Source organism: Bubalus bubalis, chromosome 2 (genome assembly GCF_019923935.1).
Source record: "Bubalus bubalis isolate 160015118507 breed Murrah chromosome 2, NDDB_SH_1, whole genome shotgun sequence".
Lineage (NCBI taxonomy): Eukaryota > Metazoa > Chordata > Mammalia > Artiodactyla > Bovidae > Bubalus > Bubalus bubalis.
The window spans coordinates 22,031,704-22,608,419 of record NC_059158.1 but is presented as its reverse complement, the minus strand read 5'-3'; the positions used below and the strand labels follow the sequence as shown (position 1 = coordinate 22,608,419).

General features: G+C 39.9%; 16 protein-coding genes, 6 long non-coding RNA genes, 55 other non-coding genes and 2 pseudogenes across 96 annotated transcripts; 50 read left to right on the top strand and 29 right to left on the bottom strand.

The window, feature by feature from the left end:
- Positions 1-22,017: 22,017 nt before the first annotated feature.
- On the top strand, positions 22,018-22,980 carry LOC112578683 (olfactory receptor 2W1-like). Its single transcript, XM_025263335.3, has one exon. The coding sequence runs from the start codon at positions 22,018-22,020 to the stop codon at positions 22,978-22,980; it is 963 nt and encodes a 320-aa protein (XP_025119120.3).
- Positions 22,981-37,674: 14,694 nt separating this feature from the next.
- Positions 37,675-38,637, top strand: LOC102407569 (olfactory receptor 2W1). The gene has a single exon (XM_006041805.3). It carries the CDS (start codon positions 37,675-37,677, stop codon positions 38,635-38,637), a length of 963 nt encoding a protein of 320 aa, XP_006041867.3.
- Positions 38,638-55,967: 17,330 nt separating this feature from the next.
- On the top strand, positions 55,968-56,039 carry TRNAY-AUA. The gene has a single exon. It is a non-coding gene; the product is annotated as a tRNA-Cys (tRNA).
- Positions 56,040-65,036: 8,997 nt separating this feature from the next.
- On the top strand, positions 65,037-66,008 carry LOC112578681 (putative olfactory receptor 2W6). Its single transcript, XM_025263331.3, has one exon. It carries the CDS (start codon positions 65,037-65,039, stop codon positions 66,006-66,008), a length of 972 nt encoding a protein of 323 aa, XP_025119116.3.
- A 4,337-nt stretch (positions 66,009-70,345) lies between these two features.
- Positions 70,346-76,697, top strand: LOC102392652 (annotated as a pseudogene).
- A 5,346-nt stretch (positions 76,698-82,043) lies between these two features.
- LOC112578185 (putative olfactory receptor 2W6) lies at positions 82,044-83,248 on the bottom strand. The gene has a single exon (XM_025262403.3). The coding sequence runs from the start codon at positions 82,989-82,991 to the stop codon at positions 82,044-82,046; it is 948 nt and encodes a 315-aa protein (XP_025118188.3). The 5' UTR covers positions 82,992-83,248.
- Positions 83,249-91,962: 8,714 nt separating this feature from the next.
- On the bottom strand, positions 91,963-92,034 carry TRNAC-ACA. Its single transcript has one exon. It is a non-coding gene; the product is annotated as a tRNA-Cys (tRNA).
- Positions 92,035-129,283: 37,249 nt separating this feature from the next.
- LOC102391140 (putative olfactory receptor 2W6) lies at positions 129,284-130,482 on the top strand. Its single transcript, XM_025266914.3, has one exon. It carries the CDS (start codon positions 129,284-129,286, stop codon positions 130,229-130,231), a length of 948 nt encoding a protein of 315 aa, XP_025122699.3. The 3' UTR covers positions 130,232-130,482.
- Positions 130,483-168,485: 38,003 nt separating this feature from the next.
- On the top strand, positions 168,486-169,650 carry LOC102412413 (putative olfactory receptor 2W6). Its single transcript, XM_006066857.4, has one exon. The coding sequence runs from the start codon at positions 168,709-168,711 to the stop codon at positions 169,648-169,650; it is 942 nt and encodes a 313-aa protein (XP_006066919.4). The 5' UTR covers positions 168,486-168,708.
- A 10,349-nt stretch (positions 169,651-179,999) lies between these two features.
- LOC123464900 lies at positions 180,000-185,083 on the bottom strand. Its single transcript, XR_006639989.1, has 2 exons — positions 183,735-185,083; positions 180,000-182,358 (listed from the first exon to the last, which is right to left on the bottom strand). It is a non-coding gene; the product is annotated as an uncharacterized LOC123464900 (long non-coding RNA).
- A 17,839-nt stretch (positions 185,084-202,922) lies between these two features.
- On the top strand, positions 202,923-216,996 carry ZNF311 (zinc finger protein 311). Of its 5 annotated transcripts, none has more exons than XM_044928226.2 (7): positions 202,923-202,991; positions 204,406-204,648; positions 204,931-205,006; positions 210,461-210,552; positions 210,871-210,997; positions 211,632-211,736; positions 214,281-216,996. In XM_044928226.2, the coding sequence occupies exons 2-7, from the start codon at positions 204,559-204,561 to the stop codon at positions 215,867-215,869; spliced, it is 2,079 nt and encodes a 692-aa protein (XP_044784161.2). In that variant the 5' UTR covers positions 202,923-202,991; positions 204,406-204,558; the 3' UTR covers positions 215,870-216,996. The 5 variants fall into 5 exon arrangements, with proteins under 5 accessions (XP_044784161.2, XP_044784160.2, XP_044784166.2 ...); XM_044928225.2 differs by having other exon boundaries at positions 202,947-204,266; XM_044928231.2 differs by having other exon boundaries at positions 202,947-204,612.
- Positions 216,997-219,766: 2,770 nt separating this feature from the next.
- TRNAL-AAG lies at positions 219,767-219,848 on the bottom strand. Its single transcript has one exon. It is a non-coding gene; the product is annotated as a tRNA-Leu (tRNA).
- A 3,195-nt stretch (positions 219,849-223,043) lies between these two features.
- Positions 223,044-223,115, bottom strand: TRNAE-CUC. The gene has a single exon. It is a non-coding gene; the product is annotated as a tRNA-Glu (tRNA).
- Positions 223,116-223,868: 753 nt separating this feature from the next.
- On the top strand, positions 223,869-223,941 carry TRNAF-GAA. Its single transcript has one exon. It is a non-coding gene; the product is annotated as a tRNA-Phe (tRNA).
- An 11,126-nt stretch (positions 223,942-235,067) lies between these two features.
- On the top strand, positions 235,068-235,140 carry TRNAM-CAU. The gene has a single exon. It is a non-coding gene; the product is annotated as a tRNA-Met (tRNA).
- Positions 235,141-238,069: 2,929 nt separating this feature from the next.
- TRNAK-UUU lies at positions 238,070-238,142 on the bottom strand. The gene has a single exon. It is a non-coding gene; the product is annotated as a tRNA-Lys (tRNA).
- A 2,112-nt stretch (positions 238,143-240,254) lies between these two features.
- Positions 240,255-242,137, bottom strand: LOC112579711. The gene is made up of 3 exons (XR_003104047.3): positions 241,974-242,137; positions 241,182-241,395; positions 240,255-241,001 (listed from the first exon to the last, which is right to left on the bottom strand). It is a non-coding gene; the product is annotated as an uncharacterized LOC112579711 (long non-coding RNA).
- Positions 240,322-240,394, bottom strand: TRNAM-CAU. The gene has a single exon. It is a non-coding gene; the product is annotated as a tRNA-Met (tRNA).
- Positions 241,203-241,284, top strand: TRNAL-AAG. Its single transcript has one exon. It is a non-coding gene; the product is annotated as a tRNA-Leu (tRNA).
- Positions 242,138-245,813: 3,676 nt separating the features above from the next.
- On the top strand, positions 245,814-245,885 carry TRNAQ-CUG. Its single transcript has one exon. It is a non-coding gene; the product is annotated as a tRNA-Gln (tRNA).
- Positions 245,886-246,310: 425 nt separating this feature from the next.
- On the bottom strand, positions 246,311-246,421 carry TRNAL-CAA. The gene is made up of 2 exons: positions 246,384-246,421; positions 246,311-246,356 (listed from the first exon to the last, which is right to left on the bottom strand). It is a non-coding gene; the product is annotated as a tRNA-Leu (tRNA).
- Positions 246,422-254,779: 8,358 nt separating this feature from the next.
- On the top strand, positions 254,780-269,809 carry TRIM27 (tripartite motif containing 27). The gene is made up of 8 exons (XM_006066864.4): positions 254,780-255,585; positions 256,773-256,868; positions 258,662-258,892; positions 262,656-262,678; positions 264,521-264,636; positions 264,756-264,788; positions 266,507-266,533; positions 268,165-269,809. The coding sequence occupies exons 1-8, from the start codon at positions 255,166-255,168 to the stop codon at positions 268,758-268,760; spliced, it is 1,542 nt and encodes a 513-aa protein (XP_006066926.1). The 5' UTR covers positions 254,780-255,165; the 3' UTR covers positions 268,761-269,809.
- Positions 269,810-270,579: 770 nt separating this feature from the next.
- Positions 270,580-274,944, bottom strand: LOC102414615. The gene is made up of 3 exons (XR_328291.3): positions 274,809-274,944; positions 274,409-274,651; positions 270,580-271,746 (listed from the first exon to the last, which is right to left on the bottom strand). It is a non-coding gene; the product is annotated as an uncharacterized LOC102414615 (long non-coding RNA).
- Positions 274,945-279,493, top strand: LOC112579710. The gene is made up of 2 exons (XR_006544721.2): positions 274,945-276,680; positions 277,959-279,493. It is a non-coding gene; the product is annotated as an uncharacterized LOC112579710 (long non-coding RNA).
- Positions 274,994-275,099, top strand: TRNAL-CAA. The gene is made up of 2 exons: positions 274,994-275,031; positions 275,054-275,099. It is a non-coding gene; the product is annotated as a tRNA-Leu (tRNA).
- LOC112583063 lies at positions 277,071-277,167 on the top strand (annotated as a pseudogene).
- Positions 279,494-281,260: 1,767 nt separating the features above from the next.
- On the bottom strand, positions 281,261-281,333 carry TRNAR-CCG. Its single transcript has one exon. It is a non-coding gene; the product is annotated as a tRNA-Arg (tRNA).
- Positions 281,334-284,092: 2,759 nt separating this feature from the next.
- Positions 284,093-294,704, top strand: LOC102415176. Its single transcript, XR_328292.4, has 3 exons — positions 284,093-285,568; positions 285,967-286,040; positions 293,991-294,704. It is a non-coding gene; the product is annotated as an uncharacterized LOC102415176 (long non-coding RNA).
- On the top strand, positions 285,719-285,790 carry TRNAA-AGC. The gene has a single exon. It is a non-coding gene; the product is annotated as a tRNA-Ala (tRNA).
- On the top strand, positions 293,587-293,658 carry TRNAA-AGC. The gene has a single exon. It is a non-coding gene; the product is annotated as a tRNA-Ala (tRNA).
- Positions 294,705-298,166: 3,462 nt separating the features above from the next.
- Positions 298,167-298,238, top strand: TRNAA-CGC. The gene has a single exon. It is a non-coding gene; the product is annotated as a tRNA-Ala (tRNA).
- Positions 298,239-307,688: 9,450 nt separating this feature from the next.
- TRNAF-GAA lies at positions 307,689-307,761 on the top strand. The gene has a single exon. It is a non-coding gene; the product is annotated as a tRNA-Phe (tRNA).
- A 4,397-nt stretch (positions 307,762-312,158) lies between these two features.
- Positions 312,159-312,230, top strand: TRNAA-UGC. Its single transcript has one exon. It is a non-coding gene; the product is annotated as a tRNA-Ala (tRNA).
- A 3,818-nt stretch (positions 312,231-316,048) lies between these two features.
- TRNAK-UUU lies at positions 316,049-316,121 on the bottom strand. Its single transcript has one exon. It is a non-coding gene; the product is annotated as a tRNA-Lys (tRNA).
- A 1,138-nt stretch (positions 316,122-317,259) lies between these two features.
- TRNAR-CCG lies at positions 317,260-317,332 on the top strand. Its single transcript has one exon. It is a non-coding gene; the product is annotated as a tRNA-Arg (tRNA).
- Positions 317,333-321,489: 4,157 nt separating this feature from the next.
- Positions 321,490-321,561, top strand: TRNAA-AGC. The gene has a single exon. It is a non-coding gene; the product is annotated as a tRNA-Ala (tRNA).
- A 4,720-nt stretch (positions 321,562-326,281) lies between these two features.
- Positions 326,282-326,353, bottom strand: TRNAA-CGC. Its single transcript has one exon. It is a non-coding gene; the product is annotated as a tRNA-Ala (tRNA).
- A 4,121-nt stretch (positions 326,354-330,474) lies between these two features.
- Positions 330,475-330,546, bottom strand: TRNAA-UGC. The gene has a single exon. It is a non-coding gene; the product is annotated as a tRNA-Ala (tRNA).
- A 685-nt stretch (positions 330,547-331,231) lies between these two features.
- Positions 331,232-331,304, top strand: TRNAF-GAA. Its single transcript has one exon. It is a non-coding gene; the product is annotated as a tRNA-Phe (tRNA).
- Positions 331,305-332,007: 703 nt separating this feature from the next.
- On the bottom strand, positions 332,008-332,081 carry TRNAT-AGU. The gene has a single exon. It is a non-coding gene; the product is annotated as a tRNA-Thr (tRNA).
- Positions 332,082-336,138: 4,057 nt separating this feature from the next.
- Positions 336,139-336,245, bottom strand: LOC112583062. Its single transcript, XR_003107422.1, has one exon. It is a non-coding gene; the product is annotated as a U6 spliceosomal RNA (small nuclear RNA).
- Positions 336,246-336,843: 598 nt separating this feature from the next.
- On the bottom strand, positions 336,844-336,917 carry TRNAF-GAA. The gene has a single exon. It is a non-coding gene; the product is annotated as a tRNA-Phe (tRNA).
- A 3,694-nt stretch (positions 336,918-340,611) lies between these two features.
- Positions 340,612-340,693, top strand: TRNAL-AAG. The gene has a single exon. It is a non-coding gene; the product is annotated as a tRNA-Leu (tRNA).
- A 4,825-nt stretch (positions 340,694-345,518) lies between these two features.
- TRNAA-AGC lies at positions 345,519-345,590 on the bottom strand. Its single transcript has one exon. It is a non-coding gene; the product is annotated as a tRNA-Ala (tRNA).
- Positions 345,591-347,978: 2,388 nt separating this feature from the next.
- Positions 347,979-348,051, bottom strand: TRNAF-GAA. The gene has a single exon. It is a non-coding gene; the product is annotated as a tRNA-Phe (tRNA).
- A 4,962-nt stretch (positions 348,052-353,013) lies between these two features.
- Positions 353,014-353,085, bottom strand: TRNAA-AGC. The gene has a single exon. It is a non-coding gene; the product is annotated as a tRNA-Ala (tRNA).
- An 815-nt stretch (positions 353,086-353,900) lies between these two features.
- TRNAA-AGC lies at positions 353,901-353,972 on the top strand. Its single transcript has one exon. It is a non-coding gene; the product is annotated as a tRNA-Ala (tRNA).
- A 4,110-nt stretch (positions 353,973-358,082) lies between these two features.
- Positions 358,083-358,155, top strand: TRNAF-GAA. The gene has a single exon. It is a non-coding gene; the product is annotated as a tRNA-Phe (tRNA).
- A 1,161-nt stretch (positions 358,156-359,316) lies between these two features.
- TRNAA-AGC lies at positions 359,317-359,388 on the top strand. Its single transcript has one exon. It is a non-coding gene; the product is annotated as a tRNA-Ala (tRNA).
- A 1,850-nt stretch (positions 359,389-361,238) lies between these two features.
- On the top strand, positions 361,239-361,310 carry TRNAA-CGC. Its single transcript has one exon. It is a non-coding gene; the product is annotated as a tRNA-Ala (tRNA).
- Positions 361,311-363,025: 1,715 nt separating this feature from the next.
- TRNAK-UUU lies at positions 363,026-363,098 on the top strand. Its single transcript has one exon. It is a non-coding gene; the product is annotated as a tRNA-Lys (tRNA).
- Positions 363,099-369,412: 6,314 nt separating this feature from the next.
- Positions 369,413-369,484, top strand: TRNAA-CGC. Its single transcript has one exon. It is a non-coding gene; the product is annotated as a tRNA-Ala (tRNA).
- A 5,866-nt stretch (positions 369,485-375,350) lies between these two features.
- TRNAA-AGC lies at positions 375,351-375,422 on the top strand. Its single transcript has one exon. It is a non-coding gene; the product is annotated as a tRNA-Ala (tRNA).
- A 5,872-nt stretch (positions 375,423-381,294) lies between these two features.
- TRNAT-CGU lies at positions 381,295-381,368 on the top strand. The gene has a single exon. It is a non-coding gene; the product is annotated as a tRNA-Thr (tRNA).
- A 2,947-nt stretch (positions 381,369-384,315) lies between these two features.
- On the bottom strand, positions 384,316-384,387 carry TRNAA-UGC. Its single transcript has one exon. It is a non-coding gene; the product is annotated as a tRNA-Ala (tRNA).
- A 4,012-nt stretch (positions 384,388-388,399) lies between these two features.
- On the top strand, positions 388,400-388,471 carry TRNAA-UGC. The gene has a single exon. It is a non-coding gene; the product is annotated as a tRNA-Ala (tRNA).
- A 2,379-nt stretch (positions 388,472-390,850) lies between these two features.
- TRNAA-AGC lies at positions 390,851-390,922 on the bottom strand. The gene has a single exon. It is a non-coding gene; the product is annotated as a tRNA-Ala (tRNA).
- A 3,609-nt stretch (positions 390,923-394,531) lies between these two features.
- Positions 394,532-394,613, top strand: TRNAS-GCU. The gene has a single exon. It is a non-coding gene; the product is annotated as a tRNA-Ser (tRNA).
- A 5,750-nt stretch (positions 394,614-400,363) lies between these two features.
- Positions 400,364-420,294, top strand: LOC102415387 (SCAN domain-containing protein 3). Its single transcript, XM_025295579.3, has 3 exons — positions 400,364-403,806; positions 415,166-415,313; positions 417,915-420,294. Exons 1-3 carry the CDS (start codon positions 403,387-403,389, stop codon positions 419,420-419,422), a joined length of 2,076 nt encoding a protein of 691 aa, XP_025151364.3. The 5' UTR covers positions 400,364-403,386; the 3' UTR covers positions 419,423-420,294.
- On the bottom strand, positions 400,437-400,508 carry TRNAQ-UUG. Its single transcript has one exon. It is a non-coding gene; the product is annotated as a tRNA-Gln (tRNA).
- TRNAE-UUC lies at positions 408,170-408,243 on the bottom strand. Its single transcript has one exon. It is a non-coding gene; the product is annotated as a tRNA-Lys (tRNA).
- On the bottom strand, positions 408,256-408,328 carry TRNAK-UUU. The gene has a single exon. It is a non-coding gene; the product is annotated as a tRNA-Lys (tRNA).
- A 997-nt stretch (positions 420,295-421,291) lies between the features above and the next one.
- Positions 421,292-423,593, top strand: ZBED9 (zinc finger BED-type containing 9). The gene has a single exon (XM_044928244.1). The coding sequence runs from the start codon at positions 421,390-421,392 to the stop codon at positions 423,304-423,306; it is 1,917 nt and encodes a 638-aa protein (XP_044784179.1). The 5' UTR covers positions 421,292-421,389; the 3' UTR covers positions 423,307-423,593.
- A 1,551-nt stretch (positions 423,594-425,144) lies between these two features.
- TRNAT-UGU lies at positions 425,145-425,218 on the top strand. Its single transcript has one exon. It is a non-coding gene; the product is annotated as a tRNA-Thr (tRNA).
- Positions 425,219-430,626: 5,408 nt separating this feature from the next.
- Positions 430,627-430,699, top strand: TRNAR-UCG. Its single transcript has one exon. It is a non-coding gene; the product is annotated as a tRNA-Arg (tRNA).
- A 3,679-nt stretch (positions 430,700-434,378) lies between these two features.
- TRNAI-UAU lies at positions 434,379-434,472 on the bottom strand. The gene is made up of 2 exons: positions 434,435-434,472; positions 434,379-434,414 (listed from the first exon to the last, which is right to left on the bottom strand). It is a non-coding gene; the product is annotated as a tRNA-Ile (tRNA).
- A 4,293-nt stretch (positions 434,473-438,765) lies between these two features.
- LOC102415716 (epididymal secretory glutathione peroxidase) lies at positions 438,766-445,043 on the bottom strand. Its single transcript, XM_044924909.2, has 5 exons — positions 445,026-445,043; positions 443,972-444,125; positions 440,904-441,021; positions 440,327-440,426; positions 438,766-439,238 (listed from the first exon to the last, which is right to left on the bottom strand). Exons 1-5 carry the CDS (start codon positions 445,041-445,043, stop codon positions 439,032-439,034), a joined length of 597 nt encoding a protein of 198 aa, XP_044780844.2. The 3' UTR covers positions 438,766-439,031.
- A 26,333-nt stretch (positions 445,044-471,376) lies between these two features.
- GPX6 (glutathione peroxidase 6) lies at positions 471,377-479,078 on the top strand. Its single transcript, XM_006066867.4, has 5 exons — positions 471,377-471,663; positions 473,959-474,112; positions 475,970-476,087; positions 477,265-477,364; positions 478,154-479,078. The coding sequence occupies exons 1-5, from the start codon at positions 471,577-471,579 to the stop codon at positions 478,358-478,360; spliced, it is 666 nt and encodes a 221-aa protein (XP_006066929.3). The 5' UTR covers positions 471,377-471,576; the 3' UTR covers positions 478,361-479,078.
- On the bottom strand, positions 477,877-483,135 carry LOC102416267. The gene is made up of 3 exons (XR_006544719.1): positions 482,997-483,135; positions 481,084-481,188; positions 477,877-478,336 (listed from the first exon to the last, which is right to left on the bottom strand). It is a non-coding gene; the product is annotated as an uncharacterized LOC102416267 (long non-coding RNA).
- A 131-nt stretch (positions 483,136-483,266) lies between these two features.
- Positions 483,267-563,441, top strand: ZSCAN12 (zinc finger and SCAN domain containing 12). 14 transcript variants are annotated; one of them, XR_006544672.2, is made up of 7 exons: positions 536,078-536,805; positions 537,544-538,030; positions 542,113-542,257; positions 543,962-545,102; positions 555,182-556,081; positions 561,215-561,314; positions 561,446-563,441. XR_006544672.2 is itself a non-coding variant. In XM_025295810.3 (6 exons), exons 3-5 carry the CDS (start codon positions 517,671-517,673, stop codon positions 519,403-519,405), a joined length of 1,068 nt encoding a protein of 355 aa, XP_025151595.2. In that variant the 5' UTR covers positions 512,600-512,659; positions 516,064-516,291; positions 517,577-517,670; the 3' UTR covers positions 519,406-519,418; positions 537,544-537,730. The 14 variants fall into 14 exon arrangements, 11 of the variants coding, with proteins under 11 accessions (XP_025151603.2, XP_006051506.3, XP_025151612.2 ...); XR_003112368.3 differs by lacking the exons at positions 536,078-536,805; positions 537,544-538,030; positions 542,113-542,257; ... (2 more) ...; positions 561,215-561,314; positions 561,446-563,441 and adding exons at positions 512,554-512,659; positions 517,577-518,048; positions 518,295-518,370; ... (1 more) ...; positions 524,263-524,446; positions 527,952-528,000; XM_025295810.3 differs by lacking the exons at positions 536,078-536,805; positions 542,113-542,257; positions 543,962-545,102; ... (1 more) ...; positions 561,215-561,314; positions 561,446-563,441 and adding exons at positions 512,600-512,659; positions 516,064-516,291; positions 517,577-518,048; positions 518,295-518,370; positions 518,792-519,418 and having other exon boundaries at positions 537,544-537,730.
- Positions 486,721-486,792, top strand: TRNAA-AGC. Its single transcript has one exon. It is a non-coding gene; the product is annotated as a tRNA-Ala (tRNA).
- Positions 487,294-487,367, top strand: TRNAT-CGU. Its single transcript has one exon. It is a non-coding gene; the product is annotated as a tRNA-Thr (tRNA).
- Positions 490,166-490,238, bottom strand: TRNAM-CAU. The gene has a single exon. It is a non-coding gene; the product is annotated as a tRNA-Met (tRNA).
- On the top strand, positions 495,274-495,355 carry TRNAL-AAG. The gene has a single exon. It is a non-coding gene; the product is annotated as a tRNA-Leu (tRNA).
- Positions 499,307-499,380, top strand: TRNAT-UGU. Its single transcript has one exon. It is a non-coding gene; the product is annotated as a tRNA-Thr (tRNA).
- On the top strand, positions 505,451-506,669 carry LOC102413441 (olfactory receptor 2B11-like). Its single transcript, XM_044928297.2, has one exon. The coding sequence runs from the start codon at positions 505,484-505,486 to the stop codon at positions 506,426-506,428; it is 945 nt and encodes a 314-aa protein (XP_044784232.2). The 5' UTR covers positions 505,451-505,483; the 3' UTR covers positions 506,429-506,669.
- On the top strand, positions 507,704-507,776 carry TRNAF-GAA. The gene has a single exon. It is a non-coding gene; the product is annotated as a tRNA-Phe (tRNA).
- LOC102413106 (thymosin beta-4) lies at positions 533,208-533,569 on the top strand. Its single transcript, XM_044928301.2, has one exon. It carries the CDS (start codon positions 533,295-533,297, stop codon positions 533,427-533,429), a length of 135 nt encoding a protein of 44 aa, XP_044784236.2. The 5' UTR covers positions 533,208-533,294; the 3' UTR covers positions 533,430-533,569.
- Positions 563,442-567,103: 3,662 nt separating the features above from the next.
- Positions 567,104-576,546, top strand: ZSCAN31 (zinc finger and SCAN domain containing 31). 3 transcript variants are annotated; one of them, XM_025295714.3, is made up of 4 exons: positions 567,104-567,301; positions 573,097-573,570; positions 574,378-574,528; positions 575,050-576,546. In XM_025295714.3, exons 2-4 carry the CDS (start codon positions 573,190-573,192, stop codon positions 575,823-575,825), a joined length of 1,308 nt encoding a protein of 435 aa, XP_025151499.3. In that variant the 5' UTR covers positions 567,104-567,301; positions 573,097-573,189; the 3' UTR covers positions 575,826-576,546. The 3 variants fall into 3 exon arrangements, with proteins under 3 accessions (XP_025151499.3, XP_025151495.3, XP_044784227.2); XM_025295710.3 differs by having other exon boundaries at positions 567,104-567,523; XM_044928292.2 differs by lacking the exon at positions 567,104-567,301 and adding an exon at positions 572,764-572,941.
- The last annotated feature ends 170 nt before the right edge of the window (positions 576,547-576,716 follow it).

Genomic DNA, 576,716 nt, shown 5'->3' with positions numbered 1-576,716 from the left:
TGAGTGAACTCCAGGAGATGGTGATGGACAGGGAGGCCTGGCATGCTGCGATTCATGGGGTCACAAAGAGTTGGACACGACTGAGTGAATGAACTGAACTGAAGGATTTTTCAATATTCTCAAATCAATTAATGTTATACATATGAACAAAAAAGAATGAAAACCATATGATCATCTCAATAGATCCAGAAAGAACTTTTGATAAAATTCAACATCCATTTATGATTTTTAAAAAACTCTTTAGAAAGATGCTTGGGGCTGGTGCACTGGGACGACCCAGAGGGATGGAATGGGGAGGGAGGAGGGAGGGGGGTTCGGGATGGGGAACACATGTATACCTGTGGCGGATTCATTTTGATATTTGGCAAAACTAATACAGTTATGTAAAGTCTAAAAATAAAATAAAATTTAAAAATATAAAAAAAAAAAGAAAGAAAGAGGGCATAGAGGACACATACCTCAACATTATAAAGGGCATGTATAACAAATCCACAGCTAACATCATACTCAATGGTGAAAAGCTGAATGCATTCCCTCTGTGATCAGGAACAAGACAAGGATGCCCACTCTTACCAATTTTATTCAACACAGTTTTGGGAGTCCTAGCACAGCCCTAAGAGAGGAAAAAGAAATAAAAGGAATCTAAATGTAAAAGGAAGAAATAAAACTGTCACTGCAGATGACATGATACTTTATACAGAAAATCCTAAAGGTGCTACAAGAAAAGAAAAAGATGTTTAGCAGAAAACTACTAAAGCTCATCAGTGAATTTGGTAAACTTGCCGAATTTCTATACACTAACTCTCAGAAAGAGAAATTAAGGAAACAATCCCATTTACCATCACATCAAAAAGAAGAAAATACTTAGGAATAGTTGTTGCTCAGTCCCTAAGTCGTGTCCGACTCTTTGGAACCCCAAATACTCTGGACTGCAGCACATCAGTCTCCCCTTTCCTTGACTATATTCCAGAGTTCACTCAGATTCATGTCCACTGAGTTGGTGATGCTATCTAATCATCTCATCCTCTGTTGCCCCCTTCTCCTTTTGCCTTCAATCTTTCCCAGAATCAGGGTCTTTTCCAGTGAGTCAGCTCTTTGCATCAGGTGGCCAAAGTATTGAAGTTTCAGCTTCACCATCAGTCCTTTCAATGAATATTCAGGGTTGATTTCCTTTAGGATTGATTGGCTTGATCTTCTTGCAGTCCAAGGGGACTCTCAAGAGTCTAGCACCACAATTTGAAAAAATCAATTCTTCAACTCTCACAGCTGTACATGACTACTGGAAAAACCATGTTCAGTTGTGTCTGACTCTTTGTGACCCCATGGACTATAGCTCACCAGGCTCCTTTGTCCATGGAATTTTTCAGGCAAGAATACTGAAGTGGGTTGCCATTTCCTCCTCCAAGGGATCCCCCATCCAGGGATCTAACCCATGTCTCTTGCACTTCCTGCATTGGCAGGCAGATTCTCTACCTGCCAGGAAAAATCATAGCTTTGACTATATGGACCTTTGTCAGCAAAGTGATGTCTCTGCTTTTTAATATGCTGTCTGGGTTTGTTACGACTTTCCTTCCAAAGAACTAGGATCTTTTAATTTCATGGCTATAATTACCATTTGCAGTGATTTTGGAGCCCAGGAAAATAGAATCTGTCACTGCTTTCACTTTTTCCCCTTCTATTTGCCATGAAGTAATGGGACCAATGCCAAGATCTTAGCTTGTTTAATGTTGAGTTTTAAGCCAGCTTCTCTTTCACCCACATCAAGAAGCACTTTAGTTCCTCTTCACTTTCTGCCCTTAGAATGGTATCATCTGCATATCTAAAGTTGTTGATGTTTCTCCCACCAGTCTTGATTCCAGCTTGTAATTCATCCAGTCCAGCATTTCATATGATGTGCTCTGCATAGAAGTTAAATAAGCAAGGTGATATTATACAGTCTTGACATGCTCCTTTCCCAATTTTGATCCAGTCAGCTGTTTCCTATTCTAACTGTTGTTTCTTGGCCTGCATACAGGTTTCTCAGGAGACAGGTAAGATGGTCTGGTATACCCATCTCTCTAAGAATTTTCCAGTTTCTTGTGATCCACACAGTCAAAAGCTTTAGCATAGTCAACAAAGCAGATGTCTTCCTGAAATTCCCTTCCTTTCTCTATGATCCAACAAGTGTTGGCAATTTGCTCTCTGGTTCTTCTGTTTCTCCTAAACCCAGCTTGTACGTCTGTAAGTTCTCAGTTCACATACTGCTGAAGCCTAAATTGAAGGATTTTGAGTATACTGTTACTGGCATGTGGAATGAGCACAATTATACAATATCTTGAACATTCTTTGGCACTGCTCTTCTTTGGGATTGGAATGAAAACTGACCTGATCCCACATGTCACAAATAAGACCTGATGCAGCCAAATAAATAAGTAAATAGATATATAGATAGATAGATAGATATAAAAAAAAAAAAGACTGATCTCTGTGAACCATGATGCAGATCTTCACCAGATACTAAATCTGCCAGCATTTTGATCTTGGCATTCCCAGCCTCTAGAATTATAAGAAACAAATGTGTGTCTTTTAAGCCACACAAACAGCCTAAGACAATATATAAAAAAAGCAAAATGTGAAGACTGTTGAGGAAAAACATGAAAATATGATAGAGAAGACTGGGGTGGGGAGAATCTTTGTTTAGATAATCAAGAAAGCCCTCAGTGAATAAATGACAACTGGAAAAGTGAAAATAAGGAGCACAATTTGGGGATAGAATATTACAGGTAAATGGGATAGTGCAAAAGGCTTTTAAATTTTTGCATTCCTGGAGAAACACAGGGATGGAGAGAATGGGAGAAAGTGGGTAGGATAACAGAGGTTAGGTCTTGAAGCAATTGATAGGTTATGGTAAGGAAGGAGTCTAAAATTTATTCTAAGGTCATAAGGAGTCTTGAAAGATTTCAAACATGTAAATGAAAAAATTTTTAAGAACACTTCTGGCTGCCACATGGAGAATGGATTGAAAGGGGAAAAAAGCTAGAGCAGGGAATGTTAGGAAGCCATTGGATAATGCAGGGGGCCAGGGTGGGGGAGAGATGGGCCTCAGTGTTTGGCAGTGGAAGTAGAAATGGAGAAAAGAAGTTAAAGCTTGAAATAGTTCAAATGTTCAGGGTGAGGAGGGCAGGGAAGTAATTAAGGATGGCTTAGGTTCTGGCCAATGACAGGTAGATGTTTGTACCATTTACTATGATGAGGAACACCGTGGTGATATCAGATTTGATGCAGTGGGAATCAAGAGTTCTATTTTAGCTATGTTTAGATTCATATTTTTGTTAAAAACCCAAAAATGGGTAAAATTAGGCAGTTGGAAATATGTTTGATGCTCAATGGAGGAGATTAGAAATACAAATTTGAAAGACATCAATATGAAAATGACATTTAAGCCTTGGAACTATATGATATTATCCAGAGAGGCAGTTAAATCAGAGAAGACTAGAACTCCTGGTGAGGCCATAAGATTCAGACTCTGTAAAATTTCCACATATCCCAGTTATTTTGAAATGCAGCCAAATGAGGAAGTACTGCTAATAATTTCATTTTCAATGGCTCCCATAAATAAAGGGCTAAAACAAGAAAGGGGGAAAAAATTAAATAAAAAGTGAACAGAAAAACACAACTTAATTTAGTGACATGGGTTCAAAAAGACATTGTATTGTATGTCTAAGCCAAACTCTGGATTTACCAATTCCTGAAAAACCATTAGGAAACTTTTCAAAAATTAAAGAACCTAGGGACTTCCCTGGTGGTCCAGGGGTTAAGAGTCCATCTTGCAGTGCAGGGGACATGAGTTCAATTCCTGGTCAAGGAACTAAGATCCCATATGCCTCATAGTAACTAAGCCTGCATGCTCTAGAGTGCAAGTGGAGAGCCCATGTGCCACAAGCCAATGCAACCAATAAATAAAAATAAATATTTTTTAAAATTTGAATTAAAGAATGTAGATGATCTCTCTGTAATTTTGCCAGAGTAACAAACCCATGGAATACACTTACAGAATATGGAGCAAGGGACTAGGGAATCACTGTTCAGTAATATAATCAAAGTAGACACATATTAGATCAGATCAGTCGCTCAGTCGTGTCCGACTCTGCGACCCCATCAATCGCAGCACGCCAGGCCTCCCTGTCCATCCCCAACTCCCAGAGTTCACTCAGACTCACGTCCATCGAGTCAGTGATGCCATCCAGCCATCTCATCCTCTGTCGTCCCCTTCTCTTCCTGCCCCCAATCCCTCCCAGCTTCAGAGTCTTTTCCAATGAGTCAACTCTTCGCATGAGGTGGCCAAAGTACGGGAGTTTTGCTTTAGCATCATTCCTTCCAAAGAAATCCCAGGGCTGATCTGCTTCAAAATGGACTGGTTGGATCTCCTTGCAGTCCAAGGGACTCTCAAGAGTCTTCTCCAACACCACAGTTCAAAAGCATCAATTCTTTGGCGCTCAGCCTTGTTCACAGTCCAACTCTCACATCCATACATGACCACAGGAAAAACCATAGCCTTGACTAGACAAACCTTTGTTGGCAAAGTAATGTCTCTGCTTTTGAATATGCTCTCTAGGTTGGTCATAACTTTCCTTCCAAGGAGTAAGCGTCTTTTAATTTCATGGCTGCAGTCACCATCTGCAGTGATTTTGGAGCCCAGAAAAATGAAGTCTGACACTGTTTCCACTGTCTCCCCATCTATTTGCCATGAAGTGATGGGACCGGATGCCATGATCTTCGTTTTCTGAATGTTGAGCTTTAAGCCAACTTTTTCACTCTCCACTTTCACTTTCATCAAGAGGCTTTTGAGTTCCTCTTCACTTTCTGCCATAAGGGTGGTGTCATCTGCATATCTGAGGTTATTGATATTTCTCCCAGCAATCTTGATTCCAGCTTGTGTTTCTTCCAGTCTAGCGTTTCTCATGATGTACTCTGCATAGAAGTTAAATAAACAGGGTGACAATATACAGCCTTGACGAACTCCTTTTTGTATTTGGAACCAGTCTGTTGTTCCATGTCCGGTTCTAAGTGCTGCTTCCTGACCTGCATACAAATTTCTCAAGGGGCAGATCAGCTGTTCTGGTATTCCCATCTCTTTCAGAATTTTCCACAATTTATTGTGATCCACACAGTCAAAGGCTTTGGCATAGTCAATAAAGCAGAAATCGATGTTTTTCTGGAACTCTCTTGCTTTTTCCATGATCCAGCAGATGTTGGCAATTTGATCTCTGGTTCCTCTGCCTTTTCTAAAACCAGCTTGAACATCAGGAAGTTCACGGTTCACGTATTGCTGAAGCCTGGCTTGGAGAATTTTGAGCATTACTTTACTAGCATGTGAGATGAGTGCAATTGTGCGGTAGTTTGAGCATTCTTTGGCATTGTCTTTCTTTGGGATTGGAATGAAAACTGACCTTTCCCAGTCCCGTGGCCACTGCTGAGTTTTCCAAATTTGCTGACATATTGAGTGCAGCACTTTCAAAGCATCATCTTTCAGGATTTGGAATAGCTCAACTGGAATTCCATCACCTCCACTAGCTTTGTTCGTAGTGATGCTTTCTAAGGCCCACTTGACTTCACATTCCAGGATGTCTGGCTCTAGGTCAGTGATCACACCATCGTGATTATCTGGGTCGTGAAGATCTTTTTTGTACAGTTCTTCTGTGTATTCTTGCCATCTCTTCTTAATATCTTCTGCTTCTGTTAGGTCCATACAATTTCTGTCCTTTATCGAGCTCATCTTTGCATGAAATGTTCCTTTGGTATCTCTGATTTTCTTGAAGAGATCCCTAGTCTTTCCCATTCTGTTGTTTTCCTCTATTTCTTCGCATTGATCACTGAAGAAGGCTTTCTTATCTCTTCTTGCTATTCTTTGGAACTCTGCATTCAGATGTTTATATCTTTCCTTTTCTCCTTTGCTTTTCGCTTCTCTTCTTTTCACAGCTATTTGTAAGGCCTCCCCAGACAGCCATTTTGCTTTTTTGCATTTCTTTTCTATGGGAATGGTCTTGATTCCTGTCTCCTGTACAATGTCACGAACCTCATTCCATAGTTCATCAGGCACTCTGTCTATCAGATCTAGGCCCTTAAATCTATTTCTCACTTCCACTGTATAATCATAAGGGATTTGATTTAGGTCATACCTGAATGGTCTAGTGGTTTTCTCTACTTTCTTCTATTTAAGTCTGAATTTGGTAATCAGGAGTTCATGATCTGAGCCACAGTCAGCTGGTCTTTTGCTGACTGTATAAAGCTTCTCCATCTTTGGCTGCAAAGAATATAATCAATCTGATTTCAGTGTGGACCATTCTGTGATGTCCATGTATAGAGTCTTCTCTTGTGTTGTTGGAAGAGGGTGTTTGTTATGACCAGTGCATTTTCTTGGCAAAACTCTATCAGTCTTTGCCCTGCTTCATTCCGTATTCCAAGGCCAAATTTGCCTGTTACTCCAGGTGTTTCTTGACTTCCTACTTTTGCATTCCAGTCCCCTATAATGAAAAGGACATCTTTTTTTGGGTGTTAGTTCTAAAAGGTCTTGTAGGTCTTCATAGAACCGTTCAACTTCAGCTTCTTCAGCATTACTGGTTGGGGCATAGACTTGGATTACTGTGATATTGAATGGTTTGCCTTGGAAACGAACAGAGATCATTCTGTCGTTTTTGAGATTGCATCCAAGTACTGCATTTCAGACTCTTTTGTTGACCATGATGGCCACTCCATTTCTTCTGAGGGATTCCTGCCCGCAGTAGTAGATATAATGGTCATCTGAGTTAAATTCACCCATTCCCGTCCATTTCAGTTCGCCGATTCCTAGAATATCAACATTCACTCTTGCCATCTCTTGTTTGGCCACTTCCAATTTGCCTTGATTCATGGACCTGACATTCCAAGTTCCTGTGCAATATTGCTCTTTACAGCATCGGTCCTTGCTTCTATCACCAGTCACATCCACAGCTGGGTATTGTTTTTGCTTTGGCTCCATCCCTTCATTCTTTCTGGAGTTATTTCTCCACTGTTCTCCAGTAGAATATTGGGCACCTACTGACCCGGGGAGTTTCTCTTTCAGTATCCTACCATTTTGCCTCTTCATACTGTTCATGGGGTTCTCAAGGCAAGAATGCTGAAGTGGTTTGCCATTCCCTTCTCCAGTGGACCACATTCTGTCAAATCTCTCCACCATGACCCGCCCGTCTTGGGTTGCCCCACGAGCATGGCTTAGTTTCATTGAGTTAGACAAGGCTGTGGTCCTAGTGCAATTAGATTGACTAGTTTTCTGTGAGTATGGTTTTAGTGTGTTTGCCTTCTGATGCCCTCTTGCAACACCTACCATCTTACTTGGGTTTCTCTTACCTTGGGTGTGGGGTATCTCTTCACGGCTGCTCCAGCAAAGTGCAGCCATTGCTCCTTTCCTTGGACGAGAGGTATCTCCTCACCATATATAAGATGCATATACATGACAATTTATATACAACAAAAATGAAAGTGACAGAAATCTTACCAAAAGAAAGGAAAAAAAATATGAGTGAACTTGAGATCTTTAGTCAAAGTGAGCAATTTCAAGTTTCCATATGTTTAAATTTTTAATAGACAAAAATGTACCATTGATTGATTTTACATTTCTATCATTATTAATAGAGAATATACACATACACTATATGTATACAGTCCTAAAAGAAGTAGTTGAAAAGGAAAGGTGTTTACCAAATGTTTGTCAAATACCTGTTTGAGATCTATCACAACTGATAAAAATGAATATTTTTACAGCATCAGTTCAGTCACTTAGTCATGTCCAGCTCTTTGCAACCCCATGGACTGCAGCACACCAGGCTTCCCTGTCCATCACCAACTCGTGGAGCTGCCTCAAATTTTTGTCCATCATGGTGATGATGCCATCCAACCATCTCAGCCTCTGTCGTCTCCTTCTCATCCCACCTTCAATCTTTCCCAGCATCAGGGTCTTTTCCAATGAGTCAGTTCTTCGTACCAGATGGCCAAAGTATTGGCTTTCCGCTTCAGCATCTGTTCTTCCAATGAATATTCAGGACTGATTTCCTTTAGTATTGACTGGTTTGATCTCCTTGCAGTCCAAGGAGCATACTTCCCCCTGAATTGATTGAAGTAGTAATAGCTAATACTTGTTTGAATGTTTATTGTGCGCTAACCAGTATTATAATATTTTACATACACTAAATTTATCTAATCCTCATGCTAACCCTTTAAAGTATGTATTACTATCTCTCTGTTATAGATAAGAAATCTGATCACCAAAAAGTTAAGCAATATTCCGAAGTTCACACAGTTGATAACTAGAAATACAGGATTTCAGTCCAGAACATCTGACTCCATATGCTTTAAACTATACTATTTTTCTATAAAGATTACTATCATAAGAGGCAGAATTTAAATTGTTTTATGACTCAGAGATGAGAATCATAACATTTAAACATGTACATATCATGAGGCAGTCAATTTTTGCTTATGTATTTTATTAAAGTAATTATTGGTGGTATGTAATTTTTTTTTTTGACTCTGTAATATTCTTTTTCTTTTTTTTTGAATCTGTGCCCTTGGCTTTATTTTTACACTTTACAATATTGTATTGGTTTTGCCAAATATTAAAATGAATCCACCACAGGTATACATGTGTTCCCCATCCTGAATGCTCCTCCCTCCTCCCTCCCCATTCCATCCCTCTGGGTCGTCCCAGTGTACCAGCCCCAAGCATCCAGTATCGAGCATCAAACCTGGACTGGCAACTCGTTTCATACATGACATTATACATGTTTCAATGTCATTCTCCCAAATCTTCCCACCCTCTCCTTCTCCCACAGAGTCCATAAGACTGTTCTATACATCAGTGTCTCTTTTGCTGTCTCGTACACAGGGTTATTGTTACCATCTTTCTAAATTCCATATATATGCGTTAGTATACTGTATTGGTGTTTTTCTTTCTGGCTTACTTCACTCTGTATAATAGGCTCCAGTTTCATCCACGTCATTAGAACTGATTCAAATGTATACTTTTTAATGGCTGAGTAATACTCCATTGTGTATATGTACCACTGCTTTCTTATCCATTCATCTGCTGATGGACATCTAGGCTGCTTCCATGTGCTGGCTATTATAAACAGTGCTGCGATGAACATTGGGGTACACGTGTCTCTTTCCCTTCTGGTTTCCTCTGTGTGTATGCCCAGCAGTGGGATTGCTGGGTCATAAGGCAGTTCGATTCCCAGTTTTTGAAGGAATCTCCACACTGTTCTCCATAGTGGCTGTACTAGTTTGCATTCCCACCAACAGTGTAAGAGGGGTCCCTTTTCTCCACACCCTCTCCAGCATTTATTGCTTGTAGACTTTTGGATCGCAGCCATTCTGACTGGTGTGAAATGGTACCTCATAATGGTTTTGATTTGCATTTCTCTGATAATGAGTGATGTTGAGCATCTTTTCATGTGTTTGTTAACCATCTGTATGTCTTCTTTGGAGAAATGTCTATTTAGTTCTTTGGCCCATTTTTTGATTGGGTCATTTATTTTTCTGCAGTTGAGCTGTAGGAGTTGCTTGTATAATTTTGAGATTAGTTGTTTGTCAGTTGCTTCATTTGCTATTATTTTCTCCCAGTCTGAAGGCTGTCTTTTCACCTTGCTTATACTTTCCTTTGTTGTGCAGAAGCTTTTAAGTTTAATTAGGTCCCATTTGTTTATTTTTGCTTTTATTTCCAGTATTCTGGGAGGTGGGTCATAGAGGATCCTGCCGTGATGTATGTCGGAAAGGGTTTTCCATATGTTCTTCTCAAGGAGTTTTATAGTTTCTGGTCTTACGTTTAGATCTTTAATCCATTTTGAGTTTATTTTTGTGTATGGTGTTAGAAAGTGCTCTAGTTTCATTCTTTTACAAGTGGCTGACCAGTTTTCCCAGCACCACTTGTTAAAGAGATTGTCTTTTTTTTTTTTTTTTTTTTTTTGACATGGGGAGACCAGTATTTTGAGAAACTGATCCCAATTCTTTATTTTACATGGTCTACTTTTTTTTTTTCGTTTCATACATGATATTTTACATGTTTCAATGCCATTCTCCCAAATCTTCCCACCCTCTCCCTCTCTCACAGAGTCCATAAGACTGTTCTATACATCAGTGTCTCTTTTGCTGTCTCGTATACAGGGTTATTGTTACCATCTTTCTAAATTCCATATATATGCGTTAGTATACTGTATTGGTGTTTTTCTTTCTGGCTTACTTCACTCTGTATAATAGGCTCCAGTTTCATCCACCTCATTAGAACTGATTCAAATGTATTCTTTTTAATGGCTGAATAATACTCCATTGTGTATATGTACCACAGCTTTCTTATCCATTCATCTGCTGATGGACATCTAGGTTGCTTGCATGTCCTGGCTATTATAAACAGTGCTGCGATGAACATTGGGGTACACGTGTCTCTTTCCCTTCTGGTTTCCTCAGTGTGTATGCCCAGCAGTGGGATTGCTGGGTCATAAGGCAGGTCTATTTCCAGTTTTTTAAGGAATCTCCACACTGTTCTCCATAGGGGCTGTACTAGTTTGCATTCCCACCAACAGTGTAAGAGGGGTCCCTTTTCTCCACACCCTCTCCAGCATTTGTTACTTGTAGACTTTTGGATCACAGCCATTCTGACTGGTGTGAAATGGTACCTCATAGTGCTTTTGATTTGCATTTCTCTGATAATGAGTGATGTTGAGCATCTTTTCATGTGTTTCTTAGCCATCTATATGTCTTCTTTGGAGAAATGTCTATTTAGTTCTTTGGCCCATTTTTTCATTGGGTCATTTATTTTTCTGGAGTTGAGCTGTAGGAGTTGCTTGTATATTCTCGAGATTAGTTGTTTGTCAGTTGCTTCATTTGCTATTATCTTCTACCATTCTGAAGGCTGTCTTTTCACCTTGCTAATAGTTTCCTTTGATGTGCAGAAGCTTTTAAGGTTAATTAGGTCCCATTTGTTTATTTTTGCTTTTATTTCCAATATTCTGGGAGGTGGATCATAGAGGATCCTGCTGTGATGTATGTCGGAGAGGGTTTTGCCTATGTTCTCCTCTAGGAGTTTTATAGTTTCTGGTCTTACATTTAGATCTTTAATCCATTTTGAGTTTATTTTTGTGTATGGTGTTAGAAAGTGGTCTAGTTTCATTCTTTTACAAGTGGTTGACCAGTTTTCCCAGCACCACTTGTTAAAGAGATTGACTTTAATCCATTGTATATTCTTGCCTCCTTTGTCAAAGATAAGGTGTCCATATGTGCGTGGATTTATCTCTGGGCTTTTTATTTTGTTCCATTGATCTATATTTCTGTCTTTGTGCCAGTACCATACTGTCTTGATGACTGTGGCTTTGTAGTAGAGCCTGATGGCAGGCAGGTTGATTCCTCCAGTTCCATTCTTCTTTCTCAAGATAGCTTTGGCTATTCGAGGTTTTTTGTATTTCCATACAAATTATGGAATTATTTCTTCTAGCTCTGTGAAGAATACCATTGGTAACTTGATAGGGATTGCATTGAATCTTTAAATTGCTTTGGGTAGTATACTCATTTTCACTATACTGATTCTTCCAATCCATGAACATGGTATATTTCTCCATCTATTAGTGTCCTCTTGATTTCTTTCACCAGTGTTTTATAGTTTTCTATATATAGGTCTTTAGTTTCTTTAGGTAGATATATTCCTAAGTATTTTATTCTTTCCGTTGCAATGGTGAATGGAATTGTTTCCTTAATTTCTCTTTCTGTTTTCTCATTCTTAGTGTATAGGAATGCAAGGGACTTCTGTGTGTTGATTTTATATCCTGCAACTTTACTATAGTCATTGATTAGTTCTAGTAATTTTCTGGTGGAGTCTTTAGGGTTTTCTATGTAGAGGATCATGTCATCTGCAAACAGTGAGAGTTTTACTTCTTCTTTTCCAATTTGGATTCCTTTTATTTCTTTTTCTGCTCTGATTGCTGTGGCCAAAACTTCCAAAACTATGTTGAATAGTAATGGTGAAAGTGGGCACCCTTGTCTTCTTCCTGACTTTAGAGGAAATGCTTTCAATTTTTCACAATTGAGGATAATGTTTGCTGTGGGTTTGTCATATATAGCTTTTATTATGTTGAGGTATGTTCCTTCTATTCCTGCTTTCTGGAGAGTTTTTATCATAAATGGATGTTGAATTTTGTCAAAGGTTTTCTCTGCATCTATTGAGATAATCATATGGTTTTTATTTTTCAATTTGTTAATGTGGTGTATTACATTGATTGATTTGTGGATATTGAAGAATCCTTGCATCCCTGGGATAAAGCCCACTTGGTCATGGTGTATGATCTTTTTAATGTGTTGTTGGATTCTGATTGCTCGAATTTTGTTAAGGATTTTTGCATCTATGTTCATCAGTGATATTGGCCTGTAGTTTTCTTTTTTTGTGGCATCTTTGTCAGGTTTGGGTATTAGGGTGATGGTGGCCTCATAGAATGAGTTTGGAAGTTTACCTTCCTCTGCAATTTTCTGGAAGAGTTTGAGCAGGATAGGTGTTAGCTCTTCTCTAAATTTTTGGTAGAATTCAGCTGTGAAGCTGTCTGGACCTGGGCTTTGGTTTGCTGGAAGATTTCTGATTACAGTTTCAATTTCCGTGCTTGTGATGGGTCTGTTAAGATTTTCTATTTCTTCCTGGTCCAGTTTTGGAAAGTTGTACTTTTCTAAGAATTTGTCCATTTCTTCCACGTTGTCCATTTTATTGCTGTATAATTGTTGATAGTACTCTCTTATGATCCTTTGTATTTCTGTGTTGTCTGTTGTGATCTCTCCATTTTCATTTCTAATTTTATTGATTTGATTTTTCTCCCTTTTTTTCTCGATGAGTCTGGCTAATGGTATGTCAATTTTATTTATTCTTTCAAAGAACCAGCTTTTGGCTTTGTTGATTTTTGCTGTGGTCTCTTTTGTTTCTTTTCCATTTATTTCTGCCCTAATTTTTAAGATTTCTTTCCTTCTACTAACCCTGGGGTTCTTCATTTCTTCCTTTTCTAGTTGCTTTAGGTGTAGAGTTAGGTTATTTATTTGACTTTTTTCTTGTTCTTGAGGTATGCCTGTATTGCTATGAACTTTCCCCTTAGGACTGCTTTTACAGTGTCCCACAGGTTTTGGGTTGTTGTGTTTTCATTTTCATTCGTTTCTATGCAAATTTTGATTTCTTTTTTGATTTCTTCTGTGATTTGTTGGTTATTCAGCAGCGTGTTGTTCAGCCTCCATATGTTGGAATTTTTAATAGTTTTTCTTCTGTAATTGAGATCTAATCTTACTACATTGTGCTCAGAAAAGATGCTTGGAATGATTTCTATTTTTTTGAATTTACCAAGGCTAGCTTTATGGCCCAGGATGTGATCTGTCCTGGAGAAGGTTCCATGTGCGCTTGAGAAAAAGGTGAAATTCATTGTTTTGGGATGAAATGTCCTATAGATATCAATTAGGTCTAACTGGTCTATTGTATCGTTAAAAGTTTGTGTTTCCTTGTTAATTTTCTGTTTAGGTGATCTATCCATAGGTGTGAGTGGGGTATTAAAGTTTTCCACTATTATTGTGTTATTGTTAATTTCTCCTTTCATACTTGTTAGCATTTGTCTTACATACTGCGGTGCTCCCGTGTTGGGTGCATGTATATTTATAATTGTTATATCTTCTTCTTGGATTGATCCTTTGATCATTATGTAGTGACCTTCTTTGTCTCTTTTCACAGCCTTTGTTTTAAAGTCTATTTTATCTGATATGAGTATTGCTACTCCTGCTTTCTTTTGGTCCCTATTTGCATGGAAAATCTTTTTCCAGCCCTTCACTTTCAGTCTGTATGTGTCCCCTGTTTTGAGGTGGGTCTCTTGTAGACAGCATATGTAGGGGTCTTGTTTTTGTATGCATTCAGCCAGTCTTTGTCTTTTGGTTGGGGCATTCAACCCATTTACGTTTAAGGTAATTATTGATAAGTATGATCCTGTTGCCATTTACTTTATTGTTTTGGGTTCAAATTTATACACCCTTTTTGTGTTTCCTGTCTAGAGAATATCCTTTAGTATTTGTTGGAGAGCTGGTTTGGTGGTGCTGAATTCTCTCAGCTTTTGCTTGTCTGAAAAGCTTTTGATTTCTCCTTCATATTTGAATGAGATCCTTGCTGGGTACAATAATCTGGGCTTTCTTTCATCACTTTAAGTATGTCTTGCCATTCCCTCCTGACTTGAAGAGTTTCTATTGAAAGATCAGCTGCTATCCTTATGGGAATTCCCCTGTGTGTTATTTGTTGTTTTTCCCTTGCTGCTTTTAATATTTATTCTTTGTGTTTGATCCTTGTAATTTTGATTAATATGTGTCTTGGGGTGTTTCGCCTTGGGTTTATCCAGTTTGGGACTCTCTGGGTTTCTTGGACTTGAGTGATTATTTCCTTCCCCATTTTAGGGAAGTTTTCAACTATTATCTCCTCAAGTATTTTCTCATGGTCTTTCTTTTTGTCTTCTTCTTCTGGGACCCCTATGATTCGAATGTTGTAACGTTTAATATTGTCCTGGAGGTCTCTGAGATTGTCCTCATTTCTTTTAATTCGTTTTTCTTTTATCCTCTCTGATTCATTTATTTCTACCATTCTATCTTCTAATTCACTAATCCTATCTTCTGCCTCTGTTATTCTACTATTTTTTGCCTCCAGAGTGTTTTTGATCTCATTTATTGCATTATTCATTATATATTGACTCTTTTTTATTTCTTCTAAGTCCTTGTTAAAACCTTTCTTGCATCTTCTCAATCCTTGTCTCCAGGCTATTTATCTGTGATTCCATTTTAATTTCAAGATTTTGGATCAATTTCACTATCATTATTCGGAATTCTTTATCAGGTAGATTCCCTATCTCTTCCTCTTTTGTTTGGTTTGGTGGGCGTTTATCCTGTTCCTTTATCTGCTGGGTATTCCTCTGTCTCTTCATCTTGTTTAAATTGCTGAGTTTGGGGTATCCTTTCTGTATTCTGGCAGTTTGTGGAGTTCTTTTTATTGTGGCATTTCCTCGCTGTGTGTGGGTTTGTACAGGTGGCTTGTCAAGGTTTCTTGGTTAGGGAAGCTTGTGTCGGTGTTCTGGTGGGTGGAGCTGTATTTCTTCTCTCTGGAGTGCAATGAAATGTCCAGTAATAAGTTATGAGATGCCTATGGTTTTGGGGGTGACTTTTGGCAGCCTGTATCTTTGAGCTCTGGCTGTGTTCCTTTGTTGCTGGAGTATTTGCTTGGTATGTCTTGCCCTGGAACTTGTTGGCCTTTGTGTGGTGCTTGGTTTCAGTGTAGGTATGGAGGCATTTGATGATCTCCTGTCAATTAATGATCCCTGGAGTCAGGAGTTCCCTGGAGTCAGGGTTTGGACTTAAGCCTCCTACTTCCAGTTCTCGGTCCTATTTTTACCATCGTTTCAAAACTTCTCCTTCTATACAGCACCATTGATAAAACATCTACGTTAAAGATGAAAAGTTTGTCCACCGTGAGGGTCACCCAGAGAGGTTTACAGCGTTACATGGAGAAGAGAAGAGGGAGGAGGGAGTTAGAGGTGACTCGAATGAGATGAGGTGGAATCAGTAGAGGAGAGAGTGGGCTAGCCAGTAATCACTTCCTTATGTGCACTCCACAACTGGACCGCTCAGAGATATTCATGGAGTTATACAGAGAAGAGAAGAAGGAGGAAGGAGACAGGGTGGCCAGGAGGATAAAAGGGGGAAATGAAAAGGAGGGAGACAGATCCAGCCAGTAATCGGTTCCCTATGTGTTCTCCACCGTGTGGAACACACAGAAATTCACAGAGTTGGGTAGAGTAGAGAGGGGTTAGGGAGGAGACACAGGCGACCTGGTGGAGAAAAAGGAGAGTCCAGAGGGAGAGAGAGCAGTCAAGCCAGTAATCTCGCTCCCTAGTGAAAAATGAGTACTGAAGATTGGGTTCTTAAAGGTACAAAATTGGTAACAAATAGATAAAAGCAGAAATTAAAAATCTAGAGTAGAGTTTAGAATTTCAAAAATACAATGTTAAGGAAAAGAAGATGGAAAAGAAAGAAAAAACAAACAAACAAACAAAAACAAACAAAGTCACAAAAATTATAAAGAAAATATAGGTACAAAATTGATAACAAATACAAAAAAGCTAAAATTAAAAATCTAGAGTAGAGTTTGGAATTTCAAAAATGCAATGTTAAAGAAAAGAAGAAAAAAAAAGTCAAAAAAATTATAAACATATTGAAACATGTAAAATATCATGTATGAAACAAGTTGCCAGTCCAGGTTCGATGCACGATACTGGATGCTTGGGGCCAGTGCACTGGGACGACCCAGAGGGATGGTGTGGGGAGGGAGGAGGGAGGAGGGTTCAGGATGGGGAACACATGTATACCTGTGGCGGATTCATTTTGATATTTGGCAAAACTAATACAATTATGTAAAGTTTAAAAAATAAAATTAAATAAAAATATATATATATATAAAGTTTGCTTTAAAAAAAATAGGGTCTTTTTTTTTTTTTGCTAAGTAATAGTAAGTTATAAAAATGAAAATTAAAGGAATAATAGAGGACTTAAAATTCTTTAAAAATTAAAAAAAAAAAGAAAGAATGATCATAAAAATATATCTAGGACTTTCTCTAGTTTTGTTGTGGGTATTGTGGGTTCAGTTCATTTTCGGCTAGTTCCTTGGTCTGACTTATATTTCTCAAGATCTATAGGCCCTTTCCTATGTAGTCGGTACTAACCACAGGGTTTTAATCTATTGCCTGTAGCTTCCAAGGCAGTTCCCTCTGTTATATAGTCTTCTGTTTCCTGGTCTCTTCAGTGTCTGGTTTCCGCCCTGACACAAAGGGGATGGTGGAGGACACTTTTTTTTTTTTTTTTTTAAGGCTCACTTGTTCAGTCGCGCTTTGGGGAGGGAGGGATGCTGCAAACAAATAACACTGGCGTGTGCTCGCAGTGCCTCAGCCACACTAGGTCTGCCCCCGCTCACGGCGCGTGTAGCCTCCCTGCCCACACTGCTCAGGCTCTAGGCTGCTCCGCTGGGAACCATCTGTGGCCGGCCCTGGGCTGCTTGCACCTCCCAGGTCCATGCTGCTCAGGTTCAGGCACTCGGGTAGTCCTCAGAGGCACAGACTCGGTTGGGCCTGCGTTTTGTGCCCTTCCCAGGTCCGAGCAGCTCAGGTGATGAGGTGTTTGGCGAGCACGATTGTTGCGACTTATCACCTCCCCACCGCTCAGTTATCTAGGTGTACAACCGGCACACCTTCTCAGGCGGATGTTGACCATCCAGACCCCCAAGAAGTTTTAGTTAGCAAAGAAGCCTGCTTACAGTTTTATAGATAATGTCTCTCTGGGGCTGTGAATGCCCCCTTCCGGCTCTGGCTGTCTGTCACCGGAGGCGGATGGTCTATAGCCAGCTATCTCTGTTCAGTCCTTTGTTCTGTGCTCGGGCCTGGCGGTGTCTTAGGTTAGGGCTGGCTTTTCGCGTGGTAGATATCCCACAGTCTGGTTTGCTAGCCCAAATTATTTCGCTCAGATAGTGCTCGGGGTATTCAGGCCAGATCCTTACTCTAAGCGATGCAGCCCTTGCCGCGCCTCCCTGCCCAGCCCCCACTTGCTAGTGGCGGGTGCAGGCATTTGCACTGCTTCTCCACTGGGGGAGTTACTGTACGCCTCGTAATCTGCGGGTTTTAATTGTTTATTTCTTTTTCCTCCCTGTTATGTTGCCCTCTGTGCTTCCAAGACTCGGCACAGATTCAGCAGTGAGAAGGTTTCCTGGTGTTTGGAAACTTCTCTCTTTTTAAGACTCCCTTCCTGGGACGGAACTCCATCCCTCCCTCTTTTGTCTCTTTTTTTGTCTTTTATATTTTTTCCTACCTTCTTTCGAAGACTTGGGTTGCTTTTCTGGGTACCTGATGTCCTCTGCTGGCATTCAGAAGTTGTTTTGTGGAATTTACTCAGCATTTAAATGTTCTTTTGATGAATTTGTGGGGGAGAAAGTGTTCTCCCCGTCCTACTCCTCTGCCGTCTTAGCTCCTCCCCCGGTGGTATGTAATTTTAATTCAAGTGAGTTCTTACAGTTTAAGACCATGAGCCAACTCATTTTAAAATGCTCTAAATACTACTCAATCCAGAATCAAAGGTTTAAATAGTGACCTCCAAGACATAAGCAGAATCATTATACTGAAATATTTGAATTACTTATCATGGTCATCAAGACAAAGGCACATTAGAGTTGAATAAAAATATAGATCTTATGAAACTCAACTTACTGTTTAGGGCTTGGCAAATTGAATATCTTCTCTTTTACAGATTACTTTGGGCCTTAGATAACTATTTAAGGTCATTTAAATGATATCTGCTGCAGCAATTTTATTTCCAAATCAATATGTACTGGTAATGGTAAGATTAATATGTTATAATTTGAGTGTTAGAAATGCACGTTATTTAACAGCAAAATTTATTTGTAATATGTTCACTACCTAGAGAAAAAATATATCTAAATAAACATTTTCCTCATTCCTCATCTTATGGTTTTTTTCATAGCAAATAACTTTTGCGTATATTAAATTTCTCCTAATAAAATATCAGAGTATTTTCTAATTCTGAAACTGTTTTATTTACAGGCTTTTTCTATGATACTTTACTGAAGTCAGCTGGATGTAGTCTGGATGGCTTAGAAAACCTTGATGATCTAGGTTTTCAGGCAACATTGGGAAACTTTGTTCAATATGTTCACAATAATGAACTAATAGCTGCTTTTTATAAAGTTTCTCTAGGGCAAAGACCTATCTGCAGGTTGATTTAAAGTCAGAACAAGTAGTAAGAATTTCTGACAAGTTTCATCCCCTCACTTGAAGTCACATATTCAAGGGGGAGGAGTCCCGTTGAGAATCTATACCTTAACACACATCAGGAAAAACAGAATTCACAGTGGCACTGCAGGGAAAACATGAGTAAGCTGCAGCCCTGGAGAGCAAATATCCACGGGATCTATTGTCCACAGTGTGGGCTCCACGCTGGTCAAGAAGCAGAATATCAGGGGAACTCTCTCTGGATCACAGTAATGTTAATCTTTAATATCTCTTGGAAAATAGTGTTCCTGAAAAACAACTTGTGGGAAGAAAAAGAGAATTTAGATCTGTAAGTTCTGATCCTTCTTTCTTTGAGAATGTTTAGAGCAAATAGATATTGTAAATCTCTGTAGAGAAATTCTCCTTTTTCATCTCTATTATGAAGAAAAGATTAAATTTATTCTCTAAGTTGAGGACATGATGCTATTGCTTTTTTTGAAGATGGTTTATGTACAATATGATACGTTCCAGGTGTAGAGCATAATGATTCACAATTTTGGAAGGTTGTAATCCTGATACTGTTTTTGATTTATGATATCAGACATTTTGCTCCAGCATTTAAAAAAAAGAGAGGGAAGTGTAGATTAAATTGAAAATGAAGACTTGAAATACAGTATTTTATTCATGAAAACTGTAGAGCTAGAAAGGACTCAGATTTTTGATCCATTTCTAAATTTAATCATGTTCATGAAAAATTATCTGAAGATTTCCTATATCATATTTTTTATAGGTAGAAGGATGTTTTCCCCTCTTAAACTAATCTTTGAAGGCTAGAGTAATAATGGAAATAGTTAAGAAATTAACTGCATTGTCTTTAATTTTTTTAATATTTATTTGGCTGTGCCAGGTATTAGTTGTGGCATATGGAATCTTCAGTCTTCATTGAAGCATTTGGGATATTCTAGTTGTGTCATGTAATATAGTTCCCTACTGCTGCTGCCTCTGCTAAGTCGCTTCAGTCATGTCTGACTCTGTGCGACCCCATAGACGGCAGCCCACCAGGCTCCCCCGTCCCTGGGATTCTCCAGGCAAGAACACTGCAGTGGGTTGCCATTTCCTTCTCCAATGAGTGACAGTGAAAAGTGAAAGTGAAGTCGCTCAGTCGTGTCCGACTCTTTGCGACCCCATGGACTGCAGCCCACCAGGCTCCTCCATCCATGGGATTTTCCAGGCAAGAGTACTGGAGTGGGGTGCCATAGTTCCCTAACCAGGGATCAAATCCAGGCTCCCCTGCATTGGCAGCCTGGAGTCTTTGCCAATGGACCACCAGACAAGTCCTTCACTGTTTTTAATTTTTAAAGAATTTTCATTTTTTTATCCATATATTTTAACTGAAAGTGAAAGTGAAGTCGTGTCTGACGCTCAGCAACCCCATGGACTGCAGCCTACCAGGTTCCTCTGTCCATGGGATTTTCCAGGCAGGAGTACTGGAGTGGGGTACCATTGCCTTCTCCAATTTTAACTGAAGTTCTGCCTTATTCAGAGTTTGGGCACAATTACATAAACAACATCTGTCAAGAAAATAAGCATTAATTGCTGATTCATCCCCCTAATCAGACATTACAGAACTCGAATGGTATGTGAAGACTTGCAATACATTTCAGTTAATTTTTTTCTTACTATCCAACTTGGTCAATGGCAAAAGCTAGACTCAAATGATTCTTGGGAAGCTAATTCTGAGGAAATCACCAAAGGACTCTCTCAAAACAACTGTCTCAACTAGTCTACCAGTTAGTGTCCTGAACGTGTCCACTTGTGAATCATGGCCACAGTTTGAAGTAATTTCTTCAAAATATTCAGGAAATATATTTGAAATGGCATAAGAAACAAACAGCACAACTTGTCCTATACAAACAGATACCATCACTAGTTTGATGTTTAACTGTTAATTTTCATTAATGTATTTCTCTAAGTTTTTTATCCTTTTTTTTATTCAACTTTTTAAAGAGCAGTTTCAAGTTTATAGCAAAACTGAGAGAAAGGTATAGATATTTCCCACACATGCCCTCCCTACTCATATGTACAACCTTCTCATTGTCAATATCATTCATCAGAACGGTACTTTTTTTAATTAGAGTAGTGATAGAGGACATTTTTTAAAGTGAGAGAAAGGTTAACAGATACTTTTGTATGAACAATGTACCAGTTTGGGTGCTATATTAGGTATTGAAATAAGAAAAATAAAGGTACAAAGGATAAATGCCAGATCTACTACATAATACACTGAGAAAAAAAGGTATAAATCAAATTAGTAAACAAGATACAGAAATAGGACCACTCTTTCATTCCAACATAAGCCAAATAATTATGTGTTACAAGTAAATTCACTGACTCAATTAGGAGTAAGTTTTCTATATTACACTAGTGATATTTTAGAAGTGACATCATAGAGTCACATCATCTTAGAAATAGTTCTAGTTCAAACTCCAAATTAACATGTGAGAAAATTCAGACCTTGAGTTTAAGAGTGAACTCCCAAGGTCATCTAGATAAAAATATAATATTAAATTTATATATTAAATATAATATTAAATTTATTTATTTGGGGGGAGGTTCAAGAGGGAGAGGACATAGGTATACCTATGGCTGATTCATGTTGATGATTGGCAGAAACCAACACAATACTGTAAAGCAATTTGCTTTCAATTAAAAATAAATAAATTTAATTATAAAAATATTAGATGTATTTCTTTTTAATGCACATTAAAATATATTAAATTTAATATAACATTAAATTTATTATCTAATTAATATTAAGTTTATCATACTATTTAAATTATATTGTAATATATAATAAATATTTATTAAATATAATGTTAAATATCATTTATTATTGATATAATATTAAATTTAAATTTATTTATTTATAAAAGAAACTACCACAAATACCAGGTTAGTTGGGCAACACTTACTTTTACCATTAATTTTTTCAATGATTAATTAATATAAATTCTCTCCCTTTGTTTACTCCTGTATTTCATTAATTTAGTCTATGTTGACCAATTTCCTTCTTCTTTTCTTCTTCTTCCTCTCCTCCTCCACCACCACCACTTCCTTCAAGCCTTTCCTCTCTCTCCTTCTCCACTCTTCTTTCTCTTGCTCTTCTAATTCTAGGATTAGACACTGAAGGATTATGGACCAGAGAAATTATACTTCTCTACATGGCTTCATTCTGCTTGGCTTCTCCGACCATCCCAAACTGGAGACGGTCCTGTCAGGAGTTGTCACTGTCTTCTACTTAATTACCTTGGTCGGTAACACAGCCATCATTCTTGCATCTCTCCTGGATTCCCATCTCCACACACCAATGTACTTTTTCCTCCGGAATTTATCTCTCCTAGATCTGTGTTTCACAACCAGCATCGTCCCCCAGATGCTGGTTAACTTGTGGGGACATGATAAGACCATCAGCTATGTGGGCTGCGTCATTCAGCTCTATGTTTACATGTGGTTTGGCTCCATTGAGTGCCTTCTCCTAGCTGTTATGTCCTATGATCGTTTTACAGCTATCTGTAAGCCCTTGCATTATTTGGTCATCATGAACCCACATTTATGCCTCAAGATGGTTATCATAGTCTGGAGTATTAGTCTGGCCAATTCTGTGGTATTATGTACACTCACCCTGAATTTGCCTAGATGTGGAAACAACCTTCTGGATCATTTCTTGTGTGAGTTGCCAGCTATGGTCAAGATAGCTTGCATAGACACCACAGCAGTTGAAATGTCTGTTTTTGCTTTAGGCATTGTCATTGTCCTTACACCACTCATCCTTATTCTTATATCCTATGGCTACATTGCCAAAGCTGTGCTGAGAATGAAATCAAAAGCAGGCCAGAGAAAAGCAGTTAATACCTGTGGATCTCATCTCACCGTAGTGTCCATCTTCTATGGAGCTATTATCTACCTGTACCTGCAACCAGGTAACAATGCCTCCAAAGAGCAGGGTAAGTTCCTCACTCTTTTTTACACCATCATCACTCCAAGTCTCAACCCTCTCATTTACACCTTAAGGAATAAGGACATGAAAGATGCACTGAAGAAGCTGATGAGAGTTGACCACAAATTTACAACACTGAAGAGATACTGGAAGTCATAGAAAAAAATTAGCATGGGTAAGGCAATAAAATGCTTTCTAATTGCCTTTCACTTTTAGTGAGGCAAGGAATCCCTAGATCACAGAGGTCAATTAACATATTAATTCTTGTAGGCAGACATTTTGTGGATGCAAATAATATTATAATCATCCTACTTTTATGCCTCTGATTATGACATTATTATCATTATCTTGAGTAAAAGGTCTTTGTAACTTAAGTCTATTACCTCTTTATCATGATACAAAAGAGTGAGAAGACACAATTTAAGGGATTTTAAAGGTGACATTTTATTCATTTCTCATTCATTCATGAAAGATTTATTTCATGATTGTCTTAATCTCAATGAAAAGAAAATATGACAACTTTTAGATTAGGTAGGCTTTTGACATAGATCTACAGAATCATGGAATTTACATAAATTTTGAGAAATGTAATATTTGTACATAGTGGAATTTCATAAAATGAATAATATTTTAGTTTTCATTTAGTATGATACAGTATTTAATATTTTATGGGAAATGCAATGACATTTGAGTTAAATATTGATATTTTTCTATTATTTGATACCTATCTCTAAAGGATACCATTATTTAATAATCATAATCTTTATTTAATAAGTATAATCTAGATAGATTTGGAAGGATACATTGCTGTACTCTAAGTAACATAACATTTTCTCCTGTATCATTTCTTAATTCTTAAAATGTGAAAAGGGAAGAGTTACTGGATAATTTTTACTTTCTCAGTGAGGACAGTAATGACTTGCGAGCATGCATGCTCAGTCACTTCACTCATGTCCAACTCTTTGCAACCCTATAGACTAAAGCTGCCAGGTTCCTCTGTCCATGGGATTCTCCAGGCAAGAATAGTGGAGTGGGTTGCCATGCCTTCCTCCAGAGCATCCAAGGATCAAAGCTGGGTCTCCCACATTGCAGGTGGATTCTCAACTGCTGAGCTACCAGGGAAGCCCCCAATGACTCACATAAAATACACTTAATATTATCTAGAATAGTGTAGATATTCTTACTGTCCACATAATACCTTTTTACAGTTGACTTCAGAAACAGTTCACTAGCTCATAAAAAATTTTCACAGAGAGAATTTAAGTTCTGTGGTAAGTTTGCTCTTAACTTAGTACAGTTTATAGTTAGTAGCATTAAGAAATACATTCTTTGCTATCTTCAATTATCTAAGCATAAAAAAATATAATAGTAATGGACTCAGCAGAAAATTACATGTTATGTTATGATTGTTTGTTTTCTTATTTAACTACTTTTATTTTTTTCTTAAATCTATTCTGCATTTGGGTTCCAAATTAAACCAAATTTCAAATACTTAATCTCCCTTTTATTTCTCAATAATAAATGTGTATATACTTGGAATTTACATTAAATTACAATAAATCCTTTAGGTACATTGAGTTTCTATAAACTAACCAGAATTTTTATAATTTAGTAAGCCTGACCTCACATTTGTATACTAATATGTCACTTGAAAATATAACTGATAAGTGTAATTAACATTAATAATAAGAAAATGTAATTAAATTTGAACAAGGGTTACTTTCCTAACCAAGTCTCACAGCAATACTTACAAGAATTTACCACATATGCTCTAGTCATCTAACTTAAATGCTCTGCTAGCACAGTGTCAATATTCTTGAAGTAATATAAAAGGTTAATTGGAGGAAAAAAATGTATGATACAAATATTAGACTAGGACTCAGAAGACTACATACACCTAATCTCAAAATTACCTTGAGAAAAAAAATTAATGTTTCTAAGTCTTGGTTTTCTTAAATTTAAAATGGATATTATAATGAGCTCCTTATTTTCCTGTCACTTCTTTCACTAATTTACTAAATTTAGCTTCATTATCTTCATCTCAGCATAAAACAGTAGTGGATATCCCTGGTGTGTAGGGGGTGGGAAGTTTTTCCAAAATAGGATAGTGCTGGGTGCCAGGCTCTCACTTGGAGCCAGAGAACTTCCTAAGGTAAACAAATGATGAATCTGACAGAATTGATTTTGTGCTTCCTGATCCCTGTATTATAAATTAAAATGGAGAATTATGCATATAAGCAAAAATGATACCATCTTATCTGTTTGAGAAAACAACATTACATAATATAATTAGAGGATATCTATACCCAAACTACTTAAGTTTATGTGTTAAATTGCTTAACACAGGTGGTAAGTACAAAGACTCTCAGGAAAGTAATGGATAAGTCTGATTAGGAGGAAATGGAAATATATTGATGAAGTAGATGGCACTAGAGTTAAACTCTAAAGATTCTGTAATATGTGAATATAGCAGAAAACATTCAAGTGAAAATGATGTGATAAAGTATGGAGGCTAAAAACCAGCATGGATGGTTTTTAGAATGAAGGGTACAAGTAAATAGCCTTTAAGTAGATCAAAATTGTATTGGTAAACAGAAACCAGATTAAACAATCAATAAGAAAATATGTATGAAATGCTTACTGTGTGAAAGGCACTATAAGAAAACACCTCATGTGTTTGAATATTATATGGTTAACATTTAGGAACCACTGTTTTTGCCTCAGCAAATAAATACAACAGATAAAAAAAAAATGTGTGGTATGTGTGTGTGTGTGTGTGTGTGTGTGTGTGTACACAATGGAATATTATTTAGCCATTAAAAAAGAAGATTCTGCCACTTGCAAAAAAAAAAATGGATGAAACTTAAAGGCATTATGCTAGGAGAAATAAATCAGGCAGAGAAAGATACTGTATGACTTCACTTACATGTAGAATCTAAAAAAACTGAACATATCGATACAGAAAACAGATTAGTGGTTGCCAAAGCCTAGGCACAGGGGGAAAAGGATGACAAGAGACTGGCAAAACAGGTAAAGGTGGTCAAAAAGTGCAAATATCCAGTTATAAGATAAGTTCTGGAGTATAATGGACAGCATAAGGACTACAGTTAACAATGCTATACAGTGTACTGTATATTTGAGAGTTGCCCAGAGAGTAAATCTTAAAAATTCCCATCACAAGAAAAAAAAAATTGTAGCTGTATCTGGTGATAAAAAGTTAACTAACTTATTATGGTAATAGATAATATGGTAATAGGATTACCATAGTAAGTTAGCTAACTTTTAGATTGCAAAACTAATACAGTGTTATATATCAATTATATCTCAACAAAAATAAAAATAAAGAATATCATTTTTAAAAGAATATATTAATATTTCTAAAAAAATACTCCACTAACATCATTCACTAATCAAGTACCTCTACCTGAAATGAGTCCAGAAAAGAAAATCATTAAATCAATGATCTTTCAACACCACTGAATCCAAACACCCATGTGAAACTTAGTTTCTGTAATTTGTTACTATATAAATACACAAAATGATGGACTGCCATAAATTTTCAAGCATGCCTAGTGTTTTGATTTTGAAAAGAAAGACAAATATGTCTGCGTAGTAGATATATTAACTAGAAATACATATCACATTGATCAAGCATCAGAATATTTAGACCTAAAAAAAGAATATTTAAACATATTAAATTTCAATTAAATTACTTTAAGTATGAAACATATACCTGTCAGACATTATGATGGATTGGAAATATAAATTTTAAGAGAAATTCCTTCTGTACTATTCCCAGTTAACAAAAGACTTACGTATATGAAAAAAAAAAAAAAACTACACTAACACGCACAAAATTTCCCTTTTCTCTACATCCTCACCAACACTTGTATTTCTTGCCTTCCAAATGCTGGCCATTCTAACAAGGTGTAAGGTGATACGTCTTTACGGTTTTGATTTGCATTTCAGTTTTGTCTCAAGTATATGTTATAGGTTAGATGAAGCTTAATAAATTAATAAAATTAATCTCTTTAATAAATGATAATGATTATAAAATGTAAAAAAATTCAAAATGGCAATAATATACCAGATATGCAATAGAGAGAAACTGTATATGTTGTAAGCAGAATTCTTTCTTACAGAGTGGCTTATAAGATTTTCCCAGTTCCCTGGATGTTAAAGAGAAAAACTATAGACTCAAAATAGCAGTCCTTGTGCTAAAAGCCCATGATACCAAACCTAGATTTAATACCTAACCTAACTGCAGTTACAGCCTTCGCCACAAATGTAATCTTAATCAACCAGTATGGGACTTTGTGGTCAGCAAGAATGAAGTAATCTGTCACATTGCCCTTCTTCATTCTCCCAGAGGAAGAGGCAATCTGCATGATAAAACCCCTTGCCATTTTCTTCCTCCCAAAAACATTTTCTGGCCTAAAAATAATCCTCAGTTTTCTGTCCTAATAGCTGCCTTACCACATCGTTCTTCCTATAAAAACCTTCCTGGTACTTCCTTGGTGGTTCCATGATTGAGAATTCACCTCACAGTGCAGGGGACCTGGGTGCAGTCCCTGGTCAGGAAACTAAGATCCCCCATGTCACAGAGCAACTAAGCCCTCTGGCTGCAACTACAAAGCCCACATGCCCCAGCTAGAGTCTGTACTGCAAAGAAAGATCACACATGACACAACAAAGATCCTACATGCTGCAACTAACATGCAATGCAGCCAATAAATAAATACTTGAAAAGAAAAAAACTTCCTTTTTGTTCAACCCCTTGTAATGCCTTTCTGATCAGATGAGATGCTGCTCAGTTCAAAAATCACCTAATAAATTAGAACTTAAAATTAGTCAGTTAAATTTTGTTTTTTAACACCTAAGTAGATTCCTAAGGAATCATCTCATGAATTGTCATTAAAACAATTGGAAATAGAGGACATATAGATGTGTTATCAAATATATTGAGCTATCAAGTTCTGGGGCGAAATAAAGGAGCTCCTATCCTAATCTCTTCAGGCACGTATTAACAAATCTCTGGACGAGTGGACCAGACTAATGGCAAAGTATACCATCTTAACAGAATGTTTGGATATGACACCAACAGCACAAGTAACAAAACCAAAACTCAACAAGTGGAACTACATCAAACTAAAAAGCAAAAGAGAACATTTACAAAATAAAAAGGCAACCTACAGAATGGGAGAAATTTTGCAAATCATATATCTGAGAAGTGGCTAGTATCCAAAGTATACATGGTAATGCAAAATGATACAGCCACTATGGAGAACAGTATGGAGATTCCTTTTAAAAAAAAAAACTAGGAATAAATCTACCATATGACCCAACAATCCCACTACTGGGCATATACCCTAACAATCCCATTACCGGGCATATACCCTGAGGAAACCATAACTGAAAAAGACACATGCACTCCAGTGTTGATTGCAGCACTATTTACAATAGCTAGAACATGGAAGCAACCTAGTTGTCCATCAACAGATGAATAGATAAAGAAGTTGTGGTACATATACACAACGGAATATTATTCAGCCATAAAAAGGAACACATTTGACTCAGTTCTAATAAGGTGGATGAACCTAGAGCCTACTGTACAGAGTGAAGTAAGTCAGAAAGAGAAAGACAAATATTATGTATTAATGCAAATATATGGAATCTAGAAAGATGGTATTGATGAACCTATTTGCAGGGCAGCAATGGAAACACAGACTTAGAGAAAAGACGTGTGGGCACAGGGGAGGAAGGAGAGGGTGGGACAAACTGAGAGAGTAGCATTGAAACATATATATTAACATATGTAAAATTAGATAACCAGTGGAAATTTACACTATGACGCAGGGAGTTCAAATCTGGTGTTCTGTGATAATCTAGAGGGGTAGGAGGGGTGGGAGGTGGGAATAAGGGTTCAAGAGGGAGGGGACATACTTAAACCTACGGCTGATTCATGTTGATATATGGCAGAAGCCAACACAACGTTGTAAAGCAACCATCCTTCAATTAAAAATAATTAATTTGTTAAAAAAACACACAACTCAATAACAAAAAAAAAATTCAATTTCAAAATGGGCAAAAGTACTGAATAGAAAATTTTTCAAAGAAGACACACAAATGGCAAACATGTAAATGAGGAAGTGCTCAATGTCAGTCATCATCAGGGAAATGCAAATAAACACCGTAATGACATAGCACCTTACACCTATTAGAATGACCAGTATCTGGAAGGCAAGAAATACAAGTGTTGTGCACCACAACTAGAGAGTCTATGCACTGGAAAGAAAGGCCACATACAGCTAAATAAATAAAGTTCAGAAAAACAAAAGATTGTGTCTCAATTAGTCCTACCCATTACAATTTAAGTATTTTCACACTCATCCAATGCATAGAAGTTACTCACGAAGTCTCTGGATTTCTTTCAGAGGGAATTGCTCTATGTGCTACTGTACAATGGATGTATCCATAGGAAGAGTGGAGTTCAGGAACTTGCTTTGCTTTAATTTTGGTTGACCCCTATCTCAAGGAGTACACGTTATGTTCTAAGTACATAGCAATCTTGAAAGATTTCAGACAAGTAAATGAAAATATTTCATTTAGATTTTTTTTTAATTTTATTTTATTTAACTTTACAATATTGTATTGGTTTTGCCATATATCAAAATGAATCTGCCACAGGTCATTTAGATTTTTTAAGAACAATTTTGGCTGTCATATAGAGAATGCATTTAGTAGGGATAAAGATAAGAGGCAATAGAGTAACCCGGGGGTGGGGGGTGGGGGGGGGGGGGGGAAGACAGGTGCTCAGTGTAAATAACAGTAGAAATGGGGAGAACAGGCAAAGTTTGAAATAGTTCAGACTTTCAAGGTAAGGGCAGGGAAGTAATTAAGGATGACAGGTTTCTGGCCATTGACAGGTAGATGTTTGTACCATTTACTATGATTAGGAAGACTGAGGTACTATCAGATTTGGTGCAGGTGCATGCGCTCAGCAGCGTCCGACTCTTTGCAATCCTATGAACCACAGCTGGCTAGCAGCCAACCAGGCTCCTCTGTCCACAAGATTTGCCTGGCAAGAATATTGGAGTTGGTTGCCATTTCCTCCTCCAAGGAAGCCCATTTTAGCCATGTTAGGTTCATATTCTTATTAGACATTCAAATTTGAACAAAATTAGGTGGTGGATATTACTAGTTTCATGCTCAATAGAGAAGACCGGAAATATAAATTTGAAAGCCATCAACATGTAGATGACATTTAAAGCCCTGAAACTATATTATCCAGAGAAGCAGTAGAAACAGAATAATATAGCCTCTGGTGAGAGCATAAGCGTCTCAGATTTTGTATTTCTAAAATTTCCACATACCTCAGTTATTCTGAAAAGCAGCCAAAGGGGGAAGCTAATAATTTCATTCTAAATGGTTCCTATTAGTAAAGGGCTAAAGAAAGCAAGGAAAAAATGGGGAAATAGAAAGTGATCAGAAAAACATCTCGATTTAGTCAAGGGATTCAAAAAAGACACTATATTGCATACCTAACACAAAAACACCTGCTTCACAATCTGAATCTACCCATTCCTGGAAAACCAATGAGAAAATTTTCAAACACTAAAGAATCCAGATGATTTCTCTGTAATTTATCCAGAGTAGCAAACCCATAGGATATAATCACAGAATAAGGAGCAAGGCAACCCGGTGCCCTGTGACAAAATAAGGAGCAAGGCAACCCGGTGCCCTGTGACAATCTATAAGGGTAGGAAGGGGTCCGGCATGTGAGGGAGGTTCTAGAGGAAGGAGACATATATATACTTATGGTTGATTCATGTTGGTGTATGGCAGAAGCCAATACAACATGAAGCGATTATCCTCCAAGTAAAAATAAATTAAAAAAGAATAAAGAGCAGGAGAATAGGAAAGTTACTGTGCAAGAATGGAATTAAGTATATATGACATATATATGACAATTCATATACATTTTTGTTTTCAAACAAAAAAATGAGTATTTTTGATGTGTGGGCTCCAACTATAAAGTTAAATTACAACTTTAAAGAACTTTTTTTAAAGAAAAAAGAGAACTATAGAAAATTAAAAGATGCTTGGGGCTGGTGCACTGGGACGACCCAGAGGGATGGAATGGGGAGGGAGGAGGGAGGAGGGTTCAGGATGGGGAACACATGTATACCTGTGGCGGATTCATTTTGATATTTGGCAAAACTAATACAATTATGTAAAGTTTAAAAATAAAATTAAATTAATTTAAAAAAAAGAAAATTAAAAGAGAGACATGAAAATACATGTTTAAAATTGAGATCTTTAGTCAAAGTGAATATTTTCAACTATCCATATGTTTAGAATTTTGATAGACAAAAAATCCCAATTAATTGATTTTGTTTCTTATTTCAGTTCAGTTCAGTTCAGTCGCTCAGTTGAGTCCGACTCTTTGCGACCCCATGAATTGCAGCATGCCAGGCCTCCCTGTCCATCACCACCTCCCGGAGTTCATCCAAACTCAAGTCCATCGAGTCGGTGAGGCCATCCAGCCATCTCATCCTCTGTCATCCCCTTCTCCTCCTGCCCCCAATCCCTCCCAGCATCAGAGTTTCTTATTATCCTTATTTTAAAAAATATATAATAATATATATACAAAATACATATGCAGTATGTATTTAATTCTAAAGGAACTGGTTGAAACAGGAAATGTGCTTACCAGATGTTTTATCAAGTATCTGTATTAGCTCTCCCAAAATTGATTAAAATGAACATTGTTATACCATACAGACTCCCTAAATTGATTGAAATAGTAACAGCTTATTTATTTGAATGTTTACTGTGTGTCAACCAATACTGTAATATTTTACAAATGGTTAATTCATTTAACCATGGTTCCAAATAGGAAAAGGAGTATGTCAAGGCTGTATATTGTCACCCTGCTTATTTAACTTATATGCAGAGTACATCATGAGAAATACTAGGCTGGATGAAGCACAAGCTGAAATCAAGATTGCGGGAAGAAATATCAATAACCTCAGATATGCAGATGACACCACCCTTATGGCAGAAAGTGAAGAAGAACTAAAGAGCCTATTGATGAAAGTGAAAGAGGAGAGTGAAAAAGTTGGCTTAATAAAGCTCAACATTCAGAAAACTAAGATCATGGCATCCACTCCCTTCACTTCATGGCAAATAGATGGGAAAACAGTGGAAACAGTGGCTGACTTTATTTTTTTAGGCTCCAAAGTCACTGCAGATGGTGACTGCAGCCAAGAAATTAAAAGACGCTTACTCCTTGGAAGGAAAGTTATGACCAACCTAGAAAGAACTTTAAAAAGCAGAGACATTACTTTGTCAACAAAGTCCATCTAGTCAAGGCTATGGTTTTTCCAGTAGTCATGTATGGATGTGAGAATTGGACCATAAAGAAAGCTGAGTGCTGAAGAATTGATGCTTTTGAACTGCGGTGTTGGAGAAGACTCTTGAGAGTCCCTTGGACTGCAAAGAGATCCAACCAGTCCATCCTAAAGGAGATCAGTCCTGGGTGTTCATTGGAAGGAATGATGCTAAAGCTGAAACTCCAGTACTTTGGCCACCTGATATGAAGAGCTGACTCATTTGAAAAGACCCTGTTGCTGGGAAAGATTGAAGGCAGGCGGAGAAGAGGACAACAGAGGATTAAATGGTTGGATGGCATCACCGACTCAATAGACATGAGTTTTGGTAGACTCAGGAGTTGGTGATGGACAGGGAGGTCTGCCATGCTGCAGTCCATGGGGTCGCAAAGAGACATGACTGAGTGACTGAACTGAACTGAATTCATTTAAACTCATACTAACCCTCTAAGTATGTATTGTTACTATCCTCCTATTATAGATAAGAACTTTGAGGCACCAAAATGTTAAGTAATTTTCCCAGGTTTACACAGCTAATAACTGGAATCCCTGGAATTTCAGTCCAAAATATCTGGCTCCATCTACTTCACACTATCAGATCAGATCAGATCAGTCGCTCAGTCGTATCCAACTCTTTGCGACCCCATGAATCGCAGCATGCCAGGCCTCCCTGTCCATCACCAACTATGTCTTAAATATAGAATATAGTGATTGCTATCACACAGAAATGGATAGCTAAAATTGTTTTATTGCTCAGCACAATTAAACAGGTATCATGAGGCAGCCAATTTGTGTTCATGTATTTTATTAAAGTAATTATTGATGGTATGTACTTCTGCGATTCATGGGGTCGCAAAGAGTCAGACACGACTGAGTAACTGATCTGATCTGATCTGATGTACTTCTAATTAAAAGGAACTCTTATAACTTATGATTGATCATAAGCCAAGTTATAAAAATTTCATTCCATAATCTAGGACTTAAATAGTGACCTCCGAGACACTGAATTGTCATAAACACAAAATGTCTGAATTACTTACCATGGCTATTAAGTCAAAGGCACATTAGGACTGTTTAATAAAAATATAAATCTTATAATCTTCAACTTTTTGTTTTAGAGCTTTGGAAACAACATTCTCTTCCACAGATAACTGTTTTGACTTTGGATATCAGAGGCAATTATTAGAGACACTTTATTTAAATGATATCTGCTCAGGACAAAATTATTTCAAAAATCCATAGGTGTACTATTTATTTATTTATTTATTTTACTTTACAATATTGTATTGGTTTTGCAATACATCAACTACTCAGCCATTAAAAAGAATACATTTGAATCAATTCTAATGAGATGGATGAAACTGGAACCTATTATACAGAGTGAAGTAAGCCAGAAAGAAAAACATAGGTGTACTATTAATGGTAAGATGATTTTACAGAGTTACATGCTATAATTTGAGTATTGAAAATGCATATTACTTAAAAGCAATTTTTATTTGAAATACATTCTCTACCTAGAGAAAAAAATCTAAAAATACTTTTTCTCATTTCCATGTACTAATAGCTTTCCTTTATACTAAGTAACTTTTACATCTATTAAATTTCTTCGGGTGACATATCAGGATATTGACTAATTCTCCAACTATCTCTTTTACAGGATTTATCTATGGCACTTAACTAAAGTCAATCAGATATGGTCTGAATGGTTTAGCAAACTTTTCTGAATGATCTGGGTTTTCTAGCAACACTGGGAAATTTTGTTCAAATTGTTCAGAATAGTGAATTAATAGTTGCTTTTTAATGTTTCTCTAGGGCAAAGACCTATCTGCAGGTTGATTTAAAGTCAGAACAAGTAGTAAGAATTTCTGACAAGTCTCATCCCCTCACCAGAAGTCACATGTTCAAGAGGGAGGAGTCCCATCGAGAATCTATACTTTAGTATATATCAGGAAAAGCAGAATTCACAGTGGCACTGCAGAGAAAACATGAACAAGCTGCAGCCCTGCAAAGCAAATGTCCACAGGATCTATTGTCCACAGTGTGGGCTCCACATTGGTCAAGAAGCAGAACATAAGTGGAACTCTCTCTGGATCACAGTAATGTTAATCTTTAATATCTCTTGGAAAATAGTATGCCTGAGTTGGTAAAACAACTTGTAGGAAGTAAAAGAGAGAGTACTTGGACCTACAAAGACTGATTCCTCTGATTTTCTTTCTGGATGTTTAGAATAAATATAAATCTCTGTATAGAAATTCTCCTTTTTATCTTTATTATGAAGGAAATATTGCTTTATTCCCTACCATAGTAAAGAGGAAGACATGAAGTTATGTCTCAATTTGTGATTTCAGACATTTTCATCCAGCAGAAATAAAAGAGGGAAATGTAGATTAAATTAAAAATAAAGAACTGAAATGTAATATTTTCTTCATTAAGACTTTGAAGCTAGTAAAGACAGACAATTTTGTTCCATTTCTAAACCTCATAGATGCATGAAAAATAATTTGAAGATTTCCTATGTTGAGATTTTAATAGGTAGAAGGATTCTTTTTACCTTCCTGAATTAATCTTTGGAGGCTACAGTGATATTGCAACAAGTTAAGAAATTAACTTGTGGCATTGACTTAATTTTTTTTAATTTTTAGATTTCGTTTTCTTATAATTTTAACTGAAGCTCTGTTTTATTCAGAATTTAGGCACAATTACACACACAGACCTGTCTGTCATTAGATATTATATTGCTCTAATAGTGTGTGACAGCTTGCAATACATTTCAGAGTTATTTATTTCTTCCTGTGCAGGTAGGTGAATGATAGAACCCAGGCTCAAATCATGACTCTTGGAAAGCTTTTTCTGAGAAAATTACCAAATGACTCTCAAAACAGCTATCTTAACAACTACACTCAATTACTCTTCTAAATGTGTCCACTTTTGAATCACGTCCACAGTTTGAAGTAACCTCTTCCTAATATTCAAGAAATATATTTGATGTATAACAAACAAAGAAAGCACAGCTTTTTCTGCTATATCTATACAGAGAGAGGCAAATCAGTGTGATTTTTAACTTATTTTTCAATCATCTATTTTCTTTTAGTCATTTTTAATGGAAGAGTTCTGGATGTTATTTGTTGAGAAGTGATCATTTTATACCCAGTGATAGGGAAAAATGTAGGTGGACTATTGATAATCTGTTCGACTGTTAGAAGTTTTGACAGCTCTGATATGCTCATGCATGTCTAAAGGAACTCTATCTGTATCACACTGCTAAATCATGATGAGTTTACTATTCCTTTGAATAGAAACTAATATTTTCAATTATTTTTCACGAAACTAAATAAATGTTATTTGCAACTATATAGATTAAATGAAAATCTTTTCCATTCATCTGCCACCTTCTATCATCCTATTTAGACAATCATAAAATAGAAGCCTAAGTCTTTATCGCTTATTAAAAAAAAAGTGCTTACTAACAAAGTGATTGAATCTGCCTGCCAATGCAGGAGACTTGAGTTCAATCCCTGAGTCAGCAATATTCCCTGGAGTAGAAAATAGCAACCCACTCCAGTATTCTTGCCTGGCAAATTCCATGGACAGAGGAGTCTGGCAGGCTCACTAAGAGTAGGACACAACTGAGCAACTAACACTTTCATTTCACTTTCAGTGACGTGAAATCACTTTCAGTGATTTTTCATCATTATTCATAGTGTGAAATTTTTTATTCAAAAATTATGTATACACAAGGGGATATACATATGTATAAACATATACATACTTAGGTGAAATGCATTAGGTATTATAGACCACTGCGTAGATGGGGGGAGTTGTTAAACATTTACTCACATGGTGAATGATTATAATTTATTATTAGAATAACTGTAGTAACTAATGATTATTGAGATACCCTACATTCCAAGCATTGTTCTAAAAACTTTGCACTCATTCAATCTTCACCCCAACTCCAAATGATTTTTGTCCCTATTTTTACAGATGAGAAAACTGAGACCAGAAGTGTGATGTAACTTGTCTGAGATTGCACAGCTAAATAATTTTCAGAAATATAAATAAACTCTCTCTGCCTGTGCTGTCATACTCCATGCTACACTGGCCCTCTGTAAATCTCTCTATACATGATACCAAACAAAAAGAGATTATGAGTTCAGGCAATCCCTCTTTAAGCAATGAACATTCAAGAGGTAGTTAAAAGAATGAGCAGAACTTGCAGAATAAATAGGAGTCCAGAAAAGGAGAAGGGTTTCCAGGGCTTTAGATAGGAATGAATCTGACTTGTCAAAGTGAGAGGAGGCTAGTAGTCAATATGTGTAAAGTGATCTGTGAAATGAGAATGAGGCCTTGTGCAGGTTCATCTAGGCCATCTTAAAGAATTAGAATATTTCCTAAATGTAATGGAAAATGACTGGCTAGGTTTGGGCACATGGATAATGTGATTTTATTTAATCTTGTAAAAATGTAAAGGCATAAGACTAGAAGTAAGGAATAAAGATTATTGCCAGAATCTAGAATAGAGATTGGAGAAGGCAATGGCACCCCACTCCAGTACTCTTGCCTGGAAAATCCCATGGACAGAGGAACCTCGTAGGCTGCAGTCCATGGGGTCACTAAGAGTCGGACACGACTAAGTGACTTCACTTTCACTTTCACTTTTCACTTTCATGCATTGGAGAAGGAAATGGTAACCCATTCCAGTGTTCTTGCCTGGAGAATCCCAGGGACAGGGCCTGGTGGGCTGCCGTCTATGGGGTCGCACAGAGTCAGACATGACTGAAGCGACTTAGCAGCAGCAGAATAGAGATGACAGTGATTTGGACTAGGGCACTGATCATGTAAGTTTTTAGAGTGAGAGGACAATTAAAATATATTTTTTCATTAAAACTTACAAGTTTTGGTGATGTTACGTATTGGAGATGAGAGAGATAAACGTGCCAAGAATAAATGCCAGATCTCCTGCATATCAAACTAGAAGACCAAAGGTTCTATTCACTAGGATATGCAAAAAAAGGAATACTCTTCCTCGTTCTAACATTAGCCAAATAATTATATCATATAGGTGAATCCACTGACCAAGTAAAATAGCATGTTCACTGTACATAGTCAATGAAAATTATAAATAATCATAGAAGCAAATCTATTCCAAACTTTCAAATTTACACATGAGAAAATTCAGACCCTTAGTAAAACTCCATAAGTTTAATATAAAAATATATTCAACTCATCACCATAACAGAACCTACAACAAATATCAGATTACTTGGCTGTAATTTTTACTAGTAATATAAATTTGTTACCTTTGTTTAGTTCTATATTTCTTTAAATTATTCAGATAGTCTTTGTTGACAAGTTTCTCCTCTTCCTTTCCCTTCTCCTTTTCTTCCTCCTCCTCCCATTCATCCTCATCGTCCTTCACCTTCTCCACATGCTCTTCTTTTGGATTTGACACTGAAGGATTATGGACCAGAGAAATTATACTTCTCTACATGGCTTCATTCTGCTTGGCTTCTCTGACCATCCCAAACTGGAGACGGTCCTGTCAGGAGTTGTCACTGTCTTCTACTTAATTACCTTGGTCGGTAACACAGCCATCATTCTTGCATCTCTCCTGGATTCCCATCTCCACACACCAATGTACTTTTTCCTCCGGAATTTATCTCTCCTAGATCTGTGTTTCACAACCAGCATCGTCCCCCAGATGCTGGTTAACTTGTGGGGACATGATAAGACCATCAGCTATGTGGGCTGCGTCATTCAGCTCTATGTTTACATGTGGTTTGGCTCCATTGAGTGCCTTCTCCTAGCTGTTATGTCCTATGATCGTTTTACAGCTATCTGTAAGCCCTTGCATTATTTGGTCATCATGAACCCACATTTATGCCTCAAGATGGTTATCATAGTCTGGAGTATTAGTCTGGCCAATTCTGTGGTATTATGTACACTCACCCTGAATTTGCCTAGATGTGGAAACAACCTTCTGGATCATTTCTTGTGTGAGTTGCCAGCTATGGTCAAGATAGCTTGCATAGACACCACAGCAGTTGAAATGTCTGTTTTTGCTTTAGGCATTGTCATTGTCCTTACACCACTCATCCTTATTCTTATATCCTATGGCTACATTGCCAAAGCTGTGCTGAGGATGAAATCAAAAGCAGGCCAGAGAAAAGCAGTTAATACCTGTGGATCTCATCTCACCGTAGTATCCATCTTCTATGGAACTATTATCTACATGTACCTGCAACCAGGTAACAATGCCTCCAAGGACCAGGGTAAGTTCCTCACCCTTTTTTACACTATCATCACTCCAAGTCTCAACCCTCTCATTTATACGTTAAGGAATAAGGACATGAAAGATGCACTGAAGAAGCTGATGAGAGTTGACCACAAATCTACAAAATCAAGGAGAAACTGGAAGTCATAGAAAAAAATTAGTGTGGATAAGGCAATAAAATATTTTCTAGTTGTCTTTCATTTTTAGTGAGGCACGTAATCCTTAGATCACAAAGGTCAATTAATATAATAATTTTTGTATACAAACATTTTTTGGATATAAACAATATTACAACCATCCTATTTAGCTCTTTCATGCCTCTATATGCATGCTCAGTCACATCAAATCTTTGCAACCCCACAGACTGCAGTCTGGCAGGCTCCTGTGTCCATGGAATTCTCCAGGCAGGAACACTGAAGTGGGTTGCCATTTCCTACTCCAGGGGATCTTCCCAACCCAAGGATTTCAAAGCCTGGCAGGCAGATTTTTTACCACTGAGCCATCTGAGAAGCCCTTTATACCTCTAATCTTTGGCATATCTCCAGGAAAAACAAGTCATAGAAATTTTTATTTTTGCTTGTAATGTAACACAGAGGGAATGTAAACATAAACTTGAATGCACTTAATTTATTGGGGTCACAAAGAGTTGGACATGACTGAGCGACAACTGAACAGAACTGAAGCCCCATTAAAAACTGTTCTGGTTATCTAGCTATGTATTTTCAATGCTAATGCTTAGATCTTCAGAAATACAGACCTGAATGAATAGTTTCATATATGTTATGAGTTGTATATAAAATAATAATATGCTAATGGTTTTCTGCATTAAATATCTTATGACTCCATTCAAACATATATACTTATTTTGTGCAGACAATGCAAGCTACAAGGTAGTAATTTGTTATAAGCACCACTTGAAACAATTCACTTTTTTTCAATGAAATTTGATCATTAACAGCATGAGTAAAAGATCTCTGTTTTTTAAGTCTGTTACATCTTTATAATGATATGAGGAAGTGAGAAGACACCAAAAAATGATTTTAAAGATGACAACACAGTCATATTCATTTCTTATTTATTTATAAAACATTTGTTCATGATTGTCCATCTCAATGGAAAGAAGAGTATGGCTAGTTTGAGATTAGTTAGGCTTTGGGGGAGATCTGTGGACAGTAGAATTTATGTGATTTTTTTATTTTTTTTTTCTATTTAAGTCTCTTTTATTTTATTTTTTTTTCAGTTAATTTTATTTTATTTTTAAACTTTACATAATTGTATTAGTTTTGCCAAATATCAGAATGAAATATAGATTTGTAAATTTGTACGTAGTGGAGTTTCATACAATGAATAAATATCTTCACTTATCTTGATACAAATTTTTAGTTTTATATATATTATGAAACTTATTATGAAACTATTGTGATACTTTTGAATTAAACTTTGATATTTTCTATGCAATACCTTTTTCTGCTGCTGCTGCTAAGTCGCTTCAGTCATGTCAGACCCTGTGCAATCCCATAGACAGCAGCCCACCAGACTCCCCCATCCCTGGGACTCTCCAGGCAAGAACACTGGAGTGGGTTTCTCTAACAGATTCCATAATTTAAAATTGTAATCAATCTAAATACATAGTATTTCCTCCTCTATCACTTCATAATTCTTGAACTGTAGAAAGGAGTCACTAGATAATTTTACTTTCCCAGGCAGAACAATGTGATGACTCACATAAAATATATTTAATATGGTACAGGATATTGTCAGTGTTCTTATTGTCCATCTACTACATGTTTTAGAGTTACCTTCAGAAACAGTTCACCAACCTATAAAAAAGTTCATCAGTACACAAAATGTAAACTATGTGATCCTGATTTATATAGTCTGGCCACCCCACCCATTACATTTAACAAGAGGAAAAAAAGTAAACCAAAATGGCAGGTAGAAACATAAGGGAAAAATAAACAATAGAGATACAGAGCAAGCAGAAAATAAAAAATAAAACAGCAGGAGTGAATCCTAATTTATCAATAATCACCCTAAATATAAATGGATTGAATTCACCAATCAAAAGACACAGAGCATCTGGAGGGATTACAAAATAGGACCTAACTATATGATGCCTCCAGGAGATTCACCTCAGCCCTAAAGACAAATATAGACTCGAAGTGAAGGGATGAAGGATGATACTGTAAGCAAATGGCAGCCAAAAGAAAGGAGTGTAGCCACACTTATGACATCAGATAAAACAGACTTCAAGCAAAAAAAAAAAAAAAAAATAACCAAGAGACAGAGATCAACATTATAGAATGATAAAGGGGACGATTTACAAGAAGACATGATAGTTACTTATATATATGAACCTAACATAGCAACACCAAAATATATAAAGCAATTATTAACAGACATAAAGGGAATTAAAGGGAGAAATTGATAGGACCACAATAATAGTAGGGAACATTAACATCCCACTTACAGCCATGGGTAGATCATCCAGATGAAAGAAAATAGGGAAAGGGCAGCCTTAAATGAAATGTTAGACCTACTGATTCAATAGATTTATATAGAACATTTAATCCAAATTCAGAATAATACACATTCTTTTCAGGTGTACATGGAAAATGCTTAAGAATAGACCATATGCTGTGACACAAGACTCAATAAGTTAAGAAGACTGAAATCATATCAAGCATCTTTTGTGATCATAATGGTATGAAACTGGAAACAACTATAAGAAGAAAACTGAAAATATCACACAAATATGTGGAGACTGAAAAACATGCTACTGAACAACTACTTGGTCAATAAAGAAATCAAAGAAGAAAGCAAAAAATATCTGAAGACACACAGAAATGAAAATATGACACATCAAAATCATTGGGATACAGAAAAAGTAGTTTTGAGAGGGAAGTTTATGGCAATATAGGCCTACCTCAAGAAATAATAAAAATCTCAAATAAAAAAGATAGTCTCTTCAATAAATGGTGTTGGACACTCAGCCATAAAAAAGAATGAAATGATGCCATTTGCAACAACATGGATAAACCTAGAGATTACCATACTAAGTAAAGTCAGACAGAAAAAGACAAACTCCATAAAATAGGACTTATATGTGGAAGCTAAAACAAGATACAGATGAACTTATTTACAAAACAGAAACAGACTCACAGACAAAGAAAACAAACTTTGGCTACCAAAGGGGAAAGGGAATGGGAGAGGGATAAACTACAAATTTGGAATTAGCAGAAAGAAATTAGTATATATAAAACAGCTAAACAACAAGGTCCTATTGTATAGCACAGGGAACTATTTTCAATATTCTGTAATAAAACATAATGGAAAAGAATATGTGTGTGTGTGTGTATTCTGAATTGCTTTGCTATGTACCAGAAACTAACACAACATTGTAAATCAACTATACTTCAATAAATAAATGAATATTTTTTTAATTTAAAAAATAAATGTTGTTGGGAAAATTGCACATCAACATGCAAAGAAAGAAACTAGACCACTATCTTACACCATACAACAAATCAACTCAAAATGATTTAAAGAAACCATAAAACTACTAGAAGAAATCATAGGCAGTATGTTCTGTAACATTGGTCTTAGCAATATTTTTCTGGATATGTGACCTCAGGCAAAGAAAACAAAAGCAAAAGTAAAGATGGGACTACATCAAACCAAAAAGATTCTGCACAGCAAAGGAAATCAACTAAAGTAAAAGACAACCTGGCAAATTGAAGAAGATTTTTGCAAATCATATATATATTTGAAAAATATATAAAGAACTCATACAACTCAACAACAACAACAACAAAACCTGATTAAAAACTTGTCAGAGTACCAGTGCAAGTTTGATCCATGAATCAGGGCACTCAAAGCTAGTGCTCTGGGACAAGACAGAGGGATGGGGTGGGCAGGGAGGTGGGAGGGGGATTCAGGATGGAGGGACACATGTGTACTCATGGCAGATCCATGTCGATGTTTGCCAAAAACCACCACAATATTGTAAAGTAATTAGCCTCCAATTAAAATAAACTTTAAAAATATTTAAAGATCAGAGTATCTGAATAGACATTTTTCCAAAGAAGACAAACAGATGGCCAATAGGTACAACAAAAGATGTTTAACATCACTAGATATTAGAGAAATGGAAGTAAAAACCACAATGAGATATCATCTCATAGCCATTAGTGTGCATATTATCGAAAAGGCCATAAGTAACAAGTATTGGAGAAGATGTGGAGAAAAGAAAACCCTCATATATTGTTGGTGAGAATATAAATTGGTGCAGCCACTATGGAAAACAGTATGGAGATTCCTTTTAAAATTAAGAATAGAATACCATATGTTTCAGGTATTAAACTTCTGAATATTTATCTGAGAATATTAAAATAGTAATTTGAGAAGATATATGCAACCCTCTGTTCATCACAGCATTATTTACAATAGTCAAGATACACAAACAAGGGATGAATGGATAAAGAAAATGTATAAATATATGACTGAATACTACTTAGCCATAAAAAAGATGAAATCTTGCCACTTACAACAATATGAATGGACCTTAAAGGTATAATGCTAAGTAAGATAAGTCAAATGTTGAAAAACCTATACTGTAAGATTTCACACATATGTAGAATTTAAAAATGAATAAATAAAAATAAATGAAGAAACCAAACCAAACAAAAATAGACACATAGATGCAGAGAATAGAGTGGTGGTTACCAAAAGGGAAAGGTAAAATGGGTAAAGGGGTATAACTGTATGATGGATAGAAACTACACTTTTGTAGTGTATATAAAAGTCAAAATGTAATATTGTACACATGAAACATATAATGTTATAAACCAGTTACCTCAAAAAATAAAAATTTTTAAATAAAACAAAAAAATTAATCAATTAACTTAATATGATAATATTGTGGGTTTTTCTTAACATACCACAAGACAGCCATATGATGATAATTTTTAAAACTAGATGATGAACAAGACAAGGGTGCCCACTTTCACCATTACTATTCAACATAGTTTTGGAAGTTTTGGCCACAGCAATCAGAGCAGAAAAAGAAATAAAAGGAATCCAAATTGGAAAAGAAGAAGTAAAACTCTCACTGTTTGCAGATGACATGATCCTCTACATAGAAAACCTTAAAGACTCCACCAGAAAATTACTAGAACTAATCAATGACTATAGTAAAGTTGCAGGATATAAAATCAACACCCAGAAATCCCTTGCATTCCTATACACTAATAATGAGAAAACAGAAAGAGAAATTAAGGAAACAATTCCATTCACCATTGCAACGGAAAGAATAAAATACTTAGGAATATATCTACCTAAAGAAACTAAAGACCTATATATAGAAAACTATAAAACACTGGTGAAAGAAATCAAAGAGGACACTAATAGATGGAGAAATATACCATGTTCATGGATTGGAAGAATCAATATACTGAAAATGAGTATTCTACCCAAAGCAATTTATAGATTCAATGGAATCCCTATCAAGCTACCAACAGTATTCTTCACAGAGCTAGAACAAATAATTTCACAATTTGTATGGAAATACAAAAAACCTCGAATAGCCAAAGCGATCTTGAGAAAGAAGAATGGAACTGGAGGAATCAACCCTACCTGACTTCAGGCTCTACTACAAAGCCACAGCCATCAAGACAGTATGGTACTGGCACAAAGACAGAAATATAGATCAATGGAACAAAATAGAAAGCCCAGAGATAAATCCATGCACATATGGACACCTTATCTTTGACAAAGGAGGCAAGAATACACAATGGATTAAAGACAATCTCTTTAATAAGTGGTGCTGGGAAAACTGGTCAACCACTTGTAAAAGAATGAAACTAGAACACTTTCTAACACCATACACAAAAATAAACTCAAAATGGATTAAAGATCTAAACGTAAGACCAGAAACTATAAAACTCCTTGAGGAGAACATAGGCAAAACACTCTCCAACATACATCACAGCAGGATCCTCTATGACCCACCTCCCAGAATATTGGAAATAAAAGCAAAAATAAACAAATGGGACCTAATTAAACTTAAAAGCTTCTGCACAACAAAGGAAACTATAAGCAAGGGGAAAAGACAGCCTTCAGAATGGGAGAAAATAATAGCAAATGAAGCAACTGACAAACAACTAATCTCAAAAATATACAAGCAACTCCTACAGCTCAACTCCAGAAAAATAAATGACCCAATCAAAAAATGGGCCAAAGAACTAAATAGACATTTCTCCAAAGAAGACATACAGATGGCTAAGAAACACATGAAAAGATGCTCAACATCACTCATTATCAGAGAAATGCAAATCAAAACCACTATGAGGTACCATTTCACGCCAATCAGAATGGCTGCGATCCAAAAGTCTACAAGTAATAAATGCTGGAGAGGGTGTGGAGAAAAGGGAACCCTCTTCCACTGTTGGTGGGAATGCAAACTAGTACAGCCACTATGGAGAACAGTGTGGAGATTCCTTAAAAAACTGGAAATAGACCTGCCTTATGATCCAGCAATCCCACTGCTGGGCATACACACTGAGGAAACCAGAAGGGAAAGAGACACGTGTACCCCAATGTTCATCGCAGCACTGTTTATAATAGCCAGGACATGGAAGCAACCTAGATGTCCATCAGCAGATGAATGGATAAGAAAGCAGTGGTACATATACACAATGGAGTATTACTCAGCCATTAAAAAGAATACATTTGAATCGGTTCTAATGAGGTGGAGGAAACTGGAGCCTATTATACAGAGTGAAGTAAGCCAGAAAGAAAAACACCAATACAGTATACTAACGCATATATATGGAATTTAGAAAGATGGTAACAATAACCCTGTATGTGAGACAGCAAAAGAGACACTGATGTATAGAACAGTCTTTTGGACTCTGTGGGAGAGGGAGTGGGTGGGATGATTTGGGAGAACGGCACTGAAATACGTATAATATCATACATGAAACGAGTCGCCAGTCCAGGTTCGATGCACGATACTGGATGCTTGGGGCTGGTGCACTGGGACGACCCAGAGGGATGCAATGGGGAGGGAGGAGGGAGGAGGGTTCAGGATGGGGAACACATGTATACCTGTGGCGGATTCATTTTGATATTTGGCAAAACCAATATTGTAAAGTTTAAAAATAAAATAAAATTTTTTAAAAAATAAAATAAAATAAAACTAGATGATGGATCCATGGGGTTATAGTATTATTCACTCTATTTTTGTACATGTTAGAAAGTGTCTATAATAAAAGGTTTTAAATGTCTTAAAAATCTTTTTTGAATATATTAACAAGCTCTTCAACAGTTGGAAATTTCTTCTTGAAGCCATATTTCCATTGTTCCTCTCATCCAGAATTTTACAGTAATGTATTATATTTGTTCCTTTGCAAGTCTTTTGACTATTATTCTTCTCAGCAACAAATACATAAATTAATTGAAATTATTTTTTAAATATCCTGTGATCATATATCTTTCAGTATTCAAATTTTTCTTCTGGATTAACTTTTCAGTATTCATTTAAATGCTTATGTTTTTTTTAATGAAGGACAAGTAAAGATGAGATAAACAAACTATGCCAAGCTTTCGCAGAACATATCCTAGGAAATTTCTGAATGCCTCACCTTGACCTGCATCATAATGATGTTTAATTACTTTTGTGGGTCACCAATCCCCAGGGCTTTAAAAATATCTAGAAATCAAATTACCAACTTTCTTAGATATCATACCCATGAACTATCTTTTACCCATCACACTTCTCTTTTTGTAAGGTTAACAAATACCTAAAATATGCCCAATAAAAACATAATTGCTAAACTCAATTATTCTCAGGGTGGAAAGACAGAACACAATATAATAGCTTTTATTCCATAGTCTCTTTTCCTAAGATCATCTCCATATTTTTCTCTGATTGGATCTAATTAACCACCCAGCCAGTTTATAATGGCTGGTTCAGACCAGGAAATCCTTGGATTTAATCAGACCATTAAATCCATAGTGATTTAATGTTCCAGATAAAAGCAACCCTACTAACTAAACTAACCATTGCAACTTGAGGAGTGGTGGACTAATAAATCCAGAGTGGGAAACAGATACTAAGGTTCTTCACACAGCAGATAAGTGATTAATTCTTTCAACATCTCTCTTTTTATAAGAGTGTAATCTAAACACACATTTTTCAAATTCAGAGATTCACAAACATACAAGAAAGATGAAATGTCATCTTGACTATGATTGGTTTCATTTAAAATCATTCTTGGAATTCCCTGGCAGGCCAGTGGTTAAGAGTCTGCACTTTTATTGCTGTAGGTGTGGGTTCGATCCTTGGTTGAGGAACTAAGATCCCACAAGCTGCCAAATGTAGCAAAATAAATAAATAATTTTCTTAAATAACTGAGTGAAGTGAAAGTCAATCAGTCATGTCCAACTCTTTGCGACCCCATGGATTATACAGTCTGTGGAATTCTCCAGGCCAGAATACTGGAGTGGGTAGCTTTTCCCTTCTCCAGGGGATCTTCCCAGCCCAGGGATCGAACTGGGGTCTCCTGCATTACAGGCAGATTCTTTACCAACTGAGCTTTCCCTCATTTGTGAAACAAAAACCATATCATAAATAGGTTAAATTTGAAGATGCTGTGATACTCAATACTTGAATAGTGATGGATTTTATAGAGTAACAGCTACTGCAAGTCAAATACGCATATACACGCTTTGTCCAATATCAAGCCCAATGGAAAAAAAAAAAAAGATGTTCTTGTTTATCTTTGCAGTATATGCAGAGATTTGCCTATCTTTCAATGGATATTTTCTATATTTTTTAATTAATTTATTTATTTTAATTGGAGACTAATTATTTTACAATATTGTGGTGGTTTTTGCTATACATTCACATGAATCAGCCATGGGTGTACATGTGTTCCCCATCCTGAACTCCCCTCCCACCTCCCTCACCATCCCATCCCTCAGGGTCATCCAAGTGCACTGGCCCTCAGCGCCCTGTCTCATGCATTAAACCTGGACTGGTGATCCATTTCACATATGATAATATACATGTTTCAACGCTATTCTCTCAAATCATCCCACCCTCGCCTTCTCCCACAGAGTCCAAAAGACTATTCTTTATCTCAGTGTCTCTTTTGCTGTCTCACATATGGGGTCCTCATTTCCATCTTTCTAAATTCCATATATATGTGTTAATACACTGTATTGGTGTTTTTCTTTCTGACTTACTTCACTCTGTATAATAGGTTCCAGTTTCATCCACCTCATTAGAACTGATTCAAATGCATTCTTTTTAATGGTTGAGTAATATTCCATGGTGTATATGTACCACAGCTTTCTTATCCATTCCTCTGCCAGTGGACATCTAGCTTGCTTCCATATCCTAGCTTTGTAAACAGTGCTGTGATGAACATTGGGGTACACGTGTCTCTTTCAATTCTGGTTTCCTCGGTGTGTATGCCCAGCAGTGGGATTGCTGGGTCGTATGGCAGTTCTATTTCCAGTTTTTTAAGGAATCTCCACACTGTTCTCCATAGTGGCTGTACTAGTTTGCATTCCCACCAACAGTGTAAGAAGGTTCCCTTTTCTCTGCAGCCTCTCCAGCATTTATTGTTTGTAGCAGCCATTCTGACTGGCATGAGATGGTACCTCACTGAGGTTTTGATTTGCATTTCTTTGATACTCAGTGATGTTGAGCATCTTTTCATGTGCTTGTTAGCCATCTGTATATAATTATTTTAATACTAGAAAGTATGCAATTACAGTTTTCAACAAATATTAAGTGAGTCCCTATTTTTTGTCACTACTAAAATAGATACTGGAGATACAACAGAGAACAAAAATCTGCTGACAGATTTTACAGAAATATCATTAAATGAATCAATAAACAATTTTCCTGACTTGGAAGAATTTTTTTTAATTTCATGCTACAGAGTAGGTTATCAATATGTTAATTGCTGATCTACAATTAAATATATAGATCAATGGTTGAAAAATCAGGAAATTGTAATCTGAGAATCTCTTATACTTATGTTTAAGAGACGAAGGTGTCTCTAAGAAGGTAAAACCATTTTATCAACAAATTCATTTTCTCATAGCAAGATTTATTCTGATGTCATTTTTAAAAGATGATATGTAATGGAATCATCTATAGGATTTTTTTAAGCCACACAGCAATGCCACCTCCCAAAGAAATGAATATTTGTCTAAAGACTAGTGCTCAGACAAGATTGAAAACAAAAGCCCTATAAAACTAGAAAATCTAGAATAGGATGCTCAGAAATTTGGGTCAGTCCATCATTTCATGTACTCTTTACAGAGGAACCTGGAAGGCTGCAGTCCATGGGGTCACTGAGGGTTGAACACGACTGAGTGACTTCACTTTCACTTTTCACTTTCATGCATTGGAGAAGGAAATGGCAACCCAATCCAGTGTTCTTGCCTGGAGAATTCCAGGGATGGGAGAGCCTGGTGGGCTGCCGTCTATGGGGTCGCACAGAGTTGGACAAGACTGACGTGACTTAGCAGCAGCAGCAGCAGCAGTTTTTCTGGAGAAGGCAATGGCAACCGACTCCAGTACTCTTGCCTGGAAAATCCCATGGATGGAGGAGCCTGGTGAGCTGCAGTCCATGGGGTCGCTAAGAGTCGGACACGACTGGGCGACTTCACTTTCACTTTATATTTTTGTGGGTTAACATTTTGTAGTGTAGTGCCAAAATTGCAGGTGCAAAGAAAGAAATAGATACAGTGACTTTGATGGCAGCAAAGATGTTGAAAGTAACATCTTTACTTTTAAAAAGTAAAAAAGATATTTTAAGTGTGGGCCGTGAAATGCCCACTGAAAGTCTGCAATAAAAAAACTCACTAGCAAATAATCCTATGTCCAAGTAAATTGTCTTTTATATATGAAAGAACCAGTGTGGAGATTCCTTAAAAAACTGGAAATAGACCTGCCTTATGATCTAGCAGTCCCACTGCTGGGCATACACACTGAGGAAACCAGAAGGGAAAGAGACACGTGTACCCCAATGATCATCGCAGCACTGTTTATAATAGCCAGGACATGGAAGCAACCTAGATGTCCATCAGCAGATGAATGGATAAGAAAGGTGTGGTACATATACACAATGGAGTATTATTCAGCCATTAAAAAGAATACATTTGAATCAGTTCTAATGAGGTGGATGAAATTGGAGCCTATTATACAGAGTGAAGTAAGCCAGAAAGGGAAACACCAATACAGTATACTAACGCATATATATGGAATTTAGAAAGATGGTAACAATAACCCTGTGTACGAGACAGCAAAAGAGACACTGATGTATAGAACAGTCTTTTGGACTCTGTGGGAGAGGGAGAGGGTGGGAAGATTTGGGAGAATGGCATTGAAACATGTAAAATATCATGTATGAAACGAGTTGCCAGTCCAGGTTCGATGCACGATACTGGATGCTTGGGGCTGGTGCACTGGGACGACCCAGAGGGATGGAATGGGGAGGGAGGAGGGAGGAGGGTTCAGGATGGGGAGCACATGTATACCTGTGGCGGATTCATTTTGATATTTGGCAAAACTAATACAGTTATGTAAAGTTTAAAAATAAAATAAAATTTAAAAAAAATTTTAAAAAAAGAAAGAACCAGAAATTTTCTGATATGAAATAGCTCAGATAGTAGGCAATTCATGTAATTTCTTAAATTTTTCAGCATTAATGCAGTCAAGCAAGAGATCAATGAGAGTGTCAAATATCCAAGAACCAAGAGACTAAAGAAAAATTGTTACCAGTATGTGAAATATGTTGTTGATTTTTACTCAGAATCCACTGTAGCATCACACTGTGTGGTTTCCTGTACTATAAGGGCTAGAAAGTGAAAACTATTAGATATATTCATGTAAGAATTTAAAGGGGGAGGCAGGTAGAGACTGTTCTCTGAAGTATTCTTTTCTAGAAAGTGAAGATGTAAAGATACCAGTATTTCATCTCTAGATTAATGTTTGTCAAGATGCAGATTGGATGGCAGTGTCACCCAGATTCTCTGTTGCAGGGTGCTTAATTAATTTAGAAAAGACTAGTTACAAAAAAAAAGCTTGAACTAACACTATGTTTAATAATGAAATAATGAATATTTTCCTCCTGAATTCAGGAAAGAGTCGGACACGACTAAGCAACTTCACTCACTCACTCACTTTCTGGTTTCTTCATTACCCCTTTCTACAGATGTCAAAAAGTGAAGATAGTGGACATATCCAATTCCAGCTCAGGTGGTAACTTCATTCTGCTGGGCTTTTCCGATCAACCCAAACTGGACCCCATTATCTCTGTGACCATTTTGCTCTTCCATACCATGACTCTGATAAACAACACAGCAATTATCCTGCTAACTTTTCTGGACAGCCGATTTCATACACCCATGTACTTCTTCCTCAGTAACCTCCCATTTTTAGATATCTGTTACATAACTAGTATTGTTCCCCAGATGTTGATAAATCTGTGCAGGCCAAACAAATTAATTACTTATGCAGGTTGTATCCTACAGTTCTTCTTTGCCTTTGACTTCGGTGCAACAGAAAACCTTTTATTGGTTGTCATGGCCTATGATCACTATGCAGCAGTCTGCCAACCCTTGCACTACCTGGTTATCATGCACCCTCAGTTCTGTAAGAAGATGGCAGCAGCATCATGGTTGACTGGCATGTGTGGTGCCCTGACCATGAGCGCTTTTGCCTTTTCACTGCTGCTATGTGGTCACACACTCGATAACTGCTTTTGTGAGATGCCTGTCTTTCTTAAGATAGCCTGTGCATACACCAAAGTAATGGATGGTACCATTTACACACCTGGAGTAATTTACCTTGTTTTGCCACTGTTTTTCATTCTTGTCTCATAGGGAATCATCACTCAAGCTGTGACTAAGATCAAGTCAGGCAAGGCTGGAAGGTGATTAAGGAAGGCAAGGTGATTAACACGTGTGATGCTCAACACTTGTGCTGCTCATCTCACTGTGGTCAGCCTCTTTTATGGCAGTGTCATCTACATGTACTTGTAACCAAAGAAAGGTTCCATGCACAAAGCTGATAAATTTCTTACCCTTTTTTCCATTCTAATTTTTAATTTAAATTTATTTATTTTAATTGGAGGCTAATTACTCTACAATATTGTATTGGTTTTGCCATACATCAACATGAATCCACCACAGGTGTTCACGTGTTCCCCATCCTGAACCTCCCCCCACCTCCCTCCCTGTACCATCCCTCTGGTTCATCCCAGTGCACCAGCCCCAAACATACTGCATCCTGTATCGAACCTGGACTGGCGATTCATTTCTTATATGGTATTTTACATGTTTCAATGCCATTCTCCCAAATCATCCCACCTTCTCCCTCTCCCACAGAGTCCAAAGACTGTTCTATACATCTGTGTCTCAATTGTTCTCTCGCATACAGGGTTATCATTACCATCTTCCTAAATTCCATATATATGCATTAGTATACTGTATTGGTGTTTTTCTTTCTGGCTTACTTCACTCTGTATAATAGGCTCCAGTTTCACCCACTTCATTAGAACTGATTCAAATGTATTTTTTTTAATGGCTGAGTAACACTCCATTGTGTATATGTTTACACCGTTATCACCCCAAGTCTTAACCCACTAATATACACTCAGGAATACAGATGTCAAAGGGGCATTAAAATGGCTTTTTATAAGAACCCAACATAGGAGCACCCCACATGTAAAGCAAATGTAACAAGTATGAAAGGGGAAAATAACAGTAACACAGTAATAGTGGGAGACTTTAATACCCCCACTCACACCTATGGATAGATCAACCAAACAAAAAATTAGCAAGGAAACACAAACCTTAAATGATAAAATGGACCAGTTAGACCTAATGGATATGTATAGGACATTTCACCCCAAAGCAATAAATTTCACCTTTTTCACAAGTGCACACAAAACATTCTCCAAGATAGATCACATCCTGGGCCATAAATCTACCCTTGGCAAATTTTTTAAAAATCGAAATCATGTCAAGCATCTTTTCTGATCACAATGCGGTAAGATTAGATGTCAACTACAAGAAAAAAAACTATTAAAAATTCAAATATATGGAGGCTAAACAATAGGCTTATGAATAACCAACAGATCACAGAAGAAATCAAAAATGAAATCAAATATGCATAGAAACAAATGAAAATGAAAACATTATAACCCAAAACCTATGAGATTCAGTAAAAGCAGTGCTAAGAGGAAGGTTCATAGCAATACAAGCTTACCTCAAGAAACAAGAAAACATCAAATAAACAACCTAACATTAATAAAGCAACTAGAAAAAGAAGAAATGAAGAACCCCAAAGTTAGTAGAAGGAAAGAAATCATAAAAATCAGAGCAGAAATAAGTGGAAAAAAAAAAAAGATACTATAGTGAAAATCAACAAAAAAGCTGGTTCTTCAAGAAGATAAATAAAATAGACAAACCATTAGCCAGACTCATTAAGAAAAAAAAAGGAGCAGAATCAAATCAACAAACTTAGAAATGAAAATGGAGAAATCAAAATAGACAACCCAGAAATATGAAGGATCATAAGAGAACACTATCAGCAACTACATGACAATAAAATGGACAACTTGGAAGAAATGGGCAAATTCTTAGAAAACTGAACCAGGAAGAAATAGAAAATCTTAACAGAACCCATCACAAGCATGGAAATCAAAACTGTAATCAAAAATCTTCCACAAACAAAAGTCCAGGACCAGATGGCTTCACAGGTGAATCCTACGAAACATTTAGAGAAGAGCTAACACCTATCCTCCTCAAACTCTTCCAGAATATTGCACAGGAAGGTAAACTCCCAAACTCATTCTATGAGGCCATCATCACCCTAATACCAAAACCAGACAAACATGCCACAAAAGAAGAAAACTACAGGCCAATATTACTGATGAACACAGATGCAAAAATCCACAACAAAATTCTAGCATACAGAATCCAACAACATATTAAAAAGATCATACATCATGACCAACTGGGCTTTACCCCAGGGATGCAAGAATTCTTCAATATTCAATGTTATACATCACACTAACAAATTGAAAGATAAAAGCCATATGATTATCTCAATAGATGCAGAAAAAGTCTTTGACAAAATTCAACACCCATCTGGAAAAGGCAATGGCAACCCACTCCAGTGCTCTTGCCTGGAGAATCCCTTGGACAGAGGAGCCTGGTAGGCTGCAGTTCATGGGGTGGCTAAGAGTCGGACACAACTGAGCGATGTCACTTTAACTTTTCACTTTCATGCATTGGAGAAGAAAACGACAACCCACTCCAGTGTTCTTGCTTGGAGAATCCCAGGGATGGGGGAGCCTTGTGGGCTGCCATCTATGGGGTCGCACAGAGTGAGACACAACTGAAGCGACTTAGCAGAAGCAGCAATAGCAACACCCATTTATGATTAGGAAAAAAAAAAAAAAAAACCTCTCCAGAAAGCAGGCATAGAAGGAACATACCTTAACATAATATAAGGCATATATGACAAAACCACAGCAAAGTATCCTCAATAGTGAAAAACTGACAGCATTTCCTTTAAAGTCAGGAACAAGAAAAGGGTGCCCTCTCTCGCAACTACTATTCAACATAGTTTTGGAAGTTTTAGCCACAGCAATCAGAGAAGAAAAAGAAATAAAAGGAATCCAGATTGGAAAAGAAGAAGTAAAACTATCACTGTTTGCAGATGACCTGATCCTCTACACAGAAAACTCTAAAGACACCACCAGAAAACTACTAGAGCTAGTCAATGAATACAGTAAACTTGAAGGATATAAAATTAACACACACAATCCCTTGCATTCCTATACACTAACAGTGAGAAAACAGAAAGAGAAATTAAGGAAACAATCCCATTCACCATTGCAATGAAAAGAATAAAATACTTAGCAGTAAATTTACCTAAAGAAATAAAAGACCTATATATAGAAAACTATAAAACATTGATGAAAGAAATCAAAGATGACACAAATAGATGGAGAAATATGCCATGTTCATGGGTCAGAAGAATCAGTATAGTGAAAATGAGTATACTACCCAAAGCAATCTATAGATTCAATGTAATTCCTATCAAGCTACCAATGGTGTTTCTCACAGAACTAAAATAAATAATTTCACACTTTGTATGTAAATGCAAAAAACCTCGAATAACCAAAGCAATCTTGAGAAAGAAGAATGGATGGAGGAATCAATCTGCCTGATTTCAGACTATACTACAAAGCTACAGTCATCAAGACAGTATGGTACTGGCAAAAGACAGGAATACAGATCTATGGGATAAAATACAAAGCCCAGAGATGAATCCACACACCTATGGACACCTTATCTTTGACAAAGGAGGCCAAAATATACAATGGACAAAAGACAATCTCTTTAACAAGTGGTGCTGGGAAAACTGGTCAACCACCTGTAAAAGAAAAACTAGAACACTTTTAACACCATACACAAAAATAAACTCTAAATGGACTAAAGATTTAAATGTAAGACCAGAAACTATAATACTCCTAGAGGAAAACATAGGCAGAACACTCTCTGACATAAATCACAGCAAGATCCTCTATGATCCACCTCCCAGAGCAATGGAAATAAAAGCAAAAATAAACAAATGGGACCTAATTAAACTTAAAAGCTTCTGCACAATGAAGGAAACTATAAGCAAGATGAAAAGACAGCCTTCAGAATGGGAGACAATAATAGCAAATGAAGCAACTGACAAAGAATTAATCCCAAAAATATACACGCTGCTCATGCAGCTCAATACCAGAAAAATAAATGACCCAATCAAAAATGGGCCAAAGAACTAAACAGACATTTCTCCAAAGAAGACATACAGATGGCTAACAAACACATGAAACCATGCTCAACATGACTCCTTATCAGAGAAATGCAAATCAAAACCACAATGATGTATCATCCCATGCCAGTCAGAATGGCTGCTCTCCAAAAGTCTACAAACAATAAATGCTGGAGAGGGTGTGGAGAAAAGGGAACCCTCTTACACTGTTGGTGGGAACTATGCAGCCACTATGCAGAACACTGTGGAGATTCCTTAAAAAACTGGAAATAGAACTGCCATATGACCCATCAACCCCACTGCTGGGCAGACACACTGAGGAAACCAGAATTGAAAGAAACATGTGTACACCAATGTTCATTGCAGGACTGCTTACAATAGCTAGGACATGGAAGCAACCTAGATGTCCATGGGCAGACGAATGGATCAGACACTTGTGGTACATATACACAATGGAATATTACTGAGCTAATTAAAAAGAACACATTTGAGTCAGTTCTAATGAGGCGGATGAAACTGGAGCCTATTATATGGAGTGAAGTAAGTCAAAAAGAAACATACCAATACAATATATTAAACTGTGAACTTTCATACCGATAATTCTTAAAAATCCAATTTGATTTCCCTGGTGGCTCAGATGGTAAAGCGTCTGCCTACAATGCAGGAGACCCAGGTTCAATCCCTGGGTAGGGAAGATCCCCTGGAGAAGGAAATGGCAACTCACTCCGGTATTCTTGCCTGGAAAATCCCATGGACGGAAGAGCCTGGTAGGTTACAGTCCATGGGGTTGCAAAGAGTATATTAATGCATACATATGGAATTTAGAAAGATTGTAACAACCAGCCTATATGTGAGACAGCAAAAAGACACAGATATAAGAACAGATTTTGAACTCTATGGGAGAGGGTGAGGGTGGGATAATTTGAGAAAATAGCATTGAAACATGTATATTACAATATGTGAAATAGATGACCAGTCCAAGTTCAATGCATGAAACAGGGCACTCAAAGCCAGTGCACTGGGACAACCCTGAGGGATGGAATGGGAAGGGAGGTGGGAGCGGAGTTAGGGAGAGGGGGGACACATGTACACCCATGGCTAATTCATGTCAATGTATGGCAAAAACAACCACAATATTGTAAAGTAATTAGCCTCCAATTATAATAAATAAAATAATTTTAAAAATAATAGATGATATATAGTGGAATCTATAGGATTTTATAAGCCACATGGCTATGCCACCTGCCAAAGCAATGAATTGTATTTGCCAAAAGGCTAGTGCTCACCCAAGATTGAAAACAAGTGCCCTACAAAATTAGAAAATCTAGAATAGGATGTTGAGAAATTTGAGTCAGTCCATCACTTCATGTACTCTAGTTTTTGCTAGGGTTAACATTTTGTAGTGTAGTGACAAAATTGAAGATGGAAAGAAAGAAGCAGATATAGTAACTTTGATGGAAGCAAAGATATTGGAAGTAAAAAAGACATTTTAAGTATGGTCCTGGAATGGGCCACTGAAAGTTTGCAGTGGAAAAATTCACTAGCAAATAATTTCATATCCAAACAAACTGTCTTTTATATGTGAAAGAAACATAAGTTTTTCTAATAATGAAACAGCTCAGATAGTAGACAATTCATGCAATTTCTTAAACTTTTCAGAATTAATGAAAATCAATGAAGATCAATGAAAATGTCAAATAACCCAGGACCAACAGACTAAAGAAAGAATTGTTAACAGTGTGTGAAATATATTATTGATTGATACTCAGAACCCACTCTGGCTGCCCTCTGTCTGGTTTTTTGTACTATAAAGTCTAGAAAGTATGAACCATTACATATATTCATGTAAGAATTTAAATGAAGAGGCAGGTAGAGACCATTTTCTGCAGTGTTCTTTTCTAGTAAGTGAAGATGTAAAGATGCGAGTATTTCATCTCTAGATTAATATTTGTCAAGATGCAGATTGGATGGCAGCGTCACCCAGATTCTCTGTTGCAGTGTGCTTAATTAATTTAGTAAAGACTAGTTACAAAAAAAGCTTGAACTAACACTATGTTTAATAATGAAATAATGAATATTTTCCTCCTGAATTCAGGAACAAGATAAACACAAATTCAATTTAAAACTGTAGTAGAGACTGTAACAAGAATTAATAAGTGAAGTTGAATGGTGGCTCGATACAAGGTGCAAATTTAAACCAAATTATATTTCCATATGAGCAATAAACAATTGAAAATTGAAAGTGTAAAATAATATCAGTTACAATAGCATTTTAAATAGAATAATTTTAAATGAATGACGTACAAGACCTCTACTTTGAAAACTACTAAACATCACTAAGAGAACTCAAAGAAGGCCTAAATAAATATGGAGCTAGACCATGTTCATGGATTGGAAGACATAATATTGTTATAATGTCAATTTTCCCCAAACTGATCTCCAGACTCAACATCTCCAATTAAGTAGGCAGAATAATGGCTCCCCCAGAGAGGTCCTCATTCTATCCCTTTGAACTTGTGAATATATTATGTGATGCAGTAAGAGTTAAAGTTTCAGATGGAATTAAGGCTGCTATTCAGAAACCTTAAAATAGGGAGAGTGTTCTGAATTATATGGATGGACCCAACACAACCAGAAGCATCCTTAAATGAAGGAAAAAGGATGCAGGAGAGTCAATGTGATCAATGTGAGAAAGGTTAGACTGGCCATTCCTAGCTTGAAGAGGGGAGGAATCCGTACGCCAATGACCCTGGCAGCCCCTAGAAACTGGAAAGTGCAAGAAAATGAATTCTTCCTAGAGCCTCCAGGAAATATTGCAACCCTACCAACACCTTGTGATTTTCTCAGGGATACCCATTTTGGACTTCCAGTCTCCAAAAATGTAAGATAATAAATTCATGTTATTTAAAGCCACTAAGTTTCTGGTAGTTTGGAACAGCAGCAATAGGAAACCAATAAACCAACCAATTTTTTTTTAAGAAATTCACCAGCTGATTGTAAAACTGACATGGAAATGCAAAAACCTACACTATCCCCAAATCTTCTTAGAAGAACAAAACTGGAGGAATGACATCACCTGATTCCTAGATTTACTATAAAACTGCACCAATCAGGACAGTGCAGTACTGGCCTAAGCATACACAAATAGGTCAATAGAGAGCTCAGAAATGGATGTATAGGGTCAACTGACTTTTTGCAAAGGTGTCAAAATTTAATAAGAAAAAGATAATCTTTCAATGAATGGTGTTGAAATTACTGGATATTCTATGGAAAATACTGAAGTTCAACTTCTACCTCACACCACACAGAAAACTTTAACTTGAAATGAATCCCTGACTAAAAATAAACGCTAAAATATAAAGCTTCTAGAATGAAATATAAAGAAATATCTTCATAAGCTTAGAGTAGGTAAAGACTAATCATAAAAGAAAAATTCATGTGTTGAACTTTTTAAAATTAAAGCTTTGTCTCTTCCAAAGACACCACTAAGGAATCAGAAAAGCAAGCCATAGTCTAAGCTTCCTGCATATTCAGGATGATCTGTGCAATCACCAACAGACAGCACTGCCTTTGTGAAACTCTGGGAGTCCACTGAGAAGTACCAGCACATCACTGGAGCAGAGACAACTACAAGATGGACACACTGATGAGGTTAAGAACAGTTTTACTTTACTACCTACCACCTCTCCTCCAAGGTGTCACAGCTCAGTGCCAAAGGAGACTTCCTTAGCCTGTGATTTCTCCACTGGGAGAATGTGAGAGTACCTGAGTGAGCAACCGGCTTCCCTAGCTGTGCAACAAAGACACTGACAAACAAACGACTTCTTTCTCACCAAATTCAGTATGCTGAGATGTGCTGCAAGACCCAAGGAGTGGTGACCGTGAGGAAAGAAGAGCCTGAAAAAGCAGCAGCTAGGGGAAGGTGATGGCACCCCACTCCAGTACTATTGCCTGGAAAGTCCCATGGACGGAGGAGCCTGGTAGGCTGCAGTCTATGGGGTCACTAAGAGTCGGGAACTACTGAGCGACTTCACTTCTACTTTTCACTTTCATGCACTGGAGAAGGAGGTGGCAACCCACTCCAGTGTTCTTGCCTGGAGAATCCCAGAGACGGGGAGTCTGGTGGGCTGCCGTCTATGGGGTCGCACAGAGTCGGACACTACTGAAGCGACTTAGCAGCAGCAGCAGGACCCTTGGAGGGCAACAAAAACATGCAGTTCCTACTAAATGCATTGCAGGCTCCATCAGCAAAAAAAGACAGAGGACAAAAATAAAGAAAAGTATGAAAAAGACATTACAACTGCTACCACACAAAATAGATAGGATTAAAAAACACTATACCAATAAATTGAACTACTTAGAAGAAACAGTTAATTTCTAAAAACATACAACCTACCAAGATTGAATTAGAAAGAAATATTGGTAGAAAACCTAACAGACCAATTACTAGTAAAGATATTGAATCATATATGACAAGCCCAGAGCAAACACCATACTCACTACTACAAGGTTGTAAGCTTTTCCTCTAGTATCAAGGGCAAGACAATGATGACCACTCTCGCCACTTCTATCAATATAGTTGGGAAGTCCTAGAAAAGGAGAAGAAATGAAAAGCATCTGAATCAGAAAGTGAGAAGTAAAACTGTCTCTGCAGATGACATGATCTTTGATATAGAAAATCCTAAAGACCTAGTAAAAAAAACTCCAAGAACTAATAGACAAATTCTGTGAAGTTACACATAGAAAATATACAGGCTATTTAGACATTCTGCACATATATAGGGGAGTGTGTCAATGTATAAATTATATCCTAATGTAAGTATGTGATGAACACAGAATTCAAGACCATGATTCCCCTGGGAGTCGGGCCAGAAGACAGACTGGACAGTGTGAAGCCACATAGGCAGCTCTAAGCTATTAGAAAATTTGCAGCTCTTGAACAGAAGGGCAGGTTAAAATGTATTCACAGTATTATCTTTAATTTATTGAAAATGAAACAATGATTATATAGCTCATGAACCAGAATTTTAATTATTTCATGATTTTTAATCATATATCTTATTTCCTATGGACACACAATATCTAGACAATTGCCTGTATTTCTCCAATTGAATGTCTTACCTGTTGAATAATCCAAATTTCAATTAAATGTGTTATTTTAATAAATATGGTTTACATTATATTTATAATATTCAACACTAACTTCAGTGCAATATATAAATTTACCTCTGAAATTAATTTCCATGGAAGAAATCTAAACAGATAATGGATAGACCCCAAAATCTTAAGGGAACGTTTCATAAAATTGTTGTTTAGATAAGATTCTGACCATAGTCAAAGATTTGTTAATCACCTCTGTGGGGCACTAGTCCCCAAGGTCTAAATCACATCCACATAGTAGCCTTTAAAATTGCACACAAATATTTCCCTGCTACATCATTACGATTCTTGTAGTATACGCAGACCAACATAGCACTCTCTTTGTTTAATCAGGCAAAAATCTATCTACAAATGCATTTAACAAAAGTATACACTAAAAGACTACAAATATACTATCAAAAATACATTTAACAAAACCTAATTCTTCAACTCTTCAACCAGTCCTGCATCTAGTTTTTCTCCAACATCCACATTAGATGGAGACCTCTATTTAATCTCAGTTCAGCTGTTGTATTTAAACATGAATGTGATTGTCATGTTATTAATAATATAAGAAACTGGTGGCTATTCCAGTATTTCATAGGCTCAGTGACTTGCCAAACAAGTTTTCTGAATTATCATTGAAATGAAGGATCATCATAGTGTGCACAGGAGTACATCCGGACTACTTAAGAGCATGACAACTGTGAATTCTACCCTCATGAAAGTATAATTACCTTCTAATAATTTTTTCTTCTGGTAAGTATTCGCTGCTATCTCCAACAGAAGACATGGAGTAGAAAACAGATCCTAGGTAGCACAGATGTTAGATCTCAGTCTAACATGAAAGCAAATATGTAACAGATATGTGAGATAAAAATAAACCCTAAGACACTAATTCCCTCTCAGGAATGAAGATTATATTAAATTTCAACAAGAGCAGTTAGTGAATATTTTAACTTAGTAAATGTTCTCTATGCTGAGCATCTTACTAAACAGTTTATATATAATATATCATTTAATTATCCTTACAAACCTTTCTATGAAGCAGGTGCTCTAGAATAACTATTTTGCAGATGAGGAAACTTTGGCTTAAAGAAGATAATTAGTTTGCTTCATTCCACACAATTAGAAGGTAGCTGAAGGGTGTTCTAATACCATGACAGATGATCTGACTGAGTTGGGGGTCTTAGTTACTTTTATCTTGTATTTTTCTGCTTTGGCTTTGTATGATTACAGCAATGTACCATCTTACTTTACAGTTATAAAAGATCCATTTAAGATCTTTTTTTTTTATAAAATTTTAGACAATTATGAAATTTTATGTATCTAGTTTTATCTCCATATCATTGTGTACACTCAAGTTATGTTTAAATATGCCTGGTTCATTTGTCTTAGATTTCACTGAAGAAAGTAAAATTTAAAGTTATGCTACATTATTAGAAACTGAAGTTCATACTATGAAGAATGAAAGTGAGTTTTAATTAAAATATAGCATGCTTCTTTTTAACATCTATCTCTTCATCTCATGTTCTAAGACTCTTTTTTATATCATATTGACTTTTAAATTTAAAACGATATCTAAATTTTGAGACTTCAAGGCTTAAATCAAAATATTAAAAAGCATAAAATAAAGTCTTATATTTGGGTTCACAAGATTAAATGATATAAAGTATAACTCCTGTCTTCACAGCACTTCTAACAAGGGGCCTTATATAATCCAAACCTTAAATGAAGACTGTAATGTTTTCCACCTGCTAAAACTACCTAAAATATTTTACAAACATTGTGTAAATCATAGACTGTCACTATTGTCTTCCACAGTGTAGCACACCTGGGGCACTGTGTTTACTTCTAAACTCACTATTCTGAGGCATTTGATAAACCATGGTGCATCCAATGGATTCCAACCAGAAGAGCATAGTAATTAAAGATCGTTCAGTGACTTATGCACTTGGTCTGGGAACATAAATGTAACTGTATATTTAACAATAGATTCTAATATTCAAAGAGACTTAAAAGACATATAAAAATTCTTAATGAACAAAATTAAACAATAGAGTCTACAGATGCACATTTGAGTAATTAAACTAGTAAAATACAAGGAGGTGGTTACTATAAACATCAAGATAGTGGATACTTTCAAGGACAGAGAAGGCTTATGACTGGAATGAGGCACAAAGAGAAGCTCCCAGGGTGGCTGGCAGCATTCTGTTTTTTGACCTCTGTGTCAGTTACAAAAATATTCACCTTAGCTGACCTAGCTTTTATTTTTCTTTCTGTATATATGGTTTCTTTAATAATAAAACTACCTTTATAAAGCCATGTCAAATTGACTTATTCTGTATTTATTTCCAGAAAAAAGAAAGAGCCAGTGCCGATGTTACAAAAGGCACCTTTGAGCTCAAAATAAGAGGTAAGAGACACTGATTAAAGGAAAGAGGCTGCTTCATGTGCAAATGACTTTCCTGTTACTGAATTTATGAAAATAGGAGTGGAAGTGAATCTTCCTGTGGAAGGATTTCCTGTGCAGGATAGAAGGCTGGATTCATGGTGCCCGAGGTTCATTTCAACTCTAAAATTCTGTGGCCTTCCTTTTAATTCCCAACACTATCCCAAGCTGAAGTGGTCAAAAAAAGCAAAGTGCATTCTGTAATCAAGTCATTTTGGAAACCAAGTCCTCTCCTCCTTCTGAAGCTTATCGGTTCAATCTGTACACTGTATTTGAAAGTAATTTTGTGTACATAAGTATGATTGTGCACCTAAAAAATCATGCCAAAAAAATATTTAAGCATTCCAGTTTAGTTGTAGACCACATGGTGAATCACCAGCATGAAAAAGGAAATGAAGGATAAATAGAGTAACAATGATTTGGGGGTAGGTGAATATAGCTTTCCATTTTTAGAATTAAACATGAACGAAGGCTTTCTGCCTTCATTGGAAATCCTTCCACAGAAGGATTCACTTCCAAGTGTCTTCACAAATATTACCCTTCACAATATCCCTTCACATAACACATAGAGAACCTAGTAGACAGACTGGTTAAATAAATTGCCCAAGGACACACTGCTTCTGAGTGGTGAAGCTGGAATTTGATCCCAAGCACTCTGAGTCAAGAACTTGTGCTCTTAAGCAATCGTCTTAACTTAGTCTGACATCTACGGCATAGAATCTGGACACTCATAATTAAATTAAATTTCCATTTTATATTGAGAAAAACTACACCTCTATTTCATACTACTTAATAATAACAGTTCTTTCATCATGATTATAATATATAATGTTCTAACTAAAATGCTTATAAAAATGATATACTGTAGGTAATTTATCTTTACCTTATATTACTATAACTGTAACAAATAGGTTGTTATTCTATGACCCAAAGACACTATAAATGCAAAGTATACATTTAGGTCTGAAGTTCACGGCTAGAGATTATATACATTAAAAAATTCATAAACTAATTCAGTAATTAGACATTCCATCTGTTTAATGATATGACACCATATCCAGACAAAGTAAGACTGATATAATTGTGTCCCTTATCTGTATTCTTTTAGAGTTGAAATTAGGTGAGAGTTTTACCTATAGAGTTCCAAAGCAACCAGAGGATAAGCTCATGTAATTAGTAAATTCCATGGGGAAAAACAACTCATTGATTGTTTAATAAATTTCTTGTTTCAATTAACTGCCTTGTTAATTTTGCTGAAGGGACAGGTAAATAGGAACTAATGCAGATTGCTACCATGTGTATGTGGGGACCAAAGCCTTCTGGAATTAGTTCAACTTTTAACTCTACAATAAATCAATAAGACTCCTGAGATGGTGTAATAAGATTCATAAAGGTGTTCAAAGAAATCTATAGCATCTGTACACGTAAATAAAGGTTAATAAAAAGGATTTTTTCCTGGCACCAAAAACACATTGTACAAAAAAAGGGCAGGATAGTAAAGAACATCAAAATTAATACAAGAACAACAGTGTAATGTTGAAAAGCAGGAAAAAGCAGAGGAGGATGCTGGTTTGATGACAATTATTATTATGATTATAAAGGTTGAGATATAGACATTTGGAAGTGAATATGGAAAGTAATTGTTAGCAAGTGGTAGAGCTTACCCCAGCAAAATGTCATTTAACTTTTACCTTAAGCTCAACAGCTTTGTAAGAAAAATATTGTGTGACTCAGTGGTCAAAAATTATTTTTAGAAGCATTCTGGGGAATTCCCTAGAAATCCAGTGGTTAGGATCCACGTTTTAACTCTCGGGGTCCCAGGCTCAATCCCTGGTCAAGGAACTATGATACCTGAAGCCACATAGCATGGAAAATAAAAAAAAAAAAATACATACAACCACTATGAATATAAGGAAATAGGTAGAGATTTTGGAAAATGAACACAGCAGATATGTTAAGAGGTGTTCCAAAATGGGAGAAAGCATGCAAATAAGTGACCTTTGGATATTCATGACAAACTTGAGAGGTTTTTAGTTCTACCTAAGGCTGACACTATGTTTTCTTACCATGGTATAGCTTCCTAGTTTTTCAAAGGGAACAATGGGAACCAGCAATGGAAGTTCCACAACAGACTTCATCCTGCTGGGCTTTTCTGATCGGCCCCAATTGGAACACATCATCTCTGTGGTTGTCTTCATCTTCTATATTATAACACTGGTAGGAAACACAACGATCATTCTTGTATCTTACCTAGACACCCAGCTCCATACGCCCATGTATTTCTTCTTATCCAATTTGTCTTTTGTGGACCTCTGTTACACAACTAGCATTATCCCCCAGATGCTGGTAAATCTATGGGGTCCAAAAAAGTCTATTACATATGGAGGGTGTGTGCTCCAGTTCTTCTTTGCCCTTGACATGGGAGCCACAGAATGTCTTCTCTTGGCTGTAATGGCTTATGACCGCTATGCTGCTGTCTGTCAACCTCTTCACTACACAGTAATAATGCACCCTGAGCTTTGCCAGAAGATGGTGTTGATTTCTTGGTTAGGTGGTCTTGGCAGTGCCTTAATTCTTTGTTCTTTGACTTTGAAGTTGCCAAGATGTGGGCACCGGGAGGTGGATAACTTTTTCTGTGAGATGCCAGCATTGATCAAGATGGCTTGTGTCTATTCAAAAGTAATTGAAGTTGTTGTCTTTGCTCTTGGAGTGGTATTTCTTCTGGTGCCTCTGTCACTAATTCTCATCTCATATGGAGTCATCACTCAAGCTGTCATGAGAATCAAGTCAGCAGCAAGGTGGCAAAAGATCCTTAATACATGTGGTTCCCACCTCACAGTAGTATCTCTGTTTTATGGAACAATCATTTATATGTACATGAAGCCACATACTAGTACCTCGCAAGATGAGGGGAAGTTCCTTACTCTCTTTTACACAATTGTCACACCCAGCCTTAACCCTCTGATATACACTTTAAGAAACAAAGATGTAAAGAGTGCAATAAAGAGAATATTGTGGATTAAAAAAAATGCTCAGCGAAGTCATGAATTAAGTGGAAAAATCAGAGTGTAGAGAGTTAAAGAAATAATATTGACCTTTCCCAACAGAAGATCAATCAATACATTTATTTAAAGAGCACTTCTTGAGTGTTTACCATGTACCAAGAATTGTACTAGGTACTGACTGTAAATAAATAGGAAGTAGGGATAAATGATAAGGAGACAGATAAATAAATATACATAGATAAAATGTAATTCTTATATTTAAAAGCTTCAAGATTAATCAGGGACTACAGATAAATAAATGATTATGAAATGTGGTAAGTATAGCAATGTACAAAAGATTGAGGAAATATTATTCATAAGCATCTATTATAGATAAGATTGTACTGATTTTTTTCTTCCCAGACATATCACTTATATTAGAAATAACACTCTTTCATTCACCTGATTTTGCCAGAGGAGACTTTGTGGTGAAGACTAACAGCTCACCAACACCCATTCCACCTTCTGCCTCAAGTTTTAAAAGACCAGAGGGCTACTACACTGGGGCTTCCCTGGTGGCGCAGTGGTAGAGAATCCACCTGCCAATGCAGGAGACACAAGTTGGATCCCTGGGTTGGGAAGATCCCGTGGAGAAGGAAATGGCAACCCACTCCAGTATCCTTGCCTCGGAAATCCCATGGACAGAAAGTCTGGTGGGCTACAGTCCATGGGGTCACAAAGAGTCAGACACAACTTAGCAAATAAACAACAAGTTGACCATTTATACGGAAGTAATAAAAAGGGCTATTCCTTATTTAACACTATCTGCTTACAATTTCGCTTTATAATGTTCTTTCTTTTCTTGAATTATAGTGGTCAGTTCAGTTCAGTCACTCAGTCATGCCCGACCAATTGTGACCCCATGGACTGCTGCTCATCAAGCTTCCCTGTCCATCATCAACTCGCAGTAGTAGATGGTAATTTGGGGGGGAAGGTTTTGATGCTCTTCCTTGACAAAACAAAAATTTAGTAATCATATGTTTAATCTCATTTTTACTTTATTTTACTGGTAAGTACATTCAAAATCTGGGGATCTCTATGCTGGAGAATAAATTAAACTTCTCTACAAGTTGATAATTTAAGAGATTGAAAATCATCTCTGCAAATGAAAGAGTCATCACATCTACAGTGCCACTGCTATGTCATTTCAAGTGCAAATGAATCCACCATCTGCCTGAAGGATCAAATATTTGGGAAAATTTGACATTAGCCTATTTCTCACCTGTACATTCAGTTCTGTTAAACAAAGGCAAACCTTTGTTAGGAAAAGCAATTCCTTTGTGAGAAAGAATATTAGCTATTTGACATTTGTCAGAAACAGCAGATACTTCCTGAAGAGGACACCAATTATTACCACTAATCTGTAAAAATATAGATTTTTCTTTGGAGTTGAGGATTCAAGAGAATTTATAATTTTTTTAAGATCCAGTAGTATCATCAAAGGAAATAACATCAAAGAATAACATAACTTTAACGTATGTTCATCTAATATTTTAAATGCACATTCACAGTAGCCACATGAAAATGATGGGTTTTAAGTTCTTGTGCGCCAACCAAAATATCAAAGAAAGAATTCCATCCTTGCTGTCCTGCTGGTAAGAAACATTTCATGAACTTAAATATGGCCCATTACTTTTCTTTATTGTCATTATTTTGCAATTTATTCATCAGCCCCCAATAGCAATATTAACAGAACGTTGTCTCCATTTTGCACTGCCTTTCCCCCAGAACGATCTCCAAACCTGAAATTCTAAAAATGAGTTTAAATCAGTTCGCATACCCAACCAGGAAAGGACTGGTATCTAAGTTCACTACTGCCATTTCGGCTTACTGCCACAAGGTGGTGCTATGAAAAATGGTCCTTCAAGATATAAGCACTGACATTCTAATAAGAGCTAAGAAGGTCACAGCGGTTCTTATAAGGAAACAGACTCTCCCCTTTGCTTTTTCATAACAATTCTGTACCAGTAAGCCCGGCCTTCAGTCTCCCTTAGTGGCAGATTTTTGTATCCAGTTTTTCCAGTTCGAAATTCACCCATCTTCATCAGACGACCTGCAGCCCATTAACTCTGGCCGAGTTTGCTTGGGCATGAGGTTCTTGAGGCTCTGATCACTTTACTCTCTTTTGCGTTCCGGATCCCCATTTTCATAGGGTCGGACAAATTTTCCTTCATCAACCAATCCTCCAGCCTACACCTAGCTCTCCAGACACACACACACTTTTATAATTAATCACAATCTTTCCTGAGAAGATGGCAAACTCTACCCACATCCTCTCGATATCCCCAGCATCTCTAATTCATAAATTTGCTGCAAGAATGTGGTGTAACAGGCATTAGGATAAATACAGCAACATTACACAGTGAGAACCAAAGAACAAGATTTATTGGGGAAACACAGGAAACCAAGAGTCAGGAACAAGAGGCAAAGTACTTCCACCCTCTCATAATCTCTCATAATCAGGGAGAGGTGAATCAGTGTCAGGTCAAGCTGCTCTAGTCCTGATACAACTGCTCTACCTTCTCAAAAGGTAAACTTGAATTCCATTTCTTAGTGAGACATCAAGACTACTTGGTTGCCAGGCAGTCTGGGTTTAGATGACAACTGTTTGAGGAAGGCCAGCTGCCTGGCACCTGAAGACCATGGATACCTGTAAAGTTGAAGCCTATCCTGTTAGGTGTATAAGGCACTTGTCCAATGGAAAACTGAGTTTAAGCGCACCCCTTCCCTACAAAAAGAGGGGGAAACGCCAGTTCCAGCTAGCTCCTTTCCTAGGCAACCTAGAGAGAGATCTCAGGATCACTTTTGAGTAGTTCTATTCATTGCCACACAGAGCATTAAGAAAAATATTTCACACAGTGTTAGTATAGTCTGTAATTAGTACAGTCTGCAATTAAAGTTCTCAATAAATATTAACTATTGTAATTAGTTCTATATGACTATTATTCCTTTTATATAAACCATTAGGAATCTCATATGGGAAGACAATCAGAAGCAATTGATGGGGATGGACTTAGTCTTCTTTGAATCCGTTAGCAAAAAGAAAAAAAATATCTAGGAGTACCTCAAACCTCACCCTCAACTCTCTGTGTGTGAATTGGACTTAAACTATACACTAAACCAGATGGACTTAATATTACCAAACATTCCATCCAAGAATAGCAGAACACATATTCTTCTCAAATACCCATGAATATTCTCAAGGATAGATCATAAGAACTAATATTGTTAAAATACCCATACTACCACCCAAGGTAATCTACAGATTCAGTACAATCCCTATCAAAATTACAATGGTATTTTTCACAGAAATAGAAGAAACAATCCAACATTTGTGTGGAACCATAATGAACCTAAATAGCCAAACTAATCTTAAAACAACAAACTAGGAGGCACAACACTTTCTGATAGTAAACTATACTACAAAGCCATAGTAATCAAAACTGTATGGTATTGGAATTAAAAACAGTCACATAGGTCCATGGAACAAGACTAGAAAGCCTAGAAATAAACTCATACATATACAGAGAATTAATTTACAATAAAGGAGCCAAAACCATGCAATGACCAAAGGACAGTCTCTTCAATAAATGATCCTGGAACAACTGGATAGCCACATGCAAACAAATGAAACTAGACTTCTCACAGTACTTAACTCAAAGTATTACACCTCTGACAATCATTAACTCAAAGAAGGATTGAAGACTGAAATTTCATGACCTGACCATAAAACTCCTAGAAGAAAACATAGGGGAAAATGAATGGTTTTTTGCATATGACACCAAAAGCACAGTAAAAAAAAAAAAATGCAAAGACAACCTATGAAATAGAAAATCTGTAAAATATAAATCTACTAAGAAGTTAATATATAAAATATATAAGGAACTCATACACTCAATTGCCAAAAAAAAAAAAACAATTATTCAATTTTAAAATAGACTGAGTACCTGAACAGATATTTTTCCAAAGAATATATACAAATGGCCAAAGGTACATGAAAAGATGCCCAGCATCACTAGTCACTGCTGCTGCCACTGCTGCTAAGTCACTTTAGTAGTGTCCGACTCTGTGTGACCCCATAGATGGCAGCCCACCAGGCTCCCCTGTCCCTGGGATTCTCCAGTCTAGAACACTGCAGTGGGTTGCCATTTCCTTCTCCAATGCACGAAAGTGAAAAGTGAAAGTGAAGTCACGCAGTCGTGTCTGACCCTCAGCGATTCCATGGACTGCAGCCTACCAGGCTCCTCCGTCCATGGGATTTTCCAGGCAGGAGTACTGGAGTGGGGTGCCATTGCCTTCTCCGCCACTAGTGACTAGGAGAATGCAAATTAAAACCACAATGAAATATCACCTCATATCGTCAGAATGGCTATTATTAAAAAGCCAACACAAATAACATGTGATGGTAAGGATATAGAGGAAACAGGAACCCTGTACACTACTAGTAGCAATGTAAACTGGTATAAACCATTATTTTTCACCATATAAGAGTTCTTCAAACATTAAAAATAGAGGAGGAGCTAAGATGGCAGAGGAATAGGACAGGGAGAACACTTTCTCCCCCCACAAATTCATCAAAAGAACATTTAAACGCCGAGTAAATTCCACAAAACAACTTCTGAATGCTGGCAGAGGACATCAGGCACCCAGAAAAGCAACCCAAGTCTTCAAAAGGAGGTAGGAAAAAATATAAAAGACAAAAAGACAGACAAAAGAGGGAGGGATGGAGTTCCGTGCCGGGAAGGGAGTCTTAAAAAGAGAGAAGTTTCCAAACACCAGGAAACCTTCTCACTGCCGAATCTGTGCTAAGCCTTGGAAGCACAGAGAGCAACATAACACGGAGAAAAAATAAATAAACAATTAAAAACCACAGATTACGAGCCCTATGGTAACTCCCCCAGTGGAGAAGCAGCGCAGACGCCTGCACACGCCACTAGCAAGCGGGGGCTGGGCAGGGAGGCGCGGCGCAGGCTGCATCGCTTAGAGTAAGGATCTGGCCTGAATACCCTGAGCGCTATCTGAGCGAAATAATTTGGGCTAACAAACCAGACTGTGGGATATCTACCATGCGAAAAGCTAGCCCTAACCTAAGACACCGCCAGGCCCGCGCACGGAACAAAGGACTGAACAGAGATAGCCGGCTACAGACCATCCCCCTCCAGTGACAGGCAGCCAGAGCCGGAAGGGGGCATTCCCAGCCCCAGATAGACATTATCTATAAAACTGTAAGCAGGCTTCTTTGCTAACTAAAACTCCTTGGGGGTCTGGATGGTCAACATCCGCCTGAGAAGGTGCGCTGGTTGTACACCTAGATAACTGAGTGGCAGGGAGACGATAAGTCGCAGCATTGGCACTCGCCAAACACCTCATCACCTGAGCTGCTCGGACCTGGGAAGGGCACAAAACGCAGGCCCAACCGAGTCTGCACCTCTGAGGACTACCCGAGTGCCTGCACCTGAGCGGCTTGGACCTGGGAGGTGCAAGCAGCCCAGGGCCAGCCACAGATGGTTCCCGGCGGAGCAGCCTAGAGCCTGAGCAGTGTGGGCAGGGAGGCTACACGCTCCTAGAGCCCGGGCAGACCCAGTGTGGCTGAGACACTGCGAGCACACGCCAGTGTTACTAGTTTGCAGTGTCCCTTCCTCCCCACAGCGCAACTGAACAAGTGAGCCTAAAAAAAAAAAAAAGTGTCCTCCACCGTCCCCTTTGTGTCAGGGCGGAAACCAGACACTGGAGAGATCAGCAAACAGAAGAATCTATAACAGAGGGAACCGCCTTGGAAGCTACAGGCAATAGATTAAAACCCTGTGGTTCGTACCAACTACATAGGAAGGGGCCTATAGATCTTGAGAAATATAAGTCAGACCAAGGAACTAGCCGAAAATGAACTGAACCCACAATACCAACAACACAACTAGAGAGAGTCCTAGATATATTTTTACTATTTTTAAGATCATTCTTTCTTTTTTTTAATTTTTAAAGAATTTTAAGTCCTCTATTATTCCTTTAATTTTCACTTTTATAACCTACTATTACTTAGCAAAAAAAAAAAAGACCCTTTTTTTTTAAAAGCAAACTTCATATATATATTTTTTTATAATTTTTTGACTTTTTTTTCCATCTTTTCTTTAATATTGCATTTTTGAAATTCCAAACTCTACTCTAGATTTTTAATTTTAGCTTTTTGGTATTTGTTATCAATTTTGTACCTATATTTTTTTTAATATAAATTTTGTGACTTTTTTTTCTCTCTTTCTTTCTCTTCTTTTATATAAATAACATTGTATATATGAAATTCCAAACTCTACTCTAGATTTTTAATCTATGCTTTTTGGTATTTGTTATCAATTTTGTACCTATACTTTCTTTATACTTTTTGCGACTTTGTTTGTTTTCATTGGTTTGGTTTTTTCTCTTTTTCGTTTTCTTTTTTTTAACATTGTATTTTTGAAATTCCAAACTCTACTCTAGATTTTTAACTTTTGCTTTTTGGTATTTGTTATCAGTTTTGTACCTATATTTTCTTTATAATTTTTACAACTTTGTTTTTGTTTGTTTTTTTTCTCTCTTTCTTTTCCTTCTTCTTTTCTTTAACATTGTCTTTTTGAAATTCCAAACTCTACTCTAGATTTTTAATTTCTACTTTTATGTATTTGTTACCAATCTTGTACCTTTAAGAACCCAATCTTCAGTACCCATTTTTCACTAGGGAGCGAGATTACTGGCTTGACTGCTCTCTCTCCCTCTGGACTCTCCTTTTTCTCCACCAGGTCGCCTGTGTCTCCTCCCTAACCCCTCTCTACTCTACCCAACTCTGAATTTCTGTGTGTTCCAGACGGTGGAGAACACTTTGGGAACTGATTACTGGCTGGATCTGTCTCCCTCCTTTTCATTCCCCCCTTTTATCCTCCTGGCCACCTCTGTCTCCTTCCTCCTTCTTCTCTTCTCTGTATAACTCCGTGAACATCTCTGAGCGGTCCAGTTGTGGAGTACGCATAAGGAAGTGATTACTGGCTAGCCCACTCTCTCCTCTATTGAGTCCACCTCATCTCATTCGGGTCACCTCTAACTCCCTCCTCCCTCTTCTCTTCTCCATGTAACGCTGTAAACCTCTCTGGGTGACCCTCACGGTGGAGAAACTTTTCATCTTTAACATAGATGTTTTATCAATGGTGCTGTATAGAAGGAGAAGTTTTGAAACGACTGTAAAAATAGGACCGAGAACTGGAAGCAGGAGGCTTAAGTCCAAACCCTGACTCCAGGGAACTCCTGACTCCAGGGAACATTAATGGACAGGAGCTCATCAAATGCCTCCATACCGACACTGAAACCAAGCACCACACAAGGGCCAACAAGTTCCAGGGCAAGATATACCAAGCAAATTCTCCAGCAACAAAGGAACACAGCCCTGAGCTCCAAGATACAGGCTGCCCAAAGTCACCCCAAAACCATAGACATCTCATAACATTACTGGACACTTCATTGCACTCCAGAGAGAAGAAATCCAGCTCCACCCACCAGAACACTGACACAAGCTTCCCTAACCAAGAAACCTTGACAAGCCACCTGTACAAACCCACACACAGCGAGGAAATGCCACAATAAAGAGAACTCCACAAACTGCCAGAATACAGAAAGGACACCCCAAACTCAGCAATTTAAACAAGATGAAGAGACAGAGGAATACCCAGCAGATAAAGGAACAGGATAAATGCCCACCAAACCAAACAAAAGAGGAAGGGATAGGGAATCTACCTGATAAAGAATTCCGAATAATGATACTGAAATTGATCCAAAATCTTGAAATCAAAATGGAATCACAGATAAATAGCCTGGAGACAAGGATTGAGAAGATGCAAGAAAGGTTTAACAAGGACCTAGAAGAAATAAAAAAGAGTCAATATATAATGAATAATGCAATAAATGAAATTAAAAACACTCTGGAGGCAACAAATAGTAGAATAACAGAGGCAGAAGAAAGGATTAGTGAATTAGAAGATAGAATGGTAGAAATAAATGAATCAGAGAGGATAAAAGAAAAACGAATTAAAAGAAATGAGGACAATCTCAGAGACCTCCAGGACAATATTAAACGTTACAACATTCGAATCATAGGGGTCCCAGAAGAAAAAGACAAAAAGAAAGACCATGAGAAAATACTTGAGATAATAGTTGAAAACTTCCCTAAAATGGGGAAGGAAATAATCACTCAAGTCCAAGAAACCCAGAGAGTCCCAAACAGGATAAACCCAATGCGAAACACCCCAAGACACATATTAATCAAATTAACAAAGATCAAACACAAAGAACAAATATTAAAAGCAGCAAGGGAAAAACAACAAATAACACACAAGGGAATTCCCATAAGGATCACAGCTGATCTTTCAATAGAAACTCTTCAAGCCAGGAGGGAATGGCAAGACATACCTAAAGTGATGAAAGAAAATAACCTACAGCCCAGATTATTGTACCCAGCAAGGATCTCATTCAAGTATGAAGGAGAAATCAAAAGCTTTACAGACAAGCAAAAGCTGAGAGAATTCAGCACCACCAAACCAGCTCTCCAACAAATACTAAAGGATATTCTCTAGACAGGAAACACAAAAACGGTGTATAAATTCAAACCCCAAACAATGAAGTAAATAGCAACGGGATCATACTTATCAGTAATTACCTTAAACGTAAATGGGTTGAATGCCCCAACCAAAAGACAAAGACTGGCTGAATGCATACAAAAACAAGACCCCTACATATGTTGTCTACAAAAGACCCACCTCAAAACAGGGGACACATACAGACTGAAAGTGAAGGGCTGGAAAAAGATTTTCCATGCAAATAGGGACCAAAAGAAAGCAGGAGTAGCAATACTCATATCAGATAAAATAGACTTTAAAACAAAGGCTGTGAAAAGAGACAAAGATGGTCACTACATAATGATCAAAGGATCAATCCAAGAAGAAGATATAACAGTTATAAATATATATGCACCCAACATCGGAGCACCGCAATATGTAAGACAAATGCTAACAAGTATGAACGGAGAAATTAACAGTAACACAACAATAGTGGGAGACTTTAATACCCCACTCACACCTATGGATAGATCAACTAAACAGAAAATTAACAAGGAAACACAAACTTTAAATGATACAATAGACCAGTTAGACCTAATTGATATCTATAGGACACTTCATCCCAAAACAATGAATTTCACCTTTTTCTCAAGCGCACATGGAACCTTCTCCAGGATAGATCACATCCTGGGCCATAAATCTAGCCTTGGTAAATTCAAAAAAAAAGAAATCATTCCAAGCATCTTCTCTGACCACAATGCAGTAAGATTAGATCTCAATTACAGGAGAAAAATCTATTAAAAATTCCAGCATATGGAGGCTGAACAACACGCTGCTGAATAACCAACAAATCACAGAAGAAATCAAAACAGAAATCAAAATTTGCATAGAAATGAATGAAAATGAAAACGCAACAACCCAAAACCTGTGGGACACTGTAAAAGCAGTCCTCAGGGGAAAGTTCATAGCAATACAGGCATACCTCAAGAAACAAGAAAAAAGTCAAATAAATAACCTAACTCTACACCTAAAGCAACTAGAAAAGGAAGAAATGAAGAACCCCAGGGTTAGTAGAAGGAAAGAAATCTTAAAAATTAGGGCAGAAATAAATGCAAAAGAAACAAAAGAGACCATAGCAAAAATCAACAAAGCCAAAAGCTGGTTCTTTGAAAGGATAAATAAAATTGACAAACCATTGGCCAGACTCATCAAGAAACAAAGGGAGCTCTTTCCCATCTTGCAAGATAGCGGGTGAAAAGGCTGAGAAGCCAGATACTAAGGAGAAAAAACCTGAAGCCAAGAAGGCTGATGCTGGCAACAAGGCTAAAAAGGTGGAAAAGGTGAAGAAAGTTAAGAAGGGGAAGCCCCACTGCAGCCAAAATCCTGTCCTGTTCAGAGGAATTGGCAGATATTCCCGATCAGCCATGTACTCCAGAAAGGCCTTGTACAAGAGAAAGTATTCAGCAGCTAAATCCAAGGTTGAAAAGAAAAAGAAGGTTCATGTTCTTGTTACTGTCACAAAACCAGTTGGTGGAGACAAGAATGGTGGTACCTGAGTGGTAAAACTTCGCAAAATGCCTAGGTATTACCCTACTGAAGATGTGCCTCAAAAACTGTTGAGTCATGGCAAAAAAACCCTTCAGTAAGCATGTGAGGAAGCTGCGTGCCAGCATCACTCCTGGGACCATTCTGATCATCCTCACTGGGCGCCACAGAGGCAAGAGGGTCGTTTTCCTGAAGCAGCTGGGCAGTGGCTTGCTACTTGTGACTGGGCCTCTATCCCTCAATCGAGTTCCTCTGCGTAGAACACACCAGAAATTTGTCATTGCTACCTCCACCAAAATCGATATCAGTGGTGTGAAAATCCTAGAACATCTCACTGACACTTACTTCAAGAAGAAGAAGCTGCGTAAACCCAGACACCAGGAGGGCGAGATCTTCGACACAGAGAGAGAGAAATACGAGATCACAGAACAGCGCAAGGTTGATCAGAAAGCTGTGGACTCACAAATTCTGCAAAGAATCAAAGTTGTCCCTCAGCTCCAGGGCTACCTCCGCTCCGTGTTTGCTCTCACAAATGGAATTTATCCTCACAAAGCAGTGTTCTGAACTTCTTGCAAAGAACCTAATTAAATAACTTGTCATTTCAAAAAAAAAAAAAAAGAAACAAAGGGAGAAAAATCAAATCAATAAAATTAGAAATGAAAATGGAGAGATCACAACAGACAACACAGAAATACAAAGGATCATAAGAGACTACTATCAACAATTATATGCCAATAAAATGGACAACGTGGAAGAAATGGACAAATTCTTATAAAAGTACAACTTTCCAAAACTGGACCAGGAAGAAATAGAAAATCTTAACAGACCCATCACAAGCACGGAAATTGAAACTGTAATCAGAAATCTTCCAGCAAACAAAAGCCCAGGTCCAGACAGCTTCACAGCTGAATTCTACCAAAAATTTAGAGAAGAGCTAACACCTATCCTGCTCAAACTCTTCCAGAAAATTGCAGAGGAAGGTAAACTTCCAAACTCATTCTATGAGGCCACCATCACCCTAATACCAAAACCTGACAAAGATCCCACAAAAAAAAGAAAACTACAAGCCAATATCACTGATGAACAGAGATGCAAAAATCCTTAACAAAATTCGAGCAATCAGAATCCAACAACACATTAAAAAGATCATACACAATGACCAAGTGGGCTTTATCCCAGGGATGCAAGGATTCTTCAATATCCGCAAATCAATCAATATAATACACCACATTAACAAATTGAAAAATATAAACCATATGATCATCTCAATAGATGCAGAGAAAGCCTTTGACAAAATTCAACATCCATTTATGATAAAAACTCTCCAGAAAGCAGGAATAGAAGAAACATACCTCAACATAATAAAAGCTATATATGACAAACCCACAGCAAACATTATCCTCAATGGTGAAAAATTGAAAGCATTTCCTCTAAAGTCAGGAAGAAGACAAGGGTGCCCACTTTCACCATTACTATTCAACATAGTTTTGGAAGTTTTGGCCACAGCAATCAGAGCAGAAAAAGAAATAAAAGGAATCCAAATTGGAAAAGAAGTAAAACTCTCACTATACTGCATCTTCTTTATTCACCTGTCGATTGGCACTTAGGTCGTTTCCATATTGCGGTTATTGTGAATAACACTGCAATGAAAATGGGAGTGCAGATATCAGTTCTGTTTGCATTCCTTTGGATATATACCCAGAAGTGGGATTGTTGGATCATATGTCACTCCTATTTTTAATGTTTGAGGAACTCTTATACTTTTAGAAATAATGGTTTATCCCAGTTTTCATTGCTACTAGTAGTGTACAGGGTTCCTGTTTCCTCTATATCCTTACCATCACATGTTATTTGTGTTGGCTTTTTAATAATAGCCATTCTAACAGATATGAGGTGATAATTCATTGTGTTTTTAATTTGCATTCTCTTAGTGACTAGTGACGTTGAGCATCTTTTCATGTACTTTTGGCCATTTGTATATATTCTTTGGAAAAATATCTGTTCAGGTACTCAGTCTATTTTAAAATTGAATAATTGTGGGGTTTTTTTGCAATTGAGTGTATGAGTTCCTTATATATTTTATATATTAACTTCTTAGTAGATTTATATTTTACAGATTTTCTCCTATTTCATAGGTTGTCTTTGCATTTTTTTTTTTTACTGTGCTTTTGGTGTCATACCCAGAAAACCATTCATTTCCCCCTATGTTTTCTTCTAGGAGTTTCATGCTCAGGTCATGAAATTTCAGTCTTCAATCCTTCTTTGAGTTAATGATTGTCAGAGGTGTAATACTTTGAGTTAAGTATTGTGAGAGGTCTAGCTTCATTTGTTTGCATGTGGCTATCCAGTTGTTCCAGGATCATTTATTGAAGAGACTATCCTTTGGTCATTGCATGGTTTTGGCTCCTTTATTGTAAATTAATTCTCTGTATATGTATGAGTTTATTTCTAGGCTTTCTAGTCTTGTTCCATGGACCTATGTGACTGTTTTTAATTCCAATACCATACAGTTTTGATTACTATGGCTTTGTAGTATAGTTTAATATCAGGAAGTGTTGTGCCTCCTAGTTTGTTCTTTCAAGATTGGTTTGGCTATTTAGGTTCATTATGGTTCCACACAAATGCTGGATTGTTTCTTCTATTTCTGTGAAAAATACCATTGGAATTTTGATAGGGATTGTGCTGAATCTGTGGATTACCTTGGGTGGTAGTATGGGTATTTTAAATATATTAGTTTTTATGATGTATCCTTGAGAATATTCATGGGTATTTGAGAAGAATATGTGTTCTGCTATTCTTGGATGCAATGTTTGGTAATATTAAGTCCATCTGGTTTAGCATAAAGTTTAAGTCCAATTCACACACAGAGAGTTGAGGGTGAGGTTTGAGGTACTCCTAGATATATTTTTCTTTTTGCTAATGCATTCAAAAAAGACTAAGTCCATCCCTATCAATTGCTTCTGATCCTCTTCCCATATGAGATTCCTAATGGTTTATATAAAAGGAATAATAGTCAAATAGAACTAATTATAATAGTTAATATTTATTGAGAACTTTAATTACAGATTATACTAACACTGTATGAAATATTTTTCTTAATCCTCTGTGTGGCAATGAATAGAACTACTCAAAAGTGATCCTGAGATCTCTCTCTAGGTTGCCTAGGAAAGGAGCTAGCTGGAACTGGGGTTTCCCCCTCTTCCTGGAGGGAAGGGGATGCATTTAAACTCAGTTTTCCATTGGACCAGTGCCTTACACTCCCTAACAGGATAGGCTCCAACTTTCCAGGTATCCATGGTCTTCAGGTGACAGGCAGCTGGCCTTCCTCAAACAGTGGGCCTCTAAACCCAGACTGCCTGGCAACCAAGTAGTCTTGATGTCTCACTAAGAAATGGAATTCAAGTTTACCTTTTGAGAAGGTAGAGCAGTTGTGTCAGGACTGGAGCAGCTTGACCCTGGCACTATTCTCCTCTCCCTGAGATTATGAGAGGGTGGAAGCACTTTGCCTCTTGATCCCGACTCTTGGTTTCCTGTGTTTCCCCAATAAATCTTGTTCTTTGGTTCTCACTGTGTAATGTTGCTGTATTTATCCTAATGCCTGTTGCACCACATTCTTGCAGCAAATTTATGAATTAGAGATGCTGGGGATTTCGAGAGGATGTGGGTAGAGTTTGCTATCTTCTCGGGAAAGAGGGTGATTATAAAAGTGTGTGTGTGTGTTTGTGTGTGTGTGTGTGTCTGGAGAGCCAGGTGTAGGCTGGAGGATTGGTTGATGAAGGAAAAATTGTCCGACACTATGAAGATGGGAATCCGGAACGAAAAGGAGAGTAAAGTGATCTGGGCCTCAAGAACCTCATGCCCAAGCAAATTCAGCCAGAGTTAATGGGCTGTAGGTCGTCTGATGAAGATGGGTGAATTTCGAACTGGAAAAACTGGAAACAAAAATCTGCCACTAAAGGAGACTGAAGGCCGGGCTCACTGGTACAGAATTGTTATGAAAAAGCAAAGGGGAGAGTCTGTTTCCTTATAAGAACCGCTGTGACCTTCTTAGCTCTTATTAGAATGTCAGTGCTTATATCTTGAAGGACCATTTTTCATAGCACCACCTTGTGGCAGTAAGCCGAAATGGCAGTAGTGAACTTAGATACCAGTCCTTTCCTGGTTGGGTATGCGAACTGATTTAAACTCATTTTTGGAATTTCAGGTTTGGAGATCATTCTGGGGGAAAGACAGCGCAAAATGGAGACAACATTCTGTTAATATTGCAATTGGGGGCTGATGAATAAATTGCAAAATAATGACAATAAAGAAAAGCAATGGGCCATATTTAAGTTCATGAAATGTTTCTTACCAGCAGGACAGGAAGGATGGAATCCTTTCTTTGATATTTTGGTTGGCACACAAGAACTTAAAACCCATCATTTTCATGTGGCTACTGTGAATTTGCACTGAAAATATTAGATAAACATACGTTAAAGTTATGTTATTCTTTCATGTTATTTCCTTTGATGATACTACTGCATCTTAAAAAAATTATAAATTCTCTTGAATCCTCAACTCCAAAAAAAATCTATATTTTTGCAGACTAGTGATAATAATTAGTGTCTTCTTCAAGAAGTATCTGCTGTTTCTGACAAATGTCAAATAGCTAATATTCTTTCTCACAAAGGAATTGCTTTTCCTAACAATGGTTTGCCTTTGTTTAACAGAACTGAAAGTCAGGTGAGAAATAGCCTAATGTCAGTTTTACCCAAATATTTGATCCTTCAGGCAGATGATGGATTCATTTGCACTTGAAATGACATAGCAATGGCACTGTAGATGTGATGACTCTTCCATTTGCAGAGATGATTTTCAATCTCTTAAATTATCAACTTGAGGGAAGTTTAATTTATTCTCCAGCATAGAGATCCCCAGATTTTGAATGTACTTAGCAGTAATATAAAGTAAAAATGAAATTAAACATATGATTACTAAATTTTTGTTTTGTCAAGGAAGAGCATCAAAACCTTCCCCCCAAATTACCATCTACTACTGCAAGTTGGTGATGGACAGGGAAGCTTGATGAGCAGCAGTCCATGGGGTCACAAAGGGTCAGGCATGACTGAGTGACTGAACTGAACTGACCACTATAATTCAAGAAAAGAAAGAATATTATAAAGCGAAATTGCAAGCAGATAGTGTTAAATAAGGAATAGCCTTTTTTATTGACTTCAGTATAAATGGTCAACTTGTAGTTGTTGTTTATTCGCTAAGTTGTGTCTGACTCTTTGTGACCCCATGGACTGTAGCCCACCAGACTTTCTGTCCATGGGATTTCCGAGGCAAGGATACTGGAGTGGGTTGCCATTTCCTTCTCCACGGGATCTTCCCGACCCAGGGATCCAACTTGTGTCTCCTGCATTGGCAGGTGGATTCTCTACCACTGCGCCACCAGGGAAGCCCCAGTGTAGTAGCCCTCTGGTCTTTTAAAACTTGAGGCAGAAGGTGGAATGGGTGTTGGTGAGCTGTTAGTCTTCACCACAAAGTCTCCTCTGGCAAAATCAGGTGAATGAAAGAGTGTTATTTCTAATATAAGTGATATGTCTGGGAAGAAAAAAATCAGTACAATCTTATCTATACTAGATGCTTATGAATAATATTTCCTCAATCTTTTGTACATTGCTATACTTCCCACATTTCCTAATCATTTATTTATCTGTAGTCTCTGACCAATCTTGAAGCTTTTAAAAGTATGAATTATATTTTATCTATGTATATTTATTTATCTGTCTCCTTATCATTTATCCCTACTTCCTATTTATTTACAGAGTCAGTACCTAGTACAATTCTTGGTACATGGTAAACACTCAAGAAGTGCTCTTTAAATATAGGTATTGATTGATCTTCTGTTGGGAAAGGTCAATATTATTTCTTTAACTCTCTACACTCTGATTTTTCCACTTAATTCATGACTTTGCTGGCCATTTTTTTTTAATCCACAATATTCTCTTTATTGCACTCTTTACATCTTTGTTTCTTAAAGTGTATATCAGAGGGTTAAGGCTGGGTGTGACAATTGTGTAAAAGAGAGTAAGGAACTTCCCCTCATCTTGCGAGGTACTAGTTTGTGGCTTCAAGTACATATAAATGATTGTTCCATAAAACAGAGATACTACTGTGAGGTGGGAACCACATGTATTAAGGATCTTTTGCCACCTTGCTGCTGACTTGATTCTCATGACAGCTTGAATGATGACTCCATATGAGATGAGAATTAGTGACAGAGGCACCAGAAGAAATACTACTCCAAGAGCAAAGACAACAACTTCAATTACTTTTGAATAGACACAAGCCATCTTGATCAATGCTGGCATCTCACAGAGAAAGTTATCCACCTCCCGGTGCCCACATCTTGGCAGCTTCAAAGTCAAAGAACAAAGAATTAAGGCACTGCCAAGACCACCTAACCAAGAAATCAACACCATCTTCTGGCAAAGCTCAGGGTGCATTATTACTGTGTAGTGAAGAGGTTGACAGGCAGCAGCATAGCGGTCATAAGCCATTACAGCCAAGAGAAGACATTCTGTGGCTCCCATGTCAAGGGCAAAGAAGAACTGGAGCACACACCCTCCATATGTAATAGACTTTTTTGGACCCCATAGATTTACCAGCATCTGGGGGATAATGCTAGTTGTATAACAGAGGTCCACAAAAGACAAATTGGATAAGAAGAAATACATGGGCGTATGGAGCTGGGTGTCTAGGTAAGATACAAGAATGATCGTTGTGTTTCCTACCAGTGTTATAATATAGAAGATGAAGACAACCACAGAGATGATGTGTTCCAATTGGGGCCGATCAGAAAAGCCCAGCAGGATGAAGTCTGTTGTGGAACTTCCATTGCTGGTTCCCATTGTTCCTTTTGAAAAACCAGGGAGCTATACCATGGTAAGAAAACATAGTGTCAGCCTTAGGTACTCTGAAGTTTGTCATGAATACCCAAAGGAAACTTATTTGCATGCTTTCTCCTAGTTTGGAACACCTCTTAACATATCTGCTGTGTTCATTTTCCAAAATCTCTACCTATTTCATTATATCCATAGTGGTTTTATTTTATTTTTTTTATTTGCCATGCCATGTGGCTTCCAGTATCTTAGTTCCTTGACCAGGGATTGAGCCTGGGACCCCGAGAGTTAAAACATGGATCCTAACCACTGGATTTTTAGGGAATTCCCCAGAATGCTCCTAAAAATAATTTTTGACCACTGAGTCACACAATATTTTTCTTACAAAGCTGTTGAGCTTAAGGTAAAAATTAAATGACATTTTCCTGGGGTAAGCTGTACCATTTGCTAACAATTACTTTCCATATTCACTTCCAAATGTCTATATCTCAACCTTTATAATCATAATAATAATTATCACAACCAGCATCCTCCTCCGCTTTTTCCTGCTTTTCAACATTACACTGTTGTTCTTGTATTAATTTTTATGTTCCTCACTATCCTGCCCTTTTTTGTGTGCAATGTGTTTTTGGTGCCAGGAAAAAATCCTTTTTATTAACCTTTATTTACGTGTACAGATGCTATAGATTTCTTTAAACACCTTTATAAATCTTATTACACCATCTCAGCAGTCTTATTGATTTGTTGCAGAGTTAAAAGTTGAACTAGTTCCAGAAGGCTTTGGTCCCCACATAAACATGATAGCAATCTGCATTAGCTCCTATTTACCTGTCCCTTCAGCAAAATTAACAAGGCAGTTAATTGAAACAAGAAGTTTATTAAACAATCAATGAGTTGTTTTTCCCCATGGAATTTACTAATTACATGAGCTTATTCTCTGGTTGCTTTGGAACTCTATAGGTAAAACTATCACCTAATTTCAACTCTAAAAGAATACAGTTAAGGGACACAATTATATCAGTCTTACTTTGTCTGGATACAGTATCATATCATTAAACAGATGGAATGTCTAATTACTGAATTAGTTTATGAATTTTTTAATGTATATAATCTCTAGCCATGAACTTCAGACCTAAATGTATACTTTGCATTTATAGTGTCTTTGGGTCAAGGAATAATAACCTATTTGTTACAGTTATAGTAAGATAAGGTAAAGATAAATTACCTACAGTATATCATTTTTATAAGCATTCTAGTTAGAACATTATATATTATAATCATGATGAAAGAACTGTTATTATTAAGTAGTATGAAATAGAGGTGTAGTTTTTCTCAATAAAATGGAAATTTAATTTAATTATGAGTGTCCAGTTTCTATGCTGTAGATGTCAGACTAAGTTAAGACGATTGCTTAAGAGCACAAGTTCTTGACTCAGAGTGCTTGGGATCAAATTCCAGCTTCACCACTCAGAAGCAGTGTGTCCTTGGGCAATTTATTTAACCAGTCTGTCTACTAGGTTCTCTATGTGTTATGTGAAGGGATATTGTGAAGGGTAATATTTGTGAAGACACTTGGAAGTGAATCCTTCTGTGGAAGGATTTCCGATGAAGGCCTAAAGCCTTCGTTCTCATTTAATTCTAAAAATGAAAAGCTATATTCACCTACCCCCAAATCATTGTTACTCTATTTATCCTTCATTTCCTTTTTCTTGCTGGTGATTCACCATGTGGTCTACAACTAAACTGGAATGCTTAAATATTTTTTTGGCATGATGTTTTAGGTGCACAATCATACTTATGTACACAAAATTACTTTCAAATACAGTGTACAGATTGAACCGATAAGCTTCAGAAGGAGGAGAGGACTTGGTTTCCAAATGACTTGATTACAGAATGCACTTTGCTTTTTTTGACCACTTCAGCTTGGGATAGTGTTGGGAATTAAAAGGAAGGCCACAGAATTTTAGAGTTGAAATGAACCTCGGGCACCATGAATCCAGCCTTCTATCCTGCACAGGAAATCCTTCCACAGGAAGATTCACTTCCACTCCTATTTTCATAAATTCAGTAACAGGAAAGTCATTTGCACATGAAGCAGCCTCTTTCCTTTAATCAGTGTCTCTTACCTACTTCTTACGTTGAGCTCAAAGGTGCCTTTTGTAACATCCAGGCACTGGCTCTTTTTCTTTTTTCTGGAAATAAATACAGAATAAGTCAATTTGACATGGCTTTATAAAGGTAGTTTTATTATTAAAGAAACCATATATACAGAAAGAAAAATAAAAGCTAGGTCAGCTAAGGTGAATATTTTTGTAACTGACACAGAGGTCAAAAAACAGAATGCTGCCAGCCACCCTGGGAGCTTCTCTTTGTGCCTCATTCCAGTCATAAGCCTTCTCTGTCCTTGAAAGTATCCACTATCTTGATGTTTATAGTAACCACCTTCTTGTATTTTACTAGTTTAATTACTCAAATGTGCATCTGTAGACTCTATTGTTTAATTTTGTTCATTAAGAATTTTTATATGTCTTTTAAGTCTCTTTTGATATTAGAATCTATTGTTAAATATACACTTACATTTATGTTCCCAGACCAAGGGCATAAGTCACTGAACGATCTTTAATTACTATGCTCTTCTGGTTGGAATCCATTGGATGCACCATGGTTTATCAAATGCCTCAGAATAGTGAGTTTAGAAGTAAACACAGTGCACCAGGTGTGCTACACTGTGGAAGAGAATAGTGACAGTCTATGATTTACACAATGTTTCTAAAATATTTTAGCTAGTGTTAGCAGGTGGAAAACATTACAGTCTTCATTTAAGCTTTGGATTATATAAGGCCCCTTGGAAGTGCTGTGAAGACAGGAGTTATACTTTATGTCATTTAATCTTGTGAACCCAAATATAAGACTTTATTGTATGCTTTTTAATATTTTGGTTTAAGCCTTGAGGTCTCAAAACTTAGATATCATTTTAAATTTAAAAGTCAATATGATATAAAAAAGAGACTTAGAACATGAGTTGAAGAGATAGATGTTAAAAAGAAGCATGCTATATTTTAATTAAAACTCACTTTCATTTTTCATAGTATGAACTTCAGTTTCTAATAATGTAGTGTAACTTTAAATTTTACTTTCTTCAGTGAAATCTAAGACAAATGAACCAGGCATATTTAAACAAAACTTGAGTGTATACAATGATATGGAGATAAAACTAGATACATAAAATTTCATAATTGTCTAAAATTTTATTAAAAAAAAAGATCTTAAATGGATCTTTTATAACTGTAAACTAAGATGGCACATTGCTGTAACCATACAAAGCCAAAGCAGAAAAATACAATATAAAAGTAGTTAAGACCCCCAACTCAGTCAGACCATCTGTCATGGTATTAGAACACCCTTCAGCTACTTTCTCACTGTGTGGAATGAAGCAAACTAATTATCTTCTTTAAGCCAGAGTTTCCTCATCTGCGAAATAGTTATTCTAGAGCACCTGCTTCATAGAAAGGTTAGTAAGGATAATTAAATGATATATTACATATAAACTGTTTAGTAAGATGCTCAGCATAGAGAACATTTACTAAGTTAAAATTTTCACTAACTGCTCTTGTTGAAATTTAATATAATCTTCATTCCTGAGAGGGAATTAGTGTCTTAGGGTTTATTTTTATCTCACATATCTGTCACATATTTGCTTTCATGTTAGACTGAGATCTAACATCTGTGCTACCTAGGATCTGTTTTCTACTCCATGTCTTCTGTTGGAGATAGCAGCAAATACTTACCAGAAGAAAAAATATTAGAAGGTAATTACACTTTCATGAGGGTAGAATTCACAGTTGTCATGCTCTTCAGTAGTCCAGATGTACTCCTGTGCACACTATGATGATCCTTCATTTCATTGATAATTCAGAAAACTTGTTTGGCAAGTCACTGAGTCTATGAAATATAGGAATAGCCACCAGTTTCTTATATTATTAATAATGTGACAATCACATTCATGTTTAAATACAACAGCTGAACTGAGATTAAATAGAGGTCTCCATCTAATGTGGATGTTGGAGAAAAACTAGATGCAGGACTGGTTGAAGAGTTGAAGAATTAGGTTTTGTTAAATGTATTTTTGATAGTATATTTGTAGTCTTTTAGTGTATACTTTTGTTAAATGCATTTGTAGATAGATTTTTGCCTAATTAAACAAAGAGAATGCTATGTTGGTCTGTGTATACTACAAGAATCGTAATGATGTAGCAGGGAAATATTTGTGTGCAATTTTAAAGGCTACTATGTGGATGTGATTTAGACCTTGGGGACTAGTGCCCCACAGGGGTGATTAACAAATCTTTGACTATGGTCAGAATCTTATCTAAACAACAATTTTATGAAAAGTTCCCTTAAGATTTTGGGGTCTATCCATTATCTGTTTAGATTTCTTCCATGGAAATTAATTTCAGAGGTAAATTTATATATTGCACTGAAGTTACTATTGAATATTATAAATATAATGTAAACCATATTTATTAAAATAACACATTTAATTGAAATTTGGATTATTCAACAGGTAAGACATCAAGTTGCAGAAATACAGGCAATTGTCTAGATATTGTGTGTCCATAGGAAATAAGATATATGATTAAAAAATCATGGAATAATTAAAATTCTAGGTTCATGAGCTATATAATCATTGTTTCATTTTCAATAAATTAAAGATAATACTGTGAATACATTTCAGCCTGCCCTTCTGTTCAAGAGCTGAAAATTTTCTAATAGCTTAGAGCTGCCTGTGTGCCTTCACACTGTCCAGTCTGTCTTCCTGCCTGACTCCCAGGGGAATCATAGTCTTGAATTCTGTGTTCATCACATACTTACATTAGGATATAATTTATACATTGACACACTCCCCTATATATGTGCAGAATGTCTAAATAGCCTGTATATTTTCTATATGCAACTTCACAGAATTTGTCTATTAGTTCTTGGAGTTTTTTTTATTAGGTCTTTAGGATTTTCTATATCAAAGATCATGTCATCTGCAGAGACAGTTTTACTTCTCACTTTCTGATTTGAATGCTTTTCATTTCTTTTCCTTTTCTAGGACTTCCCAAATATATTGATAGAAGTGGCGAGAGTGGTCATCATTGTCTTGCCCTTGATATTAGAGGAAAAGCTTACAACCTTGTAGTAGTGAGTATGGTGTTTGCTCTGGGCTTGTCATATATGATTCAATGTCTTTACTAGTAATTGGTCTGTTAGGTTTTCTACCAATATTTCTTTCTAATTCAATCTTGGTAGGTTGTATGTTTTTAGAAATTAACTGTTTCTTCTAAGTAGTTCAATTTATTGGTATAGTGTTTTTTAATCCTATCTATTTTGTGTGGTAGCAGTTGTAATGTCTTTTTCATACTTTTCTTTATTTTTGTCCTCTGTCTTTTTTAGCTGATGGAGCCTGCAATGCATTTAGTAGGAACTGCATGTTTTTGTTGCCCTCCAAGGGTCCTGCTGCTGCTGCTAAGTCGCTTCAGTAGTGTCCAACTCTGTGCGACCCCATAGACGGCAGCTCACCAGACTCCCCCGTCTCTGGGATTCTCCAGGCAAGAACACTGGAGTGGGTTGCCACCTCCTTCTCCAGTGCATGAAAGTTAAAAGTAGAAGTGAAGTCGCTCAGTAGTTCCCGACTCTTAGTGACCCCATAGACTGCAGCCTACCAGGCTCCTCCGTCCATGGGACTTACCAGGCAATAGTACTGGAGTGGGGTGCCATCACCTTCCCCTAGCTGCTGCTTTTTTAGGCTCTTCCTTCCTCACGGTCACCACTCCCCGAGTCTTGCAGCACATCTCAGCATACTGAATACAGTGAGAAAGAAGTCGTTGGTTTGTCAGTGTCTTTGTTGCACAGCTAGGGAAGCCGGTTGCTCACTCAGGTACTCTCACATTCTCCCAGTGGAGAAATCACAGGCTAAGGAAGTCTCCTTTGGCACTGAGCTGTGACACCTTGGAGGAGAGGTGGTAGGTAGTAAAGTAAAACTGTTCTTCTTAACCTCATCAGTGTGTCCATCTTGTATTTGTCTCTGCTCCAGTGATGTGCTGGTACTTCTCATTGGACTCCCAGAGTTTCACAAAGGCAGAGCTGTCTGTTGGTGATTGCACAGATCATCCTGAATATGCAGGAAGCTTAGACTATGGCTTGCTTTTCTGATTCCTTAGTGGTGTCTTTGGAAGAGACAAAGCTTTAATTTTAAAAAGTTCAACACATGAATTTTTCTTTTATGATTAGTCTTTACCTACTCTAAGCTTATGAAGATATTTCTCTATATTTTATTCTAGAAGCTTTATAATTTTAGCTTTTATTTTTAGTCAGGGATTCATTTCAAGTTAAAGTTTTCTGTGTGGTGTGAGGTAGAAGTTGAACTTCAGTATTTTCCATAGAATATCCAGTAATTTCAACACCATTCATTGAAAGATTATCTTTTTCTTATTAAATTTTGACACCTTTGCAAAAAGTCAGTTGACCCTATACATCCATTTCTGAGCTCTCTATTGACCTATTTGTGTATGCTTAGGCCAATACTGCACTGTCCTGATTGGTGCAGTTTTATAGTAAATCTAGGAATCAGGTGATGTCATTCCTCCAGTTTTGTTCTTCTAAGAAGATTTGGGGATAGTGTAGGTTTTTGCATTTCCATGTCAGTTTTACAATCAGCTGGTGAATTTCTTAAAAAAAAATTTTGTTGGTTTATTGGTTTCCTATTGCTGCTGCTCCAAACTACCAGAAACTTAGTGGCTTTAAATAACATGAATTTATTATCTTACATTTTTGGAGACTGGAAGTCCAAAATGGGTATCCCTGAGAAAATCACAAGGTGTTGGTAGGGTTGCATTATTTTCTGGAGGCACTAGGAAGAATTTATTTTCTTGCACTTTCCAGTTTCTAAGGGCTGCCAGGGTCATTGGCGTACGGATTCCTCCCCTCTTCATGCTAGGAATGGCCAGTCTAGCCTTTCTCACATTGATCACATTGACTCTCCTGCATCCTTTTTCCTTCATTTAAGGATGCTTCTGGTTGTGTTGGGTCCATCCATATAATTCAGAACACTCTCCCTATTTTAAGGTTTCTGATTAGCAGCCTTAATTCCATCTGAAACTTTAACTCTTTCTTACTGCATCACATAATATATTCACAAGTTCAAAGGGATAGAATGAGGACCTCTCTGGGGGAGCCATTATTCTGCCTACTTAGTTGGAGATGTTTTGAGTCTAGAGATCAGTTTGGGGAAAATTGACATTATAACAATATTATGTCTTCCAATCCATGAACATGGTCAAGCCCCATATTTATTTAGGTCTTCTTTGAGTTCTCTTAGTGATGTTTAGTAGTTTTCAAAGTAGAGGTCTTGTACGTTATTCATTTAAATTTATTCTATTTAAAATGCTATTGTAACTGATATTATTTTACACTTTCAATTTTCAATTGTTTATTGCTCATATGGAAATATAATTTGGTTTAAATTTGCACCTTGTATCGAGCCACCATTCAACTTCACTTATTAACTCTTGTTACAGTCTCTACTACAATTTTAAATTGAATTTGTGTTCATCTTGTTCCTGAATTCAGGAGGAAAATATTCATTATTTCATTATTAAACATAGTGTTAGTTCAAGCTTTTTTTTGTAACTAGTCTTTACTAAATTAATTAAGCACCCTGCAACAGAGAATCTGGGTGACACTGCCATCCAATCTGCATCTTGACAAACATTAGAGATGAAATACTGGCATCTTTACATCTTCACTTTCTAGAAAAGAACACTGCAGAAAATGGTCTCTACCTGCCTCTTCATTTAAATTCTTACATGAATATATGTAATGGTTCTTACTTTCTAGCCCTCATAGTACAAAAATCCAGACAGAGGGCAGCTAAAGTGGGTTCTGAGTATCAATCAATAATATATTTCACACACTGTTAACAATTCTTTCTTCAGTCTGTTGGTTCTGGGTTATTTGACACTTTCATTGATCTTTTTCTTGGCTGCATTAATTCTGAAAAATGTAAGAAATTACATGAATTGTCTACTATCTGAGCTGTTTCATATCAGAATAACTTATGTTTCTTTCACATATAAAAGACAATTTGTTTGGATATGGAATTATTTGCTAGTGAATTTTTCCACTGCAAACTTTCAGTGGCCATTTCCAGGACCATACTTAAAATGTCTTTTTTACTTCCAACATCTTTGCTTCCATCAAAGTTACTATGTCTGCTTCTTTCTTTTCATCTTCAATTTTGTCACTACACTACAAAATGTTAACCCTAGCAAAAACTAGAGTACATGAAGTGATGGACTGACTCAAATTTCTCAACATCCTATTCTAGATTTTCTAATTTTGTAGGGCACTTGTTTTCAATCTTGGGTGAGCACTAGCCTTTTGGCAAATACAATTCATTGCTTTGGCAGGTGGCATAGCCATGTGGCTTATAAAATCCTATAGATTCCACTATATATCATCTATTATTTTTAAAATTATTTTATTTATTATAATTGGAGGCTAATTACTTTACAATATTGTGGTTGTTTTTGCCATACATTGACATGAATTAGCCATGGGTGTACATGTGTCCCCCCTCTCCCTAACTCCGCTCCCACCTCCCTTCCCATTCCATCCCTCAGGGTTGTCCCAGTGCACTGGCTTTGAGTGCCCTGTTTCATGCATTGAACTTGGACTGGTCATCTATTTCACATATGGTAATATACATGTTTCAATGCTATTTTCTCAAATTATCCCACCCTCACCCTCTCCCATAGAGTTCAAAATCTGTTCTTATATCTGTGTCTTTTTGCTGTCTCACATATAGGCTGGTTGTTACAATCTTTCTAAATTCCATATGTATGCATTAATATACTCTTTGCGACCCCATGGACTGTACCCTCCAGGCTCTTCCCAGAATACCGGAGTGAGTTGCCATTTCCTTCTCCAGGGGATCTTCCCGACCCAGGGATTGAACCTGGGTCTCCTGCATTGTAGGCAGACGCTTTACCATCTGAGCCACCAGGGAAATCAAATTGGATTTTTAAGAATTATCGGTATGAAAGTTCACAGTTTAATATACTGAATTGGTATGTTTCTTTTTGACTTACTTCACTCCGTATAATACGCTGCAGTTTCATCTGCCTCATTAGAACTGACTCAAATGTGTTCTTTTTAATTAGCTCAGTAATATTCCATTGTGTATATGCACCACAACTGTCTGATCCATTCATCTGCCCATGGACATCTAGGTTGCTTCCATGTCCTAGCTATTGTAAGCAGTCCTGCAATGAACATTGGTGTACACATGTTTCTTCAATTCTGGTTTCCTCAGTGTGTCTGCCCAGCAGTGGGGTTGATGGGTCATTTGGCAGTTCTATTTCCAGTTTTTTAAGGAATCTCCACAGTGTTCTCCATAGTGGCTGTACTAGTTTGCATTCCCACCAACAGTGTAAGAGGGTTCCCTTTTCTCCACACCCTCTCCAGCATTTATTGTTTGTAGACTTTTGGAGAGCAGCCATTCTGACTGGCATGGGATGATACGTCATTGTGGTTTTGGTTTGCATTTCTCTGATAAGGAGTCATGTTGAGCATGGTTTCATGTGTTTGTTAGCCATCTGTATGTCTTCTTTGGAGAAATGTCTGTTTAGTTCTTTGGGCCATTTTTGATTGGGTCATTTATTTTTCTGGTATTGAGCTGCATGAGCAGCGTGTATATTTTTGGGATTAATTCTTTGTCAGTTGCTTCATTTGCTATTATTGTCTCCCATTCTGAAGGCTGTCTTTTCATCTTGCTTATAGTTTCCTTCATTGTGCAGAAGCTTTTAAGTTTAATTAGGTCCCATTTGTTTATTTTTTTTTAATTTTATTTTATTTTTAAACCTGAAACGCTGTATTAGTTTTGCCAAACATCAAAACGAATCCACCTTAGGTATACATGTGCTCCCCATCCTGAACCCTCCTCCTTCCTCCCTCCCCACACCATCCCTCTGGATGTTTGGGGCTGATGCACTGGGACGACCCATTTGTTAATTTTTGCTTTTATTTCCATTACTCTGGGAGGTGGATCATAGAGGATCTTGCTGTGATTTATGTCAGAGAGTGTTCTGCCTATGTTTTCCTCTAGGAGTATTATAGTTTCTGGTCTTACATTTAAATCTTTAGTCCATTTAGAGTTTATTTTTGTGTATGGTGTTAAAAGTGTTCTAGTTTCTCTTTCACAGGTGGTTGACCAGTTTTCCCAGCACCACTTGTTAAAGAGATTGTCTTTTGTCCATTGTATATTTTGGCCTCCTTTGTCAAAGATAAGGTGTCCATAGGTGTGTAGATTCATCTCTGGGCTTCCTATTTTATTCCATTGATCTGTATTCCTGTCTTTTTGCCAGTACCATACTGTCTTGATGACTGTAGCTTTGTAGTATAGTCTGAAATCAGGCAGATTGATTCCTCCATCCATTCTTCTTTCTCAAGATTGCTTTGGTTATTCGAGGTTTTTTGCATTTACATACAAAGTGTGAAATTATTTATTTTAGTTCTGTGAGAAACACCATTGGTAGCTTGATAGGAATTACATTGAATCTATAGATTGCTTTGGGTAGTATACTCATTTTCACTATACTGATTCTTCTGACCCATGAACATGGCATATTTCTCCATCTATTTGTGTCATCTTTGATTTCTTTCATCAATGTTTTATAGTTTTCTATATATAGGTCTTTTATTTCTTTAGGTAAATTTACTCCTAAGTATTTTATTCTTTTCATTGCAATGGTGAATGGGATTGTTTCCTTAATTTCTCTTTCTGTTTTCTCACTGTTAGTGTATAGGAATGCAAGGGATTGTGTGTGTTAATTTTATATCCTTCAAGTTTACTGTATTCATTGACTAGCTCTAGTAGTTTTCTGGTGGTGTCTTTAGAGTTTTGTGTGTAGAGGATCAGGTCATCTGCAAACAGTGATAGTTTTACTTCTTCTTTTCCAATCTGGATCCCTTTTATTTCTTTTTCTTCTCTGATTGCTGTGGCTAAAACTTCCAAAACTATGTTGAATAGCAGTTGCGAGAGAGGGCACCCTTTTCTTATTCCTGACTTTAAAGGAAATGCTGCTAATTTTTCACCATTGAGGATACTGTTCGCTGTGGGTTTGTCATATATGCCTTTTATTATGTTAAGGTATGTTCCTTCTATGCCTGCTTTCTGGAGAGGTGTTTTTTTTTTTTTCCTAATCTTAAATGGGTGTTGCTGTTGCTGCTTCTGCTAAGTCGCTTCAGTTGTGTCCAACTCTGTGCGACCCCATAGATGGCAACCCACCAGGCTCCCCCATCCCTGGGATTCTCCAAGCAAGAACACTGGAGTGGGTTGTCATTTCCTTCTCCAATGCATGAAAGTGAAAAGTTAAAATGACGTTGCTCAGTCGTGTCTGACTCTTAGCAACCCCATGAACTGCAGCCTACCAGGCTCCTCTGTCCATGGGATTCTCCAGGCAAGAGCACTGGAGTGGGTTGTCATTGCCTTCTCCAGATGGGTGTTGAATTTTGTCAAAGACTTTTTCTGCATCTATTGAGATAATCATATGGTTTTTATCTTTCAATTCGTTAATGTGGTGTATAACATTGATTGATTTGTGAATATTGAAGAATTCTTGCATCCCTGGGATAAAGCCCTCTTGGTCATGATGTATGATCTTTTTAATATGTTGTTGGATTCTGTATGCTAGAATTTTGTTGTGGATTTTTGCATCTGTGTTCATCAGTAATATTGGCCTGTAGTTTTCTTCTTTTGTGGCATGTTTGTCTGGTTTTGGTATTAGGGTGATGATGGCCTCATAGAATGAGTTTGGGAGTTTACCTTCCTGTGCAATATTCTGGAAGAGTTTGAGTAGGATAGGTGTTAGCTCTTCTCTAAATGTTTCGTAGGATTCACCTGTGAAGCCATCTGGTCCTGGACTTTTGTTTGTGGAAGATTTTTGATTACAGTTTTGATTTCCATGCTTGTGATGGGTTCTGTTAAGATTTTCTATTTCTTCCTGGTTCAATTCTCTAAGAATTTGCCCATTTCTTCCAAGTTGTCGATTTTATTGTCATATAGTTGCTAATAGTATTCTCTTATGATCCTTCATATTTCTGTGTTGTCTGTTGTGATTTCTCCATTTTCATTTCTAAGTTTGTTGATTTGATTCTTCTCCTTTTTTTTCTTAATGAGTCTGGCTAATGGTTGTCTATTTTATTTATCTTCTTGAAGAACCAGCTTTTAGTTTTGTTGATTTTCACTATAGTATCTTTTGGGGTTTTTTTTCCACTTATTTCTGCTCTGATTTTTATGATTTCTTTCCTTCTACTAACTTTGGGGTTCTTCATTTCTTCTTTTTCTAGTTGCTTTATTAAAGTTAGGTTGTTTATTTGATGTTTCTTGTTTCTTGAGGTAAGCTTGTATTGCTATAAACCTTCCTCTTAGCACTGCTTTTACTGAATCTCATAGGTTTTTGGTTATAATGTTTTCATTTTCATTTGTTTCTATGCATATTTGATTTCCTTTTTGATTTCTTCTGTGATCTGTTGGTTATTTATTAGCCTATTGTTTAGCCTCCATATATTTGAATTTCTTATAGTTTTTTTTTCCTGTAGTTGACATCTAATCTTACTGCATTGTGATCAGAAAAGATGCTTGACATGATTTCAATTTTTAAAAAATTTGCCAAGGGTAGATTTATGGCCCAGGATGTGATCTATCTTGGAGAATGTTCTGTGTGCACTTGTGAAAAAGGTGAAATTTATTGCTTTGGGGTGAAATGTCCTATACATATCCATTAGGTCTAACTGGTCCATTTTATCATTTGAGGTTTGTGTTTCCTTGCTAATTTTCTGTGTGGTTGATCTATCCATAGGTGTGAGTGGGGGTATTAAAGTCTCCCACTATTACTGTGTTACTGTTATTTTCCCCTTTCATACTTGTTACATTTGCTTTACATGTGGGGTGCTCCTATGTTGGGTTCTTATAAAAAGCCATTTTAATGCCCCTTTGACATATGTATTCCTGAGTGTATATAGTGGGTTAAGACTTGGGGTGATAACAGTGTAAACATATACACAATGGAGTGTTACTCAGCCATTAAAAAAAATACATTTGAATCAGTTCTAATGAAGTGGGTGAAGCTGGAGCCTATTATACAGAGTGAATTAGTATACTGTATTGGTGTTTTTCTTTCTGGCTATACAGAGTGAAGTAAGCCAGAAAGAAAAACACCAATACAGTATACTAATGCATATATATGGAATTTAGGAAGATGGTAATGATAATCCTGTATGCGAGAGAACAATTGAGACACAGATGTATAGAACAGACTTTTGGCTCTGTGGGAGAGGGAGAAGGTGGGATGATTTGGGAGAATGGCATTGAAACATGTAAAATGTCATATAAGAAATGAATCGCCAGTCCAGGTTCGATACAGGATACATGATGCTTAGGACTGGTGCACTGGGATGAACCAGAGGGATGGGATGGGATGGAGGTGGGGGGGGGGGGTGGTTCAGGATGGGGAACACATGAACACCTGTGGTAGATTCATGTCGGTGTATGGCAAAATCAATACAATATTGTAAAGTAATTAGCCTCCAATTAAAATAAATAAATTTAAATTAAAAATTAGAATGGAAAAACGGGTCAGAAATTTATCAGCTTTGTGCATGGAACCTTTCTTTGGTTGCAAGTACATGTAGATGACATTGCCATAAAAGAGGCTGACCACAGTGAGATGAGCACCACAGGTGTTGAGCATCACAGGTGTTAATCACCTTGCCTTCCTTAATCACCTTCCAGCCTTGCCTGACTTGATCTTAGTCACAGCTTGAGTGATGATTCCCTATGAGACAAGAATGAAAAACAGTGGCAAAACAAGGTAAGTTACTCCAGGTGTGTAAATGGTACCATCCATTACTTTGGTGTATGCACAGGCTATCTTAAGAAAGACAGGCATCTCACAACAGCAGTTATCGAGTGTGTGACCACATAGCAGCAGTGAAAAGGCAAAAGTGCTCATGGTCAGGGCACCACACATGCCAGTCAACCATGATGCTGCTGCCATCTTCTTACAGAACTGAGGGTGCATGATAACCAGGTAGTGCAGGGGTTGGCAGACTGCTGCATAGTGATCATAGGCCATGACAACCAATAAAAGGTTTTCTGTTGCACCGAAGTCAAAGGCAAAGAAGAATTGTAGGATACAACCTGCATAAGTAATTAATTTGTTTGGCCCGCATAGATTTATCAACGTCTGGGGAACAATATTAGTTGTGTAACAGATATCTAAAAATGTGAGGTTACTGAGGAAGAAGTACATGGGTGTATGAAATCGGCTGTCCAGAAAAGTTAGCAGGATAATTACTGTGTTGTTTATCAGAATCATTATATGGAAGAGCAAAATGGTCACAGAGATAATGGGGTCCAGTTTGGGTTGATTGGAAAAGCCCAGCAGAACGAAGTTACCACCTGAAGTGGCATTGGATATGTCCACTATCTTCACTTTCTGACATCCGTAGAAAGGGGTAATGAAGAAACCAGAAAGTGAGTGAGTGAGTGAAGTTGCTTAGTCGTGTCCGATTCTTTGCGATCCCATAGACTGTAGCCTACCAGGCTGCTCTGTCCACGGAATTTTCCAGGCAAGAATACTGGAGCGGGTTGCCATTTCCTTCTTCAGGGGATCTTCTCGACCCAGGGATCGAACTCAGGTCTCCTGCATTGCAGGCAGATGCTTTACTGTCTGAGCCACCAGGTAAGCCCAAAAGGGGGAACAACAGATTATAAAATTTTATTGTTCACATAGATGACTCAATATTGTGAAGGAATAGTGTTTACTAACAAAAAGCTCAGAAATTACAGAAAATGTCTTACTTGACCACTTTGTGTTCAGTTAACAAGCTGAGTAATGAACTGTGTTCCATCATTTGATTAGCTAAAATGATCTATCACCCTATTGCCAGAATTAGAAATGCCCACCTGTTTGTTTTGGGATGGTCCATTTTGTTTCTATCATGTGCAAGCCAATAGTTTGAGTAATTATTACTTGATAACATTTCAATGCCTGGCATAGCAGTTCCTTATCTATTACCTTTTTAAAAATAGGATATGTCTTGATGTACTAAGCTGTCATTTTTCAAATAAATCTTGAAATCAATTTATTATAAGCCAGAGAAAATATAGGAAGTTGTCTGAAATATCTGTATTTAAGTTTTTTTAAAAAGTTTATATTTAAAAATTTCTTTTTGAAGAATACAGCATGTCTCAGTTTATTACAGTTCTCCTACTTTGGTAAAGATGAATAGAACTTTTTCATAAAAATATTCTACATATCTTAATTTTATCTATGTTGATGTATTTTATTTAATTGCTAACTTGTTAGGAGAGCTATAGATTTTAAATATTTATTTTGTATATTCTCTCTTTGCTGAAACTATAGGGACTCATAATCATTTTCATATGAATTTGTTATATTATGAGGAATAAATTGTTATTTTAAAATAATGTTTGTTTTGTTTCTTCTTATTTTGGTGGGTGTATGCGTACATCTCTCAGCTGTTAACAGACAAGAAAGTCTTGTTGATATTTGTTCTTAAACACTTTAGTTCAGATTCTCATTTTTATAGATGCAGAAAGCAAGGTATAATAAATTAAGAAAAGAATTAATAGTGTGTAACAAGGAAATGGTCTGTGCAAGGAAACAAGTTATAATAAATTAAGAAAAGAATTAATAGTGTGTAATGAGAGAATTGATGCTTTTGAACTGTGGTGTTGGAGAAGACTCCTGAGAGTCCCTTGGACTGCAAGGAGATCCAAGCAGTCCATTCTAAAGGAGATCAGCCCTGAGTGTTCTTTGGAAGGAATGATGCTAAAGCTGAAACTCCAATACTTTGGCCACCTTATGCAAAGAGTTGACTCATTGGAAAAGACTCTGATGCTGGGAGGCATTGGGGGCAGGAGGAAAAGGGGACGACAGAGGATACGATGGCTGGATGGCATCACTGACTCGATGGACATGAGTTTGAGTGAACTCTGGGAGGTGGTGATGGACAGGGAGGCCTGGTGTGCTGCGATTCATGGGGTCGCAAAGAGTCGGACACGACTGAGTGACTGAACTGAACTGAACTGAACGAGAGTATTGGGCTGTACAAGGGTTCTGACCTGATAAAAGCAAATTTGGTCACCTTAAGCTTTCAGATTAATTTGGTAGATAATCAGTCCCTGAAAAACCTTAGATGACTACAGGGTTAGCATTTTCCCTACAACCTTTTGTCCAGGTTGTAATGAAAGTGACAGCAACCAAATCGTACCAGTCCTATGGAGGTTTATTAAGCAGACATTAGCAGGTAGGCATATATTCTACCTGCTGGAATAAGACAGCTGTACCATATATTCTATGAGCTCATGAAGTCCCAGCTCACTGCCATTTCAGGTGCTCCACTACTACCTTGCATAAAAGGTTTATTGAAGATGTGACAGCAGAGGCAGAATTTTGGTCACTTTCAGGTAAAAAAAAAAAAAGTCAGGATGTAAGTCCATTTAGGAAAGAAATCTTGGCATTGTCACTAAAATTATGGTTCCATACCTTTTTGATTCTTTCACCTCTCATGCCAGAATGAGGAGTGTTTCTATATATGTTAGACAGGCCATGTATGTTTGATACTACTTTTCACTGATAATCCACTTGAACATTAATTGTTATGCAAATGAGCAAGACATCAGGTGTTGATCAAGAAATGCTCAGTGGGAAGTTTTGTGATAGCTGCCTTGGAAAACAGCCTTTCTGATTAAATGCCACCTAATGTGGTAAATGTGGTGGTAGAGGGGGGCACAATAAGATAATTTTTGAATGGAATGAATTCTTGGTTTCCATCATATGCTTTTTCAGGGTTGCCTTTCAGTGTCTATAACTGTTCCTTTCCTCTTGCTTTTACTGACTCCTTTTGGTTTCCCTGTTCTAAGTTGTGGCTGAGTATCGATCTATTCTTTAGGCAAGGGGTCTTAATTGTCTGTATCTTCTCCTGACCCTCACTCTAATCCTGTTAAACTAAATGATGCTCTGCTATCATCTCTATGTCAACAATATGTTTACGTAAACCACACACACGGTATTTCTGTATTCATGGGGTCATTTCAAGGCAGATGGTGGAATGGGAAAAATAAATACCTATGTTTATACCACTCTCTTGAAAGTTGTCTTCCTTTTTTTTTTTCTCAAGAAGACATGCAAATCATGCTAATGTTATATTTAAAATATATCCTGAATACATTTCTCACTATCTCCATTTAGGTCATGTCACACTGGTCTCCCTACAGGATAGATGCTAGACATACTACAGAGCAGTCGACCAGATTATTTGAACATGCAGATCAGGTGCTGTCAAAATTTTCCAGTGGCTTCCCATCACTCCCCACTTTTATAAAACATTTTTGTCATATTTACTTTGCCTCTCTCTGAACCATTTGGAAATGAGTTGAAGATATCATGATACTTATCCCTAAATACTCCAGAATGCTTTCCTGACACTAGTGGCATTCTTTTTCATAGTCACAATACCATTATCATACTCAAGAAAATTACTGATTCAGTAATACATCTAACATCCAGCCCACATTCAAATTTCCCCATTATCCTCCGAAGTCTTATAGCTGTTTTTTCCCGCACCATCAATCAGAATTCAATTAAGGTACACACATTGCAGTAGTTGTGTTTCTTTAGTCTAATTTAGAACTATGTGGAAATGGCAACCCACTCCAGTATTCTTTCCTGGGAAATCCCATGGAAAGAGGAGCTTGGTAGGCTACAGTCCATGGAGTCACAGAGTCGTACATAACTTAGTGACTAAACAACAACATCAATGCTGTCTAATATAGTAGACTCTAGTCACATGTAGTGAAAGTGAAAAAGCATTGGAGAAGGAAATGGCAACCCACTCCAGTGTTCTTACCTGGAGAATCCCAGGGATGAGCGAGCCTTGTGGGCTGCCATCTATGGGGTCGCACAGAGTCGGATATGACTGAAGTGACTTAGCAGCAGCAGCAGCAGTCACATGTAACTACTGAGCTGAATGCTGTTAATGTGATTGAGATGTGCTGTGAGTTAAAATGTACACCAGTTTTTATTTTGTACAGAAAAAAGTAAGATATCTCAGTTTTTATATTGATCACATGTTGAAATAACATTTTAGATAATTAATTAAACATGATTAAAATCTCAGCTATTCACTTTAACCTTTTTAAAAATGACTGCAAGAAAACTTAAAACACTTATGTGACTTGCATTTATTGCTTATGTGGTATTTTTGTTTGATATGTGGAATCAGAACAAATCACTAACCTTTTCTTTCAAAGCATTGTTTAAAGAAAGATTTGAGGCAATTTGTTTTATAGGAAACGGATCCCCAACCTCCAAGATCTAATGCCTGATGATCTGAGGTGGAGCTGATGTAATAATAAAAGAAATAAAATTCAGAATAAATATAATGCACTTGCATCATTGCAATCGTCCGCCCCCATGCCACCCTCCTTCCCACCCCCCAGTCCGTGGAAAAATCGTGTCTTTTATGAAACCTATCCCTGGTGCCAAAAAGGTTGGCAACAGCTGTTATAGAATCATCCTACATTCTGAATGATCACTTTCAGAATAAGCTTTGTAGTATGTGAAGTATAAGGCCTCTCGGTTTAGCTCCCCCCACTGTCCCTGTAGAAAGAATCTCCTACAGTTCTACCACTTGCTTTACACTGACTCTCTTGCTGTTTGGCAAACACGTGAGACATATCTTTTGCAATTCCTGGGAATTCTCTTTCCTGTATTTTTTTGCAAGACTGACTCCCTTACTTCATTCAAGTCTCTGCTCACATATCACATACTCAGAGCTTCCTGACCGTCCTTTCTAAATAGCACTTTCCATGATTGTTTCCCCTTACCCTGCTTTGCCTTTCTTTTTAAAATTTCACCTTTATTGAAGTATAAAATTGTAAGATATTTAAAGTGTGCGTTATGATTTGATATGTGTATACATTATGAAAGGATATCCCCCTCTTCCCCACCCATCTAGTTAATTAATACACCATCACCTCACATATTTATTCTACTTTTAGGGGGAATGAGAACTTTTAAGTTCTACTCTCTTAATAAGTTTCAACTATAAAATACAATGTTATTGACTACAGTTGCCAGGTTTTTAAATTAGATCTTCAGACCTTATTTTTCTTATAGTTGAAGTTTGTAACCAGTTCCCTCCCCTCCTTTTTGGTCACACCATATGGCTTGTGGGATCTTATTTCCTCAACCAGGGACTGGAGTCAGGTCTATGACAGCAAAAGCATTGAACCTAGCCACTGGACTGGCAAAGAATTCCCCTTATAACCTTTTATAAATCTTTCTCTATTTCTCCATTCCCTAGCCCCTGTCAACCATTTTTCTACTCTTTTTTTCTTTTTAATCCACATATAAGTGATATCATGAAGTATTTGTTTTACTCTGGCACATTTCACTGAAGGTCCATTCATATTCTCACAAATGGCAGGATGTCATTCTTTCTCATGGCTGAGTAATATTCCATTATATATTCTACATCATATATACCACATCTTTATCCATGTGCCTGTCGATTGGCACTTAGGTTGTTTCCATATTGTGGTTATTGTGAATAACACTGCAATGAAAATGGGAGTGCAGATATCAGTTCTGTTTTCATTCCTTTGGATATATACCCAGAAGTGGGATTGCTGGATCATATGTTACTCCTATTTTTAATTTTTTTTTTTTTTAGGAATTCTTATTCCTTGTCCATCTTTTAAAATTTAATTGGGGAAATATTTCTTTAGCGTTTAATTAATATCAGTAAAACTGAATATTTTTCTATAGACTTGTTACTCTTTTGTCATTAATTTTTGTGACTTGTCTGCTCATATTTGTTACCCATTTATCATCTGGAGGGTAAGACCTTACAGGTTTTAGAAAAATCATATCTATGATCTTTTTCCCTACATTTAAAAAAATTAAAGGATAGTTGATTTACAATGTTGTGTTAATTTCTGCTGTATAGCAAAGTGATTGTTATATATGTATATGTATATAATTGATGCTTTTGAACTGTGCATCAGACCCTGATGCTGGGAAAGATTGAGGGCCAGGAGGAGAAGGGGACGACAGAGGATGAGATGGTTGGATGGCATCGTCGACTCGATAGCCATGGGTTTGGGTGGACTCCAGGAGTTAGTGATGGACAGGGGGGCCTGGTGTGCTGCGGTTCATGGTGTTGCAAAGAGTCGGAGACGACTGAGCGACAGAACTGAACTGAACTGATTATGTATATATAGACATACACATTCTTTTTTTTTTAATTCTTTCCCATTGTGGTTTATCATAGGATATTGAATATAGTTCCCTGTACTATATATTAGGACCTTGTTATTTATCCATTCTATATATATTAATACTAATTTGCATCTGCTAACCCCAAACTTCCAATCCATCCCTCCTCTACCCACTGTCCCCTTGTCAACCATACTGTTCTTTATGTCTGTGAGTCTATGACCTTTCAATATATTAAAGCTTTAAATATTTTATCATAGTCGATGTGGATATTTTTCTTTTAAGTAAAGATTTTAAAAATTATGTCCAGAAATGTACATGTAATGAAATGGAAGTTGTTATTTTTCCTTTATGACCTGATCATTTGTTCAACTGAACATCTGTCAAGCATTTACCACTCGCCAGGCTTTGGGCACTACACTGAACATTGATGATGCTGGGAGTCCCTATCCTTGAAGAGACTACCTCTGCTTCCCACTCCCAACTCCCTGCCCATGAATATAATTTTATAATCTTCTGAATCTGATTTTTTTTTGTTTGATTGTTTTTTTAAATTTTACTTTATTTTTAAACTTCACAATATTGTATTGGTTTTGCCAAATATTGAAATGAATCCGCCACAGGTATACATGTGTTCCCCATCCTGAACCCTCCTCCCTCCTCCCTCCCCATATCATCCCTCTGGGTCGTCCCAGAGCACCAGCCCCAAGCATCCAGTATCATGCATCGAACCTGGACTGGCGACTCGTTTCATACATGATACTATACATGTTTCAATGTCATTCTCCCAAATCTTCCCACCCTCTCCCTCTCCCACAGAGTCCATAAGACTGTTCTATACATCAGTGTCTCTTTTGCTGTCTCGTATATAGGGTTATTGTTACCATCTTTCTAAATTCCATATATATGCATTAGTATACTGTATTGGTGTTTTTCTTTCTGGCTTACTTCACTCTGTATAATAGGCTCCAGTTTCATCCACCTCATTATAACTGATTCAAATGTATTCTTTTTAATGGCTGAATAATACTCCATTGTGTATATGTACCACTGCTTTCTTATCCATTCATCTGCTGATGGACATCTAGGTTGCTTCCGTGTCCTGGCTATTATAAACAGTGCTGTGATGAACATTGAGGTACACGTGTCTCTTTCCCTTCTGGTTTCCTCAGTGTGTATGCCCAGCAGTGGGATTGCTGGATCATAAGGCAGTTCTATTCCCAGATTTTTAAGGAATCTCCACACTGTACTCCATAGTGGTTGTACTAGTTTGCATTCCCACCAACAGTGTAAGAGGGTTCCCTTTTCTCCACACCCTCTCCAGCATTTATTGCTTGTAGACTTTTGGATCGCAGCCATTCTGACTGGTGTGAAATGGTACCTCGTAGTGGTTTTGATTTGCATTTCTCTGATAATGAGTGATGTTGAGCATCTTTTCATGTGTTTGTTAGCCATCGGTATGTCTTCTTTGGAGAAATATCTATTCAGTTCTTTGGCCCAGTTTTTGATTGGGTCATTTATTTTTCTGGAATTGAGCTGTAGGAGTTGCTTGTATATTTTTGAGATTAGTTGTTTGTCAGTTGCTTCATTTGCTATTATTTTCTCCCATTCTGAAGGCTGTCTTTTCACCTTGTTAATAGTTTCCTTTGATGTGCAGAAGCTTTTAAGTTTAATTAGGTCCCATTTGTTTATTTTTGCTTTTATTTCCAATATTCTGGGAGGTGGGTCATAGAGGATCCTGCTATGATGTATGTCGGAGAGTGTTTTGCCTATGTTCTCCTCTAGGAGTTTTATAGTTTCTGGTCTTACGTTTAGATCTTTAATCCATTTTGAGTTTATTTTTGTGTATGGCGTTAGAAAGTGGTCTAGTTTCATTCTTTTACAAGTGGTTGACCAGTTTTCCCAGCACCACTTGTTAAAGAGATTGTCTTTAATCCATTGTGTATTCTTGCCTCCTTTGTCAAAGATAAGGTGTCCATATGTGCATGGATTTATCTCTGGGCTTTCTATTTTGTTCCATTGATCTATATTTCTGTCTTTGTGCTAGTACCATACTGTCTTGATAACTGTGGCTTTAGTAGAGCCTGAAGTCAGGTAGGTTGATTCCTCCAGTTCCATCCTTCTTTCTCAAGATAGCTTTGGCTATTCGAGGTTTTTTGTATTTCCATACAAATTGTGAAATTATTTGTTCTAGCTCTGTGAAGAATACCGTTGGTAGCTTGATAGGGATTGCATTGAATCTATAAATTGCTTAGGGTAGTATACTCATTTTCACTATATTGATTCTTCTGATCTATGAACATGGTATATTTCTCCATCTGTTAGTGTCCTCTTTGATTTCTTTCACCAGTGTTTTATAGTTTTCTATATATAGGTCTTTAGTTTCTTTAGGTAGATATATTCCTAAGTATTTTATTCTTTCCGTTGCAATGGTGAATGGAATTCTTTCCTTAATTTCTCTTTCTGATTTCTCATTATTAGTGTATAGGAATGCAGGGGATTTCTGGGTGTTGATTTTGTTCCTGCAACTTTACTATAATCATTGATTAGTTCTAGTAATTTTCTGGTGGAGTCTTTAGGGTTTTCTATGTAGAGGATCATGTCATCTGCAAATAGTGAGAGTTTTACTTCTTCTTTTCCAATTTGGATTCCTTTTATTTCTTTTTCTGCTCTGATTGCTGTGGCCAAAACTTCCAAAACTATGTTGAATACTAATGGTGAAAGTGGGCACCCTTGTCTTCTTCCTGACTTTAGAGGAAATGCTTTCAATTTTTCACCATTGAGGATAATGTTTGCTGTGGGTTTGTCATATATAGCTTTTATTATGTTGAGGTATGTTCCTTCTATTCCTGCTTTCTGGAGAGTTTTTATCATAAATGGATGTTGAATTTTGTCAAAGGCTTTCTCTGCATCTATTGAGATGATCATATGGTTTATATTTTTCAATTTGTTAATGTGGTGTATTACATTGATTGATTTGCGGATATTGAAGAATCCTTGCATCCCTGGGATAAAGCCCACTTGGTCATGGTGTATGATTTTTTAATGTGTTGTTGGATTCTGATTGCTAGAATTTTGTTAAGGATTTTTGCATCTCTGTTCATCAGTGATATTGGCCTGTAGTTTTCTTTTTTTGTGGGATCTTTGTCAGGTTTTGGTATTAGGGTGATGGTGGCCTCATAGAATGCGTTTGGAAGTTTACCTTCCTCTGCAATTTTCTGGAAGAGTTTGAGTAGGATAGGTGTTAGCTCTTCTCTAAATTTTTGGTAGAATTCAGCTGTGAAGCCGTCTGGACCTGGGCTTTGGTTTGCAGGAAGATTTCTGATTACAGTTTCAATTTCCGTGCTTGTGATGGGTCTGTTAAGATTTTCTATTTCTTTCTGGTCGAGTTTTGGAAAGTTTTACTTTTCTAAGAATTTGTCCATTTCTTCCACATTGTCCATTTTATTGGCATATAATTGTTGATAGTAGTCTCTTATGATCCTTTGTATTTCTGTGTTATCTGTTGTGATCTCTCCATTTTCATTTCTAATTTTATGGATTTGATTTTTCTCCCTTTGTTTCTTGATGAGTCTGGCCAATGGTTTGTCAATTTTATTTATCCTTTCAAAGAACCAGCTTTTGGCTTTGTTGATTTTTGCTATGGTCTCTTTTGTTTCTTTTGCATTTATTTCTGCCCTAATTTTTAAGATTTCTTTCCTTCTACTAACCCTGGGGTTCTTCATTTCTTCCTTTTCTAGTTGCTTTAGGTGTAGAGTTAGGTTATTTATTTGACTTTTTTCTTGTTTCTTGAGGTATGCCTGTATTGCTATGAACTTTCCCCTGAGGACTGCTTTTACAATGTCCCACAGGTTTTGGGTTGTTGCGTTCTCATTTTCATTCATTTCTATGCAAATTTTGATTTCTGTTTTGATTTCTTCTGTGATTTGTTGGTTATTCAGCAGCGTGTTGTTCAGCCTCCATATGCTGGAATTTTTAATAGATTTTTCTCCTGTAATTGAGATCTAATCTTACTGCATTGTGGTCAGAGAAGATGCTTGGAATGATTTCTTTTTTTTGAATTTACCAAGGCTAGATTTATGGCCCAGGATGTGATCTATCCTGGAGAAGGTTCCATGTGCACTTGAGAAAAAGGTGAAATTCATTGTTTTGGGATGATATGTCCTATAGATATCAATTAGGTCTAACTGGTCTATTGTATCATTTAAAGTTTGTGTTTCCTTGTTAATTTTCTGTTTAGTTGATCTATCCATAGGTGTGAGTGGGGTATTAAAGTCTCCCACTATTGTTGTGTTACTGTTAATTTCTCCGTTCATACTTGTTAGCATTTGCCTTACATATTGCAGTGCTCCCATGTTGGGTGCATATATATTTATAATTGTTATATCTTCTTCTTGGATTGATCCTTTGATCATTATGTAGTGACCGTCTTTGTCTCTTTTCATAGTCTTTGTTTTAAAGTCTACTTTATCTGATATGAGTATTGCTACTCCTGCTTTCTTTTGGTCCCTATTTGCATGGAAAATCTTTTTCCAGCCCTTCACTTTCAGTCTGTATGTGTCCCCTGTTTTGAGGTGGGTCTTTTGTAGACAACATATGTAGGGGTCTTGTTTTTGTATCCATTCAGCCAGTCTTTGTCTTTTGGTTGGGGCATTCAACCCATTTACGTTTAAGGTAATTACTGATAAGTATGATCCCGTTGCTATTTACTTCATTGTTTGGGGTTCGAATTTATACACCGTTTTTGTGTTTCCTGTCTAGAGAATATCCTTTAGTATTTGTTGGAGAGCTGATTTGGTGGTGCTGAATTCTCTCAGCTTTTGCTTGTCAGTAAAGCTTTTGATTTCTCCTTCATATTTGAATGAGATCCTTGCTGGGTACAATAATCTGGGCTGTAGGTTATTTTCTTTCATCACTTTAGGTATGTCTTGCCATTCCCTCCTGGCTTGAAGAGTTTCTATTGAAAGATCAGCTGTGATCCTTATGGGAATTCCCTTGTGTGTTATTTGTTGTTTTTCCCTTGCTGCTTTTAATATCTGTTCTTTGTGTTTGATCTTTGTTAATTTGATTAATATGTGTCTTGGGGTGTTTCGCCTTGGGTTTATCCTGTTTGGGACTCTCTAGGTTTCTTGAACTTGGGTGATTATTTCCTTCCCCATTTTAGGGAAGTTTTCAACTATTATCTCCTCAAGTATTTTCTCATGGTCTTTCTTTTTGTCTTCTTCTTCTGGGACCCCTATGATTTGAATGTTGTAACGTTTAATATTGTCCTGGAGGTCTCTGACATTGTCCTCATTTCTTTTAATTCGTTTTTCTTTTATCCTCTCTGATTCATTTATTTCTACCATTCTATCTTCTAATTCACTAATCCTATCTTCTGCCTCTGTTATTCTACTATTTGTTGCCTCCAGAGTGTTTTTAACTTCATTTATTGCATTATTCATTATACATTGACTCTTTTTTATTTCTTCTAGGTCCTTGTTAAACCTTTCTTGCATCTTCTCAATCCTTGTCTCCAGGCTATTTATCTGTGATTCCATTTTAATTTCAAGATTTTGGATCAATTTCACTATCATTATTCGGAATTCTTTATCAGGTAGATTCCCTATCCCTTCCTCTTTTGTTTGGTTTGGTGGGCATTTATCCTGTTCCTTTATCTGCTGGGTAGTCCTCTGTCTCTTCATCTTGTTTAAATTGCTGAGTTTGGGGTGTCCTTTCTGTATTCTGGCAGTTTGTGGAGTTCTCTTTATTGTGGCATTTCCTCGCCCTGTGTGGGTTTGTACAGGTGGCTTGTCAAGGTTTCTTGGTTAGGGAAGCTTGTGTCGGTGTTCTGGTGGGTGGAGCTGGATTTCTTCTCTCTGGAGTGCAATGAAGTGTCCAGTAATAAGTTATGAGATGTCTATGGTTTTGGGGTGACTTTGGGCAGCCTGTATCTTGGAGCTCAGGGCTGTGTTCCTTTGTTGCTGGAGAATTTGCTTGGTATGTCTTGCCCTGGAACCTGTTGGCCCTTGTGTGGTGCTTGGTTTCAGTGTAGGTATGGAGGCGTTTGATGAGCTCCTGTCCATTAATGTTCCCTGGAGTCAGGAGTTCCCTGGAGTCAGGGTTTGGACTTAAGCCTCCTGCTTCCAGTTCTCGGTCCTATTTTTACAGTAGTTTCAAAACTTCTCCTTCTATACAGCACCATTGATAAAACATCTACGTTAAAGATGAAAAGTTTCTCCACCATGAGGGTCACCCAGAGAGGTTCACAGCATTACATGGAGAAGAGAAGAGGGAGGAGGGAGTTAGAGGTGACCCAAATGAGATGAGGTGGACTCAATAGAGGAGAGAGTGGGCTAGCCAGTAATCACTTCCTTATGCGTACTCCACAACTGGACCGCTCAGAGATGTTCACGGAGTTATACAGAGAAGAGAAGAAGGAGGAAGGAGACAGAGGTGGCCAGGAGGATAAAAGGGGGGAATGAAAAGAAGGGAGACAGATCCAGCCAGTAATCAGTTCCCAAAGTGTTCTCCACCGTCTGGAACACACAGAAATTCACAGAGTTGGGTAGAGTAGAGAGGGGTTAGGGAGGAGACACAGGCGACCTGGTGGAGAAAAAGGAGAGTCCAGAGGGAAAGAGAGCAGTCAAGCCAGTAATCTCGCTCCCTAGTGATAAATGAGTACTGAAGATTGGGTTCTTAAAGGTACAAGATTGGTAACAAATACATAAAAGTAGAAATTAAAATCTAGAGTAGAGTTTGGAATTTCAAAAAGACAATGTTAAAAAAAAGAAAACGAAAAAAAAGAGAGAAAAAAACAAACAAACGAAAACAAACAAAGTCATAAAAACTATAAAGAAAGTATAGGTACAAAATTCATAACAAATACCAAAAAGCATAAATTAAAAATCTAGAGTACAGTTTGGAATTTCAGATATATAATGTTATATAAAAGAAGAGAAAGAGAGAAAAACAAAGTCACAAAATTTATATTAAAAAAATATATAGGTACAAAATTGATAACAAATACCAAAAAGCTAAAATTAAAAATCTAGAGTAGAGTTTGGAATTTCAAAAATGCAATATTAAAGAAAAGATGGAAAAAAAGTCAAAAAAAATTATAAAATATATATATGAAGTTTGCCTTAAAAAAAATAGGGTCTTTTTTTTTTGCTAAGTAATAGTAGGTTATAAAAGTGAAAATTAAAGAAATAATAGAGGACTTAAAATTCTTTAAAAATTAAAAAAAAAGAAAGAATGATCTTAAAAATAGTAAAAATATATCTAGGACTGTCTCTAGTTTTGTTGTTGGTATTGTGGGTTCAGTTCATTTTCGGCTAGTTCCTTGGTCCGACTTATATTTCTCAAGATCTATAGGCCCCTTCCTATGTAGTCGGTACTAACCACAGGGTTTTAATCTATTGCCTGTAGCTTCCAAGGCAGTTCCCTCTGTTATAGATTCTTCTGTTTCCTGGTCTCTTCAAGTGTCTGGTTTCCGCCCTGACACAAAGGGGACGGTGGAGGACACTTTTTTTTTTTTTTAGGCTCACTTGTTCAGTTGCGCTGTGGGGAGGAAGGGAGGCTGCAAACTAATAACACTGGCGTGTGCTCGCAGTGCCTCAGCCACACTGGGTCTGCCCCCGCTCACAGCACGTGTAGCCTCCCTGCCCACACTGCTCAGGATCTAGGCTGCTCCACCAGGAACCATCTGTGGCCGGCCCTGGGCTGCTTGCACCTCCCAGGTCCAGGCCGCTCAGGTGCAGGCACTCGGGTAGTCCTCAGAGGCGCAGACTCGGTTGGGCCTGCGTTTTGTGCCCTTCCCAGGTCCGAGCAGCTCAGGTGATGAGGTGTTTGGCAAGCGTGACTGCTGTGACTTATCGCCTCCCTGCCACTCAGTTATCTAGGTATACAACTGGCACACCTTCTCAGGCGGATGTTGACCGTTCAGACCCCCAAGAAGTTTTAGTTAGCAAAGAAGCCTGCTTACAGGTTTATAAATAATGTCTCTCTGGGGCTGGGAATGCCCCCTTCCGGCTCTGGCTGCCTGTCACTGGAGGGGGATGGTCTGTAGCCGGCTATCTCTGTTCAGTCCTTTGTTCCGTGCGCGGGCCTGGCGGTGTCTTAGGTTAGGGCTGGCTTTTCACGTGGTAGATATCCCACAGTCTGGTTTGCTAGCCCAAATTATTTTGCTCAGATAGCGCTCGGGGTATTCAGGCCAGATCCTTACTCTAGGCGATTCAGCCCGCGCCTTGCCTCCCTGCCCAGCCCCCACTTGCTAGTGGCGTGTGCAGGCGTCTGCGCTGCTTCTCCACTGGGGGAATTACCGTAGGGCTTGTAATCTGCGGTTTTTAATTGTTTATTTTTCCTCCCTGTTATGTTGCCCTCTGTGCTTCCAAGGCTTAGCACAGATTCGGCAGTTAGAAGGTTTCCTGGTGTTTGGAAACTTCTCTCTTTTTAAGACTTCCTTCCCGGCACGGAACTCCGTCCCTCCCTCTTTTGTCTCTTTTTTTGTCTTTTATATTTTTTCCTACCTCCTTTTGAAGACTTGGGTTGCTTTTCTGGGTGCCTGATGTCCTCTGCCGGCATTCAGAAGTTGTTTTGTGGAATTTACTCGGCGTTTAAATGTTCTTTTGATGACTTTGTGGGGGAGAAAGTGTTCTCCCTGTCCTACTCCTCTGCCAACTTAGCTCCTCCCTCCTCAATAAACCTTTTATGCAAAGTAGTAGTGGAGCATCTGAAACTGCAGTGAGCTGGGACTTCATGAGCTCATAGAATATATGGCTGCTGTTGCTGCTGCTAAGTCGCTTCAGTCATGTCCGACTCTGTGCGACCCCATAGACGGCAGCCCAACAGTCCCCGCCGTCCCTGGGATTCTCCAGGCAAGAACACTGAAGTGGGTTGCCATTTCCTCCTCCAATGCATGAAAGTGAAAAGTGAAAGTGAAGTCGCTCAGTCGTGTCCGACTCTTAGCGACCCCATGGACTGCAGCCTACCAGGCTCCTCCATCCATGGGATTTTCCAGGCAAGAGTACTGGAGTGGGGTGCCATTGCCTTTTCCCAATATATGGCACAGCTGTCTTGTTCCAGCAGGTAGAATATATGCCTACCTGCTAATGTCTGCTTAATAAACTTCCATAGGACTGGTACGATTTGGTTGCTGTCACTTTCATTACAACCTGGACAAAAGGTTTCAGGGAAATTGCTAACACTGTAGTCATCTCAAGTTTTTCAGGGACTGATTATCTACCAAGTTAACCTGAAAGCTGAAGGTAACCAACTTTGCTTTTATCAGGTCAGAATCCTGGTACAGCCCAATTCTCTCGTTCACTTCAGTTCAGTTCAGTTCAGTCACTCAGTCGTGTCCGACTCTTTGAGACCCCATGCATAGCAGCACACCAGGCCTTCCTGTCCATCACCATATCCCGGAGTTCACTCAAACTCACATCCATCGAGTCGGTTATTCCATCCAGCCGTCTCATCCTCTGGCGTCCCCTTCTCCTCCTGCCCCCAATCCCTCCCAGCATCAGAGTCTTTTCCAATGAGTCAACTCTTCGCATAAGGTGGCCAAAGTACTGGAGTTTCAGCTTTAGCATCATTCCTTCCAAAGAACACTCAGGGCTGATCTCCTTTAGAATGGACTGCTTGGATCTCCTTGCAGTCCAAGGGACTCTCAGGAGTCTTCTCCAACACCACAGTTCAAAAGCATCAATTCTCTCATTACACACTATTAATTCTTTTCTTAATTTATTATAACTTGTTTCCTTGCACAGACCATTTCCTTGTTACACACTATTAATTCTTTTCTTAGTTTATTATACCTTGCTTTCTGCATCTATAAAAATGAGAACCTGAACTAAAGTGTTTAAGAACAAATATCAACAAGACTTTCTTGTCTGTTAACAGCTGAGATATGTACGCATACACCCGCCAAAATAAAAAGAAATAAAACAATCATTATTTTAAAATAACAATTTACTCCTCTTAAATATAACAAATTCATATGAAAATGATTACAAGTCCCTATAGTTTCAGCAAAGAGAGAATATACAAAATAAATATTTTAAATCTACAGCTCTCCTATCAAGTTAGCAATTAAAAAAATACATCAATAAAGATGAAATTAAGATATGTAGAATATTTTTATGAAAAAGTTCTATTCACCTTTACCAAAGTAGGAGAACTTTAATAAACTGAGACATGCTGTATTCTTCAAAAAGAAATTTTTAAATATAAACTTTTTAAAAAACTTAAATACAGATATTTCAGACAACTTCCTATATTTTCTCTGGCTTATACTAAATTCATTTCAAGATTCATTTGGAAAAATGACAGCTTAGTAGATCAAGACATTTCCTATTTTTAAAAAGGTAATAGATAAGGAACTGCTATGCCAGGCATTGAAATGTTATCAAGTAATAATTATTCAAACTATTGGCTTGCACATGATAGAAACAAAATGGACAGTCCCAAAACAAACAGGTGGGCATTTCTAATTCTGGCATTAGGGTGATAGATCATTTTAGCTAATCAAGTGATAGAACACAGTTCATTACTCAGCTTGTTAACCGAACATAAAGTGGTCAAGTAAGACATTTTCTGTAATTTCTGAGCTTTTTGTTAGTAAACACTATTCCTTCACAATATTGAGTCATCTATGTGAACAATAAAATTTTATAATCTGTTGTTCCCCCTTTTGGGCTTACCTGGTGGCTCAGACAGTAAAGCGTCTGCCTGCAATGCAGGAGATCTGAGTTCGATCCCTGGGTCGAGAAGATCCCCTGAAGAAGGAAAGAGGAACCCGCTCCAGTATTCTTGCCTGGAAAATTCCGTGGACAGAGCAGCCTGGTAGGCTACAGTCTATGGGATCGCAAAGAATCGGACACGACTAAGCAACTTCACTCACTCACTCACTTTCTGGTTTCTTCATTACCCCTTTCTACAGATGTCAGAAAGTGAAGATAGTGGATATATCCAATGCCAGTTCAGGTGGTAACTTCGTTCTGCTGGGCTTTTCTAATCAACCCAAACTGGACCCCATTATCTCTGTGACCATTTTGCTCTTCCATATAATGACTCTGATAAACAACACAGTAATTATCCTGCTAACTTTTCTGGACAGCCGATTTCATACACCCATGCACTTCTTCCTCAGTAACCTCACATTTTCAGATATCTGTTACACAACTAGTATTGTTCCCCAGACGTTGATAAATCTGTGCGGGCCAAACAAATTAATTACTTATGCAGGTTGTATCCTACAATTCTTCTTTGCCTTTGACTTCGGTGCAACAGAAAACCTTTTATTGGTTGTCATGGCCTATGATCACTATGCAGCAGTCTGCCAACCCCTGCACTACCTGGTTATCATGCACCCTCAGTTCTGTAAGAAGATGGCAGCAGCATAATGGTTGACTGGCATGTGTGGTGCCCTGACCATGAGCGCTTTTGCCTTTTCACTGCTGCTATGTGGTCACATACTCGATAACTGCTTTTGTGAGATGCCTGTCTTTCTTAAGATAGCCTGTGCATACACCAAAGTAATGGATGGTACCATTTACACACCTGGAGTAACTTACCTTGTTTTGCCACTGTTTTTCATTCTTGTCTCATAGGGAATCATTACTCAAGCTGTGACTAAGATCAAGTCAGGCAAGGCCGGAACAAGATTAAGGAAGGCAAGGTGATTAACACGTGTGATGCTCAACACCTGTGGTGCTCATCTCACTGTGGTCAGCCTCTTTTATGGCAGTGTCATCTACATGTACTTGCAGCCAAAGAAAGGTTCCATGCACAAAGCTGATAAATTTCTTATCCTCTTTTTTTCCATTCTAATTTTTAATTTAAATTTATTTATTTTAATTGGAAGCTAATTACTTTACAATATTGTATTGGTTTTGCCATACATCAGCATGAATCCACCACAGGTGTTCATGTGTTCCCCATCCTGAACCACCCCGCCCCCCACCTCCCTCCCATACCAACCCTCTGGTTCATCCCAGTACACCAGCCCCAAACATACTGCATCCTGTATCGAACCTGGACTGGCGATTCATTTCTTATATGATATTATACATGTTTCAATGCCATTCTCCCAAATCATCCCACCCTCTCCCTCTCCCACAGAGTCCAAAACACTGTTCTATACATCTGTGTCTCAATTGTTCTCTCGCATACAGGATTATCATTACCATCTTCCTAAATTCCATATATATGCATTAGTATACTGTATTGGTGTTTTTCTTTCTGGCTTACTTCACTCTGTATAATAGGCTCCAGGTTCACCAACCTCATTAGAACTGATTCAAATGTATTTTTTTAATGGCTGAGTAATACTCCATTGTGTATATGTTTACACTGTTATCACCCCAAGTCTTAACCCACTAATATACACTCAGGAATACAGATGTCAAAGGGGCATTAAAATGGCTTTTTATAAGAACCCAACATAGGAGCACCCCACATGTAAAGCAAATGTAACAAGTGTGAAAGGGGAAAATAACAGTAACACAGTAATAGTGGGAGACTTTAATACCCCCACTCACACCTATGGATAGATCAACCAAACAGAAAATTAGCAAGGAAACACAAACTTTAAATGATAATATGGACCAGTTAGACCTAATGGATATGTATAGGACATTTCACCCCAAAGCAATAAATTTCACCTTTTTCACAAGTGCACACAGAATATTCTCCAAGACAGATCACATCCTGGATCATAAATCTGCCCTTGGTAAATTTTTAAAAAATTGAAATCATGTCAAGCATCTTTTCTGATCACAATGCAGTAAGATTAGATATCAACTACAGGGAAAAAAAAAACTATTAAAAATACAAACATATGGAGGATAAACAACATGCTTCTGAATAACCAACAGATCAAAGAAGAAATCAAAAATAAAATCAAATATGCATAGAAACAAATGAAAATGAAAACATTACAACCCAAAACTTATGAGATTCAGGAAGAAAAGGAAGGTTCATAGCAATACAAGCTTACCTCAAGAAACAAGAGAAACATCAAATAAACAACCTAACTTTAATAAAGCAACTAGAAAAAGAAGAAATGAAGAACCCCAAAGTTAGTAGAAGGAAAGAAATCATAAAAATCAGAGCAGAAATAAGTGGAATAAAAAAACAAAAACAAAAAAAAAACAAAGGAGACTATAGTGAAAATCAACAAAACTAAAAGCTGGTTTTATTTTTTAGGCTCCAAAATCACGGCAGATGGTGACTGAAGCCATGAATTAAAAGATGCTTACTCCTTGGAAGGAAAATTATGACCAACCTACATAGCATATTCAAGAGCAGAGACATTACTTTGCCAACAACGGTTCGTCTAGTCAAGGCTATGGTTTTTCCTGTGGTCATGTATGGATGTGAGAGTTGGACTGTGAAGAAGGCTGAGCGCCGAAGAATTGATGCTTTTCAACCGTTGTGTTGGAGAAGACTCTTGTGAGTCCCTTGGACTGCAAGGACATCCAACCAGTCCATTCTGAAAGAGATCAGCCCTGGGATTTCTTTGGAAGGGATGATGCTAAAGCTGAAACTCCAGTACTTTGGCCACCTCATGGGAAGACTTGACTCACTGGAAAAGACTCTGATGCTGTGAGGTATTGGGGACAGGAGGAGAAGGGGATGACAGAGGATGAGATGGCTGGATGGCATCACTGACTCGATGGATGTGAATCTGGGTGAACTCCGGGAGTTGCTGATGGACATGGAAGCCTGGCATGCTGCGATTCATGGGGTAGCAAAGAGTCAGACATGACTGAGTGACTGAACTGAACTGAAAAGGCTGGTTCTTCAAGAAGATAAATAAAATAGACAAACCATTAGCCAGACTCATTAAGAAAAAAAAGGGAGAAGAATCAAATCAACAAACTTAGAAATGAAAATGGAGAAATCACAACAGACAACACAAAATATGAAGGATCATAAGAGAATATTATCAGCAACTATATGACAATAAAATGGACAACTTGGAAGAAATGGGCAAATTCTTAGAAAATTGAACCAGGAAGAAATAGAAAATCTTAACAGAACCCATCACAAGCATGGAAATCAAAACTGTAATCAAAAATCTTCCACAAACAAAAGTCCAGGACCAGATAGCTTCACAGGTGAATTCTACCAAACATTTAGAGGCGAGCTAACACCTATTCTACTCAAACTCTTCCAGAAAATTGCACAGGAAGGTAAACTCCCAAACTCATTCTATGAGGCCATCATCACCCTAATACCAAAACCAGACAAACATGCCACAAAAGAAGAAAACTACAGGCCAATATTACTGATGAACACAGATGCAAAAATCCACAACAAAATTCTAGCATACAGAATCCAACAACATATTAAAAAGATCATACATCACGACCAACTGGGCTTTATCCCAGGGATGCAAGAATTCTTCAATATTCACAAATCAATCAATGTTATACACCACATTAACAAATTGAAAGATAAAAACCATATGATTATCTCAATAGATGCAGAAAAAAGTCTTTGACAAAATTCAACACCCATCTTGAGAAGGCAATGGCAACCCATTCCAGTGCTCTTGCAGGAGCCTGGTGGGCTGCCATCTATGGGGTCACACAGAGTCAGACACGACTGAAGTGACTTAGCAGAAGCAGCAACAGCAACACCCATTTATGATTAGGAAAAAAAAAAAAAAACCCTCTCCAGAAAGCAGGCATAGAAGGAACATACCTTAACAGAATAAAAGGCATATATGACAAAACCACAGCGAACAGTATCCTCAATAGTGAAAAACTGACAGCATTTCCTTTAAAGTCAGGAACAAGAAAAGGGTGCCCTCTCTCGCAACTGCTATTCAACATAGTTTTGGAAGTTTTAGCCACAGCAATCAGAGAAGAAAAAGAAATAAAAGGAATCCAGATTGGAAAAGAAGTAAAACTATCACTGTTTGCAGATGACCTGATCCTCTACACAGAAAACTCTAAAGACACCACCAGAAAACTACTAGAGCTAGTCAATGAATACAGTAAACTTGAAGGATATAAAATTAACACACACAATCCTTTGCATTCCTATACACTAACAGTGAGAAAACAGAAAGAGAAATTAAGGAAACAATCCCATTCACCATTGCAATGAAAAGAATAAAATACTTAGGAATAAATTTACCTAAAGAAATAAAAGACCTATATATATAAAACTATAAAACATTGATGAAAGAAATCAAAGATGACACAAATAGATGGAGAAATATGCCATGTTCATGGGTCAGAAGAATCAGTATAGTGAAAATGAGTATACTACCCAAAGCAATCTATAGATTCAATGTAATTCCTATCAAGCTACCAATGGTGTTTCTACAGAACTAAAACAATTTCACACTTTGTATGTAAATGCAAAAAACCTCAAATAACCAAAGCCATCTTGAGAAAGAAGAATGGATGGAGGAATCAACCTGCCTGATTTCAGACTATACTACAAAGCTACAGTCATCAAGACAGTATGGTACTGGCAAAAGACAGGAATACAGATCAATGGAATAAAACAGAAAGCCCAGAGATGAATCCACACACCTATGGACACCTTATCTTTGACAAAGGAGGCCAAAATATACAATGGACAAAAGACAATCTCTTTAACAAGTGGTGCTGGGAAAACTGGTCAACCACCTGTAAAAGAGAAACTAGAACACTTTTAACACCATACACAAAAATAAACTCTAAATGGACTAAAGATTTAAATGTAAGACCAGAAACTATAATACTCCTAGAGGAAAACATAGGCAGAACACTCTCTGACATAAATCACAGCAAGATCCTCTATGATCCTCCTCCCAGAGTAATGGAAATAAAAGAAAAATAAACAAATGGGACCTAATTAAACTTAAAAGCTTCTGCACAATGAAGGAAACTATAAGCAAGATGAAAAGACAGCCTTCAGAATAGGAGACAATAATTGCAAATGAAGCAACTGACAAAGAATTAATCCCAAAAATATACAAGCTGCTCATGCAGCTCAATACCAGAAAAATAAATGACCCAATCAAAAATGGCCCAAAGAACTAAACAGACATTTCTCCAAAGAAGACATACAGATGGCTAACAAACACATGAAACCATGCTCAACATCACTCATTATCAGAGAAAGGCAAATCAAAACCACAATGACGTATCATCCCATGCCAGTCAGAATGGCTGCTCTCCAAAAGTCTACAAACAATAAATGCTGGAGAGGGTGTGGAGAAAAGGGAACCCTCTTACACTGTTGGTGGGAATGCAAACTAGTACAGCCACTATGGAGAACAGTGTGGAGATTCCTTAAAAAACTGGAAATAGAACTGCCAAATGACCCATCAATCCCACTGCTGGGCAGACACACTGAAGACACCAGAATTGAAAGAAACATGTGTACCCCAATGTTCATTGCAGCACTGTTTACAATAGCTAGGACATGAAAGCAACCTAGATGTACATGGGCAGACGAATGGATAAGAAAGCTGTGGTACATATACACAATGGAATATTACTGAGCTAATTAAAAAGAACACATTTGAGTCAGTTCTAATGAGGTGGATGAAACTGGAGCCTATTATACGGAGTGAAGTAAGTCAAAAAGAAACATACCAATACAGTATATTAATGCATACATATGGAATTTAGAAAGATTGTAACAACCACCCTATATGTGAGACAGCAAAAAAGACACAGATATAAGAACAGATTTTGGACTCTGTGGGAGAGGGTGAGGGTGGGATAATTTGAGAAAATAGCATTGAAACATGTATATTACCATATGTGAAATAGATGACCAGTCCAAGTTCAATGCATGAAACAGGGCACTCAAAGCCAGTGCACTGGGACAACCCTGAGGGATGGAATGGGGTGGGAGGTGGTAGCGGAGTTAGGGAGAGGGGGGACACATGTACACTCATAGCTAATTCATGTCAATTTATGGCAAAAACAACCACAATATTGTAATTAGCCTCCAATTTTAATAAATAAAATAATTTTAAAAATAATAGATGATATATAGTGGAATCATCTATAGGATTTTATAAGCCACATGACTATGCCACCTCCCAAAGCAATGAATTGTATTTGCCAAAAGGCTAGTGCTCACCCAAGATTGAAAACAAGTGCCCTACAAATTTAGAAAATCTAGAATAGGATGTTCAGAAATTTGAGTCAGTCCATCACTTCATGTACTCCAGTTTTTGCTAGGGTTAACATTTTGTAGTGTAGTGACAAAATTGAAGATGAAAAGAAAGAAGCAGATATAGTAACTTTGATGGAAGCGAAGATGTTGGAAGTAAAAAAGACATTTTAAGTATGGTCCTGGAAATGGCCACTGAAAGTTTGCAGTGGAAAAATTCACTAGCAAATAATTCCATATCCAAACAAATTGTCTTTTATATGTGAAAGAAACATAAGTTATTCTGATATGAAACAGCTCAGATAGTAGACAATTCATGTAATTTCTTACATTTTTCAGAATTAATGCAGCCAAGAAAAAGATCAATGAAAGTGTCAAATAACCCAGAACCAACAGACTAAAGAAAGAATTTTTAACAATGCGTGAAATATATTATTGATTGATACTCAGAACCCACTTTAGCTGCCCTCTGTCTGGTTTTTTGTACTATGAGGGCTAGAAAGTAAGAACAATTACATATATTCATGTAAGAATCGAAAGGAAGAGGCAGGTAGAGACCATTTTCTGCAGTGTTCTTTTCTAGAAAGTGAAGGTGTAAAGATGCCAGTATTTCATCTCTAGATTAATGGTTGTCAAGATGCAGATTGGATGGCAGTGTCAGCCAGATTCTCTTTTTCAGTGTACTTAACTAATTTAGTAAAGACTAGTTACAAAAAAAAGCTTGAACTAACACTATGTTTAATAATGAAATAATGAATATTTTCCTCCTGAATTCAGGAACAAGATAAACACAAATTCAATTTAAAACTGTAGTAGAGACTGTAGCAAGAATTAATAAATGAAGTTGAATGGTGGCTAGAGGAGAGATGAAAATTAAAAACTGAAGAGTATTTCTATATGAGCAATAAACAATTGAAAATTGAAAGTGTAAAATAATATCAGTTACAATAGCATTTTAAATAGAATAAATTTAAATGAATGACGTACAAGACCTCTACTTTGAAAACTACTAAACATCACTAAGAGAACTCAAAGAAGGTCTAAATAAATATGGAGCTAGACCATGTTCGTGGATTGGAAGACATAATATTGTTATAATGTCAATTTTCCCCCAAACTGATCTCCAGATTCAAAACATCTCCAACTAAGTAGGCAGAATAATGGCTCCCCAAGAGAGGTCCTCATTCTATCCCTTTGAACTTGTGAATATATTATGTGATGCAGTAAGAAGAGTTAAAGTTTCAGATGGAATTAAGGCTGCTAATCAGAAACCTTAAAATAGGGAGAGTGTTCTGAATTATATGGATGGACCCAACACAACCAGAAGCATCCTTAAATGAAGGAAAAAGGATGCAGGAGAGTCAATGTGATCAATGTGAGAAAGGCTAGACTGGCTATTCCTAGCTTGAAGAGGGGAAAAATCCGTATGCCAATGACCATGGCAGCCCCTAGAAACTGGAAAGTGCAAGAAAATGAATTCTTCATTTTCTAGTGCCTCCAGAAAATAATGCAACCCTACCAACACCTTGTGATTTTCTCAGAGATATCCATTTTGGACTTCCAGTCTCCAAAAATGTAAGATAATAAATTCATGTTATTTAAAGCCACTAAGTTTCTGGTAGTTTGGAGCAGAAGCAATAGGAAACCAATAAACCAACCAATTTTTTTTTAAGAAATTCACCAGCTGATTGTAAAACTGACATGGAAATGCAAAAACCTACACTATCCCCAAATCTTCTTAGAAGAACAAAACTGGAGGAATGACATCACCTGATTCCTAGATTTACTATAAAACTGCACCAATCAGGACAGTGCAGTACTGGCCTAAGCATACACAAATAGGTCAATAGAGAGCTCAGAAATGGATGTATAGGGTCAACTGACTTTTTGCAAAGGTGTCAAAATTTAATAAGAAAAAGATAATCTTTCAATGAATGGTGTTGAAATTACTGGAGATTCTATGGAAAATACTGAAGTTCAACTTCTACCTCACACCACACAGAAAACTTTAACTTGAAATGAATCCCTGACTAAAAATAAAAGCTAAAATTATAAAGCTTCTAGAATAGAATATAGAAATATCTTCATAAGCTTAGAGTCAGATCAGATCAGAACAGTCACTCAGTCGTGTCCGACTCTTTGCTACCCCATGAATCGCAGCACGCCAGGCCTCCCTGTCCATCACCAACTCCCGGAGTTCACCCAGACTCACGTCCATCGAGTCAGTGATGCCATCCACCCATCTCATCCTCTGTCGTCCCCTTCTCCTCCTGCCCCTAATCCCTCCCGGCATCAGAGTCTTTTCCAATGAGTCAACTCTTTGCATGAGGTGGCCAAAGTACTGGATTTTCAGCTTTAGCATCATTCCTTCCAAAGAAAGCCCAGGGCTGATCTCCTTCAGAATGGACTGGTTGGATCTCCTTGCAGTCCAAGGGACTTTCAAGAGTCTTCTCCAACTCCACAGTTCAAAAGCATCAATACTTCGGCGCTCAGCCTTCTTCACAGTCCAACTCTCACATCCATACATGACCACAGGAAAAACCATAGCCTTAACTAGACAAATCTTTGTTGGCAAAGTAATGTCTCTGCTTTTGAATATGCTATCTAGGTTGGTCATAACTTTCCTTCCAAGGAGTAAGCATCTTTTAATTTCATGGCTGCAGTCACCATCTGTACTGATTTGGAGCCCAGAAAAATAAAGTCTGACACTGTTTCCACTGTTTCCCCATCTATTTCCCATGAAGAGATGGGACCGGATATCAATACCTTCGTTTTCTGAATGTTGAGCTTTAAGCCAACTTTTTCACTCTCCACTTTCACTTTCATCAAAAGGCTTTTTACTTTGGTAAAGACTAATCATAAAAGAAAAATTCATGTGTTGAACTTTTTAAAATTAAAGCTTTGTCTCTTCCAAAGACACCACTAAGGAATCAGAAAAGCAAGCCATAGTCTAAGCTTCCTGCATATTCAGGATGATCTGTGTAATCACCAACAGACAGCACTGCCTTTGTGAAACTCTGGGAGTCCAATGAGAAGTACCAGCACATCAATGGAGCAGAGACAAATACAAGATGGACACACTGATGAGGTTAAGAACAGTTTTACTTTACTACCTACCACCTCTCCTCCAAGGTGTCACAGCTCAGTGCCAAAGGAGACTTCCTTAGCCTGTGATTTCTCCATTGGGAGAATGTGAGAGTATCTGAGTGAGCAACCAGCTTCCCTAGCTGTGCAACAAAGACACTGACAAACCAACGACTTCTTTCTCACTGTATTCAGTATGCTGAGATGTGCTGCAAGACTCGGGGAGTGGTGACCGTGAGGAAGGAAGAGCCTAAAAAAGCAGCAGCTAGGACTCTTGGAGGGCAACAAAAACATGCAGTTCCTACTAAATGCATTGCAGGCTCCATCAGCAAAAAAAGACAGAGGACAAAAATAAAGAAAAGTATGAAAAAGACATTACAACTGCTACCACACAAAATAGATAGGATCAAAAAACACTATACCAATAAATTGAACTACTTAGAAGAAACAGTTAATTTCTAAAAATATACAACCTACCAAGATTGAATTAGAAAGAAATATTGGTAGAAAATCTAACAGACCAATTACTAGTAAAGATATTGAATCATATATGACAAGCCCAGAGCAAACACCATACTCACTACTACAAGGTTGTAAGCTTTTCCTCTAGTATCAAGGGCAAGACAATGATGACCACTCTCGCCACTTCTATCAATATAGTTGGGAAGTCCTAGAAAAGGAAAAGAAATGAAAAGCATTCAAATCAGAAAGTGAGAAGTAAAACTGTCTCTGCAGATGACATGATCTTTGATATAGAAAATCCTCAAGACCTAATAAAAAAAAACTCCAAGAACTAATAGACAAATTCTGTGAAGTTGCACATAGAAAAAATATAGGCTATTTAGACATTCTGCACATATGTAGGGGAGTGTGTCAATGTATAAATTATATCCTAATGTAAGTATGTGATGAACACAGAATTCAAGACCATGATTCCCCTGGGAGTCAGGCAGGAAGACAGACTGGACAGTGTGAAGGCACATAGGCAGCTCTAAGCTATTAGAAAATTTTCAGCTCCTGAACAGAAGGGCAGGCTGAAATGTATTCACAGTATTATCTTTAATTTATTGAAAATGAAACAATGATTATATAGCTCATGAACCTAGAATTTTAATTATTCCATGATTTTTAATCATATATCTTATTTCCTATGGACACAATACATAGATAATAGCCTGTATTTCTCCAACCTGATATCTTAGCTGTTGAATAATCCAAATTTCAATTAAGTGTGTTATTTTAATAAATATGGTTTACATTATATTTATAATATTCAACACTAACTTCAGTGCAATATATAAATTTACCTCTGAAATTGATTTCCATGGAAAAAATCTAAACAGAAAATGGATAGACCGCAAAGTCTTAAGGGAACTTTTCATAAAATTGTTGTTTAGATAAGATTCTGACCATAGTCAAAGATTTGTTAATCACCTCTGTGGGGCACTAGTCCCCAAGGTCTAAATCACATCCACATAGTAGCCTTTAAAATTGCACACAAATATTTCCCTGCTACATCATTACGATTCTTGTAGTATACGCAGACCAACATAGCACTCTCTTTGTTTAATTAGGCAAAAATCTATCTACAAATGCATTTAACAAAAGTATACACAATAAGACTACAAATATACTATCAAAAATACATTTAACAAAACCTAATTCTTCAACTCTTCAACCAGTCCTGCATCTAGTTTTTCTCCAACATCCACATTAGATGGAGACCTCTATTTAATCTCAGTTCAGCTGTTGTATTTAAACATGAATGTGACTGTCACGTTATTAATAATATAAGAAACTGGTGGCTATTCCAATATTTCATAGACTCAGTGACTTGCCAAACAAGTTTTCTGAATTATCAATGAAATGAAGGATCATCATAGTATGCACAGGAGTACATCCGGACTACTTAAGAGCATGACAACTGTGAATTCTACCCTCATGAAAGTATAATTACCTTCTAATATTTTTTTCTTCTGGTAAGTATTCGCTGCTATCTCCAACAGAAGACATGGAGTAGAAAACAGATCCTAGGTAGTACAGATGTTAGATCTCAGTCTAACATGAAAGCAAATATGTGACAGATATGTGAGATAAAAATAAACCCTAAGACACTAATTCCCTCTCAGAAATGAAGATTATATTAAATTTCAACAAGAGAGCATTTAGTGAAAATTTTAACTTAGTAAATGCTCTCTATGCTGAGCATCTTACTAAACAGTTTATATGTAATAAATCATTTAATTATCCTCACAAACCATTATATGAAGCAGGTGCTCTAGAATACCTATTTTGAGGATGAGGAAACTCTGGCTTAAAGAAGATAATTAGTTTGCTTCATTCCACACAGTGAGAAAGTAGCTGAAGGGTGTTCTAATACCATCACTGATGGTCTGACTGAGTTGGGGATCTTAACTACTTTTATATTGTATTTTTTTGCTTTGGGTTTGTATGGTTACAGCAATGTACCATCTTACTTTACAGTTATAAAAAATCCATTTAAGATCTTTTTTTAATAAAATTTTAGACAACTATGAAATTTTATGTATCTAGTTTTATCTCCATATCATTGTGTACACTCAAGTTATGTTTAAATATGTCTGGTTCATTTGTCTTAGATTTCACTGAAGAAAGTAAAATTTAAAGTTATGCTACATTATTAGAAACTGAAGTTCATACTATGAAAAATGAAGGTGAGTTTTAATTAAAATATAACATGCTTCTTTTTAACATCTATTTCTTCAACTAATGTTCTTTTTTATATATCATGTTGACTTTTAAATTTAAAATGATATCTAAATTTTGAGACTTCAAGGCTTAAACCAAAATATTAAAAAGCATAAGATGAAGTCTTATATTTGGGTTCACAAGATTAAATGACATAAAGTATAATTCTTGACAACACTTCGAACAAGGAGCCTTATATAATCCAAACCTTAAATGAAGACTGTAATGTTTTCCACCTGCTAAAACTGGCTAAAATATTTTAGAAACATTGTGTAAATCATAGACTGTCACTATTCTCTTCCACAGTGTAGCACACCTGGTGCACTGTGTTTACTTCTAAACTCACTATTCTGAGGCATTTGATAAACCATGGTGCATCCAATGGATTCCAACCAGAAGAGCATAGTAATTAAAGATCGTTCAGTGACTTATGCACTTGGTCTGGGAACATAAATGTAACTGTATATTTAACAATAGATTCTAATATCAAAAGAGACTTAAAAGACATATAAAAATCTTAATGAACCAAATTAAACAATAGTGTCTACAGATGCACATTTGAGTAATTAAACTGGTAAAATACAAGGAGGTGGTTACTATAAACATCAAGATAGTGGATACTTTCAAGGACAGAGAAGGGTTATGACTGGAATGAGGCACAAAGAGAAGATCCCAGGGTGGCTGGCAGCATTCTGTTTTTTGACCTCTGTGTCAGTTACAAAAATATTCACCTTAGCTGACCTAGCTTTTATTTTTCTTTCTGTATATATGGTTTCTTTAATAATAAAACTACCTTTATAAAGCCATGTCAAATTGACTTATTCTGTATTTATTTCCAGAAAAAAGAAAAAGAGCCAGTGCCGATGTTACAAAAGGCACCTTTGAGCTCAAAATAAGAGGTAAGAGACACTGATTAAAGGAAAGAGGCTGCTTCATGTGCAAATGACTTTCCTGTTACTGAATTTATGAAAATAGGAGTGGAAGTGAATCTTCCTGTGGAAGGATTTCCTGTGCAGGATAGAAGGCTGGATTCATGGTGCCCGAGGTTCATTTCAACTCTAAAATTCTGTGGCTTTTTAATTCCCAACACTATCCCAACCTGAAGTGGTCAGAAAAAGCCAAGTGCATTCTGTAATCAAGTCATTTTGGAAACCAAGTCTTCTCCTTCTGAAGCTTATCGGTTCAATCTGTACACTGTATTTGAAAGTAATTTTGTGTACATAAGTATGATTGTGCACCTAAAACATCATGCCAAAAAAATATTTAAGCATTCCAGTTTAGTTGTAGACCACATGGTGAATCACCAGCATAAAAAAACAAAGGAAATGAGGGATAAATAGAGTAACAATGATTTGGGGGTAGGTGAATATAGCTTTTCATTTTTAGAATTAAACATGAACAAAGGCTTTCTGCCTTCATTGGAAATCCTTCCACAGAAGGACTCACTTCCAAGTGTCTTCACAAATATTACCCTTCACAATATCCCTTCACATAACACATAGAGAACCTAGTAGACAGACTGGTTAAATAAATTGCCCAAGGACACATTGCTTCTGAGTGGTGAAGCTGGAATTTGATCCCAAGCACTCTGAGTCAAGAACTTGTGCTCTTAAGCAATCGTCTTAACTTAGTCTGACATCTACAGCATAGAAACTGGACACTCATAATTAAATTAAATTTCCATTTTATTGAGAAAAACTACACCTCTATTTCATACTACTTAATAATAACAGTTCTTTCATCATGATTATAATATATAATGTTCTAACTAGAATGCTTATAAAAATGATATACTGTAGGTAATTTATCTTTACCTTATCTTACTATAACTGTAACAAATAGGTTATTATTCCTTGACCCAAAGACACTATAAATGCAAAGTATACATTTAGATGTGAAGTTCATGGTTAGAGTTTATATACATTAAAAAATTCATAAACTCAGTAATTAGACATTCCATCTGTTTCATGATATGATACCGTATCCAGACAAAGTGAGACTGATATAATTGTGTCCCTTATCTGTATTCTTTTAGAGTTGAAATTAGGTGATAGTTTTACCTATAGAGTTCCAAAGCAACCAGAGGATAAGCTCATGTAATTAGTAAATTCCATGGGGAAAAACAACTCATTGATTGTTTAATAAACTTCTTGTTTCAATTAACTGCCTTGTTAATTTTGCTGAAGGGACAGGTAAATAGGAGCTAATGCAAATTGCTACCATGTGTATGAGGGGACCAAAGCCTTCTGGAATTAGTTCAACTTTTAACTCTGCAACAAATCAATAAGACTGCTGAGATGGTGTAATAAGATTCACAAAGGTGTTCAAAGAAATCTATAGCATCTTTACACATAAATAAAGGTTAATAAAAAGGATTATTTCCTGGCACCAAAAACACATTGCACAAAAAAAGGGCAGGATAGTAAAGAACATCAAAATTAATACAAGAACAACAGTGTAATGTTGAAAATGAGGAAAAAGCGGAGGAGGATGCTGGTTGTGATGACAATTATTATTTAGATTATAAAGGTTGAGATATAGACATTTGGAAGTGAATATGGAAAGTAATTGTTAGCAAGTGGTAGAGCTTACCCCAGGAAAATGTCATTTAACTTTTACCTTAAGTAAAACAACTTTGTAAGAAAAATATTGTGTGACTCAGTGGTCAAAAGTTATTTTTAGAAGCATTCTGGGGAATTCCCTAGAAATCCAGTGGTTAGGATCCATGTTTTAACTCTCGGGGTCCCAGGCTCAATCCCTGGTCAAGGAACTAAGATACTGGAAGCCACATGGCATAGCAAATAAAAAAAATAAAATAAAACCACTATGGATATAATGAAATAGGTAGAGATTTTGGAAAATGAACACAGCAGATATGTTAAGACGTGTTCCAAACTAGGAGAAAGCATGCAAATAAGTGACCTTTGGATATTCATGACAAACTTCAGAGGTTTTTAGTTCTACCTAAGGCTGACACTATTTATTCTTACCATGGTATAGCTCCCTGGTTTTTCAAAAGGAACAATGGGAACCAGCAATGGAAGTTCCACAACAGACTTCATCCTGCTGGGCTTTTCTGATCGGCCCCAGTTGGAACACATCATCTCTGTGGTTGTCTTCATCTTCTATATTATAACACTGGTAGGAAACACAACGATCATTCTTGTATCTTACCTAGACACCCAGCTCCATACGCCCATGTATTTCTTCTTATCCAATTTGTCTTTTGTGGACCTCTATTACACAACTAGCATTATCCCCCAGATGCTGGTAAATCTGTGGGGTCCAAAAAAGTCTATTACATATGGAGGGTGTGTGCTCCAGTTCTTCTTTGCCCTTGACATGGGAGCCACAGAATGTCTTCTCTTGGCTGTAATGGCTTATGACCGCTATGCTGCTGTCTGTCAACCTCTTCACTACACAGTAATAATGCACCCTGAGCTTTGCCAGAAGATGGTGTTGATTGCCTGGTTAGGTGGTTTTGGCAGTGCCTTAATTCTTTGTTCTTTGACTTTGAAGTTGCCAAGATGTGGGCACCGGGAGGTGGATAACTTTTTCTGTGAGATGCCAGCATTGATCAAGATGGCTTGTGTCTATTCAAAAGTAATAGAAGTTGTTGTCTTTGCTCTTGGAGTAGTAATTCTTCTGGTGCCTCTGTCACTAATTCTCATCTCATATGGAGTCATCACTCAAGCTGTCATGAGAATCAAGTCAGCAGCAAGGTGGCAAAAGATCCTTAATACATGTGGTTCCCACCTCACAGTAGTATCTCTGTTTTATGGAACAATCATTTATATGTACTTGAAGCCACATACTAGTACCTCGCAAGATGAGGGGAAGTTCCTTACTCTCTTTTACACAATTGTCACACCCAGCCTTAACCCTCTGATATACACTTTAAGAAACAAAGATGTAAAGAGTGCAATAAAGAGAATATTGTGGATTAAAAAAAAATGGCCAGCAAAGTCATGAATTAAGTGGAAAAATCAGAGTGTAGAGAGTTAAAGAAATAATATTGACCTTTCCCAACAGAAGATCAATCAATACATTTATTCAAAGAGCACTTCTTGGGTGTTTACCATGTACCAAGAATTGTACTAGGTACTGACTCTGTAAATAAATAGGAAGTAGGGATAAATGATAAGGAGACAGATAAATAAATATACATAGATAAAATGTAATTCATACATTTAAAAGCTTCAAGATTAATCAGGGACAACAGATAAATAAATGATTATGAAATGTGGTAAGTATAGCAATGTACAAAAGATTGAGGAAATATTAATCATAAGCATGATAAGGAGACAGATAAATAAATATACATAGATAAAATGTAATTCATACATTTAAAAGCTTCAAGATTAATCAGGGGCTACAGATAAATAAATAATTATGAAATGTGGGAAGTATAGCAATGTACAAAAGATTGAGGAAATATTATTCATAAGCATCTAATATAGATAAGATTGTAATGATTTTTTTTCTTCCCAGACATATCACTTATATTAGAAATAACACTCTTTCATTCACCTGATTTTGCCAGAGGAGACTTTGTGGTGAAGACTAACAGCTCACCAACACCCATTCCACCTTCTGCCTCAAGTTTTAAAAGACCAGAGGGCTACTACGCTGGGGCTTCCCTGGTGGCTCAGTGGTAAAGAATCCACCTGCCAATGCAGGAGACACAAGTTGAATCCCTGGGTCGGGAAGATCCCGTGGAGAAGGAAATGGCAACCCACTCCACTATTCTTGCCTCGGAAATCCCATGGACAGAAAGTCTGGTGGGCTACAGTCCATGGGGTCACAAAGAGTCAGACACAACTTAGCGAATAAACAACAACTACAAGTTGACCATTTATACAGAAGTAATAAAAAGGGCTATTCCTTATTTAACACAATCTGCTTGCAATTTCCTTTATAATGTTCTTTCTTTTCTTGAATTATAGTGGTCAATTCAGTTCAGTCACTCAGTCATGCCTGACCCTTTGTGACCCCATGGACTGCTGCTCATCAAGCTTCCCTGTCCATCATCAACTCGCAGTAGTAGATGGTAATTTGGGGGGAAGTTTTGATGCTCTTGCCAAAACAAAAATTTAGTAATCATATGTTTAATCTCATTTTTACTTTATTTTACTGGTAAGTACATTCAAAATCTGGGGATATCTATGCTGGAGAATAAATTAAACTTCTCTACAACTGATTTCAGAGATTGAAAATCATCTCTGCAAATAAAAGTCTTCACATCTACAGTGCCACTGCTATGTCATTTCAAGTGCAAATGAATCCACCAACTGCCTGAAGGATCAAATATTTGGGAAAAACTGACATTTGGCTATTTCTCACCTGACTTTCAGTTCTGTTAAACAAAGGCAAACCTTTGTTCAGTTGAATTAAGTTCAGTTGCTCAGTCGTGTCCGACTATTTGCGACCCCATGAATCGCAGCACTCCAGGCCTGCCTGTCCATCACCAATTCCCGGAGTTCACCCAGACTCACGTCCATCAAGTCGGTGATGCCTTCCAGCCATCTCATCCTCTGTCGTCCCCTTCTCCTCCTCTCCCCAATCCCTCCCAGCATCAGATTCTTTTCCAATGAGTCGACTCTTCGCATGAGGTGCCCAAAGTACTGGAGTTTCAGCTTTAGCATCATTCCTTCCAAAGAAATCCTAGGGCTGATCTCCTTCAGAATGGACTGGTTGGATCTCCTTGCAGTCCAAGGGACTCTCAAGAGTCTTCTCCAACACCACAGTTCAAAAGCATCCATTCTTGAGAGCTCAGCCTTCTTCACAGTCCAACTCTCACATCCATACATGACCACTGGAAAAACCATAGCCTTGACTAGACGGACCTTTGTTGGCAAAGTAATGTCTCTGCTTTTGAATATGCTATCTAGGTTGGTCATAACTTTCCTTCCAAGGAGTAAACGTCTTTTAATTTCATGGCTGCAATCACCATCTGCAGTGATTTTGGAGCCCAAAAAAAATAAAGTCTGACACTGTTTCCACTGTTTCCCCATCTATTCCCCATGAAGTGGTGGGACCGGATGCCATGATCTTCTTTTTCTGAATGTTGAGCTTTAAGCCAACTTTTTCACTCTCCACTTTCACTTTCATCAAGAGGCTTTTTAGTTCCTCTTCACTTTCTACCATAAGGGTGGTGTCATCTGCATATCTGAGTTTATTGATATTTCTCCCGGCAATCTTGATTCCAGCTTGTGTTTCTTCCAGTCCAGCGTTTCTCATGATGTACTCTGCATAGAAGTTAAATAAGCAGGGTGACAGTATACAGCCTTGACATACTCCTTTTCCTATTTGGAACCAGTCTGTTGTTCCATGTTCAGTTCTAACTGTTGTTTCCTGATCTGCATACAAATTTCTCAAGAGGTAGGTCAGGTGGTCTGGTATTCCCATCTCTTTCAGAATTTTCCACAGTTTATTGTGATCCACACAGTCAAAGGCTTTGATATAGTCATAAAGCAGAAATAGATGTTTTTCTGGAACTCTCTTGCTTTTTCCATGATCCAGCGATGTTGGCAATTTATCTCTGGTTCCTCTGCCTTTTCTAAAACCAGCTTGAACATCAGGAAGTTCACGGTTCACATATTACTGAAGCCTGGCTTGGAGAATTTTGGGCATTACTTTACAAGCGTCTGAGATGAGTGTTAGGAAAAGCAATTCTTTTGTGAGAAAGAATATTAGCTATTTGACATTTGGCAGAAACAGCAGATACTTCTTGAAGAAGATACTAATTATTACCACTAGTCTGTAAAAATATAGATTTTTCTTTGGAGTTGAGGATTCAAGAGAATTTATATTTTTTTTTAAGATACAGTAGTATCATCAAAGGAAATAACATCAAAGAATAACATAACTTTAACATATCTTTATCTAATATTTTAAGTGCATATTCACAGTAGCCGCATGAAAATGATGGGTTTAAGTTCTTGGGCACCAACCAAAATATCAAAAGAAAAGTTTCCATCCTTGCTGTCCTGCTGGTAAGAAACATTTCATGAACTTAAATATGGCCCATTGCTTTTCTTTATTGTCATTATTTTGCAATTTATTCATCAGCCCCCAATTGCAATATTAACAGAATGTTGTCTCCATTTTGCGCTGCCTTTCCCCCAGAACGATCTCCAAACCTGAAATTCCAAAAATGAGTTTATATCAGTTCACATACCCAACCAGGAAAGGACTGGTATCTAAGTTCACTACTGCCATTTCGGCTTACTGCCACAAGGTGGTGCTATGAAAAAATGGTCCTTCAAGATATAAGCACTGTAACAAACACATGAAAAGATGCTCAACATCACTCATTATCAGAGAAATGCAAATCAAAACCACATGAGGTACCATTTCACACCAGTCAGAATGGCTGCGATCCAAAAGTCTACAAGTAATAAATGCTGGAGAGGGTGTGGAGAAAAGGGAACCCTCTTACACTGTTGGTGGGAATGCAAACTAGTACAGCCACTATGGAGAACAGTGTGGAGATTCCTTTAAAAACTGGAAATAGAACCGCCTTATGATCCAGCAATCCCACTGCTGGGCATACACACTGAGGAAACCAGAAGGGAAAGAGACACGTGTACCCCAATATACTAACACATATATATGGAATTTAGAAAGATGGTAACAATAACCCTGTGTACGAGACAGCAAAAGAGACACTGATGTATAGAACAGTCTTATGGACTCTGTGGGAGAGGGAGAGGGTGGGAAGATTTGGGAGAATGGCATTGAAACATGTAAAATATCATGTATGAAATGAGTTGCCAGTCCAGGTTCGATGCACGATACTGGATGCTTGGGGCTAGTGCACTGGGATGACCCAGAGGGATGGCTGGGGAGGGAGGAGGGTTCAGGGTAGGGAACACATGTATACCTGTGGCAGATTCATTTTGATATTTGTCAAAACTAATACAATTATATAAAGTTTAAAAATACAATAAAATTAAAAAAAAAAAAGTTATAAGCACTGACATTCTAATAAGACCTAAGAAGGTCACAGCGGTTCTTATAAGGAAACAGACTCTCCCCTTTGCTTTTTCATAACAATTCTGTACCAGTAAGCCCGGCCTTCAGTCTCCCTTAGTGGTAGATTTTTGTTTCCAGATTTTCCAGTTCGAAATTCACCCATCTTCATCAGACGACCTGCAGCCCATTAACTCTGGCTGAATTTGCTTGGGCATGAGGTTCTTGAGGCCCAGATCACTTTACTCTCTTTTGCGTTCCGGATCCCCATCTTCATAGGGTCGGACAATTTTTCCTTCATCAACCAATCCTCCAACCTACATCTAGCTCTCCAGACACACACACACACACACACACACACACACACACACACACTTTTATAATTAATCACCCTCTTTCTCGAGAAGATGGCAAACTCTACCCACATCCTCTCAATATCCCCAGCATCTCTAATTCATAAATTTGCTGCAAGAATGTGGGGCAACAGGCATTAGGATAAATACAGCAACATTACACAGTGAGAACCAAAGAACAAGATTTATTGGGGAAACACAGGAGACCAAGAGTCAGGAACAAGAGGCAAAGTACTTCCACCCTCTCATAATCTCAGGGAGAGGAGAATCAGTGCCAGGGTCAAGCTGCTCTAGTCCTGACACAACTGCTCTACCTTCTCAAAAGGTAAACTTGAATTCCATTTCTTAGTGAGACATCAAGACTACTTGGTTGCCAGGCAGTCTGGGTTTAGAGGCCCACTGTTTGAGGAAGGCCAGCTGCCTGTCACCTGAAGACCATGGATACCTGGAAAGTTGGAGCCTATCCTGTTAGGGAGTGTAAGGCACTGGTCCAATGGAAAACTGAGTTTAAATGCATCCCCTTCCCTCCAGGAAGAGGGGGAAACCCCAGTTCCAGCTAGCTCCTTTCCTAGGCAACCTAGAGAGAGATCTCAGGATCACTTTTGAGTAGTTCTATTCATTGCCACACAGAGGATTAAGAAAAATATTTCATACATGTTAGTATAGTCTGTAATTAAAGTTCTCAATAAATATTAACTATTATAATTAGTTCTATTTGACTACTATTCCTTTTATATAAACCATTAGGAATCTCATATGGGAAGACGATCAGAAGCAATTGATAGGGATGGACTTAGTCTTTTTTGAATCCATTAGCAAAAAGAAAAAAATATCTAGGAGTACCTCAAACCTCACCCTCAACTCTCTGTGTGTGAATTGGACTTAAACTATACACTAAACCAGATGGACTTAATATTACAAAACATTGCATCCAAGAATAGCAGAACACAGATTCTTCTCAAATACCCATGAATATTCTCAAGGATAGGTCATAAGAACTAATATTGTTAAAATACCCATACTACCACCCAAGGTAATCTACAGATTCAATACAATCCCTATCAAAATTCCAATGGTATTTTTCACAGAAATAGAAGAAACAATCCAGCATTTGTGTGGAACCATAATGAACCTAAATAGCCAAACCAATCTTGAAACAACAAATTAGGAGGCACAACACTTCCTGATATTAAGCTATACTACAAAGCCATAGTAATCAAAACTGTATGGTGTTGGAATTAAAAACAGACACATAGGTCCATGGAACAAGAATAGAAAGCCTAGAAATAAACTCATACATATACAGAGAATTAATTTACAATAAAGGAGCCAAAACCATGCAATGACCAAAGGACAGTCTCTTCAATAAATGATCCTGGGACAACTGGATAGCCACATGCAAACAAATGAAACTAGACCTCTCACAATACTTAACTCAAAGTATTACACCTCTGACAATCATTAACTCAAAGAAGGATTGAAGACTGGAATTTCATGACCTGACCATAAAACTCCTAGAAGAAAACATAGGGGAAAATGAATGGTTTTTTGCATATGACACCAAAAGCACAGTAAAAAAAAAAAAAAAAAAAGGCAAAGACAACCTATGAAATAGGAGAAAATCTATAAAATATAAACCTACTAAGAAGTTAATATATAAAATATATAAGGAACTCATACACTCAACTGTAAAAAAAAAAAACAATTATTCAATTTTAAAATAGACTGAGTACCTGAACAGATATTTTTCCAAAGAATATATACAAATGGCCAAAGGTACATGAAAAGATGCCTAGCATCACTAGTCACTGCTGCTGCTGCTGCTGCTAAGTCACTTCAGTCGTGTCCGACTCTGTGTCACCCCATAGATGGCAGCCCACCAGGCTCCCCCGTCCCTGGGATTCTCCAGGCAAGAAAACTGGAGTGGGTTGCCATTTCCTTCTCCAATGCACGAAAGTGAAAAGTGAAAGTGAAGTCACGCAGTCGTGTCCTACCCTCAGCGATTCCACAGACTGCAGCCTACCAGGCTCCTCCGTCCATGGGATTTTCCAGGCAGGAGTACTGGAGTGGGGTGCCATTGCTTTCTCCGCCACTAGTCACTAGGAGAATACAAATTAAAACCACAATAAAATATCACCTCATATCTGTCAGAATGGCTATTATTAAAAAGCCAACACAAATAACATGTGATGGTAAGGATATAGAGGAAACAGGAACCCTGTACACTACTAGTAGCAATGAAAACTGGTATAAACCATTATTTTTAAATGTATAAGAGTTCTTCAAACATTAAAAATAGGAGTAACATATGATCCAGCAATCCCACTTTTGGGTATATATCCAAAGGAATGCAAACAGAACTGATATCTGCACTCCCATTTTCATTGCAGTGTTATTCACAATAATCTCAATATGGAAACAACCTAAGTGCCAATCAACAGGTGAATAGATAAAGAAGATGTGGTATATATATGGTGTAGAATATATAATGGAATATTACTCAGCCATGAGAAAGAATGACATCCTGCCATTTGTGAGAATATGGATGGACCTTCAGTGAAATAAAAGAGTAGAAAAATTATCGACTAGGGAATGGAGAAATAGAGTAAGATTTATAAAAGGTTACCAGGGGAATTCTTTGCCAGTCCAGTGGTTAGGTTCAATGCTTTCACTGTCATAGACCTGAGTTCAATCCCTAGTTGAGGAAATAAGATCCAACAAGCCATATGGTGTGACCAAAAAGGAGGGGAGGGAACTGGTTACAAACTTCAAGTATAAGAAAAATAAGGTCTGCATTTCTAATGTAAAAACCTGGCGACTGTAGTCCATAACTTTGTATTTTATAGTTGAAACTTATTAAGAGAATAGAACTTAAAAGCTCTCATTCCCCCTAAAAGAAGAATAAATTATGTGAGGTGATGGTGTATTAATTAACTAGATGGGTGGGGAAGAGGGTGATATCCTTTCATAATGCATACACATATCCAATCATAACGCACACTTTAAATATCTTACAATTTTATACTTCAATAAAGGTGAAATCTTAAAAAGAAAGGCAAAGCAGGGTAAGGGGAAACAATCATAGAAAGTGCTATTTAGAAAGGACGGTCAGGAAGCTCTGAGTATGTGATATGTGAGCAAAGACTTGAATGAAGTAAGGGAGTCAGTCTTGCAAAAAAATACAGGAAAGAGAATTCCCAGAAATTGCAAAAGATATGTCTCACGTGTTTGCCAAACAGCAAGAGAGTCAGTGTAAAACAAGTGGTAGAACTGTAGGAGATTCTTTCTACAGGGACAGTGGGGGGAGCTAAAATGAGAAGCCTTATACTTCACATACTACAAAGCTTATTCTGAAAGTGATCATTCAGAATGTAGGATGATTCTATAACAGCTGTTGCCAACCTTTTTGGCACCAGGGATAGGTTTCATAAAAGACACGATTTTTCCATGGACTGGGGGGTGGGAAGGCGGGTGGCACAGCGGGGGAGGATTGCAATGATGCAAGTGCATTATATTTATTCTGAATTTTATTTCTATTATTATTACATCAGCTCCACCTCAGATCATCAGGCATTAGATCTTGGAGGTTGGGGATCCGTTTCCTATAAAACAAATTGCCTCAAATCTTTCTTTAAACAATGCTTTGAAAGAAAAGGTTAGTGATTTGTTCTGATTCCACATATCAAACAAAAATACCACATAAGCAATAAATGCAAGTCACATAAGTGTTTTAAGTTTTCTTGCAGTCATTTTTTACAAAGGTTAAAATGAATAGCTGAGATTTTAATCATGTTTAATTAATTATCTAATATATCTAATTATTTCAACATGTGATCAATATAAAAACTGAGATATCTTTTTTTTAATTTTATTTTATTTTTAAACTTTATATAATTGTATTAGTTTTGACAAATATCAAAATGAATCCGCCACAGGTATACATGTGTTCCACATCCTGAACCCTCCTCCCTCCTCCCTCCCCATTCCATCCCTCTGGGTCATCCCAGTGCACCAGCCCCAAGCATCCAGTATCGTGCATCGAACCTGGACTGGCAACTCGTTTCATACATGATATTTTACATGTTTCAATGTCATTCTCCCAAATCTTCCCACCCTCTCCCTCTCCCACAGAGTCCATAAGACTGTTCTATACATCAGTGTCTCTTTTGCTGTCTCGTACACAGGGTTATTGTTACCATCTTTCTAAATTCCATATATATGCATTAGTATACTGTATTGGTGTTTTTCTTTCTGGCTTACTTCACTCTGTATAATAGGCTCCAGTTTCATCCACCTCATTAGAACTGATTCAAATGTATTCTTTTTAATGGCTGAGTAATACTCCATTGTGTATATGTACCACAGCTTTCTTATCCATTCATCTGCTGATGGACATCTAGGTTGCTTCCAAGTCCTGGCTATTATAAACAGTGCTGCGATGAACATTGGGGTACACGTGTCTCTTTCCCTTCTGGTTTCCTCAGTGTGTATGCCCAGCAGTGGGATTGCTGGATCATAAGGCAGTTCTATTCCCAGTTTTTTAAGGAATCTCCACACTGTTCTCCATAGTGGCTGTACTAGTTTGCATTCCCACCAACAGTGGAAGAGGGTTCCCTTTTCTCCATACCCTCTCCAGCATTTATTACTTGTAGACTTTTGGATCGCAGCCATTCTGACTGGTGTGAAATGGTACCTCATAGTGGTTTTGATTTGCATTTCTCTGATAATGAGTGATGTTGAGCATCTTTTCATGTGTTTGTTAGCCATCTGTATGTCTTCTTTGGAGAAATGTCTATTTAGATCTTTGGCCCATTTTTTGATTGGGTCATTTATTTTTCTGGAGTTGAGCTGTAGGAGTTGCTTGTATATTCTCAAGAATAGTTGTTTGTCAGTTGCTTCATTTGCTATTATCTTCTCCCATTCTGAAGGCTGTCTTTTCACCTTGCTAATAGTTTCCTTTGATGTGCAGAAGCTTTTAAGGTTAATTAGGTCCCATTTGTTTATTTTTGCTTTTATTTCCAATATTCTGGGAGGTGGGTCATAGGGGATCCTGCTGTGATGTATGTTGGAGAGTGTTTTGCCTATGTTCTCCTCTAGGAGTTTTATAGTTTCTGGTCTTACGTTTAGATCTTTAATCCATTTTGAGTTTATTTTTGTGTATGGTGTTAGAAAGTGGTCTAGTTTCATTCTTTTACAAGTGGTTGACCAGTTTTCCCAGCACCACTTGTTAAAGAGATTGTCTTTAATCCATTGTATATTCTTGCCTCCTTTGTCAAAGATAAGGTGTCCATATGTGCATGGATTTATCTCTGGGCTTTCTATTTTGTTACATTGATCTATATTTCTGTCTTTGTGCCAGTACCATACTGTCTTGATAACTGTGGCTTTGTAGTAGAGCCTGAAGTCAGGTAGGTTGATTCCTCCAGTTCCATTCTTCTTTCTCAAGATCGCTTTGGCTATTTGAGGTTTTTTGTATTTCCATACAAATTGTGAAATTATTTGTTCTAGCTCTGTGAAGAATGCTGTTGGTAGCTTGATAGGGATTGCATTGAATCTATAGATTGCTTTGGGTAGTATACTCATTTTCACTATATTGATTCTTCCAATCCATGAACATGGTATATTTCTCCATCTGTTAGTGTCCTCTTTGATTTCTTTCACCAGTGTTTTATAGTTTTCTATATATAGGTCTTTAGTTTCTTTAGGTAGATATATTCCTAAGTATTTTATTCTTTCCGTTGCAATGGTGAATGGAATTCTTTCCTTAATTTCTCTTTCTGTTTTCTCATTATTAGTCTATAGGAATGCAAGGGATTTCTGGGTGTTGATTTTGTTCCTGCAACTTTACTATAATCATTGATTAGTTCTAGTAATTTTCTGGTGGAGTCTTTAGGGTTTTCTATGTAGAGGATCATGTCATCTGCAAACAGTGAGAGTTTTACTTCTTCTTTTCCAATTTGGATTCCTTTTATTTCTTTTTCTGCTCTGATTGCTGTGGCCAAAACTTCCAAAACTATGTTGAATAGTAATGGTGAAAGTGGGCACCCTTGTCTTGTTCCTGACTTTAGAGGAAATGCTTTCAATTTTTCACCATTGAGGATAATGTTTGCTGTGGGTTTGTCATATATAGCTTTTATTATGTTGAGGTATGTTCCTTCTATTCCTGCTTTCTGGAGAGTTTTTATCATAAATGGATGTTGAATTTTGTCAAAGGCTTTCTCTGCATCTATTGAGATGATCATATGGTTTTTATTTTTCAATTTGTTAATGTGGTGTATTACATTGATTGATTTGCGGATACTGAAGAATCCTTGCATCCCTGGGATAAAGCCCACTTGGTCATGGTGTATGATCTTTTTAATGTGTTGTTGGATTCTGATTGCTAGAATTTTGTTAAGGATTTTTGCATCTCTGTTCATCAGTGATATTGGCCTGTAGTTTTCTTTTTTTGTGGGATCTTTGTCAGGTTTTGGTATTAGGGTGATGGTGCCACATAGGATGAGTTTGGAAGTTTACCTTCCTCTGCAATTTTCTGGAAGACTTTGAGCAGGATAGGTGTTAGCTCTTCTCTGAATTTTTGGTAGAATTCAGCTGTGAAGCCGTCTGGACCTGGGCTTTTGTTTGCTGGAAGATTTCTGATTACAGTTTCAATTTCCGTGCTTGTGATGGGTCTGTTAAGATTTTCTATTTCTTCCTGGTCCAGTTAGGAAAGTTTTACTTTTCTAAGAATTTGTCCATTTCTTCCACGTTGTCCATTTTATTGGCATATAATTGTTGATAGTACTCTCTTATGATCCTTTGTATTTCTGTGTTGTCTGTTGTGATCTCTCCATTTTCACTTCTAATTTTATGGATTTGATTTTTCTCCCTTTGTTTCTTGATGAGTCTGGCCAATGGTTTGTCAATTTTATTTATCCTTTCAAAAAACCAGCTTTTGGTTTTGTTGATTTTTGCTATGATCTCTTTTGTTTCTTTTGCATTTATTTCTGCTCTAAGTTTTAAGATTTCTTTCCTTCTACTAACCCTGGGGTTCTTCATTTCTTCCTTTTCTAGTTGCTTTAGGTGTAGACTTAGGTTATTTATTTGACTTTTTTCTTGTTTCTTGAGGTGTGCCTGTATTGCTATGAACTTTCCCCTTAGGACTGCTTTTACCGTGTCCCACAGGTTTTGGGTTGTTGTGTTTTCATTTTCATTCGTTTCTATGCAAATTTTGATTTCTTTTTTGATTTCTTCTGTGATTTGTTGGTTATTCAGCAGCGTGTTGTTCAGCCTCCATATGTTGGAATTTTTAATAGTTTTTCTCCTGTAATTGAGATCTAATCTTACTGCATTGTGGTCAGAAAAGATACTTGGAATGATTTCTATTTTTTTGAATTTACCAAGGCTAGCTTTATGGCCCAGGATGTGATCTATCCTGGAGAAGGTTCCATGTGCGCTTGAGAAAAAGGTGAAATTCATTGTTTTGGGATGAAATGTCCTATAGATATCAATTAGGTCTAACTGGTCTATTGTATCATTTAAAGTTTGTGTTTCCTTGTTAATTTTCTGTTTAGTTGATCTATCCATAGGTGTGAGTGGGGTATTAAAGTCTCCCACTATTATTGTGTTATTGTTAATTTCTCCTTTCATACTTGTTAGCATTTGTCTTACATACTGTGGTGCTCCTGTGTTGGGTGCATATATATTTATAATTGTTATATCTTCTTCTTGGATTGATCTTTTGATCATTATGTAGTGACCATCTTTGTCTCTTTTTACAGTCTTTGTTTTAAAGTCTATTTTATCTGATATGAGTATTGCTACTCCTGCTTTCTTTTGGTCCCTATTTGCATGGAAAATCTTTTTCCAGCCCTTCACTTTCAGTCCGTATGTGTCCCCTGTTTTGAGGTGGGTCTTTTGTAGACAACATATGTAGGGGTCTTGTTTTTGTATCCATTCAGCCAGTCTTTGTCTTTTGGTTGGGGCATTCAACCCATTTACGTTTAAGGTAATTACTGATAACTATGATCCCGTTGCCATTTACTTCATTGTTTGGGGTTCGAATTTATACACCGTTTTTGTGTTTCCTGTCTAGAGAATATCCTTTAGTATTTGTTGGAGAGCTGGTTTAGTGGTGCTGAATTCTCTCAGCTTTTGCTTGTCTGAAAAGCTTTTGATTTCTCCTTCATACTTGAATGAGATCCTTGCTGGGTACAATAATCTGGGCTGTAGGTTATTTTCTTTCATCATTTTAAGTATGTCTTGCCATTCCCTCCTGGCTTGAAGAGTTTCTATTGAAAGATCAGCTGTTATCCTTATGGGTATTCCCTTGTGTGTTATTTGTTGTTTTTCCCTTGCTGCTTTTAATATTTGTTCTATGTGTTTGATCTTTGTTAATTTGATTAATATGTGTCTTGGGGTGTTTTGCCTTGGGTTTATCCTGTTTGGGACTCTCTGGGTTTCTTGGACTTGGGTGATTATTTCCTTCCCAGTTTTAGGGAAGTTTTCAACTATTATCTCCTCAAGTATTTTCTCATGGTCTTTCTTTTGTCTTCTTCTTCTGGGACCCCTATGATTCGAATGTTGTAGTGTTTAATATTGTCGTGGAGGTCTCTGAGACTGTCCTCATTTCTTTTAATTTGTTTTTCTTTTATCCTCTCTGATTCATTTATTTCTACCATTCTATCTTCTAATTCACTAATCCTTTCTTCTGCCTCTGTTATTCTACTATTTGTTGCCTCCAGAGTGTTTTTAATTTCACTTATTTCATTATTCATTATATATTGACTCTTTTTTATTTCTTCTAAGTCCTTGTTAAACCTTTCTTGCATCTTCTCAATCCTTGCCTCCAGGTTATTTATCTGTGATTCCATTTTAATTTCAAGATTTTGGATCAATTTCACTATCATTATTCAGAATTCTTTATCAGGTAGATTCCCTATCTCTTCCTGTTTTGTTTGATTTGGTGGGCATTTATCCTGTTCCTTTATCTGCTGGCTATTCCTCTGTCTCTTCATCTTGTTTAAATTGCTGAGTTTGGGGTGTCCTTTCTGTATTCTGGCAGTTTGTGGAGTTCTCTTTATTGTGGCATTTCCTCACTGTGTGTGGGTTTGTACAGGTGGCTTGTCAAGGTTTCTTGGTTAGGGAAGCTTGTGTCGGTGTTCTGGTGGGTGGAGCTGGATTTATTCTCTCTGGAGTGCAATGAAGTGTCCAGTAATGAGTTATGAGATGTCGATGGTTTTGGGGTGACTTTGGGCAGCCTGTATCTTGAAGCTCAGGGCTGTGTTCCTTTGTTGCTGGAGAATTTGCTTGGTATGTCTTGCCCTGGAACTTGTTGGCCCTTGTGTGGTGCTTGGTTTCAGTGTTGGTATGGAGGCCATTGATGAGCTCCTGTCAATTAATATTCCTTGGAGTCAGGAGTTCCCTGGAGTCAGGGTTTGGACTTAAGCCTCCTACTTCCAGTTATCGGTCTTATTTTTACAGTAGTTTCAAAACTTCTCCTTCTATACAGCACCATTGATAAAACATCTACGTTAAACATGAAAAGTTTCTCTACCGTGAGGGTCACTCAGAGAGGTTCACAGTGTTACATGGAGAAGAGAAGTGGGAGGAGGGAGTTAGAGGTGACCCAAATGAGATGAGGTGGAATCAATAGTGGAGAGAGTGGGCTAGCCAGTAGTCACTTCCTTATGTGTACTCCACAACTGGACCACTCAGAGATGTTCACGGAGTTATACAGAGAAGAGAAGAAGGAGGAAGGAGACAGAGGTGGCCAGAAGGATAAAAGGGGGAAATGAAAAGAAGGGAGACAGATCCAGCCAGTAATCAGTTCCCTAAGTGTTCTCCACCGTCTGGAACACACAGAAATTCACAGAGTTGGGTAGAGTAGAGAGGGGTTAGGGAGGAGACACAGGCGACCTGGTGGAGAAAACGGAGAGTCCACAGGGAGAGAGAGCAGTCAAGCCAGTAATCTCGTTCCCTAGTGAAAAATGGGTCCTGAAGATTGGGTTCTTAAAGGTACAAAATTGGTAACAAATACATAAAAGCAAAAATTAAAAATCTAGAGTAGAGTTTGGAATTTCAAAAATGCGATGTAAATGAAAAGAAGAAGGAAAAGAAAGAGAGAAAAAACGAACAAAGAAAAACAAACAAGGTCGTGAAAATTATAAAGAAACTACAGGTACAAAATTGATAACTAATACCAAAAAGCAAAAATTAAAAATCTAGAGTAGAGTTTGGAATTTCAAAAATACAATGTTAAAAAAAAAGAAGAAGAAAAATAAAGAGAGAAAACAAACAAACCAACAAAAACAATGTCGCAAAAATTATAAAGAAAATACAGGTACAAAATTGATATCAAATACCAAAAAGCATAAATTAAAAATCTTGAGTAGAGTTTGGAATTGCAGATATACGATGTTATATAAAAGAAGAAGAGAAAGAAACAGAGGGAAAAAAAAGAAAAAAAAAGTCACAGAAATTATAAAAAAAAAACTATAGGTACAAAATTAATAACATATACCAAAAGGCTAAAATTAAAAATCTAGAGTAGAGTTTGGAATTTCAAAAATACGATGTTAAAGAAAAGAAGAAGGAAAAGAAAGAGAGAAAAAAACGAACAAAGAAAAACAAACAAGGTCGCAAAAATTATAAAGAAACTACAGGTACAAAATTGATAACTAATACCAAAAAGCAAAAGTTAAAAATCTAGAGTAGAGTTTGGAATTTCAAAAATACAATGTTAAAAAAAGAAGACGAAAAATAAAGAGAGAAAACAAACAAACCAACAAAAACAATGTCGCAAAAATTATAAAGAAAATACAGGTACAAAATTGATATCAAATACCAAAGAGCATAAATTAAAAATCTTGAGTAGAGTTTGGAATTGCAGATATATGATGTTATACAAAAGAAGAAGAGAAAGAAACAGAGAAAAAAAAAATCACAGAAATTATGAAAAAAACTATAGGTACAAAATTGATAACATATACCAAAAGGCTAAAATTAAAAATCTAGAGTAGAGTTTGGAATTTCAAAAATACAATGTTAAAGAAAAGAAGAAAAAGAAAAAAAAATGGTCAAAAAATTATAAAATATATATATGAAGTTTGCTGAAGAAGAAAAAAAAATAGGGTCTTTTTTTTTGCAAAGTAATAGTTATAAAAGTGAAAATTAAAGGACAATAAAGGACTTAAAAATTTTTTTTTAAAAATTAAAAAAAAAAGAAAGATAGATCGTAAAAATAGTAAAAATATATCTAGGTCTTTCTCTGGTTTTGTTGTGAGTATTGTGGGTTCAGTTCATTTTCGGCTAGTTCCTTGGTCCGACTTATATTTCTCAAGATCTATAGGCCCCTTCCTATGTAGTCCATAGTAACCACAGGGTTTTAATCTATGGCCTGTAGCTTCCAAGGCATTTCCCTCTGTTATAGCTTCTTCTGTTTGCTGGTCTCTTCAGTGTCTGGTTCCCGCCCTGACACAAAGGGGACGGTGGAGGACACTATTTTTTTTTTTTAATTTAGGCTCACTTGTTCAGCCGTGCTGTGGGGAGGGAGGGAGGGATGCTACAAACAGATAACACTGGCGTGCGCTCGCAGTGCCTCAGCCACACTGGGTCTGCCCCCGCTCACGGCGCGTGTAGCCTCCCTGCCCACACTGCTCGGGCTCTAGGTTGTTCCGCCGGGAACAATCAGAGGCCGGCCCTGAGCTGAGCTCCCAGGTCCAAGCCGCTCAGGTTCAGGCACTTGGGTAGTCCTCAGAGGCACAGACTCGGTTGGGCCTGCGTTTTGTGCCCTTCCCAGATCCGAGCAGCTCAGGTGATGAGGTGTTTGGCGAGCGCCAATGCTGCAACTTATCGCCTCCCTGCCACTCGGTTATCTGGGTGTAAAACCGGCGCACCTTCTCAGGCAGATGTTGACCGTCCAGACCCCCAAGAAGTTTTAGTTAGCAAAGAAGCCTGCTTACAGTTTTATAGATAGTGTCTCTCTGGGGCTGCGATTGCCCCCTTCCGGCTCTGGCTGCCTGTCACCGGAGGGGGAAGGTCTGCAGCCGGCTATCTCTGTTCAGTCCTTTGTTCTGTGCGCGGGCCTGGCGGTGTCTTAGGTTAGGGCTGGCTTTTTGCGTGGTAGATATCCCACAGTCTGGTTTGCTAGCCCAAATTAGTTCGCTCAGATAGCGCTCAGGACATTCGGGCCCGATTCTTACTCTAAGGGACACAGCCCGCGCCGCGCTTCCCTGCCCAGCCCCCGCTTGCTAATGCCGTGTGCAGGCGTCTGTGCTGCTTCTCCGCTGGGGGAGTTACCGTAGGGCTCACAATCTGCGATTTTTAATTGTTTATTTATTTTTTTTCTCCCTTTTATGTTGCCCTCTGTGCTTCCAAAGCTCAGCACAGATTCGGCAGTGAGAAGGTTTCCTGGTGTTTGGAAACTTCTTTTTAAGACTCCCTTCCTGGGACAGAACTCCATCCCTCCCTCTTTTGTCTCTTTTTTTGTCTTTTATATTTTTTCCTACCTCCTTTCGAAGAGTTGGGTTGCTTTTCTGGGTGCCTGATGTCCTCTGCCGGCATTCAGAAGTTGTTTTGTGGAATTTACTCGACGTTTAAATGCTCTTTTGATGAATTTGTGGGGGAGAAAGTGTTCTCCCCGTCCTACATTTCCGCCATCTTGGCTCCTCCCCCAAACTGATATATGTTATTTTTTCTGTACAAAATAAAAACTGGCATGCATTTTAACTCACAGCACATCTCAATCACATTAACAGCATTCAGCTCAGTAGTTACATGTGACTGCTGCTGCTGCTGCTAAGTCACTTCAGTCATATCCGACTCTGTGCGACCCCATAAACGGCAGCCCACAAGGCTCCCACATCCCTGGGATTCTCCAGGCAAGAACACTGGAGTGGGTTGCCATTTCCTTCTCCAGTGCTTTTTCACTTTCACTACATGTGACTAGAGTCTACTATATTAGACAGCATTGCATTAGACAGCATTGATGTTGTTGTTCAGTCACTAAGTCATGTACAACTCTGCGACTCCATGGACTGTAGCCTACCAAGCTCCTCTTTCCATGGGATTTCCCAGGAAAGAATACTGGAGTGGGTTGCCATTTCCACATAGTTCTAAATTAGACTAAAGAAACACAACTACTGCAATGTGTGTACCTTAATTGAATTCTGATCGATGGTGCGGGAAAAAAACAGCTATAAGACTTTGGAGGATAATGGGGAAATTTGAATGTGGGCTGGATGTTAGATGTATTACTGAATCAGTAATTTTCTTGAGGATGATAATGGTATTGTGACTATGAAAAAGAATGCCACTAGTGTCAGGAAAGCATTCTGGAGTATTTAGGGATAAGTATCATGATATCTTCAACTCATTTCCAAATGGTTCAGACAGAGGCAAAGTAAATATGACAAAAATGTTTTATAAAAGTAGGGAGTCATGGGAAGCCATTGGAAAATTTTGACAGCACCTGATCTGCATGTTCAAATAATCTGATCGACTGCTCTGTAGTATGTCTAGCATCTATCCTGTAGGGAGACCAGTGTGACATGACCTAAATGGAGACAGTGAGAAATGTATTCAGGATATATTTTAAATATAACATTAGCATGATTTGCATGTCTTCTTGAGAAAAAAAAAAAGGAAGACGACTTTCAAGAGAGTGGTATATACATAGGTATTTATTTTTCCCATTCCACCATCTGCCTTGAAATGACCCCATGAACACAGAAATACCATGTGCGTGGCTTACATAAACATATTGTTGACATAGAGATGATAGCAGAGCATCATTTATTTTAACAGGTTTACAGTGAGGGTCAGGAGAAGATACAGACAATTAAGACCCCTTGCCTAAAAAATAGATCATGATACTCAGCCACAACTTAGAACGGGGAAATCAAAAGGAGTCAGCAAAAGCAAGAGGAAAGGAAGAGTTATAGACACTGAAAGGCAACCCTGGAAAAGCATATGATGGAAATCAAGAATTCATTCCATTCAAAAATTATCTTATTGTGCCCCCACCACCACCACATTTATCACATTAGGGGGCATTTAATCAGAAAGGCTGTTTTCCAAGGCAGCTATCACAAAACTTCCCACTGAGCATTTCTTGATCAACACCTGATGTCTTCCTCATTTGCATAACAATTAATGCTCAAGTGGATTATCAGTGAAAAGTAGTATCAAACATACATGGCCTGTCTAACATATATAGAAACACTCCTCATTCTGGCATGAGAGGCGTAAGAATCAAAAAAGTATGGAACCATAATTTTAGTGACAATGCCAAGATTTCTTTCCTAAATGGACTTACATCCTTTTTTTTTCTTTTTTTTTTTTTTTGACCTGGAAGTATCAAAATTCTGCCTCTGCTGTCACATCTTCAATAAACCTTTTATGCAAGGTAGCTGGGACTTCATGAGCTTATAGAATATATGGCACACCTGTCTTATTCTAGCAGGTAGAATATATGCCTACCTGCTAATAATGTCTGCTTAATAAACCTCCATAGGACTGGTATGATTTGGTCACTGCACTTTCATTACAACCTGGACAAAAGGTTGTAGGGAAAATGCTAACCCTGTAGTCATCTAAGGTTTTTCAGGGACTGATAATCTACCAAAATAACCTGAAAGCTGAAGGTGACCAAATTTGCTTTTATCAGGTCAGACCCCTCTACAGCCCAATTCTCTCTTAGAGTTCAGTTCAGTCACTCAGTCGTGTCTGACTCCTTGTGAGCCCATGGATCGCAGCACACCAGGCCTTCCTGTCCATCAATATCTCCCGGAGTTCACTCAAACTCACATCCATCGAGTCAGTGATGCCATCCAGCCATCTCATCCTTTGTTATCCCCTTCTCCTCCTGCCCCCAATCCCTCCCAGCATCAGAGTCTTTTTCAATGAGTCAACTCTTCGCATGAGGTGTCCAAAGTACTGGAGTTTCAGCTTTAGCATCATTCCTTCCAAAGAACACTCAGGGCTGATCTCCTTTAGAATGGACTGCTTGGATCTCCTTGCAGTCCAAGGGACTCTCAGGAGTCTTCCCCAACACCACAGTTCAAAAGCATCAAATCTCTTGTTACACACTATTAATTCTTTTCTTAATTTATTATAACTTGTTTCCTTGCACAGACCATTTCCTTGTTACACACTATTAATTCCTTTTGTAATTTATTATACCTTGCTTTCTGCATCTATAAAAATGAGAATCTGAACTAAAGTGTTTAAGAACAAATATCAACAAGACTTTCTTGTCCTTTAACAGCTGAGAGATGTACGCATACACCCACCAAAATAAGAAGAAATAAAACAATCATTATTTTAAAATAACAATTTATTCCTCATAATATAACAAATTCATATGAAAATGATTACAAGTCCCTATAGTTTCAGCAAAGAGAGAATATACAAAATAAATGTTTAAAATCTATAGCTCTCCTATCAAGTTAGCAATTAAATAAAATACATCAATAAAGATAAAATTAAGATACGTAGAACATTTTTATGAAAAAGTTCTATTCGTCTTTACCAAAGTAGGAGACCTTTAATAAACTGAGACATGCTGTATTCTTCAAAAATAAATTTTTAAATATAAACTTAAAAAAAAAACTTAAATACAGATATTTCAGACAACTTCCTATATTTTCTCTGGCTTATAATAAATTGATTTCAAGATTTATTTGAAAAATGACAGCTTAGTACATCAAGACATTTCCTATTTTAAAATAGGTAATAGAAAAGGAACTGCTATGCCAGGCATTGAAATGTTATCAAGTAATAATTATTCAAACTATTGGTTTGCACACGATTGAAACAAAATGGACAGTCCCAAAACAAACAAGTGGGCATTTCTAATTCTGGCAATAGGGTGATAGATCATTTTAGCTAATCAAGTGATGGAACACAGTTCATTACTCAGCTTGTTAACTGAACACAAAGTGGTCAAGTAAGACATTTTCTGTAATTTCTGAGCTTTTTGTTGGTAAACACTGTTCCTTCACAATATTGAGTCATCTATGTGAACAATAAAATTTTATAATCTGTTGTTCCCCCTTTTGGGCTTCCCTGGTGGCTCACACAGTAAAGCATCTGCCTGCAATGCGGGAGACCTGAGTTTCATCCCTGGGTCGAGAAGATCCCCTGAAGAAGGAAACGGCAACCCGCTCCAGTATTCTTGCATGGAAAATTCCGTGGACAGAGCAGCCTGGTAGGCTACAGTCTATGGGATTGCAAAGAGTCGGACACGACTAAGCAACTTCACTCACTCACTCACTCACTTTCTGGTTTCTTCATTACCCCTTTCTATAGATGTCACAAAGTGAAGACAGTGGTCATGTCGAATGCCAGTTCAGGTGGTAACTTCGTTCTGCTGGGCTTTTCCAATCAACCCAAACTGGACCCCATTATTTCTGTGACCATTTTGCTCTTCCATATAATGATTCTGATAAACAACACAGCAATTATCCTGCTTAACTTTTCTGGACAGCCAATTTCATACACCCATACACTTCTTCCTCAGTAACCTCACATTTTTAGATATCTGTTACACAACTAGTATTGTTCCCCAGACGTTGATAAATCTGTGCAGGCCAAACAAATTAATTACTTATGCAGGTTGTATCCTATAGTTCTTCTTTGCCTTTGGCTTCGGTGCAACAGAAAACCTTTTATTGGTTGTCATGGCCTATGATCACTATGCAGCAGTCTGCCAACCCCTGCACTACCTGGTTATCATGCACCCTCAGTTCTGTAAGAAGATGGCAGCAGCATCATGGTTGACTGGCATGTGTGGTGCCCTGACCATGAGCGCTTTTGCCTTTTCACTGCTGCTATGTGGTCACATACTTGATAACTGCTTTTGTGAGATGCCCGTCTTTCTTAAGATAGCCTGTGCATACACCAAAGTAATGGATGGTACCATTTACACACCTGGAGTAACTTACCTTGTTTTGCCACTGTTTTTCATTCTTGTCTCATAGGGAATCATCACTCAAGTTATGACTAAGATCAAGTCAGGCAAGGCCAGAAGGTGATTAAGGAAGGCAAGGTGATTAACACCTGTGATGCTCAACACCTGTGCTGCTCATCTCACTGTGGTCAGCCTCTTTTATGGCAGTGTCATCTACATGTCCTTGCAACCAAAGAAAGGTTCCATGCACAAAGCTGATAAATTTCTTACCCTTTTTTCCATTCTAATTTTTAATTTAAATTTATTTATTTTAATTGGAGGCTAATTACTTTACAATATTGTATTGGTTTTGCCATATATAAACATGAATCCACCACAGGTATTGACGTGTTCCCCATCCTGAACCCCTCCTCCCACCTCCCTCCCCATACCATCCCTCTGGTTCATCCCAGTGCACCAGCCCCGAGCATACTGCATCCTGTATCGAACCTGGACTGGCGATTCGTTTCTTATATGATATTATACATGTTTCAATGCCATTCTCCCAAATCATCCCACCCTCTCCCTCTCCCACAGAGTCCAAAACACTGTTCTATACATCTGTGTCTCAATTGTTCTCTCGCATACAGGGTTATCATTACCATCTTCCTAAATTCCATATACATGCATTAGTATACTGTATTGGTGTTTTTCTTTCTGGCTTACTTCACTCTGTATAATAGGCTCCAGTTTCACCCACCTCATTAGAACTGACTCAAATGTATTTTTTTTAATGGCTGAGTAACACTCGATTGTGTATATGTTTACACTGTTATCACCCCAAGTCTTAACCCACTAATATACACTCAGGAATACAGATGTCAAAGGGGCATTAAAATGGCTTTTTATAAGAACCCAACATAGGAGCACCCCACATGTAAAGCAAATGTAACAAGTATGAAAGGGGAAAATAACAGTAACACAATAATAGTGGGAGACTTTAATACCCCTACTCACACCTATGGATAGATCAACCAAACAGAAAATTAGCAAGGAAACACAAACTTTAAATGATAAAATGGACCAGTTAGACCTAATGGATATCTATAGGACATTTCACCCAAAAGCAGTAAATTTCACCTTTTTCACAAGTGCACACAGAACATTCTCCAAGATAGATCACATCCTGGGCCATAAATCTACCCTTGGTATATTTTTAAAAAAAATTGAAATCATGTCAAGTATCTTTTCTGATCACAATACGGTAAGATGTCAACTACAGGGAAAAAAAAACTATTAAAAATTCAAATATTTGGAAACTAAACAACATGCTTCTGAATAACCAACAGATGACAGAAGAAATCAAAAAAGTAAATCAAATATACATAGAAACAAATGAAAATGAAAACATTACAACTCAAAACCTATGAGATTCAGTAAAAGCAGTGCTAAGAGGAAGGTTCATAGCAATACAAGCTTACCTCAAGAAACAAGAGAAACATCAAATAAACAACCTAACTTTAATAAAGCAACTAGAAAAAGAAGAAATGAAGAACCCCAAAGTTAGTAGAAGGAAAGAAATCATAAAAATCTGAGCAGAAATAAGTGGGAAAAAAAAACAAAGGAGACTATTGAAAAAATCAACAAAACTAAAAGCTGGTTCTTCAAGAAGATAAATAAAATAGACAAACCATTAGAGAGACTCATTAAGAAAAGAAGAATAAAATCAACAAACGAGAAAAGAAAATGGAGAAATCACAACAGACAATACAGAAATACGAAGGATCATAAGAGATTACTATCAGTAACTATATGACAATAAAATGGACAACTTGGAAGAAATGGGCAAATTTTTAGAAAACTGAAGCAGGAAGAAATAGAAAATCTTAACAGAACCCATCACAAGCATGGAAATCAAAACTGTAATCAAAAATCTTCCACAAACAAAAGTCCAGGACCAGATGGCTTCACAGGTGAATCCTACGAAACATTTAGAGAAGAGCTAACACCTATCCTACTCAAAATCTTCCAGAATATTGCACAGGAAGGTAAACTCCCAAACTCATTCTATGAGGCTATCATCACCCTAATACCAAAACCAGACAAACATGCCACAAAAAAAGAAAACTACAGGCCAATACTACTGATGAACACAGATGCAAAAATCCACAACAAAATTCTGGCATACAGAATCCAACAACATATTAAAAAGATCATACATCATGACCAACTGGGCTTTATCCCAGGGATGCAAGAATTCTTCAATATTCACAAATCAATCAATGTTATACAACACACTAACAAATTGAAAGATAAAAACCATATGATTATCTCAATAGATGCAGAAAAAGTCTTTGACAAAATTCAACACCCATCTGGAGAAGGCAATGGCAACCCACTCCAGTGCTCTTACCTGGAGAATCCCATGGATAGAGGAGCCTGGTAGGCTGCAGTTCATGGGGTGGCTAAGAGTCGGACACGACTGAGCGACGTCACTTTAACTTTTCACTTTCATGCATTGGAGAAGGAAATGACAACCCATTCCAGTGTTCTTGCTTGGAGAATCCCAGGGATGGGGGAGCCTGGTGGGCTGCCATCTATGGGGTCGCACAGAGTCAGACACGACTGAAGCAACTTTGTAGAAGCAGCAACAGCAACACCCGTTTATGATTAGGAAAAAAAAAAAAATCCCTCTCCAGAAAGCAGGCATAGAAGGAACATACCTTAACATAATAAAAGGCATATATGACAAACCCACAGCGAACAGTATCCTCAATAGTGAAAAACTGACAGCATTTCCTTTAAAGTCAGGAACAAGAAAAGGGTGCCCTCTCTCGCAACTACTATTCAACATAGTTTTGGAAGTTTTAGCCACAGCAATCAGAGAAGAAAAAGAAATAAAAGGAATCCAGATTGGAAAAGAAGTAAAACTATCACTGTTTGCAGATGACCTGATCCTCTACACAGAAAACTCTAAAGACACCACCAGAAAACTACTAGAGCTAGTCAATGAATACAGTAAACTTGAAGGATATAAAATTAACACACACAATCCCTTGCATTCCTATACACTAACAGTGAGAAAACAGAAAGAGAAATTAAGGAAACAATCCCATTCACCATTGCAATGAAAAGAATAAAATACTTAGGAATAAATTTACCTAAAGAAATAAAAGACCTATATACAGAAAACTATAAAACACTGATGAAAGAAATCAAAGATGACACAAATAGATGGAGAAATATACCATGTTCATGGGTCAGAAGAATCAGTATAGTGAAAATGAGTATACTACCCAAAGCAATCTATAGATTCAATGTAATTCCTATCAAGCTACCAATGGTGTTTCTCACAGAACTAAAATAAATAATTTCACACTTTGTATGTAAATGCAAAAAACCTCGAATAACCAAAGCATTCTTGAGAAAGAAGAATGGATGGAGGAATCAACCTGCCTGATTTCAGACTATACTACAAAGCTACAGTCATCAAGACAGTATGGTACTGGCAAAAAGACAGGAATACAGATCAATGGGATAAAATACAAAGCCCAGAGATGAATCCACACACCTATGGACACCTTAACTTTGACAAAGGAGGCCAAAATATACAATGGACAAAAGACAATCTCTTTAACAAGTGGTGCTGGGAAAACTGGTCAACCACCTGTAAAAGAGAAACTAGAACACTTTTAACACCATACACAAAAATAAACTCTAAATGGACTAAAGATTTAAATGTAAGACCAGAAACTATAATACTCCTAGAGGAAAACATAGGCAGAACACTCTCTGACATAAATCACAGCAAGATCCTCTATGATCCTCCTCCCAGAGTAATGGAAATAAAAGAAAAATAAACAAATGGGACCTAATTAAACTTAAAAGCTTCTGCACAATAAAGGAAACTATAAGCAAGATGAAAAGACAGCCTTCAGAATGGGAGAAAATAATAGCAAATGAAGCAACTGACAAAGAACTAATCCCAAAAATATACAAGCTGCTCATGCAGCTCAATACCAGAAAAATAAATGACCCGATCAAAAATGGCCCAAAGAACTAAACAGACATTTCTCCAAAGAAGACATACAGATGGCTAACAAACACATGAAACCATGCTCAACATGACTCCTTATCAGAGAAATGCAAATCAAAACCACAATGACGTGCCATCCCATGCCAGTCAGAATGGCTGCTCTCCAAAAGTCTACAAACAATAAATGCTGGAGAGGGTGTGGAGAAAAGGGAACCCTCTTACACTGTTGGTGGGAATGCAGACTAGTACAACCACTATGGAGAACACTGTGGAGATTCCTTAAAAAACTGGAAATAGAACTGCCAAATGATCCATCAATCCCACTGCTGGGCAGACACACTGAGGAAACCAGAATTGAAAGAAACATGTGTACTCCAATGTTCATTGCAGGACTGTTTACAATAGCTAGGACATGGAAGCAACCTAGATGTCCATGGGCAGACGAATGGATAAGAAAGCTGTGGTACACATACACAATGGAATATTACTGAGCTAATTAAAAAGAACACATTTGAGTCAGTTCTAATGAGGTGGATGAAATGTATTCACTGTATTATACAGAGTGAAGTAAGTCAAAAAGAAACATACCAATACAGTATATTAATGCATACATATGGAATTTAGAAAGATTGTAACAACCACCCTATATGTGAGACAGCAAAAAAGACACAGATATAAGAACAGATTTTGGACTCCGTTGGGAGAGGATGAGGGTGGGATAATTTGAGAAAACAGCATTGAAACATGTATATTACCATATGTGAAATAGATGACCAGTCCAAGTTCAATGCATGAAACAGGGCACTCAAAGCCAGGGCACTGGGACAACCCTGAGGGATGGAATGGGGAGGGAGGTGGGAGCGGAGTTAGGGAGAGTGGAGACACATGTACACCCATGGCTAATTCATGTCAATGTATGGCAAAAACAACCACAATATTGTAAAGTAATTAGCCTCCAATTATAATAAATAAAATAATTTTAAAAATAATAGATGATATATAGTGGAATCAACTATAGGATTTTATAAGCCACGTGGCTATGCCACCTCCCAAAGCAATGAATTGTATTTGCCAAAAGGCTAGTGCTCACCCAAGATTGAAAACAAGTGCCCTACAAAATTAGAAAATCTAGAATAGGATGTTGAGAAATTTGAGTCAGTCCATCACTTCATGTACTCTAGTTTTTGCTAGGGTTAACATTTTGTAGTGTAGTGACAAAATTGAAGATGAAAAGAAAGAAGCAGATATAGTAACTTTGATGGAAGCGAAGATGTTGGAAGTAAAAAAGACATTTTAAGTATGGTCCTGGAAATGGCCACTGAAAGTTTGCAGTGGAAAAATTCACTAGCAAATAATTCCATATCCAAACAAATTGTCTTTTATATGTGAAAGAAACATAAGTTTTTCTGATATGAAACAGCTCAGATAGTAGACAATTCATGTAATTTCTTACATTTTTCAGAATTAATGCAGCCAAGAAAAAGATCAATGAAAATGTCAAATAACTCAAACCAAGAGACTAAAGAAAGAATTGTTAACAGTGTGTGAAATATATTATTGATTGATACTCAGAATCCACTTTAGCTGCCATCTGTCTGGGTTTTTGTACAGTAAGGGCTAAAAGTAAGAACAATTACATATATTCATGTAAGAATCTAAAGGAAGAGGCAGGTAGAGACCATTTTCTGCAGTGCTCTTTTCTAGAAAGTTAAGGTGTAAACATGCCAGTATTTCATCTCTAGATTAATGGTTGTCAAGATGCAGATTGGATGGCAGTGTCAGCCAGATTCTCTGTTGCAGGGTGCTTAATTAATTTAGTAAAGACTAGTTACAAAAAAAAAGCTTGAACTAACACTATGTTTAATAATGAAATAATGAATATTTTCCTCCTGAATTCAGGAACAAGATAAACACAAATTCAATTTAAAACTGTAGTAGATTTTAATTAGTTCCCATTTGTTTATTTTTTCTTTTATTTCCAATATTCTGGGAGGTGGGTCACAGAGGATCCTGCTGTGATGTATGTCGGAGAGTGTTTTGCCTATGTTCTCCTCTAGGAGTTTTATAGTTTCTGGTCTTACGTTTAGATCTTTAATCCATTTTGAGTTTATTTTTGTGTATGGTGTTAGAAAGTGGTCTAGTTTCATTCTTTTACAAGTGGTTGACCAGTTTTCCCAGCACCACTTGTTAAAGAGATTGTCTTTAATCCATTGTATATTCCTGCCTCCTTTGTCAAAGATAAGGTGTCCATAGGTGTGTGGATTTATCTCTGGGCTTTCTATTTTGTTCCATTGATCTATATTTCTGTCTTTGTGCCAGTACCATACTGTCTCGATGACTGTGGCTTTGTAGTAGAGCCTGAAGTCAGGTAGGTTGATTCCTCCAGTTCCATCCTTCTTTCTCAAGATAGTTTTGGCTATTCGAGGTTTTTTGTATTTCCATACAAATTGTGAAATTATTTGTTCTAGCTCTGTGAAGAATACCATTGGTAGCTTGATAGGGATTGCATTGAATCTATAAATTGCTTTGGGTAGTATACTCATTTTCACTATATTGATTCTTCCAATCCATGAACATGGTATATTTCTCCATCTGTTAGTGTCCTCTTTGATTTCTTTCACCAGTGTTTTATAGTTTTCTATATATAGGTCTTTAGTTTCTTTAGGTAGATATATTCCTAAGTATTTTATTCTTTCCGTTGCAATGGTGAATGGAATTCCTTCCTTAATTTCTCTTTCTGTTTTCTCATTATTAGTCTATAGGAATGCAAGGGATTTCTGGGTGTTGATTTTGTTCCTGCAACTTTACTATAATCATTGATTAGTTCTAGTAATTTTCTGGTGGAGTCTTTAGGGTTTTCTATGTAGAGGATCATGTCATCTGCAAATAGTGAGAGTTTTACTTTTTCTTTTCCAATTTGGATTCCTTTTATTTCTTTTTCTGCTCTGACTCCTGTGGCCAAAACTTCCAAAACTATGTTGAATAGTAATGGTGAAAGTGTGCACCCTTGTCTTGTTCCTGACTTTAGAGGAAATGCTTTCAATTTTTCACCATTGAGGATAATGTTTGCTGTGGGTTTGTCATATATAGCTTTTATTAGGTTGAGGTATGTTCCTTCTATTCCTGCTTTCTGGAGAGTTTTTATCATAAATGGATGTTGAATTTTGTCAAAGGCTTTCTCTGCATCTATTGAGATGATCATATGGTTTTTATTTTTCAATTTGTTAATGTAGTGTATTACATTGATTTGCAGATATTGAAAAATCCTTGCATCCCTGGGATAAAGCCCACTTGGTCATGGTGTATGATCTTTTTAATGTGTTGTTAGATTCTGATTGCTAGATTTTCTTAAGGATTTTTGCATCTATGTTTTAGTTGTGGCCTCTTTGTCAGGTTTTGGTATTAGGGTGATGGTGGTTCTCATAGAATAAGTTTGGAAGTTTACCTTCCTCTGCAATTTTCTGGAAGACTTTGAGTAGGATAGGTGTTAGCTCTTCTCTGAATTTTTGGTAGAATTCAGCTGTGAAGCCGTCTGGACCTGGGCTTTTGTTTGCTGGAAGATTTCTGATTACAGTTTCAATTTCCGTGCTTGTGATGGGTCTGTTAAGATTTTCTATTTCTTCCTGGTCGAGTTTTGGAAAGTTGTACTTTTCTAAGAATTTGTCCATTTCTTCCACGTTGTCCATTTTATTGGCATATAATTGCTGATAGTAGTCTCTTATGATCCTTTGTATTTCTGTTATCTGTTGTGATCTCTCCATTTTCATTTCTAATTTTATGGATTTGATTTTTCTCCCTTTGTTTCTTGATGAGTCTGGCCAATGCTTTGTCAATTTATCCTTTCAAAGAACCAGGTTTTGGCTTTGTTGATTTTTGCTATGGTCTCTTTTATTTCTTTTGCATTTATTTCTGCCCTAATTTTTAAGATTTCTTTCCTTCTACTAACCCTGGGGTTCTTCTTTTCTTCCTTTTCTAGCTGCTTTAGGTGTAGAGTTAGGTTATTTATTTGACTTTTTTCTTGTTTCTTGAGGTATGCCTGTATTGCTATGAACTTAGTCCCTTAGGACTGCTTTTACCGTGTCCCACAGGTTTTGGGTTGTTGTGTTTTCATTTTCATTCGTTTCTATGCATATTTTGATTTCTGCTTTGATTTCTTCTGTGATTTGTTGGTTATTCAGCAGCGTGTTGTTCAGCCTCCATATGTTGAAATTTTTAATAGTTTTTCTCCTGTAATTGAGATCTAATCTTACTGCATTGTGGTCAGAGAAGATGCTTGGAATGATTTCAATTTTTTTGAATTTACCAAGGCTAGATTTATGGCCCAGGTTGTGATCTATCCTGGAGAAGGTTCTGTGTGTGCTTGAGAAAAAGGTGAAATTCATTGTTTTGAGATGAAATGTCCTATAGATATCAATTAGGTATAACTGGTCTATTGTATCTTTTAAAGTTTGTGTTTCCTTGTTAATTTTTTGATTAGTTGATCTATCCATAGGTGTGAGTGGGGTATTAAAGTCTCCCACTATTATTGTGTTATTGTTAATTTCTCCTGTCATACTTGTTAGCATTTGTCTTACATATTGCGGTTTTCCTATGTTGGGTGCATATATATTTACTATTGTTATATCTTCTTCTTGGATTGATCCTTTGATCATTATGTAGTGGAGAAAAGGGAACCCTCTTACACTGTTGGTGGGAATGCAAACTAGTACAGCCACTATGGAGAACAGTGTGGAGATTCCTTAAAAAACTGGAAATAGACCTGCCTTATGATCCAGCAATCCCACTGCTGGGCATACACACTGAGCAAACCAGAAGGGAAAGAGACACGTGTACCCCAATGTTCATCGCAGCACTGTTTATAATAGCCAGGACTTGGAAGCAACCTAGATGTCCACTGGCAGACGAATGGATAAGAAAGCCATGGTACATATACACAATGGAGTATTACTCAGCCATTAAAAAGAATACATTTGAATCAGTTCTAATGAGGTGGATGAAACTGGAGCCTATTATACAGAGTGAAGTAAGCCAGAAAGAAAAACACCAATACAGTATACTAACACATATATATGGAATTTAGAACGATGGTAACAATAACCCTGTATACGAGACAGCAAAAGAGACACTAATGTATAGAACAGTCTTTTGGACTCTGTGGGAGAGGGAGAGGGTGGGATGAATTGGGAGAATGGTGTTGAAACATGTATAATATCATATATGAAACGAGTCGCCAGTCCATGTTCGATGCATGATACTGGATGCTTGGGGCTGGTACACTGGGACGACCCAGAGGGATGGTACAGGGAGGGAGGAGGGAGGAGGGTTCAGGATGGGGAACACATGTATACCTGTGGCGGATTCATTTTGATATATGGCAAAACCAATACAGTATTGTAAAGTTAAAAAATAAAATAAATTTTTTAAAAAGATATTTTAAAAAAATAAAACTGTAGTAGACTGTAACAAGAATTAATAAATGAAGTTGAATGGTGGCTAGAGGAGAGATGAAAATTAAAAACTGAAGAGTATTTCTATATGAGCAATAAACAATTGAAAATTGAAAGTGTAAAATAATATCAGTTACAATAGCATTTTAAATAGAATAAATTTAAATGAATGACGTACAAGACCTCTACTTTGAAAACTACTAAACATCACTAAGAGAACTCAAAGAAGGCCTAAATAAATATGGAGCTAGACCATGTTCGTGGATTGGAAGACATAATATTGTTATAATGTCAATTTTCCCCCAAACTGATCTCCAGATTCAAAACATCTCCAACTAAGTAGGCAGAATAATGGCTCCCCAAGAGAGGTCTTCATTCTATCCCTTTGAACTTGTGAATATATTATGTGATGCAGTAAGAAGAGTTGAAGTTTCAGATGGAATTAAGGCTGCTAATCAGAAACCTTAAAATAGGGAAAGTGTTCTGAATTATATGGATGGACCCAATACAACCAGAAGCATCCTTAAATGAAGGAAAAAGGATGCAGGAGAGTCAATGTGATCAATGTGAGAAAGGCTAGACTGGCCATTCCTAGCATGAAGAGGGGAGGAATCCGTACGCCAATGACCCTGGCAGCCCTTAGAAACTGGAAAGTGCAAGAAAATAAATTCTTCCTAGTGCCTCCAGAAAATAATGCAACCCTACCAACACCTTGTGATTTTCTCAGGGATACCCATTTTGGACTTCCAGTCTCCAAAAATGTAAGATAATAAATTCATGTTATTTAAAGCCACTAAGTTTCTGGTAGTTTGGAGCAGCAGCAATAGGAAACCAATAAACCAACCAATTTTTTTTAAAGAAATTCACCAGCTGATTGTAAAACTGACATGGAAATGCAAAAACCTACACTATCCCCAAATCTTCTTAGAAGAACAAAACTGGAGGAATGACATCACCTGGTTCCTAGATTTACTATAAAACTGCACCAATCAGGACAGTGCAGTATTGGCCTAAGCATACACAAATAGGTCAATAGAGAGCTCAGAAATGGATGTATAGGGTCAACTGACTTTTTGCAAAGGTGTCAAAATTTAATAAGAAAAAGATAATCTTTCAATGAATGGTGTTGAAATTACTGGATATTCTATGGAAAATACTGAAGTTCAACTTCTACCTCACACCATACAGAAAACTTTAACTTGAAATGAATCCCTGACTAAAAATAAAAGCTAAAATTATAAAGCTTCTAGAATAAAATATAGAGAAATATCTTCATAAGCTTAGAGTAGGTAAAGACTAATCATAAAAGAAAAATTCATGTGTTGAACTTTTTAAAATTAAAGCTTTGTCTCTTCCAAAGACACCACTTAGGAATCAGAAAAGCAAGCCATAGTCTAAGCTTCCTGCATATTCAGGATGATCTGTGCAATCACCAACAGACAGCACTCCCTTTGTGAAACTCTGGGAGTCCAATGAGAAGTACCAGCACATCACTGGAGCAGAGCCAAATACAAGATGGACACACTGATGAGGTTAAGAAGAACAGTTTTACTTTACTACCTACCACCTCTCCTCCAAGGTGTCACAGCTCAGTGCCAAAGACTTCCTTAGCCTGTGATTTCTCCACTGGGAGAATGTGAGAGTACCTGAGTGAGCAACCAGCTTCCTTAGCTGTGCAACAAAGACATTGACAAACAAACCAACTTCTTTCTCACCATATTCAGTACGCTGAGATGTGCTGCAAGACCCGGGGAGTGGTGACCGTGAGGAAGGAAGAGCCTGAAAAGCAGCAGCTAGGACTCTTGGCAATGGCACCCCACTCCAGTACTCTTGCCTGGAAAATCCCATGGACAGGGGAGCCTGGTGGGCTGCAGTCTATGGGGTCTCACAGAGTCGGACACGACTGAGCGCCTTCACTTTCACTTTTCACTTCATGCATTGGAGAAGGAAATGGCAACCCACTCCAGTATACTTGCCTGGAGAATCCCAGGGACAGGGGAGCCTGGTAGGCTGCCGTCTATGGGGCTGTACAGAGTCAGACACAACTGAGGTGACGTAGCAGCAGTAGCAGGACTCTTGAAGGGAAACAAAAAGATGCAGTTCCTACTAAATGCATTGCAGGCTCCATCAGCAAAAAAATACAGAGGACAAAAATAAATAAAAGTATGAAAAAGACATTACAACTGCTACCACACAAAATACAAAGGATCAAGAAAGACTACACCAATAAATTGGAATACTTAGAAGAAATGGTTAATTCCTAAAAACTAAAACCTACTAACATTGAATTAGAAAGAAATGGTATCACTGACTCAATGGACATGAGTTTGAGCAGGCTCTGGGAGTGGCTGATAGACAGGGAAGCCTGGTGTGTGGCAGGCCATGGGGTCACAAAGAGTCAGATACGACTGAGCAACTGAACTGAACTGATCTGACTGGTAAAAACTCTAAACAGACCAATTAGTAGAAAAGAGATTAAATCATATATGACAAGCCCACAGCAAACATCATACTCAATAGTACAAGGCTGTAAGCTTTTCCTCTAATATCAAGAGCAAGACAATGATGACCACTCTTGCCACTTCTATTCAATATAGCTGGGAAGTCCTAGAAAAGGAAAAGAAATAAAAAGCATCAAAATCAGAAAGTGAGAAGTAAAAGTGTCTCTGCAGATGACATGATCTTTGATATAGAAAATCCTAAAGACCTAATAAAAAAAACTCCAAGAACTGATAGACAAATTCTGCAAAGTTGCACATGCAAAAAATTTAGACATTCCACACATATGTATGGGAGTGTGTTAATGTATAAATTATATCCTAATGTAAGTATTTGATGAACACAGAATTCAAGACCATGATTCCCCTGGGGGTCAGGCAGGAAGACAGACTGGACAGTGTAAAGCCATATAGCCAGCTCTAAGCTATTAGTAAATTTTCAGCTCTTGAACAGAAGGGCAGGCTGACACGTGTTCACAGTATTATCTTTAATTCATTGAAAATTAAACAATGATTATATGGCTCATGAACCTAGAATTTTAATTATTCCATGATTTTTTAATCAAATATCTTATTTCCTATGGACACAATATCTAGATAATTGCCTGTATTTCTCCAATTTGATATCTTACCTGTTGAATAAACCAAATTTCAATTACATGTGTTATTTTAATAAATATGGCTTACATTATATTTATAATATTCAATAGTAACCTCAGTGCAATATATAAATTTACCTCTGAAATTAATTTCCATGGAAAAAATCTAAATAGAAAATGGATAGACCGCAAAGTCTTAAGGGAACTTTTCATAAAATTGTTGTTTAGATAAGATTCTGACCATAGTCAAAGATTCGTTAATCACCTCTGTGGGGCACTAGTCCCCAAGGTCTAAATCACATCCACATAGTAGCCTTTAAAATTGCACACAAATATTTCCCTGCTACATCATTACAATTCTTGTAGTATACGCAGACCAACATAGCACTCTCTTTGTTTAATTAGGCAAAAATCTATCTACAAATGCATTTAACAAAAGTATACACTAAAAGACTACAAATATACTATCAAAAATACATTTAACAAAACCTAATTCTTCAACTCTTCAACCAGTCCTGCATCTAGTTTTTCTCCAACATCCACATTAGATGGAGACCTCTATTTAATCTCAGTTCAGCTTTTGTATTTAAACATGAATGTGATTGTTATGTTATTAATAGTATAAGAAACTGGTGGAAAAAAAAGAAACTGGTGGCTATTCCAATATTTCATAGACTCAGTGACTTGCCAAACAAGTTTTTCTAAATTATCAATTAAATGAAGGATCATCAAAGTGCACACAGGAGTACATCTGGACTACTTAAGAGCATGACAACTGTGAATTCTACCCTCATGAAAGTATAATTACCTTCTAATATTTTTTTCTTCTGGTAAGTATTCGATGCTATCTCCAACAGAAGACATGGAGTAGAAAACAGATCCTAGGTAGCACAGATGTTAGATCTCAGTCTAACATGAAAGCAAATATGTGACAGATATGTGAGATAAAAATAAACCCTAATACACTAATTCCCTCTCAGGAATGAAGATTATATTAAATTTCAACAAGAGCAGTTAGTGAATATTTTAACTTAGTAAATGCTCTCTATGCTGAACATCTTACTAAATAGTTTATATGTAATATATCATTTAATTATCCTCACAAACCATTCTATGAAGCAGGTGCTCTGCTGCTGCTGCTGCTAAGTCTCTCGAGTCGTGTCCGACTCTGTGCGACCCCATAGACAGCAGCCCTCCAGGATTCCCCGTCCCTGGGATTCTCCAGGCAAGAACTTTGGAGTGGGTTGCCATTGCCTTCTTCAATAGCAGGTGCTCTAGAATAACTATTCTACAGATGAGGAAACTCAGGCTTAAAGACAATAATTAGCTGCTTCAGCTCACACAGTGAGAAAGTAGCTGAAGGGTGTTCTAATACCATGACAGATGGTCTGAATCTAGAGTCCGGAGTCTTAACTACTTTTACATTGTATTTTTCTGCTTTGGCTTTGTATGGTTACAGCAATGTACATCTTACAGTTATAAAAGATCCATTTAATATCTCAACGATGAAATTTTATGTATCTAGTTTTATCTCCATATCATTCTGTACACTCAAGTTATGTTTAAATATGTCTGGTTCATTTGTCTTAGATTTCACTGAAGAAAGTAAAATGTAAAGTTATGCTACATTATTAGAAACTAAAGTTCATACTATGAAAAATGAAAGTGAGTTTTAATTAAAATATAGCATGCTTCTTTTTAACATCTATTTCTATTTCTTCAACTCATGTTCTTTTTTTATATCATATTGACTTTTAAATTTAAAATGATATCTAAATTTTGAGACTTCAAGGTTTAAACCAAAATATTAAAAAGCATAAGATGAAGTCTTATATTTGGGTTCACAAGATTAAATGGCATAAAGTATAATTCTTGACAGCACTTCGAACAAGGGGCCTTATATAATCCAAACCTTAAATGAAGACTGTAATGTTTTCCACCTGCTAAAACTACCTAAAATATTTTACATTGTGTAAATCATAGACTGTCACTATTCTCTTCAATAGTGTAGCACACCTGGTGCATTGTGTTTACTTCTAAACTCACTATTCTAAGGCATTTGATAAACCATGGTGCATCCAATGGATTCCAACCAGAAGAGCATAGTAATTAAAGATCGTTCAGTGACTTATGCACTTGGTCTGGGAACATAAATGTAAGTGTATATTTAACAATAGATTCTAATATTCAAAGAGACTTAAAAGACATATAAAAATTCTTAATGAACAAAATTAAACAATAGTGTCTACAGATGCACATTTGAGTAATTAAACTAGTAAAATACAAGGAGGTGGTTACTATAAACATCAAGATAGTGGATACTTTCAAGGACAGAGAAGGGTTATGACTGGAATGAGGCACAAAGAGAAGCTCCCAGGGTGGCTGACAGCATTCTGTTTCTTGACCTAGGTGTCAGTTACAAAAATATTCACCTTAGCTGACCAAGCTTTTATTTTTCTTTCTATATATATGTTTTATTTTATAATAAAACTACCTTTATAAAGCCATGTCAAATTATTCTGTATTTATTTCCAGAAAAAAGAAAAAGAGCCAGTGCCTGGATATGACAGAGGCATCTTTGAGTTCTACATAAGTAAGAAAGAGACACTGATTAAAGGAAAGAGGCTGCTTCATGTGCAAATGACTTTCCTGTTACTGAATTTATGAAAATAGGAGTGGAAGTGAATCTTCCTGTGGAAGGATTTCCTGTGCAGGATAGAAGGCTGGATTTATGGTGCCTGAGGTTCATTTCAACTCTAAAATTCTGTGGCCTTTTAATTCCCCAAATTATCCCAACCTGAAGTGGTGAAAAAAAGTCAAGTGCATTCTATAATCAAGTCATTTTGGAAACCAAGTCCTCTCCTCCTTCTGAAGCTTATTGGTTCAATCTGTACACTGTGTTTGAAAGTAATTTTGTGTATATAAATATGCTTGGGCACTTAAAAAATCATGCCAAAAAAAGTATTTAAGTTTTCCAGTTTAGTTATAGACCACATGGTGAATCATCAGCATGAAAGACAAAGGAAATGAGGGATATATAAACAATGATTTGGGGGTAGGTGAATATAGCTTTTCATTTTTAGAATTAATCGTGAACAAAGGATTTCTGAGTTTCATTGGAAATCTTTCCACAGAAGGGTTCACTTCCAAGTGTCTTCACAAATATTAACCTTCACAATATCCCTTCACATAACATATAGAGAACCTAGTATACAGACAGGTTAAATAAATTGCCCAAGGACACATTGCTTCCAAGTCGTGAAGCTGGAATTTGATCCCAACCCAACAATCAAGAAACTGTGCTCTTAAGCACTATGCTTAACTTAGTCTGACATCTACTCCATAAAAACTGGGCACTCATAATTAAATTTCCATTTTATATTGAGAAAAACTACATCTCTATCTCATACTACTTAGTAATAACAGTTCTCTCTTCATGATTATAATGTGTAATTTCTAAAATGCTTATAACAATGATATACTGTAGGTAATTTATATTTACCTTATCTCACTATATCTGCAACTAATAAGTAATTATTCCTTGGCCCCAAAGACACTATAAATGTAAAGTATACATTTAGGTCTGAAGTTCATGGTCAAAGATTATATACATTAAAAAATTCATAAATAAAAACTAAAGATACGATACTGTATCTAGTCATAGTAAGACTGATATAATTTTATCCCTTATCTATATTCTTTTAGAGTTGAAATTAGGTGATAGTTTTACCTAGAGTTCCAAAGCAGCCAGAGGATAAACTCATGCAGTTAATAAACACCATGGGGAAAAACAACTCATTGATTGTTTAATAATCTGCTTTTTGATTCAATTAACTGCCCTGTTAATTTTGCTGAATGGCCAGGTAAATAGGAGCTAACACAGATTGCTGCCATGTGTATGTGGGGACCAAAACCTTTTGGAATTAATTCAACTTTTAACTCTGCAACAAATCAATAAGGCTACTTAAATGGTGTAATAACATTCATAAAGGTGTTCAAAGAATTATACAGCCTCTGTACATGTGAATAAAGTTTAATAGTACTAAGGACTTTTATCTGCCACCAAAAATACATGCACAAAAAAAGGGCAGGATAGTAAAGAACATCAAAATTAATACAAGAACAACAGTGTAATGTTAAAGAGGGGGAAAAGAGGAGGAGGGTGCTGGTTGTGATGATAATTATGATTACAATTATAACAATTGAGATGTAGATGTTTGAAAGTGAATATAGAAAGTGATTCTCTTAGCAAAAGTAGAGCTTACCCCAGGAAAATGTCACTTAACTTTCACCATAAATTCAACAGCTTTGTAAGAAAAATATTTGTGTGACTCAGTGGTCAAAGCATTCTGGGGAATACCCTAGCAATCCAGTGGTTAGGATCCACGTTTTAACTCTTGGGGTCCCAGGCTCAATCCCTGGTCAAGGAACTAAGATACTGGAATCCACATGGTGTGGCAAATAAAAAAATAAAATAAAACCACTATGGATATAATGAAATAGGTAGAGATTTTGGAAAACGAACACAGCAGATATGTTAAGAGGTGTTCCAAACTAGGAGAAAGCATGCAAATAAGTTTCCTTTGGGTATTCATGACAAACTTCAGAGTACCTAAGGCTGACACTATGTTTTCTTACCATGGTATAGCTCCCTGGTTTTTCAAAAGGAACAATGGGAACCAGCAATGGAAGTTCCACAACAGACTTCATCCTGCTGGGCTTTTCTGATCGGCCCCAATTGGAACACATCATCTCTGTGGTTGTCTTCATCTTCTATATTATAACACTGGTAGGAAACACAACGATCATTCTTGTATCTTACCTAGACACCCAGCTCCATATGCCCATGTATTTCTTCTTATCCAATTTGTCTTTTGTGGACCTCTGTTACACAACTAGCATTATCCCCCAGATGCTGGTAAATCTATGGGGTCCAAAAAAGTCTATTACATATGGAGGGTGTGTGCTCCAGTTCTTCTTTGCCCTTGACATGGGAGCCACAGAATGTCTTCTCTTGGCTGTAATGGCTTATGACCGCTATGCTGCTGTCTGTCAACCTCTTCACTACACAGTAATAATGCACCCTGAGCTTTGCCAGAAGATGGTGTTGATTGCCTGGTTAGGTGGTCTTGGCAGTGCCTTAACTGTTTGCTCTTTGACTTTGAAGCTGCCAAGATGTGGGCACCGGGAGGTGGATAACTTTTTCTGTGAGATGCCAGCATTGATCAAGATGGCTTGTGTCTATTCAAAAGTAATTGAAGTTGTTGTCTTTGCTTTTGGAGTGGTATTTCTTCTAGTACCTCTGTCACTAATTCTCATCTCATATGGAGTTATCACTCAAGCTGTCATGAGAATCAAGTCAGCAGCAAGGTGCCGAAAGATTCTTAATACATGTGGTTCCCACCTCACAGTAGTATCTCTGTTTTATGGAACAATCATTTATATGTACACGAAGCCGCAAACTAGCACCTCACAAAATGGGAAATTCCTTACTCTCTTTTATACCATTGTCACACCCAGTTTTAACCCTCTGATACACACTTTGAGAAACAAAGATGTAAAGAGTGAAATAAAAAGAATATTGTGGATAAAAAAATGGCCAGCAAAGTCATGAATTAGATGGAAAAGTCATAGTGTAGAGAGCTAAAGATATAATACTGACCTTGCCCAACAGAAGACGAATCAAATCATTTATTCAGAGTATTTCTTGGGTGTTTACCACAACCAAGAATTGCACTAGGTACTGACTCTGTAAATAAATAGGAAGTAGGGATAAATGATAGCACCCCACTCCAGTACTTTTGCGTGGAAAATCCCATGGACAGAGGAGCCTAGTAGGCTGCAGTCCATGGGGTCGCGAAGAGTCGGACATGACTGAGCGACTTCACTTTCACTTTTCACTTTCATGTATTGGAGAAGGAAATGGCAACCCACTTCAGTGTTCTTGCCTGGAGAATCCCAGGGACGGGGGAGCCTGGTGGGCTGCCGTCTATGGGGTTGCACAGAGTCAGACACGACGGAAGCGACTTAGCAGCAGTAGCAGCAGCAGGGATAAATGATAAGGAGACAGATAAATAAATATACATAAATAAAATGTAATTCATGCATTCAAAAGCTTCAAGATTAATCAGGGACTACAGATAAATAAATAATCATAAAATGTGGTAATAACAACATACAATATATTGAGAAGTTATTTATCATAAGCATCTATTCTAAAATAAGATTGTACTGACTTTTTTTCTTCCCAGACATATCACTTTTATTAGAAATAACAGTCTTTCATTCACCTGATTCTGCCAAAGGAGACACTGTGGTGGAGACTAACAGCTCATCAATATCTATTCCACCTTCTGCCTCAAGTTTTAACAGAGTAGAGGGCTACTACACTGGGGCTTCCCTGGTGGCTCAGTGGTAAAGAATCCGCCTGCCAATGCAGGAGACACAGGTTGGATTCCTGGGTTGGGAAGATCCCATGGAGAATGAAATGGCAACCCACTCCAGTAGTCTTGCCTCAGAAATCTGGTGGGCTACAGTCCATGGGGTTACAAAGAGTCAGATACAACATAGCAAATAAACAACAACTACAAGTTGACCATTTATAATGAAGTCAATATAAAAGGTTATTCCTTATTTAACAGTATCTGATTCCACTTTCACTTTATAATGTTTCTTTCTTTTCTTGAATTATAGTGGTAGTAGACAGCAATTTGGAGGAAAGGTTTTGATGTTCTTACGTGACAAAACAAAAATTTAGTAATCATACGTTTAATCCCATTTTTACTTTATTGTACTGGTAAATACATTCAAAATCTGGGGATCTCTATGCTGGAGAATAAACTTCTTTACAAGTTGATCATTTCAGAGATTGAAAATCATCTCTGTAAATGAAAGAGTCTTCACATCTATAGTGCCACTGCTATGTCATTTCAAGTGCAAACGAATCCACCATCTGCCTGAAGTATCAAATATTTGGGAAAAATTGACATTAGGCTATTTCTCACCTGTACATTCAGTTCTGTTAAACAAAGGCAAACCTTTATTAGGAAAAACAATTCCTTTGTGAGAGAGAATAATATTAGCTATTTGACATTTGTAAGGAACAGCAGATACTTCTTGAAGAGGACACCAATTATTACCACTAGTCTGTAAAAATATAGATTTTTCTTTGGAGTTGAGAATTCAAGAGAATTTATAATTTTTTTAAGATACAGTAGTTATCATCAAAGGAAATAACATAAAAGAAAAACATAACTTTAACATGTTTATCTAATATTTTAAGTGCATATTCACAGTAGCCACATGAAAATGAAGGGTTTAAGTTCTTGGGCACCAACCAAAATATCAAAAGAAAAGTTTCCATCCTTGCTGTCCTGCTGGTAAGAAACATTTCATGAACTTAAATATGGCCCATTGCTTTTCTTTATTGTCATTATTTTGCAATTTATTCATCAGCCCCCAATTGCAATATTAACAGAAGGTTGTCTCCATTTTGCACTGCCTTTCCCCCAGAACGATCTCTAAACCTGAAATTCCAAAAATGAGTTTATATCAGTTCGCATACCCAACCAGGAAAGGACTGGTATCTAAGTTCACTACTGCCATTTTGGCTTACTGCCACAAGGTGGTGCTATGAAAAATGGTCCTTCAAGATATAAGCACTGATATTCTAGTAAGAGCTAAGGAAGTTTTGCCATACAATATTGTAAAGTAAAAAATAAAATAAAAATAAAAAAGAGCTAAGGAAGTCACAGCGGTTCTTATAAGGAAACTGACTCTCCCCTTTGCTTTTTCATCACAATTCTGTACCAGTGAGCCCGGCCTTCAGTCTCCCTTGGTGGCAGATTTTTGTCTCCAGATTTTCCAGTTTGAAACTCACCCATCTTCACCAGAGGACCTGCAGCCCATTAACTCTGGCCGAATTTGTTTGGGCATGAGGTTCTTGAGGCCCGGATCACTTTGCTCTCTTCTTCATTTGGGATCCCCATCTTCATCAGTTCAGTTCAGTTCAGTTGCTCAGTCGTGTCCGACTCTGCGACCCCATGACTTACAGCACGCCAAGCCTCCCTGTCCATCACTAACTCTGGGAGTTCACTCAGACTCACGTCCATCAAGTCAGTGATGCCATCCAGCCATCTCATCCTCTGTCGTCCCCTTCTCCTCCTGCCCCCAATCCCTCCCAGCATCAGAGTCTTTTCCATTGAGTCAACTCTTCGCATGAGGTGGCCAAAGTACTGGAGTTTCAGCTTTAGCATCATTCCTTCCAAAGAAATCCCAGGGCTGATCTTCAGAATGGACTGGTTGGATCTCCTTGCAGTCCAAGGGACTCTCAAGAGTCTTCTCCAACACCACAGTTCAAAAGCATCAATTCTTCGGCGCTCAGCTTTCTTCACAGTCCAACTCTCACATCCATACATGACCAGTGGAAAAACCATAGGCTTGACTAGACAAACCTTTGTTGGCAAAGTAATGTCTCTGCTTTTGAATATGCTATCTAGGTTGGTCATAACTTTTCTTCCAAGGAGTAAGCGTCTTTTAACCTCATGGCTGCAGTCACCATCTGCAGTGATTTTGGGGCCCAAAAAAATAAAGTCTGACACGGTCTCCACTGTTTCCCCATCTATTTGTCATGAAGTGATGGGACCAGATGCCATGATCTTCATTTTCTGAATGTTGAGTTTTAAGCCAACTTTTTCACTCTCCTCTTTCAGCTTTATCAAGAGGCTTTTTAGTTCCTCTTCACTTTCCGCCATAAGGGTGGTGTCATCTGCATATCTAAGGTTATTGATATTTCTCCCGGCAATCTTGATTCCAGTTTCTGCTTCTTCCAGCCCAGCGTTTCTCATGATGTACTCTGCATAGAAGTTAAATAAGCAGGGTAACAAGATACAGCCTTGATGAACTCCTTTTCCTATTTGGAACCAGTCTGTTGTTCCATGTCCAGTTCTAACTGTTGCTTCCTGACCTGCATACAAATTTCTCAAGAGGCAGGTCAGGTGATCTGGTATTCCCATCTCATTCAGAATTTTCCACAGTTTATTGTGATCCACACAGTCAAAGATTTTGGCACAGTCAATAAAGCAGAAATAGATGTTTTTCTGGAACTCTCTTGCTTTTTCCATGATCCAGCGGATGTTGGCAATTTGATCTCTGGTTCCTCTGCCTTTTCTAAACCCAGCTTGAACATCTGAAAGTTCACAGTTCACGTATTGCTGAAGCCTGGCTTGGAGAATTTTGAACATTACTTTACTAGTGTGTGAGATGAGTGCAATTGTGCATTAGTTTGAGCATTCTTTGCCTTGCCTTTCTTTGGGATTGGAATGAAAACGGACCTTTTCCAGTCCTGTGGCCACTGCTGAGTTTTCCAAATTTGCTGGCATATTGAGTGCAGCATTTTCACAGCATCACCTTTCAGGATTTGAAATAGCTCAACTGGAATTCCATCACCTCCACTAGCTTTGTTTGTAGTGATGCTTTCTAAGGCCCACTTGACTTCACATTCCAGGATGTCTGGCTCTAGGCGAGTGATCACACCATCATTATTATCTTGGTCGTGAAGATCTTTTTTGTACAGTCCTTTGTGTATTCTTGCCACCTCTTCTGAATATCTTCTGCTTCTGTTAGGTCCATACCATTTCTGTCCTTTATTGAGCCCATCTTTGCATGAAATGTTCCCTTGGTATCTCTAATTTTCTTGAAGAGATCTCTAGTCTTTCCCATTCTATTGTTTTCCTCTATTTCTTTGCATTGATCGCTGAAGAAGGCTTTTTATCTCTTCTTGCTATTCTTTGGAACTCTGCATTCAGATGCTTATATCTTTCCTTTTATCCTTTGCTTTTTGCTTCTCTTCTTCTCACAGCTATTTGTAAGGCCTCCCCAGACAGCCATTTTGCCTTTTTGCATTTCTTTTCCATGGGAATGGTCTTGATCCCTGTCTCCTGTACAATGCCATGAACCTCAGTCCATAGTTCATCAGGCACTCTATCTATCAGATCTAGTCCCTTAAATCTATTTCTTACTTCCACTGTATAATCATAAGGGATTTGATTTAAGTAATACCTGAATGGTCTAGTGGTTTTCCCTACTTTCTTCTATTTAAGTCTGAATTTGGCAATAAGGAGTTCATGATCTGAGCCACAGTCAGCTCCTGGTCTTGTTTTTGTTGACTGTATAGAGCTTCTCCATCTTTGGCTGCAAAGAATATAATCAATCTGATTTCGGTGTTGATCATCTGGTGATGTCCATGTGTAGAGTCTTCTCTTGTGCTGTTGGAAGAGGGTGTTTGCTATGACCAGTACATCAGAGGGCAGACACACTGAAACCATACTCACAGAAACTAGTCAATCTAATCACACTAGGACCACAGCCTTGTCTAACTCAATGAAACTAAACCATGCCCGTGAGGCCACCCAAGATGGGCGGGTCATGGTGGAGAGGTCTGACAGAATGTGGTCCACTGGAGAAGGGAATGGCAAACCACTTCAGTATTCTTGCCTTGAGAACCCCATGAACAGTATGAAAAGGCAAAATGATAGGATACTGAAGGAGGAACTCCCCAGGTCGGTAGGTACCCAATATGCTACTAGAGATCAGTGGAGAAATAACTCCAGAAAGAATGAAGGAATGGAGCCAAAGCAAAAACAATACCCAGTTGTGGATGTAACTGGTAATAGAAGTGAGATCCGATGCTGTAAAGAGCAATATTGCATAGGAACCTGGAATGTCAGGTCCATGAATCAAGGCAAATTGGAAGTGGTCAAACAAGAGATGGCAAGAGTGAACGTCAACATTCTAGGAATCAGAGAAGTAAAATGGACTAGAATGGGTGAATTTAACTCAGATGACCATTATATCTACTACTACAGGCAGGAATCCCTCAGAAGAAATGGAGTGGCCATCATGGTCAACAAAAGAGTCCGAAATGCAGTACTTGGATGCAATCTCAAAAACGACAGAATGATCTCCGTTCGTTTCCAAGGCAAACCATTCAATATCACAGTAATCCAAGTCTATGTCCCAGCCAGTAACGCTGAAGAAGCTGAAATTGAACGGTTGTATGAAGACCTAAAAGACCTTTTAGAACTAACACCCAAAAAAGATGTCCTTTTCATTATAGGGGACTGGAATGCAAAAGTAGGAAGTCAAGAAACACCTGGAGTAACAGGCAAATTTGGCCTTGGAATACGGAATGAAGCAGGGCAAAGATTAATAGAGTTTTGCCAAGAAAATGCACTGGTCATAGCAAACACCCATCTTCATAGGGTCGGGCAATTTTTCCTTCATCAACCAATCCTCCAACCTACACCCAGTTCCCCAGACACACACACACACACACACACACACACACACACACACTTTTATAATTACACTCTTTCCCGAGAAGATGGCAAACTCTACCCACATCTTCTCGATATCCGCAGCATCTCTAATTCATAAATGTGCTGCAAGAATGTGGTGCAACAGGCATTAGGATAAATACAGCAACATCACACAGTGAGACCCAAAGAACAAGATTTATTGGGGAAACACAGGAAACCAAGAGTCAGGAACAAGAGACAAAGTACTTCCACCCTCTCATAATCTCAGGGAGAGAAGAATCAGCACCAGGGTCAAGCTGTTCTAGTCCTGACACAACTGCTCTACTTTCTCAAAAGGTAAACTTGAATTCCATTTCTTAGTGAGACATCAAGACTACTTGGTTGCCAGGCAGTCTGGGTTTAGAGGCCCACTGTTTGAGGAAGGCCAGCTGCCTGGCACCTGAAGACCATGGATACCTGGGAAGTTGGAGCCTATCCTGTTAGGGAGTATAAGGCACTGGTCCAATGGAAAACTGAGTTTAAGTGTACCACTTCCCTCCAGGAAGAGGGGGAAACCCCAGTTCCAGCTAGCTCCTTTCCTAGGCAACCTAGAGTGAGATCTCAGGATCACTTTTGAGTAGTTCTATTCATTGCCACACAGAAGATTAAGAAAAATATTTCACCCAGTGATTAGTATAGTCTGTAATTAAAGTTCTCAATAAATATTAACTATTGTAATTAGTTCTGTTCGACTATTATTTCTTTTATATAAGTCCATTAAGAATCTCATATGGAAGGAGTATCAGAAGTAATTCACAGGGATGGACTTAGTCTTCTCTGAATCCACTAGCAAAAAGAAAAAAAAAATCTAAAAGTACCTCAAACCAATTGTGTAAATTGGACTTAAACTATGCACTAAACCATATTTAACATTTACAAAACATTCCATCCAAGAATAGCAGAACACATATTCTCAAACACTCATCAATATTTTCAAGGATGGATCATAAGAACTAATATTGTTAAAATACTCATACTATCACCCAAGGTAATCTACAGATTCAATACAATCACTATCAAAATTCCACTGGCATTTTTCACAGAAATAGAAGAAACAATCCAACATTTGTGTGGAACCATAAAGAATCTAAATAGCCAAACCAATTTTGAAAAAACAAACTAAAAGGCATAACACTTCCTGATATCAAACTATATTACAAAGCCACAGTAATCAAAACTGTATGATATTGGAATAAAAACAGACACATAGATCAATGGAACAAGAATAGAAAGCCTAGAAATAAGCTCATACATATACAGAGACTTAATTTACAATAAAGGAGCCAAAACCATGCAATGACCAAAGGACAGTCTCTTCAATAAATGATGCTAGAAAAACTACATAGCCACATGCAAAAGAATGAAACTAGACCTCTCATAATACTTAACTCAAAGTATTACATCTCTCACAATAATTTACTCAGAAAAGGATTAAATAAAGACTGAAATTTCATGACCTGACCATAAAACTCCTAGAGGAAAACATTACGGGAAATAAATGGTTTTTTGGATATGACACCAAAAGCACAGTTTAAAAAAAAAATGCAAAGACAACCTATGAAATAGGAGAAAATCTCTGTAAAACATATATCTACAAAGAGGTTAATATATGAAATCTATAAGGAACGCATACACTCAGTTGCAAAAAGCAATTATCCAATTTTAAAATGGACTGAGTACCTGAATAGATATTTTTCCGAAGAATACATACAAATGGCCAAAGGTACATGAAAAGATGCCCAACATCACTAGTCATCAGGAGAATGCAAATTAAAACCACAATGAAATATCACCTCATACCTGTCAGAATGGCTATTATTAAAAAGCCAACACAAATAACATGTGTTAGTAAGGATAGAGTGAAAAGGGAACCCTGTACACTACTAGTAGCAATGTAAACTGGTATAAACCATTATTTTTAAAAGTATAATGAGTTCTTCAAAAATTAAAAATAGAAGTACCATATGACCCAGGAATCCCACGTCTGGGTATATCCAAAGGAATGAAAACAGAACTCAAAATTATATCTGCACCCATTTTCATTGCATTGTTATTCACAATAGCCACAATATGGAAACAACTTATGTGCCAATCAACAGGTATGAATGGATAAAGATGTGGTATATATGATGTAGAATACATAATGGAATATTACTCAGCCATGAGAAAGAATGACATCCTGCCATTTGTGAAAACAGGGATGGACCCTCAGTGAAATGTGCCAGAGAAAAATTTCATATCACTTACATGTGGATTAAAAAGAAAAAAAGAGTAGAAAAATGGTTGACAGGGGCTAGGGAATGGAGAAATAGAGAAAGATTTATAAAAGGTTACAAGGGGAATTCTTTGCCAGTCCAGTGGTTAGGTTCAATGCTTTCACTGTCATAGACCTGAGTTCAATCCCTGGTTGGGGAAATAAGATCCCACAAGCCACATGGTGTGACCAAAAAGGAGGAGAGGGAAATGGTTACAAACTTCAACTATAAGATACATAAGGTCTGAAGAGCTAATGTAAAACCTGGTGACTGTAGTCGATAACATTGTATTTTATAGTTGAAACTTATTAAGAGAGAACTTAAATGTTCTCACTCCCCCTAAAATAAGAATAAATATGTGAGGTGATGGTGTATTAATTAACTAGATGGGTGAGGAAGAGGGTGATATCCTTTCATAATGCATACACATATCAAATCACAATGTACACTTTAAATATCCTACAATTTTATACTTCAATAAAGGTGAAATTTAAAAAAGAAAGGCAAAGCAGGGTGGGAAACAATCATGGAAAGTGCTCTTTAGAAAGGATGGTCAGGAAGTTCTGAGTATGTGGTATGTGAGCAGAGACCTGAATGAAGTCAGTCTTGCAAAAAAATATAGGAAAGAGAATTCCCAGGAATTGCAAAAGATATGTTTCACACGTTTGCCAAACAGCAAGAAAGTCAGTGTAAAGCAAGTGGTGGAACTGTTGGAGATTCTTTCTACAGGAACAGAGCTAAAATGAGAGGCCTTATACTTCACATACTATATTCTGAAGGTGATCATTCAGAATGTAGGATGGTTCTATAACAGCTGTTCCCAACCTTTTTAGCACCAGGGGTAGGTTTCATAGAAGACACAATTTTTCCACAGACTCAGGGGCAGGGGGCAGGGTGCAGAAGGATTGCAATGGTTCAAGCTCATTTATTCTGAACTTTATTTCTATTATTATCACATCAGCTTCACCTCAGATCATCAAGCATTAGATCTCAGAGGTGGGGACCCATTTTCTATAAATCAGATTGCCTCAACTCTTTATTTAAACAATCAATGCTGCTGCTGCTGCTGCTGCTAAGTTGCTTCAGTCATGTCTGACTCTGTGTGACCCCACAGATGCAGCCCACTAGGCTCCCCCATCCCTGGGATTCTCCAAGCAAGAACACTGGAGTGGGTTGCCATTTCCTTCTCCAATGCATGAAACTGAAAAGTCAAAGTGAAGTCGTTCAGTCGTGTCCAACTCTTAGCAACCCCATGGACTGCAGCCAACCAGGCTCCTCCATCCATGGGATTTTCCAGGCAAGAGTACTGGAGTGGGGTGCCATTGCCTTCTCCCATGAAAGAAAAGTTGAGTGATTTGTTCTAGTTCCACATATCCAAAAGAAATACCACATAAGCAATAAATGCAAGTCATATAAGTATTTTAAGTTTTCTTGCAGTCATTTTTAAAAAGGTTTAAATGAATAGCTGAAATTTTAATCATTTAACTAATTCATATATCTAAAATATTATTTCAACATGTGATCAATATAAAAACTGAGATATCTTATTTTTTTCTGTACAAAATAAAAACTGGTGTGGATTTTAACTGACAGCACATCTCAATAACATTAATAGCATTCAGCTCAGTAGTTACATGTGACTAGAGTCTACTATATTAGAGAACATTGCATTAGACAGCATCTGTTGTTCAGTCACTAAGTCATGTCTGACTCTGTGACCCCATGGACTGTAGCCTACCAAGCTCCTCTTTCCATGGGATTTCCCAGGAAAGAATACTAGAGTGGGTTGCCATTTCCACATAGTTCTAAATCAGACTAAAGAAACACAACTACTGCAATGTGTTTACCTTAAATGAATTCCAATTGATGGGGGAAAAACAGCTATAAGACTTCTGAGGATAATGGGGAAATTTGAATGTGGGCTGGATGTTAGATGTATTATTGAATTAGTAATTTTCTTGAGGATGATAATGGTATTGTGACTATGAAAAAGAATGCCACTAGTGTCAGGAAAGCATTCTGGAGTATTTAGGGATAAGTATCATATTTCCAACTCATTTCCAAATGGTTCAGAGAGAGGCAAAGTAAATATGACAAAAATGTTTTATAAAAGTGGGGAGTGATGGGAAGCCACTGAAAATTTTGACAGCACCTGATTTGCATGTTCAAATAATCTGATCGACTGCTCTGTAGTCTGTCTGCATCTATCCTGTAGGGAGACCAGTGTGACATGACCTAAATGGAGACAATGAGAAATGTATTCAGGATATATTTTAAATATAGCATTAGCATGATTTGCATGTCTTCTTGTGAAAAAAAAAAAAAGGAAGATGACTTTCAAGAGAGTGGTATAAACATTAGGTATTTATTTTTTCCATTTCACCATCTGCCTTGAAATGACCCCATGAATACAGAAATACCATGTGTGTGGTTTATGTAAACATACTGCTGACATAGAGATGATAGCAGAGCATCATTTAGTTTAACAGGATTGGAGTGAGGGTCAGGAGAAGACACAAACAATTAAGACCACCTGCCTAAAGAATAGAGCATGATACTCAGCCACAACTTAGAACAGGGGAACCAAAAGGAGTCAGCAAAAGCAAGAGGAAAGGAACAGTTGTAAACATTCAAAGGCAACCCTGAAAAAGTATATGATGGAAACCAAGCATTCCAATCAAAAAAAAATCTTACTGTGCCCCCCCCACCACCACATTTACCAGACAAGGTTCCAGTGACCTTGAATCTATCAGTAAACAAGAGACTAAGTTTTTTGTCCTCATGGAGTTTATATTCAAGGAAAGGGATAATACATATAATAAACATTATAAATGAAGTATGTATTAGAAGTTATTAAGAGGCATGGGAAAAAGTAGGGGAGGATAAAAGCAATTGAAAATACCATGAGGCAGGATACAATATTAAATAAGGTTAAGTTCCCCCAAAAAATAAGGGTTCCTTGGTGTCAAATGTTACAGGGAGGTAAATATGGATATGGCTGAAAAAATAACACTGGACTTAATTTTTTACTTTCACACTCAGAAAGTTTCTCTTCAATATGTGTTCTTCTCTTATGTTCACTGGGATCTGTATTCACTCTAAAAGCTTTCTCATACTTTTCACATTTATATGGTTTCTTTCCTGTATGGACTTATAGGTGTACGTTACATTCTGAGCTCGGATGAAAGGTCTTTCTACACCCTACATCCAAAGAGCTTCTCCTCAATATGTACTCTTCTGTGGTGCCTTAGGCCTAAGCTATAACTGAAGGCTTTTCCACACACTTGACACTCATAAGGCTTCTCCCCATTGTGGGTTCTTTTGTGTTCAGTAAGACTTCCCACCCAAAGCCTTCCCATACAGGTTACAACCATATGGCTTTTCCCCATAGTAAATTATATTTGATGTCAGATCTGCAACTGAAAGCCTTCCCACACTCAGCACACTGGTAGGGTTTTTCTTTCTCCAATGTGGATTCTTTTGCATTTGGTAAAGTCTATACTCCCACTGAAGACCTTCCCACTTCTGCACTTTCACAGAGCTTCTCTCCAGTGTGGATCCTCTGATGCACTGTAAGGTAGCATCTAAACTGGGATTGCCAGTCAGAGCACTCATAAGACTTCTCCCCACAGTGGATTTTCTGATGCATGGTAAGGCAGCTCCTGGTCTTAAGGGCTTTCCTACAGTCACTGAACTCAGAGGATTTCCCTCCATTGTGTATCCTTTTATGCAGAGAAAGGACTGACCTGCTACTGAAGGTCTTCCAACATTCATTACATTCCAAGGGTTTCTCCCCATTATGGATTCAGTGGTGTTTAGACAGGGTTGAGATTTTCTTAAAGGATTTCCCATAGTCCTCACATTCATAGGTCCCCCTCCAGTGTGAATTCCCTTATGTTTATTAAAATAGAGCTGAGCTCCCACTAAAGGCTTTATAACACTAGTCACACATACAGTTTCTCCCCACTGTAGATTTTTTATAGTGTTGGATTAGGGCAGAGTTCCAGCTGAAAGCGTTCCCCCACACTTTCATATCTGCAAGGTTTCTCCCCAGTGTGGATTCTTTTATGTACAGTGAGGGCTGAATCACCCTGAAAGCTTTTTCCATATTCAACACATTCCGTTTCTCTTTGGCATGCATTTTCTCATGAAGAATAAGATCTGACTACTGACAAATGTTTTTACAACCTGTGAAGTGAAGTGAAATTGCTCAGTTGTGTCTGACTCTTTGCAACCCAATGGACTGTATGTAGCCTACCAGGCTTCTCCATCCATGGGATTTTCCAGGCAAGGGTACTGGAGTGGGTTGCCATTTCCTTCTCCAGGGGATCTTCCCGACTCAGCAATCAAACCCGAGCATCCTGCATTGCAGACAGACGCTTTACCCTCTGAGCCACCAGGGAAGCCCTTTACAACCTGTACTACACTCAAAGAAACTGTTCCCATTTGAAATTTTCTCATACTTGGCATATTCTGAGCTGATGCACAAGTCTTCCTCTAAATCCTTATATTTTTGTTCTGAAATGAGGATTTTCTTACCTTTGTCTTTCAGCTTCCCAGAATTTCTATTCTTATTATTTAGTGTTTCTGTAGATTTTCCACTTTGATTTTTATGAGTATTTGTCAAGATGACACTTTGTCACTTCTCATTTTCAAAAGATAGTTTTTCAGTTGATTCCCTACCTCCAATCTTGATCTTATCACTGGACACTAAAATAGAGAGAGAGAAGAAGAAGAAAGGAGGAAAGGAGAAAAGAAGAAAGAAGAGAGGAAAAAAGAAAATGTCACTTGTTTATTGCACTCATGTGGTGGGGAATGGATGGTGATTATATGGAAGAAGAAAAATGAGCTATGGCGAGACATTTTCTAAGCCTAAACATTGTTTAAATATTAGGGACATGACAACAGACAAAATTAAGAAACACCAGGAGAGAGCTATCCAAGAAATATAAAGGAAAACGAAAATGAGTTGAAGCAGAAAACAAAAGGAAATAAAATACATGGTAAAATAAAATGGAAAATCTTAGGCACATAAAGAGGGATTTTTTCATAACCTCAGAATACCCTCCAAACTGAACAAAATTAGACTAAAAGACAGGTTACATTTGCAGTGATCCCACCAAGGAGGCTCAAGAACAAGAGCAACTCAAGGAATCTGTTTAGCCCAGGCCTAATGTCACACATCTCACTTTGAACACATTCTCTTTTGAATGCTACGTTATTTTCAGTATTTTCTTTCAAACTATATCTCTGAACTCCTCTTCTCTATATATAAGTCACTGAACACCCCTCCTATAGGAAACTTCCCAATTAACTCAATCCAACCTTTGTCATACAACAACTGAGTTTGTCTCTGAGTTCTCTTAAAAATTACTGTTCATTGTGTACTAGTATGTGAGTTGCTGTATACACTATTTTGTTAAATCTTAGCTAATTAGGTCATATATTTGTTTTGTCTCCCAAACAAGAATGTAAATACGCAGAATCTCTGGCATAGATTCTACCTTTTCTAGGAATAATTTCTTCATCAAAATTCAAAATAAAGTTACAGGAAGTCCCCTACATACAAATCTTCAAGTTGTGAATCTTCAAAGATGTGAGTGTGCCCAGAGAAAGGACAAAGACAAGAGGAAGAAGAAACTCAAAAACTGAAGACATTCAAAACAGGAAATGGCAAGAGGATTCTGAGGAGGCATTGTTAGTTTTTGAGGCATAAGACTCAAATGTAGAATGGTTTACAAAGGTTGCAGCAGTCATTCAAAATGCAATCCAGTGCCACTATGTCATCTATGACAAGAAAAAAAGCTATGACACAGACATCATGGAATCATTTTTCAAGAAAGTAGACAGAATTGAACAAAGCAACAAACCAGAACCAGAACCTGTGCCATCGATGTCAGGTGTGAGTGAAACTGCAGCCTGCCCTATCTCCTATTGCTGACAATCCTTCAGCTCTACCAGTTTCCACATCCTCTCCCATCTCCAGTCAGTAGTTCTTGCCTATTCACTCAATGCCTATAGGAGACAGGCCTACTAAAAGGCCTGGCAAAAGAATTAAACAATCTTGCTGAGAGGACATGACTTACTATGTGACTCCTGAAGGAATCCAAGAAGGAACAAAAATCATCTTGCAAGTAGGATGTATGCCTGGGAATGAAAAGCCATCAACAGATTGTTCCTATCTTTGGCGGCTGGGAAGCACATAAAGATTAACTGGATCTTTGTCCTTGAGGCAGAAAAACAGGGATACAAAAATGTTAAATGTTAACTGCATAGGATTATCACCGAAGGCCATGTGGCTTGCTATGCTCATATAAACACGTACAAGCAAGTCTCAAAAAGTATAGTAAAGCAGACTTGAGATCAGTTTGGGCATCTTCACCTCGTGATGGTGTTGGTCCCGATCCCTGCTGTAACTTTCTTGAGGGTTTCTCATTCTTACGTCATGCAGCACTTTCAGGAACCTGTGCTGTCGAGCTGGACTCGACAGATGCCAGCCACTGTAAGCCAGCTGTTGTAATGTACTATTGTACTTTCCAAGGTACTGTACTATAAGATTTAAAATGTTTTATTTTTTGTTATATATTATTTGTGTAAAAAGTATTATAAACCTATTATTGTACAGTACTAAACAGTTGATTGAGTATATAGTTAATTGGGTACCCAGGCTAACTTTGTTGGACTTATGAATAACTGGACTTACAAACACACTCTCAGAATGGAACTTGTTCATGAGACTTGTTCATTTGTAGGGGACTTACCATATCCTCAATATAAGCACATGCATACTAAGTCACTTCAGTCGTTTCCAACTCTTTCCAACCCAACAGACCGTAGCCTTCCAGGCTCCTCTGTCCAGGGAATCCCCAGGCAAGAATACTAGAGTGGGCTGCCATGCCCTCCTCCAGGGGATCTTTCCAACCCAGGGATGGACTCTGAGTCTCCTGCATTCGCAGCCGAGTTCTTCAACACCTGGGAAGCCCCAATATAAACACAGTATAGTTGAACAACATGAGGGTTAGGGGTGCTGATCCTCTGCTCAGTCAAAAATCCACATGTAGGGACTTCCCTGGTGGTCCAGTGGTTAAGACTCCATGTTCCCAACACAGGGGACACCAGTTTAATCATATGCAACTAAGATCCCATATATTGCATGATGTGGTCAAAATAAATAACAACACAAAAATTTACAATGAGGTACCACTTCACACAGTCAGAATGGCCATCATTAAAAAGTCTGCAAATAACTAATACTGGAGAGGGTGTGGAGAAAAGGGAATCTTTCTCTACTGATGGTGGGAACGTAAAGTTAGTACAGCCACTATGGAAAACAGTATACTGTGGCTACTGCTAAGTCGCTTCAGTCGTGTCCGACTCTGTGCGACCCCATAGACGGCAGCCCACCAGGCTTCCACGTCCCTGGGATTCTCAAGGCAAGAACACTGGAGTGGGTTGCCATTTCCTTCTCCAATGCATGAAACTGAAAAGTCAAAGTGAAGTCACTCAGTCGTGTCCAACTCTAGCGACCCCATGGACTGCAGCCTACCAGGCTCCTCCGTCCATGGGATTTTCCAGGCAAAAGTACTAGAGTGGGGTGCCATTGCCTTCTCCGACGGAAAACGGTATGGAGGTTCCTGAAAAAACGACAAAAAAAAAAGAAAAATAGAATTACCATGTGATCCAGCAATCCCACTCCTGGTGTATCATCTGGACAAAACTATAATTCAAAGAGATATATGCACCCCATGTTCATATTAGTACTATTTATAATAACCAAGACATGGAAACAACTTAAATGTCCATTGACAGATGAATGGCTAAAGAAGATGTGGTACATATATATAATGGAATATTACTCAGTCATTAAAAAAAAAAATCTGCTTGTAATTTTACAGTCCACCCTCCATATTCGAAGTTCTATATCCTCCCATAAGTTGTGCAGTATGTTTTTTAAAAAGAAATGCATGTAAGTGGACCCACACATTTCAAACCTATGCTGTTCAATTGTCAACTGTCTATTATGCAATGATGCTGTCTATAGACTGCAGACATAGCACCAACACCTGAAATAGAGACCAGTATATACATGGGCTTTTTCAGTGTTCATACAACAAATATTTATTAAACACAAATCATATGTCATGATGTTCTAGGGATAACTCCAGTCTCTTGCCGCAAAAATCTCAGTCTAGCACAATGCTTCTCAAATCCTTTTCTCTGATATACCCTATACATATACTCAAACATAAAGCCAAAAATTTTTAAGCCAAATATTTTATTCCCATTTTACCTCTGATCCTACTCCCATAACACCCTATACCTGCTTCTATCACAGTGTTTATCACACTGGATTGTTATCACAGATTTTCTAGTCTGTTTCACTAACCAGACTGAAGTAACTTGAGGTACCATACTTGGTATCAGAATCATTACCTGGCACTTCAAATACACACAACAAATGTGTGAATGAATGTGTGAATGCATGAATTAAATGAATAAATGAATTGTTTAGCATCTGCTCCAGGTGTACAAGGCACTGACAGGGAAAGCTGGTGTTATTAAACTGAAGGTTGGCCTCTCCTCCCATAGATATATCAGGTATAGTACAGCCCAGTGTTCACTTGGGTCTATTTTTTTTTTTTTTTTTTTTGGTAATAGTCATATAGTTCCACTGGTGGCTCAGAGGTTAAAGCATCTGCCTCCAATGCGGGAGACCTGGGTTCCATCCCCGGGTTAGATCCCTGGGTTGGGAAGATTCCCTGGAGAAGGAAATGGCAACCCACTCCAGTATTCTTGCCTGGAGAATCCCATGGTCGGAGGAGCCTGGTAGGCTACAGTCCACGGGATCGCAAAGAGTCGGACACGACTGAGCGACTTCACTTCACTTCACATGTGTAACAACTAAAAATCAGCTCTTGGTACCATCATTTTAAAGATATGCTCCTTTTCCAGCAAAATTCACCTCATAAGCAGAAAGATGACTGCTAGCTCCTCACCTCTCTTTTGCAGGATTCAAGAAAAAGGAATGATATTTTCAGGCTGGATGACTATGGGCCAGTGTTGAGTAAACAGTGAATCAAAAGCCAGTGCCAAAATCTCACATCCCAAACTCTGCCCTTCTTGGGTACTGGATGGAACCTAAATGTAAGAATGTCATCAAAAGGAAAGAAGGGACTTCCCTAGTGGTCCAGTGGCTAAGACACTGTGCCCCTAATGCAAGGGTCCAGATTCAATCCCTGGTCAAGGAACAAGATTTCACATGTCACAGCTAAAAGTTCCCATGCTGCAGCAAAGATCTGACAAGCCACAACTAAGACCTGGTGCAGCCAAATGAATAAATAATTTTTTTTAAAAAAAAGGATTATTTACGTGTTAAAATCCCAGTAAAGATATAAAAGAGCAATCTCTCTGGATTACAGTGAAAAGGAAAATCCAAGTTTCATTCCATTTTAGGAAAAGACAAACAATACATACAGTCTTTCCTGCAAAAGCATGCAATTTTGAAGACCATCAATACAGTCAATTACAAAGCAGTTAAGGGAGAATCTCAAATGAGGTATTTTGTCAGTAGTTTCTTTAACCATTAAGAAAATCACATCATTCATTGTTTCTCTCCCCTGGCCTCCCCTTACCCATTCTTCTCCATCCAGATCTGGCTCTCAATCTCCCATCACTCCTGTGACCATCTCTCTACTAAGTGAATCATGTAACCATACCCAGTACCGTCTCTCTCCGGGTAGGACATCCAGGGCCTGCTGCTCAGGGTAGGCCTCCTCAAGGGAGCAAAAGCCCTGTGAACCCCACCAAAATAACTGCCTTCTGCCAGTAACTGACATTTTAAGCCAAGGGGCAGGAGCCACTCTGCATTTTTTGTCCACTGGCAGTATGGCTTTAGAGACCAGTTAAGTTTAGAAGCTCCACTCTGCATTTTAGGTTAGTGGGCTGAAAGAAAAGGGCAGGGAAAAAAAAGAGAGAGAGAGGGAAAGTCATGAATGGGAGCAGTACCACATCAACAAAACTCACAAAAGAGCCGAGCAGCCTGACGGGAAAGAAAGTGGCAAAGAGGAAGTTAAAGCTCTAATCAGAGATTCAGAATTCGTGAGGAAACTAGTGTTGAGGTTAATAGCACCATATCGTTTAGGTTTTTTTTCCTCACCTTAGCAGCTATGCGACTGTACGTAAGTTTTTAGTATAGCTGGGCTTCAAGTTGCTTATCTAAAAACTGGGGGAGTGATAATACTTACCTCATTGGATTGTTTGAGAATTAAAGGAGTTAATACATATACTGCACTTAGAACCAAGGCCTGACCCAAAATACATACTATATTAACCGGTTTGCCAAATAAAAAATTTTTAATTGTAATATTAAAGAATAGTCTAAAGAAGGACGAGCAAGGGCGGGGCGGGGAGATGGGGGGGGGGGGGGGAGGGGGAACATGACTAGAAGAAGTAAAGATAAAATAGGCTTCAGCAGGCAGGCCCTCCTGCATCCCATCCCACCTCAGATCGCAGGCCCAGCCCCAGAAGGCCAGAAAGAGGCTCCCGCCAGAACCCCGGCAAGGGCCTAACAGACCTGCCCCGCGACCTCCGTATCTTTCCGAGTCTTGCCGGTCCTGTCTTCGCCGCGGTGGGGCCGAAGAAGCCCAAGGACCTCCTCAGAAGAGGCCAGAAAAAACCCCATCCTTACCTCAGAGTCTAGGGGCTGAGCCCGGAAGTGCAGATAGCGCCTTTCCAGTCTGTGGTCTCTATGGTAATGCGCGGCTTGCCCTTCTAGGACCTCCGGAGGACTCTTCTCTTTGGTCCAACGCTGCAACCCTACGAAGCTGGACGGTCCCAGTCCCTGCTTACTAGATTGGGACTGATGCCACGTGGAGAACAGATGAGCTTAAATATGAAACTGATTTTCTTCAGCGTGTGAAGAGGGAAAACCACGAAAGAAAATGGAGCACCGAGTTAATCAGAATTGCATGAATGTAAGCTCCACCAGGCAGAGATCTTTGTTTATTTATGTAAACCAAGCTCTTAGAAGAGTTGCGGAAGAAATTCTTGTTAAATGAATGAATTGAAATGATTCTGAAAAGCTATTGCCGCAAAGCATCATTTACTAATATAAGTATTTGCCTCTTATTGGTAGTTTTATTTAAAAGAGAACTATGTGTCACATACATTGACATATGTTATAATTTAGGGATCATGAAAACTCGCAAGCATACATTATAAGTAACATATGATGTATTTTCAAAAATATTATATTTCTAAAATGTTATATTTTCTATATTTTCCTTACATTATGTTTCAGTGTAATGATTAGCAGTAGAAACTTGAACAGAAAATATTTAACATATGTAAGTAAGCACAAAAGTTATATTTAAAAATTTGAGGAAATGGCAAATACTTTTTAGATTGTCCTTTCTTACACTGGAATATGAATTGGCTAGCGTAAAGTTATGGGACATAATCGTTTTAGAAGGGGAAACTCCAAGAAAATGATTTCAAAAAGACAGCCAATATAAACAAAATGAAATCCATAAACTCAAAGACTAAAAACAAATACTTGCTGAATTCTGAGCTGAACTGGAAAAATAATCAGAATAATGAACAAGATTATTTGAAGGAAAATGAAAAATACCTGTGACATAAGACAAACGAGCTAAAGATAATTTTTTCATTAAGGATAAATCTCAGAATCATGAAGCTGAGCATGTACAAAGTCCATAATAACCCCTATGAAGCATTCTTGCCAAAAATACTCAACCTAAATCAAATCAAGGCTTTCAAACTTAAATATGTACAGAGTGAAACTATATGTATAAAATTAGCAAAACAGATAAATTATATTATAAAATGTTTATGGCTACCCACATATGTACTAACAATATTTAAACACGCTTTGAAATAACAACATCAATATCAAGGTAGTAGCTAACCTGAAAGGAAGAGGAGAGGAATTGGAGAAGAGTAGACAAGGGGATATAATTATATCTGTAACATTTATGTCTTAAGATAGATGTTAAGTGCTTCTTACATCATTGTTTTGTAAGACTGAAATATTTGCTGTCTTTTTTTAAAAGCCCCTGAAAATGAATTTAGTAATTTCAACAGACAGAAGAGGGGCTATAGAATTACTTAACACCAATCAGGCTTCTGTTTCTCCATCAAGGATAGTAATCTTCAAATTGGGAATGGTAGGACAAACATTAATATGAGGAATGTAAATTTCGGGACATCCAAGGAGATAATGAAAGAATAACTACTTGCCTTAAATGAGTGCAAGTCTTCATATCCAAATAAAATGGCTATAAGAATTCAAAATACCAATTGCAGGTAGATTGACCACAGGGCCCCTGAAGGCCATTTTTAAGAAGTGTGACTCTTGGCTGAGATTGGCAAATATCCAAAATTTCAAAAACTAAAAAAAGAGAGAGAGAGAGATGAACTGTGGAATTAGGCTGAAAAGCTTGACATGGATCCCTGGCAAAATTCCAGCATTAATTATTTTAGGAGACTTTATGAGCTTAGCATTAACCAAGAATAATGTAAATGAATTATATCTCAATTGGGCTAGATTATTTAAGTGGTAGTCTGAGGATCTGCTGTGTAAGGAAGGTATCTTCATGTCCGCAAAGGTTATAGCAAAGTCTCTCATAAATGTACCCTGTGATATGTGTACTGGAGGTTAATACTGTTAAGAAGATTGATATCAGGAAGAAAGACTGTATCAACTCAGCCTGGAGGGTGAGTTGTCACGGTCTTTATAGACCGGCACCTGGGGACTGGAGTCTACGAAAAGAAGGACACAGGGGACCCAAGTCTCAAGTGAAACAAGGGTACTTTATTTGTAGCAGCGTGTGCTTTATATATCTCCATACAAGAAAGCTTTAAGCAGCAAAAATAAAGTTGAGCAAAAACAAAACTAGGCTGTCAGGGAACGTTCAGCTTTAAGGGATCCAATATGTTTTTCTTTTCTTTTGTGTGCCGTTTCTCAAGGATTCTCTATTCCTTATCAGTTCCTGGAAAACAGGAATGAGCAGAGTTGCATGCAGTTCTTAGGACTGAGATCATGAGAAAGGGCACCTGCTTGGATTCCTTTCAGTGACCTTGAAAGTGAAAGTGAAGTGGCTCAGTCGTGTCTGACTCTTTGGGACCCCATGGACCATAGCCTACCAGGATCCTCTGTCCATGGGATTTTCCAGGCAAGAGTACTGGAGTGGGTTGGCATTTCCTTCTCCAGGGTATCTTCCTGACCCAGGGATCAAACCCGCGTCTCCCGCATCGTAGGCAGACGCTTTACCGTCTGAGCCACCAGGGAAGTCTATTCAGTTATGCCCCTCTTGCTCAGGATATGGAATGCTTTCTGGCCCTTTGAAGATCGTTATTTGCTTGGTTATGTTTTTGCTCAATTTTTTTACTGCTTAAAGCTGCCTTGTATGAAGATGTATAAACATGCTTTTCTGCAAATAAAGCACCCTTGTTTCACTTGAGACTTGGTTCCCCTGCGTCCTTCTTCTCATCAACTCCAGTCCCCAGGTCCCGGCCTACAAAGACCGTGACACTAGGCGAATAACAATTGTCACAGGGGCCAGAAGACAATCCATATCCTGAGTAATAGGGACGTGACTGAATAGATTACATTAAAGTAAAAGGTCACTGAAGGGAATCCACGCATGCACTCTGTCTCATGACCTCAGTCCTGAGAACTGCGTGCAGCTCTGCTCATTCCTGTTTTCCAGGAACTGATAAGGAACAGAGGGTCCTTGAGAAACAGCACACAAAAGAAGAGAACAACGTGGATTCCTTAAAGTTGAACGTCCCCTGACAATTCCCCCTTTTTTATTATTTTTGTGAAAAAGGCCCTGACCAACTGAGTTTATTTAGTTTGAACAATTTTAGTTAAAAGGCATCGGTATATTACAAATATAATTACTAGGACAATTATCAATGTTACAGTTCCAGACCCAATACTATGAGTAATGCTTTGGAACCATCCTCGAGGGTCTAGCCCAGATAATTGATCAGCTAGCTGTTCAGCTAAAGTTTCCAAATTGTTGGAAGAGAGCAGACTCTTAGAGAAGGCTCTAAAGATTTTTTTTTTAATAATTGTACATTTAAGGAAGCATTATCATGTTTGTCTTGCAAGTGAAATTTGATTTGTTCCCAATTGTAAGCACTATAGTTGAACCGAACAGGAGTGATACAATTGAGTAGAATTCCAATCACATTTTAGTAATACTTGTTTTTGTAAATCTACTAATTGATCTCTGACCCACTGGATGACTGTTCTCAGTTCCTGTATTTTATCTTGAACTTTTTCACCTATCTGAGCCTGAGTGGCCCACATAGTATGAGCATCTTTGGTCCAATTTTGAATAAAGTTTTGTGTTTGAATTGAAGTTTGTAAAGCGATGCCTGCTACAGTGGTAGTAGTACAAATGGCTCTTAATCCCAAAATGCCAAGAATTAGCCATCCAATGAATCGTTTAGATCACCGGAGTAATTTAGTGAGTAACCGGGAGGCAAGTCCTGCCATGGGACCCTCCTCCCAGGGTCGTTGGAGATCTACTGGCAACCACAGATTGCGTCGAGATCAAAGAATCAAAAGGGATTCATTTTTTATAGAAATAGAGGAATTAAGACAAGTATATAGTTTGCAATCTATAGAAGTTACAGAACTTATTGTACTGTAAGTTCCATATGGCTATAACAAAAGGAAGGTATGAAATATAAATAATTATAATGAAAGGAATAGTCACTATGACTACGACTGGTCCCTGTGAAGTATCCAGTCCAGGTTCCAACTTCTTTGGTGCTCACAGCAAGTTTCTAGATGTCCCTTTGTTCAGGCCCAATCCGTTTATTGAGAATGATTTGAGGGTGAGGAGGTGCCATTCCACCTTCAAGCCAGCCAAGAAGTCCTTTGTCATGGAAATGTTCCATTGTAGTTTTGGTAACCTTCCATGCTACTTGAGTAGCATAATCCCATATAACGCATTTAATGTCATCTGAGAGGTTAGATAACCACATACCATGGGGTCCCCAGTTGGCAATGGTATAATTGGCCACAAACATTAATTTCCCTGATTTAGCTTGACATCTATCCCAATAAACAGGAGTATATTTAAAGTCCTTATAAGTAAACCCCTTGCATAATGACTTTTGTCCTTTTCTTAGAGTTTTAGTAGTGTTGACATGGTTCTCATAGAAAGATAGGGCAGTAAACAGTCTAAGCAATGTACGAAAGTTCTTTTTTGGAGGCAGGACAAAAGCCCACATTTGTCAACTAACATTAATACATAATTCTGTTGGACCCATGCATAAAGGAAGGCTTCCATAACCTAGATAAATATTAATTAGTCTTCCTTCTTCCTCAGGATGAGAGGGCCCCTCCAAGCTCCAACGAGGAGGCATATGTACTGAGTCATTGGTGGATATGACCGGTCCTTTATCTGTCCATTCTACAACCTGCAATAAAGGGGGGTTAGGTATATAGGCCCAATAAGTATGATTCATCAAATCAGCTTGAGTGGGGGAAGCAAAAGCAAGCATAGCAACAAAAATATTTTCTGGATTCCGAGGCATTCCCTGTTGAGAAACCAGATTTTCAGCTTGATTAGTAAGGGTTTTTATCTGTCCCCAAGTAGGGAGGACATGAGATTGATGACGTCGAGGGCAGTGCTTCTTGGAGATTTTTAGAGCCTCCAATGCCTGTATTGAAATTTCTTCCTCCTGGGGATTTTGTCTTTTTTTTTTTTTTTTTTTTTTTCTATTTTGGATACTGGAGGCTCCCCTGGGAGAATCTTCCTAAGAGGGAGCCAATTGATTTTGTCGGATCCATCTAGAGAAATGCAAGCATACCCCTTTCCCTGTAAGATTAATTTTCCAGATTTCCATTGTTTAGTTAGCCTGTCTTGATACCAAATGTGAAGTAAAGTGGGCCTTAGAAACCATCATTATGAACAAAGCTAGTGGAGGTGATGGAATTCCAGTTGAGCTATTTTAAATCCTCAAAGATGATGCTGTGAAAGTGCTGCACTCAATATGCCAGCAAATTTGGAAAACTCAGCAGTGGCCACAGGACTGGAAAAGATCAGTTTTCATTCCAATCCCAGAGAAAGGCAATGCCAAAGAATGCTCAAACTACCGCACCACTGCACTCATCTCACACGCTAGTAAAGTAATGCTCAAAATTCTCCAAGCCAGGCTTCAGCAAATGTGAACCGTGAACTTCCAGATGTTCAAGCTGGTTTTAGAAAAAGCAGAGGAACCAGAGACCAAATTGCCAACATCTGCTGGATCATGGAAAAAGCAAGAGAGTTCCAGAAAAACATCTATTTCTGTTTTATTGACTATGCCAAAGCCTTTGACTGTGTGGATCACAATAAACTGTGGAAAATTCTGAAAGAGATGGGAATACCAGACCACCTGACCTGCCTCTTGAGAAATTTGTATGTAGGTCAGGAAGCAACAGTTAGAACTGGACATGGAACAACAGACTGGTTCCAAATAGGAAAAGGAGTTCGTCAAGGCTGTATATTATCACCCTGCTTATTTAACTTCTATGCAGAGTACATCATGAGAAACGCTGGACTGGAAGAAGCACAAGCTGGAATCAAGATTGCCAGGAGAAATATCAATAACCTCAAATATGCAGATGACACCACCCTTATGGCAGAAAGTGAAGAGGAACTCAAAAGCCTCTTGATGAAGGTGAAAGAGGAGAGTGAAAAAGTTGGCTTAAAACTCAACATTCAGAAAATGAAGATCACGGCATCTGGTCCCATCACTTCCTGGGAAATAGATGGGGAAACAGTGGAAACAGTGTCAGACTTTACTTTTCTGGGCTCCAAAGTCACTGCAAATGGTGACTGCAGCCATGAAATTAGAAGACGCTTACTCCTTGGAAGGAAAGTTATGACCAACCTAGATAGCATATTCAAAAGCAGAGACATTACTTTGCCAACAAAGGTCCATCTAGTCAAGGCTATGGTTTTTCCTATGGTCATGTATGGATGTGAGAGTTGGACTGTGAAGAAGGCTGAGCGTCGAAGAATTGATGCTTTTGAACTGTGGTGTTGGAGAAGACTCTTGAGAGTCCCTTGGACTGCAAGGAGATCCAACCAGTCCATTCTGAAGGAGATCAGCCCTGGGATTTCTTTGGAAGGAATGATGCTAAAGCTGAAACTCCAGTACTTTGGCCACCTCATACGAAGAATTGACTCAATGGAAAAGACTCTGATGGTGGGAGGGATTGGGGACAGGAGGAGAAGGGGACGACAGAGGATGAGATGGCTGGATGGCATCACTGACTCAATGGACGTGAGTCTGAGTGAACTCCAGGAGTTGGTGATGGACAGGGAGGCCTGGCGTGCTGTGATTCATGGGGTCGCAAAGAGTCGGACACGACTGAGCAACTGAACTGAACTGAACTGAAACCAATGGGCAGAGGAAGAGAGGTGCCCTTCAATTCCTCGAAATGTTTTTCTGATCTTGTCAAGATATCTCCTTGTGATAAGTTTAAAAATATTAAAACAAATAAAGCTGTATTAACAGTCATTATAGGATTAAAGAATATATTGCATTGGAATCTAGTAAAGTCTGCTCTGGATAAGGAAGATAGAAGTGTTCCTGCGTATTCCCACTTTTTAATTTTTTTATTTGTAGTCTCAGTGTGTGATGTGCTCATTCAACTATGTCCTGTGTTTGTGAATTATAAGAAATACCTGTAATATGTTTAATAGAAAATGATTGTAAAAATTGTTTGAATTGCCTAGAAACATAGGCAGGACCATTGTCTGTTTTCATAGAACTAGGAGTTCCCATTACTGCAAAACAAGCTAATAGGTGAGTTATAATGTGCCGTGTAGCCTCATCTTGAAGAGGTGTGGCCTAGATAAAAGAAGAATTTGTGTCAAGACAGACATGTAAGAAAGAAAATGGAGAAAGTTCAAGGCAACAAGTTACATCCATTTGTCACAGTTCATTGGGTTGTAATCCTCGAGGATTGATACCTTGTGCAATGGGTTGAAAATGTAGGGGTCTACAAGTAGAGCAATTATTGATTTTCTTGGCATGGTGGGGTATGGAATTTTTCAAATTTGGTGTAAGGAGCCAGCATTATTGTGCAATAGAGCATGTTGCTCCTCAGGAGTAGCAAAAGAGACAAGTTTATCAGCTTGTTCGTTACCATGAGTCATGGGGCCAGGAAGGCAGGAATGTGTTCGAATCTGGGTAATATAAATGGGGGAAGTGCGGCTCCTAATAAGAGACTGTAGTTCGAGAAAAAGCTATTGAATAATAGGTTGATTGGAATTTATAGTAGAGGTTTTTATATTTCTTAATATAAAAACTGAATATAAAGAGTCAGAAACTATATTAATAGGGTAAGGATATAGGTGAATAACCTGAATAAGAGCATATAATTCGTTTTGTTGAGCAGAATGAAATTTAGTATAAAAGACTTTATATTCTTTGAGAGACCAGAATGAGGTTTTGGGGTTTTTAGTCCCATCTTATAGAAAACATCAGCTTGAGGTATAGGTTGTGATGTAACAATGCGAGAGATAATAAATTAAGTATTTTTGAAGAAATTCCAAAGTTTGTTAGAGGGATAATGAAATGAAATTTCTCCAAAATATTCCAAGAAGGCTATTTGGAAATCGGTAGAAGTTTGTAATGCATTCTTGAATTGAGATTTATTAATAGGTATTACAATTTTATGAGGATCGGAGCCAATTAGAGTCTTAGCTCTATTTCTTCCTTTGATAATGATTAGAGTGATCAAATCAAGAGAGAGTGTAAGTGACCTTGTCCCTCTAAAGTGAGTATATATCCATTCTATTGGGTATTCTTGTTGGGCAAGAAGTCCTGTGGGAGAATGGAGAAAGGGGAGTATAAACAACTCTAGAGGTAATTCAAGTCTAATATGAGTAAGAAACTGCTTTTACAATTTATTTTGTACTAAACAGAGATTCTTTCATGCCTCTTGTGAAAGTGAACAAGGGCTATTTAAATCAGGATCTCCTTTCAAAGTATTAAATAGATGAGTCAGTTGATAACTTGCAATGTCTAAAGAGGGTCTAATCCAGTTTATGTCACCTAAAAGTTTTTGAAAATCATTCAAGGTTGATAATTTACCAACATGAATCTGTGTTAGTTGGGGAGTAATATGTTGTCTATTAACAATAAATCCTAAGTAATGGTGAGGTGTAGAGGTTTGAATCTTTTCAGGGGCAATGATTAATCCAGAGTCTTTTAAGCATCATTGAGTTATGTCAAACATCTGTTGAGTTTCTATAACAGATGGAGCTGAAAACAATATATCATCCATATAATGAATAAAAAGAAAGTTAGGAAATTGTTTTCTCACAGGTTCAAGGGCTTTGGCTACATAATATTGACACATAATGGGAGAATTCATCATTCCTTGAGGCAACACAGTCCATTGATACCATTTATGAGGCCCAATATGATTAGGATAAGGAAGAGAGAAAGCAAATCTCTCTCAGTCTAGAGGGTGTAAGGGCATAGTAAAAAAGCAATCTTGTAAATCTGTAATAGTAATATGTCAGTTCTGAGGAATAGTGGTATGTGATGGAATTCCTGGTTGCAATGCACCCATAGGTTTCATAGATGCATTAACTTTTCTAAGGTCTGTTAAGAGATGCCATTTGCCAGATTTCTTTTTTATTCCAAAAATGGGAGAATTCCAAGGGGAATAAGATTCCTCAATATGTTTTAATTTCAATTGTGTATCTATAAGTTCCTTAGTAGCCTCTAAGGGGCTTTTGTAAGGGGCCATTGCTCTGTCCAAATAGGCTAGTCATTTCTGGCTTCTTCTCTGATTACACTACAGGAAATAGCAACTTCCAGTCTAGATGAAAAATCAGCATAGGCTTCATTAGGCCCTTGTAATATCTTAGTGTAGCTACCTTTAGGTTCCTCTTGAGGAGTAATTCGATCCCAAGCTTCAAGGGCAACTTCTTTCAATTGCTCATGCAACAAAGGAGGGCATTGTATTTGAGCTTTCACCTCATCAAATTGCCCTGTACCGGTTAACATTTCAAAAGTAATTTGGTTTTGGGGAGTGCCAGCTCGAGCGTTAGAATTGGCACGATCTAGGGCTACATCATGAAACCACATTGTCCACTAAAATGGAAATTTTCTTCATCGGGGAACCAGGGATTACCTTCAACCACCGTTTGGAGACAAGCCTCTATTCGTTGACGTGAAACTGAAAGTCCCTGAACCTTAAATAAATAGTGAAGTAAAGTAGAAAAGTGGTGGGGCTTTCCAGCCGTTTGTCCCATAACCCCGCACTTAGTGACCTCCGTAGGTCCTAACAGTCACTCCGTCCGCCTGCCAAGGGCGTTCACCAGGTTCTTGTTCAGGCGCCACTTGTCACAGTCTTTATAGACAAGGACCTGGGGACTGGAGTCGACAAAAAGAAGGACACAGGGGACCCAAGTCTCAAGTGAAACAAAGGTACTTTATTTGTAGCAGCGTGTGCTTTATATATATCCATACAAGGAAGCTTTAGGCAGCAAAAATAAAGTTGAGCAAAAACAAAACTAGGCGAATAACAATCATCACAGGGCCAGAAGACAATCCATATCCTGAGTAATAGGGACGTGACTGAATAGATTACATTAAAGTAAAAGGGCACTGAAGGGAATCCACGCATGCGCTCTGTCTCATGACCGCAGTCCTGAGAACTGTGTGCAACTCTGCTCCTTCCTGTTTTCCAGGAACTGATAAGGAACAGAGGCCCCTTGAGAAACAGCACACAAAAGAAGAAAACAACATGTGGATTCCTTAATGTTGAACGTCCCCTGACACTGAGGAACCATGTATTGCATCTTTCCTGCAGCCTCTTGCTCAATGCCTTTGTGTAGTATTCCCTGAACTCAATTTCAGAATTAGGTACTTAGGGATCAGTCTAATCAAAACCCAATTTCCTTTAGAGGAGAAGGATACATTTGTATTAAATTGGAGAATTGAAGAAAATTTTTAATATGATGATCATTATTTAGCAATTATGAGCTATGCACTTTCATATATAATATATTGTATTTTCATCCTCACAATGTTGTTGTTGTTTAGTTCTTCAACTCTTTTGCAACCCCATGGACTATAGCCCACCAGGCTCCTCTGTCCATGGAATTTTCCAAGCAAGAATACTGGAATGGGTTGCCATTTCCTTCTCCATGTATAAACCAGCATCTCCTGCATTGGTAGGTAGATTCTTTACCACTGAGCCACCAGGGAAACCCTAACCTTACAATGAGCTGAGATTAAAGAATTTATTACAGTATTACAGGTGCAGCAACTGAGATGCAAAGCAGTTAGTTAAATGACTTGCCCAAAATATCAAGCTAGTGAGTGGCAGAGCCAGGAATCAGGTCTTCAAAACATAAGACTGATGAACTTTCCATAACACTGTTTTATAACTAATGTGCCAAGTACTTTCAAATCTCTTTTATTTTTGAATAGATAGAAGCCCCGATAGGTCTGGAAGACTGCTTTTTATCAAAATAGCCCCAGTATGAGATCCAGGACTCTGGAGTCATTAGTTTCTTTTCTAATTTTATCCTCCTTTGTAGTTTTAGACAGAATTTTAATCTCTTGGGCCTCAGGTTTCTCAAGAGTGAATGAATGAATCTTACTTGGTCAAAACTAGGGTCTCTTTCAGACTTGCAGTTCTATTATTTGAATCATGAAATTTGATGCCAGGTAATGTGTTAAATGATTTCCCTATATTGTCTCTTTGGACCTTGCTTAGGTTCTCATGTACCTGATTACCAAGTAATTTAGTATGAATTCAATCTCATAATGAAGTTAATTTTATTTGATTTTGATAAGCTGTAAAAGAAGTTATAACCATTCACAAACCTATGCAATCACTCATCCCACTGAAAGGAACCAAGACTCCTTGGAGAAATGGCTAATTCCAGGTCTGGAGCAGGAAATAGAGAAAATGATCCTGAAATATCTTGTCCTGCCAGAACTAAAAAAAAAAAAAAAAAACTATCAAAGATTCAGAGTTAGATGAAAATAACACAGGAAACAAAATAAAGGGACTCCCACTGGCCAAAGATGGAATCACTTAAACATCAAAAAGAAAATATAATAATGACTGCAATTAAGACTCATTTGACAAAAATAAACTCAAAATGGATTAAAGATCTAAACGTAAGGCCAGAAACTATAAAACTCCTAGAGGAAGACATAGGCAAAACACTCTCCGACATAAATCACAGCAGGATCCTCTATGGCCCACCTCCCAGAATATTGGAAATAAAAGCAAAAATAAACAAATGGGACCTAATTAAAATTAAAAGCTTTTGCACAGCAAAGGAAACTATAAGCAGATGAAAAGACAGCCTTCAGAATGGGAGAAAATAATAGCAAATGAAGCAACTGACAAAGAATTAATCCCAAAAATATACAAGCTGCTCATGCAGCTCAATACCAGAAAAATAAATGACCCAATCAAAAAATGGGCTAAAGAACTAAACAGATATTTCTCCAAAGAAGACATACAGATGGCTAACAAACACATGAAAAGATGCTCAACATCGCTCACTATCAGAGAAATGCAAATGAAAACCACAATGAGGTACCATTTCACCCAGTCAGAATGGCTGCTATCCAAAAGTCTACAAACAATAAATGCTGGAGAGGGTGTGGAGAAAAGGGAACCCTCTTACACTGTTGGTGGGAATGTAAACTAGTACAGCCACTATGGAGAACAGTATGGAGATTCCTTAAAAAACTGGAAATAGAACTGCCTTATGACCCAGCAATCCCACTACTGAGCAGACACACCAAGGAAACCAGAATTGAAAGAGACAAGTGTACCCCAATGTTCATCACACCACTGTTTACATTAGCCAGGACATGGAAGCAACCTATATGTCCATTAGCAGACAAATGGATGAGAAAGCTGTGGTACATATACACAATGGAATATTACTCAGCCATTAAAAAAGAATACATTTGAATCAGTTCTAATGAGGTGGATGAAACTGGAGCCTATTATACAGAGTGAAGTAAGCCAGAAAGAAAAACACCAATACAGTATACTAACGCATGTATATGGAATTTAGAAAGATGGTAATGATAACCCTGTATGCGAGACAACAAAAGAGATACAGAGGTATAGAACAATCTTTTGGACTCTGGGAGAAGGTGAGGGTGGGATGGTTTGAGAGAATGGCATTGAAACATGTATATTATCGTATGTGAAACAGATCGCCAGTCCACGTTCAATGCATGATACAGGGTGCTCAGGGCTGGTACACTGGGATGACCCAGAGGGATGGGATGGGGAGGGAAGTGGGAGGGGAGTTCAGGATGGGGAGCACATGTACACCCATGGAAGATCCATGTCAATGTATGGCAAAACCAATACAATATTGTAAAGTAACTAGCCTCCAAAAAATAAATAAATAAATAATTTTTTGAAAAAAAAAGACTCCTTTGAAGGGAAAAAAAAAAAACCTCCTTGAATGTTTTTTAAAAACCTGTGAGTTAATGATGCTCAAAAAAAGAAAACAATAAGAAATATTAGTTACCAATTACTGCATAATAAACGACCCCCAAATTTAGAGTCAAACAGCAAATATTATCTCACACAGTTTCTACTGGTCAGGAACCTGAGAGCAGCTTAAAGATTGGTTCTGGTTCTGTCTTAAGGTTGCAGCCGATTTGTTGACCCAGGCTGCAGTCATCTGAAGGCTTGGCAGAGAGCTGACAGTTCCACTTCTAAACTCACTCATATGGCTGTTGGCAGAAAGCTTTAGTTCTTCACCACCTGGGTCTCTCCTTAATGTATGGCAGCTGGCTTTCCCCAGTGTGAGTGATCTGAGACTATGGGAGAAAAAGAGAGACCAAATGGACACCACAGTTTCTTTTATTACCTAATATTAGAAGTAACATCGGAGAACGCAATGGCAACCCACTCCAGTACTCTTGCCTGGAAAATCCCATGGACAGAGGAGCCTGGTAGGCTGCAGTCCATAGGGTCGCAAAGAGTCGGGCACAACTGAGCGACTTCACTTTCACTTTTCACTTTCACACCTTAGAGAAGGAAATGGCAACCCACTCCAGTATTCTTGCCTGGAGAAGCCCAGGGACAGAGGAGCCTAGTGGGCTGCCGTCTATGGGGTCGCACAGAGTCGTTCACGACTGAAGCGACTTAGCAGCAGCAGCAGCAGAAGTAACATAATATCATTTCTGCCATACTCAATCGGTCACACAAACCAATTGGTATAATATGGGAAGAAGCTACACAAAAGTATGAATACTGGAAGGCAGTGCTCATTGATGATTATTTTGAAGAATGGTTAATGTGTAATAACAGCAGCCATGGCACCTAGGGCACGGCTGTTTACCCTGAAAATTGGCAGTTAAATAGAAAGGTAAACATTTATTTTGTCTTTTCTGTTAGAACTCACATTTCAGAATAACCAAACAACCCTGAATTGATAGGTTAAGGAGATAAAATCCTTCTTTTAAAAGGAATTCCAAATCATAAATGTGAAAAAAAAAAAAAAAAACTGAATTAGAAAATCCCGGTTTTGCAATAAAATACTTGATTCAGGCAAAGATCATCAGTGGATGAAACCACCAGATGAAAGGTTGATGAACTTTACCTGGAAGGATCCAACTAGCAAATGCTGATTCACTCATCGATCTCAGCCTCACAGAGAGTGAAATTATCTGACTTTATATGCCTCCTAATGTAAAGCAAACGGAAGTAGGTAGCACCACGTAAAAATAATGCTTACCCATAAAGGTAAACCAAACTCTAAACCTTTAGAGCTAACATCTAGTTAACAAATACAAGGCTAGAGAAACAGATTAAATGGGGATGGACTTAGACCAAGCCAGCATGTGGAATATTCAGGACAAATGACCAAATGTGTACGAGAGGGGAGAAAGTGAAAGATGGAGGAACTATTCTAGATCTAAATTTTAAAAGAGTTAAGACAAATAACCAAATAAAGTACATAGACTTTAGATCTTGATTCAAAAAAGCAGCATATTTTATCTATTTGGGAAATTCAAATATGGACTCAGTATTAGATGGTACCCGGGAGTTATTTTAATTTTGATAGGTGGGATAATGACATTGTGGTTCTATTTTAACAGATGCATTCTGAAGAAAGTAAAACAAGAAATAACACATTTGGGCTGCGGTTGCGGAGGGTTTCTAGGGAACTCCTCAACCAGCGAGTTGATGATTTCCTAGAAAGTCACCGGAAATGATTATTGAAGGACTAGGAAGTGGAGCTAGAATAGATTCCTTTATTTTGTCATTTCTAGAGGAGAATATCGGCAGGAAGGTCTGTGTCTCCAGCCAACGTGGGATGGGACTGTAGCTGACGGGCTCCCAAGCTGCCACTGGGGTCTCCGAACCCACCGAGGGGCGGCTGGAAGGAGGCCGACACCGCCACCTGCTTCACTTAAATCTTAATATTAATACACCTCCTCCCAGGGGCCCGGAACGGCGGGCGGGGATGGGGCGGGGCTTTGGGGCCAGGTTCCCCGGGATCTGGAGTCCGCCGCGGATTCCTGCCCCACCAGGGCTTTTTCCTCCGCCTCCCCCGCGCTCTTCTTGCTCTCAGCGGCCCCTTACTTTTTTTTTTTTTTTTTTTTTTTTTTCTCATTTATTTTCCTCCGCAGCATCCATTCGTGCGTTCTTTCATTTGGCCAATTTCTAGCTGAGAGACTGCTGGTGCAGGCACTGTTTTAAACGTTGGGAATAGATCAGTGAACAAAATAGACAAAAAGTCCGTGCTCTCAAAAGCCTAGGAGTTTACATTATAGGGAAAGGAAGACCTACAATAAACAATGGAAAGTATATAATTAACTTATGCACCTTGTTGGAAAGTGCTGTATAGGTGAAAGCAAGGCATGTCGGGATTGGAAGGAGGGGGTAGTCTGCAATTTTAAATAGGGCACCTAGAGTAGGTTTCCTAGGGAGGATTACATGCAAGCAAACAGTTGAAGGAGGCAAGATTATTCATCTTGAGGATAGCTTGAGGTAGAGGGAACAGCCAGTGCAAAGTCCCTAAAATGGAACCGTGCCTAAAAAGGAAGAGAAAGATCTGCGGGACTGAAGGGGGTTGAATGGGGGGGAGAATAGTAGGAGAAGTAATAGCAACCCTGTAGACTTATATGCCACTGTAAGGACTTTAGCTTTTATTTTGAATGAACAGAGGCGATGCAATGAGATTCTTTAGGGCCTTATATGCTACTCCTTATTTTGAGTAAGATAGACGCATTGAGGGCTTTTAAGCAGAGAGCTGAAATAATCCAACTAAGTTTTAAATAGCCCACTTTATTGTATTGAGAAAAGACAAGTAGAAGACAAAAGACAAGGACAGAAGCAGGAGACCAGTTTGATGGCTAACACAATACAGGTCAAGGCAGGCAATGGTGGCTTGGGCCAAGATGGTGGCAGGAGAAGTTGTATTCTGGATATATTATCATCTTCAATTTGTTCCTCTTCTCCCTCATCTCTCATAGATACTCCAGATTCTCAGTGATTCCTTCTTTTCACTTTGGTCACATCCCTCTATTCTCTCTTCCCTTCATCAAATATACAGGAAAACAAGGTATGGGATCACCTCTAGCTTATTACTGCTGATAAACCCCACATCTAGGGCAGTATTGATACATCAAACCAAAAAGCAGCTGCCCTGTGGGTCAAGAGCAGTCTTTTGACTGGTCTCACCAAGGCTTATATCTCTGAAGGGAGGCTGATATCCACTGGAGCCACTTCAAAACTGGTTATCTGGGCAAAGCCAGGATTGACTTTAGGAGCTGGATCCAACCAGCAGAGAAGAAACTCGGACAGTGTTAGAAGACTGGAAAAGAAAAGAAAGAAAGAAGACTGGAAAAGAAGACATGCAGCAGGTAAAAAGAGGAGAATCTGCAGTATATCACAAGGAGAAAGAAGAAGTGAGTCCAGGAAAGGAGGAAAGCGTTGGAAGTGTGGTGAGGTTGGATTGACTGTGAGGAAGTTTTCTCCTTCAAAATACTTTTTCTGGATTACTTGGTGATGTTTTTAAGTTATAGAATAATTGGATGCCATTTCTGTTTTTCATAAGGTATATCAGAGACTGAGCCCATGTTTTTCTCACCCTTTTTGATAGTTTGGAGAGTTGACTTCCACGAATAGAACTTTATAGTTGGTTGCATAACCAACCAATATGCAGCTTCCCATAAATTTTCTGTCCCTCCATAACTTCTCCAAATGTTTTCTATTCCTTGCAATAGATCGTGGTATCAGATGAGAGTCCAGGATCACCAAACCAGCTTTGCATCACTGATAGCATGTTCCTACAGGAAAGAGGTAATGTACACAGGGTATTGTGGCAGGAGTTATGGCAGCTAAAAATGGGGCAGGGACACAGACTAGGTGAGAGATGCTTCCTGGGCCCTGGAAATATGCTCGTTATTGAGTATTTTAGAAAAATCTATTATTTCTATACTAGGCTTTTCCTGGTATTGATAGGAACTAAATTATTCAGTTTCTGCCCTCATCTTAAATCAAATTTGGAAAAAAATAAAAATTCATAAGAAAAGATTCTTCAAAGCAGTTTATGGAAGATAGTGAATGTATTCATCCACTTATTATATGTTCAACTCAATATATATATGACAAGTAACTTACATATGTGTATATGAATATTTGAACATGTTAAACTTGTATAATTTGGTAATGTCTCCCCAGTTTTACCAACTGTAAATTTTGATTGTATGTCATTTTATTTCTGTACATCTGTTAACCCTGAGATTTTTACATTATAGTATAACTGAGAAATAGAAGATAAAGCCATGGCAAAAGAAGGAGCAAAGGTTTTGTTGTGAAAGTCTGGGAAAAATAAAGAAGGGGAAATGTGGGACTGGGCTTTAGAAATGCTCTTCAGTGGCATATATGAAGAGAAAAGTGGATAAGATTTGTATGCTGTGCTAAGTCTCTTCAGTCGTGTCTGACTCTGTGCAACCCTATGAACTGTAGCCCACCGCGCTCCTCTGTCCATGGGATTCTCCAGGCAAGAATACTGGAGTGGATTGCCAGTCCCTTCTCCAGGGGATCTTCCCCATCCAGGGATGGAACCAGCATCTCTTACGCCTAACCAGCATTGGCAGGCGGGTTCTTTACTGTCTTGTATAGACAGAGGCTATTAGACAGAGGACTAGGCACCGGGACACCCCTAAAATAGGCTTTTAGGATGATACATATTACGTGCAAAGAAAAAAAAAAGGTAAAATGAATTTCTAAGCATATTATTGGAACTTCCAGAAGAGAAATCTTGAAATTTCTACTGTAAAGTAATCATAAAGGAAAAATTAATACTATAGAACATATTTATCACAAATTTAAGAGGTAGAAAACAATGGATATTGCTTAACGTGGTTGTTAATTCTATTTCATTTTTTTAAAAGTTTAAAAATATATATAACTTTATGGTTCACATCTGACCTGAGTATTCCAGTCTTCTTTTTCTCAAAATATATTGAATTATCTTCCTATAAGTGATTTTTAGGGTCATAAGGTTTACAATTACTTAGCATAATATGTAAATGAGTTAATCTCATCCTGGATAATATCTGTACATTGCTTTAACAAATAGTTTTGTCATGAGCTGAATGTATATATCCCCTCAAAATTCATAGGTTGACGCCCTAACCCCCACTCCAGTGTTAAATTTAGGGGTGAGGCTTTGGGAAGTAATCAGTTTTAGATGAAGTCATGAAGGTGGGACCCCAATGATGAGATGAGTGTCCTTAGAAAAGGAAGAGATTCTCACCCATGTGTGAATTCCCCCAAGTTCATTTTTAACTGATCTTTCAAATTCAGAAACTAAGAAATAAAGTTTAAGAATCACTACAGTGAAGAGAATTCCCTCGCACTCCAGTCGTTAGGACTGCTGCTGTTGCATAAGTTCAACACTGGTGGGAGAACTAAGATGTCACAAGCCGCAATGCACTGTTCACTTCAGTCCAGTCTCAGTCTGTCCCGACTATTTGCAACCCCATGGATTGCAGCATGCCAGACTTCCCTGTCCATCACCAACTCCTGGGGAAAAAAATCACTACAGTGGTTACCAGGGGCTGAGGAGAAGGAAAAATAGAGTTGTTGTTTTGTTGTTTAATGGGTATAGAGTTTCAGTTTTGCAAGATGAAAAAGTTCTGGAGATCTGTTATGATTTTCAGTTCAGTTTAGTCACTCAGTCGTATCCAACTGAACTGCAGCACACCAGGCCTCCCTGTCCATCACCAACTCCCGGAGTCCACCCAAACCCATGTCCAATGTGTCAGTGATGCCATCCAGCAACCTCATCCTCTGTTGTCCCCTTCTCCTCCTGCCCTCAATCTTTCCCAGCATCAGCATCTTTTCAAATGAGTCAGCTCTCAGTATCAGGTGGCCAAAGTATTGGAGTTTCAGCTTCAACATCAGTCCCTCCAATGAACACCCAGGACTGATCTCCTTTAGGAGGGACTGGTTGGATCTCCTTGCAGTCCAAGGGACTCTCAAGAGTCTTTTCCAACAACACAGTTCAAAAGCATCAATTCTTCTGCACTCAGCTTTCTTTATAGTCCAACTCTCATTTCCATACATGACCACTGGAAAAACTATAGCCTTGACTAGATGGACTTTAGTTGGCAAAGTAATGTCTCTGCTTTTAATATGCTGTCTAGGTTGGTCATAACTTTCCTTCCAAGGACCAAGCGTCTTTCAATTTCATGGTTGCAATCACCATCCACAGTGATTTTGCAGCCCAAAAAAATAAAGTCTGACACTGTTTCCCCATCTATTTGTCATGAAGTGATGGGACCAGATGCCATGATCTTAGTTTTCTGAATGTTGAGCTTTAAGCCAACTTTTTCACTCTCCTCTTTCACCTTCATCAAGAGGCTCTTTAGTTCTTCTTCACTTTCTGCCATAAGAGTGGTGTCATCTGTGTATCTGAGGTTACTGATATTTCTCCCGGCAATCTTGATTCCAGCTTGTGCTTCTTCCAGCCCAGCGTTTCTCATGATGTACTCTGCATAGAAGTTAAATAAGCAGGGTGACAATATATAGCCTTGACATACTCCTTTTCCTATTTGGAACCAGTCTGTTGTTCCATATCCAGTTCTAACTGTTGCTTCCTGACCTGCATACAGGTTTCTCAAGAGGCAGGTCAGGTGGTCTGGTATTCCCATCTCTTTCAGAATTTTCCACAGTTTATTGTGATCCACACAGTCAAAGGCTTTGGCATAGTCAATAAAGCAGAAATAGATGTTTTTCTGGAACTCTCTTGCTTTTTCCATGATCCAGCAGATGTTGGCAATTTGATCTCTGGTTCCTCTGCCTTTTCTAAAACCAGCTTGAACATCTGGAAGTTTGCGGTTCATGTATTGCGGAAGCCTGGCTTGGAGAATTTTGAGCATTACTTTACTAGCGTGTGAGATGAGTGCAATTGTGTGGTAGTTTGAGCATTCTTATGATTTTAGTGTGGTACATTTGTTACAAGCGATGAGCCAATATTGACACATAATTATTAACTAAACTCTAAACTCCCTAGTTTATATTGGAGAAGGAATTGGCAACCCACTCCAGTATTCTTGCCTGGAGAATCCCAGGGACAGAGGCTGCCATCTATGAGGTTGCACAGAGTCAGACATGACTGAAGCTACTTAGCAGCAGCAGCAGCAGTTTATATTAGGATTCATGCTTTGTGCTATACATTTATATGGGTTTCTACAAATGAATAATACTGTATATCTGCTATTAAAGTAGCATACAGACTATTTTGATGCCCTAAAAATTATGTTCCACATATTCATCCTCCGCCCCCCATTGTGAATATTTAACACTATTGAAATACTTAGAAATAGTTAAAATGGTAAATTTCCTTTTATATTTTTTACCACATTTAAAAATAGTTTTTAATGTAAGGAACACTTAGGAAAAAAAGCCACTACAAAGTAACAAAACTTTTGTAATTTATGAAGAAGATATGGTAAAAATCCAACTGGGATGCATATGGAGGAGAGTTTGAGTTAAATAAGAGTATGCTTTGTCAAAAATTTAAGATTTATACATTTTACTGTATATAAATTTTACTTTAAAAATAAGAATGTAAACAAATATTCAACTTTAGTTAATAATATGTGGCATAGTGTTAGGGGTGATGTATGCTGATGTCTTCAACTTACTTTGAAATGCAACAAAAAATAAAATGAATTTATAGATAGTTAGATGGACAGATATGTGATAAAGCAAATATTGCAAAATGTTAATAGTAGAATTTCAGTGGTGAGTATATGGATGTTTCCCATATAGTTCTTTCAACTTTTCTGTATATTTGAAAATGTTCATTATAAAATGGTGACTGAAAAAAAAATTGGGAGGTTAAAGTTTATTGATATTATAAGGAAAAGAACTGTTATGGAACATTTCAGAACAAAGCGTGTATCTGCTGTGAGCTCTGTGCCTGCCAGGTGGTTGGTTTGCCAACCAACCAACTTTCTGAGACAAAGAGTTATAAAGTAACAGACTTTCAGAGGAGATAGTGGGGAAACTGTGTGGAATCCACAATGATTGAACACAGACCTGTTTTGATCAAAAGCTAAGGATGACATAGACCAAAGAAGAATCTTCTTCGCATATTTCTGAAGAAAAAGCCAATTTTTTCCTAAATTGAGGTTTTGGTGAAATTGAAGTGAGAGTTTTGGGGTCCTGAGGCCAAGGGATGACCCTAGAGTCTTACCAATAGGTGACTTCAGACCAGAAAGGAATGGTCTTAGACTGGGGAGTATGTTGATAACTATAAAGAAAGATAAACCACCATAAACACTGAAGCTACAGAAAGGCCAGGTTGGCCTGCAAGGAATAAAACAGGGCCCCATTAACCCGTAATGTGAAACTGTACTTTTTTCCCAATCCATATGGATCATACTTGGTCATTTGTACACTCTGAAAAAGTTTCTTATGCATTTTAAAAAGTGGTGTGTGTTATACTATACTGGAAGGGCAGTTGGGGGCGGGGAGCAGAATTGCTTAATACTAGGGAATTAACAGGAAAAAGACTCAGAATCAAAGCAGGGAAGTGATTTTCTCTAATAACAAGAGAAAAACTTTTTCTAATGAACTAAGTGGAGGTAGACCAAGTAGTAAGTTACATAAGGAAGTCAGCTTTGGACCTATCCCTTTTTATTTATATTTATTTATATTTCCTTTAAAAAAATACTTATTTGGCTGCATTGGGTCTTAATTGTGGATGCGGGGTCTTTCAGCTGGTAGTTGCAGTGTCCAGGGTTAGTTGCTCTGTGGCAAGTGGGATCTTAGATCCCTGACCAAGGATCATATTTGTGTCTGGACCACCAGGGAAGTCCCTCTGTGGATATTTCTGATGCATACCTGTCCTTTTTTCCCCTCCACCTCCACCCCAAGTCTTTCTGGACAAAATTACTGCAACATTCAAATACAGGAAGTCAAGCTATCATATTAAGCTGGTAGTCAGTGATTTGGGCCTCTTAGGTCTTCTAGGATAAAGGGAGACAGAGTAAAGGATTTAGTAGGTGAGAGAAAAGAAGAGTGCACTTACAGTTGGCTTGGCTGCTAGCCAAGTCATGATACCTCACACTGGAAACTGAGACTAGAGGAATATCGGAGAAAGAGGATAGTGTAACACAGTCAACTTACCCCCTAGATCAGAGCTTCATAAGCTTCTAGGTTGGGGGAGGAGAGGATGAAAGTAGGCTTCATTAACACTGTGCTGAATTGACTCTAGGCTTATTTCCCTTCTCTCAGCTCTACCATTTCCTCAGTGCCCTGCCTTAGCCAGAGATGGAAGCCAAGGAAACCTGCCAGGAGCAAAACATACAGTGATGAGCCAGCCTCAAGTGAGCTAAGGCCCCTTCCTTCCTTCCTGAAAATATATCACTGTCTCCTAAATGTGGCCTTGTCCTCACTCCCAAGTCCAGGTGCTCCCTCTCATAAGAGATGCTTTTTTGGATGACAGACCATTTGTGGATTGTTTGTTCGTTATTTTTTGCTACTGAAAGCCTATGCTCCTTTTCACCTCGTCCCCAGATATACACCAACCAGTAACAGCCTTTCACTTCTGTAAACCTTCTCCCTACAAATTCTTTTCTTCTGCCTCTGTTTCCTGAGGGAACTATGAAATTTCCTCCCACAAAAGCAGGAACATGTTGTTTCAGGAGTCAGTGACATTTGAGGATGTAGCTGTGAACTTCAGTCATGAGGAGTGGCAGTGTCTGACCCACGCTCAAAGACACCTCTATAAAGATGTGATGTTGGAAAATTATGGGAACATGGTGTCACTTGGTAAGAACGTTCCCTGCACTTGGCTTAGTACTTTCTCCCTTCCTTTTTCTTTTCATTGTTTTGTTGATGAGTATGAGGTCTCATATTGAAAATCAGAGCCCTTGTTCTTTATCATCAGCATCTTCCTCCCAAATTAGTTTTGAATTGTCCCTGTTTACATAGCAAGATAATTTCCTGGCTAACTTAGTTGCTGTTTTCTGATTCTCTGAAATGAAACTCTCTCTGAATAGAACAGAAATGCTTAGCTTCTGTTCTCCCTAGATTCTTGCCTCCTCAAGCCTCTCATTTTCTATTAAATGCTCTGTATCCATCACCTAGTCATGAACTCCTTCCTAGTGGCTGAAAGTAGGTTAGCCTTCCTCTACAAACTCCCATTCTCCTAAAAAGAACAGGGAAAATATAACCAACCAACAGTTTTCCAGAAACTCTTTCTTTGCCTTTCTGAGTATTGACTTCTGAGAAAGTCCTTCAACCTGTTTCATTTACAGGTTACCAGACCCCTGAATAAACCCTTTTCTCTGCCCAAATAAACATTTCTTTCCTATTTTCATATGCAAACAGAGGGATCAAGGTAAATGTTAGGACAGTTCTTTGTTGCTATACACACTTATTCCTTCTTCCTCTGTACAAACAGGATTTTCATTTTCTAAACCACCTTTGATCTCCCGTCTGGAGCAAGGTGCAGAGCCCTATGTTCAGGATCGACAGGACTGGGAGTTCCTGAGCTGCTCCTATCCAGGTGAGTGCCAGAGAAGCTGTCTGTCCCCTTGTGTGTTTCACGTGACAAAATGGTTATAGAATGTTCTTAGTGGTGGGCCATCCATCCTCAAGGGCCCAGAGAAATCTATTTAGGAAATCTTAAAGGCAGAGAAAACATACTATTTGGGTAATTATTCTGTCACTATCTAATTGGCTCTTTGCAACATATCTAATAGAATTTTTTCAATTTCTTGCAAAAAGGCTCTGACAATTTATCTGCCCTCTGTGTATCATTTACTGCAATGCTCAGAGAACATTGCTTTTCTGCCTCTGGATTTTAGGGGGTTTTGTTTGTTTGTTTTTTCAGGACCTTCCCTCTTTCAGAGTCCTGAGCCTTTGACCCTTGTCTTTTTCTATTCTCTCTTATTGTGAAGCTGGATGCCTGCCACACTGACAGTGCTAACTTTTACCTCTTTCCTGGGCAGCAGTCTCATGTTTCTAACTCCTGATTTTTATTTGAATATTGCATTGTCATGTAGGAAGCAACATATCTAAAGACAAACTCATCTCTCCCTCCAAGGCTGTCTCTTCATTAAGCTCTCCCTATTTCTATATCTGGTTCTACCTCTTTCTTACTTTTCTTTCCATTCCCTGAACCTCTTATGTAGTGAGTCATGAAATATTACCAGCTCTTCATTTAAACTATTTTCTACATTTATCATTCAAAAAAAATTGTCCTTTGCTGACAGGGCAACTCCAGCTTCCCTATCCAAATACCTACTCTTCCGTCCTACCTTCCATCTAAAAAGCATAATTGGGCAACTGTTATGTGCCAGCTATTACATAAGGTTCTACAGATAGACAGTCAGATAAGATATGGGCCCTGACTTCCAGAAGCTTGTTTTCTAGTGGGGAAGGCAGATAGGTAAAGAAGTAATTATACAGTCCAGTATGATGGGAGTTACTGAGATATATAGATAAGGATAAGCACCTGATATACATAAACAGAGAGGAAAAACACCTAAATCTGACCTGGGGACCAAAAGACTGCAGGAGGAATGACAACTGAACTAAGTTATGTGGAATAAGTGAGGTCATTTCGTTGAAGGAGGGGAGAGTCCTTCTAGGCAGAGGGGAATAAGAATGTGAACTGTGAATAGGTCAGTATGACCAGAGCAAAGGACTTGCAGTAGCCAGTGGAGACACTACAGAAGCAGTGGACAGGGGCAAGATCATGACTGAATGAGTTTTTGGTAAACTACAGACCTTGAACTTTATTCTTATACTAACAGGTAAGATGATTAAGTACTTATTTCAGTGATGCAGGTGCTTTACATACATTGATTCATTTCATTATCATGGGTAACCTAGACCCCATTTTATCGATAAAAACAATGGGTCACAGAGAGAAGTTACATCATCCTCCCAAGTTGGCACAGTTGTTAGGTGTCAGAACTAGGACAGTGAGCTGGGGCTCTTGACTGTACATTTTACTTCCTGTCTGGTTAACTATGGAGCACCAGTGAAGTGTTTTAAGCTAAAAAGTGATGTGATTAGATTTGATTTTTAGAAGGAATAATCTAGAAGCAGTGTACAAGATGGATTAGAGAGGAAGCAGACTAAAGGACTTTTGAGGGGTATTGAAGTTAGCTAGTGAGAATGCACTAGAAATAGAAATGAAGAAGGGATAGAGTTAGGAGATAATAAGAGATAGATTTGGACTCTGGTTGCCAATAGTAAAAATTAACTCAAGCTAGCTTAAGCAAGAGAAAACAAATTTACTTATTATTCAGGGTATCATAGAACTTAAAAGCAAGTATACAGGAGGCTTAAGAAGGGCTGGAATGCCATCAGGCCCTGCTCTCCAGCTGTCTTCTCTGCTACTCTGTGGGTCTGCTCCATTCTTCTTTCTTGGCAGATCGATCTCTGCTTGTCAGTCCCAGTGACAGAGCTTTCCATCCCCTATACAGCACCCATATCCCAACACCACTCAAATTTAAGTGCTAAAGATCCAGCCGTCTTCAGAGCCGGGCCTTACCTGCTTTCATATCATGATTCCAGAGTTCATGAGGAGAGAATCTGGTCTGGTTTGGATCAGGTCTTCCCCAGATCTAACCTGTCCTACCCAAGTGGGCAGAGGTACACCACAGAAATATGGCTCCCCAAGGTCCACCGTCAGGAACAAAGCAGACATATCCTTACAAAGGGGGCTGCACTGGCACTTGAGCGCCACCTCTGCAGCTCACTTCACCGGTAACATTTGTAAAACGTTAGTGAGTATTAGAATGAGTTGAAAATGATTTCCAGTTTCCTGTTTAGGGGCTTAGGTGTATGAAGTTATAATTTGCGAAACTAGGAGATTCTAGAACATGGGTAGACTTTGGAAAGATTTATGTCAGGTTTACTCAGTTTTGAATATCTTCATACTTTTCAGTGTTTCAGCCTCCTTTGACCTTTGCCATAATGTTAGCAATTCTTCAAGCGTGAGAAAGTCATTTACTCTGCCAACAACTTACCATTGCTTCCCCTGTCCAACTCACTTATCTCCTTTCCTCTATCTGACATTTTTATTTTCTTGTTTAAGTATCAGCTGCCAAGACATGGCCTGAGAGTGAGAAGGCAAGATCAGAACAGGAGGTTTTTGAAAATGGAGAAGTATGCTGGGTGAAATTTAAAAGTCTCCTAAAAGTTGTTTCCCAGGATCCAGAGGTTGGAGAAGTTTGTGTACAAGATGTCAAATTAGAGAATCAATGGGAAATGCCTGTGAGGGAGAAATGGAGAGAAGAGAAAGAAAGCTGTGATAAGGTAACTTTCAGGAAAGGAAAGAACCAGAAGGGACTTATAAAACACTTCAGTCCAAACTCAGAATGTATTCTGTATGGAGTTCTTACGGAAAAGAAACAGCATGAATGTACCCGATGTGGCAAAAACTTCAGTTGGCATTCTGACTTAATTCTCCATGAGCGAATTCACTCTGGCGAGAAACCCTATGTGTGTAATGAGTGTGGGAAAGCATTCAAGACCAAAAATCAACTTTCCATGCACCAGATAATCCACACAGGGGAGAAACCCTTTAACTGTACCCAGTGTGGGAAGGCCTTCAGTAGTAGATCCGCTCTTTGCCGACATAAAAAAACCCACAATGGGGAGAAGCCACACCCGTGCAGTGACTGTGGGAAGGCCTTCAAGACCAGGTACTGTCTCAGGATGCATCAGATCATCCACACAGGAGAGAAGCCTTACGAATGCAGTGACTGTGGGAAGGCCTTTCAGTTTAAGCATTCCCTCATCATCCACAGCAGGAGCCACACTGGGGAGAAACCCTATGCATGTGAGGAGTGCGGGAAGGCTTTCAGCGGGAGTTCAGACCTCATCAAACACACAAGAGTCCACACTGGGGAGCGACCTTATGAGTGCAATGAGTGTGGGAGGGCCTTCAGCTGGAGCTCAGACCTAAGCAAACACAGAAGACTCCACACTCAGGAGAAGCATTGTGAGTGCCCTCAGTGTGGAAAAGCCTTCAGCAACGAGGCAGAGCTCACCAAACATAGAAGAATCCACACCAAAGAGAAGCCTTATAAGTGTAAGGAGTGTGGGAAAACCTTTCATCATAACTGCAAATGCCGGGCTCATGAACGAGGACATACTGGGGAGAAGCCCCATCGATGTGGTGATTGCGGGAAAACTTTCCAAGATCAACACTGCCTTACCATCCATCAAAGAATCCACACTGGAGAGAAACCTTATAAATGTTCAGACTGTGGTCGAGCTTTCAGTGGGAAATCAAACTTGACCAATCATCAAAGAATCCACACTGGAGAGAAACCTTACAGGTGTGAGGTGTGTGGAAAGGTCTTTCATCAGAGCTCAGTCCTGAGACAGCATGAAAGAATCCACACGGGTGAGAAGCCATTTACCTGCCATGAGTGTGGCACGTCTTTCCGTCAGAGCTCAGCCCTGATTGGACACAAGCGAGTTCATACTGGAGAGAAACCTTATATATGTGACGAGTGTGGAAAAGCTTTCAGAGTGAGCTCAAATCTTACTAGACATAAGAAAAGAAAACATAGAGTGTGGGAAACCCACAAACGTGGAGAGAGTGGGAAATCTCTCTCTCCAGTAACTGGTTCTCAGACCTTTTCATTCATCAATATTTTGACCACCAACAACTGAGAGTAGTGATTCTGGTGTTTACACTTTATCATTTCTTCTTCTACGTCTTATACTGATCACTCTTGTCTCCTGTGTTGGTTCTTCCTGGTTCCCTGACCCCTCTAATTGTGAGATCTCTCAAGCCTTTGTCCTTGACCTTCCCATTCAGTGTTTCTTTGGTGAGCACATTCACTTCCAAGATTTTGTCTATCAATAATAGTACTGTAATACTACATACTAGTGCCCTACACATGCCAGGCACTATTCTTTACAGTTTTAAATAATTTAATCATACAACGTCCCTGTGGGATGAGGAAATTGAAGCATAAAAAAATTAAGAAACCTGTCATGGATCCTGTAACTGGTAAATTCTAAACAAATGCCTGCTGAATGCTCAGACTTCTCTGAGCAATTTCTGTAATCCTGTACCACATTTCTTGAATGTGAAGCTATACCTCAGTTTAGCACAGAACATTTTTTTGATTCATAAACATTGATTACTTTTAGTAAGTTTTTTTATCTTTTTTGGCCACAGTTCTCAGTTCCCTGACCAAGAACCAACCCTGTGCCCCTTAAGTGGAAGTAAGGAGTCTTAACGACTAGACCACCAGGGAAGTTCCAGCAAATTTTACATTAAAGCTTAAATGGTACTCTTCTATATAGATTCAGAATTTCTGAGATTCAGCAGAGGAAGGAAGACAAGGCAAAGGCAGATTTTTTTAATTACAAATAAATAGAAGTCAAGTGTGAGCTTTCCAGGTGTCGCAGTGGTAAAGAATCCGCCTGCCAATGTAGGAGATGCAAGAGATGCAGGTTCAGGTCCTGGGTCAGGGCGATGCCCTGGAGCACTACATGGCAACCCACTCCAATATTCTTGCTTGGAAAATTCCATTGACAGAGGAGCCTGGTAAACTACAGTCCATGGGGTTGCAAAGAGTTGGATGTGACTGAGTACACACAGAGAAGTCAAGTGTACACAGCTCAAGTGGAAGTTTACATATGGAAAGAGCATGAAGCCTGTCCCACTTTGTTATAAATGTACTAAAAGGTCTTCAAGGTGTTGATTTCTTAAATATTTGTTTTATCTATCTGCATGACATATGAAATGCTCTTTCACAAGGATTAATAAATGTATATCTTTTCAAGTCTTTCAGTGTCTCTTAACATCTATCCTTTCTCTTTCAAATGTTACAGATTCTTACTGCAGACAGAATTAAATATACACATGCAATAAGGCTAAGGAAATGGCAACCCACTCCAGTATTCTTGCCTGAAAAATCCCATGGACAGAGGAGCCTGATGGGCTACAGTCTGTGGGATCACAAGTGTCAGACACGACTAAGCAACTAAACCACCACATTCAATAAGGCTATTAAGATAGAAATTGAAAATCCTAGAAGAGGATGCAGGTGTGTGCCAGTTAACATAATGACCATAATTGAGAATTAAATTTAGTTCTAAGTTCCCTGACCGATCAAGAAAGAGATGAGCAGTGGGTTACCCAGTATTTGTCAAAGGTGTTTTACAAGCTAATTTTTTTTTTAAAACTAACAAGTTTAGGAAATGCTGGCTAGGTGGGGATTTTTCTTCCCTTAAAGACTTCTCAGGGTTTATAATATGCTGATGTCGTTTCTAAATCTTGAACAAAAGAACTGTAAGAAGCATTGCTTTCCCAAAGAGAAGGACAAAAAGAATCCTGTTTGGAGGAGCACCTTCATGCCCTCTTGTTGCACAGAAAACATTTTGGGAAATGGTTACACCTTAGCTAATTGGACAGAGTCCAAGATATACAATTTTCTAGTAACAAATTCCAAAGGGAATTACATGGCTTATTACACAATAGACAGATTAAACATTGGTCTTCAGGTTCAGTGTCTACAGTATATTAGAGCATGTTCCTCATATAGGCATTTCTTATATAGTTTGTTGAAGAAAACCGAGATGAAAACATTTCGGCTCTAACTCTAAAATTGCTTCTATGGAAGATGAAAATCTGTATATGTGGCTTTCAGATGATAGATACAGTGTGACTTAAGAACAGAGTTCAGGATATGTCTGGAGAATTCATAGGTGCTTTTCCAGTCTTTTTTAAGTATGAAGACCCCTTATTTGATGATGAAAACTTTTCACCAACACCTCATGCATACACGTACTACAAGTAGTTGTACTTTAATGCTGATGGCAAAATGTTGTCATGTTCTCCAGAAACCTGAGGTTTCATTAATTACAACAGCATATATGCTTTTGTAAAATGTATATACATGTTCAGGATGTTTATTTTACCTGCAAATTATGACGTGCATTTAGATTTTGGACTCAAAAGTCCTTAGCCTATCAGGAGAACCCTCAAGTGCATCCTTTCATGTTGCTTCTTTAGTCCATCTTCTAACAGAATCTGGCAAAGTTTCAATTCCAGTTTAAATTCTGGACAATTCTGGAGTGTTGCTGTTTTGTGTTATTGACTGCACAGTCATGTCTTTCAGACACTGATTAACTGAAGGAGGTGGCAAGCCTGACATCCCATTGTGAAAGTTGAGCAACCTCTGTATTGGGCCCAGATAGAGTAGACTTCATCCTCATGAGTCCATCTTCAACATGACTGTTGTCTCCCTAAAATAGTCCTATGATCGTGACACCTGGCTTTATTTGTTTTTATTGAAGTATAGTTGATTACAATATTTTGTTCACTTCAGGTGTACAACTGCCTTTAAAACTCCCAACTGACTCTCAGTCCTGCAGTAAAAACCCCCAAATTACTAGCTCAAACTCCAGGAATCTTTTGATACTTCTTTAACACTGAAAATGAACATTATGAAAAAACGCTTAAGAAGTTTAGGATATTTTACCTGTGGAAAAGTCAGGACATTTTAAAAGAATCCTAAAGTGGGGTGACAGAAAAGGCAATGGCACCCCACTCCAGTACTCTTGCCTGGAAAATCCCATGGACGGAGGAGCCTGGTAGGCTGCAGTCCATGGGGTAGCGAAGAGTCGGACTCGACTGAGCGACTTCAATTTCACTTTTCACTTTCATGTATTGGAGAAGGAAATGGCAACCGACTCCAGTGTTCTTGCCTGGAGAATCTCAGGGACTGGGGAGCCTGGTGGGCTGCCGCCTATGGGATCGCATAGAGTCGGACACGACTGAAACGACGCAGCAGCAGCAGCAGCAAAGTGGGGTGAATGCTCAGTTACTCAGTTGTGTCTGACTCTTTTTTAGACCTCAGGGACTGTAGCCCACCAGACTCGTCTGTCCATGGGATTTGCCAAGCAAAAACTGTAGAGTGGGTTGTCATTTCTTCTTCCAGGGAAATTAGGATAGACTCGACTCTACTATATAGTCGTAAATTTCGGAAAATGTTTGTATGCCCTCAGGTCAAGAAAGATTTTTCAAACAAGGAGCCGAAACAAGACGATTTTGATACTTTTCTCCATTCCCATCCTATAAGTATTTCCAAATTAGAGAAGGACACGAAGGAAGTGAGCTGAGAGAGGCTGGAGAAAGGATAGTGACTATTTTCAGTATAAATTATTCCCTCGGAGGCACTGCCAGGATCTATATTAAATTGCAGGGCATTCCCAGGAATCTAACATCCAGTCATTTGTTTGTAATAAGGATTGTATGCATAAAAGCACTTTTTGTTTGTGTTGTTGATTGTTGCATCCTCAGGGCCTAGAATGATGCCGAAAATATACTGGCCGCTCAAATAGACTGAACAACAATGTATAGACTAATAGATTATTTGAGCGCATGTTTTCCGTTGTGCATTGTTTTGGGGTAGTTACCTATGGCTCTTGGGTAAACAGAAGTCAAAACGGGGGAAGATAAGGACTGACTTTGTAGAATATTAGAACTGCCCACTTCGGGCATGAAGAAAAGTCGTCTAACATCAGGCAGTCTCACAATAAAAAAAACAGCCTTGGCAGCGGTGGGATTCGAACCCACGCCCCCGAAGAGACTGGAGCCTTAATCCAGCGCCTTAGACCGCTCGGCCACGCTACCTCTTCCGGCATGCGTGTCTTCCGCATTTTTACTAAGAGTGATAGTCTTCCCTTTACGGTTCCTTCACGTTTCCGTTCTAGGACATTTATTTGGCGTTCTCCTCACCAATTCTGCCATAGAATTCTGCCTGGCGTTCAACCACCACCCAGCCTGATCCCTGATACCCTATTTCCCCACAGTTGGGAGTAGCGGGGAAGGAAACCAGGGGATCCCGAGCCGCCCGCCCGATTGTAACCAACCCGGGAGGAAAGAGCTGCAGGTGGTCGTGTGGGTTGCAGGTCCGCGGTGGACGGTGATGTCCCCCGGAGCCGCGACACAGCTGAGAGTCCAGGAGTGGTTTTGGATGAGGGGACGCTAGGGGGAAAAGACAACCCGACGAAAGGAGCACAGAGCCCAGTTCTCAGGACGAACGCGGTCTCTGCAGAAATGCCCCCAGGACCAAAGGCACTGGGCGGTTCATTTTGAAACGCCAAGGTTTAAATCAAAACTATAAAGAGAGGCGGGTTCCATCCCTGGGACGGGAAGATCCCCTGGAGAAGGGCATGGCAACCCACTCCAGTATTCATGACTGGAGAATCCCATGGACAGAGGAGTAGCCTGGCGGGCTACAGTCCATGGTGTCGCAAAGAGTCAGACATGACTGAAGTGACTTAGGATGCATACATGCATTATCCTTAGCTGCAATAATTTATCAATTACCAGGTGTTATTTTCTAAGGAGATTACCTTAGGAAAATCACTAAGAAAAAGGATTCTCAATAGAGCAAAAGCAACATAGTGACCCCCTACTCTTCCTAAAGCTTCTTTCCCTAGTTTCTCCGTATATCCCAAGCTAGGAGCCTCTTTTCTCATCTGCTGTGTCATTTCGAGCCCTCTCCGTGGTTCTCCCTCTCGGTCCCTCACAACACCAGTAGACTCTCCTCCACTATCAGTATTATTAATATGTACTCCCACCAGTCCTGGATGGCAATATGGACATAATTTGATGGAAACCGACCACTTTGTGACAAGTTTAACCCTCAGACACAAAGACCAATGATATCCTCCTGCTAGGTACTAACTAGTTTAATACTTCATCAGCGTCATCTTGATCCATCAAAGGCATCAATTCAGAGACCAGTTTTCTCTTTCTGGGGTTTGCATTCCTACATGGTAAACTAACAAGGGGAAAAAAGAAAATTGAAGAAATAAATTGAGATAAACTGACTATCAAAGATCGGGCATCAGGAGCCCACTCATTCATTCAACAAGTATTGATCCTGGGCACCTGGGCGCTAAGCTGTACACTGAATATTCAGTAGAAACATTTGACCAGTGCTATCCTCACCCTCAGAACTACCAGGGAAGGCAAACATTCATCAGGTCATTATAACTCAGGGTTGTAAATAAAGGAGGGCTGCGTTCACATTTAGTTGGAAGAGCTAACTTAGCATAGATCTGGAAAGGTCTGGTTGGAAGAATTTATGAATGCACTGAGGAATGTATGTTGAAGTGAGACAGACCTGGTGAGAAGTGTAATAAGGAAAGTTTGGGTGGAGGGGGGCCAGGGTCAAGATTGAACCTGCAACCCCTTTCCTCCAACAGGCCCTCTCCTGGAGGGAAGACAGAGATTCATGAAGGTGTGAGACATGCAAGCAGAGAGAAAGAGGTGAAGGAGAAATGATCTCCACGCAGAAGAAGAAAATTCAGGTAGCTTTCAAAGAAGAGTCCTTTGTCTCTAATCCAATCAAGTTTATGTGGAAAAGTTTTAATATTTAGAAAAGCATTAAACACATTTAAGGGTTCTACCCAGATTCCTCTCTAAAAAACAGATATTAAAAAGAAATGAAGCAAAAGATTCTTGCTACATAGAAAGGAGACAAAATATCATTAAAAGAAGATGTTGTTCAAGAGGTGTTTGCCATCAGGCCTATAGGTTGATTTCCTCTGAAACATTAAGCAAAAAAAACATAGAACAACTTCAGTAAACAGAGAAATTCAACAAACTACTACTTTTATGCTTAGAGAAAAATAAAATTTCTTATATAAATTGATATTACATAGGTGTTAAAATGTATTAACATAAGAAGACTGTTGGCAAACTAACAAAGGAGTGTCCCAGCTCAAAGAGGTTTTGAAATTTGGGAATTTATATTTGGGGGTTGGGGGAGAGCAGGAAATGTGCAATTAGTTAGAAAGAGTACTACTGTTTCATTTAACATGATCATAAAAACACCATCTGTTTGTAGAGTAAGATCAGGGACACCATGATTTCTATTTGGAAATTTGTGAAGAGTTCAAATGCACACTGAACTTTTATAAGAAATGAGAAGGAAATAATAAGCAATACACCTGTGACTGTTATTTAGACAAACCAAGTAACAAAGCTTCGTGCCCCAGTACTGTCAGACAGAAGCTAGTTATCACAAAGGCATGAAACTGTCAAAAGTCAGGAGAATAACAGGATCCGCTTTTCTTCAAGTAGTTATCAGTAAATTTCTCAGGTACGCATTCAGACATGCTCAATACTTTGCCTGTTTCTTAGTTTTTGACAGTTTTCCTTTAATGATCTAGCCTTCCCCTATTTTCTTTCTTAGCAAACCCCAGACAAACTGTAAATTCGTAGCTAAAGAGAGGTGGAGGCGCTGGGGAGATCAGGCAGTCCGGAGCTCGCCTAGGCCCAAGATTCAATTACCCTGCCAGTATTTCTGGCGATCTCCCTTCTCCCAAAGCAGTGAAACTAGCAAATCCACCAGAGAGAGTGCTTTTCAAAATTCCACCTGCTCTCCCGGATTCAGAAACTCGCCCACAACCAGCGAACACAAACGTCCAGAAAATAGCTTCTCGGTTTCTTTCATCTTCATTTGTAACTGTTTTTTCATTATGTTATGCTAATCTCGATCAACTCCTAAAGCTAATCAATTGCCTCCAAAATTTCCCTCTCACTGGATCATCCAATCGAATAAAATAAACTTTTGAGGCATTTAGGAATAGTGGACAGCTTTTTGATCAATGACAAGTAACTAACTCATTTACCCATTCTTTGTAAACCATTGAAATTTACATCATTTGTCATTTTGAGCTTAGAATATCAAAACCATTGCAGGGCTTCTAAACCGAAAATGTTTCATATGGAAATTAAAAGTTAGCTTGCATACACTTCTAAAGTTTCCCCTCTGAGGGAACACTGGTAGTAAAAACAAAAACGAACTCTTTCTTCCCTGACCGGGAATCGAACCCGGGCCGCGGCGGTGAGAGCGCCGAATCCTAACCACTAGACCACCAGGGAAGGTGATAGAAAACTGTCAAGAAAAACCTACGAGGCTAATGCTTCGTAGGTACAAAGTGACACTGTAACAGGATCACTTTCGTTTTTATAAGGACCTCCTGTCCGCACCCGGAGAAGGCAATGGCACCCCACTCCAGTACTCTTGCCTGGAAAATCCCATAGAGAGAGGAGCCTGGTGGGCTGCAGTCCATGGGGTCGCGAAGAGTCGGATACGACTGAGCGACTTCACTTTCATTTTCCACTTTCATACATTGGAGAAGGAAATGGCAACCCACTCCAGTGTTCTTGCCTGGAGAATCCCAGGGACGGGGGAGCCTGGTGGGCTGCCGTCTATGGGGTCGCACAGAGTCGGACACGACTGAAGCGACTTAGCAGCAGCAGCAGCAGCAGTCTGTCCGCACCAACCAATAAAATATGGAAGAGAGGAAGATGTGGCAACGCCGAAGAAGAAGAAATCGGGGCATTGTAGCTTCACAGAGTCTCTTTCCCTGCTCCAGACCTGTGGAGTTACTCAGGAATAAATTGTAGATTTAATGAAGTCATTACAGCAGTTCCTAAAACATTAATTTGTAATTGTCTTCTCTTTCTCCTTATAAACTGGTGAGCCATTAGAAGATGAAAGTCCTTTTAAAATTTATCTTTGACTTCCTCAAGTGCTTATCGTGATGTTTATCAAACAAATTCTTAATAAGTAGTGACTAAAAGGACAGAGAATAAAGCCATTACACATTATTTTAAAGGCTTGTGGGCGGAGCCGAAATAGCTCAGTTGGGAGAGCGTTAGACTGAAGATCTAAAGGTCCCTGGTTCGATCCCGGGTTTCGGCAGGCAAGCGATTTATTTTAGTGTTTACTAAAATACTGAATGTACTAATGTAAACAAAATACACACAGAACCAAAAAAATAGGAGACTTTTTTTTTCTCAAATTCATAAAGGAAGACACAAGAGGATTGTGCAATAAGACGATTCTTTCAGTCGGAGAAGCCTAGGGATGGACTTCTACATTTAACTAAATGGAAATAGTTCCAAATGTGCTAAAGGAAAACCACTTTCCCTTCTTTCTTGTAATATTTAGTGTGTATCTTCTTGGTTCAGATTCTGTTCCATTTATGCTATGCTCCTCTTTCTTCAAACCTACATCTTCTTCATTCCCATGGAATTAGTCCAGCAACCGTAAGCCAAAATCAAGGGGACTCCACTTTCTCTCGTTCATTTCTACTTAATGATGTCCCCTTTCCCCCTAATCTTATTCTCTGCCAGATTCTAATGCAAAGGATACTAGTCTCCCAGGTAGATATGAAAAAGATAAGTTTAATATGAGGAATATCAATTATATTTTTTTGACATCATTTTCCTTCAGTAAAAATTTATTGAATAAGTGGACTCCTATGTAATTCTGAAGAGAAAGAGAGAGGCAAGGCAGGAGAACTGAAGAAAGTTTCCTAGAAAATGAAGTCATCTGAGTTGAATTGAAGAGGTGGCTCCTGGCTGGAAGAGAGTACCGGGCAGGGTGCGTGGTAAACTGAGCCAGAGCCTTGAAAGAAAGAAGACTCAAGATACTCCTGTGGTTTATTTTTTTCCCTATCTCCTAATTTTCTGGTTCTTCACATATTCCAACCTCTTGCTACTCAGAGGAAAAGTTTTCCCTCATTTCCAAGGTTAATTAATACTCCAGCTGAGCTTTTGACAACCTTCTCCTAAATTCCATTCTACCCTTGTGTCTTTGATCTCTCTCCCTCTTACCTGCCTCTCTTCAGACTACAAAATGCCTAATCCTTATCTTTAGACAAGAAGAGAACACATGCTCTCCTGTCTTGCCCTCAGGTTTCTTCCCCAGAGGCTTTCCTTCCACTCACCACCAAACTTGTGTCAGGAACAGTATTTGTCTCGGCTTCCTTGCCTTAATTGCTCATCAGCTTACTTCTGCCTTCCAATCCTAAGAAAACATTACCACCAGCCACTCAAGTTTCTAATGCTTTGGCTACCGCCGCCCCCCCTCCCCCCCCCCCCCCCCCCGCCTCCCCCGCCCTAAACTTAATTTTGTGCAGAATGCAAACTATTGACAACTCTTCCTTCACGACACAGTCTTCCTTGGACCTTTTCTTCTCTGTGCTCTCCGGCTGCTCTGTTTCCATCTTCCCTCTCCCCCACTTCTAAGGACTCTTTTTAGAAATGGCTTCTTCTCAGTGTTCTGACCTCTGTCTTTTTAAAATTCATTTTTAACTTTTAGATGATTGTAAGTTCACATTCAGTTATAAGAAATAATGAAGAAAGATATCATGTATGCTTTACTGAGTTACCCCCAATAGTGACACGTTGCAAAATTATAATGCAGTATCAGGAGCAGGGTATTGATATTGATAAAGTCAAAGTACAGAACATTTCCATCACCACTAGGGTCCTCAGGTTGCCCTTTTATAGCTGCTGACCTCTTATTCCCCCCACCCCAACATCTGGCAACCACTAATCTGCTTTCCATTTCTACAACTTTGCAATTTCAAGAATGTTATATAAATAGAACCATATATACAATATAATCTATTGGGACTGGCTTTTTGCACTCACTGTAATTTTCTGGAGATTCATCCAAGTTGTTGAACCTTTCATAGTTTGTCCTTCTTATTACTGAATAGTATTCTGTATATTATTCACCACAGTTTGAACATTCTTCATTGAAGGACATTTGGGTTGTTTCCAGGTTTGTACCAGTATGAATAAATATACTGTAAACACTTGCAGATAGTTTTTATGTAAACATCAGTCATCATTTCTCTGGGATATATGTTCAGGAGTGCAGCTGTTGGTAGCATGGTACTTGCATATTTAGTTTTTAAAGAAACTGAGAAAGTGTTTCCCAAAGTGGTTGCACCTAACCCTAACCCTAACCCTAAACCCTAACCCTAACCCTAAACCCTAATCCTGACCCTAACCCTAACCTATCAGCAACATATATAGCCTCATCAACCTTTGGCGTTGTTACTAGTTTTATTGTAGCTCTTCTGATAGGAATCTAGTAACATCTCATTGTGGTTGTAATTTGCATTTCCCTAGTGGCTAATGACGGAGAAGGCAATGGCACCCCACTCCAGTACTCTTGCCTGGAAAATCCCATGGATGGAGGAACCTGGTAGGCTGTAGTCCATGGGGTCGCTAAGAGTCGGACATGACTGAGCGACTTCCCTTTCACTTTTCACTTTCATGCATTGAAGAAGGAAATGGCAACCCACTCCAGTGTTCTTGCCTGGAGAATCCCAGGGATGGGGGAGCCTGGTGGGCTTCCGTCTATGGGGTCGCACAGAGTGGGACACGACTGAAGTGACTTAGCAGCAGCAGCAGCAGTGGCTAATGATGTTGAAAACTTTTTTGTGTGTGTATTTGCCATCTATATATCTGCTTTGGTGAAATGTATCCTCAGGTCTTCTGTCCAGTCGAGGAAGAACTTTTGTGTACAGGTTTTTGAGTGAGAAGTTCCTGAAAATAACTTGCAGTTCAGACCTGTTGCACATCTGTCTTGGATTATACACTTGTCAGGTAATGCAATATGATGAAGCAGTACTTACAAAATGCAATATAGCCTTACTGTTTTGGGGAAGGCCGATTGCAGAGTGGAGAAATCCCCGGGATAATAAGTCATTAAGAAGAGTTTCTTCCAGTTTGCCTGACTGCACCACCCTACCCCTGTGTGCAACATGTAAAGATAAAGCAAACAGGTAGTGTTAAAAAAAAATAAAGTCAGGCCCAAAATGGAGTCATTTATGCTAAGCCTCATTGTCACCAAGCCCAGACTTAGCGTTTTTGCCCGCCTGGAAATGTAATGTAAAATCAGTCAATCAGGAACTACCTGATCAGTATTAGTTAGATAATCTAGCTCCTGCCATGCCCTAAAGGAAAGAAATTTAGCAATAACTAGGTTCATGCCTGGAGAATCCCAGGGACGGGGGAGCCTGGTGGGCTGCCGTCTATGGGGTCGCACAGAGTCGGACACGACTGAAGCGACTTAGCAGCAGCAGCAGCAGCAATCATCTTTTTTTCCCTAATATACCTTCCTTGTTCCTGCTCACTTCTACCAGAGCCTTCCATTTTATACAGCTCCTCGGAGCTCCTTCCTATCCGCTAGATTGGATGCTGCTCCACTGGCATCGATTTTTGTTCAAATAAAATCTTTTTTAAAATTTAAGATGCCTCAGTTTATTTTTTAACAGCAGTATGCGCCCTTAAGTCAGGTGGTTGACCGAGAATAATGCTGAGGAAAAAAAAAAATTTTTTTTTTTGAGAGAATCCTGTAAAGGGAAGGTGAACAAAAGAGACCGGGTCTCGTCGGATGTCCGGGCAGAACTGCAGGCACTGCTCGCAGGCGCGGTCCCACCGCCGCCCAGCACGGGGAGTTTGACCTGCTCCGTGTCCGGCCTGGGCCGGGTCCCCCCCTCCTTAGACAACCTGGTACCCCCGGGCTCCCCCGGGAGCCCCATGTTGGTGCCGGGCCCAGTGCGGACGCCCGCTCTACACAGCGCCGGAGTCCCGAACCCCCGGGCACCCACGATCCGCCGGCCTCAGCCTCCCAAGAAGCTGGGATTACAGGCGCGCGCCACCGAGCCCGGCGCGGGGAGACGAGGCGCCGCGGGCCTGGAGGCCGCGGCCAGCTGCCCTTGCAGTGATGCGGTGCGGGACCCACGCGGCGACTCCCCTGTTCCCAGCCCACTACCCCCTCAAGATTGCTGGAAGGGGCTCAAGAGACGCAGAAAGCAAGGGCAGAAATGTGAATACGCTTCTTTTATTGTGTTGTCCTGGGAATCTTTGCATAAACGGCCATAAATTAATCAGAGGATGAGCGTTGAGCGTTCTTCGCAAATTTCAATGCGCGTACAAAATCACAGGGGGGTCTCGCCAAAATGCAGGTTCTAATGATATGGATCTGGGGGTGAGCTCTGAGATTCTTCATTTCTAAGAAACTCCCAGGTGTGGCCAATCAGTGGCCCGGGCGGCAAATTCTACACTCTTATTTATCAGTGACAGCTTTATATTAGAACATTATGGAGAAAAATAAAAGATACCCACAGTTGTGCCTTCCCAAACGATCGTAGGCATCTACCCCACCACCCCCGACCCTGCACCCTTTTTAGTCCCCGCCCTCCTGCATGCATAATTTTTTGCCTGGTTGAAACCTTGACATATGTACAGTACCATGTTGGATGCATTTGTTTGCTGCTTTGTGCTAAGTAATAAATAAACGCAGTATGTTAGTTGCTTAGTCGTGTCCGACTCTGCGACCCCATGGACTGTAGCCGGCCAGGCTCCTCTGTCCACGAATTTCTCCAGGCAAGAATACTGGAGTGGGTTGCGATTTCCTGCCCCAGGGGATCTTCCTGACCCAGGGATTGAACCCAGACCTACTGCATTGCAGGCAGATTCTTTACAGAGATAATAATAAATGTAGAGAACTGTTCAATTATTGCTCTGTCAGCCAACATTTACTGAGACCCCTCTTTGTGCTGTCCATCTGGGGAATCAGAGAGTACAAAATGCACTCTTCTGAGGAGCTTATGGCCTGATTAAAAAAAAAATGCAAACAAGTAAATCAGCGAGAATTAAAAATTGTATTCTTCCATAGATGTAAGGGCAGGGTTTTGTGTAGAGGACATCATCAGTCCAGACACCTAACCTAAAGATGGGGAGGGTTTACTGGAGGAGATGATAGCTGAAATGTGTCTTAAAGATGAGCTATGATTAGGCAGGTAAGGAAGGTGTGGTCAAGATTTATAATAAATATTATTGGGTCTTCCTCACAGGACACACAGTTTCTGAAACCCTAGGACTTTCCTAATTGATGAGAGCCATAAAGGTGCCTTTTGTTATGTTAATGATGGAATTTTGGAACAACTCACTTGGAGGGGTCAGATTGCAAGGAAACTAATCTTCTGATTGAAGGATTGAAACTCTCAGTCCCACCTTCAACTCCAGGGAGGGGAGAAGGGCTAGTTCAGTTCAGTTCAGTTCAGTTGCTCAGTCATGTCTGACTCTGCGCATGGACTGCAGCATGCCAGGCTTCCCTGTCCATCGCCAGCTCCTGGAGCTTGCTCAAACTCATGTCCATTGAGTCAGTTAAATTACTGATGGCCTATGATTTAATAATAGTGCCTATATAATGAAGCATCCATTAAAAAAAAATTTTTTTTTAAAGGACAGAGTTTGAAGAGTTTGGGGCTGGAAATGTGAGGACTTGGAAATGTGAGGACTGTGACCAGCTCAGAGAAGGGATGGAAGTTCCATGTTCCCTTTACCCATACCTTGCCCTTTGCAACTCTCCCTTCTAATTATTCCAGAGCCTGTTATAATAAGCCAGTAAACTCATACAAGCTCAACATTCAGAAAACTAAGATCATGGCAAATGGTCCCATCACTTCTTGGCAGACAGATGCAGTGGAAACAATGACAGACTTTATTTTGGAGGGCTCCAAAATCACTGCAGATGGTGACTGGAGCCATGAAATTAAAAGAAAGAAAAGTTAGACCAACCTAGACAGCATATTAAAAAGCAGAGACATTACTTTGCCAACAAAGGTCCATCTAGTCAAAGCTATGGTTTTTCCAGTAGTCATGGATGGATGTGAGAGTTGAACTATAAAGAAAGCTGAGCACTGAAGAATTGATGCTTTTGAACTGTGGTGTTGGAGAAGACTCTTGAGAGTCCCTTGGGCTGCAAAGCAATCCAATAAGTCCATCCTAAAGGAAATCAGTCCTGAATATTCATTGGAAGGACTGATGCTGAAGCTGAAACTCCAATACTTTGGCCACCTGATGTGAAGAACTGACTCATTTGAAAAGACCCTGATGCTGGAAAGATTGAAGGTGGGAGGAGAAGGAGACAACAGAGGATGAGATGGCTGGATGGCATCACCGACTTGATGGACATGAAAAGTGAAAGTGAAGTCGCTCAGTCATGTCCGACTCTTTGCAACCCCGTGGACTGTAGCCTACCAGGCTCCTCCATCCATGGGATTCTCCAGGCAAGAATACTGGAGTGGGTTGCCTGGGAGTTGGTAACGGACAGGCAGGCCTGGGGTTCTGCAGTCCATGGGTTCGCAAAGAGTCAGACATGACTGATCAACTAAACTGAACTGAAACTCATATATAAAATGTTTCTCTGAGTTCTTTTATCTAGCAAATTAATCAAACTCAGAGAGAGGAGTTTTTTAAAAATCTCATCTATAATCAGTTGATCATATGCACAGCTGACAACCTGGACTCGTGATTGGCATCTGAAGTGGAGGGCAGTCTTGTGGAACCCAGCCTCTAATTGGTAAAATCTGACATTATCTCTGGGTAGATAGTGTTAGAACTGAGTTGAATTGTAGGATACCCAGCTGGTATAAAGAACTGCTTGGTGATGTGGTGGAAAATCACACATGTTGGAATTATGTCAGATCCATAGGGCATGGAAAGATTCTTTCCATGAAGCATCAACAGGTACAAAGCTGATGATGAAATGATGAAAGTTGCTCAGTTGTGTCCAACTCTTTGTGACCGCATGGACTATACAGGTCAGTGTTCTGGCCTGGAAAATTCCATGGACAGTATAGTCCATGGGCTCGCAAAGAGTCAGACAGGTACAAAGCTGAAAAGGTGTCAAAATCCCTGGTTCCAAGTTCAAGTAGACCTGAGCAGAGCATCAACAATGTACAGGCCAGAGAATAAGATTAAGATGATGTTGCAGATGAAAAAAGTATTAGCTTGTGTGGTAGTTAGTCTCCCAAAACCGACCCCAATGTTGCAGGTCTCTCAGTAATCACACCTTTGTATAGCACATTTTCACAATGAATCTTGGCTGACCTAGTAGAAGTTCATTGAAATGATGTTTTGCCCATTCCAGGCCCATCTGAGTCATAAGAACCCCAGCAGCTTCTGATGAGGTTTCTTGAAATGTTCAACCTGAGAAGCTCCCTTTCAGAACCCAGCCACATGGAAAGGCCACAGTCAGGCACTCTGGGCAACAGTCTCAACAAAACTCCTAGCAGATCACAAACACCAAATGCCAACACCTGTCACATGAGCTGTCCATCTTGAACAACTCAGCCCAATCAAGTCTTCAGAGGATCGAAGTTCCTGCTGACATCTCATGGAGCAGAGTTGCCCAGATGAGCCCAGTCAACCAACAGAATCAAGAGAGATAATAAAGTGGTTTTCTACTGCTATCACAGCAAATGTAGTGGCTTGAAACAACACAAATTTATTATCTTAGAATTTTGCAGGTCAGAAGTGATACATTTGGGGACTTCGCTGGTGGTCCAGTGGTTAAGACTCTGAGCTCCCAATGAAGGGAGACTGGATTCAACACCTGGTTGGGGAACTAAGATCCCACATGCTGTGTGTCCAATAATAAAATTAAACAATTAAAAAAGAAGAAGAAGAAGTGAGGGCAGGGTATTGGCAGCCTGCATTCCCTTCTGGAGACTTAAAGGGAGAATCTGTTTCCTGCTTCACAGAGTTGTTTTTTGCAGTGGTAGGACTACAAAAGAAGTCTCTTTTGTCTGCTGGCTGTAAGCTAATGGACACTTCCAGCTTCTAAAGGCTGCTACATTCCTTGGCTCTTCAAAGCCATGAATGATGGGTCGGAGTCCTTCTCAAAATCATATCTCTTTACCTAGTCTTCTTTTCCCCCACCCCACTTCTAAGGACTCGTGATTAGGATCATCTTCCTGTCTCATGGTCCTTAATCACATCTGAAAAGTACCTCTTACCATGGAAGGTAACATTCACAGGTTCCAGGGATTAGAGAATGTTTTTAGAATGGCCGCTATTCTGCATACCACAAGCCACTGTGTTTTGGAATTCTTTGTTACATATTAGTAGATAATGAGGACACAGTGGGAGCCTTATCTTCAATGCCACACACTTGAACTTTACCTCAAAGTTCCTTCTCTATTTCCTCCTCTTCCCAGTCTCTAAATTATGGAGTTCTCTAAAGTCCCTACCTGACCCCTCATGTATTCCGGGCATTTATCTTCTCCCTTCATGAGCTCACCTGATCACCTGACTTTAAACGCCACCTACACCCTGATGATTCCCAAACTTTAATTTTCAACCCCGCCTCTCCATTAAGCAGATCCATTTACATGACTGACATTTCCACTGAATGTTCAAAAGGTATCACAAACTTGGTATGTTCAAAGGTCTCTTGATTTCCTACCCATCCCCAAACCTGCTACTTCTCCAGTTCTCTTAATCTTGATAAATAATCATAGCAGTAATTAAAATGTGTGAAATAAAACTTAGATTCCAAATTAGTTATATTGTACTTTTAGCAAATAAGAAAATTCTGTTTTTCTTGCTATTTGGCTGCCCCTTTCTGGTATTATTATTATTATTTCATTCTTAAGTAGTCATATTTCCCAGAAAATGAATCATTTTTTCAGTGTATGAGTTTTTGTCATGATCAACATAACATCAAACAATACTGGAGAAAGAGCATATACATTTCTGATTTACTATAGTACTTTTTCTTATTCCCATCCTTAAAGCATTTCCAAATTAGAGAAGTACATTCTTCTTATCTCATTCTTTGAAAATAAAGATTTTACAGCAGGCCAAACCTCAACGTATTTTCTATGGCCAGCAACAATGACAGCCACGTTGGAGGCCCAAAAAGTTTATCTCATTACATTTGTATGAGGTTAAAAGTCTCAGTAAGTGCTTCTGCACATTTTGAAGAAAATAAAACTGACTATAAACTTCAATAAACTATGAAAACCTCAACATCATGAGTAAACAAGCCACAATCTTTTTAAAGCAATGCTATATGCACACGGAGTGCAGGACATTTAGCAGATAAGACCTTTTCATATTCTTTGGTAAGGCTAAATAGAATTTGCCAAAATTCACATTTGCACCTCTGCAAATTGTGCAGATAGGAGAAGGAAATGGCAACCCACTCCAGCGTTCTTGCCTGGAGAATCCCAGGGGCCGGGGAGCCTGGTGGGCTGCCGTCTATGGGGTCGCACAGAGTCGGACACTACTGAAGCCACTTAGCAGCAGCAGCCGCAGATGAACAAGGCCTATTTTGTAGTTAAGCAAGATATCAACAATCATTTAAGTATGTAGCGGTTTTGTTAAGTCTACATACAAATCAAGAATACGATTTTCGACACTATGTTTCAAGCGAAAGTCGTAGGAGCTAGGGAAACATTTTTTGGTTGCCGTATTTTGACACATCACTTGAAGTTGTTATATTGTAGACAGCAAGCTCATCAGACAGAATCAACTCCAGGTTGCAAGAGACCAATACATGGTATCGAAATTTACCTTTTTGTTTGCCTCCCGGTTGCAACCTCTGAATTAGGACTTTTCAAGTGTTATACCCAACTCTATTTTTCAATGAGCACTGGTGTCATTTGGAGACTAAAAAAAAACTGATTGGAAAGTTCTCTCCCGTCTAAACCCAGATTTGGGAGATTCGGTCTACCCATGTACTTTCACACCTCCTTTTTCACCATGCCCAAATCCAAATCCTTTTCTACATACTGTGCAGTTGCTTCTGTAATTTACCTCCCTAATCCAGTTGTATGTGTTCTTCAATCCGTCATTTAGACTTTTTCAGTGATCTGGGTCATGCTGGAATTTCCACGGGAGTTCGTTTGTTCCCACTTTCATTATCTAGACTCTTAGAAAATATGGTCATAATATCCGCAATGTTAAACATAAAGCTAACACTATTTGGACAAAAAGCACAACAGTTAATCTACAGACACAGCCAAACTGTTGACGCCCACGACTACGGATCACTTATTTCGCACATTTAAGCCGCAGCACTCAGAGGGATGCAACAATGGACCGCCCATTGTTGCGAACCAGAAATTACCATTGCCCTTATCAGCTGCCAGGGGGAAACAGCGACTGCAACTACAGAAGCTGAAAAAGATGTGCCGCATCCATCTAGGTAAATCAGTGTTCCTTTCAGCCTTCCGGGGTGGAGAACCCCGGGGCTATAAAGTTGTAATAGGATTTTTTGTACTTTCCCCAACCGTCCGTAGCCCAAACGAAATGGCCATTCTCTGAATGGCCCGAAAACACTGACTTTTCTCAACTAGAGAAGAGGTTTCCTGCAGGTGGGGCTTTCCCGAGACTTTTCCTGCAAACCAAGTGAAAGTGTTAGTCGTCGGTGGTGTCCATCTCTGTGCGACTCCATGGACTGTAGCCCGTCAGACTTCTGTCCCCAGGCAAGAATACTCGAGTGGGTTGCCATTTCCTTCTCCAAGACAGCAGGTAAACCAGGCTTTTCACCTATTCTTGTTTCTGTAACTACAACTCTTATACCAGCAGATTTCCACGAGTTCGCAGCAAGGACACCTTACTCTTTGAACCATCAAGTGCCACATAGTCCGGGAACCCCATTTGGACTTCCTCTGGAAGGAGCGGTGGTTGAGGAAGATTGTAGTCCGTTGAAAAACTGATGGGACTGGGGGAGGTGTTTAAAAAGGAGGACAAACCTCTTTCTGGGAAATTTGCCTGCGAAGGAGCAAACGATATAGAGCGACGGCTTGAGACCAAGGCGCCGAGTCAAAGGAAATGTTGAAGACAGTAAACACTTAAAAGTGTTCAAAATACTGATGCAGAAGAATCGAGTATTGAAGGAAAGAGGAATCATGAGAGAGGAAGTGGGCAGTTTTCCTCTTCTCTAGAGACCACAGAGATGGACGCCGGTGTAGTTTTAGTGCAGGTTTCTGGGCAAGACGTTAAGGAAATTTTCCTTCGGTTGTGAGAAGTGGAGGTCATCAATTCAGAACGAGCGAGATCAATAGCGACAATCCCCATCTGACGCAGGTTGTAGAAGCTGTTGCACTTGTGCAGAACAGCTTTTCATTTCCAAATTTTAAAGCCAGGGAAATATACAGCAAGACCAAAATTTAAGCAAAGTAAAATCCAGTGCTAAAGATATTTAATGAGCGAGTGTCCCCATCTGCCTCCTTAGCGCAGTAGGCAGCGCGTCAGTCTCATAATCTGAAGGTCCTGAGTTCGAACCTCAGAGGGGGCAGCTAACTTTTGCCCTTAGGCGTCAAAAAGTTGTAGCCTCTCGTCAAAGTCTGCTTACTGGCCATTGAGTTGAAAGTGCCCTCGAAGAGGTTAAGATTTAACTTTATCTTCCTCCCAATTGGTAAGTACAAAAATATGCAGACATGTGCCTCTTTATGTGTAGTGACTTGTTTTCTTCATTTCTTTCCAATGGACAACCTCTTATCCAAATTCCTCTGATTACTATTTCTTCTTGGAGCAGTATCCTATTGGTGCACTCTAATTTATTGAAAAAAATAATGTACAGATATATTAAAATCTGATATTCAGTTTTCTCAGTAAGCTTTTTGTTTCCTCTTCAAATATGCATGCCGTCTCCTTGCCCTGGCCTCCCTATCTAATCTGGTTCTAACTGGTTTCCCACCTGTACTACAGTAAATTGTTGTTGTTCTTTAGTAGATAAATCATGTCTGACTCTTTTGTGACCTCATGGCCTGTACCCTGCCAGGCTCTGTCCATGGAATTTCCCAGGCAAGAATACTGGACTGGGTTACCATTTCCTTATCCAGGAGATCTCCCTGACCCAGGAATCCAACCTGCCTCTCCTACAATGGCAGGCGGATTCATTACCACTGAGCCACCAGGGAAGCCCACGGTATAGTGGTCCACAAAAACATCCGCACCCAAAACCTCAGAAAAGGACCTTATTGGAATTAGTCTTTGCAGTTGTTTTGGGCTTGCCTGATGTAATCGGGCTTGCCAGGTGGCTCTAGTGGTAGAGAACCCGCCTGTCAACACCATAGACCTAAGAAAGGAGGGTTGGATCCCTGGATCGGGAAGATTCCCTGGAGGAGAGCAGAGCAACCCACTCCAGTAATCTTGCCTGGAGAGAACATAGAGAAGCCTGGCGGGCTACAATCCATAGGGTCGCACAGAGTTGGACACGACTGAAGCAACTTAGCACACATGTATGCATATGTAATTAGTTAAACTAACATGAGGTCATACTGGATTGGGGGTGGGGGGAGTACCTTAAATTCAGTGGCTGGTGTCCTTATAAGAAAGTGTGTTTCATCCACTCTTGTATTTCCAATGCCTAGCACAGTATCTGACAAACAATAAAAGTGAAAGTGGCTCAGTCGTGTTCAACTCTTTGCAACCCCATGGACTGTATAGTCCATGGAATTCTCTAGGCCAGAACACTGGAGTGGGTAGCCTTTCCCTTCTGCAATAAAGACTTGTCAAATAAGCCAGTGAATTAATTAGCATATTAAATGTTGCTGTTTTTGTTTTGTGTGTGTGTTTGCCATATTCCCTGTAAGAAAGGTTTTTTCTATCAAAGGAGAAGTTATAAAAAATAAAGAAGTGATTCATTCTTAGAATAGTTGAACAGAAAGGTATATAGCCATCTTGTGAATAAGATTCCTAAAATGGAGGCTCGTTGCCAATCCTGTTCTTTGCACTTCTTGATTCTCTTTCCTCATAAGAACATTTTGGCGGGCTAATTTTGCCGGGTTTATCCTGGACATGCGCAAAGAACTAAAAGAATGGGGAAAGTAGTTAATATAAACCCTCCAATCAGGAACTTAACAAGTGCTACTCGTGGCCCTCATGGAGACCAGTCGTCCAATAAAAACTTAGGTGACCTCCAGGAAAGATTTTAACTCTGGTCCTCAACCTATGAGGAGCAAAAGGAGGGAAACTGCGTCTTTGGGACAAAAACCGAGTGAACTCTGTGTTTGCCTCCAGACCTTAGTCTATAGGACTCCCTTCTGCAAAAGTAAACTGCCTTGCCGAGCCATTTTCGATTTTGTGTCTTATTCCTGAGACCCCTAGAGCATTTCCAACATTCCCTATCACTGTATTCAGTTCAGTTCAGTCGCTCAGTCGTGTCCGACTCTTTGCGACTCCAGGCAATCAACACAACAAATTTGGATTTTTGCAATAATCCCCGCAAGGAGCCCTACCTACTGAAATTCGTCCTACAGTTATACTTCTCTGGCTTAGTCTGTGCTGGAAAAAGAGAGCACAATACTTAGGCTTCTCCTGCTAACTATCCAGACCTCAGACAGTCTATATTTCAGTGTAGTTCTCTTAGTTCATTCTGGTGCAGAATGGAAGAGGTGTATACTGGGGAACATTTTAACCACGTCCTCTTGAGCCTCAGTCTCTGATTCCAGGAGCCTACATCTGCTACAGTTTAAGCAATGCACTTACGGATTGCAGAGAGGCCAAAGGTTTGGATTGTCTGGCTGTTAGGCAGTTCCTTAGAGAATCTTGATTCTTACTGGAGCCACGACTATTCTGAATCTGTTCCTCTCCTTTATAGAATTAGAAGCTATTTTTTAATTCACTCAGATTTCTTCAGACTTGCAGGACTGATCACAATAGCCAAATATTAGAGAAATTCCAAGCCAGAATATGAACATATAGCCATATTGATGTTTGATTAGCATATTCTTTCTCATGTAAAATAAACTCTATAGTGGAAAGCAACCAATATTAGAAGATTGCTCTATGCACCTGTAATCAGAGTAATGGAAGTATAAAATATTAATGACTAGGATATCAGGCAAGGATGGTCCAGTGCACTCACCACCGAAATAGTCAAGCCAAGCCCCTCAAAACAATAGAATTCCGATCCTATTATGATGTTTTTCTAAATACAGCCACATTATCAGGTAGATATTCTTTTTACCCTTACGGAGCTTTGCAGTCCAGAAATGCCTTCTCAGCCATCCATTATCAACCAACTCACTTTTAGGAAATTCTTTTGTTCTGGTACAAGGCCATGTACCCTAAGATTCATTCTTAAACGTTAGCTGCGACCGTTCTGATGTAGAGATCCCATATATTCAGCTCAGCGTTTGCTTGAGAGTCACTTACACTTTTCCTCTGCGGAAATACTCGCGGAGGCGGAGTCAGAGCTGGATACCAAAAGCCTAGGAAAGCGCCCGAACAGGGACTTGAACCCTGGACCCTCAGATTAAAAGTCTGATGCTCTACCGACTGAGCTATCCGGGCTCCCTTACGGGTAGCTTGTTTCCTAAATATCCTAACGTGAAAAAAAGTAAAGTACACGGACTTTAAAGTACAAAGTTTAATTTTGTCCATATTCCTTTATCTTTATTCCTAAATCTATTTTTGCAGCCTTAAATAGGGCTCACAACTACTTCTGCCCCCAGGTCATGAGAAAAAAATAATTCTCATACCTGAGTGATAGTAACCAACTTCTTCTAAATGTTGTATATAACTAGAGATGTCACCTGGTCCATCTTGTCCTTCATCTTCGAAATTTGAGCTCCAAGTCTCCCCCTAGCCCTTAAGAATGCCTAGCACAAAAAAAGCCTTCAATAAGTAGGCTTTAAGAACTTATTTTGAGCAAGCAGCTCAGCTTTGCCCTCGGCTTATAGAGTGGAAGGCCACCACCTCTGCCCTAGTGGAGTTTTTACTCTTTAGAAGGGAGTCAGCCTTTTAAATGACGAATTACATAATAAATGTTTGGTTACTGTGATAAATGTGCTTAAGAAAAAGTACAGGTTACTGAGATGTGTAGAGAAACAAACATATAATCTCATGACCTGAGTTTCCAAATTGAATGAAGTAATACAAGTAAACTCTTGGAATAGTGTCTGGGATTTGCTAATGGTTCGGTGAAAGGTAAGTGTTATCATCATTATTCTTTTTATTGTAAACTACATGAATTAGAACATCATATTTAATCATTTGGTCGTGCTACCTTAGGCAAATTACTTAATCTCTCATCCACTTTCCTCCCTCAAATCCTGCAACAGAAATTTCTTCCTCAAAGATTGCGTTTAACATGATGATAGGAGATACATTTCCAATTATGTATTTATTCATGCCACTATTCAAAATAGATTTGAGGTGGTCTACACAACTTCACTGTAATAAGATAAAAAGAAAAACATTACTAGACTTGAGTTAGGATAAAGGATAGAGGTAGAAAATTAAAAGTCTGCACAGTAAAGTACACCCCCTCTCCAGATCTCCAAGACAGTGGATTATAAGGGGAGGTGACCTCTTCCAGGGCTCAGAGAAGAATTTTCCCAGAAGACAATGTTTAAACTGAGAGTCAAAGGCTTTGTACTGTAAAGTTGATAGTAATAAACTAGACAAAAATGTGGCTCCCACATTCCAGGAAGTGAAAAGAGCAGAACACTTTGAGAACTTAATGAAGGCCTGTTGTACTTATGAGCAGATCTCTTCTTGGGACAGTATTGATAAAAGTGGGGGCAAGTTGAACAGAAAGACAGAGACAAAACAGAGACTGACAGGCTCAGAGGTTATGGCTAGGAATGCATCATCCAGACTTCATTCTTGCAGCAATATAAAGTCATTGGGGATTTTAAGCAGGGAAGAACAACATGGTCAGAGATAATTTCAAATAGAGCATACTGGTTTCACATAAAGAATGTGGCAGCATGGGACAAGAGATGATAGACTTGGCCTACTGACTGGCTATGTGGCAGTGCTGGGGAATGGCAGTACTGGGAACACTTGGGCCCAGACTCTTCCTTGGGACCTAGAGAGGAAGAAGTGTCAAAATCATTTCTCTCTGTAACTCATTGCCCTAATAAGCACTTTACTGGGAGAGGCAGAAATGAAAGAGAATAGGAAAGGGCACTTTGAATCTTTTGCAAATTCTCTGGAAAGCATAAAGTGTTTGCTCTGCTTTTGATCTGCCTTGTGGATACCTGAGGGTTCTGCCACCAGCAGCAGCAGGCAAGCTCTGAGTGATCAGAATATTGGAAGGAAGTGACCTTCTCCACAATTGTCAACATGAGATAACTGCATATGTGCTGAAGGATTCAAAAAACTTGTTCAGCTGATTGCATTCAGATCGGATCTCCTGAGGTTGCTGTTAAAAATCCAGAGTTGTCTTGTCTGCCCTGTCCCACTCAAACATAGCAAATAAACTGCATGAGATCAGGAGCATCTTCTGTTGTATACAGTGTGGTATCCTTCAACCCATATGTTATCAGTCAAGGTCTACAACTGGAACAAGAATTTTGGGGTAATCCTACTGAAAATTACTATTTTGTGTCTGAATATTACACGGTTCTGTAAAAGAACAATTACCCGTTCGGTTTCATCAAAGCAAATTTCCTCGGTTTTGTGTTTATTTTTTTAAGACCTACAGAAGGAGAAGAAAACAAAACAGAAAAGTAAAACTACACGCTGCCCCCTCTGAGGTTCGAACTCAGGACCTTCAGATTATGAGACTGACGCGCTGCCTACTGCGCTAAGGAGGCAACTGTACCGCCCCCTTCAACAAAAGGTCTACCAACTTTATTGCAAGAAAAAAATTCTCGGAATCACAATGCCTCAAAAGAAGATGGAACTATGGTTTAATTCGCGTCTAAAATATCCAAAGTCTGGAAGGCAGAGCCACTCAGCCCAGCTCGTTTCCCCTGAAAACTGTCCTGCGAAGACTTAGGGGCGGTGAGGGCAACTGAATCTGGACTTTGCAGAAGTTCTGTTTGCTATAACCAGGACCTGTGGAGATGCGCTACCTTCTGAAAAGCAAACAGGACTTCAATAGCAAGGACTGCACTCTCTGCCTCCCTCATGAGGTTCCGTGGAGGAGTTTGGTCTCTTGAGATGATGAAGGAGGGCGGGAAAGGCGGGACCCTCGTGATTCTTTCCTCTTTTTTTGTCAGCCTTTCTCCAGGCTCAAACAAAACTCCCGGACTTGCTCACTCCTGTAGTCCGAGGGCTTACTCCGGAATCCAAGTGGATCTGGAGCCCATAGCATTCACTGGAACTCTCAGTCTGCGTGACTCTTTTTTCCTATATTGGTGACAGATGGGGCAGGTGCCTCTTCCCGCGCCACCTGCGGCGTCACCATTCAAGATGAACCTGGGAGCCATGAGAAAGTAAAGTGTCAGGGGTCAGGGGGTTCTCGGGCTGTGGTGGGAGTGGGGAGGGGAACGCTGGAGGAAGGGCCCCGGGGACAGTGCAGAGTGGCGAGGGCGTGGCGGGGCGAGAGAGAGGAAAAGGACCTGAAATAGGTAGCAATTTGGGTCAGATGATACGCACATAAAAGCAGGGTTCATAGGAGGTAGCGTGGCCGAGCGGTCTAAGGCGCTGGATTAAGGCTCCAGTCTCTTCGGGGGCGTGGGTTCGAATCCCACCGCTGCCAGAGTCCTTTTGCACCTCAAGCTTGTCTAGGCATTCCAAGTCCAACTCACACAACAATTCTCACAGGCTCCAACGTCAGGTAGGTTCCTCTCCTCCTACAACATCTGTTTTCCTAGAGACCAGAGACAGATGACAGCTATAGGCACTGCCCCCGAAACAGTGTCCACCTCATGATAAACCTTCAACTGATTATTCCAATGAACAAAAAGTTACTGAGCATCTACTGTGCATGGTATTTACTCCCTCGTATTTTCATCACCCAGCAGTATAGAACACATAACAGACTCTCTTTAATTCATTCTTTTGTGTAAAAAAAGAAAAAATCAGATCCTACTGTGTACCACCTCCTAAGTACTTACTTAGGCCCCGTAAATGCAGTAGTAGTTATTATGGATGCATTATTCCATATATGGTGGACTGATGAACGGCGGTCAGTCCCCCTGAATCCATTTGCAACTGGAGACAGACCCTGCCCAGCCGCAGTTCTCAGCATCACTGCAGCCTTCTCATTTCACATTTTAAATCCTATTTATGCTGATCTGAGATGTGGGGGTTCTTCTTACACTCCGCTGCCCTTCACCTCACACTAAATCGAGGCGCTTTCCCCACTCAGCAGGTGTCTCTGCGTCTTCTGTTGGGCGCCCTCGGTCTCTGCTCCAAGCAATTCCCCCTGCCCTCAAAGTTTCTTACCCTTCAGCTCGGTAGTTGCTGTCTCCTGGAAGCCTCCCTTGATCTCTCTCCAGAATCACAATTAGGCACTGAGCACCTGGATGGGAACAAGGAAGAAAGTCCCTGCCCTGGTGCCTAGGAGAGAAGACAAGCAATAGAGGCATAATGGCCACTGCTGCTGCTGCTGCTAAGTCGCTTCAGTCGTGTCCGACTCTGTGCGACCCCATAGACGGCAGCCCACCAGGCTGCCCCGTCCCTGGGATTCTCCAGGTAAAAACACTGGAGTGGGTTGCCATTTCCTTCTCCAATGCAGGAAAGTGGAAAGTGAAAGTGAAGTCGCTCAGTCGTGTCCGACTCCTAGCGACCCCATGGACTGCAGCCTACCAGGCTCCTCCATCCATGGGATTTTCCAGGCTAGAGTACTGGAGTAGGGTGCCATTGCCTTCTCCGATAATGGCCACAAGAATGCACAATTTCCACTGGTAAAGAATCCAACAACGAAACTATGAATGACATTGTAATATATAGTTACCAAGACAAAGAACATTACCTCAAGACAATGTATAGAAGGACATACTTCAAATTGTTTCCAGTGGTAACAGTGTTAGAGGACAGGGAGATTATAAACTGTACTTTAGACACTTGTTTGAGTTGTTAGATTGAGTGGATATTTATTTTATAAGTCCAATAGGTGAATTCACAAGTCTGTAACTTAAAAATTTTTTAAAGCCCAATCTGATAAATAAGGCAAAGAAGAAATGGAACAAGCTGGGGAGCTTGTAGCAGGCCTCAGCTCAGCCATCCCTTCCTCTGGCAGGTTTTCCTCATTGCTACCTGACACTAATGGCGTATTCCTATTGTTTTGCATTGGTCATGCTCTGTTATCACTCTAGCCATCACTTATTTTAGTATTTACCATAACTTTTGGAATTGGAAAATTTTGTGTAATTGTCTGCTTTTCTCTATGCATCATAAGCTTTGTCAGGTATAGAACCATATTTCTCACTTCTCCACATCATGAAAACTAAACATATTTCTGGTAAGTAGTAATGAATAAATAAATACATGAAAGAATATCTTCCTCATTTGTGAAGTGAGTAAGGTATATAGAGCTGTGGCGCCAGGAAGACCTTGAGATCTTCAGTTTGAGGTAGGGTCATGTGTTCTAAAGCCCCATTTCTACAGGACACTCCAGCTGAACTTGGTTCTTGACCACTGATTTAGCCACACTGACTTGCTCTTTTTGGATTCAGCTCTGCTACCAGGTAAGTGTAAACCGTTCTTGCTCAGATTATGAGGGAACAGATTGTTTCTGGATTGTTGGACCCAGTCCTTTCTTCCCCTAGACATTCCCCTCAGTGGTTTTTGTTGACATTCACCTTGCGATATGAGGTTCACATTCACCTTGTGAACCAACCATGGATGATTCCAAGGGAAAAGAGCAATCTTCTGAACTCCAAACTCATGAATAAATAAACCAACCCATGGCCAGATCGGAGAAGGTGATGGCACCCCACTCCAGTAATTTTGCCTGGAAAATCCCATGGAGGGAGGAGCCTGGTAGGCTGCAGTCCATGGGGGCGCGAAGAGTTGGACACGACTGAGCGACTTCACTTTCACTTTCCACTTTCATGCATTGGAGAAGGAAATGGCAACCCACTCCAGTGTTCTTGCCTGGAGAATCCCAGGGATGGGGGAGCCTGGTGGGCTGCCGTCTATGGGGTCGCACAGAGTCGGACATGACTAAAGTGACTTAGCAGCAGCAGCATGGCCAGATGCCCTATCTTCCAGCTCCATAACCACTATCCTTCCCTGAGATAAAAAATGTGCTAAGGTTGAAAAAACATTGATTTATGCCCCCTTTTTGCCTTGTCTAGCCTCAGAGGACAATTTAAAGGATATCGCTGAAGAGTAGGCTTTTGAGGTTCTGGTTTAATTTTAAAACCAACAGATATAATAGAATAGAGAGTTGATGTGCATGGAGGGAAGAACTTAGGAGAACTGTATAGTGACCTGGGCAAAGTCTTTGAATTTCATTGTTGCCCTCTCTACCTCCCCAAAGATATATTCACTTCAATCCATATTTACTGAGCATGTGTTTTGTGACAGGCAACTTGCTCGGTTGTAAATCCAGCAAAAAGATGAATGGCAGAAAAATGATTCAGGAATTCATAAGCAATTCATTCTTAGAAGATTACCAGAGGTCCATGAAGAATGTAGGGTCAGTAATTAATATTTAGACTGACTAAAGTAGTAATTTATACTGAGTATTTTTTCCAGTGATGCTACATATATGATCTCTTTATTATATGTTGTTCTTAACAATTACTAGATAAATAATCATGCTATGTCAATAAAATGAAAATTTAGAGAAATAAATGACCATGCCCAGCACTATGACATCCTCTCTTGGCCATCCACACTCCAGGACACGTTTGTGGGGCCCTATGGCTACAGTCCATGGGATCGCAAAGAGTCGGACACGACTGAGCGACTTCATTTCATTTCATTTCATTTCATGGCTACTGGAATGTCGTACCTGGGAGCTAGAACCTGGAAAGGAACCCTCCACTTGGCAAAAAGCCACAATTATGTCCTTTAGACTTGTCAGATTTAGCCTGTGGCGAGAAGGAAAAAGACACCCCTCCAAAAAAGTCCGACTCTGGGCTATTTATTCACTCCTTCTTTAATTCATGCATGCATTCATTGATTCATCCTTTAATCTATGTGTTCATGCAGCAAGCGGAGAAAGAAATGGCAACCCACTCCAGTATTCTTGCCTTAGAGAATCCTGTGGACGGAGGAGCCTGGTGGGCTGCTGTCCATAGGTTCACACAGAGTCGGACACGGCTGAAGCGACTTAGCATGCATGCATGCATTGGAGAAGGAAACAGCAACCCACTCCAATATTCTTGCCTGGAGAATCCCAGGGACAGAGGAGCCTGGTGGGCTGCCGTCTATAGGGTCACATAGAGTCGGACACGACTGAAGCGATTTAGCAGCAGCAGCAGCAGCAGCATGCAACAAGCCATAGATTAAGTTTCTATTAATACTGTGTACCAGAACCATCAGGTGTCAAAGAGAGGTGAGAACCTGTCCTGTACTTAAGGCATCTCAGAGCGAAAGGACAGATTTTAAAATGGCAAATCCATAATTACACCTAAGCAGGAAGCACCAAGAAACTTTGAGGTTGCTCTGGAGGCATCTGCAGGTATGCTAGAATGAAAAGCGAAGCTGTAGAAAAAATACATATATGTTAATTTTTCTTTTTTCCCTTTTGAAGGGCAAGATGGAAATCCACTTTGCTTTTGCATATGTCGGAAATAAAGGCAAAATCAAAACCGCCAGAAGTAACCGTTTTCTCAGATAAGGATCCTGCCCTTACCCACACATCAAAGGAAAGAAATATGGGAAGAAGTCTCAGGGAAAACAACCAGGGAAGGTTTACCCTCCCAACAACCTCCCACAACCTCCCACCCTTGTGTTTGGCCTCTCTATCACCCTTCGCCTTAAAAGTGCCAGATTTTCCATCCCTCTTAAAAAAAAAAAAAGCCCCCGTAAATTAAAAAAGAAGAAAAAATCAATTAGGAAGAAGAGCAGAGCTTTAGGTTAAAGTGGCAAGTTTCATTTTAAATTGTTTTTTATACATCTCTGTTGGTAAAAATAAATAATAAAAAGCACAGGGATAGAATAATTTTAAATGAAGTGCAGTCTATAAAAATTTTGGATCACTATGCTGTGTACCTGAAACGAACATTATAAGTCAACTATACCTCAATGGGAAAGGGGGAAAAAAAAAAAAAAAAAAAAAGAGCACAAAGAGATATCAGATGGACAGTGTATCAACTCTTCAACAAGAGCGGTTCCATGGTGTAATGGTTAGCACTCTGGACTCTGAATCCAGCGATCCGAGTTCAAATCTCGGTGGAACCTTCCCTGCTTCTTTTCTTTTCACATTCCAATCCCTTAACAGAGTGAACCAAGCTACTTTCAATTTCTGCACTTTTAATTTTTGATACGTTCGGCCAGTGAGAAAGGGCGTGAGACTACGATCCCAAGAGCCCGCGAGCTCAGGACAGTCTGTAATCACCGAGTCTGTGTACATGTCTTTCCGTTTCCATCAGGCTCCTTTTTCTGCCAGGACGCCCCTAGGTTAATAAGCGTTCGGTGAAAAGCGCCTTTCATGACAAATCGGAGCACAGAGAAAAACGGGATCCATGATAAGTAGCAACGGAAAAGAAAGGGGTCGGACCTCATTAGGGGTCAGTCGTTAGGGCTGAAAGGCGGGGAAAGTAGAAAGAAGAACGAATGCAATGGCTGAGAAAGTGTTTGTGATAAGGAGAGAGAAAAAAAAAGTCTGTCAGAAGTGGGATTCGAACCCACGCCCCCATTCGGGGACCAGAAACCTCTATCAGAGGAAGCTTGTGTGAGCTTGAGTCTGGCGCCTTAGACCACTCGGCCATCCTGACAGGTTGGCTCTCTTGGGTAAACAAACAAAACCTTCAGATTCGCTGGACCTGCATTCCTCACGAGCTGTTCAATTCTTTTGTAGTTTAAGGTTTCTCCGGAAAAATGGGAATCCTTGTAAATTAACCAAACCTTCTTTCTCAGTAGAGTCAGCAACTCTGAACCTCTGAATCCCGAGTATGGTTTGACGTTTCTTCCCTCGCCTTCCCTCTGTAACCCCAGGATGTTTAAACTCAAAGATCCTAATGACCTGGGACCGATCCCCGACTGGACAGGAGCGAACTCCATTTACTCGTTCCCAGAAAGGACGCAGAGTGCGGGCTCTATTCGCGAGAAGGTTCCTGGCAAACCAACCGAACTGGCGGGAATTCAACGAGGAAGTAGTGACGGAGCCCGTGTAGACCTGGGGAGAAAACTGGTGAGTTAGTATAGACCAGAAAGGGGCCAGGTGAGTGGGTTTTACAGACCTTGAGCATGAAGACTGGATGTGGTTGTGAGTTTCAGAAAGCAGTAACCAAAAACAGGAAGTAGTAACCAAAAAGAAAAAAAAAAGTTGATAAAGTGGAATCCATCAAACCTAAAAACTTTGGTTAATAAAGCTCTTTCTCGGCTCCATCTTCTTGGTAGCAGCAGTCAGATCAGATCAGATCAGTCGCTCAGCCGTGTCCGACTCTTTGCGACCCCATGAATCGCAGCACTCCAAACCTCCCTGTCCATCACCAACTCCCGGAGTTCACTCAGACTCACGTCCATCGAGTCAGTGATGCCATCCAGCCATCTCATCCTCTGTCGTCCCCTTCTCCTCCTGCTCCCAATACCTTCCAGCATCAGAGTCTTTTCCAATGAGTCAACTCTTCGCATGAGGTGGCCAAAGTACTGGAGTTTCAGCTTCAGCATCATTCCTTCCAAAGAAATCCCAGGGCTGATCTCCTTCAGAATGGACTGGTTGGATCTCCTTGCAGTCTAAGGGACTCGCAAGAGTCTTCTCCAACACCACAGTTCAAAAGCATCCATTCTTGGGAGCTCAGCCTTCTTCACAGTCCAACTCTCACATCCATACATGACCACAGGAAAAACCATAGCCTTGACTAGACGGACCTTTGTTGGCAACGTAATGTCTCTGCTTTTGAATATGCTCTCTAGGTTGGTCATAACTTTCCTTCCAAGGAGTAAGCGTCTTTTAATTTCACGGCTGCAGTCACCATCTGTAGTGATTTTGGAGCCCAGAAAAATAAAGTCTGACACTGTTTTCACTGTTTCCCCATGAAGTGGTGGGACCGGATGCCATCATCTTCATTTTCTGAATGTTGAGCTTTAAGCCAACTTTTTCACTCTCCTCTTTCACTTTCATCAAGAGGCTTTTTAGTTCCTCTTCACTTTCTGCCATAAGGGTGGTGTCATCTGTGTATCTGAGGTTATTGATATTTCTCCCGGCAATCTTGATTCCAGCTTGTGTTTCTTCCAGTCCAGCGTTTCTCATGATGTACTCTGCATAGAAGTTAAATAAACAGGGTGACAACATACAGTCTTGACAAACTCCTTTTCCTATTTGGAACCAGTCTGTTGTTCCATGTCCAGTTCTAACTGTTGCTTCATGACCTGCATACAGATTTCTCAAGAGGCAGATCAGGTGGTCTGGTATTCCCATCTCTTTCAGAATTTTCCACAGTTTATTGTGATCCACACAGTCAAAGGCTTTGGCATAGTCAATAAAGCAGAAATAGATGTTTTTCTGGAACTCTCTTGCTTTTTCCATGATCCAGCGGATGTTGGCAATTTGATCTCTGGTTCCTCTGCCTTTTCTAAAACCAGCTTGAACATCAGGAAGTTCACGGTTCACATATTGCTGAAGCCTGGCTTGGAGAATTTTGAGCATTACTTTACTAGCGTGTGAGATGAGTGCACTTGTGCGGTAGTTTGAGCATTCTTTGGCATTGCCTTTCTTTGGGATTGGAATGAAAACAGACCTTTTCCAGTCCTGTGGCCACTGCTGAGTTTTCCAAATTTGCTGGCATATTGAGTGCAGCACTTTCACAGCATTATCTTTCAGGATTTGGAACAGTTCAACTGGAATTCTATCACCTCCACTAGCTTTGTTCATAGTGATGCTTTCTAAGGCCCACCTGACTTCACATTCCAGGATGTCTGGCTCTAGGTGAGTGATCACACCATTGTGATCATCTGGGTCGTGATGATCTTTTTTGTACAGTTCTTCTGTGTATTCTTGCCATCTCTTCTGAATATCTTCTACTTCTGTTAGGTCCATACCATTTCTGTCCTTTATCGAGCTCATCTTTGCATGAAATGTTCCTTTGGTATCTCTCATTTTCTTGTAGAGATCCCTAGTCTTTCCCATTCTGTTGTTTTCCTCTATTTCTTTGCATTGATTGCTGAAGAAGGCTTTCTTATCTCTTCTTGCTATTCTTTGGAACTCTGCATTCAGATGCTTATATCTTTCCTTTTCTCCCTTGCTTTTCGCTTCTCTCCTTTTCAAGGACAAAGAACTGCAAGTCGGTGACTAAACCGTGGCTACTAAACCGTGGCTACGGTTTAGTCACCGACTTGCAGTTCTTTGTCCTTGGTCAATAGCTACACACACTGGAGGTGACAGGCCAGGAGTTGTGGTTGTTTAGTCTCTAAGTCATATCTGACTCTTTGTGACCGCATGGACCAGCCCGCCAGCTTCCTCTGTCCATGGGATCTTCCAGGCAAGAATTCACATCTTCTGCATTGGCAGGCCAGGAGACGGTCATCCATCTAAGTTCGTGTAGCCTCCCTCAAGGACATCACTCAAGTCGTGCCCCTGGCAGGGATGCCCCTAGAGGATGAGGCTACCCTGGGCCAGTGTGGGGTGGAGGTTCTGAGCACCCAACAAGTAGCTGGCCACATGCATACAGGTGAAGTCCGTGGTCCCTGCTGATGCTGGGTCAGAATCCCAAAGTGGCCAAACAGGAGAAAAAGAAGATGGGGCTGGGCCAAGAAGTATATGCAGTATAACCAGAGCTTTGTCAATATTTTGCCCACCTTTGGCAAGAAGAAAGGCCCCAAGGCCAACTCTCAAGTCCTTTGTAATCCTGGCTTTCTCTAATAAAGCCACTTAACTCAATCAAAAAACAACAAAACACACCATTAGAAAAGTGAGCACCAGAGGAAAGGCTGTGTGAGAACCAGAAGGCGACTGCTTGCAAGCCAAGGAGAGGGACCTTAGGAGAAATCACCCTTGCTCACACCTTGACCTTGGACTTACACTCTCCAGAAAATATACTGAAAAAATTAATTTCTGTTGTTTGAACCACACAGGCTGATGTTTTGTTACAGAAACCAGAGCACACTAATACAAACATCTTCCATGGTAGCTGAAGACTCTTAAGAGTCCAAGACAGAAGATATCAGTCCTCTGTAGGCCAAGCCCAGCATCATGTAGAGTCATTCTGCTATACTCTGTGGGTCAGAGCATTCTAGGCAAGTCCAGATTCAAGAGAAGAATAGAACTGCACCTCTCAATGATACAGTGTCACTATGTATATGGAGAGGAAAGAAACTGATGGTGACCCTCTTGGCGGTAGCTAGCCATCCCTGCCCCCACCTAGCCCCAGTGGCCTGTGAGCTTAATAAGGGCAGGAAGCAGAGGGTATTTACCAGTAATTCAGTGAAATCCCCCAAAGTCTTGCTGTTTGAAAAAATGGGTCAGATTAGCTTTCTTCCCCAATGTCTCCAAAGATTTTATCCTCAGGAAATGGAAGACAGTTAAATTTGGGGAAGCTAATTGCCAATTCAAAAAGAAATCATATTTAGAGAATTCCCTGGTGGTCCAGTGGTTAGGACTTGATGTTTTCAATGCCAGGTCTGGGAACCAAGATCCCACAAGCTGCACATCAGGGCATGGCAAAAAAAATTAAATAAAATGACTAAAGGAATCACATTTTTCAGTATCAGCATTACCTGAATATTCTTTGAATTCTCCTAACCTATATCTGCTGGATCATGGAAAAAGCAAGAGAGTTCCAGAAAAACATCTATTTCTGCTTTATTGACTATGCCAAAGCCTTTGACTGTGTGGATCACAATAAACTGTGGAAAATTCTGAAAGAGATGGGAATACCAGACCACCTGATCTGCCTCTTGAGAAATCTGTATGCAGGTCAGGAAGCAACAGTTAGAACTGGACATGGAACAACAGACTGGTTCCAAATAGGAAAAGGAGTTTGTCAAGACTGTATGTTGTCACCCTGCTTATTTAACTTCTATGCAGAATACATCATGAGAAACAGTGGACTGGAAGAAGCACAAGCTGGAATCAAGATTTCTGGGAGAAATATCAATAACCTCAGATACACAGATGACACCACCCTTATGGCAGAAAGTGAAGAGGAACTAAAAGCCTCTTGATGAAAGTGAAAGAGGAGAGTGAAAAAGTTGGCTTAAAGCTCAACATTCAGAAAACGAAGATCATGGCATCCAGTCCCATCACTTCATGGGAAATCAAAGGGGAAACAGTGGAAACAGTGTCAGACTTTATTTTTTGGGGCTCCAAAATCACTGCAGATGGTGACTGCAGCCGTGAAATTAAAAGACGCTTACTCCTTGGAAGGAAAGTTATGACCAACCTAGAGAGCATATTCAAAAGCAGAGACATTACGTTGCCAACAAAGGTCCGTCTAGTCAAGGCTATGGTTTTTCCTGTGGTCATGTATGGATGTGAGAGTTGGACTGTGAAGAAGGCTGAGCGTCGAAGAATTGATGCTTTTGAACTGTGGTGTTGGAGAAGACTCTTGCGAGTCCCTTAGACTGCAAGGAGATCCAACCAGTCCATTCTGAAGAAGATCAGCCCTGGGATTTCTTTGGAAGGAATGATGCTGAAGCTGAAACTCCAGTACTTTGGCCACCTCATGCGAAGAGTTGACTCACTGGAAAAGACTCTGATGCTGGGAGGGATTGGGGGCAGGAGGAGAAGGGGACAACAGAGGATGAGATGGCTGGATGGCATCACTGACTTGATGGACGTGAGTCTGAGTGAACTCCGGGAGTTGGTGATGGACCGGGAGGCCTGCCGTGCTGCGATTCATGGGGTCGCGAAGAGTTGGACACGACTGAGAGACTGAACTGAACTGAACCTATATCTTGTCTTAGATTGTTCTTTGATCTAGGACCCTTCACACTGGTTGTTAGAAGCAATAACCTACACCAGGGAATGTTGTTAAAAGAACTAAATGACAGCAATACTGGTATTGGATTTTTTTTTTTTTTAATTGTCTAGCAGATACCTGGGACAGCTAGAAAGGACACATATTGTAATGGTTAGAACTTACTCTCTGGAGCTGGTCTACCCAGATTCCAGTCCTAGCTCTGTCATTCACTGACTCTGTGATCTTAGACAATTTAGTTAACAATTTCCCCAGCCATAAAATGAAGATCATGATACTAGTATCACCTTGCAGGATCTAGAAAGATTTTGTGCTTTAATGAACAGAGTGCAATATATAATAACTTCTTAATAGGTACTTATTAAATGAAAAAGTCATCTCTCCTTCCCCATCAACCTGGAAGAATAAGAGGAAGAATTGGTACAAATCAATTATTCTTAAAAAATTTCCTGAATTTTCCCCCTTCCTTTTATTCTCAGTCCTCCTTTAGATCCATAGTAGCCCATTCTGAGAGTTTGCCCTGTGGGTTCTCTTTTGGTAGGGTTGCTGGGAGATGGTCAGAAAACCACAAAGCCACACTTGTTGAAAAAGAGAACTTCTATCGCTTTCCAAAGTGCAAGCAAATCCCTCTTTCTTTTTTTCTAAGTTTTTATTGGAGTATAGTTGCTTTACAATGTTGTATTAGTTTCTACTGTATAGCAAAGTGAATCAGCTGTACATGTACATATATCCTCTTTTTTTGATTTCCTTCCCATTTAGGTCACCACAGAGTATTGAGCAGAGTTCCCCATGCTATACAGTAGGTTCTCACTAATTATCTATTTTTCACATAGAATCAATGGTGTATATATGTCAATCCCAATCTTCCAATTCATCCTCTACCCCCAAATCCCTCTCCTTTATCAAATGTCTTACTCTCCTCTCTGTTTCCTGTATACTTCACTACTACACATCTCTTTATTGCTCTGTCTTAAGATGTCTCTCTCCTCCTTGCCTGTTTCACCTTCATTTTCCTTAGAAATACCTGAGGAGAATGGCACTGAGTATCCTGATTCTTTTCTAGCCTACCTGCCCATTCCTCTGTTCCTTATCAGCTCTTATTCTACTAATGTCCTCTTGTGTCACTATTGCATTAGTCTCTAGATGGGTCCTCCTAGTTGCTATTGCCTTACTATGACCTGCACCATCAATTTGTCATTCACAAATTGTGTTCGCAAAGCATCAATGGAACCTCCTCCCAGACACAGAGTCTGTCCTCCACAAGCAATTTTATCACCATTGCTTTGTTTTAATGACTTTATCTAACCAAATTTATCAGTATTGTCTGTCCAAATTTTCTTTCGTGTATTCATTCCTAAACACTCCAAATCAGATTCTCTTACAGTTTGCCAGTACCCTCCCAATAGTTTACTTATTAACGCTCTTACCCAACTCGATGGACATGAGTTTGAGTAAACTCAGGGAGTTGGTGATGAACAGGGAGGCCTGGCATGCTGCAGTCCACGGGGTCGCAAAGAGTAGGACACAACTGAGCGACTGAACTACAGGAAAAAGAACTGATGCTTTTGAATTGTGGTGCTGGGGAAGACTCTTGAGAGTTCCTTGGACAGCAAGGAGATCAAACCAGTCAATCCTAAAGGAAATCAATCCTGAATATTCATTGGAAAGACTGATACTGAAGCTGAAGCTCCAATATTTCAACCACTTGATGTGAAGAGCTGACTCACTGGAAGAGACCTGATGCTGGGCAAGATTGAGGGCAGGAGAAGGGGGCAACAGAGGATGAGATGGTTGAATGGCATCACCGACTCAATGGACATGAATTTGAGCAAACTCTAGGAGATACTGAAGGAAAAGGAAAACAGGTGTGCTGAAGTCCATGGCGTTGAAGAGTCAGACATGACTTAGCAACTGAACAACTGTGATAAAGATAAGAAGTATGCCTAGAATGTGACCCTGGAACCATTAATTTTTAGCCTAATAATCCAGTAAATATTGAAATCCTTTCATATAATTATATACAAGGGATAACAGCAATCCAGGAAGTCTGGAGAGAAATCTCTGTCCTCACAGAGTTACTGAAGTATCTGATCTCAGTTTCTTTGAAACATTGTGTAAATAGGCTACAGAAAAAGCGTATAAACAAGGAAACTGGAGGAATAGGTAACATTCAACCAGTTACTAACTAATTTAAAAAAGATTTGTAAACTGACATTGTTGAAATCACTTAGTTCAAAATATAATAATGGAAATTAAAATAAACACAGACAGGCAAGGCTGTCCAAATTCAATTAAATTTAGAGGATAAAGGACAATATCGAGAAAGTAGCAAAGGAAAACAGGAAACACGAAAGTAGGGATGGGCGAACAACGCAAAAATTTTCCAAGTTTGTTGGATAATGAAAACAGCCTGTGGATTATCATTCCCCCTATACTTTGGGAAGGAGCAAGCCTGTTTAGTTCTATTCACTACAGCTCTAGGCAGTAGGTATTTTATTAATGAGCAAGCATGTTTAAGTTCTATTAAGTTCTAGGCAGTGGGTATTTTTTTATTTTAATGGTAAACCTCCTTAGGGTTAAAAAGTTGTACGAAGTCTCCCTCTTCGCTGGGGTATAATTACTCCCATTTCACCAGAGTGGAAACTGAAGCTCAGAATGGTAGACCACTTTGCTTAGGCACAGTAGGAAGTAGCAGAACTGGGCTTGCCTGTTTCTGTGACAGAATGTTTTCATCTAATAATTAAGCCTTTCTTTTACGAAACAGAACGGCGAGCGCCTGTCAATGGGGTTGTTTGATAAAGTTCCTCACAGGCTGGGTGGGACTGAGTCGGCTACTCCCAGCCCTCTGGCCTACCGGGGAAGCCAGATGTCTCTTCTTCCCACACCAACACAAAGCTAGCTTTCTCTCGCCGCGGCAGAGGCCTGGGCACCAGAGAGGAAACCCAACAAAAGACCCGGGATCCAGGTCCAAGGCCCAAGGCTCGGCGGGGGCGCCCGGAGCGGGCAGGCAGGGGTTATACTGACCCCGCCGCACGCCGCGGACACCGCCTGCCTCTAGGACCCCGTAGCCAAGGAGCTTCCGTCCGCGCATTCCGCCCCCGCGCTGGCGGCGAGGCCTCCCGGGTTCCCAGAGAAAGAAACCGTCCAGGCCTGAGGCCGGAATTTCCAGCCTCACGCAGGAGGTCCGGCCCAAGCCCCGCCCCCGAGCCGCCCCTTCCGCTCGCGCAGGGGTGGGGCCTGCGCGGCCGCTGGGATCCGCTCCGACGAGGCCACGTTGTCCTGCGCGTTTTGAGCGCCGGGCTCCGGGAGTCCGATCGGCGGCGATCTTGCTGTCCCTTCGCATAGTCGCTGGGCTCGGTGGGGCCGCGGTATCTCCATACTCCCTCCGCCGGGCGCAGCGGCTCAGGGAGAGGCCCGGCCACCCCGCGGTTCCAGCGCGCGGACGCGTCTGGGATCGGCCCGGGAGGCGTCGCCCTCCGTCAGCCCGGCTGGCCTTTCCGCACCGCCCAGAAACAGCGGACAGGAGGGAGCGCAGTCGAGTTGGGCTCCGCGCTGGGCTGAGCACCGGGGCCCATGCCCGTTCGCCCCCGCGGGCCCGCGCCATGGCCTCCGGGAGCGTGGCCGAGTGCTTACAGCAGGAGACCACTTGCCCCGTGTGCCTGCAGTACTTTGTGGAGCCCATGATGCTCGACTGCGGCCACAACATCTGTTGCGCCTGCCTCGCCCGCTGCTGGGGCGCGGCGGAGACCAATGTGTCGTGCCCGCAGTGCCGGGAGACCTTCCCGCAGCGGCACATGCGGCCCAACCGGCACCTGGCCAACGTGACCCAGCTGGTGAAGCAGTTGCGCACCGAGCGGCCGTCGGGGCCCGGAGGCGAGATGGGCGTGTGCGAGAAACACCGCGAGCCCCTGAAGCTGTACTGCGAGGAGGACCAGATGCCCATCTGCGTGGTGTGCGACCGCTCCCGCGAGCACCGCGGCCACAGCGTGCTGCCGCTCGAGGAGGCGGTGGAGGGCTTCAAGGTGAGGGCCGGGCGCGCGGGCCGGGGAGGGGCCGGAGCGCGAGTCGGACAAAGGGAGGAGAGAGGCAAAGGGGCTTCCTTTTTTCCGCCTAGAAAATGGCTGAGCCGGACGTGTGGTTCACAGCCGTCATTTCCTCTGTCCGCTCCAGAGCCTCGGCACTGAGATTTGGGAGGAAAACCTGTAGCTGTTGATGAAGCCAGAAGTCTCCCCACCCTCATTGCGTTATGTGCCTCTGTGTTTACCCTCTCACGGGCACATTTTACATGACGGCCCATGGAGACCCCTCTTGACTGTATATAAGATAACTGTAAAAGCACGTACGCAGCGACAAGCTTCAGAGAGGCTCGCATTCCTGTTGGCTCCTAGATGATCTCAGACAAAACACAGTCGGACGTTGCCTGGCTGTATTCACATCAAATAGATGCCCATCACCTCTCCTTTCCCCCAGCACTTCCCTGTGCTCCGTCCTCTTCTAGAACCTCCCGGAAAAGAACAAGTTCCTTACTGCCTAAGTCATTTAACCACTGTGAGACTCATAGGAGATAAGACTTATGAAGACTGAGTGAAATAAAATGCTGTGTGGATCCCCTTGTGAACCAACAGATAGGCACAGCTCAACAATAACACGGGAATAAAGTATTAAATATAAAACAGTTGTAAGACAACATTCAAGGCGTGCACATAATCTGTGTTTGAGGACTGCAAGAACATGCACACAATTATGTACATGTGTAAATGTGAGTACGTTCATGCAAAGTTATTCACTGAACATTTATGGTGCTTTCAAAATTATGATTTTACTCACACTGAATACTCTAGTAGGTTGAGAAGGTGGTGTTGGCTCATGTCACACCAGGGGAAAATAGGAGAAGTTAAGTCCTTTTCTCTCCCTACCCGTCCCTGAAAGCTCGACAACTAAAGCCTTCCAGTCCATTCACCTTTCGACTAAGCCATGTGGTATCCTTCCAAAGGCAGGTAGGTAACCCACCATTTAAGATACAAACTTAAAGATACAAACTACCAAAGGAGAGATGTGGTGCCACGGTGATGGCAGTGTGATCCAAGGACAGGCTGTCACCAAGAACTTGGCATCATGAAAGTGGGTTGCACAGGTGATAAGCAGAAGAGTCACACTGGTGCTAAGACCTGCCTTATCTTGAACTGTATACCTGTTTTTGCTTTTTCAGGAGCAAATCCAGAACCAGCTGGACCACCTAAAAAGAGTGAAAGACTTAAAGAAGAGGCGAAGGGCACAGGGAGAGCAGGCGCGAGCTGAACTCTTGGTGAGGTTCCTGGGAATTCACAGATAATATCAGTTCTGTTGGTCACTCTTTTATATTGTAAGACTTGTAAACTTCCCTTAACCTTGTGCAGTCAGATCACCCAGAACTTAATAGGTACGGGTGGAACAACCTTACATGGCAGTTGGGAATTCACCTGGAGAACCAAGGGCTCCCACATTTGGGGGGAAAAGGATGGAATAGTCAACTTTAAAACCCCTGGAGATATGACCTAGCAAAAGTTTAATCTGCTAGCTTTGTGCAGATCAGGGTTGATCCAGGTGAAATTCTTGGGTGTTGGTTAGTGGCCTTTTGTATTGTTCTACAGACAGATGCTGACAGTGGCTTTCCATAAACTTGACTGTTGCTTCTTGCTGGAATGTTCTTTTTCTTGGCAATGATTCTATTCTGAACTTTTCTCTTTGTTCCCTTCTCCTAGTTTCCCAAGGCCTTTGTGGTAAGGATATTTGGGGGAGAGGGTGGTTGTTCTGGAAAAAATAGTCCCTTACCTTTCTGTAAGGACTGCTGCTGCTGCTGCTAAGTCGCTTCAGTCATGTCCTACTCTGTGCAACTCCACAGATGGCAGCCCTGGGATTCTCCAGGCAAGAACACTAAAGTGGGTTGCCATTTCCTCCTCCAATGCATGAAAGTGAAAAGTGAAAGTGAAGTCGCTCAGTAAGTGTCCGACTTTTCATGACCCCATGGACTGCAGCCTACCAGGCTCCTCCGTCCATGGAATTTTCCAGGCAAGAGTACTGGAGTGGGGTGCCATCGCCTTCTCCCTGTAAAGGACTAGAGAGTAAATATTTTTGGCTTTGTGGCCCATATCTCTATCACAACCAGTCAGCTCCCTTGCCGTAGCTCAAAAGCAGCTAAAGACACCATTTACATGAGTGGATCTGTTTCCCAATAAAATTTTACTCCAAGGGAGTAAACACGGGAGTTTGCTGACCCTTTATTCCGAAATAAGCTTTTGTGGAGTCCCTCAGTGGGACAAGTGGTGGAGAAGGAAGGACAGACAACCTTCGGCAAACAAACTGTGCCAGTAGAGAATTATGCTCAAAGCCAGTGAGACAGAAGGCCAGATAGAGGGAATGGATTACATGTGAAAGGTTTAAGGAAACTAATCAAGGTTATTATGTGAGCATTGTAGAAGTTTTGCTTGTATGTTCCAAACCATCCTCCACAGGGCACCCATCTGATCATGTGACTTCTCTGACAGTCTTTCGTGGCTCCCACTTGCAGTGAAGTCCTGCCAGGCTTCTCATCTCTTACTTTATCTGCCGTCTTCACAAGCACTCATGTGCTCCAGCCAGACCCCATCATTTGCCTTTCCATTCTTTGGTCCATGGCATTTCTTCTGCCTGGAAAGCTCTCCCGTTCTTTGACCATAAAGTGAACTTCTAGTCATCCTTCAAGACTTTGTGAACACTGCTTCTGGGAACTGTATCAACTTTTACTGAATGCTGTCACCCTACTTTTGCTTATCTAGCCATGATGACATGTTTCACATGAACCTGACTCTCACTTGACTGAGTTCCTTGAGAGCAGAGACTGTGGCTTTTTTTTTTTTTTTTTTCCAGACTGCCTTGATTATCACTGGGGTAATTCAGTTCTCTGCCATTGTATATCCAGTCAATAAAGACTGGAAAAGAATAAGTGAGTGAACAAGATGCTTGTTTTAGTATACTGGGATGAAATAATGAGGTCTTGGGGTAGATAGACAGGGGAGAAATGTGAAGGGCTCTAGAAGCAGCCTTTCCTCTCTTCACTGCCCTTCCCTGTGGTCTACACAGAGCCTGACCCAGATGGAGAGGGAGAAGATTGTTTGGGAGTTTGAGCAGCTGTATCACTCCTTGAAGGAGCATGAGTATCGCCTTTTGGCCCGTCTTGAGGAGCTAGACTTGGCCATCTACAACAGTATCAATGGTGCCATCACTCAGTTCTCTTGCAACATCTCCCACCTCAGCAACCTGATTGCCCAGCTGGAAGAGAAGCAGCAGCAACCCACCAGGGAGCTCCTGCAGGTAAGACGGAAAGCCCCCTGCCAAGACAGCTCCTGCTCTGCCAAGCAGTATCCAGGGCCCCCTACTCCCTTGTTGAAACTCTGATTGTAGCAAGGGCATGTTGGAAGGGAAATGTCAATAGAGGCCCTGGTTGGCCCAACTTGGGTCAGTCAGTTGCACCATGTAGTGGAAAGGTCAAAAGGAAGACCTGTCCTGCTCAAGCCTGTCCTGCACTGATAAGAAGTCTGATCACAGGCAAGGCTCTTGACCTCTCTGGGCCTCAGTGAACTCAGTTACTCATGTAATGAGGAATTTGGCCCACATGTCATTTAAAGATTATCCTCACCCCAGTATCCTATAATTGTAACATGTATGTGTGCACTATGACAACCACAAAATAACAAGTACCACAAGAAGTGGTCAGCCCAAGCAGTCTTGGGATTTAATCTTGGTTGTATGGGTGATAAAGCTGCAGTAGACCCAGCCCAGCAAGACCACAGGAAATGAGCTGACTGTTTGTCTGTTGTTTGTTCATTCAGTGCATATGAATTTTCTGTTCTGGGTCAAGCAGTGGAATTAAGTGGATAAATAAGCTCTCCTGAAATTTAAATTCTGATGTCGAGATCATATGATAAAGAAGTGAACAAACAAATATCATCAGTGTTGCCATTAAAAAGGGGCTGATGGGTTTAGGGTCAAGAAACTATGGCCCACCACCTGTGTCCTGCGAGCTCATTGTGCTTTTTAGTTTTGAATAGTTGGGGAAGAAAAATCAGAAGAACGTTTGTTATTTTGTGATATGTGAAATTGCATACAGTTCAAGCTTCATTGTCCATACATTTTTATTAGAACATAGCCACGCCCATTTATTTGTTTTGTATTATCTGTTGCACCAGAGTTGAGTAGTTGTGCCAGAGACTGTATGGCCTTTTTCTTAGAAAAAGTTCACCAACTCCTACTTCAGATTAAAAAGAGAAGGCTTAATCTTGAGCTTTAATGAACACCAATATTTAATAGCTAGAGAGAGAAGGAAGAGCTTGCAGGGGGAACAGTTTACCAGAGAGGCAATATGTGATCAGGGAGGAAGAATGTTTCTGGAAGGGGGGAGTGGACAACAGAGGCTAATGCAGTTGAGGTGAAATAATATGAAGGCTGAGATCCATTTGGTTTAAAAACATGAGCATCCTTGATAAACTTTGTATAGAGCTGCCCGAGTGGAGCAGTCTGGGCAAGAGCCACATGAGGAGAAGTTGTAGTGACAGAGTGAATGGAAGATGTGAGAGTAAATGACTATTTCAATAAATAAGGCTATGAAAGAGATATAAAGAAAATACTTGGAGATGAGGTCGAATTGTGGGGCTTTATGGGGAGAGGATGCTTAAAGAAACCAGTTAAACATATCTTTTAAAAAAATGTGGAGAGGAGCATCTGTTGTAAAGATTCAGGTGAAGAAAATTTACTGAAGCTCTAAGGATGAACTCATCTCTGATGCACTGTTTCTGAGAAGGCAGAAGGAAGGGTACTGAAGCATGTAGAAGGGACTTAGCTTTGAAGTATCCTCTGTTGTATAAGAAGAAAGGAGGGTGGGGACAGGTAGATGCAGCAGGTTGTGAGGATTGGTAGCAAAAACGTCTTGGCTTCTATCCTCTTTTGCTGCCATGGAGCAGGGGTTAGAGAAAATGAGTTTGAGGATTGTGGGAAAGTTCTGAAATTACTGTTTCAGAGTATGGGAAAGCAAATTGGTTTGCAAGACGTAGTTGAGTTACTTGGTCAGTGAACGTCAGTTTATATCAGAATTTGTCCAGTTGTGTGACTTTTTCCCATCCCAGCTTTTCATTCTATGATTGTGACTGTTCTGGTTCCAGGCCTAGGGAAAGCTGGTAGTTGGGATCATCCAGGATTAGGGCTTTGCAAGATGTGAGAGGTTTTTTTTGTTTTTGGCCTTGCCACACTATTTATAGGATCTTAGTTCCTTGACCAGGGATTGAACCTGGGCACATGGCAGTGAAACCACAAAATCCTAACCACTGAACTGGTCAGGGAACTCCCCCTGTTCTGGCTTTTTGATTATTATAAAACATACATAACATAAATTAACCATTTTAACCATTTCAAAGTGTACAACTTGGTACATTTAGTAAACTTAACGTTATGCCATCATCACAGCTGTATAGTTCCAGAACACATTCATCATCTCAGAAGGAGACCTCGTACCCATTAAACAGTCACTCCTCATCCCTTTCTACCCAGTGGTAACCATGGGTTTGCTTAATTTTTTAAGGTATTTGTGAGAATATTTCTGAACACATGGACCATGAAATCAAAACTGGATGATCAAGAAAAGTAGAGAAAGAAGGGGGCAAGTTGTGGACTCCATGGGGGAGAGTGGTCATGGTAGAAGTCATTTGAAAAGTAAACTGAATCTTAATGTGGAGAACGGGAGCATTCGCACTAAGGTCAGGAACAGGGCAAGATGGCCACTGTTGCCTAACTGTATTTTAATGTATGAACACACACACAGAGGAATGTTATGCAACTATAAAAAAAGAAAAAGGAAGATACCTATGGTATAACTGATATAGAGGCGTTTCTATAATGTATTAGGAAGTGAAAAAAATCAAAGTGCAAAATATAGATTATGCTTTTTGTGTAAGAAAGAAAAGATAATTAGAAAATACATGTATCTGCAGGTATTTGCAAGGGAAACACTGGAATGATAAACCAGATAATAATGGGGAGAATGGGATGAGAAGAGATAGGAAAAAAGTGACAGATTCTCTGACCAAGTCTCAGATTTTTTGAGCACCAAAATAATTAAGAATAGTGATGAGTTATAACCCATTGAATAAAGTAGGAATTGATAGGTCCATACTAATAATAAATAAGGGAAAATTCTTCCTTCCAGTAGACTGTCGACTAAGTAATGTACAAGGAATTTTGAGGCAAGAAAATGATCATTTGGCAGCTATCATAGTGAAAGGTAATTTAGACAATAATTATCTACAGATGCTAAATCTGAGAGGGAGTTCGATAAGGGCTGGAATGTTAATTTCAAAATGTCATTTGAGATTACTTTTTAATTACAAAAGGAAAAATAGTAGCTATAACATACCACCAATAAAGAAAGTAAATATCAAGTATCTTTAGAAGGAGACATAATGTAAGCTTGAATTTAATCATGGGGCAATACCTGGGAAACCCAAGTGGAGAGATATTTTTAAAATAATTAGCCTGTATTAAGGCAATATCGGGGTCTTCCCTGGTAGCTCAGCGGTAAAGAATCAGCCTGCCTGTGCAGGAGACATGGGTTCGATCCCTGGGTTGGGAAGATCCCCTGGAGGAGGAAATGGCAACCCACCTCAGTAGTCTTGCCTGGAGAATTCCATGGATAGGGGAGCCTGGTAGGGTACACTCCATAGGGTCACAAAGAGTCAGACACGACTGAAGCAACTTAGCGCACACACACACACAATAATAGGTCAAAGAAAGCAAGCTGGGCAGGCAGGTAGGCAGTTGTGGTCCAAGAGTGAGATGCTTGAGTTAGTAGATTTGAAATCTTGAGATCTTTGACCAGCGTGCAGGATGGGAATGCAGGAAGGTGCTGGAATAGCAAATAGTGTGTATCCCAGTTTCCTCTGCCCAGGTTTTACGCAGTGTGTGCTCCTTGTCTCCCTGGTTTCGCCCAGGAGGGCCAGCCTGTAGCTCAGTTTCTAACAAACATCTGTGAGAGAAAACTGACATTATAAATGATTTCTCATGGTTTTCATTTTCCTTTCTCTTGTAGGACATCGGGGACACATTGAGCAGGTACAGTTTTCTCTTTCCCCAGTGCTAAATCAAGCCTGAGTAGACTTTCCCTCATACTTAGAAACTCTGGAAGGAGCCCAGAGCCTGAGGACATCTTACCAAATTTGACACATATCCTGTCTGTCCCCGAACTGAGTCACTAGTGTGCAAAGAACTAGATGGACTGCAGCTCTTCTCAGTAAAACTAAGGAATTATTGACAAATACTGAGGGTGAGGAGTGAAGTGGGGGCCCACTTGAGAGGGTGCTGGTAGTCTATGAGGACACGTCTGTGGAGAGGGTGGAAGCACAGGGCCTCGGGCAAAGTGCAAGGGTATTTTATAGTTTTTGTTTCAGAATCCTTTCTCTTTTGTTATCTCTGTCTTTGTTTCTGGCTCTCTTTTTTCTGTAATGGGGAAAATACAGGCTAAGAAAAGTGTGACCAGCTCAGAAATGAGTCATGAGTTACCTGGATTCTGGCTCTTGTTTTTATTATTTCTCTACTGTATCATCAGATGGACAGTGAGGAAGAGCTACCTGGAAGTTGGAACATGACCAAGTGGGAAAAGCCCAGAATGGGCAAAAAGCCACAATTAAATTGTTTTCAGTGTTAGATGGCAAGGACAGATGGGATAGACCTTGGGGAATATAATGTTTGTTGTAGGAATGCCTACTGGGGTAAAGCCTGACTTTGAGGAAACTGAACTTTGAAGCTAAGTAAAACCCTGAAGGGTGAAAACCCTTCAGAGGAAGCGCAGCTTGATTGTGAGAGAGCATTTGAGGAGGAGATGGGCTGGAAGGGCCATGTGAATAGAATTATTGATAGAGCTGAGCTTTTTGAGGGCTGCTGAGATGGGATGGTATTGAGCTAGAACTGGTACTAGTCCCTGCCAACCGGCCCTAACAAATACTGCCCTCACTTGCTGCTTTTACTTTTTGGTGTCAGTCTAGTTCTGAACTAACACAGAGATAGATCCTTTAGGTTCTAGCATCTTTGAATGTTAAGTTCGGGTTTGACTCTGAAAAAGTTTTGACTTAATCTTTGACTTGACTTAAACATAACTAAAACATTTTGCCACCATTAAAGAAATGTGCAGATAGCTAGCCCAGGGCTGGTTTGGTGGCTCCAGTGATTATCATCAGACTCTCAGGTTTCTCTCCATTTACTCTTCTGCCATACATAAGCTATGCTCCTCATTCTTACAGCCCAAGAAACTTCCTAGAATGCTAACCAGCAGGAAAGAGATAAGTCACATTCCATTCCTTTTTAAGCAGACTTCTCAAATTCATGCAAGATACTTGTTAGCTCTCATTGGCCAGAGGTTAGTCACATTCAGACTAGGCAGGCATGAACCCAGTAAAATTTGGAAGGTGAGAGAAGGGATATTGGGTGTGTAATTAGCAGTCAGTGTTTGCCAGAGACCCTTTGAGGGGGTGGTAGGCAACTGGATATTGTCCAGAGAGTACCTGTCTGTCTGAAAATGTCACTCTTGCCGTATTTGGGAACCTGAGGGTTATGGGCCATTGCCTGCCATGAATATCAAGGACTTGATCATGGAATCTAGTGCTTTCTGGCAAGGTCAGGCTTATATTCAGTTTAATTCAGTGAATCTTTCTGAGGGCATATGCCATTTGAAAAGCCAGAAGCTAATGCTGTGGGAGAATATGAAGGTAAGATGACTCCCCTATTCTGGTCCAGAGGATCACAGTCTAGGAAGAGAATAGGAAAAGGGCTCTACTGGCTGCTATTAAAGACTGTCCACCAATCCACTGACTGGCCAGTTTAGCCCAGGCTTTGTCCTAGACCCTGAAAGAAGTTTGGGTGGGAGGGGGGGGATTCACTCATGGATTTTTTTAAACGTAGGGCTGAAAGAATCAGGATTCCTGAACCCTGGATCACACCTCCAGACCTGCAAGAGAAAATCCACATTTTTGCTCAGAAGTGTCTGTTCTTGACTGAGAGTCTGAAGCAGTTCACAGGTAATGTGAGAAGAGGGATCTCTGAGGGTTTATGCTCTGAATAACTGTATTGCCTGAGAGGAAGTGTTTTCCAGCTAGATAATGGAATGCAAACTGAATATCTTCTTTTCTCCCCATAGAAAAAATGCAGTCAGATATGGAGAAAATCCAAGGTAAATTTATCTACTTAATGGACTTTTGATGTTGAAGTTTCCTGGAAAGATAAACATCTGCACCAGAGTATGGGAAAATGGGAAATGGCTGGCTTCCCCTAATATTTCACATCTTTTTTTTGGCTTTGTTAATTTTTTCAGTTAATAGCCTCTTGTTTCAATTTGAAGTCTTTTAACTAAATACACTCATTTCTCAATCTACATTAATGGAAGAGGAAAATATACAATCCAACAATTAATGCAGAATTAATTTGGTTATTTAAAAATTATTTTTAATTGAGAAAGAGAATCAAGAGAAACTATTCTAGCTATATTCCATTTGAGCTAGTATTTGTAGTTATAATTTATTGAGTTTCTGCTGCATGTGGGCACTGGTACTGACCAGGAGGAGGAAGAATTGAGCATCACTGGTTGAGGCAACACCTCGAGGGCAGGAACCTGGGTAGGAACAGGGATTCAGGAGTCTGGCTGCCTGGGTTCTGGGCCCACCTCTGCCACCTGATAAGCATTCTACACTGTATTTTCCTCATTTGTAAAATGAGGAAGGTAATAGCTTTTACCTCACAAGGCTGTAAGGATTAGGTTTACTTACAATTTCTGAAGCGTTCTAGAATGGAGCCTTCATGTATATTTATTAAACAAAGTATTCTAGGTATTTAAGGGGCACTCTTCAAATATAAAATCTTCTGCTCATGGTAACTTGTAAGCATATAACACACATGCATGCATGCTAAGTCACTTCAGTCATATCTGACTCTTTGTGATCCAATGGACTGTTGCCTGCCAGGCCTCTCTGTCCCTGGGGTTCTCAGGGCAAGAGTGGGTTGCTATGCCCTCCTCCAGGGGATCTTCCCCACCCAGGGACTGAACCTGTGGCTCCTGCACTACTGGTGGATTCTTTACCACTGAGCCATCAGGGAAGCCTTAGCCCATATGGCTGTGTACAAAATGCTGAAATTCCTAGGCAGCTTGATAGAATCTGAAACCCTTATATGTACTTAATCACTTTTCATATTTACTATAAATTACAAGTCCCCATCATTTTTATAATTTTCTATATGTGCTAAAACTTTATTTGCATGGCATCTTTTCAGATACATACTTTTTCACATCTGGCAACATGGATTTAGGGAATGCTCACAAGCAGAACAGGGAGAAACAACACTTAATACCAAAAGTGGTTAGCTCAGACACGACATTCCTTGATCTGACTCTCCTTTATTTTTCCTGCTCTTCTGCACTTAAGTAGCCCATTGAGAACATACCTGTGAAAATGCTTTGTCAACTGTAAATGCAAATGGTGTAGTTTGCCCCAGCTTGGTAGTGGGTGTCACTTGAACCATACATCCCCTAGAACAGGTAGCTTATGAATCCAAGAGTTATGTATGATGTGGACTTAGAACCGTGTCTCTCACTGCAGAGCCAGCTGACCCACTGAGGAGTGGAATCCTTAATCTTGCCTCAGTTTGACCCCATATGCTTCCAGTGTCAAGCTTGTGTTATCTTTATGCTCAAAGTTCCCAACCCCTCTTCCCTTTGAGCTTTTGGCTGGAAGATGGAATCTTAACGCTGTATGAAGAAATGAATGCAGGACTGACAGCAGGGGTTCTAATGGAAACCATTGCTTTATGATGACTCCTAAAGCTCCTTCTGTTGGGTACTTCCTACAAATCTCAGATAACTTCCATAACTTCTTTTCTCTTTTGTTTTTTTTTCAGAATTGAGAGAGGCCCAGTTATACTCAGGTGGGTGATAGGAGACAAAACCATTTGGAAAAAGGAGTAAAAATCCTTATCAACCTAACTACTATTGTGAATGATTTTGGAAAGTGCCTTAATTTGAATTCTTTAGGTTACATTTATTTTTTAAAAAATGATAATAATCACAAAAATTTATTTCTATGTGTTTGTAATATTTGCTTCCTCAAATGCCTCAGATCTGAAAACATGGACCTTTGAAATATGAGGAAATTGAATTCAGGTGCTAGGAAGGATGATAGAGTTGAAACTACGCTTTCCAAAAATGAGCGCACTGCCACTGCTGGTACTCTGGTCCACTGCTGTGCCCAGCCAGCCTCGGGCAGTGTGTGGTTTACGAAAAGCATCCTTCCAAAAAGATTGAACTTGCCTCTTATTCTGAGAGCTAGGGAAAGTCTAGGAAAAATTTGCCGTCATCCCTTCTCTATGTCTCAGATCTAGAGCTGAAACTCTCCCTCCCCTTGACAATCACCTTCACCTGAGGTTCACAGAGTGGCTAAATCTATGATCCCAAACTCATCTGAGGTTTGTATTCACTTGACCACCTTCTGTTCCATGGGATCTTCTTCATGGACAAACAACATGTGTGTTAGTTGCTCAGTCATGTCCAGCTCTTTGCGACCCCATGGACTGGGGCTCGCTGGGCTCTTCCATCCACGGGATTCTCCAGGCAAGAATACTGGAACAAGTTGCCATTTCCTTCTTTATCATGAACAGAGGGACTCTACAAACAGCAGGTCTTCTTTCATTAATGTCCCCTGGTTGTGATCCATATTTAATTCTTTCAAGATTGAATATGTTGCTTATGTCTTACATTTCCTAATATTGCACAGGGTACAGTAGAGGGAACCAAAGAGCATAAGGCACTGACCTACCCTTGGAGTTAAATGTCTGGTTGGAGGTATGAGGTCTACCCATGACATGAGGGAATAAATGGGCAACTGTTGTCAACAGATTGTTGAACCAAGAACCATGCCTCTGAGGTTCTTGGTCACCTCCACCAGTTGTCATGAGCCTTTTGTGGGAGACAGTCAGCCTACCTGAACTATGGTTCAGAGAGAGAATGTTAGGGAATCTTCCCTCTGAACAAGATATGAAGAACAAGTGAGAGAATATGTCAGTGATTTTAAAACTGGAAACCACCACATGATTGTCAGATGCATGTGGCACTATTTAGTGTCTTTATCTGACATAATATGAATATCTGTATGTTTCACAGCAGATCTGTTAGTGTTGGTTGTAGAGTGCTACACCACACCATGTCTGTCTAAATACTGTAAAGTTCCGGCCCCTGAGGCTTTTGGATTAAGGGGTTGGACATACACTTAAGAAAACCTTAAATTCAGCTTATAACGGATATTGTGGTTTAAAATGTGGAAAAGCAAGTGGAGGTAAAAATTTCAGTACTTCCAATATATCCTAGCTAAATGAGATAACTAGCTAAGCCAAACAGTAATTTTGGGAATGTCTGCTTCAGGGTGGACTTGAATGTATAAAACGAATGTGTCTTTGCTGGAGAGCTCTTACTCTCTTCTCAGGGATAGGAGAAAAGCTGGGTGTTCAGAGTGGGCTGTCCTGGTGCTCGGCTAATCCTCCTCTGCCCCTGTGTTTCTCTGCAGTGGATGTGACTCTGGACCCAGACACAGCCTACCCCAGCCTGATCCTCTCTGATAACCTGCGGCAAGTGCGGTACAGTTACCTCCAGCAGGACCTGCCCGACAACCCTGAGCGGTTCAATCTGTTTCCCTGTGTCTTGGGCTCTCCATGCTTCATCGCTGGGAGACACTATTGGGAGGTAGAGGTGGGAGATAAAGCCAAGTGGACCATAGGTGTCTGTGAAGACTCAGTGTGCAGAAAAGGCGGGGTAACCTCGGCCCCCCAGAATGGATTCTGGGCAGTGTCCTTGTGGTATGGGAAAGAATACTGGGCTCTTACCTCCCCAATGACTGCCCTCCCCCTGCGGACCCCTCTCCAACGGGTGGGGATTTTCTTGGACTATGATGCTGGTGAGGTCTCTTTCTACAACGTGACAGAGAGATGTCACACCTTTACTTTCTCTCATGCTACCTTCTGTGGGCCTGTCCGGCCCTACTTCAGCCTGAGTTACTCTGGAGGGAAGAGCGCAGCTCCTCTGATCATCTGCCCCATGAGTGGCATCGATGGGTTTTCTGGCCATGTTGGGAATCATGGTCATTCCATGGAGACCTCCCCTTGAGGAGGTGAACTCAGGCCAGAAGGGCTGCTGGCCGTACTCCCACCCCAGGCATGAGGCATCTTGTTGCCTTGCCACTTCCTGCCCATCACAGCTGGATGTTCTTACTACTTTCTGTGCCCTGCAGTGCAAGACAGGATGTCTGTGTTCTCTGCCATCCCCTCCCTTCCCACGAAAATTGTGAGATGTAATAAGTTATCGAGATTGCCCAGAAATAAAAACCAGATGTCCACCTCCAGTGTTCCACACTTCTTGGTCTTACACATTACTGGAGGAGATAAAGAATATGGATAATCTTGGGTTAGGAGAGCCATTCAAGATACTTTCACCTGGGCTCAGCCCCATATAGTGATCATGGGTATTTGCTGTCATTTCTGAACCAGCGCTTCTTTCTGAGAACCCACAGCTGAGCTATAAAGTCCTGTCAGCATGGATCCCTTTGTCCCAGTTTTTCCTTTGGGATTAGTACCTCTACCCCTGATTCTCAATCTGTTGTAGTTTTATTAACTCCATTAAAGAGGCCTGTATGTGTTTTGATTAGTTACAGTTATTTTACTGTAATGGTGGGAAATAGCCCCACCTCTGTTAGGAGATAATGTTCTAACCAATGTGCTCTTTGCCTCTATCTTTTTGAGGGCTTTGTCAGCTCCCTTCATTCTAATGAAAAGTGTATCCTGGTCCTGGATGCACATCATCCGGGATTATTTTCTGCTCAGCACCACTCATTGTTCCTACCTCCCCTCCCACTTCCATTTGTGGACTGATGGTCAGTCATACCCTATCCCTGGAAGGGTTCTGGGACAATATTCCGGGGGATTCATTGACTTGTCTCCATTTTTCCCTTCTATTTCAAGGGAAGGGGGAGTTTACCTTTCCAATGTGTGTACATCAAGGGGCTATTCCATCCCCATGGCCATTGGGTCACGAGGCATTCTGAGGTCAGAAGGTCAAGACAGATCACTAGCGTAAGCCCCCATGATGGTTCTTAGTCTTCTCTTTCTTTGGGTACATGCTCCTCTGTTTAAAAATAAAGTGAGTATGGATGTTGTTTACACTGTTGTTGTTTTCTGGGTCTTGGTAGGACTGGGTTCATAGATATTGGAGGAGGAGGCATGGTTAATGGTGTTGATTTCCTCTATGGGTTGAGAATCTCATTCTGGTCAATATTTTACTTTCAACTGGATGATAAAACAGTACCATGTCACTACTTTCTACTGGTGCTTGGAAAGTAGTGTTGGACTGCCATAGCCTATAGCTTTGTATTGGCGAATCCTGTCACTTCTCTGGGAAAGTGTTCTCTCAAGTCCTTATTATAACTGACAGTGGGTGTGCAGCGATGCTTGGTATAGATCAGAGCGCCCAGAGCTTGCTTCCCACCTCAGAAGCAGCGACCTAAGCCCTTAGGGTCATGGAGGTCACCACATTCTGAGGGGGAAAACTACGCTGAGAGGACAGCTCTTTTCCAGGAGGTTTTCGATCTTTTCTGCTTTTGGACATGACCTCAAGACGACAAGATTTTGTGGTCTTAGTCTTGTACCCAACATTGTGGTTCATGGCTGAAGATCATGCATTGGTGATATGTCCTGATACATGTATTTATTCAAAGGTTTTAAGAGAAATAACCAGGAGCTACAGAGAGGGGCTTCCATGAGGCTAGGTTAGCTTTTGCTGAATAGTCTCAATAGATATAAATACATGTGCTAACATATATATTATTATGTATATAAAATACTACTACACAGATATAGAGCAGTGCTTAGCACATAGTTTGAAGTGCTTTGTGTACAATGGCTTATTTAATGCTCTTAACAACCCTACAAGATAAAGTGGATACTGTTGCCTTTATTTTACACAAGAAAATTGAAGCATAGAGAGGGTAGTGATTTATCCAAGTTGTACAGTTATGAAGCAACAGGGCCAGGATTCAGACCGAGGTGAAATACATGTCCATGTACATCATATCCTGCCTCACAATATCTATGGATTATGCTTTTCTGCATGGAAAGGTAGAGACTGAGGCCTTGGGATGCCAGTCTGTTGACCTGGGATACCTGCCTTTAACAGTAAGTCTGTCTATTCTAGATTCAAGAATTCGCAACTGGAAAACTGCGTAAAGAGACCCAGTCAGAATCGCATTTCAGTTTCACTTAATATAGTCCATTGGGACAAGGAGGAAGAATAAGAGCCCATAAAGAGGGCACCTTGTTTGGTACCAGTCCCAAGAAAATGTGCCCCTAGGAAAGATTCCCTGATCCTTGCTGCTTGACTGACGGAGCTGTCTCCAGGCTAACAAAAGGTCTCACACTGGGTCTGCTTTATCTCCAGTAGACTCAGTGCTAATAGGAGCAGCATCTTAATGAATTTTTATTAACAGCAGCAGCTGGAGCAGCGGTAAGCAACCTCTTTGGATTCAGCAAAGCTACTTCCAATTTGAACTGGGATATACTACAAGACTGAATATTACTAAAAATGCTGAATGGGGAAATGTCTCAGAAAGACTGTATACTTTACAGTACCCTTTCTATGATGTGGACAAAAGGTTTGTGGTTACCAGTGGGCCACGTGGAGGACAGGGTAGAGAAGCACGGTGTGAATTGATGTGTTTTGTACTGTTTATCTTATGATTCTTATGGGTGGTGGGTTTAGAGGTATTAAAAAGAACATTTTTTAACCTGTCATTTTGAATGAAGTTAAATGAACTTTGCAAATGATCTGCAGGAAGGTAAGCATTTGAATTCATCAGGTCACAATATGGACCCCTTTATGCAAACATGGGGTCCAGTTCTTTTGGTTCCTCTCTGGTCCTTTCCTCAGAACATTTGAAGTTGTTAATTACATATTACATTTGAAGTTGAGTGGTACTTCAACCACTCATTCTTTTCTTTTTTTGTTGCCTCAGGAAAATTGTGTTTGTCTTCAGCTGCTCTTGTTTTTTCTGATACTGATCTGGTGGGTACAGAAGAGCATCTTCCCCAAGAGCAGACAAGGCCTAGAAGGGAAAGTTTCAGAGAATGAAAGGAAACTGCCATCTAGGATACGCAGTTGACAAGATGAGAGAATGCACGTGACAGTTGCCTTAAAGGCAACATTTAAAAGCACTAAGAAAGTAAGAGCAAGAGCTAGCATATAGTAAATAGATTCATTTGTTAACATCTTCATCAGTGATTGTGACCAAAGTATGGATGGAAATCACACATCTTCCAGCAAAACTAGAAAGATTCTTAGTGTACCAATGATTTGTGGGTTGCTTCTTCACAAATGCATGACAACAATTCATTGATTCAAAAAAAAGTTAAACAGTGTTAGGTGCCCCAGATGAACTTGACTGTTGAGAGTACAAGAGAACCTGACTCTGTCCTTGGAAAAATTAATAAAGTCAATTAAGAGGAGAAAAAAATAACATGAAATAGTGGGATGTGGGTAAGTGAAACACTGTGCTTTCAGGAGACCTCAGTGCCAACCATGGTGGTCAGGAGAAACGGAAAGCCTAGATCTGCATTTCTTCCTTAGGGCACTTTTTCTTGAGGTTGAGAGGTTAGTACAAACTAACATGGCCCTGCAATAAATTTTGACTTGATTATGCAATTAAATCACTACACTCTTGCACCTCCTTTAACCCAGTAATTTCTTTGAGAAGTCTTTGTAAAGAATAATGAGAAGGTTCAGTCAAACCAGTGTAGATTATTCTAGGTGAACTGACTTTGCTAGAATATTAATAAAGCATTAATACCTTAGATTTTACATTGTGCAAACAATACTTAAATATGACAGTATTGCCCCAAGTACATTTCCACATAAAACAGGCAAGAGATTAATTTCAAGGTGGAAAATTAAATCCTATTCTTTAAATTGGTATAAGCAAACACAGTCATCTTTTTTTAGTCTCCTTCACTCTTGAAAATTTTTGTTGTTGAGCCCCGAGGCATGTGGGATCTTAGTTCCCCTGTCAGGGATGGAACCTGTGCCCTACACAGTAGAAGCAGAGTCTTAACTACTAGACTACTAGGGAAGCCCCACCCTTTTAAATTTTGAGGCCTTTCAAAATCCTTCATTCAGGTGTTTTCAAAAAATGTACACTGGCCTCTGGGAAGATCTGTTGCACAGTAAGCATTGTTAATAAATTGTAAAATTGTTTACATATTTAATTATACCTTACCTATTCCAGAAAGTACTTCAAATCATTTAAAGCATAAAATCAAAATATCAGGAGTTTAATATTCCATAAAGGAAGAAAGAGATGGAACTAAAAAATGACCAGGAATAAAAGTAAATGTTAGCATGGTAACATTATAAGGACATTAAATGTGGGCCACAGTTTGGTTTTTAAAGACTGACATGAGAACCTTGTAAAATTTATAGCTCACTATAAAACCAGAGTTTTATATCTATAGTTTCTATACATGGAAAGTAGTGTTTAAGGGACTTAATAGGATTCTTGTTAGTAAAAGAAATTTCTTCTTGGGTTCTTAGTAAATAAAGACTATCAGAAGGGTTTATTTTTCATAAAATGAGTTTCACAATTCAAGGAAGGATGAACACCTCAAAGGCTGGGTAAGCAATTTAGAGAAGAATAGAAAAATCCTTGAAACATGAATATTGAACCTCACTAATAAAAGTGTGTCACCCAGCAAAATGTTTTGTTGTTAACCGTTTAATCATAGTATTCTGTTGGTCATCTTTGGGTTATCTTCTGTAATGTGGGAGACTAGGGTTCGGTCCCTGGGTCGAGAAGATTTTCTGTAGAAGGAAATTGCAGCCCACTGGCAACACATTCCAGTACTCTTGCCTGGGAAATCCCATGGACGGAGAAGCCTGGTAGGCTAGAGTCTACGACTGAGAGACTTCACTTTTCAGTATTCTTGCCTCAAAAACCATGGACAGAGGAACCTGGCGGGTTACAGTCCATGGGGTCGCAAAGAGTCAGACATGACTCTGCTGCTGCTGCTGCTAAGTCGCTTCAGTCGTGTCCGACTGTGCGACCCCAGAGACGGCAGCCTACCAGGCTCCCCCGTCCCTGGGATTCTCCAGGCAAGAACGCCGGAGTGGCTTGCCATTTCCTTCTCCAATGCATGATAGTGAAAGTGAAGTCGCTCAGTCGTGTCCGACTCCTAGCGAACCAATGGACTGCAGCCTACTAGGCTCCTCCGTCCATGGGATTTTCCAGGCAACAGTACTGGAGTGGAGTGCCATTGCCTTCTCCGAGACATGACTAAATTGCTTCAAAATTTTGAGGAGGTAGGTGGGCAGTGTGTATTGAAAGCTTTTAAAACTGGATAAACTTTAAGAATGGATATATGTATACATGTAACTGAATCACTGAGTTGTACACCTGAAACTAACAAAACATTGTAAATCAACTATACTCCAATATAAAGTTAAGCTGGATAAAGATCTAGTGACTCCACTTGTAGAATTTAAGGTAATAATTATGGACATCTGAAAATATTTAGCTTTCAGCCTAGTTGGAAGAATAATTTCTTACTGTTTGCCCTTCAAGGTTTCATTAAAATATGTGACCTTCCAGACTCAAAGCTCATATTACTTTGCACAAAGCTGAGAAAGAGCTGAAAAAGTCTGAGTCAGAAAGTGTGGCACGTTCCCCTTATTTTCACCCCTCCATCCCTTTTAAAAATCGCCATTTTATCTACTACCTGGCAATGGACGCCACGGAGACTTTCAATCAGGAATATCTGAGAGTGACCAGGAAGGTCGGGAAGCAAGCGTGTCACACTGAGTTTCTCCGGACCTGGAACAGGTCAAGCTCTTGCGTAGAAACTGGTCTCATCAAGTCTTGCATCGGCGGGAGTTGTCGCCCTACGAGGACTTTCCAAGGCTGTTCCTCGGCCGTCACTTTCGGAGCCCCAAACAAACACTTCTCCAGTGGCAAGGCATATCTGGGGACGAAAAGGAATCAGAGACAATAAAATGGTCTATGCCATAATATCTGGGGCTTTTGTTGGATTTTTATTGTTCCTCACTGTCTTCAAAAATAAGTCTGGGGCAAAAACCACGCTCAAGGTTTCGGTAAAGATGAGAGGCTGGAAAACCTACCAAGCGACTTGGGCTAAAACGTCGTTCGGTTCTTTCTTTCCTTCCCTCCAGAAACATAAGCTGTTTTCCTTTTCAAGCCACGGATGGCCTTTTAATCTCGATCCGGAAGTTAACTTCTTCCTGGGCTATACGTCACACAGACGCTGATCTATTTTAGTGGAAAATCTTTCTGTTTTCGACGAGGTGTCAGGATGGCCGAGTGGTCTAAGGCGCCAGACTCAAGCGAAGCTTCCCCACCTTGGGGATTCTGGTCTCCGTATGGAGGCGTGGGTTCGAATCCCACTTCTGACACATTCCTTTTCTTTCCCATCCTCTAATTTCTATAACAAAATATATTGAGAAGAGCAATATGCGTATGTAATTTACCAACACAGTGTTAAAAACGGACTTTAAAAAATTTCTCACAAGGACTGCTAACGAAAAATAGTAAAAGCTGAAACATCGCGATATTTTTGGAAGTCACGAGATTTGGGGCGAAGGATTAAATACCGACGGGAGAGTACAAGATGTTGGTTTTTCCGAGACAGCACGAGGAAATGTTAAAATAGCGAGATTTGGGACTCAGATAATTCCCTTCCCCTTGGTTTTGGAGAAGAAAGTGGGCGTGGTCCGGTGCCCCGCCTGTTTCTCTTGGCTGCTCTTCCGCTTCTTCCCAGACAGAGAGGCCCGGCCGTGAATACTTCCTGCAGCACTCCCTGCCAAGCCCACTCACCTGTGGCTCACGTTAGTGCTCGTGTGTGTGCTCAGTGGTTCAGTCCTGTCCAGCTCTTTGGGACCCCATGGACTGCAGCCCTCCAGGCTCCTTGTATCCATAGTGTTTTCCAGGCAAGAATACTGGAGCGGGTTGTTATTCTAGGGGATCTTCCCCACCCAGGGGTGGAATCCGCGTCACTAGAGTTTCCTACAGTGGCAAGAGGATTCTTTACCACTGCACACTGCTGTCTGCAAAGATATTTTATATAGATGTTTAATATAGATCGATTGGATTTTTATTGATTTTAATATAGATCTATGGATATTATTTATAAGAAATTAACGATATATAGATTTATGGATTTTATGGATCTATAAATATATATAAATTTATGGGTTTTAATATAGATCTATTTATTTTATATTGAACATGGTCTCTCCGTGTTCAAAAGTCATGAATTAGTTCTCAAACATTTCCTTTGTAAATTAGGCACAATCACACCTTCGCCGGCATCTAATAATTATTGTTTTGTTTCCTAGTCAAAACTGAGTGCCGTTTTAACTCCTGAATAAAATATGAAAGTTACACCTTTCTTCTCCTCCAAATCTAACCACCAACAATATTTTATTATATTTTGTACACTCCTATTTTCTCTGAATTCATGTATATATAATATATAAATATTTTGTTTTAACAGAAATGAAGTCATAGGAAGTATACCATTCTCTGACTTTTTTTTTAAACCTAATGTATCTTGGGCTCCTTCCGTGTAAACACAATCTTTTTCCTTAGAATGAAATGTTGCAAATAAGTACACAGGATAGATATAGCCTATTTCATTTATCCACTTTTTTTCCCCCTAGACATTTAGGGTATTTTTAATCACCATTCTTCCATCAAGTATATCATGAGTGCTTTTTATGTACCAAGGAATGCAGTTCTGGAGCCATGGCAGTAAAAGTATAAAAATAAAATGGAATAGGATAGAATTAAAATTAAAATTTAATTTTTTTACACTAGTAAAATAAACTTATACCTTATGTTGCTTATATTCCAGTCAAATGACTGATTCTGCTCAGGAACACCATATTCCAGGATTTCCTTATCTCTCAGGAGAAGACTATACATATCCCAGATCCCAAGACTAATGACAGCTATTGAAGATTCTTATATGCATGGTAATGTATTTCTGTCATTATGACCACTCATGACTCTACTTGCTTGATCATTGATTTTTATCCTGAAATAGTCAAAATGTAAGAGACTAGGCGGGTGAAAAGAAAGCTGGTTTATTTAAAAATTAAAGCCTGTAGATATTTGAAAACTTTGAAACTCAGAAGATAGGTGAAATATTGGAAGTATTCATTTACTCTGAGACTTCCCTTGTAAAAATAGTTGTTTGTATTACTCATGATTCCCTGCTTTCTGTTTCAGAAAAAGATGTTAATTATATCCAAAAAGTTTAGAAAACACATGATTGCATACTAGCTAAAAATTGTTTGCAAGGTAATCGGGAATGAGTGCCTGACTTGTTTGGCTTTTAAAATGTGAATAAATAATGCAGAATGGTGCTCGCTTTGGCAGCACACATACTAAAGTTGAACATGATTCGCATGGCTCTTGCTCAAGGATGACACGCAAATTTGTGAAGCATTCCATAATTTGACAAGAAATTAAAAGTTAAAGTATCAATAAGTGAAGGTTTGACTAAGCTATTCTTAGAATGATAAGCTTCATCCTAGTAACTGATTTCATATGATTGACCTAACCAATATTGACTAGCATAAAGCAAGTCTAAGATTTTTAAAGTGAAGTTAAAAATTCAACTAAATTATGGATAACTCCAGATGAAATAAAAAAAGATACTTAAAAAAAATGTGGAATACCCAATATAGAAAGTAGGTCCAAATGTGACCAAACTATAACCACTACAACACAGGCCTATTGATGAGTTGTTTCTTTGTATGCATGGTGTTCCAGGACCACCAACAGATGCCAAATCCATGGATACTTGAGTCTCATATAAAGTGGCATAATTATTCGCTTATAGCCTACACACATTCTCTTTTATACTTTTAAATCCTCTCTTGATTAAATACTTAGTACAGCATAAATGCTATGTAAATAGTTGGTGGTGCATGGTAAATTCAAGTTTTCCTGTTTGGAACTTTCTGGAATATTTTTTCTGAATATTTTTAATATGGAGTTGTTATAATCCATGGCTGCAGAACCTGCAGATATGGAGGTCTGACTGTAAATGAGATGAGTGTGGTCCACCGTCAGAGGGTTCCTAGGAAAGCCATAGTACAAGTCTGATTTCTCTATGAAATTTACTAGAGAAGTCAGTTAACTCATCAGCTCTAGTATCCTTCAATTTCTTATAAATTATATAAAAAGGTAGCACTTGAAATGACAGTATTCCTATTTTAACCCAACTTCATACATTTTTATTACAGATATCTCCATTTCATGGAACATGAGGTGAGAAGCAAACTGTATTTCACCACTTAAAATATCATGCCCTTCTTCAGTATGATAAAGAACATTTATAGAAAAAACTACAGCTAACATCATTCTCAAGCAATTAGACAAGAAAAATAATCAAAGTCATTCAAATGGAAAGTATAGAAGTAATACTGTCTCTGTTTACAGATGGCAATATCATGACATGATCACAAGAAAACTACAACTGATAGATGAATTCAGCAAAGTTGCAGAGTATAAGATCAACATACAAAATCAGTTGTGTTTCTATATCAGCAATGAACAAACTGAAAAGAAAATTATGAAAGCAACTTCAATTATAATAGCACATAAGGAATAAAATACCCACGAATGGATTTAACCAATGAAATGAGAGACTTGTACACTGAAATCTACAAAACATTGCTGACAGAAATTAAAGAAGACTCAAATAAGTGGAAAGAGATTCCAAGTTCCTAAATAGGAAGACTTAATACTGTTAAGATGTTAATACTATCCAAAGTGATCTACAGATTCAATTTCATTTCTATCAAAATTCCAACAACTTTTTTTACAGAAAAGAAAAAGCCATTCTTAAAATTCATACCAAATTGCAATATGAACATACAAAAATCTTGAAAAAGAAGAACAAAGGCGGAGAACTCAGACTTCCTCAATTCAAAACTTAGTATAAAGCTATAGTAACCAACATGATATGGTAATGGCATAAAGACGGACATATAATGCAATTGAGAATCCAGAAATCATCCCATACATTTATAGCCAACTGGTTTTTTTAATGAATATTTATTTATTTATTGTAAAAAAAGAGTCTTAACCATTATAAATGTACTGTTTGGTAGTTTTAGGGATATTCATATTGCTGTGGAACAGATCTCTAGAACCCTTATCTTGCAAAATTGAAATTCTGTACCCATTAAACAACTGTCGTTTTTACCTCCCTCCCCTAAAATGGTAATCACCATTCTACTTGTTTCTATGAATTTGATTATTTCATATACTCTATGATGGAATAGAATTTAAGTTTTTAAGGCTGCACAAGAAAATTTGAACATAACATAGTCCCTGTCTGACAGGGCCCTCTTTAATGTACAATGTGCACCTGTACAAAGATAGGAATGTCTGCTTGACCATGCCAGTGGTGTAAATATTATCCTTCCTTAAAGGATAATATTGTTTTCCTAATTCTGACTCCTTGGAAAAGACTCTGATGCTGGGAGGGATTGGCGGCAGGAGGAGAAGGAGACGACAGAGGATGGGATGGCTGGATGGCATCACTGACTCAATGGACGTGAGTCTGAGTGAACTCCGGGAGTTGGTGATGGACAGGGAGGCCTGGCGTGCTGCGATTCATGGGGTCGCAAAGAGTCGGACACGACTGAGCGACTGAACAGAACTGAACTGAACTGAATTCTGAGGGGTAATGGTGACGTGCTGCTTCCTTTAAACACATATATCTGGACTATGTATCTTTGGAGAAATAAAGAGCCTCTTGATGACAGTGAAAGAGGAGAGTGAAAAAGTTGGCTTAAAACTCAACATTCAGAAAACTAAGATATGGCATCTGGTCCCATCACTTCATGGCAAATAGACAGGGAAACAGTGGAAACAATGGCAGACTTTTATTTTGGGGGGCTACAAAATCACTGCAGATGGTGATTGCAGCCATGAAATTAAAAGACCTTTGCTCCTTGGAAAAAAAATTATGACCAATCTAGATAGCTTATTAAAAAGCAGAGACATTACTTAGCCAACAAAGGTCCATCTGGTCAAAGCTATGGTTTTCTCGGTAGTCAAGTATGGATGTGAGAGTTGGACTATGAACAAAGCTGAGCACTGAGGAATCAATGCTTTTGAACTGTGGTGTTGGAGAAGACTCTTAAGAGTCCCTTGGACAGCAAGGAGATCCGTCCAGTCTATCCTAAAGCAAATCAGTCCTGAATATTCATTGGAAGGACTGATGCTGAAGCTGAAACTCCCAATACTTTGACCGCCTGATGTGAAAAACTGACTCATTTGGAAAGACCCTGATGTTGGGAAAGATTGATGACGGGAAAAGAAGGGGATGACAGAGGATGCGATGGTTGGATGGCATCACCAACTTGATGAACATAAGTTTGAGTGAACTCTGGGAGTTGGTGATGGACAGGGAAGCTTGGTGTGCTGCAGTACATGGGGTCGCAAAGAGACCCACACAACTGAGCAACTGAATTGAACTGAACTGAACACTTGGGTCAATGGACACAAAGTATTTGTCTTTTTGTGACTGGCTTATTTCACTTTGAATAATGTCCTCAAGGTCTATTTCTTTCTTTTATTTAAGACGATAATATTCCATGGTACATACCACATTTTATTCATCCATTTATCCTTCTAAGGATATTTAGGTTCATTCTACCTCTTGGCTATTGTGAATAATGCTGCTATGAATATGGGTGCAAATATCTCTTTGAGACTCTATTTTCAATTCTTTTGAATATATACCCAGAAGTGGAGTTTGCTGGCTCATACCATAGTTTTCAGTTCCATTTGTGGCATTTGTGCTCTTGCTAAAAACTAAAGGTCTCATGACTACACAAAAGTTGCTCCAGAGTACAGTTCAATTGGAATAAAAGCTTTTGGTGGCTTCTGCCTTTATGCTTTTCTAAAGGGAGGAGGTAGAGGCAATTATATTTATGGTAGCTAATGAAAATCTGGAGAACATCTATTTCAAAACATTCAGAGCTACAATTATAGAAATCCTAGTCAGATATTTGTTTCCAGAAATTTAGCTAGCCATTTCCCCATTTAGTTGATTTTTTTTAAGTGATCCCTGCCCCCTCAAAAGTTCAGTATTTCAGCTTTGTAAAGACCAAGTGCCTTCATATTCTCAGCGAGCTATTATATCATAGCACTATTATTCATTAAGCCAGGAATAATAAAATTCCGTCTAAAGAAGCCCCCATCCCTAATTTTTTATTTCAGCCTATAAATTATTTCTTTCATAGGACGTGAAACAAGTTTTAGTTGTTTTGTTTCTGTGTTTATTTCATTTGTCGGGTTCGGTAGAAAGTAAGCTCCTTGAGGACACGTGCTAGTCCCTCCTCGTTCATGCCTATAGCACTCGTCAAACATCAGGCCTCCAATATATAATTGTTAAATAAGAACGAATTGACCGATTACTTGATTGAACTCACTCACAACCGGGCAACAGCATCAAGAGAGGAAAGGAAGCAAATCAGATTTTAAGCCTCTCCAACCTGGCAGGGAATCAGACCAGCAAATGGAAAAAAACCGACCACGAAGGGACTCGAACCCTCAATCTTCTGATCCGGAATCAGACGCCTTATCCATTAGGCCACGCGGCCAACTGTAGGAGACCCTTCTCACGTAAAGTACAAAAGTTATGTAGACCGGGGTGGGCGGGGGCCTTTCTACTGACTGGACTGAACTGAACTGAAACGGGAAGAAGGAATGCATCTTCTTTTTTCAGAAATCTAGCTAATGGTCAGGCTACTTGCCCCAAATTTCATCTTCACACAATCTCTCTAAATCAACTCTGTCCCTCTCCTTTGCCTCCACTACTTTGACTGCTTAACAGATTTTTCTTCCCCCAATCATATTTAGAAATCACAGTATTTGCACTGCATAAAAAGAACTTTAGAGTTTAAAACCTTAGAGTTTACATTTCAGAGAGGTAAAAAGGAAATGGAGGCAGATATAAAGCTCAACAAGCTATAGACCTGCCATTTTCAGTTCTGTTATGGACGATACTGCAGAAATGAAACCATTTTGACACATGATTTTAAGAAAAAAAATTTTAGAGTTTGTGACCTTATTAATAATCGTTTGGCCAAGAATGAAAATACAGACTGAAGGAATCTTAATATCCTCTAACAAACAAATTTAGAAATTTGAAGGCAAACTATTGATGCTAGCTGGAAATGAGTTTTATACAAGTTGCAGTCTTTGGAAACAGGTGACTATATTCCAGAGGAGAAAACAAACTTTTGAAGTCTAAACTCCTTAGTGGATTCCTTTGGATTTTCATCTTGGCATCCATTCCATTTGCAAGCAAAAATTGATCTCCCCTAACTCATATTACTTTGCCAACAAAGGTCTGTCTAGTCGAGGCTATGGTTTTTCCAGTGGTCATGTATGGATGTGAGAGTTGGACTGTGAAGAAAGCTGAGTGCCGAAGAATTGATGCTTTTGAACTGTGGTGTTGGAAAAGACTCTTGAGGGTCCCTTGGACTGCAAGGAGATCCAACCAGTCCATTCTGAAGGAGATCAGCCCTGGGATTTCTTTGGAAGGAATGATGCTAAAGCTGAAACTCCAGTACTTTGGGAACCTCATGCAAAGAGTTGACTCATTGGAAAAGACCCTGATGCTGGGAGGGATTGGAGGCAGGAGAAGGGGATGACAGAGGATGAGAAGGCTGGATGGCATCATCGACTTGATGGACGTGAGTCTGAGTGAACTCTGGGAATTGGTGATGGACAGGGAGGCCTGGCATGCTGCAGTTCATGGGGTTGCAAAGAGTCGGACACGACTGCACGACTGAAGTGAACTGAACTGAACTCAATTTTGTACCTTTTTTTTTTTTTTGGTACTTTTTATTCCTTCATCCTCTTCATTGTTCAAGTTTTTTATTCATTTTTAAAATTTAGATATTTTTATCATAGTGTTAGTCACTCAGTCCTGTCCAACTCTTCAAGACCCCATGGACTGTAGCCCACCAGGCTTCTCTCTCCATGGAATTCTCCAGGCAAGAGTACTGGAGTGCGTCTCCATTCCCTTCTACAGAGAGCTTCCCAGTCCAGGGATCAAACCTGGGTCTCCTGCACTGCAGGCAGATCGTTAACATTGAGCTAGGGAAGCCCTTAATATTAAAAGCAACAGAATTATATCTTTTTGGTGCACCCCACCAGGAATCTTTAGTTCCCTGATCAGCTATGCCACCCTTCCCCTTCCCTTCTCCCCTCCCCTCCCAGGAAGCTTGGAGTCTTAACCACTGGACCACCAGGGAGGGTCCTGTGTGTCTTTTTTTAATGCCAAAACCTTACCATACTGTTTTGTTTACCATAGCTTTGAAAGACCCACTCCTCAGCAGTCTTCCTCCCACAATTCTGTCTCCTGCTCAAGGGTACCCTTTTTTCCCTTCTTGTTTTCTCCTCCTCCTGTATTAACTTTTCCAGGATCCTAGTTCATGTCAGTTTCTGTTCCTAGAGTTTCAGGTCCAGTTGTTCCCAAACTAGTTTAAGTTTGTTTATCATATTCAATTGAGGGACATTTATAATTTTAAAAAGTTTATTGAAGTATATAGTTGACTTACAATGCTAATTTCTCCTGTACAGCAAAATGATTCATTTATACATATATATATATATATATATATATATACACACACACACACACACATTCTCTTTTATATTCTTCTCCATTATGGTTTACTAATGGCACCCCACTCCAGTACTCTTGCCTGGAAAATCCCATGGACAGAGGAGCCTGGTGGGCTGTGGTCCATGGGGTCGCTAAGAGTTGGGCACAACTGAGCAACTTCACTTTCACTTTTCATTTTCATGCATTGGAGAAGGAAATGGCAACCCACTCCAGTGTTCTTGCCTGGAGAATCCCAGGGACAGCGGTGCCTGGTGGGCTGCCATCTATGGGGTCGCACAGAGTCGGACACGACTGAAGCGACGCAGCAGCAGCAGCAGGAGCAGCACAGAACATACAGTTTCCTGTGCTATACAGTAGGACCTTGATGTTTACCCATTCTATATAGAACAGTCTGTACCTGGTGGTGGTGGTTTAGTCGCTAAGTCATGTCCAAATCTTGGGACACCATGAACTGTAGTCAGGCTCATCTGTCTATGGAATTTTCCAGGCAAAAATACTGGAGTGGGTTGCCATTTCCTTTTCCAAATCTGCATGGGCAAATCTCAAACTCCCAATCCCTCCCCCCTCCCCCACAAGTCTCTTCTCTATTTCTGTGAGTCTGTTTCTGTTTCATGGATAAGTTTGTGTGTCGTATTTTAGTTTCCATATATAGGTGATATCATATGATATTTGTCTTTCACTCTCTTACTTCACTTAACATGATAACCTCTAGGTCCATCCATGCTGCTGCAAATGGCATTCTTTGTTTCTTTTTTATGGCTGAGATATATTCCATTGTATATATGCACCATATCTTCTTTATCTATTCATCTGTCCATGGGCATTTAGAATACTTCCATGTCTTGGCTGTTGTAAATAGGGATGCAATGAACTTAGGGGTGCATGTTTATTTTGAAACCTAGTTTTGTCTGGGTGTATGCTCAGAAGTGGAATTGCTGGATCAAATGGCAACTCTGTTTTAGTTTTTTGAGGAACGAACATACTGTTTTCCATAGTGGCTGCACCAACTTACATTCCCACCAACAGTGTAGGAGGGTCCCTTTTTCAGTTGAATAACGTAAGAACCCAAGATTCTGAGAGCACTTAGCATCTAGAGAGTGGGGCCCAGCAATCCATAGTTTTATTCAGTTCCTCCAGGTGATTTTCCATCTTTATGGATCCCCCCGACAATCCCCTCCCCCCCTCCACAGTGTTGTCTAAAAAGCATTCATACGTCCCTTTAGCCTCTCTGAGAGTCGCCTGTGGCCCAAGCATTGTATACCCAAAGGCAGGAGGAGAAGGGGAAGACGAGATGATTGGATGGCATCACAGACTCGATGGACAGGCGTTTGCGCAAGCTCCGGGAGATGGTGAAGGACAGGGTAGCCTGGTGTGCTGCAGTCCACTGGGTCGCAAAGAGTCGGACACGACTGAGCGACTGAACACCAAAATCCGATGACCCCCTCAAGTCCTCTAGGGCTCTGCCTGGTCGGATCCGCCAGGACGGGCAGATCCGGAGTTGGGGAGGAGCCGAAAGGGAGGCGGTAATTTGAGGTCTCCAAGAGTCCACAGGAGTGAGAATCAGGAGAAAGCTTAGATGGAAAATGATTTAGGATTTGCTCCCAATACTCATTTCTGGGTTGACCCTGGTACCCAAAGTCAGAGAACGGCGGGAAGCGCCTGAGGGTTGCCCCTCGGAGGTCAAAGGGTCTAACTACTGCAGGCTCCTGAAGGGTTTATACAGTTAAATCATTTTGCGGATCAAGCCTACGCCTTAAAACGCCTTCCTTCTGGGTACCGTTCAGTTCCGACAGGGGGCGCTCTAAGGCTGCTCGGTTTCTTTCTCTCCTCTTCCACACGCACGTCTCGGTGGTTCTCGAGACCCGAAGTTGAAAGCCTGGGAGAGGCAGCCGCCATGCCGTGTCCCCGACTCTGAGTCTTGACGCGCGAGCTTACCCGAATGAGGGAAGCGACCGACGCGGGCCCAGTCTTCTCTCCTACCTGGACCTAAATCCCTATGGCTCCATTTAGGGCTTCTTTTTATCCTCCGGCTTTATACTTACGGTTTTCTGGCAACCTATTTAAGCAGAGGTCTTATCCCAGACCTCTCCCTGGGGGCGGCCAGTCAGGAGCTCCCCCTTCGCCCCAGGCATGGCCGTCGAGCTGGTGTCCGAGAGGGTGACCCGTAGTGAGAGAGCTCAGGACCAGAAGGGACTTTCGGTATAATATTTAGTTTTCGTTCTTATAGCCTAGTTACAAGACAGTATTCAGTAGAGAAAGTTCAAAAACTGAATTTCATGACGTGAAGTTTCTTTTGCGGAAGCTATATTGACGGGTCATAGGAATAATCCTGAAGAGATTATGGCGGGAGGGGGTGTAGCTCAGTGGTAGAGCGCGTGCTTAGCATGCACGAGGCCCCGGGTTCAATCCCCGGCACCTCCAGTTTTCTTGGGGAGGTGCGGAATTTGTTTTGGGTTCTAACAGCATTAGACGCATCCTCGTTTGCTAAGAACATCCACCGCCTGTCTTCTTTTCTGGTTCTTTTGTTCTCGTTCAGGTCTTTTAAATCACACAAAAAGAACTATTTTGTTTTTAATATGGACCCATTTTTGCCCTAGGGCCTTAACACCACCGTGGGTAGCTGAGTCAGCTGGCAAAAGACATGGACTGCGGAAACCGAAAAACAAGCGAGGTACCAAATTAACAAATCCAATTACAATAGTTACATTTCGCAGTATCATCTAAGAGCAAGAAACACAGAAAGCAGAAAAAATAAGAGCAAATGTGAAGTCCACAGGAAATTTTCTTTAGATCCCTTCGTTTTCTGGGCTGTTGCTGGGTCAAGGAATAGATTTGAGGAGAGGAAGGAACGCTTTCCTTTGTTTTTCCCTACCCCTCTTACCCCATTACAGCCTCCCCTTCTTTCCCCGCTCCCTCCTTCTGTTTTTATATTTTATATGCGCTTCTTTAACTCATTGCTCCTGAGTAACTTTTAAATTATAATATAAGCTTCATGTCTAGATAGAGTTCTTATTGTGTTAAATAAGTTCTGCCCTTTTTACCTGATGAAGTAGAATGTGAATCATTAATTTTTTAAAACTTTGGACAACTGAATGAAATTTATTTGTAAATATCCAAACAGTCTTTGAGATAAAGGACTGAAGCCTTGCCCTAACTTCAGTTTTTTTTTTTTTTTTTTTTTTCTTTTTTGGGAGGGGAGGTATGATAAATACAGATAGCAAAGATTCAGCTACCCAAAGAGCTTCTTGGTAGGTATTCCTAATAATAACTTTGAAGAGTTTGGAGGAATTTGTCCTTGCTGTTGTAAATGCTTTCCTGTACATGATGTAAGCATCAAAGTTCTGGAGAATGACTTAGGTGCCACCAAATGGTCATCTTGGGGACACCAAAATCCGTTGCTATGTATGAGTTCTGAGATGGCCAAAATTTCCCTGTAATGGTAGATTGTTGTTTTTTAAAATGTCCTTCTAGATTCTTAAAATCATGTTTTTTGGCATTTTTCTTTAGCTTCAAAATTCTGCCTTTAGAGTAGGATTCAGTATTCATGAAGTGAAGTGAAGTGAAATGAAGTCCCTCAGTCGTGTCCGACTCTTTGCAACCCCATGGACTGTAGCCTACCACGCTCCTCCAGCCACGAGATTTTCCAGGCAAGAGTACTGGAGTGGGTTGCCATTTCCTTCTCCAGTCAGTATTCATAACTGAACTATTTTTCCTCTAAGAAATCATTAGCATTTTCGTTTCTTGAGGAGACGGCCATGCCTTCTCTCAGTTCCTTAACTAGGGATTGAATCCAGGCCATGGCAGTGAAAGTCTAGAATCCTAACCACTAGGCAGCCAGGGAACTCCCAATATTTTCCAATTTTTAATTGAGGTTGCCAAGACAAATAAAAAATCTCCATGTTTCTATATTATAGCATTCCAAAATCACAAAAAGCCGAGATGATATGTACTCTCTGTATAGATCAGTTCAGTTCATTTCAGTTCAGTCACTCAGTCATGTCCGACTCTTTGCGACCCCATGAATCGCAGCACGCTAGGCCTCCCTGTCCATCACCAACTCCCGGAGTTCACTCAGACTCACGTCCATCGAGTCAGTGATGCCATCCAGCCTTCTCATCCTCTGTCGTTCCCTTCTCCTCCTGCCCCCAATCCCTCCCAGCATCAGTCTTTTCCAATGAGTCAACTCTTCGCATGAGGTGGCCAAAGTACTGGAGTTTCAGCTTTAGCATCATTCCTTCTAAAGAAATCCCAGGGCTGATCTCCTTCAGGACGGACTGGTTGGATCTCCTTGCAGTCCAAGGGACTCTCAAGAGTCTTCTCCAACACCACAGTTCAAAAGCATTAATTCTTCGGCGCTCAGCCTTCTTCACAGTCCAACTCTCACATCCATACATGACCACTGGAAAACCCATAGCCTTGACTAGATGGACCTTTGTTGGCAAAGTAATGTCTCTGCTTTTGAATATGCTACCTAGGTTGATCATAACTTTTCTTCCAAGGAGTAAGCATCTTTTAATTTCATGGCTGCAGTCACCATCTGCAGTGATTTTGGAGCCCCCAAAAATAAAGTCTGACACTGTTTTCACTGTTTCCCCATCTATTTCCCATGAAGTGATGGGACCGGATCCCATGATCTTCATTTTCTGAATGTTGAGCTTTAAGCCAACTTTTTCACTCTCCCCTTTCACTTTCATCAAGAGGCTTTTTAGTTCCTCTTCACTTTCTGCCATAAGGGTGGTGTCATCTGCATATCTGAGGTTATTGATATTTCTCCCAGCAATCTTGATTCCAGCTTGTGCTTCTTCCAGCTCAGCGTTTCTCATGATGTACTCTGCATATAAGCTAAATAAGCAGGGTAACAATATGTAGCCTTGATGTACTACTCCTTTTCCTATTTGGAACCAGTCTGTTGTTCTAACTGTTGTTCTAACTGTTCTATCTGTTGCTTCCTGACTTGCATACAGGTTTCTCAAGAGGCAGGTCAGGTTGTCTGGTATTCCCATCTCTTTCAGAATTTTCCAGTTTATTGTGATCCACACAGTCAAAGGCTTTGGCATAGTCAATAAAGCAGAAATAGATGTTTTTCTGGAACTCTCTTGCTTTTCCATGATCCAGCAGATGTTGGCAATTTGATCTCTGGTTCCTCTGCCTTTTCTAAAACCAGCTTGAACAACTGGAAATTCGCGATTCATGTATTGCTGAAGCCTGGCTTGAAGAATTTTGAGCATTACTTTACTAGCATGTGAGATGAGTGCAATTGTGCGGTAGTTTGAGCATTCTTTGGCATTGCCTTTCTTTGGGATTGGAATAAAAATTGACCTTTTCCAGTCCTGTGGCCACTGCTGAGTTTTCCAAATTTGCTGGCATATTTGTTACCTCCTAAATCTTTAGCAAAGATCCTCACATTAGAACTATTAATGCAGTCATCTGAGTATATATTGGCAAAGGGGTAGCTTCCTTTACAGAGTGTTAAGAAGTTGCTACGTCTCCAGCACAGTATACCTTGAATTTTTGAAGATACAGACCATCAACAAATTAGAGTTGTCTAGGGGGAACATTAGTCAGCATATGAAAGTAGGGATATAGGCCCCCTTTCTCTACCTGAGAGAGGGATCATAGGAGACTCATTAATACAGTCATATCAATAGATAACTCTGGTGATCTCAGTCTGCTTCATCAGCTTTTGAATATACACATATCCGACCTCACCAGACCGCCTGCCTCTGAAAAGCTTAGCAGTCAGCCTAGACAACTGCCTCCTCTGGTCTCCATCTTTTTTGGATTCTTTTTAGAATTTCCACATTGGTAGGTTCTTGCTCACATGATCCATGTCTTTTCAGACCTTACAAAAACTGCTGAGACAAACAACTGTCCCAACGTGAGAAGAACCATTTGTTCTAAGTAAATATGACTGCTTGGTCTCTGGGACAGTGAAGTGAGAGGGACCTAGTGTATTAAAAGCAGTTCCCCACTTTAAATCATTCTTCAGGGCAAAAGCCTCAAGAGGACCTCTTGGGATTTAAGTCAGAATCTCCTTTCAGTTTTTAACCAGAAAATTCAAAAGCAACAGAACTCTTACCACCTATGAATATTTTCTGTCTCTCTCTTTTTTTTTTTTTTTTTGGTTGCAAACAGCTACCTCATACCAAAAACAGCACATGGCATCAATAATTTCTCTCTCTCCTCAACCAAATTATTTTGACTTCTATTCTCATTCCTAATTTTCAATAGATTTAATGTTTATTAGAATGAGAGGGGCTTATTTTAGAATACATAAGGATTCTGTTATAGCTGCTGCAACTGATTGAGATAGACATGCTTTGATTTCCTTCTCATTTTCCTTTGTGTATACAATTACGTAAAACATCTAAAAGTTATAATAATCTTTGCCCTCTCCTACTTCATTATTGATGACACAAAATATCTTTTATATGGTGTAATCATTAACTTAGAGTTATAATTAAGTTTTATGCTTTTTAAATTCTATACCAGATTTAAAGATGACTGAGCAACTTGACTTTCACTTTTCACTTTCATGCATTGGAGAAAGAAATGGCAACCCACTCCAGTGTTCTTGCCTGGAGAATCCCAGGGATGGGGGAGCCTGGTGGGCTGCCGTCTATGGGGTCACACAGAGTTGGACACAACTGAAGTGACTTAGCATAGCATAGCGTAGCATATACAGCTACATTACAATTTTACAGGATTCTATATTTATCTGTCTGTTTTCCTTTACCAAAGAGTTCTATATTTTTGTTCCATTTTGTATTGCTGTTCATCAGCTTCTTGCTTCAACTTGAAGGATTCCCTTCAGCTTTTCAGCTGGGGCAGACAGTAGCATACTTCTTTCTGAGTAACACTCCTGTTATAGTAGCTGGGTGCTGGGCAAGAGGCAACAGGCTTAGGTCTTCTTGGCAGCTCTCTCCTGGCCTGGAACCTTGGTCTCATGATGGCCATGAAGGGGCCCTACAATAAAATAGAATCTGTTTTCCATGAGTGGAAAGATGAGAGCCCTCACCTCTTAGCTGCACTTTCCCAGAACTTAGTCTCTGCAAGAAGGAGCTGAGGGTATGATTAGAAATGGAGGAAAGATACTAGAGCTCTCCAAACGGAAATGGGTTGGGGGAGGGGGAACTTTGTTTCCTTGGCTGTGTGGTTTGGAGTAGAGTTTCTATCAGCCTGGCCTGGGAAGAGAGAGGGAGGGAGTAGGTTGTGATTCAAATGACACAGATTCTCATTGTTATTACTGAACTTTAGTATATTTTCTTGAATTAACCTTTCTTAATATGACATATGCCCTTAGAACCATTTCCAGATAATTTATAAAATTTCCACAATTTCTCTGATGAGCACATTGATGGAGTTCTTCCTGCTGCCATGCTTCTGAGTTGTGTGTGTGTGTGTGTTTAATTTATTTCTGAGTTTGTAATTAACCAGATTACCTTACATCTGTATCTCCTTTCAAATAATGCCTCATCCTAGTTTCTGGTGGCTCCTGGCAATCCTTGGATTGTAGCTGCATCACTCTAATCTCTGCCTCCATCGTCATATGACCTTGATCCCTCTGTATCTCTGTCTCTGCATGTTCTCCTCTTGTAAGGACATCAGTCATTGGATTTAGGAACTCACCCTAATCCAATATGAAGTCTTTTAAACCAATTATATCTTTAAAGACACTATTTCTAAATAAGGTCACATTTTCAGGTTCCAAGTGGACATGAATTTTTGCCGGACATTATTCAATCCTCTACAGTGTTGAATATATGTTGACTTTTGTCAATGCCTATCATGCAACTATGGAGATGATCATGTATGGTTTTTCTCCTTAATTTTATTAATTTGATGGATTATATTAATATTGTCAAAGATAAACCAGAGCTGGACAGTAGATAAGAGGTAAAAATGATTTCATTCAGGAATATTGTGATGGGGGAAAGGCCTCAGTACAGAAATAGAATCAATTTCAAATACAGCATAGGCAAGTGGGAATTTATAGCTAATGACCAGGGGAGGGTGGGTTGAGGGTCAATGGATAGAAAATTACTAAGAGGAAACATCCGAGGTAAGGCAGAATTCTGGCTAAACCAACCAAACAGGATTCCTGCTGAAAGCAGTCCAAGGTGATCAGACATTACCTAGGGGATGGTAGAGGATAAGGAACACAATTAGATATGAAGGGTAACCAGATATGCAAATAGAGGATTCTAGCCAAACCAGCCTAACAGGATTCTTGCTAAAAGTGAACAACACAGAGAAGAAAACAGAAATCCAAAAGTCAAGTTCTATTTGGAAAAGAGTTCAGGGAATCCTGAGTAGAGATTGGTAGAGGAGAGAATCTTTGTTAATGTCTTCCTTGATAATGAGTGATCTTTGTATTTCTGGAATAAACCCCACTTGGACATTCTGTATTATGTGAAATTAGACTATATTTTTCATTTTCTGTGCAAACTGAAAAAGTTTGTGATGAACATCGTACTCATAAAATGAATTGGAAGAGCTCCTTCTTTCTCCATGCTTTGAAAATTTTAAGCAGCATCATGATTTTCTGATATTGGTAAATTTTCTTTGTGAAAGTATTTGTGCTTGGTTCCCTTTGTTGCCTGTTCAACTGTTTTTCTATAGTAATGACATGTTTAGACTTTCTTACTCTACAAGAAGTAATTTGGGTATCAGTTCAGTTCAGTCGCTGTCATGTCCGACTCTTTGCGACCCCATGAATCGAAGCATGCCACGCCTTCCTGTGCATCACCAACTCCCAGAGTTTACTCAAACTCACGTCCATCGAGTCGGTGATGCCATCCAGCCATCTCATCCTCTGTCGTCCCCTTCTCCTCCTGCCCCCAATCCCTCCCACCATCAGAGTCTTTTCCAATGAGTCAACTCTTCGCATGAGGTGCCCAAAGTATTGGAGTTTCAGCTTTAGCATCAGTCCTTCCAATGAACACCCAGGACTGATCTCCTTTAGAATGGACTGGTTAGATCTCCTTGCAGTCCAAGGGACTCTCAAGAGTCTTCTCCAACACCACAGTTCAAAAGCATCAATTCTTCGGTGCTCAGCTTTCTTCACAGTCCAACTCTCACATCCATATATGACCACTGGAAGAACCATAGCCTTGACTAGACCAACCTTTGTTGGCAATGCTATCTAGGTTATAGTGCATTTATAAAATCCACTTCATCTAAAGTTTTCAAGTCATTTGCTAGTTGTGTCTTTATGATTTTTAAAAAGTTTTTCTGTTTGATAGTTATTTGATAGATATTTCCTCCCATCAGTTCTAGTTTTGTGTGTCTGCACTTTTTTTCCTTTTCTTGATTACAATGGTTAGAACTTTGTCGACTTTTCAAATATCCAGTTTTTTTCTTTAACTAGTTCTACTTAAAAAAAAAAAAAAACTAATTTTCTCGTTTGTCTTTATCAACCCTTCCTTATTTTTGGCTTATTTTGTTCATTTCTAACATCTTGAACTGAGTTCATTATTTGCTATTGTTATCAACATCCTTTTCATCTCTGACTGGAGAAGTATTTACCTCAATACCTTATTGTGTCTTTTGCCCGTTTAAGCAACTTTCCCAATGTTAACTGAGGCTCTGTTGGTTTATGGGGCTGGACGCGAGAGGCTCAGAGCCTGTGAGAAAGATGGGGTGAGTGAACTAGTCCAGCAGCGCGAAGAGTTTTTAACCGAGGGTTAATGCGCGTCACATTAACCTTCTTTAATGGCCTTCTATTCTACCCCTAAGGGGGTGCGATCATAACCAAGGAGCCCCCTCTCTCGGCGGCCGAAACAAACGGCTCTCCATTTGTCCTTCCATCTTCTGTCTTCTGGAGCTAATTTGGTTGCTTTCCACTGCATTATATACTTTGTGACTTTCTGGCAGTCCTTTAAAGCATCTAGGGAAGAGAAAGTGAAGAAAGGAGAAAGTGAAGAAAAGAGAGAAAATATTTCATCAGGCTCTTCTAACTGCGGCAGGGAAGTGATTCCAGACAGACAGAAGCAAAAAGGTCCCAGGACCACCAACGGGGGCTCTCCGTCTAGAATGCAATTTACTCTTCTTTTAGCAAAGCATGATATAGGACCTATATTTAGGTTCTAGTTTTAAGGTTTTTGGAAATTAGTGAAATTTGACACACTAGACTTTAGCTTAATGTTAATTCTTGTAAAACTGACCCAAAACTGTCTTCTGTCTTGAATATATTCCCGAGGGTTCGTTTTCGGGCAGGGGGTGTAGCTCAGTGGTAGAGCGCGTGCTTAGCATGCACGAGGCCCCGGGTTCAATCCCCGGCACCTCCAGTTTTGAACGCCTTTCCTTGCTCAAAAAGAAAGTAAACCTACTTAACAACTATTTGCTATTAGTATTAGTGCTGTTCTTTTTCTACTCCTCCGGTTTGGCAACACTCAGGGTGGCTGCGTAAGGAGGAAAAGACAAAGCCTGGGCTCATTCAGCAGCTCGAGATTCCGAACAGAAAGCCCGTCACCAAATTGACGAGCCTTTTTGCCTTTGGTTTCACTTTGCAGTATTATTAATATGTAAAAAGCAGGAAAGAAGAGACAAGGATGACAGAATTTAACAAAAGAAAAACACACGATCTCAAGCCAATTTTTTTTTTTTTTTTTTTTTTTAGCGTGTTTTGTTCTCTGAGCCGTGTTGGCCATGATTAGACTGCAGATTGAGCAAGAAGACAGCGTTCCAAACTCGGGAAATCAAGAAATTTATTTTCATCAGTGGATATGAAGAAGTTACACTTAGGCATCAATAGCCCCATTGGGAAGTACCTTGGGCTGAAGATCTCAAACGTCAGAGATTAATTTCCAGTTTTGGTCTGTTTTTACTCTTACCGGAGAATAGGACTTAACTAGATAATTTAGTTAAGTTACAGAAGTAATTTTATCTGAGACTGTTGCGCCCTCTATCGGAAAGAAATTTTCCAGACCCTGGGTCCTTGGACTAAAGCTGTTGGTGGTACCTTGTTAGAATGCAGGATGTCAGTTCCCCCTCAAACTTACTGAACTAGAACCAACATTTCGACAGGATCCCTAAGTGTTTCCTCTGCACGTTAAAATTTGAGTCACTGGTTTGAGTGCTCCAATGTGGGTTAAAATGATTATATATTATAAATATATGGCTTATTTTATTAATAATTTTCCTACTTCCTATTCTAATGTAGTAAAAACAATTGCAAAAATGTATTTCTATTGTTGAACCAGTTTTGTATTCTTATGACTGACACTGTTTCCCCTCTCATGGTAATATGATATTTACTAGTATTTTTAAATCAGTATACATAATTGAATTAGATGTCAAGTTTCTTTTAAATAAAATGTTTTGCAGGTTTGCAGTCAAGATGGTGCTAACTTCCAATACGAACTAGGAAGCTCATATCTTTCTTTATGCTCAGCAACTTTTTAAAAAAACTTTTTATTTTGTATTGGGTTATAGCCTATTAACAATGTTGTGATAGTTTCAGGTGGGCAGTGAAGGAATTCAGTCATACATATACATGTATCCATTCTTCCCCAAACTCCCCTCCTGTCCAGGCTGCGCATAACATTGAGCAGAGTTCCATACGCTATCCAATTGGTCCCTGTTGCTTATACATTTTAAATATAAGTGCATACATGTCCATCAAAAGTCCCTAAGTATCCCTTCCCCTCATTCTTCCCCCCTGGCAACCATAAATTTGCTCTCTAAGTCTGTGAGTCTCTTTCTGTTTTGCAAGTTCATTTGTATCCTTTGTTTTTTAGATTCCACATATAGGGGATGTCATACGATATTTCTCCTTCTCTGTCTGACTTACTTCACTCAGTTTGACAATCTCTAGGTCCATCCATGTTACTGCAAGTGGTATTATTTCATTTTTAATGGCTGAATAATAGTGCATTGTATATATGTACCACATCTTTTTTATCCATTTCTCTATTGATGGACATTTAGGTTGCTTCTGTTACTGTAAACAGTGCTGCAATGAACACTGAGATGCATGTATTCTTTTAGATCATGTTTTTATCTGGATATAGACCCAAAAGTGAGATTGCAGGGTCATACAATAGCTCTATTTTTAGTTTTTTAAGGAATCTCCATATTTTGCTTTATAATGGCTGCTGTACCAGTTTACATTCCCATCAACAGTGTTGGAGGATTCCCTTCTTTCCACACCCTCTCCAGTATATATTGCTTCTGGATTCTTTTAGGATAGCCATTCTGGTTGGTGTGAGGTGATATCTCATTGTAGTTTTGATTTCATCAAAATTTTAAGTAGGATAAGATATTTCCCAAGTTAAATGTCTTCATTTTAGGATTTACCTCTTCAAAGAAAGAGTAAGAGCTAGTGCTCAGGAGCCAGACTTTCTTTAATAGGGGTAATAGGTCATTTTCTATTTTGTTGACATATTTTCTCTCTTTTTGTTTTCTAAGTACAATTTTATGATGTCTTTTTGCCGCTTGTATCTACTATGTTAAGAGAAATGTATTCACATGCTCCAAACATAGGACTGTGTGGATCACAAAAAACTTTGGAGAATTCTTCAAGAGATGGGAATAACAGACCACCTTTCCTGCCTCCTGAGAACTCTGTATGCAGGTCGAGAAGCAACAGTTGGAACTGGACATGGAACAACAGACTGGTTCCAAATAGGAAAAGGAGTACGTCAAGGTTGTATATTGTCACCCTGCTTATTGAACTTCTATGCAGAGTACATTATGAGAAATGCTGGGCTGGATGAAACACAAGCTGGAATCAAGATTGCCGGGAGAAATGTCAGTAACCTCAGATATGCAGATGATGCCACCCTTATGAAAGAAATCAAAGAACTAAAGAGCCTCTTGATGAAAGTGAAATAGGAGAGTGAAAAAGTTGGCTTAAAGCTCAACATTCAGAAAACTAAGATCATGGCATCTGGGCCCATCACTTAAGGGCAAATAGACAGGGAAACAGTGGAAACAATGACAGACTTTATTTTCTGGGGCTCCAAAATCACTGCAGATGGTGACTGCAGCCATGAAATTAAAAGACACTTTCTCCTTGGAAGAAAAGTTATGACCAACCTAAATAGCTTATTAAAAAGCAAAGACATTATTTTGCCAACAAAGTTCCGTCTAGTCAAAGCTATGGTTTTTCTGGTAGTCATGGTGAGAGTTGGACTATAAAGAAAACTGAGCAATTGATGCTTTTGAACTGTATTGTTGGAGAAGACTCTTGAGAGTCCCTTGGACTGCAAGGAGATCCAACCCCAATCCTAAAGGAAATCAGTCCTAAATATTCATTGGAAGGACTGATGCTGAAGCTGAAACTCTAATACTTAACTACCCGATGCAAAGAACTGACTCATTGGGAAAGGCCCTGATGCTGGAAAAGATTGAAGGCAGGAAGAAAAGGGGATGACAGAGAATGAGATGGTTGAATGGCATCACCAACTTGATGGTCATGAGTTTGAGCAAGCTCCAGGAGTTGGTGATGGACAGGGAAGCCTGGCATGCTGCAGTCCATGGGGTCACAAAGAGTCCGATACGACTGAGCAACTGAACTGAACTGAAGCACAGGAATTCATCAAGTTGCAAAAGGCAAATAGACTAAACATGTAAAAGAATATCATGAATTTTCACCACTGGTTTTATTTATTATATTAGGGCTAAGGTCCAAATGGAATATTTTCCCCCTTTTCAATCGTAGACTTCTCCAACGAAATTCACCTCTGTAATTTAAGGGAGAAGAGGACTGAGTGGAAAAGTCAGGAACTTAGTATGAGAAAACCATAGGAAATATAGGGTAGAAATTTCAAAAGATTATATGCAATACAATAAAAGTAACATGTGGTTAATGCAGGATACACAGCCTGGTCCAGTTGGAGTATTACTCAGCCATTAAAAAGAATACATTTGAATTAGTTCTAATGAGGTGGATGAAACTTGAGCCTATTATACAGAGTGAAGTAAGCCAGAAAGAAAAACACCAATACAGTATACTAACGCATATATATGGAATTTAGAAAGATGGTAACAATAACCCTGTATGTGAGACAGCAAAAGAGACACAGATGTATAGAACAGTCTTTTGGAGTCTGTAGGAGAGGGAGAGGGTTGGATGATTTGGGAGAATGGCATTGAAACATGTATAATATCATATATGAAACAAATCGCCAGTTTTTAAGACTCCTTACTTTCACTGCCAAGGACGCAAAAGAACAACTAACTTCTCTTTTGCTTTTCTTCCTATTTCTTGAGTGATGGGGCTCTCTTTTATGTGCCTCCCACTTTGTTTCTTGCTCTGTAAATCCAGTAGGTCTCTCCAACCTGTGTCTTACAACCTACTAACTTGCTTTTAAAATTCCACACTTCTTTCCATCCCTGAATCTGCCCGTTTAATTTATACCTTGAGCACTATTCTCCTAGACCATTCTATAAACCTTCTTAGTTGCCTTCAGGATGTAACAAAAATGAATCGAGTGTTGGAAATAAATCGCTGAACGAATTGATGGTGATTTTTATTTTCACCTGGGGTTTCCCATTAAAATCTTGTCCTTAACATTCCTGTAAAGCAAACATCAAATAGCAATAAGTGTTTTATCTAAGGAAAACTCGGTCAATTTTCTGACACTTTTTCAGTATTTTTTGTTCCACTTCAAGGTTTATTTGCTAAAGAATCAGCATCCTTCACAACTCCCTGACTTCCTTTGTCTTAAAGAAGTCGTAAATCCTGCTGCAACACATAATACTGCTAAAACAACAAACACCAGATGGGAAGAGGCCCACAGAATGTAGTGAGGTATTTCCAGAAGAACCCTCACAGACAGTGACTCAGGGAGGGGGTGTAGCTCAGTGGTAGAGCGCGTGCTTCGCATGTACGAGGCCCCGGGTTCAATCCCCGGCACCTCCAGCTGTGACTTGAGTTGTATTTTCTTCTTTTACTTATTGCCTGCTCACAAGAACCTAAGACATTCGTTTCAGTGGTGCACTCTTTAGACTTCATGACCCTCAAAACCCGTCAAGATAGCTGGCAGAGTACAAGTCTATTAGTATCCGACAGAGGCCATAACAAGTTAGCATAAACCTGGTGGCTTAAAACGACAGAAATTTGTTCTTTTACCTTTCTGGAGGCCAGAAATCCAAAGTTAGTATCACTAGACAGACATCAGGGTGTTGGCAGAGTGGTGCTCCCTCCAAAGGCTCTGGGGGGTGTGTGTCCAGTCTTGCCTCTTTCAACTTCTGGTGGCTGGTGGCATTCCTTAGCCTGTGGCGGCCTTACTCCAATCTCTGCCACCGTGGTCACACTGCCTTCTCCTCTCTGTATGTGAAATCCCTCTGTCCCTCTCTTTTAAAGACACTTGTGAGTACATCAGGCCTAACTGTATAATCCAAAGTAATCTCCCCATTTTAAGATCAATAAGGAAATATTGGACTTAAACTACACATCAGATCAGATGAACGTAACAGACATATGCAGAACATTTCATCCAATACCCCTGGAATACACATTCTTCTCAAGCATACATGGAATGCTCACCATGATAGATAATGTGTTAGGTCACAAAACAAGTCTTAACAAATTTAATATAATTGAAATTACTCTAACTTTCTTTTCCAACCACAATGATATGACAATCCATAACAGTAGGAAAGCCAGACATATCACAAATGTTTTTGTTGTTTAGTTGCTAAGTCATGTCCAACTCTTGTGACCCCATGAACTGTAGCCTGGCAGGCTCCTCTGTTCATGAGATTTCTCAGGCAATAATAACTGGAGTGGGTTGCCATTTCCTTCTCCATGTAAATGGTGATTTAAAAACTTCATTATTTCCCCTGCATTTATTAGTTGGCATACCACTGTAAAGAAAAAATTTCCTTCTTCCACATTTATTCATTTAAGTATCCAAGGATTGTAATCATTTATTGTCATTATTCATCTCAAAGTGCCCCTGATCTGACCAGTGAGAGGCCCTTCAGATTGGTTTCTGGATCCTTTTGAATTATCTTCATGATTTTTGAGCACTTATATTATAGTATGGAAAGGCATCTTCAGTTCAGTTCAGTTCAGTCGCTCAGTCGTGTCCGACTCTTTGCAACCCCATGAATTGCAGCACTCCAGGCCTCCCTGTCCATCACCAACTCCTGGAGTTCACTCAGACTCATGTCCATCGAGTCAGTGATGCCATCCAGCCATCTCATCCTCTGTCATCCCCTTTTCCTCCTGCCCCCAATCCCTCCCAGCATCAGAATCTTTTCCAATGAGTCAACTCTTCACATGAGGTGGCCAAAGTACTGGAGTTTCAGCTTTAGCGTCATTATTCCTTCCAAAGAAATCCCAGGGCTGATCTCCTTCAGAATGGACTGGTTGGATCTCCTTGCAGTCCAAGGGACTCTCAGGAGTCTTCTCCAACACCACAGTTCAAAAGCATCAATTCTTCGGCGTTCAGCTTTCTTCACAGTCCAACTCTCACATCCATACATGACCACTGGAAAAACCATAGCCTTGACTAGACGGACCTTTGTTGGAAAAGTAATGTCTCTGCTTTTCAATACGCTATCTAGGTTGGTTATAACTTTTCTTCCAAGGAGTAAGCATCTTTTAATTTCATGGCTGCAGTCACCATCTGCATTGATTTTGAAGCCCAAAAAATAAAGGCATCTTAGGTACATCTTATACTATCTCTGGTCCAGTCCTAGAGTCTGTGAATCCTACTGGTAGCTCTGTTTCCTTTTAGTGGGTATCAATATTCAAAAATCAAGATATTGGGCTAGCATTACTTACTGATACTTAGGTATTAGCTTTCCTAGCCCTATTAGACAGATCTAGAGGGAAAATGACAGATACACATACATACTTGCATGCACACACACATATACATTTCCTATCCAGTGCCAACAGTTACTTGTTACTTACCTCCTTCACCCCATAGTGAAAGCCCTGAATTTCAACAATATATGTATTCATTTCCCCAATCACACAAAGGTAAATTCACACATACCAAATAAAAGTAAAATTCATACAAAATATCAGAATTGACATACCCTTAACACTACAAACAATAACCCTTCTGCATAGAGGTTATGATTTGTTTGCTTTTTTTTCTTGTCTTTACAATTGAGATAAAGTACTGTGTAAAACATTTACTTGGATGTGTTCTCTATTTTTCTCTTGAATGAGGTTATATTATCCTTTTGAAATACAGTTAGATTTTTTCTATTCATATTCAATTTTGGAGTATTTTCACATGCACTTAAGTAAATTTTATTTTATTTTTTGGAGTATGTAATGTATCCAAGAGCCCAAAGAATACAGAGAATATTCAAAAAGATTGCAGGAGAATGTTCTGTCCCAGGACTCACCCAAGTGATTTGAATGAAAGTGCAATTCAGGCAATCTAATCTGATGGGAATCCAACTTTGAAGCAAGTTCCTCATAAGCTGACTGCAAATCAGAAACAGTGCCTTTCTTTCTATCATTAAGGTTTCTTTCTCCTGGAACAACCATGCCTGAGAGAGGATAAAGCTAAGAAGTTTAGAAATAGCAGAATTGAACTTAAGGTTGTTTTGTTTTGATAACTTGGTCTTCAGATGCAATGCTGGTCACTAGAAGGTATGAAAAGTCTTCTGAGAACTCATTGAGGACCTGAGGGTATGGCTCAGTTCTTAGCATGCATGAGACACTGGGTTCCATCCCCAGTACCCACATTTTCATATATTCTTCTTGCCCACGTACTCTAAGACCTCTTGCTTCCTGAAATATCTTTGTCACACTCAATCTTCTTGGCTATGGCATGTCTTTCTTAACCTTACAGAGGAAGGAATCGTGCCCATTCACTAAGGTTACCCATTGTTAGCTCTGTTATTGACCGAATCTCTCTAAGCATTCTCAGCAGTTGCCGCCACCAAAAAGTTATAAAAAGCAAGTAGCAGTTTTCCCAACCATCCAATTCCCACTTGTATGGAATCTGAAAGTATCAGCAAGTGGCGGTCTGTGTTGACCTAATGGATAGACCACCTGATTCCTTGTCAGAAAGTTAAGCACTCAAGTTCTTTTGTGGTTCTTTTATTCTAGCTCCTTCCTAACCCAGGTTGCAGGAGGCTGAAGAAGATTTCACTAAAATATTTCACTAGACTTCACTGCCAGTGGTTAACAACTTGATGCACTGGTGGTCACTTTTTCCATCAGAGACCCTCAAACTCTGGAGCTTACATAAAAGTTGTTTAACTACAAACAAATGATAAATGAGGAAAAGATAGCAGTCACCTCAGCAGAAATCTATAAAGGGAAATAGTGCTTTTCTGGGTATTCTAAGGGGCTTCCCCGGTGGCACTAGTGGTAAAGAACGCTTGCCAATGCAGGAGTCATAAGAGACACGGGTTTGATCCGATCCTCTGGAGGAAGGCATGGCTACCCGATTCCAGTATTCTTGCCTGGAGAAGCCCATAGACAGAGGAGCCTTGCCGGCTACAATCCATGGGGTTGCAAAGAGTCTGAAGAGACTTAGCACACACGGGTATTTTAGGGAAGTTTCCAGTCTGAAATGGCAAACGTTCTGAACTCCAGGGTCCAAGATCAATCCAGGGGAAAATTCATTTCTTTGCTTTCCACAGATAGATAATGAATTCTTGTACTCCCAATCCCAATACATCCATTTCAACCTCAATCTACTTACTCTCCAGGGACACCCTTCTTCCAAACTACTGAACAGTGCATATCTCCAGGTTAGAGCTGTTTGTACAGTTTCAGATTCTGGCCTCACAATGCCTAAGCAGAGATCCACAGGAGGATACACTTAAAAAAAATTTTTTTTTCAGCCACAAAAGGGAAAACCAGGCAAGAAATCTGTTAAATGTTCGGAAAGCAGTCTCTTTTTCCATCTACAGAAGCCAGGAAACCTGGAGATCTTCCATAATGCACCCTCTCCTTTTCTTAATCTCCAGAGGAAGCTATAACTGTCCATCAGTTGTCACAAGTCACCTGTACAGCCAATTTTGAGGTCATCCCCTTGGCCTGTGAAGGACTCCTCTATATTGCCTTTGTGCCTGTACAAGGAGTGAGGGGAGAGTGGTTTCCTCTGTAGGTATCACCCTTTGTTCTGTGACTGGCTTTCTGTAACCAAGGTCTTCAGTTCCTGTTCTGCTCTTCAGACTCCTTTGAGACTCCTTCTAGCATCATATAAGGAGTAAAGGAGCCTGTTGCAAATGTTAGGAAGAGTTTCTTCAGGAGAAAGATTTGGAAGTATGTGGAGCGAGCAACAGAAACTTTCTCATATTTTGCGTTTCAAGCAAAGCCTTAAGTAAGACGCTTCCTTGGATCTCAAAGCTGCAGCTGCCACCGCTCGACTGTCCCACAGCATCCAAGCGCGAAAACCGGGGCATCTGTGCAGCTTTCTAACTACCCATCCCAGCGGTTCCATGACTTTAAATGAAAACTCACCTCAAGTACGTCCCCAAGGCACTCCACTTGTCCATCCAACGATGCGAAGAGCTGCGAGGCACTCCCAAAGCCAAGATAGTCTTGGACTAGAGGAGCCAGATCCTTTTCTGCGACAAGCCTACATCCCTTGAGAGAACGCATCGCTCCTCTCATACCTGGACGAAGAGACGGAAAGATATGGAGCCTGGACCCCCAGACTCCCCTCAAATCCTAGTAATTTTGAGGATGCTTTTTCTCTGCCCACTTCCTTTCTGTCCCTTTTCTCCTTTTCTTCCTGCACTTCACCCCACCCCGCCTCTTCCTTCTGGGGTCAGCTGGGCTCCTCTCTTTTTTTTTCTCTCTCCTTCATTCTATGTGCTCCTCGATGGAATTTGCAGAGTAGTTTTGCACACTTATAGTCTCATTTCCACACATTTTAATCTCCATGTTGAGACACTCATGTGTAAATTTCCACATTGCATTCTAATTACTTTCCTTAAGTTTCCAGCTCAGCCTTTCCCCTGCATAAGCTGAGGCTTGGTCTGACTGGGGGCGAGGTGCACGGCTGGTGGTAGTGGGTAAAACCCTGGATTGGTAGAGGAATGCTGAGGGAGAAAGAATCTGTAAGAGAATCTAAAATATTTTTTAGAGGTAGCTGTCTAAAGACTTGTATCTGAATTTACACTCCCACCAAATTTTAGCTAAAGGCAAAAAGCTCAACTCTTTCTGAATCAGAGACTGATTTGAGAGCTTGTCCAGATATACACATTTTATTGCAGGCAGATTCTTTACCATTTGAGCTACCTGGGAAGCCCTACACATTTTATTAATTTTTATTAAAATTCACTTGGCAGGTGCCTCTCAGGTGCTGTCACTTCCTCATTCCAGAGATTATTATTTCTGAAATTCTGAAAGCCCCTGAAATTGTTTCTACTGTATTCAACAAAAGTAGTCCTATGTCCTGGCATTCTCCACTTTATATAAAAAGTTCCTCATGCTCTCAGATGGGTAGAAAACAATTCTTAGCCAGATACCAGTCTGCAGACCACAATTTGAAATTCAAATACTAATAAAGAGATAAGATGTACTGGAGGCAAAGAGGTATCCAAGGAGATCTTTTTTGTTCCTTCTCTTCTTTTTTTGTTATTTAAATTGAGGCTTAATTAATATAAACAAAAATGGATGAAATTTAATTATTCAGCCTCATGGGTTACATGCCATGTAACCAATAGCTCTGGCAAAGATAAATGATATTTCAACCCCCAGTAGCTTCCTTGTGACTCATCCCAATCAATACCACTCTCTAACTTCTATCACCATGGATTAGTTTTTTGTGTGTTTTGAAATAATATAAGTAGAATCATACAATATGTACTAATTTGAGTATGGATTTTTCATTCATTTTTTTAAAAGTTGGATACATCCATATTGTTGCTAGTATCAGTAGTTCTTTTTTCGTTGTTCGTAGTAATCCATTGTATGAATACTATGCATCAAAACTTTTAAATCCATTTTACTTTTGATGTATATTTAGACTGCTCCTAGTTTTGGTCTGAAATGTCTAATGTGGTCACTGGCATTCCTGTATATGTCTTTCAGGGAAAATACTCATGCATTTCTCTTGGGTATAAATGCAGTTGGGATTTTTTTTTATTGGGTGGGGGCATAGCTTATATGTACATTTAATTTTAGTCTGTATTTCCAAATAGTTTCCTAATGTGTGTGCACCAGTTTACACTCTCATCAGCAGTGTGAGAGTGATTATTCCAGTTGTTCCACATGCTCAGCAGCTCTTGATGTTATCAGTTCTCTTCAGTTCAGATCAGTCGCTCAGTTGTGTCCGACTCTTTGCGACCCCATGAATTGAAGCACGCCAGGCCTCCCTGTCCATCACCGGCTTCCGGAGTTCACTCAGACTCACGTCCATCGAGTCAGTGATGCCATCCAGCCATCTCATCCTCTGTTGTCCCCTTCTCCTCCTGCCCCCAATCCCTCCCAGCATCAGAGTCTTTTCCAATGAGTCAACTCATCGCATGAGGTGGCCAAAGAACTGGAATTTCAGCTTTAGCATCATTCCTTCCAAAGAAATCCCAGGGCTGATCTCCTTCAGAATGGACTGGTTGGATCTCCTTGCAGTCCAAGGGACTCTCAAGAGTCTTCTCCAAAACCACAGTTCAAAAGCATCAACTCTTCGGCACTCAGCCTTCTTCACAGTCCAACTCTCACATCCATACATGACCACAGGAAAAACCATAGACTTGACTAGATGAACCTTTTTTGGCAAAGTAATGTCTCTGCTTTTCAATATGCTATCCAGGTTGGTAATAACTTTTCTTCCAAGAAGTAAGCATCTTTTAATTTCATGGCTGCAGTCACCATCTGCAGTGATTTTGGAGCCCAAAAAAATAAAGTCTGACACTGTTTCCACTGTTTCCCTATCTATTTCCCATGAAGTGATGGGACCAGATGCCATGATCTTTGTTTTCTGAATGTTGAGCTTTAAGCCAACTTTTTCACTATCTTCTTTCACTTTCATCAAGAGGCTTTTTAGTTCCTCTTCACTTTCTGCCATAAGGGTGGTGTCATCTGCATATCTGAGGTTATTGATATTTCTCCCGGCAATCTTGATTCCAGCTTGTGCTTCTTGCAGCCCAGCGTTTCTCATGATGTACTCTGCATAGAAGTTAAATAAGCAGGGTGACAGTATACAGCCTTGATGTACTCCTTTTCCTATTTGGAACCAGTCTGTTGTTCCATGTCCAGTTCTAACTGTTGCTTCCTGACCTGCATACAGGTTTCTCAAGAGGCAGGTCAGGTGGTCTGGTATTCCCATCTCTTTCAGAATTTTCCACAGTTTATTGTAATCCACACAGTCAAAGGCTTTGGCATAGTCAACAAAGCAGAAATAGATGTTTTTCTGGAACTCTCTTGCTTTTTCCATGATCCAGCAGATGTTGGCAATTTGATCTCTGGTTCCTCTGCCTTTTCTAAAACCAGCTTGAACATCTGGAAGTTCATGGTTCACATATTGCTGAAGCCTGGCTTGAAGAATTTGAGCATTACTTTACTAGTGTGTGAGATGAGTGCAATTGTGTGGTAGTTTGAGCATTCTTTGGCATTGCCTTTCTTTGGGATTGGAATGAAAACGGACCTTTTCCAGTCCTGTGGCCACTGCTGAGTTTTCCAAATTTGCTGGCATATTGAGTGCAGCACTTTTATAGCATAATCTTTCAGGATTTGAAATAGCTCCACTGGAATTCTATCACTTCCACTAGCTTTGTCCATAGTGATGCTTTCTAAGGCCCACCTGACTTCACATTCCAGGACGTCTGGCTCTAGGTGAGTGATCACACCATCATGATTATCTTGGTCATGAAGATCTTTTTTGTACAGTCCTTCTGTGTATTATTGCCACCTCTTCTTAATATCTCCTGCTTCTGTTAGGTCCATACCATTTCTGGGCTTTATCGAGCCCATCTTTGCATGAAATGTTCCCTTGGTATCTCTAATTTTCTTGAACAGATCTCTAATCTTTCCCATTCTGTTGTTTTCCTCTATTTCTTTGCATTGATTGCTAAGGAAGGCTTTCTTATCTCTTCTTGCTATTCTTTGGAACTCTGCATTCAGATGCTTATATCTTAGGTAATTTATTTCAGTGAAGAGAAGTATTATTTCATTCGGTTTTTAAATTTACATTTCCCTCAGGGCATATTATGTTAGGCACCTTTTAAATTGCTTATTGGCTATTTTGGGTATCCTCTTTTTGTGACCTGCTGTTAATTTGTTCTTAATGAGATTTGTCTTTTTCTTAGTGTTTTGTAAAAGTTCTTCACAGATAATGTCTTTCCTTAAACATAAGCATTGAAATACCTTCTCTCAGACTGTAGTTCATCTTTTCTTAAGGAGGAGAGGAGCTGAAAATTTTTATAAGAATAGGAAAGAGAAAAGGAGAGAGGTTGAAGTCAGGGGAAAAGTTCCACTCGGAAATCTTTCCTGGTCGTTGCAGAAAAAATGCCTCCAGGTAGTTGGGGTTCCTGCTGGGGCGGGAACCTTAGAAAGAACTGATGGGATGAAATGTCTTAAGAGCAGAAACGGTATTATTTGGTTTGCTATCCTTCCATTTCTCCCAGGGTCGCAGCTTAAGAGGATATAATTTAAAGGTTTAAGAAATAGTGGGATTTGAGACAATGGCTTTTGTATCCGGCCAACTATCCAATCTTTGAAGACTTCCTCTGAAATATGATTACTATTTCAAAAAAGATCCTCAGGATCTTTCTGTTATGAGAGGTGTCGTTCAGGAGTGGTGTATCCTTTCTTTATGAGAGGCCTGGAAACCATACATATGCATCTTCTTTTCTCGTTTAAAAAACACGTTTTGCTTGCTCACACGGAAATAAACACATTATCCGACGGATTGCCTTTAAAAGTGATTCCGGTTTCTATTCTCTGGTCCCCGCACTAACTGGCCACGTGTCAGCATAAGGAAAGCCAGGAAAAGAGAGCAAATAAAAGAGAAGAATTGGCTCCTTCCGAATTTCTTCCATCCGAAGCAACAAGTCGGTCTCCACATTAACGTGCCCACTCTTTTAGCCTTGTCATTAAAGAGCAAGACAGAAAAAGAACTGAAAGATGAGTCGATAATTTCATTCTGAATTCCCTCAGTTTTCTGAGCAGTCTTTGAATTAGTGGAGTAGCCGAAAGAGATCAAGCAGAAATACATGAAGCTTTTTGTTTTTAATCTTTTTCTCTCCCTTTACTTCCCTCCTTTTCTATCAACCCATCCACTGTCTCCTAAAATTGGATCCTATTTTTAGACATGGATTTCAGGGGAGCCAGTATAAATGGGCGCGAATGAATGGGCGATATCGAACGAGGTAAATTTAGCCCTCACGACTGAAAACTCTGCTATTTTGGGGAAACAGCTAAGTACCTTCTCCGCAAGTGGCCGAAATAGCTCAGTTGGGAGAGCGTTAGACTGAAGATCTAAAGGTCCCTGGTTCGATCCCGGGTTTCGGCAAATTGGTTTTACTTTCGTGTAATTACGAACCTGTTATAATGAACCCGTTAGATATGTCTGTATCTGACAACGGTGTTTACGGCTTTTCGCAAATGCAATCAAAGAGTGTGTGTGTGTGTGTGTGTGTGTGTGTGTTTCGCTCCCTCAAATGCAATCAAAGAGTGTGTGTGTGTGTGTGTGTGTGTGTGTGTGTGTGTGTTTCGCTCCCTCAAATGCAATCAAAGAGTGTGTGTGTGTGTGTTTCGCTCCCTCAAATGCAATCAAAGAGTGTGTGTGTGTGTGTGTGTGTGTGTGTGTGTGTGTGTGTGTTTCGCTCCCTTTTGGTTGCTATTCCATTGAGGTATTTTATTTAAAGTTTTAAAACCCAGGAAATTATTTTCCTAGGAGCTAAGAAATTACAATATGCTACAACCTCTTGCACTTACAATTAATTTCTGCTTTGATGTGTGTGTGTCTAGGAGACAGGCCTACTAAAAGGCCTGGCAAAAGAATTAAACAATTTTGCTGAAAGGACATGACTCAGTTATGTGACTCCTGAAGGAATCCAAGAAGGAACAAAAAAACATCTTGAAAGCAAGATGTATGCCTGGGGATGGAAAACCATCAACAGACTGTTCTATCTTTGGCACCTGGGAGGCACATAAAGATTAACTGGGTCTGTCCTTGAGGCAGAAAAACAGGGATACAAAAATGTTAACTGCACAGGATTATCATTGAAGGCCACTTGGCCTGCTATGATCATATAAAGATGTACAAGCAAGTCTCAAAAAGTATAATAAAGCAGGCTTGAGGTCAGTTTGGGCACCTTCACCTCCTGGTGGTGTTGGTCCCCTGATCCCCACTGTAACTTTCTTGAGTGTTTCTCATTCTTTCGTCGCCTCGTGCTTTCAGGAACCTGTGCTGTCGAGCTGGACTGACATGTGTGTGATCTTTTTAATCACAAAAATTGGTGGTGGTGGGGGGGGAAGCTGTAGAAAAAGAACTACTACACTGTATAAATGTATATATGTGGAAGTGGTATACACAAGAAAAATTTTCCAATCAGAAAATGAGTTTTCATCTTGAGTCCACCCCCTTTTTAAACTGTTGGAATAGGAGCTTTGGTGAACATTCTCAAACTTTTAAACAATTACAAGACCATCGCAAGTTTTGTTTTTGACAAGACATTCCTTCAATCTTGCACCTCTATTTAGAATTTACACATCTTATTTCTATTTTATTATCTAGGAAAGAATGAAAATAAGCACTTCTTTAAGAATTATTCTGTTGAACTTTCACAAAGGGACCAAGAATACTGAAAAATGAAAGCAAATGGACAGTAAAGTCATCAAGACTCAGATACAAATACATTTTTTCCTTTTTATTTCAACTTTTTTCCCTTGAAGCTCTTTGTTATCTTTTATGTCATTTTGAATTATTTTCTTCTTTTTGAATTTCTGTTTCAGTTTCACAGTGTCTGTTTTCTACTAACAATTCTTGGACATTACATCAGAAGAAAATAATCAACAATATTTCAACATCAGAACTGCATCAAGTTGCAAATTGAAAATTGTTACAAACTTAGAAGCAATAGGGGGCCATATAGGGACATTCACTATACAGGAACTTGGTGTTAGAAACTATCCATTAGCTACCTATCCCTCCTCAGTTCAGAAGCTTGCATTTTATCTCATAAAGAAACATGTGATTGGACAAACAGCATCATTGAGTATTTTAGTGCCTAATTCAGTAATGATCCCTTTATATTCTATTGAAGTGAGAGGTCTTGGGTAATTCACAAAACATAATTAGTTTTCCATTCAGTATCTTAAAAATAAGGCTAATAGTGTCTATGTCAAAAAGACTACTATAACTATCAAAGGAAATCATGCAAGTAAATGCTTTGTGTCATGTCCACACATATGGTTCTGGGGTTCTCCCAGAACACCACCTAAACATGCAATATCTTCTTGTAGCTATGGCTGTCCAATAGCAATATAATAAAGCCATAAATGAGTCACTTTTATAACTTTTAATTTTGTAGTAGTCTCATTAAAAATAAAAATAGATGATCTTAGTTTAAGAAGACTATATAAATGGCTTGGTATATCAAACATCACTTAAATAAATAGTCAATAAAAATTATTAGTGATATGGGTTAAATTTTAAATATCATATTAAGTCTTTGAAGTCTGGTATATATTTTATACTTACAGCACATCTCATCTTTTCAAGTGTTTAATACTCAAAGTGGCTAGTGGCTACCATTTTGGACAGTGCAGCATTAAACCTGTATGTCATTGATTTTCAGATTTTCTGAATTGAGTATATATGGCATGAGTGTGTTCTGTCTCTCAATTTACAAGTTTAATTCCTCATAAGAATTATGTATTAAATGAATCCATAGTCTAGATTTTTTTTTTTTTGAATTGAAGTATAGATGATTTGGAGAAGGCAATGGCACCCCACTCCAGTACTCTTGCCTGGAAAATCCCATGGATGGAGGAGCCTAGTAGGCTGCAGTCCATGGGGTCGCTAAGAGTCAGACACGACTGAGCGACTTCACTTTCACTTTTCACTTTCATGCATTGGAGAAGGAAATGGCAACCCACTCCAGTGTTCTTGCCTGGAGAATCCCAGGGATGGGGGAACCTGGTGGGCTGCCGTCTATAGGGTCGCACAGAGTCAGACACGACTGAAGTGACTTAGCAGCATAGATGATTTACAATATTATATTAGTTTCAGGTGTACAAAACAGTTACTCAACATTAATTTTTAAAATTCCAAACTTGTTCATGGGGCAAAAAGAAAAAAAAGTATACCTTATTATTATGAATCCCTGAGAATCCAATAGACATGCAGTTTTCTCCAGGTGCAACACATTATGACCCAGAAGTGTTTCTGCAAACCTTCTTAATATTGGAAAGAATCATATTTTATAGCACCAGTCACAGTAATCCTCCTTAGCAGTTCACGAGCTAAAAAATACTGAAGGTACAAGTCTGTCAGGCAAATTATATTCTTCCAATTTCAAGAGGAACTCAAAATTATTTTGTGAATATTGGCAAAAGTTCATTAATGGGCAAACCAGAAGGAGAAGGTATTAACCACTAGAAATCTACTGTCAGAAAATATGTTTTCTTGTGGTCTTGTGTAGTTCAAAAAACACAGTTTTAATCATAGTAGATACCAGTATTCAAGAAATGTCCAGGAACAAGCTTATTTTCCTACGAATATCACTAATGAGCACACTTTTCTGTCTTTATCCACCATCCACATCCATGTGTCTACTGATTACTCACAAATCCAAGGCTGGGGGTAATTGAGTTTGCCATGTAATGTTCTCTCAAGTGTGCACCACATAGATCTTGAGTTTAACAAGAGCAAAGTTTGCTCATCTTCTCCATTTCCAATCTTTCTCCCATTTCCAAAAGAATTTTTAAAACATTTTCTGCAGTTTTTTCCATTTGTAGTGATATGGCTTTTCTCGCCTTCCTAAATAACTGAATGACTGAGCAAACACACACATATTTTTTCTTTATCCCTAATGTCTTGTGGCTGTTTGTCTTTGGTCTCACTCTCATAGTCTAACACTCCTCTCCATTGCTAAAGCTGTTGTTTCATTCATGCCTTATGAAGAAGAGATTTTGGATTATTGATGAGTCTGCTGAATTACCCTGGTGCATAGGTTAGAAGAGGGGGGGAAAAATAGCCCCTTAAATTGCAAGGCTGAATGCTTCGCTCTAAGGTGTTTTACTGGTTGTGGCTTTCCTCCATCAAATCTAGTCCTTAATATTCCAATGGAACAAACAGCAAATACCACGGAGCGTTTTAGGCTAGAAAGAAGCTGAATTTCAATGGCCTTGGATGTCTCAGTTTAAGACATTTTTGTGCATGTGTGCTCAGTCATGTCTGACTCTTGGTGCCCCATGGACTGTAGCCTGCCAGGCTCCTTGGTCCATGGAATTTTTCAGGCAAGAGTACAGGAGTAGTTTGCCATTTCCTACTGCAGGGGATCTTTCTGACCCAGGATCAAACCCGCGTCTCTTGCACCTCCTACATTGGCCGGCCAATTCTTTACCACTGAGCCACTAAGACAAATTTGGAGGAAATCTAAAAGCCAGATACTGAGACTTGACTTGATTTCTTGTCAGCGTAATAGGAGACCCCAACCATGTTTTAAGGCCACGGTGGAAACTTCCTGTGGTTATCTGATAAGTTCCAATCTTTTGCCTTGCCCCGGGCTCGATCCCTGGCACAACTTCTATACGCTAGAGTATCAATATCCTTTTTTGGTTTCTGAGGGTCTCCGGCCTAAAACTTGGCATTAAACGCTACTGTCAAGAGGCTCAGGAATCCAGAGCCTCAGGAAACAAAATTAATTTCCAGAAAAGTATTAGCAAGAAAGTAGCCCGTGAGGGGGTGTAGCTCAGTGGTAGAGCGCATGCTTTGCATGTATGAGGCCCCGGGTTCAATCCCCGGCACCTCCAGGCATTGGTTCTGTTTTTCTCTGGAATACGCTCTAACTGTTCTTCAAGCAATACAGATTTAACTCTCCTAAGCTTTTCCTCCTTATAGTCCTGTACACATAGAAAGTAAAAACATAACCCAATGGGTTTCGGTGAAATCCCTCATCTCCTGCTGTGAACCTCGACGTCACCAAGACAACTGCAACAGCAAAAGGAAGACAAAAACCAAGTGGGACAGAGAACCGGATTCTAACCGGAACGGAGTCTGGACTTGTTGGCCCTGAGATTAAAGTTCTGACAACTGACACACCAAACTATTTAGAGGGAAGTTAAGTGAGCTTCTGAAAACCATTTCAAGTTAAAGATACTTGGTTACTGGCTTACCTTTCATATCTTGCATTCCAAGCTCAACACAGGAAAAAAAACACTCACTCTCACCTATACCTCTGGTGCTGAAATCTAAAGACGCAGGTGGATCCTGTTTCTATTTTGACCGCTTCTCCTACCACTCCTACCACATCCGGACGCTGTGGGCCCGGCTGCCCCGCGATCGGAAACCGCCAATACCACCCGGATCCACCGAAAACAGAAACTCGACGCCGGGAAAGAGCAACTAAGTGCTCCGAAAGCCGCGACAATCGAGCAAAACGAAGGGGATCTTCCTGCGGAAAAGTGCCCGCAGGCTCGCTTTTATCGAGCATGGACCTGGGAGCTTTCCATGTACCCAGAGGAAGAGCAGCAGAGACGGGCAGCTCACCGCCTCTCCTCCCAGCCAGATGTTTTGTCAACCTAAGCGTTTGTCCAATTTTTTCCTCCTCCACCTTCCTGTGGCCGCGGCAGCCCCGGACTCCACCATGTCTCAGCGTGCCTTTCCTTATCATTCCCTGAATTCTGCTCTCAAGTTCTTTCGCCTTGACCCACACTAATCGCCCTCCTGGCATAAACTTTCCCAAGCAGCTCAGCTCGCTCGCCTCAAAGGCTGAGAACTGCCAAACCTGGCTGACTTTCAGAATCAACGGAGCGAGCTGATAAACAAGGTCGATTTCTTGCTTCGCCCATCAAGGATAATTTAGAATTTCCTCCAAAGCTAGTACCTGAGTTGGCTGTCGCACCAAATTTTGGCTGAAAGTGGGAAGCTCTGCCCTTTCCACGAGGACAATGGGATCTCAAGAAATAATTTGGCAAACGGCGAGTTCATTTTGCACGTCGGGCCCAGTGGCCAAATCTCCTCCCTGGTGCTCTTTCGTTCAGTAAAGGATTCCGAATTCCTCATATACTGTTGCTGCTGCTAAGTTGCTTCAATCGTGTCCGACTCTGTGCAACCCCATAGACGGCAGCCCACCAGGCTCCCCCATCCCTGGGATTCTCTAGGCAAAAACAGTGTGGGTTTTTGTGTGCCTAGGAGTGGGTTGCCATTTCCTTCTCCAATGCATGAAAATGAAAAGTGAAAGTGAAGTCGCTCAGTCGTGTCCGACTCTTAGCGAGCGCATGGACTGCAGCCTACTAGGCTCCTCCATCCATGGGATTTTCCAGGCAAGAGTACTGGATATATAGCTGCTGTTGCTGCTGCTGCTAAGTCGCTTCAGTCGTGTCCGACTCTGTGCGACCCCATAGACGGCAGCCCACCAGGCTGCCCCGTCCCTGGGATTCTCCAGGCAAAAACACTGGAGTGGGTTGCCATTTCCTTCTCCAACTGGATATACTAAGAGGGGCAAAAAATCGCTGGATCATCCTGCTGTCTGTTCCTGTCCTCAGCTTGGACCCTGTGGATCTCGGAACCAGAGCTACAAGACCTTGGGAGACAAACCGATACCGGATTTCCTGACCATGGTGCTACACCGCCCCCGCCCCCACCCCCACCCCCCTCACTAAGTCGACATTGTTTTTTTATTATTTTTTTCCTTCTGCTTGCTTTGGGCTTCTTTCGCTCTTTTTCCCTTTGGCTCTCTCAATGAAAACTTAGATGACTAATACGAGACTTTTTTTCTTTTCTTGTATCCATTGAGATTCTGCTTTGTTCTATGGGTTATTTAGAATTGTGTTGTTTAGCTTTCAACTGTTTGAAAATCTGCCTCATCTTTCTGTGACTTTTGGTTCGATTCCACTGTGGTCATAGAGCACACTGTATCCTTCAAGTTTATTAAATTTGCTGAGGTTTGTTTTATGTCCCAGGATATGTTCTATCTTGGATATTTGATGGATTTGAAAAGTGTCTGTATTCTGCTGGTATTGGATGAACCTACATGGATTCTGGTGGCTGAGTTTTTCTATATCCTTGGTCTTTTTCTGTTTAGTTGTTCCATTAGTTATTCTGAGAGAGACACTGAAATCTCTAACTTTATTGGTAAATTTGCCTATTTTCCCTTTCAGCTCTATCAGGTTTTTGTTTTTGTTTCTCCTTCTTCACATATTTTTCAGCTCTGTGATTTGGTGCATACATATTTTGAATTGCTATGCCCTTCTTGGTGGATGGGCACTTTTATCATGTAAAGTCCTCCTTTGTCTTTTCTTTGTTATAAAGTTTACTTTATCTGATATTCATAGAGCTACTGCTTTCTTTTGATTAACATTTGCATGACATATTTTTTAAAATCCTCTTAATTTCAAACTGCTTATATATTTACAGGATATATTTGAGGTAAATATTTTTATAAATAGACAGCTTATAGTTTGATCATATTTTCTAATCTACCCTGTGGATTTAATTGGTGCCCTTAGACTATTTACATTTAATGTAATTATTGGTATGTAGGGCTTAAGTCTGGAGTTTTAATTTTTTGTTTTGTTTGTTCTCTGTTATTTTTATTTTTTGTTCTCTTTTTCTTGCCTTTTTGTGGACCACTTGTACATATTTTAGAATTTCATATTCATTTATCTATACTATTTTTTATTGTATTCTTTGTGCAGATGTTTTTAAAAGTAGTTACTCTAAGAATTCCATTACAGATATGTAACTTATCAGAGAGTACTGGTGTCACCATTTTCCCAGTTCAAGTGAAATGTAGCAACCTCACCTTCCTTTTTGTCACTTTACTTTTCCTCATTTGTAATATAATTGTCTTAAGCATTTCTTTCACATATACTTAGAACCACAACAGAGTTATACTTTTGCTTCAAAACTGTTATACTTTTGTTTCAAACATAATTAAGAAAACTCAAGACAAGGAAAGTTTACTGTACTCACCATGTTTTTTGCTTTTTTGTTTGTTTCCTGATATCCAATATTTTTTCTCTTATCATTTATTTTCTGTTTGGAGAACTTACTGTAGCCATTATTTTAAGGTAATTCATTGGCAGCAAATTACCTTAGTTTTCCTTTATCTGAGACTATCTTGTCTTCTCCATTTTTGAAGGATATTTTCCCTGGATATAGTATTCTGGACTGACAATTCCATTCTGTAAGCACTTGGAAAATGTGCCATTCTTTCTAACCTCTATCATTTCTGATGTAGCTGCTGTCATTTGAGTTGATTTTCTATATGGCTGGCTGAAGTGTCTTGTGTTTCTGGTTTTAAGACTTTATCTTTGTTATTAGAGTTCAGAAGTCTTGGTTGATTCCCCCGCCCCAGTCAATTGAAAAAAGAGACTCTCTTCTAAACACTACATAAAATCCAAACCTTCGGGTCTGCAGTCTGTAGTCTGAACAATTTCCCAAGACTTTCCCTTAGGGTTGGTAAATTCATCAAACAATCATTTCATTCTTGTAAAGCAACGGGCAAAATTTCAATAGGATTGCAAAGAGTTGGACACAACTGAGCATGCATGCATACTCATACAAAGCAGGGCATCTTTTCCCTGACCTCATTACTGTGTGAATAAAGATAAAATAAAGGATTGCACGCCTGAACAGGGACTTGAACCCTGGACCCTCAGATTAAAAGTCTGATGCTCTACCGACTGAGCTATCCAGGCTCTTGCTACTAGGCTTTCCCTGAGTAATTATATTTGCACATTTGGCCAATTTATTTTATCTCTCAGGTTTTAGTTCCCAAGTCAGATTTCTTGAATTTTCCTCAGTGCTAAAAAGATTCTCTTTGAGAGAGATGTTGCAATCATCACGAACATTTTCCTTCCTCTTCTCTTCTTTGTCTTCCTTCTCTAGGTTTTCAGAACCAGAGATGCTGTGTCTCTGAGACAAAGCATTGCTGGGTTTCAGACCATTTTGCTAGACACAGAGAGTTTCATTTCTTGCCAAGTCCTTCATCTAAATTTCTCCAGACAGCATTCACACTATTTCTGTTTGTATCCCTCTTCACTGTCTTGCACATCTTTCTTGCAGCCTTTGTAGGCAGAAAGAGAGTTGAAGAAGGAATTTGAAGATGCAAGAAAATGTTCTATAACAGGTCCCTTTCTGCTGGTGGTTGAAACTGCCTTCAAGCATTCCTTTGGCAAGGGAAGGTCTTGGAGTTAGTTGATGGGAGGCTGAGAACCAAGTGTAACAGCTCTTGTTGGCCAGGCCCAACGTGGTGTGGATTTCCACTCTTCAGCTTCTACTAGAACCAACAGTCTCTCCACACAGGAAAACAACAAGGGACCATTATCTAATCTAATGTTTCTCATTGAACCCATTTCTAGAAGGAAAAGGATTTAACTAAAACAATTTCATAGGAAACAGCAGAAGGTGTTTCTTCAGACTCATTCAGTCCAGGCCCTAGCTCCTACTCTTCTTACAGGTTTTTCTCCTTGGAGGATGTGCCTCTGTGTCTTTGCAATAGAACAGGTCAGAACATACCAAGTTCTGAAGCTCCCTTTCCTTATGCTGTCATCACGCCTTCATTGCAGACTTCAGTTCTTGGCTCATTTTTTTTGGTCTAAATTGCATCATCATTTTCAGTGACTTAGGCAAGACAGCCTTCAAAGGTTGCATCACTTCTGATTGCCTTACCATTTATTAATTTTAAGTGATTATTGTCAGGGATTTGATGCAGTTTTATGCCCTTTGGGGTGGAAATGTTATCAATGAAATCGTCCTTTAATTGAAATTAGACATTTGAAAATAGAAACATGCCATGTTTCAGCTTTCAAATTTGAAAACATGACTTCATCAATCGGCCGCGTGGCCTAATGGATAAGGCGTCTGATTCCGGATCAGAAGATTGAGGGTTCGAGTCCCTTCGTGGTCGCTTGTTTCTTGTCAGACAAGAAGTGGAATCTGTTTTCATTTGACCTCTAAACGCTGACCTTGAAAAGAAAACCTGAAATGGGACAAGCGTCTTTAAAAAGCCAAATTAGCATACCCATTAATTACTGATAACCTTGCATTTCGTCATTGGTGTCTAATCACCAAATAATACCTCGTAGTGAAGTACTAAGGCGCGTATAGTTATTGATACCATAATGACCCTGAATTTTCTTGCTCAGAATCCTTCTCTAGAAGTGGTAGAAATGAAGGTGAATTTCCCCTTAAAGTTGGGGTAGGTCTCTTTTTCTTATTGTAGGATCATAATTCTCCACCCAGGGATTGAACCTGCATCCTCATCAGTGAAAGCAGTGCAGTCCTAACCACTGAACCGCCAGGGACTACCTTGGACCTCTTTTTCTTAGTGGAGATTTAAGATAGACTTTTCCCTCCCTTTTCCCCCTTCCATTCTATCCTCCTTTTGCCAAAATAGCCACCTTACATGGAACCAAAGCCTCTAGTATTGGAACAGCTGCAAAAGCAATGCATTGGATCATTGGTTTTCTTGTTATATGAGCAAGGAACTCATGAGAAAATGAATGAAAAGGTGCAGCAAGAAGGATTAGGTTACAGAGTAGAGAAAACACACGGAGATACAGGGGTTTTTACACGTGACCTTGTATGCGGAAGGGTGGTGGCTCACGTGGTAAAGAATCTGCCTGTGATGCAGAAGGAAGTCAACTGCTCAACATTAAAAATCAGCTTTCCCTAGATAGTCTTTAAAAAAAAAAATCAGTGTCATTTTTGGATGGTTTTGAGAAACCTCACAGTTGGCAAGAGGAAGTCCCCTGAGATAAATTTCACCAATTTAAAAATCATTAGACTAGATCCTCTCTAGCACTGCTGGTTCAATATCCTGGAAAAGAAAAGGTGTACTGGGCAAAACTAAGGCAATCTGAAAAGATTATGGATTCTATCTTCTAAAATTTATCAATTTTAGTTCATTAATTTGGCCAATGTATCATCCTACTAGGGAAACTGAGTGCAGAGTATAGGGAAACTTTCCGCAATGTCCTCTCTATTTTTCTTTATATCTAAGTTCAAATTTAAACTTTTTATAAAACAAAAATGATCTCTCTTTTTGACTTACAAAAGAAGAGAGTGTTTAAAAGGATTTAGAGCAAAGGTTTTGCTGCAGAGAGCAAATTTCTAACAGGGCTCTTGTAGTGGTTAGCACCCACATTCAACAAGAGGGTGATGAATAGAACCTATGTCACTGTCTGATTTCTATGAAGATTTTGAAGAAACCTTCAACAGAGGCTAGAACAAAAGAATAAGCATATGACTAGTAACGGGCTCAAACGAAAGCAGGGTTCAGTAGCTTTTTTGTGTATGTATGAAATTATGGGGAAAGTGAAAGAATCTACACCAGAACGGGGTCTTGAATCCTGGGTCCTCTGACTAAGGTCCTGATGCGGGTCCAACTGAGCTACCCGGGAATACGATGGTTTCAGTGGGAATTTATTACTATTTTAACCCAAAACATTTAGCTACTACTTAACCTCACCTCCCTCCCCATTCTTTCCTTTGTATTTTAAAACCAAACATGCTAAAATCTGTTGATGCCAGTTGAAATGCCCAAGCACAGAACCGCAGCTGGAATCCGTTTCTAAATTCGAAGCTGCTGCCCTCTGGGGATACGAACAACGAACGTCGCCTTTCCGAAACCTTGGATACCGGGGCTACTGCTAAAGATACACGCAACCACAGGTGGGCCCTCGAAAATGCTCAACCTGTGCTTGCCGCGACAGAAAGTGGAGCAAAGCACGCTCGGAATCATAAAATCTTGGTCAAAACGGGACATATCTTTTTGTGAGACAGTCTTTCAAACCACTTGGCTTAGGAAGGAGCCTTCTCTTCCCGAGGGCCTGCAGAAAGTGCAGCAGCGAAGCTTCGCTTGGGCACTTTCCACCTCTGCGCCTCTCCATTGAGACCCATCTCCAAACGATCCTCTTCTGTCTCCTTCTTCTGCTTGCCTCTCTTTCTCTTTTCTGCCCCGCATCAGCTTTATCCTTTTCCCCTCCAAGAACCAAGTCACTCTCCCTTCTCCAACCTTCCCTCTGCTGATTCCACTTCCCAACCGCTCGTCTTTCCAGGATGGTAATAATATAACCCATCCGGACACCTATCTTCTCTTCCCCATTCCCTCCCCTGCCAGAAGGTTTGGAATTTTTGTCCAAAAATTGTAGATTAACAATGGCACCTATGTTTGCCTAAAGTGTTGACCTTCTGCGCCTTGGGGACTGATGAAATTTGCTGATTTGTCAAGCTTTGGAACGTTTTAGGAAAAGCGAATCTGTTTCACAGGTTGCGCGCAGCTTCCCTTGCGCTCTCCTCTATGCGCAAATAATTTGACCTGAGAGATGCTACAACAGGAGCGCTCACATTTCTCCTCTTTCCTCTGTCCGCGGCCTCTCTTGTACTGTCTATAAAATCAAAACTATAGCGTCGTGGTAACAAAGTCGCTGTCATATTCCAAGTCCAGGTGCTGAATGCAGGAGTTTGCAAGACTACAAGACTGCCTGAGACACATACTCCTCACTCTTTGTTTCGGTCAAGTACTGTAAATTAATTCACCTCTTGTCTTTAATTCACACCTGTACCAACGTCCCCGCGGCTGTACTCCGGGAACGCGTCTTTTTATTCCAAGTACTACTTTTTGCGTCTTTTTGGTAGCTGTGGGCAGGGGAAGACTTTCTAAAGAAGGGAAGATCTGACGACATAACAGAAGATTCAGTTCTGGGACTCTCCCTCGTGGTGGACTGGCACTGGCACAAGAGGCAGTTGGGAAAACCACCCTTGATGGGGAAGAGAATTGTGGAAAGATCTAAAGGTTTTTCGGTCCAGAATAAATTTCTCTTTCTCCTGCCCTAGCCGTTAAGACAAGATTCAGCCCAGAGGTTTCAGAAACGGAAGAACTGAAAATAATGGAGGAGTTTATCTTGCCATTTCTGCTTTATTGACTATGCCTTTGACTGTGTGGATCACAATAAACTGTGGAAAATTCTGAACGAGATGGGAATACCAGACCACCTGACCTGCCTCTTGAGAAACCTGTATACAGGTCAGGAAGCAACAATTAAAACTGGACATGGAACAACAGACTGGTTCCAAATAGGAAAAGGAGTACGTCAAGGCTGTACATTGTCACCCTGCTTATTTAACTTCTATGCAGAGTACATCATGAGAAACGCTGGGCTGCAAGAAGCACAAGCTGGAATCAAGATTGCCGGGAGAAATATCAATAACCTCAGATATGCAGATGACACCACCCTTATGGCAGAAAGTGAAGAGGAACTAAAGAGCCTCTTGATGAAAATGAAAGAGGAGAGTGAAAAAGTTGGCTTAAAGCTCAACATTCAGAAAAGGAAGATCATGGCATCCGGTCCCATCACTTCATGGGAAATAGATGGGGAAAGAGTGGAAAGTGTCAGACTTTATTTTGGGGGGCTCCAAAATCACTGCAGATGGTGATTGCAACCATGAAATTAAAAGACGCTTACTCCTTGGAAGGAAAGTTATGACCAACCTAGATAGCATATTCAAAAGCAGAGACATTACTTTGCCAACAAAGGTCCGTTTAATCAAGGCTATGGTTCTTCCTGTGGTCATGTATGGATTTGAGAGTTGGACTGTGAAGAAGGCTGAGCGCCGAAGAATTAATGCTTTTGAACTGTGGTGTTGGAGAAGACTCTTGAGAGTCCCTTGGACTGCAAGGAGATCCAACCAGTCCATTCTGAAGGAGATCAGCCCTGGGATTTCTTTGGAAGGAATGATGCTAAAGCTGAAACTCCAGTACTTTGGGCACCTCATGCAAAGAGTTGACTCATTGGAAAAGACTCTGATGCTGGGAGGGATTGGGGGCAGGAGGAGAAAGGAACGACAGAAGATGAGATGGCTGGATGGCATCACCAACTCGATGGACATGAGTTTGGGTAAACTCCGGGATTTGATGATGGACAGGGAGGCTTGACTTGCTGCGATTCATGGGGTCGCAAAGAGTCGGACACGACTGAGCGACTGAACTGATCTTACCAACGCCTTCCTACAATGATTAAAAAAAAAAATAACAAGGGACAGTATCCTAGTGCTATTAGGCAAGGGGGTGTAGCTCAGTGGTAGAGCGCGTGCTTAGCATGCACGAGGCCCTGGGTTCAATCCCCAGCACCTCCACAAGTTCCGAACATGCGCCTCCCACACTGTTGAGGTTCTACCCCCGCGGGGGTTTCTGTGCGTACACCTTTTTAACTTGTGTAACATTTAATCGGAGAAGGCGATGGCGCCCCATACCAGTACTCTTGCCTGGAAAATCCCATGGGCGGAGGAGCCTGGTAGGGTGCAGTCCATGGGGTCGCGAAGAGTCGGACACGACTGAGCGACTTCACTTTCACTTTTCACTTTCATGCATTGGAGAAGGAATGGCAACCCACTCCATTGTTCTTGCCTGGAGGATCCCAGGGACGGGGGAGCCTGGGGGGCTGCCGTCTATGGGGTCGCACAGAGTCGGACACGACTGAAGCGACTTAGCAGCAAGATTTAATCATGGGGCTTGACATTCCTTGGATCTCCCAATCAGGTTACTTCAGTGCAATAAAAGCCAGGAACCAAGTGACGTTGAAGTACAAGAACGGCTCGCTCAGAATCGGTCTCCTTGAAGGCGGAGGACCAAGCACGCCATGCACGGTCCATTCTTCTTAACTTCATTTTTTTATTAAGAAAAGAAAGAAAGTCGCTCAGTCATGTCCGACTCTTTGCGACCCCATGGACTGTAGCCCACCAGGCTCTTCCATCCATGGGTTTTTCCAGGCAAGAGTACTGGAGTGGGTTGCCATTCCCTTCTCCAGGGGATCTTCCCAACCCAGGGATCGAATCTCAGTATCCCGGATTGTAGAAGTAGGGAAGAAGAAAAACACTGAAAGAGAAAGCGGAAAGGGGCCTTTGGAAAAATTCCTTTAGATTACTCCCCGCCCCTGCCCCAACACTCCCTCGGCTGTGCGTGTGTCAATGAACAGACTTAAGGATCCAGAGAAAATTTTCCTTTTCGTCCTTCTTTTCCCACTTGCCCATACACTCTCGCCACACACTGAACTTTGGTTGGGCAGCAAAATGTCGGTTCAATCATCAGTCATGGAGCGCTGTGCTCCCAGGTTTTTATTCGGTGAAAGAGTATTTAAGATACTGTCCATGGGAAAGAGACTTCTCACGAAACTTAGAGGCTTCCAAAATCCATGGTTGAAAAAAGTTATTTCTGTGTTGGAAAGAGCAGTTAGTCCTTCTCAAAGCCAGTCTTAGGCAATGTGGGTTGGGCCTTTCTGTGGCACAAACGTTTTGAAGCTGCCTCCCTTAGGAGGAAGAGAACCTTCTGGTTTCCTGCACCCCTAGAGGGAGCAGAAGACACAGAGGCAACACAGGTGCAAATTACCTCCCGGGTCAACCAAATAGTGGGCGTAGTAAAGACCTAGTCCAAAGCTTTCTTTGGCCCTTTCCTCTTTTCTGTCTCCCCAACCACAGCCACCGGCCTCCCCACACCGCCCCCCCCCCCCCTCCAACCTCCATCTTCATCACCTACTGCTTCACCTTCTCCTTCACTTTACCTGCCCGCCTGCCCTTTTCTTTCCGCTTCGCCGCTTTCTCCTGGCTACTTGTTTCCCCGCAGCTCACGTCAGTTCCCGCAGCTCCACTGTCTCGGTTGTTGTTCAGTCGCGTCTGACTCTTCGACCCCAGGGACTGTAACACGTCAGGCTTCCCTATCCATTACCAACTCCCCGAGCTTGCTCCAACTTATGTCCATGGAGTCAGTGATGCCCTCCAACCATCTCATCCTCTGTCGTCCCGTTTTCCTGCCTTCAATCTTTCCCAGCATCAGGGCCTTTTCAAATGAGTCAGTTCTTCACATCAGATGGCCGAAGTATTGGAGCTTCAGCTTCAGCATCAGTCCTTCCAATGAATGTTCAGGATTGATTTCCTTTGGGATTGACTGGTTTGATATCCTTGCAGTCCAAGGGACTCTCAAGAGTTTTCTCTAACACCACGGTTCAAAAGTTCAAACTGTTAACTGTCTGGGTTAACAGTTCTCAAACCTAGATGAGCAACAAAATTAACACCTGCACCCCCATCCCATGATTCTTTGAGCTCAGGGGCCATAAAGTAGAGATGGGAATACATATATTTATGAAGTCACCCCACAGTTCCCAGGTTTGGGAACCATTGCATTCTAGTCTAAAACTGTTTATCTCTGTGTTAGTGGGTCTCCTCAGGCTGCCTATATTATTCACCAAGTTAGTTTTACAAGTCATCTTACTTTGGGGACTTCCCTGGTGATCCAGGGGCTAGGACTCTCTACTACCAGTGCAGGGGGGCCAGGTTCCATCCCTGGTCAGGGAACTAGGTCCCATCTGCATGCTGCAGTTAAGACCCAAGCAGACAAGAAACAACTTTTTTTAAAGGGTTTATTTTAGGGACTTTCCAGAGCCAACTGAGCTTCACTCAGGCTGTTTTTTTGGAAGGGGAGGAGCAAGGGAGGAATAAAAACGTTGATATATAATTGATTCCAGTATTCAGAAAAATACAGATTTGCCTTGTGAGAAAAAGCGAAAGAGAAGACACAATGATCTAGAATTACTCCTAAAGCTCATATTTGGTCACCACAGATTTTGGCAACAGGAGGAAAGCATCTATTCAGTATACCTCTGGGATGACTGAGGTTCGAGTATATGTCCAAGAGCATTGGGTGGGGGTGGAAAAGTTGTTATAGAAGTTAATTCTCTTAGCCTTTCTTGCTCAGCCTCCAAAATATTAATACCCCTCTTATGCATATTTGTGGATCTCAGAAACAAAACTGGCAAAGTCCCCAAGACAAAGCCACTGACCCAATTTTGCCGGGCTCCAGAGTTTGTTAGAGTGACTGTCTGCAGCAACATATACTTAGTGTTTTTTATTTGGAAACCGTTTTCTCTTTCCATCTGGATCTAAATTCCCCAGGAAACTTTTCAGGTTCTGCTCTTTTGTACCTTTCTTCTAGCATTTCCAGTTGGGGTTCATAGCCAGAAGCATTGGAGGTATAGGTCCCTTGATGTGATGATGTGGGAAATCTGCCATCTGGAGGAGGTAACCAAGAGAAGGAGCAACACATTCAGAGTTCCAGCTGAGGGCACTTGAGTTAACATGGGCATGCATGTCATGGCTGAGGTTTCACAGTACTAGGGTTCAGATACTCCCTTCTCCTGGAAACATGCATCCAAAATATAGATTCTCTCATGGGTTACAGTGACCAGAGTGTTCTTTATGGGAACTTCTGATGTCTCATGGCTTTTGACAGCTGCCTGAGAGATTTGCTAAGGGAGTAGAAGGGCTGCACACCAAATAGAGTGAGGATAATTAAGAGCAAAAGGAAAAATACTCTGAGAATCCATGGTTGGCAAAATGGAAAAAGGTGGCCTAAGCTATTTTTCACTCTTTTGTCTACTTGCCCGTATCAGGAGTCTAGAGAATGAAAGAAAAAGAGAAAAAAAGAGAAAGAAAACTTATTCATTGAATCTTTGCCCTGAAATGGTTTAGACAGCAGTATTGCAACATACTTGAGTGGAGACAGCCCAGAGATGGCCCTGGTGGGAAGGGGCTTTGTGGCTTGGCTGGTTTGAGCATCTATCCAGGGTTTGAATCCAGAGGAAGCTGAGCTTCTGACAGATTCCTGCTTTCTTGTGATCTTGAATGAACTAGGAGTCAGCTTTTAGTTTCTCCAAATGTGGGAAATTAGACACTATTTAAAAAATGTTGACTTCATGTTTTAGAAAGCCCTCCTCTAATACAAAAGTTATCTTGCAAAGTCTTTGGTAAAAATGGAACAATTTTTGTACATTCACCCAACACTCAACTTGCACAGAAAACGAAGTGCAGAGCAATGATATTCAGTAGTTTGTGCTGATTTCTAAATAAGTGGTTTCTGTTTGCTTGTTTTGTTAAATACAGGCAACTTATATATCTCTTCTTATTTTCACCCAAACACCTTTGGCCACGTCTGGGATGTCAGTATGGTGTTACATGAGGTGTTGTTAATACATTTAATAACAAGAACATAAAAGTGAAGTTCAGTGAGGAAATGTAGAAGGTAAGGAATCTAAATCTGCTGTTCGCAGGGTTTCTGAGATTTTACTTTAGTTAGGTGTTTTGGTTGAGGGGGTGGTGGGGAGTTAGAGAGTGTCTTTTAGTACACATTTTGTGTAAATTTCCTGTGGAAGTCGATTTAATATGGAATAAAATGAGCGTGAGCTAGTTCTTTCAAATCATGTTTTAAACGTTTGCATGGCAAAGGTTTTGCTAAGTGCCACCTCACCTTGGGCCAACTTCCACTCACTCACCAAGAAATACTAGGGGTCTGTTGCCTTGCACCCTATCTCGGATTCTCTGCAGGCCAGGCAGGAGTGGCAGGTGTGGGCACGGCGGTGGGAGCTGGGGAAAGAAAGGCATAAGGAAACCAGAGGAAAGCTTTTCTGTTCCTCCCCTCTTAGACCAGCCAGTGCTCAAAAACTAAGAAAACTTCGAGGAACTGCTTAATTGTTCTTATTTCCTTCCTTTCCCCATCCTGCCATTTAGGGATCCTTTCAAATGGGGCCCAAAATGAATGGGTCAGTTAATACGACTGCAGACTTGGTGCTTCTGACAGAGGAGACGCCTATGAGGGTGGTTCCTTTTTTTCTTCTCTTCCTTCTTTTTTTCCTTCTGTGAAAGCCCGAGTTGGATGGCACCAAGGTCCTTGGAGTAGAAATGGTGTAATATTAAAGGGAATCCATTGGACTACATTTGAAAAAAAAAAAAAGAGAGAGAGAGAGAGAGACAAAGGAACGTGACAAAATGTGTAAGAAAATGAAAGGAGTGGATGAGGAAAAAACGCAGATGGAGGAGCCGGGGGTTGAACCCGGGGCCTCGTACATGCGAAGCACGCGCTCTACCACTGAGCTACACCCCCTGCTATTGAAGCACTCTTAGGGGGTCATTTATAAAATATTACTTTTCTTTTCATATTGGATTTATTTTCTGGTGGAGAAAATCCATTGGGTTTAATTCCACCGCTTGTGAACTTACTAGCGGCTTCAGTAAAGTTATAGTCCGATTGACGGAGTTTCTAGAGTCTAGGACTTTCCCACTCCTGTTAGCCTGCTCCAAGGTTCACACAGAGGAAATAAGTGAAAATTGCTTTCTTTCACCAGAAGAAGTCACAGATTTCCAACACAAATTTTCAGCAGTACCGGCTCAGACGAAGTGCTTTACAGAGGTAGCCGAACTGAACGCCACACCAAGTAGGGTGGGATGCTCGGCCAATGTCCTTTTCCCAGCTGACTCGCATTTTCCCCTCACGCACTACCACGTGTTCTGAGATTGTCTTCAATTCTGATTTTAAGCCAGGGGTCCCGCACTTCTTGAGGGCTGTTTTCAAAGGACTTGGGTGGGGGGAAGCTTTAAGGTTCTATCAATTTAAAAACAACAACAACAAAAACTGACAAGGGAATTCCCATGAGGCCCAGTAGCTAGGACTCAGTGCTTTCGCTGCCGAAGACGCGGGGTTTCCTAGGGCGGCCAAACGGATGGCACCACACTCCACTACTCTTGCCTGGAATATCCCATGGACGGAGGAGCCCGGTAGGCTGCAGTCCATGGGGTCGCTAGAGTCGGACACGACTGAGCGACTTCCCTTTCACTTTTCACTTTCATGCATTGGAGAAGGAAATGGCAACCCACTCCAGTGTTCTTGCCTGGAGAATCCCAGGGACAGGGGAGCCTGGTGGGCTGCCGTCTATGGGGTCACACAGAGTCCGACACGACTGAAATGACTTAGCAGCAGTAGCAGCCGGGCAGCCAAAAACAATAACAACAAAAATCACTGACATTTTTCTAGTCTGGGGGAAGAAAGAGCAAACGCAGGGTGGTGAAACAAGATTGGGGAACCTAGCAAACTGTCAAACTGGTTTCCCTGAGAGAACCCGTTATCATAATGCGAAAACCTACCACAGACATAGATACTTCTAAAAAAGAACCCTAGAAATCTTCAGAACACGACAATTCGAGGCGGTCCTCGAATTGGAAAGCAAAGCAGATAGAAGTGACGGTGCAGGAAAGAGCAGAGTGATCGCTCTTTTTTCACTGGGGTTCTTTCAGCTTCCAAAACAAGTCCGAAACCTTATACTGAACATCTTTATCGTGATGTTTCGTATGATTTTGACGGAAGTAACCCAGGAAGCTTTTCATTTAATCGCTTGAAAATACTGGACAAAGTATTTATTGGTGAAGGCAGGGACGATGGAAGCACTCGATTCTGATTTTTCTTGTTTTAGCCTTCTAAGCCCTTTTCTTGAGCAAGTGAATTCAGAAGCATTTGTATCAGGGAGACATGTTACAGGAAGGAGAATTTGTTTTGACACAAACTATGGGCTTTTCAAACCATGGGAAAAGATTCCCGATTTTAGTCCAAACCTTTAAAGCTCTTCCAAACTGAGCTATGTTGACCAAGTCTCTACTGTCATTACTAACAATTTTCTCTACTTAAGGTCTGAAAAGCATGACATTCCTTGAGAGATGTTGTTGCCTTGTTCCCTCACTTTGAGAAAGTTGGGGTTTGATATCCTGCCAACTTTGATAATTTCAACTACTAGCAACAATCCATGTGAGAGGGAAATGGGAGGAGAGAAAAATCAATGGGTAGGTTTTCTGTTTCTCAGCCTTCAGTCTTTCAATTGACACAGACACAGCTGAGAATACAAAGGAATCCATTAGCAAAAATTGACTATGAGCCTCTTTCCCTTCTTTTTGTGTCCTTTTTTTTTTCCTGTTCCTTGGTAAACTGTGATATATAACAAAAGGGAGCATGGGCTCACTCTCTTATTTCCTCTTATCTTACTTGTGCTGATGCAGTTAGGTTGATAGATGTCAGAGTCATAGAGTTGAAATAGATCAGCTTAAAGGCATTCTTTTGGGTAATGGATTTACTTTGGATGTGAGCAAGGGGTAAAAATGATAAAAGAAAAATTTTTAAATGGGGAAAGGTGGATGTGTTCTTGAAATACAGTATTGATGAGGAAAGGAAAAAGCAATAATGGAGTCTAAGATTCCCTGGACTCCCCTACATGCTTAGCTTATGTTCTGTTAGTAAGCTACATACCACATAGACCCTATACTTCAGTAAATCTTCTGTAACTGATGATTGCCTGATTCTTATTGAGGAGTCATTTTTCTTTTTCCCCTACACTGTTTCCAACTTTTATACAGAAGCCAGATGGAACTTGGCTTTCTTCCAGGAATGTCTTCAGAGCACGTTAGGGTGTTGCTCCACTTCTCACATCCTGCTGTTGGCTTTGACTGGATTCTGAGAAGCATGGTCTTGAGGGGACAAATCCAGGGCTGCAATAGAATGATGAGAAAGCATAAATGTATACAATTCAGCGATGTTTTGCTCTGTCCTAATTGAAACAAGAAGGCAACTTTCAAGGTTCTTAAGGATCAGCTAGATAAATAAAACAGTGATTTGGATGATGAAAGGCAAGGGAGAAACTTGGTGGACGCTATAGACTAATACAGGATTAGGGCTCTTTTTGAAGTCCAACACTTAGGAAGACTTGCAAGTAGATTGGTTTATGCAGATACGGATGTGTTTCACAAAGCTAGTAAAAATAGAGAAAGTGGTGGGAATTCTGTTTGTTGTTATCATTGGTTTGTTGATTTATTTTTGCATAAGGAACATAAGGTGGGACAATAAAGGGGAAATAAAGTTGAGTTGGGGTTTGTACATAACATATTTTAAATGCCTACAAGATAGCCTCTTGAGGATGTCTACCTACAAATATTATATATATAACCTGAAGCTGGAATTCTGTGGACATCTCTGAACCTCAGGTTCGGACATCTATGTGGCTAGGAGTAGATGGCCCCCCAAAGCAGGTAGAGTGAGAACTTAAAGCTACACATTAAGACATGGAGGTAATGGAATTTCCCTAGCAGTTCAGCAGTTAAGACTGCTTCCACTGCAGGGGCTACAGGTTTGAACCATCATGACATGGCTGAAAAAAGTTCTAATAGATAAGGAGGTTATTATTAATACATGAGATTGCATCTAGGTTGATCTCATTCTTTTTTTGGTTTAAACTGGTTATTGCTGTCCTAAATTTTCCTTAGAAGAAGACCAATAAAAGTCCCATTTTCTACCATCAGCTTCCAGGTAAAGTGATTATTTCTGCAGAAGCTGTACATCTCTTAAGCCATCTGTAAAAGAAAACAACATCAATTCCACCAGTCCCCAAAGGACAACTTTGAGCAGAAATACTGTTCATGGGCTCTGGTTTATTGAAAGGGAATGTCTCCTGCCCCAACAGCACACACCTGCTGCTGAGCATCTGCTTCTCAACTCTTCGAGAATTCAGTGGAAAGGATGGGAAGGAAACAGAGAGATGGTTGACTTTGTAGAAGCCAAGACCTCTCCGTTACTTGAATTTATTTTAAAGTCAGGTGTTCTCTAATGGCAGAGGACGAACATCACTTTGTTTCCAAAATCAAACCAGGTCAGTGGTGGATCTTTCTTTGTCTTTTTCCAGGCTCTTACTGGAGAAACAGGAGCCCTTGTTGGAATTCATGTGTTCTCTTCCAGGTATATGATAAAAGTTCAGGAATAATTGTCTATCTAAGGCATTTGGTTTGCAGTCCAAAGTGTTTTCTCCAGGAGTGGTTGGAATCCTGCTCACAGCACCGGCATTTTTTTTCATGACTACTATCTTTAGGATTATTCAGGCTAACTAAATTGCACATGGGTTTCTTTCCACTCCCTTCCCCCCATCTTACATTGGATCTTCTTTCTGTTAAGTTGTATTGTTAAGATAGTCCAGGTGAAAAAGTTGGTTAAATTGGTGACATTCCTCGATGTGGTATAAGACTATTCTTTTTTTGTTTGTTTTCTTCTTTTGTTTCTTCCTTCTGCTGTTCTAGCAACAATATTTACTTTCCATGTGAGGGGTGGAAAGTAAGGAAAGGTGGAAAAGTAGGAGAGCAGAGTCCGCAGGACTGAAGGAACATATATAATGTACATTAAAGAGCAGGGGGAAAAGATGGAGATGCCGGGGATCGAACCCGGGGCCTCATACATGCAAAGCATGCGCTCTACCACTGAGCTACATCCCCCTGTATCAACCCTCTCTTATTTCCATATGTTAGGAAATAAACCCATTTTCTGTATTCTTTGCCAAGATTTTTGTCAGAATATCTATTCTGCTAACTCGGAGACTTCTACAATTTTTAAATCAGTTTTTTGATGAATGGCTTTTGCCCAAGAATAGTAAATTCTGAATCCAAACTGTTGCTGTTCCTGCTCTTAGTTTCTTCTCAGCCGGGTCAGACCTAGGCCAAAAGACTATGGCAGAGTAGATGGACTAGCGTAAAAGACAGCAACCCGCTCACTAGAAATCATCACCAGGAAGCAGAAAACTGATCCCACATCAACAAAAATTAATCCCTTTCTCAGCATCTTTGAAGATTGTGCAAGAATAAACAAAAAGAAAAAAAAAATAAGGAACTCTAAGAAATTAAAAATATATATTTCCCTGTAATATTCTGAGCCATGTCAGAGGAGCAGAAAATTTTCCAACGAATCCCTATGACTTTCCTGTCTCTCATCTTCTCCTACCATCCCACATCGCCAGGAATTGAATGCAAGTGCCATACACAGAAGACATTCACAACTTTTTGGGTGGGTAAATATTGTGGACCATTAACAACACTTGAGAAGCCTGAAACATTCTAAAAATGGGTAGAAAAACGATCTCAATTTTGAAAAAAATAGATGTTTTGGAAAATTCATCTCTGGGGAGCCGAAATAGCTCAGTTGGGAGAGCGTTAGACTGAAGATCTAAAGGTCCCTGGTTCGATCCCGGGTTTCGGCAGCCTGAGTGTTTTAGTTATATCTGAAAGGACAAAACCATTCTAAAACCTCCCGATCTTGTACTTGACCTCCGATGAGCTTGAGCAAGGGAAATGCTTCTCCTTTGTGTGCACAGCGATTGCAATACTCTGTGGGTTTTGGTGTGCAAGATGGATAGTGAAGTTCATGCTTATAATTTATGATGCTAATTTTGCTTAATTATAGCGACATCAAGTAACAAATTTTAAAATGCCATAAAAGGTCGAAAGAGTGAAGAAAAAATAAAGCTAAATTTATGTTTTACTATCTTTGCTGATAATTTTCCCCTGTTTTTTGAGTAGGGGAACCTATATTTTCATTTTGCTCTTGTCCCATACATATGTACCAGGCCCTAACTTTTACATGAAATTAGGATTGGAATACCTGAGATAACATTCCAAGAAAAATCCCGAGGCAAGATGTGGTTTGCATATCCAAAAGGAAACATCAAGAAAATAGGCAGTGTACTAAAATCATGGTCCTGCGCTTTGCTTTCTTAATATAGTCTGGGATCGTGCGGATGTACCAAAATCAGTTCCATTTTGTTTCCAAAACCTTTGGAAACTACCTATTATGTCCAAAGCTGGAGGGTGGAAGGAGATTGAAGGTAGGGGGAAAAAACCTGCCAAAACCGAATTTTAAGACCAAAAGGTATACCTGGAGAAACGTCCAGGTCACCACCAGGAAGGCCCCGCTGGGATTCGAACCCAGGATCTCCTGTTTACTAGACAGGCGCTTTAACCAACTAAGCCACGGAGCCCACGTTGTAATTCTTATCTAGTTTTCTTCTATCAGAGAATGCTTACGTATTAGTGTATTTCAGAATAGGGTCTGAGGTGAGTACGATATATTCGTCTCTTTTTAAGAAGACGGAGGGGAAGAAGGGAGAGGGGAAATACGAGTTTAAGATTTTTTTTTTTTTAATTTTTAACGTAATCCTAAGTCATTTTATCTTCTGTTCTACTTTGCAGTTTCATTCCGACCTTTCTTACCTGTGCAAGATCCCTAACTTTCTCTGGAAAATATATATGAAAATATATCAGTATTACTTGATATATGCTTAATATATTATTAATAGATAAAATTTAAATATATTAACATTAATGTTATGATAATAGCAAAGTCAACCATAAGCAACCTTCCAAGGTTGAGAGAAAAATTACATAAATGCTATAGACTAACGTCAATAGCACCCAGACCTGGAAAATAGCTTGAGAACTTGATGAAAGTATAGTTTCTTGGACCCATCACGCAACTCCTGAATGAAGTAAAAATAAGGCAGAAATCTTTGTAATTTAAAAACTTCTTCAGATTATATTGATGGCCAGATAGGTTAAAGAACTGCAATTGATCAAGAAGGTAGAGTGAGTTCAAATAAGGCAACCTGGTGACAAGTTTCATCTGGAAAAGGTAGGTTAGGAAAGGGGGAGGTTGGGCAGAACAACTCCTGGAGTCTTGAAGAAAGGCAGGCAACAGAAGCTGGGGAATTTACCACAGTATATCACATTTACAATAACCAGGCTTGGCTTAGAAACAATAGTAATGAGACAGTTAGAGAGAGAGAATTACAAAATTTTGAGCAGGGGGGGAAATGATGATAACTTGCACATGATGAAAATGGAATAAAGAGCTTTAATTCCAGAAGTTTAGTGCTAACTTCCTTGAATAGTAACCACCAGTATTCAAAGCTTGGTAAAGGTAAGGTTCCATAAAACTTTTTTATATTGGGTCGATTACACAGATATCAGATTCTAAAACTGTCAGTTCAGTTCAGTTCAGCCGCTCAATCGTGTCCGACTCTTTGCAACCCCATGGACTGCAGCACACCAGGCCTCCCTGTCCATCACCAACTCCTCCAGCTTGCTCAAACTCATGTCCAACCAGTCAGTGAGGCCATCCAACTATCTCATCCTCTGTCGTCCCCTTCTCCTCCTGCCTTCAATCTCTCCCAGTATCAGGGTCTTTTCCAGTGAGTCAGTTCTTCACATCAGGTAGCCAAAGTATTGGAGTTTTAACTTTGGCATCAGTCCCTCAAATGAATATTCAGGACTGATTTCCTTTAGGATTGACTGGTTTGATCTCCTTGTCAGTGAGGTATTATAATTCATTCTGTTGGCATCTTCTTTATCTGGCCAAAGAATTGTCTTTTTTTTTTTTTTAAGTTAGCTGATTTATTGTCTTAGAATTTTGTAACAGAAAGTGTAGTTTTCAACAGTTTCTTGCCTTGACATGAATGAATGAGCTCAACTCCACTGGAAGTCCTGGAGTGGAGTCCCACGTGGGCTGCTCTATCACATTCTGAGTTTGTTCTCAGTTCTTACTACAGGCTTCATATCTTGTGAGTTTTGTTCCAAATAGAATCAGAACAAAACTTCATATCTGTACCTATTCTTTGTTATCCTTTGAAGGAGTGAAAATTTTAAGAGCAAATATGGGACGGCAGAGTAGAGTTGGCAGTGAGAACAAATCCATCCAATTCCTTTCCCTCCAAGAATGCAATAACAGGAAAGATGAAACAGAAATTAGAAAGAATAAAATTAAGCAGCTGAAATCTCTGAGGTGGGATCACTTTTTTCTATGCAGCTGATGATGGCCATTCTCCCGCTCTGCAAAACCTTCTGCCTTTAGCTGCTGACTTCTCTAGTGTTTTCTGTGTGATTTTCTGAGGTATACCAGGCAAGGTTTCCTTAATATATGTATATATGATGACAAAGATTTGAAAGCGTGGAATTCCCATCCTCCTTATTTCAGTTTTCTAGACAAGTCACTTCAAAGATGGAGGACAGTGTCTGTGGTCAGAAAGCTTCTACATATGAATTAGGAAAGAGTTATTGACTAAATTTGATCATCAAACTCTAGCAACAGATCCAAGTACTCAGTTGGATCTCAGAATTTATTTCAGTCACATTAGAAAACTCTACATTCATTGATCCGAATACTTGTTTTAATAAATTGAGGTTTGGATAGCAACAGCATCCATGTAAGAAGTGGATTTATTGTGCAGTGTCTACTTATGCAGATATAACTCAGATCTACAGACTTAAACGTCTGGTGACTGTACTGAGTTGCCCTCAGTAGAGCTTGGAAGATTAGGAAAGAGTGGAAGAAAATTAGTGGGCAGGCTTTCTGCTTCTCAGTCTGCAACCTGTTTCTTGAGAAAGACAGTTGAGAAAACTGGGGTAGAAAATTGTGCATGGTCTCCTTATTTTTTTCTCTTTCCACTCTTCTTTCAATTGTTTTTGCAAGTGAATCAATAACTGGTTTGTAGTTTGGTATGATTACTGCCCTGGATGAACAGTATCTTCCTTTGTTGTCTCACTCCACCCAGCTTTCCTTGTTCTGACACAATCAGGTGTAGTCATGGATTCCAAAGCCCTTGGAGTAGAAATGCTTGAGTGCTTAAAGCAACCAACTAAATTAGATAGTCTCCCTTGAATGTGAGCAGGAAAAGATGAGTAAAGAAATGCAAAATCAAAAGTAAGAAAAAAGAGGAAAAAAAGAGAGGCTCAGACATGGTCCTCGTGCTCAGTTGTGTCTGAGTCTGCAACACCATGGACTGTAGCCCACCAGGCTCCTCTGTCTATGGGATTTTCCAGACAAGAATACTGGAGTGAGTTGTCATTTCCTACTCCAGGGGATCGTCCCGATCCAGGGATCAAACCACATCTCCTGTATCTCCTGTATTAGCAGTAGCACTGAGCCACTGGGGAAGCCCTCAGACTTGGAGGTGGGGGGTGGGGGGAGCCTTAAACCTCAGACATCTTCCAAGCTCTGTGATTTCTCCACAACTCAATTACATCCACCCAGACGCGTGGCTTCCAAGAAAAATTTCATGACTAATTACCTTCCTTCCTTTTCTGGATGTCTTCGAGGACCAAATAGTTGGCAGAGTAGAGTTTAGTCTGTGCAGCTCCTTTATTTCCGAACCTCCTACTCTAAGTCTGATCTTACAGCTTCATCATGAGGAGGGGCACTGCAGCCCAAATAAAAGGACATAGTTACACTCAGTCTTCCCAAAGTTGATGGGCTCTAAGGGCTGCATGCCAAGGGATGTGTGAGTAGCACTTGCATCCACCAACACAGAAAAGCCCATTATGGAACATATCCTTGAGTCTTCAAATGCTCCCTCCTTCCATTTTATTCCCCTCTGCCTGCACAGACTGCAAATGAAATGGAAAAACATAATGCAGAAGGATGTGAGAAAGAGTAGTGTGCTTCCTTGAGAATTTAACTGCAGGTGGGGAAATTAGACACAAAGGATGGATTCACAATAATTATGATGAAAGGATACACCGCCAGCCCGGCACTATGTCTACAAACCTTGCAGTGACTTTTCCAAGCAGATGCTACAGCTCTGGTTCTTAAAGACACAGAATACAGAAAGAAAAGGAGGAGGAAAACAAAGCATTCCTGAGAGCTAGCTATTACAGAGTTTTTGAGTTTTTTTTCTTTTTTTCCAAATGGAGTTTTCTCAGCAATGAAGAGAATGTAGAGGAGATTTGCAACTAGGACAAAATCTACCAAATGAATTAATTGATTATATATCCGGTAGCTAGGTGTATGTTTGGGTGGTTCATTACTTGAGCTTTTAAAGTTTTAGTTAAGGAAACAGTGTTCAAATCCCTAGGGGTTCAGTACTGGAGTGTTTGCACTTATTCTCCAGTTATTGATGGTGTCGGGATATGACTCCAGTAATTTTTAACTGGTAGAAAGCAACTGAAATCTTGTCTGCTCTTAAAGTTCTGAGTATTTGCAATAGGATCCTTTACCCTTCCCTTTACCCTAGTGGTTGGTAAACTATTGCCTGTGAGCAAAGAATGGTTTTAGAACATTTCCCGAATTTGTATGTCATCCTTGTGCAATGGGCCATGCTCCCTTTCTCTATATCTTCCCAGTTTTAATATGTGTGCTGCTGAAAGAGCAACATTTTTTTTTATTTTAAAAGGTCAAAAAATACAATAGTATTTCATGACACATGAACCTTATATGAAATTCAAATTTAGGTGTTCATATTTAAAGTTTTATTCAAACACAACAACCTCATTCATTTACACATCATCTATGGCTGTTTTTAGGCTAAAATGTAGAGTAGTTGTAATAGAGATGGTACATGGCACCTTTTCCGTTCCCACTGCTGCTGTGGACACTACACATTGCAGTCACTCAGTGATGATTCCTCAAGTTTTTCAGTGTCACAGACATAATATTTTATTATTTAAAAAAATTAGCAGTAGTTACACATCATTTAAAAACAATGAAAGCTGACCTCGACAGCTGACCTCGAGCTCCTTTGGCTGAACCATGACACTTGTTGTCCAGTCTAAGTCATATCCGACTCTATCGTGACCCCATGCACTGCAGCACGCCAGGCTTCCCATGACACTGGGAACCATGATACTGCATCATGTCTGCGCTTTATCATACTGAAGGAATTAAAGTATCATGAGCATCATCCCAGTGAGCATCTACTCCTTTCTCACAGGAAGACAAATCATCCTCGGTATTCACTAAAATACCGAGCTTGCCAAAACCTGGGGTTGAACCAGGGACCTTTAAGATCTTCAGTCTAACTCTCTCCCAGCTGAGCTATTTCAGCCACCTGAAAAAGAAAGGTCAGAGACCTTTCTTATTCAATGTTTAGATTGTCAACTTTGATTTTTGGAAGGGTTCAAGTTCCTAAAGCACGGTTGGCCAATATACTTGCCCACCCAGAAAGATTGGAATATACTGTTTTCCATGTATGTCAGTTGGATACAATTCCTGGCAGCAGGGATGAATAAGTACAAATGGAGATTTTTAAAGAGAGGTGTTAGGGAGATATTCAGTGGAAAGCCTTTTTGCTCCTCTGTATCCTGTAGACACTGTTCAGAAGTAATGGAACCTATAGGCAGTATTTTGGAGAATCCCTTATTTTCCTCTTGTTTTTGATCCATACTCTTACATAATCTCCAAAAATTATGAGAAATGTTATCCAGTGATGCTATAAATTTGCTAAAAGAATAGAGTATACAACAGCATTACCAGACTACTAAACACTTGTCACCATACTCCAGCTGACAGGACAACAACTGTCACAAAAATTAGAAAACTTGAAATGACACATCTCATTGCAACAGTATTTCTTCACACACACACAAGAATGTTTTTAATGAAGATAAGGTTGCAATCAGGTCAGTCTCTGATTGGCTCCTTTGTAAATCTTGCAAGGAAACCCATTTACCATGGCAAAGAAATTAAAGTGTTTACTTATAGTATCCAAAAGAAATATGCCTACAGAAAACAAACTTAAGACCACTAATCTTTGAGTAAAAATAGTTGACTGAGAATTGAGGACAGTGGAAGCAAAATCAAGAATTCATTTTAAAAAGAAGGCAAATGATGTGTCATTTTCATTGTCTCTTGATGAGTCAGTCTACAGATGTTACTGATGTTATTCAGCTGTTTATTCAAGGAGGCAATGTCATTTTTAAGTGACTGAAGACAGAATCTGTGTGAACATTCTATGTGGAAAAACTCCAGGTGAGACTTTTTTGTGAGAATTTGAACAAACAATTCATTACAATCTACTGTAATATGTTATAACTGGTAGTGGTGAAATTGTGAAGGGAACAGAAAAAGGTTTTAAAACTTGTGAGAAAAAATAAATAAATAAATAAAACTTGTGAGAAAGGTAAGCCTAGTGGGCCTCTTTGAATTTTGGAGGCCAGTGTTGAAGTCAATCCTCCCAGCGGGCCTGACTTCACGCAGGACATGCAACTGTTCATTTTATTTGGAAGGATAGCTGCAGCATAGGGATCCACACTAATTCATGACAGGTGACTAATAGTTTGGCTGACTGGTGCTTGGAAGGAAAATTGCTGAAAAGTGAGGACGGAGAGGTTTTGAGAAAGACACAGACAGATGTGCTCAGTCACTCAGTCGTGTTCTGATTTTGCAACCCCATGAACTGTAGCCTTCCAGGCTCCTCAGACAGATGGATAGATTTTACTAAATGTGCAGAGTCTAAGGATATTTCTTTTCCATGTAAATGCTCTCCAAGAGAAACCTCCTAAGAAGGGGATCTTAATAGCAGTTGGACAAGATAACCAATTCTGTTGATGTTTGGAAGCTTAGCTTCTCCTTAGCCATCACTGTCTTTTCCCAGTGGAATTATGAAAAGAATGGCCACAGTGACAGAATGGAAGTCATGTATAGCTCAGTAACATGGACTTCCATACACCAAAATAGATCAGATTGAAGCCACTGCAAAGTGACTAAACTACCAACACACTTAAAACATAAGTAGCATTAACATCATAAAATGAAAAAAATTCAAAATAAAAAGAGTTTGGAAGGAAGATTGAATTAAAAGTTCAGTGAGTTCAGTTTGGTTCAGTTCAGTTGCTCAGTCCTGTCCACCTCTTTGTGACTCCATGGACTGCAGCACTCCAGGCCTCCTGTCCATCACCAACTCCCAGAGTTTACTCAAACTCATGTCCATTGAGTCAGTGATGCCATCCAACCATCTCATTGTCTGTCATCCCCTTCTCCTCCCTCCTTCAATCTTTACCAGCATCAGGATCTTTTCAAATGAGTCCGCTCTTCACATCAGGTGGCCAAAGTATTGGAGTTCCAGCTTCAGCATCAGTCCTTCCAATGAATATTCAGGACTGATTTCCTTTCGATTGACTGGTTGGATCTCCTTGTAGTCCAAGGGACTCTCAAGAGTCTTCTCCAAGCCACAGTTCAAAAGGATCAATTCTTCGCATGTTCACTTTTCTTTATAGTTCAACTCTCACTCCATTCATGGCTACTGGAAAAACCGTAGCTTTGACTAGATGAACTTTTGTTGACAAAATAATGCTTTTTAATATGCTGTCTAGGTTGGTCATAACTTTTCTTCCAAGGAGCAAGTGTCTTTTAATTTCATGGTTGTAGTCACCACCTGCAGTGATTTTGGACCCAGAAAAATGAAGTCTGTCAGTTTCCATTGTTTCCCCATCTATTTTCCTTGAAATGCTGGGACCAGATGCCATGATCTTCGTTTTCTGAATGTTGAGTTTTAAGCCAACTTTTTCACTCTTCTCTTTCACTTTTACCAAGAGGCTCTTTAGCTCTTTGCTTTCTGCCATAAGGGTGGTGTCATCTGCATATCTGAGGTTATTGATATTTCTCCTGGCAATCTTGATTCTAGTTTGTGCTTCATCCAGCCTGGCATTTTGTATGATGTACTCTGCATATAAGTTAAATAAGCAGGGTGACAATATACAGCCCTGACGTACTTCTTTCCCGATTTGGAACCAGTCTGTTGTCCCAGGTCCAGTTCTAACTGTTGCTTCCTGACCTGCATACAGATTTCTCAGGAGGCAGATAAGGTGGTCTGGTATTCACATCTCTTGAAGAATTTTCCACAGTTTGTTGTGATCCACACAGTCAAAGGCTTTGGCATAGTCAATAAAGCAGAAATAGATACTTTTCTGGAACTCTCTTTCTTTTTCCATGATCCAACGGATGTTAGCAATTTGATCTCTGGTTCCTCTGCCTTTTCTAAATCCAGCTTGAACATCTGGAAGTTCATGGTTCACGTACTGTTGAAGCCTGGCTTGGAGAACTTTGAGCATTATTTGCTAGTGTGTAGCTTAGTTGGTAAAGACTCTGCCTGCAATGCAGGAGACACAGGTTTGATCCCTGGGTCAGGAAGATCCCCTTGAAAAGGTAATGGCAACCCACTCCAGTATTCTTCCCTGGAGAATTCCATGGACAGAGGACTTGCCGGGCTACAGTCCATGGGATTGCAACTTTCCTTTGCTTTTGCTAGTGTGTGAGATGAGTGCAATTGTGTGGTAGTTTGAGCATCCTTTGGCATTGCCTTTCTTTGGGATTGGAATGAAAATGGACCTTTTCCAGTCCTGTGGCCACTGCTGAGTTGTCCAAATTTGCTGGCATATTGAGTGCAGCACTTTCACAGCATCATCTTTCAGGATTTGAAATAGCTCAACTGGAATTTCATCACCTCCACTAGTTTGTTCATAGTGATGCTTTCTAAGACCCATTTGACTTCACATTCCAGGATGTCTGGCTCTAGGTGAGTGATCACACCATCGTGATTATCTGGGTCATGAAGATCTTTTTTGTATAGTTCTGTGTATTCTTGCCACCGCTTCTTAATATCTTCTGCTTCTGTTAGGTCTGCTGCAGGGTTGGGGTCACTGGGTGTAGCAGTGTGTGCATGGGACCTTTTGAAGGAGGTCACCATTATCTTCATTACCTCCACCATAGTTTGGCCCCAGAAAAACACCAGGGTGTGAGGTGGTAGCGTGGCCGAGCGGTCTAAGGCGCTGGATTAAGGCTCCAGTCTCTTCGGGGGCGTGGGTTCGAATCCCACCGCTGCCAATTCTTTTAGGACTTCCCTGTAGCTCAAACAAAACGGGCTTCCCTGGTGGCTCAGAGGTTAAAGCATCTGCCCGCAATGCGGGAGACCTGGAGAAGAAAATGGCAACCCACTCCAGTATTCTTGCCTGGAGAATCCCACGGCCTGGTGGGCTACAGTCCACGGGGTCGCAAAGAATTGGACACGACTGAGCGACTTCACTTTCCTGTAGCTCAAACGCTGAAGAATCCTGGGTTGGAAGTTCCCCTGGAGAAGGTAATGGCAATCCACTCCAGTATTCTTGCCTGGAGAATCCCATAGACAGAGAATGCTGGCTGGCCACAGTCAGACAAGACCGAGCAACTAACACACACACACAAATAACAGGGAGGGAACACAGCCCCACCCATCAACAGAAAATTGGAATGAAGATTTACAGAACATGGCCCCGCTCATCAGACCCAGTTTCCTCCTCAGTCCCTCTCTCCCATCAGGAAGCTTCCATAAGCCTCTTATCATCAGAGGGCAGACAGGCTGAAAAACTCCATCACAGAAAACTAACCAATCTGATCACATGGACCACAGTTCAGCTCAGTTCAGTCACTCAGTCGTATCCGACTCATTAGCTACCCCATGAATCACAGCTCACCAGGCCCCCTGTCCATCACCAACTCCCCGAGTTCACTCAAACTCATGTCCATCGAATCGGTGATGCCTTCCAGCCATCTCATCCTCTGTCCTCTCCTTCTCCTTCTGTCCCCAATCCCTCCCAGCATCAGAGTCTTTTCCAATGAGTCAACTCTTCGAATGAGGTGGCCAAAATATTGGAGTTTCAGCTTTAGCATCAGTCCTTCCAATGAACACCCAGGACTGATCTTTAGGATGGACTGGTTGGATCTTCTTGCAGTCCAAGAGACTCTCAAGAGTCTTCTCCAACACCACAGTTCAAAAGCATCAATTCTTTGGCACTCAGCTTTCTTCACAGTCCAACTCTCACATCCATACATGACCACAGGAAAAACCATAGCCTTGACGAGACGGACCTTTGTTGGCAAAGTAATGTCTCTGCTTTTGAATATGCTATCTAGGTTGGTCATAAGTTTCCTTCCAAGGAGTAAGCGTCTTTTAATTTCATGGTTGCAATCACCATCTGCAGTGATTTTGGAGCCCAGAAAAATAAAGTCTGACACTGTTTCCACTCTTTCCCCATCTATTTCCCATGAAGTGGTGGGACCGGATACCATGATCTTCATTTTCTGAATGTTGAGCTTTAAGCCAACTTTTTCACTCTCCTCTTTCATTTTCATCAAGAGGCTTTTTAGTTCCTCTTCACTTTCTGCCATAAGGGTGGTGTCATCTGCATATTTGAGGTTATTGATATTTCTCCCGGCAATCTAGATTCCAGCTTGTGTTTCTTCCAGTCCAGCGTTTCTCATGATGTACTCTGCATAGAAGTTAAATAAGCAGGGTGACAATATACAGCCTCAGCGTACTCCTTATCCTATTTGGAACCAGTCTGTTGTTCCATATCCAGTTCTAACTGTTGCTTCCTGACCTGCATACAGGTTTCTCAAGAGGCAGGTCAGGTGCTCTGGTATTTCCATCTCTTTCAGAATTTTCCACAGTTTATTGTGATCCACACAGTCAAAGGCTTTGGCATAATCAATAAAGCAGAAATAGATGTTTTTCTGGAACTCTCTTGCTTTTTCCATGATCCAGCGGATGTTGGCAATTTGATCTCTGGTTCCTCTGCCTTTTCTAAAACCAGCTTGAACATCTGGAAGTTCGCAGTTCATGTATTGCTGAAGCCTGGCTTGAAGAATTTTGAGCATTACTTTACTAGCGTGTGAGATGAGTGCACTTGTGTGGTAGTTTGAGCATTCTTTGGCATTGCCTTTCTTTGGGATTGGAATGAAAACGGACCTTTTCCAGTTCTGTGGCCACTGCTGAGTTGTCCAAATTTGCTGGCATATTGAGGGCAGCACTTTCACAGCATCATCTTCCAGGATTTGAAATAGCTCCACTGGAATTCCATCACCTCCACTAGTTTTGTTCATAGCGATGCTTTCTAAGGCCCACTTGACTTCACATTCCAGGATGTCTGGCTCTAGGTGAGTGATCACACCATCGTGATTATCTGGGTCGTGAAGATCTTTTTCATACAGTTCTTCTGTGTATTCTTGCCATCTCTTAATATCTTCTGCTTCTGTTAGGTCCATACCATTTCTGTCCTTTACCGAGCTCATCTTTGCACGAAATGTTCCCTTGGTATCTCTAATTTTCTTGAAGAGATCTCTAGTCTTTCCCATTCTGTTGATTTCCTCTATTTCTTTGCATTGATCATTGAGGAAGGCTTTCTTTGTCTTACTTAATGAAACTATGAGCCATGCCCTGTAGGGCCACCCAAGACAGACAGGTAATGGTGGAGAGTTCTGACAAAATGTAGTCCACTGGAGAAATGAGTGGCAAACCACTTCAGTATTCTTGCCTTGAGAAGCCCATGAACAGTATGAACAGTAAAATGTCACTAGGAGTAGATATTTAATATTTGTCATAATAACATTAGTGATCCAGGGGATTTTTATAAAATGGCACTTACTTAAAATCTGGAAAACCAGTGGATTTTTATGGCACTCTCATGATTATGTGTGCATGTATTCAAAACAGAGCAACAGTTAAAATGCTGAAATCATTGATAATAGTGAGGGCTTTTGAAGTGGAGAAGCCTGAACCAGAAGCTACGTTCTGCAGTCAAAGGGAAGGAAATGACATGGTGGAGTGGTGACAGGATCAGGGGAAAACACAGTGCCAAAGAAAGTTTTATTAGGAAGGTTTGCATGTCAGAGTGAGGACGCTCCAGACAGGATCTGTAAGCAGTAACTATGCCTCTGCTGGAAGGAAAAGTCTTTAATGTAATTCAACTCTCCCAGTTTCAAGAACGCGATCCTAGAACATGTTTGGCTGAATCACCAGATACAAGGGATGGGCAGACAGAGTGGGTCTCAAGTCTCTTTGAGAAAGTGGAAGGAGTGTCTTTCCTGGTGAAGGTGACTTCACAATGGCATGGAATAGCTTGATAGGGTGCTTCTTGAGTGAAAATATTTACCTTGGGTGGAATGTGCCCTCTAAGTTAATTCAGAGAACAACTGGCAATTTTGTGCATCTGGTCAATGTCCAAATTTTTGAGGCAGGAGAGGTGCAAGGTTCTCAGACTCCTGAAATAAAACTTTTACAGTGGCCAATCACTTTATGTGACAGTGTGGTTTCTTGGAAGTAGCCAATTGTTTGCAAAAAGAAACATTAATTTTAACACAAATCAAACAACCCACCTCTTTTGTGACCAAGAATAACCTTTCTCTTTCTCTCAGATCTCTTGCTTTGCACTCAAGTCTCCCTCTACAACACTCTCCCCACCCCACCCCCGGATTTAAGTGAGGCACAAAAGCTATTTTACTTCATAAACTGGATTGTATGATCAAATTCATGTTGATTCATCAAAATCTTTAATAGGACCACAAAGTTAAACTACTTGTAGGAAAAGGTAGAATTGCCCCTCAAGTATGTAGCAACTGTCCTACATCTCTGAACATTAGTGTCCTAAATCTGTGTTCTTTGATGTTTCCATAAGTGCTTAGGACTCCAGCTATGTATCTCCATTAGCAACATTTTCAAAAGGTAATGCTCTCCCAAGCATACCCAGCAAGTAGACAGGACAAGTAGAAGGAGAAAGAAGTTTTCCTGTACTCTTTTTACATCTTTCCTTTTAATAGGACAGGTCCTGTCCTTTTAAACAGGATGGGACCATTTAGCACATCTGCATGGTGAATGAGCATCTCCTGCTTTCTCATCTCAAGCCTGACACTGGTGAACATCCACTCTGAGTCTCTTAGAAGAGGGCAAGGACACAAGAGAGTGGCTTGCCTCTTTGGCTGGGGTGTTCGCTTCCATACCTGTCATCATGGCCGGCCTTATTTGTCTGTGATCAGTGCATTTCAGAGGGCCTTGTGTCCAGGAAATTACGCAGCCAGTCTCTCCTTCATCTCACCACTGGAGAATCCTGTGTTCTTCATGCCAGAGGACGAATTGTGTTACCCAAAGTACTAGGGCAAGTTCACTTCAGATTTCCCAGCCTCTTAATTTTAAACCTTCTCCAAATCCAGGGAAAACTCCATTGAACTGATTCCTGAAGCTAGTTTGATGGAAGATGAGGTGGGGGCATAGTCTAAGTGATTTTCCTGCTCTCTGAACTCTAATTTTCCCCAGTAGTTAATTTTTTGTGTAGTGAAGACCTTAGTCAACGTAGGAATGATTTCTCAGTGAGTACAGTGGATGGTTTTAAAAGGCGGACAAATCTGAAGCAGAAAAACAGATATCAAATATTAACATATATATGGAATCTAGAAAAATGATACCGATGAACCTATTTGCAGGGAAGGAATGGAGACGCGGATGTAGAGAGCGGACTTGTGGACACAGCAGGGCAAGGAGAGGATGGGAGGAACTGAGAAAGTAGCATTGACATATACGTACTATCCTGTGTCAAATGGATAGCTAGTGAGGCATTGCTATATAACACAGGGAGCCCAGCCTGGCGCTCTGTGATTACCTGGGGAGAGTAGGGGGAGGGGGGAACGGAGGATCAAAACGGAGGGGAAACATATATAATTATTATTGATTCCCCTCGTTGAATAGCAGAAACCCACACAACTTTGTAAAGCAACATTCTCCAATTAAAAAATAAAAGGTGGACAGATAAATTTGAACAAAATTGCCGGAGTTATGAGTGACAAATTTCCCCGAGAGCCATTTTGGTTAGCGTCAGAGAAATGCCACACAAGAAACTCCAGCTGGAGGTGCCGGGGATTGAACCCGGGGCCTCGTGCATGCTAAGCACGCGCTCTACCACTGAGCTACACCCCCTACAATTACAACCTCTTTATGAAAAATAATTGAATGGCAATAGCTATCTGCATTATTTTTCAAGAACCGTAGCCCAGTACAACCTAGCTCTCGTCTGGAGAATCTTGTCCATGTTTTTGCCCTCCTCACATGGAGCTCTTGGCTCTATGAGAGTATGAAGAGCTAGAAACCAGAGTAACATCTACTGACTTGCAGTGGTTTATTCTATTCTACTCTAGGGATATAGTTGAATTAAATAAGGTTCCTTACAACATTAAGGAAGACACTAAGTATTGTTTTGAAGATTATAAATTTACTTCCCTGGTGGCTCAGATGGTTAGGAATCTGCCTGCAATGGGGGGAAACCTGGGTTTGATCCCTGGTTTGATCCCTGGGTTGGAAAGATTCTCTGGGGAAGGGAACAAGTCCCCAGTAGAATTGCCTGGAGAATTCCATGGACAGAGGAGCCTGGCAGGCTACAGTCCATGGAGTCGCAAAGAGTCAGACACAATTGAGCGACTTTCGCTTTCAGTAACAAAGTATCTAGGGAAGAAATCTGTAAACTGGAAAATGTCAGTAAGATTTGTTTTACAAATCATGGATAAATCAGAAATTTGAAGAACTTATTCCAGACAAGATGACTGACTGGAATTACTGGGCGTGAGTGAGGAGGTGGCCAGCATAAAAGGATGCCCAAACCTAAGGGGTAGGTATTTCCACCTTTTTATTGTTTTATGCCATTTAATTAATTGCTTTCAAACTTTTCTCAAATTTAGGAGCAAGTTTACTTGAACTGAATCAAGATGCGTTTTCCCAGTGAGTGCTAGATAATGAGCATCATTTACATACCACCAGGTGTAGGAAGGTTTGAGTTTTGAGACATTGAAACTTGGTGGGTTTCCCAAGAGCAAGTTGAAATCCTGCTCACAGAACTCTAGGTTGAATTCTGACCATGGTCAATATGGCATATTTGTTTTGTTTTGTTTTGTTTTTTTTCCCAAGCTTTCAAAATTAAAAAAAAAAAATGGTGCCTTTAAGATAAAGCTGGGGACAAAAAGTGGATAATATTATAGTAATAGCAATAGGTTACATTACGTGATTATATCACCTCCTTGATAAATAGACTCCCCAAGAGGTGAAGTAACTAACTGCCAACAGCTCACAGCCAGCAAGTAGCAGGGCAAGTTTCAAAGCAGGCAGGCTTCCTGTAGCGCACCTGCTCCACATCTTTTCTTCTGAGATGGGAATCCTGAAGTCAAAAGGCAACTTGAGATTAGTCTGGATTTATTCCTCTTTGAAAATGTCATCACTTATAGGGAAAGAAGTAGTCCTACATAATTAATGTTGAGCCGTTTCCAATTCTCTGGGGAAATGGGGAAGCAAAAAAGCAATGAACTCACAATACTCACCATGAAATAAAATACCTCAAGTCGAGCAATATGGTCTGCAAACCCTGCTGTGACATTTTGTAGGGGACGTGACAGCTCTGGTTTTGAGATGGCTAAAGGAATGGAAGACACAAGAGAGAGGAAAACATAGCATTCCTGAGAGTTGGGTATTTATTATAGCATCTCTTTCAAATGGGATTTTCCCTGCCATAAAGAGAATGCAAAGAAGCTTTGCACTACGATAATATCTATCAAATGAATTAGTTAAATGTATGTCCAGTAGCTAGATCTATAGATTACGATAGCTCACTAGGTAAGCTTCCAGAATTTTTTAATTGGGGAAACAAAGTTCAAATCCCTAGGGGCTGAGGTCCTTCTCTTTGAATTTATTCTCCAGTTATTTCTAACTGGCAAAAGCCTACTGAAACCTTGCCTGCTCCTAAAGTTGTATTTACAGTGAGATTCCCTCCTTAGTGGTTGGTAAACTATTGCCAGGGAGACAATAATGGTTTGGGAACATTAAAAGGTTGAATAAATAAAATGAAAACTAGTGTTAGTTGACACATGAAGTTTATATGAAGTTCAAATGTCAGTGTCCGTATATAAAGTTTTATTGGAACACAAGCACTTCATTTACACATCTTCTATGGCTGCTTTCAAGCTACAACAGAGAGTGGCTGCAACAGAGACGATAAGTGGCACCCTTTTCTCTTCCCACTGCTGCTGTTCACACTATACATCACAGTGATTCAGTGACCGTTGCCCAAGTTTTTCAGCGTCATTAATGCATAATATTTTATTATTTTTTAAAATCAGTAGTGCTTACTGCTCACAGGGTATTAATATGTTGGAGTACTATGTAAACTTAAAGAGGTCATAAGATACCTTTATTACCTTGGCAAAAAAAAAAAAAAGTTGAAAATCTAAAAGTGGGCTTCAGTTATGAACTCCTCCATGACTGAAATGTGGCACATATTTAACATGCTAACGGAATACAGTGTATTAACTAAAAACAATAGTTTGCCGAAACCCGGGATTGAACCAGGGACCTTTAGATCTTCAGTCTAACGCTCTCCCAACTGAGCTATTTCGGCCACTTGAAATAACAGCTTTTGACTTCTCTTTTTTAATAATTAGATTGTTTTCAGCTTTTTTTCCAATTTCAAATTCTTTAAGCCTGATGGTCTAGTTGTCCAATATACTTGCCTGCCCAGAAAGAACTGGACTCTTTCTTCCATATTTGCTGCTTGGATGAAGTTCCCTCTGGTGTGGGATGGTAGGTGGAACAGGGAGGCAGAAGAGAAGTAATAGCAATTCACAGGAAAATCTTTCGACTTCTCCACATCCTGTCAGTTGACCCAGACCCAGTTCAGAAACTAAAAGAACATAAAGGCAGTTGTTTTTTTTGGGGGGGGGGGGTTCTCTTATTTTTCTCTTCCTCTTGATCCTCCTTCTTTGAAAGTCTCCAAAAATGCTGAGAAATGGAATCCAATAACTCTATAAGTTTGGAAAAATATATATGTACAGTAAGTCCCCTATATGCAAACTTTCAAAGATGCCAATATGTGTTCCATCAATGTCAGACATGAGTGCTATTGCAGCTGCCCCTCCACCTCCTATTGCTGATGATCCTTCCACTCGACCCTATCCCACCTCTTCTCCCTCCTCCAGGCAATAACTCTTCTTGCCTGCTCACTTGATGCCAGCCTCCTGTATGCCAGCTGTTGTACTGTACTACTATACTATACTATAAGATTAAAAATGTTTTAATTTTTTGTTTTTATGTGTTCTTTGTGTGAAAAATATTATAAGCCTATAACAGTATGGTACTATATAGTGATTGTATTCGTTGAGTGCCTAGGCTAACTTTGTTGGACTTACAAACCAATTGGACTTACCAACTCACTCTCAAAACAGAACTCATTCATATACATAAACATTACCAGACTACATACTCATCACAATAATTCTCAACTGATGGGAAAGCAACTGTCACAAAAATTAGAAAATTTAAAATGGCATATCTCATTACAACAGACTTTCTTCACAAAAAAATCAATAGTTAAATTTTTTATTAAAAAAGTTTTACACAATTTAAAAGGTTACTTTCCATTTTAAGTTATTACAATGTGAAAGTGTTAGTCACTCAGTCATGTCCAACTCTTTGCGATCCCATAGACTGTAGCTCATCAGGCTCCTCTGTTCATGGAATTCTCCAGGCAAAAAATAATGAAGGGGATTACCACATTTTTCTCCAGGGGATCTTCTTGACCCAGTAATCGAAGCATGGTCTCCTGCATTGCGGTCAAGTTCCTTACTTCCTGAGCCATGAGCTTTGCTCCCCTGGAACCTTTATTACACTCAAATTTGTACCTCCCACACCCCAACCCTACTACTGCCCTTCCCTCCACCTGGAAACCACTAGTTTGTTCTCTATATCTATGAAGTAACATCAATAGTTGATTTTTAAAATAAGACAAATGATTTGACTTTGACTCCTGATACCAATATTATTTAGTTGTTTATTCAAGGAGCCAGTGCCAGTTTGAAGTGACAAGAAATAATCTGTGTGAGTAGTCTTCCTGGAAAAAACTTCAGGTGAGACTATTTTGTGAGAAGTTGAACAAACAATTCATTACAACATGGAGTGAAATCTGCTACAATAGTTTAGAACTGGTTGCAGCTAATAAATAAAGGTTTATTTGAACAAGTTTTAAAACTTGTGGGAAATGTAGGTCACAATAAGTGACCTACAAATAAGTAGACATTCCATGCCTTTAACAGACTTCCCTGGCTCAAACGGTAAAAGAATCTGCCTACAATGTGGGAGACCCGGGTTCAATCCCTGGGTAGGGAACATTCCCTGGAGAAGGAGATGGCAATCCACTCCAGTACTGTTGCCTGGAAAATCCCATGGATGGAGAAGCCTAGTAGGCTACAGTCCGTGGGGGTCACAAAGAGTTGGACACAACTGAGTGACTTCACTTTCACTTTTCCTGCCTTTATTCAGATACTTGTAAACTTTTGAATATCATAGGTCATCAAACAAAGAGGTATCAGTGGAATCAATCATTGCCATTTTTGAAAATTTATTGGTCATATAAAATGAAATCTTTGGCATACCCTGCTAAATCACTTGGCAAATCAGTCAGAAGCCTTAGTTTGGGGCTAAGATTAAAGCTCTGGAGGTGCTGGAGTTGAACCCAGGGCATCGTGCATGCTAAACACTGTGCTCTATCACTGAGCTACATCCCCTGCAGAAGGTGTCTAGGATATTCCATATGGCAAGTTGCCACTATCCCTGGATCAGGGAAGAGCCCTGGGAAGATTCCTTGGAGAAGGGAATGGCTACTTACTCCAGTATTCTTGCCTGGAGAATTCCATGGACAGAGCCTGGTGGGCTACAGTGCATAGGGTTGCAAAGAGTTGGACATGACTGAATGACTAACTGGGGGCTTTTTCAAGATTTAAGTTACCCTGCTGTTTCTGAAGGAGAAGGCAATGGCAACCCACTCCAGTACTCTTGCCTGGAAAATTACGTGGGTGGAGGAGCCTGGTAGGCTGCAGTCCATGGGGTTGCTACCAGTCGGACACGACTGAGCGACTTCACTTTCAATTTTCACTTTCATGCATTGGAGAAGGAAGTGGCAACCCACTCCAGTATTCTTGCCTGGAGAATCCCAGAGACGGGGGAGCCTGGTGGGCTGCCTTCTATGGGATCGTACAGAGTCGGACACGACTGAAGTGACTTAACAGCAGCAGCAGCTGTTTCTGAAACCCTCAAGAGAAGAGACTTTGCTTTCTGAATTGAAAAATGTCTGAATACAAAAGAGATCTTTCATAAGTAGGGGACCCTCCACGGACTGCTGCTAGCTGACTTCCTGAGTGGCAGTTCCTGTCCACCACCAAGCATACATCAGGATGAAATATTCTTTTGAATGTTCAACTTCTTTTCTGTCTGCAACGCTCTTAGAAAAATATAAAAGATAGTGGAGGGGAATACAAAGGCCAGTGCCATGAAAACTACTCAGGAAATTTAGGTGCATGTGGGGAGATAAGAGTGAAGTGTAACTAATATGGATATGAAATGAAGAGCCAAGTCAGTCATAACTAAAGCACTGTGCCTAGCATCTTTGTCTGGAAACGCAGAAGCAGCATTCTGTCCAGGACACTGTAAATCTAGCTCTGAGACCCTTAAGGACAGAAGACAGGAAAGAAGATGAGAAAAGATGCTCCCGTCGATATTGTGCCTGTTTCAGACAGAATGTTTTTCCACAAGAAGGTGAACATGAAGGAAGCCAAAAAGAAAAGTTCTTTATAAGACCTCCCCACATCTGGGTAGGTCCTCAAAATCTATCTGTCCCTGGGGCACAAATAAGTTGATGTTTCCTGCCTTTATTCAACTGTGCATCATTGTCAACCCAAACACGTATACTTTTTTTGTTTAGTTTGTTTTAAGGAAATCCTGTCATAAGTGGAAGAGGGCAGGAAATCATGTAATTTTAAAACTTCTCTAAATGACTGAAAAGCAGCAAGGTTCAGCTGTTCCTAGACTAATGTCAAAGAACTGGAGAGTTGAGAGGGGATGGAGAGGAGAGAGGGGGTGGGGAGGCGAGAGCATCCCGGAGGGAGAGTGGGGAGGGGAAGACAGCTGCGGGGAAAGAAGCAGCAGCCAAGCCAGGGCCCGAAAACGAGGACACAAGAAGAAAGTTTAAGAATGAGCATTATACACCACTGATACTCGGATAAGGGAGAATGTGGATGTATCCGAAGTCTTTGTCTCTTCTGCATGTCGACAGGTTCGCCGCAAGAGGAGTCTTCCTTATTCTAAGCGAAGTAGGTGAAAACCTATGTCCTACGAGAATCCAGTTTGTTTTGTTCCAGTTATCGTAGTTTGAAAGATACTAGTTGCTCTTTTCCTCGCTGGATAAACAGGTTGAACACTTTGGAGGGCCCTTGCGTAGCTGAATTTTTGTTTGCGGTGCAGTACTGCCGGAAATTCCCTGGAGTTTTGGCAACCCACTTCAGTATTCTTGCCTGGGAAATCCCATGGACAGAGGAGCCTGGCGAAATACAGTTTATGGGGTCGCAAAAAGAGTCGGACACGACTGAGCGACTAAGTATGCACGCACGCACTGCAGGAATTGATAGCTTTATAAAGAGCAACTGGAAAGCCACGTCTGGATTCCTGCGTGACTGTAGTGACAGCAATGTTGAGCGTAGAAGCAGGGTCCGCGGGGACTTTGGGCTTTTGTATCTGAGGCAGCAACAGATTTTTTTAGCACACTAGCTTTGGAATGTGAGGAGCAAATGAGAAAGAAATGTAAGCCGGACAGCAAACTAACACTTTTAAATATAAGTCCAAGAATACAAGCGTCAGCACCTTGGATAGCGCCTCAAACTTTTGACCTGAGGGTCGAGCGTTTAATGTCTGAGCGAAGATTCTTTAGCTCTTCCATTCTTGTTTCTTCCTCTTACGCGGAAGTCTCCTGAAACCCAGTTTTCTTCTAGAGATCTTTTGGGACATTTTCAGTGTTCTCTACTGCTTATATACTACACTTCTCCCAGTGGGAGTTCCGAAGAGCCACAGTTTGAACAGAGAAAGTCTATTCAAACGATTACAGCCTGTCCTCCTCTAGATCTTTGTTTTAAGCACAAATGGTATTTCCATCAAAGATGCATGAGGATCAGAAGTATCTGGCTTCACTTTGGCCATTCCTGAAGTCATCATGCAATACTGTTACCTAAGAATAGTAGAGGTGGGGGCAGGCATCCTATACACTGTGTGTACCCCAAAACACAGCTGTGATTGCTCAAAATGGCTAGAGAGAAGATGGCTAAGAAAAACATGGACAAATGGTTTGAGTACACCCGCACGAATTATATCCTTGTATTCCAAAGCTGCAAAGAAAACTGTGGCACAAGAACAAGACAGGAAACTTTGATTGACTCATTCAAAAGACCAAAGGCAGCAAAGACAAAAATGACAACAATAATAAACAAGCCAAAAAACTCTCCTCGATGGCTTACTGAGGTCTCCAATAAAGCCTCTCAAGTGGAGGTGCCGGGGATTGAACCCGGGGCCTCGTGCATGCTAAGCACGCGCTCTACCACTGAGCTACACCCCCTCACATACTTATGCTGCTTTCTTATGCAAATTACTCGTGTTCTCTAACATTAATAACTTCCTTAATATGGATGCTAAATTATTTCATTTAACTTAATTTTTGCCACATGTTCATCCAACATTTCCCAGCCAGCATCTTTGATGAAATGTTTCATTTCTAGCATCTCCATTACTATCCTATTTCACTCTTCTAAACCGTGCTGCACAAAATTTCCCCACTTTCCCTTACTTTTTCTGCTCAATAGCAAAGTTAAATTCGTAACATTTCACTCCAAGGGCCTCATCATCACTGTTGAAGTCTAACACAAAAGGAAAATAAAAAGGAAGATCTGGCTCACACAGGATCTCTCGAACCTGAGGCAACAAGCACAACAGACTCACATTATCAGGCTTGAGGACCCAGTGACATTGGCAGCATCATTGAGGAGCACGAAGGGGAAAGAACAGAAAGAGAAGGAAAAGCAAAAGTAAGTCGTTCTCAGTCAATTATCTTTTAGAAGACATTATTCTTTTAACTGTTCGGGTTAATGAAAGAGTTGTGAACCAAGGAGAAGCAAACCTATCCAGTGATGATCTCTTCTCTGTGCTTCTCTACTCTTCTACCACCAACCATAATTATATTGTACAGTCACCAGAAATAGTAGGCAATGGATCATTATTCTTTCTGATCAAGTAAACTGATGTTAAGGCTTTTACTTTGGGTGGAGTGGGCTGCCCAGAGCTCCTGTAAATTAATTCACAAGACAATAAGTGATTTTGCCTCACTCACCAAATCTTCAGTAATGTCTAATATGAATGAAACACCCTAGCAAGATTGGGGGTGTAGCTCAGTGGTAGAGCGCGTGCTTAGCATGCACGAGGCCCCGGGTTCAATCCCCGGCACCTCCACTTAGATATATCTATTTATCGAGGACCACTACTAATGAAAAAGGTACTGAACGGTAGCAGGTGGTTTGTGAATCTTCAACTGTTACGATCTACCCAAAATAGCGTCACTCATCCCTCCAAGAGTTTTGAAAGAGGATCAGGTATTTGTCATGAGGAATTAGCCCCCTCAGTAATTTACACAAGTTAGTTGACCGCACATTGGGAAAGTTAAGGATTTTATGCTATCAAGCTTTCCTTGACATAACTCAATACACCCCCTTAATACACTGATTCTTATCTCTTTAAATAAAATCATGCCTTTTATTCATAAATTCCAATCACAAAGAAACACCAGAAAAATCATGTAAAGACTTTGGAGTTCAAATTAAAATTATCAGTGGAATAGAGAGGGAGCAAAATATCCCTGTGTCCGGAGGCCGGCCATAACAGTGAAAAGACCCACTCTGACTTCCTCTCTCTCATTCGTGTATCCATGGATCCTGATGAGAGAGATACATTGCCATTAGTCACTGACGAAGAGTATTTACCATATCCTGGATATCATTACATGGCCTCCCTCACCAAAAGTATTGTCTCTTAGCTCATACCATAACTAAGTATTCAAAAGGTCATTCCACCATCCAATCAGGTTAGTTGCTTCAGGGTTAGCGGCCTTATGGTGAGGCCAGTGAATTCCAGAATATTAGCCTATTGCCGATTTTTTTTTTTTTTTTAATTTTTCTATCGGAGAAGGCAATGGCACCCCACTCCAGTACTCTTGCCTGGAAAATCCCATGGACGGAAGAGCCTGGTAGGCTACAGTCCATGGGGCCGCTAAGAGTCGGATACGACTGAGCAACTTCACTTTCACTTTTCACTTTCATGCATTGGAGAAGGAAATGGCAACCCACTCCAGTGTTCTTGCCTGGAGAATCCCAGGGACAGAGGAGCCTGGTGGGCTTCCGTCTATGGGGTCGCACAGAGTCGGACACGACTGAAGCGACTTAGCAGCAGCAGCCGCCGGTTTTGTTTTTTTTTTCTATAAACTGGCTTCTTGTCTCAGAAACAATGCTGTAGGTGCTGTTGAATAATATATTCAGTAAATTCGTGGCTGGTGGTTTTGGCAGAAGCATTGGGGGACATGAAGGGAAATCTATGTATAGAATAAGTGTCTATTCCAGTGAGATTAGATATACATTGTGCCCCTAATACAGAAGTGGTCAAATGTAAGGAACCTGACACCAGGGTAGGTAGTTGTTCCCCAGTGGAATCATAGCCCCCAAGTGAGGGCTCAAAGTTTGTGATGTTGGTAGTTTAGTCACTTAGTAGTAGTTTAAACTACATTATTTTGGTGCACAGAAGTCTATGTTGCTTCATTCATTATTAGAGAAATGTAAGTCAAAACTACAATGAGGCATCACCTCATACCAGTCAGAAAGGCTATCATCAAAAAAATGTACAAACAATAAACGCTGGAGAGGGTGTGAAGAAAAGGGAACCCCCTTGCACTGTTGGTAGAATGTAATTGATACAGCCACTATGGAGAATAGTGTGGAGATTTCTTAAAAAGCTAAGAATAAAACTTCCATATGACCTAACAATCCCACTACTGGGCATATACCCTGAGGAAACCAAAATTGAAAAAGACACACATACCCCAATGTTCACTGCAGTACTATTTATAATAGCTGGGACATAAAAGAAACCTAGATGTCCGTTGACAAATGAATGGCTAAAGAAGATTTAGTACATATAAAAAATGGAATATTACTCAGCCATAAAAAGGAACTCAGTTGAGCCAGTTCTAATGAGATGGATGAACCTACAGTCCATCATACAGAGTGAAGTAAATCAGAAAGAGAAAAACAAATATCATATATTAATGCATGTACATGGAATATAGAAGGATGGTACTGATGAATCTATTTGCAAGGCATCAGTGGAGACGCAAACATAGAGAACAGACTTGTGGACACAGTTGGGAAAGGAGAAAATTAAGAGGGTAGCACTGAAATGTATTCTTTACTGTATGTAAAATGGATAGTGGTGTTGCCCAAATGGTCTGGGAGTGAGTGATGAGAATGAAGACAGAACACGGAATCTGGTGCAACGGGTCAGGGGACCAGCAGCCTCTATTGGACTGAGGTGCAGAGTCCACTCTGAGTCCAGCTTTTATTCCTAATTGCAGACTACAAGACTTTTTTGATCTTATCTTTCCCAAGACACTATGCTGACATAGTCCAGATCTCCTTGTTTTCACCCCAGGCCATTCTCTTTTGGGCTAGTCTTGGGAACAATCAGCAAGTGCGTAGGCAGCATTCATGTCTGATGCCAATCCGGTGTTCCAAGGTCCATTCTTTCATGATCCAGTCATACTCCCTTCTGGGTCTGGCCTTGGAGTTTGTAACAAGGAGATTATTCTTAAGAAAAACATGAAAGATAATCATTAACACAGTTTCTTAATATATGCTGTTTTTCCAGGTGCTATTTCTGTGGAATTTCTCAAGGCTGTGAAAGGACATTATTAGGAATTCCCACTACATATTGGGAACTTGCTGTAGGATGCAGGGAGCTCAAACTGATGCTTTGTGACAACATAGAGGGGTGGGATGGGGTGGGGTGTGGGAGGGAGGTTCAAGAGGGAGGGGATGTGTGTATACCTGTGGCTGATTCATGTTGATATATGGCAGAAACTAACACAATATTGTAAAGCAACTATCCTCTAATTAAAAATTTAAAATTAAAATAAGTATGAATAAAAAATTAAAATACATATGTAGAACAAAAAAAAAGTAGTCTGCATTGCTGAGCCTATATATGACCTCTGTTCTTGTCATCATGGTTACTTTGTTCACAAGCTCATTGGATAAGTACAGTGGTGGCCAAGGAGAAGCTTCCAGACATCAACAGAATGTGTCATTGTGTTCAACTACCTCCAAGGAGGTTGCTCTCTGTAGAGCATTTACTTGAAAACAAATATCCTTAGGCTCTGCACATTTGGGGTATTCTGTCTACCCGCCTATTTACCAGACCTCTCTGTCACCACGTTTTCAGTTTTCTCTCAATAATTTTCTCTCCAAGTCCCTAATCACCTGCCACACTATTAGCCACCTCTCATTAACTGGTGTAGGTATCTACCCTACATCTGTCCTTCCAAGCAAAATGAACAGTCACTTACCCTGCTTGAAGTAATGCCTACTGAGAGGGTTTACCTTCACTGGCCTACAGGTTCTATGGAAGCCGCTCACACTTCTGTGGTCCCAGTATATGAGCAGAATCATCTATAAACCAGATCTGGTTTTTCTTTTTTCTTCTTTAGTTATCAGGAGTTCCCTGTGAAGTTCTGGATGTGGGTTGAAGAATAGAGGATTGTACCAAGTGTAGGAGCCATGGGAATATGAGCTACTTTCTCACGAAAATGACTCAAAAGCCTTGCTTCATATATTCTGTTTCTACTTGAAAATGAAATGATGCTGTGCACTATTTATTACCTCACAATGCTAAATGATTTCCTTGCCTGAATCACAAAGGAGCGAATCAAAAACTGATTTGGTCATAGTTTCAATTTTATTTTTGAAGAAAATTTTGTGAAGAAATTCTGTTGTGATGAGATTTGTCATTTCAAATTTTCTAACTTTGTGACAGTTGCTTTCCTGTCAGTTGGGACTACTGGCTGAAGTGGTTAGTCTGATAATGTTTATGTATGCGGTATTCTTTTAGCAAATTCACAGCATCATTGGCTTTTATTTCTCACCATTTTTGGAGATTGTGAGAGATGAAAGAATGAAAAAAAAGAGAGAGAAATAAGAGCTACCAATAACATTTTTCTTAGTTTCCTTTAGTTTCTGAGCTGTGTCTGGGTCAACTGACAGGACGCAGAGGAGTAGAAAATCTTTCCATCGAATCCCTCATTGGCACTTCTCTTCAGATTTTCCTACCTTTATGTGTTCATCCCATGCTGCCAGGAATTGGCTCCAGTTGGCATACATAGAAGGCAATCAATTCCAGGTCTTTCCAAATAAGCAAATACATTGGACAACTAGGCAGCTACACTAAAAGAATCTGAAATCTTCTTAAAAACTGAAATTGAAAAAACAAAAAAGAAATGTCAGGAGAGTAAGTTTTCAGGTAGCCGAAATAGCTCAGTTGGGAGAGCGTTAGACTGAAGATCTAAAGGTCCCTGGTTCAATCCCGGGTTTCGGCAGTCTAAGCTTTTTTAGCTGATCGCCAAGGGCGAGTTTACTTCGGGTGCATAAAGGAATGCTGTAATGGACTGACGATCGCAAAATAGCTCTAGATTTTTCTATGAATAAACTCACAGTGAATTTATGAAATCTTACTCCAGCCAAAATTTTAGAACTTTAATTTTTAGATTTTAGAACTTTAATTCAACAAGTCTCTGAATAATCTATTGAGCCACTGACCTCTCAATTCAAACTGAAGTTTCCAAGTTCTGAAACGGACAACAGAGCCATTATTACCATCCTCAGAGCAAAAGTTAGGGATCCTTTCACGCTGGCCTTCTCTTCATTCAGACCTTGTATTTCAGTCAACTTTCTGACCCAGTAGCCTTATTTTATCTATTAGTTTGTATTCCTGTATTGTTTATTATTCATTTTAAAGCTCAGTGTTTCCAAGATTGCCTAGAAGGTACTGTGATGTTTTGAGCTTGCTATAATCGTTGAGCACTTTCTTACATTCTGACACATTGATATTCTAGGTGACAGCAAATTTTTACAGTGGCTTTGGTTCCTTCTAGTGGGGATCTGTATGAAGAAATTAGAATATGAGGCTAGTTCTCCTAGTCGTTCCTTAAGTATCGTTGATTCTAGGCTCTTCTTTTCTTTCTTCTAGTCACCTTTTGTAGGTTGACAAACGTGAATAGATACTAGGAATGACGCCTTTCTGCCTAACATGAAGTTGCCCTTCTCTTCGTGTAGCTGAGAAAAAGAATGAAATAAAGGGGTTTCAGGAAATAATGGAACTGTACGTAAGCAATCTTTGTGGTAATAATTTCAAGGTCTGGAAACACTGCTGCTGCTGCTGCTGCTGCTACTAAGTCGCTTCAGTCGTGTCCGACTCTATGCGACCCCATAGACGGAAGCCCACCAGGCTCCCCCGTCCCTGGGATTCTCCAGGCAAGAACACTGGAGTGGGTTGCCATTTCTTTCTCCAATGCATGAAAGTGAAAAGTGAAAGTGAAGTCGCTCAGTCAGGTCCGACTCTTAGCGACCCTACGGACTGCAGCCCACCAGGCTCCTCCATCCATGGGATTTTCCAGGCAAGAGTACTGGAGTGGGGTGCCATTGCCTTCTCCTAGGCAGATAGATAAGCCATTAAGTTTTCTTTTGTAGAACATAAGTGAGGGGGTGTAGCTCAGTGGTAGAGTGCGTGCTTAGCATGCACGAGGCCCCGGGTTCAATCCCCGGCACCTCCAGTAGTGAGTGGCTGATTCTGTGGGGTCATCGTCATGTGACGGGCTGCAGTTTAAGTTGCAGGACTCTACTTGGTGTTGATCTCTGGGAGCTATGTTCTCATTTTGGGGGGAAAAAAAGTGAAATATATCTAGTTTAGAATGCAATAAATTACGTTTAAGTATAAATAACACAATTTTAATAGCTTTTTAAACTAATAATGTCAAACTGTACAGTTAAAAAGCAACCAAATTAAAATTTTTAATATAACAAGATATAGGAAGAATGGCATACTCATACTTTCTCAGATCTTCATGCACTTTTGAGTTGAAGTTGACAAACGATCTCTAACATATGACTGTATGGTAACATGCTGTAACATGGTCTTTCTGCACATGACTATGTATGAAACCAGAATGTCCCCCAAAGTATGCCTCTTTAACATAAAAATTATTTTGAGCTGAAGACAATTAAGGTGCAAAAAAGTTCTCTTTATCCTTCCATGTCTGACCAAAAGCAGGATATAAATCTTCCTTTTACTGGAGAAAAACTCTTACCAGCCCAGATAGACACAAGTTCAGTTCAGTTCAGTCGCTCAGTCATGTCTGACTCTTTGCAACCCCATGGACTGCAGCACACCAGGCCTCCATGTCCATCACCAACTCCTGGAGCTTGCTTAAATTCATGTCCATCGAGTCAATGATAGGCACTAGAGGAATCTGCAAACAAACTCTAGTCCACTAGTTGCCTCCCCAGTATTTAATTTCCCACAGTTTACTGCCCTGAAAAGATAAAAACTGCTTTCTTTAATCCTGTCCTTTATCTATAAATTTACTGTTCTTTCTTGAATATACTTCATTGGCTGAGGTGCTAAACTTGCACTTTGAGTTACTTTTTGTTTATGTTTCTCCTGAGTGATGCCTGTTGCACACATTAGTAAGCACTGCTTTTCTCTAGTCACCCTGCCTTTATGTTTAAGAGTACCAGCTGAAAACCTAAGGTGAGTAAACTTTTGTCTCTTGCATTCTCTGTCTCTTGCAATTCTATGCACCCAGCAAGTTGGACAGCACCCCAATTAGATCTACACACTATTAAAATGATTCAACTCCTCTGATCATGCACTTGGGAATGACAGCAGTTACAAGATCCTCTAAAATAGATAAATCCTTACTTTTCATTTCTAGACTTCTTCGTGGAGAACCAGTAGCAAATAATGGAAATTAGTGAGGATGAGTCTTTTTCTGAATTTCTTAGATTATGTGAGAGTAGAATGTATGAAATGAAGCACTGGGTTTAGTTTCTAGCACCTTTATTCTTGCTCTTTTCTTTTACTCTCTTAAACTGTATTCGCACAAACTTTTCTCACTTTCCTCTCCATATTCCCTTATTCAGTTTTTCTTCCTCACATCAAAGTTAACTTTACACCCATTTGCTCCTGACACGTTTCCACTCTAAGGGTTATCCTCACTGGTATGTCTGTCTTCTCAAGGAACATTTGACTGAAGGAAACAAAAAAAGAAAGATCTGGCTCATTCAGGATTTCCTGAACTCCAAACAACAAACTTGGAAAAGTCAGTCACATCATGAAGCTTGAGCACTAAGTTCCACTGACAGTATTACTGAGGAGCATGAAGGGAAAAGAATAGAATTTTTTTTTTTTAAGTATCTCTCAGAAGGCTTTATTCTTTCAGCTTGTTCCTGGTTAATTAAATAACTGCAGGCCAGGAAGACGCCACTAGACTGCATATTTAAAAACTTCAGAAATACTAACGTTTAACTTGATAGACTTTCTCTAGGCAAGCTTAAAAAAAAAAAAAAAAAAAAAAAGACAGAAATAATATTTTATGAAACAGCCAGAGGAGCAGGAATACAGGGGGGTGTAGCTCAGTGGTAGAGCGCGTGCTTCGCATGTACGAGGTCCCTGGTTCAATCCCTGGCACCTCCAACTGTATTTTGGTCAACTTTTCTCATATTTACTCCCTCCAGCCTACCATTTTCCAGGGCCGAGAATCGGCAAAAGGAAGACAAGAAGGAAAGAAAGAGGATAGAATAAAGGGGAGTGGGTTGGGGTGGTGGTGATGGTAATATCCTTGCTCCTTTAGTTAGTTATCTGAGCAGTCAGAGACCTGGATTTTCATGTGGCTATGGAAGAGAAGGCCCCTGAGATGAGACTAGCACAAGGACTGAAAAAGACCCATTGGTATTGGAGAATAAGGAATCATTGGTATGTATTTTCGACTTTAGACTGAATTTGGACCCTGCAGTTTGTTGTTTCTGCTTCAGGTGTCTTCCTGCTTCTCTCAGCTTGCTCCAAAGTTTGCTCCATCTTCACCAGCTCTCAGGAAGGCATTTCCATTCCATTATCAGGGAACGTCTCAGGAATGGGGTATTTTTCTTGAGTTTTCAAATTCCTTCTTTCCCCTAACTTCAATCTCCTCCGACTCCAAAACTGCTAAAAGACCGTAAAAATACCGCGGAAAAAGACAAAGAAGAAAAGTATTGCTAAGGAGGAGGGTAAGGATGCGGCGGATAGAGCGGGATTTAGGTCCTTCCGGAAGGAAAGAGATGACAGAGCGGAAAGGATTCACACACAACCTGCCAAGAAATGCAGAGCGACGGTGCATGTCCAGCATACCTAAGGCAGAAACGCGATCCGGCCCTTGGCAACTGCTTTTCTTCTTGAGGTTCTGTTTTTGAAAGACAAAAGGAGGAGGGAGGAGGAAAAAGAGTACACAACCTCTTTCGGACAGAATTTTCTCCAGAATGAGGAGTGAGCAGGGGAAATGTGTGGGCTGGGACTCCACATGTGAAAGGAGTCTCATTTAACGTCTTGTGTGAAAGGAATTAAGCGCACAGAATCGGACACGACTGAAGCGACTTAGCAGTAGTAGCAGCAGCAGCCTAGATAGCATTTGTCACCTCAGGCACTGAGGCGCAAAAACACTTTCCGTCCACTTTGTGTGACAGGTAACCCGGATGTGAATTTTGAATGAAGTCCGAAAGCAGACAGTAATTTATAATATTAGGAAACTCTGCAAACTCAAACTCTGGCAGGTTTGGGAAACCCTGAACTGGATTGTCAAAAACCCGGAGCCTGGGTGGAGTGAACCAAGTTATTGGCAAGATCTCACGCGGGAAGCAATATAGTGGACAAGAGCGGAAAGGCGACGCTTGAACAGGATAAGGAAGGAGGCGAGTTGGAATCAGCAAAGTAGGGAGAAGAGGGTGTATACATGGATCTTTAAATATGAGTAGGATTTGGGTAAATGGGTAGGAAGGACCTGTGCAAGCTCCACCTCTTTTCTTTGCATCCTATACCTACAAGAAAGTGTTGAAGTCCCGTGTATTTTAGGGAAGTAAACAGAAAACTTCTGTCCCATAAGAAAATCGCACTCGTTTGTACCCAAACTGTTGGCTTTTGAGAGCATCTTGGGGCCCTTTCCGTAGGCGAGCTCTTCAGAGGGAAGTCAAATTGTTTCAAACCTGATGTCTGTTGTGATGGCAGCAGGTTAGTGAGTGTGGAAGTGGCCTTTGCCGGCTGCTCTTGGCTTGAGTATATGAGGTACCGTGTGCAGGACTGACTTTTCACACGGATCACAATTGAAAATAATCTAATGAACTCACTCTTACTAGGCCGTCAGAAAAACTTGGCTTTTGTGAGCCCGGATAGCTCAGTCGGTAGAGCATCAGACTTTTAATCTGAGGGTCCAGGGTTCAAGTCCCTGTTCGGGCGTTTCCGCGATTTCTTTCTTTTTTTTTTTTTTTTTTCCTTTTTATGTCCAAAAGAGGTTTTCAGTCTCTGCTCTGGGCCATAGTACTGCCTGAATATTAAATCATCAACTCTTAGTATGCAATCTAATAAACAAGGTTTTGAGACATTCGCTCAAATAAGCCAGAAACAGGACTCCTTCATGGTGGAATGGGTATGGAGAAGAATGAATTCCTTTCTGCTTGCGGGTAGTCTGTTGTGTTTTTGCTTTGTGGGTGTTAGATCGAGCCTGGAAAGAGGAGGAGCTTGGGTTTGAACATGATTAAGGTGCCGACAAATAGTACAGTCAAAGCTATGATTTTTCCAGTAGTCTTGTAGGGATGTGCCGAATTGGACCACAGAGAAGGCTGAGCGTGGAAGAATTGATGATTTTGAACTGTTGTGCTGGAGAAAACTCTTGAGAGTCCCTTAGACTGCAAGGAGATTCAACCAGTCCATCCTAAAGGAAATCAGTCCTGAATATTCGTTGGAAGGACTGATGCTGAAGCTCCAATACTTTGGCCACCTGATGGGAAGAACCAACTCACTGGAAAAGACCCTGATGCTGGGAAAGATTGAAGGCAAAGGAGAAGGGGCAGCAGAGGATGAGATGGTTAGATAGCATCACAAGCTCAATGGACATGAGTGTGAGTAAACTCCTGGAGATAGTGGAGGACAGGGAAGCCTGGTGTGCTGCAGTCCATGGGGTCACAAAGAGTCAGACACGACTGAGCAATTGAACAAGAAGTTGCCTGCAAATTTAAGATTCAGTCTTGTGAAGGTATTTGGTAGCCACAGTGAAACCCCTAAGATGGCAACTTTGCAGAAATCTGTGATTAAGGAGGTTTTTCTTATCATGGAAGACAAGAGTGTGTAGAGAGAGAACGTAAAAGGGCTTATTGTGATTTGAAGATTGGGAACTCATTAATGGTATTTCCGGGAAAGTGTGTCTTAAGCCAGAGTGATCATGGACTCCAGATAGTATTATGTTCCTTGAACTTCTTTAGATATCCCAGGAAATGCTTAGACATCCAGGTCAGGTGATTGCTTTCTCCTTTTTGCTGGCCTCTGACTGTGTGAGAGTTTTGTTCTTCTTCACAGAAATCCCATGAAGTAGATTTTGAACTTGGAAGAACTCCATTTGTCTGAAACAGTTTGTCTCTTAGTTGGTCCAAAAGATTCATCAGATCTCTAGGATGTAAAATAGGAAACAGAAAAGTGACTGGTCTCAATGAGGGAGAGAAATAGGTGGGATGGGGAAATGGGGCTGGTTTTAATTTGTCTCTGTGTCTTGGTGTAAAGTACAACTAAGATCATGTCCAGTGTCCTTGGTAAATCATTACTCTACATTGTGACAGAAGAAAACAATGCCAAGTGGGGTCTTGTATATTTCTGATATCAGCAAAAGTGTGGTAAATTGGGAAGCACTGCCCAATATAATGTGAATCATGCATGCCAACCACATACATAATTTTTAAATTTTCTAGAAGTTACATTGAAAAAAATAAAAAGAAACAAGTGAAATTCATAATGCATTTAATTTAATCCGAAATATCTAAAATACTACTGTTACAGGAAGGGGGACCTGCTTCCAGGGTCCAAGAGTGGGCTCTCGTTCACACTTGGAAATGTCAGAGGAGGCACATTGTGCTGACAAAGAGATTTTATTGCAGAAGGGGGGCCTAAGTAGAGAGCAGCAAGGTAAGGAAACCCAGGAGAACTGATTTGCCACATGGCTGTAGTCTCAGGTTTTATGGTAATGGGGTTAGTTTCTGTGTTATCTCTAGACAGTCATCCTGCTTGGTCCATAATCTCAGGGTCCTCCCTGGTGGCATGCACATTACTCAACCAAGACAGATCCCAGGGAGAAGGACTCTGGAAGGTTGGTCATCTCCTCCAGCCTTTGGCCCCTTCTGAATTCTCCCAGTTAGTTTTCAGTGGCAGCACCATGTTCCCTTATCTAGAACTCCTGTTGCCTGAGACAACTCAAGCATGCAGGCCTGGCCAAGGCAGGTGGTTTTGGTCAACAGTTCCCTAACTGTAGTGGGAATTCCTAATAATGTACTTTCAGAGCCTTGAGAAATTCCACAGAAATAGCACCTGGAAAAACAGCATATATTAAGAAACTGTGTTAATGATTATCTTTCATGTTTTTCTTAAGAATAATCTCCTTGTTACAAACCCCAAGGCCAGACTCAGAAGGGAGTATGACTGGGCTCATGAAAGCATGGACCTTGGAACAGCGGGTCAGCGGCAGGCAAGAACGCTGCCTACGCACTTGCTGATTGTTCCTGAGACTAGCCCAGAAGGGAATGGCCTGGGGTAAAAAACGAGATCTGGACTATGTCAGCATGGTGTCTTGGGAAAGTTAAGATCAAAAAAAGTCTTGTAGTGTGCGATTAGGAATAAAAGATGGACTCAGAGTGGACTCTGCACCTCAGTCCAATAGAGGCTGCAGGTCCCCTGACCTATTGCACCAGATTTCATGGCTGTTTTCATTCTTGTCGCTCAGTCTGCGATGTTTAGGGCAACACCTGACTTTATCATGTCAATAAATAGTTCACATATAACCAACAAGCTCATGGAACTCTGCCCAATGTTATGTGGCAACCTGGGTGGGAGGGGAGATTAGGGGTGAATGAATACATGTACATATATGGCTGAGTCCCTCACTGTTAACCTGAAACTATCACAACATTGTTAATCAGCTGTATACCAATACAAAACAAAAAGCTATTAAAAAAAGAATGAAAGAAAAAAATAATCCACATAAACATAGTACCTAAGTATTTTACATTCTTTTTTTCATACTAATTCTTTGAAATCTGGTGTGCATCTTAAACTTATAGCACATAAGTTGGACTGGTCATATTTCAAGTACTCAAGAATCACATGCGCTAGTGGCTACCATATTGGACAACAGAGTTATAAGAACTAATGTATTTGAATAAACAGAAGAAAATATATAAATGAGCAAAATTCTTACAAATTAAAGCAGTTCTGTAACTCACACTCAAAATCTATATGCAAAATTTCACTCATATTTGTGAAGTATGCCAACTAAAAATTGCCACTTTGCCATCTGCCTCTCCAAGGATTTAAGTCATTAGCCACTGCAGCTACTGACCTTCAACACACCCTGAAAGGAATTCAGAGTGGAGATCAGGAATGAGGCACTCTGTGCTCCAGGAAAAAACTGGCAGAACAGGCCTTCAAACAGATATTTTCAGGAGATTTTATGTCCCCAAGTCCTTACATTTTCTTATATCTAGAGAAGCACTAAAATCATTAATGGTGACATCTGCTCCTCCTGACTAGCAGCAAACCTCTGCCAAAAAGTATGCTTGATTGCATGTGCCCTCTTTCACTAAAATCATATATAATACTGATCTTCCGCCCCACCTGTTCAGAGCAGTTCCTCAGAGCTAGCTGAGACTCCCTGGCTATAGTCCTCATTTTGCCCCCAATAAAACTTAACTCAAAACTCTCACATTGTGCTTTTTTTTTCCCCTTCTGTTGACAGGTGTTGACTGAAATAAAAATGCACAATGTGGGAGCTGTAAGTTTTATTTGGGGATTTATTAAGGACTAAAGTCTGGGATAGGCTATGTGCAAATACTGGTAAATTGCCACTATGCAAGATTACCTGAATTCTTTCTGATAAAGTGCTAATATTTAATATCCTTCTACCATTCTTAGACAGAGGAGCCTGGTGGGCTACAGTCCATGGGGTCACAAAGAGTTGGACACGACTGAGTGTTAATTCAGTGTTAGTTCACCATCCTTTGTCTTTCCTATGCCTAAAGACTAATATATGGTTTGTGTGTGTGTGTGTGTGTGTGTGTGTGTGAATGACAAGGATTTTCTTCTACCCAAATCATTCACTCATAAAAATACATGAGTTAAGACTTAGAGGTGAGAATGGCATTGAAACATGTAAAATATCATGTATGAAACGAGTTGCCAGACCAGGTTCGATGCACAATACTGGATGCTTGGGGCTGGTGCACTGGGACGACCCAGAGGGATGGTACGGGGAGGGAGGAGGGAGGAGGGTTCAGGATGGGGAACACATGTATACCTGTGGAGGATTCATTTTGATATTTGGCAAAACTAATACAATTATGTAAAATTTAAAAATAAAATAAAATTAAAAAAAAAAAAAGAATTGCTCCCATGAGGCTAAAAAAAAAAAGACTTAGAGGTGAAAAATCCACTGGATATTTATTTCTTCCAGGGTATTTCCCCCATTATTCTTGTATGCAAAAAGCCATATTTAAATTTTTCTAAGTCAGTGGTCACATTTCCACAAGACTCTGAATCCCTCAATTTTCAAGAAACTACTTTGGGAGTCACTGGGGAGAGAGATCCTTCTGTTCACAAGAAAATTAACTTCAGAAGGTTGGTATATACTTTAAAAAAAAAGCTATTCAAGTGTGTGCATGCTTTGAAGACAGAGTACATCATAGTAAAAAGATAAAATATATATTTGAAAAGAGATGCAGATATACATATTTTCAACAAAAGTCTTTATCATAAACAAGGTAAAATTTACCTCTGAAAGGAAACTCAGATACACTTTTGAAAAGAACAAGAGTCACTATAACTTTCAGGGGGGGGAAAAAAAAGCAGGGAGGGGAGTAAAACAAAGAATTTGTAGTTAGGCTTTAGATTCTCCTAATTGGTATAATGCCATTTTCATTAGGAACTCTGTTCTCATCAGGAGTTCTAGGTTAGATTTATCTGTTAACAATTATCTGTTAGATAAATTGTACAGTTCAAATATTATGAGTAAATACTCTATTTCTGACTGCTAGATCTGTAAACACGGAGCACAGTGGGTTATAATCTCCCACTACGAGTAAAGATGGCAAATATGGGTAGTTACCTGGACAAAAAATTTTTGATTTAATATCCCACAACTTACAGCAGGGTGAATTCTCAATGGTGTTTGAGATTTATTAATACAAACTTTAGAAGTACTTCAAAACCACAAGTAAAATTTTTAATAACTTTGGAGTGAGGAAGGTTATTCCAATAATGATTCAAAAATCCAAAATTATTTAAAGGAAAATTTGACAAATTTGGTTTCAAGAGAGCTTCTGAAAGAGTGGTAAGAGCATAGGTAAATTTTCTTTAGTACATTTATGCTTTTCTTACTTTCCAAATTTTCTGCAATATGCATTATTTGGATAGTAATAGAGTAAAACAAAACAAAGCAAAGCCTCTTCTATAACAAGGAAAAGTCCACAAGCAAAGTCAATGACAAATTTCAGATTGGGAAAATAGAACTGCTATTCATATAACAAAAGGGATAATTTCCCTGTTTCACTAAATATAGGCTTGATTATGATGTTAAAGAAAGCATCCACAAAATCTCAATGGTTTAAACAATAAAGGCTTATTTTAGCACTTTATATATTTTCCCTCATTGATTGGCTGATGGCTCACCAATATTTTTCATCTGGGATTTAGGATGATAAAGTAGTGAAGGGTAGGGGAAAAACATCTTTTCCTTCTACCCGTCTTAGGTTTTTAGGTTGCAGATGAGCTCTCCGAACTGACCAGGTTCATTCTTTCGCGGAGTAGCCTGCGGAACGAGAAGCTGGCCAGTGGATAAAGGAAAAGGGGGAAACAGGGAATTCGGGCTTCTTAAATCGAAGATTTTTCATGAACCCACAGTTCACAGATAACCACTCAGATTTCAGGAGAGTTAGAAGGTCTCTGTGGAGAGACCGTTACCTCTGGTGACAAAGACTAGGGCAGAATTTTCACAATTTCAACAATCTGAACATTTTTTGTTTGTGGTTTTGTTGTCGTTTATCTTTTTTCCTCCAAGCGAGAGCAAGTAGAAAGACGCAGCTCCAAAGAGTCATTTGACCATTCAACCATTCAGCTACAAAGAAAAGGGGTGGCGGGGCGGGCGAGGGGAGGGGGGGAGGGTAAGGGGGGAATCTCATTTTCTATGAGCCTTTGGCTTGTAGACCATTCTTCAGAGTTCTGAAAAAAACCTCCCAGTGATTTCCACATGGGGTTCGATTTGGCCAACGCGAGAGAAAGCACTTGTGCTGAAGCTACTGAATGAAACTGGGCTCTGCTCTCAGTAACGATATGAGTTGCATGTTGTCACTGCATCTCCGAAGGGGATTACTTGGATAGAATCCGAAAGCGGCTTTAAGTGTAATTCATCCTCAATGATGGTTACTATCTGGTTGGAAATAAAAAGATACTCCAAATTGTGCAAAACGCATTGAGCTTTTAAAAGCACAGGAATCCTACCCAGCAGCGGGTTTTCACCAGGGGATGTAGCTCAGTGGTAGAGCGCATGCTTCGCATGTATGAGGCCCCGGGTTCGATCCCCGGCATCTCCATGCCAGTCTACTTTTGTTGTTGCTGTCTAATTTAGACTTTGGCCTTGCATTGTTAAATCAAAATGTTTTAGCTCTTTCTCATTTGGGGGCCATTGTCTTGCCCTTTAAATATAGCAGTTTTCCATACATGTGTTTATTGGTCTTCTGTTTGGTTAACTACCACCAGGATTTTCTCTACTTCCTGGAAACCTCCTTGGGATGTTTTATTAGGCAGCAAGCAGTACAAAGCCAGAGACAATTCAGAAGTAAGTCCATCCTATGAATGCCAGGAAGAGGGAATACAGCTGCATTTCAAAGATTTATTTATCTCAATTAAAGGAGGTTCTATCCATTCCAACTTTGCACTGGAAAATAATTAAAATTTCTTAGTAATTTTTTCTTTTAAGGAGAGGAGAAGGTAGCATCTGTTTTAGTATTGGTGTAGTAGTTGTACATCGGTATTCAAGGATCCACCCTAGGACCATAAGAAAAATTTCTTCATTTCTCACTGCATCTTTGGCTTTACTCAAGATTTCTATGGAGAAGAGCTAGTCACAGTCCAATACAGGAGGTCTGGGAATGTAGTAAAGGTTAGGAATAGCCTGTGGAAATAGAAGGCAAAGTTGGTTAGGCACCCTTAATAGCGCGACTGTTCTCTGTTCTGACAACCAGCTCCTAATTCTAGTCGCAAGCCAAAACTTACCTCATTAACATAACAGAAATACTTTTGCTCCTCTCACCTTAGAAAATTCTAACGATTTTAAGAGCTCTTTGCCATTAGTAGGGATGGAGACCAAATATATATTTCTTATTGTAAATCACAATATTATATATGTAATACCAGATGTATAGCCAGATGTTACATTGATGCATTATGTATACCCAGATGTTACATTGATGCATTATGTGGCAGTTAGTTTTTATTTAAAATTTTTGAGGAACCACAAAAATATATTTTTTTAATATTCTCCTTTCTTAGTTTATCAGTTAATTCCTTAACTTTTTTTAGTGGTTGCTCTAGAGTTTGTAGTATACATTTGCAATTAATCCAAGGTCACCTTCCAATAACACTATACTTCTTCACAGGTAGTGTAACTACCTTGTAATAGGGAAAAAATCCAAAATTTCCTCCCTCCTAGCCATTGTATCTCTGCTATCATTTATTTTAGCTACATGTAAACATACATAAGTATGTATACAATATAGCCATTACCTCATAATCAAATACATTGTTGCTATTACAATTTTGAACAAACTTACCTGTGAGATCAATTAAACTAAGAAAAATAAAAGTTTTTATTTACCTTCCCTTATTCCTTCTTTGATATTCATCCTTTCCTTATGAAGATTTGAGTTTCTATTATTTTTCTTATCTCTAAAGAACTTTCTTTAACACTTCTTGCAAGACCGGTCTACAGGGAACAAATTCCCTCCATTTTTGTTTGAGAAAGTTTTATTTCTCCTTTATTTTTCAAAATTTTCAGGGCACAGAATTCCAAGTTGTGGCTTTCTTCTTTAAATATTTCACTGTAATCTATTTTTGTTTGCATACTTTCTTAATAGAAGTCACATGTAAGTCACTAGACTTGGTTCCTCTATAGTCTAGATTTTTTCCCCTCTGATCTCTTTCAGGATTATTTTCTTTATATTTGATCTTTTGTAGTTTGAGAATGATATGCTTATATGTAGGTTTTGTTGTTGTTGTTTCTTTTTTCATTTATCTTTCTGGTGTTCTCTGAACTTCCCAGATCTGTGGTTTACTGTCTGACATTAATTTGGGGGAAATTCTCAGTCATTGTTTCAAGTATTCTATTTTTTTCTTTCTTTTCCTTATAGTATTCCCATTACACATGTTATATATATTTTTTTACACAAGTCCTAGAGTCCTTGGATATTCTGTCCTTCCCCCTGCCCCCGCCCCGCCCCCGCCAGTCTTTGTTCTGTTTTTCAGTTTTGGAGGTTTCTACAGATACATCCTCAAATTCAGAGTCTTTCCTTAGTTATGTCTATTGTACTAATGAGCTCATCAAAGGCATTCTTTCCGTTACTATGTATTTTAATCTTGGGCATTTCTTTTGTTTTTGTTTTTTTTTTTTTTAGGATTTTCATCTTTCTGCTTACATTGCCTATCTGTTCTTGCATGCTATCTACTTTATTCGTTAGATCCATTATCATTTTAATCATAGTTGTTTTAAATTCCTGCCATGTCTGGTTCTTTTCTTGCTCTGTCTCTGCAAATAATTATTTGCCTTCTGATATGCTTTGTAATTTTTTCTGGATAGCCCAACGTGGTGTACTTGATAAAAGGATAAATAGGAATTTAGTAATGCGGTAGTGAGGTGTTGGGGGAGAAGCTTTCTATAGACCTATGATTAGCTCTCAGTCTTTTATTGACCTTTTGTCTCTGGCTGGTGAACTTCACAATTGTTTCTCAGTTGTCTCCTCTCACTCTTAGGTGGGACAGAATAGCCACAGGATGCTGGAGTGTGTTTTTCCTTCTCTCATGTGAAAGTCTAGAGACAGTTGGAATTGAGTATTTCCCTTCTTCTGGGTAAATTAGGCTCTGACAAAACCCCAGTTGGTTAAGGTCTGGTTAAATGGGTTCTTTAGAAATCGGGCCTTGTTAAGAACAATAGCACTCTGGTACATTTCAATGTGGCTCCTCTTCTTCCCCCTCTGCTGGAAGCATGAAGGAATTACGCCCCACCCCACCCCCACCCCCGCCCCACCTTCCGCTTTTTAGATGGTTAATGTGAGAATCTGGTCAAAGTTCTAGGGGTAAAACACACAAAAGTGTAGAGACCCCACCCCTACCCTGCCCAGGCCATGACTCAGTGTGCCTGGAGTTTTTAGTAATCAGAGTTGCCTACTTGGGTCCTCAAGCAAATCATCAACAGTTCAGGTATTGGTTCTTTCTGTGGTTTCCACTTGTTAGTCACTGCTCAGGTAAGTCATGACTCCCTTTATTTACCTGTATATCTCTCCAATCTTGGGGGCAGCCAGTTGCCCTGTGTCTTCACATCTCTTATAAATTCTAGAAGAGGTGTTGGTTTTTCACTCTGTTCCGATTTTCCTTCTTGACAGAATGAAGTGACTTTCAAGCACCTTATATATGGAACCAGAAACTGGAAGTCTGTTTGCTCTTTTTTAATACATTTTGCCTCTGTGCTTATTAGTAAAATGGTCCTATAATTTTCCCTTCTTATATTTTCTCCACTGGGTGTTGATATAGATATTCGGTTCAGTTCAGTCGCTCAGTCGTGTCCGACTCTTTGCGACCCCATGCATCGCAGCATGCCAGGCCTCCCTGTCCATCACCAACTCCTGGAGTTCACTCAGACTCACGTCCATCCAGTCAGTGATGCCATCCAGCCATCTCATCCTCTGTCATCCCCTTCTCCTCCTGCCCCCAATCCCTCCCAGCATCAGAGTCTTTTCCAATGAGTCAACTCTTCGCATGAGGTGCCCAAAGTACTGGAGTTTCAGCTTTAGCATCATTCCTTCCAAAGAAATCCCAGGGCTGATCTCCTTCAGAATGGACTGGTTGGATCTCCTTGCAGTCCAAGGGACTCTCAAGAGTCTTCTCCAACACCACAGTTCAAAAGCATCAATTCTTCGGCGCTCAGCCTTCTTCACAGTCCAACTCTCACATCCATACATGACCACAGGAAAAACCATAGCCTTGACTAGACGGACCTTTGTTGGCAAAGTAATGTCTCTGCTTTTGAATATGCTATCTAGGTTGGTCATAACTTTCCTTCCAAGGAGTAAGCATCTTTTATAGATATTATGCTAACCTAAAATAATTTATAGTTTTCTCATTTTGGGTGGGGGGAAATATTTTATACAACACAGGTTATTGTTTCTTTTAGGATTTCATAGAACATGCCAGTAAATTTGTCTCTGATTGGAAATTTTGTTTAAATTCAGTTTTTTAAACGGCTGTATATTGAATCAGATTTTCTATAACTTTTTAATGTTCGTTTTGACAATTTATACATTTTTATACAGTTTCCATTTCTTCTAATGGAGTTAAGAGGATTGAAGCCAAATTTCACGATTTCTCACTTCTAAATCTCTTAAGTAGCCGCTGAAAGTGTCCTCCTGTTTATTCCTTCAGAGATGCAAGCATCTATCTCTCTATCCATCCACACATTTACTTTTTAAAAACTAGTTCACAAATTTACTTACATCACGTATTGTAATAAGTACTGATACACAATTAAGGATAACCTTCAAGACGGCCCTCCCCCCCCCCCCCCCCCCACCCCGAGGATCCTTACCTCCTGGTAATCACACCCTTGTGAGGTCTTCTCCTACTTGACTCAGTCACCAAGATATATGAGGGGGAATTGAGGCTTTCTACCCACGTGTGAATCAGCCATCTTGGAAGCAGATCCCCCAGACACAGTCCATGCTCCAGAGTCCCGCATGCACTGTTCATACCTGGAGTTCAACTTCAGTTGACTCCTGGGGCCAGAGTTACCCAGCCAAGCCACACTGGAGTTTCTGACCCACAGAATCTGAGATAATAAGCATCAGTTTTTTTAATGCTGTGAATTTTGGAGTGCTATTCAGCAATAGGAAACTAATATTTCTAGAAAGCCTTTTTTTACATTTCTTGCAAAGGAATAATCATTATTAAAAAAATAATAATAATTTGTATCTGTTTCTCTCAAGCTTCCAGACTGTTACAGAAAACTTTTCTTGAAAATAAAATATCAGTGCTAAACTAAGATGTGTGGTTCATCTCTCATGTTTCTCTTTTTATCCTGAAGGAAAAAATTCCAAAAATTTTAGGCTGATTGCCTAGTGCATCTTATCCACCAGAGGGTCATGGCTCTATCATGAAAACAATCCCTGGCAAAAGGAAATGGAAAAACCATAATTGTTTCAGATGATTCATGGTTTATGCAAATTCTTACTATATGAATAAAATTTAGGCTCTCTTAGCAAGGTGAAAGGATGAGAAATGCTGGTTATATCTTGTCAAGCTGATTTCTCTGCCTTGCTCCTTTCAGTTCCAACCATTCTGAACTACATACACTTCCACGCCTGTAAGCATGCTGTATCCTCAGTCTCCCTTTTGTTTCTATTTGACATTATTATTCATTCTTCCAGATTGGCTCACAGGTTTTCATATTTGGGGACTAGGCCGGGAGACTAGGCTTTGATTTGCATCTCTTGTTGAGAGAATGGTCTGAATTCTAAAGAACCACTCACTCTGCAGAAGATAAGCATCATGGAAGCAGAGGGTTTGCCTCAGTGTTAGAAGTGACAAATCTCTTACTTTGGCTTTTCTTTCCGGAGAATCAGAGCAAGATCCGAGGATTTGTGTTCCCTGGATTTGATGTGTATTCTTTGGATTAAATGAGGATCAGAAGGCCGCAGGAAGCAAGCCAACATCTTCCACCCTTCAGTCCTCTCAGTTTCTAAAAGTGGAAGGAATTTACTTTTCTAACAGAAATACCTTCATTGGCTCCTTGTTTTGTAAAAATAGTTGCATAGCCGTTTCTGGAGTCCAGGAATGGGATGCAGAATTGAAGACAGGTTGGTAGGTTTCATAATTAAAGACAATCATTGGCAAACTATTTTTTATCTTTCCTGTAAGGAATTTTCCTTTGTCTCACACATCTTTTGACAAAAGAGAAAAGGGCTCTGAAAAGAAAGGTCCGGGAGGCTGTTGCCTACTCAGATTTCCGAGCTCATTGTATCTTCGTCAGTCTCTGAATATCTGCAAGACACAGGCTAATCGGAATTCCTTGGTAATACAGTACTATAAAATCAAGGGTGGGAATTTTATCTTTCAGAAAATAGCAAAACAATTTAAAATGTAAATTTCTTTTATTTCATGAAGATAGTTTAGAAAAGCCCACTTAGTTAGAGTGGGGATGTAGCTCAGTGGTAGAGCGCATGCTTAGCATGCATGAGGTCCCGGGTTCGATCCCCAGCATCTCCAAGCTTTTGTTTCTTTTCAGCTCCGGAAATACACCTCTTCCCTCCTAATAGAATGGTCACAGTCCATTCCTGTAAAACCTAAAGATTAACCCTTCTTGCCGCCACGTACTTATACTTTGCTCGGGTTATGCTAGTAATCTTTCTGTTTTAAAATTTTATTCCTTTCCATCCTCAGCAGGGATTAGAGACGTTTTCCACAAAGTGAAATAAAAAGTGACGTTGGTCGCTATTCCATGGCGGGGGGCGGGGGTGGCGGAGGTTGACAGTTATCCATGTAAACTCTAAATTAGAAGATTTAGGATTTTCACTTAGCTTTTCTGCTGGGGTTTGGAGTGGGGGATGGGATGGTAGGCTGAGCTCCAGTCTCAGGTTTCGTACTTAGAGGCTCAATAAGAAAGATGGATTTCACCGGAAGCTCTCTAGAAAGAAAATAAACTCTTCCCAGGTTGTGAAAGCATTGGATACTTTTCGCTTCTCAAAACGTGACAGTTCTCTCAGAAATCGAACACAAAGGAGTGAAAGTGAAACATTTTGATACAGACATGTTTTCCCCTCAGTGCGTTTTGCCAGTGAGCTCGCGGCGCTCATACCAGTGTGGATTTAATTCCTTCTATACTGATTTCTTTTGTAATCTCTAAATTTGCCTCACTGATTCTAAAGGTACTGACTTCAACGCTCTTAAAAAAAGCAACTTATTTTCCTAAACCCAGCCCTTTTATACCATTCATGTGGGTAAGGACTTTCCTTGGCCAGCTCCTTTGTTTTAATGAAGGGCTAGTCCCCTTTGGAATGCAGCATTTCTTGTATCTAGGTGCTTTTGCCTCAATTTCCAATTCGTGACACCCTGTCACATGAGCAAATGAAGGAAATTTAGAAAACCATTTTCTGTACTTTTGTTTATTTTTCAGGGAGGCCTCTGGGCAGCTCTACGTGGCCCTTGGAGGCTGTGGTCAAGGGCTCCAAATTCTTAGAGGTACAAGGGTCCAGTGTTAAAAAGATAATAAGGGCAACCATCCTTTCTGTTGGTCTCTAATGATTTGGTCTGTCGTTCATGGGGAAGCTTGTGCTTCCTGACTAAGAAAAAAACCACAAGATTAAAGAATGGATCTTAAAATGGGCCTTTGAAAGTGTGGTGCACTGAGGTTTGCACTCTGTTAGCTAAATCATTCTCTGCTGTTATTTACTGAACAACTGCTCTTGTCAATATTTATTACAAGCCTACAATAGTTTAGCTCCAACACGGCTCTAAAGATATTAGAACATGTTGGACAAACTTAAAATAGTAGCCATAGCATTTACCAGTTAAGCCATCAATAAAGAAATAGTTCACAAACTATTTCATTCCTCGTTCCTCCCATTTTCAGTGTTCCATATACCCTCAGAGAAGGCTAGCAGTTGTGAGATATCAACAGTTCTGCCTAGAAACCAGTTTTGAGTTGTAATGACTACCTGCTTTTGTTGTCACTTCAGGTCACCAGACTATGACCTACTCCATCAAAGGTTTTTTTGTTTTTTTTTTTTTTAAGATTTCTCTATCCCAAACCACATGAAAAGACCCTCCTTAATTTAACTAATAAAAAAGGTTTAGGTGCAGTTTAAGAACAGTGTCCTGACTAAATTATTTTATCTGGTAGGTAAAATGTGCACTGGGTGATGGAAGGCATAAGGAAAGATAAAAATCAATACAGTTTCCCTGAGCTCATAAATTTCTTTCAAGCTGAAGCAGTGATTCTCTAACTTGGCTGCACATTGGAATCACCTTGAGAGCTCTAAAATTGTCTGATGCCTGGATTCTGCACTGAGAGGTTCTAGTTTAATTTGTCCTGAGGGTGGAATGGACACCAGCATTTTAAAAAGATCGATAGGTGATTTGAACGTGCAGTTACAGTTGAGAACTACTGGCCTAGAAAGTCTCTATTTAAATTATTTCCAAATATCCACAAAGGTAGGAGGAGACATAAGAGAGGTAGACTTGCAGGCTTATCCCTTTCTCAGTCTAACTTTATTTTAGAGACACCACTGGTGATTGAGGTGGTCATAGATACATGAGTAGTCCCCAGATTGGCCAAGTCAAGGGCAGATGGGGTGATGGATGGGGATATAACTTAATTTCACATAGCAGTCTGCTAAATAGAGAAAAATACTTCTCTCTCTCTCTCTCTTTATTCTACCACAGTTGTTCAAGGACTATGAAATGAGAACGGCTATTTCCCGAGATCCCTGTGTTTGCAAAGTTCATCACTGGGAAGAAAGTGGATCACTTAATAATTTAGGGCCCTCCAGGACAGAACAAATATACTCTAAGCTTTCCTCTCCAAAATTTATATTTGGGGATATCTATCAGTGATTTGAAATGGCTCTGACCTAGACCTAAAGCAAGGAAAGGCACTACATTTTCTGAAATAAAATTACCTCAGGAAAAGGGAGTTGATATTGACAACTTGGAGCTAAGACTTCATAAGACAAGTCTTGTTTTAATTTATCATATGACTCTGGGTCCCTAAGAGGAACGTAATAATGGTTTCAACAATATTACAAGTGAAGACTATTTTTAAAAGGTAAAACTAGATCTCATATTCTGTAGGGTTTCTTTTCTCCCAAATAATATTAAGAGAAGCAAATATAGAAAAAAAAAAAAAAAAGGAGCTATTTTCTAAGAACACACAGAGCAGAGGGCTGGGGAAAATCTTCTATTTGTGAATCTTTATACATTAGCACTGAAGAAAAAGACTAAAAACACTCCTTTTATTTACCAGCAATGAAATTCCTTTGAGCCTACCTTGAGTTTGACTCCATTTAGTAATTTCTGCACAGTCTTATGGCTAGAGAAAAGTAGATGTGAACCCAGGGTCATTTAGTGAAGAATGCACCTTATTCATTTCATTTCGCAGAGAAATGAGATCCAGTGGACCTACATTGTAGTGGAGGGCAATCCTTGCATAGTTTAATCCTAAATTGTGACTAATAACCTCTCAGTAATTGAAATAAAATATGTCCTGGTATGTAAGTAGAAAAGAAAGCTAGTCTCTCTTCTTTCTTATCTATATTGGCCCTTCAGATCCAAAGAGAGAGCACACTAGATCAAGGGAATGAAACCAACTAGAGCACTTCTCCTTACAAAGACATAATCTGGACAACAGGACCGTAGGAAAATGTGGAAGACCTGGGAGAGTTTAAATATTCAGGGAACGAGATCAGATGATTGTTTTGAATTCCTATAGTATGAGGTGATCAAAGGAGAGGAAGGTTAGATAAGGGGACTGGAATAGACATTTCACAGTTGCTACAAGTGGCAACAAAAGGATTAACTATTTGTTCTAATGAACAAAGTAACAAACGTGCTAGATGCATAAAAATGCAGTATTTGTATTTTTTTGTATTCTAAATAAGCTGATGCTGTTGCTAAGTCGCTTCAGTCGTGTCCAACTCTGTGCGACCCTATAGACGGCAGCCCACCAGGCTCCCCCATCCCTCGGATTCTCCAGGCAAGAACACTGGAGTGGGTTGCCATTTCCTCCTCCAATGCATGAAAGTGAAAAGTGAAAGTGAAGTCGCTCAGTCGTGTCTGACTCCCAGCGACCCCATGGACTGCAGCCCCCTCCATCCATGGGATTTTCCAGGCAGGAGTACTGGAGTGGGGTGCCATTGCCTTCTCCGTCTAAATAAGCTATTCACCAATAAAAGTTAAAAATTAATAAAAACCTTGAAGAGACAGAAAAAAATTATGCTGGGAAAAGTTAATTTGCTCACATAGAATTCCCTGTGTTTAATCCTTAAAGGGTCCTATTTTTCCCCCAAATTTTTCTTTTAGGATAAATTCTAAGTTATTTGGAATGATTGTTCCACAAGATGAGGAAATTTTAAATCACTATTCCAAGTCATTGTCTTTTTTTCCCGCCTTTTATTATATGTCTGGTATGTTTGACACCTCCTTGTTAGCTGTTCATCTGTCATCTTGTACTTCTTTTATTATGATATTTGATGTTCATTAAAATTTCTTGTTTCGTTTTCTATTATCTGTGGCCATCTTGTACCTAGTTGTATCCATAGAACTGATTTCAATGGACATGGGTTTGAGCAAGCTCCAGGAGTTGGTGATGGACAGGAAAGTTCATGGGGTCGCAAAGAGTCAGACACAACTGAGCGACTGAACTGAGCTGATTTCAATACCTGACACCTAGTAGGTACAAAGTAATATCACTCTTGTTGAACATACTTCACCTTAAATACTGTCCTCCTAACAGTACTTCTGAGACTGAAATTTACCTAGTCCTGATGGTGAACAATTCAGCTAACTAGAATTCAGAAGTACCATGATTCCTAGCCCATTATTATTCTGAAGGTGTTGCTCCCCAAACTCAGAAAATATAAAAGTAACTATAAATGGAGTAGAAGTGTAGTCCTAATCATGGAAGTTTGTTAGTATAGATTAGGTTAAAAAGTGACTATCCTGGTTAGCAAGAAACGTTTATATTCACTATAAAAACATTCTGAAAGTGAAGTCACTCGGTCGTGTCCAACTCTGAGACCCGCATAGACCAGGATCCTCCGTCCATGGAATTTTCCAGGCAAGAGTACTGGAGTGGGTTGCCATTTCCTTCTCCAGAAGATATTCCCGAACCAGGGATCGATCCCGGGTTTCCCGCATTGCAGGCAGATGCTTTACCATCTGAGCCATGAAAAACATTCTGAGTAGGATATAAAATGGCAATATCAGAACATTTGACTCAAAAAAGCAATAAGACTTTGGGATTCAAAGGTCTTATCATTCAGAGCTCCTTTCAGCCTTTACGTGGTTAAATAAAGAATTTTGCAGTCCTTCCATTTTGTATTTTGATGAGGCATTGGAAGCTGGGTAGATGCACAGTGGCATCTGCTAAGTTGAAATCACTCCCTTTCAGCAGTGGTCTTGCTCCAATTAAAGGCAGAAAATCAGGATGCAAGAGTTAACAGTTTAAGAATGGATTCTTAGTTTCGTGATTGTACAATCAGTTAATGTTTGTTTAGCTTCTACAAGTTGAGGGTCCATGTGGAAAATACTAATATTAAAGAACATCCATTTGAAGAAGGCGATATAGAGAAGAAAGAGTCTGATGCCTCCCAAAGCCAAGCCAGTATTTTTTTCCGTCTGTGCGCCTTCTAGGAGCTGCAGGAACGGAGGCCATTCCCCAGCTTCGGGCTGGCAAAGGCTCCTGGGATTTGAATCAGAAAACCGCTAAGTGAACTCTGACCTAACCACCTCTATGCTGACAGTCTCCTGCTTCCTGAAGCAAGAGCGAGCACAAGCTGACAGCTGTTAGCAGCGTCTGAATGTGTTTGAAGTTTGGGGTTGTTTGTTTTGTTTTTCAGTGCGCAAGTGTGCCATCTCCTAACAACCAGGAATGGCATCAATTGGACTGAAGTTCTAACTGACCTATTTTGCTAGATGAGCCTTTCCTTCTACTTTTAGAATATCCACTCACTTAAGGATTCTAAGTTACTACAATCCGGTGAAATATAAGAGCGTCTCTGGCCTCACTTACAGAAGCCCCTTCCTGAACAATGAACACTCAGCTCGTATCCATTCTTTTCCATTCCATGGTTGTTCTCAGTACATTTTCTCCGTTACGGTGCAAGAGCAAGTAGGTGTTTTGTTGCTTAAGTTCCAGGAGTCTTCTTCGCGGGTCTGTCTGTTCTATAAGGTCGATTTATTCGAGAAGAGAGTGAGCAGTGTGGCTGTGCGCTCAGTCGCTCAGTCGTGTCTGACTCTTTGCGACTTCATGGAGCCGCCCGTCTCTTCTATCCACGGAGTGAGTAGTAACTCTAATTAACACAGCTTTTCACCTAATTGAGTAGCATTTGATCAGAAAGGAAGCTTGAGCTTTCCAATAGCTGGCTCTGTGGCTTAGTTGGCTAAAGCGCCTGTCTCGTAAACAGGAGATCCTGGGTTCGAATCCCAGCGGGGCCTGCTGGTTTTTCATCTCAAAATTGAAACCTTAGTTTTAACAACAAATTAGAATTTTTAGTCTGATACCATCTTAAAGGTAGATCAACTTCACTGATTGGAACTTTTTATTTCCACAACCTGTTCTCATTGCACCTGTATTCTCAATGACTCTCAGGCTCTCTACTAATGGTCTATCGTATGGATCTACTACTTAGGTGTTCTTTAGTTCTTCTTACTTTCTGCCATAAGGGTGGTGTCATCTGCATATCTGAGGTTATTGATATTTCTCTCGGCAATCTTGATTCCAGCTTGTGCTTCATCCAGCCCGGTGTTTCTCATGATGTACTTTGCATTGAAGTTAAATAAGCAGGGTGACAATATACAGCCTTGACATACTTCTTTCCTGATTTGGAACCAGTCTGTTGCCCCAGGTGCAGTTCTAACTGTTGCTTTCTGACCCGCATTCAGATTTCTCAGGAGGCAGGTCAGGTGGTCTGGTATTCGCATGTCTTGAAGAATTTTCCATAGTTTGTTGTCATCCACGCAAAGGCTTTGGCACAGTCAATAAAGCAGAAGTAGATGTTTTTCTGGAACTCTCTTGGTTTTTCTGTGATCCAACGGATATTGGCAATTTGATCTCTGGCTCCTCTGTCTTTTCTAAATCCAGCTTGAACATCTGAAAGTTCATGGTTTACATACTGTTGAAGCCTAGCTTGGAGAATTTTGAGGATTACTTTGCTAGTGTGTGAGATGAGTACAATTGTGCAGTAATTTGAGCATTCTTTGGCATTGCCTTTCTTTGGGATTGGTATGAAAACTAACCTTTTCCACTCCTGTGACCACTGCTGAGTTTTCCAAGTTTGCTGGCATATTGAGTGCAGCACTTTCACAGCATCATCTTTTAGGAGGTAAAATAGCTCAACTGGAATTCCATCACCTCCGCTAGTTTGTTCATACTGATGCTTCCTAAGGCCCGCTTGACATCGCATTCCAGGATGTCTGGCTCTAGGTGAGTGATCACACCATCATGATTATTTGGGTCATGAAGATCTTTTTTGCATAGTTCTTCTGTGTATTCTTGCCACCTCTTCTTAATATCTTCTGCTTCTGTTAGGTCCATACATACTATTTCTGTACTTTATTGTGCTCATTTTTGCATGAAATGTTCCCTTGGTATCTCTCATTTTCTTGAAGAGATCTCTAGTCTTTCTCATTCTATTGTTTTCCTCTATTTCTTTGCATTGATCAGAGGAAGGCTTTCTTTTCTCTTCTTGCTATTCTTTGGAACTCTGCATTCAGATGCTTATATCTTTCCTTTTCTCCTTTGCCTTTTGCTTCTCTTCTTTTCACAGCTATTTGTAAGGCCTCCTCAGACAACCATTTTGCCTTTTTGCATTTCTTTTTCTTGAGGATGGTCTTGATCCCTGTCTCCTGTACAATGTCACGAACCTCTGTCCGTATTACTTCAGGAACTCTATCAGATCTAATCCCTTGAATCTATGTCTCACTTCAACTGTATAATCATAAGGGATTTGATTTAGGTCATACCTGAATGGTCTAGTGGTTTTCCCTACTTTCTTCAATTTAAGTCTGAATTTGGCAATAAGGAGTTCATGATCTGAGCCACAGTCAGCCCCCAGTCTTGTTTTTGCTGACTGTATAGAGCTTCTCCATCTTTGGCTGTAAATAATATAATCAATCTGATTTCAGTATTGACCATCTGGTGATGTCCATGTGTAGAGTCTTCTCTTGTGTTGTTGGAAGACAGTGTTTTCTATGACCAGTGCATTTTCTTGGCAAAACTCTATTAGCTTTTGCCCTGCTTCATTCATAGAACTAAAGAGCCTCTTGATGAAAATGAAAGAAGAGAGTGAAAAAGTTGGCTTAAAACTCAAGGATTCAGAAAACGAAGATCATGGCATCTGGTCCCATCACTTCACGGCAAATAGAAGGGGAAACAGTGGAAACACTGACAGGCTTTTTTTTTGGCGGGGGGGGGGGAGGGGGGCATGTTTGGGGGGGGCTTCAAAATCACTGCAGATGGTGACTGCAGCCATGAAATTAAAAGACTCTTGTTCCTTGGAAGAAAAGTTATGACCAGTCTAGACAGCATATTAAAAAGCAGAGACATTATTTTGCCAACAAAGGTCCATCTAGTCAAAGTTGTGGTTTTTCCAGTAGTCATGTATGGATGTGAGAGTTGGACTATAAAGGAAGCTGAGCACTGAAGAACTGATGCTTTTGAACTGTGGTGTTGAAGGAGACTCTTGAGAGTCCCTTGGACTGCAAGGAGATCCAACCAGTCAATCCTAAAGGAAATCAACCCTGAATATTCATTGGAAGGACTGATGTTGAAGCTGAAACGTCAATACTGATGTGAAGAACTGACTCATTTGAAAAGACCCTGATGATGGGAAAGATTGAAGGCAGGAGGAGAAGGGGATGACAGAGGATGAGATGATTGTATGGCATCACCGACTCCATGGACATGAGTTTGAGCAAGCTCCAGGAGATGGTGATGGACAAGGAAGCCTAGCGTGCTGCAGTCCCACGGGGTCGCAAAGAGTCCGACACGACTGAGCGACTAAACTGAACTGATACCAGTAGTGTACTTTTATGATCTCTTTTAAAATGGAATGAGAAATAAAATGTTTGTTTATGAGCTACTAAGACAGAAGCTCTTGTGACAAAGGTCAAAGAGTTTTTTGGGAAAAAAAGACGGGAGTGGAAACCAACTTAGTCTTTGCCTCAGGCTGATTTGCTCTCTGACCCCTCCCACTTCTCACCTCCTCCAAAAGAGTTATAGAATCAGTCCGATGGGACCTTGGCAATCGAAGCAAGGTACATTTTTTTCAGCAGAGTATCGCTTAAACTTTAAATTGCTCAGAAATATCCAAAACGCGAAGAACGACTTTGTCTGTTTATCCAAAGTGTAAGAACACGACCGAGTAAATACTGAGTAACAGACTGGAGATGCCGGGGATCGAACCCGGGGCCTCATGCATGCAAAGCAGGCGCTCTACCACTGAACTACATCCCCAAACCTGTGAACTTAGTGTGGCCCCCAGGTACTTTTCTTTATGAATATATGCGGTCAACTTTCCACATAAAAAAATGTACGTGTATTTTACGTTGTTGTGCAAGTATTTTAGAGGACTTAAATGTCGGAAAGATGTTTTATGTAAATCAATCTCATTAAAGCCTTCAGATTCTCTTGAATCTGACAAGGCCCGGTTTAAAACAAGCAACTGTAAAATTGGCTTTTACCCCAGCAGGACCATGCATAAAAGTTATTCAGATCAAGGGCCTTTTGGAAAGACTGATATTAAAAAAAAAAAAGAACCATAGATGACTACAGCAAAGCACTGGGACATTTCTTGTTGTAGTACAAAGGAAAAGGAAATAGCAACCCACTACTGGGAAATCCCATGGCCGAGGAGCCTGGAGGGCTACAGTCCATGGGATTGTAAAAGAGTCAGACATGACTTAGTGACTAAATAGCAACAACACAGCAAAGTACAAAGCCAAACTGTAATCTGGGGAAGAACTGTGAGACAGCCACCCTGCAGGCTGCTTTCGATCTCAGGTTCTAGGCGTGGAATTATCCACAGTCAGTATGCATATAAATCTCAGCCTGGTCCAAGAAGGAAAATCCTACTCAGTAGATTGGGTGAGGAAACCTACCTATATCCTATGAAATAAAAAATTGTAAGAAAGATGCTGAAGATTCAAATGTAAATCTAGGCTACAACACTTTAGAAACATTTCATTGTGAGACAGTGGTTCTCAAAGTGTGGTCTTTGGACCAGCAGCAACCATATCTTCTGGGATCTTGCTAAGAATACAAATTCTAAGACTCCACCACAGACCCATGAGTCAGGAACTCTGGGAATGTGGGTCCAGAGTTAATAATCTATGTTAAAAACCCTAGAGGTGATTTTGATGTATGCTAAAGGTTGAGAAGCACTGTTGTGAGGTATTGATGAATGCTTCATTACTGCTGCTGCTGCTAAGTCGCTTCAGTCGTGTCCGACTCTGTGCGACCCCATAGACGGCAGGCCATCAGGCTCCCCCGTCCCTGGGATTCTCCAGGCAAGAACACTGGAGTGGGTTGCCATTTTCTTCTCCAATGCATGAAAGTGAAAGTGAAGTCGCTCAGTCGTGTCCGACTCCTAGCGACCCCATGGACTGCAGCCTACCAGGCTCCTCCGTCCATGGGACTTTCCAGGCAAGAGTACTGGAGTGGGGTGCCATCGCCTTCTCCGGCTTCATTACTATACTATGACAATAACACAGTAGTAAGGTGTTTCCAACATTTAAAGATAAAATAGATCCACAAAGGTCATGTAACTTTTCTGTACTGTTAAACTTCATTGTAATAAAATGAGAGAAAAAATTTGAAAACATTTACAGATAAAACAATTTAACATATTAGGCATGAATTTTTATAGCTAGATGCTAAATGTTTAAATGTGTATGGGGTATCTAAATTTTTTAACTTAGCTTCTTATATATTATGAAAATAGTATGTGAATATCCTGAAGTATTAATTTTTAAAAATGAATGAGTTGTATACTAATTACAAACAGCAGAAAATTTCTCTTGATATTTGAAAGCCTCTGAACATTAAAGAATATAGCCACTAGCTATAGGAAGAGGAGAGAGAAAGTTAAGATGAGTAAGAATAGGTTAAGAAAAGCAAAAAGCCTAAATAAAACACATCTACAGGTAAAGACTATTTTGCAATGGGACACAACTGGACACACCAGAGATTGAACCCAAATCTCATGCGTGAGAACAAGCTCTACTACCAATCGAAACAAGGGACAAAGGAAAGAAATAAGGAAGGGACCGCAACAACACTTCTTCACTCAACTATTCAGCCTCCAATAGATCAGAAACAAGGGACAAGGTCTAAATCACTCAGTTTTTGACCAAAATTACAAAGAATTCCTCTTTTGTGGGGAGTAATTGGAATCCCTGATACTCATCACAAACTGGATTCAAAAGCACAAAGGTTAGCACCTTCTGAGCTGGTCAATGCAGTCCGCAGGTGGAACCCTTCAGGCATTTCGACCTGGCACTGCTCAAGTCTGGGAGGATGGTCCTCTAAGAATTTGGGAACATTGACTGTTAGGCAATAGTGTAATAGTTACCACATCTGAGGCTTGTTCCTTATTGCAATTCACTGGAAAAATCACTCTACCACTAAAAATGGCCTGGCACCACCATTCTCCAAGGAGTGGAATAAGAGCCACAAGTGTGTCCATTCTTTCCATACTGGGGCCCTGACACACTTCCTGAGTTACCCAACACACAATTTCCTCAGTGCTTGCCTGGGTGGGAAGTGGATCATTTGCACGCCTGCTGCCTCTTTGAATGTGGCAGCCGGTGTATCAGTCTCCCTTTTTGGAATCGAAACTTGATTATGGCAAAATCTTATGGATGCAAATTTTTCAAATGTACAAGGTGAACACATTGCTTGGGACCTTCCCAAGGTCTTGGAAAGTGTAGGTTATCCTACCCTCCCTTCTTGCCAACACAGCTGGACCCAGAGGAATTTGGGGAAGAGGTAGGGCACTATCACTGCACTGGGTATTTCCCAGATTTCCAGTGCTCCAGAGGCCCCGGGAACACCTTGACTGGGACAGAACAAGACTTGTTCCAATGGTAGCCAAGCGGCCTCCGTGGGGAGGTAAACCAGGTGAAGCCGAGGAACCTGCAACAAGAGGAAAGAGTGGGATGGAAGCTGAGGAATTGTGCCCATGCCCTGCACAGTAGTCAAGGCAGGAAAGAGCAGGGTTGAGAGGCAGGAGGGATACAGTTGGAGATGTGACCTAGCTCCAAATGCTAGGAGTAACACCAGAAAGTCAATGGAGCAACCTAAGCTGATTCGTAGACAGGCCTGGCAAGGAATGTTCGTCTGCCTAATATGCGCTCTGAATGCTGAAAGTAAACCTCTGAAAGAGAGCAAGAACTATGTTTTTGTTGGTGAAAACAGGAGGACAGATTTTGGCAGGTGTGACTGTGAACAATTCTGAAAAATGCTCAACGATTTGCTCCAACAAGCACAGTGACCATCTGCACCAGAGAGAGGCAGTTCTGAAGCTTGGAAGTCCACAATGTTAGCTCTAACCCATCCAGTCTCCAGCAGAATTATCAAATACCCTGTGTCAGCACCTTGTCCACTATCCATATCTCAGTGTCACTGAGAGGCTGGGGCTGTCCCATCCATTGACAAACTGGATCTCATTTTTCTGTGGCTGTTTGCCAAGGGTAAATTCAATAAAACCAGCTAATGCATCTCAGACCTGCAACTCTTGCCTTAGGCCTGTTGGCCAACATAGTCCCACCACAAGCCTGAGCAAATTGCTGCTGGGCACTTTGGGCTTCATACTCCACTAGCGCCTAGAACTATGGTGGAAGTGTGAGAACAGCCACTTATCCTGCAAGGCCAAATTGATCCTCAAGTACAACTCTTGGCCAAGTCTTGTCTTTGAAGACTCCTGAAGCCATCAATTTCTGGCCAAGAATGTGGTATACTTTGTGTCTGCCACTATAGTTACATAAGCATTTCCTTGCCAGAGGACTTGTCATACTGAAATCATTTGTATATATATTTGTGAATCCTCCTCTCCCACACACACTTCAATGGAAGATTCTCTGTTCTGTAACATACATCCTGAACAGAACATGCCTGTAATTTATTTCTCACAGCTCTTTATTGAGTGGCCGCTATCTGCAAGGCTCTATGCTAAGGGCTTGATACAGAGTTACGAGAGAAAACAGTACAGGCTCTGCCCTATTGAAGCTATCTTGCTAGAGAAGGAAACATCTAGTCAAATAACAAATCTACGTGATTAGTCGTGATAAATTCTAAGAATATTAAGGGGAAAGTACAGGGAATTTATGGATGGTATTATTTAATAAGTATTTAGTAAATCTACCTGATTATGTTTCTACGAGTGTAGGTTGAAGGAGCGCACAGAACGTCTAGCCATAAACCGTATTCACTATTGGTCAACAACGGAAAAAATTCCCTTTTCAGTTGTGGGGATGTAGCTCAGTGGTAGAGCGCATGCTTTGCATGTATGAGGCCCCGGGTTCGATCCCCGGCATCTCCACTTTAGCTGAACTACGGTTTCAGCTGACTTCTCACTGTTTAATCCTTGTAAGGATTAATATTGAAGCATACATAATGGAATCTTTTAAAGTTAAGTGTATTGAGTTATGGGGAAAGTATTCCTCAAAGCCCCTCCACCCCTGCTTAATAAGGATTGTAGCTCCAATATATCAAGAAAAGTTGCTTTTAAATAATATATACCATACGAAAGACATTAGCACAGGCAGAGTGAATTCTCAAGGGAGGTTAGAACATTTCTTCAATTATGGAAGCTGGTTTTGAAGGGAAAAAAGCTACATTCATAAACTAGTCTTCCATATTTGCTCCACTCTAGTTGTCCTATTAGTAGACCAAAAGTCATTGTTACGTTTTTATGACGTATTTTTTTTTATTCCACTCTTTCATAGTGATTACTGACATGAACAAATTTTATAAGAAACAATAACAATACAAACCTTCTGTCTTCCCTATTAAGAAAATTGTATGTATATCATCAGGTTTTACACTTTAAATATATTTTACAACTTTACAATTTGTAATTGTATAATTACAATTTTGTCAATTATACCTCAATGAAGCTGAAAGAAAACTATACTTGACAGTGATTTTCAAGAAACAGAAGCCATATATAACCAAAACTAATATCGTGTTTTATGCTAATTATCTCAATTAAAACTTTTTAAAAAAGAAATACAAGCCATTCTTTGATGAAAATAAAAATTAAAATGTATTTCATATAAAATATAAAGCATAAATATATATTGAGAACTAAATTTTTAACTTTCAATTTTGGACCTTTTTTTTTTACAAATAAATAATACAAATATTTATTAGAGAAAGAGGCATATGATGTGTACTGGTCTCACTTTTAGTGATGAGAAATTGATCATTGATTTCAGGTATGTCAGCCTGTTTCATGCATTCTAGAGCTCCCCCATCCAATTTTACCTCATCGTTGTAGCAGCCATTGCTGATTGTGACCTAGATACATTAAAGCAGTATCAGTTGCAAAATGTTGAATCTAATTTTATAATTCCTTCTGCATGTATTAGCAGTGATTATTCTACAGAGAAAAAGTTTACCTCATCAACCGTATGCTTATCTTGAAGTACCCTCCAGATAAGAGAGGTGGTATAAATACTTGATTCTTTTCCTTCATTTGTCAGCTTTCAAAACAATGAATCAATAACCAAAATCCTCCAAAGCCTGCATCTAGGAACACTAGTATGTGTATTAATTTTGCAACCAGGTTCTTTACTAAATTGTCCATTTGTAGTAGCTTTTCTGTTTTGAGGAGTTGTTTTTAGGTATATCATCCTAACAGAGAGCTTTATCCCCTCCTATCTACTAGTTACTCCTCTAATTACTGTTTTATGCTAAATGCCTTGATTAGTACCTCCATTACAACATTAAAATAGTAAAGACAGTAGATATCTTTGTCATGAAAGACTTAAATCTATGTGACCACAAATATACCTGAAAGGACTTAAACTGGTGATACAGATCATAAAAACTTACTAAAAAATATTGTATGGAATTATTTTCAAGAATAAAAACTAATTCCTATAAATTAACACGTTTAAAAGGGACAACTGATTTTTTTTTTTTTTTTGCCTCTCTTATATTCAGCCAGTATTTCAGACTAGGTCTGGTCTAAGCAAATCAGCTCTGATTATTAGGTTGTTTAAGACACACAGTGGGATATTTGTGTTGTGAAAGTAGAAGTGAAATAAATTTCACTCAAATTTATTTCTGAAATGAGCCCATGTCATTTATTTTGATTGAAATTTTTTCGACAGGAGATATTTAGATGCTTGACCTCTCACACGCTCAAGCTTAGCAAAGTGGCAATGGTCTGAATTCATTGAAGCAGCCAGTCTCCATTCAATCTGTCATTCAGTTTAGGCTGGGAAGGCACCACATAGGATGACAGACAACACTTTATTGTTTCCCTATGCATAGAACCCTGCAGTTATAACTGAGGACCACTGCTTCCACATCAAGTGATTCAAGAGAAGAAAGAAAGCAGGGGGTAGTCAGATGCTCATTAGGAAGAAATAAATGATATTTTTCTACTATTCCACCTCCAGTGTGTATTTTGCTCTAAGAACGCTTCAGAATTCAGGAGAAAGTGAATGAAAGTGAGAGTCTCTTGTTGATCTTTCTGCTTTCTTCTTTTCTGCTTTTAACTTGAACTCCAAATAAATTAGGCCAATTATCTTTCAAAAACTCTTGGACATTCCTGGTGGTGGTAGTAGCACTCTCGGGGCAGAAACTGGATACCACATAGGCAGTACAGATAGAAAACTGAATGAAGACACCCGGTTTCGAGACGAAAGGAAAAGCGGCTTGATTACAAACACATTCCGCTCAAAACTGGTGGAGGTGCCGGGGATTGAACCCGGGACCTCGTACATGCTAAGCACGCGCTCTACCACTGAGCTACACCCCCAGCTGCGAGCAGTTTTCCTTGGATTCCTTTCGTGATTTATAATCATAATTCCTTTGCTTCTCAAAGATTTAGTAAATTGCCTAGGAAATGCCCATTTGCGAAATCGACGCGCAGCGGCCTCAGACGAAAACAACAGAATGAAATTCTAAAGGAAGGAGGCTGAAAAGAGACTATCTGTTATCTCTTACTCTCCAACCTCCATTCCTGCCCTTTCCTCCTGTAAGGCTTCAGGAGACCGAAGCAGGTAGCTGGGCAGCTGGGGTACCCGCTGAGGAGGTGGCGTTGGGAAGGGAGCAGAGGTGGAGTCAAAGCGGATCCGCGCCAGCACCACCTTCCTTGGAACAAAGACCCTCAAATCATCCGCGTTTCCGGAAGCCAAATATATATATATATATATCCATCCCCTGCGTTTCGTGGTGATGGCAGGCAACATCCCAGAGAGCTCACGGTGTCCTGGACGGATCGCTTAGGACTAATTGGAAGCATGAGCTTGGGTGCCTGGCATCACGTAGGCGCCCAGGTCATCCAAAGGAGCAACATTTACCTCGTGCAAATCTCTGGCGTCCTCCTGCTTTGCCGAGCTTGGCCGAGGGTAGGCTGGGCTGGGCTGTTGCTTAGAACAAAAGGTAAGCAGGCAAGGCAGGACTGGCTTCTGTTTATCTGCGACCAGCCCTTTAGGAATCAGGGAGCTATCAAGAATTATTAGTACCTCAGATGATTTAGGAAAGGGGGGAGTCTCCTATATCTTAAAGAGTGAGCCCGGCCCCAATTCACAGCCTTCGATTTCTCGCGCACGTCCAGCGCAGTTTCTCTCCCTCTGAAACAATTTCAAACTAATTAAAAATTTGAAAAAAAAAAGAAACAATACCCCCCAAATAACCATATACCTTTTATCTAGAATTAGTGACTGTTACTATTTTACCCCATTTGATTTATCATTTGCTTCCTCTCTCTCCCATTTGAAAGTAAGCTGTAATACATCTTTGAAACAAAACAAGACCCTATAGCCTTTGTCCCCTATGTCCTCGCCTGCCTTTTGTCTGTGGAAAATCTTTAGCCAAAGAGTAAGTTTAGAGAAGTGAAAAAAAAAGCAGAAACAAAGGAAAAGAGTCCAACAAGACTAAATAATAATTATCAGGAGCCTGGTAGGCTGCAGTCCATGGGGTCGCTAGAGTTGGACACGACTGAGCAACTTCACTTTCACTTTTCACTTTCATGCATTGGAGAAGGAAATGGCAACCCACTCCAGTGTTCTTGCCTGGAGAATCCCAGGGACGGGGAAGCCTGGTGGGCTGCCGTCTATGGGGTTGCACAGAGTCGGACACGACTGAAGCGACTTAGCAGCAGCAGCAGTAGCAGTCATTAAAAGGACCTTAATCCCTGGGTCAGGAAGATCCCGGGGAGAAGGGAATGGCAAACTACCCCAGTATTTTTGCCTGGAGAATTCCATGGACAGAGGAGCCTGGAAGGTTACAGTCCATGAGGTCACAAAGAGTCAGACAAGACTGAGCAACTGCACTCCTAGTTTCCTCTCAAGGGCTATAGATAATATTCTGAGCCATATCCTGTGAGCTGTAGATACTGAAACCCCCAACAGGTGGAGAGGTTAACTACATGATGACCAGACTACAGTCATGACATAAGCTTCCAGAGTTCCTAGAATTGGCTTCAAGGAAACGGGAACAAACTGGCCCTGGAACTAAACATGAGCTGTACTTAAAACAATTAAGATGATGCTGATCAAACCACTGATGACCAATTCCAAGATGACTGTCAGAGCTGACTGTGCTGCTTCTGCATGTAGCCCCTTCCCTCTGTCTATAAAACCTCTTGCCCACTGGTTGTGAGTGGTGAGGAGTTGGCCTTTGGGCAGGAGACCGTAACCCTACTCTTTGCTGGCGTTCAAAACTTTCCTTTCCTCCAACCTTGCCTCTTTATTGGCTTTTGCATGGGGAGCAGGTTAGGGTGATTAGTCATAGAGCTCTAGTTGTGGGAGTCTTACCTAGAGTGGCTGAGAGCTGGAGACTTTGAGAGCACGAATTACAGAAAGCTGGCCTGGATCAGCTGCTGCTGCTGCTGCTAAGTCGCTTCAGTAGTGTCCGACTCTGTGCAACCCCATAGACGGCAGCCAACCAGACTTCCCGTCCCTGGGATTCTCCAGGCAAGAACACTGGAGTGAGTTGCCATTTCCTCCTCCAATGCATGAAAGTGAAAAGTGAAAGTGAAGTCGCTCAGTCGTGTCCGACTTCTAGCGACCCCATGGACTGCAGCCTACCAGGCTCCTCCGTCCATGGGATTTTCCAGGCAAGAGTACTGGAGTGGAGTCCATTGCCTTCTTCACCTGGATCAGCAGAGGAGAGGTTATCCTGAAACCAGGTAGCAACAGAAATACAACTGTGGGCGTGAATATTTAGTACCAGAAGAGCAGAGAGGTGGAGGAACTGAAACTGACCTTCTCCTTAAGGGCCAAAACCTGTAGTAAGACAGAATTTGTTCAGAGTATGTTGTATGTTGAAGATTCTATGAAATTCAGTAAAGGAGCATAAGAAGGAAAATAAAGCATAACTCTTGCCATAAGTTAAGATCCAAAGCAGAGATTTCATGAGAAGGAAGAGCTACAGCATTTTGGCATGTGAGAGTCTTTTCAAATTTATCTCCAAAATTCTGCACTAAATATAGAAAAGAAGTTGAACCCTAATGAGTGGAAGCCTTTCTTGATACTTGGTTTATTTGAAGTTGTCAAGTTCAACTTCCTCCTGCCGGAGAAAGAGGAGAATTGTGGAGATGAGACAGAGATAGTGGATATGAAACTGGTGAAGTGGCCTGCCCAAGGCCACATGGTGAGTGGGACAGAACCACAACCAGTAGGCAGGCATCCTGGCTCCTACAGCAGCAAGGATTTCCCTTCCTGGCCCTTCTCCGAGTTTGTGGCAGCCGCGGTAAATCAATCGCACACTCTGAGACTCCAATCTACTCTATAACCAAAACGGCCCAGCAAGACGCTTGCGTTTTTCTACTTTTGTCCAACCACCTTTTCACTGGTTGCTGTATGTCACAGATTGATGAATGCCAAGCCCCAGAGAAGGTAACAAGGCAGAAATGAAGGCGACTTTTTATCAGTCCCGTATATTTCAGAAGCAAACATAAGAATCACAGAGACAAACTTTATTGTTTCTAGTTCTTTTCCAGAAAACAGGTATCCTGGGACATGTTCTAATCAGGATGAAGGTAAATCGGCCCTTCGACTGCCGAGTGCAGCGGCCGAGGGACCCTAGTCTCTGGGAGAAAACATGGCAGATGACTGGAGCCATGACAACAAATCAGGGTTGAAATCCTGGCTATGTTCATTTATTCATGTGTTCAACAAGGATCTAGGTGTTTAAGCACCGAAGTGTACTGGTTTTACCTGGTCATTTTGTATATGCCAAGTAACTGGACCATTCTAAGCGTCATTTTCAGTTTTATGGTTGCTGTGAAATGTTTCTTAAAAATCTGATCACAAGAGTCGATTCAGGATTAAACCAAGAGAGAAAAAAAAAAGGCAATTTGATACAGTGCTCCAGAGTAGAACTGCAATGATGAAGGCATGATTTTACTCTGTTATCAGTAGACGAGGTGGCCGAGTGGTTAAGGCGATGGACTGCTAATCCATTGTGCTCTGCACGCGTGGGTTCGAATCCCACCCTCGTCGTGAGGCTCTCTTTGGACTTCTTTGGTCCCTTCAGAACAACTGCTGTGTGAGAACAGTGTTAGTAAGTAGCTTTCTAGTTGCCATGTGAATGGTGTTTGTCATCATCTGAAATGGAACTTCCTCAAGGGACCTTTTTGAGGAAGAGTAGCTAACTGAGGAATATAGAAAAACATTGCCTAAAATCATCCACAAAAGTATACACAATAAATTATTATATGTTGTACTTGTAGGAAATTTTCAGCCTATTTTTAGCTGTACTGCAATATTTCACAAAGTTTGCTAATTTTAACTGTCTCCCTCTCCAATAGACTACTTAACCATTACTAAGGATCTCTTGCTTTAATGAAGAGAGTATGCACCTGCTTAGAGACAAAACTGAAAATACATCCAGTAGAATATTTCCTGTTAGATCCAAGGATTCCTCCATTAGCAAAACAGAGAAGAAAGTCAGTATTGTGTAGCTTCTCTTGTGATCTCCATCTCCATCTTGTCAGAACTTTGGGGGAAAGTATTTTTATACATATATTAAAATATTATATTATTTTATAAAATCATTTTATTTAATTTTTATATATGAAATACAGTTTAACTTAGAATTATTAAAATATTTTAAATATACAAGTATACATATATGTAAACCTATACAGCAAAATTATGCATTCATTCTTATTTTCCAACCACCTAATTACATTCCCCACAAATAGCCATTTTATCTCTTCCAGAATCATATTAAGCATATATGAACATATACCACATGAAATAAATATAGCTTTTTATCTCAGATAACACAAATGATAACATACTATGCACACTAGTCTGTGCCTTTCCTCTTTCCCTTAATCAATATATCTTGGAGAGGTTTCCATATCATCACAAAAAGTAACAGTTTATTCTTTTCCAAGGATGTATGATATTTCAACATATGGGTTACTGTATATTACTTAACCAGACCTCTATTGGACATTTAGGTTCCCCATCCCCATCTTTTGTTTTTATAAGCTGTGCTAAAATGAATAACTTTGTACATTTATATATAATAATATATAATATTATATATAGATATTTATATTATTCTTATACATGTAAAATTGTGTGTATTTGTAACACTGTAAGATTAAATTTTTAAAAAGGCATTTGCTATGCCCTAGCATATATGCTTTTGAAATATTTACACATACTTCCAAATTGCTCTGTAAAGGAATTTTATTAATCTACACTCCAGACAGTAATGACTGAGGTCCTTGCTGCCCTCACCCTCCCCAATATGCTATGTTGCCAACTTTGGTTTCTCTGTCATTTTAGTAGGTGGAAGTGATATTGCAGTGTAATTTAATTTTCATTTCTCTCATTACAACAAAATATTTGTTACACTTGTAAAAATAGAATATTCCTTGCTTTAATTAATTTGAATTTTGATTTTTTTAAAGGTGAGAACAATTTGAAGTATGATTTCTAGGCTGCTTCAAGTGTGTGTAGCGAATGAAGAATTCTGGGCTTCACTCTTGACCTATTAAATTATGATGTCAGGGAATGTGCTCTAGAATCTGTAATTTAATAAAGCACCCAGATGTTTCTCATGTTGATCTTAAAGCCTTGTATCTGGTTGAGGTATATATGTATTACATTTAATCAGCCAGAATTCTCTTTATTTCTGTAAATATTCAGCCGAGGAAAGCTGCTCCTGCCATCAGGGTTCCAAGTCACATTCTCATATCTTGGAAAAATTAAAAATTTTGTTTCATATCCTCAGGAAATTGGCTATCTTTAATCTATTCAGTCCTCTACAATGGACACATTCTCTATGTTGATCGTATTTTCAAATCCTGAATTAAATCTTTTTTCTGAAAAAGCAATTTTCCTAGGATATGTCTATAAGTTCTCTGAGGCAACTGTCAAAGAAAAATTGCACTAGATGAAGTTAAGGAAGGAAGGAAGATGGGCAAGGAAGACTTTATTTAAGACTGTTGCAGTAGGGAAGATTGAACTCAATCTAAAATACAAGAGAGCAGCTGAGGATTTATAGCCAAAGGGGCAGAGTAAGGAGTCATTAGATGGAAATTACTAAAAAGAATTTGATTAAATATCAAGAGTGGAGAAGGGGAGCTTGATTGGATATCAAGGATGCTGAGGGGGATTCTAGATAAACTGGCTAAGCAAGATTCTTGCCCAAATGCTGGGAAGGCCAAGGATGGTTTGTAAGAGGACTCAGAGAAGCTTGACACAATTTTGGTCAAGTAGGTAGTTCTTGTTAATATCCACAAGGATTCCTTCAGCTTCCTGAAGGGATGGGAGACCAACAGCAGGTAAGATTCCCACAGAAGTATTCATGTGTTCTCCCAGTCTCTGGTGTATCTGTTACTGATTCTGCCTCCCTATAGAAGTTGTTAATTGGCTTTCTCTTGAGTCCTGGGTCCTCCAGCCAGGTATTTTTCATTACTTGTAATTTACAGACTTTGAATAACATGTGAGTTACTGAATTTGAGCTACAACAAATGAGTCCTTGATGCTAGATATGACCATAATGATTACATCATTAAATTCTCTGTCAGTGTTTGAGATGAAGTGGTTCTCCCTTTTGTTATGTCATTTCCAGGAAGGTGTCTATTTGGGTTTCTATGTCACTGCTGTAGATATCTGAGAACCACAGGCTAGAAATGGGAGAGGCTGGAGGGGCTGCAGTTAGAAACTTCCTACATGGGGAAGGCCATTAGGTCAATTCAGAAGAGAGAGAATATTTTAGGGGGGTACTTTTGATCATATTAGCATCAACAAGGTGGAAAGAAAACAGGAGCATGCCTGCTAAGGCACCACCCCAAGCAGAAATGTTATTTCCCCCTGTAATTAGCATCATCACAGATCATATACGTGGAGGTACACTCAAGTGTCCATAGTGGGAACCAAAAGAATCTGTTTTCATAAACTTAGTAATCTTAATTTGTTACAGAGTCTTGCATCAGTTCAGTTCAGTCGCTCAGTCTTGTCTGACTCTTTGCGACCCCATGAATTGTAGCACGCCAGGCCTCCCTGTCCATCACCAACTCCTGGAGTTCACTTAGACTCACGTCCATCGAGTCAGTGATGCCATCCAGCCATCTCATCGTCTGTCATCCCCTTCTCCTCCTGCCCCCAATCCCTCCCAGCATCAGAGTCTTTTCCAATGAGTCATCTCTTCGCATGAGGTGGCCAAAGTACTGGAGTTTCAGCTTTAGCATCATTCCTTCCAAAGAAATCTCAAGGCTGATCTCCTTCAGAATGGACTGGTTGGATCTCCTTGCAGTCCAAGGGACTCTCAAGAGTCTTCTCCAACACCACAGTTCAAAAGCATCAATTCTTCGGCGTTCAGCTTTCTTCACAGTCCAACTCTCACATCCATACATGACCACAGGAAAAACCATAGCCTTGACTAGACGGACCTTTGTTGGCAAAGTAATGTCTCTGCTTTTCAATATGCTATCTAGGTTGGTCGTAAGTTTCCTTCCAAGGAGTAAGCATCTTTTAATTTCATGGCTGCAATCACCATCTGCAGTGATTTTGGAGCCCAGAAAAATAAAGTCTGACACTGTTTCCACTGTTTCCCCATTTATTTCCCATGAAGTGGTGGGACCAGATGCCATGATCTTCGTTTTCTGAATGTTGAGTTTTAAGCCAACTTTTTCACTCTCCTCTTTCACCTTCATCAAGAGGCTTTTGAGTTCCTCTTCACTTTCTGCCATAAGGGTGGTGTCATCTGCATATCTGAGGTTATTGATATTTCTCCCGGCAATCTTGATTCCAGCTTGTGTTTCTTCCAGCCCAGCATTTCTCATGATGTACTCTGCATAGAGTCTTGCATAAGCAACAGTAATTCATAATGAGTCAATGAAATATTTATAGTTCAGTGAGTTATTGTAATTGGTGAGAGTAGGACTTGATTTAAATTTTTTGTTACATATTGTTGTTCAGGTACTCAGTCATGTCTGACTCTTTGTGACCCCGTAGACTGCAGCATGCTGTGCAATCCAGCATGCAGGATTCTCTGTCCACCATCTCCTGGAGCTTGCTTAAACTCATGTGCTTTGAGTTGATGATGCCGTCCAACCATCTTGTCCTCTGTCGTCCCCTTCTCCTCTTGGCTTCAATCTTTCCCAGCATTAGGGCCTTTTCTAATGAGTCAGATCTTTGCATCAGGTGGCCAAAGTATTGGAGTTTCAGCTTCAGCATCAGTCCTTCCAATCAATGTTCAGGATTGATTTCCTTTAGGATTGACTGATTTGATCTCCTTGCAGTCCAAGGGACTCTCAAGAGAATTCTCCAATACCATAGTTCAAAAGCCTCAATTCTTCAGCGCTCAGCCTTCTTTATGGTCCAACTTTCACATCCATACATGACTACTGGAAAAACCACAGCTTTGACTAGATGGGCCTTTGTTGGCAAAGTAATGCCTCTGCTTTTTAACAGGCTGTCTATGTTGGTCATAGCTTTTCTTCCAAGGGGCGTTTTTTAATTTCATGGCTTCAGTCACTATCTGCAGTGATTTTGGAGCACAAGAAAATAAAGTCTGTCATTGTTTCCACTGTTTCCCCATCTTAAGATTTTGAGCATTGCTAGCGTGTGAAATGAGTGCAATTGTGCGGTAGTTTGCAACGTATGAGAACAGTAAAATGTCTCAGAAGGAACCTGAGAATAGATCACTGGATTTAAGGGTTGCTTCTTATGACATAGACGAGGTTAATTTCTATAGAACATAGACACCTGTCTTCTCCTAATTTAGTTCTGGCCCAGCTGAAGGAAATCTTTCTTCCCACATGCCCACCTTTCTCTAACTGCACAGTGTCTTCCCAGAGCTAACCGGACTTTCCAAGTTTGATTAGCTTTATCTCCAACTTGATTCCGGTCTACACACGGAGTACTTTTACAGGGGGACATTTCTTGTCCCTGAGCCTCTGCTCGGGGAAACTGTTTCCTGGGTGCTTCGGATGCAGGTGTTTGGCACTTTCCGAAGAGGTCTGGATCAGAGCTTCGCTCCATTTCCTGCGGGTCCAAGTGGCGGAAGAGGGAAGACACCGGGAGAACCGCGAAGGCAAAGGGCGTTCCACTAACCCTCAGCCTCTCTCACCCGAATTTACACTCCTCTCCGGGCCCCTCCACCGCGTGCAACACTTTCTGTGCACTTTACTCTCTTCAAACGCGGGCGTTTTGTAATGAATCGGGAACGCCTGCTCCCGGCGCAGTGAGGCCAGCGACCGGTCGGGAGGTGAGTTTTTCTGCTTAGACTGCAGGGACCGCGCTCTCCGCGGCTGCAAGTTTTCGAGGAGTTTCCCATCCGGCTTTGCATTTGGGCTGGATGATAAGAACGAGAAGAAGGAATGAGAAAAGACAGACGAGCGTGAACTGTCTGGGTGAAATGGGAAAGGGAAGAGGGGATAAGAAGTGACCCCGGGCGTGTGTGTCACAGCGAAGAAAGCACTCTCCGGGCCGAGGCTCAGCTCCTGGGTACGCGGGGTTTTCGGCTTAGGAGCCGGCGCGGCGGCGAGGAGGCCTTCGTACCTCGGAGATTTTGAGATGCTGTCTGCATCAAGGAATTGGCGCTGCTGGAGCCGTTCCGCCCGGCCCCTGAGAAGTTCGTGAGGTTACTGGGAACCGCCACCATTTCTACTCAGCCTCCCTGTTGTTGAACTTTGTGCGCTTGGAAAGCTTGATTTTAAACCATCTGTTATTTCCCAGGCGAAGTATTCGGTACTTTGGTTCGAACAGAGTCGGAGAATCCAGTACGACCACATTTGTGTAAAGCAGGCGAACACTTTTTCTCCAGTTCCGACGAGAACTATAAAATGTTCCCCTGAGAGGTCCCACCGAGATTCGAACTCGGATTGCTGGATTCAAAGTCCAGAGTGCTGACCATTACACCATGGGACCAACCGTGAGGTTAAAACCCCGTCCGCAATTATAGTTAAATATTCCCTCCACAGTAGGTTTCCAGTAGCTTCAACCCAGACGAGTTAGATCAAGTTTCATTGAGTCCACGCTGATAATGACATCTGATGCTTTATTGCTGCTGGGGAAGAAGCAATGGGCACAATATAATTCAAGACAATTCACGCACTCTCTCTTCCGCTTCGGTTGGGAGCATAAATTAACTTTCAGAAGACCAGCAGAGGCGGATCCAGGTTTTGTAAAGTTTGAAACTTACAAGAGTTTCTTAAGAAGAACACAAGGCTCTTTTTTTAAGAGAAAGAATAGACATTCTCAACACAAAATTAGATACAGTTACTCCAAGACATATATGATGTATCTGAGGGAAAACTGGAGGAAAAAGAGGCTGCAGTCTTAACTAATTTCCATTACAATATACTTTTACAAGTTTTACAAAAATATATGTTCATACAGGGCGACACTTTCCACGGCCTTAGAGGGGGGTTTGACGCCCTTAGTGAAACATGATAAACACCCTTCCAAGGAGCAATTTGGCAGTATCTATAAGAATAATCTACTCAGCAATTTTTCTTTAAAAAAGCCATTCTACAGAAATAAAAATATCAAATGTTAAAAAATATATCTAAACAGGTTCACTGTAATGTTTTTTAGAATCAGAAACTTGAAAATATGCCTATCCATTCAATAGAAATAATATACTAAAAAGAATGGGATTTGGCTTGGCAGTTTCAGGAGAGATTTAGTCTAAGACTAGCAAGCAAAACTCAGCAATTTGCTGAAATGTAATGTATAGCATGATCCAATTTTTGTCATAGTTTGTGAATTTATATACTCAGTTTTAAATAGGTTAAGATTTTGTCCTGTTCCCTTTTGTGAGATATAATTGCTTCAGTAATTGAAAGTGAAAAATGTACCCCCCAAAATTAATGCCCTCCAGTAGACGACTTAGAAGTTGCGTTTACTCTGTGCTGACTGCTCAGTATGGTGGTGATCAGATCGTGCAGAAAATGAAAGAGTAGAAGACAGAACCCCTGACTACAAGGGATTAATAGTTAGGGAGAAACCACAAAAGATAAATGCAATATCTTAATAGTGACTAGGAAAATGAGAAACTGAGATGGGGCCATCCATCTCAGTCCTTTTGAGGTTCTGATGACTTGGGCACATGGACAAAATGTCATATACAATTTCATCGACTTTAGCGACTCACTCAGCACATTTACAGATCTCAAGAGTAAGAAGTTTTGATTTCAAGATCTCCAAAAGAAACGTTCTGATTCTTAAAAGTCGCTTGAATCAGAAATGCCAAAATGTGAGTAACTAATAGAGATCAAAGTAGAAGGAAAAAGAATGGGAAAAGGAAGACATTCAGCAATTCAACAAATATTCCTCAGGCATCTATTATTTATTGAGTGCTCTTCACAAGGCCGTGGGGGGCAGACTGGGTGGGGAGGAAGAAGAGGAATTAGGCTGGCACTTGACATGATTCCTGGGCTTTTAGACCTCCAGCAGAATTCACCGGTGCCTCAGCCTCTTCCTCTTGAAACAGTTTTCTCTTTGTTCACCTACATCCATTCTTTGAATACCTTGCCTGGCAGAGCACACTGTCTGAAGGAGCTTGAGCCAGGTATAAATGTTCTGGTGGCCCAATTCTAGCGACTTCTTAGACTCTGAAAACACGTCCAGATTTTCCTTGTTAGTTTTCTGGGGCCAGTTTTCCAGGATTGTTAACAGCATGGCTCACAGAGCCAGAAGTAGCAGGAATAGCTACTGCTGTCATTAGGGGGTAAGCTCACTATATGGATCTTGAGTTTTCCCTCCATCTATAAAAGGGAAAGAAGAAGCTAGATTTTACATTTCCTTTTTGAGTCTAAATTACGGCTACTGGGAAAGAAGAGAGGGGCCCACATCTAACGTGAAAAGGCCAGGTGGAGCCTACGAATTCGCTAACTGGGCAAGATGCTCTTCTGCTTTTGTTTTAGGACGCGGCGATGAGTGCTGCAGGTCTTAGTGCAGCGACAGATTGTCACCGTGACAAGAAAACCCAGTGCAGCCCCCTCATTAGCTTTACTCACACAGTGAAACTCTTCACCGGTAACTGGGTAACTCGAGAGCAAAGTCTCTGAACAATTTACGGAGCACTTGTGACCTCACGTTCACCGCTCGGATTTACCACGACCACCGAGCTGGTTGCACCACCTGGAATCCTAGAGCGGACCGGAAGTGAGCGCAGCTCCCGGGGCCTGGCTGAAACGAGCTGGGGTCTGAGGCGGGTGTGTGAGACGAGCCACCGCCTCTCCCGGGAGTGTCGCCTGTTGCCCACTTCTCTGGCTTGGCTCGAGACAATACGAGCTCCTTTGAGGGGGAAGTGGCGGAGGGGAGAGGGCGTCTGCGCGGCGGCAATCGGGCCTTCCCCGCCGACGGCTAGCGGTGTGGAAAGAGCCCCTTTCCCTCTCCCCCGATCCCGGGCCTGGGCCTCGGAGCGCCGGTTTCACAGGTTTCAAGAAAACCTGTGTGGTTTTTCTTGTTGGGGATAGTAGACCCAGGCTTTAGGGCCAGAGTTTCCTCAGTTTTCTGTCTCGCAAGCAAGCTGCCGCTCAATTTGTGCTCCTGGAGCTTTAGTGAATAGTTCTGAACTCACAATTTCCGGTCTTGTCAGAGAATGGCTTCACTTTCAATGGAATTGATCAAGTAACTGCCCTGTTTTCACCTAAACAAAAAAATTTTTTAGCTGCGTCTGTAATTTGTGTCAACAGGATTTTCTTATTAAAAAAAGCTTTTCTGACCAAAGACTGGGTGGGGACCTCAAATAAAATCACACATCTCCTTAGATCCTTGTTGGAGCAAGGCCAAGCTAAGGATGGCAGCAGCCCCCGGGGCCATCCCAGCCTTGGCTGGGCAGGGTTCAGAGGAACAAGGGGAGATTATCAAAATAAAGGTTAAAGAAGAAGACCCTATTTGGGATCAGGCATCCTTCCTACAGAAGAATTTGTCTTATAGCAGGGAACTCTCTCGTCAACGTTTCCGGCAGTTCTGCTATCAGGAGACTCCCGGACCCAGGGAGGCTCTGAGCCAACTCAGGGAACTTTGCCGTCTGTGGTTGAGCCCAGAGACACACACAAAGGAGCAGATCCTGGAACTGTTGGTGCTGGAACAGCTCCTGACCATCCTGCCTGAGGAACTCCAGGCTTGGGTACGGGAGCACCATCCTGAGAGTGGCGAGGAGGTGGTGACTGTGCTGGAGGATTTGGAGAGGGAGCTTGATGAACCTAGACAGCAGGTGAGAAATTAGAGGTGCCATCTTTCGTGGAGAATTTGAGTGCTGTGGGTCCAAGGTGGAGTGAGTGGAGTTCACTTCACACTGACTGCTGCAAACTTGAATTCTGGGCATTATCATTTGATCACTGGTGTAGATGAATAGATTCATGCTTCTGGGATAACAATTTTTATGTTGGTGGTAGCTGATTCTAATAAGGAAATGGGAAACCAAATGGGAAACCCTGGTCTAGTGCTTGTGAATAGAAAGTATATTTTATTCAGTGACTGTGAGATAAAAGTAGCTATCTCTTCTTATGATGCCCACTACTTTGACCATATATGGAAGCAAATCAGTGTAAGAATATAAGGAATACCTTCTAGGAGAAATAAATAGAGAAGTAGCCTCATTTAATGGAAATATCAGGAAATGGTGAATCATAAGATCTGGGTTCTCTAATAGGCTCTTTCACTAATTAGCTGTGTAACCTCAGGTACACACCTTCTCTGGACTTTGATGACTTCATCTGTACAATGAAGAGATTAATTGCATCATTTTCTAGATACTTTTCAGTACTTGGGGTTGTTGGTATGTGAGGTCCATCATACTAGAGGTTATTTTTAAGAGCATACATTTGCTTTTTATGACAGTAATTTTAGAATATTATGGGTATTGTCAAACACTCCCATTTCTGTAAAATACTATCCACACATTTATCTGAACTCTTTTTTTAATATGAATGTTTTATATATGTATAGAACGTTTTAACATTTTATGATCTATTAACATGTTTTTCTGGAATGCAAAATCTTTCATATGAGTCTGATAAATAGGGAAATAAGTCAATGTAATGCTGAAATTGTGTCAGCTCATGTATGAGTTTTCCCTGAAAGTTGATGTTTTGGGCCACCTAAGTAAGAGCAGCTGAATGCAAAGTATATGACTATAGCCTAGTACAGCAAGTTGTGAAGACATACATGTACATACTGCCCATTCACCTCCATATCCTTCCTCTTGGCCCCAGTCTCTGTTTTAGAAGCGCTTATGTGCATAGTTCCTCCTATTTTGGTGCAATGTTTGCTAAACCTTTTTGTGTTCCAGAAAATGAACAAGCAAGGGGGGGGTTGCAAGTGCCACAGAAGCGTGCTGGTGATAAAATTTCTGCTGGTGAGCATGAAAGAAAAGATTTAACAAATAAAAGCTCAAAATTATAAAATGTTTTGAAAGAAATGAAAAAACATGCAACTGAAATAGAAGAGTCAACTTTATGAACAATTAGAGACAATGCTGGGAAAATAAAAGAAAGTTATCTAGCTGGAACAGCTGCAATTGCTACAAAATTTGTTAGAACAAGGCATAAGGAAATGGAAGAAATAGAACTTTTGTTTGAATTTTATACCAAAGAAAGAAGCAATGAGAAGTAGCCTTTCTTAAAATTAAAGAGAAGACATTAGCAATATATAAGACCTTAAGAAAAAAGTGCAGAAGTGCCTTCATTTAGTGCAAATAGTGGCTGGTTTAGTGGCTTCAAGAACTGCTATGATTTCCACAATATTTAGCTCTCTGGTGAAGCTGTGAGTACAAAGAAGCTGAAAAGACATTTCCCCCAGTGTTAAGAAAATTGACTGACAAAGAAGTATATAACCTAGATCAGGTTTTTAATTTTCATGAAACCACACTCTGTTGGAGCTAGTGATCTCAAGGGCCTGTATCTTGAAGGGGGAAACAGAAGGTCTGGTATTTAAGATGGTGATGCTAGGTGAAAATGCCAGTAGGAATTTAAATCTAAAGCCTGTGAAATATATTATTCTGCCAACTTACAGGCTTAAAAATAATTGTAAAGATTAGCCTGAATATCTACTATAAGTCTACAAGAAAGGTTGGATGGCAGGGCAGATATTTACTTATCTTCTAGGTGATGTTTTGTAGATGATTTTAAAAAATATTGCAAGAGGAACAAACAACTTTTCTTTCAAAATTCTTGTAATTCTCAGTAATACACTAAGCCATCCTCCAACAGTTGATGAACTTTCTTCAACTATTAAAGTTCTCTTTTACCTCCTAATACAACTACTTTTCTTCAGCCCTCTAATCAGGATGTGATCACAGTCATTAAAGCTTATTATTTAAGGATAACATTCAAGGTGTTTATTGCATCTACACCAGGTGATGATGCACACACAGTTTTTGAATTCTGGAATTGATAAAGCATTAAACTCGAAATTGGTATTATTATAGAGGCTTGAGATGATGTCACAAAAGCCTACTTGCATGGGGTGTGGTATGATTCTCCCTGATTGGGACTTCCCTCATGGTCCACTGGTCGAGAAACCACCTTTCGATGAAGGGGACATTGGTTTGATCCCTGGTCAGGGAACTAGGATCTCACATGCACGGGGCAGCAAAGTCTGTGGGCCTCAACCAGAGAACTCGCTTTCAGCAAACTGCAGAGCCCACGTGCCCTGGAGCTGGCACACCACAACTAGAGAGAAGCCATCATGCTGCAACAGAGAGCATGAGTGCCACAATTAAGACTTGATATGGCCAAAAAAAAAGATTTTTCTCCCTGATTTAATTTATGATTCTAAAGGCTTTGAAACCTTCAGAAGAGCTCCACTAAATCAAAGCAACTTTTGTTACTCTTGCAGAGGAGGTTGGATTTGAAAAAGCTGAGTGGAGATATTGAGGAACTGCTGCAGTCTCATTCAGAAGCTCTCTGTATACAAGAGCTCCAACAGTTAGGTGCTGAGGCTCAAATGGAAGTCTGCAAGATGATGATACAGTTTGACAATCTACCCCACAAGAGCTTTGTACTTCTCAGTTATCTTCTGCTCTAAGTATGATAGAGAAGTAGTTGCAATAGATAGATGATAACTTGACTACAATGTAGAATGCAGCAGGATTTCACTTCATGGCATAAAGTCCTATTTGGAACCATGAAATAGCTTCTTTATGAAAGAAGGAAAATATTTAAGTAGGAAAAACTAAATATCTTTTTATAAGCCAGTGTCAGAAAATAAAAACAAGATGATGAGCCAGAATTGTCATTATATATTTTGTAGTTTCACTACATTTCTTGGAAAGTGTGCAAATGCTTGTCCATCTGAACTGATGATGATGATATCCCTTGACCCTTGCCTCACCCTTTCCTTATACCTCTAACAAGATACCATCACTTTTCTAAGGTAAAAATCCTTAGAATACTTAATATTTTAAAAATACTTAATTTTTTTTATCTAATATGTCTTTTTGTCTATACTTGTAATTTTACTGGATTTACAGAAAATTTAATTTCTGTGGTTCTATTAATACCTCCTGAAAAAGCTGTGTAAAATTTAAATAATCTACCCTACAACTTTATTTTCTCCATAAATCCTGTTAGTTTTTGCGTACTTTTACAGAAAGCATGTTGTTTCATGAGTTCATATGTTATTGCATAGATTCCTATAGAAGCAGTCTCTTTCTTCTAGCCATCACACCTTTTCTGTTTCAAATAAACAGTATTGGTTTTTTTTTTTCCCCTTAGCATCTACCTGTCACTTTAAAATTTTCCTCTTCTGGTAGGACTTTGTCTTTGGTTAATACTGGGTAATGTTTAGGGTTATGCTCTGATTATATTGGAAAGGTTTTCACATGACTCAGGGTTAAATGTCAGATTTGCGTAACTGCGTAATGTTTTTCTATTTTTGTTTTGTTTTGTCTCTGTGTGATTTCTGAAGGAAGGGGAAAATGCCATTGTTGCAAATGCTTTTAACTGCCAGCCCAGTATCTATTGTACACCCTTTCTTTCTTCCATAAAAACATACTTCATGTTGGCTACACTAAGTTGTTCCAGTCCTGTCCAACTCTTTGTGATCCTAGGGACTGTAGCCCATCAGGCTCTTCTGACCTTGGGATTCTCCAGGCAAGAATACTGAAGTGGATTGCCATTCTCTTCTCCAGGGCATCTTCCGGACCCAGGGATCAAACCTGCAGGAAATTCTTTACCATTGAGCCACTGAGGAGCCTAAAATGCTAATGCTAATGCTAAGTCTCTTCAGTTGTGTCCAACTCTGTGCAACCCCATAGACGGCAGCCCACCAGGCTCCCCTGTCCCTGGGATTCTCCAGGCAAAAACACTGGAGTGGGTTGCCATTTTCTTCTCCAATGCATGAAAGTGAAAAGTGAAAGTGAAGTTGCTCAGTTGTGTCCGACTCCTAGCAACCCCATGGACTACAACCTACCAGTCTCTTCTGTCCATGGGATTTTCCAGGCAAGAGTACTGGAGTGGGAGTCTATGCCCAAAGGGAAAGACTACCCACTCCAGTATTCTAACCTGGAGAATTCAGGACTCTATACAGTCCATGGGGTTGTAAAGAGTTGGACAGGATTGAAGGACTTTCACTTAAGCCTGAACAGGGGTTTGAACCCTGGACTCTCAGATTAAAAGTCTGATGCTCTACTGACTGAGCTATCCAAAACACTTGAGAGTAACGCCTGAACAGGGACTTGAACCCTGGACCCTCAGATTAAAAGTCTGATGCTCTACCGACTGAGCTATCCAGGCTCTCTTAGAAAAACTAGAGGCTCAGACATAGTCTTTGTGTTCAGTTGTGTCTAACTCTTTGTAACTCCATGGACTGTAGCCAGCCAGGCTCCTCTGTCCATGGGATTCTCCAGGCTCCAAGCAAGAATACTGGAGTGGGTTGCCATTTCCCATTCCAGGGGATCTTCCCTGTGTCTCCTGCCTGCATTGGCAGAGGGTTTCTTCACCACTGAGCCACTGGGGAAGCTTTCTACCTAACTGTTGGCTATGTACCTCATTAAATGCTTTTCAGCTTTCCTTGTACTAGAGTTGGCCATGAAATATGGTTCTGGCCAAAGAGAAATAAGCATATTTTCTAGGAGTTTCTGGGGAAGCTTATATTTTCCTTATAAAATGGCACAGATGTGTTTGCTGCTGCTGCTAAGTCGCTTCAGTCATGTCTGACTCTGTGCGACCCCAGAGATGGTAGCCCACCAGGCTCCCCCATCCTTGGGATTCTCCAGGCAAGAACACTGGAGTGGGTTGCCATTTCCTTCTCCAATGCATGAAAGTGAAAAGGGAAAGTGAAGTCGCTCAGTCGTGTCCGACTCTTAGTGACCCCATGGATTGCAGCCCACCAGGCTCCTCCATCCATGGGATTTTACAGGCAAGAGTACTGGAGTGGGGTGTTTAGTTCTGCCTTTTCCCACTTCCTGTCTTGAACACGAATATGATGTCTGGAGCTATGGTAGCTATCTTGTGACCATGACGTGATGACAAATGTTAGGATGACCACCAATATGTTATGAATGAAGACAGCTCTGGTCCCTGACAACTGTTAGGTATGTGAATCAATGCCAACAACTGCCCTCCTCTGGATTTCTTAGCATATGACAAAAATAAACCCCAATTTGTTTCAGATCAGATCAGATCAGATCAGTCGCTTAGTCGTGTCTGACTCTTTGCGACCCCATGAATCGCAGCACGCCAGGCCTCCCTGTCCATCACCAACTTCCGGAGTTCACTGAGACTCACCTCCATTGAGTCAGTGATGCCATCCAGCCATCTCATCCTCTGTCGTCCCCTTCTCCTCCTGCCCCCTATCCCTCCCAGCATCAGGGTCTTTTCCAATGAATCAACTCTTCGCATTGGGTGTTATAATCAATTGAGAAATGCATGCATTTCTAATGAATACAGCCATATTTACTCCACTATTTTATGACCAAATTTCTTATTAGAAACTTAAAAAACAAAATCTAGGAGTTATATAGTGAAAGACAAATGACTGTCATAACCAGTTTGAGGTAATTTCACCTTTGTAATTTGTTTTTGCCATCCAAAGGACCCTTTACACTTCTGTGGTAAAGGCTGAATGGAATTCCTCCCATTCCTTCTAAGACCAGGCCCACCTGCCTTGGACTGGTCTCTCAAATGGAAATGCAGAGGAATCAAGAGGCTAGATATGTGTGGGTACATGGTTGTGGAGGAGGAGGAGTCAGTGATAAATGCATCACAGTAAGCCATATCTATATTTTGTTTCATGTCTTGAGTTGTTCTGGTTGTGCTTATACCAACTTTACAGAATTGATAAAATTGTTTAATTATAAATAGATTTCCTTGTCTCCCAGATGACTTATATCTTTCCCTCCAGGACCTCCTTTACCTCAGTTATGGAAAGATTTAGGCAAACTGAGATGCATGCTGTGATACTATATAAAGAAATCTACATAAGACCTTTTATTCTTAAGACCAGAGAAGGGAAAAACTTACCAAAGGGAAATGGCTCGACCATTTATGAATTTTTATTTTAAAAGAAAATTGGTTTCTTATATACTTTGTTCTGTCTGAGAAGAGGAAGTAAGTTTATAACATGGTGTCCAGCTTGGGGAAAAGGAACATGACACATAAATTCCTTAAATCCCACCATAATGTTTTAGTACATCTTGGCTTTCATTCAGATATCAGTGACGGTTTCCTTTTGGAATTTTCCAGTTTATGTGCAGTTTGGGCTCCAGTATTTATGGACCCAAATTTTCAAGCCATCCCACAGAATACTGACATCCGCTGACACCTTTTACTAGGCTTTATTTGAACATCTTGTTCTGCTTGGTGAATATGAATTATTAGAGTTCATAGTTCTGACAGTATTTTGCCCTCTGGACTCTGAATCCAGGAATCCAAGTTCAAATTTTGGTGGGACCTGAGGCAAGTCTGTTTTGGGCTTCCCAGATGGCACAGTGATAAAGAACCCATTTGCCAATGCGGGAGACGCAAGAGATGTGGATTCGATCCCTGGATTGGGAAGATTCCCTGGAGGAAGAAATGGCAATCCACTCCAGTATTCTTGCCTGGAGAATCCCACAGACAGAGGAACCTGGCGGGCTATAGTCCATGGGGTAGCAAAGAGTCAGATATGACTAAAGTGACTTAGCATACACACACACAGTGATCAGAAAAATGCAAATTAAAACAAACTTGGTAACCACTATTCATGTGACCAAATTTGAGTAAGGATGTTGAGCTAGTAGAATGCCTGTGTACTACTGATAGGAATAAGTTGTTATGACCGTTTTGGAAATATCAACCGAGTGTAACCATACTCCATGATCCAGCAACCTACTACAAGGTATATATCTTACAGAAACACATTCAAAGACATGCAAAATAATATTCATAGCAGCATTATTATAATTGCCAAGAACTCTAAACAACACAGATGTCCATTAATAGTTGTCATGGATGTATTTGTTGTATTTGTGTAACTGAATACTATACAATAATGAAAATGAATGAGCAAGTGCTACATTCAACAATATGGATGAATTTCACAAATATAATGTTGAGCAAAAGAACCCAGACAAAAGTAAGTATATATTATATGATTCTGTTTCTGTAAAGTCCAAAAAGCGAAATGAATCTTTGATGATAGATGTCAGAGTAGTAGATACATTGAGTGAAGAGGGTCAGACAAAAGTAGCTTTCTGAGATGCTGGTAAGGTTCTATTTTTTTAAATGAGTAGTTCACTAGTCAAGGCTATGGTTTTTCCTATGGTCGTGTATGGATGTGAGAGTTGGACTGTGAAGAAAGCTGAGTGCCAAAGAATTGATGCTTTTGAACTGTGGTTTTGGAGAAGACTCTTGAGAGTCCCTTGGACTGCAAGGAGATCCAACTAGTCCATTCTAAAGATCAGCCCTGGGATTTCTTTGGAACGAATGATGCTAAAGCGGAAACTCCAGTACTTTGGCCACCTCATGTGAAGAGTTGACTCATTGGAAAAGACTCTGATGCTGGGAGGGATTGGGGGCAGGAGGAGAAGGGGACGACAGAGGATGAGATGGCTGGATGGCATCACTGGTTCGATGGACATGAGTCTGAGTGAACTCCGGGAGTTGGTGATGGACAGGGAGGCCTGGTGTGCTGCGATTCATGGGTCACAAAGAATCGGACACGACTGAGCAACTGATCTGATCTGATCACTTTGTGATGTCATTGAGCTCTACATTTATGAGTTATGCACCTTTGTCTAAGTTTATAATACTTACCATAAAAATCGTATTCAGAAAAATATTTATTTCTCATTTGATGTCTCCTGCATGATAGGCTAGGGTGCTTGATTATATGCACATTTTTAGATTCAAATGTCATATGAATGAGAAATTATTTTTGTAAAACCAAGGCCCAGTGAGGGAAATTTTAAAAATTAACCAAGTTAAGAATATTTGGCAAGGCAAACTATTGAAATGTTCTATTTGAGTGCAATATGGCTTCTACAGGGCTATTTGCAAGAGAGTGGTTTTGGCAGGGATGTGAAATGGCCAAGCTGCTTCCATTGTAAGTGGCACACTTAAAGAATTGGAGTCAGGTGCCATACTCAAAGCCTCCAATTGTAGAGTTATTTGTGTTCTTTTCACTTTAAGGTATGTTGCTGCTGCTGCTAAGTCACTTCAGTCGTGTCCGACTCTGTGCAACCCCATAGACGGTAGCCCACCAGGCTCCCCCATCCCTGGGATTCTCCAGGCAAGAACACTGGAGTGGGTTGCCATTTTCTTCTCCAATGCATGAAAGTGAAAAGTGAAAGTAAAGTTGCTTAGTCGTGTCCAACTCTAGTGACCCCATGGACTGCAGCCTACCAGGCTCCTCCATCCATGGGAGTTTTCAGGCAAGAGTACTGGAGTGGGTTGCCATTTCCTTCTCCATAAAGGTATATTAAATACCTATAAATCAGAATTCTGGTTCTTAGGAGGTAACAGCTCCTCCCCTCCTTTTAACTTTCATTCTTACTCAGTTTTAGAATTAACCATGGAGATATGATTAGTCCCAGAGGCTGCTATTCTCTTAAGACAGACTTGGGAAGTTATTGGCTGTTGAATACTTATTTTCATTAATGGACCTATTTTCATTAGAATAGAATAGAATCTACCTAACACATCTCTCTCCCAGTTTACTTGTTGCTTACATGACTAACAAAAATCCATGTGTAGAAGTGAGTAAAAGATCTACAAGTCAATGAAAACTCTCCTAAACTAAAATAGTACAACAGACTGTAACACAAGTTTTATTACTTTTTTTTTTTTTCTTTTGGTGAATGGCACCAAAGCTTTAGACTTCATCTGGTAAATTATAGGCAAAGACTTGTTTAAAGAAGAAGCTATAGTAAGCTGATAACACAAATAACGATGTTAAAATGATTGAAACAATCTAGATTACTGATAACAAACTGTGCCAAACAGTTGGCTGTTAACCACCTTCCTGGATTATTACAAGATTTTCTTATTGTCCACTATCATTTCTAGACTTAGCACAATCAGATATTAGACTGTAACACAGTCCAGATAGACATACCTATTGAATGTTATGACAACTGATTCACAGAATTATATTTTACAAAGATTTAATATATCAATTTATATAGAGGCTGAAGGAGGGATAACATTCAGTTCAGTTCAGTTCAGTCACTCAGTCGTGTCTGACTCTTTGCGACCCCATGAATCACAGCACGCCAGGCCTCCCTGTCCATCACCAACTCCTGGAGTTCACTCAGACTCATGTCCATCGAGTCGGTGATGCCTTCCAGCCATCTCATCCTCTGTCGTCCCCTTCTCCTCCTGCCCTCAATCCCTCCCAGCATCAGGGTCTTTTCCAATGAGTCAACTCTTCTCATGAGGTGGCCAAAGTATTGGAGTTTCAGCTTCAGCATCAGTCCTTCCAATGAACACCCAGGACTGATCTCCTTTAGGATGGACTCATTGGATCTCCTTGCAGTCCAAGGGACTCACAAGAGTCTTCTCCAACACTCATCACAGTTCAAAAGCATTAATTCTTCAGTGTTCAGCTTTCTTCACAGTCCAACTCTCACATCCATACATGACCACTGGAAAAACCATAGCTTGGACTAGACGGACCTTTGTTGGCAAAGTAATATCTCTGCTTTTCAATATGCTATCTAGTTTGGTCATTAGTTTCCTTCTAAGGAGTAAGCGTCTTTTAATTTCATGGCTGCAATCACCGTCTGCAATGATTTTGGAGCCCAAAAAAATAAACTCTGACACTGTTTCCCCATCTATTTCCCATGAAGAGCTTTAAATATGTTCTTATTTCTGGTTTCCCAAGAATATGGTAAGCAAATGTGTAACAAACAGTGCCATATAGATAACTTGGAGGTAAACGTGTGTGTGTGTGTGTGTGTGTGTGTGTGTGTGTATGTTTATCTATCTAGTATCTTGGTTCTTAATTCCTCAACCAGGAATCTCACTCAGGCCACTGCAGTGAAAGTGCTGAGTCCTAACTACTGGACCACCAAGGGATTCCCAAACATGCTTCTATATTAAAGACAGTGTTTATTTAAAGTCAGTGGCAATAACTTTCACTCTTCTCTTTCACCCTCATCAAGAGGCTTTTTAGTTCCTCTTTGCTTTCTGCCATTAGAGTAGTATCATCTGGATATCTGAAGTTGTTAATATTTCTCCCGGCAATCTTGATTCCAGCTTGTGATTCATCCAGTCCAGGATTTCCATGATGTACTTTGCATATAAGTTAAATAAGCAAGGTGAAAGTATACAGCCTTGACTTACTTCTTTCCCAATTTGAACCAGTCTGTTGTTCCATGTCTGGTTCTAACTGTTGCTTCTTGACCTGCATCCCTATACACGGTTCTTCCAGATCTGCTCCTGCATGTGTAGATTCAACCAACCAAGGATTGTGTAGTACTATATTATATGCTATTGGAAAAAAAATTCCTTTGTAGATAGATCCCCTAAGGGTCAAGCCAATATTGTCCAAGGATCAACTGTATATTTTGGAGACAATAGGGTGAATTTAATTATGACACGAGTACTAGATGATTGGTGTAAGGCTAAAATAATATTTTCTTTTCACCCAACACAGTTACCCACTTTGATTGGCTTTTCCCCCTGCATCCATACATAACACAGTGGGCTAATGTTTTCCACATTTGGTCTAAAACAACTGTCCGATTTCTTCCTTGGTTAAATAGTTCATTAGTCATTATTAGATAATTTCACTCCAAATATTTACTTTAAATTGCTCCTACTGAAACTCATTTACAATTTTCTCCCAGTTATCACAGTTTAGGGAATATTCCTTTAATGTGCTTCCATTGTTAGTCCCCAAAACAAAAACCATAGGTTTGCATATCAACTCCTGTCCAATTTCTGTTGTATGGCTCTGACTTTATTTGTTCCAGCATTTTTTATTTCTCTTCTTACTCTATCTAGCACTCCTCTTAAGAATTCAGTGAAGACTTTTTCTTCTTACATCCTTTCCATTTCAGTAGAAAAATGTTTTAAGGTTTAGCTATGGTTTATGCAGTGATATTATTAACATTATATTAATTTCCAAATGCACCTATTTATCCCCAGGTCCCACAGGGCACATATGAGCAAGAAGTTCCTATGGAAGAAAAGACTCTTCTGGATACTGCAAAGGAGTCCTTAGGTACCCATCTCCAGTCTATAGAAGACAGAATGGAATGTGAATCTCCAGAGTCACACCTCCTTCAAGATAATGGTGAGGATAATTTAGTCTTTGGAAAGAGGATGAGATTTGGGAGAGAGAAGGGCCCATTCATTGAAAGGTTATCAAACTTTATTCCATTGAAGCTTCTACTGAATATAGCTGAAGGAAAGGTCAATCAGTGTAGTGTAATGCTATTAATGAACTTGACTTAAGCAATCAAACAATAATGTAAAAAATAATTGAACACAGTATTTTTCATGGATAACTTGCAATGGAATTAAGTACCTGTGGATAGGTAAATCAGAGATGCCTCTGTATATAAATGTGGATCACTTGTCAGTATAGCCATGGGTCCCATTTCTATAGCCTCTGCTCCCCAATTCTTGTTACATATGGCTATTTAAGATTGGAAATATTACTTAGAAATCCTACGGAAGAAAATGGAATTTCTGAAGTCCATGTCCACTAGAGATCTAAGGACTATTAACAGTGTAATGTGTGGTAGAGGCAGTGATGCAGGCTGGCTTGGTTCTGGAGCACCTGTCTTTTCCAAAAGGCCTAAGTATAATTGATATCACTTTTTCTTTTCTCATATCCCTAGCAATTCCATATTTTCTGCTTATCATAGACCTACTAATATTGATTGTACTAATTTCTGAAGCTCATATTCTCTTGGTTCTCATTTACATTGCCTTGTATTTCTTTCTTCCCCCTGGTTTATCCTTGTTTACCTTCCTTTATGTTCATGGCTCCATAGCATGATACAAAATGTATCAGTGTCAAAAGAAATACTATCTATATAATGGTCTTTTCAGTCACATTTTGAAATAGCACTTTTCAGGAGTGTTGTCATCTTCATTATAAAGCTAATTAACAAATTTTTATCCAACACTTTTTTTTTTTTTTTGGCTGCACCCCAAGGCTTGACTTGCAGAATCTTAGTTGCCTGACCAGAGATTGAACCCAGCCCTCAGCAGTGAAAGCACCAAGTCTAAATCACTGGACCACCAGGGAACTCCCTATCCAACACTTTTCTTTGTAATAAAATGTTAGATAGTGGAAGAAATACTAGAAGGAAAAGTGATCCCTGCTTCTTTAGAAACTTATAGTCTTGTCAGTTGTACATATGAAACAGTGAAAGAAGAAAGTACTACAGTGCTAGTTTATGTTATTGATAAATTATATCTTCAAGAAAGGAGAATTCACTGTAAGCTTAAATGATCAAGGAGGTCTTGTTGGAACAACTGAGAGTTATATGAGGCCAAAACACACAGTTTTGAAGCTTTGGAAATTATGAACATTTGAGAATTATTTCAATTTACCGGTTCAATATTTGGTATGCAAATTATCAAACAATTTGAGAAAAAGTATTTTTTCCAAGCATCTATAGGACTTTCGAGGTTATATGCTAATTCCAAATTATTCTTTTTGATTTTTCAAAATAGCTTCCTTAAGACTAGCCAAATTTGATTTATTTAAATGTTTCTATTATTATGAATAGTCTAAATGGCACCCCACTCCAGTACTCTTGCCTGGAAACTCCCATGGATGGAGGAGCCTGGTGGGCTGCAGTCCATGGGGTCGCTAAGAGTCGGGCACGACTGAGCGACTTCACTTTCACTTTCCACTTTCATGCATTGGAGGAGGAAATGGCAACCCACTCCAGTGTTCTTGCCTGGAGAATCCCAGGGATGGGGGAGCCTGGTGGGCTGCCGTCTATGGGGTCGCACAGAATTGGACACGACTGAAGCAACTTAGCTTAGCAAACATTTATTTTAATATGTTATATTAAGCCAGAGATTTTTCACTACTTCAGGTTCATCTGCTGCTCTTTCTTTATCAAAATCAGTAGTAAGGGTATTTATATTGGGTTTATAGCTTTACAAGCACCAAAAGGGAGCTGATGTAAATATATGATCTTTCAACTTAAGCCTCAGATGTTGCTATACCAGCTAACATGACTGAATAAAACAAAATGTGGTATAGTCTGAGACTTAAAAAAAAGACAAAAACACCTATTAGGATTTCCTTGATGGTTCAGTAGTTAAGCATCCATTCCCTGGTGGTCCAATCCCCTTGCAGTGGAGGTCAGGGAACTAAGATCCACGTGGGAACTAAGATCCCTTGTGCCATGGAGGAACTGCTGAACCTGTGGGCTCCAGAGCCTTGCCACATAGCTAGAGGGTTGGGGTGCTGCAACAAAAGATCCCCCCTGCACGCTGTAACTAAGACCTGGATGCAGCCAAAATAAGTAAGTTAATTAACTAAGAAACTATCATTCTATGAAAAAAACTATTACTGTATTTCTGAGACTTCTCTAGCCAAAAAATAGTTTTTGTGTAATTAATAAATAAATGAAAAAATAATAACATCAATTTTTTTTATGTTTTACATAAAACAGTGCTTTACTTTAAGGTTAACCCTGGATACTGCTCTGGAAAGTCATAACCTGGCTTTCTACTCTTTATCAGAACTTTTTGTTCTTGGCTACCCCTCTTTATTCCTCCAAAGGTAGACTTCTTAATCAAAATTGTGCTGCCCCTCTTATGTGTTCATATCTACTTCTACTCTAAGGTCTAGTGGTTATTTGGGCAATATGGTATTTAGATTATATTCCCAAATATTCTAATTGGTTTCTCATTTATATTTTAGGATCATTTTTGTGGCTTTCCATGATGTCTCAAAGCATGGGTGATGATAACTTTAGTAGTTTAGATGCCAATGAAGCAGAAATAGAACCAGAAAACATGAGAGAAAAGTTCTTCAGAAGCTTAGCAGTGTTACTGGAAAACAAGAGCAATAACACCAAGATATTTTCTAAAGCAAAGTACTGTCAATTAATCAGGGAAGTAAAAGAAGCTAAGGCTAAGGAAAAAAAAGAATCAATTGACTACCGGCGCTTGGCTAGATTTGATGTGATCATTGTACAAGGTCATGAGAAGCTAATTGAGGCTATAAACGGGGAAACAGATAAAATACGGTTTTATTTACACAGTGAGGACTTATTTGACATATTGCATGATACACATCTCAGCATTGGACATGGTGGACGTACCCGCATGGAAAAAGAGTTACAAGCAAAATACAAGAACATCACAAAAGAAGTTATAATGCTATATTTGACACTCTGCAAACCATGCCAACAGAAAAATTCAAAACTCAAGAAAGTTCTAACATCAAAGCCAATTAAGGAAGTTAACTCAAGATGCCAAGTGGATCTTATAGACATGCAGTTGAATCCTGATGGAGAGTATAAATTTATTATGCATTGTCAAGACTTTCGTACAAACTTGAGTTTTTTGCGGTCATTAAAATCTAAAAGGCCTAAAGAGGTTGCACGTGCTCTTTTAGATATTTTTACAATTATCGGAGCACCCAGTGTTCTACAGTCTGACAGTGGGAGGGAATTTTCAAGCCAGATTGTCAGTGAACTTAGTAATATTTGGCCAGAACTTAAAATTGTTCATGGGAATCCTCAGCCCTGCCAAAGCCTAAGTTCTATAAATCAAGTTAATGAGGATATCCAAAATCGGATTATCTCCTGGATGCAAACTAACAATTCATCACACTGGGGTGAATTCTTGTGGTTTATTCAAATGACCCAAAATCAACCCCATTACAGAGGCATGCAACAGACTCTATGTGAGGGTGCATTTAGCTCTGAAGCTAAACTGGGGCTCTCTCAGTCTCAGTCAACTGAAGAACTTGTTGCCAGCCTGAACACAGAAAATGAATTGGAACAGGCTGATAAAGAATCAGAAAATACTCTTAGAGCCCAGTATGAAGAAAACATTGAGATTGGAACAGATAGTAGTGATATTGAAGATATTATTTCTATTACTCCTAAGGTAGCCCAAAAACCTATTCCTGAAAACAGACTGAATTTTTTATCATGTGTGGTTTGTGGAAAAGAATGCATAGGTGCTAACAGTTGTGAATCATGTTGTAGAAACATCCATGCAATCTGTGGAGTGCCCTTTCAACCTGAGACTGAGGGTTATTGTAACAAAATAACTTGTAGTCTTTGCTACCAGACCACTACAATGAAAAGGAAACATGATGAGGTTCCAAGAAGTTTGACTGTTCAACCTTTCAAAATGTTAAAGCCATCGGAGACACCGTTTTCATCAGACAAAGTAGGAGATTGGGTAAGAATTTGAGTGTAGATCAAAGAATTTGTTGTGGATCAAAGCAAGGCAAGAGCCTCTTTCTTCTTTACTGTGATCATGATGAGTGAGAAAGTTTTGACATGGCACACTAAAGCACAATGATGGCCATCTTGGATATATTTTCTTCTAAAAAAGGTCAATTACTTTTAATGTCCTCCCTCTACTCATTTTTCAAGTTGGAAGTTATAACCTTGGATGCTGCTTTGTTTATTGTTCTGGAGTGAGCAGCAGTAATATCTCTTCTTTCTGATGTCAAGCATTTCTTGGGGGGATGAGAAAGCTAGGATCCAGGGGACAAATGGTATGCCTGGTGGTATGTTTCTACAGAAGGATAAGTTTGGGAACAGATGAACTTACTGTTACATTGTTTTAGTTGTATGTAAGTTTGGGTCTCAAGGTAAGCTAAGAAAGGGCATCTCAGGTCAAGTGAAGAAATATTTAGGAAGGGCAGGGAATGATAATTTGGTTGGGAGACATGAGTTTGTGTTGGGAAAGTTTGGTTTTATGATTAAAATGCAGAGTGTGAAATAAGGCCAAAGAGATTTTTCAATCATTAGGTTTTATAAAGTAGAACTAATATGTGTTCAAGTTAGTGTTTTGAAATATGAAGGTTACACATGATTTGGGCCAGTGGTATTCAGAGTTTGTTCTTCAGACCAGTGATGGTCTACAAACTGTCATACTAGTTCATAATGAGGTAAGTACACATATTGAGAGTACTTGGAAATTACAACAATATGACATTGCAGATACCAAGCACATGATTAATGAACTCATCTTTTCAAATAGAATATTCAGTTTTGATGTTAAACTCTCAAGGTGAATCACATGTGATAGCAGTTGTAAATTAGTCAAGTATAATAAGTTCAAATTAAAATGTGTGATATGCTATTTAGCTTGTCAGCTGTAACCCAGAAGTGTGTAAAACTGAGAAAATGTAAGCATTTACTTATCTTTATAACTTAATTTTAAAATAATTTTATGTTTTTAATCAAGCTTGGTTTTGTAAAATTTTTTAAATTGAAGTATAGTTGATTTATAATATTATGTTAGTTTCAAGTATACAGCACAGTGATTCGGTTTATATATGTATATATACATATATGTATATACATGTTGATACATATATATATATATATATATATACACACACACACACACACACACACACCCATTCTTTTTTCAGATCCTTTTCCCTTATAGGTCATTACAAAATATTTAGTATATTCCCTATGCTATACAGTAGGACCTTGTTGGTTATCTATTTCATATATAGTAGTATATATATATTAATCCCAATCTCCTAATTTATCCCTCCCCCATCTTTCTCCTTTGATAACTGAACATAAGTTTGTTTTTATGTCTGTGAGTCTCTTTCTGTTTTGGAAATAAGTTCATTTGTATCTTGTTTTTAGATTCCACTTATAAGCAATGTCATTTATTTATCTTTCTTCTTCTGGCTTACTTCACTGAATATGATAATTTGTAGTCCATCCATGTTGCTGCAGATGGCATTACTTCATTCTTTTTTATGGCTGAGTAATATTCCATTGTATATATGTACTACATCTTCTTTATCCATTCATCTGTTCATGGACCTTTAGGTTGCCTCCATGCCTTGGCTATTGTAAATAGTGCTGCAATGAACATTGGAGTGTATGTATCATTCTGAATTATAGTTTTCTCTGAATATATGCCCAGGAGTGAGATTGCAGGATCATACAATAACTCTATTTTTTGCTTTTTGATGCACTTCCATACTGTTCTCCATAGTGGCTGTACCAATTTACATTCCTACCAACAGTGTAGAAGAAGATTCCTTTTTCTCCATATCTTTCCAGCTTTTATTATTTGTAGATTTTTTGATGATGCAAGCCTAGTTTTTAATTTTTAGTTTAACATTATTAATAAAGAGGAAAGTAAAATTTGTATTGCTTATTTTTAATTCTAATTTGCAGATGACAAAACAAGCTTCACTGGACTTTTTTGTGAAGAAAAGACACACCTATTCTGAATATGGCAATAGTAGCAAGAGAAATGGTAACAATGGAAGTCATCTTGAGGGAGTGAAAACCAAAAGAGTTCATACTAGCTTTACTCGGAAGTATGATCCCTCATATATTGAGTTTGGTTTCATAGCCATAATTGATGGTGAAGTGCTGAAACCACAGTGTATTATTTGTGGAGATGTACTGGCTAATGAAGCGATGAAACCATCAAAACTTAAGCGGCATCTATATTCAAAACATAAAGAAATAAGTTCACAACCAAAAGAATTCTTTGAAAGAAAGAGTAATGAATTGAAAAACCAACCAAAGCATGTGTTCAATGTTTCTCACATAAACATTAGTGCTTTGAGGGCTTCTTATAAAGTAGCGCTTCCGGTTGCAAAGTCTAAAACACCATACACAATTGCTGAGACACTAGTGAAGGACTGCATCAAAGAAGTTTGCTTAGAAATGTTGGGTGAATCTGCAGCAAAGAAGGTAGCTCAAGTACCACTTTCCAATGACACCATAGCTCGACGTATTCAGGAACTGGCGAATGATATGGAAGACCAACTCATAGAACAAATAAAACTAGCCAAGTATTTTTCATTGCAACTTGATGAGTGCAGAGATATTGCTAACATGATAATTCTTTTAGTATATGTGAGGTTTGAACATGATGATGATATAAAGGAAGAATTCTTTTTTTCAGCCTCTTTACCAACAAACACAACTAGCTCAGAACTGTATGAAGCTCTGAAGAATTATGTTGTCAACAAATGTGGTTTGGAATTTAAGTTTTGTGTAGGAGTGTGTTCTGATGGTGCAGCTTCAATGACAGGAAAACATTCTGAAGTGATTAACCAGATTAGAGAACTTGCACCAGAATGTAAAATAACACATTGCTTCATTCATCGAGAAAGTCTTGCTATGAAAAAAATATCAGCTGAACTGAATAGTGTGCTTACTGACATAGTAAAAATTGTGAATTATGTAAAATCTAATGCATTAAATTCAAGATTATTTTCTTTATTGTGTGATAATATGGAAGCTGATCATAAGCAACTGTTATTGCATGCTGAAATACGGTGGTTATCCTGGGGAAAAGTTCTATCAAGACTGTTTGAAATACGAAATGAACTCTTAGTATTTCTGCAAAGCAAGAAGCCAGTTTGGTCCCAACTTTTCAAAGATGTGAATTGGATTGCCAAACTTGCTTATTTATCTGATATCTTCAGTATTTTTAATGATCTTAATGTTTGCATGCAAGGAAAAAATGCAACATGTTTTTCAATGGCAGATAAGATTGAAGGACAAAAACAAAAGTTAAAAGCTTGGAAAAAAAGAGTTTCTACAGATTGTTATGACATGTTCCATAATTTAACAACAGTTATCAATGAAGTAGGTAATGATCTTGATATTGCACATCTACAAAAAGTTGTCAGTGAACATCTTACAAATTTGTTAGATTGTTTTGAATTGTACTTTCCTTCAAAAGAAGATCCACGCATAGGAAATTCATGGATACAAAATCCATTTCTTTCATCAAAAGATAATTTAAATTTAACTATAATCCTACAGGATAAGTTGTTGAAGCTGGCTACTGATGAAGGATTGAAAATGAATTTTGAAAATACAGCATCACTTGCTTCATTTTGGATAAAAGTTAAAAATGAATATCCTGAGCTTGCTGAGATTGCTTTAAAATCTCTTCTTCTGTTCCCCTCAACATACCTCTGTGAGACTGGGTTCTCTACCTTAAGTGTTATTAAAACAAAACATAGAAACAGTTTAAATATACATTATCCCTTGAGAGTAGCATTGTCATCAATCCAACCTAGATTAGACAAATTAACGAGCAAGAAGCAAGCTCACTTATCACATTAAAAAATTTAAATACTGATTTATAATGTGTTAATTCAAAGTATACATATAGGCATTATGGAACTATGAAAAGTTTTTATTAAATTAGCAATTCTGTGTATAAATTGCCCATAGTATATTAAAGTGTACACTTTTTATACTTCTCTTATTTTCCCTGTCAAATTTGTTATAGTTATTAGGATGTAATTTTAAATCTGTTCATTCGAACATTAAAATTTTTGGTCTTGTATATTGTATGCATTTTTATTATTGTTTTTTATTAATTTATTAAAGTTAAAGAATGACTTCAAGATCGGGAATAATTTCTTTGAAATGGCAGACTTGATCAGTGAAGTGAATTCAAGGGGTAGAATTAGAATTTGAATGCAAGGGTGGGTGTCAGTAAGATGTTAAATTTGTAAAACTGATCTTGGGTGGTTTGGTTGGAAGTTGATGATGTTTGTTTTGTAGGTGCATGTTTAGATGCAGTGTTTAAGTGGGTAAAGTGGGGGAAAACCATCAAATGCTTATAAAAATTCAGTGGGAAAAAACCTAAATATCCTTTCACAGAATAAAATGTATCATGTTTATTCAACAGTAGTTGAATACAGTAGTAAAAGTGAGATATCGCGGAGAGAATTCTGGGGGGTGATGAAGTGTTCTATCTTCTATTGTGGTAGTGTTCACTATTAATAGTGTTTACTATTAGCCATATGCAAAGTAGTCAATCACAGTCTCAGATGAGTGTATATGGGTGTACAGCTGCTGTCAAGAACTACCTTGTTCTTACTCTTCTTAACTAACTGGTTTCATCTTTCATCTTTTCTCCTACTCCCCATCCCAAATACATAGCAATGATAGATTATATTGACTGAATTTCTACAGTGCCCACATTAGCCCAGCTTATCTTTACGAACTGATACTCATGTTTCCCAAACTAAAAACTTAAAAGCCACAAAACTGAACATTTTCAACACAGATGAGGAAGAAATGGACAAATAAATTTTTAAAAAGAAAAAAGTTCTGAGTTTCACAAATGAGACTATATGAGACGGTAGTTGTGAAAAATTATAATTTTCAAAAGTATTTACTGCCTCTTCCTGGGATATGATTGTACTGCCTCACTCCACAGATACCAGATTTGACTTATTTCACTCTGGATAATAAATGTGAGCAGAATTGACATGGTACTTTTGGGCACAAAGAAACAGTTCTTTATTTGCCATATTTTTTTTTCTTCGTTTGTCAAGAGACCATCAATGTTTCAGGTAGAGATGGCTCCCTCATCCTGGGCGGAGTCACGGAAGACAAATAGCAGGAGCAGGGTGTGTTACTTAAGCTGCTATGATTCTTGGGGTTGTTTCTTTCTGCAGCATGAGAAAATGCTGTGCTGACAATGTGGTTGAATTAGCATCAGAGGGCTTTCCTGGTGACTCAGATGCTAATGAATTAGCATGAGAAAATGAGTTCGTCTTAACTCCACTTCTTCGCTATCTGTGCAAACTTGAACAAGTCCTTAAACGTTTTTGGAGTTGAATATAAAATAGGAATGATAATATGCTCAGTATTGGGGGTTGCTTTTGATGTTTAGAGAGGCAAATTTTGGTAATTCCAAAGTGCTATGGAAATATAATGTATTAGAATATTTTTACGCAAATTCAGGACTCGGATGTGGTGTCTGTGGCCTCATTTTAACTTCTATGTCTCTCTGAGGCATAGTAATCATCACATTGTCAAGCCCTTTCTTCAGTCACTGAAATGGGTACAACCTGTATATAAGTAAGACTGGAAAAGATCTGGATATTTTTCCAAGTAACAAAGAAAATTGATTTAAAGTTTCTTTCGGAGGTTGTTCCTTGTCTGGCTCTATGGCTTAGTTGGTTAAAGCGCCTGTCTTGTAAACAGGAGATCCTGGGTTCGAATCCCAGTAGGGCCTATTTTGCACGCCTCTTTGTTCCTGAGAAAGGATGAAGATTTCAGTACTACAGTTCTGTTCTGTTCTGATTCAGTACTACAGTACCACCCAGCTGCCTCCTTCAGATCCCGAAAAAGGCAGAACCCTAAGAATGATCTTAAATCTCTGCAACCCTCTTCTTCCCGTCACAAAAGGGCAAATGAACTGGCGAAGGTCATTTTCTGGGGAAATAAATAAACCTGCTTCACCTCCATTATGGGATGGTTGTCACCATCCCGGGAAGGGTCAGAGAGGTGTTGAATACGCACATTCTCACAGTTTCGGGCAACATGGATTGACTGTGGTTGTCAGAGGGGAGGGGCGTGGAGGGATGAGTGAAATAGGTGAGGGAGATTAAGAGGCACAAAATTCCAGTTACAAAATAAATCAGTCATGAAGATAAAATGTACAGCATGAGGAAAGCAGTAAAAAAAAAAAAATATATATATATATATATACACATATATTATAGTAATATCTTTGGTAACTCGAGTTATCATGGTAATTATTTTGTAATAGAAATATCAAATCACCATATTGTGCAACTGGAACTAACATAGATCTGTAGGTCAATTATACTTCAATTAAAAAAATAAAATTTCTGTAAACAAAAGAAAACCTGAATCAACATTTTTTTTCATTAGCCCAGCTGGCACTAGCATTTCTATAGCATTGAAATAGAGTTGAAAGAATCTTGCATTCACCAGACAAGTTTGTTTGGTTATGGATAATTGTTTTTCATCTATCTTTTTATCTAGTTTGTCATATTTTATTTTTTCCCATTTTCAGTTGCCCATTTCTCTTACAAGTAATTACAGATATGTGGAAATCATATATGCCACTTGCCAAAAAAAGTGTAGTAAAGTCACTTGCTGTGACTCTGTAAGTCCACTCATGAGTGCACATCTATCTTGCAATCATTCAGCTGAAATGAAATGGTTGCCATACCCAAAGGATTCAAATTGGCGAGATCGATAATGCTACATATGTACCCGGGAGATATGAAAACATTTATCTTTCACATAATGAAGTTTTCTGGGGAGACTAGGAGAGGCTCTGAGGTAAGTCCAGAAATAAGAGCAAGGAGGGGTGATGGGCTTTGGTTTTTACAGGGAAAGGGGGCAGGCTGTGGAGGGGAGAGGGGAGTGAAGATTCCTAAGTGAGAACCAGGACTAGCATGGGTTGATCTTCCCTCTGAGGGAGCTTAAGCACTTATGGGCTGGCTTAGATGTGAGAGTGATGGGTCTTGAAAGCTGTCAGCAAATATAAAAAATGGGGTCAATTTCTTAACTACAGTTTTCAATAGAAATCTGTGTACAAGTCCACAGAAAAGCATATACAAAAGTGTTCGTAACAGTCCTATTCACAATTTTCACAAACTGAAAATAACTCATATATCCATCACTAGAATGGATAAATTGTGGCATATTAATACAATAGGATTATATATATGTATGACTATATATATAAATACAAATAACATCATTGAATGCAACAATATGGATGAACCTCATAGTGCTGCAGAAAAGTAGCCAGACATGACAGTACATATTGTAAAATTCTATTTATATGTTATTTAAAATGTGCAAAGCTAGTAGATGATATCAGAGTCCAAAATGTGATTACCCTTAAGAAGAAAGTAGTTAGGAGGCACATGAGAGGGGCTTCTGGTATTTCTTGACACAGACAACCTAGGTGACAAAACTTAATTTTTGATTCAATTTGATAGAAATAGTGGCAATAAATTGGAACAAAAGATCTGAGTGAGAGTTCATAGACATGTTCTCTTTGTAAATATTCAGTGATATACACATTTATATATACATACATATGGGCTTCCCTGGTGGCTCAGCTGGTAAAGAATCCACCCGCAATGCAGGAGGCCTGGGTTCGAGGCCTGGGTTGGGAAGATCCCCTTGGGGAGGGGAACAGCTACCCACTCCAGTATTCTGGTGAGTGACTTTCACTCACATACATATATATTCAGAGATACATCTACATAAATGTAAGTATTCTGTATATGCTTCTGTTTGTACACTTTCCTGCATGTTTGTTACATTTCAAGTAAAAATAATTTAAAAAGAAAAACAAAGCCACCAATTAAGAAAGAGAACATTGCCTTTATTTTGTAAGTTCCATTTGCCCCACTCCACTTTACATCTCTCTCTCACTTGAGATAACTACTATATTAATGCTTGTGATTATCATTCCCTTGCCTTTTTTTTAAAAAAACCTTAAAACAGCAATAAACATTTATTCTCAAGCAATTTTTGTGCATCAGAAATCTAGAAGCAGCTTAGCTGGGTGGTACTGGCTTGGAGGTCTCTCATGGGATTGCAGATAATTTTTCAGCCAGGAACTGGATGCAGCCCTCTGACTGGACTGGATAATTTATTCCCAAGATTTCTCATGCACATGACTGAGTCCTTAGTTCTTTTTTTTTTTTTTTTAGTTGGATGTAATTGCTTTACAATTTTGTATTAGCTTCTGCTGTACAACAACATGAATCAGCTTTAAGTATACATATATCCCTTCCCTCTAGAGCCTCCCTCCTATTCAGTCCCTTGCTTTTAAGCTTTACTACTAATATATGTATTTAACACGATAGATTATTTAATATGCTTAGTTTGTAGTTTCTATAGATGAAACCATGTTGTATTTGTTTTGGAATGTTTCCTTATTAATGAAATATTATCATAATATCTCATTTTGTGTGATTTCTAGATATTTCTTTATTGCATATAACTAAATTTTTATAGCTGTCATGAAAATGTGGTAAAACTCTGACACTATTTATAATAATTTTTCTGTTTGATCTTGTACATAAGCATATGTATGTGTGTGTGTTCAGTCACTGAGTTGTGTCTAACTGTGATCCCATGGACTGTAGCCCACCAGGCTCCTCTGTCCATGGGATTCTCCAGGCAAGAATACTGCAGTAGATTGCCAACATGATCTGTTAAAAACAAAGTCAGTTCTGTTTCTTCCTTTCTAGTCATCACAGCTTTTTTTTTTTTGCTTTCCTTTTGTCTAGTAGAGAATCAGTTCAGTTCAGTTCAGTCCCTCAGTCGTGTCCAACTCTTTGCGACCCCATGGACTGCAGCACACCAGGCTTCCCTGTCCATCACCAACTCCCAGAAGTTATTCAAACTCATGTCCATCCAGTTGGTGATGCCATCCAATCATCTCATCTTCTGTCCCCTTCTCCTGCTTTCAATCTTTCCCAGCATCAGGGTCTTTTCTGGAAGAGAATACAAGTGGTAATTTCTGGTTTACTTTATGTGTTCCTAACTTCAAACAGAATGTTTTGAATTTTTTGCCTTTAAGTATTATGTTTTCTTAGAGAAGGCAATGGCACCCCACTCCAGTACTTTTGCCTAGAAAATCCCATGGATGGAGGAGCCTGGTAGGCTGCAGTCCATGGGGTCGCTAGAGTCGGACACAACTAAGCAACTTCACTTTCACGCATTGGCGAAGGAAATGGCAACCCACTCCAGTGTTCTTGCCTGGAGAATCCCAGGGAAGCCTGGTGGGCTGCCGTCTATGGGGTTGCACAGAGTCGGACACAACTGAAGTGACTTAGCAGTAGCAGCAGTATTATGTTTTCTGCAGATTATTTTTGTATTTTAAAAATCAGGTTAAAAAACTTTCCTTCTATTTCCAGATTGTTGTTTCATTAGTGGACACGGAAATTTATTAAATGCTCTTTCTGCCTGTACTGAGGTAAACATTTTCCCTTTAATTTCTTCATGTTTCCTGGCTTTGATTTAATTAGGATGAAAGTAGGCTTATAAAATGAGATGGAGAGGCTTCCCTCTGTTACTATATTTGAAAGTATTTGTGTCCAACTGATATTATTTTCCCTGTAATGTTTTATAGAACTTTCAGATTAAAATATCTGGGTTTGGAGTTTTCTCTGTGGGAAAATTTTTTGAGTATTTATGGTTTAATTTAATGGTTTGGGACTTCATATTTGCTATTTTTTCTTTAGTGAAATTTAATTGATTTTTTGTTACGATTTCATTTAAAACTTCAAATTAATTGGGCAAAATTTCTTACACTTTTGCACATTCTGATCCACCTTTTGGATATACTCTTCTTTTGCTTTTAATTTTATTTTTTGCTAACCTTTCTCATCTTTTAGATTTCAGTTCTTGGAATGCTTACTGAAGGCTGGGTTAAGGACAGACCCCAGACAGTCTGTCACTTTGACCTGCTGTGGCCCAGAGAACCGGGGTGGTGCTTTCCTGGAAAGCAAGCAAAAGAGAGCAGCCTCTTCAGGGTGCTCAGAAGCTTTTGAGAAACCGCTGTTTCTCCAGCATCTCTAAATTGTGAAAAATCTATGTAACTTCAACTTTTCGGGGCTGGGAGCCGGAATGCTCTGAGAAGACAGGTTGGATGAAGACCAAAATCAGGCCCTCGCAGTTCCTAATAATGGGGAATGAGGCCCCCCAAAAGCCTCAGATTCCAGCTGGGTTGCTTTCACCGTGCCCGCCGCACCCTCAGGAATAGGGTCCAAAGTAGGCGGTGTGAGTAACTCCTCCAGGCCTCCCGCGCACCTTCCCACCACCCGTGTGTTTTCCTCGCCCGCACCATCACTAGTGGGGGATCGAGATCCGCTGAGATGAGAGTGGCTGTGGGAAATGAGCTGGAAAGCAAACAGACAACTACAACAGGCTGACTCAAAATCCAACCTTTCTAACCTGAAGAATGGTTCCTTCTCTCTCAGTCACACCACCCCGCAACTCAGTGGCTGCACAAGAGGAGGGACATTTTCTAATTGCTCAGTAAGTACAGTCGTTGGGGTTTTTACTAACGTGTCCCTGGAGGGTACTCAGTGGGCCTGTTCTTCGTGGTTTCCAAGAAGGGCTAGGCCTAGGAAGACGCTTCTCAATTCAATCCTAATTGAAGGCGTCTTGGCAGGATTGGGCGCCCAGCTGAGAGGATGCCAGGAGCGGTCTTTTTTTGTTGTAATTTTCACTTATTCCCATAGGGTATTAATTTTGACTTTGTCTTCATTCTGAAGGTAAATCGAGCCTTTGTAGCCGTGATTACAAAAGACATTTCAATCCTGTTTTGCTTCTTCTTCTTTTTTTTTTTTTAAACAGGTTAATCAACCGACTGAAGAGGCATTACAATGCAAGTGTAAAATTTTGTTCAGAAAAGAAATTTGGTGTCAGGCTAAGGGTAGGAGTTTGGAGAAAAGCGGAATTTCCATTTTGCCCTAGTCTCTAACCATAACTTCTTAAAAGAAGTTACTTGGGTTTTGTACCAATGACACCACCTTTTAAATAAAATTGATGGGAAAGGCATCTTTTCATGAGTTACAGTAACAAGAATAGCCCAGATTCTCAATACTTGTAATATTTTCCTTCATCGTAAGAGCGGAGGACCACGTGGCCTAATGGATAAGGCGTCTGACTTCGGATCAGAAGATTGAGGGTTCGAATCCCTTCGTGGTTGTGGTTTCCTTTTTCACACTCCTGCTACCTTTACCCAGATATCGCCGTCCCAGCTCTCAAATCCCAAATTATAGCATCAGAGATCTCCCTGTGGGTATAAGCGGTTCAGTAAATGGGGTCGGCGCCAGCCCTCTCCATCGAGCCTTTTGTACTATAGGAGTCCTTGGTCAGGCAGGCACGCAGGTGTTGGGATTGCGAAGAGCGCCAGCCCTGGTCTTTTGGAGCCTCTTCCAGGGGGTTGGGTGGACCCAGTGAGTGAGGTGGGTGCCACAAGGCACGAATGTCAAGGAATTCTGCTCTCCTCTTCCGGCAGTGTCTGGACGTCTCTTATTTTAGCGTACGACTCTTCCGTTGGTTTTCAGGTGCCGCTCTGTACTTTGACGCTGAAAATGTTGAGATTTGCTTTTTGGAAGTCAGTTTAAATGGCGCCCCCTTTCGACAGGAAAACTTGCCACGTTTTAGAGCAGCTGGCTCCTGGTTTCACGTGGATGCCACCTGAGAGGCGCACCGTCTTTCTATAGGGTCTCAGAGACCAGCTGTGGGTTCTCCCACACATTGCGGGATGAATTAGTTGAACATTAAGCAGTATCTGAGGAGCCAGGGTTAAAACAGAAACCTGGAACCACGAGAAGAGACCAGTCAGGCAAATTATAATGAAGAGGGAGCAGCTTCTGCACAAGTGGAAAGAACGTGGTCAAATACATTTGAATATTTAGGTGTAATGGACACATTCATATAGCAATATGACGGTTCAAATTAGATTCAAGTAGGAATTGAAATTTTAAATGGTCTTAAACTATGAAATATTTTGAATTAGTTGTCAAGTCTTCCTACTGAGAAAATTACATGTCCTTCCGTTTACTACGAACTTAAGAAATAAGTCTAACCAGACACAGCTCTTCCACAGTATAGGAAAGAGAGAAAGAAAGAAAAAAAAATCCACAACTGCTCATGCCGAATGCTGTAATGATTTTTTTCTTAAACAGCTTTATCGAGGCATAATTTTATTAAACTGCATGTATTTAAACTTATAGTTTGACATATGTATAACTCATAAAACCACCACTACAAAAGAGATAATGAACACAGACACCATCCTCAAATGTTTCCTCAGGCCCTTTTGTAATATGTTCATCTGTTGCTGGATTTTGTTTGTTAGTATTTTGTTGAGAATTTTTATGTCCATGTTTATAAGAGATATTGGTCTGTAGTTTTCTTATCTCGTGATGTCTTTGTTTGACTTTAGCATCAGGGTAATCAGATCAGATCAGATCAGTCGCTCAGTCGTGTCCAACTCTTTGCAACCCCATGAATCGCAGCACGCCAGGCCTCCCTGTCCATCACCAACTCCTGGAGTTCACTCAGACTCACGTCCATCCAGTCAGTGATGCCATCCAGCCATCTCATGCTCTGTCGTCCCCTTCTCCTCTTGCCCCCAATCCCTCCCAGCATCAGAGTCTTTTCCAATGAGTCAACTCTTCGCATGAGGTGGCCAAAGTACTGGAGTTTCAGATTTAGCATCATTCCTTCCAAAGAAATCCTGGGCTGATCTCCTTCAGAATGGACTGGTTGGATCTCCTTGCAGTCCAAGGGACTCTCAAGAGTCTTCTCCAAGACCACAGTTCAAAAGCATTAATTATTTGGCTCTCAGCCTTCTTCACAGTCCAACTCTCACATCCATACATGACCACAGGAAAAACCATAGCCTTGACTAGACGGACCTTTGTTGGCAAAGTAAATGTCTCTGCTTTTGAATATGCTATCTAGGTTGGTCATAAGTTTCCTTCCAAGGAGTAAGCGTCTTTTAATTTCATGGCTGCAGTCACCATCTTTACTAATTTTGGAGCCCCAAAAAATAAAGTCTGACACTGTTTCCACTGTTTCCCCATCTATTTCCCATGAAGTGATGGGACCGGATGCCATGATCTTCGTTTTCTGAAGGTTGAGCTTTAAGTCAACTTTTTCACTCTCCATTTTCACCTTTATCAAGAGGCTTTTGAGTTCCTCTTCACTTTCTGCCATAAGGGTGATGTCATCTGCATATCTGAGGTTATTGATATTTCTCCCGGCAATCTTGATTCCAGCTTGTGCTTCTTCCAGTCCAGCGTTTCTCATGATGTACTCTGCATATAAGTTAAATAAACAGGGTAATAATGGCTTCCTTTTCCAATTTTTATGAGTTTGTAAAGAATTAATATCAATTTTTAAAAAATGGTAGAATTTAGCAGTTAAGATGTCTAGACTTGGGCTTTTCTTTATGGGTAATTTTACTCACTAAATCAATCTGTTTGCTTGTTATGGATTCTAATTCCATGCTAAATGCTTATGTCAGTCATCTACATCTTTATAACAAACCTCACCCAAATTTTGTGGGTGACTTAAAACAGCATTTAGTTTCCAATTCTGCAGGTCAGTTATCGGGCTGTGCTCAACTAGGCAATTCTTTTGTTGGTTTTGCTTGTGGTCACTCATTGATTGCAGTTTTCTGGCAGCCTGACTGGCACTAGATGGTCCAAAATGTTCCCACTCACTGTCTGGGGTGTCATGTGGAATGAATGGCTGGGATGACTGGGACTCTCTCTTCACATGATCTTCCATCTTTCAGGAAGTTAGGTAGAATTTCTTCACATGATATCTCAGGGTCCCAAGATGGCAAGAGGAGAAGTTTTAAGGCTCTTGAACCCTAATATTGAAACTCCCACAACCTCACTCCCACAACATCATTGCCACAGCATTCTATTGGCCAAATCACAAGGTCAGCTCACATACAAGGAGGGAAATAGACTCCACCTCTTGACGGTAGCTGCTGCACAATCATATTCCAAAGGGACATGCACAGTGGGAATTTGCGACAGGACTTGGTGACTGAACAACAACAATCAATCAAACAATGCTTTGTTATCTCATTTAACACTAAAAACAACACTGTGAATAGCCACTATTGATATATCTTGGTAAGTAAATTATCCGTTATCACTTCTTTACCAGTGTTAATCTGAATTGGTCTGTGAACCTTGTTTTGAACCCACATTTACCTGGTGGGCAGCTCAGGGTGGGCCAGGGAGAATGTAAGCACTCCAAAATGTAGCAGCAGCTGAAAAAGCACGGACAGTGCTGAGCATTTGAACACATGCCATTATAAATTTTTGTAAAGCCGGAGAGCTCCATGTCCTTGTCTCAGGATGACTCTGATAATGTTTAAGATAGAGAGGGTGAGATTAAGTGACCCACACACAGACTCCTGGTTCAACTCCTTTTCTGAGACTGAGTTCCTGAGTGTCTGATATATCTACAGGCAGCATGGACTTATAAAGAGTAATAAGCACCTTAGAGGAAGACCCGATGAGTAGAGAAACTGAGGAAAGCAGGTTCAAACACAGGGAAATTTCCACTGAGATACGTTTAAAAACCAAGAGCGTCCACATTTCACATAATTGACAAATCAGACGTAGTTTATTACTGTGAAACAGTCTTGGCAAGAGACAAAAGTTAAATTGCCAAAGTGTCGGAAGAAGGCAGGCACCGAAATCAGCGGGATGGTACTTAAACCATGCACGACCGTAAACAGAGAATTTGAAGACAACCCACAACGAAGCTCTAGTATGTAAATCCCAACCGTTGATCTCTTTGTGGGGACCTCAAATTTAATTTGTTTCATATGGCTAGAGAGTAGTAAAATTTGCTCCAGGTGAGGCTCGAACTCACAACCTCGGCATTGCTCACAAGTGTACTGTCTTATAAGTACCGCGCGCTAACCGATTGCGCCACTGGAGCTCCGAGAGGTAGAGGTTTGGGGAGGTGTAAGTGAATATACTTTCACAGATCAAGACTTGTTTAAGGTAGTCAATATTATGAATAAAATGGCGCCTTCTGATATGGGGTTTTCTCTTTGAATCTGATATGCAATTCACAACAGCAGTCTTTGATCAGTTGGTATCAGCCAATCTGCCGCCGTTCTCCCCACAGAGATGCAGCCGCGGTTGAGCGTCGCAGTCATCTCCATCTTGATTTTCCGCTCATACTCCCACGGCTTCTCTAAATTCAGACTTATTTGAAAGCATTTGAATGGGGAAAAAAAATTACATTGGTTCCACAAAGGCAGGAAGCTTTCCACTCAGGAGTGTGTACTCCGTCTGTAAGACCACAATGCATTTTCATTTCTCCGAATTCCCGGGGACTTTTCATCTCAGCGGGTCTACTTTCTTGCATCACCTCTGTCTCGGCTCTGCCCTGTGCTTGGCCAACTTTCCCTCTGCTTCAGATGCCACCTGTCCCACCCCGACCCAGTCACTGTTTTTTAACTTAAGAATGTTAAAATACTTTGCTATCCTGAAACATTCAGAGAGCTAATATTTCCTTTAGAAAAAGCACTGTTTTAAATGTATTAAGTTTAAATAAACTATATTAAATGCAATACAGACTAAGGAAATGAAGAAAAATAAAAAGGTGGTAAGTTGAAAATTTTCTGAAGTCTCATACTCAGAGAAATATATTTGGGTTCATTTCAGCTTTTTTCATTCTAGTTATGCATTTTGGGACAAAAGAAACTTCCACCAGATGGATCCATGGCCTGAGTGGACACACTGTGAACCGGACACACAAATTCACTTGTCACCGGACCCCCATGACCTCCATTTTAACAGAGGGGCCATGATGACACTCTGGGTCTTTCCATATAAATATTCACTTGGACCTTGTTTCCAATAGCCCTTGAAATTTGAGGGTTTTTCTCTTTATTGAGTCTATGATTGTTGAGTAAATGGTTATAAGTCCATTTAGGAAAGAAATGGGGGGAATATATTCTATATATTGTCAGTGACACTGCAGGGTCCTCAGGAATTGGCTTCTCCTTTAGTCCAAGACGTCAGATCTGAAAACTGGTTTAAGATCAGAAACTGGGCAAGGTATTGTGATTTTATTTTTAACTGGGGCAGCTACCCTCAGTCTTCTGATTATCCTTGATTTCTTCTGTGTAGACAGTAATACGCTTGTTGGCTGCCCATCTATTTTGTGTCTAGGGATGCTGTATTTTATTAACCGTCTCAACACTGTCTACAAAGTTGGCTACCTCTCTGAAATTGTCTTTCATTACATTAATTTTGCCCACCCGCACCTGGCGCATGCACATGCACACACGGACCAGATTCTGACCAGTTGAGTGCTGCTATTTCTGGCCTGAATTGCTTCAAGATCCTATAATTCCCATTGCTGTCAGTGAAGCCACTTCTGTAGCAGAATCTCGAATCACCAGCACAAGGCCAATAGAGGACACTCATCATGGAACTTCTTAGTAATGGTAGTGTCCCTCTCCCATCACATGCCTTCCCCCACCCCCAACAGAATATCCTTTGGCTCTCCTGTTACCAATTCATCTAGTGGGTTTTCCAATATTACATGGTAAATCCACTCTAGCATGTCCACTTCTTTGAGTTTTTGATCCCTTTTTCTGCCATCAATCTCAAGAGTCCTGGCATTCTTGCCACATTTAGTGAGAGCTTTTGCTGTTTTAAGCAGGAGAATCGTAACAGTATGTTGAGTTCTTGCCAGTGTATAAAAATTCTGTACTTTGGGAGAATGCTCTAGTATCAGTGTATTCTATCTACATCAACTAACTTAGCATTCTACTCTCCTTGATCCAGAACACTTAGAATTTAGTTGTGTATGGAAGGATGCCGAATGGGTGGCAGAGGTACATGTTTGTCAGAGGAGAGATCTCTGCATTTCTTCAAGGAAGAAGGACTAACTAACCCTTGATAAGGAGGATTGGGCTACTTCTAAAAAGCTCAAAGGATCTTGGGAAATCTGGAGATTGAGATGTTCTAATGCATCCTCTGGAGAAGGAAATGGCAGCCAACTCCAGTATTCTTGCCTGGGAAGTCCCATAGACCGAGAAGCCTGGCAGGCTACAGTCCATGGGGTCGCAAAGAGTCAAACATGACTTAGCGACTAATAGCAACAACAATGCATCCCACCAGATGTCTCCATCCAGTGTCTCAATATTTTGTTCTTTTCCAATTGAGGCCATGACTTAGGCATGGAAGATAATCCGGTTTGAGAATTTAACATATTTTGGAGTCCTACTATTCCTGTGATTAAATCTTGGAGCTGAACCTTAGCTTTTTTTGCCCTTGAGTTGCAGGATATAAGAGTTTTTTTATACCCTCCTATGGAGACTCTGGCTTTCACATTAGCCTTTACTTGATGGGCTTCCTTTGTGGCTCAGCTGGTAAAAGAATCTGCGTGCAATGTGGGTAGACCTGGGTTCAATCCCTGGGTTGGGAAGATTCCCCTGGAGAAGGAAAAGGCTACCCACTCCAGTATTCTGGCCTGGGTCCCAGAGAGTTGGACACAACTGAGAGACTTTCACTTTATTTGATGAGATATCATCCTCAGCATTTAATCATCTCTCTCCAAGGCATCAATTTCTTCTACTGAAGAATTCTATTACATTATAATTACCATCTCTCCCATATTTATCAAGCACCTGATACATCACATTTGCGTTTGTATATCCATCAGTACAGCATCTCAGTTCAGGTTGGGTGAAAGTTTTAAAAATTGCTACTTTGTGCCAGTGGCTGTTTGTGTTCCACCAATCCCTTTACTGCCAACCAGATGGACAATCCAGCTTCAAAAATCTCATTTTAGGGACTTTCCTGGCAGTCCAGTGGTTAAGACGCTGCACTTCCACTTCAAGGGCATGTGTTCCATCCCTGGTCAGGGAATTAACATCCCCACTTGCTGCATGGGTGTGGCCAAAAAAAAAAAAAAAACCGAAAAAAACCAAAAACAAAAAAAAACCCAAAAAACTCATCTTAGCATTTTCTTTCTCAGATACCTTTGGTACCAACTACTGTATTTTGTGTTCCCTGGAAAGACTCCAAACTGGGGATTTGCATTCAGAAACTTTACTGGGGCACTATCTCAGGGTGAACACCTGAGAAGCAACGAAGAATCAAAATTTGTCGGAGGAACAAACTGGGCTGCAGTGCAAGTGCAAAAGGGCATTTGCCTACTCCTGGGGGTCTCCGCCGCTGGAATGGGCCCTTTAGATGTGTCCTGAGTTGAGAAGTCAGATCTTGGCTGTTATACCTCTCATAGACCAATAATTGGATATAGGGTGCCCTTGGAAATGAAATGTGACCTTGACCTGAGACAATTCCTAAAGAGGGGTGACAGTTGAGAGTCATCAGGTAACAACCTTCCAAGGATCTAGGAAGGTAAATCTTCTATCCAAAGGGTCTAGGTATTTAGTCAATACACTATCTGTGACAGTCACAGTGAGGAAGAAGACAGAGAAAAAATGAGTTTGAGTTCCAGATAGGATTTGAAAACAACCACAGGTTCCAGATACTGTAGGAAACATTTTATTGGAGATAGTTGCAGGGCTGGTTCTGAAGCTAAGGGTTCTAGGGTTGAGAAGGGAAAGCCTATCTTTCAAAGGATGTTCTGCCCAAGTATCATAATCTGAATACACTAAAGATCAGACAGAGGAAAATTTTTGTAGGGTCCGAATTAAAAAGAGGCTCTGACTGCCACTGTCATGGAGATACTCTTCCCTTGATGTAAGGCGATTTCTTGCTCCCACTCTATCTAAGGCTCCTACAAAAGAGTGACACATCAGTGGAGGCAGGGATGGGTGGGGTGTCATGGAAAAAGACTGATCTGAAAATCTTTGGGAATTGACTTTAAATGTTTCTTCTAGGGGAAGACAAATGTTATGAAGTAGAACTTAAATTGTATGGCTATGCACCACATTGTCAATTCTACACATTTAGGGTAGAGAAAGAAGGAAAACTCAGAATGTGTAGGAACATTCTTTTTCAGGATATCATGCCAAATTGACCTATCCTCATGGATGAATGATTTTCCTTTGATATATATACATATGTGTGTAGATATATATATCTACACATATATACTGTGCTTAGTCGCTCAGTCATATCTGACTCTTTGCAACTCCATGGACTGCAGCCTGCCAGGTTCCTCTGTCCATGGGGATTCTCCAGGCAAGAATACTGCAGTGGGTTGCCAGGCCCTCCTCTAGGGAGGTATATATCTATATCTATATCTATATATTTTATTAAACTTGTTAACAGATAGCTGAGGGTTTAGGGTTTCCATTCTTTTCTCTTACCCACATACTCGTGCAGGGGGAAATAGTAGTAGCCTTCCGAACATAAATCTACTTGATAGAGAGTGGGAATTTTGGCACTATATGTGATTTAGTCAAGTGGAGGGCATTTAGGAAGAGAATGTAGAGAAAAGATTTTGTTTTTAAACAGATCTTCAGGTAAAGAAGCAGGATGGCTCCTGCCCCCAACTTGATCTTCTTATTTGGTTTTGAACTGTTTCATGTATGCCAGAATATCTGACTTGACTGTACTGACTGGAGTCCGATGAAACCAGCGCATGACAGGGACGCCATCAGGTCCCACTAGGAACTTTTCAAAATTCCAACGAATGTCATGGACCATGATGGGTTCCCAGGATATATGTTTGATTGAGCCCATAATCTCAGAAGGGTGAGGACAGGATTGCTGCAGCAGAGAGATGGAAAAAAGAAATGACGGAATCATTTCTGCTCATGGATGATCCAGGCTATTTTCACCCACAGATACTCCACTTCCTCTTATGTTGAGATATTTTCATTTCCTATGATTCTTAATATATTGTCTGAATCACAACCATGCTAACTACCAAGAAGGTTGTAGATATTATAGCAAAGGTCTATTCCCTCTTTCTGCTTCTCCCTGTGACCCTGTCACAAAATCCTGTTCCTATGAATGAGATATGTCACCTCTCTAGCTTTCAATTTCCTTTTCTACAAAAGGAATAGATTAGAACGTGGTTTCCTAGATCTTGATGCTCCGTGGGCCAGTCATCTTTCGAAAATACCTTTTGGGGGCCAATATGGAGTTCCAATATTTTGTTTTGAAAAACAAGAAAAAAATTTTAAAACACCATTATTCATTTAGTTTTAAAGAGATAATTATAAGAATAAATTACATATGTGTCCTAATCTTAGAATAAAGGGCAGCTCTATAAATCAGTTGATGTTTATGAAACCCTCCTTACATTGCCCTGTTTTTTCAGTATATATAAAAATCTCAACATGGGTCAACCTTGGCCCACAGTCCAGCATTTAAGAACACTGAACTCTGATGATCTTTAAGGGCCCTTCTCAGCTCTCACGTTCTCTGTATCTAAGAGCCAGTGTTTCATAAAAGGCACTTATTACGTTGTATTACATCTGCCATTTTTTTTTTTTTGTCTTCTCCAGTGTGAACTCATCAAGGAACAGGGACTGCGTCTGTTCATTTTTACACCCTTATTGTTTAGCAAACTGCCTTATAGATAGCAGGCACTCAACAAATGTTCCTTGAATGAATGAATGTCAATGAACAAAAGAGAGTGGTCCCAGTGAAAGTACACAGTGCTTTGTACCACAAAGCCAGAGCATCACAGATACTAACAAATTTAACCCTAGTCCCTATGCTTATAAGGAGATCTCTTCCAAAGAGTCCAACCCCTCCTCCAGGCATGAGCCCTTGTGTCCATTTCTACCACACCAACTCTACATTAGGAATATTAAGGAAGAAGCAGCTTAGGTCAGTAATTAGCTCACCTTTAAGAAGGTGAAGACTTTCTGCTCTGTTTCACCATTCACATTCCCTTTCTCAAACAGCTGGAAATTAGGTACGTATCCTCCTCCTGGACGGACATACCTGTAATGAACCATAATGTTCCCAGGAAGCTCCAGAATATGAGAGAAAATTATAATAGGGTACCAGGATTTGAGGTTACGAAAAAGGGGAAACAGATGTGGAGATATAGAAAACAGGGCGGGGAAGGGAAAATAAGACCATTGATAAACTTTGGGCTCCCTGACACTTTATTTTTCTCTGTTCCACATGCTGTCACTGTCTCCCATCTGTATTGTTTCTGTACCAGCAACACCAGGAGCTATTTCTGTGCTCCCACTCCTCCACCATCCATCCAGGTCTCACTTCCCAGGGAAGGGGAAAGCATCTCTGACACTGCCAGACTCACATCAGTGGAGGCCAAATTTAAAATCAGTTAGTAGGTACCCAAGCCTATTAACCCACTGCCCATCCTGGAAGTCCCCAACATGGAAGTGCCTCTGGAAATGGAGGAAAGATAGACAGAGACAGATCTCTATAGGGTTTTAAGTATGCACTTACTTCAGTCCTGGAAGAATTTCTGAGTTTTCTCCTGGTTCTTGCTTTCCAAATTGGTTACAGGGAAATCCCAACACAACTAGGCCAAAGGGCTTCAGCTCCTCCTGTAGTGCATTCAGTTCTATGGGTAGAGAATGGACAATATGGTGGCCTGGCCAGAGAGCCTGCCTTGTGTATATAGACAGAGTGATCCTTGGAAATACTCATTTTACAGAGGGAAAAACAGAGGTCCAGGAAAAGGGGAAAATATCTAAGTCAGAAAGACTGTTCACGGCAGGGCTGAAATGAGATACTAGATCTCCAGACATGTATGCAAAAACCCTTGTTATAGTGCAGTATTTCCCAAATCTGCAGCACATCAGAATCAGATGGGGCCTTTCCTTAAAAATAGGGATGCCCAGATTCCTTTCCAGAAGTTCTTCTGGTTACATTATTCTGAGGTGGCTCCCCAGTCATCTTTATTATTCTAAAGCTCACCAGATCACTGCTGGTGGGATTGTAAAATGGTATAACTGTTATGGAAAATAATATGGAGGTTTCTTAAACAATTAAAAATAGAACTACCATAAAGCAGCAGTCCCAATTCTGGGCATATATGATAAGAATTGAAAACAATCTCAGAGAGATATTTGCACATCCATGTTCACAGGAGCACTATACATAAAAATCAAGAGGTGGAAGCAACCCAAATGTCCATTGATGGATGAATGCATAAACAAAATGTGGTATATCCATTTACAATGGAATATTATTCAGTCTTAAAATGGAAGGAACTTTTGTCACATGTTACAACATGAATGAATCTTTATGCTAAGTGAAATAAACCAGTCATGAAAAGACAAATACTGCAGGTAAGACAAATACATGTGGTATCTAAAGTAGTCAATTTATAGAAACAGAAGGTACAATAGTGGTTACCAGTGGCTGAGGGAAAGGAGAAAGGGGAGCTGTTATTTAATGGATACAGAGTTTCAGTTTTGCAAGATAGAAAAGTTCTAGACATTTGTTTCACAACAATGAATATTTTTAACACTGCTGAACAGTCTTCTTAAAAGATGGTTAAGATGGTAAATTTTGTATTTGTCTTTTTGTACCACAATTTAAAAATTAAAATTTTAATTTCATTTCATTTTAATTTTAAACAAAACCACATTTAAACATCACTGACCATCAGTTTGCCTTCCCTGATTGGTTAATTGGTAGGTTGAATCTTTTTTTTTTTTTTAAAGGAAAAGACACGCACATGAGAATGGACTTCTCTCCTCTTCACAGGCTAGTTCACCCTGGGTGGAGTGGGGGTAAATCTGACAGGGGCAAAAAGAACCAGAGAAATTTCAAGTTGAGTTTTCTAGTGTTCTTTAACAATCTTCAGGATGTTAAAGATGCATTCTCCCTAAAAACCCTCACTGATATACCAAAACACAAGCTTCCAATTGCCTTCTTCCCCAAGTTTTTCAGGTTGTTTCCCCGGACTTTTATAATCATCTTTTCATCCTTTGGGGGCCAGACCTCTTCAGTTCCGTAACAAACACTAGCCAGTCCCTAACTGAACAGTCTGCTCAGGCAACAGTGTCAACTGATACCTCCTCTGAGTCCTTTCATTTTTATTTTCTGCAATATAAGATTGCTTTCCTATTTCCACATGGTTCCTAAGTACTTTTCCTCACATCCTCCCCTCTTGTCTTTAGTCACTATAGATAATAACTCCTCTAGGAAACAGACTATTAATTAGGAAACCTGTCTTCCAGTTCTTGAGAAACTATTCCCCAGTTCTTGCACCTATTACATACAGAGTTGGAACTGAATAAATTGATTTTAAAAATCCCTAAAGCTGGCAAAATGAAGTATGGTCCAATAGAATATTATTCAATCTTAAAACAGAGGGAGAAAATGATCCAAACTCCAAGGTATCTTATTAATTAAAAAAAGCAAATTGGCAGGTTTTATTTATTACTTGTTTGGAGAAGGAAATGGCAACCCACTCCAGTATTCTTGCCTGGAGAATCCCATGGACAGGGGAGCCTGGCAGGTACAGTCCATGAGTCAAAAAGAGTCGGACATGACTGAGTGATTATCATCATCATCATTTATTATATGTCATCAATTGATAGAAAAGTAAAAAAAAAAAGAACACATATATATTTTGTAAACATGATAATACTGGTCATCAGAAGGGAAGGGAAAGAAATGAAAAGACCTTTTACTCTAAACTTTTTTATTCCTTTAATTTTTAGCCTTGTGAATATAGTTCAGTTCAGTTCAGTACCTATTCAAAATATAATAATGAAAAACTTAAAAATGAAGTTCTTATTAGTTCAAATATAAGAAAGGCATCTATTTCTGATAAAAATTAGTCCTGTTCATTATTTTTTGGCTTTTAATCAATATGGCCTAAGATATGAGAAAGATAACATTCTACCCTGAATAATGCACAGAGAGGGGAAAAAGCTACACCTAAAGGAGGTGCTGAGGTTGGAGAGGAAGCGTTCGCCTCTCTTATGGTCTCCTCTCCAGCCCTCGCTCCAGTTAAATGTGCTCCAGGTATAAAACCCTTTTTGCTTTTCCCTGTCTTTGTAAGTTACCTGGAAAAGTCTCAAAAACATCAATCCTGCCTCGTATATTTGCCAAGAAGACTTGAATCTTCAGAGAGACTGCTAGCTCTCAAATACATTATTGGTTCTCCTGGAAATCTCAGGAGCAAAGCAGAGGCAGGACGTAGGACGGGGTCAGCAAACGTTTTCTGTGAAGGTCCAGATTAGTCATTTCAGATGGCCTCTGCCACCAACACTCATACTGCTCAACTCTGTCTTGCAGCATAATATCAACCAGAGACAATCTGCAAATGAGTGGTCATGGCTGTGTTCAATAAAACTTTATTTACAAAATTAGGCTGACTGGATTTGCCCTGTGGACCATAGTTTGCTGACTCCTGACATTAGGGAATAAAGTCACTTGATCATGAGTATTTATTTTGATATATAGAATATAAAATTAGAATATAATACCAATATGACTTAAAATATAACAAGCTGGAAAATTAGTCCCAAGGAAATTTGGCTATGAACTCTTACCAGGATATTGAGCTGTCAGACCACAATAGGTGGCCACATTGACAAAAAGGACATGCTTGCCCACATATTGCTTGAACTGAATGTGTTCCTTTCCATTAAGAGTGAAAGCGTCATAATCATAGATGGTGCCTTTCACATCTTTGTAGCAATCCATCTGGAAGATTTTAAAAAATCATGATTTTAGTAATAATAATTCCTAATGTCAGTATAATCTTTCAAACCATTCAAAGAACAATACATATATTAACTGAGATCCAGAAAACAAATACGAGTCATCTAATGTGTCAATGACAAGATTGAAAGTAGGTCTTGTGACTTGAAAGGCAGTGGTATTTTTGAGGAACAGGCAGTCAAGTCTCTTTATTATCTTTGCAGAGGTAAAATACCAGGAACTGCTTGGATGAATGGAAAAAAGCAGAGATTCATGAGCTGGAATGGGATGGCCTGGAAGTAAGTGGAGTCAAACTGAAAAGCATACTGCCTTTCTTGCTTCTCTGAAAATGAAACTACCCCTTGTCTCTGGGTTGAAGGCATCTTGCCAGGATTCCCTCAGTGGAGAGAAGGTTTTTAATTGCCCAAGTATTTCAGGATAACCTTATTACTTCTTTAACTTTCCCTAGGTCCTCTGACTTCCTGCCCAACTCATCAGCATGGTGGAGTGGAAAGAGCTCTAGCTGGGAATCAGAAGCTTGCTCTATTGTTAGAGTTCCTTGTGATCCTGGGAAATTTTCATCCTTGGCCCTCAGTTTCCCCACTGGTAAAAATGAAGACATTTTTCTAGATTCCTATTAGATCCTGAAAGTCTTCCAGGTTTAACATTCTAAAATCTAATATTACTCCTACCTTGAGTAGTTTTCTCTCTCAATGCACTCTTACTCATATGATGGTCTTATAAGCCAATACTATGAAATTCTAACTTTTGGTAGCTGCCAGGAAAAGAGATGGAGAGCTCAAAAATCCATCTGTAAGCAGGTCACTAAACTGTGTCTGGCAGCATCCAACTTATCACATGCCCAACTCCTTACCCATCATGCTCTAGCTATCTAATACCTACCTTCACCACCAGCTCCATCTACCTTAATCCTTATCCAATCTGTGGAACATATTTGAGCAAAGTTCCACATAATAGAAATAAGTTCAGCATGAAATTTTCATTGCCTGTCCTTGGGTTAAATTCCTCTACAGGCAGATCTCATCTTCTCTCTCCTCTGTCTTTTCCATGCAGTGTCCATGCAGTACCCAAAATATGCTGACTCCACAGGGCTCGCCAGCACATCCTGATTTCCTTCCCTACATCAGGGAAGCTGCTACAAATGGCTTCTGGAGTATAGGGAATGTAAAATCCCAAAGTATGAAAAGAAAGCTAACATCCAAACCACCCAGTCAGAAAAAGGCAGAGAGGTACTGACCAGAGAAAGGAGGGAAGGACATAATCTAATAAGAAAGGTCCAGACTTAAACTAGGATTAAACTAGACTCCCTGGAAATGCAAGGACTATAAAAGATTTTAATCAGACACCATCTGCCCCACCTAAAGGAGTGATCCAACACAAAACCAAACCAAACTCTACCACTGATTCTATCCCTAGCACACTTAGCTACTTAGCTTTTACTCCTGGGGAGAGAGGCATTTTCTCTATGCAGGCTTTTGCACCTTTCTCTAAATGCACGTACAAATACACACCAGCAAAACTGAGACATATATAAAGAGAACACTATATCAGAGTATCCATTCCTATCTCCATTATGCCTAGTTCCCAGCTAAACGTTTTTAAGAATTTGCCTTTTTCCTGCCTTTGCTACTGTGCTGAAAATTCCTGAAAATCATATTGGGTACCAGAATGCATGGCCTTAAGACTCTGATCTTGAAGACTCCTCTAGGTCCAGCTTACTCCTGATATTCATTGTTATTTCACATTTATTTGGGTCTGCATGATATGTCTCAAATATCTCCAGACTTGGCCTTTATTAAGCAAGTTCTACAGCCAAGGGTCTCCACACCCAAGTAGCCAGCACCAGTTAGCATAAACACTGTATCAACTTTCAAAAATAAGGATAATCACTCAAGAGGTTATCTAATCAAGAGGAAGGAAGATCTTACTAGAGTTGCATTTATAGACCACATCATATGCACGATAACTTTTGCTCACCCTCCCCGCCCCCCCGCCCCCCCGCCATAACTGGGTGAACAAGTGGGTAGATCCTCTTATACACACATTTATGGTGAGAAAGCAGAGACTAATGGAGGTGAAGTGACTTGTCTAAGGCCAAAAATGATAACCCATTATGTGAATGAGAGTTTGCTTGCCCCTAACTTTTGATTGCTTTTTGCTTCTGGGTCTTCTAATTTATTGTTGTTCTTTCCTAAGCTGCCCCTGCCATTGCCATACACACATTTTTATCAATAAGGCAACTTTTTTATTATATCAATAAGCCATGAATTGGAAATAGAACTGAGGCCAGAATTCAAGACTTCTAACTTCAGATCCAATTGTTTTGGCCTGCAGTTATTTTTTCCCGTATGTTTTATGTTTCTCTGATAACTCTGATTTTATCCATCCCTAAAACTTCCACATTCGTTTTTCCACATCTTCATATGTTTCCTGCTTAGCTGTGTCTGAGATGACTCAACTCAAACTTTCCTCCAAACCCTAATCCTCCCTCACTCTGATGCCCACTACAGTCCATGCCTCAGACCCAGCTCTGATGCATACTGATGGGTGGCTGGAGGGATGTCCAGGCAACCTCTACCTGGAGAAGAAGGGAAGAAAGGACCACAGTAAAAGGGTTCTCTTGTCCTTACCCATATTCAGCTCAAGGAACACCATAGAAGTGAAGAAGATTTGAGGAGAAGCAAAGAAAGGTTCAGAGGGAGGAAGCAGAGGTCAGAGCCTTACTAGATGGGCTGAGGGTGGGATCTTGGAGCAGGACCCAAGACTCCACCTTTGAACCCTGCCTGTCCCATCCTCTCTGGAAGTCACTTACCTTCTCTAGATTGGAATTTGTCTGCACAAAGCCGGCTAGGAAAAGGAGAAAAAGACAAGAGGCCCTTAACTGTATAGTCATGATGGTATCTTCAGATCACTGGTCTGAGAGCCTGAGGTTGTTGGGCACCCAGTAACCTTTTGATACTCTGCCAGGGACTAGCCCAAGCCTATGTAGGCCAATCGCAGGGTGGCAAGGATTTCTAGGGTGTGAGTGGGGCAAGAGGACATAGAATTCAAACCACATCCTCACCTACACACACCCCCTTGAGCACTCAGTGCTCACTAGTGCGATGAGGACCTGGGACTCACATAAATTCTGGCAGAATTATGAAAAGGTGAGGGCAAGCACTCAACACTCCTTCAAGACTGTTTATTTTTTCTGAGTGGATAGCCATGTCTAGGTGCAGATGCAGTCCCCCAGACATCTCAGTAAAGTCAATGCAAAAATGCACGACATGGATATTCCATATACTATTCCTAACATTATTATTTGGCTTAAAAAAAAAAACAACAAAGAATGGATCACATGTGATCTCTCTAAGAGAGTTAGAAGGAAACTGGGCCTGAGGAAGGGAAAGATCTTCACACATTAATATGTTCACTGTACATTAATTGTTTTCACATGCTTATAAGTCAGTAAGAAAAACCAAGCAGCCCAAGAGAAACTTGGGCACCAGACGGTAAACCAAATGGCATCTGTGGTAGGATACAGTGCTCCCCCTTGCCGATGATCAAAGAGGTAGAAACAAGAAAAGTTGCATTCTGCAGTTATCAGATTGGCCTAAGTTCAAAGGAATGGAGGGACCAGTCTAGGTGTCAGTCTGGTATAGAAGTCTCTTATGCTCCAGCTGAAGGCAGAAAGTAATAGCCACCAACTTTCTGGAGGATAATCTGCCATTTTAAATACAATGTTTTTTTTTAAGTAAATAACTTAAAAATTCTTTTATTTTGAAATGATTATAAATGTATTGGAAATCACAAACACTTCTGTTAATCTCCTGGAAGCCCCAGGGCCCAAGAAGGATAATGGAAGTGAGACTCACATTCCTCTAAGGATAAAAATGCTTTGCCTCTCAACCATCCTAAGAACCCCCATCCATTCAGCAAAAGTTTCTAACCACTGCTCAATAGTATCAGCCAAAATTTTGAATAGATGAGTTTATGTAACAGGCTTTGAGCACTTGGAATTGCTGAGTTTCTCACATAAATAACATATATCTAATTCCCACAAACCTCATGGCAGAGGAGCTGACCAATAGCTTTCTCCCTCTTATCTACAGTATGGATTGACTTTCTGGGCCTCTAGTGCTAAGGTTTGAGTTAATCATACTCCTAAATTCATGATTATTTGTTCTTGCAAGGTCCCCCCCTTTTGTTTTATATTCATACTCAAACTTCATTGTTTTTTTTATTCCCTTCTCCCTATAGGTGAAATATGTTTAATATGCATATTGTTCTTATTCTTGAAACATCTGTATATTGTATATTACCTCTTTGAAATTTAAAAAATTATTTTTTTAATTTGGATCTCAGATTTAAAGGGTTGAATTAATCACACTTTTAAATTTATGGCACTATATCATCATTAGGCTGTGTAATGATTCTCTTCTTATATTAATTAAAAACATTTTTTGTCCCCAATCCAATCCCATTTTCTTACCTCTCAGAGAGGAAAAGGGGCAAGGCAACAGTTACTACAGACTGTAAAGTTGGCAGTCTGTCATGTTGCAACAAAACATTTGGGAAAACTGTTGTCTGATGACTTAGAAGGCAAAATGACTAAAACAAAGATTAATGTGTTTCCTAGTGCTGTGGGATTAGAAGGGTGAATTTAGCAACTAACTGTGCTCTAAAAAGCAAAATGGCTGTCTGATGAGGCCTTACAAATAGCTGTGAAAAGAAAAGAAGTGAAAAGCAAAGGAGAAAAGGACAGATATAAGCATCTGAATGCAGAGTTCCAAAGAATAGCAAGAAGAGATAAGAAAGCCTTCCTCAGCGATCAATGCAAAGAAATAGAGGAAAACAACAGAATGGGAAAGACTAGAGATCTCTTCAAGAAAATTAGAGATACCAACGGAAAAGTTCATGCAAAGATGGGCTTGATAAAGGACAGAAATGGTATGGACCTAACAGAAGCAGAAGATATTAAGAAGAGGTGGCAACAATACACAGAAGAACTGTACAAAAAAGATCTTCACAACCCATATAATCATGATGGTTTGATCACTCACCTAGAGCCAGACATCCTGGAATGTGAAGTCAAGTGGGCCTTAGGAAGCATCACTCCGAACAAAGCTAGTGGAGGTGATGGAATTCCAGTTGAGCTCTTTCAAATTCTGAAAGATGATGCTGTGAAAGTGCTGCACTCAATATGCCAGCAAATTTGGAAAACTCAGCAGTGGCCACAGGACTGGAAAAGGTCCGTTTTCATTCCAATCCCAAAGAAAGGCAATGCCAAAGAATGCTCAAACTACCGCACAATTGCACTCATCTCACACGCTAGTAAAGTAATTCTCAAAATTCTCCAAGCCAGGCTTCAGCAATACGTGAACTGTGAACTTCCAGATGTTCAAGCTGGTTTTAGAAAAGGCAGAGGAACCAGAGATCAACAATGCCAACATCTGCTGGATCATGGAAAAAGCAAGAGAGTTCCAGAAAAACATCTATTTCTGCTCTATTGACTATGCGACCGTTAGAACTGGACATGGAACAACAGACTGGTTCCAAATAGGAAAAGGAGTTCGTCAAGGCTGTATATTGTCACCCTGCTTATTTAACTTCTATGCAGAGTACATCATGAGAAACTCTGGGCTGGAAGAAGCACAAGCTGGAATCAAGATTGCCGGGAGAAATATCAATAACCTCAGATATGCAGATGACACCACCCTTATGGCAGAAAGTGAAGAGGAACTAAAAAGCCTCTTGATGAAAGTGAAAGTGGAGAGTGAAAAAGTTGGCTTAAAGCTCAACATTCAGAAAATGAAGATCATGGCATCTGGTCCCATCACTTCATGGGAAATAGATGGGAAAACAGTGGAAACAGTGTCAGACTTTATTTTTGGGGGCTCCAAAATCACTGCAGATGGTGACTGCAGCCATGAAATTAAAAGATGCTTACTCCTTGGAAGAAAAGTTATGACTAACCTGGATAGCATATTGAAAAGCAGAGACATTACTTTGCCAACAAAGGTCCATCTAGTGGGACACGACTGAGCGACTGAACTGAACTGAACTGTGCTCTAAGGAGATAACTAACAAAGAGATGCTGAAAAATATTTGGATTAGGTGCAGAGGATCAGATTTGTTTTTCTTTACCACTCTCCCACACTCTTCCTCCTCCCATAGGATTTGCACTGAGAGCTCAGCTTTACTAACTCTCACGTTTATTGAAATGATAAAGTCTTCTTTAAAGCAAACTCTGGGAGATGGTGAAGGACAGGGAAGCCTGGCATGCTGCAGTCCATGGGGTTGCAAAGAGTTAGACACGACTAAGTGACTGAACAACAAAAGTCTTCTTTTCCAGTTCTTACTCTTTTTTAACCAGCCCCAGCCATAAATAGCTGCCTCCCCCTCCTTAAAACTGAAGTCTGAGTAGGGTTTAATTCTTGCTGCTGGTGGAGTCTGGGCATTCATGAATTCTCTTAGAAAACAGAGGCTTTTTGTTATCCCAGATATCTGATCTCTTCTCAGAGGCCTCTAATCTAGAGGGAGGAGCCCCAAACAATGACTGCTGGCCCAGCTAAGGAGCTCCTAAAGCCCTTGAGGGCAGCTATACAGATTTCCTGCTTCCCGCCCACAGATCCTCCTGCCTTTGTCCAGTCACAGCTAGTACTGGATTTAGCCCAAGGCAAATACCCATCATTAATTTAACAGATGAAGGAACTGATGCTCAGATAGAAAGATTGACTTATCCAAAGAAGAAATTACACTCTGCTTCTTTTATAAATTCCTTACTTTATTAGCTACATTCTCTTTGTTCATCACACAATAACTAACTCCTAGAGCAGAAGAGAAGCATTCGTCATAATTATTCCTGAGTGTGCAGATCAGATCAAGGGGCCTAAAATCTCTGCCTTCCCATCTCTGTGTCTCATTGTTTTAGTTTCCCTGGAATTAAGAGCTCCAGCTAGGAGAAGGAAAAGTTTAGGAGCTCAAGCTCAGCAGGCGGGACTACATGAGGGGCACTTCCTGTCGTAGTCTATCTGATTATATCATTTTTGTTCTGGAATGCTGAAGCCATTTCCTATTTGTCTTCCCTCTTTCAAGTTCTTCCCCTTCAATGCTTTTTTCCTCTTCCCCCTGCTGCCACTGGAGCTGCTGAACTCTTGTCTCATGATATCCCCCCACCGATAGTGAGCCAATTAAGGCTAACAATTTGTTATAGAATCAAATCCAGAATCTCCAGTATGGTATCCAAAATTCTCCTGTGATCTCAGCCTCCTTCTTAGTCTTCACTCTCAATAAGCTCAGTCTCCAGGCAAGCTAAATACTCTCCATTCCCTGAATCATATCTCTTGGGATTTAAGTTCTCGATCTTGGAGGCCAATTACTCGGGGATTCCACTTTCCTGTCCCAAATTATCTATATATTTATTTCCATTGAAAGATCAAGAAAGCAAATTCATTAGTTTTTACCATACAAGATTTTTAGGTAGCAATGTTTAGACCTGAGCCACAGATTAAGTCTGAAAACCAGTCCAGATCTAAATTACACAATAAGATCTCTCTAAATTACTCAATAAGATCTGATTAAAAACAAACAAACAAACAAAAAACCACGTCTCAACAACTGCCTATTTTTCCTAGTCAGACTCCAATATTTCCTTGAGGTAGATTTCTTATGAGGATAACTTGTTTGCCAAAGGTCACACAACTAATGGGTGGCCATTTAAAGACTGAAATAAAGCCTTTCAGATTCTCTGTCTTAGCCTGTGTTAATCACTTAATCCTACCTGAAAATTAACACCAAGTTCCTTATGTTAGTTTCATTTTTTTTTTGAGTCAATATTTATCATTATTTATTGCTTTGGTTGTGCTGGCTCTTTATTGCTACACAAATAAAACAACTGGGCTTTCTCTAGTTGCGGTGGGGAGGAGGTGCTACTCTTAGTCGTGGTGCATAGGCTTCTCAGTGCAGTGGCCTCTCCTTTGTGGAGCACAGGCTCTAGTCACGTGGGCTTCAGTCGTTACAGCATGCCGGCTCAGTAGCTGTGGTACATGGGCTTTACTTGCTCTGCAGCATGTGGAATCTTCCCAGACCAGGGATTGAACCCATATCCCCTGCATTGGCAGGTAGATTCTTTGTTAGCTTCTTTGATCATAGAGGAAACAAGTTAAACTTTTTTTGAGATGTAGTCCACCTTTTCAACCTAGATTCAATCACAGCCTCCACAACCACCCAAATATGATTAAGAGATTTTTGTCCATCATTTATTTACTTGGATATTTTCCCTGAACTAGACAATCTTCATTGTCATCTGAGATCCTCATTCAGGTCCCTAGGATTTTCTTGGGTTGCAAATGTGACTTACAAGTGTGAAACATAGGGTCTACTCCTAAGCCTGCCATTTTAAAGTTATATTGCTCATTAAAAAAAAAAAAAAGTTATATTGCTCATGTTTACATGGAATTCGTAGTTGACAAATCTCTTTTACATCAAGGATTTCATCTGGCCTTCACAATCAGCCAGTTATAAAGGTAGAACAAGCATTATTTACTCAGATTTTCAATGGAAAAATGAAGTTAAGAGGGAAAGTGACTTGGGTAAAGTCTCATTAATAGCATAGACCTAGACTGTAAATTTGAGTTATTTCAAATCCACTTGTCTCTCCACTCTAGGTTCAATTCTCCATAAAATATATGTTTGGAAAAGGAGGGAAGTTTTAGAGAGACCACTGTCCTTTTGCATTTAATTTTCATCCTCATGTGTTTTTAACCTTCTGGCCTCCTTCTTCAAATCTGGTCCAGGCCTCCTTCTTCAAAATCTGGTCCAGGCCGATTCTGGCCCTGGGCCTTCACTAAGACAGCTGGCCCTGACACCCAGGCTCCTGAAGTTTCTGTCGCTCGGGCCAAGCTTTCCTCCTCCAACCTGCTACAGGAAGAACTCTGCTTCTTGGAGGTTGGAGTGGGGAGGCAGTGAGAGGAAGGATGTGTACTCCCTTGGGTGATGTTCTTGTCTATTACCCTTGTCTTAATGGGCTGGGGGAGGGCGTGGGAGAGAGAGCTCTGTGTCCATGCACAGCCACAAGAATTGGAATAACCCACACCACTCAAACTCAAATGTCCTCCCACCTGGAAATTCTCCGGTCTGTGTCTCAGGCCATTGCTGCTCCCAGAGAGAAGATAAATACGCCCATATCACCAACACACACTGCAATCCATCACCAACAACTCAACAGAACTCTGGGACATTGAGAAAATACATCACCAAAGTCCCTTCTAAGGCTGACATTCTTGGTTTATTTTCTTAGATTTTCAGAGATTCTGAACACCCTTAAAATTGATTTGATCAGTCATTACCCCTAGATTATTAGGAAACAAGAGTAGGGAAACAGAAATTTTACAAATTTTAAGCTCTAATGTGTCTTATGGGTCATGTTTCTCAGGCCACAACTCTATACATGAAAAGAAGATGCTCAGTAAAGTGGAGAGATTGCCTCTTCCAAGTCACAAGGGCAAGGCTAGACACATCCACAGCTCTGCCCCCACAATCGTCTCTATCCTTGTTGCAGTCAGATCAGGTTTAGAATAAGCAATTTATCCAATACTTCTTAAATTGATTGAGTAACTTTTCTTTCCAACCTAGATTCACTCAAGGTTCATGTGTTAATATTGATTATGTCTTCTTAATCCCAGTAAGTTTCTCTTTTATGGCATTTTTGAAGATGGAAGTTCAGTTGTCCTGATAAATATCCCACATTTTTGTTTGTCTCATTGTTTCCTCAAAGTGTCATTCTTCCTTTACACAGGCAGACCTTGGTTTTATTGCACTTCACTTTATTGCACTTCATAGATACTGTGTTTTTTATAAACTGAAGGTTTGTGGCAACTCTGAGTTGAGCAAGTCTATTTATTGGTGCCATTTTTCAAAGAGCACTAGTTTTTAAAGCATGTAAATTGGGTTTTGGGTTTTTTTAGACCCAGTGTTTATGTTGCACACTTAATAGACTACAGTATAATATGAACATATCTTTTATACCCACTGGGAAACAAACAAAAAAGTTTATGTGACTCACTTTATTGCAGTGGTCTGGAAGGAATCAAGCCCACAGTATCTCCAAGGTGTGCATATATTTCTTGTTTTGGCAGTGAAGTTGAAGACTTAGATGGACTGGAATTTTGTGAATGGTATAGTCATCCCTGAATATCTGCCAGAGATTGGTTCCAGGAGCCCCTACGAATACCAAAATCTGCGGATGCTCAAGTTCCTCATGGAAAATGTCATAATACAATTGCTACAATCAATTTTTATCCACGTGTTTCACATCTATGGATTTAACCAACTGCAGATGGATGCCTGTTTAAGGTAGAAATAAAGTTCTAATTTTTTTTCTATATATATCCAATTGAATCATCACTATTTATTAAAAGACCATCTTTTATTTTTCTATTACTTTATATTGTACTTTATGATAGGGGTCTTCTCAGGTGGCTCAGTGATAAAGAATCCACCTGTCAATGCAGGAGACAAAGGTTTGTTCCCTGGGTTGGGAGGATCCCCTGAAGTAGGAAATGGCAACCCACTCCAGTCTTCTTGCCTGGAAAGTTCCATGGGCAGAGGAGCCTGGCGGGCCATGGTCCATGGAGTTGCAAAGAGCTGGACACGACTGAGCACACACACACAGATCCTTTGCCCTAAATCAAGAGTCCTCATAGACACAAATCTATTTCTGAGCTATTTCTTTCCATTGTTCTACTTGTTTATCCTTAAAATAATGCTTAATGTAGCTTTTAAACATGTAGTTTTAAAAATGAATTTTGATATTTTATAGAGCAAGTTCTCCCACCCTCTTCAAAATTGTCTTTTTTTTTGTATTGACTCTTTTTTAAAATGTTATTGTTATTAGAGTTATGTTTTGGCATGTTGGGTCCCTGTTGTGGTGCAGGGGCTCTTCATTGTTGTGTGGGGGCTTTCTCTAAAGATAGAGGAGGCTACTCTTCACTGGGGTTCGTGGTCTCCTCCATGAGGTAGCTTCTCTTGTCACAGAGCACAGGTTCTAGAGCGTGAGGGCTCAGTAGTTGTGGTGCACAGGTTTATTTTCCCTGCAGCATGTGGGATCTTAGTTTCCAGACCACGGATGGAATCCATGACCCCTGCATTGCAAGGCGAATTCTTAACCACTGGACCACCCAGGAAGTCCCTTGACTATTTTTGACCATTTACACTTCAGTTTCTTTTTTTTTTAAATACACTAAAGTTTCTTAAGCATCTTTTTCAAATTCCTCAAGAATGTCTGTTAGGATTTTGGTTGAGATTGTATTGAATCTATAAAATGGTTTGGGTAGAATTGATATTTTTACATTGTTTACTCTCCTAATGATATACCTCAAAATTAACCTAGAGCTCTTGAAAATTGTGGCAATTAAGACATATTTCTCATCATAAAGATCTAGTACATCTTTTGTTGAGTTTACTAGTAGATATTTGATTATTTTATGTTATTTTAATAAAATTAAAATAAATAAATATTAAATAAATATTAGATTTATTTTTAATGGTTTATGATAATATACAGAAATATAAATAAAATTTGTATTTATATTTTATCTAACAACTTTGCTAAATTCACATTATAATTTATTGCTTGTTTCTTTTTAAACTATATGGTTGCAAGGTGGCAGGCTTCTCTGGTGGCTAAGACAATAAAGAATCTGCCTGCAATGCAGGTAGACTGGGATTCAATCCCTGGGTCAGGAAGATCTCCTGGAGAAGGAAATGGCTACCCACTCCAGTATTCTTGCCTGGAGAATTGCACGGACAGTCTAGAGCAGGAGACAGCTGACTGACTCTCACTTTTACAAGGTATGCTAACAGTAGTTTCATTTGTTTCTAATCTTTGTACATTTAATTTCCTTTTTTTTTTTTTTTTTGCCTTCAATTCACTGCTCAGTTTTGCCAATACAATATTGAATTAAAGTAGTAACAAAGATTCTTTCTTTGAACATTATTTCAAGGGGTAATGATTACTTGTTAGATACTCTTTATCAGGTTGAAAAGGTCTCTTGTTTCCTTAATTTGCTGTGAGTTTAAAATATGAGTTGTTGTTCTGAAACAAATAGGCTGCCAGATACTTCTCTAGCAAAGATGAGTCTATTCAAGATGAGCAAAGAATTGCATTTCAGGATCTGCAACTATGGCAAGCCACGTGCAAGTCCCCGCAGGCATGGAAAAGAGATCGATTTTTATAGCGAGGAAAAGGAAGTTGGAAGGGCTACAGTAAACAAAGAGTCCATGGCTTTTCATTGGCTGAGTTCAATTGCCAGAAAAGTTTTTCTTCTTCCTGCTGGGCTCAGCTGTGGCCGCAGAATGTGAGAGCTCCCCCTTCTGGTTTCCCAGCTCTATTTAACTGAGGCTTCTGATTATTAATTTTTTACAAATTATATAATTATATGTTATATCACTGGTATATTTGAACATAAATAGATATTACTATATAAATATATAAAGAGAAATATGTTTACACAGTCTTTATAATACATTTACTTTGTTATTATTGTTCAGTTGCTAAGTTGTGTCCAACTTTTTGCGACCAAATAGACTGCAGCACACCAGGCTCCTCTGTCCTCCACTATCTCCCAGAGTTAGCTCAAATTAACATCCACTGGGTTGGTGATGCTATCTAAACATCTCATCCTCTTCTACCTCCTGCTCCTTTTGCTTTCAATCTTTCCTAGCATGGCGTTTTTTTCCAATGAGTTGACTCTTAGCATCAGTGGCCAAAGTATTGGACCTTCAGCTTCAGCATCAGTTCTTCCAATGAATATTAAGAGTTGATTTCCTTTAGGATTGACTGGTTTGATCTCCTTGCAGTCCAAGGGACTCTCAAGCGTCTTTTCCAGCACCACAGTTCACAAGCATCAGTTCTTCAGTACTCAGCCCTTTTTACATTTGTACATGCCTACTGGAAAAACCATAGTTTTATCTAGATGGATCTTTGTTGGCAAAGTGATGTCTTTGCTTTTTAATATGCTGTCTAGGCAGAGGAACCAGAGATCAAATTGCGAACATCCGCTGGATCATAGAAAAAGCAAGAGAGTTCCAGAAAAACATCTATTTCTGCTTTATTGACTATGCCAAAGCCTTTGACTGTGTGGATCACAATAAACTATGGAAAATTCTGAAAGAGATGGGAATACCAGACCACCTGATCTGTCTCTTGAGAAATTTGTATGCAGGTCAGGAAGCAACAGTTAGAACTGGACATGGAACAACAGACTGGTTCCAAATAGGAAAAGGAGTTTGTCAAGGCTGTATATTGTCACCCTGCTTATTTAACTTATATGCAGAGTACATCATGAGAAACGCTGGACTGGAAGAAACACAAACTGGAATCAAGATTGCCGGGAGAAATATCAATAACCTCAGATATGCAGATGACACCACCCTTATGGCAGAAAGTGAAGAGGAACTCAAAAGCCTCTTGATGAAAGTGAAAGTCAAAAAGTTGGAGAGTCAAAAAGTTGGCTTAAAGCTCAACATTCAGAAAACGAAGATCATGGCATCTGGTCCCATCACTTCATGGCAAATAGATGGGGGGACAGTGGAAACAATGTCAGACTTTATTTTTCTGGGCTCCAAAATCACTACAGATGGTGACTGCAGCTATGAAATGAAAAGACGCTTACTCCTTGGAAGGAAACTTATGACCAACCTAGATAGCATATTGAAAAGCAGAGACATTACTTTGCCAACAAAGGTTCGTCTAGTCAAGGCTATGGTTTTTCCTGTGGTCATGTATGGATGTGAGAGTTGGACTGTGAAGAAGGCTGAGCACCGAAGAATTGATGCTTTTGAACTGTGGTGTTGGAGAAGACTCTTGATTGTCCCTTGGACTGCAAGAAGATCCAACCTGGCCATTCTGAAGGAGATCAGCCCTGGGATTTCATTGGAAGGAATGATGCTGAAGCTGAAACTGCAGTACTTTGGCCACCTCATGCGAAGAGTTGACTCATTGGAAAAGACTCTGATGCTGGGAGGGATTGGGGGCAGGAGGAGAAGGGGACGACAGAGGATGAGATGGCTGGATGGCATTGCTGACTCGATGGACGTGAGTCTGAGTGAACTCCGGGAGTTGGTGATGGACAGGGAGGCCTGGCATGCTGTGATTCATGGGGTCGCAAAGAGTCGGACACGACTGAGCGACTGATCTGATCTGATCTGATCTGATGCTGTCTAGGTTTGTCAGAGCTGAGTTATAGCTTATATTTGTCATAGAGAGGAAGACCAGGTCATTATTAGAGAATTAGAACGTCCAGCCGCACCCTCCCTCCAGGAAATGGAGGTCAGGAGAACGGATTCAATTACTCATAGTCACTGATTTAACCAATCATGCCTTTGTTAGGAAAGCTCTGTAAAAAACTCTAATTGACAGAGTTTGAGAGCTTCCTGGTTGATAAACCCTCCGCATACCCCCCATACCTTGCTTTGCATTTCTTCCATTTGATTGTCCCTGAGTTATATCCTTTACAATATACTAGTAAATCTGAATAAAGTGATTTCCCAAATTTTGGGAGTCATTCTAGTAAATTATCGAAAGTGAGGAGAGGGTCCAGGGAAACCCTGATATCAGTTCAGTTGCTCAATCATGTCTGATTCCTTGCGACTCCATGGACTGCAGCACGTCAGGCCTCCCTGTCCATCACCAACTCCTGGAGCTTACTCAAACTCATGTCCATTGAGTCAGTGATGCCATCCAACCATCTCATCCTCTGTCATCCCCTTCTCCTCCTGCTTTCAATCTTTCCCATCATCAGGGTCTTTTCCATTGAGTCAGCTCTTCCCATCAGGTGGCCAAAATATTGGAGTATCAGCTTCAGCAATAGTCTTTCCGATGAATATTCAGGAGTGATTTCCTTTAGGATTGACTGGTTGGATCTCTTTGCAGTCCAAGGGACTCTCAAGTCTTTTCCAACACCACAGTTCAAAAGCATCAATTCAAAAGCTTTCTTTATGGCCCAACTCTCACATCCAGATGTGACTACTGGAAAAACCACAGCTTTGACTAGACAGACCTTTGTTGGCAAAGCAATGTCTCTGCTTTTTAATAGGCTGTCTATGTTGGTCATAGCTTTTCTTCCAAGGAGTAAGCGTCTTTTCATTTCATGGCTGCAGTCACCATCTGCAGTGATTTTGGAGCCCAGAAAAATAAAGTCTGTCACTGTTTCCATTGTTTCCCCATCTATTTCCCATGAAGTGATGGGACCAGATGCCATGATCTTAGTTTTCTGAATGTTGAGCTTTAAGCCAACTTTTTCACTCTCTTCTTTCACTTTTATCAAGAGACTCTTTAGTTCCTTTTCACTTTCTGCCATAAGGGTGGTGTCATCTGCGTATCTGAGGTGATTGATATTTCTCCTGGCAATCTTGATTCCAGTTTGTGCTTCATCCAGCCCGGCATTTTGCATGATGTACTCTGCATAGAAGTTAAATCAGCAGGATGACAATATACAGCCTTGGTGTACTCCTTTCCCGATTTGAAGCCAGTCTGTTATTCCACGTCCAGTTCTAACTGTTGCTTCTTGATCTGCATACAGATTTCTCAGGAGACAGGTAAGGTGGTCTGATATTCCCATCTATTTAAGAATTTTCCACAGTATGCTGTCATCCACACAGTCAAAGTCTTCAGCATAGTCAATAAAGCAGAAGTAGATGTTTTTCTGGAACTCTCTTGCTTTTTTGATGATCCAGCGGATGTTGGCATTGTTGATCTCTGGTTCCTCTGCCTTTTCTAAAACCAGCTTGAACATCTGGAAATTTATCATTCATATACTCCTGAAGCCTGGCTTGGAGAATTTTGAGCATTGCTTTGATAGCATGTGAGATGAATGCAATTGTGTGGTAGTTTGAACATTTTTGGCATTGCCTTTCTTTGGGATTGGAATGAAAACTGACCTTTTCCTGTCCTGTGTCCACTGCTGAGTTTTCCAAATTTGCTGGCATATTGAGAGCAGCACTTTCACAGCATCATCTTTTAGGATTTGAAATAGTTCAACTGGAATTTCATTACCTCCACTAGCTTTGTTTGTAGTGATGCTTTCAAGGCCCACTTGACTTCTCATTCCAAGATGTCTGGCTCCAGGTGAGTGATCACACCATCATGGTTATCTGGATCCTGAAGATCTTTTTTATATAGTTCTGTGTATTGTTGCCACCTCTTCTTAATATCTTCTGCTTCTGTTAGGTCCATACCATTTCTGTCCTTTACTGTGCCCATCTTTGCATGAAATGTTCCCTTGGTATCTCTAATTTTCTTGAAGAGATCTCTAGTCTTTCCCATTCTATTGTTTTCCTGTATTTCTTTGCAATGATCACCAAGGAAGGCTTTCTTATCTCTCCTTGCTATTCTTTGGAACTCTGCATTCAGATGCTTATATTTTTCCTTTTCTTCTTTGCTTTTAGCTTCTCTTTTTCCCTGATTTATAGTTAACCAATTAGTAGATCAGACATCCCTGGTGGCTTAGATGGTAAAGCATCAGCCTACAATGTGGGAGACTCAGGTTTGATCACTGGGTCGGGAAGATCCTCTGGAGAAGGAAATGGCAACCCACTCCAGTACTCTTGCCTGGAAAATCCCATGGACAGAGGAGCGTTGTAGGCTACAGTCCATTGGGTAGCAAACAGACATGACTGATCGACTTCATTTTCACTTTCAATTAGTAGATGTTAAGGGATTTGATTTAGGTCATGCCTGAATGGTCTAGTGGTTTTCCCTACTTTCTTCAATTTAAGTCTGAATTTGGCAATAAGGAGTTCATGATCTGAGCCACAGTCAGCTCCCGGTCTTGTTATTGCTGACTGTACAGAGCTTCTCCATCTTTGGCTGCAAAGAATATAATCAATCTGATTTTGGTGTTGACCATCTGGTGATGTCCATGTGTAGAGTCTTCTCTTGTGTTGTTGGAAGAGGGTGTTTGCTATGACCAGTGTGTTCTCTTGGCAGAACTCTATTAGCCTTTGCCCTTCTTCATTCTGTATTCCAAGGCCAAATTTGCCTGTTACTCCAGGTGTTTTTTGACTTCCTACTTTTGCATTCCAGTCCCCTACAATAAAAAGGACATCTTTTTGGGGTGTTAGTTCTAAAAGGTCTTGTAGGTCTTCATAGAACTGTTCAACTTCAGCTTCTTCAGCGTTACTGGCTGGGGCATAGGCTTGGATCACTGTGATATTGAATGGTTTGCCTTGGAAACAAACAGAGATCATTCTGTCGTTTTTGAGATTGCATCCAAGTACTGCATCTGGACTCTTTTGTTGACCATGATGGCTACTCCATTTCTTCTGAGGGATTCCTGCCCGCAGTAGTAGATATAATGGTCATCTGAGTTAAATTCACCCATTCCAGTCCATTTTAGTTCTCTGAGTCCTAGAATGTCGACATTCACTCTTGCCATCTCCTGTTTGACCACTTCCAATTTGCCTTGTTTCATGGACCTAACATTCCAGGTTCCTATGCAATAATGCTCTTTACAGCATTGGACCTTGCTTCTATCACCAGTCACATCCACAACTGGGTATTGTTTTTGCTTTGGCTCCATCACTTCATTCTTCCTGGAGTTATTTCTCCACTGATCTCCTGTAGCATATTGGGCACCTACCGACCTGGGGAGTGCCTCTTTCAGTATGCTATCATTTTGCCTTTTCATACTGTTCATGGGGTGGTCAAGGATGGATCAAGACCATCCCCACGGAAAAGAAATGCAAAAAAGCAAAATGGCTGTCTGAGGAGGCCTTACAAATAGCTGTGAAAAGAAGAGAAGCCAAAAGCAAAGGAGAAAAGGAAAGATATTGCCATGTGAATGCAGAGCTCCAAAGAATAGCAAGGAGAGATTAGAAAGCCTTCCTCAGTGATCAATGCAAAGAAATAGAGGAAAACAATAGAATGGGAAAGACTAGAGATCTCTTCAAGAAAATTAGAGATACCAAGGGAACATTTCATGCAAAGATGGGCTCAATAAAGGACAGAAATGGTATGGACCTAACAGAAGCAGAAGATATTAAGAAGAGGTGGTAACAATACACAGAAGGACTGTACAAAAAAGATCTTCAGGACCAAGATAATCATGATGGTGTGATCACTCACCTAGAGCCAAACATCCTGGAATGTGAAGTCAAGTGGGCCTTAGAAAGCATCACTACGAACAAAGCTAGTGGAGATGATGGAATTCCAGTTGAGCTATTTCAAATCCTGAAAGATGATGCTGTGAAAGTGCTGCACTCAATATGCCAGCAAATTTGGAAAACTCAGCAGTGCCCACAGGACAGGAAAAGGTCCGTTTTCATTCCAATCCCAAAGTAAGGCAATGCCAAAGAATGCTCAATGCTAATGCTATGCTAAGTCGCTTCAGTCGTGTCCGTGTGCAACCCCACAGATGGCAACTACCGCACAATTGCACTCATCTCACACACTAGTAAAGTAATGCTCAAAATTCTCCAAGCCAGGCTTCAGCAATACGTGAACCGTGAACTTCCAGATGTTCAAGCTGGTTTTAGAAAAGGCAGAGGAACCAGAGATCAACAATGCCTATATCCACTAGATCATCGAAAAAGCAAGAGAGTTCCAGAAAAACATCTGTTTCTGCTTTATTAACTATGCCAAAGCCTTTGACTGTGTGGATCACAATAAACTATGGAAAATTCTGAAAGAGATGGGAATACAAGACCACCTCACCTACCTCTTGAGAAACCTATATGCAGGTCAGGAAGCAACAGTTAGAACTGGACATGGAACAACAGACTGCTTCCAAACAGGAAAAGGAGTACGTCAAGGCTGTATAGTGTCACCCTGCTTATTTAACTTCTATGCAGAGTAAATCATGAGAAACTCTGGGCTGGAAGAAGCACAAGCTGGAATCAAGATTTCCAGGAGAAATATCAATAACCTCAGATATGCAGATGACACCACCCTTATGGCAGAAAGTGAGGAGGAACTAAAAAGCCTCTTGATGAAAGTGAAAGTGGAGAGTGAAAAAGTTGGCTTAAAGCTCAACATTCAGAAAACGAAGATCATGGCATCTGGTCCCATCACTTCATGGGAAATAGATGGGTAAACAGTGGAAACAGTGCCAGACTATTTTTTGGGGCTCCAAAATCACTGCAGATGGTGATTGCAGCCATGAAATGAAAAGACACTTACTCCTTGGAAGGAAACTTATGACCAACCTAGATAGCACATTAAAAAGTGGAGATATTACTTTGCCAACAAAGGTCCGTCTAGTCAAGGCTATGGTTTTTCCTGTGGTCATGTATGGATGTGAGAGTTGGACTGTGAAGAAAGCTGAACGTTGAAGAATTGATGCTTTTGAACTGTGGTGTTGGAGAAGACTCTTGAGAGTCCCTTGGACTGCAAGGAGATCCAACCAGTCCATTCTGAAGGAGAGCTGCCCTGGGATTTCATTGGAAGGAATGATGCTAAAGCTGAAACTCCAGTACTTTGGCCACCTGATGCGAAGAGTTGACTCATTGGAAAAGACTCTGATGCTGGGAGGGATTGGGGGCAGGAGGAGAAGGGGACGACAGAGGATGAGATGGCTGGATGGCATTACCGACTTGATGCATGTGAGTTTGGGTGAACTCCAGGAGTTGGTGATGGACAGGGAAGCCTGGCGTGGTGTGATTCATGGGATCACATAGAGTCGGACAGGACTGAACTGAACTGAACTGAATTAGTAGATGCATGCCCCCAGGCTGGAATTTACAATGGGTCCCTAAAGTAGGGGCAGTCTTGTGAAACTGGACCTTTAAACTGAAGAGTTGGGAGTTGGTGTCAGAATTGAATTGAACTGTTGAACACCAAATTGATCTCTGGAGAATCACAGACCCCCTAGACACAAGAGGCCTTCAAATCAGAAACTCAAGTCTACCTGCAGAGATACTAGCCCTTCTTGAGAAAATAAATGTTAATAGTGTTAGTTTCTTTTTTTGCACAATTGGCTTGGTAGTCCATTATCATCTTGCCAGTTCTCAAGTCCTTTATGAGAAATATTAGACTACAGACAGAAAAAGAGAAGGCAATATGGCCATGAAGGCAAAGATTACAGTGATGCAAGCCACATACCTAGGAAAGCCAGATGCCCCAGAAACTGGATGAAGCAAGGAACAGATTCTCCCCTAGAGGCCCCACTTGATTTCGTCCAATGAAACTGACTTTGGACTTCTGGTCTCTAGAATGTATGAGAGACCAAAGGTTTGCTCTTTTAAGTCATCAGCTGTGTGGTAACTTTTTACAGCACCCAAAGGAAACTAATACAGATTTTAGTACCTAAAAGCAGGGTGCTACTATAACAAATACCTAAAAATATTGATGTGGCTTTAGAATTGGTAAATGTGTTGAGGCTGGAATAATTTTGAAATACATGATGGGAAAAGTCTAGAATGCTTTGAATTAACTACTGGTAGGAATATGATATTCAAGGATGCTTCTGGTAAAAAATCAGAAGGAAATAAGTAATATGTTATAGAAAATAGAAAAGGAGGTTTGTGACTCCTATTTGGCATCACTCCAACCTCTAGCTTCCATCTCCTCTGTCTTCTATAGTAAAATCTCCATCTGCTTTCCTCTTAAGAATACATGTGATCATATTTAGGGCCTACCCAGATAATCCAGGATAATCCCTTCATCTCAAAATCCTTTACTTAATCACATCAGCAAAATCTTTGCTGATAAAATATATAAAATAACATTTACCAGTTCCAGGATTAAAATATGATATCTTTGGATGCTATTATTTAGGCTACTACAGAGTTTGGATTTGGAATCAGAACACACTTGAATGTGAGTGCCAGTTTGACACTGATCTGTAACTTAGGAAAATTAACTATTTCTACTCTGTATTCATATCCATATTTATAAAATGGAGAAAGTATTAACCTTATGGTTATATTGGTGATGATTAAGAAAACCTGTATAAATATGCCTGATACAGAGTAAGAAGGGAGTCAGTGCATGTTAGTTCTCTTTCATACTTTGTTCTTTCCCCCTCTCTTTTTTTCCTTTATCTCCCATCTCTCTTTATCCCTCCGCTCTCCATTCTATCTCTGGGACCAAATTCCTCCTAGCGTCTCTCATTTCTACTGACTTTTCTTCCTGAGGCTGTTCAGGGAGTAGACAGAGTTGGCCCTGAGATCAGTTGAGAAGTGCAGGAACCTACCAGCTAGTGTTGAACAGTTGTAAGTAAGAAACAAATGGGAGGAACTTCCCTGGTGGTACAGCGGTTAGAACTCCTCATTTCCACTGCAGGGGGCACGGATTCTCAGATCCCCCCCATGGGTTCAGTGGGGCAAAAAAAAAAAAAAAAAGAAAAAAAATCAAATGGGAGAAGTCCAGCTTGGCCCACTTCTTTCAGTTGCCCCTCACTTGACCAAGTATGGTCCACTGAATGACGCTTTCCCCGGTCAGAAGTTTCAATTACTTCAGTTTCTGGGCCTCTGCCTTTCCATACATGAATAAGGAAACTGCAGTACTTGAGCACTAAAATTTTAAGAGTTTTCTGGATCAATATTCCCACTCCTCAGTCTTCTCAAGGCAATGGCACCCCACTCCAGTACTCTTGCCTGGAAAATCCCATGGACAGAGGAGCCTGGAAGGCTGCAGTCCATGGGGTCGCTGAGGGTTGGACACAACTGAAGCGACTTAGCAGCAGCAGCAGCAGCAGATGACCAAGAGAACTGAATCTCCTAATAGATGAGACTATTAAATGTGAAAGAGTATGAAGGCAGTCATCTTTTAGTCCAATCCCCTCCCACCAGGTTAACTGCTGGATTGTGGTTTGCAGTATTGATGAGATGGCCACAGTCTTTCCTTCTGTGGGAGTAACAAGGCCTGAGTCACAGAAGCTTTGGGACTACGCCTGTGGGGATGTCTGATTCTGAGGCCAAAGGAGTTGCTTGGCTCCTGTGGGTGCAGTGGGGTCTCAGATGCCCATGGCTGTGCGTGGATGCAGTGGCACCTCCCTGGTACATTACGGTAGAAATAATGGACTTGGGCCTTACCTGGGAAAGTACACATTCTTCTTTACACATTATCCCTTTTGTTTCACCAGACCCTAAAATTATTTCTTGGTACAGATGATGTAGAAATTTTGACAATAGGGGCAGAGCCTACAGGAGTACTTTGCTTCAGGGCCAGCTGCCTTAACGAAGACTCAGGATTAGGGCCATGGCCAGCCTGAATCCGAGGCGTCCTCAAGGATGGAGCAATAGTAGACACAAATATGAATAAAAATGTAACAAAAAGGGAAGTATAGCATACCATCATTCATCTTGTTACCGAGTCCAAGCTTATACTACTTATCACACAGCAGGCCAAACCATAAAGAAATAAGGTGTTAGAGCAAGGAACAGAGACTTTATTTAGAAAGTCTGCAAATGAAGAAGATGGCAGACTAATGTGCTAAAGAACTCTTCTTGCTCGGTTTGAATAAAGCTTCTTTTATGCTACAAAGAGGAATAAATGGGAGGGAGAGAGGTCAAGAGGTGATGAGTTGTTGCAGACTCCTTGGTGCCTGCCAGATCTTGGAAGCGACATGGTAATCCTTTGTTTTTGAGTTGTTCAACATAGGGCTGGCCATGTTGCAACTATAAATATTCAACAAAATGGATGTTATTTCCTGTTCTGCAACTCCTTATCTCTATGTGGATGAGTGGTCACCAAGCAAGGGAAAATTATCTTTCTAATGATTAGTATACCTACAAGTTAAGCAAAAGTTTTAAAGTTTAGGCATGGGAGGCAGAGTTTCTGGAAGGGGACTATTCTTCTATACTTCAAGCTACTGGCTACATTCATTTTATGATTAACACGCATATATACAGAGTTAGCAAGGCTGGGCAGGAGGCAATTAGCTATAGAGTGCAAAGTCTAGAACTTAAAGAAATAGATTCAATATGGAGTCAGGTTTGTTCTTCCCTGTTACACACTCAAATTCTTAATATGTATGGTTAATGAATTTAAAGAAGTCAAAGGAGATTTTTAAAACAGACAAAAATAGTTAGATTTGAAGTTAAGTGACTCTCTATTTTTAAATCTTACATTTATCAATTGAGGAAAGTATGCCTCCCCTATGTAATTTCTACTCTGATAGTGAGGGCAAGATGAGATGGTAGATATGAAAATATTATTTACAATACAAAAGGGATGGTATTACAAAATTATGGCAAATCTGCAATGAGAGTCTTTGTCTTTCCTTTGCAAAGCAGAGAAGAAAATCCCTAGAGTCCTGAGAGGAAGGCCCATGTACAAAGGGAGATAAAGTAAATCAAAAAAATATTTCAGGCAGAATCAAGCATAAGCTTGAATTTCTAAGTTGAGATTCAGGTTAATAAAGTAGTAATTTCATTTTGGAAGTAAAATGAAGGCTTGTATGGAAGTAATAAAGAATCTTGTTTCCTTTATGATCAAAGAAACTGAGAATGAAAGAATTTTATGGTGAATGTGGGGGTAGATATAAGGCAATGGATGAAACTTGTCGGAAACCAGAGAAAACTCAGTTCTTATCTCTAAACTGAAACTTACTTGCAAGAATTAGTTTTCTAGGGCTGCCATAAGGAAGTGCCACAAACTAAGTGGCTTAGAGCTATGGAAATGGATGGTTTTACAGTTTTGGAGGCTAGAAGTCTGAACTCACAGAGTCACCATGACCATACTCCCTCTGAAACTTGTAGGGAAGGATCCTTCCTTGCCTCTTCCAGCTTTTGCTAAGCCCAAACATCTCCTGCCTTGTGGCAGCTCAACTCCAAGCTGTGTCTCCATTTACAGGACATCCTTTACAAAGCCAACTTTTTATGAGGACATCAGTCATATTGGATTAGGGGTCCATCTTGCTCTAGTTATGACCTCATCTTAACTAATTACATTGGCAGAGATCCTATTTTCAAATAAAGTCACATACTGAGGTCCTGCAAGGAAGGATTTCAATATATCTTTTGGGGAGAATATAACTCAGCCTGTAACATCCTGTAACCTTGTACAAATCATTTCTTAAGAATCCTATGTCATCTAAACTGCTTCATTCTGACTGGGCCAAAGAAATAGTGGTTGAGACAAATTGATCTGCATCTCCCAGTCTTTTCTGCCCTAGCCCTAACTAGGCTATTTGAGAAAGGCAGCAAGACTGACCTTGAGTCCAACTGAAGGCCTGGTCAAGCTCCCCAGAACCCTGATTTGTGACTCAGGCCTCTGAGGTCTTGCTTAATAATTGCACTGCATCATTTTAAATAAAAACATGTAATTCATATATCAAAAAAAATCTTTCAAAAATTACCCCAACATACTACCCCTGATTTTATCTAAAAGGTCAAGAATCAATACCTAAATAGATGGATTTTGAGTGTTGAAGACAGTTCAATCTGCCAGAAACATAACATTTATGGAGGGAAGGATACACCTGCAAATTTTAACTAATGTCAAATCAGGAAGGGTGAGTGCTCCATGGGAGAATTTAAAATTGAAAGTGTAAGAATAGGGAGGAATCAAATTAGTTTTAATATAAGAGTGATGTCAACAAAACAGACCTTTAGAAAAGTCATAGAATAAAAGCTGGGTGTAGAAGAAGAGAGACTGGAAAAGATCTGGGAAGTGTGAGGAGGAGAAACCTTCCTCCCACCCCTCTTGAATGATTGTGGCTGGACTAAAAAAAAGCGACCCAAGACAGACTGACAGCAGGAGAAGAAACAGTTTAATTTGTATGCAAGGAGGTCTTATAGAAATGTGTTCTCAGAACAAAGCAGGCAGCTTTTATACTTTTCAGACAAAGACAATAAACTTGTGAGGAACTGACAGGACAAAGAAATTTGGGCTTGGGTGCTTAATCAGTGAAAAATCTAAAGAGTCTGGGCTTGGGGTAGTAAATTAAGGAAGTGACAAATTTGGTTTATACAGATTCTCTGCTCTTGCATCAGTCATTTCTTTCTTTTTTAAAAAGAAATATTCATTTACTTGGCTGCGTTGGGTCTTAGTTGTGGCATGCGGGATCTTTTGTTGTTCTGAGTGGGATCTCTAGTTTGGGCATCTAGGCTTAGTTGCCCCACAGCAAGTGGGATCTTTGTTCCTCAGCCAGGGGTACAACCCAAGTCTTCTGCATTAGAAAGCAGATTCTTAGCCACTGGACCATGTCTGCCTCCTTTCCTCCTGCTCAGTGTGTTCTGTACCTTCTATTCTCAAAGGCCAGGACCCAAGGTGCTCAAAAGCTTATGAGGAATATTGGAATAGGAACCTGGGCAGTTGGGATTTTAGAGCATTTGACTTACTGATAAGGTCTCTTCTGAAGTGTCTCCTCACCACTCAGGGGCTGCTGCTGCTGCTAAGTCGCTTCAGTCATGTCTGACTCTGTGTGACCCCAGAGATGGCAGCCCACCAAGCTCCCCCGTCCCTGGGATTCTCCAGGCAAGAACACTGGAGTGGGTTGCCATTTCCTTCTCCAATGCAGGAAAGTGAAAAGTGAAAGTGAAGTCGCTCAGTTGTGTCCGACTCCTAGCGACCCCATGGACTGCAGCCCACCAGGCTCCTCTGTCCATGGGATTTTCCAGGCAAAAGTACTGGAGTGGGCTGCCATTGCCTTCTCCACTCAGGGGCTAGTTATTGCAAAAAGAGCAAATGTAAATCACCTCAGACAGTGAAGATTTAGTTGCAACAACTGATGATCCATGTGGAACCAGAGCGAGGACTCCATGGTAAGAGTCAAGAGTTTGCTTTCATTTCACCGTTACTAACCTGTGATCTTTGAGATGTCACTCTCTCTGTGAGCTTCTCATGCAAAAAGATAAACATATGGATGAAAAATAGTTGCTTAAATGTTACAGGCCTTGGGTTGAGTTCTTTACAGTTAGAATCACATTCCATTCTCAAAGCAGCCCTAGGAGGTAAACACTGTTACTACCCTGATTTTACAAATGAGAAAACTAAGGTACAGAGACATTAACTTTTTCTTAGATAAGGAGCTAGTCAATACCCTTATCATCGGTATATATCATAGTCTAAGGTTTAGCCACTTTTAAAAACGAGAATGGTGAGAGGCCAAGGAGCTCATGAATGTGTGTAGGCCTGTGTCAAGAGGAGGACACTTTCGCATGGCTGCAAATGCCTGAGGACCTGCTTGGCTGGATCGGATATCACTGAGCAGGCCACAGATTATAAGGTCTTAGAGAAGAAATTTGAGATAACAGAAAGCTTATCTTCCAACAGAGTTCATGAGAACTCAACCCCATCCAGACTTCGGTTTCAGGAGCAGAGAAAGCCTTTTGTGTGAACCTGGAAGAGGCAGGGCAGATGGAAGGGACTGGATGTAAAAGGGCTTAGAACTGAAGAGGAAGAAGTTATCACTTCAATAAACAGGGGAGTTCGGTAAAGCTGGGCTGTCAGAGAAAAGCTGGAGGGGAGCAGATGGGAGTGAGGATGTGTGGGAGAAATAACTCTGACTCTTCACCAATTCAAACATTAATGCTTTCCAACAAATTTAAGATTGTTACCTTATTAGGACCTTACTAGAAATAGTTTTATGCAGTAAGTGAGGGTAGAGATGATTATTTATAACGAATGAAGCTTAGTCAAGCCCAAGGCAACCAAGGAGGATTCCCCTGCTTACATGCTTAGTCTTGTCTGACTCTTTGCGACCCTATGGACTGTAGCCTGCCAGACTCCTCTGTCAATGGAATTTTCCCACCAAGAATACTGGAGTGGGTTGCCATTTCCTTCTCCAGAGAAGTTCCTTAACTCATATTTTAGAGCTTTCTCCTAGACTATTTGCCCTGTGAATGTGTACCCATCATTTGTGTTACTCCTGCACTAACAAGCCCTTCTCCAGGGGACAGGTTCAAGAGTATCTGAGACACTCAGGCGCCCACAGCTGGACTTCATAGTTAGAAAATACAGTGTGCTGTGGACTAAGTGAGCAAAGTTTGAGGGGACAGGACTGAGGATTAATAGTCATGTGGGACAATGCTTTTCAAACTTCAGTTTGCGTATAAATTACATAAGAATCTTGATTTTAAAAAGCAGATTCTGATTCAGTGGTGGTGACTTTACTTCCTGGGTGCAGAGCTGGCACCTGGGAACTGCCAGGCACTTAGAGAAGGTAGAGACAGTATTTAAAGTTCCAAAGGGGAAAGCCTCCACCTTCACCTGCCAGGATACAGGTGCCAGAACCACCAGTGGGTGGCCTGTCAAGGGGAGGTACTGGGTGCACTGAGCCTTCAGGGCTTGTGGTCTGGGGCGGGACAGTGAGTGGGGAGGTGGATGTTAGGGAAGGGGAAGAAGAGGAAGGGGGAGGGATCGCAGGGTGGAGGGAGGTTTGCCCGTGTGTTAATGCTACTCTGTGATTGGAGGATGAATCTTCAAACTGGTCCCTGCCGGGAGCTCAAAAGGGGTTGAGATCCCTAGGGATCTGAGACTTGCCTGGAACTCCTAGTTCGAGCCATGATCCTGCAGCTCTGGGCCTCATGTCTTTTCCCACTGTTCCTGGCCGGCTTAGCTCAGCTGACTCTGAAGCAGCAACAGATGAAGGTAAGTGTCCCGCAGGGAACCCAGGTGGATTCCAGCACTGATGGCGAACTAGGCTGCCAAGGAAGCCAGGAGTTCTCCCTTCTTCTCTCCTAGGAAGGACGAGATTCATCTCCCCAGCCTTTCCTAACTGACGTCTGCCATTGCCACTGCTGTTCTCTGAGGCAGAGGCTCTCCTAAACTGCCTGTCTTTACGTGGATCATCTCCCCTTAGCCTGGTGGGTCACTGGGCAGAAAGTGGAAAAGTAGATGAAGGACGAAGGCTGCTCTCTCTGCGTTCTGCTTTGCCACTTGCCCCTGGTGGCTGCTGGATAGCCCAGAACCCATCCCCTCCACCCTGGTCTGGAACACTGGGGAATCTTGCAGGTCCAGGAAACAGGGATATGAAGTAGTAACTGGATTGAGAAGGAGGCTGAACTGGCAGCTCTTGGAGAAACTGAAACTCTTGGGCAGGTGGAAAAAGAAGCTGGTGCTAAAATGTGCCCTAAGGAGTTCCAGAGTCAGGAAAGAGGGGCGCTTTTTTTCTTTAAGGGAATAATAAAAGGCAAAAGGCAAGGAGAGTTGCTTGCTGGTTTTAATTTCAGGGGAAGTGATGTGGCAAGAGCTCAGATCAGAGTAAGATCTTTGCTTTTAAGTCTTGGTACTGCTCCAAATCACCCAATGCTTCCCCCCTCACCCCAGGAAAAATGTCCACATTTGCTGCCAGCAGCACCCTGTTAAGGGTGTGTATATGAGTCTTAGGATGCAAAGTGGCAGCTGAAGTAAATGACTTGAGGCAACAAGTTTTAAGTTTAAAATTGGGCATATTCATTCAAAAACACAGCTTCACTGCGATGTTAAGCCAGTTAGACATCTTTTATTGACCCCTTTCTTTCCTCTCTAAAAGTTGGAGAAAACCTATCTTGCAGTGCAGTGATCACCTAGAAAGTTTGTTAAAGCACAGGTTACTGGGTCACACCTCCAAAGCTTCTGATCCAGTAGGTTTTAGTAGAGTCCAAATTTGCTTTTCTAATTTGTTCTCAGATGATACTTGTGCAGGTCCTCAAACCACACTTCAAGTGCTCTATTATTGGGTTCATGTGAATTGTAAAATGGTGTATATAACATGAATCTATTATAAATGTAATATCAAGACTGGTAGCTGTAGTAAGATCATCTCTCTTCTCTGATATTTAAAAAAAAAAAAAACAAGCATCTACTGAGGGCCATCCACATCTATGTCAGCAGCTGCTGCCTGATTGGGTTGGAATTTCTGCCATAGAATATCATCTTGTGAGTAAAAGGCTGTGTTTTAGGGTATCCTGATCTCTTCAAACAGACCTAAGCAAATTGGAGCAGAACTGAAAACCAAGAAGGAAAGATCAGGCTCTTCCAAGCTGCAGTATTCTTGGAATTCTACATGCCAGTTCACAAGGTGGCATCCATACATGATAAAGACAGCCAGAAATTGTTGAGGCATTTTAGCTTTTTGTTCCAGATCCTGTCGGCTTTTTTTCCCTTGCCATCCTTGTAGGTAGGAAGTCTATCTCTTTGCTTCCTATTTTACACAGAGATAAGAAAGGGCACTGAGGATGAATTTTGTAGGTACCAATAAGCCCCTACTGGCAAAGCTTTGGAAAATGCCTCTGGGATCTAGAGGAGGAACAAGTTATTTGCTGGGCTCTGGGGAAGGAAACTACAATGTGAGAACATATAGATGAGACATTTATATAAAACATATTTCTGTTGTGAGAAACTCTGCCAAAATCTGTTAAAAATATTTGCAAAGAGATATGATGACTGGAATGGGGTGTTAGGATATGGAAGAGAGTGCAGGTAAACTGTAAATCATCAATCGGAGGATAGCAGTAAATTGTATTAAGATTCAAGGAATGGAAAGATGATTATAAAGTGCTTGTCCCACCACTGCAAAAAAGATTTTAAATTAGAAGGTATAAATTCTAGTTGTGGCATTGTTGTTTAGTCGCTAAGTCGTGTCCGACTCTGTGACCTCATGGACTATAGCCCACCAGGCTCCTCTGTCCATGGAACTTCCGAGGCAAGAATATTGGAGTGGGTTGCCATTTTTTTCTCCAGAGGATCTTGCCAATCTTGGGATCGAACCTGAGTCTCCTGCTTGGCAGGCGGATTCTTTTCCACTGAACCACCTGTAAAGTCCCAGTTGTGGCATTAGCCATAACTAAAAATATTACTTGGAATATTCTCTTCTGTTCTTAGAGTTTCAAAAAGTCCATAGATGTTAGAGATTATCATTTGCTTTATCATCACATCACTGTGGTTATTTTTGTTATATTTCAGGTGGATTGCTATAAGGGGGTGACAGGCACCATCTATGAGTATGGAGCCCTCACCCTCAATGGTGAGGAGTATATCCAGTTCAAGCAGTATGCGGGCAAGCATGTCCTATTTGTCAATGTGGCCACCTATTGAGGCTTGACAGCTCAGTATCCAGGTAAGAACTCATGTTTCAACTCTCTTGGAACTAGCTTTGTCAGATGGCCATAGTCTAATTCCAGAAAGTGAGAGTGAAGTCGCTGGGTTGTGTCTCTTTGAGATCCCATGGACTGTAGCCTACCAGGCTCTTCCATCCATGGGATTTTCCAGACAAGAATACTGAGTGGGTTGCCATTTCCTTCTCTAGGAGATCTTCCTGACCCAGGGATTAAACCCGGGTCTCCTGCATTGTAGGCAGACCCTCTACCGTCTGAGCCACCAGGGAAGTCCTAACTCCAGAAGGTTTTGCTCATTTGTTATTGGGAGGAAACAAGGGGCTGGGGGAAGGTAGGTGATCATGTGACTCTATCCCCTACATCCTGCCACTGCTCTGCTCCTTAGAAATGCTAGGAGAATTATCTCGGGATTTGAGAACTAAGATTCTCCCAAAGATTTAGCAAAGACCACCAGGACTGTATCTGTATTTGAGTTTGTTGCTCAGCGTTCTGAGGGAAAACATATACTGTAGGGAACCATGGGGCTTCTCAGTAAGAAGATGTTATTAATAGAAAGGACTTATTTGAGGATCTGAGCTTGTGTTACATGATTTGGGGAAGGGTTCAAGGGATTGAAGCTCGGTTCTGGATTGGATGCTGCAGGAAATGAGAAAACGGGCACAGTGAAGAGATTGGTATCTTAATAAATCATATCTACAGAGTAGGAGGAATAAAGCAAGGATAAACAGCAATCACTTAGATTGGTAAGAATAGGGTGATACTTGGTCATTTTTGTGATTTGAATAATGTTCATATTTTGTCTGGTTAAAGGTCTCTTGTATGAAACTGATCTTCTGTGAAACTGTTTATGTTCAGGAGGAGAACAACAAGCTCTAGCTATGAGTCCCAGGCCAGAATCTAGCTTTCAGGGGCTAATTTTATCTTTCTCACTGGTAACTTCTGGTAACAGGAGAGAAGATTGACCTTTGAGCCTCCGGAAAAATACCTTTGGGTTCTGCAGGTACTTCCAAATGGCAGAGAAGAGGAAACGTAGTTACCGTCTATGCACTGTTTAATTGGAGTGAGGGCTAAGAGGAGATGCCAGCAGATAGAGCTGAGTCTGATTAGGACTGGTGGTGCTGGTCATGAAGTCTGTAAATCTGAACTGAAAGTGGCTGAAGTTGGAAATAATGGCACAAGTCCAGACAGACACTGGGAAGCTTCCTGACAGTGGGAAAGAGCTGAAAGTTTGTTTTCAAAGGAGTTTGTAGCCTTAGAATCCCAATGAGTCTTTCAGGGAAATGGCAGCATTTATGTCACTGGAACTGACAAAAAGAATGCTCTGGAGCTAGACTTAGCATTTCTCTGATTCCCTCTATAACTCCCAGGTTAGAGCACCAAAGAGTGCTCCTGGGAGGGTGACTGGAGTGTAACACTGTGTCACCATGGGGCAGAGTGGGAGGATGGGGATAGAATGTCCATTTTGTTTGCCATTCCTTAAAACATTTTTTGATCAATCAACTAAGGAAGGCAATGGCATTTAAATCTGACTTCTCTTCAGAATCAAACGGGACCCACCCCCAAAACACACACACACACACACACACACACACACACCAATTTAAGCAATCTGTGCTTTTAAAGAAGGGCTCCTATTGGATGACGAAGTGGAGCCACTTATGGGAACTTCTGCACAAGATAAAAGGCAGTTGTTTGGATGTGTTTCTGGAAATCTGTGTTCTAGCCTTTCGCTCTGTTTCCTCAAACTTTGTGATCTTGAATCTTTCCCTTCATAGTCCTCAGCTTATTCATGTGATAGACAGATACTGCTTTTACTGCTCAAGATAGAGCTACCCATGCTGTTCACCCTCTGCTTACAGAACTGAATGCACTACAGGAGGAGCTGAAGCCTTTTGGTGTAGTTGTGCTGGGCTTTCCCTGCAATCAATTTGGAAAACAAGAGCCAGCAAAGAACTCAGAGATCCTTATGGGGCTCAAGTAAGTGCCTGCTTGGGACCCTGCAAGACCATGTTAGAATTTTCCTTCCACATTCCACCTAGAGGCTTCTCATTCTGGAGACTTCTGGGGTGATTGACAGATTAATTGGTTCAAGAACATCATTTTGATGCCTTGAATTCAGTTATGCCCTGCTGGTAGTGCTCAACAATTCTAACTTTGAGTTGTTTAATGATAAGACTACAGGAAATCTAATGAAAAGAAGCACATGAAAGGAGAAAGCCTAGGAAATAGAAATGAATCAAGAATTTTAACCTTAAAATATTGCTTTCCAATTTTCTTTTTAAATATTTTTTACTGGAGTATAGTTGATTTACAATATTGTGTTAATTTCAGATGTATAGCAAAGTGAATCAGTTATACATGTACATATATCCACGCTTTTAGATCTTTTCCCTGTATAGGTCATTATAGAGTATTGAATAGAGTTCCCTGTGCTATACAGCAGGTCCTTATTACTTTTCTATTTTATATATAGTAGTGTGTATATGTCAATTCCAATCTCCCAGTTTATCCTTGGTAACCATAACATTGGGCTTCCCTGGTGGCTCAGACGGTAAAGAATCTGTCTGCAATGCAGGAGACCTGGGTTTGATCCCTGGGTCAGGAAGATCCCCTGGAGAAGGGAATGGCAACCTGATTCAGTATACTTGTCTGGAAAATTACATGGACAAAGGAGCCTAGTGGGCTAGAGTCCATGGGGCTGCAATTAGTCTGATAGGACTGAGCACACACAACCATAAGATTCTTTTCCACATCTGTGACTCTATTTCTGTTTTGTAAATAAGTTTATTTGTACCATTTTTAAAAGATACGATATATAAGTGTTAACATATGATATTTGTGTTTCTCTGTTTGACTTAATTCACTTAATTCACTGTGATAATCTCTAGATCCATCCATGTTGCTGTAAATGGCATTTCATTCTTTTTTATGGCTGAGGAATATCCTGCTTCCAATTTTCTTGGAATTCTCTATTGGCTCCTTAAAGCATATGCATGAAGTCCTGATTCCCAAAGACCACTCTTTCCTCATCTTCCCTGTCTACGACCTCTCTTTCTTTATCTCTAATTTCACTTTGTGGCCAAATTGTGGTGGCCATTATTATCCACCCTTTTCTTAATTTGAATGGTCTCAGGATTGTTCTGGTTCATTGCAGGTATGTACGTCCAGGTGGTGGCTTTGTTCCCAATTTTCAGCTCTTTGAGAAAGGGGATGTGAATGGAGAAAAAGAACAGAAGGTCTTTACCTTCCTGAAGGTAAGTGAGCATAAACCTGGCAAGAATTGGTCAGGTAGGTAACAGTGCCCTGAAAGCATGGGGCTCAAGTCTAGGATTGAGTTTGGACTCCTTGGAAAGAAATTCTCAGATAAGTTCATGGATGGTGGCAATATTTGTCGTGAAGCTTTAGCTTCAAGTAATGGAAACATATAAATATGATTGCTCTAATATAGACTAACTTTTCTTACTGAATGGTAATGATTCATTTATTCAACATTTATCAAATCTTTAGTTATGTGCAAGAACTGTGCTACACAATGAGTTAACAAATGTTAATAGGGCATAATTTCTTCCTTGAAAGAATTCATATCTAATCAGGGAGACAAACACAGAAATAGGTAATAAAGAGTGTCACAGAGTATTAGAACCACAGAAACCCAGAACAGAAGGACCCCCTTTTTTGTAGCTAAAGAAACTGAAGCTTTAGAAGTGTTATGAGTTACCAAAAAAAAAAAAAAACAAACAAAAATCCACACACACACAAAAACAAAAACAGAAGATAGTCTTTCTTTGAAGCACTGTGATATAATCATGGGATTGAGGGAGAAACAGAGAAAGGAATAAACTTTTCTGTTTGCTATCATACTAACTCTTGGTTGTTGATTGTACTGGTAATGATGTATTGGAATGTCTATGGTTCATTAGGAGCATGTCAATTAGTTAATATACTGAGATACATACTGGTGAGTAGACATTCTAGGGGTGGGGATAAGACGAGACCACACAGAAACAGAAAAAACATTGTCGATTTCTCTCTCTCTGCTCCAGAACGCCTGCCCTCCAACCTCTGATCTTTTGGGCTCATCAAGTCAGCTCTTCTGGGAGCCCATGAAGGTCCATGACATTCGCTGGAACTTTGAGAAGTTTCTAGTGGGGCCTGATGGCGTCCCTGTCATGCGTTGGTACCACCGGGCTTCAGTCAGCACAGTTAAATCAGACATGCTGGAGTACCTGAAGCAGTTCAAAAGCGAATAGGAAGGGCCAGACACCGTCAGAAGTTGCCTCCCATCTGAAGAACATGTTTAAGGATCCCATCTTTGCTTCGAGTCCTTTCCCACCCAGCCTCCATATGACCAAACCATCCTGTACAGCCCAAATGTGTGTGTGTGAGATAGAGCGAGAGAGAGAGAGAGAGAGACAATTAAGGAAAAGAAAACCTGTCTCCCAACTCTCTGATCTCAAAATACCAAATTTTTTCCACTCCATTCCAAAGGAAAATCATATTATAGATAGGGACTACCCATGTCCCTAAAAACGCAGTCCCCAGAAGTCCTGACATCCATCCTTTCCCAATGCTGAAGGTTTAAGAAAAGCAGAAACTGGCAGCAAGACTCTCAGCATCTCCTTAATAGCCTCCTCTCTCCTCCAAGACAGGCATGCGTTGTTAAATTCTTCCTCTCCCTAGTTAGTTTTCATTTATCCCCTGACACCCTGAGTTCTCTTGTAGGATCTCTGAAGGCAGAGTGAGAGCAGAAACTTCATCTCACATGAGCTGAGGGGCATCTCCATGATGGTGGGTCCCAAAGCCCCTGTGGGCAGGACCCAACCAGAACCTTCCTTGGTGCCTGTCCCTTAGTGCATTCAGGTCATGGCACCTGGGCAGGGATGTTCCTTCATTCAGAACGATGGGTTTCTCTCCTCACCCTTTAAACTCATCCTTATCACTGTCTCAATTAAAAAGAATTCTGCAGCAGCTGGTTTCCCGTGGTGTTTTTCCAGTCCTATATTATGTGTGGAGTCATACCACTTCTTCCTCTCACTTTATTTCTGCTTCCTTCAGTATCTAGCTCACCTAGCTCTCAAGTATTTTTTCTCATAGTGCTCTAGACCTTTTGTTGGCTCATCCGAAAACACTGGGTGGGACTGGCTGCACAGAGTTGCTGTGATACGAACAGCCCCCTGTACTTCCTCATTCAGATCCCCTGGGGAGTCCCTTCTTGAATCTTCTCTCTCTCTCAACAAACATGCATCCATTTTTGTTTACAAAATTAATTTCTGCTCGCTGTTAAAAATCTAAAAACATATAAAAGTAGAAGAAAAGCATACCAAACCTCACTTCTAATCAGAGGAGTCAAGAATATACTGGAAGCCCTATCTAGCCCATGCTGTTTTATAATTAAACTTCAATCTTTATATGAAGACAAATTACAGAATATCAGAAACAGGAAAGAAAAGATTGTATGAAGAGTAAAATCAGTGTTTTTTTCTTTCTCTTTTCACAAATTACTATTAACACAGCTACTTGCACTTTAAAGGGTCTTTTTTTAAAAAGTACACAAAATATAAGTATCAGTGAGTAATATAAAATATAATTCTGGTTTGTACCTAAATAGATGGGATCCCTGACTTAATCTTTATACAGCAACATGAAAATTGACAGACTAAGCCAGAAATGACCAGGAAAGTGATTCTTAAGACTCTAAATATTCATAGATGATAGACACACATGAGAAATGGAAAATATTTTCAAAATATTTGGATATTTTGTCTTCTTGAACTCAAAATCGTGTAAGAAAAAAAAATGGATTAAAAAAAACAAAGCTGGGGGGGACTTCCCTGTGGTCCAGTGGCTAAGACTCCATGCTCCCAAGATAGGGGGCCTGAGTTCAATCCTTGGTCAGGGAACTAGATCCCACATGCTGCAACTGAAGGGCCCACACGCTGCCACAAAGATTGAAGATCTTGTGTGTCACAGCTAAGACCCAGTACAGCCAAAAAAAAAAAAAAAAAAAGCTGAGGCTTCCCTAGTGGTTCAGTGGCATAAAGAATACACCTGCCAATGCAGGAGGCACAGCTTTGATCCCTGATCCAGGAGGATCTCACATGCCCCCACATGCCACAGAGTGGCTAAGCCAATGCGCCTCAGCTATTAAGCCTGTGCTCTAGAGCCCAGGAACCCACAACTACCAAAGCCTGGGCACCCTAGAGCCCATGTTCCCCAACCAGAGAAGCCACAGCAATAAGAATCCCAGGTCCCGCAACTAGAGAGTAGTCCCTGCTTGCCACAACTAGAGAAAAACCCTCGAAGCAACAAAGACCCAGCAGAGCCAAAAATAAATAAAACTATATATATTAAAAAAAAAAACTGAATGTCCTTGAACATGTCTGAATCTGTGACCCCATGGACTGTAGCCCACCAGGCTCCTCTGTCCATGGAATTTTCCAGGCAAGAATATTGGAGTGGGTTACCATTTCTTACTCCATGGGAACTTCCTGATCCAGAGATTAAACCCACATCTCTTGCATCTCCTGCATTGTCAGGGGGATTCTTTACCACTGAGCCACAGGGAAGCCTGTCCTTGGTCATAACCCACAGGATTTGAGACACCATACATCTTTTACTGGGCACTGTGTTTTTAGGGCAGTGACAGGATTGGAGAACCAGCACCAGTGGTGTTGAAAAATGTGTGTTTCCTTTCTTAGTTATCTTGAAATCTCTGCAGTTCTTGAGAACCCTCAAGGACCTGAACAGTGCTCAGAAGGGTTCCAAATCTGTCACTATTTTCAGATCAGAATACTCAAGGTGCAGGAAGTGGGTGGAGGATGATGGGATGATACAATGTATAAAATCTTCTCAAGATACTGGTCCAGCCCAAACCAGGAAACTAATTGGACAAAAGTGGATGCCCCAGGGGAGCAACATCCCCTGTTCCACAGTGAAGACCTAAAATGATGAAGGAGGAGAACTGTGGCTTCACCTGAGTCTGTTGCACTTGAGTGGTATAAAGTCTAGGAGGTCTCAATCCTGCCACTGCTCTGGAAAGTCCAGATGTCATACCCCTTATGTCCTCCAGTGGCTGGCCCTAAAGAGAAAAAAGAGAAGTTGTTTTGGGGATAGCCAAGACCAGAGAAATGAAAAAAAAAAAAAAAAAATCCCTTGCACTGGGAGATGAGGGGAGGTGAGAGACAGGTGTGAAAGCAGCAGTCCTGATCAGAATATTGCTTCTGATGACGATGATGGTAGTCTTTATAAAAAGAGAAGATCAAGAGATACAACTTTCCACTTCTCCCTTCCTCACCAATCCATGTAACAGATCTTAGCCCCAGAGAAAGCCACAGGCAGAAACTTCTGGGAGGGGCAGACTGCCCAGGAGGGTCTCAGGAACTCTAGTCTGTTACAGCAGTTAAAACTTAACTGTGACTATCATGGTGATCATCATTCTCATTACTGGCACTACTTCTGCTGTGAATTTTTTATTTTTTTGAACCAGAGGTTCGTACAATCTATCATGGAAAGACCTGAGCTAATTGGTTCCAAAACCAGTGTTGTCACAGGAATCAATTACCGGAACACACCATCCAGCAGGCATCTAGAATCAGTAAGGCTCTGCTAATCACAAAACCTTTGAGGAGAGTCCCTGGGGACACTGTTCTAAAGTCCCAGAGAACCAGGACTCAGACCTTCTCAAACTGTCCTTTCCCATTTTGTTAAGCAGCCCATCCCTGGAAGTAAGACCCCAATACAGTCTCCCCCATGAGAGATGCTGCAGAAATGTGGTATTTTCCATGTGGACTGTGTGATTCTTAGGCTTTCAAAGTCCCCATGGTAGTTCTGGAAGCTGGATTCCCCAAACCTGATAAAGAGTAGCCAAAGTCTCTTCCACAGCACTTTGAATCTTTGTGATCTCATGAATACTCCTTGACTTGGCTTCAGGTCCCAGTAGACAGAAGCTGAGACTAGGATTCAGGTACACATAATTTATTGAGAGAGTAGTCTAAGGGAATCAGTGAAGAAAGACAGGGTAGGGGAGAGAAGTAAGGATGCAATTTGATGGAGTTTCGTTTCAGATAAATTGCACTATAATTATTTCCACCGTGAAGGAAGAGGGATGGACTTTTGTAACTCACGTCCATCAATCATTAGCTATGGGCTCACCCTCCGACCCCAGAGGCATAACCAATGTGAGACGGCCCCCCTAGATTAAAGGAAATTCTCTGAAGAAGATGGCAGCTGAGGATAATGAGACTTGGCTTTGGAACTGTGACGACCCTGAGAAGAGTCTTAGGTTTGCCGGCAGAGTTTAAGGGGTCAGCGAAAAGAAGTTATATTTCTTGACCGCAACCGGAAAACAGACGAGTTCCCCTCCCTACTCCCAGCCCCCTCATCTCTAACCACCTGGAATTCGAGGCCCGACCTTTTAAAGAACCTGTTGTAAAAGATATGGAAAGAAACATCTGTGCGACAGACGCCCTTTTTCGCGGAATACGTTCATGGCCTTAATTCCCAAAGTTCAGGGCTGGGATCCGTGATGCGCATCTTCGCACCCACCCGGGCTCTGAGAGTTCCCACCCTAAGAACGGAGTCTGGACCGCTCCTCGGGTCTCTCCTCCCCTGTCCCGGGCCTCCCTGCCCACGTCACCTCAGTCGTCTCAGCTCCCGCCCGTCCTTGGGGCCCCCAGACCCACCCCAGCTCCCACGGCCCTTCCCCCACCCACACGGGGTCTGCTGGGGACGCGTAGCTACGAACCTGTGCGCAGCGCCCCCTAGTCCGGCTTTCTGCTCGTGCCCCCCAGGAAGGGGAGGGGATGCGACCGAGGGTGGAGGGCACCGGGGAGGGGGAGGGGCTCACCGCGGGGTGCAGGGACTGGGTTAGAGGGGAGAAGGCGTTACCTTTTCTACGAGCTGATTTTCAAGACAACCTGAGTCCGAGAGAAAGAGAGGAGGACAAGAAGTCGGGGGGAACTGAAGTGAACAGTCTTTTTCCGGGTTGGACTTTTTCAAGCGCTCACCAAATTTCCTGAGGCGGAAGCTGCCGAGGTTCCTGCCGACCCCTACCCCCACTCCCACCTCCACACCCGTCTCAAAAGGCTCCGGGTGGAAAGATGTCACGACAGATTTTGACCGTGCTCTTGAGAATGACAGCGCGGGATTTGAAGAGAAACTGCACGGGCTGACACCTGTAGCTGAAGGAAGATGGCCCCTGAGTCCAGCCCCTCGGCTCCACCCGAAAGATGCAGGTTCCTCCTCCCACCAGTCTGGCGCCTTCAGGTACCTCAAATGAGTTACTTTATCACATATGGCCCGTTATTTGCTGCAAATCCTTGAAGTTTTTTTTTTTTTTTAGATTACATATATTAAAAAAAATACATATAATAGTCTTTATCACTTATTTCCTAGCCGCGAGTTTCTGTGACTCTTTTCCGTGGGATAACAGAAATACCCTTGTCTAACGCTCCACCTGCCTATTACCGTTGCTGTCCTATTTTTCTGCCTTCAACGCGTTCTAGAAAGTGAAGCATCTCCCTGGAGTTGGCATAGTACAGCATAGTTTCGGAAGGCAAAAGATTAACAACTGGATTGTTGTTGTTTAGACGCTAGGTCCTGTCTGACTCTTTTTCGAACCCATGGACTGTAGCCCACCAGATTCCTCTGTCCATGGGATTTCCCAGGCAAGAATACTGGGCTGGGTTGCCATTTCTATCTCCAGGTAATCTTCACGACCCAGGGATGGAATCCCCGTCTGGTGCATTGCCAGGAGGATTCTTTACTACTGAGCCAACAACCGGATTGTTGTTGTTCAGTGACTAAGTAGTGCCCGACTCTTTGCGATCCCATGGACTGCAGCTCTCTAGGCTTCCCTGTCCTTCACTGTCTCCCGGAGTTTGCTTGAACTCACGTCTGTTGAGTCCATGCGACCATCCAACCATCTCATCCTCTGTCACCTGCTTCTCCTCTTGCCCTTCTCCAGCATCAGGGTCTTTTCCGATGAGTCAGCTCTTTTCATCAGGTGGCTAAAGTATTGGAGCTTCAGCTTCATCATCAGTCTTTCCAATGAATATTCAAGGTTGATTTCCTTTAGGATTGACTAGTTTGATCTCCTTGCAGTCCAAGAGACTCTTCTCCAGCACCACAATTCCTAAGTATCAATTCTTCATCGCTCCGCCTTCTTTATGGTCCAACTCTCACAGCTGTACGTGATTACTGGAAAAACCACAGCTTTGACCACAGGGAACTTTGTTAGCAAAGTGATTTCTCTGCTTTTTAATATACCCTGTAGGTTTGTCATAGCTTTTCTTCCATGGAGCAAGCGTCTTTTAATTTTGTGGCTGCAGTCACCATCCACAGTGATATTGGAGCTCAAGAAAATAAAATCTGTCACTTTTTCCCCTTTTTCCCCATCTATTTGCTATGAAGTGATGGGACCGGATGCCATAATCTTAGTTTTTTGAATGTTGAGTTTTAAGACAACTATTTCACTCTCCTTTAACTCTCATCAAGAGGCTTTTAGTTCCTCTTTGCTTTCTTCCATGAGTGGTATCATCTGTATATCTGAGGATTTTATTTTCTTGGGCTCCACAATCACTGTGGACGGTGACTGCAGCCATGAGATTAAAAGACACTTGCTCCTTGGAAGAAAAGCTATGACAAACCTATACCAAACCTGCTAAAAAGCAGAAACATCACCTTGCCAATAAAGGTCCCTATAGACAAAGCTATGTTTTTTCCATAGCTTTTGTTGATTACAGCTTGTGAGTCATCCAGCCTGGCATTTTGTATGATAAATACTCTGCATATAAGTTTAAACACGGTGATGATATACAGTCTTAATGTACTCCTTTCCCAATTTTGAACCAGTCCATTGTTCCATGTCCAGTTCTAACTGTTGCTTCTTATCCTGCATACAGGTGTCTCAGGAGGCAAGTAAGGTGGTCTGGTATCCCTATCTCTTGAAGAATTTTCTAGTTGATCTTGATCCACACAAAGGTTCAGTGTAGTCAATGAAACAGAAGTAGATGTTTTGTTTGAAATTCCCTTACTTTTTCTATGGTCCAACGGATGTTGGCAATATGATCTCTGGTTCCTCTGCCTTTTCTAAATCCAGTTTGTACATCTGGAAGTTCTTGGTTCAGAAGTTCCAGAACTTCCTCAGTTTTGGAAGTTCACATACTGCTGAAGCCTAGCTTGAAGGATTTTGAGCATTACTTTGTTAGCATCATCTATTACTCACTGGGAGAAGACATCTTGATTCAGTTCAAGTGTACTTGTTCCTAGATTTGAGAAAAGTTTGGAACCAATCAATTAAATGGCATAAAACAAAAAAAAAGTTGAAACACTCACCCCAGTTCCTCTAGTTTGATGGGTAAAACAATGTATGTTCTCTATAGAGAAGAACATGGGGTTTTGAGGTAATTTCAATGAAAGAAAAAATCATCCCAGTGAAGCCATTGGCTACATTTTTGTTCCCTTAGCTTTCTGCCACAGTATTCTACAAGGTAGAGAATCTGGTGATCAGTTCCTGGTGTTCAGTCACTGCTCCCAAAGTTTCCTTCCTATTCAAACAACGGAGCCATGACAGCAATCAAGAGTTAATCGCCCTATTTTAAGATGTGGTTACTTGTGTCTTCTAGCTCACCAGTCTTTCAGGCAACATTGATGATCACAAAACGGCCCTAGATTTTTCTATGAATGAAATCACAATGCCTGTATGGAGTCTTACTCTAGCCAAAATACATGAGATTTTATAATTTTTATTCAACAAGTGTCTGACTAGTTTGTTTGGGCACTGGTCTCTCAAGTCAAACTTAAGCTCAGGAAGTCCCCAAGGTCTTTGACAGACATCATAACCACTCTTTACCATCCTCAGAGAAAAAGTTGGGGATCTTTTTATGCTGGCCACCTCCTCACTCACACCCAGTAATTCAATCATCTTGTCTAGAAATAAGTTGTTCAGATTTCTAATTTATCAGTGACTTGTAAAACAAAAATCTTAACTGACCTTTCCTAGTTTACAAATTTCCTCCCTAGTTACTTTGTTACTACATTGCTCTAAATTTGTAATCTTCAAAGCAATAGTTTCTTCTTTAAGGTTGTAAGGAACCTTCCTTAAATCAACTATATCCCTAGAGTAGAACAGAATAAACCACTGCAAGTCAGTAGATGTTAGTCTAGTTTCTAGCTCTTCATACTCTTGTAGAGCCAAGAGCTTCATGTGAGGAGGGCAAATGCATGGACAAGATTATCCAGAACAGAGCTGGGTTGTACTAGGCTGCTGCTGAGTCACTTCAGTCGTGTCCTACTCTGTGCGACCCCATAGACGGCAGCCCACCAGGATGCCCCGTCCCTGGGATTCTCCAGGCAAGAACACTGGAGTGGGTTGCCATTTCCTTCTCCAATGCATGAAAGTGAAAAGGGAAAGTGAAGTCGCTCAGTCATGTCCGACCCTCAGCGACCCCATGGACTGCAGCCTTCCAGGCTCCTCCTTCCATGGGATTTTCCAGGCAAGAGTACTGGAGTGGGGTGCCATTGTCTTCTCCTGTACTAGGCTAGGGTTCTTGAAAAATAATGCAGATAGCGATTGGCATTAAATATTTTTCACAAAGTAGGTGACATTGTAGGGGGTGTAGCTCAGTGGTAGAGCGCGTGCTTAGCATGCACGAGGCCCCGGGTTCAATCCCCGGCACCTCCAGTTAGGAAATGGCTTCTTGTGTAGCAATTCTTCAGTACTACTCAAAATGGTTCTTAGTTTTTCCTACCTGTTGAAACTTTTCACTCATAACTCGTGCTGATTTGCTCAAACTTATTTGTCAACCTTTTATTTTTGTAATTGGAGAATGTTGCTTTACAATATTCTGTTGTTTTCTGCCGTACAACCATGCTAATCAGTCGTAATTATATACATATCGCCTCCTTCTGGAACTTGCCTCCCTTCCCCCTAGCCTTCCACCTCCCATCCCCCACCCTTCTAGGTTATCACAGAGCTCCAGGCTGGACTCCCTGTGTTATATAGCAACTTCCCACTTTATACGTGATAGTGTTTATATATGTCAATGCTACTTTCTCAATTCATCTCAGAGCCACCTACAGGGTAGTGTAGTCTTTTTTTTTTTTTTTCTTAAGCTCCCCCTTTCCTGCGCCCTATTGGGGCAAAGTAAAATGAGGTAGATTACACTCCGGTAGGCTCTCAGGTGGCTCTATGGCTTAGTTGGTTAAAGCGCCTGTCTCGTAAACAGGAGATCCTGGGTTCGATTCCCAGTAGGGCCTTACTTTTTTCGAAGGTAGGGCAAACTCCTGAAAATTTTATTTTGGCTAGTTAACTGTGTCTTCTTGCTGATCCTCCACAAATTCTCAACGAAAGTTAACAGCCCTAGAACTCTATCAGATACATTATAGATTGTTTGATCGCAGCTGCCTCAGATTCCTTACTTTTAAAAAGAAGTACATTCTTAGGAGATGACAATTCAAATGCAAGCCACCTAATACTGCATGTGACTTTATACCTCAATCACTTTTCAAATAGGTTTTGCATTAAACTGTGGTAAAATGTTTTTGATCACCTACAGTGTGTTACTGTTTAAAGTATCCAGAGAGAAAGATATGTATAAATCTCTCTAGACTCTAACAATCTCTAGCTCTACAGTTGATTTCATTAAATAAGATAATGAACAATGAACCTATTACTAGCTACAAAGGAAAATTAGGATGTTTGCAGAGTCGTGCTTGACATTTTGAAGGGAATATGAGGAAGAACAGTATATTCCCATGCTATCTCTCTTAAGGAAAACATTAGAGTATTTCAGGAATGATGATCAACTTGAAGGAAAAATGTCCTAGATACAAACACCCTAGAGCTAGGACAAAGTCGCTGTGAAAAGAGCAAGCTGAAGAATTCTGCCAGATATCTAAGGAAACTTAGATTCAGCCCTAGAGACTTAGGGAGCTTCCTTATCTTTTTGTCTCCTATTGATTCATCAATTAATTCAACAATGTAAGCTGCTGGTTTTTTATATACCAGGCATATTTCTGTCTGTCTTTCCTTTTATTTTCAGTTACATTTTTTCCCATATTATGGGAACTTTTGAGATCTACTGTCTTAGCAACTTTTAAATATGCAATTCAATATTGTTAACTATAGTCACCAACCTGTGCATTACATCCCCAGGACTTATTTATCTCATAAATTGAAGTTTGCACCTTTTGACCACGTTCACTCATTTTGCCTGCCACCCCTCATCCCTGCTGCCTCCAGTAACCACCCCAGGAATATTTCTAAGGGCAGGAAATACAGTAGCAAACAAAGCTAACAAAAAGCACTGCTGTCACGGATCTCACATTCTGCTGGGGGTGACATGAAAAATAAAGAAAATTAATATATAAAATAAGTAAGCATATAAGATACTGATGAAGTCTGCAGAGAAGAATAAAGCAATGAAAGAGTATGGGGACAGCATAGGATAGAGCTGGACTAACCAGAGTGTGTCATCTGTTCTTTAATAAAATCAATGACATGTTAAAATATAATTTTTTAACTTTTTAATTAGAAATGGTTACAAAGTGGCTACTATTATTACTCTAAGAACTTGAGTAGCAATAGAAAACTGATGCCCCTTCCCCCAACAATGCCTGGATCTCACTTCTGTTCATTTTGATTAGGGCTTTATTTAACTAGTTCCCACTGCCTGTACTCAAATCTCAACTGTTCCACTTATTAGTTACGGGAGCTTTGGTAAATTGCCTTCTCTCAATGGGCATCACTATCCTCATGTATAAAAGAGAAATAGTAATAAGCCTACCTAACAGAGTTAATGGGAGGACTTGTGGAGTAAATACACATAAAATATTTTAGAAGGATATCTAGCAATAAAGAAGCAATCAATAAAATAAAATAAGAATTGATTATACACAGAGCCTCACTCATTCCAAATCTGGGTGATTTAGGTGATGATATTTGGAAGTTTTGAAAGGACAAGATTTAGATATGTTGATGGTGAAATGAGTTAAGATTTGGGGAGAATTGGAATGGAGTGAATATTTTTTTCATGTGACACAAGTGTGAATCTTTGGGGACCAGCAGGTAGACTATGGTAGGTGTAATTATGTCTCACACCCCCCACCCTGAGATGCCCATTTCCTAATCTCTAAAACCTGGGTAATATGTTATCTTGCCAGGCAAAAGGAATGTGATTAAGAATCTGGAGATAGGGAGATTATCTTGGATATTTGGGTGGCTCTATGTAATCAAAGTGTCCTTATAAGAGGGTGGTAGCTGGGTCAGAGTTAGAGAAGGAGATGAGACAACAGAAGAGAGGTCAGAGTGATGTGAACATGAGTCAAGGAATAGGAGCATCCTCTAGAAGCTAGAAAAAGCAAGGAGTAATTTCTCCCCAAGACCTCTAGAGAGAGGGCAGCTCTGCTACACCTTGATTTTAATCCCACAAGACCCATTTCAGACTTCTGACCTCCAGAGTTGTAAAATAATAAATTTATGCTATTTTATGGAGAAGGCAATGGCACCCCACTCCAGTACTCTTGCCTGGAAAATCCCATGGATGGAGGAGCCTAGTGGGCTGCAGTCCATGGGGTCGCTAAGAGGTGGACACGACTGAGCGATTTCACTTTCACTTCTCGCTTTCATGCACTGGAGAAGGAGGTGGTGGCCCACTCCGGTGTTCTTGCCTGGAGAATCCCAGGGACGGGGGAGCCTGGTGGGCTGCCTTCTCTGGGGTCGCACAGAGTCGGACATGACTGAAGTGACTTGGCAGTATGCTATTTTAAGGTAATAAATTTTTGCTAATTTTCTAGTGCAGCAGAGACAGCTAATCCAGATATATGGTTATAGGAAACATATTGAAAAACTGCTTTGCTGCCTAAGGAACCTGGTTCGAAAGAAATCAGCTAAACTTCTTGAAGGACTACAGTTCCATTTATAATCGCATCATGTTGACAGGGAGTTAGTCCTGGGGCCTAGATTTCACACAGAACTTGATTGGTGGGATAGGGAATTTTGTTCCTTACCCTGCTTCTTTCTCAAATGAAAGCATGTAGGAGTCACAAAAGTACTGTGCCTTCTCTGAGGTTCGAACTCAGGACCTTCAGATTATGAGACTGACGCGCTGCCTACTGCGCTAAGAAGGCTCGGAGGCAAGAAGGTTTCGGTAGAACTATCGATTCTCTTTCATGTTTATACAAATTTTCTGAGAAGTTATATTTTTCAAACAGAGTGCAAGATAAGAGTATGTGCTGTGGCATATATACTGTTGCTCTGAGTACGTCATAATGATCAAAATTATTTCAGGATTTCATCCACGAATAAATATGCAACACGGTGAATTTTTTTTCTCCCACTATGATTTAAATGGCAACCCACTCCAGTATCCTTGCCTGGAAAATCTCATGGACAGAGGAGCCTGGTGGGCTGCAGTCCATGGGGTCGCAAAGAGTTGAACATGACTGAGTGACTAACACACACACACACATGCTTTAAATACCACTTACTTCTGGCAGACATCAGACTTCATTAGATTTCACTGTGCCCTACTTCACAACTACGTGTGTAGAAAGTGGCATACAGATACGAGGGGCCTGAGTTGGGTCCACAGGCTGGAAGATTTCCAGACTGAAACAGTGAGGACACAGAAATATGCTTAGCTCTGCTGAGGGCGAAGCTGGAGTATCCTTATCTAGGTCTGCATCTTCCTTGTCTGCCAGTATTCCCCTTAAAATCCATGTCTGACCAAGTCCATGATCTGAAGGCCTTTCTATTCTGGCTAAAAGTCCAGAATAATGTAAACAGAGGCGAGATAAGGTGGAAGAAATGAGGTGAGATGATTGAAAATGGAGAAACAATGCACTGGATTTCAATCAGGCAAAGTGAAAAATGTCCTAAAATAGATATTGTAGGACTGAAGTGTAAATCTTGTGTGTGCCATCTATTAAGTTAGGAAAAATTATTCACTTGGTTTTTTTGAGAATATGTCAATTTTTTAAAACTTCATTATCTGTAAAATAGGATAATATTTCACAGTATTATTTAAAAGACTGAATTCGACATACAAAAAAGTTGTTCAATGAATACTAATAAATGATACAAATGATGATAGCAAACTGTATTGAGTGCATATTATGGGCAAGGTACTCTTATATGTGTGTTACATGTAGTGGCCATCTATCGTCTATCACTGTAGGCAACTTTTATTATTGTCATATCATTTACATATGATAAAAGTAAGACCGAATAAGTTTAAGTGACTTGCCGATAGGCTTGTGGCTACTCAGTAGATGAGAAGCAGTAGAACTCGGGCTCACTTAACTATGACTACTATGAAGCCACTCAGTCGTGTTCGACTCTTTGTGACCCCATCAACTACATAGCCCACCAGGCTCCTCTGTCCATGGAATTTTCTAGGCAAGAATACTGAAGTGGATTGCCATTCCCTTCTCCAGGGGATTTTCCTGATCCAGGGATCAAACCCCAGTGTCCTGCATTGTTTATTGTCTGTCTTTTCTTCTAGAATATAAGCTTGACAAGGGCATTGACTTTGTATTTTTCTTGTTCACCATTCCCATCCTAGAACTTAAAATAGTGACTGGTACATTGTATGGTTTCAGTAAGTTTTTATTGGATGAAAACCCCTACCTTAATGTATGGGTACTATACAACTGACTAAAAATTTCCTGAGTACCTATGATGTGTCAAGCCCTGTGCTAGTAAGGTGTAGTGACAGAGTGGTTATCATCTGCCGGGGTCCAGCCCCAGCAGGATCCAGGGGTACTCTCAGGATGATGGCATAGGCAATAAGGAAAGTAAAAAAAGCAAAGAGAAAGAGGCTTGATCTTCCTTGATTAACACAGAAAGCCAATATAGCTCCTGTGTTCCAAGGAGTCATCCTGAAAGAAAAACAGAGAGAGAAAAAGAGAGAAAAGGAAAAAAGAACGACTCGGGGAGACCAAGCTTTGGTGAGCGAGGCCCATAACTTTATTTTCAAAAGGAACTTTTATACCTTGAGTTGTACATAGAGGGAAATGAAAGATGCAAAGTCATATAGAGTCAGCCCAAACATTACATCTGTTTTGTCTTTATCAAAACCAGGATTTTTTCTGCATACCTTTCCCATAAACAATGTTGTGTACATTATCGTGTGGCCTTGGAGGCCTGTGAACATTTTATGACCCTTTATTGATAAAGGCTGATCAGCCAGAAAGCTTGTTTTCCCTTAAAGTGTTTCTTCTTTATTTCTCCCAGCCTCAGAAAGTACTAAACAGTTACATTCTCACAGAGCAAAGGTGCAGTGGGTCACAACAAAGAAAGAACCAATTAGCTCAAAGGTCTGATGTGGTTAATTACAAGGCTACTACTTGTTTTTCTTACATTCCAACTATGTTAACTAACGCATTCCCAGGTGCACAATGGATAAGGGATATGGGAACTTGGCAGCAAGCATTGGCCCAATAATGAAGCCCTTTACCAGTACTATCTATTCTAATAATTTTTCATCCCTTAAAGGACTCTATGCTCATTAGGATTTTTAGAATGTTTTGGCTTCCTGTGCCTTTCAAGGTTGGGGAGTTGCGAACAATCAAGTGTGTTAATTGCAAGAGTATGGATAAACCTGTCAGGCAAGCTAGAATGCCAACAGAGGGGTTAAAATAGAAATACTCCTTTCATGCCCAGGAGACTTATTAACTAAAACCCTAAGTTGACTTTTTCCAGAGAAAGGTGGTCGGGGATAGCCCCTGTTAATGTCAGAAGAGTTGGTGAAAGGCACAAAATAGTAAGACAGACAGATTTTGGTTTTGGGGTGGATGCTCGAGCAGATTCAGGGGGTCCCTTGAGGCCTGATCCGCCTTTGCCTGTCAGGTTCTCTCCGCATGACCTTTGTCATGGGTGGGATCTCCCGTGGTGGCTTCCGGCAATCATCTGTGATTTTACAGAACTAACAATCACAGATAAAATTTCAGTTTTCTACTGAACAGGAATATTTTATTATTGATAAAATGTTATGTGATTACTTCATTAAAATTCTACATTATTTAGTTCATTTAGCAACACTTTGTAACAAAAGTTTACCTTCAAAATGCTGTACTTTTTACCCTAAGATCCCAAATATTTCACAGACTATTTCAGTTACTTTTAAAAAACATCCCTGTCCCTCCATCATGGATTAAGTGATGTCAGCAATAGTAGTAGACTGAATATATCCTAACTAGTCTCTACTTTCAAATTGCTCTCAGGCACTCTCCTTTGATACTTTTCCATACATTTTCTCTTTAAAAAATATAGAAAGCCTTTGACTGTGTGGATCACAATAAACTGTGGAAAATTCTGAAAGAGATGGGAATACTAGACCACTTGACCTGCCTCTTGAGAAACCTATATGCAGATCAGGAAGCAACAGTTAGAACTGGACATGGAACAACAGACTGCTTCCAAATAGGAAAAGGAGTATGTCAAGGCTGTATATTGCCACCCTGCTTATTTAACTTCTATGCAGAGTACATCATGAGAAACGCTGGGCTGGAAGAAGCACAAGCTGGAATCAAGATTGCCAGGAGAAATATCAATATCCTCAGATATGCAGATGACACCACCCTTATGGCAGAAGTGAAGAGGAACTAAAAAGTCTCTTGATGAAAGTGAAAGTGGAGAGTGAAAAAGTTGACTTAAAGCTCAACATTTATAAAACGAAGATCATGGCATCTGGTCCCATCACTTCATGGGAAATAGATGGGGAAATAGTGGAAACCGTGGCAGACTTTATTTTTTGGGCTCCAAAGTCACTGCAGATGGTGATTGCAGCCATGAAATTAAAAGATGCTTACTCCTTGGAAGGAAAGTTATGACCAACCTAGATAGCATATTCAAAAGCAGAGAGACATTACTTTGCCAACAAAGGTCTGTCTAGTCAAGGCTATGGATTTTCCAGTGGTCATGCATGGATGTGAGAGTTGGACTGTGAAGAAAGCTGAGAGCTGAAGTTGAACTGTGGTGTTGGAGAAGACTCTTGTGAGTCCCTTGGACTGCAAGGAGATCCAACCAGTCCATTCTGAAGGAGATCAGTCCTGGGTGTTCATTGGAAGGACTGATGCTGAGGCTGAAACTCCAATACTTTGGCCACCTCATGCGAAGAGCTGACTCATTGGAAAAGACCCTGATGCTGGGAGGGATTGGGGGCAGGAGGAGAAGGGGACGACAGAGGATGAGATGGCTGGATGGCATCAGTGACTCGATGGACGTGAGTCTGAGTGAACTCCGGGAGTTGGTGATGGACAGGGAGGCCTGGCATGCTGCGATTCATGGGGTCGCAAAGAGTCGGACACGACTGAGCGACTGAACTGAACTGAATCTCATTTTTTAAAAAAAAAAAGACCATTTTTTCCCTGTATATAAAATAATCAGACCTTTTGAAGAATTACACACCACTTCCCCTGATCATAGTAGGGCTCACCTAAACGGTGCAGCATATAATGGATCAGGCTGTTCAGCTAAAGGATGAGCCGTCTGGAGACAGGGATTATGTGGGGAGGAGACCCGGGGACTCGCGAAGTTCGCATAGGTGAGGTTGGAGCGGGTAGAGCAAGTCGTCTCTGGGCTTGGAGAGTATGCTACACCACGTACTGAAAGCAAACTAATCCCCTCCCTGAACTTTGTAAATTAAGAACATGATCACATTCAGCGAAAAGTAGGTCGGTTTGCACGGTTGTTTTCTTTAGTAAGAAATCACACACACACACACAAACTCTGACTGAAGTTCCGTGTGAGCGGGGAGAAGAGCGTCTCTGTTTTCTAGGTGAAGAAATAAAAAATAACTTCCCACTGCTGACTCCCAAACGCAGTTGACAAATTGGAGACTCCTGATCTCTGCATCCCTAGTTTCGGTGGGTGCTGTGCCGGCGATTTCTCATCCTTTTTTTTTTTTTAATGACTGATTCGAGTTTATGACTTCGAGTTTGAGGGATATTATGCATTGGCTGCTTCTGCCTTTACTTTCGAGTATCAGAAAAATAGCACAGAAGGCAAATGTGAATCTCCTAAAGTAGGAACCTGTTTGCGGATTTTATTCGTGGATGAGATGACAGAGTTGTATGTAGAGGGGGGAAATAGGAAAAATAACACAGGTTTGTGCAAGTCTTTTAAACTGCTAAGAAGAAGTTTGAGGTGGGGTACTTATGTGGTAGCGTGGCCGAGCGGTCTAAGGCGCTGGATTAAGGCTCCAGTCTCTTCGGGGGCGTGGGTTCGAATCCCACCGCTGCCATCTCTATTGTAGACCCATTTCTTTAAAGCAGTCGTGTGACCCCTTTAAAAGTTTCTACGGAAGAGAGTATGTCAAATGGTTTTGAAATGTTCTTACAGATAAGAAATAAGCAGAACTTTGATAGTTATTAGATAAGCAGAAATTGGTTGATAGTTATTAGAATGTATTAATTGAAAATCAGTCTTCATCCTATTTCATTCCACTCCAGCACTGGATTCTGATTCCTCTCACAAACATATAAGGAATGATAACTTAACGCCTGAAGTTAAAGATGTGCTTTTTGCATGCAAACCAGAAGAAGCCTATTATTTTTCTCATATTTTGCACTTTTCAAATCTATTCTATTGCACCTTGCCTTTTCAGTTCAGTTCAGTTCAGTCACTCAGTCATGTCAGACTCTTTGCGACCCCATGGACTGCAGCACGTCAGGCCTCCCTGTCCATCACCAACTCCCAGAGCTTACTCAAACTCATGTCCATTGAGTCCATGATGCCATCCAACCATCTCATTCTCTGTCATCCCCTTCTCCTCCCACCTTCAATCTTTCCCAGCATCAGGGTCTTTTCCAATGAGTCAGTTCTTCTCATCGTGTGGCCAAAGTATTGGAGCTTCAGCTTCTGATCAGTCCTTCCAATGAATATTCAGGACTGATTTCCTTAGGATTGACTGGTTGGATCTCCTTGCAGTCCAAGGGACTCTCAAGAGTCTTCTCCAACACCACAGTTCAAAAGCATCAAGTCTTCGGTGCTCAGCTTTCTTTATGGTCCAACTTTCACATCTATACCTGACTACTGGAAAAACCCTTTGACTATAGGGACTTTTGTTAGCAACCTAATGTCTCTGCTTTTTAATATGCTGTTTAGGTTGGTCATAGCTTTTCTTCCAAGGAGCAAGCGTCTTTTAATTTCACGGTTGCAGTCACCATCTGCAGTGATTTTGGAACCCAAGAAAATAAAATCTGTCACCATTTCCAAGGTTTTACCATCTTGTTGCCATGAAGTGATGGGACCAGACGCTGTGATCTTTGTTTTTTGAATGTTGAGTTTTAAGCCTCCATTTCCATATCAGCTTAGAAATAGCTTATTTTCCTTTTGTCTCAAAAATATTCCATGTTATGGATATATTTTTATTTAACAAGCCACATTTAACAATATAAACAACACAAATAAATAATATCTGCATTTCATAAGTGTGTGTATTAGAGAAATTTTTGAAAATGCAATTGCTAAATTAAATGTGTGTGATGGTAATTTTGGTGGTTCTTGTCTTAGTCTTTCCTAAATGTTACTAATTTATCCCCAGAGAGCCAAGGAAGGGCTTATTTCCTTGACACCATGACCCACACAGAACAGTGCTGTGACATTGAGAATTAACAGCCATTAAATTCTTACAGAGCCCCAGATATTGTCATAGTTCTTTTATATTCTCAGTAATATATATAAGAAAGTTCATAATATTATTCCTATTTTATTAAGAGAAAGAAACTGAAGTTATAACCAGCTAATCTCTTGTCTGTAGGTGAAGGAATCAGGATGTTACTTCTGTAGGGCAGACTGAAAAAAAAATGATCCTTCAAAAAATATTTTCATCCTAATTCCTGGAAGCTGTCAACATTACCTTATATGGCAAAAAATTAAAAATGAGAGCGTCTTTGCAGAGGGGATTGAGTTTAGGATCTTGAGATGGGGAATTTATCCTGGATTATCCAGATGGAGCTTGAATGCCATGCCAAGTGTTCTTAAAGGAGAGAGGCATAGGGAGATTATGGAACAGAAGACGATGTGAATATAAAGGCAGAGGAAATGCAACTACAAATCAAGGAAGGCTGGTAGCCACCAAACGCTGGAAGAGACAAGGACAGATTCTCCCCTACAGCCTCCACAGGGAGTATGACCCTGTCAAAACCTTGATTTCTGCCCAGTGATACTGACTTTGGACTTCCGACCTCCAGAACTGTGGGGAAATTAATTTCTGTTCTTTAAAGCTACTGAGCTGTGGTAATTAGTTACAAAAACCATAGGAAACTCATACAATGACTTCAAGTGCTAATAGGCAACACTACTACAAACAATTATTTTTTTTTTTTTTTTTTTTTTACCAGTCTGCTTGATAGAAAATATTTCATTGTAGTTCTTTAGTTTGAATGTCTCTGGGAAACTCCACGAACTAAGACAGAGAAAAGGACTGGATTAGGAAGGTTTCCCACCCTAGAGAAGGAAATGGCAACTCCAGTATTCTTGCCTGGAGAATTCTATAGACAGAGGAGCTTGGTGGGCTACAATCCATAGGGTCAGAAAGAGTCCGACACGACTGAGCTGCACCGCCCCCCTCCCCCCACCTTTAGCTACTTGCCCTCGGTGAAAGAACTCTACTTATCTAAACTAATTCCGGAAGCAGGAGTTTTCCTTTAGCTTTTAAGGAAGAGTCTATTTACTTAGGTTCCGTTTGCGGACGTGTGGGGCCTGGGATATGGCAGTGGGGTCTGAACCCATGTTTCTACAGAAATTAGAGACTTAATTCTGCATCCTAGAAGGGATCCCACACTACCTCCAAAAGGGCTTTTAATTAAACATTTTTCTCATTTCAAAAACATATTAAGAAACTTCTGTAGTTTTAAATAGACTGCTTTTTCTGCTTCCTTTGTACAAAATAGGAGCTTTGATTCCTACACTTGGGAATATCAGAGGCCCACGTGCGAGCCTCACCTGCTTTATCCTACCACGATTCCCCTCGGTCAGCTACCTCTGTCGCCTTCTGGGCGTTCAGGTGGACCGAAGTCGCGATCAAGGTACTAACCTCAGACCTAGATCTCGGCCTGTCCTCTCCGGGGATGCGACTTGGGAGAGGGAAGGGCGGGTCATAGCGGAGTGCAGGAACCTGGTTAGAGGGAAGAAGGCATTGCCTTCTTTGCGAGTTGAGGACCTGTTGCTCTGGAAAGCGGGCCCTTGGTGGGTAGGGTTCAGTGGGTGGTTCTCTGGAACTGTAAGGCTCTCCACCTAAGGAGGATGGTACGTGGATCCAGTGAACACTCTGTGGTGCGCAGGGGACCGTTAGGCCCTCTCCCCGTTCAGCACTCCAAGGGGCTTTACAACTGTGGTTGTGTGATCTGAGTCTTTACAACCACCTTGACACTGGCGTTTTTGGATTTTTAGAGAGCGATATGCCTGACTGTAGCTTAACTCTACACTTCCAGCCGCCTTCTCCGCTCGCGGTCCTTCCCCTTCAAGTCACCGCTTGCTGAGTGCAAACGTGTAGGAACGCTAGGTGCCCCGACTCGGCGGTCTAAAGAGCTTAGACTAGTTAGTGGAGTTCCATTTTTAGAGCACCTCACTTAGGATACTGGAATGAAGAAACTTAGTTACGAAAGTCGAGGTGCAGTAACATCAAAGTTTGCTTTTAGAAGAATTTATCCCTTTTAGGGAGAAGGCAATGGCACCCCACTCCAGTACTCGTGCCTGGAAAATCCCATGGACGGAGGAGCCTGGTGGGCTGCAGTCCATGGGGTCGCTGAGAGTCGGACACGACTGAGCGACTTCACTTTCACTTTTCACTTTTATGCATTGGAGAAGGAAATGGCAACACACTCCAGTGTTCTTGCCTGGAAAATCCCAGGGACGGGGGAGCCTGGTGGGCTTCCGTCTATGGGGTCGCACAGTGTCGGACACGACTGAAGCGACTTAGCAGTAGCAGCATCCCTTTTAGAAAAAGTGAGTAGCTCCGACTTTTATTGACGATTCCCATTGAATTAGTTAAGTCCTGTTGGTTCCAACATTCAAGCTGCCCGAAACTTTTCCAGCTTGTATTTGTTATGCAGCGCGTCTAAGTAAGCAAAACGTCTTCTTGAAGTTTGTCTTTTTTCTCATAGTAAACTGCTCTGAATCCCACAAACTGCCTCAAGAATATTTAATCTCACGGTAAGGACAGACCGAATATAAGGTGGGCTTACGTGCGGGCTCCATGGCTTAGTTGGTTAAAGCGCCTGTCTTGTAAACAGGAGATCCTGGGTTCGAATCCCAGTGGGGCCTCTGCCTTTTTTCTCCCCCCTTCATAGGGGCCCAAATTCTTCATTAACTCCCCACTGCTTCTAATTCTCCAGTGTACTAGATATTACTGTAAATTTTGATTAAATCATGCAAAAGCAGCTGTAACTGCAAAAATTCTCAGTTCTAAAGAAAAGGTGAGAACTTGCCGACGTTCCGGCCTCAAGACACTGCCCTTCCAATGCAGGAGATGAGGGTTCATCCTTGCAGGGTTGGAGCCAGAAACGAGCAAACAAACAAACAAAACTTGGAAGAGAAGATGGTGGGTCACTTTATGGAAGCAAAAAAAATGGCCTTTTGTTTTTCATCTTTATTTGTCCTCTCATTTCTAACTGGGAGGTGGGGAGTGGGGGGTGGCAACAAAACTGTACCAACTCTTAAAGCCTATTTCTGAGCTCCCATGCAACTTATTAGTGATTTTAGGGAACTCAGCATTATGTTATCTGTTTTATATATGATTTTCCAAATATTACTACATTATAATAATGGTAATTTACATTTGCTTATATTCCTTCAGTCTTCATGGAAGGGCTTTAGTCCCAAAGGGAATACATAAATTGGCCCCACTAGAACCTAAACTTTAATTTTATAATTAAAAAGAAAACAACAGAATGATTCTATAATGCAATGATTCCCAAGCCCAATATACATTTAAATTGCCTTGGGAACTAGTTAAAACTCATCCCCAGAGGTTTTAATTCTGTTTTGGTGGACGTCCCAGAGATGTGTGTTTTTCACAAGCACTCCAAGTGATTTTTGAAGTAAATGAATCACATTTGCAAGTATCCAGCTTAAAATATTGCACACAGAACAGAACTGAAAGTGAGGTCACTTTTGTATACTCTTTAGCACTTTTGTACTGATTCATGAACATCTGCTTACTCTCATTATCATCAAGTTACCATTATTGGAAGTCTGCTACATTCCAAGAGTTTCCAGACATACTGTCATCTAATTAGCCCAACAATCCTGTCAAATATGTGTTATAATCAGTTCTTTAAAGATGAGGAAACAGATTCAATAATATTCACGGTAACAAAGTGACAAAGTTAAATTTCAAATTCAGATCTAATTCTGGAATCCATGTTTTTCTCATGATATCTATCTTCTATTTCATTAGAGTCAAGAATGAAGTTTTTGGCCACAGAGCTAAATAAAATAAAGCGACTTAGACTGATCTCAATCCTTAGTCCTATTGGTTGGGGATCCCGAGATAACTTTCTGTTTTCTGCTGGAAGATAATCAGCCCAGTGAACAGTTGCTTAATGCATTTAACTTAGGGAGGAGGAAAATATAAAACCTCAGAAGTCTATGTAGGAGGTTCTCTATGAAAAAGTGAGCAGGCCATATAGACAAACTGAATTAATCTTCTCCATCTCCTAGACTCTGTTATTTGGTTGGTTTTGGTTTTGTTTGTTTGTTTTTGTTTTTTGCCTTGGACATGCTCTCTTCATGCCCTGATTCTTTAGATTTAAACATAGTGTATTAGTCAGCTAGTGAAAAGTGATAGTGTCTCAGTCATGACCAGCTCTTTGTGACCCCGAGGACTGTAGTCAGCCAAACTCCTATGTTCATGGAATTCTCCAGACAAGAATACTGGAGTGGGTTGGAGTGAGTAGCCATTCCCTTTTCCAGCGGATCTTCCTGACTCAGGGATCAAATGCAGGCCTCCTGCATTGCAGGCAGATTCTTTACTGTCTGAGTCACCAGGGAAGCCCTGTTAAGATGGAATTAATGAGTGGAAGAACTGATGCAATCTTCAATCGTGACCAAAAGTATAAACAAAAGATAGACACTATCTCCAAGGAGATTAATTCACCAATGACAGCCCCTATGGGATCACTGGCACACTGGGTGCAAACTGGTTTTATTTGCCTTTAAATCAAATTTGGAACCAATACAGATTATTCGATGCCTCCAGAATCACATTCACCCTACTTGCATATGGAGACCCTTAGTGACTTTTACTGAAGCCCTGACCTTATCATATTTGCTTTCCTCTCTCAGGATTGTTGGAATCCAACCCTTTTGCAACCTTTCTCTTGACTAAACTTCTATAGCTAAAGACATTTCCTAAATACAAATTCAAATAAGAAGAGGTAAGTTCTAGTGATGTCTCTTTCTATTCACACCATCCTAGATGATATTGGGTTTTGTTCAGTTTTGTTTTGAGATAGAAAACGAAGGTTCTGAGTTTTGGACAAGATCAGGCAGGATAAGATACCTCTATGAGCTAAATGGTTTCTCATTATGCCAGACCAATGGTTGTCATTTGTTCAAAATTATGTTAATCCCAGAACTATGTCCAAAAAAATCCAATTATCTAGGAGATGGGGAGGAATCAGAAGGCAGGTCAGCCACCAAAAAGCAATTCTCTAAAGACCAATACTGTCATTTTTGTTACACCCCAATGTGAAGATCAGAAAGAATTTCTCAGTAATAAATTCTTTATCTTTTTGCTTTAAAATGAATGAATGAAGGCCAGTACTCTGAAGATAAATTTGAGGATTAAAAAATATAAACAATAACCAATGGTTAAAAAAAAAATGAGGATTTGCAAAGTGGAGTGGGGGCAATGGGATCTTGGTTTTCAGCCATTTTATACTCAAATGTATGAACTTCCTGGCAAATGTAGTCTATTATCTTTTCTGGAGACATACTCCATTGCCTCTGCTTCTGCCTCTTTCTATCTGTGTCCCTGTCCTTGGTGGTTAAACAACCACAACAAACCATCCTAGTCATGAATTCAGGTAGCTGTATGATATTTTATAAATGGGTAGTTGGTCAAGTTGAACTAGAGGTGTCTGGGTGAAGCCGGAATCCATCCTCTAGTGAATGGATCCTCAGGGCCAGTTGTTATAGGTCAAGTTTTAAATTTATTTTTTTTCTGAGCTCTTTTCTTGGTTAAATCATGTATTCCTATCAATTCTCTTATACATGCTTCTTTCTGTTAACTGAATTTTCATTCTCTCAGCACCTCAGATTGAAACTTCAAACGTTCTTTCAGCTCTTTCCTCTCTCCGACATTCCTACTTTGCTGTTCATTCCCACTGCCTCTATCAGAGCTAATGTTCTCAGCCTCTCTCCGATAGACTCTTGTAGTAACCTCCCAGCTTCTGGTCTCTTTTTGAATCCCTCGTTATTCAGTCATAATAAATGTTTTAAAGCGCTGTTCTAATCATTTCACACCTCTTCTTTTTTAAAAAATGAATTTGATTAGATTCCTTGCCTAGTATTCAAGATTTTCCATATCCTGGACCCAAGCTGTTTTTACAACTTGATTTTCCACCACCTCACATTGTGGACCCTGTGCTGCAACAATTGATGAGGTGTGCTTTCCATGCTTTCAAATAATGCATATCCCTTCAATGCCTTCACCATCATTGGTAAATATTCAGATCCCTTCCGTTCCTTCGTACTTAATTTTCTTTTATATTAAAGACATATATGTTTACAGTTAAAAAAATAAAATAATATATAGGGTTACAATGAAAAATAGCAGTTCCCTTCCTCATCATTTCTCACTCTCAATTCCCATTCTCCTGAGGTAACACATTTTTAATAACTTAGTGTTTTCTTCTATTTACCCATACTTCTTAATAACATGCTTTTATTCTATGTGCATTTTTACTTTTAAATATGATTTATTACTTACTACAAAAAATGAGAATTTTTAACCCTGACATAACAAAGAGAGAGCAAAAGTGAGAGTGAGAGAGGGAGATCTATGCTTCACTCTCCAGATCCTCTTATATCTTTTTGGTTTGATTACTGTGGAGTGTATACACTTCCATGACCTTATAAACATTAGCCACAGTGGAATCATGTAATGACCTATTGTTACCTAAAAAATAAATCTCTGAGTTCTCATAGATGATCAAATTGTACAATTCCTGTTGTTTTTGTTTGTTTTTGGAGACATTACAAGGAATCTTGTCCTCATCACCAGTCTGTTTTCATCAATCAATTTAATGCAAATATTATATAACCCACACATGTCTTCAGGGTCCTTCTACTATATGCTAAGGGAATTCTGACAAGTCAACATCATTTAGGTGGGACCCTTTAAACCCAGGTTTTAGTGTTAACTAAAACAACAGAAAAAAAATTAAAACCATACCCATGGCTCCAGCCAGTAAATTGAAACAAGCCTCTCTGATAAAGGTAACAATGATAACAAATTCATAACTAATTTTTTTGGTCTAACAATCTCAGAATTCATTCTCGTATACTGTCTCCAAATTTCTGCCCCAAATTAGCAAGGACCTGTAGTGTTTCTTGCCCTGGCAGAGCCTGCAGCAATCTTAACCCTGTTTACTTGGTGGAGAGGGCCATGAAGAGAATTGTTCCTTTTACTCTGCATCCCACTCAGTAAGGAAGTATTAGGATTTTTAATATTTTTCTTTGGAACAGTTTTATATCACCCAGAACTGAGCAAGAGTACAGAGATTTCCCATATAACCCTTACTCCCCACACATTCATAACCTCCTCCTTTATCAACATCTCTCACCAGGGTGGTACAATTGTTACAACTGATGAACCTACCCAGGAAATCATAATCAGCCCAAATCCATAATTACGTTATGGTTCCCTCTGGTACTGTACATTCTGTGGGTTTGGAAAAATGTATAATGACACGCATACACCATTATATCATACTGAGTAGTTTCATTGCCTAAAAATCCTCTGTGTTCTACCTAGTCATCCCTCCCTTCCTCCTAAACACTGGCCACCACTCATCTTTTTACTGCCTTCATAGGTTTGCATTTTCCAAACATACTGTATGATAGTTGGAATCATACAGTATATTATGTTGCCTTTTCAGATGGCTTCTTTCAGTGAGTAATTAGCGTTCGAAGTTCTATGTCTTTTTGTGGCTTGACAGCTTGTGTCTTTTTAGCACTGAATTGTCTGGATGTACCACAGTTAATTTGCCCATTCACCTTCTGAAGGACATCTTGGTTGTTTCCAAATTTTGGCAATTATGAGTAGAGCTGTTACAAACATCTTTGTGCAGGCTTTTGTGTGGATATAAGTTTTCAGCTCCTTTGGGTAAATACCCAGGAGTGTGATTGCTGGATCACATGATTAAGAGTATGTTTAGTTTTGTAAGAAACTGCCAGAGTGTCCTCCAAAGTGGCCATACCATTTTGTATTCCCACCAGTGAATGAGAGTTCCTATTGTACCGCATCCACACCAGCATTTGGTGTCACTGTTCCGGATTTCATTCACTCTAATAGGTGTGTCGTGGAATCTGATTGTTGTTCTAATCTGCATTTCCCTCATGACATATGTCTTAGTCCATTTGGGTTGCTGTAACAAAATGTCAGAGACCAGGAGACCTATTTACAACATGTATCTCACAGTTCTGGAAACTGGGAAATCCAAGATCATGGCACTGGCAGTTTCAGTGTCTGATTAGAGCCCACTTTTTGGTTAATAGATAGCACCTTATAGCTGTAACTTTGTCTGGTGGAAAGGACAAGAACCACTGTGGGTTCTCTTTCATAAGAGCACTAACCCCTTACACGAAGGCTCTACCTTCATGATCTAAGCACCTACCCAAGCCTCCACCTCTTAGGTCGTACACTTATTTAGCTGAAAGGTAGCTAGGAGAAGACCGCCTCCCAGTGGCCTCTTTAATCACATACATAAGAGCCAAAACAAGGGATGAATGTCCACTAACCTATCACATAGGGTATTGATGTAGGGGGAAAAAATGAAGCCGCTTTCTCTACTGGGAGGATTTTTTCAAATGTGACTTTTAATATTAATTATTATATTCCTTAATGGTTCTATTGAGGATATACCCCATTGCTCCCCCATAAAAGTATAATTTTCCCCCTGGTATCGTCAAAACTTCTGCCAACTCAGGGTTTTTTTTTTTTTAAGATATGTTTTTATTCATTCATGCATGCTATGCCAGGTCTTAGTTGTGGCATCCCCTAATCAGGGGTTGAACTCAGTCCCCTTGCATTGGAATATCTGAGTCTCAGCCACTGGATCACTAGGGAAGAACCAAATCAGGGTTTTTAAAGTCATCCTTCTTTTTCTTGATTTTAGCAGGTGTCTCTCATGAAAATTCAATGAAGCACATGAATGAAAGTTTTCCAGAGGATTTCGTTCTCATGGGCTTTACCAAATATCCATGGTTGGATGTTCCTCTCTTCTTTGCCCTCCTAATCTCCTACATGTTCACACTATTGGGAAACATTGCTATTATTCTGGTTTCCCAACTAGATTCCCAACTCCAAAGTCCTATGTATTTCTTCCTCACAAGCCTCTCCTTCCTGGACCTCTGTTTCACCACCACGACTGTACCCCAAATGCTGTTCAACTTAGGCGGACCCAACAAGAACATCACTTATATAGGCTGCATGACCCAGGCATATGTATTTCACTGGCTAGGCTGTACTGAATGTGTCCTGCTTGGCACCATGGCCTTAGACCGCTATGTAGCTGTGTGTAAGCCTCTGAGATACCCTGTAATCATGAACCACAAGCTCTGTCGGCAGCTCTCCAGCACTGCTTGGCTCATTGGTCTGGCCAATTCACTACTGCAGTCCACACTCACAGTCCAGCTGCCCCTGTGTGGGAACCAAGAACTGGACCACTTCTTTTGTGAACTGCCTGGCCTAATTAAGATGGCTTGTGTGGACACCACAGTCAACGAGCTTACTTTAGCAGTGGTGGCCACCTTCCTGATAATGGGTCCCCTCTCTATGATTCTTGTCTCTTACAGTTATATTGCACAAGCTGTATTTCTAATACCTTCTGCTGGTGGGAGACTTAAGGCCTTCAACACTTGTTCTTCGCACTTATTGGTGGTGTCTTTATTTTATGGCCCTGGCATCTACATCTATATGCAGCCTTCAGGGGACAGCCCTCAAGACCTTATCAAAGTTCTGACGCTGTTTTACTGTGTTATTACTCCCATGGTCAACCCATTCATCTACACCTTGAGGAACAAGGATGTTAAAGGAGCTTTGAGGAGACTTCTGAGGAGGGCCATTTTGTCCAAGAAAATATGATGCTTTATTCTGAATAGGAAAGCTCAACAATAACGTGAAATATATCCTCCTTTAAATAGATGTTCCATCAAAATCATGCTCAAAAGTCAAGTCAAGAAAACCTTTGTGTGTTCTGTTTACCACTTCTGATACCAAACACATAGGGTTTTTTCCACACAATAACTGGTTCTCTAAAACCAACTGGATGTCCTACAGTTCAGTTCTATTTTTTGGTTGTGCTGGGTCTTCCTTGCTCAGTGCAGGCTTTCTCTAGCTGCGGCAAGTGGGGGCTACTCTCTCTGGCTGCAGTGAGAGGTCTCCTCATTGCAGCGGCTTCTTGTGTTGTGGAGCACAGGATCCAGGGTGCATAGGCTTCAGTATGGCTCCAGAGCACAGGCTCATTAGTTGTGGTGCATGGGCTCAGTTTCCCTGGACACGTGGGGTCCTCCCAGGCTAGGGATGGAACCAGTGTCCCTTTCATTGCAAGGTGGACTCTTAAACCACTGAACCACCAGGAAAGCCCTCTCAATTTAATTCTGACACTACTAAGAGTTAGCATAGACCTCACAGATTAAGGGCTCAATTCCACAAAATTTTATTATTGGAGAATAGGTTCTCTTCTTGTTGCAGTAAGAATTCAGAGTTGAAACAGGGAAGCTAAGACAGCAAAGTGAGAATTTATTAAGCAATAGTATACTCTCAGGAGGGAGAGTGGGCAGGATCAGATGAGCAGCTGCTCTGAGTTCCTCCTGCAAGCTGGTTTTATGGAATGTGAAAATGATTGCACAGACAATATTCATTGAAGAGGCAGGGGTTTTGGGTCAAATCTCTTGATTTTCATCCCAGCTCTACCTTCCCCAGGGGAAGAGGAATTTTCACCCCTCTTTGGTCTTGAGCAGAAGTGTCATGGTGTCAGTGCCTAATGGGTACTTCTTTTCTGCAAGGCTAACTTTATTGTAATGAGGGCATAATGAGCAAAAGGTGACATTCAGAGACCAGAAATGTCCATCTATTGCAGCCTTTCTTTGCCTCTAGGACTCCTGTTGCCACAAGATGGACCGTTTCCAGTCACCTGGCTCTTGCTCCCACCCCCTTTCTCAGCTCACATCTAGTTAACTACCTGCTCTCATACCTCCACTTCAGAAGCCAATAACAAATTCAGGCCACCTGTACTTCTGACCAGCCAACTATAAAGTCAAGGGCTTCTACAACTCCCTCCTCAGATTTGATAATTTGCTAGAATAGCTCACAAAATTCAAGGGAACATTTTACATACTTTTACCAACTTATCTTGGGGCTGAAATAGCTCAGTTGAGAGAGTGTTAGACTGAAGATCTAAAGGTCCCTTGTTCAATCCCAGGTTTTGGCAGAAAAGCACTTTTTTGGGGGGGCTTCCCAGGCCACTAGAGGTAAAGAACCCACTTGCCAATGCAGGAGACCTAAGAGACATGGGTTTGATCCCTTGGAGGAGGGCACAGCAACCCACTCCAGTATTCTTGCTTGGAGAATCCCATGGACAGAGGAGCCTGGAGGGCTGTGGTCCATAGATCTCAAAGGGTCAAACATGACTTAGCACACACGCACCAATTTATTATAAAAAATATAACTCAGGAATAGCCAAATTCAAGATATGCATAGGGCAAGATATGACAGGGAGGAGCAGTGGGCAGAGCATCCATTCACTTTCAGGGCATGCCTCTCCTGCATCTCAGTGTGGTCACCAGTTAGGAAGCTCTCCAAACTTCATTGCTCGGTTAATTTTTATTCCAGGTGCCAATGGACACAGACAAAAAATGCGACTTCTGATATCTAATAAAAAGGAGCTACTTATTTAGTGGGTAATCAACAGCCTGCCTCAGTCCTAAATAAAGTCATGGCATTTTGAGTTCTAAAGTGCATGTACCTACTCTTAATGAATGTGTGCTAAAAGATCAGTGAATAGATGGATGAATGAATGATAACAGGTACAAGGAACAAAATGAGAACCTGGAGATACAGTGGTCTAGTGGTTATCAAGAGGGGAGGAATATAATAAGGAGAAGGAAAAGAGGAAACCGGAGAATGAGAACTGATGAAACTCCTGAGTTGGAGTGTCCTTAAACTCACTAAACTTCAATAATGACAATATTTTTCAATAATTATAATAATATTTAAAAGCCTGAGGAAAAATAATTTAAATCTATTTCTCAGTTTCTTCATCTGTAGAAATGGTTTGATTAAAAAAAAATAAAAACTATTGAAATATAGTATATATATTTAAAAAGTACACAAATCTTAGGTGTACAGCTAAATGAAATTCCTGAAGTGAAATCACCCACACAACCACCACCAACATCAAAAAATAGAACATTACCAGTTCCCCAGAAGACCCCAGTCGTGCTCCCTCCCTAACTATTCCTTTCTTACTCCCTGTTGTGGCTTCTAACACAGAGATTCCTTTTCCCTGTTTTAAACTTGATATAAATGGAATCATGAAATATGCATCTTTTGTGTCTGGTTTCACTCATCATTACGTTTGTGAAATTTATCACTTTGGCTTGTAGCTGTAGTTCATTCACTTCCATCATTCATAGTATACTATTTTATGAATAAACTTCCATTTTTGCACTCATCTTGCTGTTAATGGACTTTTGGATTGCTTCTGGTTTAGAACTATAAAAAATGCGGCTAAAGTGTGTCTTCAGATGTAAATATATATACAATATATATACTCTGCTGGCAGCAATATAACTAAAAGTGAAACTACTGTGTCGTAGAATATGCACACGTTCAACTTCAGTAGATATACCAAAGAATTTCCCAAAAATGGTGTTGCCAGTTTCACTCTTATGAACATTTCCATTGCTCCATAATCCTCGCCAACATTTGGCACTGTGAGTTCATTTTTAACAGGGATTTTAGCATTTAGTTTGTAATTCTTTCAGTTCAGTTCAGTTGCTCAGTTGTATCTGACTCTTTGCGACCCCATGAACCACAGCACGCCAGGCCTCCCTGTCCATCGCCAACTGTTGGAGTCTACCCAAACCCATGTCCATTAAGTCAGTGATGCCATCCAACCATCTCATCCTCTGTCATCCCCTTCTCCTGCCCTCCATCTTTGTCAGCATCAGGGTCTTTTCAAATGAGTCAGCTCTTTGTATCAGGTGGCCAAAGTATTGGAGTTTCAGCTTCAACATCAGTCCTTCCAATAAACACCCAGGACTGATCTCCTTTAGAATGGACTGGTTGGATTTCCTTGCAGTCCAAGGGACTCTCAAGAGTCTTCTCCAACAACACAGTTCAAAAGCATCAATTCTTTGGTGCTCAGCTTTCTTTATAGTCCAACTCTCACATCCATACATGACTACTGGAAAAACCATAGCCTTGACTAGATAGACCTTTGTGGACAAAGTAATGTCTCTGCTTTTTAATATGCTGTCTAGGTTGGTCATAACTTTCCTTCCAGGGAGTAAGTATCTTTTAATTTCATGGCTGCAATCACCATCTGCAGTGATTTTAGAGCCCCCCCAAAATAAAGTCAGCCACTGTTTCCACTGTAGAGCCCCCCAAAATAAAGTCAGCCATTGTTTCCACTGTTTTCCCATCTATTTGCCATGAAGTGATGGGACCGGATGCCATGATCTTCGTTTTCTGAATGTTGAGCTTTAAGCCAACTTTTTCACTCTCCTCTTTCACTTTCATCAAGAGGCTCTTTAGTTCTTCTTCACTTTCGGCCATAAGGGTGGTGTCAACTGCATATCTGAGGTTATTGATATTTCTCTTGGCAATCTTAATTCCAGCTTGTGCTTCCTCCAGCCCAACATTTCTCATGATGTACTCTGCATAGAAGTTAAATAAGCAGGGTGACAATATACAGCCTTGACGTACTCCTCTTCCTATTTGGAACCAGTCTATTGTTCCATGTTCAGTTCTAATTGTTGCTACCTGACCTGCATACAGTACCCAATGGCCTATCAGATCGGCAATGTTCAAAAGCCTGAAAACATACAATTAGGGAGGTTGTGTGAAAGCAGGCACTATCTCACATTGCTGTTGAAAGTGCAAAATGATACAACACTTACAAAGACATCTCCCTTCTCTTTTCATTGTTCATTGCAGCATTATTTGTTAAAGCAAAATACTGGAAAGAATCCAAATACCCTCCCTAAAAGATTGGTTAAAAAAACAATAGTGTGTGTGCTTAGTTGCTCAGTCATGTCTGACTCTTTGTGACCCCACAGACTGTAGCCCACCAGGTTGCTCTGTCCATGAGATTTTCCCAGTCAAGAATACTGGAGTGGGTTGCCATTTCCTTTTCTAATGCAGTGAAGTACCATGTCACAGTAAAATAAAAAGATTATTTCCATCAACAGATTTAGGATGATTTCCAGCTTATTCTTGGAGAAGGAAATGGCAACCCATTCCAGTATTCTTGCTGGGAAAATCCCATGGACAGAAGAGCCTGGCAGGCTACAGTTCATGGGGTCGCAAAGAGGTGAACAGGACTGAAGCAACTGAGCATGCACGTGCACCAGCTTATTCTATTAAAGTAAGATGCAAAAGGGTATATATAACATTATTTATAGATATAAAGCAGTAAAAGTTTGTTTTTGTACAAGAAAGGAAGGGAAGGGATAAGAGAAGGAAGTAGGAAGAAGGAAAGGATAAAACTAATAAAAATGGGGCAAGAGTATATAGGAGATAAAAGAGTTAGGGATTGAAACAAAACTCTGAATATATATATTTTTATGTAATTTTAATTTTGAACTGTTTTTCATATTCAGAAAGGAGAAGGAAGAAAGGAGAGCAAATCTTGAAACTGAATAAAACAGAAACAAATGACTAACTATATATCAAGTTTATAATATAACTACACAGAGAAAAGAATTCAAATAAGTTATGTATATGTACTCTATCTCCCTTAGTGGGATACAATTCAAGAACAAATAAAGCAAGCAAAGAAATTTAGAACTGTACATAGTAGATGTGTTATTGCTAGTGATGTTGATATATTAATTTTGAAAATTTTAAAAATATATATTGTAAGACCAAATTGAGTGACTATATGGATGTTGTTGGGAACAGGGTTTTTTTCCTGTGGAAGAAGGGAAGATCATATGGGCAATGGTGAAAATGAAAAAGAAGTCTGTGACGTTGTATTTGAATTGGAAATATTTTATAAAATCCTTGTCATATGTATATTTTATTCCAGCCCTAAGGTCTAATGATGACTTTCCAGGTGGCCATAGTGGTCAAGAGTCCACTCGCCAATGCAGGAGATGTAAGTGACACGGGTTAGATCCCTAGGACAGGAAGATCCCCTGGAGGAGGGCCGGGCAACCCACTCCAGTATTTTTGCCTGGAGAATCCCCATGGACAGAGGAGCCTGGTGGGCTATAGTCCCTAGGGTCGCAAATGAGTTGGACGGTAGTGACACGACTTAGCACGCACGCATGTGTTACTAAAAAAAAAGGGGGTCTAATGATAGGGCCTAAAAACAATGATCTATCCCAGTAGCAATGAGTTTATTATTCAAAATTCAGATCTTAGTTTCTGTATATCATTCTACATTAAAAGGAACCACAGCTTCATGGAGCAATGGCAGATTCCAGGTCTAAGGCAGGAAAAGTATAAAATGAGCCTGGAATATCTTGTGCTAGAAAATAAGGTGCACACAAAGCTTTCTTTGCAGGAAATAGTAATTGATAAATGTAGACAGAATGTGCCTTAGGTTTCGATGCTGGGAGGGATTGGGGGCGGGAGGAAAAGGGGACAACAGAGGATGAGATGGCTGGATGGCATCACCGACTCGATGGACGTGAGTTTGAGTGAACTCCGGGAGTTGGTGATGGACAGGGAGGCCTGGAGTGCTGCAATTTATGGGGTCGCAAAGAGTCGGACACGACTGAGCGACTGAACTGAACTGAACTGAACTGAACTGAAACGGATAGAATTATACCGAACCCACAGGACTGTTATGCAGAATAATTGAGTTAGTACGTGTAAATGAAATAGTGTACAGAAAACACTGTGTTGGATGGACAGTTATTGTATTACCCCACCCGCAGCCCCTTGAAAAAGACTATGAAAGCCAGCGCCTCCCTACGCCTAGCAGGGGATTCAGAGCAGCGACCACAGAGGTGTGAAAACCTCCGGGCTTACTAGAAGGAACACACCCTGAGAGCCGCAGTGTGACGCACTTCCGGCCTTTGTAGTTTATCATTATCCAGGCTGAGATTGTCAAGGATTCGAAGGTGGTGCCACGGCTGCCCGGTGAGCTTCGGAGTCGGGCTACCGCAGGGCCTTTGAAAAGTCCGGACTGTGCGCTGTGACTCTGGACTGGGTGTGGGGAGGAGGCAGCGGGTCTTCTTGGCCAGGGCTTGGCTGGAAAGATGAGGGGCAGAGGAGGCTGCCCCGGAACCTGGAAGGGCCTTGTTAGTTGAAAGTCAGCGTCCGTGCCCCCACCCCCATCCCCTTCGTCTGTTCCTGAGCCCTTCAAACACTCGGTCCTAGCACCGATGTCCTTCGGAACTCTCTTTCCCCGCATCCTAGGATAAGATTAGGTTCCGATAGCCAGAATGGTTTGTATTTTCCCACGGCTGCCATTCTCTACTGGGGGCTTATTTTAAACAATGAGCACTATAGTTTTATAACATTGCCACAGCCTCTTTTAGTCTGATTCACTCAAGAATGTATAGGCTCTTGCCAACTGTTGATTTAAAACAAAACAAAACAAAACAAAACACTAATATTTAAATAGCACTTCCATGTCCGCCAGCACTGTTCAAAGCACTTTCCCGATATTAACTTCGTTACTTGTAGTAACTTCATGAGGTAGACACTAGTAGTATGTTACTTCCCCGTCCCGCCACCTTTTTTTTTTTTTTTTTCCATTTTTAAGGCCCAGGAAGAAACTGAAGTTGAGTAACTAGCCCTGGGTTTTACAGCTGGTAATGGGATGTAGTCAGGATTCACATCCAGGGAGTCTGACTTCAGAGTCCATTTTCTTAAACCCTTTGCCGTGCTGACTCAGCTCTTTTTTTCTGTATTAGCTTTATTGTAAGGGAAGTGAGTTCCCATATTTGAATATGGTGCTACCCCTTTTACACCTTAGTAATCTTGAACTTCTAGTTAGGATTTAAGTTTAGAGAGAGGAATATACTTGAGGACGTGTGCCGTCTGCAAGCCTGATGAAACAGCCATTTCATTTGTGTGTGTACACCTGTTTTCCCACCCACTCGCTGGTGTTGCGCTTTGATCAGTAGAAAAGATGACAGAGAAGAGGGAAATTGATCTTAGTGAAACTGAGTCAAGATTTGAAACACCATGGACCAGAGTAGCACCAGGTGGCGCTAGTGGTTAAGACCCTGCCTGCCAATGCAGGAGACATTAGAGACGCTGGTTGGATCCCTGGGTTGAGATGACCTGGGGAGGGCATGGCAACCCACTCCAGCAGTCTTTCCTGGAGAGCCCCATGGACAGAGGAACCTGGCAGGCTGCAATCCATAGAGTCGCAAAGAGTCAGACACACTGAAGCGACTTAGCACCCGTGCATATCAGAAATGGTTTTCTATTGGCAGCTCAAAGCTTCAGTTGCATTGTATGTGAACAGAAAAACTTTGACTTGAAACCAAGATGAGTAGGTAGCAAATAGGGAAAAGATATTTTTCAGGGGTCTGAAAAGTTGACTAAACAAGTGGTTGTTTATTCCTTTGAAACCAGTCTTGGTTAATTGAGTAATTTGTACCCCAAAACTTTCTCACCCTAGAACAAGCTCAGCAGACCTGGTTCATGCTACCATCATCTCGCCCCTGGATTATTACTTTAGCTTCTCTTCCTGCTTCTGCTTTTCCCCATAGTCTTTTGTAGCAGCAGCCAGTTATATTTTTATATTAAAACTGAGTAAAATTTTATCACCCCTCTTGCTTGAAACTTCCAGTAGCTTTCCTCGTCTCTTAGAGTACAAGGCAGAACCCTTATAATGGCTTTTCATGATCTGTTCCTAACCTGACTTCATCTCCTGTTCCTGTCTTGTTTGCCTTCTCTCTTCTAGCCACATTGGTTAACTAACTGTTCCTTGAAAAATGCGTACATGCTCCTGCCTCCAAGAACTCAATGTTCCCGTGCATGCAACAGTCTTTCTCCACGTAGTTCCATGATTTGCTCCTCACTTCCTTCAGGTCTCTGCTCAGATAATAGTTTATCAACAAGACTTTCCTTGACTAACCCACATAAAATGGAAACTTTTCTTCCCTCTTACTATATCCTTTGCATTTATTGTTCTGCATAGGGTTTATCACTACTTGACATACATTTAATTATCGTCTGGCCCCTCTGACCCCCTTTTGACCTCCTGTCCCCTTCTTCCCCCTACATAGAGAAGAGATAGTGGTATAGTGATTGAGAATATGAATTCTAAAGGTAGGTTTTCTGGGTTTGAATTGCAGCCTCACGACTAACTACTTGTGACGCTTTGGGTGAATGATATAGACTCTTTATGCCTCAGTTTTCTCATCTGCAATATGGGGTTAATAATAGTACCTTAAATCATGGTTGCTTTGTGGATTAATTGAGTTAATATATGTAAAGCTTCTAAAATGGTGCCCAGTGCATTAAAAGCACTGTAAATGTCAATTATTGTTATAAGACTGTAAATTCCTTGAGGTGAAAACTGTTTTTGTTTGTAGCCCAGAAGAGTACCTGGAATATGGTAGGCTCTGAGTAAGTATTTGCTAAATGAATGGATTAGTGTATGAAAAGTTCAACAGAAAAAGATAATGTGGTTAGAGTGTTGGTGAGTTGGGGGAAAACATGAACTCAGGGATCCTATCTTTTGAGTAGAAACTGTCTCCTCTCTTCCTGAGGTGATCTATAGAAGTCAAGCAAGCCAAAGATGTTAGAAATTTGTGAAGGGATAATGTTCACAGGTTACCCAGAAGGATGCTGTCTTATACCAATGTGCTTTTTTTTTTTCTTTGATGACTATAACCAATAATGGCAATATGAATTTAACTTTTCTTTTAGTTGTAGTATGATCAATGTTCACTAACAACTTAAATAATCTATCCTTAGTTTTTTAAATTTTGTGATGCCTTGCCAATACTTATGAATGATGTAGGGTTATTTCTACAGTGAATTACAGTAATTTTACTTAAAATTAGAACAAAAATATTTAAAAAACTATAGGTCATGATCCCTATGTGGGTCATGTAATCTATATAGTGGGTTATGACCAGGGTGTTTTGTTTTTTCATTTTACAAAATAGGATTTTAAAAATAAGAGTATATATCACATAAGGTAAGTATACATGGTATTTTGTAAAAAAACAAACAAACAATTATTTCCATTTTTGTGTTTGTGTATATCACACATGCACAAGCATATACTCATATGCACATGTATATGTGTTCTGGGTCATAATATAAAATATTTCTTACTAAAGGCCCTGGTCAAAAAAGTTTGAAAGCCTGTGCCCAAGAATGGTGCTTGGAAATCACTAGGTCACATAATTATTTTTCTTTCAGAAGATTGCCTTAATTAATTACTGTCCTGATTAAGATTGTTCATAAGGTTAAGTGGTCATAGACATATGTCTCTTTTTTAAAAAAATATTTATATATATTTCCCTGTTCTGGGTCTTAGTTTCAGCACACGTGATCTTTGATCTTTGTTGCAGCATGCAGGATCTTTAGATGTGTCATGTGGAATCTGGTTTTCCAACCGGGAATCAAACCCAGGCCCCGTGCATTGGGAGTATGGAGTCTTAGTCACTGGATCACCACTGGAAATTCCACCACTGGAAATTCTGACATTTGTCTCTTTATTAGCACTTATTTTACATACAGTTGCCCACTCTCCATCCTTGAGGAGCTTCAAAGAGAAACCGTTTCTAAGAAATTAAAAGGCAAGAAAGAGCTAAAATTCTGTATTTTAAAAATAGTAAAACTAACATTTCCTTCATTTTATTATCTATGAGCCAAGCCCACTCCAGTTGACTACTTTCTGATTCTTTTGCCATTGTGTTTAGATCACTAGGATATTCATTTAATCTTTCAATAAAATTTATAAGAAAAAATATTTGAAAATTTTATAAGAAAAATAGTAATAGTAGTGATTAATTTTTTTAAAAAGACTATTTATATATGACTGCTCTGGGTCTTCACTGCTGCATGCAGGCTTTCTCTAGCAGTGAGTGAGGGGGCTGGTCTGTAGCTGTGGTGCCCAAGCTTCTCAGTTCTATAGTTTCTCTTTTTTGCAGAGAAACGGGCTTCAGTAGTTGTGGCGCTTGGGCTCCATAGTTGTTGCTCATGGGCTCTAGAGCACAGGCTCAGTAGTTGTGGCCCATGGGCTTAGCTGCTCTATAGAATGTGGGATCTTTCTGGACCCGAGATTGAAACTATGTCCTCTGCACTGGCAGGCAAATTCTTTGCCACTGAACCACCAGAGGAGCCCCACGGTCATGGTAATTTAGAATACTTTAGAGTTTACCAAACTGCCTGCTTCTTTGTGCTCTTTATCTGTGCTCTTATTTAATTTCTATATCAACCTAGAAAGGTGGACAAGGTTGGCTTTAGGATTCCTATGTTATAGATTAAGTAGACTAAAGTGCAAAAGGTGACGCCCAAGACTGTGGAGGGGGTACCTGGGGTCAGTCTCAATTCCAGGTTTTCCTGCTCCAAGCAGACATCTCTTTCCTCCAGACCTAACCTGCTTCAAAGAATTCAGCTTCTTTTCCCCAGGCACATTTTTGTTGTTGTTGTTCCTCATTCTATTTATTTATCTTCTTTTCTTTCCCTCCCTACTCCTTTTTCTTTCCTTTTTCTCCTTGATTCTTAGTGTCTTCTGTGACTTCTTGGAACCAAAATGTTCGTTTACCTCCGTTCAACTAAAAACTGCCTGAGTCTAGTATCTTGCCATTCAAATGGAAACCCAGTATATTCAAACTGATTTATTTGAGCTGATTCATTCAGGATGATCAAACAGTCCCTTCAATAAAACTCAGGGAGGGGGCATTGTTTTGGTTTTGTTTTCCTTCCTATATTACCTTCACCAGTATTTGCATAATCATTATTATTATTAATCATGCATTCATGTTCTTCATTAGAGTTACTGATTTGGGTATAAATACTTCCAGTGCCTACCAGCAAAAAGAATTTTCTTCATTTTCTTTCCTGCAAATTATTTTTTAGATTTTGGGATTTCCAGAAGAAAAGATCAAGAAGGAATTACAAGATTAGATTCTTTTTCTGAATAGCCACAGCCTTGGCCCTTCAGACTCCAGAGATGCACAAGGGACTTCTAGCAGTGAAAGTAAAAGAGGAAAAGGGGAACCATACAAGAATGGTCCAAGAACCTGGCCTGTCAAGAGATAACCCTCATACCAGAGAGATCTTTCGTAGACGCTTCAGACAGTTCTGCTACCAGGAGACACCAGGGCCCCGAGAGGCTCTTCGAAGACTCCAGGAGCTCTGCCATCAGTGGCTGAGACCAGAGATGCACACCAAAGAGCAGATCCTGGAGCTGCTGGTGCTGGAGCAGTTCCTAACCATCCTGCCCGAGGAGCTCCAGGCCTGGGTGAGAGAGCACCGCCCAGTGAGTGGAGAAGAGGCGGTAATTGTGCTGGAGGATTTGGAGAGAGAGCTGGATGAACCAAGAGAGCAGGTGGGAAGAAGGGAGAACAAGGATTTGTGCTTGTATGGTGAAGCATGGGGTTTCAGTGAAGTAAGAGGAAGAGGAGGAAAAGATGGATTTCTTTATACCTGACTTGATCTATAATAGACTCTTTAATCTCTCCACCTTTTCTCTTTGCCAGTTTCTTGATCCATCTTTTCCTATACATTGATCCTGAGAAGGCCTTGCAGTATCTTCTCTGATATTTGGTTTCCAATTGTCCTTAATTTTTGCCAGGTCCCAGCCCATGATCATGAACAAAAGGAGCTTGTGAAGGAGAAAGCAGCTCTAGGAACAGCCCAGGAGTCATCAGGTAGCCAGCTCCAAACCTTGGAAGAGTGGCCTCAGTGGAACTTGAGAGGGGTGTGCCTGATTCAGGAGATTGTTGAGGATGAGAATTTGCTCAGGAAGCCTAAGTCATTCCCCAAATGGTCATCAATTCAGCACGTTTATTTCTTGTCTACTGTGGGCCCGGCATTGTGCTGGGTACTGGAGAAACATGAGCAAGGTAGACATGGTCCTTGCCCTTAGGGGGTTTACAGTCTGGTGGGAGAGGTGGACAATAAACAGGCAGTTGTAGTACAGGGCATCTTCTCATTGAAGCCCAAGTATAATTGTTAAGAGTGGGAAAGTAAATAGAAACATGGTTGCTTGTCCCCTTCCACCCACTCTCCTGACCAGTATTTTTCTTTCTTTGGGAACACAACATTCATGTAATCCATTTATTATTTCAGACAATGAGACTGGAACTTGGAATGTGGAGTTAGCCCCAAAGAGGGAGCTGTCTAAAGAAAAGAAATCTCTTGTGGAGGCACCTGAAAAACTGAATGGTAATACTATTCCAGTGCCTGAATATGGAGAGACCTGTGACCATGAAGGTAGACTGGAGAGGCAACGGGGAAGCTCTTCAGTGGAAAGACCCTATATCTGCAGTGAATGTGGGAAAAGCTTCACCCAGAATTCCATCCTTATTGAGCACCAGAGAACACACACGGGCGAGAAGCCCTATGAGTGTGATGAGTGTGGGCGGGCCTTCAGCCAGCGGTCAGGCCTGTTCCAGCACCAGAGACTCCACACTGGGGAGAAGCGCTATCAGTGCAGCGTTTGTGGCAAAGCCTTTAGCCAGAATGCTGGGCTTTTTCATCATCTCAGGATCCACACGGGGGAAAAGCCTTACCAGTGCAATCAGTGCAGTAAGAGCTTTAGTCGACGTTCTGTCCTCATTAAGCATCAGAGAATTCACACTGGAGAAAGACCTTATAAATGTGACGAATGTGGCAAGAACTTCATCTACCATTGCAACCTCATCCAGCATCGGAAAGTCCACCCCATGGCTGAATCCAGCTAGCTCCTTGGAACAGGTAGGGCAACATTTCCTGATGCCAAACTGCTGGGCAAGGAAGCCAGGGTCCTGGTTCTTACTTTGTCCCTGAGAGAACAATAGTATTAGTAATTTAATCCTCTAGTAATAGGAAGCTCCAGAGAAAGCCAGTGAAAGTGTCCTGATTTTTAGGCTGAGAGATGCATAATATCTTAAATACAACTGTCAAAGTCTCTTTGGTCAGTGACATCCATAACTTTGCAACACTGACTATTATTGCATTGATTTCATAATTTCACACATATCTGTCCAAAAAGTTTTCTAGATATGCTTCAGGAAAACTTTATCCTAGTTTTTTAAAACTTATTTTAAGTCTTAAAAATTCTATGCAACCTGAATACAAAAAGTCAAAGGTAGTATTTAAAAATTAATTTAAAAATAATTTCAGTAAAATCTATAATGTAAACTATTAGATTAGTTTCTATTTGCATAAGATAGGAAAATTTGCCTTTTAACCTACAAAAGGGGGCACTTGTATCTTTCCATACACAAAAGGCTTCTCCCTATAGAGGTTTAGTAACTCAGCCTTCAGTTAAAAACCAAGAAATTGATTATTAAAAATCTAATATCTCACTTAAGATCTTTGTTGTGAAAATATAGGCGTAACTGTATTTTTCCTGTGACTTTTGAGCACTTTGGGGTTTTTCTTTATTTAGCCTTTTGTTAAGGAAAATTTCAGACATATACAGAAGTAGGGAGAAAAGTATGATCGGTCTTTCATGCTGATTGCTTTTTATAGCCTCCATGCTTCTCAGTGCTATTTATTGATTATTACCAAAGTCATACATTAAAAAACTCCTTTCCCTTAACACTGAGTGTTACGAAGCTTTATACTAAGGCCAGGAGACAAAGAAGTGGAAAATCTATGGTGCTAACAATCTGGATTGGAATGTTATATACACATGCAGGTAACTTAAGAGTAATAGAACACAATAAGGGACCTCAGTGTCATTTCTGCATGCCCTTATTTAACAGATATGTATACAGAAGCTCTAGAAGTGACTGTGTAACATCACACAGCTAGTTAATGCAGCTGGAACTAGAACCCTCTCTCCTTACTCTTAATGCAGTGCTCTTTCTGCCGGGCCATCAGAAGCATTGTATTGCCATATGCAACTTAGAGCACTTACGAGGCATTACAATTTTGCTTTTTAGCTCAACAAACCTGCCCGTTTATTTGTTTCAATAGATGCACAGCCTATTTAATTTACAGTAGAGTCCCAAGAAAGATTCCTCCCACTTATTTCTTATTTGAGGCATTTTATTTATTTTTGTAATGAGTGATTATTTTTAACTTTAAATTTTAATTTACTAAGAAGGACTTTTTAAAAAAGATAATTCATTCTGCACCTGGTTCTAATATCAAAACAACATTAAAAAAGGTCCCTATCTTTCTCCTTGTAGGTAGTCATTTAACTAGTTTCTATACTTTTCAGGGTTTCTTTATATAAATACAAGAAAATGTGAATATATAATTTTATTCCCTTGATTACGCAGAATGATAGCATACTATTCACACCCTTCTACATCTTGTTGTTTTCATGAAACAGTGTAATCTTCAGATATTTCTGCCTTATAACAGAAAGCTTCCTTATTCTGTTTACAAGTTGGTGATATATCATTTGTTGGTGCTGCACAGTTCAATGTACTCCTACAGATGAAAAATTGCTACTTCAGAATGTTATATATTGTTTTATTCTTTTCCCTAGTTTGGTCCAAGTAAAACTCTTTCTGTTTAAAAGCTAACAACCTCCACATGAGCTAGAAAACAAGATTTGGATGATAAGAATTGCACATAATGCTCATGTTGAGAAATGAAGTTATAGGTGATGTTTTTGATTTCATGTATTTTGTTCTGTTATATATTCTTAAACCTAACATTTCAAACTGTTAGTGTCACTACCTGTGACTAATTGTATGTATTATCAACAATCTTAGAAGAAGAAAACCTTAAATTTCCTCAAGAGTATATAGTTTATTGTGTCTTGAGGTTTAAATTATATCCAATAGAAATACATAGGGATTTTAGGATGAAGTTAAAGAAAATATAGTAGGATAAGTTTGCAATAAAATCAACTTCTCAAGTTAAATATATACTCCATATAGTGATATAATAGGCATCCCAGGTGGCTTAGTGGTAAAGAATCCACAGAGCTATAACAGGAGCCACAGGAAATGTGGGTTCGATCCCTGGATGAGGAAGTGGCAACCCACTCCAGTATTCTTGCTTTGATAATCCCATGGACACAGGAGCTACAGTCCATGGGATTGCAAAGAGTTGGACATGACTAAGCAATTGAGCACACAGTAATATAGTATATATACTATTATAGTCTGAGTTCATAAGTATTTTAAATGCTTCCCCAATATGCTGAAGCAGCATGTTTGTTAGCTTTTAAAATATTTAAAATATGAACAGATTAGGATTTTAGAGGAAGTATTTCTAATGAACTGAGTTTTTACATTTGCAATTGAAGGTTGAATGTTTGATTTGTTCTGTGCTTGTTTTTTTGTTTTGTTTTGTTTATAGCTTTTCAAAAATTCTTAATTTTCTCAACAGCTGGTAAAACACCGAGAAACAAAATATGTTATATATGCTGTAGAGACAGATGTACTCTTAGAATGCAATGATGGTTCACGCAATTAAAATGACTTACAGTTCACGAAACTAACTTTCCTTGTTTTCTGATACTGATTGTACTAATTCTCTTATGCTAATTCTTTTATCTAGGATCCACATTCCTCATTATTTGAGAAATAATATTTGACCTAACCTGTAGGCAATGCAGTCACAAAGAGTTGGACATGACTTAGCAACTGAGCATGGACACAGACAATGGCATGAAGACCTTGGCTGTTTCTGTGATCATTCCAGTCTTCCAGACCAGAAGTTCTTAGTTATCTCTTTACATTTCTAAACTTCCCTCACTTCTCTCTTTTCCCTGGCTCCTTTTATTCACCTATGAAGTCTCTAGTGTTGAACTTGTTTCAGGCGTTCCCTGGACCAGTATCCATCCCTCCCTGTGCCCTTGAAAAGTCCAATCTGAAAGAGATTTTTGGTTTTATGTTTGAGCAAGATGTAAGAAATTCAGTTTTATGATTGAGCAAGGTATAAGAAATACTGATTCAAATCCAATTAAATGGGCTTATTGGTTCTTGAAGGATAGTCCAGCATCCCTTTCAGCAGTTAGGACAGTGGACACTACATCAAGAAATGGTTAAATGGGATGTCCTTGGTGGTCCAGTGGTTGACTCTGCTTCCACTGCAGGGAGCATGGTTCTGTCCCTGGTCAGGGAACTAGGATCCTACATGCCTTGCTAAGTCGCTTCAGTCGTGTCCGACTCTGTGCAACCCCATAGACAGCAGGCTACCAGGCTCCCCCATCCCTGGGATTCTCCAGGCAAGAACACTGGAGTGGGTTGCCATTTCCTTCTCCAATGCATGAAAGTGAAAAGTCAAAGTGAAGTCGCTTAGTCGTGTCCAACTCTTAGCGACCCCATGGACTGCAGCCTACCAGGCTCCTCCGTCCATGGGATTTTCCAGGCAAGAGTACTGGAGTGGGGGTGCCATTGCCTTCTCCCTACATGCCTCAGGTGCAACCAAAAAAAAAAAAGAGGAAGAAATGGCTAAGTATCTTGCAACTAAAACCTACCTAGAGTTGTGGATAGAGCCCTGAAGATTCTCTTTCACTATAATTTTGAGTTGAAGGTCAGGACTCTAGGAGAATCAAGACTCTGTCCATATTTTTATATTTGGAAATTATTCCTATTTTCTGTATCTGACAATGCTTTCCTTTAAAAAAAGTAACTTCTAGTAGAAGATTTTTTAATATTTTCCTAGTAAGACAAAAGTTATTTCTGAGGAGATTCTAAATAAAAGTATACCTAAGGTCAAAATTTTACAAAATATGAAGATTTTCTGTTTTAGAATTTTTAAATATAAAATATATACCAACATATGTGGGTCATTGGTTAAATGTTGAGTTAATAATGGAGAGAAATGTAGATTCTTTGCAGAGGGAGATGGAGGATAGAGGAAAGTGTTTTTGGCAGAAGGACTAGGGTGGGGCAAGACCCCAATTTAAGACATGTTCAAGAGGCAAGGGGTTTCCAGTTTGTCTGGGTCACAGAGTTCCTGCAGGGAAGTGCAGGAGTGGGAGATTGTAGGTGGGGGCCAGATTGAGGGCCTTGAACACTTTTCTAATGCATTGAGTCTTTGTTTGATAGGCAGTGTAGAATCATCAAAGGAATAGTAGGAGCTTTTCAGTATATAGTCAGAGAACGCATACATGCATGCAAGTCACTTGAGTTGTGTCCAACTCTTTGCAACCCCATGAACCATAGTCCATCAGGCTCCTCTGTTCATGGGATTTTCTGGGCAAGAATACTGGTGTGGGTTGCCATTCTCTGATTCTCCTATTCCAAGAATAAAAAAATACTGAGATTTAAAAAGAAATTTTGGAGTTCAGCTCATTTCATACCTACTTGAGAAAAGTGAAACCCAAGTGGTTAGTTATGGTGATCTGTTTTTTAGCCATATTAAAAAAGTTTTTTAAAAAAAGTATGAACAAAGATCACTGTGAATTATATGTAGTTTCATGAACACTTAGACTTGGAGCCCTGAGACACATTTTCAGTTCAGTTCAGTTCAGTTCAGTCGCTCAGTCGTGTCCGACTCTTTGCGACCCCATGAATCGCAGCACGCTAGGCCTCCCTGTCCATCATCAACTCCCGGAGTTCACTCAGACTCATGTCCATCGAGTCAGTGATGCCATCCAGCCATCTCATCCTCTGTCGTCCCCTTTTCCTCCTGACACATTTTAGGCATCAGCAAAAAAACAGATGAAAAGAGGAAAAGGATGGCCAAAATGTGAGAATACAAAAAGGAATCAGAAGGCAAAATCAGACCCTAAAACTCTGGCCAACAATGGTGTCCAAAGAGAAAAAATAAAAAATAAAAAGATAGCTACAGAGACATCTCTACCAAGTGATGTTCTTCATCTTCACAGTAGGTATTAGCAATCCCTCCATCTCAGTTGTTTCAAGTGTCTTAGGTACTGGTGTCTCAAGCAGTGGTAATCTCTGCCTTTGGTTCTCATTTATTTTAATACTGTCCATGAAAAGGAGAACTGGGAGAAGAACACAGTCTGTAAATTACCCTGTGATGTTTTTAGGTCTCTGGACCCACATTCAGATTTCCATGCTAGCAACCTTAGCTCTATGATGAAGTCACTGTTTCTTGGTGTCTACCTGTGTTAGAATCACCTGGGCTGTTTGAAGTGCAGTTGCCCGGCCCCACCCCAGACGGACAAAATCAGTGGTTAGGTTACTCAGAGGGACTCAGTTATTCAAAGAATTAAAACAGTGGAGGGCAAGTCATCCTCTGCCCCTTTTGTTGCTGCTCTTTCCATAGATGGGTGTTGATTATTGCTTCTGACCCTGGGAACCGAGTGAAGGTAACTGTCAGTTGGTATCTTAAGAGACTCTTCTGGAGAGTGATCCTAAGGGCTGGAAGCTCAGAGGACCTGGTGCTAAGGGACCCTAGGGCTGTGCAACATCCGGTGAGAGTGGCCAGGTGTCCTCATTGGGGTAGAAAGATACAAGCCCAGATTGAGTGGCTCCTGGACACCAGAGGTTACAAACGAACCCTCGTCAACTTGCCTGCCTTAGCGATTAGGAGGAAACCTCTGAGCATGCACCTTGATAGCTCAGTTGGTAAAGAATCGGCCTGCAATGTGGGAGACGTGGGTTTGATCCCTGGGTTGGGAAGATCCCTTGTAGAAGGGAAGGGCTACCCACTCCAGTATTCTGGCCTGGAGAATTCCATGGACAGTCCATGGGGTCGCAAACAGTCGGACACGACTGATCGGCTTTCACTTACACTTTCTGAGCTCGCAAAGTTGGGTCAGTTGCCAGTTCAGTTCCGTTCAGTCGCTCAGTCTTGTCTGACTCTTTGCGACCCCATGAATCAAAGCACGCCAGGCCTCCCTGTCCATCACCAACTCCCGGAGTTCACTCAAACTCATGTCCATCAAGTCGGTGATGCCATCCAGCCATCTCATCCTCTGTTGTCCCCTTCTCCTCCTGCCCCCAATCCCTCCCAGCATCAGGGTCTTTTCCAGTGAGTCAACTCTTCGCATGAGGTGGCCAAAGTATTGGAGTTTCAGCTTCAGCATCAGTCCTTCCAATGAACACCCAGGACTGATCTCCTTTACGATGGACTGGTTGGATTTCCTTGCAGTCCAAGGGACTCTCAAGAATCTTCTCCAACACCACAGTTCAAAAGCATCAATTCTTTGGCGCTCAGCTTTCTTCACAGTCCAACTCTCACATCCATACATGACCACTGGAAAAACCATAGCCTTGACTGGACAGACCTTTGTTGGCAAAGTAATGTCTCTGCTTTTGAATATGCTATCTAGGTTGGTCATAACTTTCCTTCCAAGGAGTAAGTGTTTTTTAATTTCATGGCTGCAATCACCATCTGCAGTGATTTTGGAGCCCCAAAAAATAAAGTCTGACACTGTTTCCACTGTTTCCCCATCTATTTCCCATGAAGTGATGGGACCAGATGCCATGATCTTTGTTTTCTGAATGTTGAGCTTCAAGCCAACTTTTTCACTCTCTTCTTTCACTTTCATCAAGAGACTTTTTAGTTCCTCTTCACTTTCTGCCATAAGGGTGGTGTCATCTGCATATCTGAGGTTACTGATATTTCTCCCGGCAATCTTGATTCCAGCTTGTGCTTCTTCCAGCCGGGCGTTTCTCATGATGTACTCTGCATATAAGTTAAATAAGCAGGTTGACAATATACAGCCTTGATGTACTCCTTATCCTATTTGGAACCAGTCTGTTGTTCCATATCCAGTTCTAACTGTTGCTTCCTGATCTGCATATAGGTTTCTCAAGAGGCAGGTCAGGTGGTCTGATATTCCCATCTCTTTCAGAATTTTCCACAGTTTATTGTGATCCACACAGTCAAAGACTTTGGCATAGTCAATAAAGCAGAGATAGATGTTTTTCTGGAACTCTCTTGCTTTTTCCATGATCCAGCAGACATTGGCAATTTGATTTCTGGTTCCTCTGCCTTTTCTAAAACCAACTTGAACATCTGGAAGTTCACGGTTCATGTATTGCTGAAGCCTGGCTTGGAGAATTTTGAGCATTACTTTACTAGCGTGTGAGATGAGTGCAATTGTGTGGTAGTTTGAGCATTTTTTGACATTGCCTTTCTTTGGGATTGGAATGAAAACGGACCTTTTCCAGTCCTGTGGTCACTGCTGAATTTTCCAAATTTGCTGGCATATTGAGTGCAGCACTTTCACAGCATCATCTTTCAGGATTTGAAATAGCTCCACTGGAATTCCATCACCTCCACTAGCTTTGTTCGTAGTGATGCTTTCTAAGGCTCACTTGACTTCACATTCCAGGATGTCTGGCTCTAGGTGAGTAATCACACCATCGTGATTATCTTGGTCGTGAAGCTCTTTTTTGTACAGTTCTTCTGTGTATTCTTGCCACCTCTTCTTAATATCTTCTGCTTCTGTTATGTCCATACCATTTCTGTCCTTTATCGAGCCCATCTTTGCATGAACTTTTCCGTTGGTATCTCTAATTTTCTTGAAGACATCCCTACTCTTTCCCATTCTGTTGTTTTCCTCTATTTCTTTGCACTGATTGCTGAGGAAGGCTTTCTTAATCTCTCCTTGCTATTCTTTGGAACTCTGCATTCAGATGCTTATATCTTTCCTTTTCTCCTTTGCTTTTCACTTCTCTTCTTTTCACAGCTATTTGTAAGGCCTCCTCAGACAGCCATTTTGCTTTTTTGCATTTCTTTTCCATGGGGATGGTCTTGATACCTGTCTCCTGTACAATGTCATGAACCTCTGTCCATAGTTCATCAGGCACTTTGTCTATCAGATCTAGTCCCTTAAATCTATTTCTCACTTCCACTGTATAATCATAAGGGATTTAATTTAGGTCATACCTGAATGGTCTAATGGTTTTTCCCACTTTCTTCATTCAAGTCTGAATTTGGCAATAAGGAGTTTATGATCTGAGCCACAGTCAGCTCCCAGTCTTGTTTTTGCTGTTGTATAGAGCTTCTCCATCTTTGGCTGCAAAGAATATAATCAATCTGATTTCGGTGTTGACCATCTGGTGATGTCCATGTATAGAGTCTTCTCTTGTGTTGTTGAAAGAGGGTGTTTGTTATGACCAGTGCATTCTCTTGGCAAAACTCTTATTAGTCTTTGCCCTGCTTCATTCCATATTCCAAGGGCAAATTTGCCTGTTACTCCAGGTGTTTCTTGACTTCCTACTTTTGCATTCCAGTCCCCTATAATGAAAAGGACATCTTTTTTGGGTGTTAATTCTAAAAGGTCTTGTAGGTCCTCATAGAACAGTTCAACTTCAGCTTCTTCAGCATGACTGGTTGGGGCATAAACTTGGATTACCATGATATTGAATGGTTTGCCTTGGAAATGAACAGAGATCATTCTGTCGTTTCTCAGATTGCATCCAAGTACTTCATTTTGGACTCTTTTGTTGACCATGATGGCTACTCCATTTCTTCTAAGGGATTCCTGCCCACAGTAGTAGATATAATGGTCAAGGTCAGGAGGGGTGGCCGTGAGAAGATACCCCTCGTCCAAGGTAAGGAGAAGCGGCTGCACTTCCGTGAAGAGATACCCACGTCCAAGGTAAGAGAAACCCAAGTAAGGTGGTAGGTGTTGCGAGAGGCCATCAGAAAGCAGACACACTGAAACCATACTCACAGAAAACTAGCCAGTCTGATCACATGGAGCACAGCCTTGTCTCACTCAATGAAACTAAGCCATGCCATGTGGGGCCACCCAAGACGGACGGGTCACGGTGGAGAGGTTTGACAGAACGTGGTCCACTGGAGAAGGGAATGGCAAACCACTGTAGTATTCTTGCCTTGAGAACCCCATGAACAATATGCAAAGGCAAAATGATAGGATACTGAAAGGGGAACTCCTTGGGTTGCTAGGTGCCCAATATGCTACTAGAGATCAGTGGAGAAATAATTCCAGAAAGAATGAAGGGATGGAGCCAAAGCAAAAACAATACCCAGTTGTGGATGTGACTGATGATAGAAGCAAGGTCCGATGCTGTAAAGAGCAATATTGCATAGGAACCTGGAATGTCAGGTCCATGAATCAAGGCAAATTGGAAGTGGTCAAACAGGAGATGGCAAGAGTGAATGTCGACATTCTAGGAATCAGCGAACTAAGATGGACTAGAATGGGTGAATTTAACTCCGTTGCCAGACCAACCGCGAAAATGACAGGTCCTCTGAGTTTCCTAGAGAGGCGGCTGAAGAACCGACGGAGATGCCTTTGAGCGTTGTGACGTATTTCCAGTTCCTGGTGTGAGCTTTGGCTTAAATACCCCTTTCCTTGGTTGACTCAGGACTGTAACTGGGAGTAGGTGGAAACTTGGTTCATCCCGAGGCTGGATGCTCCATTTGTGGTTTAGTCGCCAAGTCGCGTCCGACTCTTTTTGAGACCCCATGGACTGCAGCCCGCCGGACTCCCCTGTCTGTGGGATTTCCCAGGCAAGAATACTGGAGTGGGTTGCCATTTACTTCTGCAGAGATCTTGGGGCTGGATTGGGGGTGTTGTCCTCTTTTCCTAGGCCTGGCTTGGGTTCCTCTTCCTTGCCTTACATAGATCCCTCAGGACCGGACTCTCTTCCATGTTGGAGCTTCTGTAGGTTTCGGCGATGCAGAGAGCTAAACACAAACAGGGTACAGGGCTGGGTCTGTGCGCACCATCTGGTTTTCGAAGGAGGTGCATTTACTAGCGGGGAAACTCCTCCAGTGTCCATCAGTTGATGGACCCTTAAGGCTAAAAGATGGTTTCTTATACCTTTCGTGAACTTAACTGAGCAGTTTCTCAGTTTTCATGAAAAGCTCTTATAGTAATGGTCATGATTACATATTTGTAGAGGTTTAGTTCTTAAAAAAATAAAAACTATAACGCGATCCTCACAGTTTTGCAAAGCAAAGGGAAGTGCTCGTTCCTTTCTGTGGCTAAGAAAACAGATTCAAAAGTGTGGCAGGGGAAGTAGAGGAGGGTGGCAGCTCATTACTGTCAGGTAAATGTAGAAGTCCAAGTTTCTGCTTGATTGCCGTTTAGGTTCTCCTTACTGTTGGGTAGGGGTAGAAATTCTGAGTTCCATGTGGTCACCACAGACACTGTGTGAGCGCTGATGAGTTATTGCTGAGAGATGGTAGAAGTCCAGACCTCACTGGCCCTTTTCTGACGTTGCCTTAGTGTCACCGTTCCCTACTTACCCTGCCACAGTAGTTTCAGAGAAAACCAGCTAAAACCTAAGGTTTAATTAAGATCCAGTTTCATAACACAGTACAAAATAGCAATAAAAAATCCGAAATACCAAGAACCAGGAAGATTGCAAATGGAATGAAAAGAGATGCCAACACCAAGCGAATAGAGGTTTTAGAATTAACAGAGGTTTTAGAATTAACAGAAATTTATAGCAATCATGATTAAAAAAAAAAAAAAGCTTTGATGAGGGACTTTCCTGGTGGTCCAGTGGCTAAGACTGCTGTCCTGATGCAGGGGGCTCCAGTTCAATATCTGGTAGGGGAATTAGATCTCACATATTGCAACTTAGGGGCTTCCCTGGTGGCTCAGAGGTTAAAGCATCCACCTGCAATGCTGGAGACCTGGGTTCGATCCCTGGGTCGGGAAGATTCCCTGGAGAAGGAAATGGCAACCCACTCCAGTAGTCTTGCCTGGAGAATCCCATGGACGGAGGAGCCTGGTGGACTATAGTCCATGGGGTTGCAAAGAGTTGGACATGACTGAGCGACTTCACGTCACTTCTGTTGCAACTAAAGATCCTGCATGCTGCAAGAAGATCAAAGATCTGGTGTACTGCAACTAAGACCTGGTGCAGCCACATAAACGTTTTTAAAAAAAAGCTTCAATGGGAAATTGTGAACATATATAAAAGAAGTGAAAATATAGAAAGAAACCCTCAGCAAGGAAATAGAAAGTCCTAGCAAGTAAATAGAAAATGTAGAAAAAAAATCAAGTGGAAATTTGAGAACTGAAAAATACAGTTATAATATTAAAAGCTCTGTGGGTGGCCTTAACAACAGGATGGAGGCTAGAGAAAATCTGAACTAGAAGACTAAACAACAGGAATAACCCAATTCTAACAACAGAGAAAATAAGCTGGAGATGGGGAAAAGGAGAAACAGAGGGTAGTAGGCTGAAAAAATAGTCACCCAAAGATACGTTCACTTCCTAATCACCAGAACCTATAAATATTATGTGGCAGAACAGTGAATATTATTTTATATGGCTAAATAAGTGATTAAGGATCTTGAGAAAAGGAGATTATCCTGAATTATCCAGAAGGGGTCCAGAATGCCATAATAAATATTTTTATGAGAGAGAGGCAGAGGGAAATTAGACACACAGAAAAAGGTGATGTAAAGATGGAGGTAGAGATTGGAGTGGTGTGACCTCGAGCCCCAGGGACACCAAGGGATGACCAGGAGTGGAAGAGACAAGAAATGGGGTCTCTACCTCAGAGTCTCTGGACAGAGCCTTGAGTGTAGACTTCTGGCCCCTAGAATTGTCAGAATAAATTTCTGTTGTTTTAAGCCACAAGTTTGTGGTAATTTGTTACAGAAGCCAAAGGAAACTAGTACAGTGATCCAAAGAACTTCAGGGACTTGTGCAACTGTAGAAAGATGTAATGATCATATCACTGAAGTCCCAAAGAGGATGGGGCTTAATAATTACTTAAAATAGTGGCTGAAAAGTCACCAATTTTGGCAAGTGAAGTAAACCTGCAGATTCAAGAAGCTGATCAAAATGGAAACAGGACAAACCCAAGGAAATCCTTTCAAAACAGCATCACAATTAAACTACCCAAACCCTAAGACAGCGAAAAGATTTTGAAAGCAGCCAGAGAAAAATGACATCTGTAGGAGGAAATTCAAATGACAGTGGATTTCTTATGAGTAATGAGGCCAGAAGAGACTGACATGGTATTTTTAAAGAGCTGAAAGAAAGAAACTATCAAGCCAGAATCCTGTACTTGGTGAAAACATCCCTCAGGAGTGAACAGAAAAATCAAGACGTCCTCAGATGAGTAAGATGTAGAATTTGTCACCAGGAAACCTACATTTAAAAAAAAATGGCAAAAGGACAATCTCTAAATAGAGAATAAGAAAGAATATGGGTAAATACAGCAAGCTTTCCTACTTCTCCTGATTTTTCTAAATTATGTTTAACTGTTGAAGCAAAAATTGTAATTTTGTCTGCTGTAGTGCTAAATATATTTAGAGGAAATATCTAATTAAGAGAATTATAAGTGGGAAGGGCAAGAGATGTAAAGGAAAGTAAGGTTTCTATACTTTACTCAAATTGGTAAAAAGATGATACCAATAGAACGTGATAAGCATGTATATATAACTGGAAACCTAGAGCAACTACTTAAAAAAAAAAAAGTGTACAAAAAGATTTACGAAAGATGGTAAAAGTGGAAGCAGTAACAGATTTTATTTTTCTGGGCTCCAAAATCACTACAGATGATTACTGCAGCCACAAAATTAAAAGATGCTTTCCCCTTGGAAGAAACGCTGACAAATCTATGCAGCATATTAAGAAGTAGAGACCTCACTTTGCCGACAAAGTTCCGTATGGTTAAAGCTTTGGTTTTTCCAGTAGTCATGCACAGATGTGAGAGTTGGACCATAAAGAAGGCTGAGTGCTGAAGAACTGATGCTTTTGAACTGTGGTGCTGGAGAAGACTCTTGAGAGTCCCTCGGACTGCAAGGAGATAAAACCAGTCAATTCTAAATAAAATTCACCCTTAGTATTCCTTGGAAGGACTGGTGCTGAAGCTCCAATACTTTTGCTACCTGATGTGAAGAGATGACTCACTGGAAAAGACCCTGATGCCGGGAAAGATTGAGGGCAGGAGGAGAAGGGAGCGACAGAGAATGAGATGGTTAGATAGCATCACAGACTCAATGGCCATGAGTCTGAGCAAACTCTGGGAGACAGTGGAGGACAGAGGAGCCTATTCGTGATGTCACAGAGTTGGACACTAGTTAGCAACTGAACAGCAACAAAATACTAAAAATAGATAAATCAAAATGCAATTAAAAAGGGAAAAATGACTTCTTCTTAAAGTAACCTACAAGAAGCCAAGAAAAAGAAAATAGAGAAATGTGGGAATTCCCTGACAGTTCAGTGGTTAGGACTCCGTGCTTTCACTGCAGAGAGCCTGCAGTGATCAAATCAGGTTTGATTTGGCAGACTAAGATCCTACAAGCTGCACAATTCTGTCAAAAAAGAAAACAAATGAAAAAATAAATATGAAATGGCAAAATTATAGAAGCAGAGAACAGAGTCCTGGTCGCCAGTCATTAATGAGAAGATGGGAATTAGGTGTGTTCATAAAAGGGATTAATGTAGTGATGGAAATGTTCTGTATCTTGACTGTAACAATGTAAATGCTCTGGTTGTGACTGTACTATAGTTCTGCAAGATACTGCTATTAGTAGAAACTTGGTAAAGAGTAAATGAGATCTCTGCATTCTTTGTTAAAACATATGAATCTACAATTTTTTTTTTTACTTGAAAGCAAATATTTATTAACTTTTTTCAAACAGTTCTTAACAGTTCAACATGTAAGGAAGAAAAAAAAAAGCCCAAAACATATGAATCTACAATTATATTAAAATAAAATTTAACTTTAAAAAACAAAATACAGGGCACTCGGAGGCGGCCACAGCGCAGATTCGACTTCACTCGCTCGCAGTTCGCTCCGCGCCCTCTGCAACCATGTCTGACAAACCCGATATGGCTGAGATTGAGAAGTTCGATAAGTCGAAATTGAAGAAAACGGAAACGCAAGAGAAAAATCCACTGCCTTCGAAAGAAACGATTGAACAGGAGAAGCAAGCAGGCGAGTCGTAATGAAGCGTGCGCCGCCAGTATGCACTGTACATTCCACAAGCATTGCCTTCTTATTTTACTTCTTTTAGCTGTTTAACTTTGTAAGATGCAAAGAGGTTGGATCGAGTTTAAATGACTGTGCTACCCCTTTTCACATCAAAGAATGGAGAACTACTGACAACGTAGGCCGCTCCTGCCTCTCCCATCTGCCTGTGTGGCTGGCAGGGAAGGAAAAGAACTTGCATGTTGGTGAAGGAGGAAGCTGGGTGGGACGACAGTGAAATCTAGAGTAAAAAGCTGGTGGTCCAAGGTGTTCTGCGGGCTGTAAAATGCAGTTTAATCAGAGTGCCATTTTTTTTTTGTTGTTCAAATGATTTTAATTATTGGAATGCACAATTTTTTAATATGCAAATAAAAAGTTTTAAAACCTGAAAAAAAATAAAAAAAAAATACAAGCATAGTGTTTTGTGAGTAGAGAAAGTAATATTGAATTCAAGTTTCAGTGTGCAGAAGTCAAGCTTTATTGGAACAAAAAAGTTAATTCTCAACTAAGAAAACCTATCTTGAGGTCAGTTGGATAGAATTAGATGAATTCTATCTGCAACCTGATTCCCTCTTGCCAGGTAACATAATAAATTCACAGGTTCTGGAGATTAGGTGAGGAGTAGACTTCTTGGTGAGGGTGGGGCAGGTGGTGTCATTATTCTACCTACCACCAGTGGTCTGCTGTCAGCACCCAACAGTCACTCTATAGCAGTACATCAAAATACTTCTCGTTCTTTTTATAGCTGCCTCGGTAGTTATGCCACAGTTTATTCAATCAGTCACTTACTGATGGACATTAGGTTTGTTTCCAGTCTTTTAGCTTGACTATCTAAATAAATAACCTTATGCATATGTATTTTGTAGATCTGTCATTATATCTTTCGGATGGATTTCTATTGCAGGGACAAAGAATAAACTTATGTAAGCAATTTTGCTACATTTTACTATTTTTCCAAATAGGGGCTGTACTATTTTGTGTTCCAATTAAGAGTGCATAAGAGCTCATCTTTCCTCATGAATAGAGTATATTGTCAAACTTCTGAATTTTTTCCAGTCTGATAAAATGACTAATGGTACTTGAGTGTAGATTTTAGTTTGTATGTTTATATTTGGAGTGAAGTTGAGCATCTTTACAGACATTTGAGCACTGCTACAATTTCTTATTCTGTCAACTCTTCATTTCCTTTGTCCATTTTCTCCATTGGGTTATTGGTTCTTTTCTTTTCTTTCTCTCTTTTATTTTTAAAAAATATTTTATTTATTTGACTGGGCCAGGTCTTAGTTGAGGGACGTGAGGTCTTTGATCTTTACTACAGCGTGTGAACTCTTAGTTGTGGCATGTGGGATCTAGTTCGATAACCAGGGATCAAACCCAGGCCCCCTGCATTGGGAGCTTGGTGTCTTAGCCACTGGACCACCAGGGAAGTCCTCAGTTATTTTCTTTTTAGGAAATATTTTAGGAACCCTTTATATATTGAGGATATTAGTCCTTTGTGATATGTTGCAAACATTTTTCCAGTGTATCATTTTTATTCTGACTTTTCTTTGTGGTATTTTTTGATAACCAATCCATTTTATTTTTAGGCAGATTTACTTATTATTATTTTTTTTTTTTACTGTTTTTGGAAATTGAGGCAAGGTTTCCTGTTCCCAGATGTTTGAATTATTACTCGTGTTCTTCTAATACATGTATAGGTATATTTTTTACATTTTTTTTGGATCCATTTGGAATTTATCCTGATTGTGATATGTGATGGGCGATATTAATGCAATTTTACTTTTGACCAAATGGCTATCAGTTGTCCTAATACAGCTTATCTACAAGCCCTTCATTTCCCCCATTGATTCGAGATGCCACCGTCATTTACTAAATATCCATATGTACCTCAGTCTAGTGTGTGGTGCATGCATACTTAGTCATGTCCAACTCTCTGTGACCCAATGGACTGTAACCAGCCAGTCTTCTCTGTCCATGAGATTCTCCAGGCAAGAATCCTGGGGTGTGGTCTATTTCTGTCTGTTCTTACACAGTATCACACTCAATTGTAGGGACTTTATAACTTGTGGTAATATCTGATAAGTATGTCCCTCAGTATTGTTCTTCAGAGGGTATCATGGCTATACTTATTTTCCCATTTGAACTTTATAATCAATTTGTCTAACTCTAGAACAGTATTTGTTGATACTTTTATTTTAGAAGATTGACTTCTTCGTTGAGTCTTTTGAACCAAGACTCTCAGCAGTCTTTTTAGCATGTGGCTTTCTATTTGGCTAACTATACATTTGGCCTTTCAGGAGGTTTTCCCCATACAGGTTTTGCAGTTTTTTCTTAAACTTGGTCCCACTTATTTTCTTTCTTTCTCTTGTTGTTGCTGCTGCTGTCGTTACTATTATAAATTAGGTATTCTCTTCCATTATATCTTGTAACTTTATCACTGGTTATTTGCACATAGGAAAGTACTGCTTTCAGTGTGTTAATTTTATATTTTTGCTGCTGCTGCTAAGTCGCTTCAGTCGTGTCCGAGTCTGTGTGACCCCATAGACGGCAGCCCACCAGGTTCCCCCGTCCCTGGGATTCTCCAGGCAAGAACACTGGAGTGGGTTGCTATTTCCTTCTCCAATGCATGAAAGTGAAAAGTGAAAGTGAAGTCGCTCAGTCGAGTCGGACTCTTTTTATTAAATTATCTTTTAGTTTTCCCATTGAACTCTATGGGTTTTCAGATGTATATCCATTATCATTAGCGCATAAAAGGGAACTGCAGAAGGTGAAAAAGTAAGCAGAAACTGCCAGGTTGACCCTTGAGAAGTGTGTAGAAGAGGTCCCCTCCTGAGTCTGGAAGACCTCAGGAGAAATCCCTTTGAGACATCTTTAGTATCAAGGGTGCTGAAACCCAAATAAACGTGAGTGGAAAAGCATAGGATTTACCTAGCTCAGATAGGCTTGCCATGCCTCGACCACCCATCAGCTGGGAGGAATGGGGATACTAGCAAGCGGAAGACTAGCAGAAGGCGAAAACTATCGTGAAACTGCGGGCCTGTGAATCCTCCGTAGTCACCTCTCGAGAGTGCACGGGAGAACTACCGAGTAGCGAGCTCACTCTTCCTAGAGTGGCGGCGGAAGTGACCAGATGTTCCGTACTCCTCGGCCGCTTCCGGCTTTTGTGGGTCGCTCTTGGTGGGTTCCGGTTCGGAAACCGTTCGAGACTTCACCCCCTTGAATCCGGGAGGGAAACTTCTGCTGGCCTCCTGGGGCTACGGTTGAGCGAGCTTTTGCTGCGGACGCGGCGGGTGGGCTGCTGGCCGTCCTCGGGCCAGGCTGGAGCGGGGCGTCCTCTGGTGCTAACTTGCCCAGGTGGGTCCGCGAGAAGCTACTTGAGGCAGAAGCTAGTCCCCAGCCCTCTGAGCGTGGGGTCACAGCCCGGAATGAGGGGGAGACCCGGCTGTGCGCCTCATACCTCCTAGGCTTGCCTCGCGCTGTGTACCCTTCTTGATTCTGCGCCACCTGACATTTCCGAATACTAGTCGGTCACAGGCGCTGACCCACGTCCTAGGGCCTCTTTTTCAAGCATCCCTTTATATTTAGAATTACAGATATTAGGGTAGAAGAGGGCCTGAAAAACCAGTGTCTCCAGCTTTTTCGCTTGATAAAGAATCAGGAGCAGAGAGATTAAGTCCCTGCAGAAATAAATTCATGTAACTGCAGCTTTTATGACAATGATTTCCCATTATGCATCATCTGAGTTTTTAAAGAATTTAAAAAGCAACTACTCAAGGATGTCTCAGCTTTTTATTATAATTTGTTTGCTCTAAATGTTTGTTTATTCCATTTAATTCTCCTTTTTTCTATTACTAAGTGGAAATATTTCCTTCTTAGTCTTACTTTTCTTGTCCTGAAAATCCTGAAACAACTTAGCACCTTTTACTTATTCTTTTTTTTTAATTAGTCTATTGAGTCTTTTTTATCAGAGCATTTCTCTGAGTATAGTAGATTACCCTGGAGGCAGCTTTCAAAGTGCATATTTAAATTCTTAGAATTTGCAATTTTTGTTTATGGTGTAGTTTGGGTTAATGATGATAGCTTCTCCCTCAGTTCCAGCCAGAAAGAAACGACACAGGAGATTTTGCTTGAAGCATTGATAAGCTTTTGTATAGCAATGATGGCATATACTTGGTCTATCCAGGCCAAGAAAGACCAGGAAGAACTTTTGGAAGTAAAGATAGAAGAAGAGGAGCTGGAGGAGGAGCATAAATATGCCACTACACAGGATCAGAACCTGCAAAAGAACAACACCCACAGCAGGGAGGTCTTCCGACGGTACTTCAGGCAGTTCTGCTACCAGGAAACATCTGGGCCCCGTGAGGCTTTGAGCCGACTCCGGGAACTTTGCCATCAGTGGCTGAAGCCAGAGACCCACACCAAAGAGCAGATTCTGGAACTGCTGGTGCTGGAGCAATTCCTGACCATCTTGCCTGAGGAGCTCCAAGCCTGGGTCCAGGAACAGCATCCAGAGAGTGGGGAAGAGGTGGTGACTGTGCTGGAGGATTTAGAGAGAGAGTTGGATGAGCCAGGATATCAGGTGAGAATACAGATGTGGTGTCTGAGAAGTGAATTATGGATTTCTAGGCCAGAATGATACTATTTCACAAAATGTATCCTTGACAAAATTGGTGCATCAGAAAGGGGCCTAAGTGTCACAGAACGTTGGTTAATGTAATCCTAACTTATTTATATCTTTTTTGTGGAAAGATTGTGTATTTTCTTTATTAAGCTGCAAAATTCTGTTTGGTGAAATGCTGCCCAGAAACAGACTTCTAGTACAGAGAAAATGTTAGATGATTAAAGGGTGGGCAGCAGCCTCTTGAAAGGGACATCTTTTCTGCACAACACAAGTAATTAAGAAATAAGGTTTTGCAGATATATCCTCTGCCTTGTCTCCATTAAAGGATTAAAAGATTGAGAAATCAAAGTCACCATCTCAGAGGAATGAGATGTAGGAGCAGAGTGGAAAGTTAGGGGGGAGGGGCATGGAGGGGACCCATGTTTCTTTGAGTGGTTGAAAGCCCAGTTGAGTTGAAAAGGTGAGATGTCAGTACAAGAGTTGAAAACAGAGATTGGAGGACCTTGAATATCAACCTCTGGAGTTTAGATTTCATTCTGTAGGACAGAAGCTCCTAATCTGTTCTCTCTGAGTCTAAGTAAGTTTTACTAAAACCAAGATACCAAAAAAAAAAAAAAATGAGGCAAATTATGTTGGACCCTTTTGTTTTGTTTTAACATTGATAAAGACAGTGTTTTTCAACCAGTACCTCAAAGGGCATTTGGCAATGTCGTGGGACGTTTTTCAGTACCTCAAAGGGCATTTGGCAGTGTCTTGGGGCATATTTGGTTGTCCTAAAGTTGGGAGGTACTATTGGCATCTAGTTGCTGAAGGATACTGCTAGATAATCGCAGTGCTAATGAAAAGGAAGTATAATCTAGCATCGAAGTACAAAGCCTGAAGAGGGAAGGACCATGTGGCAAAAAGGTCTAAGTTGAAAATAGGATCATGAAAGTGTGACTGCAAAGGAAGAGGCATATCTTAGGTAAAAATTAATTGAAAATTATACAGATGGAGGTATAAAGAAGGAAGAAAGAATGGAGAACTCTACTCAGCAGTCTATTCTAGGCTAAGCACTAGGGATTTTCAAGCTTGAAAGACTAGTATAATGGAAACACTCCTAACCAAGTTCAAGATCGTAGGGGAAAGTGAATTGGTACTCTTGCCTGGAAAATCCCATGGATGGAGGAGCCTGGTAGGCTGCAGTCCATGGGGTTGCGAAGAGTCCGACACGACTAAGCGACTTCACTTTCACGCATTGGAGAAGGAAATGGCAACCCACTCCAGTGTTCTTGCCTGGAGAATCTCAGAGACAGGGGAGCTTGGTGGGCTGCCGTCTATGGGGTCGCACAGAGTTGGACACGACTGAAGTGACTTAGCAGCAGTAGCAGCATCATTCAGCAGATATTTATTGGCCATCTGTTGTTTACTAGGCACTGAGAGTGCACCAGTGAAAAAGTTTAGAGAGTTGCTGCTCTTTTTTCTTGGCCACACCATGTGGCATGCAGGTCTTAGTTCCCTAACCAGGGATTAAACCTGTGCCCCTTGCATTGAGAGCACAGAGTCTTGGCCATTGGACCACCAGTGAAGCCCCAGTCTCACTTTTAATTCCAATTTAAAGTTTTTAATTTTAACATAATCACTCTAGCTTCTATGTTGGGAAAGTTCTACATTGGGCCTGGGAGAGGGGAAGGAGAACATAGGGAACAAAGTTAGAAGCAGAGAAACCAGTTGAGGAGGCTTTGGCTATAAGCAGTAATCCAGGCAAGAGATGCTGGTGCCTGACTAGGATAATAGTATTGGAAGTGGCAAGATGTAATTGGATTCTGATACATTTTGAGGATAGAGCTTGAGAAGATTTGTGTTTATATAGGTTTCAGGATATGAGAGAAAGTGAGTTAAAGATTATGCCAAGGTTTTTGGTTTGTACATCAGGTAAAATGAATTCGTCATTCACTGAGATGGTAAAGACTGAGAGAGACATAGGTTTGGAGCAGAGGAACAGGAAACAAAAGCTATGTTTTGGATGTGTTAATTTTGAGATTCTCATTAGAATCCAAGTAGAAAGTTTGAGCAAGCAACTAGATATAAAGAGTTGGGATTCAGTGGGGGTGGGGAGTGGAAATCTGTTTGAGAAATACAAAATTGGGACTTGCCGGAATATGAATGGTATTTAAAGCCATGAGACAAAAAGAGCATCAGGGGAGTAACCAGACTGGAAACTGGAGAGTGGCCAGGGAGGTAGGAAGAGAACCAAAAGAAAGAATGGGATTCTTAGGTGTAGGCAGAAGTAACTTGGTTTTAGTCATGATGAATTTGTATTGCCAACCAGTCCTTTCCTTTGAGGCTTGCTGTGGGTAGCTAGTGGTTTATGAGGCCTAGTCAAAGATCCAAGGACAGAAGGCACAGTTCACTGTACTGGGCTTTTTTTGCTCTCTTCTCCCCCCAATTTGAGGGCTTCTCAGGTGGTGCTGGTGGTAAAGAATCTGCCTGCAGTACAAGAGATTTGGGAGACGTGTGTTCAATCCCTGGGTTGGGAAGATCTCCTAGGGGAGGAAATGGCAACCAGCTCCAGTATTCTTGTCTGGAAGATACCATAGACAGGGGAGCCTTCTGAACTGTATTCCATGGTGCCGCAAAGAGTTGAACAGGACTGAGTGACTGACTGAGCACACACCCCCCAAAATTTGAAGTATCAAAACATCTTTTTCTGTACATTTGAGATAGTATTCTGCTGATTTTGGCTCTTGTTCTGAGGGAAAGATTACAAAATGAAACTGTCAGAGAAATAGTGTCAGTGTATGGTAATTTTTTATTTACAAACTTTAGCCATTGAAGGCTGTGTGTGTGTGTGTGTGTGTACATTGCTCGGTCATGTCTGACTCATTGTGACCCCATGGACTATAGCCAGGTTCCTCTGTCCGTCGATGAGATTTTCCAGGCAAGAATATTGGAGTGGGTTGCCATTCCCTTCTCCATAGAATCTTCCTGATTCAGGGATTGAACCCAGATCTCCTGCATTGCAGGTAGATTCTTTAAAGTCTGAGCCACTAGGCAAGCTATTGAAGAGGAATGGGGAAGTAATTTGAGGGCCTATCACATGCCTGTGTGAGGTGCTTTACATGCACGTCATATAATCTCAGAATGATTCCTAGCCCAAGGTGACAGAGCTACCGATACTGAACAAGAAACAGAGTATGTAATTAGATTCCGATTCCTGTTTTTATACTACCATGCTGGGAAAACCTTTTTTTCTTTTTTTTTTTTTAAGTGCAAGAGGCAATGGGCCCATGGAGGAATGGAAGCTACAGAGTGTTTGAAATTGCTGAGTAAATGAGTTAATTGAAGGAGCAAGGGTCAAAGGGAAGCAGAAAGGGATGAGATTGAAGGCAAAAGTAGAGATACAAGCCTTAAAAAAGAAAAGACTTCTTCCTCTAAGATAGAAGGAAAGGAGAAGAGTAAGAGAGTAGAGATAGGTAAAGTGAAGGAGAGAGGATTTTTTTGAGATGGTCGTGAGAAAGAAGGGGGATGGAGACCTCAGAAGAGCATTGTCTATTAGGAATATGAGAGATTTCTCTTTTTCCTTTCCTCTTTCCTTCTCATACCCTCTTTTCTTTCTCTTTCTCCTTTGTTCCCTTTTGTCTTTCTTTGTAATTTCTTTCATTATTTCCCTTTACTTTTACCCCTTCCTTTCCTTCTTTCTCACTTCTGTCTTATTTCCCCATAAATTCCTTTCCACTCCTTTCTGCCTCTGCCTCTTTTTACCTTCTTTTCCCTCTCTTTGTCACTTCTCTAATTCTTTGAGCATAGACAAAAATGTAAAAGTGGTACATTTAATATACTTTAACTGTCAAGATAGGGGAAATTACTTCCAACTGGGGAAGGGAACGTTTCCCAGAAGAGGTGACATTTGTATTGGCCTTGAGTAGGATTATGGCAGGCTGTTATGTGGAAAGAAGTTTATTTCAAGTTTCAGAGAGCTGGGTGCCAGTGCCCTGGATAGTATATTCTTGTTTAATGTTACCAGAGCAAGGTTCTAAGCTATATCTCATTTGCCTCAGGTCTCAGTCCGCAGTGAGGAACAGGAAATGTTCTTACAGGAGATCGTACCTCTAAGAACAGAACAGGAACCCAGAATGTGCCTTCTGTCTGTGCAAGCCCAGCCAAAGTGTGAATCTGCAGAACTTGAAGCCCAACAGAAGCAAGGTAAAGAAGGAAGACCCATCTTGGGAGGAAGGGTAAGATGGGGACCAACGTAGGACCCTGGGACTCTTTTGTACTTTGTGCTGTTTGTGAGCACGAAAGTCAGGAAGGTCTCTCAAGAACTCTGATGGCTCATGCATAGACCTGAGGCAGCATGGTTTATCACTCTGAAACTTTTTTTCTCTTTATGTTACTATTTTCTAAATCCTGGCTGTATTTTATTTGAAAACAGTTTAGTCCTTCTGATAGTTATTTTCCTCTATACTGACTTCCTTCCTATGTATAGCCTTTATCCTACCAGACAATACCACTGTCTTGCAATTTATTCTGTGTCCTTCAGTAAATAAACCTTTGCCCCTTGATCTCTTCAGCTAACTTTCAGATGGTTCAGAGAAAGGTACATATATGTGTGTATACATACACACACATATATATTTTATATATATATACACATACATATATTACTCTTGTAAAGAGGAGGAGTAATAAAGCAGATGTGGCAAAATGTTCAAAGTGGGTGAAGTGGTGAAAGAATGTACCTTCCTTATTTCCACTTTCTCTGTTTTTTCACTTACTTTTTAAAAACAGGTGAAAATCCACATTATTGAAAAAAGTAATAACCTAAAGTTTACCCAGTGAAAAGTTTTCCTGCCACTCAACTACCATAGCCATTTGGTCTCCTTACCTCTATTTTGAAATAGATTGTCACTGTTACTAGTTTCTTGTGTGTCCTAGAGATTTTTAACCATATATGTATATTTCTCATATTCTAATATATTTTCCTCTCTTTATCACTAAGATTATAGAACCTTGCATTTTTTATTTCTTAACAGCTGCTAAATATTAATATATGACTAAATATTAAAATATATGAGCCCAGGTGGCTCAGTGATAAAGAATCCACCTGCCAATGCAGGAGACAAGGGTTCAATCCTTGGGACAGGAAGATCCCTTGGAGAAGAAAATGGCAACCCACTCTAGTATTCTTGCTTGAGAGATCCCACGGGCAGAGAAGCCTGGTGAGCTATAGTCCATGGGGTCACAAAAGAGTTAGACAGGACTTAGTGACTAAACAACAACAATTTGACTATATCATGCAATTAACTTAGTCTTCTCCTGCTAATAACATTTAAGTTGGCCCCACTCTTTTACTATAACAAATACTGCTGTGATAAATAACCATATGTGTGAATATATCTGTAGCATAAATTCCTTCTAGGTGGAATTACTAGGTCAAAGGTTATATATATATTTGTAATTTTTATATTGTCAAATTGCCCTCTAATAAAGCTTGGATCAATTTACACTCTTACTGGCAATGTTTGATTTTCATGTCGTGAGCACAGTGTTACATCAAGCTTTTGGCAAATCCAATAGGTGAAAATTATACTCAATATTGTTTAAATCTGCTTTTCCCTTATTGTGAGGGGGGGCATCTTTTCTTGTGTTTAAGAGCTGTTCTATTTCCTTTCTTGGAAGCCATCAGTTTTTTTCTTTGCCCAGTTTCCTATTTGGTTACTGGTCTTTTTCTTAACAGTTTTTGGAGTGCTTGAGTTTATTAGTTCTGTATTCTAATGCCATTTTATAGTCATGTGGGATCTCTAAGTTCTTCTGTAATTTTTCATTTGAATAATTTTATGTTGCCTAATGAAAGTTGCTTTTTGCAACCATAAGAAACTAACGAGTATGATTCATTTTTAATTTCAGATATTGAGACTAGAAATGAGCATAGGAATTTAAAGCACGAAGTTTCTCCAGAAATGAAACAATATGGGAATATAGCTAGCAAATTTGAAAATGAAATGTCTCAACCAGCTAGGTATGAAAAAACATATGAATCTGAAGAAAAAACAGGAGAGTCTTCTGAATATTCAAGGGAAGATAAAGAACCTACATGTGATAAAAATGGAGTAAGTTTGACTGAGAACTTAGATCTTTCTAAACACCAGAGAATTTGTCCAGGAGAAAAACCTTATGTATGTGATGTCTGTGGAAGAGCTTTTAGTCAACACTCATGTTTCGTAGAACATCAGAGGATCCATACTGGAGACAGGCCCTACAAATGCAAAGAATGTGGAAAAACTTTCCGTGGGAGAACTGTGCTTATTCGACACAAAATAATACACACAGGAGAGAAACCCTATAAATGTAATGAGTGTGGCAAAGCCTTTGGCCAGTGGTCAGCTCTTAATCAACATCAGAGACTTCACACAGGAGAGAAACACTACCACTGTAATGAATGTGGCAAAGCCTTTAGCCAGAAAGCAGGCCTCTTTCACCATCTCAAAATCCACACAAGAGATAAACCTTATCATTGTACTCAGTGTAATAAAAGTTTTAGTCGGCGTTCAATTCTTACCCAACATCAAGGAGTTCATACTGGGGCAAAGCCCTATGAGTGCAGTGAGTGTGGAAAAGCCTTTGTTTATAACTCCTCCCTTGTTTCCCATCAGGAGATCCACCACAAAGAAAAATGCTATCAGTGTAAGGAATGTGGGAAGTCCTTCAGTCAGAGTGGCCTTATTCAGCATCAGAGAATCCACAATGGAGAGAAACCCTACAAGTGTGATGTATGTGGAAAAGCCTTTATTCAGAGGACAAGTCTTATAAAACATCAACGAATTCACACTGGAGAGAGACCCTATAAATGTGATAAGTGTGGGAAGGCTTTCACTCAAAGATCAGTCCTCAAGGAACATCAGAAAATGCACACCGGAGAGAGGCCCTATAAATGCGATGGGTGTGGGAATGCCTTCCGAGAAATCACGAGCCTCATTCAGCATCAGAGAATCCACACTGGGGAGAAACCCTACCAATGTGATGAATGTGGCAAAGCCTTCAGACAGAGGTCAGATCTTAGTAAACACCAGAGAATTCATAACAGAGGCGATCCCTATACATGTAAAGTGTGTGGGGAGTCATTTACACAGAACTCAGCTCTTATTCAACATCAGACTACCCACAGAGCAGAAAAATCTGGTTCTGTGTGATCTCACGGAATTCAGGCTAGGGAGAAATACTAGCTATGAGATGATCAGGACAAAATGTTAGTCACTATAGCTATATGGAAACCTTGGATATTTCATAAAAAATTCACCGTGTGCTCCTTTTCTCAAAAGAGTTTACAACCTAGTTTCGAAGATAATAGGTCCACCTATTTAGTTAAGGCTGCAGGACAGTAGAATTGATGCTCAAATATTATAGAATTAAAGTGGCACTTGACAAGCAGTAAGTGCTATAAATTCTGAAGGAGAGATCACTGTTGTCTGAAGTGGTCAGGAAAGATTTTAAAGATAAAGGTTTGATGGGGATATTTGGAAGGCAAAAGGGAGAAAACATTTAGAATAGAACATGTTAATCAGAGTGCCTGTGGTTTGCAAGCACCAGTGACAAAACAAGCCAACCTAAAGAAAGTTCATTCAGTTGGGCAGCTGATGGTATTGTGTTGGAAACACAAGGACAGACACTGGGAGGTCAGAATGCCAGTAATTTCACTGAATATTTTGACACGTAAAGAATTTTTCTCATTTAATTTCTAAAATGTTTCTATAAATTAAAATGATTCTCCATTGTAAAAATGAGGATATTCTTGCTTATGGAGATGATGCCACAGCTACAGTATTACACAGAGGAAGAGACCAGAGGCCTAAGTGCAGGTCATTACAGTTCATTAAGTACTGTTCATTACAGGAGTGAGTCCTCAACATCAGTGAACATCAGAATCACCTATGGTGCTTGTTGAACATACCTGAGTCCCACTTGCAGATACTATGCTTCATTAGGTCTGAGATGGGGATTGAGAATCTTCATTTCTGTAGCTCCACCGTCACTTGATGTGCCATATGATTTGAGAAACATTGCATTGAATCAGTTGCCAGTGAAGTGAGGAAGCGTGAATACAGGCCACTGCAGATTTTTAGCATGAGGAAAGCCCTTCAGGGGACATGTGCCAGCAGCTCTTTACAATGAACAGGGAATTAGACCACCATCATGCCTAAAAATTAGGGCTTCACGATGGCCTTTCTAGCCCTTCAAATTTAAATGTTTCAAAACAGACCCACCTACATTCCAATGCTCCCAGGGATCTTCTGAGTGCATGCTTTGTGTGTGTGTGTGTGTGTGTGTGTGTGTTAGGGGAGGGATGCTGGTGTTGTCTGTTTTATACTTCTCTTTTTTCCCACCTCTGTGTTCTGAATTCTTTTACAATTTTTTGACTTGTATACTTTCTTGAGCATATTAAAAGAGCCAAAGATTAGTGATTCTTTCCTTCAGGCTTCAGGAAAAAAATTAACTGAAAACTGGTTGACATTTCCCCTATATTACTGAGTAAATTCTGTTTTTGATGAGAATCTATGATGATTACTGTACTAGGTAGCAGGCAAGTCACAGAAGTACATATAGCTCCTGGTCTGTTTATCTCTTTACAGAAATCATATTTAATCTCTGCTGAGATGTTCATTTCTTTTCCTTTCTGCTTTGCCACAGCAAACTCCACAGTTCGTTCCTAGGACTACGTTCCAACCCCACCCCACCCAACTTCAGTCCCCTCGTCTCTCACTTTTAGCTGGTCAGTGGGTTTGAAGTGGTGAGATAGTGACAGAAGAGGTAGAGGAGAAAAAAGAAGGGTAATTCACCACTCTTTAACTAGTCCTAACAACTTTTCTGCCCAGCCCTGTCTTTATCCACCTCCTCCTTCTGTAAAAGACTCTACCCCCATTTCCCTAGTGCCCCTATCTCCTGTCCCTCTGTCCATAATCCCTGTATAAGACATAAGAATATCATCATTGGATTTGAACCAGACGAGTCCCTAGGCCTATAGAAATATATATGTTCCTAGCTTTCTAAATTGTAATTATGAACACATTTTCTCTTAAAAGTGGTAATAGTACTTTAGGCGTATAAAGTGTCATACTGGTTTTTGGGATTAGAATTTACAATGATTGTGGGAAAACTTTCTGGGTTCACAACATAGGAAAGCAAATTAACATTTGGAAAACAATTCATTCACAAGTGGATTGTTTATTTAATAATGAGACCAACATTGGACTTGTGCACATAGGCACTGAGGCAGCTAGGATTGAAAACCTAATTTTTTATGTCTGGGAAACAGGGATCCTAGAACTAAGCCTGAAGGCCCTAGCTGTAAGTATTGATGCATGCTAAATCGCTTCAGTTGTGTCCAGCTCTTTGCAACACTATAGACTAGCCTGCTCCTCCTCTGGGATTCTCCAGGCAAGAATACTGGAGTGGGCTGCCATGCCCTCCTCCAGGGGATCTTCCTGACCCAGGAATCAAATCCACATCTCATATGTCTCTTGCATTGGCAGGCGGGTTCTTTATCACTAGCACCAACCACCATAAGTATTAATGTATGAGGCCTATTCCCTACGGTTACTCAGTCTCAAGTTCCTCTCATGTAAACTCGACCATTTAGAGGGGCCTTGACTTAGTAACAAGAACCTTCATGAGAACATCTCTACCAAACTGATGCTTGTCCATACTTGTCATCTAACCAGATTTCACAAACATGTTCTCCAAACTGAAATTACTCTTCATAGTAATGTCAGAGCCTCGCTCTCTAATCTGACTGCTCAGTAGAATGCAATTGTTATTTTAAACTTGCTCTCTATTCTCCAGTGCTGTTACTAGCAGTCTCTCCAGTTCATCTGCTTAACATGTTCTCTCAATGCACTCAAGTTCCTCCATTTCCCTTTCAAGTAAAGAGAACTGTAAAGGAACCATAAACAAAGACCCAGAACAATGGACTATGCCTATTATATAGAAGAATACAGTTCATAACTTATTTAAAATATGGGAGGTTTGTTCTGGTTGTTTCTTATGCTTAAATACAGTTGTGCCAAAAAAAAAAAAAAAAAAAAAAGTGCAGTGGCATGGGATTTCCAGGTAGGCGTCAAAGGGGTCAAACTAGTCCATGATAAGGAAAAGGTAAAAGGTTACCAAGTGGAACTAAATCAGCAACAGAAAACTGAAGGCTATGAGGGGGCAAGTGGAGGACATGTTAGGTAAGGAATTGGAGAGTGCAGTAACAGAATACCTTGTGACGAAGTTGAGTACATTTTTATGTATAATAGATGGCATGATAAAGACAAGATCTTGGAAATCAGGGAAATCTAGGAAATCAGTTCATTTATGTGGATTTTTAAATCAACAAAACAGGAGGTGATATGAAAGTAAAGCCAGTCCACAAGAGAAGTATTGACAGTAATACAACAGCCAAATAGAGCAGCTGGTGTAAAGCTCAAATGAATCATGAAGCAGCAGCTTAGAAATAACATAAAGGATGAGAATAAGATTGATTAGCTTCTCCTTTCTATTTGAAGATAACCAAGACAGCCTTGATGTACTCCTTTTCCTATTTGGAACCAGTCTATTCATGTCCAGTTCTAACTATTGCTTCTTGACCTGCATACAGATTTCTCAGGAGACAGGTCAGGTAGTCTGGTATTCCCATCTCTTTCAGAATTTTCCACAGTTTATTGTGATCCACACAGTCAAAGGCTTTGGCATAATCAATAAAGCAGAAATAGATGTTTTTCTGGAACTCTCTTGCTTTTTCCATGATCCAGCAGATGTTGGCAATTTGATCTCTGGTTCCTCTGCCTTTTCTAAAACCAGCTTGAACATCTTGAAGTTCACGGTTCATGTATTGCTGACACCTGGCTGTATATTGTCACCCTGCTTATTTTACTTATATGCAGAGTACATAATGAGAAACGCTGGGCTGGAGGAAGCACAAGCTGGATTCAAGATTGCCGGGAGAAATATCAATAACCTCAGATATGCAGATGACACCACCCTTATGGCAGAAAGTAAAGAAGAACTAAAGAGCCTCTTGATGAAAGTGAAAGAGGAGAGTGGAAAAGTTGGCTTAAAGCTCAACATTCAGAAAACTAAGATCATGGCATCCGGTCCCATCACTTCATGGCAAATAGATGGGGAAACAGTGGCTGACTTTATTTTTGGGGGCTCTAAAATCACTACAGATGGTAATTGCAGCCATGAAATTAAAAGACACTTTCCTTGGAAGGGAAGTTATGACCAACCTAGATGGCATATTAAAAAGCAGAGACATTACTTTGCCAACAAAGGTCCGTCTAGTCAAGGCTATGGTTTTTCCAGTAGTCATGTATGGATGTGAGAGTTGGAATATAAAGAAAGCTGAGTACCAAAGAATTGATACTTTTGAACTGTGTTGTTGGAGAAGACTCTTGACAGTCCCTTAGACTGCAAGGAGATCACTCTTGAGGGTTCATTGAAAGAACTGATGTTGAAGCTGAAACTCCAATACTTTGGCCACCTGATGCGAAGAACTGACTCATTTGAAAAGACCCTGATGCTGGGAAAGATTGAAGGCAGGAAGAGAAGGGAATGACAGAGGATGAGATGGTTTGATGGCATCACTGACTCAATGGAGATGAGTTTGAGCAGACTCCAGGAGTTGGTGATGGACAAGGAGGCCTGGCATGCTGTGGTACAAGGGGTTGTGAAGAGTCGGACATGACTGAGCGACTGAAGTGGACTAAACCAGATGTGAACCAAGCCAGATGGTTATCACTGTCTTGGTAATATCGAAATCACTGCAGATGGTGACTGCAGCCATGAAATTAAAAAGATGCTTGTTTCTTGGACGAAAAGTTATGACCAACCTAGACAGCATATTAAAAAGCAGAGACATTACTTTGCCAACAAAAGTCCATCTAGTCAAAGCTATGGTTTTTCCAGTAGTCATGTATGGTTGTGAGAGTTGGACTATAAAGAAAGCTGAGTGCTGAAGAATTGATGCTTTTGAACTGTGGTGTTGGAGAAGACTCTTGAGAGTCCCTTGGACAGCAAGGAGATCCAACCAGTCCATCCTAAAGGAAATCACTCCTGAATGTTCATTGGAAGGACTGATGCTGAAGCTGAAACTCCAATACTTTGGCCACCTGATGTGAAGAACTGACTCATTTGAAAAGACCCTGATGCTGGGAAAGACTGAAGGCGGGAGGAGAAGGGGATGACAGAGGATGAGATGATTGGATGGCATCACTGACTCAATGGACATGAGTTTGAGTAAACTCTGGGAGTTGGTAATGGACAGGGAGGGGAGGCCTAGTGTGGTGCAGTCCATGTCGTCGCAAAGAGTCAGACATGACTGAGCAACTGAACTGAATGGAACCAAGACAGTGTTTACTAAGGCAAAAGCACTTGGAGAGGTTGGGGGAGAATCAAATTTCTAAAGCAATGAAAAGTAAAGTGAGCTTTAAACATGGGTTTCAGATGAAAAGATATCCTGACAATCGCAAAAGGGTTCCAGAGAGTGTAATAGACAGGGACTGAAAGGAAGGAAGATGGACCCCTCTGATAAAAAAAGAAAAAATGTGGGGAGGGGTTGACCAGGGCTGTAGGATTGAGAAATTTCCTGGGGCATGGTGGGTGAGGATGGAGGTGGAGAGTGATCAGATGGAAGCACTTAGAAAAGCTGTGCACTCCTGTCGTCACAAGGAAGTAGCCTCTTCCATTAATATCCAGTGATTGACCATTAGAGTTGTTACAGTTAAAACAAAGTCATTATTGTTGGCAATCTTTAGGAATAGATGAAGGGATTCATTAACAGTATTATGTGATATTTACTAACTGCTTACTAAGGGCCAGACATTACTAAATGCTTTGCTCACACTATTTCATTTTTACCTGGGGAAATGGAAGTCAGTAAAGCTACTTGAGGTCACAGAGTTAGTATGTGGGGGACCAGGATATGAACTCAGCAGATCCAGAACCCACTCTGTTTCAGAACAAACTGCATATTGCAGTGGTATTCAGGGCTTTGAGTTATTAGTGAGTTAATAGTAGCAAACGTCACTTAGTCATGTCCGACTCTTGCGACCCCATGGACTGTAGCCTGCCAGGTTCCTCTGTCCATGGGATTCTCCAGGCAAGAATACTGGAGTGGGTTGCCATTTCCTTCTCCAGGGGATCTTCCCAACCCTGGAATCGAACCCATGTCTCCTGCATTGCAGGCAGATTCTTTACCGACTGAGCCAGGAGGGAAGCCCTCTTTGAGTTATTACCTATAGAAAAATTTTCAACTATCAATATTATGGAAAATACTTCTAGAGTGATAATATCCCCATCCTCTTGTATACTAAATCTTGGATGAAGTTTGGCCAGTGTAAATATCTAATTCTTGTTGCCTGCAGAATGAGGATGTATGCAGGAGATGTTTCAAGTTAAAAATGGTCTCTTTATAGGAAAGGATCACACTCCTAGCTTAGAATCATTGTTTTCTGCACTATTCTGACAGAATAAGGGATATTTGACTGTCTAATACTCACTATGGGTATATCAATGCCTTTGATGAGGGTTTTTAAAAGCGATCTTATATTTGTAGCTAGTACCATTTCTTGGACTTAAAAAACCATAGATAAGTATATATTATATATTTCTTTCAGTTACTCTTCCTGACTCCACAAGCCCAGAATTTATTTGAGCAATGAGTGTGCTTATTTAACAGAGGATAATCATTTTGATTGGGGCTTCTCAGGTGGCTCAGTTGCAAAGAATCTGCCTGCCAATGCAGAAGTGGGTTTGATCCCTGGGTTGGGGAGATCCCCTGAAAAAGGAAATGGCAACCTACTACAGTATTCTTGCCTGAGAAGTCCCATGGATGGAGGAGCCTGGCAGGCTTCAGTCCATGGGGTCGCAAGAGTAAGACATGACTAAGCGACTAAACTATTATTTTGATAAACTTTTAATTGAATTTTTTCAACTTTCAACCTTTTACACTGCAGATTTCACATTATAAAGCTCCTCCAGCAGTTCATCTTTTTATAAGAATTTCTTTGGATCTTTCTCCTTCCAAATGTTTCTGGGTATAACTGGTAAGGAGTTCATGCACATTATTCTTGTACATAGTACTTTAATATATTTATAAAGTAGGTATGGATATATATATAGTATATATTGTATTTATATATATAATCTGATTTTATATATATATAATTTGATTTCAACAAAACCAACTTTGATAAGTATTTTAAACTTCTCAGTTGATTAGCTCCCTAGCTCACATTGTGAGGTCATTATTGAGAGCCAGAAGTTATCCATTGCTTTCTTGGAAACAGTTGATTCTCTTCACACTCACGTAAAAGACCTTTTCCAGGTCTGAAAACCCAGAAGTCAAGGCTCCCAGAGCTTTCCCCCATCACAGTTCAAGGTGATCTTTGGGAATATATGTTTGCTCCACCAGTCATTTTCCTAAGCCCAAATGGCCTGGTCCTGGGTACCCCAAGGATTCCTAAGAGGAGGCCATTTGTTACCTCTGATTTATGCAGGGCTTCATTATTCCTGTCTGCACTTTATATGCATTTCATACATTTTGACCTAGTGCCTCAGCTCAGCCCACTTAAGTGAAATATTTAAGAGTATGTGTCTTACCATTTTATTCCAATAAAGAAGGAGGCAATTTAGGAACTCGACAGCTTGCCGTAGCCAAATTAGCTGAGTGACATTGGGCCTCAGTTTCCTCATAATGTAAAATATTGCTAAAGTACCTTCCTCTGCCTGGGGAGTTATAGGATAATAGTTATATGGATAAATGAGTTTTATATAAAGTGCTTAGAACAGTGCTTAGCACCTAAGTACTTTATTTGTTGTTCAGTTGCTAAGTCGTGTCTGACTCTGTGACTGCATGAAATGCAGCGTTCCAGGCTTCCCTTGTCCTTCATTATCTCCCATAGTTTGCTTAAACTCGTCCATTGAGTTGGCTTTGCCATCCAACCATCTCATCTTCTGTCATCCCCTTCTCCTTTTGCCCTCAATCTTTCCCAGAATTATGTTCTTTCCCAGTGAGTCGGTTCTTTGCATCAGGTGGCCCAAGTATTGGAGCTTCAGCATTAGTCCTTCTAATGAATATTCAGGGTTGATTTCCTTTAGGATTGACTAGTTTGATCTCCTTGCTGCCCAAGGGACTCTCAAGAGTCTTCTCCAGCACCACAATTTGAAAGCATCAATTCTTTGGTGTTCAGCCTTCTTTATAGTCCAACTTTCAACTCTGTACGTGACTAATGGAAAAACTATAGCTTTGACTCAATGGCCCTTTGTTGGTGAAGTGATGATGTCTCTGCTTTTTTAATACTCTGTCTAGGTTTGTCATAACTTTCCTTCCAAGGAGCAAGCATTTTTAATTTTGTGGCTGCAGTCACCGTCTGAAGTGATTTGGAATCCTAGAAAATAAAAATCTGTCACCGTTTCTACTTTTCCCCTATTTGCTATGAAATGATGAGACCAGATGTCACAATCTTAGTTTTTTGAATGTTAAGTTTTAAGCCTGCTTTTTCACTCTCTTCTTTCACCTTCATCAAGAGGCTCTTTAGTTTCTCTTTGCTTTTTGCCATTAGAGTGGTATCATCTGCATATCTGAGGTTGTTGATAGTTCTCTTGGCAGTCTTGATTCCCACTTGAGATTCAAGAGCTTTATAGACATTTGCTTTGTTTATTGCCCTGGGTTCTCTCAAATGTGTGGCCTCTAGAAGCTCCTCTCTCCTCTCTACTCCTCTCCTCTTGAAGGTGAGAGGAGAAGGGGAGGACAGAGGATGAGATGGTTGAATGGCATCACCAACTCAATGGACATGAGTTTGAGTAATCTCTGGGAGTTGGTGATGGACAGGGAGGCCTGGTATGCTGAAGTCCATGGGATCGCAAAGAGTTGGACACAACTGAGCTACTGAACTGACTGACTGACTAGAAGCTCCAGCCCCAGGCCAGAGATTACCTGTAACCACCCTGCAGATTTCCCAGGACTGCTGCATTGTTGCCACTGAGATGAAAGCTCCCTCTCTGCTCTACTTTTTCTTATCTGGACTCTGATGAACAGTGGACGGCAGGAGATAAACATTGCTTAAACTTCCTGGGAAAGATTTTCCTGTCTTTTGTTTCTACCTACCCTTGTTAGTTATCAGCTACAACTAGCAGCCAGGGGGGTTCACTTTTTGTCTTGGGAGCTGCTCTTTCGAGGTTCTGTAGCGGGAAGGTGAACCCTGGGGGAAGACTGTCGAGCCCCAGCCTCAGAGTGCAGCCCATTGGAGTTACCCAACCCAGCTGCCCAAACCTGCGCTGCTCAGCAGGGGCGGGGATGCTGCCAGGCAACCATAGGAGAGAACCTCCAGGTTCCTAGAGAAGACTGAAGGGTGAGGCAGCCATTGATTGCTGAAGGCTTAGAACTGCAAGCTCTTTCGGCCTTTGTGTTGTAGGGGTCGGTGGTCACAGGTTCCTAGACTCCGGCTTTGACTCCGTGTATATCTGGCCCTTTGGGGACTCTGCTCAAGTTCAGTGTGATGATTGATATGCAGGGGAAAGTTAAAGATGGTTTCCAAGTCTTGAGTTGTAATAAGATATTGGGGATGTTGAGAAAGAGGAAAGTCCTGAACCTCAGTTTGGTAAAAGGAAAGTTGCGTTCTTTTGAGATGATCCCACTCATGACTCTCCCTAGAATAAATAGGAACAAATTAGGAGTCCACTTACTGGTTGTGTGACTTTTAGCAAATAGCTTAATCCTTCTGTGCCTCAGTATCATTCATGTGTCAGATGGAATTATAAAATCTTAGATGAGTTAAATTTACAGTCAATTTTCAATAACTGTTATTTTCTGATCTCTGATGGTTTACTGTTTGAGATTCTCAGAAGAGGGGAACCAAAGGGAAGAGGGTCATTGTCTTTCTCCCAAACCTGATTAGCTTAAACATTTAGGAAGTAAGAGTTTTGGCAGATAGTGCTGGATAATAATTTGCAGTCATTCCCACTCATTTATTTTTTAGCTTTCTGACAGAGTTCCTTTTTTCTTTCAGTGCATTACCAGGTAAGTGAATTTGGGGGTAAGAGCTAAATAAAATTCAGAGTTTCTGTTAATTGTGTTGTTTTATGCCTCAGGAAGAAGACTAGCTACAAGGAAATACTTCTGAAAAATCAATGTGAACCACAAGCTGGAGTGAATCTTCTTCTGAGCTCGCTTATTCCAGAATGGCAGTCCTCTTGCAGAAAAGACCTCTACTAGTGACTGATGGTAGAGGGCAGGGTTGTGCCTGTCCAAGAATCAGACTGGCACAGCAAAATCTTTCTTCAAATTTTAAGTTGTTGCTACCAGGAAATAGATACTTGAGCCTCACAGGTCTGTCAGAAGATGGGTAGCTCTGCCCACAGATTCAGAGAGCAGAGATGCAGACCGAGGAGCAGGTGCTAAAGCAGGTCCTGACCTCTGCCTGGAGAACTGCAGACCTAGGGAGGATAATATCATCCAGAATGTGGAAAAAAATTATGCTGGAGAAGTTAAAGAGACAGCTTGATGGACAAGCCTTAAAGCGGGAAGGGTTGGGAGGATGATTTATGGCTTGAGTAGTGAAAGGAATAACATAGAAAGCAGCAAAACCGAACTAAAGGACCCATCAGATGTATTTGGAGCCATAACTCTGTATCACCTTCATGGGCTTTAATTCCCCTGGCTATTCATGTACACCTCTGGAACCTTCTCTCTCTATATTGGGTTTTTATTGTTGTTGGTGGTGTATGAGTATTTTTACTGAGGGACTAGCTTCATATTCAATTTTCCAAGACCATCTCTTCATCCCATTGCTTTTAGGGTCCAGGTAGAACAAGGATAGAACAAGATACACTTTTGGCAAGATAGTACCCTGGAATCAGAAGTGTCACGTCCAGCCTGTTAAAATGCTTAGTTTTACTCTCACAGTATTGCCTTATGAAGTGAAAAGCAGATGAGAAAGCAAATCTCCTGAGAAAGAAGACATCTTTGAAAGGCAGCTTTTTAGAACTATTGTAAGTAGTATCTTGTCCCTGGGAACCGTGCACCTACCCATCTCCTCATTGCCCAATTCTTTAGGTAGAAGCTGTTATTCATATTTGTGGAGGTGTTTGTGTTTTGTTGTTTTGACTTTTTCAACTTCTTTAGCTTCAAAATGTTTTTCTTCTTATCTTTTAATCCTGAATATTACTTGAAAAAGTTATTTTCCCCACTGTAATTTTTCCAGTTTACTTATTTCCCCACATCAAAATAGTATGGATTTTTTTTTATGTTAACATTTTTTTTTAATTTTATTTTATTTTTAGACTTTACATAACTGTATTAGTTTTGCCAAATATCAAAATGAATCCGCCACAGGTATACATGTGTTCCCCATCCTGAACCCTCCTCCCTCCTCCCTCCCCATTCCATCCCTCTGGGTCGTCCCAGTGCACCAGCCCCATGCATCCAGTATCGTGCATCGAACCTGGACTGGCACTCGTTTCATACATGATATTTTACATGTTTCAATGCCATTCTCCCAAATCTTCCCACCCTCTCCCTCTCTCACAGAGTCCATAAGACTGTTCTATACATCAGTGTCTCTTTTGCTGTCTCGTACACAGGGTTATTGTTACCATCTTTCTAAATTCCATATATATGCGTTAGTATACTGTATTGGTGTTTTTCTTTCTGGCTTACTTCACTCTGTATAATAGGCTCCAGTTTCATCCACCTCATTAGAACTGATTCAAATGTATTCTTTTTAATGGCTGAGTAATACTCCATTGTGTATATGTACCACAGCTTTCTTATCCATTCATCTGCTGATGGACATCTAGGTTGCTTCCATGTCCTGGCTATTATAAACAGTGCTGCGATGAACATTGGGGTATACGTGTCTCTTTCCCTTCTAGTTTCCTCAGTGTGTATGCCCAGCAGTGGGATTGCTGGATCATAAGGCAGGTCTATTTCCAGTTTTTTAAGGAATCTCCACACTGTTCTCCATAGTGGCTGTACTAGTTTGCATTCCCACCAACAGTGTAAGAGGGTTCCCTTTTCTCCACACCCTCTCCAGCATTTATTGCTTGTAGACTTTTGGATCGCAGCCATTCTGACTGGTGTGAAATGGTACCTCATAGTGGTTTTGATTTGCATTTCTCTGATAATGAGTGATGTTGAGCATCTTTTTATGTGTTTGTTAGCCATCTGTATGTCTTCTTTGGAGAAATGTCTATTTAGTTCTTTGGCCCATTTTTTGATTGGGTCATTTATTTTTCTGGAGTTGAGCTATAGGAGTTGGTTGTATATTTTTGAGATTAGTTGTTTGTCAGTTGCTTCATTTGCTATTATCTTCTCCCATTCTGAAGGCTGTCTTTTCACCTTGCTAATAGTTTCCTTTGATGTGCAGAAGCTTTTAAGGTTAATTAGGTCCCATTTGTTTATTTTTGCTTTTATTTCCAATATTCTGGGAGGTGGGTCATAGAGGATCCTGCTGTGATGTATGTCAGAGAGTGTTTTGCCTATGTTCTCCTCTAGGAGTTTTATAGTTTCTGGTCTTACGTTTAGATCTTTAATCCATTTTGAGTTTATTTTTGTGTATGGTGTTAGAAAGTGTTCTAGTTTCATTCTTTTACAAGTGGTTGACCAGAGTTCCCAGCACCACTTGTTAAAGAGATTGTCTTTAATCCATTGTATATTCTTGCCTCCTTTGTCAAAGATAAGGTGTCCATATGTGTGTGGATTTATCTCTGGGCTTTCTATTTTGTTCCATTGATCTATATTTCTGTCTTTGTGCCAGTACCATACTGTCTTGATAACTGTGGCTTTGTAGTAGAGCCTGAAGTCAGGTAGGTTGATTCCTCCAGTTCCATTCTTCTTTCTCAAGATTGCTTTGGCTATTCGAGGTTTTTTGTTTTTCCATACAAATTGTGAAATTATTTGTTCTAGCTCTGCGAAGAATGCTGTTGGTAGCTTGATAGGGATTGCATTGAATCTATAGATTGCTTTGGGTAGTATACTCATTTTCACTATATTGATTCTTCCAATCCATGAACATGGTATTATATTTCTCCATCTGTTAGTGTCCTCTTTGATTTCTTTCACCAGTGTTTTACAGTTTTCTATATATAGGTCTTTAGATTCTTTAGGTAGATATATTCCTAAGTATTTTATTCTTTCCGTTGCAATGGTGAATGGAATTCTTTCCTTAATTTCTCTTTCTGTTTTCTCATTATTAGTGTATAGGAATGCAAGGGATTTCTGTGTGTTGATTTTATATCCTGCAACTTTACTATAGTCATTGATTAGTTCTAGTAATTTTCTGGTGGAGTCTTTAGGGTTTTCTATGTAGAGGATCATGTCATCTGCAAACAGTGAGAGCTTTACTTCTTCTTTTCCAATTTGCATTCCTTTTATTTCTTTTTCTGTTCTGATTGCTGTGGCCAAAACTTCCAAAACTATGTTGAATAGTAATGGTGAAAGTGGGCACCCTTGTCTTGTTCCTGACTTTAGAGGAAATGCTTTCAATTTTTCACCATTGAGGATAATGTTTGCTGTGGGTTTGTCATATATAGCTTTTATTATGTTGAGGTATGTTCCTTCTATTCCTGCTTTCTGGAGAGTTTTGATCATAAATGGATGTTGAATTTTGTCAAAGGCTTTCTCTGCATCTATTGAGATAATCATATGGTTTTTGTTTTTCAATTTGTTAATGTGGTGTATTACATTGATTGATTTGCGGATACTGAAGAATCCTTGCATCCCTGGGATAAAGCCCACTTGGTCATGGTGTATGATCTTTTTATTGTGTTGTTGGATTCTGATTGCTAGAATTTTGTTAAGGATTTTTGCATCTATGTTCATCAGTGATATTGGCCTGTAGTTTTCTTTTTTTGTGGCATCTTTGTCAGGTTTTGGTATTAGGGTGATGGTGGCGTCATAGAATGAGTTTGGAAGTTTACCATCCTCTGCAATTTTCTGGAAGAGTTTGAGCAGGATAGGTGTTAGCTCTTCTCTAAATTTTTGGTAGAATTCAGCTGTGAAGCCGTCTGGACCTGGGCTTTTGTTTGCTGGAAGATTTTTTATTACAGTTTTAATTTCCGTGCTTGTGATGGGTCTGTTAAGATTTTCTATTTCTTCCTGGTCGAGTTTTGGAAAGTTGTACTTTTCTAAGAATTTGTCCATTTCTTCCTCGTTGTCCATTTTATTGGCATATAATTGTTGATAGTACTCTCTTATGATCCTTTGTATTTCTGTGTTGTCTGTTGTGATCTCTCCAGTTTCATTTCTAATTTTATTGATTTGATTTTTCTCCCTTTGTTTCTTGATGAGTCTGGCTAATGGTTTGTCAATTTTATTTATCCTTTCAAAGAACCAGCTTTTGGTTTTGTTGATTTTTGCTATGGTCTCTTTTGTTTCTTTTGCATTTATTTCTGCTCTAATTTTTAAGATTTCTTTCCTTCTACTAACCCTGGGGTTCTTCATTTCTTCCTTTTCTAGTTGCTTTAGGTGTAGAGTTAGGTTATTTATTTGACTTTTTTCTTGTTTCTTGAGGTGTGCCTGTATTGCTATGAACTTTCCCCTTAGGACTGCTTTTACCGTGTCCCACAGGTTTTGGGTTGTTGTGTTTTCATTTTCATTCGTTTCTATGCAAATTTTGATTTCTTTTTTGATTTCTTCTGTGATTTGTTGGTTATTCAGCAGCGTGTTGTTCAGCCTCCATATGTTGGATTTTTTAATAGTTTTTCTCCTGTAATTGAGATCTAATCTTACTGCATTGTGGTCAGAAAAGATGCTTGGAATGATTTCTATTTTTTTGAATTTACCAAGGCTAGCTTTATGGCCCAGGATGTGATCTATCCTGGAGAAGGTTCCATGTGCGCTTGAGAAGAAGGTGAAATTCATTGTTTTGGGATGAAATGTCCTATAGATATCAATTAGGTCTAACTGGTCTATTGTATCGTTTAAAGTTTGTGTTTCCTTGTTAATTTTCTGTTTAGTTGATCTATCCATAGGTGTGAGTGGGGTATTAAAGTCTCCCACTATTATTGTGTTGTTGTTAATTTCTTCTTTCATACTTGTTAGCATTTGTCTTACATACTGCGGTGCTCCCGTGTTGGGTGCATATATATTTATAATTGTTATATCTTCTTCTTGGATTGATCCTTTGATCATTATGTAGTGACCATCTTTGTCTCTTTTCACAGTCTTTGTTTTAAAGTCTATTTTATCTGATATGAGTATTGCTACTCCTGCTTTCTTTTGGTCCCTATTTGCATGGAAAATCTTTTTCCAGCCCTTCACTTTCAGTCTGTATGTGTCCCCTGTTTTGAGGTGGGTCTCTTGTAGACAACATATGTAGGGGTCTTGTTTTTGTATCCATTCAGCCAGTCTTTGTCTTTTGGTTGGGGCATTCAACCCATTTACGTTTAAGGTAATTACTGATAAGTATGACCCCGTTGCCATTTACTTTATTGTTTTGGGTTCGAATTTATACACCATTTTTGTGTTTCCTGTCTAGAGAATATCCTTTAGTATTTGTTGGAGAGCTGGTTTGGTGGTGCAGAATTCTCTCAGCTTTTGCTTGTCTGAAAAGCTTTTGCTTTCTCCTTCATACTTGAATGAGATCCTTGCTGGGTACAATAATCTAATAGTATGGATTTTTGAAACTAATTTACCTGTTGCTTCAAGTTAACTTTTATTATATGCCATTGTTTGTGGATCCGCTTAACAAACATTTATGGAACATTTTGTTTGTTTGTAGTAGTGGCCTCAATACATTTCATTTGGTATAAATGGTACTTATAATTACCCTTTAGCAAATTAAATTTCTCTTGGTTTCGTGATATTCTCTTTTTTTCATGTGTGGATTCAAACTGATCTCTTCTTAACTTTTTTGATTATACCTTCCTGATTCTTTGTCACATTTTGTGAGAAAATTCTCCATGCTCTTCCAGTTTCTTTCTTCCCAGCTCTTGCTTCTCAAACTGGAACCTCATATGCCTTCTTGGGTATTTTTCAAAACTGAGTTGGCAGTTTAGGAAACCTGAAAAAGCATGCACTTTAGGTAAAACTGAGTTTTATCTTTATCACTGTTTCTCATAATTAATCTCATGATCTCAGGAGAAGAGACAACTGACATTTGAATTGTCTGTGCATTTTTTTAGATGGAGTTACTGAGAATGAAAATAAGGACTTGTCTCCAACACATATAAAAATCTGAAGATGCTGTAATGTGGGGGGAGTCTGCAGAATTACACCAGTGCAGTAAGTTAGTAAAAGTTTTAGTCACTGGTGAGTCATTACTCACCATTAGGGAACACATATCAAAGAAAATGCTTGAGAACAACATGTTTGTAAAGGCTTTTGTTTACAGTGGGTCCCTCCTTTCCCACTAGGAAATCTATCACAAAGGAAATGCTGTCAGTATAAAGAATGTGGGAAAGCCATATTTGACTTTAGAAAATCTGCAAAAGCGAGAAACCGCATACATGTGATGACTGTAAGGAGGCCTTCATTCATCATGGAAACCTTCTAGAACATTATGTGAAGGAAGCAAAAAGAAAGGCCTTCAGCCAGAAGTCAAAACTGACTGCACTATAGATTCTACATGGGAGACAGATCTACTAAATGTGATGAATATGGAAATGTTTTCCATGGAATCATAGCATTATTCAGCATTGGGGAGAAGATCACACTAAAGAAAAACTGAGTGTCATGGGTTTGGAAAAGTCTTCAGAGGTTGGACCTTAGAAAATATCAGGGAGTCCATATTAGAGAGGCTCTTATAAATGAGAAGATTGTAGGAAGTTATATGGACAGATATCAAGCCTCAACAATAGAGTCTCCATGATACTGGAAAATTCATATAATTAATGTAAATGGGCAAGATGTATGGGGAATGGATATCTTAAATTGCCCATTGTAGCCACAAAGAACATTCAGTGAATTTCTCAAGTCAAGAAAAGGGAAAGTCATAAGTTCTTTTTGCTCCTGAAAGGTCTATAAATATGAACAATCAGGAGTTTTGAAATGAAGATGTTTACCTGCATCCCTGGACTTGTGCTACTGTCTCTAAGATGACTGTTGGGGACATGGTATTTTGCCATGCCCACTCTAATCTCACATCTTAAATTCATTCAAGTGTAGATAATATTGTCTACTGCTTGTTGTAAATTAATTTTTATGGGCTAAATAGGCTTGTATGAGTACCCCAGGACATAAAAATGACATTTTTAAAGCTTCAGTAAGCATAGTAAAAGGAACCACGTCATTGAATTGTTAGTACTTTTTAAAATTTGGCATTGCTTCTGTGTTCTAACACAAGGCCATAGAGGTGTTGATCACAGAGTATATATTTCCCAGCTTGGTTTTTTTTTTAAAGATAGAAAGTGATATTTCACATATAGCTTTGACAGATAATAGGTTATTTTCTTTTATAGATAACACAATATAATATCCTGGAGGCTAATATTTTGAAGTAACATTACTTTCAGTTCTAAAACCTACAGGATAAAAGAGGAAATAATCTAAGCTGTTCTTCAGCAATTTGGCAGTATAGCCCAATCTCTATGAGAATGAAGCTTATGGATTTTATAGTAGGTCATTAAATATAGGAACCACAGATTTCAAAAAATTGCAATGATTATTTCACAGTTAGGAGTTTATATCTGCTGCAAATGCCTGAATTTTCTGAGTAGATACTATAGTCACTTATTTTAAAAGACAGACTGCATTCTATTAAAGACTTTTTCAGCATTATAGAAACTACATTTTCCACTTAATTTTATTATCACCTTGTATTACATGAAAGGATTTCCTAATATTGAACCAACCTTGCATTCCTGGAATAAATTTCACTTAGTCACGGTGTTTTCTTAATGTGTTAATGGGTTCTACTTGCTAATACTTTATTTAGTGTATTTTTACTCAGTATTCATATAAAAAGGTGTCATCTTTTAGATCTGTCATTTTATTCTACATTCATGGTTAGGTTTTAATTTTACTACATCATAAAAAAAACTTTAAGTTTTTGTTCTTTTTTGTTTGTTTTTAATGTTCTAGTACCATTTGTAAAGCATTGAAATTATCTTGTATTTGAAAGTTGAATTCTGATGTAAAACTATCTGGGGCGGGTGCTTTTTTGTGGGAAAAAATGCTATTTATGTAATTGAAATCATACAGAGTATATTCTTTGACCATAATGGTACCAAACTATGAAATAACAGTAAGACAACAGAAAACTCTCCAAACATTTGGAAACTAAGGAAAATATTTCTAAATAATGCCCTGGTCAGGAAGGAACTCTCAAAGGAATTTTAAAATACATAAATTGAAGGGAAATAAGTACAACCTATGACAAGATGTGAGACACAGCTAAAGAAATGTTGAGAAGGAAAATTATAGCACTAAATGAGAAGGAAAATTATAGCACTAAATGCTTATATTAGAAAAAGAATAGTCTGAAATCAATAATTGAAGTTCCTGCTTCAAGAAACTAAAGATCAGGAGCAAAATAAAACCAAGGCAGTAGAAAGAAGAAAATAATAACGATAATAGCAGAAATTAATGAAACTGAGAATAGGAAAACAGGAGAAAAATCAGCAAAACATAAGCTGTCTCTTCAAAAAATTTTTCCAATAAAATATAAACTTTTAATAAAGTCAACAAGATTAAAAGAGAAGATACAAATCACTAGTAACAGGAATGAACATGGGATATCACTACAGATCTTGCATTATTTATTAAAAGCTTCATGAGGGCAGACTGAACAACTTTGCATTTGTAACTCTGACAACTAGAACAACAGAAAACAAAGATCATGGCATCTGGTCCCATCACTTCATGGGAAATAGATGGGGAAACAGTGGAAACAGTGTCAGAGTTTATTTTTTGGGGCTCCAAAATCACTGCAGTTGGTGATGGCAGCCATGAAATTAAAAGACGCTTACTCCTTGGAAGAAAAGTTATGACCAACCTAGATAGCATATTCAAAAGCAGAGACATTACTTTGCCAACAAAGGTCCGTCTAGTCAAGGCTATGGTTTTTCCTGTGGTCATGTATGGATGTGAGAGTTGGACTATAAAGAAAGCTGAGCGCCAAAGAATTGATGCTTTTGAACTGTGGTGTTGGAGAAGACTCTTGAGAGTCCTTTGTACTGCAAGGAGATCCAACCAGTCCATTCTGAAGGAGATCAGCCCTGGGATTTCTTTGGAAGGAATGATGCTAAAGCTGAAACTCCAGTACTTTGGCCACCTCATGCGAAGAGTGACTCATTGGAAAAGACTCTGATGCTGGGAGGGATTGGGGTCAGGAGGAGAAGGGGACGACAGAGGATGATATGGCTGGATGGCATCACTGACTCGATGGACATGAGTCTGAGTGAACTCTGGGAGTTGGTGATGGACAGGGAGGCCTGGTGTGCTGCAATTCATGGGGTCGCAAAGAGTCGGACACGACTGAGCGACTGAACAGAAGAAAAGAAATTCAGGTGAATCCTTTTCCACATGTATCACACTGATAGGGTTTCTCACTCCTGGATGTTTTGATGCTTAATAAGGCTTCTATTCCTAGTGAAACTTCTCTCACATTCATTACATTCATAAGACACAGGAGCCTCAACATTTTCCCACTGCCTTTCCTTCCTTCCCTGACTCTCCTAGGTCTGTCAAGGGTCAGGATTCTAAAGGTTTTTAATCACTATGGATACACTGATGTCTCAGAAGATGTGAATTCCACATAAAGGCTTTGCCGCACATTTTGCACAGGTATGGCTTCTCCCTGGTGTGGATTTGTGATGTCCAAGGGGGTGGCTGCTCTGCCTAAAGGTTTAGCCCGCACACACTACACACAGAATTTAAGTAAGCAGGGTGACAATGTACAGCCTTAACGTACTTCTTTCCCAATTTTGAACCAGCCCATTGTTCCATGTCCGGTTCTAACTGTTGCTTCTTGCCCTGCATACAGGTTTCTCAGGAAATAGTTAAGGTGGTCTGGTATTCCCATCTCTTGAAGAATTTTCTACAGTTGGTTGTGATCCACACAGTCAACAACAGCATTAGTGTAGTCAATGAAGTAGAAGTACTTGTTTTCTGGAATTCTGTTGCCTTTTCTATGATCCAACGGATGTTGGCAATTTGATCTCTGGTTTCTCTGCCTTTTCTAAATCCATTTTAAATATCTGGAAGTTCTCAGTCATGTACTGTTGATGCCTAGCTTGAAGGATTTTGAGCATTACCTTGTTAGCATGTGAAATGAATGCAATCGTATGATAGTTTGAACATTCTTTGGCACTGCCCTTCTTTGGGATTGGAATGAAAACTGACCTTTTCCAATCCTGTGGCCACTGCTGAGTTTTCAAAATTTGCTAGCATATTGAGTGAAGCACTTTAACAAAGTCATCTTTTAGGATTTGAAATAGCTCAGCTAGAATTTATCACCTCCACTAGCTTTGTTTGTAGTAATGCTTCTTAAGGCCCACTTGACTTTGCATTCCAGTATGTCTGGCTCTAGGTGAGTGATCACACCATCGTGTAAAAGATCACTGCTAATCACAAAGAACAAATATCTCAAGTTAATGATTTTTGTGCTTTTCTATGAATGAAAAGATGCAAGAATCTAGGGTCATTGAAATTCTTCCTTAGATTTCCATCTTAATCATCTGCTGCTGCTGCGGCTAAGTTGCTTCAGTGGTGTCCAACTCTGCGACCCCATAGACGGCAGCCCCCCCCCCCGCCCCCCCCACCCCCCCCACCCTCTTCTCTGGGATTCTCCAGGCAAGAACACCGGAGTGGGTTGCCATTTCCTTCTCCAACGCATGAAAGTGAAAAGGGAAAGTGAAGTTGCTCAGTCATGTTCGACTCTTAGCGACCCCATGGACTGCAGCCCACCAGACTTCTCCATCCATGGGATTTTCCAGGCAAGAGTACTGGAGTGTCTTAATCATCTAGGGGCTCCTTTATCCAAGGCCCAGAACGCTTCATTCTGTTTTTCCCAGCTGTTGATGGGCAACTGCAGCAGGTTGAGACTTAACCCTTTGTATAACTAGATGATGTACAACATTCTGTTCTTTTTTACAGTGCATAACTGTTTTAAGGAATATGCTCAATTGTTTAAATAGTCCAAGATAATTGAACAAATTAATAAAAGAGTTTAGCAAGCTTGTAGAAGTTTTAAATTTTTATTTATTTATTTTTGGCTGTACTGGCTCTTTATTGCTGCACTCTGGCTTTCTCTAATTATGGTGAGCGAGGGGTACTCTTCTTTTAAGCTTCATAAGGGTCAAGACCTGTGTTCATTATTATTATGTCCAGTCCTTAGAGGGAACCTTTGACATAAAGAATGCTTTCAAAGAGAATCTGTTAAATGAATGGATTAAAAAAAAATTCAACTCCTTAACATATACTGTTCCTGCAGCATTTACTATGGTCCAGGTCAGTTCAGTTGCTCAGTCGTGTCCGACTCTTTGCGACCCCATGAATCGCAGCACGCCTGGCCTCCCTGTCCATCACCAACTCCCGGAGTCCACTCAAACTCATGTCCATCGAGTCGGTGATGCCATCGAGCCATCTCATCCTCTGTCGTCCCCTTCTCCTCCTGCCCCCAATCCCTCCCAGCATCAGGGTCTTTTCCAATGAGTCAACTCTTCGCATGAGGTGGCCAAACTATGGTCCAGGGACTATCCTAATCGACTTACATTTACTTCATTTTTCTTTCATTTCACATACAAACCAGCTGTACACTGGTTTCTGTGCCTGTACCTCTCCTTCGTTTATGTTCCTGTGTCTCTCCTGCTAGACTGCGATTCCAGAAAACAGAGTTTGAGAGTTAAAAACAAAAAACCCAACCACAGCTACCATCTCTCCTTTGTGGTGTTAAGGGGACCACAGTTAGGGGAGAGCCTCAGGAAGGAATGGATGGTAACAACCAGAACTGGAGGAACAATGAAGTCCCTTCCGGCCCTAACATTTTGCGTTGCTACGACCATTGACTTCTAGATGCTCGGAACCACTCAGCACAGAAATCTCGGGGGGCGGGGGTTTCCCCTCCTAGGGCTGTATTTCTGGCTCCGAGCTTTGTGATGAAGTAGTCACCAAGGGCATTAACCTCCGGAGCTCCTAGAGAGTACAATGCTTCTAGCAGGGAAAGGGCTGCTCGGCGACGGAGCTCGGGACGATGACGTACTTCCGGCCTTTGTAGGTTTTCTGAGTGATGCTGCCTGCGCGGCAGACCTGGAGCTCCCACGATCCCGAAGGTGAGTCTCAGGCACTTTGTTCCGACTCGCCTGCCCCAGGAAGATTAAGATCGGTGCCTTGGAATAGGTGAGGAGGGGACGTCTGCGCGGGCGTGGCCCCCGCCAGCCTCTCGTGGTCACCTGGACACACGCCTCGGGTAGAAGGAGGTCCCGCTCCTGCCCTCTCTGGAGTCGTGGGAGAAGACCCCCTTGTGGAGGCAGAGCTTTGTGACCAGACCCGAGGTGAGGAGGTGGAAGAGGGGCTTCCGGAACTTCCTTTCGCTCCCTGTCAAAAGCCCAAGTTAACATTAAACAGCATCGCATCTATTTTTTCTTTAAATATTTCAAAGTAAATTACAAGCATCGTGACCTGTCACCCTTAAATAGTTTCGTATGTGCATCTCTGAAACTTAAGGACATTTTACATACACAAATCATAACCCCGATATCAACACACCCAACTAAACGTAAGCGCATTCCCTAATATTACCTGACACCTACTGCATATTCGAATTTACCCTCGTTGTCCTACAAGTGTTTTCTGCAATTGGTTTACACCAACTAGGGTCCAATTAAAGACTATTCGTTGCATGTAGTTGAGTCTCTTAATTTAAAACAGTCCTATCCTTCCCTTGGGCTTCCCTGATGGCTCAGTGGTAAAGAAACTGCCTGCCAATATAGGAGATGTGGGTTCCACTTCTGGGTCGAAAAGGAAATGGCGACCCACTCCAGTATTCTTGCCTGGGAAATAAATCCCATAGACAGAGGAGCCTGGCGGGCTGTGGCCCATGGGGGTCTCAAAAGTCTTGGTCACAACTTAGCGACTAAATAAGAACAATAATCCTTCCCCTCCTTTCTCCCCACCCTATTGCCTGGTTGAAGGATATTCCAGTCCTTTCCTAGAGTATCTCCATTTCCGAATGTGCCAGTTTCCTCATAGTATTTAAGTTATTCATTTTTTCTTTGCCATTGTGATCAGTTTTCCTTTGGAATTTATTTTACAACGCAGGTGGTTTATTATTTTCATTGTCTCTTTGTAATTGCTAATATGCTGAAGCTAATAAAAAAGCTCAGGAATTCCCTGGCGGTCCAGCAGTTAGGACCTGGCGCTTGGAGTGCACAGGGCAGGTTAGAACCCAGGTGAAGGAACTAAGATCCCTGGGTAGCACACGCGTGGTGTCAGAAAAAAAAGAGAAACGCTCTTTTACACTCTTTCTGCCACCTCGTGGTTTTTTTAGTTCAATTAAGGAAGATGAAGACACTTCAGATTCTGTAATTGTATCACTCTTTTATCATATACTTGCTGCCTGACACATATAGGCACTTGGTGAATATTTTGGAAGTGAGTCCCCTTTGTGAATATCATGCAATACACAGAAACTGAATCTTGAATTTAGGATGAATTGCCCTACTTCCTTGTACACATCTTCAAGATTATGGCTTTCACTGTATTATAATTTTATCCCCATGAGTTATAAACTCCTGTGTATACCCAGCTCTCAGCACAGCTCGTAAATATCTGCCCAAAGATTGAAGCTCTTTTTTCAAACAAAAGTTAAGCTCTTTTGTCTTTCAGTTATGTTTTTTCAAAGTTAATTTGATGAATATATTGACATTATACCTAAGTGGCTGTCTTTTCGATCCAGTGCACTAGCCTCTACCTCCACTCCTTCAATGCTTGCCTTTTCTTCTTCCACTCTTGCCTCCATCTTCATTCCCTCAGCTCGCTTACTATCCAGTAGCAGAGCTTCTTAAAACATAAACCCAGCCTTGTCACTTACCCTTCAGTGGCTTTCCTGTGCATTTAGAATAAAAAATAAACTTCTATGTCCTGTCGGGGGTTTTGAACCATTCTCTCCCTACAACCCACCTCTACTCTGCAGAGCTCAGTCCTTACTGTTCTTAGGGCTCGTTCTCTCCCTACAACCCACCTCTACTCTGCAGAGCTCAGTCCTTACTGTTCTTAGGGCTCATTAGCTACCTCACCTCTCATCATCCTATCTTAATAGGTCCTACATTTATTTGATAACTTGATGCTGGTTGGTTTTCCTCACAGTACTTATCACAACTGCTCATTATTTTATCTGCCTCCTTACTTTTGTTGTTGTTGCTGTTAATTAATTTTTTTAAATCTTCCCCATTAGAGTGAAAGTTCCAGCAACACAGGGACTCCTTCTCCCTAGAACAGAGCCATGAAGCAGGACAGCAGAAGGAATCAAATAGGAAAACTTTGAGTAGTTAATGTAAATGGCACCAAATTTATTGACTGTGTTTTGAAAATACAAGAGTCTTAAACCAGTTACAGAATTCAGTTTCTTTCAGTTGTAGAACTGAAGTCCATGATAAGACTAAGGTCTCCCTTTCCTTGCTGGCTGCCCCTGGGGACAGGTCTCAGCTTCTGGAGGCTGCCTGCATTCCTTTACAGGTGGCTCCCTCCATCAGCAAGTTAGTGGTTGTGAATCTAATCCTTCTCATGCTTCAACTCTCTGACTTCCTCTTCTGCTAAAAAAAAATTGCTGTTAAAGGAGTTATGTAGTGGGTTAGGCCCACCTAGAGACCTCCTAAGGTCAACTGATTGCTAAACTTAATTACATCTTAATAATACCTTTTTTCATGTAAACTAACAATCTTAAGGGACATGATAACATGATGAAGATCATAGGGCAATCTTAGAATTCTGCCTAACACAGTTCCACTCTTTATTTATTCTGCAAGTTGAGGGTTGAGGGACAGTTGGGTTATTTCTAGTTTGGAACTATTTTGAATAAAACTACTCTGAACATTCCTGTATTTTTAGCTTTTAGTGGGCATAAGCACTTATTTCTTTGGGGTATAAATCCAACAGTGGAATTACTGGGTCAGGGGGTACACAGACATCCATCTTGTCAAAAAATGTTGAGACCATCACTCAGTATCTGAAATGAAAAGACAGCTGAAGAGATCCTCTCACTAGGACCTAGGTACAGTCCTCACTAGGTATAGAAGAGGTTGCTGCTCTTACATAAGGGTTTTGAGAAACATGGGGTTCGGTGGGCTGACATCTGTGGAGGCATGGTTTCATGGGGCAAACTGTTGTTCATTAGTTGGCACTCAGAGCTGTTTATTTTAACAAGTCATTCCCTACTAACTGATTTTCGAAAGCTATGGGTTGTCACTAATTGATGGACTTACAAAAATGTGTTCTCTGAAATGAATTGTTAATTGAATAGATCAGTTCTGGACTACTTATACCACAGCTGCAGAACATTTTTATTCTCAAGCTTTAAGAGATAGTTCTAAATAATTTTCCAAAGTGGTTGTACCCATTAAAGTATCATACCAATGTATGAGAGTTCCATTTGTTTCAATTCCTTGTTGATTTACCCTTAAATTATAAGATGTGTATTTACTTTTAGAATTTTTAAAATGAAGTCTATTGTTCAGTATTTCTCCTGACACCAAAGGCATTAATACACTCCTTTTACTGAACTGACCATCTACCACATCTTGTTATTATAAAGAATTTTAATTTTATATTCCTCCCCTTTTGTGTAGTAAAACATTCTCATGTAAAAAATGTAATAAGGGCTATCTATTGAAAAATTCCACATCATACCTGCTCCCAACCACTTATTTCCCATTTCCAGGGACAAGTAATGTTGCTCAGGTATCCAAATATATATATGTATATATTTTTTCTTCCCCTTTCCCTTTTGTTAATATTTTTCACAGTGGCTCTCTACTCTGCTTTTTTCACTAAATGGATCTTGCCCATCCTTTCATATCTGTACATAAAGAGCTTCCTCATTTTAAAAAACTGCATAGCAGTAGTTATGGATAACTATATGGATTACTATAATTTATTTACCTAGTCCCATCTTGGTGGTCATTTGGGTTGTTTCCAACCTTTGTCTCACAAACAGTGCTTTTATGTACATCATTTTACATGTGAGTGAGTAAATTGTTTTACAAGAGATTTCCTCCCATAATCATTTAAATTTATCACCATATTTTGTCAGTTCTTGAGCTTATGTTGTTTCCTCTATTTCATACCTTCTTTCTGAGTTCACCTTTCTTTGCTGAACTCTATATCCTTTACTTACTCTCGTAGGAAGTGTTTGTGGGTTGTAAATGACTTCATTTTGCTCTATTTACTTATATTTAGCTCGGGGTAAATTCTGTGTTAACAGTCATTTCTCCACTCCGATTGCCTTCTAGACTCTGGTAGTGAGCACTTTGCTGTTTTCTTCATAGGTAATCTCTTTTCCTCTGGTAGCTATTAAGATTGTCTCTTTATTCTTTTCCTCTGGTAGCTATTAAGATTGTCTCTCTATCCACAATAGACTTCACTTTCACTCTATTATGTCTAGGTGTGCACTCCTGATCTGAGAGGTCAGGCCTTCATTTCTGGAAAATTCTTAATTTTTTCTCATCAACTATTATTTCTTAGTCATTCACTACATTCTTTTCTTCTGAAGTTCCTATATATTAATGTTGTAGTGTCTTAATATTTTGTATTATAATATGTATATATATATGATATGTATGAAAGAGCAGTTAACATTAACTGCTCTTTCATATTTTTTAATATCCTGTTGCATTCAGAGTAAAGTCTCAGTATTCTCATAATCACTGTTACTCTTCAGCTGTGTCCATTCTGTTGTTTATCCTCTGATGCATGTTAAATGGGTTAGGGTTAGAGTCTGTTGTTTGCTTGGCCTGTGATGTTGAATCTCCTGCCAGCGCCCTTTCTCTGCCTGCCTAATTTCTGTTAGTTATTTCAGGCCCAATTCAAATGTACTTGCTTCTAAGCCACACTGTTTCACTGCTTCACGCTTTGTCAGAATTATGTTTTTCCTACTCTTTGCTCTGTAGACATTTGGTTAAAGCCTCTTGTTTCTTTTCTTTTTTAAATTTAATTAATTTGGCTGCCTTGGGTCTTAGTTGCGGCACTTGGGATCTTCTCTTTTGTTGCAGTATGCAGACTTCTAATTGTGGCATGTGGGCTCAGTTGCTCTGCAGCATACAGGATCTTAGTTCCCTGACCAGGGATTGAACCCACATCCCCTGCACTGCAAGGCAGATTCTTAACCCTTGGACTACAAGGGAAGACCCTTTGTTTATTTTTTTGGAATAAGTACTTTATTTCAAATGACTCAAGAATCAGAAAAAATATAGAGGGTATTATGTGAAAAGTAAAATGTCCTTCCTCTCTTATCCTAGGTCCCTTCCCAGAGGCCATCCTTCTGTAATAGTTTTTCATTGCCATAGTAATGTGGTGTAACAAACAGTTACAAGTCTTTGGCAGGATAACAACAATAAACATTTATTTAGTACATGAGTCTGTGGCATTTGGTGATCTAGGCAGCACTTACTTGTACATCTGCAGTCAGCTGTGAGCTCGGCAGATCTCAGCTGGAGTCACTCACATGTTGGGGCGGGGCGGGAGGAGGGGAGGTTATCTGGCTGTTAGGTGACCTAGAATGGTTTCATCTGCTCCATCTGAAAGCCAGTATATCCTCTTAGCAGTTAAAGAAGACACGGGCGTGCAAGAGCAATCACACTAGCTTCTGTCCCACTTGTTAGTATTACACTGGCCAAGTCAGGTCATGTGTTGAACCCAGAATCACAGCAGGAGCACACAACAAAGTCCATGTCTACAGGGAAGGGTGAAGAAATGGGGTCAGTAATGTTTTCTGCCATATGCCTTTTTTTAAATTTCAGTTTCTAAACATACATATGTATACCTTTTATAAACATGAATGATAGCATGATATTATTATTCTTATACTGTTTTTTTCCCCATTATTTCATTAAGACATAATTTTTCTCATCAGGTGTATCCTCCTGAAGAAGATTAAATCAGAGGATCTTAAATCAGTTACACCTCCACCCCAGGCTGGATTGAGCCCTTCTAAATTAATCCCAGGATGGCTTCAGCAGGGGAACAGGATGGACTTAAGATTGTGAAGGTGGAGGAAGACCCTATCTGGGACCAAGAACCCTACCTTCAAGAGAACAACTTTTCTGGCCAGGAAGCCTCCCGCCAACTTTTTAGACACTTTTGTTACCAAGAGACTCCTGGTCCCCGAGAAGCACTGAGCCGGCTTCGGGAACTCTGTCATCAGTGGCTGAGGCCTGACACACATACCAAGGAGCAAATCCTGGAGCTCCTGGTGCTCGAGCAGTTCCTGACCATCCTGCCTGAGGAGCTCCAGGCCTGGGTATGTGAGTACCATCCCGAGAGTGGGGAGGAGGCAGTGGCTGCAGTTGAAGACCTGGAGCGAGAGCTCAGTGAACCAGAGAACCAGGTGAGAGGAGGAAGATGGCCTTCTGGACATAGAATATGAAATGAAGGGTGAAGTTTGGTGACCCAGGTTGGTTGGTTGTAGCCACATGTATTAGTTCTCTGTTGCTGGGTAACAAGTAATCCCCTAAGCTTTAATGGCTTAAAAAAAACAAATACTACCTCCCAGTTTCTGAGTCAGGTTTTGGGAGCCACTTAGGAGGATCTCTCATGAGGTTGCAATGAAGATGTCAACCAAGATTATAGTCCCCTGAAAACCTACTGCAGCTGGTGGATCCACTTTCAAGATGGTTCACTCCCATGGTTGCTGGTAGGCAGCCTTGGTTCCTCACTGGTTGTTGGCAGGGGTCTTTACTGGGTTTCTCCTCAGGGCTCATTGAGTGTCCTCACAACATGTCAGTTGGCTTCTCTGAGAGAGAGACAGAAATAGAGGAAGAGAGGATAAGGGTGAATCCTCACGTTTTTATGACTTAGTCTCAGAAGTTATATACAATGACTTCTGCCATACATTCTATTCAGTAGAAATGAGCCATTTTAAGTACAGCTCTCACTCAAGGGGAGAGAAATCATACTCCACCTTTTAGTGGAAATAATGTTGAAGAGCTTACAAACATATTTTAAACCATCACACCTCATTGGGCCACTCTTTTCTCCCCCTTCTGCTTTTGGGTGTGGAATTAAACTCTGGGCTTTCCACTGTGCAATTGCATAAAATGTCTCATACAGTTCCATATGATCTCTCTCATTGAGTGTGAGTCCAGGTTCCAGTAGTCCTCCTCTTATGAACCCAAATATACCTACCTGCCTTTAGGCCCCAGATTGTGAACATGGACTTGCTGAAATGCTCTCAGGGGATGCAGTGCATTTGAAGGCCAAGGAGGAATCAACAGCTTTCCAGCTTCAGTCCATGGTGATGCAGCTCAAATGTGAATCTTTTGGGGTCCACAAATTTGGAGAACAAGGTAAGGACGTTTTCAGGTCCATTCAGAGGATCTCTGGTGGTCCAATATAGGGTAATAGTTGAGACTGTGGACTCTGGGGCCAAATTGTCTCAGTTGGAATTTAAGCACTGCTACTTAGAAGCTATGTGACATTGAACAAGTCAAGTAACTTTCTGTGCCTTCAGTTTATGCATCTGTAAAATGGAAATAATGAGAGTACAGAGTCAGAGTCATTTGAAGATATTAATATATATAAAACATTTAGAGCAGCACCTGCTTTGTAGTAAGCCCTTCACAGTGCCTGCTTGCGTACATCTTCTCTGGAAGCCTCACCTTGTCTGGGTGACCTCCAGCCATTTCAGCAGGTGCTGGTTACCCCTTACTTTGTCTCCATATCTCAATTTAGGTTGTTACATTACACTGCCAGTTTTAGGATCCAAAATTGGATCCTAAATATTTGACATGAATCTTCCTCTTTCCCATCCTATGGTTATACTCTTTCATAAAGGAAAAAAATGACATTTATTTATTTATTATTCTAGATGGTGAAACTGTACTTAAAAACCAGGACTTGACATCAAAACAGGAAGTCTTAAAAGAAATGGAACATTTTGAGAATAGCAGACTCCAAAGAGATATTCCTTTAGATTCTAAATATAGAGAAATGTGTAAACATGAGAGCAGGGAAGAGAAACAGAGCGGACAGCCCACTGGAGAGAGACGTCACAAGTGCAGCGAGTGTGGGAAAAGCTTTACTCAGAGTTCAGTTCTCATTCAGCACCAGAGAATCCACACTGGGGAGAAGCCATATGAATGTGAAGCATGTGGAAAGACCTTCAGCCAGAGGTCAGGCCTGATTGAACATCAGCGGAGCCACACTGGAGAGAAACCCTATCAGTGTAAGGACTGCGGGAAAGCTTTCCGTGCCAGCAATGGCCTCATTAGACACAGAAGGATCCACACAGGGGAAAAACCATATGAATGTGAAGAGTGTGGGAAAACCTTCCGCCTAAGCTCGTACCTTGTTCAGCATCAGAGGATACACACTGGAGAGAAGCGCTATCACTGTAATGAATGTGGGAAAGCCTTCAGTCAGAATGCAGGGCTTTTCCAGCATCTCCGAATCCACACTGGTGAGAAACCCTATCAGTGCAGTCAGTGCAGTCAAAGCTTTAGTAGGCGAACGCTCCTTATAAAACATCAGAGAAGCCACACTGGAGAGAGACTGTATGAGTGTGATGAGTGTGGGAAAGCTTTCAGTCATCACTGCAACCTCAGTAGGCATTTTAGAATCCATACTGTTGTCAAACTGGACTAAACTAACCCTATGGACCGCCAGGGCCCTTCAGTGAGGTGATCCTTGGGAAAGTAAGATATTCAAATGGCTTATTTTGCTCTTAGGAAATTTGTTTTGGAATGCATGGCTTTTTTTGCAGACCATGTGCTGCTGTTTCCTGAGTGGTTGACTGTGGGTGTGAGCATGTGGGCACTTGCTGGGCAGCTTCCTTCTTCCCTATCCCTTGGTTCATTTCTAACAATTTCCCTTAAAGCAACCAAATCTTACCAGGCTTGATTCCTGGTCAGGGAACTAGATCCCACATGCCATGTGATGAGGCCAATAATAATAAACCCTTTGCAATGTTCCTGTTTTATTCATAGCCTTTTTTGTCACAGGCTTTCGAAGTTTAGCCATGTGGAAGGCCACTGTAAGCAGCATGATTGAGATTATAAAGAAACGGAGCCTCTGACCTCAGGCAGCTTACGCTTACCTGGGGAGACCAGCAGGTCCAAGCCATTTACTGTCAGGGTTAAACACACAAGTCTGGCACCACACTGTCCAGGTTCAGTACCTGCCTCTCCATCTGTGAGCTCTGTGACCTTGGGCAGTTTAATTAAATGTCCCTATGCTACAGTCTCCCTATCTATAAATATAATAGGGGATAAGAGTACCCTTCTCATAGGATACATGAGATTAATACAGATTTGTAAAGCACTGAAAATATAACTCAATAAATGTACACTGTGATTTACCTAAGAAATACCATCTCATGAATGTAGGTGGAATTTTAAGTATCCTGTTTGAACTAAATGGAATGTTAAATGCCTCTGCTGACAATCTCACTATAGTTTTCTCCACCATCAAAATGTTAATCATCAGAATTTCAAAAGAAAGGAACTAAAAGTTCAACTTAAAAATATACCGTGCTAA

What these genes read in the sequence shown, in the direction of transcription:
- LOC112578683 (XM_025263335.3), top strand. Translation starts at nt 22,018, where the DNA reads ATGGACCAGAGAAATTATACTTCTCTACATGGCTTCATTCTGCTTGGC.
- LOC102407569 (XM_006041805.3), top strand. Translation starts at nt 37,675, where the DNA reads ATGGACCAGAGAAATTATACTTCTCTACATGGCTTCATTCTGCTTGGC.
- LOC112578681 (XM_025263331.3), top strand. Translation starts at nt 65,037, where the DNA reads ATGGGAACCAGCAATGGAAGTTCCACAACAGACTTCATCCTGCTGGGC.
- LOC112578185 (XM_025262403.3), bottom strand. Translation starts at nt 82,991, where the DNA reads ATGGGAACCAGCAATGGAAGTTCCACAACAGACTTCATCCTGCTGGGC.
- LOC102391140 (XM_025266914.3), top strand. Translation starts at nt 129,284, where the DNA reads ATGGGAACCAGCAATGGAAGTTCCACAACAGACTTCATCCTGCTGGGC.
- LOC102412413 (XM_006066857.4), top strand. Translation starts at nt 168,709, where the DNA reads ATGGGAACCAGCAATGGAAGTTCCACAACAGACTTCATCCTGCTGGGC.
- ZNF311 (XM_044928226.2), top strand. Translation starts at nt 204,559, where the DNA reads ATGCAGCAGGTAAAAAGAGGAGAATCTGCAGTATATCACAAGGAGAAA. An exon ending in AGGAAAGCGTTGGAAGTGTG is followed by an intron (nt 204,649 to 204,930) that starts GTGAGGTTGGAT and finishes TCCTTGCAATAG; the next exon opens with ATCGTGGTATCAGATGAGAG. An exon ending in TGGGAACATGGTGTCACTTG is followed by an intron (nt 210,998 to 211,631) that starts GTAAGAACGTTC and finishes CTGTACAAACAG; the next exon opens with GATTTTCATTTTCTAAACCA.
- TRIM27 (XM_006066864.4), top strand. Translation starts at nt 255,166, where the DNA reads ATGGCCTCCGGGAGCGTGGCCGAGTGCTTACAGCAGGAGACCACTTGC. An exon ending in AGGCGGTGGAGGGCTTCAAG is followed by an intron (nt 255,586 to 256,772) that starts GTGAGGGCCGGG and finishes TTGCTTTTTCAG; the next exon opens with GAGCAAATCCAGAACCAGCT. An exon ending in GAGTCTGAAGCAGTTCACAG is followed by an intron (nt 264,637 to 264,755) that starts GTAATGTGAGAA and finishes TTCTCCCCATAG; the next exon opens with AAAAAATGCAGTCAGATATG.
- LOC102415387 (XM_025295579.3), top strand. Translation starts at nt 403,387, where the DNA reads ATGGCAGCAGCCCCCGGGGCCATCCCAGCCTTGGCTGGGCAGGGTTCA. An exon ending in TTGATGAACCTAGACAGCAG is followed by an intron (nt 403,807 to 415,165) that starts GTGAGAAATTAG and finishes ATTTATCCCCAG; the next exon opens with GTCCCACAGGGCACATATGA. An exon ending in ACACCTCCTTCAAGATAATG is followed by an intron (nt 415,314 to 417,914) that starts GTGAGGATAATT and finishes TTTATATTTTAG; the next exon opens with GATCATTTTTGTGGCTTTCC.
- ZBED9 (XM_044928244.1), top strand. Translation starts at nt 421,390, where the DNA reads ATGACAAAACAAGCTTCACTGGACTTTTTTGTGAAGAAAAGACACACC.
- LOC102415716 (XM_044924909.2), bottom strand. An exon ending in GAAATTCTTCCAGGACTGAA is followed by an intron (nt 440,427 to 440,903) that starts GTAAGTGCATAC and finishes GGTTCATTACAG; the next exon opens with GTATGTCCGTCCAGGAGGAG. An exon ending in AAGTCTTCACCTTCTTAAAG is followed by an intron (nt 439,239 to 440,326) that starts GTGAGCTAATTA and finishes TCTCTGCTGCAG; the next exon opens with CAATCCTGTCCTCACCCTTC.
- LOC102413441 (XM_044928297.2), top strand. Translation starts at nt 505,484, where the DNA reads ATGAAGCACATGAATGAAAGTTTTCCAGAGGATTTCGTTCTCATGGGC.
- ZSCAN12 (XM_044928257.2), top strand. Translation starts at nt 518,930, where the DNA reads ATGAAGGTAGACTGGAGAGGCAACGGGGAAGCTCTTCAGTGGAAAGAC. An exon ending in TGGATGAGCCAGGATATCAG is followed by an intron (nt 538,031 to 542,112) that starts GTGAGAATACAG and finishes CATTTGCCTCAG; the next exon opens with GTCTCAGTCCGCAGTGAGGA. An exon ending in TGAAGCCCAACAGAAGCAAG is followed by an intron (nt 542,258 to 543,961) that starts GTAAAGAAGGAA and finishes TTTTAATTTCAG; the next exon opens with ATATTGAGACTAGAAATGAG.
- LOC102413106 (XM_044928301.2), top strand. Translation starts at nt 533,295, where the DNA reads ATGTCTGACAAACCCGATATGGCTGAGATTGAGAAGTTCGATAAGTCG.
- ZSCAN31 (XM_025295714.3), top strand. Translation starts at nt 573,190, where the DNA reads ATGGCTTCAGCAGGGGAACAGGATGGACTTAAGATTGTGAAGGTGGAG. An exon ending in TCAGTGAACCAGAGAACCAG is followed by an intron (nt 573,571 to 574,377) that starts GTGAGAGGAGGA and finishes ACCTGCCTTTAG; the next exon opens with GCCCCAGATTGTGAACATGG. An exon ending in CCACAAATTTGGAGAACAAG is followed by an intron (nt 574,529 to 575,049) that starts GTAAGGACGTTT and finishes TTATTATTCTAG; the next exon opens with ATGGTGAAACTGTACTTAAA.